Below are 576,716 nucleotides of genomic sequence, written 5' to 3'. Positions count from 1 at the left end.
GGCTGGTCCCACTTATCTAAACCATGAGTGAACATCCAGGGATCATCTAAACTGTATTCCTTCGAAGTGTGCTTCTGAGAACCCCTGCACAAGGGACTGGGGAACTTGATAAAAAGGTAGCTTTCTGGGCTCCATCAAATAACCGCTGAATCTAAATCTCTGATCCTGAGAGCGGGATATGTCTCCTTAAGAGCAATCTGGGTGATTATAATACATGACTGAGACCTGTGGTCTCAAATTTTGCTACACATTAGAATCACCAAAGGAGCATTTAACCACCACCCCTCTCCCCACCCATCTTTTGAGCTCCCAGTGGATAATCCCTAATTAAATTAGAATCTAGGAGTGAAATCTGGTCATCAAGACAGTTTAAAACTCCCAAGTGATTCCAGTGTGCAGCCAAGTTTGAGAACAGTGACTGGCCTACAGCAAATAGAGATGAAACTCTAAATGGTGGACTGTGAAGCTGGAGTCTCTGATATTTAAAGAGTTTTTTAAAAACAGGCCAGCCTGGCCTTAGAAATTTTATGTAAGACTATAATTTTACAGATGAGGATACCGAGTCCTATAAAATAAAAATTCAGTTACCAAACAGCTGATCAAATTTAGATTTCTTTTTCTTCATTCAGTACAACATTCTTGGACATTCAGCACCAATACCCAATCAATGTTTAATATGTCATCTCTGATGAGGAAGCAGATGTCTGAAATGTACCATCACCCCTGTTGCCTGACTTGGGGTTTGTATATGACCTTATGCTACACTTTTTTTCTTTAATTCCTAAAAACATTTCAATATTTCAATGTCCTGACCAGTCTTTTTATAAACAATAAAAGCAAAAATTTGGGGTGGTGGTGGCAAAAATATAAATAAATAAATAAATCCCTAAACAAGAATTAAGAAGCCCTCCAAACCAAATTTTGAAAACCACAAGCTTTTAATAAATAAAAGAAGCACATACAAAACGGCCTATGCACAAATCATACAAGATTAAAGTATTTTTGACTTACCTCAACATTTGCAAAATAAGAAGACATTACCAACTATAATAGACACATTTGGGACTTGTGAGTGTATATATTACCATAGCTTTGTACATTTTCCCCCATAAGACAATAAAAAAGTAACTCTCGTTTATTGATTCATTTTATTTTTTGAGATCATGTGCAGTAGAACACCACAGAGCAAGTCTCAAGAACCATTATTTTGTTTGCTTCCAGGATATTTTGCTTTGCAGAAAATTGCTAAAGTAAGTGAAATAGCTTCAGCTATTTCCCTTCACTTCAGCGCACCCCGCCTTATCCTCAGATGGAAACAGTCCCACTCCAGGGAAGGGTGAGGCCGATGCTAATCCGCTTCTCCAAACGTGTGACATAGTCACATGAGAAACCCAATGAAATCAGTTTCATACAATCAAATGTACCAAGAAACCATAGACGGGTTTTGGTTGGTAATAGAGCTTTCAACTTAAGGTTTTAAAAAATTAATATGAAGGGGCAAAAATAAAGCCAACTTTTTAACAGAAAATGATAGGCTTCCTGTAGGGCTGCTCGCTAAATTGCAAAGGTAATTCAATTGCACAGAAATCAAAGTATGTTTAGACGGCTTTTTCCTGGAGCCAAGAATCATTCGCTTCATGTGTTACACATTCTCATTTTTTCTTTATGATTTTAAATTCCCCTTGAAAAATATTAAATATTCAAGGTAATAGGGTCTATATTCTTTCTATACCTTAGGTTTGGCCTAGTGCAAAGGAGATGCAACCTGGGACATTGCTTGAAGCAATCCCTAGGCAGACAGTGCAAAGCATTTTGGCATGTGTTCAGTTCTGCCTGAAGTGACTCCTTTCTGAAAACATTTCCCATTTCTGGCTCCCTGTCTTCCATGCCACAAGAGAGTTCATCTGTGTGATATAGGCCTATAACCTGGAGCAGCCCTTTTTGGAGACTCACAGCAGGGTATGCTCCTGGTGAGATTCAAAAGTTGCTCCAATTCTCTGCCATTTTTTTCTAGAGTGTTATGTTGTGGTATAATAAAAAATAAATACGTGATCTTTGTCCCAAGTGACTGGCATAAAACTTCTAAAAGTCTTTCGTATGCTAATGAGATGACTTATTGGTGGGGGGGAGGTCACTAGATAGCTTCAGGATGGGACTGGTTGTCACAAAAACCAACCACATAATTAGGTTAAAGATTTCAGCTCTACCCTTCAACCGCTAGGGTGGGGAAAGGCTGGAGATTGCAGTTAATCACTAATGGCCAACAATTTCATCAAGCATGCCTACATAATGAAATGTCCTTAAAAACAAAAACAAAACAAAAAAAAAAACCCTAAAGATGAGGTTCAGGATTTTACCAGTGGTGAACACATTGAGGTGTTGGGAGGGTGGCTCACCTGGAGAAGGTATGGAAGTTCTGGGGCCACCCTCACCCCATACCTAACCCTATACATCTCTTTCATTCAGCTGTTAGTGTCTGAATTGAATTGAATTGAATTGAATTGAATTGAATTGAATTGAATTGAATTGAATTGAATTGAATTGAATTGAATTGAATTGTTGGACGCCCAGTGTCAGAATTGGTGTGAAAAAATGAAACACCATGTTTATTCTTCCTTCATCTTCCTCCTCTTCTGATCTCCTAAGTGATGGGGCCTGTGTTAGTAAAGGTCCAGTTAAGAAAACAGAAATCATTCCAAATGTTTTAAAGGGGAGATTTAAATCAAGGTGGGTCTCCGCTGCTCTGTTTCTGGGTTTTTAATCCAGCTGATCCTATCTTTGTGAGGGAAGAAGGCATATCACCCCCGGAGTATGCGTGCAGTGCAGCTGGGTTTTCCATCCTGGAGATAACTGAGTTCCTGGGTTATAGCAGGAAAAGGGAGATCATCTTCTTCCCTAGCTCCAGAGTGGTTCTCCTTGGGCCCAGAGCCTCACTCCATGTACCACAGTCTCTCCTGAGAAGCAGGTCCAGCCTCCCTCACTCTAACTGTGGGGCTAGACAGAACTCAGATCTCTCACGATCTTAGGTTATATTACTTCCTGGACTCTCCTCTCCAACCAAACAGTTCCCCAAATTACAAAGCAAAGCCTCCCATTCTGTATCTATGTACACAGTTATGTTTGGGAACAAGGATGTGGAAGCATTGCCTGTACAATGAGCCAGGCCCAGCTCAGCCAACAACAAAAAATTACACAGATAATTAACTGAGACATGTGCAAAAGGGAAAATAAATCTGAAACCCCCTCTCTCTATCACAGATCTGTTTCTATATCCATTTCCTTCCTATTCCCTGGCCCTTCTGCTCCCTCCAAAATAAAGGGTTGATCACTTGGCCCTGTTAATAGTGCCCACAGCCTGCCCTCAACCCCAGAATGCATAACCAAGAGGCTGAATGTTGCTTCAAGTCCTGGTACAATGCAGGTCACCAGAAGTTTGGGGAGGTTCCATGATTCACAGAGTCATTGCCCTTTTATTAGTTTTCTATTGATATGTAATAAAGTCCTCCATGATTCAGCATCTTAGAAGAAAAAAATCGTTATTTTCCATAGTTTTAAGGGTCAGGAATTCAGGAGTGGCTTAGTATAGTGGTTCTGGCTCAAAGGACTGCGGTCAACCTGTTGTCTAGAGCATCAGGTGTCTGGGGCTAGAAGATCTGCTCCTAAGCTCGCTCACCAGGGTGTTGGCAAGCCTTGGTTCCTCCCAGGCTGTTGGAATGATGGCCTCATGGACCTCTCCACAGGGGCTCCCTGAGTGTTCAGAACGCATGGCAACTGGTTTTCCCCAGAGCCAAGAGGGAGATCCAAGTGATCAAAGAGGGAGAGAGAACCCAAAAAAGCAATTGCAGTGTCTTTATAATCTAAGTCTCTAAGTGGCATGCCATCACTCTGCATGCTCTTGTTCACACAGGTCAATCCTGATACAAAGTGGGAGGGGACTACACAAGAGTGTGGGTACCGCTAGGTGGGAATCACTACAAGCCACACTGGAAGCTGGCTACTGTACCCTCTCAGACCTCCTACCTAGTTTTTTCAAAGACTATCCAAAAGAGGTGGTCCTAGCCTAGCTAACAATCAAGCAGTAATTGCTTTCTAATTCAGCTCCCATTCCTGTACTTCTCTAAGGCACTATGAACTGGAAGGGTGGCTGACATTATGGGGTCCCATGGAAATACCATCTAATGCTCTTAAACTCCTCCCCTTCCACTTTTAACACTTGGGTAGTCAAGGTAGATCAGTGAAAAGGTAGATCCCATTCACAGAAATTGGGAGCCAAGTCCTGTATCAAAAGGTTGAGCTCTCTTATGTATAGCTGGTTCAGGATCTTAAAATCAGTTTGGATCTTTTCTTGGCCTGCATTAGAAATCCCTTTCCTTGGGTCAGGGGAGACTCACTCCGGGACATTAACATTAGGTTGTGGAAGTGGCTGCACATACAGTAAGTCTCAGCCTGCTACCTCACTCCAAATGTTGAGGACAGGACTCTCACCTGGACCCGAGCAAATGCAATTCAAAACGAGCCCTTGACCTTTGAGCCCTCATCTCAAAAAAACTTCTCAAATGCTGCCCAGGAATTTTCTTTTTTCTTTTTTTGCTTCTCCATGGGAACTGATGATGCAGAAAAACCGGTAGAAGAAAGGTATTTGGGTGCTGTCTTTGGGGTAATAAAATCAACCAAGTCCTGGGGGACCCAAAGAAAACTAACATTTTAAACATTACTGAGAGTGGGGGACAGAGGTCCTAATGTATTTCACTGAGTTTTTAAGCATGAGTCAGGCACAGGCTCTATAGTTCAAGTCGGGCTTCTGCAAGGCTTAGGAAGAAGAAAGTGCTAAAGGTCATTGAGCTCACTGGGCTTCTACTATGCGAAAAATATTTTCATCAACAATATTTGTGTGATTTACAATATACAATCTCCACATTTCGGTGGCTCAAAGATCTTTCTTGCATACTTCATGTTCCTAACGGATTAACCTAGGTGTCCTGCTCATCAAAGTCACTCAGGGCCCCTGGCTGGTAAATTGTCCCCCATTTCGAACCTGGCAGAAGGAAAGCACGCTCTGGAGAGTCACACACCAGATATTAAATGTTCACCCACAAATAGACACAAGTCATTTCCCATCATTTGTACTCATGATTCTTTAGCTGAATTACTCATAAGACCCCACCCAACCAGGGGAGACCAGGAAACAGTCCTTTCCTGTACCTGCAACGGGAAGATGGGCATTTGGTGGACAGCGTCACTGACGACCACCACTGGGCCCAGTGAAGCCGAAATGCAGATTTTCTCTTCTCGTGCTTTCTCGGCTACCTTAATGCCCCCAGACAGCACTTCCTCTGCGCCAGTGTCGACAGCTGGCAGCAGCGACGTGGGGCTGGAGACTGCAATAGCAGCGCGCCTCGAAACATCACTCCTGTTTAGAAAATGCTCCCATTGTCGCTAAACGGTATGAGTCTAGGACTGGTGCTATGACTTCCATATGTCCGCTTACCCTTTGGAACTTGGGAAAACGGAGCAGATGAGACTTGAAGTTGGAGTTATTTCTGCAGTGCAGGTGCTGGAATGTCCCTGCACTCGGTGGGAGACATCTGGCTGCTGCTGGAGGAGGGCCCACTGCCCCAGCGGCCCGGGCCAGGCATTGCAGTGGGAGGTCAAGGTCACAGCAGGGACAGGACACGTCTCCGATGTTCCAGAAAGAGGCTTTAATGAAAGGACTTTCAGAGGCATGCACGGACTTAAGGGAATCAACGGCAAGGACCTGGTGACATCCTGAACCAATATGAAAGAATAGGGTCAAGTGTCGTCTTAGCGCAGTGAGAGCTGGAACTCGAGAGAAGGGGCTGCTAGACAAAATCTGTATTTATTCAAGTACACGGCCACCGCCAGAAACGTGTCCCAAAGCAGGGAGGAGGCTGGAAGAAATATTTCAGCCTTTCTTCCCACCTGCCAGTCCCCTATTAATGGCTGTCATTGGCTGGGCACAATGAGAAACCAGTTAGCAAGGGAGCTCCAGCAATGCGGTTCCCAGGGACCAGCCTCCAGGGCAGAGAGAAGGGCAAGAGGGGTCTGAGAAAGGGGAGGGGGGAGAAAGGGGTGTCAGGGAAGTAAACACAACCCACACAGGGAGGCTGCCTCTCGCTAGGACTGGGCAGAAGGAGAAAATTGCAGTGAGATTACTGGCCTCCAATTTCTCTAGGACTTTAATTTCCTGAAGGGGAGAGAGTTTTTATTTTCTCCATGATAACAAAGAGTCTGTGCTAGAACTTAAATATATTTGAGAGAATTTAATAAGGGGAGGGAATTCAGATGGTTTTAGTTTGGGGCATTTTTTCATATCATAGGCATTATGCATATGCTACGCAAGTGTTTACTGCCCTGGGGAATCGTTTTTTTCTATAAGTCTAGGAATTATTTGGGTTGAGAAATAAAATCGGGAGTCAATGTTTGGTGAGCCTGTGACCTTGGACTAAATGTCATTCTGTCCATTTTAGAAGTTTCTGGAGTCAGAAGTGGAACTGCCCATTTCTGTGGTCCCAGGAATTTATAAAAATTAGTGGCAAATGTTAGGGGGGCAGCCTCAGGGGGTTCCCTTGATGATTGATGGCCTCCCCACTGAAGGGGGCTGTGCCCTTCCTGGTTGACCATAGGCTTGAGTAAGGGCTATAACTCACTGACCAACAGAACACAAAGTAGGTAAATGCAGAGGAGAAAACACTGCCACCAATCAACCCACCCCTTCCTCGCTCCTACTCACCACCCAGAGAGGACCTGTCACCTGGTCAGATTGCTGGGATATGGATTGGGTCTCATTTACTAGTTGGGGCAGAGCTGAGCCTCCTGGGGGCTTCCTGACTCGGGGTATTGATCCTGTCAGTTAGAATGAGAGAAAGCGCCAGAAAGCTTCCTAGTCTTTCCTGTGTGGGTGACTTCGCCAAATTTCCTTCTCCTTGCATTTTGAAGCTCTGCTCTCTTTGATCTATGACTTTTGAGTTTAGGAGATAGATAACAAGCCCTGCTTAAGCCTCAGACCCAAGGCTTAAACCTAAGCCTTGTGCATAATTAGGAGCTCTGGGTTGGGAGCTACAAGTCATTAACCTGGCTAGTAATAGAGACACTTCAGTGTAATTCTGCTTTCATTTTTTGTAAATGTGTTCTTTGGGTACCTGGGGTGCTGGGAAAAAGACATTCACTTTTGCTTGCCCAGCACCGCTTTCCCTCCCAACTCACATTTGCCTTTGGTAAGAGCACTTTTCCTTTTGAAAAATTCTCCTTCCCGACTCCAATCAGGCAGTGGGAGTGGGGGGCCATCAATCATAGGCTGTGGCTGGGCACAGAAACCAAGAGGGACCATCAGGGCACCTGATCCCTCACCAGCAGTAAGGATTGGCCCTGCTTTGGTCATATGTCCATCTCTGGCAAGTAAGCGTCATTCCTTATTGTTGTTTAGCTGAATCTTGGTTGAGAAGAGCGTTTTCCTTTCTGGTAAATGAAGTTTGCAAGAGATGAGCATAAAGCTGGTAGGCTCCATGTACTCCACCAGCAGGAGAAAGTCAGCCTTCCATAGGAGAGAGTGGATTGGACACTTAGAGCAATAAAGAAAAGCAGCAAGAATGGTCCAGAGCTCATGTAATCCCTGTTTCCAATCTCCCCCAGCTATACCTGCACCCTTCCTGAAATCAATAACATTTACTGTGTGTCTAGGGTAGACTTGATTGCATTTGCGTCACACCCAAGGAAGTCCTGACTGATTAAGAAGGGGACTGCTAGGGGAGGCGGTGTAGGCATTTTGGGTCCCTGACCATTGCACCACCGCCAGCCTACATCCTAAACATTATAGATTAGACAAGGTAATGGCAGGAAGCGATCAAATCCCCTGGATGGGCGGGGGATGCTTCCCTATAAGGTAGATCAGGGGCTGTTGACGTTGTAGGTTCAGAACCCAGAAAGCACCATGCACGGTTTAAGAAGCTCCAAGCAACACCGAGACTATCGGCAAAGGAAATTCTGCAGCACGGAGAACATCTTGTAAGCCAGGCCATGGCATTTGAACTGTAGCCCGCAGGCCACGGGGAGCCACAGAGGAGCTGCCACCCAGGACCCCTGACCTCTAGACTCAAACCAAAACGCCTGATCTGCTTGAGGCTGGCATTTCTGTTTTAGGTGGTCGAGAAGGGAGATGCGATGTTAAAAATAAGTTCAACGGCTCTGGGAGCAGAACCTAAGGTGATTGCGTGTCCCTAGAAGTCTGAGGCAAGGACAATGGCACAGGGCTAGTCATTCGTGACCTTGGGCCACGTTGCCCGGCCTCCCCGATCCTCCCCCGTCTTCTCATCTGTGAAAGGATATTTTTTGTTCAGTCCATGCTGTTCTCTGAGAAACCGTTACAGACTCATGTGCTGACCAAGTCCGCCACCTAGCGAGAGCCTTGGAAATCATCTCAGGCTCGCCCCCAGCTGCTGCTGTCCCTCATCAGCCTGGGGGCAGGGACGCCCCATCCTCTCTGTCCGATGCCTCTGTGCTTGTCTCTCTTAAATTCACATCTTTTGCCTGTAGTCCTCCCACTGCCACGGACACGAACACAATTCCCTACATGGGGATTAAGCTCTAAAACGTGCAGGCTCTGCTCCCTGACCAGCCTCACTGGCCCTCGGAAATCAGCGCCCATGAGCATAGACGGCAATGCTGTCGGCACATGGCATTTCTCTGGATCCTTCGCTGTCCCTTTTAAATGACATGCGGCCCCGTCATACTCCCATTTGAGAATTGTCAATGCCAGGTGACAACTCCAGTCATCTTGGTGACCGTAATGTTTGCCATGTTTGGTTTTTTAAAGCTATATTTTAACTCTGGCTCATGTGGCTCAGTTGGTTGGAGTGTCCTCTCGTACGCTGAAAGGTTGTGGGTTCAATTTCCATCCAGAGCACATGCTCAGGTTGAGGGTTCAGTCCCTGGTTTGGGGTGCGTGCAAGAGGCAAGCAATTGATTTTTTTTTTCTCTTTCTCTCTTTCCCTCTCCCTTCCTTTCTCTCTCTAAAATCATTTCTTTTAATAACACTTTATGTAGTTTATTGGGGTGACAATGGTTAATATGAATATATAGGTTTCATGTGTGGGTTTCTATGTTACAGGATCTGTATATTGCTCTGTGCGCCTACCACCCAAAGTCAAATCTTCCCCCGTCGCCATATATTAAGACCCTAAAAATCAATTTTTTTACCCTATATTTTAACTCACTGGGCTGATGTGTGCATTTTCAGTTTACTCATGAGCATTGGACCTCTCTGTTTGATGAGCAGGCAAAGCCCATGTGGGATACTGGAGACACCGCATCTATCTGAAAGGACCCTGATATTCTCCAACACCTGAGCTCCTGGCGCCATCGTCAGGAGCATCAGCTAGGCCAGGGTTGCCATGACCAGGACAACACCTCCCTCACCACTACTTCAAGTCCAGAAATCTACGGTTTAGCAGAGATTTCCTGGCTATGGGGAGACGCCTAGATTAACCTGGGTGCAATGTGCAGGACTGCAGGGACCGTGAGGGAGGAAGCGCCTCAGTAGCCCAGGAGACAGGTGAAACGGCAAGGGCAGGTTCCAAAGGACATCCTGCGGAGGCATTAAAGCTAGCGAGCCTGAAAGCTTAGTGTCGGAATCTGAGAACTCGGGGGTGGGCGACATCTAGTAAAACCTTATTATGCCAATGAGGTGCCTGGATCTTGATTCTGTCACGTTTCTGGGCAACATCAGGCAAGTGTTTCTACCTCCGCCTCAGGCGGCTGGATCTGCATGGCCCCAAGGCCCTCAGGAAGAAGGGGGGAGCCCACGTGGCAACGAAGGAAGGACTCATTGATGGTAAGACATGAACACGGCATAAGAATCGGATGTTCTCATGGTGCCACTTGGAAAATACAAGGAAACCGAATAAAAGTGTGCCCCCCGGGGAGCCTAGAAACCGGGTCTCCTCATGCACCACCAGGCTGAGTATCTGGTGTGTGCTACACTCCACTGGGCACAGAAGATGAAGGTGAGAGGGTAAACGCATAGCTCCTGTTCTGAGAAATTCATAGTTGCTCAGTGTACTCACGCTTCCCATTTTTCCAGAATAATCAACTCCAGAACTGCTTTTTTGACTAGAGCCTCTTCCTTCCACTCCTCCCACTGTACCTATTCACTGATCCCTGACCACCTCCACCACCAATACCTCAGTTTACCCAGCCTCCTGACTTCTCTCACTTCCATATACGCCAGCTATGTTCTCACCGACTCCCTCACATCCCCAGTGCCCTTGACCTCTGATCTCTCTACTCTGCCAGTTTCCAGTCTTGGTCCAACCCATGCCTTCTTCTATTCTTTGAATAAATACTCATTAAGTACTTATCATGGGCCAGACACTCTTCTGTATGCTGAAGATACGTCAGCAAGGAACAGAATTCCTCCTGGGACTTATGTTCTAGTGGTGGTTGACAATGTTCAGAAGAGGGATAAACATATTATAAAAAGCAAACACGTGACATCATGTAGTGATGGAGGGCTATGACAAATTATAGCTGGGTAGTACAAGTGGTCGGAGAAGGACTCTTTGACGTGAAAGAAGTGAATAAGAAGCCAGGAGAATATCTCAGATGGGAACATTTCAGGAAGTGGCCCTGATATAGGAGATGATGCGGTTGGTGTGCTCAAGGCCCAGGGTGGGTGGCACGGCTGGGTGAGCGACTGAGAGAAAGGGGCTGGAAATGGAAGGCAGAGCCAGCCCAGGGACGGCCTGGGGGCGTGCTGGGTTTCCACTCTGAGGCGATGCGAAGCCAGTAGGAAGGGGATGGGTGAGTGGGCGAATGGTACAATCACTGAAGAAGGCCGGGGAGCCAGCCAGGCGCTGCTGCAGTAATTCTGGGGAGACGCATTGGTAGCTTCTACTTGGCGAGGGGCAGTCACTGGAAATGATAAGTGCGGGACAGATTTATAGGTAGAACTGACGGAGTTCACTGACAGATCGCACGTGACTCATAAGGGAACGGTAAGACAGACTCGGGAACGACTCCAAGGCAAAGAGAGCTGGCATTTTATGAGACGGGAAATTATGAGAAGGATTAGGTTGGTGGACAGTGATGAGGGAATCAAAAGTTATTCTTTGACATGTTTGAGAAGTCTTAGATGTCCAAGTAGATATATTAAGCAGACAGTGTATAGACAATATAAATGAGGTCATCAAATTACCAATGCTGTTTAGAGCCAAGATGCTGAGAGAGATCATCTAAGGAGTGGGCATAAACAGAGAAGAGACCCAAAGGCCAAGCCCTGGGCCACCCTGACATTTAGAGGTCCAGAGGGGTGGAAGAGCCAACTGAGGACACTGAAACAAGGTAGAAGGAAGACCAGGGCAGTGTGATGTTCTGGAAGTGAGGAAGCATGTCAGAAGGGAGGCCTCAGGTTTGCTCCACATTTCCCTGGCATCCACTAAGATCGTATGCCAGCCCACAGAGCCGGGGAGGCTGCTCAGCACACATATTCACATTTTCCTTAGGCTCTGAGTTCTTCCCTCAGTCTTTGCCAGGTAGTTTTCTTGGCCAGGTCCTAGAGTGTTTATCCCACTTCCCCACCTTCAACCCCTTCACACCCTACAGATGGCTTCTTCCTTTGTTAGTGAAGAGAAAGATAACTCACTTTCCTTCCCTCCTTTCTCCTTCTGTCTGAGAAGCAGAGTGGTGCTCTCCCAGCTGCCTTCTCTGGGCCTTCCCACATTCGCCACCTTGATTCTCTGGATCCCAGTCTCCCAGTTAGCAAAATTCTGGACAGATCACCAACAGTCCTCAACCAGCGCACAGTCCCAGGCTTGGAAACAAATACCCTTCATGTGAACAATCTCCTGTCTCCCTCACTCTAACTTTACCTTCCACCAGCAGCATCCTTATAAAACTCAGATCTGGAGGTCATAGTGTTCAAAAAGCTTCAGAGGCTCCTGAGAAGAAAGCCCACATTTAAAACAGGGCATTCGAGTAAGGTCCTGCTGTAGCCTGACTCCCCAGGCCTCCATCCCAGCCTCATCTCATGTTGTACACGAATGCGCATTACATAAGGGGAAGATAACCCTCCCCAAAACTACCATGTACATTCTTCACCACAGGCCCAGTTAATCCCCGTGGCTAGATTTTACCACGAAGCTTTCAAGATACCAGCTCAAACATCATCACGTTTGATGCTTTCCAGACCATCTGCTTCCCCAAAGGGCCCGGGGTCACTGGGTCCTGAGAAGGGGTGGGCATGGTGGCTTTCTAGCAGTGAATTTCCCACATGACCTAACCATGAACTCTCATCACTGTAAATTTATAAAAGAAAGACAATATATATTGAAACCAATTACCCATAACCACAAAGGGCTTTAGCATGTTTTTAAGCTCACAGACTTACCTGGTAAGAATCCAAAGCTGCACACACCTGGACAGGTATTTACTTTCCTGTGGTTCTCTCAGGGCTTCGCCCTCAGGCAAACTCTGTCTGGTTCTACCGCCTGCCTGGGCTTCTCATGTTCTAATAGCCAAGGGCCACAGAAGAAACAAACGAACAGGAACAGAATCCAGCCTTTTCTCCAAACACAGAGTTCTCAGGAGTTTAAAAGCTGTAGTAGGAGTTTTAATAGTCACAGAAGAACAAAACGAAGGCACTGAGAGTAGGACAAGAAAAAAGAAAATAATTAAGAAAATTATAATTTATACCATGGAATGCTTTGCAGCTGTAAAGAAGAAGGATCTTGTACCCTTTGGTACAGTATGGAGGGACCTGGAGGGTATTATGCTCACCGAAATAAGCCAGGCAGAGAAAGACAAATATCACATGACCTCACTTATACGTGGAATCTAAAGAACATGATAAACCAATGAACAGAATAGATTCAATGACATGGAGACATGGATCAGACTGATGAATCTCAGAGGGAAGGAGGGGGTGGGAGAGGTGGGGAGGAGAGAGTAACCAAAGACTTTATATGCATATATGCACAGCCCAAGGACACAGACTATAGTGAGGTGAGGAACTGGGGAGGGGGGTGGAAGGGGTAGAAGGGGTCAATGGGGAGAAAAAGAAACATCTGTAACATTTTGAACAATAAAAATAGATATATGTGTGTATATATATGTATATGTGTGTGTGTGTGTGTATATGTGTGTGTGTGTGTATATATATATAATAAAATAATAGATAAAATGTCTCTTTAAACTGAAAAATCCTATCAAGTATTAAACAGATAAAATTTTTAAAATGCACATGCACCTTATGTATGTACTAGTGACATTTATCTATCTCCAGGTTAAAGGGAAATTTCAAAAGCTTTCAGGGTTGAGGAAAAAAATCATATATATATGTTTATTTTGTTTATGTAGATATATACACACATATCTATACATATATATTTGTATACATTTCTTTTTACAAAGGATCAAGAATAAAAAAGACATAAGATCTTACTAGTAATTCTAGACACTCAAAACAATGGAACAATGCCCTCAAAACTTAGAGAGAAAATGGCTGGGTATAGAATTCTAGGTTCAAAATATAAAATCAAATATGAGTTAAAGATGTTGTGTAAGTCTAGGTCCTGGGGAAAACGTGCCAAGATGGGATTATGTGTGCAGGCAATACATTAAAGCAAACACCTGTAAGAGATAAGGGAGCTTGAGAGGGTGGACCAGCTGCCAGGCCTCAGTGCTAATCTGACTCCAGGTAAGGGACAGAAGGGTGGGTGACAGTGTCTGAGACTGCAGGGCCACTTTAGAAGAGTTTGAAAGGGCTCTCAGGAAATGCTCAGGCCCGAGAGGAGTCTGGGTCCCCCCGCTCACCCGTGGCTGTGGGCAGCCTACGGGAAGCCGCAGTGAACTGGCTGATGGACCCCAGGCATCAGTGGGGGCTGTGGGTCAAGGACACACTCTGCAGGCAGGCATCTGAAAGGGACATGCTGGCGGCCGCCACAGATGTGTTCGGATGTGTAAGGATTCAGAAAGTTTGCCACCACTAACCCTGTGTGTTCAACGTGAGGGCTGTGCTTTTTAGAAAAGGGAATCCAAAAAAAACATAAAAAATGAAGAAATACGAGAAACAGTAAGAGCCGATTATATCCCAGAACCAGCAAAGGAAGCTGAATGCTCTGAAAAGAAAGCCCTGTCGCCTCAGTGCCTGGCCCAGCCCCTTTCCAATGGCTTGTACAATGGAAGGACAAAGCCTTGTACTTCCTTCCATTAAGGGTTTAATTGTACAGCTTGAGTTTCTGCTACAAATAAAAGGTAAATAATCATAATCGTAAAAGTAAATTGATTTGGTTCCAGTTGTCAAAATCAATCTGAAGAAAGAACAGAGAAGTAATTTTAGTTATAGGACAGAACAAAAATGTTGTAAACTCTGACAAAGTGAAAAAGATAACACAACAGTGTCAGGAGCAGGGAGGAAAGAAGGGCGGTGGGAAGACTTGTAAGCTTAGTAATTTTATCACCTTTCGTAACATAGGTATTCTAAATGTGAGCAGTTAAGAATATTTTATAACCTAAAGTGATATTAAATGACTCTCCTTAGGAAATAAGGCTGGGGAGGGGGGATTTTAATTTGTTTTGTAGTAGTCTACATTGCTTGGGCTATGTGTATGAATTAATTTTTATTATTTTAAAAATTAAAGCATTTAAAAGGTCCTCTAGAGATTAAAACTATCTTATTTTAGAAAAAAAAAAAAAAGTAAGACTAGAACCTTTAGTTACTCGAACATGAAACAAGAACCCATCTATCAATTTTAGGGAAAAAAATTAAATTCACTCTTAACTTGAGTGAAGACGTTTCAGGCTGAGTCAGACAGAGATGGTAAGTGGTCTGCTTAGTGGTGCTACTTGGGTTTAACTTTAGCTAGACTGTGTCCTTAGTGCAATTTAAAAAGATGTTTATGAATAAGTTTATCTGCCTTTGAATCGTCTGTTCTTAGAAGGTTTGCTTCTGATTTCCCATAGGTAATTCTTGGAATATGCACACAGAAAATAGCATAAAGGATCAGAAGGCATGTCGTTATCTCATGCTAGTAGCAAATCCTAAAAATAATCACAGGTGAAAACCAAAGCTCATCTTCAAACTGCAGCTCCAAGTTCAATGTTATTCCAGAAAAAAAAGAGAAAAGAAAACTTTAGAGAGGGAAATTTCCAATATTTTTTCCATTTTTAAATCATTTTTATTTTTCAGTTATAGTTGACATACATTATTATATTAGTTTCAAGTGTATGCCCCAGTGATTAGACATTACATAACTTACTAAGTGACCATTGGATAAATCCTGCACCCATATAACACCATGCATAGTTATTAGAATATTAATGACTATATCCCTAAACTACTTTACATCCCCATGACTCTTCTGTAACAACCAATTTGCACTTCTTAATCCCTTCACCTTTTTCACCCTTCCTCCCAACCCACTTCCCATCTGGCAACTGTCAAAATGTTCTCTCTATCCATGATTCTGTTTCTGTTCTGTTTGTTTGCTTATTTTGGTTTTGAGATTCAATTGCTGATGAATATGTACTTATTGCCATTTTTTTTTTCATATGTTTATCTTTTTTTCTTCTTCTTCTTAATGAAGACCCTTTAACATTTCACGTAATACTGGTTTGGTGGTGAGGAACTCCTTTAGCTTTTTCTTGTCTGGGAAGCTCTTTATCTGTCCTTCAATTCTAAGTGATAGCTTTGCTTGGGTAGAGTAACCCTGGTTTTAGGTCCTTGCCTTTCATCACTTTGAATATTTCTTGTCACTCTCTCCTGGCCTGCAAAGTTTCTGTGGAGAAATCAGCTGACAGTCTTATGGGAGCTCCCTTGTAGGTAACTAACTGCTTTTAAGATTCTCTCTTTGTCATTAACCTTTGGTATTTTAATTATGATGTGTCTTGGTGTAGGCTTCTTTGGGTTCATCTTGTTTGGGACCCTCTGTGCTTCCTGGACTTGTATATCTATTTCCTTCACCAAGTTAAGAAAGTTTTTTGTCATTATTTTATCAAATAGGTTTTCAGTTTATTTTTGTTGTTGTTGTTAACCCTCACCTTAGGATATTTTTTCCAGTGTTTGTTTGTTTGTTTTTGTGTTTTAGAAAGAGTGGAAGGGAGTGGGGATGGGGAGAGAAAGAGAAACATCCATGTGAGAGAGACACATCGATTGGTTTCCTCCTGCACACGCCCCAACCAGGGGCCAGGGAGTGAATCCACAGCCCAGGTTCGTGCCCTTGACCAGAACCAAATCCAGGAATTTTCATTCCACAGGCCAACACTCTAACCACTGGGCCATGCTGACCAGGGCTAAGTTTTCAATGTCTTGCCTCCATCCAGCACCCCTATGATGCAAATGTTGGCATGCTTGAAGTTGTCCCAGAGGCTCCTTACACTATCCTCATTTTTTTTTTTCTCCTTTTTTTCTTTTTGCTGTTCTGAGTGGGTGTTTTTGGATTCCTTGCATTCCAAGTCACTGATTTGATTCTCAGCTTCATCTACTCTACTGTTGATTTCCTGTAAATTATTCTTTATTTCAGTTAGTGTATCCTACCTTTCTGACTGGTCCTTTTTTATGCTTTTGAGGTTATCACTAAGTTCATTAAGCATTCTTACAACCAGTGTTGTGAACTTTGCATCTAGTAGGTTGCTTGTCTCCATTTTGTTTCGTTCTCTTTCTGAAATTTTGTTCTGTCCTTTCATTTGGGACATGTTTCTTTGTCTCCTCATTTTGGCAGCCTCCCTGTGTTTGTTCTATGTATTAGGTAGAGCTTCTATGTCTCTCCCAGCCTTCGTAGAGTGGCCTAATGTAATAGGAGTTCTATAGGGTCCAATGGCACAGCCTCCCCGATCACCCAAGCTGGGCACTCGAAGTGCACCCTCTGTGTGGGCTGTGTATACCTTCCTCTTGTAGTTGAGCCTTGATTGCTGTTGGCACATCAATGGGAGGGATTTACCACCAGGCCGATCAGCTGCAAGGACTGACTGTGACCACTGGCCACCAACTTCCAACCAGCTGTGCAGGGGCCCACCCCACACAATAGGACTTAATTCAGTGGAGCTCTGGTTCCCACTGAGTCTGCCCCGTTAGTGTGTTGCTTGTGGAGGTGGTAGGGTCGTGATGCTTTGACATGATCTGAAGCTGTCCACTTGGTGGTGCTCTGGCTCTGGGGCCTCCTGGGAGATCCAGGCCAAGCTGTTGTTCCCAAGGCAACCCAGCATGAGCTACAAAGCGATCTGCAGATGGCTGCTAGTTTTGTTAGGTTTGGAGGTGCCCAGGTGAGGCCCAGCAATGAAACAAGGCTGGCTGCTGCCAGTGCCAGGTCTGGAGGCACTTAGTGAGAAGTATGAGGCACACTGAGGCCAGAGGCTGCTTGTTTTAGAGATTTTAGGAAAATCTGGAGCATGAGCCAAGACAGGCCATTCATATGGAAAAACCACTGGATATAGCTTGGTTGGGCCTGCAAGTTGGGAGGGTAAGGGTCTCAGGGAATCACTAGGGCAGGGCAAACTGTGTGAGCCAGGTTGATGGAGTCACAGAAATGGTGCCCAACTGCCAACTCAGGGAGGGGGGGTCCTCATCAAAGGAACAATGGCCTATGCCAGCATTTCTGTGTGGTAGAAAGCTACCTCCCAGCTCTTGCCCTGGTGCCAGATAATTCAGTTCCTCCTTGTATGTCTCTGGTGCCTTTTAAGCTGTTGCTTCAGTGCTGGAGCTCAGAGGGAGTGAGTCAGAGTAAGTCCATACATGGGCCCTTTAAGAGGACCTGCCTGGGACTTCAGTAGCCCTCCGTTTCCCTCAACCTCAATCCCCACTGATTTTTATAGCCAGACATTATGGGGGCTTCTTTTCCTGGCACTGGACCCCTGGGATGGTGGGGCCTGGTGTGTGGGTGGGACCCCTTGGTCCTCAGGGTGTCTACAGTAGCTGAGATATCCCTTCCAATTTTTATCTGCTAGGCATGGGTGTGGAACCAGCTCATTCTGAGTCTCTGTCCCTCCTACCAGTCTTGATGTGGCTTCTTCTTTAATTCCCTAGTTGTAGGACTTCCATTCAGCCAAATTCCAGGCAGTTCTGAATGATGGTTGTTCTATAGTTTAGTTGTAATTTTGATATGGTTGCAGGAAAAGGTGAGTATCACATTTACCTAACTGCCATCTTGCCCAAAAGTCTTCAATATTTGTATTGCTTTGTCTGAGGGGTAGGAAATGGCCAAACTATGTGTTTGTCTTTAGGCCTCAGAAATTTGACCATGTATGTTTTAGTGTGGATTTCCTTGGATTTATCCTCTTTTGAATTTAAGATTCTTGAATCTATAGTATTTTGCCAAATTTGGAAAGTTTTCAGTTATTATTTCTTCCAGTATGTTTTCAGCCTCACTCTCTCCCTTGTCTCCCTTTGGGACACCAATGATATAATATTAAATCTAGTCCCACAAGTACCCAAGTCTCTGTTAATTATTTTAAATCTATTTTCTTTTGTTCAAACTTCATAAGTTTCTAATATCCTAAGTTAAATTTCATTATTTTAACCTCTGTCCTCTTCATTTTGCTGTTGAGCCCATTTCTTGAGATTTTTATTTAACTTATCGTACTCTTTAGTTCTAATATTTCCACTTACTTCTTCATTAAGACTGTTTTTTTTTTCATTTGTTTCAAACATGTTCATAATCTCTCTTTTTGTTTTTTTGCTTTTTTCAATTTTTTATTATGGTAAAATATACATAACAAAATTTACCATTTCAACCATTTTAGTTGTACAGTTGAGTGGTATTTAGTACATTTATATTATGTACGCATCACTACCCTTCATCTCCAAAACTCTTTTTATCTTGCAAAACTGAAACTCTATATCTGTTAAACAATGACTCCTCATTTCCCTCTTTCCTGAGCTCTTGGCAACCACCATTCTACTTCCTGTCTCTATAATATTTAACTATTCTAGATACTTCGTGTAAGTGAAATTACATAGTATTTGTGTGTGTGTGCATGTGTGTGACTGATTCATTTCATATAACATAATATCCTCAAGGTTCATTCATGTTGTATCATGTGTCAGAATTTCCTCCCTTTTTCAGACTGAACAATATTCTATTGTATGTATACACATTTTGCTTAACCATTCATCAGTCATTAGACATTTGGGTTGCTGTTGCCTCTTTGCTGCTGTGAATAACGCTCTATGACCATGGGTATACAAATATCTCTGAGACCCTACTTTCAATTATTTTGGGTATACAGTCAGAAGTGGAATTGTTAGATTATGTGGTAATTCTATTTTTAATTTTTTGAAGAACCACTATATGTTTTCCATAGTGGATGTACTGTTCTCACCAACAGTTCACCAAGGTTCCAACTTCTCTACCTCCTCACAAACACTTATTGTTGTTTGTGTTGTTGTTTTTTTGATCGTAGCTACTCTAATGGGTATGAAGTAGTATCTCATTGTGGTCTTCTTTTGTATTTCCCTAATGACTAGTGGTAATGTGCATCTTTTTATGTGCTTATTAGCCATTCATATAACTTCTATAAAGAAATATCTACTCAGGTCCTTTGCCCATTTTTGAATTGGGTTGGTTTTTGTGCATTCATTTTTATGATGACTACTTTAAGTTGTCACATAATTCTAACATCTCTGTCACTGGCATTGCATCTACTGATTTCTTTTTTTGTTTGTTTCATTCAATTTGAGTGCTTCTTGGTGATGAGTGGCTTTTGATTGAAACTTGAACACTGGGTATGATGTTGTGAGAATCTGAATTTTATTTAAACTTTCTGTTCTACCTGGCTTCCTCGGATAGTGCTCTGGTAGGGGAAAGAGAGTGCTATCTTGTTACTGTCAGATGGGAGTAAAAGTCCAGGTTTCCCATTTGGCCTCCATTAACACCTTCTTCCTGCTGGGCAGTGGTGGGAGTTCTGGCTCCTCAGTAGGCCTCCCTGGTTGGGAGGTGTAGGAATGCCTCATGAGTGTTTCCTAAATGACCTCTACTGACAGCATGTGGCTGGAGGGTGGACTCGGTACCACCGAGTGATCATGAAAGCCCCAACCCTCTGCTAGACTTCTTCCTGAGATAGCAGCAACGGGGTGGGAGGGATGTTGATGCCTCCTCACAGCCTGGCCAAGGCTCCCCACTTGGCCTCTGGGGGCATGGGTAAGGTAGGGTGGGGCCACAGTGTTTCCTGTGGCTAATGAAGGCATGGTATTATTGAGACTTTTTTGTCTGTACCCACTGGCTTGTTGATTTTTAGAATCTTCAGCTTCAAATCTGGGATACATGCGGCAAAAAGAAAACACAGAAAACTCAATTCCTTGCTGTTCCTTGGACCTTCGGTTTCTAGCTGCTCTGCCTTCTTCTCTCCACCTTTCAGAGTCTTATGTTTGTTTTACATTTAATGTACAGGGTTTTCAGTTGCACTTTGAATAAGAAATAGAGAAAACTGCACTTCATCATCTACTCCAACTATTCCATCAGAAGTCAAAATTACTGGTCAATTTTAAAAATAGTTATAAGCCTATTCAGACTTTCCATTTTTCTTTCAGTTGATTTTAATAAATTATGTTTTTCTAGAACATTGTCTACTTTAAGTCTTCAGATTTATTGGCATTAAATTGTTCAGCAGTTCTTTCATTTTAAAGTTCTCTGATTTATCTATAGTTACATCTCCTTTTCTGTTCATTATTTTGGCCATTTCCTAACCTCTCTCTTTCTCTCCTCCTCTCCCCTTGGCAATGGGTTGTGTATAGTTTTCTTTCAGAATATCAGATTCTAAGTTTGTTGGTGCTATGCCATAACTGTTCTGTTTTATGACTGAATTACCTATTGCTGTAATAATACTGCATAAAAAACCCAAACTCTGCATTTAAACAACAAGCTTTTACTTCTTACTAAATGATGTATGAGCCAGCTGCACTCAGCTGGGCTAGGCCGAAATCCAAGCTTCAGATTCCAAGTTGCAGGTTGTGTTCAGGTCTTATCCTCCTTGAACCAGTAGCTTGCCTGAGGCATGTTTTCTCAGGGTGAATGGCAGGCATTCAAGAGACCAAACTAAATTGCGCAAGCATATTTAAGTCTCCTGTTCCCATTAAAATTACCAACATCCCACTGGCTAAAGCAAATTGATGATAAATCCCCTTTTCAGAGGTGCAAAGAAGTATATTATGCCTGATAACTTCACAGTACCTTCCCCTCGTGGGTAAGAGGTGTGGCTGTATAATCCGACCGTAGAAGCGTGAGGAACTGAGACCAATAGTCCAAATCTACCACAATTAATTGCTCATCTTAACTTTATTATCCTCCATATAATTACTTTGGACTCTGTTCTCTTAATTTTTTGAGTTAGATGATTAACTCATACGAAAATTTTATTATTGTTTAGTTGAAATTGTTCCCAATGTCCCTTACAACATGGCCTTTGACCCCAAAACTTCTTAACAGTGTGGTTTTAAAATGTTCAAATGTATTTTATGTTATCTTTGTGTTATTGTTTTCTAACTTAATGGCAGTGTAGTCAGATAATGTATTCTGTATGATATTGATTCTTACAGTATTTGCAGGGAGTTATTTTGTGGCCTAATAAGTGGCGAATTTTCATAAATGTCCCATTTGTGTTTGAGTAAATTTTATATTTCTTAATTTAGAGTATAGGGTTGATGTCATCAACAGCTTTGGAACATTTATTAAATTTTAATTTGTTTGATTTGTCAAAACAATGTTTAAAAAATTCCCTTCTATTGTAGATTTGACATTTTCCCTCATGGTCCTCTCAAATTTCTACATTGTATATTTTGAAGCTATGTTTTAGACATAAAATATTTAGAAACCTATTTTCCTTATGAATTTATCATTGTGGAGTAACTCTCCTTAAAGCCAAAGGCAGTTCAAGAGCTAAAGCCATTGTCTCATTCTGAGGGAGCTGTACCAGCTGGCTCTGGTTAGTGTTTGCCTGGTGTTATCTTTCTCTACTCTCTTATGAGTGGCCTTTCTATTCTTTTATGTTTGTTTTCTTTGTTTAGCTCTTTCTTGCTTCACATTTTAATGTAATGGAATCAAAACATGTTTTCAACTTTCCATAAACTATGAAATAAGCAGAAAGAAGTGTACAAAAGGAATTTCCACACAGACGTGTAGGTTGGATAAGCTATGGCTCGCATTCAGAGCACATAATAAAAATACGTTTAATAATTACTTAGTCACTTAGGAGAAACCAATATCACTTCGAAATGTCACGGAGTATACAGTGAATAGTTGAAATGTAGTGACAGTTTGTTTGTGTAACTATTTTTCAAATGCCTTCCAGTAAGAAAAGCCCAATATCCGTTGTTAGAAACTCCTTTCCATTAACCTTTAATGCTCTGTGATTGAAAATTAAACTTAACTTTTTTATTCCCTTGAAGCTAACACTTTGAAGAATTTAATAAAAAATTCCAAGAAAATTTAGAGCCTTTTTAAAGGGAAAGAGATTGGATAGCCTATTTTTACAAGGGTTGAAATTAATCCTGAAATTCAAGAGCATCTTTGGCTAAGCTATAAGTTTAGCAAAACAACTGCCTTCTTATAAATAGAAAAATAAAAATGAGAACAAAGTGCATTGTTTTGACCCTTCGAAGTACCATATCTAAGATATATACATCCATGCTGCTACTGCAAGTTGGTTTTTAAAATATAAACCTCTGGGAAATTTTCAGCTTAATCTAGTTCCCTGGTTAGTCTGTATTTCTTCCCATTTTGCAATCACTTCTGGCTTGTCGATTTTCATGAATTTCTTAGGGGAGTCCTTCACAGACCTGGAAATATCCTCAATGAAGGCTCAGTATCGCTTGCTATGTGCATGGCTTGCTATGTAAGGTGGATTACGGTCAGTGGCTTTGTACAGAATCCACATTCCTGGCAGAATGCTGTTCTCTGTTATGAAACAGGAGAAAGAGCTCACGTGACTTTTGACACAGGTTGCAGGATCCACAGTAGATTCTAACATGGCCCAGAATTTTTAACATGTAAACTGTGAATGTCATTTTGGTATCCCAGTGACCCAAGCAGAGGGAATGTGGAAACTGAATGGAGGTCAGACAGTTTGGGTCACATTTAACATCAAACAAAGGTCCACTGACAAACCAGTTCTGCTTATTTGCTCCAGGACAAAATGCAATACTCAATGTCAACTTTTGTGTTAACCTCAAATATCAGAGAACAGACCTGCTTCTGTGCTCTGGCAAATTTCCTTGTGTCCACCTTCAGTAAAAACTGTTGCCGGGAAAGGAGCCTGGGGGTCACTTGGTGCACTGTGTTTCTTTTCAGCAGTACAGTGTTCACAGTGGGGCTGGATTTCATCAGTTCTGAATTAAGATGGTCTGAGGGCGTTTCTTTTTGCTCCCACTCTTTAGCTAAGGAGAAGCTTCCTCATGGGAGGGTCCCCTAGCTCCCCATCAGATTCACTTTCAGAATTGCTGTCCTCCTCTGGTTTCCGGTCCTCTGAACTATCTAGGTTGGGGCTAGAGTGACCTTTTCCTTCTGAGAAGTCGTTGTGATTATCATCAGTTGGATTTTTGTCATTTAACTGATTGGTGGCAGGGTCCGATGGCATTCCAGTGACAAGAAGAAATAACAGCATGGCATCGGCGAACTCTTTGCAGTTGACTTTCTTCTTTGCCATTTATGTGACATTTCGGGGACATGACACCCAGGCAGGTGAGACCATGGGCAGATGTCTCAGGTTTCTGAGGCTGGTGTGGGCTTTTACATGCTCATCCTATAGCTATCAAGTCCATGTAACTTGTGTGTCATGATGTCTTGATTAGGAAAACAGTACCCAGGGAGCCCCTCGCCATCACTGTCTCCCTCTGAATTTTAAATGCCCATATTTTACCCACATGCTTGCTTGTTAGCTTTCTCTGTCTGGCTCACTGCATCTTGCCTGCTGTCTCCTGTGTGTGCATTCCCGCCCCCCGGCCCCCCCAACACAACCTTCTCTGAGTTCGTCTCACATTCAGTCCCTGAACTCACTCCGCTTTACCCTAATCTGTCAGCTCCCTTCCAAACTCCCTTCCTCCCCCATCCATCCCCTCAAGCACTCTATTACCCTCCGCTGGCATCTTGCCCTGTTGTCCTGATGCATAAATGATAAGCCTCCGCCTTTGGATCAGTCCCCTTGTTCACTCCCCCCCCCCCATCAGTCTACTCCGGGCTGTCGGGGACAATCATAAAGCCATGAGGCTCGAAGCACCACAAGTCCCCCTGCTCTGCACTCCTCAGAGGCCCCCCAGCCCAAGCCCAGCTTAGCAAGCCCTTCAGCAGCGCTGCTCGGGTTCCCTCCGCAATGCACATGCTGCCATCCGGCTGGCTCCCGGATGGCACCCTCTCCCACTCTGCCTCCCCAGCGCCCCTCCCCCACCTCAGGATGCAGTTTGGGTGGGTGTGGCCTCCAGGGGTGGAACCCGATGGACTTCAGCTAATCAGCTTTCCTGTCCTTCTAGCCAGTGATTAGTTCATCACAAATCAACACACCGTCCAATTGGGGCCAATGAGACACTTGTAGGGGCCTCTGGGAAATAAGATTTCTCTCTGCCGCAGGCTCCCCAGAGGAGACTTTCTTCCCCTGGGTGGTGCAGTGTGGACGTGGTATCTGTAGCTGCTGGAGCAGGAGGGGCAGGGTGGACAAGGGACTAGCAGGAGCCACGCGGAGTCCCTGGCCTCTGGGCCAAGCGAGGCCGGGTCCAGGTCTGCCTTCAGCCCGACTGCCAGTTACGTCAGTGAGTAAATGTCCTGGTGGTGGTTTGGTTAAGCCAGTTTGTGCTGATCTTTCCATTCTCGCTTCATTCCAAAATTTCACCTGTTCCCCCAGATCCCCCGTTTTACTCCACTCCCAGCAAATGATCTTGCCTCCTGGTTCAAGGAGGAGACAGAGGCCAGCCCGAGGGATCACCATCGACTTATGTCCCTGGCGCCTGCGGGGGTTTCTGACTCAGAACCTCTCCTGTTCCTTCCTTCAGCCCTGCCCCTCTTCCATCTCAGGGACTCAGCTTCTCCTGTGTCTTTGTCTCCTCTCTCTCCACTAGTTCTTTCCATTCGCCTCTCATTCTGGTTCAGGTGCTTTCCAATGCGAAAAGTCATAACCTTTCCTAACTCAGCCCCCGTGTTCCTGCCTCTCTTCTATTCCCTGCTGAATTTCTTGGGTAGGGGGTGAACGTACTATCACACAGAATTCAGTTGGAGGCATGCTTAGTGGGGATCCATGGAACATTCCAGAGCTTCCACCCAGGAGGCAGGTTTGCATAGGAGTGTGTGTGTGGGGGGGGGGGGTACTCAACACAGAAGCCTGGGCAGGAGACATAGATTGGGCATCCCTGGCATTTCATAAATGGAAGCCACTGAAATTGGTGGGACCTCCCAGCAAGTGTGAGGAATGAGACTAGAAGAGAGCTAAGGAGGAGCTTTGGGGGGTGTGGGTGTTTAAGGGGGAAGTGACAAAAGGCCATGTTTGAAGGAGACCGTAACAGAAAGCTCAGAGGTAAGAAAAATAGGAGAGAGGTCCGTCTAGAAGCCAAGAGAGGAGCATCCTCCCAGGAGGAAATGGCCAATCAACTGATACTGAGAAGTCAAGCATGATAGGACAGAATCGCTAGAGTTTCAAAGCGGCAGGGACAGAGGCCGGCTTCCACTGGGGTGGGAGAGTACATGAAGTAAGCAGGGGGAGGAGAGAGCAACTACAGATGGCTTTTTTACTTTCCAACTATCTCAGTTTAGATTTCTCCAAAAACAGACTCTGGATGAGTACCTGGATGCAGGAGGCGAATCTTGGAAATACAAGTGCAGTGGGGTAAGGGGGCAGGGTAGGGAAAACAGTGGAGGTAGCCCTAATGGGCAAAACAACTGGGTGTCATGCCGCTTCTCCCTTCTGGGCCTCCCCAAGGAGCTGTGTGAACCAGGCCTCAGAATGGTCCCCCTGGACATATAGCCACTGACTCTCGGGCCTTGTTGGTTGAGGGTCGCCGCTTGAGGCCTCCTGCCCACCAGCGCTCACCTCCTCACACTTGCCAAGAGAGTTCCTGTGGGAACAGGAGGAAAGCCTCGGGCTCCAGGCAGAGCTGAAACCCACAGCTGCTGTGAACACTTGGAGGGTCCACCGAGTGCGGGGTGGGGCGTGAGCCCTGTGTCAGCCACGCCAACCCCTCCTGATCCCTTCAGCAAGTCCCATGGCCAAAATAATAGGCGGGCATGTAATTCAAGGCAGGTGTAAGAAAGCGGCTTTTAGCGCAACAGATCTGATGAGAAATTCAGTGTGCCAGCAGGAGATTAATCCCTGCAGAGTTTGGAGAGGTCCAACTGAGTTGCAGATAAGAACTCTTCCCAGCCCCACGTTCTCTCCTTGAAATGGATGCCAGAATTAGGAACAGGAGTAGGCAGAAGTGTAGCTGTCATCATAATGCTTTTGTTGCAGAAGAGGGGGCAGGAACAGGGCCAACCCCTCGCTAGGCCACCCGACCGCATTTTTGCTCTTCTTGACTGAGCTCTATACACTGTATAGGAAAATAGAGGGCCCGGTGACTTGACCTTCCTTTTCTTGCATGCACCTCTGCTGTCGTAGTTTCTCAGCATTTACTGACCATGCACCCTGTGTTAGGAGCTGGGGGAGAAGCAATGACCCTCAGACCCAGCCCAGAAATGGCTGGCTGGGGGACTGTGACAGCAGTCTTGAGGCAAGCATGGAAGTAAGAGGAGCCGGCCCTCTCCGCTCTCATCTCTTTCCCCAAAGGTCGAGGGAAGAAGAAAAACGGGGTGTGACTGGGAAAGAACAAAGCAGAGAGGGCTGGAAGAGGCTGGCAGTGCTTAAAGTTGAGCTAAACCTTGGTCGAGCGGTAAGTCCCTTCAACAGTCTCCTCTTGCGCAGCTGGGCCTCCCTTCCGAGGTGCTGTAGAGGCAGAATTGTGCGGGCGCCCACATGCCCTCTGAATGCACCGAACGACAGACCGGGGGACTAGGGCAGGCTCGCAGGGAGAGCGAGCCCTGCGGCGCCCCTGGGAAGGGAGCTAAACAACTGGACGCCTATGCTCTTGGTTCTGCCTTGATGACCTCACCTTTGATATTTTTGCCTGATCCCCAGCCCCCTCCATGGCGTCTCAAACACTGGGAAAGGGAAGGCAGAATCACAGGCACTTAGGAAGGTAGCTGTGGACTTGTTTGGGAAATGGAGTGGAAGATTGTGACAGGTCTGTGGTTAGAATTGGAGATAAACATTTTTGTTTTTATCAAACTCTCACACCCATGACTCAGATGGTACCGCTCACTGCCCAAGGGCACTCTCCTCTCCTTTAACTCTCCAGCTCCCGGAAGCCCTCTTCCTGTTCACCTATGAAATTATTATCCTTATTTGTCTTTAATAAATAAATGGTTTTTAAAATGATACTGGTTTCATATTAACTGTCTATTAAATTACTGTTCGAAAGCAATATTTAAGTCATTTTAACTCTTAGGCCCAGGTTGGTTCAATTGTTATCACTTTTTAATTAATCTTGGCTTTGTACCAAGCAATGTCTTGTGAGGACCCAGAGGGTCCACTCAAATTGGGAGAGTTCAATAAAGTCGTATTTATAAAGATGTGGGCTGGGTGTGGGGAAACCTGGGGGTGGGGGTGCTGGTAACCACTCCTAGGCCTGAAGGAGCAAGGACAGGGGAACAGATAATAGACACCAGGGAGGAGCGAGAGCCACTTGGGGAGAAGTACCTTGACAGAAGCTGTGACGGCCATTGAAGGACACGGCCATCCCAGGTGGCCACTCGGGAAGGAGCTGAGTGAGGGACTGTCACCTGGACACCGCTCTTCTCCCCCTCTGACCACCTGCCAGGGATCCCCACTGGACAAACCCAGTCAGAAACCAGAAGGTGAGGGTCATCCCTGCAGGTCTGCCTTCCAGAGAAGAGGCCTGGAGGTGCAAACGGAAACTACCCCCACTCCAAAAAGCAAAAACCTTGATTTCTCTCTTAGGGTCAGTGTTTCATAGCATATGGTCTGCCTAGTCTACCAGACCTCAAGGGAAACAAAGAATCTCTGTGATCTTGACCTGGGGAGGGCGCAGAGCTCTAGGACTGCATCTCCTTCCCTGAGGAGGTGATCAGAACCAGTCTTCTCTCTGATGAAAGTTCAAGTTTATTTTGATTGTCCTTGGCCCGATTCTGCACGTCCACAATCCTTTATCTGTAACTCCAAATTCCAAACGACATCTGAAAACTGGGTTTCTCCATACTTCCTTGGTCAGCAAAATGTGACCTATTGGCATGAACTATTTATAACTGTTATCTAGCCCACTTAGTGTGAATATGTTTACATTTCCTTGCAGAAAAACTGTTTGATTACCGAAGGCTTCCCTAGACTCTGCATTATGTTATAGATTCACATGTTTTTACATACACATACAAAGTATATGATTATACAGTACATGGCTTCTCAAAATTCCAAAACATTTCAAAATTCTAAAATCTATTCGGCTCCTCTGTCTTTAGATAAGAGATTTTAGACCTGTGTTCCCATTCACACACCCATAACATTCTTTAGAGAAGACATAGGGAGTGTTCTGATTTTCATTTATAATTGAGTTCCTTTACCTAGAATTTGACTTTTATATAAAATATAAAGTTCTTTTAAGTCGAAATTAGTTCTTTGAGTATCTCCCTGCCCCTTTTGAATAGTAGGTAAGATTGTGAAAGGTAATAGGCTATAGTACAGAATTCTAGCAGGAAAGAATGAGAGATCTAAAGGGTTACTCAAGGAGAATTTACTGAAAAGACTATGAAAGGGGGTGGTCAGGGTCAAGGACAATGCTTAAGAGAATGGATCCTAGAGTCAGACTTTCTGGGTTCAAATCCCAGCTTCACCACTTAACTAGCTGTATGTTCTTCTCTAGTTACTTAACTTCTTTGTGCCTACTTTTATATTTTAATAATACAACAAAATGCTATTTAATTCATTTTTCACAACCATCATCCTATGAAGTAGATAAGACAGGCAAGTATCCCTTTGACCTGTGAGGAAACCAGAGAAGTGAAGATATTTGCCCAAGGATAGGGAGTGAACTTGGGGCAAGTGAGGACTGGCAGTCAGATCTCGCAGCTGCCAAGGTTGGGCTCTCTCTGACTCATTATCTGCCTTATTTAAAGAGGTTTGCCCCTCCCTGGCTGCTCCGGGAGGGAAACACATCACGTGTGGTATTCTTGGTGGGGTCAATTCTCAAACAAGCAGGAAGAGCTGGCATATTTCCAGAAATGTCAGCCTTTGATATCCCTTGTTTCATATCTCTACCCAAATAACTACCCCAACTCAGTTTAACAACAGCAATCACATGATCCAGAGAGAGTAATTTTAATTTGCCTGCAGAGAAATCAGGGATGAGTATGTGGATTTGATTGTCTTAGAAGAAGTAGATGCTATTTTCCATTCAAGAAAGGACCAAAAGTGAGTTGTTTTTTTCCCGAGTGGGTGGGTTTTAACATGTTGAACTGCAGCTCTGCGGGTAGGAGTAAAATAAAGTCACATGTAATATCATCTCTTGCCCAGTGGGAAGGAAAGCAGAGCTGGAGGGGTAGATATCCACGCCACTTTCTCTCCTGCCCGCTGTTCCCCTGCCAGTGCTTTTGATGGATGGAAACCAATGGAAGCCTGAGAGCAAGGGAGTCCATGGAGTCAACCTCTTGGAGCACAGGCCGGACAAAGACAGGTGGAACAGGATCCAGGCAAGGGCGGGGCAGATAAGGGACAGTCAACCCAGAACACCACCAACACACATAGCAAAGGGCATCTCTTTCCTATAATGGGGTTAGGTAATACCTTTAAAGAAATAGTAATTCAAAGGAGGAATTCACACACTGTATTAATGTAACTGTGCAGAAATTTTATTTCTCTAATACCTTTTCTTCTTTCTTTCCTTCTGATTCAAACTGGCCTCATCAAGCACCCTGACTCACCTGTCTCCTGCACCCTTACACCTCTACTCCGTTAATCACTGAGACCCTGGGACAATGAGGGCCTGGTCAACATTAAACAAATTTAGGAACAAAGCCTCAGATCTATTGACCATAGAGACTGAGTTTTCAATTAAACTAAAGATAACATTTAGGCCTCCATTGTGCTTCAACTTCAGACCCAGGAAAGCAGAACAAACCAGGGGAAGTGATGCCATGGCTGACATCAGGACAGGGTGCAATGCTCAACTACCCCCTATCCTAGCCCTGGCCAATCAGTATAGACCATGACCCTAACTCCTTTAATCACCATGATTAATGACTTCTCCCCTATATAACCCATCTCCTGGAAGCCATCGGTGAGCCAGGTCTTTGAGCAGTAGCTCACTTGTGACTCTTGGCATGGCACCATTTCCTCACTTAATAAACCCTTACTTTCTTGGCTGCAAGCTCCCGTTTGCATGCTCCTGTTTGCATTTGATTGGGCTTTGATGTGCACAAGGCTAATGGACCCCTTTAGTCCAGTAACACTGCTGTGGAACAAGTTACCCCAAGTGCAGTGGCTTAAAACAACAAGCATTCGTTATCTCACAGTTTCTAAGGGTCGGAAATCTGGCAGTGGCCGGCTGGGTGGTTCTGGCTTGGGTATCCCACGAGATTGCAGGTGTTTGAAGCTTAGACTGGGCTGAAGGATCTGCATCCAAATGGCTCACTAACATGGCTGTGGCTGGCAGCCTCAGTTGCTCACTGGCTGCAGGCAGGAGGTTTCAGCTCCTGGCCATGTAGGCCTCTCCAAAGAGCTGCTCCCAACATGGCAACTGGCTCCTCCCAGAGCGAGTGAGTCAAGAAAGAGCAAGGAGAAAGCTGCGTTGTCTTTTGTTGACTACCTTCAGAAGTCTGATACCATCACTTTTGTCACATTCCATTCATTAGAATTCCTAGGTTTAGCCCACACGTAAGGTTCCACCTTGTGAAGTGAGGAATACTTCATAATTCAAGAACCTGTTTAAAACCACCATATACTCAGAAGGAGATTGGAAGGAAAAATAGTTCAGGGTTGGTCTGCCAAAGATCTGGGAAGGTCTTGGAAGAAGATTCTCAGTGCCCCCCCCACACCCTCCTCTTCTCCCAGATACCAAGGACCTCAGGACTCCCTGGTAGCGGGGCCCTCCTGGGGCCCATCCTTGTTGACAATCCCTGTTCCTTCTTAATCTTTCCAACTCGTTTTTATACCTACCCTGTTTCCCTTTATGTTTCTTGGCTACTTATTCTTGGAAAACTGTTAAACTAATTTGATTGGAGTAGTCATGGTTAATAATGGGCTCACAAATCCCTTATGGCAGTTACCTAATTCTAATGAAGCTCTACCAGAGGCTTAATGGGCCTGAAGAAATCAATCTCTATAATCTCTTTCATGCGGGGAAAAAGATGGCTTCAGTGACTCTAGGAAGGCACTCCCAGCTCCCAAACAATATCATAAAACAACAGAGCACCTGCTTACACATTATATGATTTAGTTATCCCAACAAAGCTGAAGGCCCGTTTATGATTTCCAACTAACAAGAAACCTAAACCAGTGACTGAATGGCAGCGGTCAGACGTGAAGCGTGGGGTTGAGCCCAGTGCGGGGCTCCTGCACTGAACTCGGTCTGCTAGGGGGACCTCAGAAGCCATCAGCCCACCACTATCCCCTCACTAAGCAGGTAGCCCACTTCAGGAGCCCAGGGAAATAAGAGGGCTAGTATGAGTTCATTTTATTTTCAGTGGTTTGGGGAGAATGATGTGAGCAGAGAGCAACTACAAAGCACTATTAAGCTGCCTCTGGGCCTCCAGAAGATGAAGTAGTATATATTAAGGCAGCAACTTTCAAACTTTTTGTCAGGAACACTTTATACTCTCAAAAAGCATTAAAGACCCCAAAGAGCTTTTGCTCATGTGTTATGTTTATTCAACGTCTATTTACTGTATCAATTTATTTCGCTTATAGTTACCATATTAGCAATTAAAACTGAAAATTTTAAAAAATATTTAACTTATTTAAAAACAGCAAAGTTACTACCTATTACACGTTAACACAGTAACACTTATTAAAATAACTCTTTTCAAAAAAATAGAAAAGTGGCACTGTGGTGTATTTTTGCAAATCTCCCTAATGCCAGGCTTAGTAGAAGGCAGTTGGATTGTCATAACTGCTTTTGCAATCAACCTGTTGTGAAATCGCAGCTGGATAACCTGTGAAAAATACCTCTGTGTGGCCGTGGGAGCGTGAGAAGGCAGATCGTATCTTAGTGCTTTTATGAAACTAGTTGACCTCGGAAACGAACGCTTGGAGAACCACTAAATTAAACAAACTCACCTCTTAATTTTGCTGATGGCAGACTCTTAATGAGAGAGTGCTGAAGCCAGCACTTCTGGCTCTGGGAGTAAGGCTGACATGTGGAGACAGGAAAGGGCGCCATGGCTAATTTCAGTGTGCAAGGGGAGCGACAGGGATGACTAAAGGGAAGAGTTGTCCAGAGGAATGGAAAAGCCTGGAAAAGCACAAGGGGATTATTCCTAACATCGGCTTCCCCTCTTTGTGGGAGGGCTAAACCTCACTTCCTTTTGAAATTAGATGTAGCCACGCTACTTGCATTGAGCAGAGTGATGTGTGGCATTTCCAGGACACTCTAGGGGCCAGTTTGCTCTTTGCTGTGGCCTTTCCCTCTTGGTAATCGTCAATGTTTCATCAGCCCGGGGCCCAGGGCAAGGACAACACTGGTGGGGAACCATCCCCAGCTAACCCTTGCTGGACATGTAACACAAGTGGAAAACAACATGTGTGGGTTTCAGCCATTGAGATGCTGGGGTTGTTTGTTATAACAGCACAATCTATCTCAGCCTGACTGATACAGCCACCTGACTAGAAAGGCAAGTAAAAGATACAGAACGAACCATTTAATGCACACCTATTGGGAGCTTACTGTGTATCAAGCACCGCTTTATGTGCTATGATTGCAGGTGGTTTAGATTTGAAACTGCCCTCAAAGGGCTTATAAGTAAATAAATAAATAATCTGTCACTGTTGAAATTGGCACTGTTTTAACAAAGGTGAATTTAGGAGATTATGGGAGGGAGAAGTCATTGGGTCCTGCATCAGTCATGGAACCAGCAAGAAGCAGACAGAATTCTCATCTGGGATTTTTGAAGGGATATTTTACTGAAGAGACCATTTTTGAGGCGTGGGCAGGGTTAAAGTGGCCAACAGAGATGTTGAGGCATCCATGGCTATCAACAGAGGAAAGACAACCCCACCCCAGCCCAAAGGGACAAGGGTTAGAAATGGTGTTCCTGGACCTGGTAAGAGCTGGGCTCATTGCAGAGGAGCTGTGTGACACCAGCTATAGTTCTAGAAGGGCACAGTCATTGGCAGAACCACATCAAAACAGGCAGGGAGCAGGAGAAATAAATACTCTGATCTCTCTCTCCTTCTGCTCTCTGATATTCTGTCTGTGCCTCCTACTGGCCAGATCCATCTGGACACCAGAGACAGGGGTGCCTGGATTATCCAGGTGGTCTCTAAATTCAAGGACAAATAGTCCTATAAGAAGGAGGCAGAAGGAGAATTAAGACAGAAGAGAAGCAGGCCATGGCATAGAAGCAGTCTCAGAGAGAAGATGCTACACTGCTGTCTTTGAAGATAAAAAAAAAAAAGGAACCTTGAGCCGAGGAATGCAGCTCTGGATGCTGCAAAAGGCAAAGAAGGCAGATTCTCTCCAGAGCCTCAGGAGGGAGCACACCTGCCAACATCATGAGTTTAGTCCAGTACAACTCATTTTAGACTCTGACCTCTAGAATTGTAAGAGGATAATTTTTTTTAAGCCACCAATTTGTGGCAACTTGTTACAGCAGGAATACAAAACTTAAACAGCTCAGGACAGAGCTGATTAAGGCCCAACACATAGACTCAGAATCTCTGTTCCCTCTAAATTCTAAGGACTTGATACTGGACCAAGTTCATTATGTCCTATGACTTCTTATCTGAAAAAATATGGCTTTTGTTCTCCTGACCCCCACACTCAGTTCTCCTGACAAATCCAGACATCAAACTTAGCCGTGGACTGAGCTTTGAGCAGTCCTCAGTAGTTATCAAGCTCTTTGCAAGCAGATTTCTGTCAGGCCCCACTAGTTTCAAACATTCCCAGACACACCCTCATAACATCATAAGAAAGCTTGAATCTAAGCTAAAATCATTTCATCTTTTCTGACCATCTTGCTGCCTGTGTACTGATCAGTTATACACAATCAGTTACTGTTTCTTCTCCACTAGTCTGTTAATTCTTCAAGACCAGGAACTCTATCCCCATTTCCTAATATGCACTTGGCAGCTAGCATGCTCCAGTCAAGGTTTGAGTCTTGCAATTCCACAGTGATAGAATTTTGGATGCAACAAATAGGCTGATTTGAGTAACATGATTCTTAGTACATAGGTTCATTACTGAGTGTGAATTACCATCCAAAAATCTTCGAAGGCTATAGGTCTTTGTTTCTGAGAGTGAGGAGAGATCCACCCACCTTTCCTAACACATACTAAATTTTGACTTCAGGAATCAGATTGTCTTGGGTTTAAATCCCAGTTTTGCCCCCGATCAAATATGCAACTTTGGGAAAATTACTTAACTTCTCCAAATGTCAATTTCCTCAGCTGCAAGATTGATGTCCTATTAAATTGCAGGATTATTGCAAGTATTAAATGATGCCTAGCATGGAGCTTGGTGTGTAGGAAGCATAACAAAAATGATATCCACTCATTCTATGACTTCTTCCCACATACTCCTTTTTTAAACAGAGATGCCAAGATTGTGAATGTTCTTTGGGAGCACAGCTGGAGAAGTGTATCTTGAAAGAGGCAGCTGACCATCCCACAACCAAGGCTTAGACTACTGTGAAGGGAGTGAGATGAGTCACAAACATGCAGGGTCTGACCATGTTTTTATATAAAATGTTAATATTTTGTTCCTTGTGGGTTTTTTTTGCATTGATTCTGACTTTTCAAAATATCGCATTAAAATATTATTTATCTTCATAACCTGCTTTTTGGCACCCTCTGAAATGTTGTGCCCAAAGCAATGCTTTATTCACCTGACTCTAGTCCTGCTCTGCCTACAGCACTTTGTGTCAGTCACACCAGGATCTAAGCACGGGACCAGAGCAGGCAGAGAAGCCTGTAGGAAAAGAACTGGGACCTCCTCTGAGTTTGAACTTGCACTTTCCAAGCCCTAGAGCGCCTTACGGGGCCTAGGACGAGAGCGGAGGGGGATGGACTACAACTCCCAGAAGGCTGCGCGGCTCTGGGTCACCGTCGATTGGCTGCGCAACTCGGAACCCTCGCCGATTGGCTGCGCTGGCTCCGCCCCGCCCGCCCCTGCCGGGATGACCCAGGGCTGCGCGTCCCGGGCTGGAGTGCTCCTGAAGCCCGCTACTCGGGGGAGGCTCGCCCTGGCCGGCAGGCTTCATGGCGGCGCGGCCCGTGCCCGGGATGCTGCGGCGGGTCCTGAGGGCCAGTGTCCGGAGCTGCAGCTCAGGGGCTCCGGTGACGCAGCCCCGACCTGGACAGCCCTCCCAGTCCGCCGCGGAGGTGAGCTCGCCAGAACCCACACCTTCCCCGGGAGAGGGGGCGGGGGTGGCTGGCAGCCTGCCCCTTATGTCCGGAGAGCACCCCAGGGCTGAGGCCGCCGCTCCCGGGGGCGGGGAGAGGGGTGGAATGATGTCCTCTAGGTAGACCGGCTGCCCAGTGTCCGGATACTCCAGCCGGGTGGGGGAGGGGCGCCCGGGGGTCTGGGTGAAAAGCCCCCCGCCCGCCCAGCCCGGCACCTGCGCCGGGTCCTAGCGCCGCTGGAGACGGGGGCCGGCCGGGGGTGGGGGTGGGGTGGGGGGGCTCTGGGTCCCATGAGGTGTTAGCGCCCCGCTCAGCCCCGCCCCACACTCAGCCTCTCCCTTCAGCATTTTCCTCCCTGTCCCCCCAGGGGACTTTGTGTATAACCAGGGGTTCTTGTGACACCCCGCTGTAAAGCATGACACTAAAAATGTCACCTTGGTGCCACCGGTACTCAGGTGTCACTTCAGTAGTCACAGGGCTCTGACTTTCTGTTTCATCTTCATGTCTCTTGGGCGGGTTCAGCCTCCTTGTAGAGCAGCAGGAGCAGGACCCGGCTCTTCGGGGTAGGGACCAGCTCTGCAGGATTGGGATTCCCCCCCCCCCAACCCTTGACAGCACCCCTCAGAGTGATTCATGTCCTAATAAGTTTCAAGTTTGTTTTTCTTTTGTGCATGTGGTCAGAATAATTTGGGGAGAAGCATCTCTTTTTATTTGGTGAAACCTTATTTCTAGACCCATCTGGTCATTCTCTTCCCATCTCGCAGCACAAGGCTTCATATCCTGGGGTTCATCACATCCTGCCCTGCCCCCCCCCCCCACTGCTTAGTGAGGGGAGCCTCAGATCAGCAGGCCCAGCTGCTGGGAAGTGGAGACGTTTTTCAGTATCCTTGACCTCTGCACCCCACCGAGGGAAAGATAGGAAAGTAAAGATTGCTTGGAGATCTTTAAACAGTTCAGGAAAAGGGGAGTTTCTTCTCCCCCCTGCCCCTAATTCATTTTGTGCCTTTCGTGGGAGGACCTGTGCTGAGTGCCGTGGTCCTCACGGTAAATCATAAAGGAGAGGCTGTAAACCTGAGAAGCACTTCAGGTGTGCAGGCTTATTGATGTGAACTTCCCCGGAGTCACGGGGCTGCAAAGGGGCAGGAACTCAAACTCTGGTGCCCGTGGGGAGAGCAGGGAAGAGGCTGCCCCCTACCCTTTCCTTTACACTGGGAGGGGAGCTATAATTGGCAGGTAAGGGCATGGACTCTGGAACAGAATGCCTGGATCTGAATCCCAGCCCTGCCTCTTCCTAGCTGTGTGGACTTCAACTCTCAGTGCCTCAGTCGTCCCATCTGTGAAGTGGGAACAGTGATGTCTACCCCATCAGGTGGTTATAGGGATGAGAGGAGTTAATGTATATGCACATGCAGACTTAGAACAGAGCCTGGCTCCTGTAAGTGCTATGGTAAATGTATATTTGTTGTAATTATTATCTTTGATGCCATTGCCCCATGCTGTGTCCCATTAGTCCCCTCCCATCTGGACACTCAAGATAGTCGTTCTGTCAACTGTTTGATCACAGACCTCCCATCGTGGTCATTCCTCTCTAGAGTTGTCCTCAGCAGACAGCTTGTTCCTTGAGTGCTGGATGCTCTCCCACCTTTCTTAGAATTTCCCCACAGTGCTTAACATGGTGATCTGCAGGCAGTGGAGTCAGCAGATATTTTTGGCTGTTTGAAACCCAACTAGTGAGGGGGCATGAATAGCAGACAGAGCACAGGAAAGGGAGCCCCAACTTTTCACACTTGCTCGGCCTCCAGTTTTACCTGGCTCCTGGGCTGCCACTCCTTCCCTCTTCAGGTCTTTAAAACCAGAGGGTTGAACCAGCCCATCTTTACACAGTGGGGGGAGGGCACAGAATGTCTTGAAGAGGCTCTCAGAGGTGAGACAAGTCTGGAGATGCATATGTGTTCAGCCTATCCCCAGAGCTTGCTAGTTGGCAAGAGCAGGGGTGGGAGCACCTGGGACCCCTGTGCCCCTTCCCTTCCTGCAGGGTACCTTTTCCCATACTCTGCCTAGGGCCTTGGCCCACTGGTTTGGGATGGGGGCATTGCTTGGAGAGAGGGGAAAATCACTGGGCAGATAACATTCTACGTGTTGGGGTGTGGGTGTGAGAGAGATGTGAGGTGTGGCTTGGGAGCTGGCTGTGGGGATAGCAGAAAGGAGGCCATGGGTTTGGTCCAAGGACAGGTTGAACAGCTTCTACAAGTAGAAAGGGGAAGTGGTGGTGTATGGCTAAGTGAGGAGGTGGGAAGGGGAGAGATAGCTCCCTGCCATTGTGATTGGGGAGGCCCAACAGTCTTCTCTGCAGGGCTTACCCCACTCCAGAAGCACTGCACCCCTCTTTCTCCCTCTCAGGCTCCATGCAGGTTTTGGGCAACAGAGGGCTGGCCTCAGGTCCTAGGCCTGCTGCCAGGGCAGGGGAGAGAGGGACTCTGCAAGGCCAAGGCACTCAGCTGTGCAAATGACTAGAAAGACAAGATTTTAGAGAGGACTTATGGAGGAAGGAACCGGGTATAGGAGAAGGTAGGAGAGGAGAGCAGGGCCTGGTCTGGGGCAGGGACACATGGAGGGAAAGAAGACGGAGGGAAAACAGGGTATCTTGATTGCCAGCCTGCCAGCTCTTTAAAAGCTTTACTTTGGTAAAGTGTGACACTCCTTGCCAGGGAGCCATAGATGTGACAACCTCAGACTTAGGGTGGGGATGAGGTGCTTTTTGTCGTGAATAACCCTGCTGCTGTGTGTACACTTCAGAGCTTTTCAGGGGCTTACCTTTACTGTCAAAATCAAATGCCTGAGGTTAGTGACTAATAGCCAGGGAAGGCACTTAACTCCTGTGTACCACCCTTCCCCACCCCACTCCGTCCCAGTCTGCACTGGACAGGGAGACAAGAGGTAACCTGTAGTGTGTGGTGGCTACTGAGTACCTCGTTACTGGCACTAGTATCGGTGGTCCTGGAGGGGCTCAGACCCCACTTCCTGCTCTGGAAGGTGTGGCGGCAGGTCGGAAATCCCAGCTGTGGGTGGGAAGGCCAGGGCCTTCAGGACTGGCTGTGCGTGGGCTGAGAAGAGTGGGAAGATAGTCACAGCACACAGCTAGGGCTCCTCATGAACAAGCCTGTTTGATGACTACGTGTAAGTAGGAGTTATTTTAAGAGAATGGCAGGAATCACATATTTGATGCCTACTCTGTGCCCAGAACACCTCTCATCAAGTTAGGTAGAAATATTATTCACACTTTATGGATGAGGAGACTGTAGCTTAAAGAATTTAGTGCTTCAGCTAGTTAGTAACAGAGCCAAGCTTGGAATTCAGGTTTGCCTACTCCCAAAGCCTGCACCCAGAACCTCAGCTACTACCCCGGAGTAAAACAACACCTTATCCTGATGTGGCTGGGCCAGGGGTTCTCAGCCCTTCTGCAGAGTAGGAAGCTGAAGCACTTCAGACAGGTGAAAACCCAAAGCTGGGGCCCCATCCCAGAGCAGCTAGGGCTCTGGCCTCAGCACTTAGCGCTCTCCAGGCGACCCTGCTGTGCAAGCGGAGTTGTAACCATGGTACCAGGCCAACCCGTTTTGACAGTAGAGTCCAGCCCGGAAGTGAGTGATGACCCCAATGTAACAGGTTTTGCACACACCACCTTTCTCTTTGGATTAGGGACCTGCCTATTTGTTCATTGGCACAGTTTGCCACTTGCTACTGACATATTGTGTAGACAGCAGGATACCGAGTCCGCACAGGGGAAGCAGCTCAGCCCAGGCTGGGGCCCTGGGCATATAAGCAGCTGAGGGCCTTCTTCTGATGTGTCCAGCCCTTCCTAGGCGAGGCAGTGCTGGCTACCCTGCCCGGTGGCCATCCCCTCTGAGTCCTGGGCTCCTTTGATATCTTTTTCCTCAAGGGGATTTAAGGGAAAGGAAAAAAAACTAGAGCAGAAGTAGGACATGCAGTGTTGGAGGAGAAAAGAGGCAGGGATGAGGCTTGTTAATTAATATCCAAGAGAGTGGGGGAGAGAGGAAGGGAGGGAGAGAGAAAGAGTGTGCGTCTGTGTATGTGTGTAGGAGGCTGGGGCAGGTACTGGCAATGCGGAGTCTGAATGAATCTAGGTAAGGTCACTCCAGGTCTCGAGAGTGGGCATCGGGCTGCCCCTCCCTCTGCCAGATTGGAGCGCCTAATCCCACTGTTGATTGCCCCATTACACTGCTTGCTCCCTGATATCCGCTGAGTCATACTCCTTGGCCGTCACTTGCTCCCAATTCCTGAATTTATTTTTGCTTTTCCTTCACCCAGCCACCTCCCCTGTAGGTTAAGATGAGAGTCAGGCCTGGCATCTTGGCCAGTTAGGAGGTAGACTCTGGGGTGACTGACAAATTAATGAATTGCAACTAGCTGTTGAGGGAGAAGCAGGTGCAACTCTGCCCTAAATCCAGATGCCGAGGTGTCTGACCTCCTGGACTCTGGTAGCCAATGGGACTCTTGGCTCTAGGGTGTCCCCTGCCCCACCTCCAAGGCTACCTACCATTGGAAAGGCAGTGGAGTGGGGAGGGAGGAAGGTATTGTTATGATGATAGCAGATTGCAGTTCAGAGAAGTGACTGCTGCTTACTTGTCATGAGAGAGTAGGGGTTTCTCAGAGGACTTGGGAAGGATGGAAGCACCCCCCACACACCCCCTCACTCCTATCCCTTCCATCTCCTACATCAGGCAGTCACCTGGAGAGATGAAAAACACAAGTGCTCAGAGATGAAATTCAGTTGATCTGCAGAGAAATTTTTTTCTTAAGCTCCCCTAAATGGTTGTATCATACAGCCAAGGCTGAGGAGGTCACCAAAGTAAATGCCTCTCCCTCCTGGGTGCAGTTGAACTGTTACCCTGGATCTCAGGAGGGCAAGAGGCCTTCTGCCCTCTTAGGTTACAAGATCATCATAATCCTGTGTGTTCCTGGCCCCTCCCCTCCCCTTACTCAGCCCACTATTCTCTTTTTATTTTACAGCTGGGAAAACAGGTCTTGAGCAATTAGGGAGCTCTCCCCATATGTCAGGTCACACCTGGCCCAGAAACCAGGGTTCTTGGCTCCCAATCTGGAGCCCTGCCCATAGGCCTCATGGATGACTGCCAAGGTCATGCTTTCTTTGTTCTAAAGGTTCTAAAGAAATGGCTTCTCCTCGCCAGGTGTACTGCCCTGTGCATCTTCTCGGACTCACCCTAAGCAATTAGAGGAAAGAATTTAGAACTTGGAGTCAGAGACCTGGATTTGAATCCCAGTTCTGCTGAGGGTGTTCTTGGACCCCATCCAAGCCTTAGTTATAATAATCCTTTATGGGGTAGGTGTTGGAATTGATCAGAGAACATTCTTTGGAACTTGAAGATGGTTTGCAAATGTTCCTTCTTGGAGCAGTTATTTCATCAGCCTCTTGACTTGACCCAGGGTTTTGCTCTCAGGGTGAGAGATCGTACTAGATCACACTTAGGAAAAGGTGAGGTTGGCTGCCTCCTTTCTCTCCCCAGCAGGGGTTTGGGCCTTGCAGGAAACCTCCAGCAACCTCCTCCCCCTTAGGCCTCAGACCAGCCTTCTGGTAATGGGTCCGGTGAGGGATAAAGACTGGAGTGACCTCTGCATGGTCGTTCGGCCCCTCCATTCTGCCTTCCTGGGGGCTAGGGGTTGGGGGCCTCACTCCTGCAGGTCTCCCAGGGTGTGCTGTCCTTGCCCCCCAGGCCTCCTGGGTGAGGGACCCCTCCCCGTGCCTATACCCTTCCCAGCTGCTTGGCCTGTGGAGTCCTCCAGGGCAGTGAGGATGCCCCAGAAGCCCAGCCAACAGGGAGATAGTGGGGGGGGCAGCTTGTGTGACACCCAAAGTTAGTGATTTTGCTTGGAGCTTGTTCTGTCTCCCATTGCAAAGGGGAGGGATGGAGACCTGGTTGGAGAGGTGGCTCACCAAGTCCCAGGGGTGCAGCAATGGCACCCCTGCCCCTCAGTTACCCGCTCCCTCCTTCCTCCTTTCTGGACCTGCTCGCCAGTTGGCATGGTTGCCAAGTGGCACATTCTCTCCCAATGACCTGTCCAAGAGATACTGGAGTCGTTTGTTCCTGGACAGACTTCCTTTGAGGGAGGGGGAGCGATGACCTGCAGAGGTCCCTCACCCCCAGGGGCTGAGTGTCGGGGACTGGGGGCAGGTCCTATCCTCAGGCCATCCTGCGGGTGAGGGGGGATCCCAGCTCCCCCAGGACTGTGGAACCCACATGGATGGAAAGGTTACGGGTGCTGCTGTACAGATTTCAGACATGGGGGGCGGTCACTGGGAGAGGGGTTATGTCCCAGGTGGGCTCTCCTTGCTCCATTCATCCAAGTCTCCCCCCCCCCCCCCGGTCTCTGCAGGAGCTGTCCAGTCGGAGGCAGCTCCTGAGGGAGCATGCGGCCCCCTTCTCTGCCTTCCTCACCGACAGCTTTGGCCGCCACCACAGCTACCTGCGGATCTCCCTCACCGAGAAGTGCAACCTCAGATGTGAGTGTCCTTCAGGCCCTCTCCGGGCTCCTGTTCCTCTGCGGATCTCTCCCCATGCCCAGGAATCCTTTCAGTACTCCCGATTTCTCTTTCTCACTTCCCCACCCTCTAGTCTTCCATGTTGGCCAGGTGGGTTTCAGGGCAAGGTAAGGGTCAATGCCGAGTTTATGATCCTGGAAGCAGAGTTCTACTTGGGATTAGATTTGAGAACGGAATTGCTTTTGTGTTTAGGATTGGGATTGGATCTGGGTCTCTCACTCTTCAGGGTTCTTTCTTCCTCCCTCCTATTGCCCTGCAGTGTCCAAAGTTCAGGACATGCCTGGGTGGCCACATTAGACACTGTACAATGCAAGGCCCACAGCAGGACCATGGCCAGCGCTGCCAGCTGGGGAGACACCCAGTCTCATGACAGGAGTCCACTGGGGCCAAGATGATAGAGTCCTTGTTTCGTAATCCCGGTGGACTGCTCTGGGGCTCTATCTGCTGCTGCAGGACTTCTAAAGTTTGTTGGCCCCTCCCCTCCCCTCCCTTCCCCTCCCCTCCCCTCCCTCCCTCCCTCCCTCCCTCCCTCCCTCCCTTCCTTCCTTCCTTCCTTCCTTCCTTCCTTCCTTCCTTCCTTCCTCTGTAGCTCACAATAACAAATGTGTTTACTTCATGGCCCAGTACATATGCGTGTGTATATAGTAAATGTTTAACCAAACAATACTTACTCCATGCAGCACTGATGCTCTGATATTCTTATCTATTCTATTCAGTCTTAAAAGACCAATTCTGGACTCTTCACTAATTTGGCTAAATGACCTCCTAATGGATCTTGTCCCAGTCCTTGATAAGATCGTACCACTGGAACTGATGCTGGGGGTGGTGCCCCTCACCCACCAGGGCTCACTTCATTTACCCCATCCTGCTACCTGACCCTGAAAATGTAGTACCTGAGTTTTCCAACCTATCAAACAGTGCAGACAATAACCTGAAAGAGATAGGCTGTTCATAAGAACACTCGTAGCTATAGAGAACAGTAGCTGTTACCAGGCCAGAGAGTACTGCCCAGCCTTTTTCACCCCGTGACACACACACAGAAGGGTAGCTCTTTGCCAAAACCAGATGAAATGAGAGGGTGAACAATGCCAGAAGGAATGGGCCCAGGGCCCTGGCCCTCCAGGCAGGCCATGCCCAGCACTGAGGACTCAGCATCTTGGCATCCCCCACCTCAAGCCAGGCTCTGCTCTCTGCCTGGCTTATCTTTAAGCCATACCCTCAGCTCCCCCACTGTGGGGAGAGAGTATTACCATTTTATAGATGAGAAGGGTGAAGCCCAGAGAGAATCTGGCATTGGGTCTGTACCACCTCAGATTTGACGAGGTCTCTCCTCACTGTCTGGGGTTCAGGAGAAAGCCCTGGCCTGGTAGGGGCTTTGGGACTTGGACATGTCACGGGCCTGAGTGCTGCCATCATCCTCCACCTCCCTTCTTTGCAGGCCAGTACTGCATGCCCGAGGAGGGCGTCCCACTGACCCCCAGGGCCGACCTGCTGACCACAGAGGAGATCCTGACACTTGCGCGGCTCTTCGTGAAAGAAGGCGTGGACAAGATCCGACTTACGGGCGGAGAGCCACTCATCCGGCCCGACGTGGTGGACATCGTGGGTGAGTTTGGCAAAAGCTATTGCTGCTTCACCCAGCTGGATTCGGACGTTAGTATTAGTACCGGGAGCTAACATTCATTTAGAGCTTTGTGCTCACTGGGTCCCACCACCCTCTGAGACAGGTACTGTTATTATTCCATTTTGTTAAGAAATGAGGCACAGAGAAGTTCAATAACTTGCCCAAGGTCACAATGCTAGTAAATGCCAGAGCTCTGAGGCTTGCTGTCACATTGAGACTTAAGGTGTCACCGGGCCTGGGCCCACATGCTCTGCCTCCCTGCCCCCCACCCAGGCACAGTGCCAGGCCTTGGACCTGCTGCTCCCTCCCTGGGAGCACAGGGTTTACTGCGTGCCTCATTCCGGTCTCTGCTCAGCTGTCATCACCTTGGGGAGGCCTCCTCGACTCTAAAGTACATCCCTTATACAGATGTCAAATTATGACCTGAAACATAATTTAAAAATAAAGTACATTTTCACACAGACACCACAGCCACTCTCTGTCCCAGGAGTTGTCTAACGAAAGCCCACAGGCTTAATCTGGGCCACCACCCGTTTTTGTGTGGCCTACAAGGAAGGAAGGTTTTTATGTTTCTGTTGATTGGGAAAAAAAATTAAAAAAACATTTTGTGACACGTGAGAATTATATCAAATCCTAAATTCACTGTCCATTAATTCACTGTGAGGTTTTATTGGAACATAGCCACGTCTCTCATTTACATATTTCCCGTGGCTGCCTTTGCGGAGTTGAGTGGTTGCAGCAGGGACCGTGTGGCTGGCAAAGCCATAAATATTTACTGTCTGGCTTTTTGCAGAAAAAGTGTAGTCACCCCTCCCCTACCCCCTTATCCTACCGTATTTTTCTTCACAGCATTTGTCTCCTTTTGATGTTATATTATTTGGTTGGTTGTGTTTTTTCTTTGTATCATCTGTCTCCTCCACTAACTGGCATTGAGAGCTGTCAGGGGGCTGTGCAGGGTTTGTCTCAGCTGTGCTCCCAGCACCTGGGAGCCTGCCCGACACACAGGTGGTGCTCACAGATTTGTCAGATGAATGGAGAAGTTCAAAGTATGGCCTCTGAAGCATAACATGCCCATGTGTGAGCCCCAGCTGTGCCTCTTACCAACAGCATGCCTTTGGGCAACTTTTAAAATCCATGATAAGCCTCAGGATGAAGATTGTACGTACCTTACACGGTTGGCCTGGGGAGAAAATGCTCAGCATGTTCAAGTGCTCTGGAAGGGGTGGCCTTGCACCGCTTCCAAGCCCCAGGGTCAGGCAGAGAGAGACCTTTGCTCATGTGATTGTAGATGATGAAATCAGAGGTTGCTGAGCCTCTGCCCCCTCACCACCAGCCCTACCCCAGCTGCTCTGGGTAGGATCTCCCAGCCCTCAGCTCTCTGCCTCGTTTGCTGGTTCAGTAAACGTTCTTGGAGTGTGTCCTCTTGTGTCTGGGCCTGTGCAGGGCACAGTGAGCCTCTGACACTGCTGTCTAGGACCCAGGGGCCCATGGGCAGAAGCTGCTGCTGGAGCCTGCCACTTGACAAGTGGCCCAGGTGCTGTAGGAGCCCTGGGGAAGGGCTCAGGAACCTTCTACAACCCTCTCCTTTCTCCTTCCCATGGCCAGCTCCCTCCGCCCCTCACTAGTCACTTGGCCTGGGATCCTCCCATTATTTCTGGGCTAGACAAGCTGTCCCAGGGGAGCTGACCCCCTGTTTCAGGTGGCTTCTCAGAGCTTCAGAGAGAGGCTGGGTTCCAGGAAGAGGCTGAACCTGCTGAACCTTCCTGGCCTCCAGCCCAGCCTCTTGTACAGGCCACTTCATCTGCCCTCTGGCACAGGTTCCACCTTAAATCCCTATGCCAGGGCCTGTGGGAAAGGAGGGGGTAGGCATCCCTTCTGGACAGAGAGGGGTGATTGAGCAGACTAGGGGATGCAGAGCTCCAGGGGAGCCGCAGACTCGCATGGTGGGAAGAGTGGGAGCCAGGAAACTCGGTTCCTTTGCTACCCTGGGCCTCAGTTTCCTCATGTATGTATTCTCCCTCAAGGGCTTTTCTGCTGGGATGGCCATCATCACCTGTCCTGGCTGATTGCATGGGGACAGGGGTTGATCAGCACAGAGATGCCCTGGCCACAGGGGGAGCATTTATTTCCTGCATTCTAGGGTGTGGGTTGATGGGGAAAGACTGCACCCCTCCCTCCCCCAGTGCTCCAAAGTGAACGGCAGCTATAAAGTCTTGAACTCCTATGGTGCTGTGCTTGCTAACAATTTGGCATCCCTCAGCCAACTCACTTGACCTTCCCCAGATTTTACTTCTTCAGAGCAAAATCACCCCGAAGGGCAGGCAGGTGAGGGGAGGGAAGAGCAGTCAGCTGGGATGTTCACCATTGCTTGTTCCCACCCTCCCAGGCTTGAGTTTCCAGAGACCCCACCCTGGGGCCAGAGTGAAAGCCTTCAGGTTTCTCTGAGGCTGCTGTCCTGATCACTTAGGGTCCCTGCCTGAAATGCTGTCAACCGTGGGCCTAGGGCTGCAGGCTCCCCACGAAAATGGCTTAGCTCTGGCTCTGTCTGCTGCCGTCTGTGATCCTCCCTGCCAAGCCCCAGACTCCCCGGCACTCCTCCGGCCCGGCTCATGTGAGAGCAAGTTCCTCTGCCCCTTTTCCGCTGAGATGGGTTTAAAGAGCCCTGTCCAATAGAGCTTTCCCAGATGGTGGAACTGTACTAGATCTGTGACTTCTGATACAGTAGCCAGCAGCCACGATAACCCTGAGCTCCTGACATGTGACTAGTGTGACTGAGGAACTGACTTTGTAACTTTATTACATTTTAATTAACTACACGTGGCTAATGACTGCTTTGTTGGATGGTGAAGGCTTGGGATTTTCCAAAAGAAATAAGAAAATGGGAAATAAATACAAAAGAACTGTGATCGTTTTGGAGGAGTTCGCAGAGGGCATGTTTGGAATCCTAACGTCAGGAATGACTTGTTGCTGTCAGATGAGCTTTGCTTAGCTTGAGTCCCTGGGTCCCGCAGCCTTTTCCTTTCTTATTTTTCTTCTGCCCTACTTCCCTCTTTCCCTCCCTCCATCTCTCCTTCCTTCTCTTGCATTATGTTGAGGAAATGAAGATATCGGAGCATCTAGAGCTCACAACGCAACAGGGAAACACTGAGGCTTTCTGAAAAAGGGTGATGTTGTTTGTTTTGTTTCATGTTTGATGGACTCTGGTTGCATAGAATTGGATTAAATCTTGCTCTTTAGTTCATGAGATAGTCTCATCATTGGTCCATGCGTGGCCTGTTTTACTTTATTCATGCTAATTTATTCATGCGTTTTAATAATGTTATGAGTTCCGAAGGAAACCCACTACATCGCCAGTTTAGTTTTGGGGACAGAATGAGAACACTGGCAATCACTGACCCACCCACGTGGACGTCCCTATTCCTCCCCGCTCCCAGGGAGACACTCCGCAGCTTCGTGTTCATCGTTGCTTTTTAAAAATGAGACATAGCCCGGCCGGGCGTGGCTCAGCGGTTGAGCGTCGACCTAGGATCCAGGTGATCAATAAAGATATACTTTGAAAAATATATATTTTAAAAATGAGACATAGTGCTTTGAACTCTGTAGGTAGTCATTCAGAGCTTGCCTTTTTTTTTTTTTTTTAATATATATCTTTATTGATTTCAGAGAGAGGAAAGGAGAGGGAGAGAGAGAGAGAGAGAAACATCAATGATGAGAGAGTCATTGATCGAGCCCGCAACCCGGGCATGTGCCCTGACCGGGAATCGAACCCCGATCGCCTGGATCCTAGGTCAACGCTCAACCGCTGAGCCACGCCCAGCAGAGCCAGAGCTTGCTTTTCTGACGCAACTGAAATTCACATGTCACCCCGAGTTTGCAGTTCATTCCTCTTCTCTGCGATGTTCCTTTACATTTCATGCTGTCGTGAGCATTTGGGTGGTTTCCAGTTTTATGATGCTTATAAACATTGCTGCTTTAGGCATTTTTATCCTCATGCATGTATCTGGTTGTATAGTTTCTCTCAGAGTGGAATAGCTGGGTTAGGGAGTATGTGAATGTTTAACTGTGGAAAACAATTTGCCATTACCTTATAAAGTGGACGTGTTAATTTACACTGTTACCAGCAGTACATAAGAAACCCTTTCACACCGCATCTTCCATCTTTCCCGGCACTCAGCATTATTATCATTCTGGATTTCTGCCAGTTGAACAGGTGTAAAATGTTATTTTATGTGGCCTTAACTTGTATGTCCCTGTTTAAGAGTGAGGTCAAGCATCTCTCCACATGTTTATTAGCTACATATATTTCTCTTGTGTAACACTAGATCATGGCATTTGCCCATCTTTCTGTTTGGTTATTTGTCCTTTCATATTGGCTTGGTGAAAGTTTTTTATGTTGCAAACGCCTTCTCCCATTTCGAAAACGCGTGGCACATTTTGTGTAACAGTTATTTTAAGCAATAGCAGTTCTTAAATTTATCAGTTGTGTCTTTTACTATTACTGTTTCTTGTATCTTGTTAATGAAACTCTTTTACCTAAGGTCAGAAAAACTACCTAGTTTTCCACTAAAACGTTTAACATTTTGCATTTAAGTCCTTAGTTCCTATGTGGATGATTTTGGGGAATCTAATTTCATTTCTTTCCCATATGATAGTCATTTTCTCTGGTTCCATTTTCTTGAGAAGTCGCCACTTCCTCTATAAATCGGCCATGTGGGCATTGCTCTGATTTGGGTTCTAGTCTGTTCTTTCAGTTAGTTTTTCCATCCCTATGCCAGTATTATTCAGACTTAATCACTGTAGCTTCCTAATAGGTCGATTCATTACCTAGGAGGGCGAGCCCTTTCATTTTTAGCAGTGTTTTCACTATACTAAGCTTTGTCCCTGTGAGTTTTAGAATCAGTTTACCAAATCCCATGGGAAATTCTGTTGGGATTATTTTTCTTTTCTTTTTTAATGGTTTTAAAATACACATAACATAAAATTTACCATCTTAACCATTTTTGAGCATAGAGTTCAGTAATATTAAATATGTGTACATTGTTGTACAGCCATAACCACCATCCACAGTCCTAACTCTTTTCATCTTGTAAGTCTGAACCTCTGTATCTATTAAACAATCACTCCCAATTCTCCCGCCCACCCCCGGCCCTGGCAATTGCCATTATACTTTCTGTCTTTATGATTTTTTGGCTACTCTCAGAACCTCATATAAGTGAATCATACAGTATTTATCTTTTGTGACTGGCTCTTTTCACTTAGCCTAATGTTCCCCAAGTTCATCCATGTTATAGCATATTGCAGAATTTTCTTTTTAAGGCTGAATAATATTCCATTGTATGAATATATCACATTTTGATAATTCATTCATTGGTCAACCTGTGTTGCTTCCATGTTTCGCTATTATGAATAATGCTGCTATGAACATAGGTGTAGAAATGTTGGCAGTGGGAATGACACCAGGTGTTAGACTGGTGGGGTCAGTCCAGACCTGGATTCAGCAACCTCAGTACTTGAGTTCTGGCTTGGAAAGAGTTCAGAGCCAAGACTCAAACTATAAGAGAACATTTATTTAGAAAAATCAAAGAGGTAGAGGAGGTGAGTGGTAGAAGAAATGGGCTTAGGAAACAAGTTACAGAAGCAAAAGAAGGGCCCTTGGAGCCTAGAAGTGAGGAAGGTAAAGGTGACACACCTAGGGGGATGGGGAGGGGGAGGAGGGAGAGCTATCAGCATACTCCTGGGAAGGAGAGCACGCTGGGCCCTGCGTCCTAAGGGTTTTAAGGAGATTTTAGGGTAGGTCCCAGGGGGGAAGATCTCAATAGAATATTCAGCAGATTTCCAGGTGTGTCCTTTCAGGTTCTGGGTCTCCACTGATTGATTGGTAGGCACCAGGGCAGGGAGTCATCATTCAATGCAGCTGGTCCTGAGGTCAGCCCTGGTGTTGCTTGTCTGGTTTTGCTGCTTTTCTGGGCCTGGAGCTGAAATACAACAGGCTCAGATGTTATCTCTAGAACCAAAAGGTCAGGGGGTCTAAACCATATCATCAGCCATATGCTAGGGGAGGAAATGTCACCCTGGGCTTTCTGCCCTGGGTGACCTTCTGTACCTGTCCTTGCTCTGCTCATGTCTGTTTAACTGCCTACCACAGAAATATCTCTTTGAGATCCTTCTTTCAAAGAGACAGTGGAAGTGGAATTGCTGGGTCATGTGGTAGTCCTGTTTTTTAATAGTTTGAGAAAGCTCCGTACTGTTTCCGCAATGGCTGTACATTTTGCATTCCTACCAACAGTGACAAGGGTTCCAATTTCTCCACATTCTTGCCAACACTTTTTTATTTTTATTTTTTTATATTTTTATTGATTTCAGAGAGAGGAAGGGAGAGGGAGAGAGAAATAGAAACATCAACCTGGGCATGTGCCCTGACTGTGGATGCTCAACCTCTGAGCCATGCTGGCCAGGCTGTTGTGTGAAGCTTTTGTCCTGTAATTTCTTCCAAGAGTTTTATTGTGTTAGTACTTACATATAGGTCCTTGCTCCACTTTGAGTTAATTTTTGTATATGGTGTTAGGTAAGGGCCCAACTTCATTCTTGTGCATGTGGATATCCAGTTTTCCCAGCCCCATTTGTTGAAAAAAAACTGCCCTTTTGCCCATTGAATGATCTTGGTCTTGGCAGCCTCCTTAAATTTCATTTGACTCTATATGAGAGGGTTTATTTCTGGGATCTCTATTCTATTCCATTGGTCTATATGTTGGTCTTTATGCCAGTACCACATTGTTTTGATTATTGTAGCTTTGTAATGGGTTTTGAAATCAGGAAGTGTGAGTCCTCCAGTTTTGCTCTTTTTCAAGATTGTTTTGGCTTTTCAGGGCCTCTTGAAATTCCATATGAATTTTAGAATGGGTTTTTTTAGTGCTACAAAAAAAGTTCATTGGGAATTTGATAGGGATTGCATTGATTCTGTTGATTGCATTGGGTAATGTTGACACTTAATAGTAAGTCTTACAACCCATGAACATGGGATGGGTTTACATTTATCTATGTCTTCTTTAATTTTTTTCAGCAATGTTTTATAGTGTCATTGTTAAAGTCTTTCACTTTGGTTAACCTAAGCATTTTTATTATTTTTGATACTTTTACAAATGGATTGCAGAATGTTCATTGTGTACTTGTTGAGTGTTTTTTGTTTCCTCATGTTCCAAATTGCTGATTTGATTCTCAGCGTCCTCTACTCTACTGTTGATTCCATGTAAATTATCCTACATTTCAGTTCCTGTAGCCTTCATTTCAAATTGGTACTTTATTATGTTATCGATTTTCTCAGTTATTTCCCTAACAGTCTGCTTAAACATCCTTATAACCATTATTCTGAAGTCTGTATCTGTTAGCTTGCTTGGATCTATTTCATTTAGTTCCTCTTCTAGAGATTTCTTCTGTTCTTTCCTTTGTGACATGTTTCTTTGCCTCCACATTTTGGCTGCTTCCAGGTGTTTGTTTCTGTGTATTAGATATAGCTGCTGTGTCTCCTGGAATTTGTAGAGTGGCTTTGTGTAGTAGGTGTCCTGTAGGGCCCAGTGGCTCAGCCTCCACAGCCACCTGAGCTGGGCCTTCCAGGCACTCCCCTGTGTGGGCTGTGTGCACTGTCCTGTTGTAGTTGAGCCTTGGTTGCTGATGGCGTCCCTGGGAGGAACTGACCCCCAGGCCAATCAGCTGTGAGGACCAGCTGCAGCTACAGACAGAGAGCTGCTGTGCTGGAGACACCCCTATGGAGCAGGATTTACTTAAGTGGGGCTTTGGTGTTCATCAACTGCGCCCCTTGAGTGTCACTCGTGGATGTGGTAGGGTTGTAATCCACCGTGGTTGAGTCTGACCACCAGGTGCACTGTCTCTGGGGCCCCTGGGAGGTGCAAAGTCAGCCTGTGCCAGTGCCTTGCCCAGGGCCACCCAGCATGAGCTACACAGCAAACCGTAGTTGGCTGCTACTTGTGCTGGGCTTGGCGTTGTCCAGGAGAGGCCAAGCTGTGAGCCAGTGCAGGCTGCCGCTAGTGCTAGGCCTGGGGCCACTTATCAAGCTGTATGGGGCCCGCTGCTGCTTGTTTGAGAGATTTTAGGAAAGTCCTAAGCATGAGGCTCCAGAGGCCACTTGCATAGAAAAGCCCCTGGAAGTGGCCTGGATGAGCTGCAGGTGGGGAGGGGCGGGGCCTCCGGGAATCACGGGGCGGGGCCAAAGGTGAGAGTCAGGTGCTGGCGACTCAAATATGGCGCCTGCCTGCCGGCTGTGCGGGGAGGACTCGCCAAAGGAGCCATGGCCTCCGCCAGCCCCTCTGCCTGGGAGGAAGCCGCCCTCCGCCTCTCGCCCTGACTTCAGGCAGGTTAGTTCCCCCCTGAGTGTCCCAGGTCCTTTCAGGCCGCTGCCCGGCGCTGGGCTCGGAGGGAGCGGGTCCGAGTGAGTCCGTGCCAGGCCCTTAAGAGGAGCTGCTGGGGCTCCGCAGCCTCCGCCACCCTCAGCCGCAGTCCCCGCTGGTTTCACAGCCTGGAGTTGTGGGGACGTCTCTTCCCGGCCTAGAGCCCTGGGCTGGGGGCCTGCTGTGGGGCTGGGACCCCTCATTCCTCCGGGAAACCTCCGCCGCCAAGAGTCCCTCCCGGGTTTCACCCGCGTCACCGGGTGTGGGCCAGAGGCCGCGTCTCTGGATTCAGCCCCGCCCCGCCCGCGTCTCCGCCCCTCCTACCAGTCTCGGTGCTTCCTCAGCTCCCTGGCTGTGGGGCTTCTGTTCAGCCGGATCTCAGGAGGCTCTGAGTGAGGGTGGTTCTGTATTTTAGTTGTGATTTTGATGCGGTCGGTTGCCGGAGGCGGCGGGCGCAGCTGTTACCTACGCCGCCACCTTGTTTCTCCTGTATAGCTTTTCTGATATTAAACCTGTAACACACTCAACCTAGTCCTGGTATACTATGTTTTTAATCTACTATTAGGTTCAATGTGTTAAAATTTTGTTTACATTATTGAATTCATATCCATGAATTCAAACTTAATTTGAAACTTAATTTTGATATTAAGTTTCAAAGAAAGTTGGGTGAATTTATTAGTCTGTTTAGGTTGCTATAACAAAATACCACAGATTGGGCAGCTTATAAACAACAGACATTTATTTTTCAAAATCCTGGAGGCTGGAAGTCCAATATCAAGATGCCAGCATGATTAGGTGAGGGCTCCCTCTGGGTGGAAGACTTCTGATTGTATCCTCACATGGCAGAAGGAGCTAGGGAGCTCTGTGGGATCTCTTTTATAAGAGCACTGATCCCTCTACCCTCATGACCTAGTCATCTTCCAAAGGCCTCACCTTCTAACACCATCATGTTGGACATTAGGATTCAACATGTGAATTTGGGGACACACACATTTAGACTACAGCAGGTAGCATTCCCTCTTATTCTTTTACCTGCAAGAATTTGTGTTAAATTGTGGTACTCACTTTTTGAAAGTTTGATCTCACCTGTAAAATTGTCTCTGCCAGTATATTCTTCTCAGGGAGATTTTAGACTGTGCTGCAATTTCTTGAATAGTTATTGCACTATTCAAGTACTCTACTGCTTTTGGAGCCAGTTTTGGTAGATGTGTGTGTGTGTGTGTGTGTGTGTGTGTGTGCGCCTGCGCAATAAATCAGTATATTTTATTTACTTTTTTATTTGTTTTTTTAAAAATATGTCTTTATTGATTTCAGAGAGGAAGGGAGAAGGAGAGAGGGAGAGATAGAAGCATCAACGATAAGAGAGTTATTGATCAGCTGCCTCCTGCACACCCCCTCCTGGGGATCGAGCTTGCACCCCACGCATGTGCCCTGACTGGGAATTGAATTGTGATCTCCTGGATCATAGGTTGATGTTCAACTGGAGATTTAAGTATGAGTACTCCAAGAAAATATTACACAAATTGGAAGCATCTTGGATTTTTTAAAGTATATTTCAATCCATAAATGTGTATGCATGCTTTATGCAAATGGTTATATTTCAGGAATGAGAGTCTAAACAAAATGCATGACCAGCACCAGCATTTAAGTTTCTGATTTTAATATAAGTCTGACACAGCATTAGTAACTGTGATGCACTGAAACATCTAATGGTACAATTGAATCCTGACTTGTTAAATATTATACCCTACAACCCCAGAATAGTTAAGCTGGTCATAAAGTGAGCATTGTGTAAGTAAGTATATAAGCATAATCAGTTATGGACAGCCTCTTGTAGAAATCGCTGTTTTGCAATACACAGTCTGTCTCAAAGATTAATGCTTACAGGTAGACATTCAATTATACCAATAAAACATCATGTCCTGAAAATATGGGCACACTTTAAGACAATTCTGTTCACCATTAATAGTGCCACAGTATGACTGAGTAATAATAAGAACCTACTTTAAAAGCAAAAAAATTTAATCAGTATAGTGCATGATTGATTCATCGTAGTTCCCAGGAAACAGACCAGCCCCTCGATGGCAGACTCCTTCCTAACAGCCGCCATCACTCTTCTTTATTACATAAATGATTGCGCCCTCCACGAACGATAGCTCACCACCCTTGTCTTTCCTGTAATCGCATATTGCCGCAACTTTCTCGGTATCATTCTAGGAGGTCCAAGTAGGATCCCTGTCAGCATGTGGATCATTATGCTAAACTACTGCTCTTCGTCTGCATGGTCCTCTGGAGGCGGCGTTGGCAGAGGTGGGGAGCTATTAAACATGGGGATGTCATCTGGTGGAGGTGGTGGTGGTGGCGCTGGACTCTCTGCTACTGGTCCAGTGGTGGGTGGCAAGGATGGATCACGGCAATGGGAATGCCAGTACTGCTTGCACTGTCCTCGATTCCTCTTCCCCCAACACTCCTACTGTGTGCCCTCGGTCTCCGGTTTAAAGAAGCTGCCCTGCCTGGCTACACTCACTTCCAGGCCTAGCAGGACCTGTCGTGTGGTCACTAGGAACTGTTGGGGGTTAACCGGTTCCAGGGTTTTGTGAGGAGTAATGCGTCTCTGCTTCCCCCAGCCTGACGTGGGAGGTCTCGTTCTGGACGGTGCATCAGTTCTCGCAGGCTGATTATTTCCATGCTTGACACCGAGGCCCACGCCGTCCAGAACTGTATAGTTGATAGGTTTCCCAATATACCTTGCAGGGCACGTCATATTTGTAGGTACTATTATTTTGTGAATTCTTGATTTATTATTATTTGTTGTCAGAATACCAAAGTATCTCTCTCCGAGCTCCTTTCTCTTTATGAATGTCCGCCGTCTGTGAGAGATGATTGATGGAAGGCTCCACTCTCAGGTGCCCAGAGGCTTGGATGCCCAGCAGCCAGCGCACATTGTTGGCCGATGCATTTATTTGATAAGCAGCACTCGCTAGGGGTTGGGTTGTGTGGGATTTGGTCTCTTCTAATGCTTTTCTCTTGTCTGTAGCCTGTATGTCATTGTTTCAACAGAAGTCCGCCACCTGGATCGGGTTCTGGGAACTCTCTGTCAGCTCCCTCTTGCCCGATGGGATCCCCTCTTCTAGTAGCATCTGCAGCTCTGCCATGTGTCCAGCTCCCCCCCCCCCCCCCAATCGCTTCCTCTTGTGTTAAAGAGACAGGCAGCAAGGTCCATGGAGGCTCCAAGCACCTCACAGCCCACGAGATACAAAGCGCCTACTAGATTTTTTTAGACATTTGTTATTTCTTATTTCAAATTAATTGGTGTAAAATTATTGGTAATATTTTCTCATCTTTTTAGTCTCAGTTTTACTTGCAATTTTGTCTTTTAAAAATTCTTAATGTGGTTTATACGTGTCTTATCTCTTTTTTTCTTCTTTTTCTTGATAAGTCTTACCGAGGTTTGTCTGTTGAGCTAGTCTTCAGCAAACCAAGTTTGGATTTGTTGAACCTCTTACGGCATATATATATTCTATTTTATTATTTCTGCTTCTATCCTGGCGTAGCCTATTGCTTTTATAACATTTAGTTCTAAATAATTGTTTCTTTTACTCTGCTTCGTTCTTTCATTCATGAAATATTTAGAGGTAGTGTTTTTTTAATTTGTTTTGTTTTGAACCCTCACTCAAGGATATGTTTTTATTTATTTTAAAGAAAGAGGAAGGGAGAGGGAGAAACACTGATGTGAGAGAGACAAACATCGATGTGAGAGAGAAACATTGATCGGTTGCCTCCTGTGCGCACCTCAAACAACCAGGGATCGAACCTGCAACCTGGGTGTGTGCCCTGACCAAGAATCGAACCCGTGAACTTTCAGTGTATAGGACAGTGCTCCAACCAACTGAGCCACAGTGGTCAAGGCTAGAAGGAGTGTTTTTAATTTACAAGTGCATGAGGATTTTTAATTTATACTTTTATTATTAAATTATAATTTAAGTATATGGTAGAGAATATGTCTATATGATAATTATTTAGAGTTTATTGAGACTTTTGATCTAGTACATTGGCAGTTTTTGTAACTGTTTGTTCTGTGTGTGCTTGAGGAGATTGGTTAATCTTTAATTATTGGGTGGAGACATTTATATTTGTTCGATTGGATCCAACTGGTTAAGTTTATTCAAACCTCTGGTTATCTCTGTCTTTGCTGGCTTTCTATCTGAGTGGCCTGCCAATAATAAATAGTGTGTAGATTTGTTCATTTCTCTTAGGGGTCCTATTGCTTTTTATTTTATATATCGTTGATGTGATTTTATTAGACTTATATGTGATTAGAATTATTGTCTTCTTCATAAATTGACTCTTTTATCACTGTGTAGTGGGTTTCTCTCCATAATGATACTTTGGGCCTTAAGGTCTATGTATATTATTTTACTAAAGTTACATCAGATTGCTTTTAGCTGTAGTAATAAGACTTGAATCTGTTTTCATTGTTTTACTTTGTAAACGGCTTGTGTGTCCTTGTTTTTTAGATATGTCTCTTATAACAGCACATAGCTGCTGTTGTTTTTAATCAAATTTGATGATCCCTGACTCTTAACTGGTAACTCATCGGTTATTCCGATTACCTTTATGTAATTTTTGAAATAGTTAGACTTGTTTCTACAATCTTTTATCATATGTTTTCTATGTGTGTTTTTCCCTCCTCTTTGGATTTTAAATAAATGATTCCTCCTTCTCCCTAACAAGACAAGAACACAGTTGTAGGCCCTTGATTTTGCCAAGCCCCCACCCCCACTTATTGTTGATATTTTCTAGGATTTCCTTGTGGGTTATATTATATAGTATATTTATATTATGAATAGTCTTCCCCTGTGTCTCTCATAAGCACACACTCTGTATTTTAAGATAACAGCAAGCTTTACCAGGGTATTTGATCACCCGTAATTGTAGTAGCATCTTCTGAATTTTTCACCTTGTTTCCTCTAACAGTTTTTCAATGTGGGTCTAATGGTGAATCTAATTTTGTTAGTAAATCTGATTAAATCTGGCAGCCAGGTAGTTTTAATAGTGTTTTAAAGTAGTAGTTTTATAATGTTACTTGAACACATATAAAATTTCAGGTTCAATGCTCATTCCTTCATTATGTTAAGAATGTCCCTGCATTGTCTCCTTAAACCAATATGCTATTGGGAAAAGTCTGATGTCATTCTGCTCCTTGCTCTTGGCGGGTGATTTACTCTTTTTCTCTGGAAGTTATTACAATATTTTCTTTGTACCAGATTTTCTTAAATTTTATTATATATCTAAAATAGGCTTTTCCTCATCTGTTCTGTTGACATTCTGTGAAATTGTTCTTTTAATATTAAGCCATTTGCTTTAAATTTGGGGAATATTTTCTCCATTATTTCTTCAGATATTTCCATCTCTCCAGTTTAATTTTTTTCCTGGGACCTGTGTTATCTGGATATTGCCCCTTCTGCTTACAGCCTCCACAGTTCTTAAATTATATTTTGATTTCTTAATCTCTTTCTTTTTTTTCCTGGAAGAGCTCTTTAATCTCACCAATTTCTCCAATGTCCATACTACTATTCATCTTAGTTCTTGTGTTATTTTACAATTATGTTTTCACTTAGTATTTTGCCTTGTTTTTTTTTAAAATGAAAAGTTTTGTTTTATATTGTAAATATCCTTTATCTCTTTTACTGTATTATGTTTATTTTACATACTTGATTTAGCGGTTTTAATCATTTTTTTCCCCTCTTGGTATATATTTTAGTTTTGGGGGGCGGGCACTAGTTGTACTTCTCAAGGGGGTCCTTAGTTTAGCCCATAAGTTTGTTCTCCGAGAATATTAGCTGTTCTGAATGTCACCAGAAACATTTAATATACACCCCGATTTTCAAGAAAGATGCCAAGGAGTGCAGTAACTATAGGACCATTGCTCTGCTTCCCCACACAAGTAAAGTGATGCTCAAGGTGATGTGACAGAGGCCTCTACCTCACATGCAGCAGGAGATGGCTGATGTTCCAACTGGAGGCAGAAGAGGAAGAGCCACTTGAGATCTAACTGCGAGCATTTGTTGGATACGGGAGAGCTCCAGAGAATTTCCGGAGCAGGTGAGCCCGTGCTTTCCAGGCTACAGTAAAGCCTTCGACTTGGTGGATCCTGAAAGCTCCAGGTTGCTCTGAAAGGCCCGGGCGCCCCCCAGCACTCGGTTGTCCTGAAGGGCAGCCTGTGTGGTGGACAGGGAGCCCCGGTCAGGACAATATCGAGACAGCGCGGCTTCCCACAGGCACAGCTGCCAGACAGCGGTGCATTTACCTCCCTATTTGTTTAATCTGTACACAGAACATACACAAAAAAGCAGATTGGACTCAGGGGAAGAAGTAAAAATCGGTGGGAAAAATATCAATAACTTAAGACATGCCGACGAGAGCCTTTTCCCGGCAGCAAGTAGCCGTGATTCGAAAGGACTGCTGATGAAAGTGAAAGAAGAAAGTGCCAGAGCAGGACTGCATTTGAACATGAAGACAGAGACCGTGGCTACGGAAGAAGCACAGCTTCAGCCTAGACAGAGGAGACTGAAACTGTGAAAGGCTCGGCCTGCCTTGGTTCGGTCATCAGTTCAAATGGAGGCTGCAGCCACAGAAGCAAGAGAAGGCCGAGGCTCAGACGGGCAGTGGAAGAATTAGGGAAGGTCTTCAAGGGCAAAGACGCGTCATAGAGACCAAGGCCAAGGCCACCCACACGCTCGATTCCCAGTTACTATGTACAGGTGTGAAAGCGGGGCAGTGAAGAAGGCTGGTGGGGGGGAAGGACTCATGTGAAATATGGTGGTGGGGAGCTTAACAGATACCCCGGGCCCCCAGAAAGACAGACAAGCGGGTCCCAGAGCACATTAAGCCTGAAACGTCACCAGAGGCGAAAGCGATAAAACTGAAGCTGTGCTGCTTCGGGTACCTTATGAGAAGGGTTCCTTGGAAAAGACAGTAATGTTGGAAAAAATAGAAGGCAACAGGGAAAGAGAAAGACCAACTAGGAGATGGACTGACTCCGTAGAAGAAATCATAGGCCTGAGTCTGCAGGAGCTGAGCAGGACTGTTGAGGGCAGGGCATGATGGGTGTCACTCATTCACCGGGTCATCAGGGGTCAGATGGGCTCAGTGGCACATAGCACGCATAGCACTGCTTAATGGATAAAGGACTGAGAACAGATTTTAGTCTTAGATATGCGTAGGCAGCCCAAGATCCCAGAACATCTCAGCTATTCACTCATGTTGGTCTCCCCACCAAACGACCAGCCTTGTCATGTAAGACTGCACAGGTTGTGCGCGGCACAGCTCCAGGAGACAGTGCTCATTTAGCTTAGGGCGAGAACGGCATCTCCTGGACTTATGTAATGTGGCAGTCCTGTAGGTCTTCACCTTCACACCCTCAGGGAGAAGCAGCTTTGGAAGGAGTCCCTGGGCTTTGGGAGTGTGGAGGAATGAATGCAGGGCGTTGTCAGGTCCCCGCCTGTTGTCTTCGACCCCTCCTCCAGCAGGACTTGGGCAGCCCCCCTGAGTTTACCACTAGTGGATTCCTGAGCTAGTTTTCTGGCGTCTGCACTCCTGATTTCTTCAGTAAGGGAACAAGCAGTGATTGTTCTGAGGCATCAGTGGGCGAGGGCAAGTAGAATTAAACTGCCTTGCTCACCTTTAATGCTTATATTCCATTCCCTGCCAGGCACCTTCAACCCAGGCTACAAACCACGTCCCCATACCAGTTCAGAAGGCCTGTCCATCTTCCTATGAGTTCTCAAGATTTTCTTTTATTAAGGTCCTGGATTCTTTGTTTCCCCAGAACCCCTCTCTGGAGGAAACCAACTATTGCTGATTTTCCATGTTAGCAGATCCGCAGATAAAGCTCTTAATTTTTCTTTCTCTTAAAACAATTTCTCTTTTTAAAATTTTATTTCATTATTACAAAAGTAATACATGTTTATTTTAGGTAGGCAAAAACCATATATAACTACTGCCCAATTGTAACCACTGTCCACATTTTGGTGTGTGTGTTTTTTCCGCGTTTAGTTTTTAACTACTGTTTTGTTTGTGTGTTTTTTTAACTTTTCCCCCCCCCAATTACAGTTGACATTCAGTATTGTTTTATGTTTCAAGTGTACAGCGTAGTGGTTAGATAATTATATAATTTACCAAATGATCCCCCCGGTAATTCTAGTACCCATCTGACACCATACATAGTTATTACAATATTATTGGCTATATTCCCTGTGCTGTACTTTACATCTCTGTGAGAATATTTTCTAACTACCAATTTGTACTTCTTAATCCCTTCACCTTTTTCACCCAGCGACTCGACCCCCTCCCGTCTACAACCGTCAGTCTGTTCTCGGTATCTATGAGTCTGCTTCTGTCTTGTTTGTGTATTTATTGTGTTCTTTAGATTCCACATAAAAGTGAAATCTGATTAACTACTGTTTTTAACCTGCTCTCTGAACTTAATATAGCATGTGTATCTCCTGACATCCTAACATGTTATTTCACAGTCATTTTTGCTTGCATAAGATTCCATCATCTAAACAAAGCATAATTTAGCCAGTGTTCTATTGTTGGGTATCAGAGTGATTTCCCACTGCCTTTTATTATGTATCTCTGTCTAATAAATGTCGTTGTAGATAAATACTGTTCACATCCATGATTATTTCCTTAGATAAATTCTTAGAATTGGAACTTCAGGTCAAAGGCTTTATAAAGTACCATACTTATTAACTCCTCTCCAGAAAGGCTGTAAAATATTAGTCTTATGCCACGAGCGTGTGCACTTCCGCACAGCCCTACCTAAACTGGTGGTTAAATTCGTGATCTGCTGCTGCCTTTTTCTCGGTCTTTTTCCCTGTTTTCACCTGGGCACTTCACTCCTGGTTTCCACTCTCATGCAGAGATAAGCTGTTTCTTCACCAAGATTCATGCCTTCAAATTGTTTGAAATAAATTTTATCTCTAGGCAAGTAAATGTCAAAATCACCTATAATACTACTACTGATCAAAGATAACCCCTGTGGACATTTTGATGCAGTATCTTTTCTCTAGATTTTATTGGGTTTAAATGTGAGTGGGTGGTTTTGTTTGTTTTTTGTTTGTTTCCATTCCTGTTCTTTTGCATACAGTCTGGGAAGATTCCTGGGCTCCGTATTCCAGCTTGCTCATTTGCTCTTCATATGTATCCATTCTGCTTTCTCATTAAGTGTTTTTTCTTTCTATAACTATATATTTTATAACTATAACTACATATATACACAGATATATTTTCATAACTATATATATTTTGTAACTTTCCATGAAGAATATGTCTTTCTATAACTATATATATATTATTTTCAGAGTTCTAATTATTTCTTTTTCCCATTTCAGAATGTAATATTTAACCCCTGGAGGACATTTTCTCTGATTTTTTTGGATTGAGAGATAATTGACATGTACCATTGTATTAGTTGCAGGTGTACAATATAATGAATCAAGATTTGTACATATTGCAAAATGATCACAAAGATAAGTGTAGTTAACATACATCACCACACAGTTATATTTTCTTTTCTTGTGATGAGAACTTTTTTAAAAAATTTTATCTTTATTGTTGAAAGTATTATAGATATCCCCTCCACCCCGCTCCCACCCCCTCCCAAGGCCTTCCTCACACTATTGTCTGTCCATGAAAATTTATTCTTTTAGCAACTTTTAAATATACAATATAATGTTATTAACTGTAGTCACCATGCTGTGCATTACATCCTCAGGACTTTATTTTATAACTGGACATTTACATCCTTTGATCTCCTTTACCCATTTCATTCACCCCCTACCACCCACCTCTGGCAGTCACCAGTCTATTTTCTGTATCTGTGAGTTTGGGTTTTGTTTGTTTGCTAATTTGTTTAGATTCCACATATAGGTGAGATCATATCATATTTCTCTTTCTCTGTCTGATTTATTTCACTTAGCATAATGCCTTCAATGTTCATCTATGTCACAAATGGCAAGATTTTCTTCTTTTTATGGCTGAATAATATTCCAGTGTGTGTGTGCCTGTGTATGTATGGCATTTCCTTTATCCATTCATTCACTGATGGACATTTAGGTGACTTCCATGTCTTGACTTATTTAAAATAATGCTGTAATGAACAACATTTGATGTAGTCCTGCTTTTTGCTTTTGTTGCCTTTGCTTTTGGTGTCAGATCCAAAAATCATCACCAAGACCAAGTTCAAGAAGTTTACCACCTATACTTTCCTTCTAGGAGTTTTATCTTTTTATATCAAATCTTTATTCCATTTTGAGTTAATTTTTTTGTATGGTGTGTAATATAGTGATCCAGTTTTATTCATTTGCATATGTGGGTTTGCAGTTTTCCCAACACCTTTTATTGAAGAGATTGTCCTTTCCCTATTGTGTACCCTTGACTCCTTGGCCTTAAATTACAGTGGAACCCCTGTTCTCAAACTTCATTCATTCCAAAAGGCTGTTTCAAAACTGAATCATTTTTTTTCCCATTAGAAATAATGTAAATTGAATTAATCCATTCCAGATCCCCAAATGATTCCTTGTTTTAACCTTTCCTATATATATAGTACATACCTAATGTAGCATTTAATCTACAAATAAACACTTTAAAAAAAAAAAGGACATGAAATATAAATGAAAACATAATAGAAAGGAAATGAAAAATGTAATAAGCAGCAATAAAAGCAAAAACACAAGAATATTCACAGCAAAATTTCCTGAGATGTTAACATCGTGAGGTTTAGTGGTAAACTGACTCATACTTGCGCACATTCTCTCCTTCATTGCCTGAGAGACGCATGCCTGATCATATAGTTATCAGCGTGAAAGTGCTGTGGGGTTGAAATGTGAATTGTTTGAGATGGGAGATGTTCAAGAACTGAGGTTTGACTGTGCTTGGACCTATATGTGTGGGCTTATTTCTGGACTCTTGATTCTGTTCCATTGATCTATGTGTCTGTTTTTATGTCAGCACCATACTGTTTTGATTACTATGTCTTTGTAACATAATTTGAAATCAGCAAGCATGATGCCTCCAGCTTTGTTGTTGTTTCTCAAGATTGCTTTGGCTATGTGGGGTCTTTTGTGGTTTCATATAAATTTTAGAATTGTTTGTTCTATTTCTGTGAAAAATGCCATTGGGACTGTATTGAATCTGTAGATTGCTTTAAGTAGTATGCACATTTTCAAAGTATTAATTATTTCAGTCCATGAGCACAGAATATCTTTCCACTTATTTGTTTCATCTTCAGTTTCTTTCATTGGTGTTTCATAGTTTTTGGTATAAAGGTCTTTTGCCTGCTTGGTGAAATTGATTCCTAGGTATTTTATTCTTTTTAATGCAATTCTAAATGGGATTGTTTTCTTAATTTCTCTTTCATCAGAAAGAGAAATTCATTGTTAGTGTATATACAACAGTTCATTGTTAGTGTATATACAACAGGCTTTTGTATATTGACTTCGTATCCTGCAAGTTCACGGAATTTGTGTGTTTGTTCTAATAGTTTTTAGGTGGAGTCTTTAGTGTTTTCTATATTTTATATTATGTCATCTGCAAATAGTGAGTTTTACTTTTTTCTCTCTGATTTAGGTGCCTTTATTTATTTTTCTTGCCTAATTGCCCTAGCTAGAACTTCTAATGCTGTATTGGATAAAAGTGGTGAGAGTGGGCATCCTTGGCTTGTTCCCAATCTCAGAGGAAAAGCTTCGAGCTTTTCACCATTGAGTATAATGTTAGCTGTGGGCTTATCATATACGGCTTTTATTATGTTAAACAACATCCCTTTTATACCCCTTTGTTGAGAGTTTTTTATCATGAATGTCTGATGAATTTTGTCAAATGCTTTTTCTGTAACTATTTAGACAACTATGTTTTTGGACTTCATTTTGTTAATGGTGGTATATCACATCGATTGATTTGTGTATGTTAGACTATCCTTGTGTCCCTGGAATAAATCCCACTTGATCATGGTGTGTGACCCTTTAATGTATTCTTGAATTTGGTTTGCAAATATTTGTTGAGGATTTTTGTGTCTATGTTCATCTAACTCTGAATTTTAAAAGAATCATCCTCTGTTATCTCTTCTCTTCCTTTCTCATTTCTCTATTTGTGGGAATTTTTCTTTCTTTCTCAGCATTATCTTTATTTTTTCTTTATTCTTCCCTTTTTATTGCATTTATTGGGGTTACACTGGTTAACAGAATTATACAGGTTTCAGGTGCACATCATCTGTACACTGTATTGTGTGTTCACCACCCCAAGTCAAGCCTCTATCACCATTTATCCGCCCTATACCTCCCTCTACCTTCCCCACCCCCCCACCCCACCCCCGGCATTCACACTGTTGTCCGTGTCTATTAATTTTTTTTCTCGTTTTTTCCCTTTTTTGCTCTATCCCTCCACTCCTCCCTCCCTGTGCCCCCACCTCCCACTGACAGCTGTCAGTCTGTTACCTATGAGTCTGTCTCTATTTTGCTTGTCATTTGTTTGCTGATTCTTGGCTGTACTCATCTCAGTGCCCAAGGCCTCTGTTGGCCTGGCCGTCAATACTGTTTCTGTTTATGCTGGGTGCCCCTCAGGTTGTGGGTAGAGGCATGAGTTTCCGGAAGGCCTCTGGGCTTCTGGGCTCTCACGTCTCCTGACTCTCAGTAGCTTCCCCCACCCTGTTTGGCTAAAGTGCTCTAGCCTTAGGGTAAAAGCTGCTGCCTTCTCCCTGCTCCGAGGAGTGGGAGGGAGTCAACTTGCCCAACTCATCCAAATATAATTCCCCAGCAAGGCAACTTCCTTGACATAACCAAGGACCCTTCTGCTCCCTGTCAATGTAACTGCTCAGCATGGTGCATGCCAGTCACCCTCCCACTCTGTACAGAACCTTCTCCTGTGTGTGCTTTGGGCCGTGATCTCCTCAACCCATCTGATACCCCTCTGCTTTCTATCTTTCGGTATTTCTCCACCCTTCTGGGCCATTGAGGACATTGTTTCTTGCTTTTCAATGCTGTTATGGGTTATTTTTTAATCTTTCTCTTATTTCTGGAGATTTTTGGTGGAATGGAGAAGTCAGTTTAGTACATAATCCAAAGCAGAGTATCAGAACCTGTGAGTTTAGAGCATAGTTCTGGAGTCACCTACAACATGGATTTGACTCTCAGCTCTTTCTCTTACTAGCTGTGTGACTTGAAGCAATTTTCTTAATCCCCCTGAGCCTCCCTTCCCTTGTCTATTAAATGGGGCTCATTATTGTGACGCTTCAGTGAGTTCATGCACGCAGAGCCCTCAGCAGAGCCTCTAGCACAGTGAACACTCACTGTTTCATCTTCAGGTTATTTTTATCATTGTTTTTATTCTTATGTTTGTTATTAAACTAAGCTTGGTTAGTTGAGGTCCAGAGCGAGCTCCTTTTCCATCCACCTTATTTGTACTCAGCCCTTCTCCCGGCCTCACCAAAACAAGTAGGTTGATGCCTCCTCCCACTCTTTCTGCAGCCCAGCTCCATCGGCTGGAGGGACTGAGGACCATCGGTGTCACCACCAACGGTATCAACCTAGCCCGGCTGCTGCCTCAGCTCCAGAAGGCTGGTCTCAGCGCCATCAACATCAGCCTGGACACGCTGGTGCCAGCCAAGTTTGAGTTCATCGTCCGCAGGAAAGGTGATGAGGCAGCTCACGGCGAAGGGTGCCCCTCGTAGACCGGAGGCTGGGGCTGGGGCTGGGGCTGTGGCAGGAGGCCTGGTCTCTTGCTCTTGGTTTCTGGGCTGTAGATAAGCCCAGGCTTCACCCCTCACCCGCACCCAGTGTCCCTCGTCTTTGTAGCCACACCCTTGGGGACTTTTTGGGATCAGATGCTAAGAGCTGTGAGGACCAGCCTCCGCTTACCCAGCTACCAGTTTTCCCAGGACTAATAGGGTTTCAAGAACTCAAGACTTTCGGTTTTAAAGCCAATCTAGCCCCTGGCAAACTGGGACGAGCCGGTTACCCTATGATGAGCTCTGAAGAAATGTGGGCCGCCCAGGGTAGAAGCAGCTGCCCTGAGGTGCCAGGTCAGGGCCAGCTCTGTCAGGTGGGGTACCCCCAGCAGCCTCCAGGGGTGGTTCCTGTGCCCGTCCTGGGCATAGCCTCTCCCCGCACCCCCTGCAGCAGGCACTTCCTCAGCCGCCTCCTACTGGGCTTCGTCAGGGAGGGCTAGGCTGGAGAGGGTGACCGGCTAGAGCCCCAGGTCACATTAGGCCACTGCCCCCTGACGTCTCTTGAGTCGTGGGCTTCACATTAGGGCAGAAGCTCTTGCCTCCCCATGTGACTCCCTGTTTACACTTCCGTGTGCTGAGGAAGTGCTCCCGAGCCTTTGCCCTCTGGAAGGGCTGCTCTAGGCACTGGGAGGGGACAGACACACAGGACATTGCCCTGCAGGACAGGCTACTCAGGGTCAAGGTGTGAGGCCCCTGGGTCACCTTGGTTTGAAAAGTACCACCAAGAGGGAGAGAGAGCTCCTAGCAGGGGAAGACCTGTAGGGCTTCACAGAAGAGACATACACTGGGCCTTGAACTGGGGGGGGATTCAGAACAAGGGAGCTTACCCTGAGGGGGGTGTCAGTTGAGAGCCAGCAAGGGCTCTGAGATAGGAAAGTAGAAGGTGTATTTGTGCGCTTTACCCTCCACCCCAACCCCTACACATATCTTGCCCCCCCACCCCACCCCACCCGCCCGTCTCCATGTCTCCTTTCCTAGAATGAGGATTGGAGACAGTATGTCCTAACATCAGATCCTCCTTCCCATTCAGACTCCTGTGCCCACTGCCTCCTGTTAGGGGGCAGAGTGCTTTATAGAGGAGAGAAGTTCTAGATTATTCTAACCACATTTTGTATAAAAGCCATGCATTCCTTCGCCCTCCTTCACTGGGCTGTCCAAAAATGCTGCAGGGACATCACGGAGGCCACACGCAGGCCACCCCCCCTCAGCTGACGTCCCAGCTGGGAATCACAGGTGACCAGCAGGCTGCGGGCTGTGGGTGGGTGAGACCGGCAGGCAGTGGGTGCTCAAGTGCTTGGATGCAGGAGTGAGCTGAGGTGAGGAAAAGCCAGACTGGGGTAAGCACAGAGACAGGGGAGAACCACACACATGGGAGTCACTCAGCAGCCCCACAAACCTCCTGCACCCTAGGTGCTTGGTAAGAATATGCAGATTGTAGGAAGGGACAGGCTGTTGAGGGGAAAGCCTTGATGAGGGAGGCAGGAACCTGTGTTCTGAGAGATGCGGTGTGAGGCAGCCAGAGGGCCCTGCTCTCTCGACCTCGGCTTCCTCCTCGAGACTGAGGGCTCCCCAAATCAGAGTTGCACACTACAGCTCAGGGACCAAATCCAGCCCCGGCCCACTTTGTAACAGCCTGTGAACCAAGAATGGAGTCACAGGTAACATTTGCAATCAGTTTAATGACGGAACATTAACTGTGAACCCCAGTCATGCAAAATATTATCCCTGTAAAAATAATTCCTTTCTTCCATTCCGTATGTTGATCTGTATTACCAAAAAGTATAGCCAATTACTATCATATTCTGAATTTAGTCAATAAAATCTTTATGACATGCACCTACATAATATTCTCAGTTTTGCCTCTTGACCTGCAAAACCTAAAATATTTATGATCCAGCCCTTTACAGAAAATGCTTGTGGGGCCCTGGACTCAGTGGGCTCTGAGACTCATTACAGCTCTGGCGCCTCATTCCTCATGGGTGTGAGGGGGTCAGGGAGAGGGAAGAAGTTCCTGGACTGTCTCTCTTCTTCCCGCAGGCTTTCACAAGGTCATGGAGGGCATCCACAAGGCCATCGAGCTGGGCTACAGCCCTGTGAAGGTGAGGACCTGCCACTGCTATTGGCCCCTGAGTCCCTGTCCCCTCCACCCTAGCTTGGCCTTTCCCTGTTACCTGCTGGCCCCATGTTAGCTCAGTGTCCCCCTGCATCCAGCCCTGCCCGTCACCCCGCAAGGGAGGGGAGAAACTCCGACCCCATGGGATCCCCCAACCCAAGGAGAACAGTATGGTGAAAGGCAAGGATTGGGACCCCCAGTGGAGAGCCGAGGCAGGTCCCAGATCCTCAGAGTTCATCCCTGCAAAAGCAGCCCTGGGAGACAGCCCTCGTGGTCCCTTTGTCGCCGGACAGGTGAACTGTGTGGTGATGCGAGGCCTGAACGAGGACGAGCTCCTGGACTTTGTGGCTTTGACCCAGGGCCTTCCCCTGGACGTGCGCTTCATAGAGTACATGCCCTTTGATGGTCAGTGAGGTGGGGTGCGCGAGGGAAGGGAGGCTGGGCCTGTGGACGGAGCATGGAGACCCTAGGAAGGGTGGAGTAGCGCAGCAAGGTCTGGTTCACCCTGTGGGTGCTGCTGACCTCTCACCCTGCTGTGTGCCCCCCTGTGTGGGTAGAAATTTCTCCAGGGATGGTGGGGAGGGGCCCCAGTAGGCACTGGGGCTAGGGCCACGGTGGGGCATCAGAGGCATTTAGGCAGGGCCTCCTGACCTCCAGTCCCAGAGAACTGACTCCTGGACTGTGTGGAGGGTGGGCCCCGGAGCCCCTGGGTCCCTGCAGTGCTGTGACTCGGGGGCCTCCATCCCTGATACAGGCAACAAGTGGAATGTCAAGAAGATGGTGAGCTACAAGGAGATGCTGGACACCCTCCGGCAGCAGTGGCCGGAGCTAGAGCAGCTGCCCGAGGAGGAATCCAGCACAGCCAAGGTGCGGGGCAGCCTGGGGTGGGGCAGGGAGGAAGGATGGGAGAGCAGCAGGGGCCACACTGAGGTCGAGGGCAGCGATGCAGGGCAGTGCCATTTAAGCAGGGAGCCCTTCAGGACTATCACAGCCGCCTCCCTTCTCCTGGATAAAGAAGCAGGCCATGCATGGGATGGCGGTTAAGTGACTTGTCACAAGACACATGCCAGTAAGTGGTGGAGGGGTTCAGTCTCCTCCTCCACGGTGCCTGCTCTGGCCATGCTGCCCACGGGTCCCTGTACCCTTAGCAGGTTTGCCCTGGGGCAGGCCTGCTCGTTCCACAGGCAGAGCTCGTTCCACTCATGTGCCAGCGTCTTCTGTCTGAGGGCCTTGGGTGCTCCCTTCCAAAGGGCTCCCCTGGCGAGGGCTGTGGAGTGAGGGCTCATCTCAGGGAGGGAGAGCTGGCACCCCCCACCCATGTCCCCTCCACTGCCCTTTCCCTCCTCACCCAGACCTTTAAAATCCCTGGCTTCCGAGGCCAGGTCAGTTTCATCACATCCATGTCTGAGCATTTCTGTGGGACCTGCAACCGGCTGCGAATCACAGCTGACGGGAACCTCAAGGTGAGTGTCTGAATATCCCTCCCACCTGAGCCCCTTGGTTGGAGGGGAGACTGGCAGGGCCCACGGGATGGTTGGTGAAATAGCGTCAGATTTGGGGAGGTCCTGGGAGCAGTCGGGGAAGGGTAGCACATGGCCCCCATGGAACCGTCACCCTGGTTCCTTCCTTTCTTTCCTGGGCCCCTAGAGTAACTTGCAGCTGATGGGGAGCCACTTTCCAGCACTTAGTGCGGCCATAGTCTGGGGGGGGGGGGGGGGTGAAGGGTCACTGTGCACTCTCCCTGCCCCACGCGGGTTGGCCCCTTCCACCAGCCAGGGACTCGGCTCTGAATCCAGCCTCTGTTACTCATGCCTAAGTGTCTCTGTGGTCTCTGCCCTCAGGGGCTTTTCAAACCTTCTGTCTCTGAGTCCACAGTGCTTTGTATAGTGCTGGCACATAGTAGGTGCTTTCTAAGGTTCTGTGAGAGGACGGTAGGTATCTTCCTTTCTGGAACTCCTCACTTATCCCTGAGCCCCCCCAGAGCACCAGCCTCTCAGGGCTGAGGAGCCCTGAGTCAAGTGTGACTCACCTCAGGATGCCATCCTCACCAGCCCTCTGCTGTTCCACCCCCCATCAGGGTCACAGACTGGAGTAGAACAGGGCAGGCAGGTAATATCCCTGGGATGAGGGACCAGAAGGGGACCGAGGGGACATGGGGTGTGCATGCCATGTCCAGAGGGGACTGCGAGGACTCAGCCCAGCTAATCGGGGTCCTCTCATGGCCATTGGGAGGCCATTCCCTGGCAGGTCTCAGGATGTGTGGGTCTGAATTTCGGTGTGCTGTGTCCTCTGACAGCTCTTTAATTTTTGAAAGTACAGTGTACAAGCTGAAGGTGATAGGATCTAAGTCAGAGACAGGCCAGGATGTCTGAGTTTGCTTCCTGCCCTTCCAGCCTGTCTTGACTCCCCCATTGAGCACCTTCTGCCCCTCATTGTGGGACGTCCTGCCCTGACTATACCCCAGTCCTGGGAGGCCTGGGCACTGGTCTCAGCCCGTGGGGTCTCTAGGGATGCGCCAAGGTCAGGGATGAAAGAGGCATGCCGTCTCATCCGTGATGACCCCCTGCAGGTCTGCCTCTTTGGGAACGCGGAGGTCTCCCTACGGGATCACCTGCGGGCGGGGGCTTCTGAGGAGGAGCTGCTGAGCATCATCGGGGCTGCTGTGGGCAGAAAGAAGCGGCAGCATGCAGGTGAGGGGCGGGTGGGGAAGGCCAGCCTGGGGGGGTGAGTGGGTCACCGTCAGCAGGAGGGAGGCCAGAGTTTGGGGTTAGAGAACAAAGGCCAGCCTGGCAGGGAGCCAGGGGGCCTCATTGTTGGACCCTTAGACTTGGGGTGTGGTGATGGTTCTTGGGAAGTTGGCACAGCAGAGACTGCATGGGAGAGGGGCCCCGAATTCCTTGGGCTATTTTATTGGGTGGGGGAAGGGGGGTGTCATTGCCCCTCTCTTCCCACACATGGCCTTCTGCCAGGAGGGCAGGTCCTGGCGTCCTCGGACTTCTGGGCTCGGTCATGGTCATGGTCATGGGTGGCCCTGCAGGACACAGTGGGGGCTTTGTCAGGTGCTTGTAGGTGAGTGCATGGACACGGGCTGTCACCCCACCATGTCCATGTCCGTGTCACTGAACTCTCCTCCTCCCCCTTTCTCTCCCTCCCCTGCTCTCCTGTCCCTCCCCATCCTTCCCGTACCCCAGGCATGTTCAATATCTCCCAGATGAAGAACCGGCCCATGATCCTCATCGGTGGGTGACCCTGCAGTACGTAACCACTCACCCTTGTCATTGGGGTTCCCATGGGTGGGGCCCCTGCCATGAGGTACCCCTAGGTCCTGCACCTTATCTTGATGTCCTCCGCCCTGGTCTTCTTCTGTTCCTCCTTTATGCTTTCAAACCCCTTCAGGCCTTTACTGCTTTTGCTCTTGCCCGTGCATGGCTCCCCCTCACCAAACACGCCATAGAAATAATCACTGTCTCACCAGAAAGGGGTGTCCTCCGTATTTAATGACCACTGAGTTGTCCCCTGAATACAGAGCTCCTGGTTAAGACAGGCTTCATCCTAGGCTCTAGAATGCCCTGGCCTGGGTGCAGTGGCAGGTGTCCCTTCCCCTGTTGGGTGGGCCCGCTCGCGCATGGGTGCACCTGGACCATTAGCACCCACTGGGCAATGTGTTGTTGTTTCTGTGCCGGGCAGAACTTGAGCAGGAAGCTGAGGATGCTACTCATCTGTCAGGGAGGGCACAGCCAGATCGCAGCTCCTAGTTCCCTAGCTCCCATGAAAGTGTGTGATGGGGACATCTCTCATTGCGTAGGACGCCTGAAACAAAAACACCTTTTTATAGAGCTGTACGTGGCTCCCGCCTAGAGAACAGGCCAACCACGAGGAGCTTCAGGGTGCTGTTACCCCTCTGGCACGATGCCCAGACTAGAGCAGGGCAGCCTCACCCCCTTGGCCACAGCCAGATCATGGCCCCTGAATTGTACCACTGGGCAAGAGAAAGCAGTGAGGAAAAACTAGGGGAGGGACACTCTGCTGCAGAGGTTGGAGCAGAGTGAGCCCATGACTGGGAGGGGAGTAGTTGCTGTGAGGCAGAGAGAGCCCGGGGACCACCCTTCCACCTCAGCTGTCCAAGAAGGAAAGGCCATTCCACAATGGGCTCCACTGGGAAGACAACCCGATCATCTCGCCTCCCCACCTCCAGTATGATAGCCCTCTTGTTTGGCGTCGAGCCATGCCGACACACCTTGATGGCCAGGAGTGGGGGCACCTCGATGCCCAGGAGTTGGGGGTACCTTGATGCCCCCTTAAAAGAAAGCTTGTGACTCTGACATGGACGAGTAGGGGGCCAGGGCATGATAGAAAGCTGGAAATGGGAGACCTGTTTGCTCCATGAGGTAGATGATCACTCTCCAGGACACAGAGTAACTAAACTACTCTGGTTTCTGAAAACCAAGAGTTGCCTAGAGGAGGGCCCCTCAGGCTTTCATTGCATCCGAATCAGTGGGGTCTTGTTAGGTCAGATGCGGATTCAGGAGGTCTGGGTGGGGTTCTGTGTCTCCAGCAGTTCTTAGTCTCCAGCTACCGCTGCTGGTCTGTGGGCCACCCTTTGAGTGATAAGGTTCCCAAGGCCCTAGGGACCGCTGGGATCAGCCTGTCGTTTTGTGTGCGAGTCTGATGTGCTTGAGGAGGCTTAAAAGACATTAAGTAGATTAAACCTTTCCATCAGTAGCTGGTCTGCAAACGACATGATTACTGTTAACTTCATAGAGGAGGTAAAGATGAGAGTGCCCATAATTGGTAATTCAGGCTGAGACCTCGCTGCAGTTTTCTTCTGAGAAAATGGAGAGACATGGAGAGGTCATCTGATCCAGGCTTCATCTTCAGACCTTAGGTGTTTTTTAAGAGAAAACTTTGGCCACAAAGTTTGTGAGGAGGGAGCCCAGGATACCCCCCCACCTCTGCAGGACAGGCCGAAATGGAGGGCTGTTTGTCCAGTGTAACACTGGGTAAGGGCTGTACACGTGTATTCCAGGGGCCCTCCATCTGTGCATCTTCTGTTTTATCTCTTCCCCTCTGCTTTTTGTTCATTCCTCCGTCCCCAGTGTGGGCAAGAGCACTCGAAGTGGGGTGAGGGAAGGGTTAAGAGAAGAGGTGGGGAAACGAATGACCTTCCGGACTCAGTCTTTCTCCTCTCTCTTCCTTGCCTTCCAGAATCATTTCTGATGCTCCGAGATTCCCCACCAGCCATTCCAAGCATTTCCTCTTGGGAGCCACTCGGCATTCAGGGTCTGAGACACAGAGTGAGTTTCTCCAGCCAGGTGGCAACTTTGTGGAAAAGATGCCGGGTCCCCTGGACCCCTCCCCTCGCCCAGCAGTGGTTGGGATCTGACTCCCCTCAGAGACACTACAGTTCCCACCCAGACTCAGACACCAACCCAAAGTGCCTTAGCCCCGTGTCCCCGGCTCCTGCCACCCACTCAGGATCGCTGCCAACCTCGGACCAACTAAGCCACGTGGACACAGAGGGACGGGCAGCTATGGTGGATGTGGGCAGTAAGCCAGACACAGAGCGGGTGGCTGTGGCCTCCGCCACGGTTCTCCTGGGGCCTGTGGCCTTCGGACTCATCCAAGAGAACAGGCTAAAGAAGGGAGATGCCCTGGTGGTGGCCCAGCTGGCTGGAGTCCAGGCGGCCAAGCTGACCAGCCACCTGATTCCTCTGTGCCACCATGTGGCCCTGAGCCATGTCCAGGTGCAGCTGCAGCTGGACAGCACACGCCATGCCGTGGTGATCCAGGCGTCTTGCCGGGCTCGAGGCCCCACTGGGGTGGAGATGGAGGCCCTGACCTCTGCCGCGGTGGCTGCCCTCACCCTGTACGACATGTGCAAGGCGGTCAGCAGGGACATTGTGTTGGGGGACATCAAGCTCATCAGCAAGACGGGGGGCCAGCGGGGGGACTTCCATCGGACTTAGAGCTCCTGCCCCCTCTCACCCACGGCCCAGCCAGGTCAAGAGACGGGATGCGATTTGGGCCGAAGGAAAGATGTCTAGTTCCTTAACCCCGACACTGTCTACCTTCGGCAGTAGGAACCCAGGTCAGCCCATCCCTTACTGCTAATCTATGACAGCCTGCGAGGCCTCCTTTATTCAGAGAGAAACCAGCAGGCCCTTAGCCTTCCTGGACACTAGGTCACAGGAGGGGGTCACACGAGCAATGCTAAGTAAGGGAAAAATCAACTATGTCACCTGCAGGCTATTTCAGATGACCGGTTTCAGAGTCCAGCTTCCACTTCTCACGTTGGGTTTTCTCTGCTGCTTCCCTGGGGAGAGGATAAGGGCTCACAAAGCAGAGGAACCCACTTTGGGGGAAAGCACAGCTTGCACTAAGAACACTAAGAATGTACAAGGACTTTTCTGCAGCTCCGCCCGCCTGAGTCTTGGAGCTGCAGCCCTGCCCTGCCCCTGCCTTTCCGCCCTCCACCCTCAGAGAGAGCCTGGCCCCTTCAGACTTGCAGGCATTCGGTTTAACAACTTCACCGTCCTGCCTGCTCCCTGGCCTCCCCCTCCTCGAACAGGCGCACACGTGGGCTGCACCCCCCGAGGACTCCTGACCAGCCACTCATGCCGCACTGGCCCTGTGCACTGCTGTCCCACCCACCCCCCACCCCTTTATTCTGGAATATATCAGGGAAAAGAGAGTTGAAGATTGCCTTCACCCCTACAGCACACAAAATAAAGCCTCGATGCCAACTTTGGAGACACAGGAATGAGGACTGTGTCTGTGCACAAGGCACTAGCTGCTAAGATTTCATGCCCACCGCTCAACCCCAGCCCACAGCCACTCCCCCGGGGGCAGAGGAGCAGGAGGGACATGTCTTTCCTGTGTCCCCATAAGACAGGTGGGGGGTCCATAGATCAGGGGGTGCAATTAGAAGTTACTGGGTTTCACACCCCCAAGCCCTGGACTTGCTGGCTGGGCTCGCTAATGTGGTTGGGCTTCCTTCAGTCTATCCTCAGGGGTACTCTGCCTGCCTCCCTCTGCCCTGCACTCAGGTGTGCTGGTGAATGTTGAACAACCAGCTCTCAGGAAGAGAGAAAGCCAAGTTCTCGGGAGCCGGTTTCACACTACAGTAGCAGGTGAACTGATGTCAAGATTCCTGAAAGTGACAGTTGTGCTCTCATTGCTGGTAGGACCTGGCCCCCAGCATACCTCAAGGCCCTAACAGGAAGAAAGCACACGTTTCAAGACAGGCAGTGGGGATGGTATGGATTTAATATTTTTTAGTATTACAATATATTCTTATAAAAAAGGTGCGGGTAGAAAGGACACTGCCGATTTCGTACATTAGCCTCGTTTGTCCTCTGAGACAGCTGGTGAGAGCAGCCTTGGCAGGACAGTGTCCTTGGTAGAGGTCGGGGAGATGGCCACGGCTCCCAGTTGATGGAAATAGGTCGGGGTCGGGGAAAGCCTGGACTAGCCCCTTCCTAGCCCCCTGGAGAATGTGTTCCTCCCACTGCCCTAGACACACCTTATTTCCATCACGGGATGGCATGGGTGCTGTTGCTAAGAAAGGGGACAGGTTGCATTAGGTTATTGGATTTGACATGGGACACAAAATTAGCGGGAGAAATTCACCCGAAGGTGGCAGGAAGGGCACTGGAAAAGACCAGGGAACAAACAGGCGTAAACATGTAGTGTATCAAGAACCAGCACAGCCATCTCCACGGGCACTAGCCCCTTCCTGCCAAGTCAGCCACGATGGTCCGTGGTCCAAGGCACTGTTAGAGATCTGGCTCCAGTGGTGTCTGCAAAGCCACTGGCCAGATCTTGAAAATAATAAATAGAAAAGGAAAAATCTTTGGGGGTGAGAAGCCAGAGCCCTGGAACAAAGTATGTGTCCTCTGTAAACAGTGAAGCCAAACTGCTTTTCTGCGGATCCCACGTGTCTAGATCAGCTTCCGTATCCCTTGTCTTCCGTGTGCACGTCCAGTCTCCATGCGGATGGGCGCGCCAGGATTTGGACATGCCTGCCCCATAGCAGTGGAGCCCTCCCCTGTTCCCTTCCCCTGTGGGTTAGGCTGACCCCACCCACAACCCTCTCATCATCCCAACACCAGCATCCTGCGGTGGGGGTGAATGGGTAAAACAGCTCTCTGCAGCGCCTCTTCCTGGAAGCCTTCAGCTTGCCCTCACCTGGGCTCCAGGATGGCCCCCTCACACATGTCCTGGCCAGATTTGCGTTTGCTCAGATCCCTCGCCCTCGAACCAACACACATGCTGGGCTCACCAACCTTGGTTCTTCCTGGAAGCTACTCTGGTCTCACCCCCAGGAATTTGATGCAGGGAGAAGACAGGCAGCTGAAGAGTGGGCCCAGCCCACCGGTGTGTCCACTGGCAATAACCCTGAGCCGGAGGAGTAGGTTGGAAGGTCAGAAACACGGAGGGAGGGGCAGGGGGACAGAAGGGTGAGGAGCCCCCGGATGGGGTTCAGGCTGGCAGGTGCGGAAGACAAGGTCAAGTCTAGGGGGAGAAAGTGCCCTGAAAACGAGAGCTTTGGTGGGACTGACCTCAACTCCCTTCTTAGAGGACAGGACATTTTGCTTAGATACACCCATCAACCCACCTGCTCAAGATGGACAGACTGGAAGGTGGGAGTGAGCAGGACCAGAATGAGCACCTTGGCAGTCAGGTACCAATGAAGGGGTGTGACCCCCCACAGCGTTCCCCCTTGGCTCTTTCAGGCAGTGCACTCCCCAGGGAAGTCTGCCTTCCCCCTCCCCCCCATCTCCCTAGCTTCCCTGCCTGCTCCAGCCCAGGTCTGAACGCCTCAGAGAAGGCACCTCAGAGATGGCATCTAAATGCAGAGGGCAGCCCTGGCCCTTGGGACCCTCTCAGGGAAGGACAACCCAGGGCCAGCCTCAGCCAGACCAGACACATGGTTTGAGGTGGCCTCCTGCATACTGGACATGGGGGAGGTCACTGGGTCTGAGGAACATGAAGTGGTGGACTAGAAAGCTCAGGCCTGGGCTAGGCATTCAAGTGCTGCCCTCTGGTGAGGGGTGTCAGGAACTCCTGGCCAACATGGGAGGTCACTTGTCTCAGCTCAAGACCATGGCCAACAGAGGTGGGGGGAGAGTTTTGTTCCAGGGACCCTCTGCCCAAGGCACGAGGTATACTGGTGAGCGGGGTCTTGGTTGCAACCCTTCCCTTATCAGATGCATCAAGTGCCTGATAGTGAGCCATAGCCAGGGAGCCCAAAGGTACTTTCTCTGGGATTTGGGGTTAGTAGATAGGATGGAGGTGGCAGTGGGGAAGAAGGGGGAGACTTAAGACATGCAAGAGAGGCTTAAACGAGTTGTGGTGCAAGAAACACTGCTATTCTGTCCTGATGACTTGGTCCCTGGGCCACCCTTCCGGCTTCGTTTCCCCCGGAACACATCTGGCTAGAACACAGAACGCTTCTTGCCTTCCCATCAAGAGGCGAGTGGGCTCCCAGGTCAGTGTTCCACTAAGCCACCTCTTGAGGGATGGGAGCCTGGTCTCTCTCACCCTGTCTCTCAGGGCGCCACCCCACAGACACTCCCCACTGCACATGACATCTGGACCCAACCCAAGGACCTGTCCAGTCTGGATCTAGAAGTCTAGATCTGTGCCAGCATGTGGGTGCCATGCTGGAGGTGGGGAGCAGGGGCCCTTCAGGGGTCCAAGTGAGCCTCAGAGAGTGGCCCCTGGGGGCGGGGAGGCAGGAAGAGCGATGGGAAGAGGGGAGGAGGGGAGCCCCTTCAGGTAGGTGCGGGAGACGCCCGGCCCTGCCTCACAGCCCCACCCCGGGACCCAGCCCCGGGCTCTGCACTGAGCACCGTGTGATTTAAGCATCCCGCCGCCTCCACTCAGCCCCTCCAGTCCGTCCCTGGCTCCTGGCCTGCTGCGGCCAGTCCCCCGGTCAATAATTTAGCCTGTTTATCGCCCTCTCCCGGGTGACCTCCGGGGCCTGGCTCCCCGACCGCTTGCGGCTGCGCTTGAGCTTGCACAAGTCCTTGTCAAAAACCTCCCCAGAGCGCAGGGCTGACACCAGGTCGTCGAACTCGCCTCCCTCCTCCAGGGCGCCGCCCGCGTGAACCTTCCGCTGCCGCTGCCACCGCTCCCGCTCCCGCTGCTCCTTCAGCTGCAGGGGCGAGGAGGGACGGGTGAGGCCAGGGCGCCCCCTTAGTCTGACTTTCAACCCCCGAAGGGCCACCTCCCAGGCTGTGCGCCTCGACGCCGGTGTGCGCCAGCCGGCCCCTCTCCCCGGGTGCCCGGTGCTGCCCACCGCACACGCTCTCCCCTCAGGCCGGGAAGACCACCCTCGCCCCTTGGGGGCTGCCATCAGCCCCTAGTGCTCCTCAGGCCCTGTCCTCCTCGCACACCCCCTGACCTGGCCCCTCGGTGGCACCCCTTGGGCCTGCCCTCCGCTCACCATGGCTTCCATGCGCGCCCGCCGCTCCTCCTCCTCCTTCCGCCGCCTCATGGCCTCCAGGTCCTGCCTGGCCTCTGAGAAGGCCTGCAGGAAGGTGTCGAAGATGCCAAAGAATTCATCCGGCTGCATCTTGCTGTCCTGCTCCCCAAAGTGCACCAGGGCCTGGGAGAACTGGAGGGGGGAGAAGGGGTTGGAGAGTCGCCCAGAGCACCACGGGCCCTGGCCACGTGGTTAGCTGGGTGCCTGCCGGAGCCGAGCCCAGTCAGGCTGGGGGATGGCATGGAGAAGGGAAGACCCCATTATCATCTGGGTGAGGACAAGGCTGAGGGAAGGAGTGGGACAGACACCCTGGGGACGTGGGGGGTCCAGCTGGCTGATGAGGCTGCCAGGGCCCCTTCTGGGCCTGTGACGCTGTGAGTATGGGATCAGGAGCTACAGACCTTGGAAGGAACAGCCTGGTCAGAAATCAAGAGAACCTCAGAGGTCCTGGGCTGGTTATTTAACCCTCTGTGCCTCAGTTTTCTCATCTGTACAATGAGGATGATACTAGAACCTACTGCAGCGTTGTGGGGTTAACAAGATCAGAGCTGTAAATTCTAGCTATACTTATGTGTGCCGGGCATGTTCTTCAGTGAGAGCTACCGCCTCTAACCCACTGTCCTCTAAGGAAGACCCCACTCCTCCAGGTGGCTCCAGACCAGCGTGGGCAGCTCCTGGGAGCAGTCAGCAATGCTGAGCCCCTGGCGGCATTCCCGACCTCCCGAAGGAGGGGTGCCTTTTACTATGACTCCCACAGATGGGGCCCAGGGGCGCGTTAGTGTGAGAAGCAGGCCCACAGCAACTGGGACGGAAGCTGGGCCCGTCGGGATTCTAACCCAGCTCTGCCCAGCAAGGCTGGGCAGCCGGGGGCAAGCCGCCAGCCCCTCTGGATCTCAGTGCCGTGTCTGTTGAAAGGGCTAATGACCTTTCAACACGCCCACAAAGTCGGCAATGAGACTGATGACGCCGGCGCCTGATGAGTGGACTGGGACCTCTGCCTCACTCCTGCCTTCCTGTAGGAGGGAGTACACGGTCATTCCTCAGCTCTGTGGCTCTGGGTGGTCCCTCTGGGCCACCTGGCAGGAATGGTGAAGGAGTGTGGGAGGCGTGGGGGCGGGGTTCGGCTGAGGGTGAGATGCGGCCTGGGGCACCCTCACCTTGTCCCTGGCCTCGTTAAGCTGGTCCTCCAGCTCTGAGAAGCTAAAGCTGGAAACCGTGATGAAGTCACTCATGACTGGGACAAACTTGTCACTTGGCTCCCGCGCCTGGCGTTTCTGATATTCCAGCTCCTGAGGGGGAGAGTGAGGCGCTGGTTAGACTGGTGCTGGGGTCAGGGTCAGAATTCCGGGGCCACTGCACCACCCGCCCTTCCTGTCAGTCACAGGACACTAGCCTCCTTTGGAGGAGGGAGCGCCCCGGTGTCAGTTTTAAGGTTGGCAGAGACTGTGAGAGTTATCACCCAGTCTACCCTGCCATCTCCCTCTCTAGATCCTTGCTACTCAAAGTGTAGCCTGCCACCAGCCGCGTCAGCATCACCTGGGAAATTTGGAGAAATACAGACTCCCAGGCCCCACCCAGACCTGCGGGATCAGAGTCTGCATTTTAGCAGGACCCTCGGGTGACCCGTGTGCACACTCAGGATTTCTCTCTCCTAGCTGATGCTGCTGGTCCAGGGACCACGCCTTGGGCAGCGCTTTATAAACTGCCATTGCCCTCTGCACCCCCCAATCATAGTGACAATGAAAGGTTCTTTCTCATATTTAACTTCGTGCTCTAAGCTCACTCTCCTTACCTGCCTGACACCCCCACTCAGTGAAGACGGGTATGAGGGGGACAGGGTTGGGGACATCCCCGTACCGAGCCAGCCTAGCCTAGGGCCAGAGACAGTATCGTCTGAGAAGCCATCGGCCTAGGACTGGTGGTGACCAGAGACCTGGGTCTCCAGCAGAGTGCAGCCCCGGCTCCTCTACTGGCCCAGGGCGGAGGGAAGGCATAGGGCAGAGGCTCTGGAAACAGTGGTCCCCAGTGACACACTGTGTGCTACCTGCCCCTAGCCGGCTCCCAGAGGATGTGGGCCCCCTCCCCATCTACTGCAATTAAAGTTAAGCATGTGTCTGATTTACGGTTCATTCCACTCCACTGACCAACAGATACGGTGGACAGTGACCTGGTTAGTCTCAGTGTCCCTCTTTGTGACACTAAATTTAAGCCCCGGATAATCCAATCATCCTTCCCTGAGGGCTGGCTCTGTGCTAGAGGCTGTGCCATTACTCTATCACCCCAGCCAGGAGCTTTGGGCCGGACATGCATGGGACAGGGTCTGCTGCCTGGGGCCCACCACCTGACCCAGTGCCTGTCAGCAGCCCCTCAAACCCAGGCAGGTGGAGGTGATGTACTTACCACCTCGACTGCTCTGAGGCCCTTCCTGAGGTTGCCCACCTCTTTCTCCAGCTCCGCCAGGCTGTGGGGGGACACGAAGGGAGGGACAGGAGGTGAGGGTCGTCCAGGAGAGGACAGTGCAAAGCCCAGTGGACTGGGGGTCAGTGGACTTGTGCCCCAGCCCTGCATTGGCCACTAACACGTGGCCCATCACCGCCCCTCCATGCTCTGTCTGTGTGTCTATAAAATAGCCGAGGTGAAACTTAGGCTCTACAGATCCTTTAAGATTAGAAATGTCAGGCTGCATATTAGGTTCCTAACACACGGCCTCTGGCTTGGATTTGTTTCTTACCACCAGGCAATTCTTACAAGCACTTAACTTACAAGTACTATACTTGCCCGTAGTAGCATGGATGCATGTTAGCCAGGTACCACTGCATTTCTGCTCCTACTGAAGAGGCTTCTCTCAGTCCCTGTGTGTTCAGGTCTGACTTCTTGCCTGGAGCAGATACTGCTGGTGCCCCACCCACTGTAGTGCACAGACCTGACTTCCAACTGTGAGCACTTTTTCTGGGAGCCAGAGAGTAATGCCTCACCCCCCCACCCCCCGAGCCCCACAGCCAGTGACTGACAGGAGATGGTATATGATGCCCCAGCTCCCTCGCCCCTTGGGTAAGATAAGTAGAGTGTCCTGCACTGTCTCCCACACCTCCCTGGAGGGGCCAAGCTCCAGTTGCCCCAGGGGAGCTGGCAGAATTACGCTTCCTTCACTGGCATTCGTCCCATCCCTGGCTCACTTCCCCACCCCCACTGTTTCCTGGGAGCATCTCTGAAATAAGGATTGGAGAGCAGAGTCTCTCTCCGTGTGGCAGGCCCTGAGACACTGCCCATCCCTAGTAGCCCCGAGGAGGACATTTAGACAAGAACGTGTGTGAACACAGAGAGCAGGCGGCCTCGGGGGGGATCCCTCACTTGACTTTGGCGGCTTCTGGAAGATGCTGCAGCTCCGAGGGCATGTTCAGGATGTCGGGGAAGTGCTTCTCCAGGATCATGATTAGGTAATGGAGCAGGGAGATGTTCCTGCGGATGAAAGTCAGGGCAGGGGAAGGGGGTGAGGGTCAGCAGGGACCTAGGCTGAGGTGTTAGAGGAAAGGGCCATGGGTTGGGTTGGAAATGGAGGGAGGGAGAAGGGAGAAGGGGAGAGGCCACGTGGGGCGAGACAGAGGCTAAGGAAGCAGGCAGGTCCCACCTGTCAATGCTGGACTTGGTGTCGGCAATCTTGTTGAGGCTGGCCACCCGGAACCCGTAGGCGCCCCCACGCTGCCCTTTGTTCATGAAGTTACCGATGGCCAGGACGATCTCCAGCATCTGTTTCAGACGCCGGCTGCGGATCAGCTCCCGGGAGGCCAGGAGGATGGCTGGGAGAGGAGGACAGGTCAGATCCCTACACAGGCTGGGCCCGGGCAGCTAGCCCCTTGGACCCCAGGACGGTGCCACCACAGAGTCCAGAAAGGGGCTGCAAGTGTCTTCAACTCTCAGAGGGGCAGTGACTATGCCCACGCCTCCGCAGACCAATCTACTCCACACCCGCCCATCTCCAGGGTAGAGACAAGCTTGCCAAAGGCCAATTTGCCAGATAACGTACTCTCAGAATGTGCCAACTCTTCCCAAGACTATACTCGAGAATATCTTTTCTTGTGTATATTTAAAGATTAGTAATATATTCTTTCTCTGAATATACATGGGTGGCTGCTCAACCACTGAGCATCACCGGCCAGGCTTGAATATCATTTTTTAAAATGTTGCAACCTTGCCCAGATGGCGTGGCTCAGCGGTTGAGCATCGACCCATGAACCAGGACATCAAGGGTCCATCCCCGGTCAGGGGACATGCTTGGGCTGCAGGCTCAATCCCCAGCAGGGGGCGTGCAGGAGGCAGCCGATCAATGACTCTCATCATTGATGTTTCTCTCTCTCTCCCTCTCCCTTCCTCTCTCTCTGAAATTAAATAAATAAATAAACAAATATTGCAACCTTTAGGTATTTTAGCTATTTTCTCCCCATGTCTTAAGTAATTCATTTGCTAGAAATACAAATTAAGCTAACAGTGACAAAAACTTCAGTACTAAAGTCTGACTGGATGCTCTGGCCCTTCCTCAGCTGTCAGGTATTGATGGCAGCTGTGCGGAGCTGGGAGGCGAGTCCCACACCCACATGCCGGCTACCAGTTGTGCAACGTGCCTTTTGATTATTAAATGTGGTGATAAGACCAGACTATCCTATGATCTTTGGCTTACGCCAACTGAGCATGCCTTAAGATGCTGCTATGAAGATAAAATGAGAACCATCTGCTAAATGTGTGCAGAAATCTTCAAGACAGTTACAAATAAGTAATTGTAAAACAAAAACCAAAAAAAAGAGAGGGAGAGAGAAGAAGCTGTAGAAGCGAGTAATGAATGGAAGGCTTGTCAGGAGCTTCTAAAGTTGGCCATGGGCATATTCTATGACCGTTACACTTGCTGGGCATTTGAGAGGTTTCTCAGTTTTTTCCCCTTAAATTACAAACAGACTGGTTCAATAAACTATGGTATATTGATAAATGGAATAAAACGCAGCACTGAGAATGAATAATCCACTGCTACGTGTAACAGCAGCGTGATGCACAGCCAGAATGCTCAGCAAAGGAGGCGGTCGAGACAGATGGAACCTCTGCGGGGGGAGCAGCAGTCGGAGGGGGTAATATCGGGGGGGCATGAAAAAGGGGCTAGCACCCTCCCGTGTCTCGACCCGGTGTCAAATGCACAGGTGAGCTCACTTCGCCATAATTTATCAAAGAGGGCTCATGGTTTATGTACGTTTCCACGTGAGAGTTTCAATAAAAAGTTTCCTTTAAAATAAAGCCACTTATAAAAGTTTCCAGCAATGTTCATTGGCTGGGATAGTTTTTCTTTGGTTGATGCGCTATTTGAAACATTTGCGAAGGAATCCTCCTGTCGGGGAATCCGGGAGAGCGGGGAAGCCCGTACGCGGGCGGACGTTTCCGATACGTTCCTAAGAGTAACAGGCTCGCGAGCGTGTTCACAGGGCGCGCTCGCAGCTGAAACCATCCCCGTCCTGCCTCTTCAGGGGAGGGATGCAGAAGATCTAGTAAGTGTGGGCATTCAGATGAATGCACTCATGAGTCAAGAAAAGGTGGTGAAAATATTCATGCAGGAATCAGTACATTTGTCAAATGTGGCGAATTGACTTTTGGCAAATTGAGCCAGAGGACCTTCTGGGGGACGGGGCGTGAGGGGGTGTCGGTAGCTCATCACCAGCTGGGACAGGCCACAGATCAGCTCGCCCCGGAGCATTTCCTCGAGAACTGAACTCCTGCACCATCCTTGCCTCCACCCTCCTCACGCCTGCTGACCTGATTCTGAGCTACAACTTCAGCCTCCTCTGCCCAACTCTGGGACGGGGAGACCTGGGGACCCTTCAAAACAGCAGCCATGCTCCAGCAGAGCCATGACGACCTCCCCTGGCAGGCTGCCACTCAAAACACGTCTTGCTCTGCTTAGCCTGATGCTGAAGCAGGCTCCGCTCGCAGCAGGCAGTGGCTGACCCTCGGAGGGGTCGCGAGTGGCCCACAGAACAGGAAACCATCTGAGGGCACAGCCACCCGGTGGCTAAGCTACTCCAGTTCCACAGCTCCGAGTGGCTGTTGCTCACATTTGCTCCCCTGAACCACGATACCCAAGTAGTTGAGCACATGCCTCGGGCTGAACCCCTTCCCTGTGCCTCAGGCCCCAAGGGCGGTCAGCGGCAGGACAGAGAGAGCCGGGCGAAGGGAAGGATTCCCCCTTCGCCGGGGCAGGAGGTGCCACCAGACCTCAGACCTGAGAGTCTCCGCTGACCTCTTTCCCTGTCCCTCACATCACAGATCCTTCTTCCTCTACAATCACAGGCAGCCTGCAGTTCCCGTGTGTGTGTGTGTGTGTGTGTGTGTGTGTGTGTATGAGTCAGGATGCAGGTCACAGAAGATGTCTGTCCTAGCTCTGTCATGCAGTTCAGAGAACTCTAGAAAGGGCCCTTTTTTGGATGGGCCATCCCAAGACCTGCCAGCTGGCCCCGGTGTCCAGCAGAGGGGGCCTATGCTCTGCCCCCAGCCTGTCCCCCTCCACATCCTGGACTCAGGCTCCCTTGTTCCACTCCGCTGACCCTGTCCTCACCGCCTCGCCTGCATTCCCCTCCTGTCTGCATGGCGACCTGCCATAATGACCACCTGCTCTCCCCCACTCCCTGCCCCCGTCCTCTGCCCTCCTCTGGGGAGGACACCAGGCTGAGAGCGAAGGGACGGACTTTGAAGAACAACATTGTGTTCTAATTTTGACTCCACCTTGCACAGTCACATGGCCTCAGGCAACACATCCCCATCTTAGGGGTGAGCGAACAGGTGCACCCACAGGTCTGTTGTGAGGACCAAGGGACTGCGCCCATGTGGAGTATTTCACACAGTGCGTGGCACATGGTTCTCATTTAATAACAACGTGCTCATCTGAAAAAGGCCTGTCTGTGTAGGATGGGGTTCTCCCACCCAGAAAATCAGGTGCCTCCAGAGATTACCTTGCCAATGTCCTACTTTCTGAGTAGCTCACTCTTAAAACAATGTGCCCAGTGGCCGCCTATGAGCTGAGAACCTCTCCAGCAGGATAAAGGTTGATGAGATCAAACCATGCCAGGAGCTGTCCTAGGTGCTTGCTATCACAGGGTTCCCCGTTATCTGCAGGGGATACTCTCCAAAACCCCCAGCGGATGCCTGAAACCAAGAAGAGCACCGAGCCCTGTGCATACCGATTCTTCCTATACGTACACACCTACGAAAAAGTTTAATTTATAAATTAGGCACAGTAAGAGAGCAACAATAACTAGTGATGAATTAGGGCAGTTACAGCAATATACTGCAATGAAAGTTATGTGAACATGGTGTCTCTCCTCTCTCTCGTAACTGATCCGATAACGGAGAGGTTATTACGTGACTGATGAGGGGGAGCATATACACAGCATGGACATGCAGGACAAAGGGAGGGGTCACGTCCCAGGTGCGATGGGCCAGGATGGCCCGAGACTTCCTCACGTTACTCAGAAAGGCACACGATTTAAAACTTATAAATTGTCTATTTCTGCAAACTTCCAGTTCATACTTTTGGACCATGGCTGACCGCGGGTAACTGAAGTCATGGAAAGCGAAACCTCGAAAAAGGGGGCACTACTGTGTCACTGTTTTTCCAGCATCTCTGCCCCAGGCTAGGGCAGATGTCATAGATCCTCTGCCCCAGAGTCTGCACGCTGAGGCACAGGAAGTGTGTCCACGCTTGGCACATGTGCTAACAAACAAGTGCATATATCTACAAGCTCACAGCTTTAAATTTTGTCCTTGATTCTGGTTTTGCGGGGGGACGGGGGGTGGACTCCCTCTCCGGCCTCCCCAGGCCTCCTCCACTCCCGCAGTCCTACCTTCTACTTTGGGCTTGGCCTCGGCCAGCCGCTCCTGGAATTTCTTCTTGAAGAAGAGGGCCTGCAGCCGCTGCTGGTAGTGGTCAATCCTGTGGACAGGGCGAGCTATGTCACCGTCAGGAGGAGGCCCCTCCAGCCCCGACCGGGCAGCCAGCTCCGGCCCCTCCTCAGCCCGCCCCCCACCCCACCCCACCCCACCCCACCCCACCCCAATGCCCACCTGCTCATCTCATAGAGGAAGCGGTCCGCTCGGGCCATCCGCTCGATCTCATGCTTGTGCTCCTCGAGGAGGTCAATGTCACTCTTCTCCGGGATGAACTTGAGGAGCTGCAAAGAGCAGGCGAAGGTCAGACGGGGAACTGGTGGGAAGCAGATGCGGCGGCACAGCGCTCAGACGCCGGTACACTGAGCGCGTTCAATGGGGGGGGGGGGGGCTTAAGAAACCGAGGCATCCTCTGAGATGGCTTGTGTTTTATCTGCCCGAAAGGGACAGCAGTGAACCCAATCCTAGACTTCTTTCTTTCCTTTTTTTACTATTTAAAATTAAGAAATAACTTACATACAGTAAAATAATAATTATTATTATTTTAATCCTCACCTGAGGATATGCTCATTGATTTTTAGAGAGAGGCGGGGGGGGGAGAAAGAGAGAGAGAGATGTGAGAGAAAACCCTGATTAGTTGCCTTCCAACTGGGATTTGAACCCACAACCTTTTGGTGCCCAGAATGATGCTCCAACCAAATGAGCCACACCGGCCAGGGCCAAAGTAATTATCCTTAAATATACAGGTCAGTGGCTTTCTTCTTTTTAAACTCTTATTGAGGTTTTATTTATGTAAAATAAAACACATCCATTTTAAATGCGCAGTTCAACGAGTTTTTACAAAACTACCCACCACCAGGGAGACAAGATCCGGAAGATGTCCATCCCGCCCAGAAGTTCCCTCGCGTCCCTTCGATCAGCCTGCCCGCCCCTCCCTCCAATACAGCCTCTCGACTGAGTTCCGTCACCTAGAGTTGACCTGCCTGTCCCTGAACTTCTCATAAATGGCTCGAGATGTGCGTTCCCTGCAGGGTCTGCCCTCTTTCACTGAGACTCGGGGCGCGGGAGCACCAGCAGCTGTTTCTGCTCATTGCCGTGCAGCCGTGTCCTGAAGCAGCACAGCCCGTGTCTGCTCTCCCGGGGACAGGCCGTGGGTTCACAGCCGGGGGCCGGGGGCACGCCCAGGGGCGGACCCGCTGCGCGCTGGGTGGGTGTACCTGTGGCCTTAGTGTGCGCTGCCGAGTCATTTTCCAAAATGATTGCACCCAACGAGAATTCCCACTGCGTCGCCTCCCAGCCAGCACTTGGGACTGTCAGTCTCTCTAATCTCAGCTATTCTGGCGAGTGCGTGGCATTGCCTCACACGCCGCACCTACCGTCCCTCTCTGATGAACAACGGTATTGAACCAGTTAGAAATTCTCCTTCATGAAGCACGTGTTCAAGTTTTTGGCTCATTTTTAAGAGCAGTTGTTCATCATTTTCTCACTGATTTGTGGAGTTCTTTATTCTGAATAGGAGATCTCTGCCGGGTATACATAGAGCAAACATCTTCTAAGGTTTGGCTTGTCTTTTCACTCTAGTAATAGTGCTTTCTTGATGAACAGAGTTCATGATTTTAATGGAGTCCAACTAATGGTGGTTTTGTTTGGTGTTTTCTAGGTTTCTCTTGAAGCATAGAGCAAATTGAGGTAGAAGCGACTTGGGGAAGATAAGACTATGGGTCCCGGACTTTGCCTTGAGACCCACGAGCTCATGCCTCACACCAGCTTCCGGGGCTTCAATCCCCTGGAACAGATGCAGCCTTTCCTGGCCTCCCCTCAGAAAGGTTTGCCCAGGGGAGTTTCTAGAAACCTCTCCCCACACTCCTCCAGCCTCCGGCCTGGTTTCTCCTTGACCACTTGGCCTCTCTGGGGGCCGTTGGGAAGGGGTACGCTGCCCCCTGGCTTCAGCCCCCCTCCCTCGAGGGGCTCACCTGCTCCAGCATATCCTTGGCGAGGTCCTCCTGCTCGTCCATCTTCAGGATGGCCTGCCGGATCTCCTCGTTAGAAAGCTTCAACCTAAGGCAAGAGCCCCGCCCTGAGCAGCCCGGCCTGGGCCTCTGCGTGGGACAGACCGCAGCTTCTCTCTCCCCCTCATGTGAGCTCCGTGGAGAGTCCCCCTCCCTCCCCAGCTCCTCAGCTCTCCTGCAAAGCGTCCTCAGGCTAAACTAGGGTTCACTCCATAAACAAAAATGGTCTCTAAGCGAAGCTCTAGACAAATTCTAGTCTCTGGTCTGGTGCCTGGGTCGCCGTCAGAGCTGATAGGAGCATTTGGGGGTAGAGGGGCCATCTTCAGGGTAGCCTGAGACATGAGCAGGTTTCTGACCTTCCTCTTCTTCATGCCTAAAATATCTGCAGCATCTCCCTGGGAGGACGGGGGGAGGCGCAGGCCTTCAAGGGGCCGCTTCCTGCTTCCTTCGTTCTCAGCAGACAGACCAGCTCTCAGCCGGTGACGGCGCCTCGGCTCCCACACAGCTGCCCCCATCGCTCTCATCCAGCTTGCTGCCTGGGGAGGCGGGGAGCAGTCCCGCCCCGACACACACACACACACACACACAAGCACACACACACCCCTTCCCTAGCCCCTCCAGATGCTCAGCCAGCGGGAGCCCTGGGGGTGCAGACCCCCACCACCATCAAGGGGGAGAAACAGAGGCCTGGGGCCTTGTGGGAGGAAAGGGGGTGGGTGTCCCAGGGGTGGCACTAAGAATAGTCTGGGAGGCGGTGCCCTCTGACCCTAGCCCGGGGGGAGGCCTGCACAGAAGCTGTGCTGTTAGCGAGATACTGCCCGGCTTGTTCTCAGCCGTGGGAAATGCTTGGGGGCTGAGATCATGCTGCTCTGTGGCCTAAGCCTCGTGGGGCCCTCCATGGGCTTAGAGCAGCTCCCCCACTAGACGCTGACCAAGCTGGTCAGGGCCTCGAGATCGGGGCAGCTTCCTGTCTGCAGAGCCCCCACCCCCACTGCTGCTCCCCACGGGCTCCCAGGGAGGGTTCCAGATCACTGCCCCCACCCCTTTCCCAGTGGGCAGCGGAGAGGGCGAGGCCAGAGACTGCTGTCACCCCAGTCCTCGGCCACCTAGCTCCCCCAGGCATTCAAGCCACCCATCTTCCTCCACTAGCCCCACCTCAGTCCTCAGCTTCGGGGCCATCCCCTCCCACCAGGCGCCAGCGCGGGCAGGGCCAGCACGTACTTGGAGAGAAGAATGATGCAGTTCTGTGCCCTCCGGCCGTCAATGACTGACAGCTCTTTGACCTTGCGGGAGGCCAGGTAGATGTCCTCAGTGGAGCCCAACTCTTTCTGCAACCAACAAGCCAATCAGAAAGGTTGAGGTGTGTGTTTCCCCCAATCCTCTATTTGCCCCCCACCCCCCAGGAGCTACCCCCCTACCAACCAGGCCATGCTCCTGGTGTGAGAGTAGGAAAGGGAAAGAAAACGGCAGGAGGGAGAGAGGGTGGTGGTCAACTACTGACCCTAATAGGAGGCATCTGGGAATTTACCATGGGCTAGAATGAGTTGGGGGGCAATGAGGAACCCCTTTTTTAGAGACTGCCTTCTCTGTGCAAACTAGAGAGGAGCAGTTCCAATGGAGGGGAGTCATTGATCCCTATGGCTTCAGGCCATGTGATAGGATTTACACATCCCTGGAAAATCAACCCACAGCCCCACCCAGACAGCCTTCCCAAACTTATAAGAAGCTGGTTCTAAGTCCCCAGAAGGTCACAGTTCCCGGGGCCCTGGAGACTTCAGGCTCAGCCCAATATCCCCTGGGAAGAGGGCATCCACATGTTCAGAGGTGGGGAAACTGAGGCAGAATTCCCTGTAGAATCTCTCCTCTGAGGTTCTAGCAGGCATATTCCTAAGAAATCAGATCCCTCTGCCTTCTCTGGGGCCCCCGGTGAGCAGACAGTAGGCCAGCTCCCACTCTGGGAGCTCCCTGCATGTCCGTGCTCCGTGCTGGACACTGCAGGGTCGCCACTCACATCGCTGCCCCCGTGAGCTGCGCCTGGCCTGCTCACTCTCACAGGACGGCCAGGCGCTGGGCCCTTCCCTTGGGTAAGACAAGAGCCCAGAAGCCTCCTCCTTACTCCAGCACGCTTCCCCCTCCACTGCGGCAGGGTCCGTTAGCACTACCCCCTCGCCTACACTTTGGCTTTGTCTGTGGGGCCCCTCCTCCGTGCCGTCCTGTATGGGTGGGTGATAAGGTAAAAGGTAGAATGGACGGGCCTGCTCATTTGGGGGCCCGGTACAGGGCAGCAGCCCAAGGTAGTGGTTAAAAGTTGGAGCGTCCAGAGCCCCGTGAGTGACTCACCTGTTGGGAGGTATTAGTTATCAGCTCCTAGGCAGGCAGCAGCCACAGTCAACAGAGAATTAAACATGCACAACGTTAGCTGAGAGGTACAGGGACCCAGGGACAGGAAAAGAGACACGGGAACCTCTCATCTTCTACTCTGCTCCATCCCATTGAGACCCCCTGGCTGGAGAAGCATGTACAGGAGCAGCTTCTAGCAGGCATGCACCCACAAGCCAAACACAGCGGAGGACAGGCTGCTACAGGCCCCGGGTGCAGTGGACCACCCAGCACTCCCCAGCGAGGGCAGACCCTGCCCGAGCTCCCCACCCCAAGCTTCCCTCTCCTCTGCTGGGATTTCTCCACCCATGAGTTAAACTTTCTAAATAGGGGAGGAAACACACCAAACCTGAGCTGGACCATGTGGAAGATGCTTCCTTGAGACAGAGGGAAGCAGGTGTCCCTGAATTTTGCTCCGTGTCCCTTGCCCCTCGCCTGCCTTTGAATCTCTAAGGGGGCCTGGGGAGGTGGAGCTTGCCCCTGGTTCTCCCTTCCTGACCCTGATGGAGCTGAAATCACTAAGTCAGGACTTATGTGGGACAGAGAGGGAAGACCCAGAGCACATAGGACCTCCCCCGCCCACAACCATCCAGGTCCCAACACAGCAAGAGGAGGCGACCAGGGCAACATGGCTCAGATCCATCCGGCTCTGCTGCTGTGAACTCAACCCCAAGTCTAGGCGCCCACGGAATGACAGAGTGTGCTCAGAGCAGTGAGGGGGCACAGAACAGGGGGCTTTCTGTCTTAACTCTTCACTCACCAGATGGGGAGGCCCCAGACCCAGCCTGCCCTCGACTCTACAGCCCCTCTTTCCCTACTGGCCCCAGCCCAGCCCGCCTCAGGGCCCCAGAGACTGGTGGGCCAGACCAGAACCCTGGCCCTGAGGAGATGCTCGGACTAGATAGAGGTCTGCGACTGGCCACACCCGATAGTCCCCTTGCAACGCTCCCTCCATCCGGGGGCCCTCGGAGCACTGATGCACAGGAGCACCAAGCGCTCAGGGTGCCCTCCAGCCACTGCTGGTGGCCATGCAGCCTGACATGGTCTAGGGTTGAAAATGCTGCCTGCAATCAGATGCCTCGAGCGCCCACATTTCAATTACACAAAGAACCATCTGGTTTTCTAGAAACCCAAAGCAAGGCTGGAGCCCTGCCCCACCTCAGCCCTTTGGCTAGTCCCCTAGGAGCAGTGACACCTGCCTCAGCCCCCAATGTCCTCAGGAAGGGTCAGTCTCAGGCCTGGACTTGGCAGAAAAAAGTGGGGAGCCCAGTCACCACATGCAGCTGCTGCACAGTGCCCAGGAGGGCACAGACCCTACTCATTGGCACATGGGGATGTGCTCAGGGCTGGAACCCCGGGCTCAGCAGAGAAAACGCAGAAGAAAGTAGCACAACCCCAAGTGGAAGCAGCCCCTCAGAGGCCAGAGAGAAAGCAAACAACTCAAGGCCTTTGACCGGTGATGCCAAAGGAGGCTTGGGGGGCAGCCCCCAGATGTGCCAGCTGCATGCAGATTCCTGGGCCCCAGTTCAGTTCCTGACTCACTTTTGTTTGAGGATAAGGTACCTGAATCTGCATTTTTGGCAATCCCACAGGTACTCGGCATAGTTTGAGATCCCTGACTTGGGAGCGCCCTGTGTTCTGCCACTGAACCCGCTGCCCCTACTGACACTCACTCGTCAGCCATCTGTACCCAGCATCTGTAGAGCAAAGCCTGGGGCCTCTGCCAGCCTGCCCAGGCCCGGTCTAGCCTCAGCCCCCTAACATGACCATGAAACATTGGTATCCTCTGCTACTTGACTCTTGGGGGTGTTGAGAGTTGAGAGCACAGTGGAGAAAGTGGTTTGGAAAGTTAAAATGCCTTTTAGATATAGCCCCTAACTCCTGCAGCCAAAGAAAAAGCAGAGTCACCAGGGCCAGGCCCCTGGACTCCACCTCCAGTGCTCCAGGGTGAGAGACAGAGGGGCTGAGGACTGGGTTTAAGGGGCAAATGTGAAGTCAAGACTAAAGGTCAAGATCCAGGGGGCTGGAGGAGGCAGGGTCTTACCTGGTGCCTCTGATAGGCCGAAAACATTTTCTCAAAGTCCTGTAGGTCCAGAATCCGAAATATCTGCATGTCATCAATCTCATTCCATACGGTGCCAGGGACACGTTCCTAAGATTCAGGGCGGGAAGAAGGCCCATGGTTGACTCACTTCCTTCACCGCGGAGATATCCAGTGCCCCCCAGGGGCACACTTCATGAGAGCCAGGCTTTCTGGCCATCAGAAGGGGTCGATTCCTCCCCTCAAAACCCCGCCCCTCAACACTCTGCTCCAAGGTAGAGGCCAGAGACCACCTCTTCCTCCTGTCCACGCGGGGCCACGTGGAAGCGTTAGAGATCAGTGGGTGCACCGGAGTGGGGGACGGGCGGGTACGCAACTCCTCGCAGAAAGGCGAAGCAGACCAGCTCTGGGGGCACCCTGTGAAGGGTGGGCTGGCGGGGGGCCGGGGAGGAAGAGTGCCCTCACGTATCTGGGATGATATTTCCTGTATCCCAGATGGTCATTTGCTCTCCCAGGGGGCTTCCTCCCACTTTCCCAGATCCCCAGAAAGTGGACAAGAGCCAAAGGCTGGGACATCGTGCCCCCTCCAGTGACTGCGGAGGCCAGCAAGGCTCTGCCACAGTTTCCCGTTGGTCAGACCCAGGGAGGATGTCTGTCCCTTATGACCGGGATGGGCTCAGGAGTTTCCAAGGTCTCTCAACTTGGGCACTGCCCCGCCTCTGTGTAGGACCCTTTCGTTGAATCCCCACCCAGGGGTCCAAGGAGAAGCTGTCAGCCTCTGCGGAGGAGCTGTCGCCAAGCCAGGAACACTCCAGTGGTCCTGCAGCACCCTGATAGTGGCTTAGAGGACAGCGACCAGAGGTCCTGCCCGAGGCTCCACCTGGGAATCCGCGGCTCATCTAGAACTTTGCCGTCTTTTCAGGTAGAATCCCTACCCCCACCCCCACCCCCACCCAGCCCCCTGGCTGCAGGGCAGCTGGGGAACCTTCCTAATCTGCCCCCTCCTCCCTGCACCTCCCCCTCAGCAAGGCTTGGAGAGAGAAACATACCTTTCACTCACTTTTATTTTCTTAAACTCTGGAAAAGGGGAGGCTAGGCCAGAGCAGGGGGGTGGGGACATTCCTGTGGCCTTCCTAAGGCCAGGGACCCTCTCGTGGAATGCCGGGCTGGGAAGCTTGGAGCGGCAAGGGATACAGGCAACTGGCCAAACCCAACACAGACACATTCTTCTCATGGCAGAAACAACCACTGTGTGTGTGTGTGGGGGGGGGGGGGGTACCCAGGAGCACGAGTGGGGTAGGGGAAGGGGCCTGGGGAGAGCAGCCAGGCTCCTGGAGCGGGGTCCGTAGAAGGCAGAGAGGAGATGGTCAGGAATCAGATTGGGGGAGGCAGGGGAGACAGACTTCTAGTTTAGTTCCCACCTAAATCTAGGCCTGGGGTGGAGGTGGGCGCACTGGGAAGGCTCAGCGAGGTGAAGCTTCCCAGTGCTCCTTCCTCCTGGGGAGGCCAGGGTGAGAAGAAAAGGGCTGGAATGAGAGAGTGGATGTTGAACGCTAGGAAGAAACAACAGACCGAGCACCCAGTCTCCCCGCGCATCTTCCCAAACACTCCCCCTTGCCCATATTCCCCAGAACTCCTGGTGGAGGTGCAGCCGAGCCTGGAGCCAGACACAGGTACATCCGTTCCGGTGTCCTCCGCATCCTAAATCTCGCCAAGTCATCCCGATGCGCCCACAGTCATCATAATTCTCGAATTTAATTTTTACACCACTCTGGCAGAGACCTCATCACCTCTGGTCTAGATTCTGGCGTTTCTGCCCCTCTAGAGACACTTTGTGTATGCTGGGGAAATCTTTCTCTAAACACATTTCAGCGTTTCCCTCGTGGAGCACTGGGGGTCAGTGAGACCAGGCTTGCTCTCCCTCCCTGCCTCGTCACCCTGTGGGACTGTTGGCAGATGGAGGGGGACTGTTCTCTTATGTCACATGATGGAAACTGAGTCTCAACGATGCCTACTTACTAAGCTAGAGTGTCAATTAAGTGAGATGACAAAGCACATGTGGTAGTGCCACCGACAATAACCAATATTATCATTACTAAGACGTCCTATGTGTCAGTCACTGTGACAAGAATATGTATTAAAACAACCTTTGATATAAATGCATAATTACCCCCATCTTACAGATCAAGAACCTGAAGCCCAAATAATTAAATAAGTTCCAGTCACACAAATAAATGCTTGGGGCTGTGATAATAGATTCACAAATATTGACGCCCCTCCTCCACTGTCTGCAGCTCCCATGAATGACCCCAGTGCCTATTCCATCAACTCTGTACTTTCCCACCTAGGAATGCGACTCTGGCCTGTGCTGGGTCCGCGAGGAATTCACGTAGACTGTATCAGTGCTGGACGCCAGAGAAAATCCTAAGCACAAAGCTCTATATGATCAAAATGTTACAAAAATATTAGTTGCCTTGTCTGCCTTCTTTAATTTCTAAGGTGCCTAATCAACTTTTCACGGTATTTTAAAATCATAAATTATAAATTGTAAGTACAGGAGACAAAAATTATATCTTCTTTTTATCACAATTTAAGAACATATTATTTCTGATCATGAACAATGAACGTCTCCAGACAGCCTCCGGCCTCTGGTTCCGTGTGCCCGTGGCCCTCCTGGTCTGCCCCATGACCACGGAGAAGCACCCGCAGGGTACAGCTGTGCCATGCAGCTGCCACCAACTTCAACAGCGTTGCTTCAGAACGCTGCTAACAAGCAGCTCTAAAATTTTAATAACTCAGATCGAAGATGTTGTCAGAGGCCCAGGAGACTATGAATGGGCAGTATTCATGCGTCCCCTTCCCTACATCATAAAGCCGGAGGTAGAAGGAATCTGAGATCATCTCCCTGACAAGCAAACCGAGGTGTAGACAAAATGAGCAATGTCACAGGTCACACAGCTAGAGCCAAACCTGGTTTGGTTCGAGGCTAGAACATCTCCTGCAGTCCATCCCCAAGATCTACAAGTGTTTCTTTGAACACGCTCCCTAGATCCAAAGCTCTTACAGGGCAACTTTAGTATTATCGCTCTTCAGTGTTATCCATCACAGCCCCCAGCAAAATGCTTTCCCTGGAGCAGGCGTGAGACTGACTGGCTCGCTGGTCCACCAGCAGGAGAAGGCATCTAACAAAGAGCTGACCACCTACGTAGCAATCCCACGTCGCTTCCCCCTTGAATATTCGGGCTCATTTAAGTTCACATAGAATGGTACAGTTACGAATTCGCCCAGAGAGTCCACCAGCCCATGCAGCAAGGTCAGAGGGCACCCACTGCTCCCAGCGCCAGGCATGTCTGTTGTTGAAGTATGCCTGTGAGTCAGGCCAACTGAACTCAATTGCCTTATATGTATTTATCTCAGGGACAAAGTCACTGGTCCTCTTAATAGGACACAGTGCAGAACCAGAGGCAGGGCTTGACCCAGGCTGGAGCTGACTTTCATTTACTCGGGTCTAACGTGACCCAGGGCATCTCTGCTCTAAGCTCATGCAAGTCCAACAGAGGAATCAACTGCACACCTGGGCCTGGGATGGGGGATTAGTGGGTAATATTCATGATGGCCTCTCACTGCTGAGCCATCTAGAAAAGTAGCACCTTTCTCCTGAATGGCATCAAACTCTTCCTTGCAAGGGTGTCATAGCCCCTGCTGTGGCCTCATTTCAGTCCTCTGTCTACATCGCCCTGATCTTTAAAATCTCTAGACCTTGGCCCAAGATCTTTGCCCAGATCTTCCACCCTTTTCCTCAGACTGACCCTGTCCTTACCGTCCCAGCCCAGCCCTTGTCTTTCTAGGAAGCACCCCTGCTTGGCTCATGCTCTGGTATCTACGTTACCCCACTAACCGTCAGCACACACAGAGTCCTTTCTCAGGTGGCTTGGGCCATGTAGGCAATACCACATGCCAAGCCATCTGCTCCCAGGGTAGATGCTCTTCCCAGGGGACAGTGAGCTGCCTGTCATCGGCAAACCCATCTTCTGCATTCACTGTGTCTACCTTACACCCACCAAAGGAAGAACCAGGAGACGGGTCTGCAAACAACGGGGCTGACCGCCCCCGGCTGTAGGAGAACCGATGCACTGTCTTCTCCTTGCTACTCACCTCATTCAGCTTGACCCAGTTGAAGGACTTCAGCGGGTGGGAAGGTTGGGGCACACACTTCTTCCTGAGCGAGACATCACTGCTGGGGAAGGGGTCTGGAGGGAGGGGCAGGCCCATGCTGAAGCAAGGTGGGGCTCCAGGGGGAATGGGAGGCCCGCCAGGTGGAAGGGGTGGTGGCGGTGGGGGGCAGCAGGCGAATGGTAAAGGGGGTGCAGGTGGAGGCAGGTCACTGGTTGTCATCGAGGAAGACAAGGTAAGTGGGCCCCCAGGCGGAGGTGGGGAAGATACAGATCCTGTCTGTGGGGAGACAGGAAAAATCCAAAGAACAAAGCCATCAGCTACGACACCTTCCAGGTCCCCACAAGTGCTCCTTTCCTTACTCCCATTCTCCGTCTACACTAGACCCCTGACCCTGCTCTCACCTCCCGCATACGCTGAGCCCCCACTTTCTCTCTCTGTATCCAAAACATCCCACACACACACACGTGTCAAACATCCACACACAGACACTGAACAGTGTCACAATCCTCACAGTGCAACAGCAGGGTTGACACAGAGTGTGTAGGCCACCACCTGCACTAGGGCATCCAGCTGGGGGGGAGCCAAGAGCCCACCTGCACTCTGCTTCCAAGCTGTGCTTCCTGGGCCAGCGCCACCCAGAGGAAACAGCATTATTTTTCTAAGTGACACAGAGGTGCCACCCTTACAGCCTCAGGGGTCCCCTCTCTCTTCTCCCTCATCCTGGGGTCTCTCCCCACGCCTGCTCTCCCCACCATATCCTGAAGGCCTCGGCCCATCTGTGTGAAAGGAGAGGAGAGCGCCCACGTACTGAGATTTCGCTGAGTTGGGCTACCAGCTCAGCCACTTGTCCCCGAGCCTGGCGCAGCTCCTGGGACTCTCGGGCCAGCTTGTCCTTCATCTTGTTGAGTGTCCGCATCATCGCTTCCTTCTCCAACGTCTTTGTCTCACACTCGCGCTCCTTCCTCTCCAGCTTGCTCACCAGCTCCGTGTGCTCTGGATGGGGTGAAGCAGGAGGGGACACGGAGAGAGTGTGATCTGGGCGCGTCCCCCCAAAGGAGGTGGGTCCCGGCGGGCGGGGAGGGGGCTGGGGACACGTGGCGGGTTCGGACAGCGCGCTCACCTTTCCGGAACTTCTCGGCCTGGTCTCGCCACTGCTTCACTTCGTTCTCATTGATGAGCCTGGTGGGGAGGAGGGGGGCCTGTTGAAGGTTGGCTCCCAACCTCCCAGATGACACGCAATCCTCCTGCTCCCCAGACCCGTGCCCTGATCCCTATCTCTCTGGCCACGCTGAGGAGGACAGGACTTTGACTCTCCAGATGTCCTTCCAGGTCCCCATCCCTGCCCAGTTCTCACTGTGTGTCTCTCTCCATGGGCTGTGAAAGCTAAAAGGACCCTGTGTGGCCTATAATCCAACCCCTTTGTGAAACAGTTGAAGCTCCTGAGACAAGAGCTGGAGACAACAGCTAAACAATGGTAGAACTAGGCCCAAATCTCAGGCTTCCCTTAACTGTAATGGTTTGTACCCCTTTGTAAAAATAGGTTTTTACACTGACAAAGGTCAACGTATTGGTCCTACCGCGGTGCAGGCTTCCAAAGAGTGGGAGAGATCGCCCACTGCCACAGCACGGAATGAGTATGTTGAAGGCGAAGAGGGGAGGTGTCTAAATCATAAAAAGTCCTCACTCACATCAACTCTTGTAACCAGGGTTAAAAGTAAGCTTTTACTTAGACACCAAGGTATGAGAGAGGGGAAACCCCAAGGTGCCATCCCAGTAAGTCTGAAAATGTGGAAGAGTTAGATCCATGACCCTTGACCTCTCAACCAGACCAAGGCTATAAAGACGGGACAGTGTGGATGGGGAAATAATTGTGCAGAGATTTTTTTGGAGAGGGCCACTGCCATTGTCCCGGAGCTGCCACCCGCTTCACTGCCATCCTGGGAAATGGCTTCTCTGGGCCTCTCAGAGACTTCTGACCCATGTTCATCGACACCGGGCAGGAGGCACGGCGGACTGGGGTCTGACTCGGGGCCGGGCGGGTCCAGAGAGTGGAGCATTAAGCAGAGAGCACCGCTGAGCTGGGGCCCACTGGCGCGCCTACAGTTTGCTGCATGGGGACCGTGTAAGGGTTTCTCGTGAGCCAGATGTACGCACTGTGGAGGAACTAATCGAAGCTATTTTAAGTCCTGTCCGAGAAGTCCCCCTGGGAGAAATGGACACTTCAACAGTGTCATCTGTGTGTCGCGTTGCCAGTGAATGAGGAGCTGCGGGAAGGGATGGTACCAACCAGCCCTGGGAAGAAGGAAAGGACCACCTTGCGCGATCAGAGACTTGCAGCGAGGGGCCCAGCCGGGAGCCTCTGGAGAGCCCAGGATGCATTTCATGGCTTCACCCCTGAGCCACGTCCAGGGAGCAGCGAGCCATTCACTAAGTTACCTGATCAACAGGCCTTTCCCTCCCTCCGGGCCCACCTGCCTCTGCTGGGAGTCGGAAAGCGGGCAGCCAGTGGGGGGGACACGAGGGGTCAGAAGGGGAACAGAACAAAGGGGCCAGCAGCACTCACACACACACACACACACACCCTGCGCACTGCAGCTTCCTGGCCCCAGCTCAGAGAGGAGAGAGATTCAAGGCTCGATCACAGCCAGACTGGTCATTTACATCTAGGACTGGATCTTCCAGTTGCAGACCTGAGACTATGCTGGCAGCTTAAAGTGATCTTAGGACTCCACTGCCCAAGAAGCAGCAAAACTTCCCTGCACGTGAGGAGTTTTCATCCTCAGACAGTGGAAAAGCATCCCTGCTAAATAGTGCCAGGAATTAGTAGAAAATTAAGCTACATTTTGATCTTTCCTAGTTGCACCCGTCCAACATACCAGACAGGATTTCCACTACATCAACCCTATTTGCACAAATGAAGACAGTAGCTGAGTGTTTTAAAATCATTTTCTGCTTGGCTTTGAAAGGCAATACAATGAATCACTGACAGCCAACTTATCTCCTTAGGGCAACTGGCTCAGACTTAGACTGAAGGACAAGCAAAACTTTAAAATTAAAACTCAGTGTGTGCACATAAGGTCTGAATATTAATGATGTGACTTGGACCTTGGCTCTCTGTGTTTCTCTGCACCCAGGGTCAGTCAGAAGACCCCAGGCTTGTCCCACAGCCTCATGGCTAAATGGTCATGCTCTGTCCCACAGCCTCATGGCTAAATGGTCATGCTCTGTACCAGCAGTGGGCAAACCTTCTCTAAAGGGACAGTAGAAATTTTAGGTTTTATATGCTATGTACAGTCTTTGTTGCATATTTTTGTGTCTGTTTTTAACAACTCTTTGAAATGTAAAACCCCTTAGCCCGTGGACCACACAAACACAAGCTGGGGAGCCACCCCCCGGCCATGGTTTGCTGGTTCCTCCACTATCCACTCTGCGTAATGGGCCCTTCAGAGTTCACTAGCCCCCTATAAACCTGTGCTATCCAACATGGTGGTCACTGGCCATATGTCATATGGCTATTTGATTGAAAGGAAATACAATGTAAAATTCAGTTCCTCGGTCACACCAGCCACGTCAGTGTTTGGCAGCCACATGTGGACAGTGTGGCCGTGGACACTTGCATTATCTCAGAGATCTTTTGGACAGTGTTGCTCACAGCCCATCTGGAGGTGTCTGGGGTGAAGGGGTGAAAGAGGGAGCTGAGCTGTCACAGGTGAGACCCCAAATAGGAGAGAGATGGGAAGGAGGAAGGCAGGTGAGGGCTGGCCACTGCTCACATGTTGACGATGTTCTTGACGTTGAAGTTCTCCAAGGGAGCCAGGTCAGGGTCCACGCCCCTCTCGTCCTGAAGGACTATCTGCTGCAGGATGCGGTCCAGGAGCTGCCACTGCTGCAGGTAGCCACCGTTCCGCTTGTCTGAGGGACACAGACAGCATGTCTTCACTGAGCCCCGGAGCCCCCTGGAGCCTCACCCTAGAGACACTGCCTGGGCCCAGGCTGGTGAGACAGGCCCTTCCCCTCCCTTGGCAAGCTCCCGGGCTGATGGGGGAGGGGATGCAGTTGCTGATGATGGAGAATCTCAAATCCAGTCATTTCTTTATCTGTGACTGACCCTCTGTGTCAACCCTTTCGACATATTTCTCTGTTCCCTGAAACTCTTCCCGGCTGCCTTTCTTCCCTGTGGGTACTCGAGCATCCTGTGCCCTGGAAATGAAATTGCTTTTCACAGTATCTTAAAAAAAGCACTTTTCAGAAAGCAAATCTGCTCCAAAATATTACGTGCTGAATAACAAAGTCTCCAGGGAAATTTTTTTTAAAAAGAACAGGTTTGGGGATTATCTATGCTATTGTTCTACAGAGAAAGATGAATGGAAACTAATTACAGGTGTGCACAGAGAGGGCGTTAGCTGGGTTGGAGAAGCGGTGATGGAATCCAGGAAGATTTTTTTGGTGACGGTGACCCTGAACCATGAAGGTAAAGCGTTGTGTGTTGTGTCCGATCTCACAGGGTCCCACTCTCATCCCCCCTAATCATAGTCTGGCTGGGCATAGACTTTTCCCACGATAGCCACAAGCTTCTCTTTATTGGTTCTTGACCCCCAATACTTCATCTCTCCTGACCACCAACCAGCATGATCCTGACCTTGAAGTCAAACCATTAATGCCTACAAGGTGGAAGGTCATGTCTGCGAAGCCCCACTGTGAAGCAGACACACCCAGACACATTGCCCAGGGACCACCAAGCCCAGAGGCTGTGGGACAGAAGTCAGCTTTCCCAGGAACTTCCCGTGTCTTCCATGAAAACCTCTGAACTGACTTCTGGAGAACTGAGAGCTTCCTGGTCCCAGCCACTGGGCCTGTTTTCTTTCCCCTACTCTGCTGACACGGGCATTGCAAGGTGGCATCATGCTCCATTCACCTTTCACCCAGGAAAACAGGGTGCTGTCAGGACACTGGCTGTCAGAAGGAGAACATGTTTCATCCAGAGCCCTGCCCGCAAAGAAACAAAACTTCCTTCCCATGTAAAGACTGGCTCAGCCTCATCCAATGAAAGTGGATGTCACTGCAAGGTTCAGAGACCCTGTGCTAAAGGACCTCCCCTCACACCTGGCCCACAGCTGGCACACAGTAAACTGTCATTGTTATAATCACCACCATCACCACCACTAAAGAGAGTCTGTCTAGGCTGACCACGATTTTCCAAATATTCTACTTTGTGAAGAGCTTAAATACCAAATGGTACAGCTTTAAATTGCACTATTGAAATTGGTCATTAGTAATTCTGTGTAATTCATGCACTCACTGTGCACACCTGGATCTTAAGAGCTTAGCATCTGCTCCCCTGGATGCTGACATTTGCAGAGGCAAAGGTGTTAGGGTGGGAGCCAGCAAGGACTAGCTGGAGGAATTGATTAAAAAAAAATTCCTGCTACTCTCCCAAACACAGACCTTCTTTTTGGAACTCCCCAAGAGGCTGGCCATTCCCTCATTGAGCTGACAGCCAGAGTTGTTCGATTTCACAGTGATCAAGCTACTGCTTGTTGGACTGGGATGCTGGCCTTGCTCAGGGCCAAGTCCCAGCAACTCCCCAAGGTGACAGTGGAAGTCATGGCCTCAAGGAGGGAGGGAGGAGCAGGGCCTGAGTCCTGGCCTGGCCTGGCCTCCCAGGGGCATGTGCAGAGGGAGACTTGGGGAGATTCACCAGCCCAGGAGGTCTCGACACCTCGTCTCAGGTTGCCCGGGCCTGGGCTCGGGCGCTGAAGCAGCAGGTTCGGGCTACTCACAGGGCATCTGCAGGCAGTGGTGCAGCACCGACAGCAGGCAGGGGTAGGCCTCCGTGTGCTTCAGCTTCCGGTGGATCAGCTCAAACATCTGGGAAGCACTCTTGGTGTCGATGTGGACCTGGGGAGTGGAGGGAGCAGTGACTTGGGGGGGGGGCAGCGGAGGAAGAAGACGGGAGAGGAGACCCTGCCTCCATCCGCTGAGCCACCCCCCAGGAGAGCCCACCTGCCCCTGCCTCTGGCCCAGGCTTAAGAAGGGAGGAGAGTGTGCTAATTATATAAACCAGGTTCTCTCAACCTCGGCACTGCTGGCATCTTGGACCAGAACGTTTTTGTTGTAGGGGCTGCCCTGTTCATTGTGGGGTGTTTGGCAGCCTCCCTGGCCTCTGCCTATCAGATGCCAGTGGCATTCTCCTCACACTAGTTGTGACAACTTAAAAATGTCTCAAGACACTGTAAATGTGCCGTGGGCAGGGGGTGGGGGCAGCTGAATTGCCCCTGGTTGAGCGCTACTGACTCAAACCAAGGGAAGGAAGCAGGGACTTGGATGGGTCAAGAAGCACGTGGCTCAAGGTGCACAGCCTGGGCTCAGACCCCAGACCTGCTCTCTGGTTGCGTGTCAACAGGCCAGCAGGGTGGCACCAGCTCTCTAACCTGTTTCTGTGTCTATAAATCCAGGGGATGGTGCTTGGTGACCGAAGTGCCACCCAAAAGCAGGTTTCTACTTGGGTGGGGATTTTATGGTACAAAATTTAGGCAGCAGAGTTGTGTATTTCCAGGATTGTTGAGGCTAAAATGGAAATACGGTTTTGTTAACTGAGCATGATCTGGTTAGTGATGGGGAGAGGTGACTCAGGAATTGCTGGAAGGCAGGGAAAGCAGTCCAGGAGTGGCATTTGAGACTACTCATGTGTAAGAAAGAATACTCTCTTTCCTTTGGGGTGTAACCCCCTAGCGGGTAAATACTCTACCAGGTAAGACCCACCCGGTGAGGCCCACAGGAGCCAACGTACTGCTGGGCCTCCAGGAACAGGATCTGGCCATGGGGGACCCCACCAGGGAACTCAACCAATGCTAGACCAGCCACAGCACAGGACCGGAAGAAGTGGCTGTGGGGCCACCTGGGACCCCACCGCAGTCACCTCTCCCTGGCAGGTTCCTCACCATGTCAAACCTCCTGGCTAGCTCCAGGTCATCCTCATTCCGGACCATCTCAAAAAAGTCTAAATGCCTAGATAGGGTGGGAGATAGCACAGACATTAGCATCAGGACACCCTTGGCTGAGGGTTACAGCCCCTTCAAGCACCCACCAGCTAAACCTGAAAGCTTCGTTCAGGGAAGGCCAACACCAAACCAAAAACCCCAGCTGTCTGTAGGCAACACCCCGCTCTATAGACTCCCATGCCTTCCCTCAGGGAGGCCAGCCCAGGGCACTACTGACAGTGGGGTTGGACTATCCTTGGTTATGGGAGGCCGACCTGTCAGTTGCAGGAGGTTCAGCAGCATCTTTGACCTCCACCCACTAGATGCCAATAGCAGCCCCCGCCTTGAATTGTGATAACCAAAAATGTCTCCAGGCATTGCCAAATATTCTGGGGATGGGGGGACGTGTAAAGTTGCTCCCAATCAATCAGGGATTCGTGTTCTACATATACCTTCCCAGTGTTCTCACCCTGCCCCCATGTCAGCCCTCAAGGTCAACCTCTCTCATTTTCTACCCCATTCACTCCCCCACTCCAGCCCAAAAGGACCCTTAAGACTCAGTGTGATAAAATAGCCGGTACCAATGGGACAGAACCAGAGGGGTTGCTGGTAACACACGGGAAAGTAACTGGGCCCTTGGTCAACAAGGGTCTTTATGGCCTGTCTTGAGTGGGGCATTTCTGTTGAGCAGGAGTGCAATGTAGGACATTCAGCATTCCTGGTCCCTAATGACCAATACCAGGCAGTCTGAAAACCAAACAGCACCCCCACATGGTTCCAAATGCCCCCCAGGGGGAAGTACTGCCATGGTTGAGGACTACAGGGTCCACCTGTCTATAATATCAGACACAAGACAGCAGGTCAGCAAAGAGGACAGGCAGGGACATAGGCAAGACACGGGACAAGGTGGTGGGAGCAATGCCCCCGCACACACAGCTGCTTCTGCATCGCTGTTGGGTATAGCAGGTGGTCTCCAGTGGGAAGAACGGGAAGGGCAGCCTCCATGAAGGTCACGACCATTACCACCAAGGCACTGTCGCCACAGGTCTGCCACGGGGATGGGTGGCTGGGGCCTTACTTGTCCAGGATGGCATTCTCATGCTGCCGGAGCTTGTCGATCACAGGCTGTATCCCCAGCATCAGGAACTCGTACCGCAGATGTAGGCGGAACTCCAGGTTATCCTGGGGGGTCAGCAAGCGAGGACCAGACTCACTGGCTGGCCCGATTTCCGCAAGAGTCCCCAGTGGACCCTCACTGGGCCACCGCAGTCATCGCCCCACCACATCTGCAGCCAACTCAGCTGGAACTGCTTCAAGTCCCAGAGTCCCAAGAAAAGGTGGCAGAGATGGCCTTTGATGTTGGAAATGTACTCCCTTTAGCTCTCCTGTCTCATCCCGAGTCTCCTAGCTTTTGGCATCAAAGAGCAGTGTTGCAGAGTGATACGGAGCACACGCTTTGGAATCAGGCAGATCTTGGTTCAAATCCCTGTTCTGCCACTTTTACTCGTTTTGTGACTTTGGGAAAGCCTTGGTTTCCTCATCTGTAAAATGGGCATGGTATCGCCTATAGAAATGATGTTAGGAAAAATTACCTGATGGGTTATGGTTACCAACTAGTCAGAATCGATGTCAGCCACAAACAGCTAATACTGACAATGGTGTCGTCAGCATCTTAGGGACAGATTACTCCCCCCAATCTACCTCACCTAACCACCTCACTCAGGTCATCGCTCAGGACTGGATGAAAAAAATAAGCACGCCGGCAGAAAAGAGGGAGAAGTAGAGATTATTAAGCTGACCTTGACTAGGGCATCCGATTACCTTAGAATGTGGGGCGTTCATCTGCTCTTCAAATTCTTCTTTAATTATTGCTATTTTTATGGTCTAAGAGTCCCATTTTGACTCCAAAAGAAAAAGCCACACCTCCTAACCCCTATCTCTTCAGGGCCCTGGTGCCCTTTTCTAGAAGGTGCTAGAAGAGCATGACTAACCAACCCAGAAACCAGTCCAGCAGCAGATCTTTAGAAAGCTCTAGAAAGAAGGGTCAACCCTTTTCCTCCTCCCGTAATCATCCCACCACCCTAAGCCATCATCAGCCAGCCAAGATCAGGATTTGTCCACGACGCACGTAATGCACGAGGCCACCTAAGCGGGAAACTCCCCAGGAGCCCCTCGTGACAGCGAGGTCCGTGACACGCCATCCTGTCCTAGCCCAAGGAAAGGAGGCAAGAGGTGACAGAGATGACCGAAGACGACGGCAGCAGTAGCGGCCGCCCAACCAGAGGCCGTGGCCCTTCCCCCCGCTGCTTCCCGGGGAGACACTCCCACACGCTAGCCCAGGTCCAGAAAGTCAGGGTCAGCAAGGGCAAGGCCAAGGTGCCTCACCTCTCCAGCGCCAGCATTGAGGACCGCGTTGATAAAGGACATGATGGCTGTCTTCAGATTCACCTCGTCCCGGTACCGGCCCAAACTTCGGTCCAGCTCGTTCAGCAGGGTCTGGATGGTAAAGGCGGGACAGGAAGGGCGGGGAGGGCTCAGGATCCTAAAGGTCCAGCCCCCGCGCCTTTGCTCCTGCCGTTCCAGCTACCCAGGATGCCCATCCGTTCTCTCTACCCCATCGATCCCACCGATCTGGGGCCTTCGCCACAGTTCCAAGCAGCATCCTTTCCCTCTCCACACCTCAGTCCCAGTCCTATCTCACTTCCTGCCCCCTCAGCCTCGGGGCTTGGTCTGTTTTGTTGGGCAGTGTTGAAAAACTGCTTCGGCACCTTACAGCTCCTGCACAGCACGGACACTGCCTTTGATCCCTTTTGTATCTTCTGCAAAGGGTCAGGGGCCACCTTTTGCACAGAGTAGGTGCTTAAAAAATGTTTGATGACGGAATAAACAAAGCCTATCCTGCTGGACAAACCACAGAGATTGTAATGACAGTTCACATCTATGGAGACTTACTCTGCGCCAAGACACCAGACTCTCTACCTCACTGGCACTTTTCTGGGGTGAGCCAGGGAGAAGAAAAGTGAACAGCCTGGCCTGAGCTCCCAGGACTGTTCCTGGTGTCCCTGTAGTGGGCACTGGCCCAGCATAGGGCCTAAAATCTGGAGCCGAACAACTGCATTCAATTCAATGATTGAGTCTCTATAATGAGCTGGGTGCTGAGGTCAAAGAGGTAGAGCCACAAAAATGAAGCAAACCAGTATTCCAGCCTCAGGGAGCTCTTGTTCTAGCAAGAAGTCTACTTTCCCAGCGAAACCCATCCCTCCCCAGGCCCCTCTGGGCCCCGTCCCTCCCCGGGCCCCCCCGGGCCCCATCCCTCCCCAGACCCCTCCGGGGCCCCATCCCTCCCCAGGCCCCTCCAGGCCCCGTCCCTCCCCAGGCCCCCCCGGGCCCCGTCCGTCTCCAGGCCCCCCCAGGCCCCGTCCCTCCCCAGGCCCCCGGGCCCCTGCCGCAGCGCCCGCGGGCCCTCACCTGGAAGCGCGTGCGCTCGGCCGCGTACACCTGGTAGTGCAGCATGGCCTGCAGCACCTTCTTGTGGCCGCCGGGCACGAGGCACACGGCGCCCAGGATCTCCAGCACGGCCACCTTGGTCTTGCTGTTCTCGGTGCGCAGGCTCTGCGCGATGGTGCTGATGGCCTCGGGCTGCGCCAGCACGTGCGCCCGGCCCTGTGAGTTGTTCATCAGGGCCTTGATGCAGCCGATGAGCGAGGTGTGGATGCGGCTCTCGCAGGTGGCGTGGTCCATGCTCCGGAGGAAGTTCAGCAGGCAGCTCAGGCCGTCCAGCTCGATGAAGCGCGTCACGAACCTGCGGGGCCAGAGCCGTTAGCGGAGCGCGCATCCCACGCTTGCACGCCATGCCATGTAACTATTTGCAGAGAGTTACCCTAGTATCTGTGCTCCACTGCCCCCCACCTACAGTAACCACTTGGCTCATTTATAAAGTGTGTCTGAAGCACTGACCTCCCATCATCCTCACGGGGGCCTGGCATCTTAAATACTGTTCATTTGCATGTCATTGACTGTCAGGTGCTGTGCATGGGAAGGTGATGATCCTGATCATTATTGCAATAATTACTAAGGCTGTTCAACCTGAAGACTCATCTCCAGGGAGGGCGGGAATGAAAGAGAATTACAGCCAGACAACAAGGAGGGCTTCTCCACCACGTGTGTGGGGGGAGCGTGCATCGGAGTCGCTGAGTCAAAGGCCTAAGGCTCCCGAAGGTACTCTTAAGAGAAAACAGCTGAGTCACCTTGAATGCTAGCAGAAAACAGAAACAACAATTTAGTTCAGGAGTTCTCAATTTGGGGTCTGTGTTCCCTTAAAGGATCCATGGCTAGCATTCACGGCTCCATGAAATTGGATGGAAAAATAAAATTATACAGGCATACCTCGCTTTATTGCACTTGCTTTGCTGTGCTTCAGATATTGCAGATTACAACTTGCTGAAGGCGCAGATGATGGTTAGCATTTTTTTAGCAATACAGTATTTTTAAGGTGCATACACTGTTTTCTAGACACAATGCTAATGCACACTTAGACTACAGCAGAGTGTAAACATAACTTGTATGTCGGTGGGAAACCAAAACATTCCTGTGACTTGCTTTCCTGTGATATCTGCTTTGTGGGGAGGTCTGGAACCAAACCTGCACTATTTCTGAGGCGTGCATGTACTTATATTTTTGGTAACCTTTCACTGAAATTTAGCATTTCCTTCAATGATAAATGTAGGCAATAAATGACAGTGGTACTAGCAGAAACTGCAACTCTGTCACCCAAAAAATGTCACAGCAATTTTCATATCAAATTACAGTTGTTGCAGGTGTCTCAAAATATCATTTACACTCATCATCAGTTCATAATTATGGTGGCTGCTAGTTCTTGCTTTTTAAGGCACAGTTATTACTATCTAGCAAATTTTTAATATTTGGAAACTGTATTTCAGTTTAATTGGCTCATTTTTTTAATCCTATCTAATTTTATCTATTTTATTTTACTATTTGAAAAAATTCTGAAAGCAGTCAAGACGTTTCATTTGGGTGCTCAAGTCCTCTGTGGCATACACACACACTCTCTCTTGCTTGCACACACACACACACACACACACACAGAGTAGAACCCTTGATTTAATCAGACAAATAATTAATGATCTGAGGAACATCATAAATGAAACTGAGGGAACCACTCCATATAATTAATACATTTGGTCCCAAGTGCATTTGTATGTATTTCTATATTATACGAATATGCCTCGAAAAGCAAAATTTACTCTCAAATTAAGTTGTTAAAATAGGCATTATTTACATTATTATATGCTTTCTATTCCACAAATTTTCACCATGACTATGGGTAACTTTTGTCATCAAAGGAAAGAAAAAATAAATTGAAGCGGGAGACAGACCTGGCAACCTCCCCTCATCCCCTTTACATCCTGATCCCTCATCCTTCCTGCACCCCCTCCCTTCCCATAGCAGACCCTCACCCCAACCTGAGAGACAAACGGCGATTAGGGTGCTCCACTCTCCTTGAGGCTCTGTTTCCAGGCTTCTGGGTTGACAGCTCAGCCCCGACGACACACACACACACACACACACACACACACAGGCCAGTGTGCTGGTAACTGTTAAAGACTGGCTCTCTAAAGAAAAAAAGTCCTGATTGTAGTGCTTGCCAATTTCCATGGTATAAATACTCCCAGCAGAGCCGATCTCAAGCCATCAATGTGACCTCATAGAATGTGGAACCGGGAGGAGATGCATTTACAGATTCCCGCCATGCCTACACAGCAGGTGTAAACTCAAGAGCGTAAGTAATAGTGAAGATTCCACCTAACAGTAAAACGGAGTCATATCATTAGGTAATTAGGGAGTGATAAGTTTCGAGTATTCATTACCTTTGTTTTTGACATAATTAATTTAATCGTAAATTTATATTAAGTCATATTTTAATCATAACTATGTATAACAACCAGTTCGCAAAACTGCTGAAAATGTAACGCTTGGGTCTCACGAGCTGCTATGAGCCAGTTCCCAGACGTGAGAACCTGTGGCTCTTATCCCCTCGCACTATGTGGCCTGGGGAGAGTGGGGTTTCTTCTCCGGCCTTTGACGTACCCGCCCCCCCTTTCCTTTCTTTTAAATATGTCTTCACTGATTTCAGAGCAAGGAAAGGAGAGGAAGAGAGGGAAATATAAATGATGAGAGCGTCATTGATCGGCTGCCTCCTGCATGTCCTTTGCTGGGGATCGAGCCCGCAACCCGGGCATGTGCCCTAATCGGGAATCGAACCCCGATCGCCTGGATCCTAGGTCGCTGCTCAACTGCTGAGCCACACCGGCCGGGCTCCCTGCCTTTCTTTTCCGCTCCCACTCTGGTGGGGAAATCTTGCCCGTGGACACCACACCTCCCCTCGCGGCTGGAGTGTCCCTCGCCCGGACTCGGGGGCCCCCAGAGCTCTTTCCCGCACGCCTTGAGCACAAGGCTCCCTTCCCTCCTGTTTCACCCCCCGAGAAAAACCAGCGCCTGTCCTCAGCCTCTCCTCCCACAGCTCTCCCGGAGGGGAGGCCGAGGCTTATTCCACTTTCCCGTGCTCCTGTCCCCTCCCCGCAGCACCTCCCCCCAGGGAATGCTGGGCAGCGGAGTGGCCCAGGGGACCCGGCGGGACCAGCACTGCAGGAAGCCCAGGGAGCCCCGGGGCCGAGGCAGGCGGGGAAGTGAGGGGGGAGGCAGCCAGTCACCTCATGGGCTGCGTCCGCAGGGCCGTCTTCAGGGCCTCCACAACTTGGTTCCTCAGCTCCGTCTCCTCCTCATCAAACGCGTACAGACTCTGCATCTGCGGTGGGCGGAGAGGGCGGGGGTCAGGCCTGCTGCGGGCTCCCGGCCCCTGCGCCCCAGCCAGGTGCGGGGGTCACCCTGGCCGCGGGGAGGCTGAGGCCTCAGGGATGGGTGGCTAGGCAGACGGTCAGCCTCTGAGAAGACTCGGGTCCTGGCCCCGGACTTGACATTCCTCATCTGTAAAATGGGGAGAATGACTGGCCCAGCCCACGCCCCAAGCTCACGTGGTAAATAAGTGGCTGAAGAGTCGGGAGACTCTAAAGCCACACGGGGAAGGGAGGGACCATGATAGCATCGTGGGACCTGATCCCCAATGTGGGGGGAGGTACAGGGAAAGATGGCAGAGGCTCGCTCTCCCTCGCAGCCTCTGGAGGCGCCACCAGGGCAGGAGAGGAGCGGCCACTCACCGCAGCCATGGAGTTGATGCGGTCAATGTAATAGTCAGGCCAGCTGGTTGCCATCTTGTTGGGGTCCTCCTGCTCCTGCGACGAGAAGAACTGTATGGGGCAACCTGCAAGGCACGCCCATGGCCTGGGGTCCTGGGCTGCAGTCCACGGACAGAGGCATTTCCCAGCCCCCCACACAGGGCGACATCAAGGAAATGACACGATCTCCCAGGGTTCTATTTCTTCCATGGTAAAATGTGGCTAATGAACACTGAATCTCATGACCAGCTAGAGACGTGGGCAGAAACCATGCAGGTATAATACACGTTCAAAGAGCAAGGTGTTCAATTAAAAATAAAGTCATTTTTCCCCTATTATATTTGTTCTGACTCTATTTAACAAAATGTAATTTTATGTCTGTTGAATCTAATAAAAATTTGTGGTATTTTATATATCTGGGTTGTTTTTTCCAAATTTTATTTTTCTGATATCAATCTCATTGTATTTCACAAAATTACTTGGTTTGTGATGGTTTGGAAATTTCAAAACTTGGTCTTTCTCCCAGATAGTTTGAGAAGCACGGATATAAAGCATTTGGTGCAGTTCCTGGCACATAGTAGGTGCTCAATAAATAATAACTTTATGAAAAGAGGGAAAGATAAACTCCCAAGACCCTGGGTTTTGGAAAGACCCAGGAGGAGTCTGTGCAGCTGAGACGCAGAGCCTAGATCAGAGGGCCTCTGGCCCAACTGTCAGGTCCCAAGAAAAAGCCTCAATCCTTCCCCAGTGGGCAAAAAAGATGTGATTTGGATAAACAATGTTGACTGAAACTCTATCCCTCTCCTCCAGCCAAAGGATCTGGTGCTGGACAGTACACAGGCTCTTCCTGGCCCTGGCTCTGGCCCTGGCCCTGGCCCATTTGGCCGTTCCTCCTTGTCTGCTCTCTGCCAAGCTCCTGCTTCCAAATTGGCATGGAAATTTACCTCTTCCAGAACCTGTCTACCAGTCTGGACTTTGCCCTGAACCCCTTAGCTCCTTCCACTTGGGCTTCATGATCTGCTTTTATAAAATCCAAATTTTAGACCAGTGGGAAAGATGCCTTGATTTGGTCTTTGTGACTTCATGCGACTATGTGTTAAATCTCCATGCCTGAGGCCCCCAAATTCTATCTTCTACCTTGGAGAAGGGATCACAGAACCAGAAGCAGATGCATCATCAAACACATACTTCCCTGCCTTTGCTGGCTCCTCCTTTACCCAGTCCACATGCACTTAATGAGCACCTACTACAAGCCAGTCACTGTATTGAGTCCTGAAAGTACTGAGCAAAATGTCATAATCTGTATCCTCCATAGTGTCAGAGGCACGGTGACAAATGTTCTATGGAAGAACTGTCCCTAGTGGACCATGGAAACCTTGAGGGGCATCTAACACATGCAGCTCATGAGGGGTGAGGTGGTGGGGACTGAGGACGGGGCTGAGTTATTGAGGATGACTGAAGCTAATGCAGGTGGAGAGGGTGTTACAGAGGAAGTGCGTTGCGGGAGGAGGGGGGCATGGAGCGTATGGGGAAATTACACACAATTTGATTTGGAAGGGAGAGAGAGAGAAGTCCTTACATTTTAATATTTCCTTTTCTTTTAGCTGTATATAAGAGATCAACTTAGAGGAACTCCACAGTAACTCAATTTGGAAAGTGGGGAATCATGAGACATGATTAATTACTCCCCAAACTAATTTTCTCATTCCTGCCTCTCTTCCTCCCACGACATGAGTTTTTGTTTTTTGTTTTAAGATGTGTTTTCTGACAGTGAGATTCCTGGACACAGAACGTGGTACTCCGCAGGTGCTCAATGCATGCGCACCGAGTACGCCAGACAATGACTTGCAGTGGGTGCAGCCGGGGCATCCATCTCGCCACAGGTTCGCAGCCTCCAGGAGGCAGGGTTCTAGCAATGGTGCAGCCACTCGCCATAACCAGAGCCGGCTGGTGACTCTGGCTGGGCCCACTGCCTCTCCAGGCGCCCCTCGCCTCACGTGTACAGTAAAGGACTAGCCTGGATGGTTTCTCAGAGCCTTCCGACTCTAAAATGGTGAACGGTGCTAGCCCTTCACTTTTATAAAGTCGGTCTGTCAGTGTGGAGCTCTGCATGGGACGGGGACAGCCAGGGCCTACATCCCAAACGCTGCACGCCCCAGTCAAAGGAGCAAGCTGAAAATCCGGAGGGCGCAGGGGAGAGGAGGGCGGTGGGTGAAGGAAAGAAAAACAGAGCGAAAGAGAAACAGACAGGCTCACAAAGGGGCATGAGACACACAGAAAGAGCTGAGCAAAAGGGGCTCAGGTGGAGAAAAGGGGGCGGCGGAAGGCACGCGGAGGGGAGGAGATAAAACCCAATTAAGCCCTGACTGAGGCCGCACACCCCTTCCTAGGGAGGGCCGCGGTCCGGAGGCTGAGGACGCGGGTTAATGACCTAGAGGAGAGGGAGGAGCGGGTGGGGAGAGCGGGACTGATGTGTGACCCTCTGTGCGACCCTGAGAGGGTGCTGCCCTGTGAGGCCCAGCCTGGGACAGGGCAGGTGCTAAAGATTCAGAAAAGGCCCCTCCTCCCCCTTCCCAAAACCGGGTCCTTACAACAAAGCCGCCCCAGGGTGGCCCAGGGTGGCCTGCCTTCCAGGCATGGGTCCGGCACACAAGGGAGTCTGGATGTGTCATCTGTGTGCCTCCCTAACCCGCACCTGACCCAGCAGGCATCTGCTTCAAGGGGTCTGAAGCCCGGAGCCCCACTTCCCTGCGGGCAGGCTCAGGAAAGCAGGGGCTTGGTGCCCCGACCTATTCACGGTTCCCTCCAGCACCCGGCGCAGCGCTGGTGCGTAACAAATCCACCCAGGGCGGCCGGGCCCGCACCCCGGGGCGGCAGCGGAAGGGGTCGGGGGCGGCACCTTCTTTTTGCTGCAGTAGATCTGCCATTTCTTCTCAGGGGGCAACGCGAACACAGCCTCCCGGTTTTTGTCGGTGAGATCCAATTCATCCTGCAACAACAGCAGACAAACGTCTGTATCCGGAGGCGAATCTATTCAGCCTCCGGGAAATGACAAGGCCCCAAGCCTATCCCTCAGCCCACGAGCCTCCTCGCAGAGAGGACGGGAGGCCCGATGGGCAACTCCTCCGCTAGAAACAGCCCGAGGCCTTGCCTCGGCCCAGCCTGTGCGGCCTCGCCATGCTGGCCCTGCTCCTGTCCCCGCACCTCGTCTCTGCAAACCCACCCTCCCCCTCCGGCCCCAAACACCTCTGCAATGTGTAGCTAGCCCTTAATCTTCTTATCCGGGCTTCTCGTCCGTCTTCCTTCCCTTGTCATTCTTAAACTTGTCAACACCGTAAGTCAAGGCCAGACAAAGAAAGGAGTCACTCTACAGACCAGTCCCTGCGCCACCCCAGTCTCCCTGACCTTCCAGGCCCTCCTCCAGGATCCGCAGGCTCCCCTAACCTCAGCAAGGCTCCCAGCCCGGGCTGGGGGAGCTGGTGAGAACGAGAGGCTGAGAGCTCTCCTGGCAGGAAGGGTGCGCCAGGCCAAGAGAGGTGGTGACCTGCTTCCCGGAAGGTGTCCCTGCCAGAGGTGGCCCCTGCACCAGCGGGACCCTGAGACAAGGCTGTGCACGGGCAAAGCTGGGGGCTCCGGTGGGCGAGGTCACACTTCCTCAGGGGAACGGAGCTGTTTCTGACATCATCAAGCTCAGGGCAGCTCTGTGGGTAGTTTGGGGGACTTTATAGATGTGACTGGGTGGTTAGCCCCTGAAGCTCTCTGCTTGAAGGTTCTTGGCCTGTGATCCATGAGCAGTGCTCAGCCTCATCAAAGACATAGCTAATGGGCCAAGGGGAACACAGTGCTTCTCAGCTCAATACTGAGGGGTTTTTAAATTAAAAGCAAAACTCTCATTAAGATAATAAAGCCCAGTATTACTAACCTTTTCATTTTCAAAACTGATAAACAGTGAGAGTAGCATCTACAGTATAAAGGTCTAAAACACCAATATCCATACTCTTTCCCCTCTACTTTTATTCACAAGAGAACATTTAAATTTTCCCTTCACCTCGATCAAAACTGTCCAGTAGGAATACAATGTGAGCCACATGTATTTTTAAAATTTTCCAGCCACATTAAACAATTAAGGAATAGGTGAAGTTCATTTTAATAACACATTTTATTTAACCCCAAATATCTAAAATATGATCATATCCACATGCTGTCAATGTAAAAAAATGATCAGTGAGATATTTTACATGAAACCTGGTATGTATTTTACCCTACAGCTCATCCCAGTTCAGACCAGCCACATGTCAAGCGGTCAGTGCCCGTGTGACCAGAGCCTGTCACCGTGGACAGCACACCCGAAGGCGATGAAACAACGCCCATCAGTTCACCTGCCTTTGGAAACCAAGGCTCCTGCCATCTAATGCTAAACAAAGGTTGTTCCTAGCACCACGCTCGCCGCATCCGAGCGTCCGCAGTCGGAGCTCCCAGAGCCTGACCGAGGGCCCTTCAGTATTCCTTTCCCCACGGTCAGAGGCAGAAGCCTTCCCAGCTCCCAGCAGCAGCTCTGCAGCTCTGCCTGGCTCACACAGTCAGCTGTCCCCAGGCTGCCCTCCTGCCCGCCCAGCCTGTGGCTGGTCTCACCCCCAAGCTCAAAGTGAGCCTCCTCCAGCAAGCCTTCCACGACCTCAGGTAAGGACGCCCCTTCCTTCCTGAACCCCGGACCAGTCACGTGCAGTGTTGCATTGTGCTAGCTTGTGCATCTGTCTTTTGTAGCCAGCGGTCTCCATCGCTCAATCAAGGGACAATTCTCGGCAATTTGGCTCAGCCCAGAGAGCCTGTGACTCTGTGACCATTCCCTCCTTACTGAACCCCTCTGCCCTGGTTTCCTCAACAGCCACACTCCTGGGTGGTCCCTCCTGCTTTGCTCTGGGTTCCTCTTGGGCCCCCTTGATGACTTCTCTCTCCCGCCATCAAATGTTCAAGGCCCTCTGGGCACCATCCTGGGTCCTTTGGTCTCCTCTCTGATGCTCCCCCAGGTGAAGCTTCTCAGTCATTCCCAAGGACTCAATCGTCATCCCAAAGTCTCTCAAACATATTCTGATCTCCTGAGCTCTGGCTGGGACCCCGCTGCCTCCTGCACTTTTTTGCCGGGAGGTACCTCACACACTCACGCGGGGTCGCTAAGTGCCAGACGCTGTTCTAAGGGCTTCATGTTTAGTCATTAAACTTGCAACAACCCATCTTACAGATGAGGAAACTGATGCAAAAGAGAGAGGCTGCAAATTAAGTTCATCATCCCGATCCCCGAAACCTGAGCCTCCACGGGTGCGTCCTGTCCTGTGTAGGGCCCAACGCCCGCCCAGTTCCTCGCGTCAGAAACCCGGGTGTCCCTGGATTCCTACTCACTCACGCATCCCAGCAGGTCCTACGATCGTTTCTCCTGAACAGATCTTGAACCTGTCCACTTCTCTCCATCCCCGCTGCTAACGCCTGAGTAACATCCTCCCTGGCAGGGACTGTGCCAAGAGCCCCCTAATGGTCACCCAGAGCCTCCTTCAGCAGAGGACCGTGAATGGTCTTTTAGAAAAGCAGACGGGTTCACCCCGCAGCCATGCTTAAAACCTTCCATGGCTTTCTGTAGCCTTAGAAATACATCCAAATTTATTCTCATCTTCATGACGTCTCCCAAAAGGACCTGCTCTCTTCTGTGGGGGACCCTCTGTGATTGTTCTGCACCCCCATTCACTTATCTAACCATCACTCTGTGTTCAGGTCTCAGTGGAAATGTCACTGCTCAGGGGACCTTCATGACCCCCATTCTAGAATAAAGCTCCCCGCTGGACACTCCCACAGGGAGTGTCCCTCTCCAAACACTCACCACACCTGTCATTACCGTTCAAGATCAGTCTCCCCTACCTGGGCTTCGTGGAGGCAGGGACTGTGCCTGTTGGCTCACCATTAAGTCCCTGCCCCCGTAGAACCCAGCACGCAGCAGTCTCTCAATAAACATTTTTCCTTTATTTGACCAATAACTAGTCTCCTTGCAGACAAGACTTCTCTGACTCATCCTTGCTTTTATCAAATGGCCTTGTTAGTAGCCCTGCTCACTAAAGGCGCTCAGTAAATACTTGCTAAATAAAAGGGCCAAAGGCAGGAATACTTCTTCTCATGCCCGTCTATCCAAACTCACGCGCTCTGATCGAGGAAAAGTCCCTGCCACCCGGCCCACGTGGCTCAGTGGTTGAGCGTCAACCTATGAACCAGGAGGTCACAGTTCGATTCCCGAGTTGTGGGTTCAATCCCCGGTAGGGGGCGTGCAGGCGGCAGCCAATCAATGACTCTCATCATTGATGTTTCTCTCTCTCTCCCTCTCCCTTCCTCTCTCTGAAATCAATCAACACATTTAAAAAAAAAAAAAAAAAAAAAAAAAAAACATCCCTTCCTGTGATAAAGTAAGACATACACTTTTTATCTTGGTTCCCAGTTCCCAGCGCAGAGCTCCAAAATCCCTTGGAATTTCCTGGGCGATAAGAGCCTCTTCTAGTGAAATGACTCTTGGTGGGACCTAGATGGCTTCCAGATAGGGGCCGGGCACCAGAGAGATCAAGCCTTCACCAGAAGCCTAGGACTTTCAGCCTCACTTCTCCAACTCCAGAGAGAGGAGAGGGACTGGAGATTGAGCTGAAACTCCATGATGACACTTCCATAAAAGTCCCTACATGGCAAGGCTCAGGGCTTCCAGGGTGCTGCCCCCGCTCCCATGCTGGGAGGTTGCTGCACCCCAAAGTCCACAGGGACAGAAGCTCCTGTGCTCGGGACAGGAGCCTTACTGTTCTTGCCCTTCTGGGCCTTATCCTGTGTACCCCTTCATCTGGCTGTTCACTGGTATTCTTTATAATTTCCTTTATAATAGCAAGAAAAGTGTTTCCCTGAGTTCTGTGGGCGATTCTAGCAAATTATTGAACCTGAGGAGGGGGTCATGGGAACCCCCATTTTGTAGCCAAGTCAAACAGAAGCGTAGGTCACCTGGGAACCCACTAGTTGTGATTGGTGGGTGAAGTGGGGGGCAGTCTGTGGGCCTGAGCCCATAACCCGTGGGGTCTGTGCTAACTCTGGGTAGTTAGTTAAACTGTAGGACACCCAGCTGGCGCCCACAGAGACCTGGAGAACCGCTTGGTGTGGGAGCCCGCACACTGGTGGCAGCAGTAGTCTGAGTAAAAAGCAGGTCCCAGTAGCACTGACTGGCGTGGATCGGGCCCCGCAGGTCAGCCTTACTGGGAAACGCTTTGCTCCCCCCATCCTGAGGACAAGGCACAACTTAGGATAGCAAGGCGTTTTCCTAAGCTCGGTGCCGTGAGGGGGCAGCTCTCTCCCATGGCCTCCACGGCCTCGTCTCGGAGCGTCCTGCTATTGGAGGGGCTTGCTGGCCTTAATCAGAAGCGTCTATATCGAATTTGAGTGTGGCATCGCCTTCCGAGTCACACTGCATCGATTCTCTATGGTCAGCCTGGAGCATGAGTGGCCGAGAGCTCGTGGAAGGTGAGCCGGTGCCCGTCACTCTGCTCGATGGCAGGTTCAGGCCTGAGTCCTGGGCTCAGGCCCCGCACCCCTGGTCCGGGGCTTGCCTTGGCCTGCAGGGTGTGTCACCATCAGACCTCCCCAGCGAGGAGCCACGGTTCTTCCCATTCTGCCTCTTTGTGGTCAGAGGATGAAGTTTCACACTCAGGGGCTCCCACTGTTGCTCTGGTCCAGGTGGGTGTCAAAGAGTCAGGAAGAGCCACTGCCCGTGTGAATGACAGGGCTCCTGCTCCCTGCAGCCGGACGCGGGACACAGCCATCCCCGAGCCGAGCCGAGCCGAGCCAGCTCCAGCTGTGATGCAGGCATCTCCATCTCCGCATCTCTGGCCGGTCATCTCCTGTCCCCAGGAACAGTGTCTGCCTACAGAATGCCACCCTGTCTCTCCTTCCTGTGCCTGAGACAAAAGGACCCCAGGGGGATCTGGAGAGCAGAGGGGTTGTGATGTCCTTTGAGCTCTCACTGCTCATTTCACAGAAACCTGGGCCTGCTCTTTCCACGGTGGCCTAGTAGCTGCCCCGCAGGTCTAGGAGCCAAAGGAAACATGGGGTAGGTCTGCTCTTCTGGGGATACACTTCACGGTAAGTGGCTGTTTCTCCCACACGGCTCGGGTATCCTGGGGAGCCACCTCAGCCCCAAGCAGAGCTTCAGAGGTGACGGTCCCAGCACATGGGCCCCTGCCCTCTGTCTCGCTCTGGCTGCTCCAGCCCCTCCCCTCCTCACTGTCAACACCCGCCCTGGCCCCTCACTCACCACCAGCTCTGCGAAGCGGACGTTGAGCTCCTCCGGGTTGGGGATCGGACCGGAGAACTCCATGTACTGCAGGGGGCTGCTCTCCCGGAGGTTGATCTCGGGGAGGTCGCCGCCCCCGAAGCAGCACAGGAAGCCCAGGCCATGGCGACTCCTCTTGCGCGGGGCCATGGTCACTGCAGGCCAGGGGGACAGTCAACAGGCAGGTGCCCTAGGTCCTCATCGTGATCTGGGTGGGAGAACAGAAAGCACAGAGCGGTCAGGCATGCCAGCCAGGTAGGTGGGGACAGCAGTCCCTCTGCCACCGTAAGTTCTTTGTCCCACCTCCCTTTTCCCACAGCGTCTCTGTTTTCTCTGGCTCCTTCTACCTGGAGGCATTTCCTGCTCACCACACCCTCCCAGTGTATCCTGCCACACACTTTCAGATTCCTGCCCTGTGCCCCTAGAGCAGAAAGGAGGGGTGTCGTCCCAAACTGCACTTCCAGAGGTGAGAGATGGCCCTCACCTTACCTCCCCCATCACAGTCAGATGGACTCCTCCCTACTTTCTGGCAGGTCCATTTCCAGCAGGGCTCACTCCCTCACATGATTCATTCTGGAGTTTGGGGATACATGGTTTAAAGGCTTTATACAACGGGGAGGGAAGGATTGAGGTATTTTTAAGTATTGATTCTTAGCTGATGCTTCTAGATTGGGGTCATGAACAGAATGATAAGAATGTCTCCACGGTCTTTACTCACATCATTGCTAAAAATGTTGAGCCCAATAAGGATACAGACAGACCGAGCTGGGAATGCCTAAGAACTAGTCAACACTCGCAGGGAGCAGTCCTCCAACCAGCTCTGTATTTACAAACCCAGTAATTATCCAGCCCTCTTTCCTACAAAGACACCAGAGGAGAGTTTCCTGAAGCCCTGTGGAGCTCAAGATATGCCTAACCTAAGGCATTCCTTTGACCCCAGCTCTAGAACCTTATCAAGAAAAGATAAGTGAAATGTGGCATCACTTGTTCCCAGTGAACTCAAGGTAACTTCTGGAGAACATTGCTCTGTTTCCTGAGTCCTAAGCATCTAGCTAATAATTTAGTCATCTGATCTGGCCTCTCATATAAATCATGATGCATTTTAATAGTCATTCTAGAGCTTTTATTTTTTTTTATAAACTTTGTGGCAGGTGTCTTAATAGGCCCAGGAGAGCCTCAAGTAACCCGCCAGCCAAGGTTGCCTTATGCTAGAGGTTATTTATTCTGTATTTACATCTTGGCTCTGCACAGCCACAGTGAAGGCTCCCTGAAGGCAGGTCCATGCCTCCTGCTTCTTTGATCTGCACCCCCCTCCCATTTCTATAGCTAATACAATGATACAATGCCTTGCACTTAATAAGTGTTCGATAAATATTTCGTGGTCAATTGAAAAACGACCCGTGTTTTCGATCAGTCAAGAACTAATGCTTGAGATCTCTGAAATCTCTAACTTCTAGTGGTTGACAAGCCAACAGGAACCTTTATAGGGCACAAGGGGACAGTCTCAAGACGGGGGGTAGAGAAAGCAGCAGGCGGGCTACCTGAGCAATCCTGATACATGGTGGCAAAGACCTGGAACATACCCGCGCTGAGGAAAACAAGAGAGGAAGGGAGGCCATGGGACTTGTTAGCCAAGAGTGAATGAGACAAAGCCCTGGGCCCCGACTTTGTTAGAGGCTTGGTAAAGCACCAATTCTGCAGGCCCATGGGATGGACTACCCTGAGTGTCCCCTGCCTGATGTCAAGTTAAGAGATGATGATGCAGAGTACAGACCAGGTCCCCTCTGTTTCATCAGCCTCCAAAATGCAGCTCCAGCAGGTGGGCATGAAGCTTGGGAAGAAAGGAGGTCGGAGGCCTGGTGAGGCTGGGCTGATGGCCTGATGGGGTTTGGGGAGGGATGCACTGATGTCTGAGAGGACCCGTGAACTCTCTTTTGCATTCACCTCCTCAGCTTCTTCTTACCCCCTCCAGCCCCCACCCCCACCGCCCCACACCATCTTCTTTGCCCTTCAGATCCTGAGCCAGGCTTTGCCAGCAGGAAGCAGGGGCAGGGGCAGGGGCAGGGCAGACAAACAGCTGGCACACCCCGTTAGTCTGGCACCGCTGTTTACAGCTGTGACTTCTCAGATGGGGTGGTGCCATGCCATACCTGTCCTTAAATATTTTCAATGTCTGTGCTGAGTACAAGGAGTGATGGGGAGTGGCTCAGGGGAAGGAGGAGTAGACCCAGACTCTCCAAACAGCAAGTGGCTCCCCCACAGAGAAGGACCTGTGCACCCAGGGGAGCGCTGCGTGTTTGCCTCTTTAAGGGGTGGCCTGTTTGACAGCTCCTGAGTATGCATCTATTTCTGAGGGTATCCTCTGCCCCATGAACTCCTCTGTAAGTCTGTTGCTGCCTCCCTTTCTTAGGGACCCATCGAAATATCCAGAACTAAAGCCAAAGATGTTCAGCTGGAAATTGTCTAGCTCCATGGAAGAGATCAGAAAACTGAGGCCCAAAGAGGGAATGTCTTACCTGAGGTCACACAGGTGAGGGACAGAGCTGGGACTGAACCCCAGGGCTCCAGTGTTCAGGCTACAGTCTGACCTACCTCACAGGAGCTCATCTTCCCACATCAATGGCCTTTTTACCCAATGCCCAGCCCCCTCATGACCTCCATCCACTAGAGAAGACCAATCTTAACAGCTTAGTTCAGAAACAGCTCCAGTCTCAAAGGTCCCCTCTAGACCAGGAGAGGGGCATGGAGATCCCACAGGCTATCTGATTTTCTTCCATCAGGAGGAGCAGCTTCCACCTGCCACAGCCCCAGTTTCCCATCCACCCCTGTGCCAAGCCCTCCTCCGCTTGAGCAGAGTCTCTGAAGCCGGAGGAACTGGGATTTGCCTCCTGGCTCGGCGCCCCCGAGTATGTTTCATGGGCCTTAAGCTCTGAGAAGCTCAGGTTTCTCATCTGTGACACCAAGATGATAGTAATTGCATCTTCCTCACTGGGCCTTGGTGGACAGCAAAGGAGGTAACATGAGTAAGACGCCTGGAGACCCTGGGCCCTCACGCTGCTGTGGCTTCGTCAGCAGCATCACAGCAAGCGAGACGCCCTGCCAGAGCCCCAGCCAGGAGCCCTTCTCCAGGAGGGGTGGGCCACCAAGCCGGCATCGTAGAAACATGCCCAGCAGCTTTAAGAAGCCACTGGCTTTGCCTCCGGGAACTGGGAGGTCTGACCCAGAGGATCTGAGCTTCTCCTCAGGCTCTGAGCTACCTCCAGTTGGAAAGGTAAAACCCTTGTCAGGGACCCTGGGCAGGGAGGAGGGAAGGTGGAGGGGACCAGAGCGAGTCATTTCTCCAAAATCCCTTTACAAAGATGGGCAATGGAGGTCCCCACGTTAGAAAAGATTGAGAAGCAATATGGAAAAACATGAAGCAAGAACAGAACTAAATCCAGTGGACTTGAACTTGGGCCAGAGGGATGTAACCTGCCCCCATGCCACCCACCTTTCTCTCCATGGAAACGTCCCCGATACCAATAGCTCCATGCTCTCCCTATCCTGTCCTCTGGCCCCAAACCCTTCTTCTCTTGTGGGGACAAGGTCTTCCAGGACTGTTAGTCCCTAAACACAGACCAACCAGCGGCCTAAGACACCAAACCATCTGGCTACTACCAGTTAGCCCTCCTGGAACTGTCACAGGGGTCTCCTCCAGCCCTCAGGCTCCTGCCAGATGGCGCCTCCTTACTGTCATCTTTCCACATTGTGGAGAAAACATTCCTCGGCCCAGGAGACTGGGGCTAGTCGGCAGCCAGCAGTGGGGCAGGGGGTCATGGTGTTATCCTATCTGGGCCTCAGTTTCCTCTCGGTGCAGTGGCAGGGCTCGATGGGAGAACTCCCAGAGCCTGGTCAGCCCTGACCTTTTACATATCTGGCTGGATCTCCTTCCCAAAGATTTCCCCAGGCTCTCAGCCGGCACTGAGCGCTCCTCCCGCATTCCTCCCACGCCAGGAAGCGTTTCCTATCGCGTGAGCGCAGGGGTCCCCGGGGGCCAGGGTTCGGGGTAAGGGTTGGGATATGACTTCAAAAGCCCTGTGTCATCAGTGCTTGCTCCTAAATCGTAATTAAAGCAGGATAATATTAACACTGAGACTTTGACATTTGCCAGACACTGGGCTATATGTGCATTTCATCCCCGCAACAACTCTCTGAGATAGGTGGCATCATTTTAAAGAAGTTAGTAAAAGAGAAAAACAACGCCTGCGGTTCAGAGAAGCTAAGTAACTTGCCTAAGACACATAGCTAGTTACGGCATAGCTGGGATTCAAACACATGACTTTGACTCTAAAGCTAAAACCACTAAGCCATAGGGCACATGTCTAAGGACTGTCCTAATCTGAGACCTGCTCAGAGCTTTCTCAAGAGTTCTATAGGTTCCGACCCAACCATTCGTAATTGAGTATTTCCCATGAGCTGGGCCAGGTGTCTTCACAGCTCCGCGATCTCATTTCAGCCTCACAGGGACCGTGTGAGATGGTTATTGCTATCTCTCCCTACAAATGATGATACTGAGGCTTCAGCAGCTGTCACATGGCTTGTCAACAACACCAGCTGCTGAGAGACAGAGCTGGAACTCACAACTAAATATTCTGACCCCATAAAATAAAAATAAATAAATAAATAAATACTCTGACTCCAAGTTTAGTGCTCCTGACACAGGATCAAAGCTGACTCACAAACCCTCCCTTTAGCTCTTGGGACCAATGCTGTGGCTTCAGAGTATTCAAGTTGCCTTCTCCTGTCCCCTTCCCCCAGCTCCACACATGGGGGTCGCAGGGCAAGGATATGCTATGGTGTCTCTCTCTGGCCACTTCCAAAATGCCTGCTAGGAGTCAGGTGCTGTGCTGACAATTTAGTGCTTTATCTCAGTTAGTCCCTGAAACTCTCCCATAACATGACTATCCCTTCTTACTGACGATGACATCAAGGCTCCCAAAGGCCAGGCCCCTGGGCCAATGACCACGTACTATGAGTGAAGGGCCAGATTCGGAGGACACTGGTGGTCACTTGAACACATGTGCTTTTAATCAGCTTCTAGCCTGTAACCCTGACACTGACCTGGGTGGCGATAACTAAATGAGTCACGGTCCTTCTGGAAGGTGGTCCCTTCTAGTGTAGGAGCCAGGGAGGCAAGGCAGTCTACAGCTAGAGAGACAGGTGCGGTGGCAACACTGAGAAAGGGGACCTGGCTTAGCCCAGGGAAGGCGTCCAGGAGATGATATTGAGCTAGTCTTGAAAGAGATGAGATAATTAAGGAAGGGTAAAAGGTGGAAAAGGCATTCCAGGCAAGGGGAACAGCATAAGCAAAGGCACCGAGGCAGGACCAGCATGGTGTCCATGAGGCCAGAGTTCTGACCAGCGGCCTATTATTTTGTGGCTAAATTAATAAGCAAAGGGAATAGATAGGGGATACGAGTACTTTGGTTTGATCGCACGGTTCAGGCATCCTGGGGAGCCTGCTTCTTTGCCCTCCTTTCCCCACCATGTCCCCTGGCGTCCAGGTCTGGTAATGGGGCCCAGAGCTCCCCAGAGGTGCTGCATGGAACATAAGGAATGTAAACAATTTCCTGTTTCACAGGCAGGAGATTCCTCCCTATATACTGACCCCCTATGTGCCACTGGGGGCCACCTAGGAAACAGACCCACGCCCAGCTGACCTGGGACCTGGCTGCCCAAGGAAGAGTCTATGCTTTTCCATCTTGAGCCTCTGCCCACCATCTCCCATGGCCCACCTACACCACGCCGGCTCCCACTTCAAGCCTTGAAGACCATCCCCTCATGCTTTGGGGCAGCAAACAGACTCGGAATCCCTCCAACCCTATCTACACACACTTCCAGCCCGAAGCTGTCTGAATTACCAGCACCCAGCTCTACCCACAAACGAACTCGGTCGCTTCAGCCAAGTTCTTAGCCTCTCTAGGTAGCTCATGAGGAAAATGGGGAAATAATGACAGCACATTCTTCACAGGGTTGTCATGAGGACTAAATTAGTTAATATTTGGAAAGCACTTAGAAAATGCCTAGTAATAGGAAACACTATTAATAGCTACACAGATATGCCACTGTTATAATTAGGAAGGTACCTGAAAGTTGACTGTATATACTACAGAAAGTTCTCTATATGAATGAATCTTTCATATTATTACAGGGGTTGGCAGATATTACAGGGGCCAAATCCAGTTCACAGCCTGTATTTGTAAATATAGTCTTACTGGAACACAGCACACCCATCATTTAAGTATCATCCATGGCAGCGCTCATTCAACAGAGACCCATGGCCCACAAAGTCAAAGACATTCACTGCCTGACACTTTACAGAAAGATTACCCATCACTGTGTCATTAGGTTGAATTATATGGAGCTGACAGTATTCAATTATGTTTAATCTACACAATAATTAATTTCACATGGTTCGACTTAGTGTGCTAGACAGGCTAATCACATGTCCTATCTTACTAAAACGGGAGGATTGGGTTCTAAATCCAGTGATTCTGATTATAATAAAGTTACACCTATCATTTTTGAGCACCTACCATGTTCAAGGTTTATCCTGAACTTTCACCATACTTCTGCAGGGTAAATATGATTACCAACACTCCCACCCACACACCCACCACCTTTTACAGGAGAAAAAGACTGAGGCTCAGAAGGATGCAAAGTATAAAGGTAGGGCTCAGTCAGGTCTCCAGACCCCACTCCTACCACTGCCCCCACTCAGTGCTGAGGCTCCTGGGAGTGAGATCCATCTCTGATTCCGACAAGAAATGAAAGCACAAAGACATCCCATCTCCCACTTTCTACAGGTCCATCTCCCAGACAGGGCTCGGCCACTGGCTGATGGGGCCCAAATGTCACTTCCCTGTAACCTCAGGACAGGAGAGCGTGAGCCTCAGGCGGGGCTGCGAGGGGGGTGGGGAGCACTTTCGAAAATAATCAAGCTCTCTTTCCAGGACTGGGAGCTATTTTTAGCAGCAGCCTAAATTATGGTTTTCCCCTCTGCTCTGGGAAAGGCAAAGAAAGCAAGAGTCAGCTCTCTCAGCCCCAGTCCCCTCTGTGCAGGCTGCGCTGCTGATTGGGAGATGTAGAAAAGGGGAGAAGGGGAAGGAGAGAAAAGGGTATCTTGCTGGGAAAGTGAAACTAAAAATTCCCCAAAGTGGCATTTCTCTGACATGAGGGTGAATGTGGAAGTCAAGGATTTTCCAATTGGTTTCTCATTTTGAGAAATAAATAGGTTTCTTTGTCTAACTAGGGTAGAAAACAAGCAGATACTAGCTCTCCAAGGCCACGGTCAAGCATCCATCTATCCATCCATCCATCTAACCACCACCCCCATCCATCCATCCATCCCCCATCCATCCATCCATCCATCCCATCCATCCATCCATCCATTCATCCACCCATCCATCCCATCTATCCCATCCATCCCATTCATCCTATCTATCTCATCCATCCCATCCATCCATCCATCCATCCATCCCCCCATCCATCCATCCATCCCCCATCCATCCATCCATTCATCCATCCCATTTATCCCATCCATCCCATCTATCCCATCCATCCCATCTATCCCATCCAACCATGCCCCCATCTATCCATCCATCCCCTATCCATCCATCCTTCTTTCCATCCATCCCATCCATCCATCCATCCATCCCCCATCCATACATTCATCCATCCATCCATCCCATCCCATCCATCCCATTCATCCATCCATCCTTCCTTCCATCCATCCCATCCATCCATCCATCCACCCACCCCCCATCCATCCACCCCCCATTCATCCATTCATCCATCCCATCTATCCCATCCATCCATCCATCCCCCATCCATCCATCCACTTCCATCCATCCATCCCATCTATCCCATCCATCCCATTCATCCTATCTATCTCATCCATCCCATCCATCCCATCCATCCATCCATACCGCCATCCATCCATCCATCCATCCATCCATCCATCCATCCCCCATCCATCCATCCATTCATCCATCCCATCTATCCCATCTATCCCATCCATCCATACCATCTATCCCATCCATCCCATCTATCCCACCCATCCATGCCCCCATCTATCCATCCATCCCTTATCCATCCATCCATCCCCTAGCCATCCATCTATTCATCCTTCCTTCCTTCCTTCCTTCCTTCCTTCCTTCCTTCCTTCCTTCCTTCCATCCCATCCCATCCCATCCCATCCCATCCCATCCCATCCCATCCCATCCCATCCATCCCCCAGCCATCCACCCATCCATCCATCCATCCCCCAGCCATCCAGCTATCCCCCAGCCATCCAGCCATCCTGCCATCCCAAGTGACTGCCAGGTAAAGGGCCATTTCCTGGGCTTTTCAGATGAACCAAATATCATCTATCCTCCCCAGGTTGTTGGGGAAGCACACGCATAAATGACTAGGTTGCAAGGGCGGGAGGAGGTGCGGCTCCAGGCTGGGGACCACAGGGAGAGAGAGTGACTTCTGGCTGGTGATCTGGAACATTGTCCACAGGAAGTGGCACTGAAGCTGGGTCAAAGAGGAGGAAAGAATATTGACACATGCCAGTAAGGGTCCAAGAAAGCATTCACAACAAAGTATACCAGAGTGTCTGGCATCAGGAAAGGCCCAAGGTGGTGAGGGGTGAAGGGAAGTCATTTTCCCAGGCTGGACGTGGGGCTCAGAGAGGGGCAGTGGGAAACAAGGTTGGAGCAGATAAAGGCAGGTCCAATGCCAGCTGAGGAGCGGGAGCCACTGAAAGATGGGTGGGTGGGTGGGTGGTTTGCTGGCTGGTTAGTTGGTTGACTTTTAGTAAAAAGAGAGAGTTTGTGAGACCTGATGAGAGCTGGGATTTGGATGAACAATTCTGGTGACACCATAGTGGGTGGGTTACAGGAGAGATAGACAGAGAGGAAGAGTTAGCAGGCAGCTCTGTGTGTCTAAATAAGAGTCAGTGAGGCCCGGAATGGCCAAGAACAGATAGGAGGGGACAGATGCCGGAGATGTCACGGGGTGTGCCAGCACGTGTATGAGCGAAGGGCTCTGGCATGGCATGCACTGGGCACAGAGAGCAGGACTTGGGCTGCACATGAGAGGGAGCGCCGCGAGCTCTTTGGACAACAGCTGTGAAGTAAAGGAGAAGAAGGAATTTCAGCACCCAAGTGTCTGCTACCCATCAGAGCCAGAGGGGCTCCTGGCCAAGGAGGAACCCCAATACACGTGACCCCAGCACCTCATCTCCTCCTGCTTCTGGCAGCCAGGCCCCTCCTCCGTCACACAGATAAAGGCTGCAGGGAAAAGCAGCCCCAGCTTCTCCTTGTGTGCTCCTGCCTGGTCTCCCCCAGAGCGCACAGCGTGCTGAGCACTCACACTGTTCCAGGCAGCCGGAGTGGGAGGGGTCCCTACTGGCCACTCCTCCTGGTCCTCTTCTCCCGGGTCCTAGGACAAAGGCATGCTGTCACTCACAGGGGCAGGCCCCCGGGGTCCTGTTAGGGGAGGCTAGCCCTGGGATCCCAGGTGGGACGCTCTGGCCGCCAGCGGTCCTCCCAGGCGCGGTGCCCTCCTTACAGCCCTGCCAGTCCCGTCAGCATCCTGCACGCACACCCGAGAAGGCCCTGCGTGTTTCTCTGGGCCGGGATGGACATAAGTCCTGGGCCGCAGGCACATTCCATCTCCCCGGGTGGGCAGAGTAGGGGAAGACGGGGGCTGGGAGAGGGGGAAAGGGATCTGAGCTGACTCCTGGAAGGCAAATGTGATTGAAAACGCAGATCCAGGCTGACCCCTCGCCTGCCCCTCACTTTTGTCCATACAATTTCACCCGTTCATTCATTCTGACAAATATTGGTTGAGTGCCTAAGTACCATGCAAAAAGCTGGAAAAAGATAATAGTAAATGAGTTCAGTTTGGTGGGGCGGGAGACAATTTAAGCAAGTAAATGTAATAAAGTGTGGGTATGGTCATGATAGGGAAGTACAAATGTCTGTGTCTGAGGAATATCCACAGAACTCCATGCTCAATGGGGTCCTATTCCACCCTGAGCACCCAGCTCATACACAGGGGTTAGAGGGGTATTGTATAATGAGAAATAGTCAGAGAGCTGGAATAATTAGAGATGCCACCAGAGAGTCAGGACCAGACGTCCAACCCAGGGTTCCTAATACTATAAAAGACTGAAAACACCCAAAATACCAAAACATGAGGATTGGTTAATAGGGATTGATTAGATAGACACACACACACACACACACACAATTATCTTTAGGTTCCTAGAGTTTAGGGTTATTTTTCTTACACTTTTCCAAATTTTTCCAAATTTCTTAGGATGAGCATTTACTACCTTTCATGAGAAAACAATGCTTTAAGAGAAAAGCAACCATAGGCTAAAAATGAGGAGACCTAGGATTGAGTCCCAACTCTGCCCTAGCAGGCTACCTGAACAAGACAGGAATGACCTTAGACAAGCGAGGAATGACCTTGGACAAAAGAGCACAATTTCTTTGAGCCTCATCTGTAAATAAGCAGGTCAAACCACATGCTCCCTAGACATCCTTCCACCCCTGACACTGGGCTCTGGGCCACAGAACACACAAGGTGCTAAATGCTGCTGGCTGAATGGAACCGCACCCCCTGAGCTTATCATTCATTCATGGTTCATCATTCATTCTTTGGCTCAGTCACTCAACCACTGCTGTTTTAGCGCTCACTCTACACCTGGCACTGCTCTTGGTGCTGTGGATCTAAGGGCAAACTAAACAGACACCGCCTGGCTGGGCCTGGCTCAGCGGTTGAGCATCGACCTAGGATCCAGGCGATCAGGGTTCGATTCCCGGTCAGGGCACATGCCCGGGTTGTGGGCTCGATCCCCAGTCGGGGGTGTGCAGGAGGCAGCCGATCAATGACTCTCATCATTGATGTTTCCATCTCTCTCTCTCCCACTCCTTTCCTCTCTCTGAAATCAATAAAGATATATTTAAATAAATAAATAAATAATAAAAATAAACAGAGCAGTTGTCTCCCAAGCTCAGAGTCCCTGTCCACTGCACTTTGCCTTTCATCCCTACGGCCCCATCCTGTTAGTGATTCTGGCCACTTCTCCCCAAATGCTTTGAGGATGTTTGTTTCATCCCCAAACGCCAAGCTGCAAACCTGGTCCAGCTCCACATGGTCTCATGCAGGGACCAGGGCTGACCTCTCATTCCTCCCCTTTCCAGCATCCTGCAAGCAGCTCTTTATGTTTCCAGGAGCACCTGATTCTGCACCCCTTGGTTCAGCATCTCTCAGGGTTCCAAGTCCAAACGGAAAGCCACCTGCTTCGATTTTTAGGCTTGGCCGTTTGGTGGGGCTCACAGATTCCATTCCACCCGAGCCTTGAAGTCAGACCTCCACCCTAAGTGCCACGGAGAACTCGGAAGACCTGCGACTCTCCCACACTGCCAGCGGGACTGCGAATGGCAAGGCCATTACGGAGAACAGTCTGACCATTTCCTCCATATGATACAGTCATTCCATGCCTGGGTGCTTACTCAAGAGAAATGGAAGTGCGTGCCCATCCAGAGTCTTACTCATAAATGCACAGCAGCTTTATTTGTAATAGCTCCAAACTGGAAGCAACCCACGTGCCCACAAGCAGGTGAAGCAATAAACAAAGTGTGCAGTGTACGCATATAATAGGAAACTACTCATCAATACAAAGGAATGAACGATTTCTACATGCCACTCGTGGATGGATCTCAAAGTAATTAAAGTGAGAGAAGCCAGAGGGAAAAGGGTACATGTTGTATAATCCCATTGCTAAGATTTGAGAACTTGAGCTAATCTAAAACCAGGTGAGTGTTCCCTGTGGAGCAGGAGGGCGGAAGGGGGGCGGTGAACTATAAAAGGGCACGAGGGGACTCCTGGGGGTGATGGGCACGCTCATGATGGAATTGTTGTGGTGACGGTTTCAGAGGCGCACACATTTGCTAAACTTATCGAATTATGTACTTTAATGATGTAAGGTTATATATCAATTATAGCTCAATAAATCTGTTAACAACAAACAAAACAGGTTTATTTATAGCTTCTCAATATCAAACCATCAAGGGCTCAGGCCACTGCAACTGGCTCCCTTCTAGAAGATTTCTAATAGCATAAGCTACTCTATGGATTCTAGGAAAGACCCTATGGGAGTGAGGGGATGTAGAACACGGAATCCCACCCAGGCCAAGCCTCAGCCCATCTGGTTTCATCTTCTGGGAGGTGGGTGGTATATTGCAGAGTTTATATTAAGCCTGTGGCTAAGCGACTTAGTACTCATGAGCCTCCTCTCCCTCATGGGCACAAAGACGACATCACCCACCTCCCAGGGCTACCACGAGAGCCAAATGCAGGGCAAAGATTCAGCAGCCAGGACAGCACCAGGCACATCACAGACCCTCAAACTGAGTTCCCTTCTCCTCTCCCGGCCCCGGGCTGCTCAGAGTGACGGCAGAGGTGCAGGGCCCAGCCCAGGGAAGCGTGAGAGAAGCTGAGGGGCTCCCAGGAGCTGAGTGAGGATGGAGCTAGAGCCCAGTTAAGCACAAAGCAGCACAGACCTGGCTCCATCTGTCTCTGGGGATAGGGCTGAATGACAGCAGCCCAGGGCCTCCGGGTGGGTAAAAATAGGGCACTTGCTGCCTGGGTTACAGTCCTGAAATTTGTTAGAGGCAGAGAAGATGGCCAAGGGGATCAAGAATGGGAGCCACGGCATGGAGTTCTCAGGACAAGGCATCGGGAGGGAGGTGGTTTGGGTGGGGTGGGGGAGACACCTGATCCGTGCACGGTGGACAAGCACGTATGGGAGATGCTCAGTAAATGACCGAGGGAGGGAGGGAGGCAGGAAATTGGTGCAAGTTAGCATGTGAGAGGATGACTGTGGGTGCAGAGGTGTGTGTGTCGGGGTGGTTGCATGTGGCGTGTGTGTGTATGTCTGTAGTATGATATATAGTGTATGTTTATGTGTGTATGTGGTATGGTGTGCATATATAGGTGGTGTGGGTATGTGTGTGTTCATCTCCAGGAAACAAATACACATAATTCTACTGACTCCCAAGTCTCAGCAGAAAGAGGATCCAGGCAGTTCCTGCAAGTGTATGAGCAGAGGAAACAGCAACATCGCTCAAAATCAGCCCCCACGTCCATTTCCAATCAGCCCACCTGAGTTTATGAAGGCGCTGCCCAAGCTTGACATTCAGAAAGTGTCACTTGGGGATGCCATGTCTCATCGTCACGTTCCCCTGAGCCACACTGGCCTTGGAGCAGAGACCTACTCAAAGGACGCTGGTACCTGCCGTGGGCCAGAGACTGAGAATTCAATCTGTCATCTCATTGAATCTCAGGACAAACCAGCGAGGTCGGGGTCTTTGACCGATGAGGACACTGAGGTTCAACACCAAGAGAGGACACCCAAACTTGGGCTCTTTCACATAAGATACCCCCTCATTGCAGCCCAGTTTTGATTCAGCTCTGGGCATGTGCATACACGTGCACGTATGTGTTTGTATGTGTCCAGCAGACGTAACTGGTTTCCCTTGGGTGCATGTTATAATGGGGTGCACACTCCCCCTGCCCCCGCTATTTGAAATTCTTGTGTTGTATTTTATCAGTTTCCCCATCCAGCCTGAGATTAAAAAAAAACAAACAAAAATACACAAATCCCTGACAGTAATGTGTCTCCGAACTATTCCATGCTCCACACCTCACAAAACAGATATTCAGTACGTTTCCAGAGAGCAGGGCACTAACTAACATTCACTACCCAGCTAGACTGGCCTCAAACTTGCACACTTTTTATTTCAGTTAATTATCCCAACATCCTGCAAAGATGTATTATGATCTTCATTTTTACATCTAGGGATATTAAGGCTTAGAGAAGATACGCAACTTGGCCAGGTTAGTCAAGTTCATGAAACACACGAGCCACAATCTGAGCGGTTCCAGAGCTCAGCCAGCCTCCCCCCTGCAGAGGCGACAGCGGGTACATGTCAGAGCCCCACGGCAGGGCAGCCCTCTGCAGGGCCCCTCCCTCCCCCCCCACCCCACCCAGGGCTCAAGGAACAGCCCAGCACTTGCACAGAGAAATCCTCCCCCAGACAGACAGCAGCGGCCCTGTCATCTCACCCACACACCGAGTCACAGCAAAGTCCGGGCCGTCCCATCCTCGGGGCCAGCCTCCCAGGCCTGTGGGCTGGGTGCCTTCAGAAGGACCCCCGCTTGGTTTCAGGCTCTGCTGCGACGTCTTGAACTCTTTAATACTCTTTGAATGAGGAGCCCTGCATTTCCATGTTGCACCGGGCCCCGCAAACCACGCAGCTGACACTGCCCATCTTCCCCGGCAGCCAGCGCAGGCACTTTCCCAGGAAGAGCAGCCCCGCCAGCCACTCCCTGTGTGTTTCCAAAAATGTGACCCGCAGTCCCAGAATGGTCAGGACAGAATAGAGACCAGTTACTTTAATCTGGGGTGGCTTCCTGCCCGAATGGCTCGCTGGGCAACTCAGTAGCTGCTGGGCCGCTTCCGCCCTGACCTCTCCTCCTCGCCCCTCCTCGCCCGCCACCCTCACTCACTCCTCCCGAGAAGCCCCGCCGCAGGAGGGACTGAAATTCCTAGAGGGCAGGGCACTTTCGCTTTTATCTCCAGCTCCTCCCACAGGGCTTTTTCCACAGACAGCAGGAACTTGATAAGAGCCGTGGATTAAATCGATGGCAATGTTTCCTGAATTCTTGACTCTATCAGTTATAACACTTATCGCAAAGATTGGAGAGTAAAAGCAATTGGGTAGTAAAAACAAGAGGATGTGTTCACTTTGAAATAAAGTAAAGACTGTCTCTGCTCGTCCTACATTTGGGTTCCCAACATTATCCCCCACCCGTGCCCAGGCCCACGCCCACGCCCAGGCCCACCTCTGCCTCCTCTCATTCCGTGTAGATCTTACCTTCTCCAAACAGCCTTCCTGGCCACTCTGAATTCTCCTAATCCACCTAATCCACCTGAATTCTCCCAAATAAACTCAGAGCACTTGTGTCTTCCTTTTTCTAGGACACCTCCTCAGTTACTACTTCATTACACTTTACATTACTTCTTGTATTAATGTATATTTTATATTTCAATGAAGTAAAATGAATAGCCTCGGGGCCCCATGAGGACAGTTCCTGGCAGAGAGCCACGTACCCAGCAGGCCATCTAATGGCAGTGGGTGTGGGTGGGGGAGAGAGGGGAAAGTTAAGTCCCCAGGAATAAATCTTTACGGCAAACCCACTGAACTCAGGGCCGTCACCTCTTCTCTTCTTTGAAGTCCACTGGAGGTCAAAGGCATCCAGACCTCGGCCAGACACCCTCGAGAGGCGTCTCAAGTGACAGGGTAGGAGGCAAGGCATGCTCCTCTATGAGCTGGCCCAGCCAACTCAGGTCTGGGCATTCCCAGGCAAATCCGGGACACTTGCATTTCTGTCTGTTCCTACCTCCCTCCTCCTTACTGCAAACAAGAGACATGTTGCAGGTAAAAGACATAAGACTGACTTTTCCTTTCGGTTGCTCCTTCCGAGGGAAATGGGGCCCAATCTCCAGGACAACATACTGCAGAGCTGGGGTTTCCTCTGGGAGCCAGGGCTGGCCCTCCCCGGTAGTCCCAAGGCCTGGGAGCAGGCCCTGCACGGATGCTCCCATTTCTAAATCCTTCCTTTGACCCTGACTTCCCTCCAAGCTCCCCTCAGTTCTCGGCATTAAAGGGCTTTCTCTACCCAGCACGGCACCTCATTTTCTCCCTCTCATGTGCCTCCTCAGTGCCCAGTAATTACGGCCCTGACCCACCCTGCCCTGGCATCTGCGCTTCTGGGCATCACTTTTTTTTAAAAAATCTTTATTGTTTAAAGTATTACAGATGTTCCCCTTTTCCCCCATTGATCCCCTCCACCCCGCATCCACCCAGGAGCCTCCGGGCTTTCTCCACACTATTGTCTGTGCCCATGGGTCATACATACATGCATCTAAGTTCTCTGATTCTTCTCCCCCCAACCCCCACCCCCCCCTTCCCTCTGAGATCCCTCAGTCTGTTCCATGCTTCTATGTCTCTGGATCTATTTTGTTCATCGGTTTATTTTGTTCATTAAATTCCACATATAAGTGAGATCATGTGGTACTTGTCTTTCCCTGCCTGGCTTATTTCACTTTATAATACTCTCCAGGTCCCTCCATGCTGTCCCAAAGGGTAAGAGATCCTTCTTCTTTACAGCTGCATAGTATTCCATGGTGTGAATGTCCCACAGCTTTTCTATCCACTCATCTACTGATGGGCGCTTGGGCTGTTTCCAGGTCTTAGCTATTGTAAATTGCGCTGCTATGAACATAGGGGTGCATAAGTTCTTTGTGATTGGTGTTTCAGGTTCCTTAGGATATATTTCTAGGAGTGGAATCACTGGGTCAAATGGCAGTTCCATTTTTAATCTTTTGAAGAAACTCCATACTGCTTTCCATAGTGGCTGCCCCAGTCTGCATTCCCACCAGCAGTGTACTGGGGTTCCCCTTTCTCCACACCCTCACCAGCACTTGTTTGTTGATTTGTTGATGGCAGCCATTCTTTAATGAGGTGTGAGGTGACATCTCATTGTTGTTTAATTTGCATCTCCCTGACGATTAGCGATGTTGAGCATTTTTTCATATGTCTCTTGACCATCTGTATGTCCTCTTTGGAGAAGTGTCTATTCAGGTCCTTTGCCCATTTTTTTAATTGGATTGTTTGTCTTCCTTTTGTTAAGTTGTATGAGTTCCTTATCTATTTTGGAAATTAACCCCTTAACAGATGTATCATGGGCAAATACATTCTCCCATACAGTGGGCTCCCGTTTCATGTTGTTGATGGTTTCTTTTGCTGTGCAGAAGCTTTTTTCCTTCCACCCTGTCACCCCTCCAGAGACTATTTTCTTAGTCTCCCTCTTCACAGTGTTTCAGAACAATGGGAATCCCACCCAGCTGTCCCGATGCTCCAAGCTCCCTCTTCCTCTTTGATTCCAACCAGTTGGTTCCCTCTGCCGGGTGCAGCCTCTCCCTGCCCCTCCCCACTCTCCTGTCCACGCACCTGGAAAGACCCCTCCTCCACGGGTGCGGGCTGGGCACCCCTCCTTAGCAGCCGGCCTTCCTCCAGTCATCAAACATCAGACAGCGCTGCTGCTATTGCTTCCTGAATTACAGTCACTCTCACTGGACTGTGACCTTCCTGAGGTTGGGGATGGTGTCGCAGAGGTCAGCAGTAAACCTGTGTCCAACACAGAGCCCGGGACCTGGCAGATGTGCCCAGGGCTCTGCCAAAGCGCACATCTCAGACCTTTCTCCCTCCAAGCACACTGTCCATCATCACATTTCAGATTAACTCAGGAAAGCTCACTCCAAACCCTCCTTCCCCCCTCTAGCTCCATCTGTCCAACTATCCGCATTTCTGTTCACATGTGCTCACACAACTCCCAACCTCCTCTCACACCGACGCCATGTCCTTCCCGTCCAGACCACCCTGCTTTTCGCTGTGAATGACACAGTGCTGAGGTTCCAAATTACAGAACCACCACGAACGCTTCCTTTGTCTCGAGTGCTGCTATGTGGCAGGCATTTTACCTGTATTATCTCTTTTATTCTCACAACAATCCTTCAGAAGTGGGTCTTAGCATCCTGGCTTTACTGATGAGGAAACTGAGGCTCCAAGAAGCCAGTGACTTGCCCAAAGTCACGAGCACATAACAGACCGAGCTGGGATCAGAGGCAGATTCTGCCGGGCTATCTAAAGCCCTCGCTTCTCCCCTCCCCCCGCACACACTCCGTTCTCTCCATGGCTTTCTAAATTAATAACCCAACCAGCTTCCACGCCCAGTCGACTCCATCAGAAATGCCTCCTGTGGGGGCCCTCTGCCCGTGTGGACACTCAGGCCCCACGCAGACACACGCGGCAGGGCCGTGTGGTCACAGCGGCGGGGCTGGACGAGGCTCCTGCCTGTCTGCCTGGCGGTGTGACCTGGCCTCGTGCTCCCTCGTGAGCTGGGATGTGCTCCGAGCTGGGAACAGTGTCTTCGAGGCACTTTCCTTTTTCACCGGTTAGGTCAACCTCCAGCCCAGGTGAGGCTGACCCCTTTCCCCTGGGCGCCATGTGCACCCCGCTCACTCCTCCTCTTGGCCTCAGGCCAAACCCCTCTATATACCTGCTCGGATCCTATCCTGGGTTCCCAGCTCCCTTCCCTCAATTCAGCTCCTCACTTCCCCACTCAGCAGCAAATCCCCAGCAGGGGATCATGCAGATTCCAGGGCCCCGCTCCCAGAGTTCCCGGTCAGCAGGTCTCCAGTAAGGACCCGGGAATCTGCATTTTGATGAGTTCTGTGGGTCTTCACATAACACTTTCCTCTTCTTGCTCGAGGTCAGGACCGGTTCAGAAACAGACATGTGAAGCACACGGATGGAGGTCACCTGATCAGCAGGGTCCTGAGGAAGCTGAGGGAGTGTGCAGCTTTACATCTCCTGCCAAATGGACTTCCTAGTTAATACCCCACTCACGAGAGAGGCCAGCGATCGGCATGGGAAGGTGGCCATGGACCTCCCTGTCCCAAGTGACTGGGACACAGGTGGATTAATTTGCTATCAGCTCTCTTCCCTCCTCCTTGGCCAGCATCTGTGCCCACCTTCCCCTCAGTTTGCCCCTCCTTCCCAGAGTTGTGATCAAGTCCCCCAGGTTCTCACCCCTGCCTGCACAGGAACATCACGAAAACTATCAATGCCCAGATCCAAAGCAGAACCAATTACGCTAGGTGGGCGCGGGGGAGCCACCAGGGTGAGCAGCTCATCCAGGCTCACCCAGGATCGTCCTGGTTTTAATAAAGTCCCACATCCCAGAGAACCCCTCAATCCCGGGGACAACTGGAACAGTTCACCCTACTGCGCTCTAGCATTTGTAAATCTCTCCAGATGACTCTAATTTTTAGCCAAGCTTGCAAAACATGGGACTACATGCGGGTCAAGAGGTCCGCCTCCCCATCGGCCAACCCCCCAGGCATTCCCTGAAGCCTGAGCTCACCTGCCTTTGGTTTTCGTTTAGCTCAGGTTATGTCAACATGTGTCCCTAGACCAGCAGCGTCAACATCACCAGGGACAGCATTTTTTTAAAAAAAAAAAAGGTAGAGCCAATTCTAAATAACATTCTCTTCTCTCAGCTACAGATGGATCCTTTTTGAATCCTTACCAACAGGCATCCACATGTACTGACCCGAGAGAAGTGGGGATTAAGGATGAACTGTCTGTCAGACAGAAGCTTGGTGGTGAGGGTGGTGCGAGGCTGAGAGGCCAGTCCCCAGGGAGGTGCTCAGAGGGGGCTTGGTTTTGATTCAGAAGCAACAAACTGACCACCACTAATAATATGCTGGCTTGTTTCTGCCATCTCATTAAGTTCAACACTGACTCCATCTGTGGGGGCTCTGTGGGTCCATACATAACACTTTCCTCTTCTTGCTCAAGGTCAGGACCAGTTCAGAAACAGACACGTGAAGCACACGGATGGAGGTCACCTGATCAGCAGGGTCCTGATGAAGCTGAGGGAGTGTGTGGCTTTACATCTCCTGCCAAATGGACTTCCTAGTTAATACCCCACTCACGAGAGAGGCCAGCTCCCATCCCAGTGATGGGCACCGGGGGGGGGGGGTGGCCGTGGACCTCCCCATAGAAGCAGGCTCCTGACCTCACCACCCAGAGCTGGCCAGAGGCACCCGCCCTGCAGGTGGCAGATCCCAGAGAGAAGGAGGGAGTGTTGAAGTGTTGGCAGGCCCGGCTCATAGCTTCTTCCATAGTCACTGTTAGAGCCGCCTCGCCTCTTCCCGTGGGGGCGTGATGGGGAGGGAGAGGCCTGTGAGTGAGCAGCCAGGGTTCTCCACCCGATGCACAGCACAACCACTCAGGCCCTGATCCCACCCCCAGCGACGCTGACCTGGTCTGGAGAGGGAGCTGGCACTGAGAGTTTGTAAAAGTTCCCCAGGTGACACTAAGGTGCCATCGAGATCAAGTAACCACTCTTGGGAGAGCCTCTCCTGGAAACACAGACCCAGGATGTTCCTCTGTAAGGCTGGGGTTGCACCTATTCCACAACCAGGGAGTCAGGCAGATCTGAGTTCGAGCCGAGGCTTTGCCACCACCTAGCAGGGGGGCCTTGCCTGGCTCACTCAACGTCTCTGAGGCTCAGTTGCTTCATTTGTCAAGTAGGAGTCACAGAGGTAATGAGCTCATGAGTTTCTTGCGAGATGAACGAAGACATGAAAAGCGCCCGGCGTGGTGCATGGTGCACAGTAGGGAGGGGAGAAGTTGTAGGTGTTGGTTATTATTTGTAGACGTTGTTATTTAGGGAAGGCTTCTTTGCAAAGACTGGGAGGAGGTTTTGGAAACAGGCAAGAACACAAGAGGAGAGTGAGCCAAGTACTGCAGGATGCGGAGAGGGGAGCCAGTGCACAGATGTGGGGACAACTGGATTGTGTGCGGGGGGGTGGAGGGTGTCTGCTGCAGATCTGGCTGAGAGAGGGGCTGCGATTCAGTCACCCGAGACAGAGCTGCCTTCTCTCCAAACTCCCAGTTTGCTTCCCCTCCTCCCCTTCTCCCTGGGCCACTCTCCACATGCCTCTGTCCAGACTCATTTGTTAGAACTGCCCCCCCCCCGCCACACCTCCACCCCTGCTCTAGGGACTCAAGGAATCTTAGCAATGTGTCCAACTCTAAGTGCTGGAGGAAAAGCAGCAAAATAAAAGCAAAAAGCCTCCGTCTAGGCCTGTGAGTGCGTATGACTCCCCAGTCTTCCTCTCCCACAGTGATGGCCATTCTCAGCCAGCATCCGGTTAGAAGTATCCACACCAAGAGAGGCACCAACAGCCTGCCCCCCGACCCAACCATTGGCAAAGCCCCCTTTGCCAATGCCTGTCCCTTCCCTCTGTCGTAACTGGACTCAACACCGATCTCCCAAGTCGCCCCCGATGAACTGCGCTAGGCTGCCAGGGGGCCTTGCTCCGCAGGCGCAGCCGTTCATTCATCTACTCACCCCTCAAATGCTCGCTGAGCGTCTGTTCTGCGAGCCGGCACCTGCAGGCGGCAGCCGGCCTCCCGCAGGCTGAGGCAGACAGCAGCTGATTGGAGGCTCACGCGGTCCTAAGGGGAAATGGGGCCCCTTCTCACGCTCTTCAAGTGTTCTCCTTTCTAACATGGGAAGAGACCTGCCAGGCACTGGTGAGATGTGGCCAAATCCTCCTCCTGTTTTGCACGCACAAAACACTTCGAAGAAAGCACACCCATGTCAGGTGTGGATAACACCCTTCACGTTGCTTTCTGTCCCGCAGACTTGAGACACTTGCCTGAGCCTCGAGTGCATGTTGCATGTTGTCTTCTGTAAAACCTGACGCCTAAGCCTGGCATCTTAGCTTACTGACCATCCTAACTAACACTGACCTGCTTGGATGTGCCGAGCACTGGAGATGCAGAGGGGACTAAGATATACTCCTGAGCACCTAGAAGTCACAGTCTCGTGGGAGAGCCGAGCACATAGTCACACACAACATGGAAAGCAAACAGGTTAAGACTCGATGTGAGTAGGAAGAGGCGTCCGATACAGCCTGGCTGTTGGCAAGCAGGGCACAGGGAAGGCTTTCTGAAGGAGGCAACTCCAGAGCTCAGTCTTACAAAAGAGAAGCAGTAAGTCTAAAATCAATCCTGTGCATTGGCTTGATTCCTGGCATTTCAGGTCAACTAAATCACTTCTCACCGACTCTGCTCCCTTCCCTGCCCCTCCATCGCAGAATGCCCAGGTCATCGGGACGTGTGGCAAAATTAATCCATGTGCACATGGTGTGACTGGGTGTAGATTTCCAACCCCTCATTTTATTTAGTTAATATTGTAACACCAAAAACATGATCCTAATTATGTAATAAAAGCTAAAAATATAAAGCAAGAATTTAGACCCCCTGGCTATTTTTAGGTGGTGACCGGATACCCCCTTAGCCTTTCAACTCCAGAGCAACTGAAGACCAGAGCTGAGTTTTCAAATGTTGCACCATGGTCCTTAACAGCTGGAGAGCAGCTCCTGGCAGACAGAGAAGGGCAGGGCTTGGGCCCGCTGGAGAGCGCGAGGCAGGGCCGTGCCAGGCTCTGCGGAGAGGCGTGCCGGCGGCGGGTCCCAGGCAGAAGGAGCCTGTCACACCACACTCCTTGTCAAGCAAGTCATCCGAACAGCTACGAAAATCACTGTTCGTGTCAAGATTGCACGAGACCAGAAGATGTAGGCCTTCGCGTACACGTGGGTGGGAGAGGATTTGGAGACCAACAGCCCCTTGCTGACACGGAGCGAGATTTCCTGGGTGTGAGGGGTCTGCCCTGATTTTGACCCCTGGGTGAGTCCACTGAAGCCAATCCCCTTCACACATTATTCAAGGGGCCACATTTTATGCCACTGAGTGGAAGCCAAAGCACGCGCACCCCAAGGCTCCTTTCTGAGAGGCAGCGAACGCCTCAGGAGTGGGATGAGGTCAAGAATGGAGAATTTTTAGCTTCGAAACTGGGCTCTGCCACTAACTATCTGCAAGACTTTGGGAAAGTTACTTCACTTCTTTTAGTCTTTCCTTCTTCCTTGGTAAATGGAGACAGTGACAGGACACACCTCACACTGTAGCCCTGAGAAGTGACAATGCAGGGATAATGCTACATAGTGTTTGATGTCCGGTACAGAGCATTTTACAAGAAAAATATTTAAAGTATTTCCCAATACATTTTGCCTCTGGGAAATCCAGATGTTTATGCTTTTGCCTTCTTTTCTCCAGTGCCCTCCTAATGTAAGAGATAAGCTGTGATCTATTTTCCCTGGGCAAAGAAGCCCCCAGAACAAAACGGTCCATAGAACAGGGAACAGCTGCATTTTCTCTAGACAGGACAAGGGAACAGAAAACCTGTCCAGGACTAGAAGAAAGAGGAAGTAAGTGGTCAGGACTTCATTCCCTTCCCCACCTGTAGGGCAAGGGGGGACATCACTAGAAACAGCCAAATGACTTGGAGAGTCCTAGAACAGGGACACACACCTGGGAAAAAGCCACCCCCTTTGGAGAAGCCTGGCCTTCAGCCGGGCTCACAGCAACACGGCTGTGAGGGGGGCAGGTGACTTCCTCAGAGAAGTCACCTGGGGGCTACCCTCAAGCCCACCCATCTAGAGCCCTCACATCCAGGCCACAGCTGGACACTCGGGCTCTCCAGAGGCAGGTGGGTGACCCAGGAGGGCCAGGGGGCCTGAGGAAGCCACAGGCTTCAGCAGCCGGTGCCAGGGCTCCCCTCAAAAGCGCCAGAGACAGGACAGACCTCGCCCCTAAGTGGATTTCAGCACAGGGCCCAAGAAGCAGAGGGAACTCAGCGCACATCAGAGATCAGCAGGGACCCCAGGGCTCCAAGGCCCTCTTGGTAGCCTGGATAATACTGGGGGTTCCTGGCCACCAGCCCACATGGGCAGGAGGGCCACAGGGAGGTGATGCCCTCACAGAGTCTGCATTGTGACTTGACTGGACCGTGGTCCAAAACCACTGTCTCATCAGAAGAGACTAAAGCACCTTCATTTATCAAGCTGAGGTTTTTATTGCAGGTTATCAATTATAGGAGACAATAACTTTCTTCTGCATATGTGAGTTGTAATATGTACATTTCCACCATCCATTTCAGTAAGTCTTCCATAAATATTAGCTGTTATCATCACTACCACCACCATCACCATCATCATCACTAAGTAGATTATTCTCAGATTGCCACACAGGGAGGGACAGAGCAAGAAATAGTCTTACTTGTCCCAGATCTGAGTCCTGGGAGGGCTCAGGAAGGCTGGTGGGGAAGGCGGGGAGGGGAGGAGAGAGATGCAGCCTTTGGGACTCACCTGAGTTTTACTCTCACCTATTTGTACTCTCTGCAAACCTAGTCAAGCCCTCCCCTTTCATCTGGGTTTATCTCTAACTCTTCTGCCAATTCCTCTGCCCTTTCCTCACCAAGGGGGCTTCAAGGAGGGAGCGCCAGTTCCCCTGCCCCCAGGGGGCTGCAGAGGAGACAGTGCCAGTTCACCTGCCCCCAAGCTCCTGCCTGGCCTGCTCAGGTGGGGTCCTGGCAGTAAGCACAGTGGTTAAGAGCCAGAACTGGGGAGTGAGACCACCTGCGTGAGGATCCCAGCACTGCTTCTCATCTGCTGTCTTCTTTGGCAAGTTACTTTACCTCCCTGTGCCTCAGGTTCTCCATATGAAAATGAGATCAATAATAGTAATCTGCCTCATAAGGTACCTGTGGGGATTAAATGAGTGGTTCAGGTACAGTGATCGGGGAGTGCCTGGCCCCTAGTGAGCACTGTGTAAGTGTCCATAACTGCACACCTCTCAGTGACGTCTTCCGTGATTACTTAAAACCACCTTCTCCCCACACCGTCTACCTTCCTCCTCCCTCCCATTCCCACATAGACTTATCACCATGAGATGCTACATACTTTACTTTTTATGTCACCTTTCTCTCCCACTAGAATGTAAGCTCCATGAGACAATGTGTCCATCATTCACAGCTATATCCACAGTGCCTAGAATCACGGCCTCGAACATAGTAGACCCTTGTAATAAAGAATAAATACAGGAAACTTTACTCACCAACTGTATAAATTTAAGTAGATTATGTAACTTCGTGTGCCTCAGTTTCCTGATCTGGAAAATGGGGTGGTGCCCACGTTCTCAAGATTGATGTGAGGATTAAATGAGACAGCCCTTGGTGTGTGGTCGATGAATGCTGGCTGATCCAGAGTCACCAGGCTGGGCCTGACTCAGGCAGGGCCTGCAATGGTTAATCCCTGGCACTACCCCCCGCCCCCCCCCCCCCCCATGCAAGGCAAGGCTGGGTTGCAGGGCCCCTGGCAGCTGTCCAGGTGGAGGACAAATGTCAGAGGTGGGTGCCTGACCTCATACGGGGTCTTGGCCCGGGCAGCTGGAATCTCTCCCCACCCCTCTCCTGCTGAGAGGCGCAGCCTGGGCCTGGAGCACTTGGGAGCTAGTGCAGGAGCTGAGCGGTGGGAACCTCCACCCGCCTGGGTCCCACGCCACATCCTGGCCTTGGGGGAGGTGGGCCCAAAGCCTGGACTTGCTTCCCAGCCATTCCCAGGCGGCCTGCTCTCCTGCTGGCCCAGCTGGGCTGGCTGAGCCCGAGGGCTACAGGGACAGGACTGTCCCTTAGCATGGAGTTGCCCTCACCCACAAACAGGAAGGCGCAGGCCTTGGCACAGGAGGGTCTGCACTCTGAGCCCAGCTCTGTCAGCCTGAAGCCCACCGCCCTCCCAGCCTGGGTGAGGGGGCACATTCAAAGGCAAATGAGACTCCTGAAGCCAGGTCCTCAGAGGACGCCAGGAGAACTGACTCCAATGATGACCACCTCCCATTTCTGATTTCTCACAGCTCTTCGGTTTCCCAGCCACTTCCCCAAGAGCCCATCCCTCCCTCCATGACCGCCCCAGGAAGAGACAGAAAGACAGACGCACCATGAATGGGAAAGATGAATAAATGAAGCCCGGCCTTGCCCCGGCAGATTGACTCTTCCCACAGTGGTGCGTGGAGCCTCAGTCTGGGCCAGGCACGCACGCCAATGCGACCGTTAATAAAGCCCAGGCCTGATGGAAACATCCTCGGGCGGGGGAGGGGGACGGCTGGGGAGCTGGTCAAGGAGCCCAGGGAGGGGCAGAGCTGCCCAGGGCACGATGATCCCCCTCACCACGGGCCGGGTCAGGGCCGCTCTGGGGCACACTGGCCTGAGCTGCCATCCTCTCGGTGCTCAGGGACTCTCCCTAGGAGGTGAGCCCTCCGAGGGGAGGAACGTGGTCAGTCTGCAGCCCCTGAGCTGGAACAGAAGCGGACACACGTGGGAGGCGCTCGGCAAACGTGCCTGACCGCACCGTGGGCGAATGCGCTCCCCGAGGCTGAGGCCCCGCGGCCCCGAGGGCCCCTTGCTCTCCTCGGATCGCACTGGCGCTCACGAACATGTTAGTGCCCAGCTTCCCCTTGCTGAGTATAAACAGCTTCACACGTTATAACTCTCCACCTGGGGCCAGACCAGGCGTCTCCTCAGCCTCCAACACAGGCGTCCTTTGCGGGAATAAACAGCGGGGCTCTGTCTGTCCCCCAAAGTGCCGCCAGCCCCCCGCACACAGCCATACTCCTTCCCTCAGCCTGGGCAGGGCCGCGAGAGTCCGGCACGTTCTTAGGGCTTGGTGTTAAGGACAGGACGCCGCTGCCCCTCACAGCCAGTCCTGGGCACACGCTGAGCCCACCCGCACGGCTCCGCAGCCCCATGGGGCACACGCACAAGGAGGGGGCGCCCTCGGAGTGCTCTGGGGGGACACCACCGTGAAACTGGCCCTGGGAGGCGCTGGGTAAATGACGCGACCACTAGCCGGGCTTGCTTCCTTCTCAGTGGGAGATTAGCAAGCACAGGTTCCCCTGGGTTGGTGGCATGCATTCATGTATTCACTCACTGAGCCAATATTTAATACAGACCTACTGTGTGCTAGGCCCTACCTCTGGAACGCACGCGGAGCCCTCAGATCCCTGTGTTCGGGGAGTCCCTGTGTGCGAGTGAGCAGAGTGTTGGTTTCTCCGCTGTGCTGAGGGCTGCAGAGGGGCAGGTCTGGGGGGGGGGCGGGGGGGCTCACCTTCCTGACACTGGGGGCGGATGGGTGGAAGAGGGGCTGGAGAAACTATCAGAAGTGGCTGTGTTTGGACTGAGCTCAGACAGATGGAAGGTGCACAGACTGAGGCTGGGCACGCAGGGTGGGCTTGGGCTTGCCCAATGCAGCAGCTCCAACCCAAGAAATAACCCAGGGCTCGGTCAGCAAGGGGACCACCCTGGGATCTGAAAGTAGGTTTGGGATTTCCCAGATTCCCCTTCGGCCCATTTAGAGAATCCACTCTCAGACCAAGGAGGTCAAAGGGAAGCATACTTCACAGAGATGGAGGTCCATCCCTCAAGTCCACAGGCACAGGGGAGCCTCCGTGGACCCCACTGGGAGAGCCAAGGTGTGAGGGCCGCTGTTCTCTGGGGCAAGTGAGCACCACCCCACAGCTCAGAGGAAAAATCTGACTGCGAAACGCTCCCTTCTCCACTCCTGGGTGGCTGCGCCCCCACCCTCTGCCTGTGTGTGAATGAACTCAGTCCTCTCTCTGCCTGCCCTGCAGGATGTGGAGAGCAGAAGTGACTGTCCTTATAGGGGACAAAACTGAGGCTTGAGAAGCAAGGCCATGACCCCAGGGCCCAAGCACACTCACCACAGACCATGTCTCGAGCTCCACCCTTGAACCCTCAGCACAGAGCTCTTCCTCCCCAACAGAGAACAAACCCTGCTTTGGTGCTTGGTTTCCCCTTACATAGTTTCTACTAAAGATATGTATATAGTAAAATCAACAACTACAAAAATGTAATACGAAAAATACTCTACAAAAATCTTGGCCGAGATTTATTAGTGAAAGGTCCCTACGTACTGAGTCCTGCCAGGGCCCAAGCTACACACCCTCTCTCTGATGATGATGATGTTCCCTAATAGTTCAGAAACACATTCACAACCTCTCCTGGTCTTCACTTCACATATTCTACTTGAAGCCTGGAGATACTTAGAAATCCTGTTTTAAAAGAGAAAAGTGCTCCCAGCGGTCAGTCCATAGGTTCTGAGCTGCCGAGCTGAAGTTACAGACTCCCGTGACTGCGCATGGGATCATCACTATTTGCCTTCCATTACCATGCCTGTCCGTGGTCCACACCCGACTTTTATGTATACTCCCCTTGAGTTTTGTGTGCAGATGTTCCTAAGACGAAGTGAGAAAAATGAGCAGCAGAAGCAAAAGCAAGGGACTTGGGGATTTTAGGAGGATCAGGTGGCATTTGGGATACGTTTTCCAGGAAAGAAGCGCTATTGGTCATACCAGCTACACTACTCAAGGGTTCTGTTGAAAATGCAGAGAGAGGGAGAGAGAAGATTCAAGATTCCGCAAAGAGCCCAATGACATCTCGCCTGCTGCAGAGCCAGCACCACAGGGATGCTCACCTTCTGAGGCCTGCTTTCCTTTCCGAGAATGGCCCCGCTCCTGGCAGAATGCGGCTCTGTGCTGTGAGTGATGGGGACGCGGCGGTGATATATAGAAGGCAGGAAGCTCTGAGATTCCCAGGGGGATAAGGGGAGGGCTCTCCAAAGTCAAAAAATATCTGCCACCAACTGCCAGTTGTTTGGACTTGTTACACCAGATGCGGAGAACTGGCCCCATAACCACTTCCTCCCCAGGCCTCGCCTCCCCCCGCTGGGCAGAGCTAATCACGGCTTTGTTACGTCTCCCCAGTATCTTCAAAGGCAGCTAGATACGGGGCCAGCAGGCAGAAGCTGGACCAAGATAGGTGTCTGATGGGGAAGGAAACTAGGTTCCCCTGAGCCAGGCCTGGTATATGCCTTATCCAATATTTACCAACACCTATGCCTTTGGGACACATATAAAATGTGAGCTTCCTTCCCACTTCCTATTGGAAACTGGAGGTTTTCAAAGGCCAAATCATTTGTCTTGGACCAGAGAGCAGTCGTAGAGCAGGACTGGATTTCTCTCCTACCGCATTCTGCCCAAGAGGTGCCAGGACCACTGTGTGCGGTGTTCAGGATGTGACCTGCAAGAGGAGCCCACTACCAAGGGGATGCTCGAAGCCACCCTGCCCGCAGGGCATGCACACCTGGGAGGAAATGCACCGGCCAGACATTCAAACAGCACCTGTGTGCACCTGTGCTCCTGCAACTCCCAGAGGCCCAGTTCCCACCTGCCCAATGACACCATGCCGGGCACTGTTGTTGGCGGAGTCCCAGCATCTTCTCCCAGGCTCCACAGGGAGAGCGTGGGCAGGGGACACAGTGGCTGGGCTGCTTGGACAGCAACATGGTACCTACTATTCCCTGAAGGAGTAACACCCTTCTCAAATCTGCACCGAGGCTCTGCAGGGGTGAGCAGCATCCCTGACCGGGCTCCTCCTTGGCAGGCAGCCCAGGCCCCACCTGAAGCCATCCCCACGCCACCTCTCACTGTCCTCAGTGGCCAGGGAGTTAGAATCGCCTGGTTTCCAAGAAGCAGGCTGGCAAAGCCAAGCGCCCTGCATCCCGCTCTCCGATTCTCACCCAGCTGACCGCACTCCGCCTCCCACCTGTTCAGAAAATGCCCTGGAAGGGAAGGAGCAGAAATTCATGCTCTGGCCCCGCCTGGAGGTGGCTTCCTGCGATCCGACTTCCTCCAGAAGACAACGTGATCCTCTCCGGCTCCCAGTCCCCCCTCCCAGCTCGTCCTGCACAGATGCCGGGAGGCAGCTCCCGCATGCTGACGCGAAGCCTCTGTCCTGAATCTGCAAGACCTTCTCTGTCAGGGATGGGGGGGCTTGTTTTCTTAATTCACTGAAAATGCTAACACGGGAGCCCAGGAGCTGGCAGGGGTCTGGCCTTTGGCAGCGGCTAGGGGAAATTCTTGCTTTGAAACCTGGATCTCTGAGCTCCCTTCAAGCCCTGAGCGGGGTGTCCAAACAAGCAGGGCACCGGGTCACGATCACAGATCACGGGCAGGCTCAGGCTACGGGGCCAGTGATGGATTTAGCTACAAGGACGCTTCAAGGCCAGGCACCTGACAAGACCTTGATTTCCCAGAATGGCTCAGCTAGACCCTGAGAGCCGCTTGCTGCAGTGGGGACTGGGCCGGGGGGCCAGTCCTGGTGTCTGTGCCAACACCACCTCCTGAGGGCCTCCTGCCCGGCAGGCTGGCGCTGGGCGTGGGGAGGCGGCAGAGATGGCCAAGTCCTGTTGACCCCTGCCCTTGAGGAGATGGGTTAGAAGCGAACCACTGAACTGTAGCACATGAAGGGTCACTGCGGAGGCAAGTAGTAAGCGACACTCACAGAGGAGAGGGAAGCCCACTGTTGGCAAGGGCTGAGGAATGACGGGTCCTGGCAGGACACGGAGAGGCAGCACCTAACGTGGACAGGGAGTCAGGGTCTCCCGAGTAGAGGGATGGTGAGGGGGAGCAGGGGGCGTGCTGGGCAAAGGGGACAGCACAGCCAGGACCAGGAGGCGTGGAGGAGAGATGTTCAAAGAGGGCAGGGGGCGGGGGGAGGAGAGCGGGGCTTTCGGAGGCACGAGAGGGGCTTGGTACAGAAGATGCACGGAGATGCAGGAGGGGCGGGCCCGTCATGTTAAGGAGTCCAGCAGGCCAGGCCCTGGGGACCTAGCCTTTCCCCGCAGAGGCTAACTGCATCCGGGTCACGGCTGCCAAATCTGGCCCCCTGCCAGAGGGCGTAACTATAGTTTCGCTGGAGCACAGCCACGCCCACCATTTGCCCATTGCCTAGAGCTCCTCTTGAGTTGAGTGGCAAGACTGTGTGGTCCCCACAGCCCACATAGTAACTCAGGACCTTTACAGAAAACATTTCCCGACTCTCAACGTAGAAGATGCACAGGAGTGGAGAGGGGTCTGGGGGAAGAAAGGCCAGGATGACGGCGCAGGCTCCAGGTGAGGGACAGTGACCAGAAAGTGCAGATGCACTGGAGCAGTACTCAAAGGTAGGTGTGACCACAAGGTGCCTCATGCAAGACCCAAACCTCAGCAGGAGGAGAGCGACAGGAGGTAGCAGGAGGTGGGAGAGGAAGAACAGGAGGTCTGGGTCCTGGGTCTCCTGTCTCCAGTCGCCTGCACTGGGGGGACATCCGACCCACACAGGGTGCTGTCACCTTGCACCAGGCAAGGCAGGCTTGGTGTACCAGCATGCCCTGGGGTGGTGAGGCCTGAGGCAGAGCCACAGTTCCTTACGTCAGGGATCCCACTGCAGCCTCCTCGCCTAACAGCTGGGCACAGGGAGACGCCAGAAGTTCTGGAGTGACTGGAGGGAGAACACCCCTCACTGAGAGGATGTCACATGGTGCTCCTGGGAGGCCCTCGCACCCCCTTCCCAGCCTCAGCACAAGCTGTCCCAGCTGTAAAGGCCCAGAGAGGAGGAACCGTTTGTTGGGGGTCCGAGATGCTGTGTCGGAAGTGGGGCTCCCAGCTCCTGATTTAGGGGCTTGCAGGTTCCTCTCTGAGTCTCTGGACTGGGTCCATCCTGATCTCGGAGGACCAGAGGCTGGGCAATGTGAACATAAAAGCTGCTTCACCCCAGCTGAGTTCAGGTCATTCTGAGAAGAGGGGCACGTAGGGCTGTGTTTTCCTGGGGGACCCATCCTGCACCTCGCTCCTTGCAGCAGAACCAGTGTAGCCTTTCTTAGCCTTCGGTACACGGGGCCTTCCAAGCAGACAATGTGGAACCCAGTTTAAGAAACAAAACATTAAAAGCTAAACACTATCATTTTAGGAAACCACTTGGTGCCAACTTGCACGGAAACAGAAACTCAGGGACTAAAATCCATGCCAGCGGTACACTGTATGGTGGCCATTCAGATGATTCAGAATGAATGCGTTCAATTTTCATATTATTATTAAAAGGAAACATTTCTTAAGAAAAAGAATATTCTCAAGCAGAGTTCTTAACGCACTCCCCCCGCCCCAGGGTCTCTGGCCCGTTTGAAAGACTGCATGGGGTTGAGGACCCAGCTGCAGAATTAGATCGGCCTTAAGCCTATGCCCAGCCATGTCCTCAGAGCCCACCAGAATGGCTGGCACAGAGTAGGCCATTAGCTCCACTTTGCCGAACAAACAAATGAATAAATGGTTGACTGAATGGAGAAGTTCAAGCCTGGTTCTGCAATTTACCAGCTCCGTGTCCTCTGGCAAGGTCCTTAACCTCTCTGAACCTCAGTTTCTTCATCTCTAAACTCTCCAAAAGTATTCACAACTCAAAGAACTACTGTGAGAATTAAATGAGATGGCATCCATTAAGGCCTTGGCACAGTGGCACATGCAAGGTGCAGAACAAATGGTAGCTATTACTGTCACTTTTCAAACATGACTTGAAGCCCACAGCAAAAACATCTTTCCAGATCTTCATGCCCTTGCGATTCCACCACATAAACCCCAGCACAGAGCCCAGCACCAGGGAGCACAGGAAAGAGCTACTGCAGGAGAACTTGGCAGAGAGCTTCATGGCCTCAGGTAAACGCAGACGCTGAGGCCGCTCCTGTCTCCTGCCTCCTCCGTGGGAGACCACCCCTCACGCACAGACCCCAGCCCTCCAAACTGCACCTGGGCATTCCAGCCAGGGAGCTCACCTGTGCACATGCTACAGAATACGGGGCTGGGGACATTTGCTCTGCAGAGGGTGAGGGTGAGGGTGAGGGTGAGGGTGAGGGTGAGGGTGAGGGTGAGGGTGAGGGTGAGGGTGAGGGTGCCAGCCCAGCCACATTTCGCCCGCTGCACAGACCTCTCCCCACTCCTTCTCACGCTGAGCTGGGGGCAGCGCGGGTCTCCCCCCAGGGCACCGTTCCCAGGCTCAGGAACAACAAGCTCCCCATTCTTCCCTGCCCTTGGCAGACCTGCCTCCTCCCACCATGGCACTGCCCACTGTTCCTCCCAGGCAGCTGCCCCAGTCCAAGGGGCCAGCACAGACCTCTGCGGGGCCTGGAGAAAAAGCCCAGGGCCTGGTCTGTCCCCTCACACCAAGGAGGAAAAGGAATTGGCTTGAGTCCCCTGCTGAGACAGAACTGAAGGGTCACTCACTTCACCCGCAGGCCCTAAATGTCACTGGGCGGCAGACATCTTCTCATAAAGCTCTCACCGACCACACTCTGTTTTCTCCAAATGAGAGAGGATCGGATATCTGCCTCTCCCTGAGCTGCACCCCTCAGGCCAGGCTCCAGATATTTCCAGAAGTCAAAGCTCAGCTCCCTGCCTCAAGGGTGACAACCACTGGGAGGAGGGGCCCGGGGTATATACACAAGTCTCGCTACCCCCTGGGAGTCCCAACCCCACCTCTTCCTCTCCACACTTGCCCATCAGACTCCAAAAGAAATGTTGCCATTGGCAACAGCATGGCTGGACCTAGAGGGTTTTATGCTAAGTGAAATAAGTGACAAAGAAAGACAAATGCCATATAATTTCACTTATATGTGAAATCTAAACAAAACACACATACAAACAAAACAAAAAAGGAACAGACCCATAGAACAAACTGATGGTTGCCAGAGGGTAGAGGGGCTGGGAGAGGGATAAGAAAGGTGAAGCAGAGTAAGACGTACAAACTTCCAGCTATAAAAATAAATAAGCCACCGCGATGTAATGTGCAGCACAGGGAAATAGTCAACAATATCGTAATAACTTTGCACGATAACAGATGGTTACCAGACTCATTGTGGTGATCACATCATGAGGTATATAAATGTTGAATCGCTATGTTGTGCACCTGAAACTAATATGATATTGTATGTCTACTATACCTCAATAAAAAAAATTCTACCCGACAAGAATCACCAGACTCAACCCCAAATCTGCCATCCCCAATCCAAAGAGAAGGGTGCAATGTTGGGCTTCTTTCACTTACCAAATTTATGCAGCTATTTTCTAACTTTCTGTTTAGGGATCCTGAGCTCAGCCCTTAAGAACGATCCTCCTCTGTCCCAGGGTCTGGGCTGAAGGGTGGGAGCCGGGGCCCCGGTGGGGGAGCTGTGGACAGGGAGTCCTTCCCAGGGCATGGATCCCTGAGGGGGTGTGCACTTGGTTCTAAGGAGCCCCCTCCTCAGGGGCTCCAGCACTCAGTTCCAGCCCAGGAGGGGCCCATCTGCAGCCCAGGAGCACCCTGCAGAGGAGGCAAGGCCCTTGGTGCAGTAGCAAAGTGTGCGGCTGTCTTTCTTAAAGGGATGGGCCCAGAGCCCACGGGGAAACTGCTAGACAGGAAGGAGGGAGCAAGGATGCGCCAGCCTTCTCCAGGAAAAAGCTCTGAACAAACTCCGGGGCTTGGACTCACCCCGAAGGCAGTACAATAACCAATAACAAACCTACTGTGTGCTTTGCACAATGAAACTTACTTGGTCCCCACATTTTAGAATGTAGGCACTGTAATTGCTGTTGTTCCCATTGTATAGATAAAGAAACTGAGTCCTAGAGAGAGTCAATTGCCAAGGTCTCACAGGTAATGAATGGCAACATTAAGGTTTGAACATAAGTGGTTCTACTGGAGCTCCACCAATAGGGGAACCTCACTATATCAATCTATAATTGCAGACGGAGCACCCACCAGGGTCAGGTCCGTGCCCCAGAAAAGGCACCACACAAGACACGGTGTCCACCCTCAAAATGCTCGCTGCAAGAAATCACCCAAGTGCTAACACCAAACTTGTCTACTTTTTTTTTTCATCTTTACTCTTTTCTGTATTTCCTACATTTTCTAAAGTACGCAGTTATTTCTTTTATGAGAAGAAAAAAAGTAAAGATTCTAACTCCCACCTCCCATTCAAATATTTCAAACAACGGAGACTAGAGCAGGAAGATCAACTACCCCACCTGAAGCTACCAGGAGGTGGGGAAGGAGCAAACCTCCCAGGGCAGTGAGCGCTCCTGTGATGAAACTATGTGAGTGAGATTTTCCCTACTGTGACTCTATGGGCAGGATTTCAATTAAATTAAAGCGATGGCTTGTCTCTTAGGCAAATTGAAACAAAAAGCTTTCTAAAACCTAGTAATTAAAAAAAAAACTCAGTTAAGACCCAATCCTCATGTTTCTTCCAGACCCTTCGTAACCTAATCACCACGTGCTCTGTAGCTGCCCTTTACTTTGTCCCACCCACCCCTGGCAGCCAGGCCAGACCTCCAGCGGCTTCCCCAAGCCCACCCGGCAGCTGACATCCTTCAAGACCCGCTTGTCACCGCTCCTATGGAGCCTTCCACCCCCAGGAGCAAAACCGATGGCTCCTTCTCCGGGTCCCGCAAGCTCTGCCCATCAGAGCTGCTATCAGCTGGCGTCGCCCTGGGTGCTAATTCGCTCGGTGTCTGTGTCCACCCTTCCACCCCCAGCACCCAGCACCAGCACATCTGTGGGGTCAGGCAGCACGTGAGAGTAATTATTATTATTGTTTGAAGACCACGTATCGTTTTCCAGGTACCTCCTCCTACAATGCCTCACTTGAGCTTCAAAATGACTGGTCGAGTGGGTATTAGAAGCGTCAAATGTGAACACGGAGGAAGCAAGGAGTGTTTGGGATCCTGGAAACTCTGCCCTTTGGAGACTAGGTTTGCCCAGTGGCCTGGAAGGGGGCACCCATCTCCCTAACCGCAGTGTCAGCCAGGTCAGACCGTTTCCATCTCCGGCCCCTGCCTCTGCCTGTTCCCAGTGCTCCCTCCCAACATATCCCTGCCCTGAGCTCCCACAGGCCAGGCAGGGGGACGCCAGAGGGCCGCTGGGCACAGATGATGCCCCCCAGCTGGTGTGTAGCATGCATTCTCTCAGAGCCGTGAACGCAGAGTGGCCGGGGCGCAAATGAGGCCGCAGCTGCCAGGGAGAAGCCAGAATGATCCTGGCAGCTTCATGGAAAAAAACTGTCATGCCACCCAGCAGTGACAACCAGACAGCTGGGCCACAGACCCCGGCACTGGGGGCCACCAGGAGAGGGCATGGACCAAAAGTGCACAGAACATTCAAGCCGGAAGGAAACTTCGAGATGCCCTTGCTCAGCCCCTTAAGACAGCCAGGAAGACGGGGCCTGATTGGGAGGGGCTGTCAGAAGCACAGAGGGAGACCGTGGCAAAGGGAGGGCTGACACCTGAGCCCTTTCTGATCCAAGCAAGAAAAACACAACTCGAAGGGCTTGTACTAAAAGGAAGTCACAAAGGCCAAATTACTTTGCAGGGCACTCTTCAAGCACACAACACACAGGTGATTCCTGGATGTAACACCACACAGAAAACACCTAACAAAGAAGCCACAGAGGAAGGTGTTCAGTAACAGTGCTAAAATCTAGTCTCCCTGGAGGCCAGGCCATGTCATACCCCACTCCCTCCACAGCCTCTCCTCCGAGCAAAGGCGGTCTCAGTCTAAAATGATTTCTGTATTGACTCAGCAGAATGCACTGACACAGGGATACCACAGACTGATACATTCATCCTCAGGCACCATTATTTACAGTTGTGACAGTTACTGGTACTTGGCCAAATATTGTTGGTTCCCAACCCCCCACTCCAGGCACATAGTGGATTCCTAGCCACATGTGTTTGTGTGAGGCCACATGAGCTGAGAGTGGAAGCTGAGTGTTGTGATGCTTAATTTAGGTGTCAACTTGGCTGGGCCATGTGTAGATGTCGCTGTGATGAAGGCATTGTCTACATGAGATAAACATAAAATCAGGGGACTCTGAGTAAAGCAGATTATCCTCCATAATGTGGCTGGGCCTCGTCTAATCATTTGAAGGTTTTAAAGAAAAGACTGATATCCCCCAAGGAAGAGGGAATTCTGCTTCTAGACTGCCTTTGGACCCAAACTGTGAAATCAACTCTTCCCAGGGTCTTTAGCCTGCTGGGTGGCCCTGTAGATTTTGAAACAGCTCCCACAATTAGGTGAGCCAATTCCTGAAAAATAAATCTAGATAGATGATAGGTAGATAGATAGATGGATGGATAGATAGATGATAGATAGATGATGATAGATAGATGATAGATAGATAGATAGATAGATAGATAGATAGATAGATAGATAGATATAGATAGATGATAGATAGATAGATAGATAGATAGATAGATAGATAGATAGATAGATAGATAGATAGATAGATAGATGATAGATAGATAGATAGATAGATGATAGATAGATAGATAGATAGATAGATAGATAGATAGATAGATAGATAGATAGATAGATGATAGACAGGAGAGAGAGAGAGAAGAGAGAAAGACTTCCTATTTGGTCTATTTCTCTGAGAACCCAGACTAATACAAGTGTAATTAGAGGTCTAGAGCATTAATTGGCAGGACCAGACCCTCTTTCCCTTTGGTACACCAATCGTCAACATTTAAGGAGACACCTGCTCTGCCAGCCTGGTTCCTGAGTGACTGTCAGGAGCAGAGACCCTCTGTTCACCCACTACCAACAGGCAGCATGAGCAAGAAATAACCTCTGCTGTTTGAAGTCACTGAGGCTTGGGGCTTGTGTGTTACCACAGCATAATCTAACTTATACTGACTAAAACACTGACTGTTTGCCTTAGATTTGAGATGTTAGAGTGTGAGGAGAAAACTCCAAAAAAGCAATGGAACCATGAAAGGGTTTTGATCTTGGCTGACCCGAGTCCCAGACACGCAGCCCTTCCTCCAGCTGCCCAGCTGCCCCCTTGTCTATTTTGGGATCCTGGGATGTCTTAACACACAGAATCCAAACATAGTTGTGTGAATGCATCCAAGGTACGAACTCAGTGGTGAAAGAAACTTCCCTAGAAAATACTCAGAGTTCCGCTGAGGAATCTAACCCTGGGCCTGGAATGGGAAACGCTCCAAAGAACAAAAGTTTCCACTACGGCAACAAGAATGTTAAACGTGATAAAGAAATTTTTTTTCTCAGTAAGGAAAATGAGACCATGAGTATTTATAAGCCAAACCCCAAAGGCCATTCCCTGATCCCTGTGAGGTTTCCTGCTGCATGGGGAGAGGGGACTGGGAAGGGAGCAGGATGTCCTTGGCTCCAAAGCAGATGGGTTAAGTGTGAGGCCTTTGAGGAAATGCAATTACAAAGCATTGGTGATTTTCCTTAGGAATCAGCGGTGACCCACAGGCTGCTGGGACTCGGTGTCACTCTTCTCAATGAATAAATCCAGTCCCCTGACCTTAAATACACTACAAAGATAAACTCTGGGACAGGCTGAGCTTACACCAGTGGCTCTCAGCTTCGGGTGGTTCCCAGGTCATCTGGCAACATTTTTGGGTGTCACAGCTAGGGAACGTTACCGGCATCTGATGGGTAGAGACCTAGGATGCTTTAAAATATCCTATAAGGCACAGACAGCACCCTCCCCGACAGAAAATTATCCAGGCTAGCACCAAGGCTGAGAAACCCCGGCGGAGACTGAATCCCTAGTTAGGAGGGTGTGAAGGATTTGAACAAAGAGCAGAAAGAACATTTATGGAGCAACATGCTGCCATGGGAAAAGATACAGACATGCGTGTCCGTATAAATATTCATACACACACACAGATAAGCCAGAACTCACTCGACCACTGAAGCACGCTGAGGGGGCAGAGTTCACGCTGGCAGGCAAATCAATTCCACCGCTACTCTCTCCCTCCTGGCGAGGAGGCGGCGGCAGGAGCGGCTCAGGAGAAGGCCCGTTACTCAGAGGTTGTCTTTAGATTCTCAAAGGGCGTCAAGGAGCAGAGCGTAGGGGTGGGGCTGGAGAATGAACATAGCGGGACCACTGGACATAATAAAGAGGGGGGTTCCTTGAGCCGCTGGGGAGCACTAAGCAGCTCAGGAAGAAGGCCAGACGACCTGCTGTCTAGCCAAGCGATCAACCTTTTCTAGGACAAGGTTGTCCAATATTCAATTGCAAATGGCTTGCATTACTGTGATGTTAATGCTGCTGGTCTCCTCAAATCTCCTTGAAGTTGACCATGTTCACAAAACACTAGTGTAAATGCTGTATGTGTGTGTGTACGTGTGAATCAGGGCATTAAATTTCACATTTGAGTCAACACAGTGCAAAACAAGTCCACTTGCATGAAACCAGTAATAATAGTTAACATTTACTGCAGGCCTACTATGTGCCAGGCACTGGTTAAGTGCCTGTCATGCAATCTCACCAAATGCTCACAGCTGCCCTATGGGGGGAGGACGCACCATGGTTATCCCATAGCAGGGCTAAGAGGTCTGAGGCAGATGGAATTTAAGCCACTCACACAGGGACCACAATGAGTCAAGGTACAGGCAGAATTCAAATTCAAATCCTGGCTCCAGAGTCCATGTCTTAACTTCTGGGCCACCGTGCTCGTGACCAGTGGTGATTCATAATCCTAACTAATTAGATGGAAACAGGAACTTGGAGCTGGAGGTGCTGAGAAAATACAAGCCCTCACCTCTTACTCTGGAATCTCTAGACCAGTGGTTCTCAGACATGAGTGTGACCAGGATCACCTGGCGGGTTTGATAAAACACAACAGCTGGGCTGCGTTCCCGGCCTTTGATTTAGTGGGTCTGGGTCGGGGCCCAAGGATTTGCGTTTCTAACAAGTTCCAGGTGATACTGACTCCGCTGGCCCAGGCCCACTCTTTGGGAACCTCTGCTCCTTCAGAAGGATATGGGGCTTCCTGTGCTTGTAGGGGCTGGATTCAGCTAATTTATTCTGAATTTCAAAGGCAGGGCTCCTCAGGTAACATAGGGTCACAATATCAACTGCTGAGTAGCTGGGAATTGGAGGGGGGCTAATACTGAAGAGAAGGGGGGAGGGCGGGGACAAGGGTCAGGTGGAATTCAACCTGGAAGACTTCCTGAAGGAAGAGCCAAGTGGCGAGAAGTGACCCTGGGGGTACTGATTTGATACACACTCCGGGATGGGAGGCTGTGCAGGACAGTGGTTAGAGGACAAATGAGTTCAAACTGCATCTCTTCTGCTGTGTTGTATGGACCTTACTCATTTCCAAATCTATAAAATGGAACCACTAACACCTAAAAACTCAGCACTGGAAAACCCAGCACTGTAATGGCATCAGGGCTGTATCTGTGGCCAGGGAACCCGAGCCTCCCTCAGTCAAAGGCAGGGACTTGCTCTGCTGCTGCTCACAGCCCATGCAGGGGCCGAGGGCTTGAACTTGAGACCTTCACCTTCCATCATTGAAAAGATCCTCGGTCCCAGTGGGCGCCCTCCAGTGCTTTAGGGCCCTTCCCCCAGTTCTGAGCTTTCTCTCTATCACACCATGCCCAGAGACCGCTTTCCACATCCAACTCAAAACTTTTCTCATTTCCACAGTTGGTAACACTAAGGGGGGAAGATGGAAGCAGAACACAGAACTGTCCAACAGGAACATATACTCAACTGCTTTAAATGTGCACGGAAAGAGAGCTGAAACGTGAGCTGCCACATGTTAGCTGAGCTGGGAAGGCAAGTTCCCCAAGTGTGCTCGGGGGCCAGGTAGGCTGGTGGGGAGCAGGGGTCTGGGGATAGCAAGAGCCAAGCCCCTTTGGGTCCACCAGTGATGGGCTCATAGGCTAATTTTATTTTTTGTCTTTCTGCTTCTGTGTATTTCCTACATTTTCTATGATAAACCAGCATTTCTTTTATAATCAAGGCGGAAAGTGTTTTTGTTTTGTTTTTTAACTCCATGTCCTTCCAAAGCTTCTCTGGATTATAACCCGCTCCACACCGCTCTGCCTGCTGGCTCTTGTCTGCTTCTAGCCCGCGAGTTTGCAGGTGTAGCCGTGAGTGGTTGCTTTTCAATGTCCTATGTGTTGACCTGTGACTCTCGAGTAGGTGGAGCTGCCCCAAAGTGGGAGGAGACATTTCCTCACACAGAAGAGTTGGTGGGCTCCTTGCCTGCCATTCTCTATCCTGGGATCCACCCTCACCCCCAAAAACTCACTAGAGGGTTCATCATGAAGGGAGTGCTTCATGTCAAGAAAAAGGGCACAGAAAGTGACCTGCAGGTGAGGAGAACTGTGTGTATACACACACACACACACACACACACACGCACTCATGCAACCCATCTGCCTCTTCTTCCCTTCTGTGTCTGGAGGAAAATGTCATCCGGTCAGTGCCCTCAGATGAACTGGGAAGGCAAATTCCCCAGTGTGGTTTGTGAGGGGTGAGTAGCCGGGGAGGGGGTGTCAGGAGGAGCCAATCTGCTTCCATCTGGCTCTGAAATCCACACTTATTTTCCTGGACTGGACTAGGATCCCATTTCCCAATGTGAGGAATCTCACTCTCTCTCGGTGACACACACTTTCCCCAAGAATGCTTGACTTTTCAATAAGAACTGTTGTGTATTTGGGATTCCTGGAAACAGGACAGAGACTAATGAATTGCTGGCTCTGCCCTAGGTTTGGAAACCCTCTAGAACTCACAAGAGGTGGGGAGAAGGGAGGAGAGATACGGGGTGTGGATGTGTTCTCAGCAGAAAGCAAGGCACAGGGCTGAGATGCAGGATCCCAGTGGTCCAGCTACAGGCACTCCACAAGCTACCCACGACCCCCGAGTCAGAAGCCCCCTTCCACTCTGTGGCTGGACACGGGCAGGATGCAGAGGTTTGTGGAGCTGGGTTACAACACAGTGCAAGTCAGGCGGGTGGCTGCTGAGTTCATTGCAAAGGGAGATGGTTGTGATATCAGGGTGCGATACAGACAGTAGGGCTCTTGGAGTCAGGCACACCTTATTTGCAATGGCCTCTGGGTCTTTAACTAGTTATGTGACTTCAGGTAAGGTGCCTACACTCTCAGAACCTCAGTTTTTTCTCTTCTGTAAAATGGGGTCACACCCACATTGCAGGTCTATGGTGACAAAGAGATGTGTTGGAGTGCACAAGTGCTTAGCCCAGTGCCCTGGCACATAGTAGGTCTTTGATAGATGGTAGGTATCATCTGATGAGTTCGAAGACTAGGAGTTTATAAAGCCACACATGTGATGGGCCAGCTGCAGCCCCGGGGATAGCCAATGAGAAGACACAGCTCCCTGTGATAGTGGCAGCTAAGCTTAAAGACCCTCCCTCATAGGCTCCTCTGGGGCCTCTGCATGTTCTGGCAGGTTCGGAGCAGGCCATTGCCCCCTGCCCCAGCTGCAGACCCTCTGCGGCCTCAGCTGCTTAGATCCAAAGTGCAAATGTGCGGGCGGAGTGAAATGACAGAGCATCTATGTGGGTTCTGGATCTCTCGGTGCCTTAGCTTAAAGTGGTCAGGAAGCACACCAGCCACCAGGAACGACCAGGGGAACCGCCGCAGCCCACTGTCCAGAGGATTCCCTGGGCTCTTAAGCCATCCCGGAGAAAGCAGGGCCCTGAGTTACTGCCCCCTCTCCGCCACCTCCCCACACCCCCCTGCCAAGAGCTCTAGTAACCTGGGCAAACAGACCAGGCCCCCAGGGTGTTCTCAGTCTAACCGAGAAGGCAAAACACAGACAGAAAGGACTTAAGAACACAGAAGAGCAAGGGGAAAGAAAACAGTTTTCTTTCAAAGGAACTCATGGGATTGGGAGGTGACCTAAGGAATCCACATTCCACAGGGTTAATCCACCACCTTCTGGAGAGCCGGGTGACCGGTGAGGCCGTCACTTAGTGTCACCCACAAGCTCTTCTCCGAAGTCCCCTCTGAGACCCTGTGGCCCAACCAAAGAACAGGCCCTTGGCCCGAAATAGTAAATTTACATAACCTCCCAGTCCTAGGATGCTCGGCGGCTCCAGTTACAACAACAAGGCTGAAGAACTGGAGCCCCTGCGATGGCCAAGGCAGCGGGGAAACAAAACAAAATCCACATGAGGCTTTCATTTTCCTCGGCCACGTGAGAGCGGCCCTGTAGACGCGGCTATAAATACCCGCTGCCAGGGCGGCGGGACGGAAAATCCCCCCCCTCCGCCTCTCCCTCTCCCCCCCATCTCTCCCCCCTCCCTCTCTCTCTCTTTTGTCTCTCTGTCTCTCTCTCCCTCTCTCTGTCTCTCTGTCTCTCTGGTGCACACACACACACACTCACATGCACATGAACACAAACACGCACATGTGACAAGTCCCTTCAACCAGTTCGTGGGCTTAAGAATGCAAATCAGGGTTTCTAGGAATATCTGCTTTGGAAGACCCAGAGCTACACTCCCCTCGCCAAGTGTCTCACACAAAAGCATCCTCGAACAGAGGTGATGGGGCCTGAGAAGAAGCTGTCCCATGGCCATCACCAGGGTGGAATTCAGAGCTGTCCCCGCAATACCGAGGCCCAGTAGAAAGCCACCGGTGACGACAAACAGGACTGAGCAAAGGAGCTTTAGGCCAAATCCCTTAGGAGGAAGTGAAGAGCTCCCTTCTTGAGCCAGGCCACCTGGGGCTGGGCTCCCCAGCTGCAGAACCTGACACAGAGATCTGTATATATGTCATTTATTGAGGCTGTGCTCCCAGGAGCAACCGGGAAGGGACTGGGGGAGAGGGGTGAGGGCGGGAAGGATCTGGCAAGAATGTGGTTGAGGAGAGCTCTGGCTCAGCCCCACCTTGCACGGCACTCTGGGGGAGGGACTGCACTGCCACACTGGCCCCTTTGGGGCGGGGGGGGGGGGGCTTCTGTACCTGTCCCCAGTTAGTCACTGGCCACAGGATGCATGGGGAAGGCGAGCAAGTGTGACATAACTGCAGGCACCTCTGGGCAAGGGGAGTCAATAAGCCAAGGGCAGCCGACACACCGCCAACGGCATCTCCTGTACAGGGTCAGTGAGCCCAAGTGCCTTGCTGCTTACAATTTGTATTTTCTATTGATTGCAAAGGTCTGTGGTTTGTTGGCTTTGTTTTTTGTTTTTTTTTATGTTCTTTTGCATGGGATGCTTTTAGAATCGACCTGCTGCAGAGAGAAGCAAAGGTTTGATCCATGACACAGTACAAGTTGCCCACTTAACATCTCTTCTCTCCTTCCATACTGACGGCTCCCTGCTTTTGTTTGAGGCAGCAACATGCCCCATGAAAACTGCTTTCAGCTTCCCCTAGACACCGTCGCAGTCTGAAGTCTCTGTTTAAGACAGTTCTGGCCAGTGTCTGGAGGGGGCATCCAGAAAAGCTGGTGAAGGAGAGCAGACTTAGCTGACATGTACCCCTTGTACCCCCTTCTTCCTCCTGCCGGAATGCAGATGTGAAGCTAGAGGCGATGCAGCCACCTTGTGACCCTAAGGCAGTGAGCACAAAGACGAAATTTTGTCTCATCCTAAGGAAGGCTGGGGTCGAGACACAGAGGGAGCCTGGGCCCTGGAGGCACCGGGGGCTACTCTGCCAACCCTGGACCGCATCTGCGGGACACGTTGCATAAGATAAATAAAGGCCCCTCGCTGATACAGCCACTCTGATGACATCATCCCTGCCCCCACCCCTTCAGGCATAGGAGTGTTAACAGCTTCTTGCCCTTGCTGGCCCCTGGGTGTCTCGCCATCTCCTCCCTGTGTGCGTCCCTGCCTCTGTGCAATAGCCCTCTCATTACATTCTTACCAGTTAAACCCTTTCGGGAGTGCCAACTGCTTCCTGCCCAGAGCCCGACTAACACAGACTACAAGGTATATTCTCAGAGCAACCATGTACCCAGGATTTGTGCCCCAAAGTCCCAATTTTGTGTGATTTTCTTCCTTTTAATTAAGGTGAATTATGTGACATAAATAAGCGGGAGGCAGAGAGGAAGGACAGCCCCCAGTGCAAGCAGTGTCTGGCCAGATAAGGGGCTCACTGGTGCACACTGAGCACCGGGGTTCAGGGGCCCGGTCAAGGACAGAGGCTGCTCCATAGAGGACAGGGCACCCGAGGCCAACCCAGTGTGTGTCTCCCGCACTGGGCTCAGACCAGATTCCCAGGGAGAGGGGGCTGTACAAAGCGTAAGGCATATAAAAGCGCTGAATGGACTGAATTTCAATAGGCACCCAGAGGAGTCCGCAGGGCCTCATTGTCCAGTAAAAGACAGGGAAGCAGTGCCCAGGGAGGGCTCTTCCCCACTTCAGGGCAGGATGTTTGCAAGAGGAACAGAGCAGCGGCTGTTTTAATGAAAGGCAGGAGGCATGGAGACCTCCATCGAAACCAAGCAGTTAGGATGGGAGAGGGAGTCTTTCAGCCCGGGGCGAGGAGAAATACTGGAGGCTGTTGGTCCCATGTCCTTATCAAAACGATGGCAGGATGATGGCTGTGGTCCCTGGCCAGCACTAGCAAGAAATTCCAGTATTGCCCCTGGAGGGGATGGGATGATGTCTCCTGCAATTTGCCATATAAATGAGCCAGACAGTTGCTGTTTGGCTTCGGTTACTATGACCCTATTTTGCATCTCCACCAACATATCAAAACAGAATCCCAACAAATCCGCAAATCAGAAAAGAAGAGGTCAACATTTTTTGCCCAAAAACAGTGACTACCATGTGCATACAGGGCCCCGTGGCCAGCCCATCTGAAGATGCTCTCAGCTACCTAACATTTCCCACACGGACCTGGAGCAAATGGGCAGCAGCTTCACAGTCACCCTCTGGCATGTCTCTGTGCCAACGGGCAGAGGAGCAGGATTGGGAGTGTGTGCCCATTTCAAAAAAATTAACATTTTTAAATTAAAAATACTTTACCTAAAAATATAGATAATAAACAAACATTTGTATATCACTCAGTATAAGAAAGAAAATATCACATATAAATGAAGCCCCTGCATACCCCGCCCTGGTCTTCCTCCTAACTTCCCTAGAGGGAGCCATCTCTCTGAATTTAGTGGTTGCTCCAACATGTTTTTACACTTTCATTACATATGTAAATATTATTAAATAAAAAGGTATTCTTTTATATTGTTTCAAACTTAATGACAACGGGATCCTTCTGCACCTTGCTTTTTCCACTAAATATTGTTTCTGAGGTCACACCTCCCTAGTGCACTCTATTTGGCTTTTGTCTACTGTATTGCATAGCATTCCACTGTACATGTACATATCAAATTATTTCACCAGTCTTCTGGTTGATGATAGACTTTCGAGTTGCTTTCTAGCTCTTAAAACCCATGCTATAATGAATATTCCTGAACACATCTCCTTTTCATGTTTTCGAGTTTCTCTAGACTTACCCAGGAGCGAACCTGGTGGGCCACAGGGTAAGTGCCTCTTCAGTTTCACTCGAGAGCACCAAACTGCTCTCCCAAGTGTCCGGACCGACCTAATTCCCATATTAGTGAATTATTTTTGGCTCCACAGTGTGCTGAGTATAAATTGTTGGCCAATCTGATGAAGTGAGTGTTAAATGGTGTCTCCGTGTGATTCCAATTTATGGTATTTCCCCGATTCCAACTATGGTTGGACGTCTTTTCACATGTGTATTCTTCTGTAGCCTCATTTTACTGTTAGAATTACATTTGCATGCTTGGAAAAACCAAAAGAATTTTTCTTTTAATTTATAAAAGTTTGAACAAGTTGTGCATTTCATCGCCTCTTCCCTGGAGAGGAGCGGGAGACGGAGGCAGAGGGCAGCCTTCGTTTCACGTGCTGCTCGGAGGCGGGGGCTGTAAACCGAGCCAGGGCATTCGAGGTGGGGCACGGGGAAGCGGCAGGTCCCACCGCCCCGGCAATGTGGCAGATCCTAGACTTTGTGAACATTATCTAGGGAAAGTTCCACATGTTCTCTCTGTGCCCTTCACCTATGAACACACAATTATGCGGGTGTCACAAAGGGACTGAAGGCACCAGAGGGGCCACCTGTCCATCTTCCTGCAGGACGCACGGCGCATTTGCCATCCCAGCAGATGAAACAGCTCGTCTAACAACAACAGAACCTGGAAGGAGAGGCCATGATTTCCCAAACATCGTTAAATGGGACTCCAACTTTCCCAACTTTGAGCATCTCCACGGAAAACAATTCCTCACCTCTAGATCCTTCCTCAACAGCACTGTTGGCGCTGTGAGGGCCCATCTCCATAGCTCCAGTCCCTGGCACAGAAGATGGACGAGCCAGCTTGGAAACGCAAGAGGGCAGAGGCCAATCTCATTCCACTTCAGAGTTCCAGGGAGCATCTGACTTACTTACGTTTCTTTAGGGAAGGAATTGATTCCATACTACATCTTCTTTTCCGAGCTTTAAGACGGAGTAATCATAGAAATAACAAACCCCTTTGCTCAGGGTAGGAGAGGAGTCTGAAGTATACCGGGGGATACTTCTTCTCCATGAAGCCTTCCTGACTTCTCCCATCTCAAAAAGATCTTTCCTCTAACCATGCGCTGCATCAGACCTCACACTAGGATTCCAATGGAAAGCACGTTGTTTGGCAAATAATAATAATAGTTAAGATTTACTGAGTACACACTATGTTGCAGACGCTGTTTAAGCACTTTACAAGTCTCAATTTTGTCTTCATTTGGGGGTAGGTACTAATACTGTCACCATTTAACAGACGAGAAAACTGAGCCTCAGGGGGGATAAATGCTTGTGCAAGGCTACAATTCTAGTGAGTGGTGGGATCTAAACTTGGATCCCAGCATTTTGACCCCAGAATCTGCAGGAGACACCACCACTACGCTACCCCAAAGCTCCTGCTGGACACACACAAACTCTTCAATGCTTCTGGCCGCTGTTCTGGTGGAAACGCAGCTGTGGGCTTAATGAGAAATTCATTATCCTTTGCATCCATGTCTCTGACACACCCACATCAAGTCTCTAAGGCCTAGAGGAATCTGCTGATTCCTTCTTTATTTATTAATAAAAGCTCCCAGTCACATGGGCTTCATTCTCACTTTAAGACACTGGAGGCCCCGGAGGGGTGGTGAATTTTGCTCCCCAGGGCTCATTCCCAGGACCCGCCTGAGCCCCTCACCCAGCGCCTTACACCAGCGCTTCTCAGGTAGCTGCTGACCGACCACAACCACTGGTGACTGAGAACCCCACAGCCCCCCGCCGTGTGACGGGCACTTTCTCCATGCCCCGCGTCATAGACTCGCCTGACTCCTGTACCACAGATCATACCACCGTTTCCATTTCACAGGTGACTCAAACCGAGGCTCGGACATGCCCAATTGCTAAATCCCTTATCTAAAGAAGTTCAGCTAATTAGCCGATGGCTGAAATTTCAGCCTGATCCTGACACCAAATCCCACGAGGCAGTATCTTTGGCTGCTCCTTAAGCGGACCCCTTCCTGTCTCTGTCCTTTGCACGTTCGTACACTTACACACACGGCTGACTTCTCTTTCTGGGCCAGCAGAATGAGTCAGATCAAAAGAGAGGAAAGAAAGAATTTAAACTAAGCTTGCTCTACTCGGGATCAATGAATGAATGAAGGCGCAGGCAGATCACGATACACACGGTCAGCAAGTGTTCCCTGGGCGCTAACTCTGTGCCTTTCACCTGGACAGGTGTCGTCAACATCACAGTGACTAAGGAGCTTCTCAGCTCTTGGCATCAGCATCTCAGCGGTAACTGGATCTGTCAGAGGAAGCTCCCCATCAGAGCCACATTTGAGCAGGGAACCGTGTGGAGAGGAAAAGCAAGCCAGGCCCTGGTGAGCATGCACAGAGGAGCCTGGAAGTAATTACCTCAGGGCAACCTCCAGACAGAAGCGCTCTGAACGACTGAAACAGAGCCCCGACAGCCCCACTGCCCAGCAGAGCGATGCCCACTCATTCTTGCAGGGGGTGAGCATACATCCTGTTTCCCTGGGACAGCGCCTGCTTCCCCAGTGTCCTAGCCAGTTAGTGCTCCTTTCACTCTTGAAGGAGTCCTGGTTTAGACAGTAAATTACATGGTCACCCTTGCCTTCCAGGAAATGTATGACTTTCTCCAACAGCCCAGGGCAGAAAACAATTGGGCTTCTCAAGGTCACTGAGTTGTTCCTCTTGACAGAGCATCTCCTCACAGCCACCACCCACAGCTGGCCCGGGTTCCAGGAGAACACCCCCCACATCCGTGTCTGTGTTTCTACCCAGTGTTAGCACTGAAGCCAAAACTATTCAGCATTAGATCCCAAAATGCAGGAGCTCTGGATTCAAGCATATCTGTTTTATATTCTGACTCTGAAAGTTTCTTCCTGTGTGACCTTAGGCAAGGCACTCAACCTCTCTGAGCCTCGGTTTCCTCATCTGTAAAAGGAAATGATAACACCAACACCCATCTCATTTCATGGGCCGGTTGTGAGGATTTAGCACAGTGCCTGGTATGTAGGACATGCCTACCCCCAGCAGGCTTTCTAGACACATGAACTCTCATTACAAAGAGCATGGGGGAGAGGAACGTCTCAGGAACCCAGTGTGTTACGGGGCCTCAAGCCCCTGCACCACCAAGGTGGAACTGCTTCTTCATCTTTACAAAAAATGGAAAACACTGTACCACCACTTCGAAAAACTATTTGGCAGTATGTGCCTCCTACGGCTGAACACACCCATTCCCTATGATCCAGCAGCGCCACGCCCAGGGCTGCACCCACACCACGCATCCGTATGTTCACCCAACGACGAGCGCACAAACGCTCACAGCAAGGCTGTGCATAGCCACCAAATGCCACCCACAAAAGGGTAAATAAATAAAGTGTGTATAGTCACACGGGGAATACTATACAACCATGAGAACAAACGACGTATGCAACAGCATGGTGCTGAACAAAAGAAACCAGACACAGAAAAATATGCACCGTATGCTCTCATTTACATGAAGTTCAAGGGCAGACAAAACTAATCTATGGAGCTAGGTGTCAAGATTGTGGAAGGGCGGTAGGCAGAGGGGCCTGAGGGGCTTCTCTGGGCAGGAGACATGGGGGGCTTTGGAATGCTCTGTTGCTTGATCTGGATGCTGGGTACACAGATGTGTTTGGTTTGTGAAAACCCATTGAGCTATATACTTATAAAATGTGTATTTTTCTGAATCATGTCAAACTTCAATAAAAAGTTAAAATAAAATTTTAAATGGAAAACATATTTTTTTGGTAGGGAGTCGAGCAGGCTAAGTAGGCAGTAGACACTTAGCACACAGCAGTGGGACATTTGATTTAATAAATGTTGTTATATCCCCACTCTATGCCAGGCACTGAGCAGGATGCTGGGCAAACAGAGCTAATGAGATTTAGTCTGTGTTTTCCATCGTCATCTCCATCACCTTCATCACCATCACTAACATTCCTTAGTGCTTACTATGTGCCAACCATGGCTTCAAGTATTTTTCCCCCTTTTTTCCTTTTTACCAAATCATGCACCAACTTTATAACAACCCATTTTACAGATGAGGAAACTAAGGCACAGGGCCATGCAGTAACTTGTGCGAGGTCACCCAGCTAGCAAGAAGCGGAGCAGAATCTGAATCCAGGGCCTGTGCTCTGAACCACAGCCTTTCACTCAGAAATCTGGGCTGCTTACGGGCTCTGTCAGCCCCAGCCGACAGACTTCAGTAACATCTCTGTCCAGGGCAACAGTGATGGTGAATTACAACTATGTGTCTCAGAAAAGCAGAGGAGGCTCCTAACTCTGTCTCTGGGCAGCTGCCAGCCTGACTGATAGAGATTTAAAAGGAGGAGTTAAAATCGCCTGGCCCGTCTACTGCCCAAAGTCCACAGAAACCCTAAATTTGCTTCAGACTAACTTCAAAGCTGCCTCTGGCCCTGTGGAAATATTGACGGGTCTCCCCACTGACCTGGCATCACTCCCTTCCCTGGCTGCCAGGTCAGGGGACCTTGAGGCTGGGGGCTGCGGCATCTGGGAGGAAGAGAGGGAGGGAGTGTGGATGCTGACCCCCACGAATGTGGTCAGACGCTGAACTGTGGGTCTAGGCCCCTGAGTCTGGCACAGCAAGCATCCACCATGCAGGCAGGCTTTGCCCTGGCACTGCGGGAAGGCGATCAGTGTACTTAACCTGGGGGTGGAATGTTTAACTCACAGCGCCAAGACCACCGGGCTTGGGACAAACACGTAAGAAACAAACACCCACAGGGACAAATCAGAAGTGCAGAGACTTGGGCAGGAATGAAGTGAACACCTATGCAGCCAGGAAGGCGGCTCCCCGGGGCCAGCAGGGTCCTCTGGGACCACTCCCTTTATGTGACAGAAGCACCAGTAAGGTGGAGAGGAGTTCCCAAAGGGCCACTTGTCCTGTCCCGTCTCCAGGATGGCAGCAAAGCCGTCTGGTCCTGCTTCTATCCAGAAGTACCTACACTCTCTGCCTAGCTTGAGGGGCAGGGACAGGGAAGGGGCACATGCAAATTTGGCAATAAAAATCAAAACATTTGCTCAGTCTGCCCAGCTATGACACAACCTATTTGTAGAGAAATCTGTTGCGACTCACCTAGAAAACACAGAAAACAAAGCACAGAAAAAAGGTGCACTTTTCATATTCTAATAGAGCCACCACTGGTTACCTAGAAAGTAATGGATGCCTCTGGAACAACTTCATATAAAACAGTCTCAACGTCTGGAGCAGGCAGGGGTTATTAGACGGGCACTTGGAATCAACCGCCCAGGGGAGCGAGGGGTGGGTGGGAGGCAGCACTGGGCACAGGAGCAGAGCCCTATTCAGCCTCATTGAAGGTCCCCGCCAAGCCCACGGGGAGCCCTGCAGCTGGAGGCCCTTTAGAATTTCCCCAACTGGGACAGAGGGGATAGGCCTTCGTTGCTCCCACCATCCCTGGATGCAGGCGACCCAGAAGGGAAGCGTGGGCTGGAGTGACCGTGGGCAAGGCAACTCCTGAGCTGAGGCAATTCCAAATAGAGCTGACCACTGCCAGCACTGCCGGCCGCTGGGGGTCAGCCCAGAACAGGGGGCTGGGTGGCACAGCCGGGCGTGCACGATGCAAAATTTGGACTCAGATAATCAGAGTGTGGAGTCCACACTCCTGCCCATGATTCCACACTGCCTGACTTGCTCCATCCGGACTGTTCTCCAACCTGACGCACAGTCTTGGAAGCTTCTCGCACATTTCCTCTCAGTCATTGAGGAGACCCAAGGAGGGAAGGCTAAGTCCGATGAGGGGAGTGGAGGGAGCCACACAGCCTGATGCTTAGCAGCTTCCCCAGGGGACAAAGGAGCACCACACGCGACATGAAGTCATACCCCAGCATGCTCGGCAGGAGCTCTCCTGGGTGATGGATGCTCGGAAAGTCAGACTTGGGGACCCTAACTGGCGATGAGCCAGGATAAAACCACATTTAATATCTGACTGATGGAAAAGTAAACATCCCTACAAGAATGGCATGGTCTCAAATACGTATAAGCTGTATTTTCTTGTAGGCACAAGAAAATCAGAAAATTTTGAAAAGAGCCTGATCCACTGTAGGCATGACCTTGAGATATGGTCAAGGGGAAGAGAAGTGTGCTGCCGAGAACTGTGGACAGCTAGATTCAATTTCAGTGGGAAACAAACACAAACAAGATCCCGCTCTACCTGTGCGCACACCTGCAGGTGTTTGTGTGAACAAAGAAAAAGACGTGGAGGAATATCATTCTAGGCCATTTATATTAATTACTAGGGCAGAGGGGGGGTAGATGTGTTATTAGTTTTGCACTTGTCTTTTGGAATCTCTGAATAATATTGATTCACTTGTTTAAGCAAGGAAGAATCACTTTCAGAATTCAGAAAAGTTAAGTAAATAATACATTTTTTAGAATGATCGGCATAGTGCCATGTGCATATGGGGACCTATATAAACCTACTGTTTCATTCTCTCTCCTACATTCCCCTCTTAGGAGGCAGTTCCTATTTTCCCTTTGGGATTGATCAAAAGGAATATTTAATTCAAGGCCAACATTTTTCTGTGCCCTCCCCTTAGTCATTAGAAGGGAAAAAAATTCATTTTAATATTATTCTACACACAATATGTATCTGCCACCAAAATAAATCTGCCACTAGAATCTATAAAAATTATGCATCACGCTCTGCAGCCGAATGGCATTGTTGTGAACGGCTGTTCACCGTCATCCACGGCCATGCTCTCTGTCACCGCGCTAATGAAAGCTGACCGTAGCTGCTAACTCCCAGTCATCCTGGCTCACACACATGAAACGCCCAGAGAGGCCGAAACCCAGCTTTGTACCACATCTGCAGACAAGAAGTCAAAGACTTGGCTCTAAGTTTTTTCCATCTTTTTCTGTCCCTGACCATACCCCCAGGAGAGGTGTCCCTGAGGGAAGGGGCCACCACGGAGCAGGGGGATGAAGCACAAGGGTCCAGGCAAGTCTTTAAACCGGGTGGCTCTTCCCCATCTGGTTGGCAGCGGGAATCCTTTCTTGCAATCCCGGCAGCACCTGGGCAAGTCCCATTCATTCCTCTAGAGTTAACTCGGGCATCACTTCGCTGAAGGGCCGCTGTGTGGCCTCCAGGTGTGGACACTCCCATTTGCCTTTTATGAGCTCCAAACGTGGAAGAAGCAAGACGGAGACTGAGTCCTGCCTCGACTGTAATACAGTGTGTTCAGTGTTATGAGAAAGCTGTGTGTCGAGTTCATGGGAATGAAAAGGAAGGGGTGACTGGGGGAGCCTTGCAAGGGAATGTGAGAGAGAAGGGGGCACCTGAGCAAGGTCGGCAGGAAAAGTGGAGAGGAAGATAAGGCCTGGGCAGGGTCTTTCGGTTGGAAAGAACTATGAGCGAGGGCATGGAGGTGGGACGTGCTTGCGACTAGATTCGGTGTAATACCATCTGAGTTAACCCTGGAGGGAGGACAGGGAGTGCTGGTCCACACAGCAGTCGGCCGCAGGAGCACCTCGCTCACACTGCGGGGGGCCTGCTCTGTGCTGTCTAAATGGGACACCCCTTAGCTCAGAAACCTCGCATCGGTTTTTCTTCATCACGCCAGCTCGCAGACTGATTCTTCCCCTACCACGTCCCTTATTCTGTCTGTGACACTGGACTTAGGTTTGGACTTCCATCTACTTAGTTTTTGTTCTACTTGGTGAATTGCAAGGAACTACAGCATCAACCGTGACGGCGAGAGCTAGCGCTTACTCCAGGTCAAGGGCTGGCGATTCCCACAACCGTCCTGAGAGGGAGGCATTATTTATTATCACCCGTTTCCCCGATGAGAAGACTGAGACTCAGAGGGATGAAGGAGTATGCAAGGCCTTCCAACAGGGAAGCAGCAGAGCCAGGGTTCAGGCACAGGCTTGTCTGGTTCTAGGCCCCAGATTGACCACCATGCGGTCATGACTCTCCCTGAGGGACACTCGCTCCATCCCTGTCTGAGATCCAGAGCAGAAGCCATCAAACTTTTTCTGTTAAAGGGCCAAACAATAAATAGTTTCAGCACTGTGAACCATACGGTCCCCATTACAACACTCCGCTCGGCCCTTATAGCATGGAAGCAGCCATAGACAGCACAGAGACAAATGACGTGGCTGTGTTCCAATAAAACTTTATTTATATAACAAGGTGACAGGTTGGAGTGGCTGATGAGATTGTTGGCTCCTAATCTATAGCAGTTTGTTCATTCATTCATTCAGGCGATGTTTCTTGAGTGTCTCCCTTGAGCCTGACACTATTCTAGGTTCTGGGAACACAGAGAGAACCACGCAAGGCCCCACCCTTGTGGAGCTTACTGAAATCCTGGCAAAGTCTTGCCTGTTCATTTTACCTGTACCTGGTACCCTGGGTTCTAACCTTTGTACAGTATTTGTCACTCTTCCCTTGGACCCATGTCTCTCAACTTAGATTTCAGATCATCTGGCAGCTTGTAGAGCTCTCAATGCCTGGGCTCCACTCCCCAGAGATCCTAATGTAATTGGCCTGGGGTGAACCCAGGTATTGGTACTTTTATAAGCTCCGCACTGATTCTAACGCGCATCCGGAGCTGCAACCCACTGCTTGGATCTTCCTTCACCTCCTGTTTCTTCCACTTACCCACTGTGTGAACTAGAGTAAGTCTTTTAGCCCACAGAGTATGAGCCATAACATGTGGATAATACCAATCTCCCAGGATTGTTACCATGATGAAATGAGGCCATGAGCTTTTCAAACTGTAGAATGTCATACAATGTAAGTTACTGTTGTCATTCTGCCATTATTATTAGGTCTTAATGTTAGATACTGACTCAATAATTTCTCTCCCCAGTCTTGACCTTGACTCTGAGCCAAGACACTGTTTGGGATTTCTAAAACAAGCTGTACGGAGACAGCTCACTAATAGCCCAGGTTCACTGATGAGTGAACTGGTGGCCTTCCCTTTATTCCAGTAGAGGGTCGTATGAGGCTGCCATCAGCATGGGGCGTGCTGGTCTGCGCCCCACTTTTGTATGAAAGGTTCTCCATCTCCAGACTGAGATAGCTGACCTTGAGCACTAATGCTGAGCCTTGAATAAGTGGTTTATTTACTTTCAATCACGGACAAATGTCCAAACCCATGTACTTTCATGAGCTTAGACCTAGAGAGAGGAGAGGCATGAACATTATGCTGAGCACCGAGCAGTTTCCTAGGCCCTTCTCACATATTATTTCATTTCACCTTCAGAAAAACCCTGGGAAGTGAGGACAGTTACTGTTCTCATTTAGCAGATGAAGGAGAATCAGAGGTTGAACAGCTTGTGACCTGGCAGTGCAAGAACTCACACCTGGTCCACTCGGTCTGAAGCTTTCCTCATGGAACCCGAAGGCATCCAACAAGTCATTCAGCTCCTCTCTGACCAGAGATAAACTGCCTAAAGTTTATTTTCCCCAGCTTTTTCTTGTCTCTTTTTCTGAAAAGGAGCCCCAGAAAGAATCCCACGACACCTGCTAATCCCCACAGTCTAAAAAGCCTCGCACAGCGCTGGCGTGATGCAAGGGGCCCGAGAAGAGGTATTTCCTCCCTGTGCAGCATCTCAATGGTGCAGTTTTATAACCTCATAATGAAGCAAAAAACAAACAAACCAAAAAAATGTGAGGAGAGAGTTGGAGAAATAGATGTGGATGCTGCCAGGAGTGAGGAATTCACTGACCCCCAATCTGGGCCATCTCAAGAGATGTTGGCCACTGGCTGAGCCTCTTAAAAGCTGAAAAGTCATCCCAGGCCACTGTTAAAGAGAGAGCTTGAACAAAACAGAAACAAATGTGATCCTCAAAGTCTTAAATGTCAACTTGAAGGATAACTTAGAAGCTCTGAGATGGGCCAAGAGAACCTGCAGCTGCTCTGTCCAGCATCAGACGCTCCTTCGGTCCTTGGACTGGCCACTCCCCTACACAGTGTGTAAATCAGGGGCAGCCTCCCACCCGCCACCCACCAGACAGGTTTACAGACGCCTAAAGCTTCCATTTAAAAAATATATTTGTATTGATTTTTTTTTAGAGAAAGAGAAACATCGATTGGCTGCCTCCTGCACGCCCCCTACTGGGTACCGAGCCCGAAACTTGGGCATGTGCCCTGACTGGGAATCAACGAGCGACCTCTCGGTGCAGAGGACAACACCCAACCAGCTGAGCCACACCGGCCAGGGCTAAAGCTTCCATTCTTTACAAACCAGAGGAGTCTCCCCTTACTCTGACCTCAGCACCTGGAAGCGAAGTGGCTGCCTAACCAACCTCTGACCTCAGGCTTGTTCTTCAAGACTCAACTAGTGCCCTGGCTGGCGTGGCTCAGCGGTTAGAGCGTCAGCCCGCAGACCTAAGGGTCTCGGGTTCGATTCCCGGTCAAGGGCACGTACCAAGGTTGCAGGTTTGTCCCCGGCTCCAGTCAGGGTGCAGGAGGCAACCAATCCATGTGTCTCTCTCATATCAATGTTTCTCTTTCTCTCTCTCTCTACTCCTCCCTCCCTCCCTTCCACTCTCTCTACAATGGAAAAAAATATATATCCTCAGGTAAGGATTGAAAACAAAAAAGACTCAACTAGTTCTTCCACTTCATTTGCTCCAATTCTTTTTCCTTCTGCTGCTCTGGTTTGGTGTTTTCTGCTGCCTTGTCTTCTGAATCACTGATTTGATCCTCTGCTTCATCTCCGCTGCTGATTTGGGGGGACAACTTTGTAAAGTATATGATTATCTAACCACTATGCTGTACATCTCAAACTAATAAAAATAATATTGAAAGTAAACTGTAATTAAAAAATGAAATTTCAAGAAGATATACAAAGGTTAAAAGTCAAAAGCAAAAAAAAGATTCCACTGGTTCTTGCTCTTGCTGGCCCACCCGCACCGCACCCTGTGGCCTGCTCTGTGCCTTCTGGCTCTGGAGAGAGCCCACACGGGGGCGGTTTCCAGGCCAGATCTCCAGGATGCCTGGTGCCTCCTCCCACCCCTCAGGACGTGGGCCAGGAATGCTCATGGGTCATCCCCACCAGCCACCTTTTCTAGAAGGAGCAAGTAAAGGTGACCTGAGCCCTAGCAACTCCACCCATTGGCCTTCAGTAATGGAAGACACGTAGCCAGATTTGGGGGAAGGTCCTTTCCAAACGCATGCTCCTGATGGCCGGAAACCGAGACATGAAATTATGGCAGTCGCCTTATTAAGCGTCTACACCATTGCTAGCTCTGTTTCAGTCCTTTTACATAAACACCATTTTCGTAACGACCTTGTGAGGTGAGTATTACTCTTGTTACCCTTTGCCAGATGAGGACACTGAAGCTCACAGGGATAAGTAAGGCATCCCAGTGACTAATCCTCTCCAGGGCGGTGCTCGGAAGCCTGCTCTCTCTCCTGGCTCCAGGCCGCGTCTTAAGTCCAGACCTGAAGGACACGGGATCCCTGACCACAGAGACTGTGGTTGTTCATGGAGATCCAGAGTCTTCTGCTATCAAAACCAAAGGCACCGTCCAAGTTGGTTTTCTGCCGGGCATGTTTGCCCCCTGGACCTTCAGGAGCGCCTGAGAATGTGTCCTAATTATTCTGACCTCAGAGATGACTGAGGAGCTGGCCAGATCTTGAGCTGATAGAAGGGACAAGAGAAGGCTTCGCTATTGGCCCCAGTCAGTGGCCTGGGAATTTGTCCCAGGTCTCAAGTTGGTGAAATGTCCCAGAGCAGGCCCAGAGGGGCCAGGATTCCACGGACCCTCCTGATGACAGAGTCAAAGCCCAGTTCTCTCCCTGAGGAGCCCTGTGCTGGGACAAGATATTTCTGGGCATCTACCTCCAAAGGGAACCTCTATCCCTGGGTTTTCCATTTGTAAATAGTCGAAATGAGTGTGAACATTTAAAACTGGTCCTCACATTGGCTCCACTGAGATCAAAGGAGCCAGCCTCTGCCTCATTGGTTATCTTTGCCCCCTCTCCACTACGGGCACTTAGGCTTGCCTCGCCTCCACGCCTGGGTCCAAGGCTCTTCAGTGAGGGAGAGAGTTTAACCCGTTTAGCGTCCAAAACTTTGGGGGCAGGAAGACTGGGGAGAGAGCATGTTTCCCACAGCAAGCAGTTGTCTCAACATCACCCACACTTACCCCCTCACCCCCAACGAAAAAGACATTTGCAGGCCTTCCGACTGGTCCTGCCCTCACATCAGCCCCCCTTCCTGAACGCCTGACTCTCTTCTCAGTTCTAGAGCCCAGGAGAAGTTTCTCTCCTCCTTTTGTCCTGATGGGGGCACGAGTATTCCCTCCGCATCCCAGGAGCTAGAGGAAAAGCTCCGAAAACTGGGCTAGGAGTATGCACCAGAGCGTGCAACTTACCAGGCAGCAAGACATAATAGCGCAGTTGTTTTTTGTTTCAAGGGAGAAATGCAGCTCCCAGCACAGATGAGAAACGGGCTGTTTATGCTTCCACGCCCCAGGCCACGACCATCACCACACAAGTGTGCGAGCACGCTCCTGCACGTGCATCTCCCAGGAACCCAGCCGCCTGTTTACACACTCGTTTACACTGCCCTTAAAGTGACTTGTTTCCTTCTTCACACACTCGGGTGGAAGACATACTCCTGAAGTGAAGCGAGTCTATATCTGACATTGCTGTCTGCTCAGCCTATTACAGTGTTTCCCTAGGGGTCAATCTGTATAATTTCTAAAATCCTGCCCAAATCTCCAACTTCCTGTGCGTCCAAATTTCCTCCCTGTCCCTTCATTCTCTCATTTTTCTAGGGCACAGGGAGAGTCCAGTAATGTTCCTCCCACCCAAACATTGTAGGTTGGCTCTATTGCAAAATACAAAACCAGAGACAGGGCTAGGGCGAAGCTGAAGGCTCTCTTTGTGGTCACTGGTCTGTGGAGCCCAGCTACTGCCATCTGGGGCGCGCATTGGGCAATCCAGGGCTGCCGGGTCCCACAGCCCGCGCCCCCTCGCCTCCCACTCTCAGGAGAACACAATTCCCCCTCTGCGTCCCAGGGAAAATCCGTTCCATCAGCCGGCTTTTCTGAGAAATCCAAGAAACTGACACCAAACTCTGATCGGGGAAACACAAAACTTTAAGCTTTTCAAAGATGGGAAGTTGCTCTCATTCCCCTGTCGGCTTCAAGGAAAACCCCCAGGGCCTCTTTCCTCGAGAGGCGAGATCTTCCTTCCCACCTTCCCAGGAACTTTGCAAATCCACCACAGAACTGTGCAAAAGTGGCCGGAGCAGAGAGAGAAGAGTTAAATTAAGCCCAGACCTCAGCAATCTGTGTTCAATTTTGATAAAAATCTCTCTCCCTCTCCCCCACCGCCCCCCTTCCTCCACCCCACAGCTCAGACATGTCTCTTTATGTTATGAGCTTGCATCTTGTTTGGGGCACCTCGGGCTCCCAGAGAATCCAGCACCTCCCTCACTGTGGGCGCATGTGGCAGACACATTCAGCCCACTCCTGGGGCAGTGTCCTGGCTGCCACCCCCCCCCTCCTCTTCCCTAAATTACCTGCCTACTGGCCAGATCCTTCCTTCCCGCTTAAGTCAGTGTCCCAAGGCCTGGGAGTCAGGGCCACAGCGGGAGGCTCGGCAGCGGCCACAGGTGCTGAGGTCCCCAGAGTCGGGACCCCTTTCCTGAGATGCTCCTTTCTTTGCTCAAAGTCCCACTGCCCGCTGCTGCTGAGCCGCAGGATCCTGGGGGGTGGGGAGGGTAGGGGGGCGCCCTGCCTCGCTGGCCGGAGGCCAGGCTTGCAAATGGGAGCCGGGCTTGTGAAGAGTTAAATCACAAATGAAGGCACAAACCGACCCCGGACAAGCCACCACCAAAAAGTTGTCAGTTTTGGGGGGAGGATACCAGCTCTGTTTGTCTACTTGTGACAACAAGGAGTCAGACTGCAAAGCCACGAAAAAAAAAAAAAACATTTTTAAAAGTTTTCCGAAGACGTTTCCCGTGTCCACCAGATGCGCTAACGCCGACAGGCACCTGGACACGCACACGGACGCGCGCGCAGGCCCCGGGAGCCCACCCAGGGCTCGGCGGCTCCAGCCAACACTTGGGAGAAACAAAACAGGCGGCGTGCGGAGCCCCTGCCCGGCGACCCGCTCAACCAAGCGGGGAGGAAAGTGGGGGAGCGCCCGCGGCAAGCCCCCCCGCCCGGCCCCCGCCCCACCGACGGACGCGAAGCCCCGCGGGCCCGCGGCACTTACTCCGACGCCCCCACGGCGGGCGCGCTCCGCAGCCCGGCCCCGCGGCGCTCCCGCCGCTCCCGCCGCTCCCGCCGCGCTCCCGGGACTCCGCCGCCTCCGGAGAAACCCCCGCCTCCCTCCCTCCGTCCCTCCCTCCGTCCCGCCCGCCCCGCTCCCCGCTCCCGCCCCCGCCCGCCCCGCTCTGACGTCAGGCGCCCGGAGCGGGATATTTATGGCCGCGATCCCCTGAATTTTCCCGAGGTAGAGTTCTGATTGCAGCTCCTTGGGGTTTGTAATTTTCACACTTTCAGACAGAAAAGGGGGCGGGGGGGGAGCAGGGAGAGGGCAGCCGCAGGGGCGAGGCAGACAATGAGGGTCGCTGTTTCCTACTCTGGCAAGGAGCCTGCTCCGGGCTCCCCCTGTTTGGGAAACATGTTCAGGGTCAAAGAGGCAAAAGTGGCGACCTGGCCGGTGGGCTCCTCCGCGCTCTGCCCGCGGGCATGTGGCACAGAGGCCTGGGCTGAGCCGCGGGGGTTCAGGTGTGGGGGGAATGCCCGCGCCATCCCCTAGGGTCCCGGGTAGCACAGGAAGCCCCAGGAAGGTGCCAGGGCAAGAAAGGAGATAAATCAGGCAGAACAGAACAGCTAATTAGAAGCCCTGGTCCACACCCGAACAACTTTTCCATTTCTTCTTTGGGAGTGTGTATGTAAAAAAAAAAAAAAAAAAGTTTATTTTTATAAAATTATGTTCCACACTCCCTGCCTCTGTATAGCTTTTCCAACTCAGCGCCAGTCAATTCATCGTACTTCACCGCTTATATACAGAGTGTGAGCCCTTTACAATAGCTCTTATTCATACTTTTAAAAATTGCTTTTAATTTTTTTTTTTTTTTTTTCCTTAAAATGTGATTGTGATCCATCTCCTGGGCTGGACTGGAAATTGCCTTGGTCAAGAGCAACTGTCTGCTCCAAGGCTGGCACTGTCCTCGGTGGGAGCGTTTGATCTTCTGTTTCCCCCTCAATCCTAGGAGTGTGTGAGCATTGGGCACCCGCCCTGGGTGATGACCCATGTAGAGTTTTCTGGGTGTTCCGATCTGGATCCTGATCTTTTCCTGTTTCTCCACCGAGCTGAAGTGTGTTTGGGAAAAGGCTTGGTTTAAGGGCCCTCCTTTCAGAGGAGGGGAAAAGAGAATCGTAATGCTTTCTCCTTCATGGTTCCCAAGAATTGGAGAACGAACATAAAAATGATCCACATGAGATGTGAGTTGCTTGTACAGTTAGATAACATAAGTGTGTAGGTATTCAACTCCCCATTAATAGAAGGAGCACAGATAACCGCAAATCATCACTAAGCCATCACAACTCTAGTGAACTTTCCATTAGCCCAGATGGGGTGGGGGGGGGGGGTGCCTTAACCACAGTTACAATGCAGCAGGGACTCAAGGACTTGGAATGTGTTTACCCCTTTGGCAGCAGCTGGTTAGGGCTGATTGCCAGATGGGGCCAGGTCTTGGGGACTGGGCCTCTTGGTGGGGGACAGCCAAGATGTTTTGATCCAAGCCACAGAGGGCCCAGAGCCCTGCTGTTTGGTCAGTGCCAGGTTGCCCTCCTGAGCTTTATAGCCACTGCCCCGTCTTTCCCTTTCCTCACACCAGGGTTCCATTGGCAAGGTAACTTTTGCAATTGGCTTCCAAAAGCCATCGACAAACCCCTTCTCGTTTGCTTTCCTCCACTGAAAAACTGGAAGTCTACAATATTCACCATCCCAGACTCCCCTGTTACTAGGAATGGCTGTAAAACCCAGCTCTGGCTGTTGAGGTGGTTGTGCAAAAGGCAGGAGTCAGCTGCCACAAAGAAAAAGTCAGATTCAGATAGCGTGCCCCTTCAACACTTCAACATTCCTTATTCGTCCTTTGCCCATTTCTTCTCTCTCGGAACATACATATGATGCCTGGAGATACAGCAGCCATCTTGCAACCTTGAGAACCAAAGCCGCTCACTTAAGGATGTTGGATCAGGAAGGTAGAAGGAGCTGAGGTCCTGGACGACGTCAGTAAGTGGCTGCACCTTCCTCCGACTTCTTGTTAGGCGAAACAGAGGAACTCCTATGTGTTTAAATTACTATCGTTGAGTCTTCTGCTGTTTACAGTGAAATATAATCTGACCTGATACATTCCCATCAATCCACCAAAATATAACGTTGGGATAATTCCTAAGCGTTAGCTTCCAGGTATGACAATGATATTTTACATACCTTGCATTATTAGCATAATTTTTTTTATAGTTTTCACATGTCTTCTCTGAATCTCACAACTTTGGGAGCTATAACTTCAGACACGCACACACACACACACACACACACGCCCAGAAGCCAGATTTGATAAGTGTTCTGCCCCAGATCAGAGTCAGCAAATAAAGGACCTTGGAACCTAACCTAGTTCCTCCGACTCCAATTCCATGGGTTTTCTGTAACATCTTTAATAACACAAGAATGGCCAACAGAGGACACTTATTCCTACTAAGTCGGCATGAATTCTGTTTAATTCAACCAAGACAAATCAGATTGCAAGTAAATTCTGGAGCTGGAAAGTGCCAGTCTATTTGGGGATTCAGTTCAGTCCACTGCCTTCCTGAATCCCCCTGGCCTTCCAGCTACCCTGCGGCATCCTACCTTGAGTCCCGGCAGTTGCCCGTTCTAAGGCTCTTGGTCTTTCAGATGAATCCAGTCTTGACATTCTTGCTCTCACACTTTGAAACGCTGAGACCACCCCTTTCTAGAAGCGCCTTCTGAGGGATGTCTCCCTATCACTACCGCTTCCCTTGTGTGGTTTCTCTCCTGAGCCCTCTCTTCCCCCCTAGATGTTGATGTCCCCACGCATCTGCCAGCAGCAGTCCTCCAGAGTGTCACAGGTCCTCCTCTCGTGAATTCATTCAATTCTCGTGGATTCCACCACAGGCTCAACAACCATCTGGGGAAGTCAACCTTGGTCTCTGTGCCTAAATCTACACTCTAACCACCATTTTCCTCTCAACTTTAAATCCCACTTTTCCAACTGTTGACCACATTGCCCGGCAGGGGGCAAGTATTAAATACATGGTATCTATTTTTAACTGTTTTTGAAAAATAAAAGGATGCCGGAAAGTTACTAGAGCATGAGAGAGTTTTAGGACTGACTAATTCCTAGTACCAGGAGTTGTGGTGTGACCATCCTCTCTCGGAAATCACACCACAGGCCAACCTAACTGTCCCTGTCATAAGGAAACGAAGGGAAATGAATAGAAATCAGCAGCAGACCAAATAGAAATGAAGAGGCAGGCCTGGCGAGGAGGAGGGTTTCCTCATGAACGCCGTTTAGAATTAACTCCTTTTAGAATAGCACCATTAACTCATTCCAGGCAGAGAGAGAGGAAGGATTTAAAGCTGGGGCGACATAGGGCCGGAGACTTAAAGGCGGGGCGCGGGGAGCAGGAGGAAGACTAAGAGAGGCGAGGCTGGGCCACAGGATGTCCCAGGCCTGGGAGGGGGTCTCCGCCTGCCTCGCTCTCTGTTGGAAGGAAGACTAGGGGAGGCCCATGAAAGGTGTGCGTCTCAGTGCTAGGGGCTGCTTTGGAAGCTGGTGAGCCCTGAGAGCATGAAGGGGAGGGCCCCTTCCCAGATCAGCCGATTCGCCCCTGCCCCCAACTCTGTCACACAGGGAGCCCTAAGGCAGGGGTGGGGCAGCTACCCTCCAGGCTTCACCGGTCAGCCACCTGCGTGTTCCAGGAGCGTTCCCCGAACATAGACTGTGCACAGCACACTGCTCACCTGGAAAATTCTACCTGTGCACTGAGGGGTCCTCAGAGAGTTTAGCAAGCTTGTCCCTGCTTCCAAGGCTAACCACGGACTTCCAAGGCACAGCCTTCTCTCGGGAGAAGGGGCTTCACAAAGGTCCCTCCCTACGCACTTCCCAGGGCTTCAGCTCCTGTCGGGACCTTGGGAGCACTCGGCGAAGACCTTCGGCCGAAATCAATGAGAATCCCACGAGTACACCATCTAATCAATATGAGGCTCTCCATGAGTAATGTGTTTGTCCCTGTTTTACTAACACTGGCTCTAGAAGATCATGAAAAGAACTCAAGTATCGGAATCAGAGGCCTCGGTTAAATCCCCAGCTTTGCCTCTCGCTGGGTAATCTCAGGATGGGAGATGGGAGGTGACTTTTTGAAGCTCAGTGTTTGTGCTGGTTAATTTGATGTACCCACTTGGCTCATATGGCGCCCAGATATTTGGTTAAACGTTATTCTGAATGTTTCTGTGAAGGTGTTCTTTGGATGAGATCAACATTTAAATTGGTGAACCTCCGTGATGTGGGCAGGCCTCATCCAATCAGTTGAAGAAATTAATAGAACAAAGACTAACCTCCAAGATTCTGCCAGCAGGTGGTCTTCAGACTTGAACTGCAGCTCTTCCTGGATCTCCAGCCTGCCATCCTGCCCCATCAGATTTTGGATTCGCCAAGCCTCCACAACTGCATGAGCCAGTTCTTTAAAATAAATCTCTATCATCTATCTGTCTATCCACACACACACACACACACACACACAACCTGTGGGTTCTGTTTCTCTAGAGAACCATGGCTAATACAGCGATCTTCATCAATAACATGGGATGAAGATCGTTCCTTCCCAAAGGATTGTTGAAACAGTCAAGTGAGTCAAAACATACTGAAAGTCCCTGCCTCCGCGAGTTCTTCTGAGACGGGGGAGGAAGAGGAACACCCAGAATGGAGAGGTCTCTCTCACCCCACCACTTAGCCCACCAAAATCAACCTGCTGTCCCCCAGGCTCTGTTCCAAGCTTTGTATCAGTGGTGCTGTCAGTGGCTCAAAGGCAGAAGAAGCTTGTCCTGAGCTGGGCCCAGTTTGGAACAGACATGTCACCCGGGAAGTGTTTGATCATGAGCCTCCCCCGCTTCTCTCACTTACAGTAAGGATGCCATCTCCATTGTTTAGGCAGCCCTCCTGGACTTCTGTTATCCGACAGTAACTTCCAAGGATACAGCTAAAGAGAGGAAGGGTCCAGAGCTTCCACAGATTCTTAGTGGGAAGGCCCTCTTAGTGGGGTGTGAACTGCTTGAAGATGCCTTAGGTCCCCCCTGAGGTGCGGTGGAGTGGAGAGGCCTCAGAACACGGCCTCCAAACGCCTGGCCTCTAACCCCAGCTCTGGCCCTTACAGCTGAGTTAGAGCATCATTTAGCTTCTCTGAAAAACATGGAGTAATAGGAGGATCCTCTCCATGGTGCCAAAGTGAGGATTACATTACAGAGTGCTGGTCCCTTCACTCTCATGTGCCGTTCTTCTCATATGCCTTTCCCCCCTTGCCCTTTGCCATGTCCACCCCCAACACGCGGCGCCTCTGTTCGTTAACACCCAGAATGCACTTCACATTAGTGTGCAATTCGCCAGGCTCCTGGCACCCAGCTCTCTGTAAATATCTTTGCCTGGGGTTAAGAAACCTCCCCTGGCTCAGACATGACCACACCAAATAGGCAGCAATTGGAAAATTGCCCCATAAAGGCCGTCTCCTTCCGAGGCGCAGGACTGAATTTTTGAGAAGCCTTCTCAGGTTGTTTGCAGCGGCTTTGAGGGTCGGCTCTGCTGCCCCGTCTACGTCAAAACCCTAAGTGTTTAACCACAAGACACACAATCCTGGGACATCGTGGCGGCAGCCCTCCACCCCCACAGCGAGGCGGGCCACGCGTGTGTCTAATCCGGTATGTGGCCCCCCTCCAGAGGCCAGCAAGACACGCACCTGGCCAGATGTGGGATGGAATGTCACACAGTGTGAAGAGCGTTTGAGTGGGTGGAAAGGGGGGTGGAATTCCTTCCTGACCACCCCGCACCCCCGGACAATGTGCGATCAGAGCCCACGGTCCCCAGGCCAGGGAGAACGTGCCCGCTGGTAGCCGCAGCTGCTTATGTTATTTCTGGAGCCAGGGCTCTTGCACAGTCAGGACCGCATACAAACTCCCCCTACAGCCCCATTTCCAGGAGCTCAGGGCCAAGTGCCCCAGTCAGCTTCAGGGTGAAATTCTATTCTGAACCATTTGGGAGAAAGAAATCTTCCCAGCTGATCTATACGGAGGGTGAGCATGAGTAAATCTCACACATTCACACTCACACACTCACACGCACACTCACACACACTTTTCTGCATTGGGAAAAATTGGAGACTCGTTACAATCTTCAGGTTATGTGTGACTTGGGGCTAAATGTGTGTGTGTGTGTGTGTGTGTGTGTGTGTGTGTGTGCGCGCGCAGCTGAGCAGGGACTTGTGTAAGACTAAGGGACTTCAGTAGAAGCATGACACGTTTCATCATTCGGTGGTTTTGTCTTTTAAAGGAAGATTTCTTAAAAATGGTAAAGTGATGATGTTAGGAATCTGTTCCTAATTACCACTCAGGAACTTGACAATCTGTTTTATCCCATTCATTTCTTTTGGAAAGTTCTCAGCAGTTCTTCTCTTCAGCTGTGTGCACACAGTCACACGCACAGATAAGAAAGAAAGAGAACCCCCGCCCTGGTTGCCCTCGGGAAGAGCACGGGGCATTTGCACACTTAACGAACCCTCCTGCAGATGTAAGCACAGATTTTCACACACTGGGGAGTTTCATAAACACCCAATAGACTTGTTTCATTGCTGCACATATGTGGTTTAGGACTCAAGTTGAGAGTTTTTATTGTTTGGGGTTTTTTTTAACTTTCTTAAAAAAACACAAAAAACAGTAACAGAAGCGGCAGCAAGGAAACCCTCCTCTAATGCTATTTTTCATTCATTCCTGCTAAGTCCTGGGCGCCGTGGTCAGCCCCGAGAATGCAAAGATGGGTAAGATGGGATTGCTATCAATAAGGAATTCAGTCTAGCGGAGGGACCACGCAGCCCAGCTCTCCTACGTTCAGGCTAAACAAATAAAAGCACATGAAACCTTCAGAATCACTGTGGTTGGGAGGAGGGGAGAGGCAATAACGTGTTGCCTGCCTCGGGGAGCACACTGGACGAGAGGAGGAAAATACCTTCTCTTTCCACAGGTACTTTCCAGGCCAATGTTTCCAAAAAGCGTTCTGTAGAATGCTAATCTCCTTAAACAGCCTGCCAAAAAGGTAGGGGGAGTGTTCCTCATGGTCCAATAAGTTTGACACAAGCTGTGTATCCTATGCACACACCCCCCTTGGAACTTCACAGTGCATATTAGCACATTAAAGCTTCTGAGACGGCTCACAGCAAAAAAGATTTGCCCAACGTTGCTTAGCACAGTGATTTCCTCACAGGACCCATTTTTCACATAACATCTATGAACATCTCGTAACTTTAAGGAACATTGTTTAGTCTAAAGGGGACCAGAGAAGTCTCTAAAAATAAACACAAGGGTAACGGGATGCTGAATTGGAATTTTTAATGAGGCAGCGAGATACAGTAGATAAGAAATTCTAAAATAATGTTTCAGAGTGAGAAGCAGATTTTTCAAAAGGACGTATCTGGGAACCGGTTTCATGCCTCTAAAAAAGCCCCTTTCTATAAAAAGAATTAAAAGTGTGGAAGTTGAGAAAGAATGTTATGAGGAGGATTTCTCTGAGAGACCTGCACCAAAATTCTTTCTCTCTGTGCACACAGTGAGAACAGCTCGAGGGAGAGGACTCAAGGACCTCACTGAATTCTCCCCAAAGTTGGGAGTGTGGACAGTGTCAGACTCCAGCCCAGAAATCAAGAGGGCAGGAGACAGATGGTGAATTAATTCTGTGGTTGATCAAAGGAGAGCAATTGCTTTATTGGGAAGGCTGGCACTCTCTGAGCTTGCAAGGACAGGGATTAATACATGTTTCCTGAGGACCATCTGTGGGCCACATGGAAAAGAAACTGAGCAGGGAGCCCGTTGAGATCTTATCAAAGAGAACTACCTGAAAGAATCATGGGACCACGCTATTGAGAAGAATCGGTGAGAGCTGATGTGGAGCGGGCCACTGGAAAACCACACTAAGTGGGGGAGAAACAGCTCAAGGGGGAGAATTCACAGCCCATATCAGAGAATTTGAATTTTGAGGGGCCCAAGTAAATAGTCTTTGAAGAATTTATAAAAGGGCTCAGAAGAGAGAATGTGATGTATGCAAAGTCATTTTACAACTGTATTGGTCAAGCGAAAATTTCTCTGTGAAAGGAAGGACTTTCAACCATGTCTGAGAGGGAAATCAGTAAAATTTATACCATCAAAGCAATAAAGAATCTAGATAAAGTTGGAAAAGACAACCATTTCAGTATTCTGGAAATCAACCAAAAGCATATGACAATATCAGGAGTGTTATACTTAAAAAAAAACACACAAAACCCAGTGATGAATTTAAAGTAAGAGCAGGAATCCTTGGTGTTCTAGCTTGAGGCTCTGTGTAATCATTGGCTGATCACTACACTATAAAGACACAAGGGTGATTTTTTAAAAGCCAAGCTTATAAATAAAAGTAAGAATGTTCAAAACAAAAATGAGCTCAGACATCAGTATCCATATACTGCAGGTGTCACAGAATTAGCCATGGTAAGTTATAAAACAAACAAATTAAATAGCAACAACCTTTGGGGACCAGGGAGATCAAAATCCAGAGTTGCTGCAAAAGGTTATCCAGAATGTCCAGTTTTCAATAAAAAAAATTATAAGACAGAAAAACTAACAGAGAAGTATAACTCATATGCAATATAAAAAGCAGTCAATGGAAACTATTTAGTGTCCAAAATGCCAGATTTAGCAAACAAAGACTTAAAACAGCTACTATCAATATGTTTAAAGAACTGAAGAAAGCAATGTTTTAAGAATTAAAGAAAAGAATGACATCAATGAATGAACAAATAGAGATTTTCAGTTAGGACAGATATTATATTTTTTAAAAGAACCAAATTAAAATTCTGATGTTGAAAAATATGACTAAAAAGAAAAAACTAGAGGAGCTCAATAGCAGATGCAAGATGAAAGAGGAATCAGAGAAACTGAGTATAAATCAATAGAAATTAGCAATCTGAAGATCAGAAAGGAAACAAAATGAAGATAAATGAACAGTTCCTCAGAGACCTGTGGAACAGCATCAACTGTGCCAATATTCATATAAAGGGAGTGCCAGGAAAGAAGAGAGATAAAGGGACAGAAAAAACATGTGAAGATTTAGTGGCATAACATTCCTACAATCTGATCCAAATATTTAATCTACTGATAGGAGAAGCACAAAATATTCTAGGTGAAGTAAACACAAAAAATTTCCTACCTTGACATACAGTCTAACTATTAAAAGCTAAAACAAAGATAAATCTTGTAAGAGGGGAAAGAAAAATGACTTGTTACATACAGGGAGTGCCAATATGAAAATGGTTGACTTCTCTTCTGAAAGAGTGGAGGCCAGAAGACAGTAGAATGGCATATTTAAAGAACTGAAAATACTCTTAACCAATAATTCTAAATTGAGCAAACTATTCTTCAACAATTTAGGCAAAATAACCCCCAAACATGGTTAAAATAAACAGAAAAGTATACTCCTTAAAAACATATTTAACACACAAACAACACTCAGGGAAGAACAGGAAACATAAAGAAAAAAATAGCAAAGTAGTAAATGTATATTCAACCATAAAATAAATACATTAAATGTAAATGGCCTAAAAATACAATCAAAAGGTAGGAATTATCAGACTGAATTTAAAAAGGAAGAATCAATTATATGTTGTCTGCAAGAAAAACACCTTATATTTAAAAACACAAACAAGTTAAAAGGTTGAAAAAAATATAGACCATGAAAACAGCATTTACAAAAAAATTGGAGTGGCTATATTAATATCAGATAACATAGACTTCAAAACCAGAAATATTAGAAACAACAAATATTTCATAATAATAAAATGGTCAATACATAAGGAAGATATAAGAAATAACAGAACCTTAAAATTCATAAAGATAAAAAGTGACAGAATTAAAAGGAGAAATGCAAAATTTAATAATAATTAAAGGTTTTAATATCCCACTCTCAGTAATTTATTAAATTGCTAAACAGTAAATCAGTAAGGCTATAGGAAACTTGAATAACTCTATCAACCAACGTGACATAACTAACATTGTGTCTGTGTATGTATGTTAGTGTTTCTCAAAGTCTGTTTTGTCTGATACTATAAGTTAACTTTTTTGTGGTCAGACACCATACTTTGTACTATACTTTGGCCTACTATATTGTCTTTTCTGGAGAATATTTTAAGTGTGCTTGAAAATCATATGTATTGTGCAGCCAATGGGTAACCATTTTATCATTAGGAAATATCTTCCTTGTCTCTAATACTATTTCTAGTCTAGCACACCTGGAACATTCTTCAGGAGAGACCAGATACTATAATAAACCAAGCTTCAATAAGTTAAAAAGAACTGAAATCATACAAAGTATGGCATCTGACCACAAAGGAATTAAATTCTAAAACAGCAACAATGACAAAAAAATCTGGGAAATTCCCAGATATTTGGAAATTGAACAACATCCTTCTAAATGTTCATGGGTTGAAAGATTCAATATTGTTAAAATGGCATTTCTCCCCAAATTGATGTATAGATTCAAAGCACTCCTGTCACAATCTCAGCAGAGTCTGTTTGTTTGCTTGTTTGTTTTTGCAAAAAAAGAAGTTGGGAAGCTTATATTAAAATTTATACAGAAATGCAAAGGAACTAAAATAACAACAAAAAAATTGAAAATGAAGAACAAATTTGGAGGATTTATACTAACTAATTTTAGAACTTACTACAATAATCAAGACAGTCTGGTGATGACGTAAGAATGGGAGTATAGAATCTACATATGATATATAGTGTAGATCAACGGGGTAGAATTGAAAGTGCAGAAAGAGGACCTTTCATTTCTGTACAATTTATTTTCAACAGCTCAATGCAGAAAGGATATCTTTTTCAACCAATGATGTTAAAACGATAAAATTTCTTAGAATAAAACTAGGAGAAAACCTTAGACTTGGGTTCATCAAAGAGCTCTTATGTATAAAAGCACTAAAAGCACAATCCATACAAAAAAAATAGTGATAAACTGGGCTTTTTCAAAATTTTAAAGTTTTGCATTTCAAAAGACACTTCGGAAATAAAAGGAAAATAAAAAGACAAGCAATATATGGGGAAAATATTTGCAAATCATATATATTTAATAAAGAACTTACATCTAAATATTTAAAGAACTCTCACAAACGAGTAAGAGGACAAACAATCCAATTTTAAAAATAGGCAAAAGATTTTTTAAATTTTATTTTTCAATTACAGTTTGCATTCATCACTTTTTTTGTGTTAGATCCGGGTGCCCAGCAGAGTGAATAGACATTAAAATAGGTTACAAAGTGCTCCCTCTGATCATCCAAATGCCCACCTGACACCGCAGGTAGTTATTACAATGTTATTGACTATAATCCCTATGCTGTATACCTTATATCCCAAGACTATTTTGTAAGTGCCAATTAGTACTCTTAATCCTATTGTTATCAGAGAAATGAGTGGATGGTCTTTCGGAGTTGCTAGTGGGAGTGGGTTCCTTACGACATCTCAAGAAAAAGAATTTTCTGAGACTTGCACAAGATGATGAATGACTTTTATTTGCATGAACTTACATCGTTGGGTTTCCAAAGTCCCATTTCCCTTAATCCAGTACTGAAAGATGTGCAGCTGGGGGTTCGGCAGAGCTAGAAGCAAAGCCAGTGCCCAAAGTTCCCGTTCCATGGTGGCGCTGGGCCTGGTGTAGCATCAGGCTAGTTGCAGTCCATCAGTCCACTGCGTGGGGGGTCCGCATGGCTGTGGGCCACTGGGCGAATGCAGGAGCATGCGAGTCCCATAGGCCAGGAGTCGGGTGCAAAGAGAGCCCAAGAGAGCAAACCCCTTTGTTTAGGAGATTAAATATCTTAAATCTTCCTGTGCTTACAGTGGCCACACCTGCTCTGGCCAATGACCTGTTCCCAGCGGTGACTGACAGGTAAGTACCCTCCCCATGTCACCCAGACTTTCCTGGGCATGTGTGAAACTGCAGCTTCCTGGCAGAGCTGCGCAAATGGCATGCCTACACTGTCCCCTTTGCTTCTTTCCATTTATTCATAACTAAGTTAAATTACAACGGTCTCACCCTCTTGACCCCGTCCCCCAACGCCCCTCTCCTCTCTGTTCTATTTTGTTTGTTAATTTATTTTGTTCTTTAGATGCCACATACAAGTGATATTAAATGGCATTTGTCTTTCTCCATCTGGCTTATTTTACTTAGCACAATACCCTCCAGGTCCATCCATGCTGTCACAAATAGTAAGATGTTCTTTTTCATGGCTGAGCAATATTCCATTATATGTGTACCACAACTTCTTCAGCCACTTGTCTGTTGATGAAAAATTGGCAAAAATATTTGGATATACACTTTATAAGAGGAGATACGCAGATGGCTGATGAGTACAGAATGAGATACTCAACATCCTTAGTCATTAGGGAGGTGAGAATTAATGAGACCTCTATTCGTCTACTAGAGCGGCTGCAGTCAAAAGGACAAACAGCAGTTATTATTGGTGAGGAGGCAGAGCAACCGGAATCTTCATGTATTGCTGATGGGAATGTGAAAGGCCACAGTGCCTTTGGAAAATCCTTTGGATGTTTCTTAAAAACTAAAATATAAGCGCATCATTAGACGCAGAAATTCCTTTTCTAGGAACAAACCCAAGAGAAATAAAAATCTACGTCCACAGAGAGACATGGATGTGAATGTTCATAACAACTCTGTTCGTAATAACCCAACACTGGAAACTACCCGAGCGCCCCTCAGCCGGTGAAAGGATAAACTGAACGTTATATAGCCGTGCAACAGAGGATTATTTAGCAACAGAAAGGAACAGATTTCTGATCGGTGCCATAAGATGAATAAACATCAAGAACTTCATGTTAAGTAAAAGAATCCAGACACGAACTAGTACGGAGTGTGTTATCCCATTTATAGGAAATACCCAGAAAAAGGCAAGTTTGTAGGGACATAACCCCGATCCGCGGTCGCCCTGCACCAGGGGAGAAACAGGGGCTCGGTGCAAATGGGCTCAAGGGAGCTTTACGGGGGAATGGAAATGTTCTAACACAGTTAAAATCACGGCGATCGCACAGCTCTATGCATCTACTAAAATTATTGAATTTTACACTTACGATGGGCGACTTTTGTGGGATATAAGTTATGGTATGCAAAACTGTTTAGAAAAACAATAACATTCCTGCCTCTCCTCCCTCGCAACTTCAGTCTGGAGGGAGGGAGAGGCAGGGGAAGGCGGAGGCCAGAGGAGAGAGGGGTGCTGACCACATTCCTCCCCCAGGGCAGGCGGCGGTTAGACGGCAGCCAGCCTTAGCGGGGAGGCGGTCAGGGAGAAGGGAGCTTTACTCTAAATATAAACCGAAGTGCTGATTAACATACAGGAGTTAAACCTGGTCTGTGTTTTACACCCCAGCATGTCTTTGTATCGCCTTCTAATGAACAGGAAAGCCACAGGGCCTGAGATTTTACCTAATAGCAGACACGCACACACCCTTGTCACACGTGTGAAAGGGTAGCAAGAGACAAAGGTAAAGTTGATTTTATAATCAGCCCCCCCCCCCATGAAAACTCATTTTTCAGCCTCTGGTGACACAAGTCTAAGCCCCAGTATGTTCGATCTGTGAGTTTGGGCAAGTCACTTACGAGAATCACATGGGCTCCACGTGCGAAGCATGAGGCCGAAGTATATGCTGAGAATGCAACAAGTGGTTCACTTTTCTTACAGATGAATTAAGAAGTCACTGGATTCAGGCAGGAAGAGATCATGGTGAGGCTCACTGCCAATTAAATACGGTGGCTGCGCTATGTATACCTCTGATTTGAGGTATAAAGGGAGGGGAGTGAATCTGGGATGTATTCCAGTGACAGCTCTGCCATTCCAAGCTGTGCAACCTTGGACAAGACATTGCCCGTCTCTGGGCCTCTGTTAACTCAAGTGTAACACAGTAGAGCTGATCTCCACAATATTCTGGTTACTCTCACCTCTGACCGTCTGTGTGGTGACTCCTACCTGCCACAAGATGTGTGTCCTTGCAGCCGGGAGAGTCCCCCCGTGACCCCAGCAGAGAGAGCGGCAGCCAGGGCCCTGCAGCTCCCTGCCCCAGAAGCGGGTCTGGCAAAGACCAGGAAGAGGTTTCCAGTATTTACTGAAGCTCTGGCAATGGCCCCCACATATAAAACTGAATTATTTTAAGCCCCAGCTCTTTTCTTTTTCTTTTAAAGAGTGGGTGGATTTAAGACAAACAGACTAATTAGGTGTATGTCAGCCTTGCCACAAAAGCAAAACAGTCCGATTTTCCAACACAGTACCAAGCCAGGGCTTGGACTCCGGGGGGGTTAGAAGGGAAGCTGGGTGGTCGCTGCATTTCTCACACCCAGGGGGCCTGGCTTTCTGACCAACCAACTGGTCTCTCCCTAGGCCCAGTCAGGGCAGCTTCTGTGAGGGCCTCCCTCCTGGAGGTGGGCGGGGGACAGTGAGATTCCCTCCTTCCACTCCCCAGGCCCCCAAGTTAAAAGCAAAGACACCACAAACACTTAAGCAATTAGAGAATAATTAAAAACACATGTACACTGGAGTCCACAGAGCAAAGTGGGCTCGGCTTAACGTGCAGCGTGGCGGAGCCTTCCTCGAGCTGCATCTGTCACTGGGGAAAAGAGACCCCTCTTGTACCAAACACACCCAGGATTCTGGTGGAACCTGCCCCCCCCCCCCCCCCACAAGCACACACAGGCCCCTCATTACTTTATTTGCTGCTCCAAAGCAACCTCTGAACGTGAATTCCCTGGTATATCAATTAAATACGTTCTAGCTGCATCTCACAAAAAATTCAAAATAACAGTAGCATAGATGAAGTTATCCTTGTTCGTATAAAAGCAGCCCTGAGGTAGAGAGTCCAAGACTGTGTGTGGCAAAGAGGATGTGAGGGTATCCCCTAGGGTAGCCAGGAATGAAGCCGCCCCTGTGGACCTTCCAGGGACATGACTCTGACCTTGAGCTTGTCCCAGGCCAGCAAGGAAGAGGCATCTGCCCCAGTCTGCCCTCTGTCTAAACACTGGGCATGGCCAGGGCAGGAGGTAAAGGGGAGCCTCCAGCGATGCAGACACAGGTGCCCTGGGAGACTCACTGTTTCTGTTTCTCCAGTTCAGTGAGAGTTTGTCCTGTCCCTCTCTCTGAAACTCCTCATCCGAACTTTGTTGGGATTTTGTGAAATCAAAGGAGATAATGGGTTTGAACATTACCTACAACCCCAAGTGCATTCATGTTTCCAACAGCCATCAACACCAATGTCAACAACACCAATGTCGGTCTTGGTGTTTGTCTGGACAGTGAGGGGGGCTAGCTGTCAATGGGACGTGCCTTCCCCTTTCCTCCTTCTCACTAATTTATATACTTTGTGCTCATTTTATCTCTGCAGTTGACATACGTCATTTCGGGTGTCCTGTATCTTTTGAGTAGCGCCTTACTACATCTTAATGACTTTTTACATCATGATCCCTGCAAGGTGGAATCCAGAAAATGTGCATCCCTGAGGCTTGCTTTCAGCCAGAATAATAGCAGAGGACCTGAGTCCCTATGGATAGAAGAGCTTGTTTTGTTACTGGTGGGGAGCCCTCATCTCTACCTGCTGCTCAGGGGGGTGGAGTTCTTGTGATATCCTGAGAAAGGGAATTTTCTGAGACTTGCATGGGAGGATGAACTATTGTAGAAAGTTTTATTTCTATGGACTTACACCCCTGAGTCTCCAAGGTCCCATTTCCCGTTATCCCACCAAGAAAGAAGTGCAGCTGTGACCATAATAGGGCTAGAATTAGAGCCAGTGTCCAGAGTTTCCATTGCATATTGGATCAGTCTCTAATCCAGCATCAGGCTAGCTTAGCTTGTTTTCCCTGTGGCGGTCCATTAAATACATAGATAAATAAATAAATAAATAAATAAATAAATAAATAAATAAATACTGGGCATGTATTATTTTTCATTCATTCATCCTACAAAATCCTTACTGAGCAGTCAGGTACTATGCTAGGTGTCAGGGCATAGTGTGGATGACCCAACCATGTTCTCACTCTCCTGGAGCTCATGGTGAAGTGCGGAGGACAGGTAAGAAGACATAAACAAATAAATTGAAAACTGTGGTTAAGCAGTATGTAGGAAACAGCCGGGGTATGTGATGGAGAAGGGCAGGGAGACCTACTTAATACCGGGTGGTATGGGGCACGGCTAGAATTCTACAGAATTGGTAGGGGAGAGACACCCGGGGCCTTCAGGCCAGCCAGGATTCTCAACAAGCAGGTCGATCCATCCATGTTGCTGCAAATGGCAGTATTTCATCTCTCCTTATGGCTGAGTAGTATTCCATTGTATATAGGTACCACGGTTTTTAATCCAACCATCTATCGAAGGACACTTCAGTTGTTCCCATGTCTTGGCCACCGTGAGTAATGCTGCAGTGAACATGGGGTGCATATATCTTTGCGAATAAATGCTTTCAAATGTTTCAGGTAAACACCCAGGAGAGAGTTGCTGGGTGATAGGGTAGCTCTATTCTTAATTTTTTGAGGAACCTCTATACTGCTTTCGATGGTGACTGTGCCAGTTCACATTCCCACCAGCAGCGAATGAGAGTTCCTTTTCTCCACAGCCTCTGCCACATTTGTTATTACCTGTTGTATTGATCACAGCCACTCTAACAGGTGTGAGGTGGTGTCTCACGGATGGGTGTTGAGGAAATCACGCTAAGCAGAATACAGACAGAAAAAAGTCAAGAACCATATGATTTCACTCCTGTGTGGGATATAAAACTAAAAGCAATAAATGAACAAACAAGAAAAACAAACAAAAACTCAGTGACACAGACAACAGTGGGTGGTCACCAGAGGGAAGGGAAGGGGGTAATAAAGGGTAAAGGGGGTCAGGTACCTGGTGATGGAAGATTTGACTTTGGGTAGTAAACACACTATGCAATATACACGTGATGTATCATATGACTGTGCACTGGAAACCTCTATGATCTTATGAACCGGTTACCCCAATAAATTTAATTTTTAAAAAATGCAGATAGAAATGATGGCACATCTTTTGAACATGGCTGCTGCCAGGTGCGTAGCAGTAGCCAGCACAGTGCACAGGGACCGGGATAGACTTGGGAGAACGCACACTTCACCGTCACCACACACAAGGCCACGCCCGCGCTGCGCTGCTCTGTTAAACCTGTTTGCTAGAAACGATGAGGCCCATTTAACGCGACTGAGACTCGCTCAGGGCAGCTGCAGTGACCGGCCCGCCTTCAGGTTAAACGGCAAGCGAGAGGCGCAGCTGGAATTTGAACTCAGGTCCTCAAGGTCCAAGTCCAGGCCCTTTGTACGCACAGCTATTGGACTCATGAGAGGAAGCTGGTCTGTCTCAGAGCATCCGTTTGGGTTAGGAGAGCAGGGTACTCTCCTGAAACGCTCAGTGTTGGTGCCCACGGAGAACTGACATCCCGACAAGGGCCACAGAGGCCGGCCAGCCGCAGGCATCGCGTTACACTCCCCAGACCTAATTGCCTTACAGACTAAACAGCACAATTTACAGTCAGCGCTGGGAGCATGACGTCTCCCCTTCCCCTTCTGCTCCGTTCCAAGGGATTCCAGCCTTTTCCTGAGAGACATTAGACAGAGGCCGCAAGACCGAGGCTCCCCGGGCTCAAAGGCAACCATTGTGAAGGACCGAGGAGGGGCCTGTCGCGAGGAAGAGGAACTATGTGCCGGTGTAGCCTGGGCGCAGCCAGGGGCCACCCCAGGTAAGTCTCCCCCGAGCTCCTCTGGGGAGGGCGCGATGACGCAGAGGTCAACCAAAAAGCCGACAAATTAACTGCCTCCTGCTCATGCGGGTTTGTAAGTAATCAAATAATTCAAACCCAGGTAGACAGCCTTAATCTCCAGGAATAGCTTGCTTTATAAATCACCCACAGCAAACTATTTCTGTTTCCCCCCAAGTCTCCCTTTTTTAGTAGAAAGTAGCTATTTTTAGATTTAAAATAAGCCTTTTCAAACAACTCAGATTACCTTTCTGTGTCGTGGCTTTAAAAAAGAAAACCTGACCCTGGCCGGGTAGCTCTGTTGTTAGGGCAGCATCCCCATATGCCAAGGTTGCGGGTTCGATCCCCGCACGTACAAGAATCAACCAATGGAGCATAAATAAGTGGAGCAACAGATCGATGTTTCTCTCTCCCCCTCTCCCTCTCTCAAAAAAGAAAACAAAAATAAAATAATAAAACCTGAACTTCCTAGAATGTTTCATTTTCTATCAAGTATCATCTTCATCTATTTCTAGGCTGTGCCATTTTGTTTATACCCAGAAGGCCAAATCCTTCCACGCCGTGCCCTTGAGTGTAGACGGGTCGGTGTGAGGATTCTCCCTGCGTCCCATGTGCTCAGAGAACGGGAGCAAAAAGCGCCAAGTCCCCATCGCGACTTCTTCGTTCCCTTCATTCCTCTCATTTCCTCTCCAGCCTCCCCTCGAAGCGGAGGGAGACGCAGGCACAGTGCATAAAATTCGGGGAGAGGAAACACGCATGTGGGCTGAGGCTAAGCTAGCACCCCGTTTACCCACTCGCGGAGTTTCCATGGTTGTTCAGAGGCCTTAGGGTTGGACGTGTGACTCTCGGCAGCCTTATGATGAGGCCAGGGCAGCCTCCGTGGGCTGAATTGTTTTTCTCAAGTGCATATCAAACTTCTGGGCGTTCCCACCCGTCTGCAGGAGCAACGCGAATGAACGGAGGCAAGCTCGGGGGCGTGAGACCTGGCTCCGCGTCTCTGCGCTCTGCCCTAGGAGCTGTGCGGCTCTGGCCCAGCCACCGACCTCTGTGAAGCACAGTGTGTGGCACCGAAACACTAACTGCTGTTGCTATGATCATAATGATTATTATCATTGTAACTTATTACCATCGACACGAACAGCCCTGGAATAGATTGACAGCACTGCAGTATGTTCTTTAAAGAAAATGAATTTTTTTCAATTACGGTTTACATTCAATATTATTTGGTATTAGTTTCAGGTGTACGGCATAGGGGTTAGACAATCATATATTTTATAAAGCACTCCCCCCGATATTTCCAGCACCCACCTAGCACCATACATAGTTATTACAATATTATTGACTATATTCCCTATGCTGTACGTTATTTACATACCTACCAATAGGGATAACTACCAATTTTTTCTTTTTAAATCCCTTCACCTTTTTTCACCCAGTTCCTCAACCACCCTCCGCTCTGGCAACCATCAGTCTGCTCTCTGTATCTGTGAGTCTGTTTCAATTGTTTATTTGTTTATTTTGTTCCTTAGATTCTTCATATTAGTGAAATCATATGGTGTTTGTCTTTCTCTGCCTGACTTATTTCACTCAGCATAATACCCTCCAGGCCCATCCATGCTGTCACAGATGGTAAGATGTCATTCTTTTTATGGCCAGTAATATTAAAAAATGGATTTCTCCATTTGACTAAATCACACCCACATAAATCATTAATATGTTATTTTCTACCTTTTCATCTGATAAATCTAGACAATAAATAAACTCATGCATATGGATGAAAAACCCTATAAACGGGGCAATGGAGAGGAACAGTGATGAGAACAATCCTAACTGACAGATAATCGGTGCCCAGTTACGCGGCATGTGCAAGACCCGCCGTGGAGACAGACCCAGGCGTTCCTGGCTGGTCTCCACAGCAGGATTGAGGGTGTGGGTTGTAGTGGCAGGGCAACCACGAACACACGCTGGGCTCCACTCCAGCCTCTTGGCCCCTGCCTCTGCGAGAGTGGTCCTGCTGGGACAGACCTTCAGCCCGGGGGCCCCTGACTGAGGAGATAGAAACACAGGACCCGCGAGTCAGAGGCTGAGTGGCCAGTTCCAAGCCAGAGCCTCGGGGCCTGGCCGGGCCAGAGGCAGGTCAGAGAGGAGAGCCCGTGAGGGGAGCTGGGTTGCAGCAGACAATGTCCGTGGCTCCAGATGCTTCCCTGGGACCCCTTTTTACCATTTCTCTGCTCTTCCCCTACTTTTCGGGGGTGTGATTTCAATCTCCTACAACTGCAACTTACTTTGGTGGCCTGTCTTCAGCTACTGGAGCCACTTTGTCCCCTCAGACAAAGAGAAAAGAGCTGAGAGGGCTGTCAGTGGCCCTCTCCCAAAGGCCCTTAACCCATGACTATGGGGTGGGAAGCATAAAGTCCAGGTCATTTGCCTGGGATTGTGGCCACTCAGAGGCAGACGTCCAGTCCAGAGGCCCCCGCAGAGTCAGGTTGAACCCTTCCCCACTAGATTTTGCCCCAGTGGCTCCTTGCCCCCTTCCTCCCCTTCGCTGTCTCACCTCCCAACTATCCTATGGGATTCGATCCCTTTTGGATGAACCAAGTCTCTAAGTTTGCAGCTTTCAATTCTCGGTTCTGATCCTTCATCATCTTTAAACTCATGGCACGTCACAGTGACTCATGAGGTCTTAGGGCTGAGAGAGCCCCTCGCAAGGGATCAGACAAGCCTCCTGATCCCAGGACAGAAGCTGGGGCTTTCCCAGGGCGAGGCCGTGGTTTCCAACCTCACAGCAAGTCCCCTTTAGCACTCTTCTGTGATAGGTAGTTCAATCGTGGCTGTCATTCTGCACCCATATGTCATCCTGATCCAATAAATGGATGTAGTCTCTTTGGGCACTGGGGCTCCTGATTGGTCCTACAACTTGTCCTCTCACTTTGAGCTCCTCGGCAAGGGGACTCTGTCTGTATCCAGGACCCACACTGAGGCCCCTAGAGGACAAACCCAGGTGAGTTCCCCACCAACCCTCCTTCTTGCTATGACCTTTGGAAAAGACAACTGAGGAGACCAGGAGGTTCTTATCCTGTACTCTCCCTGGTCTCTCATCCATATGTAGGTTAGTAAACAGGGAACCCAAGCTTGGGAAAGATAACATAATTCAGGAGCCCTGAATTTAGGGGTACAGCAGGTGGTATCTCTCAGAAACGTAAGCAAGGGGTGAGGAATTGGGTAGGATGTACTTTGGGGGAAAAGAAACAGCATGTGGACCTAACAACCAGATCCGATGCCTTAAAAAAGTCACAGCAAGCCCTCAGGTGCCGTCAACAGAAACCAACACAGGTGAGCAGGATGGACCAGCATTGTCACAGTCTGAGTGCATGTATTTCTAGCCACAGTCAAGGGACCCTATTCTTTAGCCAGCGTGTGCGGTCTTATTACCAAAGAACTAGGCTTTTCTTTTCTTTTTTTTTTCTTTTTTAGCTTCCTTGAAACACTGAAAACAACTCATCACTTCTGATGGACCCCTACAGCCTGAAACCCTAGGCAAGGAGCACAGGGCAGACCTTTGCAAGGCTGTTGCCATCTTTGATGATGTCCCCAGTGGAGGGCTCAGGAGCAAGTCAAAATGGATAGAGCTGGCCACACTGATTTCCTGCCAAAATACGGGCTACTATGAGGGTTATGGGGACACCTAAAGTTAGTCTTTGGGGGACAGGGTCACACGACCTCTCAAGGTGGCTAAAACCTCTTGTGGTTTCCAGTGCTTTGCACCAGCATCAGAAATAGTTCAGTCGCCCCTGTGGCTCTGGGGTCACCCAGTGGGACCAGGCCACTCTCCAACTACCTGACTACACATCTGCTTTGCTGTTTTTCTCTGCAAAAAGGAGACAAATAAACATGGGCAAAACTGCCTTGTGGGCAGGCTAAGAAGCTCACTCCAAAAAAATCACAGCAGGTAATGTCCGCTCCTCGTGTGTCCCAACGTCCACATATGGCACTTCCAGAGACACTGAGCTCACAGCATTCCAGGCGTCTGCAGTCCCCCACAGCAGACCGGGGCTGGGTAATTTGGGGCAGGGACATTCAGCTGCAACCCAGTGGCTCTCCTCCAAGGTGCACTACTTGTTTTTTGCCTCTTGCCCCTAACTTTTTATGGGATTCTGCACGTAAGGCCAAAGTTAGAGAGCAGGCAAGCACACAATGTATCCATGGGGAAATCATTATTTTTGTGTGTTTCAAGCACTTGAGGGAACCGTCTTTAAATTATTTCTCTGGAAATGGGTCTGGCTTAAATGTGTTTATCCCTCTGCTTTTGTTAGTCCTTGATGGCATTGCTGGGCATTAGTAACAGATGAGCGCAGTCAGCATAAGGTACTCAGCTCTTTGAAGAACTGCAGTTGCTTCCACATTTGCAGCCGAGATAAAATCAACAAGAGCTGGGGGACAACGCCCAGGGAGACGAGAGGCGAGTTTGACGGGAGGTAAAAAACTCACTAAGGAGAAGCTGAGGACGTTTCTTTCTTTATATAATTGAGTGTGTGTGTGTACACATATACATATTTCCCCCCTGTCTTTCTGAAATATAGTAGATCTTACAAGAATCCAAAATCAGATGTGAGCTAACAAGGGGCTAATGAGTGAAAAACTACCTGGAAACATACAGCAAAAGCAGCGTGGAAACTCCGTGCTGGGCCTTGTCTGATCTCCTTCTGGCTTCTGAATAGGTCACTTGCCTTCTCTGAACAGTGGAAAATTTGGACCAGAGCTAAGAGCCCTCCCAATTTTGATTTTCTAGGGTCTGGAAATATAAAAGTGTTAATTAAGAAAAAATTCCCAGATTATTCAGACACAGGAGCTCTTTTGGACTCAGAAGGTGTATTGTGAGGTCATGAGGCTGCAGCGGGTGACGTGCCATTGTGGTTAATGGTGTGGGTTCCAGAGTTCCGCAGCGGAGCTTCAAACCCGGGCTCTGCTTCCTCCTAGCTGTGCAACCTTGAGCCAGCTCTTAACCTCTTTGGGCCTTTATTTCCCTATCTGTAAATTGAAGCCAATGATAGCTACCTCAGAGGGCTTGAAGGAGAAATGAATAACGTGGATAAGGCATTTAGAACTATGCCGATTTGCATAGCAAGTGCTCAGCGGATAATTTTTGTATCAGCATATATCTCCCCACGCATTCACGTGTGTATGTATAGATACAGGGTGTCCCAAAAACATGTATACACACTTTGAATAATTGTTAATTCCAATGGGTTAAATCTGAAAAGAAACATCAATTGAACCATCAGCTGTTCAAGTGTGTATACATTTTTTGGGACACTATATATATATATATCACTCCAGTGGGGGCAGAAGGTCTATTGGTGCATGTTGCAGACACTTCCAGATGCCTCCCAATAGCCTTTTGTCCTTAGGAGAAAGTAAAAACAAAACAAAACCCTTGCCCAAGACGCCAGGATTCCAAGCTCAGTGCCTGGACTGCAGGGCATGAGGAGGTTGATGGTCTGTGATGTCAGGAAAGTTAGTTGTAGGCTGAAGCATAAAGGGCCAATGAGTCCGGTCTGTGTGCTGCAGAAAGCACAGAAGCTTCCAGAGCTCTGGGGCAGGAGTATGGCTGGATCCAGGGGTGTGGGAAGGGCTCTCCAGGCCAGGGTGGAAGGTAGAGTCAATGGCGGGCAAAGGCCGTTGGAGAGGGAGCCGATGGTGAGTTGTTACAAACCCTCCATCGAGATGAGGGAGACCTGAGCTGGGACAGAGACAGAAGATGTGAATGGGGTAGCATCTGGGCACAAAAGGCTTCTGAATTCAGGATCCCAGGATCCTCACTCAGAGGATTCTGAATTCTTCCTCTCGGGAGAACTGGGGAGAGCCATGGCAATGACCGACATGGGAAACAGTGGAGAAGCACTTTTGAAGAGGAGATGGTAAGTTCAGTTTGGGATATTAAATTTGTGGTGCCTGTGCGGTCCCCAGGGGGACATATTCAGTGGCTGTTCAGATAGGAGTCTGCCGCTTAGGAGAGCATTCCAGGCTGGATGTGGAAATGGGGGCGGAGGGAGGGCAACCTTGATCAAGGTGGAGACTGAAGCCCGGGGGGATGGACCTGCTGAGGGTGTCTCAGAGAGCAGGAGCAAAGGCATGGTGGGAACCCAGGTTCCCCTCTACTCCCAGCTCAGTCAAAGTGGCAGATGCCAACACTGGGGAGCAAATCAGCTCCCAGATCTTCACAGTGTCCTGGGACCCTCTGTGGCTTTCTCAGAACTGAGCCTGGGGCCTGCCATCCAGAGCCTTGGCTCTCTTTCAAAGCCTTGCTCGTCCTGGACTGGAATCCTATTACCAACCACTGACCACGCTGCCCAGCCCTCCCTCTGATCTCTGTCCACGGCGGGCAGCCTCCCGAGGCTGGGTTCTCATTCCCAGAAGAACCTAAGGCTCCTTCAGAGAGACCAGACTGAGGGGGGACACTTGGCTTTGATCTTCCAACCACACGAGAGGCTCCATCGCGCTGCTCACATGCCCAGCCAGGTGTGCCTAATGGTACCCCAGGTGCCAGGCTGCACAAGCAGCCTCCTTAGCTCCCCCGGCCTCTGATCTCCCAGCATTGGGGACATTTTTCAGCAAAGAAGTTTAGTGCAATTGATGTTTATATCCAATCCAATGCCCCCTCACCTCCAATTTCTGTCTCTTTACCTATCTTTTAGCTCAAGGATGGCGGGGAATAAGTGGGTTGGGGATGGGGAGGGACAAGGAGAGATATGGAAAGGATTGTTAAGAATACTGAAGATTTATTCCAAGTTAACTTTTAGTTGGGAGAGGCCTGGAAATGTTAAAACCTATACTGAGCTCCGACCGGCGAGATTGCTTTTCTCAAATGGCTGCACAGTTGTCTGGTCTGAGAGGGTGAGTTTTCCCTTCTATGGGGGCTTCAGGCAGCCACTTTACAATCCACAGGTCCGTAAGGGATTTTGTGTTAATCGGCTCTCCCTCCACAGGAATAGAATAGCAAGAAAGAAGGCTTCGAAGTACAGCAAGAAGTATTTGGGTCAGACATAAGAAAGAATTTCCAGGCATTGAGAACCGTGAAGAGAAATTTCTAGAAACAGTATTTATCGGAGAGAGTTTGGATGTAGTTTTCATGGAAGACAAAAGAATGAATGAGACAAGAGTTTTCTTCCAGTCCCAGTAATGCATACCCAAGAAGAAAGTTAAATGTCTCTGAACTCTGGAGGAAATTCGTCAGTGTGGCAGTGTGTGAAATGGGCTTCTGAGCCAGGGGGACATGTTTCATCCCAGCTTCAACACCTGTCAACTAGGTGGCCATGCTCCTGTGCAAAGAGCCATGCTAGCCTGGTCCTCTCATCTGCCAGCCAGAATGTTAGGTCACAGTGAACTTGTGGCTACCGGGGAAAATACCTGTAAAGCAATCCATGCGGAACAGGACTCTACTTTTAAAAACTTGGGTTGGGTTTTCCATTTAGTTCTCTTTTCTGCGCACATAACAAAGCCCCAGAGCACAGAGCTCTGGTTTCCATTACAGTTGAAAATGCATTCAGATTGGGCTGGGAATGAGTGCAGATTCCCAGGACAAAAAACAAGCTCCATTGTCTGCTTGTTTATAATTAGTGACACATTGCCCATTATGGCCAGGACTGGCTGTGACTGGGGAGGAAAACAAAGGCCCTGTGAAGTGTCTGGTTCGTGCTCTGGGTTAAGCTGCAGGGTTCTGATGACACCACATCCATGGCTTATTGTGAGGGACACATGGGCCAGGTCCCCGTGAAAATGTTCTATGCCCAGAGGACCCCTGGAGAATGTAAATGAGGGGAATTTCACTTTAAAGTCAAGTTAAAGCCAACCCTTCGTCTTTTCATCGAGTCTCTGATCCTGACCACATTGCGTCTCTCAAGCACCGCTTCAATTCCCTGTTGGGCCAGAAGCAGATTTTCAAAACTCTCTTCTATTGGGAGCCTCTCAGAACCAAGGCGAGGATGCTGGGTTGTCTTTGTGAACTCTGGGGAGCAAGGACAGCAGGCGGGTATCTCATGATTAAGTGTATTTGGCAAATGAAAAGGAACCACCGTGCGCAGGCCTTTCACACGCAGCGGGGCCCCATCCGTGCCCCCCTGCCCAGCCCAGCGCCCAGAGGCCGTGTGAGAGGGCGGCCAGGATGGGGCATCCCTCCTGAGAAGATGGGGCGATCACCTGCTCTTACGCTCGGTCTTATATCCAGGGCAGGGACCTGCCTAGCGGATCTTGGCATGTGGGTCTCTGAGCACCTAAGTTCTTAGAAACAGTTTGTAGCACCCAGTGTCATGTCTTTCTGATCTTAGTGCTCTCATCCTATTTCAGAAGGACCTCAGCTCTTCTGGAGATAAGAGCAGCAAAATCCTCTTAGATCTCACACCTCACACATAACTCTCCACGCGGTGTTCAAACTCCCCCATCCGTCAATGTGTGCTGGGCTCTATGAGACACGTGGCTTATATACACTGATGGAACCCATTACACTGTAAATTTCACTTAGCAAATGTCTGGAGGAGTTTCTATAGGGCTTTCAAACAGCGGGGGGTGTCACTGAGGTGCCAGCAGGAGAGGCAGCCGTTCAAAGGGTGACTGAAGAGACCACTGACAAGGTGTGGGCAGAGTGAAGGGAACGACAGGAATCGCGCAGCAGCCAAAGAAGGGCAACGAAGGAGAGCCACGCCCACCTGCGTTCATTTCCCACCGCTACCGTAACAAATGACCACAATGTAATGGCTCAGAACGATGCCCGCTTACCATCTCACAGCTGCGTAGGTCGGAGGTCTGGTGACAGGGGTCCCTCCGGATCCTCTGCTTAGCCACAGGCTAAAGTCAGGTGTTGGCAGACCTATGTTCTTTCTTTTCAGGAGGCTCTATGCTCGTGCGGGTTGCTGGAAGGACCCATTTCCTTGCAAGTGTGGAAAGAGATCCGTTTCCTTACCGACTGTCAGCTGAGGGCTCCCCTCAGCTCCTGGAGCCTCCTCTCTGGCTCCCACATCTCAGAGCAATGACTCTTTCTCACACTGGAATCTCTCTGATTTATTCTACTGCGGCATCTATCCTACTCCAGCCAGAGAAAGTTCTCTGCTCTAAGGGTTCATGCGATTAGATGGGGCCCACCTGGAAAACCCAGGATATTATCCATATCTTAAGAGGGCCATCATCGTAATCATATCTGCAAAGTCCCTTTTGCCGTGTGAATAACATATTCATAGGTTCCAGGGACTTGGGGGTGGTCATCTTTGGGGGACCATTCTGCCTATCATACCACACCAAGGACTAAAGGGACCAAGGAAGGTCTCTCTTATCAGAATGCAGCAAAAGCTGTCGCCCAACCAGGTGACCTGCAGGAGCTCTGGCTATATGTAGAGAAAACGGCTTCTGCCCAGCTGCACCGGCAGGGAAGGGGTGCGGGGTAAACACTGAGACTCTCTGCTCCCCCTCCGATGACCCTGCCACCGCCTCCCATTGCCTGAGCCCAGCTGGCACTGAGAGGGCAAGCGAGCCCAGGGGATGGAGCCCAGAGAGTTCAGCCCCCCGGGCCCAGACTGGAGCAGACAAGGGCGGGAGAAGCATATAAGGGTATCGAGGGAATCTGAGCTCTTTTCCCCTTAGGATCCGGGCATTTCTAGGCAGACCGAGAAGGACAGGGGGCAGGGCAGCTGAACAGGGCACTGTTTGCATGAGAAACTTGACTCCTGGGAAAGAGCACATCCCAAGGGAAAGATAAGCGGGGTGGGAAGTTGGCTTAAGGACAAGGGGCTAGTAAACCAAGGGAGGCCTGATGCTAAGATCAGCGCATTATCTGTCGCAGGCACTAAACCCTGACCCATTCCACTGGGCTCAAGTCCAAGTCTTTGGCCAAGAGAACAAGCGTAGATAAAGTGTCACCTCCATGGAAGAGTGGGGCGAGGAGCCGAGCACGCAGCGGCGGCCAGGATCGCTGAGGGCGGCTGGGGCGGGAAGCCGCTGTGTGAACTGCAGAGGTGCTTCCAGGGTCCACATCAGGGACCTCGCCCAAAGGCTCTGCTGCAGCCGCAGGGAAGCCGGCCCGGCAAGGCTGCGCTGCGGCCTGTGAGACGGCTGAGCTGCAGCGCAAGGGAGGAAGGGCGTGCACGCGAAGGTCAAACCCAGGGAACATGTTAGGTCACAGGGAACTGAAACTTCTGCAGGGAGCCTGGGAAGTGGGGGGAGGACAGGGAAAGGCTCCTCCGTGCCTGCTAGGATTATAGCCTGGGAAACGCGGCGATACGCATCACGAGGAGTGGACTACTCTGTGTGTTCGTCGAGGTTCCAGCAGGAGCGGGCCATCCCACTAACTGGGTTATGGAAGGTGAGCTTAATGAAGGGGCTGCCCCCAAGGTGCGGTGGGAAAGGATCCTCAAAAGCTGTGCTGCATCCTGGGCTGACTGCCGCAGGGAGTGTTACAACTCCCAGGCCTGGAAGGCTCGAGGGAGCCAGTGGCCACCAGAACCCCCAGGCAGCATGAGCTGCTGACTGCAATAGAGGCAGGTGGCTACCAGGTAGGTTAGGAACGGGGGTGGAGGGGAGAACCTCCTGACCTCCCTCCCTTCCTTTGAGTCCCCCCGATGCTGGTGCGCCCACGCTGGGCAAGTCCAGAGCCAGCCTCCCTGGGCACAGAGAAAGATGGAAGGGGTCGGGAATGGGTCTGGAGGGGCAAGTCAGAGATCTCCACAGCAGTCACTAGACCGAAATACCTCCTACCACCAGCTGCCTGGCGCTCTGTAGCCTGTCTACCTAATGCAGGAGATAAACGCAACGGGTGTGGCCTGTTACCCATCTCACGACACTGGTCTTGGGTCACACAGAAACCCATCCACTCTGATCGAGTCAGCAGCACCACCATGGAGTTTCCTTATGTTTTGATGAGCTTCTTAGCATGGCCCAATGTAGATACCTGGTTGCGAGAGTTCAAGGCAAAGGCCAGATTAGGAGGCGGCGTCGGGTTAACGCACTCAGTGTGCAGGGTCACGTAGTCCCTGAACTGTGCTCGGGTTGCCACGGAAAGATCAGGTCTGATGTTCCACGTGCAGTAGGAGGCTCGCCGGACCCGAATCAGCACAGTGAAGGAAAAAGCCCCCAGATGGTTTCCTAGTGACCTGAGTTAATCAGATTTCCCCAAGCTTAACCCGGCTGTGGAAAAGAGTCCACATATGGGAGACGCTGGCTTATTGCAGCTACATTTGATCTCTCTCCTTTGAAGCAACATATTTCCCACAGGGCGACTTTTTAAAACTCTGACCATTTAATTTGGGGGAACAAAACGATTTTTTTTTATATAAAGGAAAAATCCAACTTTGTGTGTTTTCCTCCAGATCCCCTGACTCTCTGAGATTATGTATTTTGCTGTTGGGGAGCTTTTTTCCCCCCTCAGCTCTACAATAAACTCTTTGTTGTTCAACATTCTATTAACCACAAGCCTCTAGTAACCAGCACATCTGTAAATCTCCAGCACAATAATTGTTGTTCATAATCCTGGCCCTGGGGCTCTGCATGGTCTCAAATGCCTCAAAGAGAAGGCACTGAAATGAGTTTGCATTCCCAGGGCACACATCAACCAACCACAAAGGGCAGGAGTCCAGACAAGTGCGGGGCAGAAGAAGAAATAAAGTGGGGCTCTCACATTCGTCACAGGTAGTTCACTTTGTGTGGGTAATAAAAAGCCGCGCGACATCGGTGAGCACCTCCCCCTCTCGGTGGCCTTCTTCATGGTCACCATGGACTCAACTCAAATACCCGTGCAGGACTTTCGGAAGTTCACGGCCGTAAAAGCAGAAGTCGGTGTGCCCAGTTAAATCACTTCTGTTCTGTGCCGGGTCTGTATTACTCACTGACAAATTAGAAGTAGTTAAAAAGCTTTTAAAATCGGGGAGTTTCTGAGTTTAGGAGTGGGTGAGACAAACTCTCCCCCTTTGGCTCCTGCTACGTCTGATTCCCATCTGCTGACCACACAGCAGCAAACTCCTAGGCCGCTTCCAGGCCTTGGGATGGACCCCACCAGGCTTCACCAGGAACGCTTCCCTCCCTCGGAGAAAATCTTGTTATTAGTCTCGGCCACATGAAAGAGTGAAAGCAGAGAAAGAAACAAAGAAGGAGGGATAGAGGGAAGAGACTAAAGTTGGGAGGGGCAGTTTCCCCGAGCAGACTGAACAGGATGCCCTCCCACACTCAAGCTCTCTTCCCACAAGGAGCACTGCAGAGTGTGTTTCTGCAACACCGGCTGACGTTCACGCTGCAGGAAAATCAATCCGTTAGACCCCATGGGAGGTTTTGATAGAAGTCAGGTTCAACAAGCATGGAAGACTGGATCTGACAGACAGTGCGCACCAGGTTGATTGGCATGTGGGGGGGAAAATCAGCTGGGTCAGGAAAGAATAAAATATGACTCCATGTACAGTGAGCGGAAACATCTCTTCACAGCGAAACTGAACATATTTGATTTTAAGCAAGAACAGCAAAAATCGGATGCCATGATGTCCACAGATGGAGATGTAAGTCAGTCCCTAGAAGGAAATTTTCAAACCTTTATGGTACAATATTATTTCCATTAAAAAATTACACCTTTTCTTGAGTCTCCATTTAACATTTCAGAAAAGCTATGGTAAGTGAGAATATGCACATTCCCCATGGTGGCCTTTTTTGGTATGTGATCTGAAAAGTGTATTTTCTATACACACCACACTTCCTACAATTTAGCATCGCACTTGACTCTGACCTTACCGGGAGACAACAGCCTGTCTTGGGATCTCACAGTCCCTACATCTTCCAAATTCCATATTTTCCACCCAAATGTAAGGTATTTACATCACCCAGTTGTCTACTTTAGTGTTTCTCAGCTGGGGTGCTGCTGACATCTGGGCTAGAACAATGACCTCCAACTGTGTGGGCATTTGGATGTTTAGTATCTCTGGCCCCCGTCCACTAAATGCCAGGAGCACTCCCAGCACCATCAAAAATCTTGAGCAAGACCACATTTACAAGCACTTCCCAGGAGGGCACACTTATCTCCCTCATGAAAACCACTGGTTACCTCACTTGAAGTTTCCAAAGCATCGATGGGGAAGCCAACTGCAACCAGGACAGCGCCAGGCAACTGACTGTGGTTTTCTGGCCACCTGTCCCCCTGCTCTTTGACCTAAAGCCATGAGCATCCAGAATCATGGGTGATACAAAGATGATGTAAAAAGGCCTTGTTTTTCTATAGGCATTTAACTTTTAAATCCATGGCATCATGGGGAGTCTGATTCATGTTAGTATAATTTCCCAGCTCCCTTTTCTCCTATCCCCTGAGATTCCTCAGGATTAACATCTTATTGTACTATCTCTGAACTTCTACCTGAAATTTGGTGCCAAACCACTTAAGTTTTAACAAGCTTCACACACTGGCTCTGTCCCAGATAGGGCTCTCCCCAGCCTCACCTGACTTCACTCTCTTCCCAAAAGCCATCCACTGGCAGCCTCAGCTCCTCCAACTGTGCTAGAGACTCTCCAAAGAAGATCACCGAATTCTTTCCTCCTTGTATGTGCCTGTTGCCCCATCAAAATGAGGGATCTATCTCTCTTCCCTTTGAAACTTGGATGGCCTTATGTGTTGTTTTCACCAATAAAATGTGACAGACATGATGAGTAGTAACTTCTGAGACCCAGTGAAACCAGCTGCTACACAAGAAGCTGGACCGCCCTGAGACCACCATGCTGTCAGGAAGCCCAAGCTAACCTACAGCTGCCAGCCCAGCCATCAGCTGAATGCTCCCGAGTGTCCCCAGCTAATCACCACGCAGAGAAGGAACCTGCTCAAATGAGTTCAAAATTACGAAAAATAATAAAATTGGTGTTGTCTTCAGCCACTAAGTTTTGGGATAATTTGTTATGCAGCAATAAATGAGTAAAACACAGGCCAAGGGCTATGGCTAAAAAATCTCTCTCTCCTGAGCTGCATTTGGGGCTGTGTTTTAAATGTCTTAATTTGGGTGGGACTCTCTTAAAAAGCCTGCCCATCACACCAGGGAAGGAGAAGAGGGGCTGCCTGCTGCCATGTTAGCTGTGACACTAGCCCTCATCCATGGGCAGTTCTTTTTTATTTTATTTTATTTTTTGGTTAATCCTCACCTGAGGATATTTTTACATTGATTTTTAAAGAGAGTGGATGGGGAGGGAGAAGGATTCTACTTATTGGCTGCATTTTGTCAAAAAAAGAGAAGGTTCTAAAGTGTACAAAGAACTCATACTGCTCAGCAAGAGGAAGACAAACAACCCAATTAAGAAATGGGCAAAGGACTTGAATAGACACTTCTCCAAAGAGGACATACGGATGCCAAGAGACACATGAGAAAATGCTCAACGTAACTAAACATCGGAGAGATGCAAATTAAAACCACAATGAGGTATCACTTCACACCTGTTAGAATGGCTTCCACCGACAAATCAACAAGCTACATGTGCTGGCGAGGGTGTGGAGAAAGGGGAACCCCAGTACACTGCTGGTGGGAATGTAGACTGGAGCAACCACTATGGAAAGCAGTATGGAGGTTCCTCAAAAAATTAGAAATGGAGCTGCCTTTTGACCCAGTGATCCCACTTCTAGGACTGTATCCTAAGAATCCTGAAACACTAATCAGAAAGAATATGTGCACCCCTATGTTCATAGCAGCGCTATTTACAAGAGCTAAGATCTGGAAACAGCCCAAGTGCCCATCAGTAGGTGAGTGGATGAAAAAGCTGTGGGACATTTACACCATGGAATACTACGCAGCTGTAAAGAAGGATCTCGTACCCTTTGGCACAGTATGGGTGGACCTGGAGAATATTATGCTAAGTGAAATAAGCCAGGCAGAGAAAGACAAACATCACATGATCTCGCTTATATGTGGAATCTAAAGAGCTTAATAAACTGATGAACAGAATAGATTCAATGACATGGAAGCATAGATCAGACTGACGAATGTCATAGGGATGGAGGAGGATGGGTGGGTGGAAGGGGAGAGAGTAACCAAAGAATTTATATGCATATATGCACAACCCAAGGACACGGACAATGGTGGGGAGAGGGACCGGGGAGGGGGGTGGGAATGGGTGGAATGGGTCATTGGGCAGAAAAAGGGACATCTGTAATATTTTAAACAAAAATAAAATTAAAAAAAGAAGGTTCTCCCTATCAACCCATGTACAGCCTCTTCTTTTTGTACAAAGGCCACAGGATCTGCCGTGGCAAAGCCTCCTGGGAATAGGCATTCCACCGCTGTGGGTGTTACCCTTCCTAGTTTTATCTAGGCGATGCAATTTTTCTTCAAAGGCTGTCTTGGCATCCACATCCAGAATTCTATTCTCTTCCTCAAGAAATCATTCTTCCCTGAAGGGAAGGCTCATGTTTAAATAAATCAATCATATAATTTGTATGATTTGTTTCACCTTTGTACATGAGTTGCTTATCTAGCAAATTCTTTGAATATCTTAGCATTTCATTCTCAGTGCCAAAACCTTTTTGTTGCATCTTTATTTTTAGGTTTTATTAACTTGCAAGAGTTCACCATCATGCTTGAAAAATAGCAAAAGGTTAGGGACTGCCTGTTACTATCTTTGCACAACCCTGCCCCTCACCTCACAGAGCCTGCGAGCTCTATCCAACCTATTCTGGGGACTAACTTTCTCTTTAAGTTTTGAAATCTGTAAGAAGTACATTTTGATTTGCAGTTGCTGTTACATAACCTAACCCCAGAGCAAATCCTTTGCAAACCAGAAAGGAGAGAGCAAATTCTAAATTAGGCACCATTTTGGCAACTGCTTTAAGAAATGTTCTAATTTTTTAAAAAAATAAAATTTATAGCAACTAGTTTATGCATTCCTTTGAAATTTGGACACATCAAAGTCCAAAATGTATTGGCCTGTTTAAAAAGATGATTTTGCCAACGCTGCTGTTTTGGTGATGTCCTTGCCGCCCGGTTCCAAGGCTAACTTTGGAAACTCTGAAAGCACTTTGAAGACATGTTTAAAGAGTCCGTATGTGCTCAACATCAAGGCAGAGGGCAAGAATTCAAAATCATGTTGATGAAACCAAAGCCAAAGTTTGGGGAAAGAACTGGGCTTGTTGAGCTGGGCCGTGGTGCTATCAGTCTTTCACAACCACCCCGAAACTTCGATGCCACTCCCAGGCTCTAGGGGCGAACGGCAGGGCCACTGAAGAGCAGGGAGGGAAGAGGCCCCGCACCACCCCGCGAGACACCCGGAGGGAAGGCTGATTATTTGAGTTACAGGTTGGGCAGTTTGGGCAGCCTTTTAGGTCTTGCAACTCTACCCTCACGGGGACACAGGGGGCTTACCCCGGCTCTGTGGATGAGTTAGCTTAGTGAGCTAAAACCGTACAAATGAAACAAGACAGAACACGCATTTCTTCAGCCCCTACCGCGCACAGGTGCCGGGCAGTATATATGTATCTTCTCAGTTAAGCCTCACGATAGCCCAGAGAGCTAGAAAACATTCAGAAATGAAGCAAACGGTAGCTCAGAGAGCTTAAATCATTTGCTCAAGTTCATTCACTCCTCTAATGAGACACCGTGGGATTTGAACTCTGATCTGAGGATTCGGAGACTCTTTCCTGCACACACCAGAGCCGCTCTGAAGCCGAGATCAAAGGCTGTTAGCTTGTCTCCGCACCAGCCACAGCTCCAGCTCCCGCTTCTGGCAGGCAGCTGCCAGATGTGTGCCTGGGTGATGGAGATTAGATAGAGGAGCGCGGTGGGTAAGACGCGACTCACCCAGCTCTGAGCAGAGGTGCGTCCTGCCCATTTCTATGTCCTAATCCTGCCCCTGACAAACGGACGCCCTTCATACCAGCCGGCGATGCTCATGATCTCTGTTGAATTCAGCCTCTCACTAACAAGAGTAAAAAGAGTTAAAGTTTAACGAGCAACTTGCCACGCGATAGTGACCGTCCTACACACTCTAAAACCATGAACTCTCTGGGTGCTCAGAGCCTATGGGGGAAGCGCTATTCATTATCTCATTTTACAGCTGAAAACACCAAGACACAGAAACGTTAGGAACTTCTCTACCATTACACAGCCAGCAAATGTCAGAATTGAAATCAAACTGGATCAGGCTGGCTTTAGGACCCAGGTTCTTAAACCCTCTATCAGTGTTTCTCAAACACCCTAAGAACAGCCGGGGGCATTTGTTAAAAATATGCTTCCAGGTGCCTTTCTCTATGGAGTCTGGTCTAGAAAGTTTGTGTCGGGACCCAGATCCCTGTCATGTTTTAAGATCCCCACAATGTTCTTATAACGATAAACACTTCCCTTCCCCGCTCAGTCTCTCACTCCTGAAGAAAGGCCTCTAGCAGCACATCTGAGCTGGGAGCTCCTGGAAGCATGACTTTGCAGAGGGAGAGCGAATAAGTGCCCATGGGGAAGAAGCCTTTGTTCGCCCTTTCTCCCTTCTATACTATGGCTCAAAAGAGGGTGGCAGGGTGTGGGTGGAGGCAGGAACTGAGCCTCCCTGAGCTCCTGTGCTTTCCGCTCACATCACCGTGGCCTCTGTAACACAGCAGGTTGGTTTGTTTTCCTTCTGCTCCCTCAGAAGCTTGAGCAAAAGGGCAGAATCTCAGATGAGCCAAGGGAAGCCCTTTTCCTCCATACTCTTAATATTTGGAAATGAAAGACACAGGCTCTGACACCTGGAGAGTCAGAAATATTATCAAGAATCCCCTTACCTGTTGTGTCAGTTTGGGTCCTCTGAGAGGCAGATGCTAGGAGGTTATAAATGCAAGAGATTTATTGGTTTAAATACCCATAAGGAAACAAGAAAAGGAAACAGGAGAGCCTTCAGGTTGTGATGTAGGTTTGACTCTTGTGAAAGGAAGGAGGGAGGAATCAGCTGGAAGCTTCGGGCTGCAGAGAGGCCTGAGAAAGCCTTGGCGAGGCTGACTGGGGGTTCCCACCAAAGGCTGCCTGTGAGAAGAGTTCGCGCCATGCAGGATGGCTCTGGTGCCACCAAGCTCAGTCATTGTCCAGGGCAGTCTGGAGTAGACGTGGCCTTAGCAGGAGCGCTGGGTGGATCCACAGCTGCGGCAGCTGGAGGCTCTCAGCTTGGCTCTCTGCAGTAGGGGAGATCTGAGGGGCACCCCTCCATAGCTGTCACATATTCATGGCTCAGAAATTTGTGTTTAACCTTGAAAGCAAAAGGCATTTTAGGACATCAGATGTAGAGATACAGAGACTAGCCAGTAGGCTTCTGAAAATATTCAGCCAAGAATGGAACAAAACTGAATTTAAGGAAGCGACCGGGGAGTCAAAAGAGTTAAGAGGTTAAAAATGTTGGCTCTTCAAAAGACACTATTAAGACAAGGAAAAGGCAAGTCACAAACTGTGTAAAAATCTTGGCAAAACATATACTGATAAAGGATTTATATCTAGAAAATATAAAGAACTTTCACAACTCTGCAATAAGAGGAAAACAACTCAATAAAAAAAGAGCAAAAGGTATTAATAGATGGCTCACCCACGAAGGCAGATGGCAAATTTCATTAAAAGGTGCTGAACATTGTCAGTCCTTCGGGAAATACAAATTAAATGATAATGACATGCCCTGCTACTCCATTCTCATAGAATGGCTACTATTAAACGGTAGACAATAGCAAGTGTTGATGAAGATGTGAAAAAAACAGAACTTAAATACACAATTGGTGGGAATGGAAAATAGAAACTCCAATTGGAAAAGCAGCTTGGCAGTTTCTTAAAAAGTTAAGCATACATTTATCCTATAAGCCAGCAATGCCAGTCCTAGGTAGCTACCTAAAAGAAACAAAACCTATACCTGCAGAGACTCACATGAACATGTTCACAGCAATGTTAGTCATAATAGTCAATAGCAACCCAAATGCCCATAGAGAAGCAAACTGTGGAACAATGGTATACTGGGAACTATAAAAAGGAGCAACCTATTGATGCATGCAACACCATGGATAACTCTCAAAACATCATGGTAAGTCAAAAATGCCAGACACAGAAACTTCATATTGTATGGTTCCACTTGTATGAAATTTCTAGAAAAAGCATAACTGCAGAAACAGGTAAGCGGTTGCTTGAGGCCAGGGTGGGAGTGCCAAGAAGCACAATTGAACTTTTTGGTCCACTGGGAAGGTTTTAAAACTGGATTGTGAGGATGGCTGCACAACTACATACATTTGTTAAGTCACGTTGAAGAACGTATTAAAAGTGCGTGCATTTTACAAAATGTAAATTAAATTTTTTTAAATGTTAAGAAATAAAAAATATAAGAAGGCAAGTGGGATGGGATACAGCAACTGATGGTATCTCTGGAGAGTAAGGCTGAAGGAAATGTCAAGAATGATGCCAAGGTTTCTGGCTATGTTCCAAAAGGGGAGGAAGATGTTATAAAATAGTATTTGGAGTAGGAGGAAGAGCAGATTTGGAGTTTAGCTTTAAATATGTTAATGTTGAGCTGGCTGTTGGACACTCAAGTGGAGATTTCCAGTAAGGAGCTGGGAAGGGTGGTCTAGAGGTCATGAAAGGGACAGGAGTTGGAAAGAGAGTCGTCCACTTCTAGGAGGTAGCTGAAGCTGTAAGAGTGACTGAGATCATCCATGGAGAGTGTTCAATGTGAGGGCTCCTAGTTCAGTTGAAATACATTTTCAACGAATCAGGAGTAGCCCAATGAAGGTCAGCTTTCCCAGAGAGCATTTCGCTATGTGTGTGGCGATAGCAGGGAATTTCCCAGTGTTTTATACATTTTCCTGTAGCTCAAGATCTTAGAAATTTTGCATCTGAATGTCAGACCTATTGTGTAGAGGTAATTTAATCCAGCCTGTATTGCCAAATATTTATCTTATACCACATGACTGGAAACTGAACTATGGCTAAATTAACAATATCTGAGGGCCTCCATATGCATAACAATATGCTAAACACTCTTAGGATTGCAAGGGAATTTAAGGCTCAGCAGCTGATTTCAAGAAGTTTAAAATCTGTTTCTATAGAGCCTACACTTTATTCAGCATATGAATTCCAAGGAATAGAAAAACGACTGGGAATTCACTGCCCTCCTAGGTTAAGGATAGGTTGGGTTGTTTGTCTCTATAATAAGCCCTTGACTGGAAGTAAACTTGAGGAAGTTGCTCAGGCCAAAAGGGCTTCTGTTTTGTTTCAAAAAAGCTAGTTCTTGTGGGTTTCTTTTTTAAGCTCACATTGGTCAATTTATTTGAAGTGAATTTTACCCTGATTTTCCAAGAGGCATGGTAAGCATTATTTCCAGAAACCATTAATATGTGGTGCAATTCCTTGCAAAGATGAGTGTGTTACAGACAATCAAGAAATGAGGCAGACCTCTTGAACATTGAGCCTGGGTAGGGGCTCATGACTGCTTCAACCAACAGAGCATGGTAGAAAAGATGCTATGTAACTTCCCATTATATATGTGTGTGTGTGTGTGTGTGTGTGTGTGTGTGTGTGTGTGTGTGTGTGTGTGTGTATCTTTCTCTCTCTGAAAGAGTTGCCTCCAGAGGAAAATAGCCCCGTAGACTCTGAGGAACCTCATACTAGCCTATGAAAAAAATCCCAGGGAGAGGTGCTCATGGAGAGTTGCTGAGACTCCCAGCTAATAATGGTCATCATCAATAGTCAGACATGTATGTGAAGGAGAGTGAAGGAGTCTTCACTCTCCTTGCATGATTCCTATCTCCAACTTCAAGTGTTCAGCTAAGGCTCCAGACACTGTGAAGCAGAGACAAGATTTGCTCACTCTACCTTTTCTGAATTCTTGACCCACAGAATCCATGAGCAAAATAAATGGCCACTAAGTCTTATAGAACCATAGTACCTAGAACGCTTTCCTTTTCTCTTCCCATCTTTCTTTTTCTAGTCCTCTGAGGTTAGTACAGAATGGTACTAGAGCTGTCAAAGAAGATGTGATAAGACTAGTGGGGTTATACTTCTGGATACTCTTGTATTTTTTTTCCTGCTTCCTCTTTTTTTTTTTCATAAAGCAATGGTTAAGAAAGTAGATTCTGGAGCCACACTGCTTGTGCTAGAATCCTGGCCTTACCCCTTACTGATTGTGGGACCATGGGCAAGTTATTTAACCCTTTTGTGCCTCAACTTTCTCATTTATATAAAATAAGAATAATAACCAGACTTATCAAAGAGAGTTGTTGGGATGACTCAATGAGCTAATGCATGTAAAGTGCTTAGAATAGGGCCTGGCACATAGTAAGTGTTCATTGAAATATTAGCTATTACCATTTTAAGTCTAAGAAACTTCATTTTATTTTTATGATTTATGTTTATTACACAAATATATTTAAATGTAAATAACAGAACATTTAAACACACACAATTCTAATACCCTATGAAATGAATTCATTTTCCATGTTTTCTTCAAGACCTCATCTACATAAAAACATTACTTTTAAAGTTATAATCATTGCAAAGATACAGGAGGACAGAAATAAATACTTAGAGCACACTCTTGAGAAGATTAATCATTGTGAGCCAGGCAACTACCCCAAGAGGTGGGAATATGCCCATTTTATAGGTGTAGACACTATCATGCTTATAGAATATTGTACAGATGCTAAAATTATAAGTAAGAAGACTCATAAGTAACATTATGCATATAATATAAAGGAAAACAGTAGGATATAAGACTCTAGATATTAGAATTAATAAAGACAGACTATAAAAGAAATCTGTTTATTGTATTCAACAACCTAAAAAGGCAAGCTGAAAATTATAGCATGGAACTAAAAACCAGAAAAAGTGACTTGGCATGTTTGAAAATAAATCAATTAAAAATTATAGAATTAAAAAATATAATAACCAAGTTAATATTTCAATGGATAAGTTTAATAGCATCTGAAGAGAGACTTAGAATATTGGAAGATGGGTCAAAAATATTAAAAATAAAGCATGGAGAAATAAACAAACAGCAAACTAGCAAAAACTCTAGAAATACAGAATTAAGATAAAGGGCATAGAGTATATATAATGAGGAATTCTAGGATGTTTAATTGAATTCAAGAAGAAAAAGTGAAAGGAAAATAATAAGAAGCAATGTTTGAAGACTGATGGGTGAAAATTTTCCAGCATTGATCAATCTAAGTTTCATGCTCCAATTTAAGGATCATAACAAATCAAAAACAAGATAAACAAAGAAAATTCACTCCTGCGTGCATTAGAGGGAAACTAAAGAAAACCAAAGGCAGAGATCATCTCAAAAGTAGTCAGAAGAAAAAGAGATTACCTTTAAATGAATCATAGTTAGACTTACAGCTGACTTCTCAACAGCAGCAATGGGAGCTAGAAACCAGTGGATGGATGTCTTTGGTATGCTGAAAAAAATCTATAAATAATAACTGCTAACCTAGAATTCATTAGCAAAAAATTATTTAGGAAATATATATTTTTTCAAATACTGTGATAGTGAACCATTAATAGATCATAGTGAAGGACTTTCCGAAGATTGTCTGTAGGTAGAAGACAAGAATCCTAAATCTCAAATTAAATCATCTGATGATCAAACCAAATTGTAAATATTTTTAAAATATATGACCTTTGTTTCTTTAAGAAGAGGAAAAGAGAGAATTTTCTCTATATATCATTTTTGTACCTTTTAAATTATATTCTTGATTTAATAAGCCTACATAGAACGTATTTTTCTTACTACATTCTTAATATTAATAACTGGATTAAAAGAAACTTAACCAAAAAGTTGTTGTGGTCAAAAAATAGAAAAGGGGGTAATAAGTTCCTTTCAGGAATGCCATGGGAGGCAGTAAATTAACATTATCTATGCCATGAAGATATATACATATTTACGTTTCTCAATGGTGGAGATCAGGCTATGGGAAAAAAAAAAAGAAAAAGTAATCAGCAGAATGCAAGGAAATAAAATGCCTTTTATCTTACACATTATCTTTTAATTTAGATTCTACGGAAGCCAGGACAGTTCAGAAGAACGTACTAGATTGAAGACTACAAATTTTGCCTGTCTTTTCCATTTAATCATAGAATCATAAAAATTTTATGGCCTATGTTATCCCACACTGTACAGACACTCATACCCATTACTGTAGAGAATCAAGCAGATCAGATCGTAGTAGTTTAGAGTTAGAAAGTACTCAGAGATTTAGGAATTCTGTCTCTATTATGCCTGAGAAGCTTGAGCATATCCACTGACACGGAGCTCACCACTTTCTGTTCTATTACTGGATGGTCCCAATTGTTTGAAAGCTTTGTAACTGAGCCCAACTTTCCTTCCTATGACTTTTTCTTATTTTCCTGGCACCATTCTTTCCCTGGTAACACAGGACAAGCATGCGCCCTCTTCCTCATGACAGACCACCAAATATTAAAAGACAACTATAATGTCCCCATTTCAGGGTTGCTCTTGTAGGCCAAAGACCACTTATGCAGTTAAGCCTTGTCAAGTCTGCCTGTGCTTGGCTAGTCAGAAAAGAAATAACCTGATTCAAGAGATAATGGAATGGTGTCATGAGAGGTAGAAAAAGTCAAGGCAGACAAAGAGAGGTGAGCTTTGAGAAGATGACCCAAACCCACATGTTTTATAAGGTCAAGTAAGACTTTTCTGTACCTGTGATTGTTTTTAAAATTTCAGGACTTTCATATGATGCATTAAAAGTAAGAAGACTACTTGATCATATTTAAAGATACAAATCTGGGGCTTAAGGTGGTCTAGAAACTTTCTATATTCTGAGACATGCTTGGTAAAAGGACTATCAATCTATGTCCTTAGATTTTGAAAAAACACTCTATAATAAAAGATTTCAATTAAAACTATCTAGCTAACCCAGAGGACAGAAATATATTTGTGAGGTTTGTCTAACCCTAGTAATGTAACTGCAAAATACACCTATATTCATGGAGCAAGGAGTTCCAGAAGCTGTGTTCCTTTGGAGATAAAGGTAGAACAAGGGACAGCTTGTTTCCATGCTGATCCTAGGTGAGCGTTGGAATGGACAGTTTAACAACTGCTAATGATCAGGGTCTCTTAATATTATTGGAAAATGCTGAATGTTAATGGCTTTTTCTATTGTCTAGACATTTGTCTCCTGCAGCTTGGGACCTGTGCCATGGAACTCATTTATAAATCATAAAATCTTGATAGAGCTTCTGTTGTTGGTATGTGCCACTTGTGCAGATAATGAAGAATGACAGCTTTTTCATTCTATTATTCTGTTCAGTTTGATTCTGCTAAAAGGATCCTCAGAAACTGCTCAAAACAGATTCTTGAAGAATGGGCTAGGCTGGGGACAAATCCATGACATGATGACAACCTGTCTGACTCATGGCTGCAAATATGCACTTGTTCATCCCTGCAAATAACAATGTGTGCTGGGTGTCACATTGACTTTCCTGTCCCTGGGAAACATGACTGGAGACACGTACGTGTATTCGTCAGCGATGACTATACTAACACTGTGACAAAAACTCAGTGGCTTCTGAGCAAGAAGCATTTTATTGTTCTTACTCACTGGCTTGTGGGCTGGCTCTGCTTCAGGCTGCAGGTTGACTAGATCCGGTCCAGGTTCCAGACCAGGCTTGAGTCAGCTCCATGCGTTGCATTGTGGACCCAAACTGCAGAGCTGGAAGCCAGCCAAGCCGTGCTCTTCTGATGGTGATCACAGGAGTGCATGGGGCAAGCCGACCATGTAAGCACAGAAAGCCTGTGTTCGCTACATCCCATCGGCCACGCTCACGGTCAATAGAAGCAAGCGCCTTCCGATGTCCCCTTGTCCTGGGGGGGGCGGGGAGTGCCAACCTGCAAGGAGAAGGGGTACAGGCATGTAATCTTACTGTGAAGAGTTGGAATGAGTAACTCAGTCTTCCAGAGTCAGTATTCTGTGTTATTTTTTGTTGTAAAGGCTGACCTATGTAACTGCTTTTCATATTCCAAGATAATATTCTAGGAGCAAGCATGATAGTATTACATTAAGTAAACCCATAAACACTGAAGAATTGACAGCAGTGAGAAAGTCATTAATCCTAAATCCAAGAAATTAAAGATGCTCCCACTCCGTTTGAGGGTCTCCTGGTGATGGGGTGATGGGGATGCCTCAGGCCTCCGATGCAGCGGGCTTGGCCCAGAGCCCACACTGCCATTCGGGCTGATTCAGGGCAAGACAAATGTGCGCAAGCTTCTCGACGCTGTCAGCGGCGCCAAAAGGGATGTGTTGGTTGCCAGCAAAAGTGCCATTAAAAAATGGAAATGAAATATAAAAAAGTGAAAGTCGGGATAAAATGTCTCAGTGTGTTTATGGAAAGACCTATCCATTTCTAAGTGATGTAATGGAAAATCCATCTTTGGTCTACCCGAGTCAAGGACATTCTATAAACTGAATAATGTGACAGTTGTGACAAACTGTAAAGCCACTAACCAAAATCTCCCGCCTCTGGGAAAAGGGTAGCTGGAATTTCCGAACATGTAGAATTATGGCTTAAAGCTCTAGGGAGAGGCAATAAAGCAGAAATATTTAAGAGTCTATAGGTGTGTGTGTGTGTGTGTGTGTAAATGAGTGAATTCATACATATAAACACACATACCGTGTGTTGATTTTGCCAACCAATACTTACTTGTCAAAGTAAGGATGAGATATTTCAGTATCTGTGCTGTTTATTCTTGATTAAAACTCCTTGCAGTCAGCTTATCTGATGAGAATTAACCCTTTCTCCAGTTCCAGTTTGCCCAGCCTCAAAGGTGCTCACTAGAATTACAACCCTGATGTAAGACATTGGAGCATCTTTAGACCTGCAGTGGCTGAACGGAAAGCAGGGTGTAATAAAGCAGACTGTCTTCCAAGGTCATTCGGTTCACCCCAGGGTACCTCACCCCTTATACAAAAACTATTTTAAATTGTATCAGAATGCATTATTGGTCTAAATGTAAGATTATTAACGGAAAACCATAAAACTTTTAGGAAAAAATATAGGAGAAAAAAATCTTCAAGACCTTAGATTAGAAACAGGCGCCAAAAGCATGAGCCATAAAAAGATGATAGATAAGTTAGACTTCATCAAAATTTTTAGAACTTTTGCTTTATGAAAGACTATTCAGAGAATGAAAAGATAAGCTACAGGCTTGGAGGAAATATCTACAAATCATATATCACATACATGATAATAATAAATAACCCAGTTCAAAAGTGGACAAAACTTTGCAAGTCATCAAAAAAGATACAGATAAGCCCAGGAAGAGATGCACAGCATCACTTGTCACTAGGAGAGTGACAATTCCGATCGCTCGAGAGGTGAGGGGGTAGTAAAGGGTAGAGGGGGCCGAATATATGGTGACTGAAGATGATTTGACTTAGGAAGGTGGGCACACAATGCGATATCCACATCATGTGTCACAGAAATGTACACTTGAAACCTATGTGATCTTATTAACTATCAACAATAAATCAACAAACAACAAATGTGGCGAGGGTGTGGAGAAAAGGGAACGAACCTTAGTGCACTGCTGGTGGGAACGCAAACTGGGGCAGCCACTGTGGAAAACAGCCTGGAGTTTCCTCAAACAATTGAAAATGGAGCTGCCTTATGACCCAGTGATCCCACTTCTGGGAATATGTCCTAAGAAACCCGAAACACTAATTTGAAAGAATATATGCACCCCTATGTTCACAGCAGCATTATTTACGACAGCCAAGGTCTGGAAGCAGCCCAAGTGCCCATCAGGAGATGAGTGGATAAAACAGCTATGGGATGTTTATACCATGGAACACTACTTGGCCATAAAAAGGAAGGAATTTTACCCTTTGTGACACATGGATGGACCTGGAGAGCATTATGCTAAGTGAAATAAGCCAGGCAGAGAATGACAGGTATGTGGAATTTAATGAACAAACTGAACTAACAAGCAAAATAGAGACAGACTCATAGATAGAGAGCAGGCTGACAGCTCTGGGGGGGGCGGGGGGGGCGGGGGGGTGGAGGTGTTGGGGGAGGTGGCAGGATTGAGCAAAAAAGGGGGAAAAAAAGAAAGAACTCATGGACATGGACAACAGTGTGGTGACTGTGAGGGGAGAAGGGAGGGGGGGGAGGTGGAAGAGGGTATAAGGGGGATAAATGGTGATGGAAAAAAATAAAATAAAATAAAATAATAAAATAAAATAAAATGAAATAAAATGAAGCCAGAATCAAAGACCATATATATATACTCTATGATTCCATTTATGACATTCTGGAAAAGGCAAAACTATAGGGATAGAAAATAGATCAGTAATTGTCAGGGGCGCAAAGTGAGGAGACGATCTGAGGACCAATGGGCAGCATGAGGGAATTTTTGGAGGGTGATACAACTGTCCTCCATCCCAATTATGGTGATGGTTACATAACCTATGCAGTTGTCAAAACTCACAGCCCTGTGCTTTTTTAAAAAGTGAATTTTACTGTATGTAAATTTAAAAATACATTTTAAGAATTTAATTCAACAGACATTTAATATTTGAGTATTATGTGCCAGGCGCTCTGCCAAGGTAGAACAGGATACAAAAATGGGAAAGTCAGAGTTCCTGCCCTCAGGGGAACTTACGAAATCTAATAGAAAGACGTCCGGCTAGGGTAGAGTGACGCATTTTCGCTGCAAACTATACCAGAGAGCAGTCTATATAAGGAGCTTCAAGAAAAGTGCACACAGGGGCAAGGGGCTTAAAGGCAGGAGAGTGGAGATATCACTTTGTAAATGTGATGAGAGAAGAAACGTATGGAATTTAAGATGGACCTTAAAAGAAAAGCAGATTAATGGGCAGCTGTTGAGGATGGGAGGAAGAGATGTGGGGCAGGAGGAAGAACAAAGAACATGGGTGCAGTGGGTAAGCCTGCCGTGTGGAGGGAGAGGGTAGTGATTCCATCTGGAGAAAAAGTGGGAAGTGCTGGGGCTAATTTGTGGAGTGTCTTGAGTGGCTTGGTAAGATGGTCTTAATTCAACAGACAATGGGATGCCATTGACTTCAGGGCAGGATTTCCCAAACTCTTTTGAGCGTGGGGCACTTAAAAAAGCACAGTGTTTAGATGGATATCAGTGTTGCTCAGGACAGTTAATACTTGACTTAGCAACTGACCCATAAAAATAAGTCGTATAGTACAGATGCTTAATATATAAAAATACTTGAGTATTATTGAAACTACATGTTGACCCCATAAACATGATGCAGACATAGACCAGAGATCATCAATCAGGTAGGTGAGCAATACTGAGTAAGGGGATGGTTGGTTGGTAAGGTGGTCCAAGCGTCTATACAAAGATTGGATGTCATGTGTTGCTATAGCAGATGAATCTCACGTGGTTTCCTGTGACTGCACAAGACACAGTGCTATTACTTAGAGGTAGATCCTGTTACTTAGAGGTAGATAATTATATAAGACTTACAACTATACAAATGTATATACATTTTTAAAATGTAGAAAAACCCCCAGCTGGACATGGCTCAGCGGTTGAGCGTCGACCTAGGATCCAGGCCATCGGGGTTCGATTCCCGGTCAGGGCACATGCCCGGGTTGTGGGCTCGATCAATGACTCTCTCCTCATTGATGTTTCTCTCTCTCTCTCTCTCTCTCCCTCTCCTTTCCTCTCTCTGAAATCAATAAAGATATATATATTTTTTAAATGTAGAAAACCCACATTAACAGTGCTCACTGTAGAAGGCATCGCTGGCGACCCATTCAGATCTCCTTGGTCTACTCAGATGTCACTGCAACTCTGGTGGACATACCTCTGCAATCGAGCTCTGGCACCTATGGCCCTCTCTGCCCAAGGGTGTTCTCTGAAAGTCAGGGCACTGGCACACCAGGTAGGCTGGAAGTGCTATTTATACCCCCAACAGTATCCCCCAAATAAGGAAGAGCCAGAGCTGCTGGATAAATACTCCAGCTTGCTCACCCCTCACTGGTCAGGGGAACAAGGCTGAACTGTGTCATGCACAGCCTTTCAGAAGGTCCTGGGCAGGATCGTGCCCTAGTTTCCCACCATAATAACCCACCCATAGATGCACCAGCCGTTGGTTTTCTTTCCTTCCCTGTCTTGGGATCACATCCCAGATAGACTCCTGACATTTAAATGCTTGTCTCAGTGCCTGTTTGCGGGGAATGCGTTCTAAGACAATGTTGATTCCTCTCACCCCCATGGGCATTTTTCCATCAAGTCAACAAATGGATCATCTTGCACCAAATCCCTGTTTATTAAGCCCTTACCGCGTACACAGACTGAGAATCTGATGGTGAGAGAGGAGAGTCTGTTGTAAGTAATAAATGGCCTAGTGATGTACGTACACACTCGGCGTGTGCCGGAGCTAAGGGCCCGCGAAGCTGAGCTCTGGCCGTGGTCTGAGAGGATCAGGGGAGGTTCTCAGGGACAGTGACATTTCACCTGGGGCCTGAGCGGTGAGCAGGGGCTGGGAGAAGAGGCTGGGGGACAGTGGACCTGGCTGTGTATGAGGGAATTTTCTTTGGTGTTTGGGGGGGAGGGGAGCAGAGAGAGAAATCCTAGAAGAGAAAGAACAGTTGATTGAAGTGCCAAAGGCTTCCTTTGTCAGTTATCTGAACAAACCCTTTTTAACTCGAAACAAAAGAAGGTGAATCACCATTTAATTGGCTATTCGTAAATGGTGCGTGCTTTTTAAATTAAAATCAAGTTCATTTCCAGATTCATTCAATGCCTCCCAGACATCCCAGATGAAACGGCCTAATTTAACAATGGACTAGTTTGCTTCTCTACACAACACTCCTTTTCTGCGATCCTCCAAAGGTTAATGCGCTCTCTCTATCACCCCGGGAAACTTGTAAGCATCCTTTCGTGCCTAAAGAAAGGGGGTTCAGAAATCCACACGGTGATGCCGTATTTGTTTCTAACTCTTTCCCTCCTTCGGTGTCTACTCAGTCTGTAAGTTATCTTTGTTCTCTTGGGTGAGAGAGGGAGAGAGAGTAATTTTCACTATGGAAATATGAACCTCAGATAAAAATTTTAAACTGCAGGGATTTTATTTTATTGATTTTTTACAATGAGTTAGGCATTCACTCATTCATTCAGGGGGCATGTAGAAACCTGTGGTATGTGTCTAAAACCTTGTTAGTCACTGGGGATGCAGAGAGATAAATGAGAAAAACCAAAGCCCTTAAACAATCCCTGGCACGCTGCGGGGACAGATACATACAGGTAACCTTGACAGGGCAATGTTACAAAGGGACAGGTAGAGGGTCACTCACTTTGCCTAGGAGAGAAGGGGGTGATGGTCTTTACAGAGCAGATGACATCTGAGCTGGGTCTTGAAAGGTGGGCTGAGTTTTCCTGATACACAAGGTGGGGAACAGCACCGGGAACAGAAGGAACAGCACCGACGAAGGCATGGAGACATACAAAAGCCCGACCTGTTTGGGAGCTGCAGGAAATTGGTGGCAGGAGTACAGGGGCAGGGAAGAAGGGGCTGAGGACAGGGAAAGGGCTATGAAACGGACATAGGACAGTTTGGAACCAGGCTGTGAAGGCTCTTTGGACAAGTTTCTATTTGTAACAGGGAAGGAGTGATGTGACTGACTTTTATCACTAAGCTGGTAGCAGGTGTAGAAGATGGAATAAAGGAAAGGACAAGGTGAGAGGCGAGAAAAGCAGGCAGGAGATCTTCGCTGGTTCTGGGAGGGCTAAGAGCGGCACCCTAAGGCAGGACGTACCGAGCAGGGGCTTGGTGGGAAAGAGCCAAAATATATGGCGGAGGCAAGATCCTCAGGATTTGGAAACTGGATCTAGCTACCTGAGACAGAGGAGGGAACAGGCTGCAAACCTGGGGTCAAGCCTGGGCAAGGGGGTCCATCAGGACGCTTTCCCGGGGTGTGCAGACAGGAGGCATCACTCTGGGCACGCAAAGTGTCAGCAGGCTCTGTGCAGCGTGGGAGGCGACAGCCCCGGAGCAGGAGGCTGCGCGGGGCACGGGAGAGGAGGGGCAGAGATCCGGAGAGACTGGGCTGCTGAGCAGCTAGGTCCAGGGTGAGTGCGGAGTGGCCGGATTTTGTGGCAACAGTAATGCGTTGGGTAAGGGACCTCCGCTGTGTGAGCCATTGTCTTTGATGTCTTAAGCTGTGCTGTCTGCGGGGAAGCATTTCTTATAATTCTGAAATATGCAGGGAAACACGTTCAAGTAAACACCCCGAGGAGAGGGGGCAGGGTGGGTAATTTACTCAGAAGACAGGCTATTTTTAACTCAGCCCATCCCTTGCTTCCCTGGGATGTTGGGGAAACATTCAGGTTGTTTATGAGGAGCCCGCGTATAAATACACAAAGTCAGAGTTTCCACTCGGGGCCCGAGGCCTCGCAGCCTCTCCCCTGCGCCATGGCACTGTCATTTGCTTCGTGCGCTACACTGTAATCCCGGGACAGCCTGGGCTGTAATTCCGTGTGGCTGGCCACCAGCTCCCAGCCATAAACGCCTTTGATGTTGCTGTCAGGGGAGCCCCAGGAGGGCCGCAGGAAGAGAGTCAGACGGAGCGGGAGGAAAGGGGCCTCTGCCTCTCCGCCAGGAGGGGTGAGCCCGGGAGAGGGCCCAGGGCGCTGCTGGAGTCGCAGCCGCCACCTGATAGGAAAGGGGAGGGCGAGCCAGCGCTTCCCGCTGGGACCCCCTAAACCCAACTGCTAGGCAAGTTGCATGAATCCCACTCTGCTGCGTGCAGAGATGCTTATGTTAATGAAATTATGCTTTAAATTAGCCGAGCCTATTCTCGAAGGAAAATTCTTCACTGAAATTACATATTACGGACTCTGTGGTGCCCTTGCTCTGCCATTGGACAGCATGTTGTTGTTATTTAGCATTTAATGAGGACCAGAAAATGCAGTGCCCTCCCCTTGATTTAGAAACAACGGAGTAAGTACAAGGGTTCCCTCGGGTATTGACCACGCGTAAGAGTGGTGGACGGGGGGCTCAGAGAGAAGGGGGTCTCTAAAAACCAGCAGCCGGCACAGAAAATATCTGCTTTCTTCCCCATCTTTTCATTCCTTTCCATAAAATCCTCCATCGGGGGTACTCAAGAACCATGCCTGACATCCTAGCCCTTGGACCCAAACATACCCTTGAGATTGCGCTGCGGGTGAGAGCGGCTTTCGTCAGAGCTCAGAGACGCCTCCCACCAGTTGGCTTCTGTTCTACTTGTGTTGTTAGTTACCCAGAAGCAGTAAAATTCTGGCTAGTGGTCTTGATTCTCAGAGAAAGTTAGTAGCAGATGTAAGTTAGAATCAAATGTTTTCTGTCCTGTTCCTGAGGTCCCACCGCTCCCTTCTAAACACGCTTGCTCATCTGATAATTGGGGGGAAGGGGTGTCATGTCGTGGCAATGAAAGATTTAGAACGAATGATCATAAATCCCCCAAAGCCACAGATAAAGTAGGGGAAGGGGGAGCTTACTGCAATTAGTTAATTTTATGTGCATATATTTTATAATATCAAAATTGCCAGCCCATAACATTTTAACGGGCCCCACTTCAGACTTACAAAGAAAAATGATGCCTTTTGTAGTTGTGGTACCAACAGCTAAAGGGATAGTTGAAAACTAGCCCTGGAGTTTCCATTTTTCTTAAAAAACATACAAACAGAAACTAGCCAACTTGCCTATAGACTAATTCGTTTCAGACACAGCTTAATTTCTTTCAGATTTGAGGCCTAAAGCCCTGGCTAATTTGCCTGCTGCAATTATATGTTGTTTTGGCAAATGCAGAGCTCAAGAGTGTTTTCAACAATTGAGAGGCATCTTAATTACCACATTTAAGCAAGTAGATAAGGTGCAGATATTAATACTGAATGTACCCAGTTGTGGAAATGACACCAAAACTTGGAGATTTAATCTCAAAACTTACACCCATTAGGGTCTTGTGTGTGAGATTTAGGTAAACCTGTCAGAGGCACGGGGCCTGGGAATTCCTAAAGTGGCCTGTTCCAGGAGCAGAAACAGAATTTGTAAACAAGGGGGGGAGGGGGGAACAAATGTGCTTTATTCAAACAGCCTTGTGCTTGAGCCATTTTGAAGAGAATGTTTTTAGTTAGAGGTAAATGGTCTCCAGTTCACAGAGATACCTCTCTGCTGGACACACTTGCACCATCAGTCTAGCCCCAGGAAGTATTCAATTTTGCAATCCCCAGTATGTCTTATCCACATATATACCATAGTTTCGGCTCCTTAGGAGGTGTTTACAATTGAAGGAATCCTGTCCAGAGGTCAGAAGCCTTTGGCTGTGGGGCTTTTTCTGTTCGCCAGGCACCATTGTAATGTTTTTACTTGCATGTCCGACATGATCTCCGCAACAGCTCCATCAAGGAGCTGTTACTATCCATCCCCATTTCTTGGATGAGACAACTGAGATTTAACATAAATTACTTATTCAATGTCATGCCCTTAGGTATGGCAGAAGCAAGATTTGAGCCCACAGAACCTTCTTATCAATGCATTTGATCATAGGACTGGAGCTCAAGACAGGAGGTGTAAAGACCCCACAACCTGGACCCGTAGGTATCCTTCCTGACTTCACAACACTCCTGACGTCAAAGGCCACTAGCAAGCAGCCCGGACCTCATGGCTCTACACTTACAGTGGACTTCTGGAATACCCTTGGTCCCTCGCCTCTTCCACAGCACCGGCTTGGTGTAATGCCAATTGCTCATCTGGGGCAAACAATCATTATCTTCTCTCCTTCCTGCCCCTTCAACCTCCCCCTCTTTATTGGCTTTACCCCTTTAGAGATGAATAAAAGAGCTTTTCTTACCCTGGGTTCCTCAAGCTTTCACCCCTTGTTTGGCCCCTTTGCAGGACTTCACCACCACCTCCTGGGAGGCAGCCTGTCTTGGCTGCTCCGCTCCCTCCTTTCCTCCCTCCCTCCCACTGGTCCCTCTGCCTCCTGCAGTCTCACTTCTGGCTCCATCACTACACCGGAGCCGCTGTCTACGTTGCTAATGACGTTCTAGTTGTTACATTGGATGGACGTTTTTCAGCACACCCTCTTCAGTATCCACACTGTTGAAAACCTCTCAAAGTCTTCCTTTCCTTCGGCCTCCACCATAGGACACTCCCTTTCCGCCCTCAGGCCCTTCGGGGTGCTCCTTCTGGCCTCTCAGCCCCTCTCCCATCTCCAACCCTCGGTGCTGGGACTGCAGCCTCAGTCCTCCCGAGTGACATGATTGCTTTTTGGAAAAAACCTGTGATGACTACCAAATCCTTATTTTCAACCAAAGCTTTCTCCTATGCTTTATCCAACGACCTGTGGAAGTCCCACAGGTACTTAAAATTTAACACGCCCCCAACTCCTTATTTCCCCCTTTCCCTCTCTAATCTGTTCACCTGTCCAGGTGAGTACCTGCACCATGCACCCAATTGCCCAGTTTTTATTTTTCCAGCTTTCTTGAGGTATAGTTGAAAAAGAAATTGTGTATATTTAAAGCATATAATGTGATGCTTCAAAATATATATACATTGTGAAATATTTACTACAATAAAGTTAATTAATACATCCATCACCATTACTTTTTTTATTTTTTTTATTTGTGATGAAAACACTTAAGATCTACTCTCTTAGAAAATTTCAAGTATACAATACAGTGTAATTAACCATAGTCACCATGCTGTACATTAGGTCCTCAGAACTATTCATTTTATCACTGGGAGTCTATACATTTTCACCAACATCTCCTCATTTCTCCCACTCCCTAGTCCCTGGCAACCACCATTCTACTCTCTGTTTCATATATATGTGTGTGTGTGTGAATATATATGTATATATTCACACACACACACACAAACATATATATTCTACATATAAGAGATATCATGCAGTATTTGTCTTTGTCTGGCTTATTTTCACATAGCATAGCGCCCTCCAGTTTCATCGATGTTATCTTAAATTGCAGGATTTCCTTTTTATTGGCTGAATTACATTCCATTCTGTATATACAAACACCTAGGCTGTCTCCCTTCTGAAGGACAGGAGATCCAGATCTTGAACAGATCCCCACACTCCCACATTCATTGCAGCATGAGTCACAATCCGGCAGTGGGCGTTGACATAATTCATCCATCTCATTCAAACTTATTCACGTTTCATCAGTGTTATGTGCACTCATGTGTCTGTGCATTTGTGTGTGCTTTGTTCTATGCAGTTCTATCACATGGGTAGATTTCTGTGACCATCGCCACAGTCAAGACACACAACAGTCCATCACAAGGATCCTTTTATAGCCATAGCCACCTCACCCCCTCCCTGCCTCCCTAACCCCTGGCAACCACTAATCTGCTCTCCATCTCTATAATTTTGTCATTTCAAGAATGTTATAAAAATGGAATCATACAGCATTTAACTCAAGTCTGGCTTCTTCCACTCAGCATAAGTCTCTGGAAATTCACCCAAGTTTTTATATTTATCAGTAGTGCCTTCATTTTTATTGCTAAATAGTATTCCACAGTTTATTTAACTATTCTTTGGTTGAAGGACACCTGGGTTCTTTCTAGTTTGGACCTATTATGAATAAAGCTGCTATGAACAATCATGCGCAGATTTTTGTGTGAACACAAGTTTTCATTTCTGTAAGATAAACGCTCATGAGCTTAATTGCTGGACCTTACTGTAGTTGCCTAGTTGGTTTTGTAAAAAACTGAAAAACTCCTTTCTATAGTGGCTGTACCATTAGTCATGATACATTTTACATTACACATTCCCACCAGTAATATGTCAGTGGTTTGGTTTCTCTGTATCCTTGTCAGCATCTGGTTTTGTCATTATTTTTATTTTCAGCTTCCTTATAGGTGTGTGGTGATATCTCATTGCGGTTTTCATGTGGATTTCCCTGGTGGATAATGATGTTGGACATCTTTTCATGTGTTAACAGTGTCTTTTGAGCTGCTCATCCTCTTATTTATTTTTTCCAGCTTTATTGAGATATAATTGACATAAGTTTTAGGGTTACAATGTGATAATTTGATACATATATATATTTTGAAATGATCACAATTAGGCTAGCTAACACCACCATCACCTCACATAATTAACTTTTTCTATATGGGACAAGAACATTTAAGATTTAGTTACTTAGCAACTTTCAAGTATGTAATACAATATTGTTAACTATCATCACCATGCCGTAAATTAGATCCCCAGAATTTACTCCTCTTATAACTGAAAGCTTTTACCATTTGAGCAATATCTTCCCATTTCCCCCACCCAGCCCTTGACAACCACCATTCTGCTTTCTCTTTCTATGAGTTCCACTTTTTCAGGCTCCACATACAAGTGAGATCATACAGTACTTGTCTTTATTTGTATAACTCATTGCACGTAGCATAATGCCCTCCAGTTTCATCCATGTTATTGCCAAATGGCAGGATCTCATCTTTTTATGGCAGAATAATATTCCATTTTACATTTAAATCGATTTAACATTTTCTAATGCCCATTGGGTGTCATTTTAGCATGAGTGCGATGGTTTTTATACAATGAGAAAAGGCAATTTCTGTCTTGCAAGGATATGAAAATCAGTTCCATTTACATTTCACATGCAGTCCTGGAACATGTTATCCGTAGATACGCTCAATGTCATCTGTTTTAGCTATACATGGTTAACTCCATTATATATAAAACTCCACACATATACATGACTCCATTATAGATATAAACATAATATATAATATATTAAAATATTCTATTAGATATATCACATTTTCTTTATCCATTCATCCATCAGTGGACTCTACATTGGTCTATACCTTGGCTAATGCTGCAATAAATATGGGAGTGCAGATATCTCTTAGGCATCCTGATTTCAATCCTTTCGGATATATACCCAGGAGTGATTGGGATTGCAGTTCAATTTTTAATTTTATGAGGAACTTCCATACTGTTTTCGACGGTGGCTGCACCAACTTACATTCCCAGCGTCAGTGCCAGGGCGCCCATTCTTTCTTGATACGACCATTGCATGGGAAAGTCCCCCTTTCTCCAGTCCTGGCTCTTCTGACCCCGAGCTAGATGAGGTACCCTGCACAGAACCCCTCGCTCACCCCACGTAACTTCTAATTTCCTATTGAAAATCTGTATCCCGCCTCGGGTCTTCGTCTCCCAGAGGGCAGAGGCAGTTTTGCTCAGCTCAGGATCTGCAGCCAGAGCAGTGCTGTCACAGATCAAGTGCCATTTACGCAGTGAATGAATAATAAAAACCAGAATGCCTTCAGTGCCAAAAAGAAGCGCTGGCACAGGGGAAGCATGGATTAAGGAGCAGAGACAGGCATGGTGGCTGTCACCCCATTAACCACTCTCCAGGCCTGCCCTGGAGCAGAGCCCGCAGCCCAGGCCTCCGACGCGCACATGCGCAGCGCTCCCCGCTCGGCCCCGCCCCGCCCGGCTCGGCCCCGCCCCTCTCTGCTCCGCCCCGCCCCTCTGTCCTTCCCTCGGCACCGCCCCACTCCGTCAGCAACCAATTAGAGAGAGGAGGCGGGCCCTGTTGGCGCGTTGATCCTTGGGTAGTGTCCCTGGTTACTGTTGCTAAGGCTGCCCTCGCTGGAGGTGGTGGGAGTCGGAAGTGCGGGGAGCCTGGGCCTGAGAGGTCAAGGGTCAGCCCAGAGCGGGGGAGGAGATGGTGAAGCAGACCATCCAGATTTTCGCCAGGGTGAAGCCCACTGTTCGGAAGCAGCCACAAGGGGTACGGGTCGGAGCAGCGAGGCCCGGGGAGGGGCGGCACGCGTGGGGCCCGGGCCCCGGGGGGAAGAGGGGCGCGGGGGGAGGGGAAGGCTCGGGCGCGGGGTGCCCCGGGGAAGCCAGCGCTCGGTCCGAGGAGCCCCGACGGCCACGCAGACACCCGCGCAGCGCTGTCGGGACTCGGCGCCCAGCAAAGCCCCGTGGGCGCAGACACGCCCCGCACAGAGCACAGACTGGCCCCTGCGCACACCTGTTCACGCAGTGTGTGCGTGCGTGTGCGTGCGTGTGTGCGCGCGTGCCCGGAGGTGTGTCTGTACTCCCGCATAGACTGGGCCTCAGCCACGCACCCTTACTGCGCCTGTCTGGGAAATGGCCACGCATCTCTGCACGCACGCGCGCACACACACATGCACACACGCGCGCATACACGCACACTCACACGCGCGCGCGCACACGCACACTCACACACACACGCGTGCACACACCACACACACGTGCAAACACCCTAACTTCCATTTCGCACACTCAGGCAAAGCAAAGCGTGCAAGCAAGAGATGCGTGTCCATACATTTCTGAGCTGCGTTCAAATACAGATACACGGAGTGTACACTGCACACAGCGGCCCTCAGAATGCGTGGGCTGTATTTTCATTCTGCAGCAGACACGGGAGCGTGGACATAGACTCATTGCCTACGCAATAGGTATTTATACACCCTGACACAAAGCCTACACATGCACTGGCTATTCAGAAAACCTTAGCTGAGCAGGTCCTGGGTGCTTCCTCTGGGGCGCAAAGCTCAGACGGCACAACGAAGGTTAAGACATTGCCCTTGCTCTGGGCAGAGACACATTAATGCTTCTTAAATGTTTCAGAGCATTTTCTCTCCTTGACAAGGGGCGTAGTCATTCTTACCACGCACCTGCGTTGTCTACATTATCCCTGGCTCTGGGGAGAACCCTGCAAAGTTCATGCCATTTTCCTCATTTTATAGTTGAAGAAACTGAGTCCCAGATAGGCTGTAATGTGGCCAAGCCACCCACCTCATGAGTGGCAGAATGTTGATTTTAACGTAGGATTTTTGATTCCAAAGCTCTTGGCTCTTCAGACAAAACCCTTTGCCTCACAAAGTGAGGATTTAGGCAACGGCAATCTGAGTCATATTAATCAGTCCCAGGAGTGGCTATATTATTAATATTTTATCTCTATCCCATATCTATACTTCTACACGGCACATGTATAGATGTAACATCACAGCATCTCATAGTTTAGCATTTGCCTCCTGTAATTTAATGTATTTAAAACAAAGAGAATATAGTGTCTCTGTCATCACTCTTTTTACTCCTGGAACGCGTGAGAAGATGCATGAGAGACTCCAAAGAAAATATTGGCTTTTTTTTAAAAAAAGGAATAAAGCAGTGTAGAAAGGAGTCACGGATATCTTTCCAATTTCTCTCCTCTTACATGCACTTACAAGAAGGTTTTTTAAAGTGCATCGTATGTAAAAAGTATTTGTAACATCTGTTGTCCACCGCCCCCCCCCCCCCCAGACTCTTAGTAAAAATGTTGAACTTATCTACATGGACTTGGCCTCAGAAGCAGGTGTTTGGATACAGTAATGTGCGAGGATGGAGGCAGGGCTGGGGGTGGATTGGTAGAGAATCTTGGATTTAATATTGAACTTTCTCTTTTCTTAAAATGCAGTGTTTGGATATTTTAATGTGCCTTCCTTTTTTTTGCATTTCTTTGGTGGGATTCTGTGGAGTAGATTGTTACTGCAGGAAGTGTTTTTAGGTGTCATACTGTATTTTAATAATGTCAGATTTCTTACCGAGATACAACATTTTGCCACATAGGCAAAAATAAGAGAGCACAGATGAACAAATTTTGAATTAGTGTATCCCTGCTCTCCCTTAGAAATTTTATTTTTAGCATCCTAACTTTTTGCCCCCAAAAGATTGTATGGTTGTTTCTCAAACTGGAAATGCTGTATGTAGCTTTAAACCAAGAGTGATTCAAAGTGGGGTTCCCCTCTTCATTTTATGGCTCCACTACTTCATTAGTTGTATTTACTAAGGCACTGTCAATGAAATTATAGTAATTTATAGATTAATAAATCAGAAAATACATAAGAGGAACCTCTGATAATGGCAGTGCTTTTCATTTGGGTAGTGCTTTGTATATTTCAGAATCTTTTCATTAGACCTAATTTTCTTCTAGTCCTAAAAACCTCCTCTATCTCACATAGTTTTGTGACTAGGGTAAAAGTCAATTTATTAGACTAAACAAGCTTTCTGGTTATAAGGGGCTCTTCTTAATGCCTCAAAGACTGGCTTAATGATCGTGGTGGATGTCACTGTTCCCACTCTAGTAGATGGTCTTTTTTATCTTCTGAGCAGAGTGTTACAGGATTTTTTACTGTTGCTGTTTTGTTGTTGTTGTTTTTAATGTGTGGCAACCCTCCTTCCTGTATGTTTCATGTCTTACCCCTTTTTCTCACCAGTCTGGGCATTAATCTTTTTTTTTTTTTTTTAAATGTAATTCCCTACAGGATATAATTTTTAAATGTCTCTTGAGAAAACCTGGCCAGAAAGGCTTGGACCTGATGCCATCACTTTCTACAGATAATTTCACTTTACACAGATTCTTCACATTTTAAGTGCGAGTGTTCAATGAAAGTCTGCTTAGGAAAATCAGTTAGATTTTCTGGAGATTTAGGTAGGCTTTTGCTTGTTTAGGAATCTGACCTTCCCCCATAATCAAGCATCTAATGGGTCTTAAACAGGAAGTATTGCTGTTAGAAAGAATTTTATTTCCTGGTTAAAGACAAGAAGTCTTTCTTAAAAACCTGTGACTCTAATGACTAACATTTTTTATGGTGCGTTGCAAAATGCTCCCATTTCCATGACGTCATGTGATCCCCACAGCAATCTCGTAAGGGAGGCCATAAGGAACGGAGGTTCTGAATGCGGCAGCTGGTCACACATCTGGTAAATTGAGGTCAGCATTGGACCCAGGTTTTTGGACACAATATCTTACGCTTTTCTTTATTCCATGTGACCTCTTTATAGGCTTGACGCTTGATTTTCCTGGCCAATAAGTAGAGGAGCAGGCAACCAAGAAGACAGAGCATACCACAGTTGTAAGGGGGTTGATTAAGACCCTTCATTTCAGCATCAGCTTAGTGAGGTGAAGTGATTTTTTTCCAGGTCGTTAGCTAATTAGCGGCTGAGCTGGGGGTAGAACCTTGAAAAGGACATCAAAGACATGAAATATGTGTGTCTTTTGAAACCACATGCCTTTTTCAAATGCCTGGATACGTCTCATGAAAACTTGGGCTTCTTTAAACATAACTTAAATTAGAGCGCTCTTCTGAGCTCTCTGGGAAGTCTCAGACCTTGTCCTTTTACCTTCTTGTCTAGGATGTTGTAAATGCTCAGCAATGCTTGTTGCTTGTAGTAAAAAGTTAATTTCTGGTACATCATTCCACAGCAATATTTAGATAATATGTTGTTTTCGGGGTTATTAGTTTCTCAACAACAGAGATACTCAAATGTTCAGATTTGAAGATTAGGTTAGTCAGAGGAGCTGAGCTTTGATGGAGCATTGATTTGGGTTTTTACCCCTTGTTCAGTTTCATATATTTGTCTGAGTCTGCACATAGTTCAAAGAGGAAAATTATCCAACTTATACTATGTTTTGACTTTTTATCTTAAAAGTATAATTTTTTTAATAAAATTGCCATGCACATCATAATAACATGGTCATAGTCCAAGCCTGAAATTTACCATTTTATATTCACTGTCTTCATATTTGCAGATTTATTCCATAGATGAAGATGAAAAATTAACACCTAGCTTGGAAATTATCTTACCTCGTGATTTGGCAGATGGGTTTGTGAATAATAAGCGAGAGAGCTACAAATTTAAGTAAGTTTATCTTTCTTCATTTCTGTTTTACTATTGAACTCACTCATACTGCATTAATATCCACTGCGAAATCATTAGCACCGTGTCTCATCTGGTAGATAGAATTCAAGCTGTCTTTTCACTGCTGTGCCCACAGTTGAAAGGAGGGTGTATTTCTGTATCCACGGTGATATCCTAAGATCCTAGCCTTTCTTTACTACATCAGTATTAACTGTTTCCTACTTGGCCCACTCTGGTTTAGCACTTACAGGAAGTTTAATGCATGACTACATTTAGTAAAGATAAGAACTTAAGGCACAATCTGTACCCTGTATAGGCGAGCCTTCTTTATAACATAAATGATATACAGACCTCAACACATACGCACACTCTATATCCGTACTGTCCAATGTAGCAGCCACTGGCCACATGTAGGTCTTAAGCACTTGAAATGTGGCTAGTCCAAACTGAGGTGTGCCAGAAGTGTAAATATATCAAGGGTGTTTGAAAGCTTAGTATGAGAAAAAAAATAATATAAACTATCTCAAGAATATTTTCATATTGTTTCCTTATTAAAATGATAACGTTTTTAATGTATTGTGTTAAGATATAATTTAACCTGTTTCTTTTTTACTTTTTAAAAAAATCCTCACCTGAGTATTGTGGTGTGTTTTTTTAGAGAGAGGAAAGGAGAGAGAGCGAGGGAGAGAAAAACATTGATATGAGAAACATCAATCGGTTGCCTCCCATATGTGCTCTGACCAGGGATCAAACCCGCAACCTAGGTATGTGTCCTGACCAGGAACCCCACCTGCAGACTTTCGGGTGTATGGGACAACACTCTAACCAACGGAACCACCCAGCCAGCACTGTTTCTTTTTACTCTTAAATAAAATGAAGCTACTAGGAAATTTTAAATGACATATATACTCTCATTTATGGATCGCATTACATTTCTCTTGGACAGCCCTAAGCTGTGTGGTTCAGGGGGAAAGCACCAGACAGCTGTCCCTGGACTGTCATCAGTGCCCTGAGTCCAAACACTCTTCCCGTAGCCAGGCCCTGAATTTTGAAATTCTGGCTGCTTCACTGTCTTTGTTTCCCAGTTTCAGATGATGTGCAGGGAGTGCGACAAAGCCCCTGCCCTTATGGTGCTTACGTTTTAGTGGGAGGAGATGGACAAGAAGATCAATAAGTAATATGTGTGTCAGAAAGTGTTAAGTGCCCTGGAGCAAAATGAGGCAGGGACAGGGACTGGGGAGTGCCAGGCTAAGGGCATCAAAAGGGAGGGAAGGTGGCAGAATGTCACAGGGCAGTCAGGGAAGGGGTACAAGAGGTGACATTTGAACAGGGCATTCAAATACCCAAGGGATGGGAATTCCCCGCCGAGAACATAGTGAGAGCAAAGTCCCTGCGATGGGAAAATGCCCGGCTTGTCGGAAGAGGAGGGACCTGTGTGGCTGGAGGAGAGTAAGCCGGGGTGGGGTGTGTGTGAAAGGGGCGGCAGAGAGGCCAGACCATACGGAGCTTTCCTCCGAAGTGCCACGGAAGGCAGCGGAGGGTTTTGATCAGAAGAATGAAGTAATCTCACTTATATCTGAGCAGGATCACTCTTGCTAACATGTAGCAAATAGACTGCAAGGGAGTAAAGGAGACCAGGCGAGATATTTTGGCAGCGTGGGCCGGGGGAGCCGCAAGTGGAAATGTGGAGAAATAGTTGGATTCTGCTGTGTTATAAAGGTCAGAGGTGGCAGAGTTTGCTGATGGGTTGGATATAGAGTGTAATGGAAAGAGAGGAGTCAAGGATGCCCTAAGGGCTTTGGACTGAGCTTTGGAAAGGATGGAGTTGTCGTTTACTGGGATGAGGCGGGCCAGGGTGAGCAGCTTTGAGGTGGGAAGAGGTCAGCATGTGCCAGATTCGAAATGCAGTTTAGAAAAAGCCGACACAACCTCCCAATAAATGAAGGGCCTCCTAGGAATCCGGAAACCTAAGTCAGGTCTCAAGGTGCATCATTGATTTGCTCCAGGGCTGTAAGTCAATTGCTTTATCTCCCTGGGATAAAGCAGCTTCTCCTGCTGTAAAAGATTAGACTCAGCTTGTTAAAACTCTATGATGCTATTTTGCTCCTCAAAGGTATTCAGAAAAATAGATGACCATAATGCCTTCTCGGATTACTATGCAACTTGTATCGTAAAAATAAAATATTTGGCGATGACGGTTTGATGTTTAATGTTTACTGAACCCCCTGCCATCCCTTTGGTTTACATGGTGACAGATGTAACTCCTGTCGCTTATGGAAGTGGGACTGGGAATGGCTGCTGACCCACCGAGTCATCATCGACCTGGTGAAGAATCCAGTCAGCCTTATCTTTGTCCTCAGAAGCACCGCTGGTCTGTGTTCAGCTGTCACAGCTGGCAGGGCTCTGAACAGCACTGTGTGGCCATGTCCCCATGTCCGTATCTGGAGCTCTGATGCGCCTGTAGGGTTTGAGGCCTGGTCTGGGCTCCCCCGGGCAATGTCGTTGTCGAAAACGTAACCTTGCCTGCTGAGCAACGTCCTAGCCGGAGCGCCTCGCAATCTCTCTGAAGTTAATTTTGATTAAAGACAATGAATCTCATTTTACTCCCTATTTCCAACCCAGCTCCAGATATCCTTCTGAACCTCCCCAGGAGTGTAAACAGTCCTGCATTCCATGTGGTCTCCACATGAATCGAAGATGTTGTGCCCAGTTCACTTGTGTCAGGCAGACACATAGACCAGAGGGTCCCAAGTCATCTGAAAGCTGCTCAGGATGCCCTCAGCCTGTTTGTTGGAAAGGTTTTGCTTAAAAGCATCCCACCCCCACCCCCGTGTAATTTTTATTTTGAAAACTTTTCAATATGCCGAAGATGTGGAAAATAGTGCAGTCAACTCTCCTATACTCTGTGGGAGACCCACCAGTTATTAACCTTTTACCTTATACACTCCATTCATTCCCACCCTCTCTTTCTGCCCCCCCCCCCCCCGATGTTTTAATGGGACACAGACTTGCTGGTGGCAGCTTACCACACTGTGAAAGAGTGGGCTGTGTGTTTTCTACCCTGGGCATTCCACCGTGCATGTGACCCTGCGCGAAGCCCGGTCAGAGCGCCACTGCATGAGCGTGAACTTGACACTGTCCCACCTCCCCATGCCCCAGCCTCGCCAATCTGATACGGCTGCTCTGTGCAGGACAGATCTATCTGAAGTCACTTTTCGACTTTTGATTCATGATCAACAAAGTGAAATAAACGTCCCTGGAAATGAAGTAGCTAATACTAGGATGCAGTACCTAATTAATGGAAAAGAAACTTCAGAATTTTGAAACCGAGCTCAGTAATCATCCATTTCACAGCTGCGTTCTTTTCTTACCGGTCAGACATCAGAAGTTCTCCGGCTGTTTACATCCTGCTCTTGGGTTTCCATTTCATGCTCTTTATCTCGATTTGAATTTGATGCCGATTGTGGGCACTGTCCCTCTTGAGAGCTAAAAAACACACAGTTTATTGTTTGGTTCAAAGCCGCTGCAGTTTTTCAGAGGGATTTATTGTGCAGATCTTGTCAAAGCAATACTGTTTACCCGCCACTCGTGTGCAGGGGACAACGGCGCAGTGTGGTTGGGACTACAGGGCAAACATTGTGCTAGGTTAGGTAAGCCCAGTGTTGTAAATATGGGGTCGTTTACAAAGCTGTCAGGGAGAAAGTTAATCCAGTAGTATTTGAAGGCTCAGCTTTAAACTAATTACTGTTTTCACATTTGCAGATTTCAAAGGATTTTCGATCAAGATGCAAACCAAGAGACCGTTTTTGAAAACATTGCCAAACCAGTTGCTGAGAGGTAGGATCTCCTATATTCTGTTTAGTGGGCTAGTGGTTTTTGATCTTGTCTTCAGTTCTCCGACAGTCACGGTAAGGCGCTCCAGTGTGTTGGTTAGGTACTCGGCCTGCCGGGTGTGTCGTGACGACAGCATTAATGCCTTTGTTCAGACGGCTGCTTGTTGTAGATTTAGATCCTGAGCCTCAGAACAAGCCCCCGAGGTAGAACAGCTCTTGTTACTCCCATTTTGAAAGATACATAAATCTCTGAGGATCAGTGAGATTAAGTGACACTGTTCAGGGTCGATGGCGAGCGGTAGCTGAGTCCCAGGTGGTTTTCTGTTAAGCCCAGTGCTCTTTCCTCAGCACAGTATGTCAGTGGTTAGATGGATGTAGGACCAGGTATGGGTGACAGCTGGGGGGCCTAATAATGGTTGACCCAGCTCCACCTCGGCGTAAAAACTATATTTCAAAGCCTGGCCCTTAGCTTCTAGGACCCCTTTGTTTCTGTATATCCAGGTAGTTTCAGTCTGATGACTCTGAAAACCACAGTCCCCTGAGAATGCAGAATAAATCAGAATGCTGTTTTATTCATGTATGTGAGCAGAGTCTCCATGGGACTAGACACTCACATCCTTTGATAAGGGCACTCTCCTCCTGCCAGGAACCTCTATGGGAAACTTTTACTTAATGAGGTTGCTTTCCCGACCCTGAAATCATTTTGGGCGATTTCAATGACCGAATGATCCCCAGATATATCAGTCTTTGTGATTAAAGTGAAAACTCTACCTGCTAAATAAACCTGTTTGCAAGTCCACTGATCAGTAGACGCTGTCCGGGAACATTGTTGGAACCACATTGCCTCGTTTTGTCTCTCAAGCTTCTGTCTTATGAATCCTATTTGAATCAAGCCCTTCTCCGCCCCCCCCAGCTTTATTATTGAGATATAACTGACACATAACATTGTATAAGCTGAAGGTGCACAACCTTGTTGATTTAAACGTTTATAAACTGCAAAATGATTACCACCGTAGCGTCAGCTTCCACCTCCATCTCATTCCGTGGCGAGAACAGGTCAGACCGGCTCTCTTGACAACATTCAAGCCTGTGATACAGCATTATCAGTTATCATCACCCTGCTGCACACGAGACCCCCACGCCTGTTGATTAAACTCTTCTCTTTTAATTCGTCTTTCCTTGCAGTGGGTAAAATGCAGCTGAGGAGGCGTGAGCTATTTTACTTATAGTTGGAACCCAATAACGTGTGTTTCGGTTACATTCAGGTCTCCTAGACTGGATGTCATACATTTCTAAAAGTCCCCCTTTTAAAGTAATCCTTAAGGTTGTGTCGTTTTTCAGGTGGTTGATCTCATGTGTCTTATTTTGAAGCTTCCAAAAGTCATGCCGGGAGGGAGCCCTCGCTTCTGTTTCACGGACGTGTGGTTTTCCTCCCGTGGCCGACCGCCTCTCCCACCCCGAGCCCACACCACCCCACCCCGGCTCTCGCTGTGCCCTCCGTGTGGAGTTCCCCTCCTTCAGGAATCTGCAGAGCTGTCTCCTCAGCTCCTTGCAGCCTTTTGCTCACATATCGCCTTCTCAGTAAGACCTTCCTTTATCACCCCATTTCAAACTGCGCTCCCTGTCACCCTCACTGTTTTCTTTTCCTCAGAGCTTGTCACCATCGGACGTACTGTATAGTTTGATTCCTTACCAGCTCTCTGCCTCCCTGCCTTCCACGAGAGCAAAAGCTTCATAAAGGCTGGCGGTTTGCTTTGTTCACTGACTTACAAAGACACCCAACCCAAGGGTGACAAGATTTAAAGAGTGACAGGCCAGAGCATCTTTCCCCAGGCTGCCCAAGTGTCCCAGTGGATCATATCTTTCATCGACGGGGAACAGTCCTCTGTCTTTTTTTATGCTTTCTCCTTGTATCCCATTTCCCCCCAAAACTGTTTTTGCTAATGTTTGTTTTTTGTTAGCCTTCATCTGGTTTATCTTTCTTGGTTTCTTAATTCAGCGGCCCTGGGGGCATTTTGCTTCTAGGTATAGAATAGAGCTGGCTTTTGCCTTTTTAGCTAAACTCAGAGTCGCTGATCTTTAATTGGTTATTTTCACCTCTTTGTATCTATTATGATTACTGTAATGGTGCTGGGAGGTATTTATCCTGTCTTAGTTAATTTTTTTCTATTTATCACACCCTATTTTTCTCCCTTTCTCACTGTTCATTGGCTTGCGCTCTCTGTTGTTGTTGCTGGTGCTGTAACTCAGGAATCCCATTAATTAAGACTCATGTTTTCCTATTTAATTCAAGTTAGTGATATGACTGCTGAGCTGCATGCTTGTGGCGAGAAGGTGTAAAGCTTTAACCTTGTATCTTTGGAAATTAACTAAAGAATCTTTGTGGTTATTATTTAATACATTTCCACTAAGAAATACTTCATCATGCTCCCTCTTCTGAACTTCGGTTTTTCTGAAATCTATCCTGTGTTTTTTAGTAACATAAAAAAAAATGCTGTTTATCATATGAATTTTGCTCATTGGTTTTAGACTAATTTTTGTAAAGACAGACTTGAGTAGGTCCACAAATGTGGATGGTGGATGGTGCGTGGTGGATGGCGCATGGTGGATGGTGATGCATCGTATTAAAGAGTCCGCAGTTTCAGTTGATATTTTTCCTGGAGTGACGCTTCCTAAGCTGGAGCTCACTGATCTCAGGAGAATGGAGCGGTCTCTCAGGGGAGGCCTGCAGCCCAGGCTACGCATGGTGTATTACCCGGGAAGGGCAATTTTACTTAAAGATTTAGTGAGGAAACTTTGGAGTCTAGGCTTTTCTGAGGTCCTATCACATTCTCCTGTAAATCTGTAGAATTCCGGTTTTCCAGCCAATCTTTTGTTCTACCTAAAAGCTTGAGATCCTGGGAAAATGTGGAGCGTCAGAGGAACACGGTGCATGAACAGGGTGCACGCCGCTCGGACTGGCTGCGTCAGTGGCACAGGTCCCCGTAGCTGGCACTGGGCAGTAAAGCATCTCTGCAATACGGCAGCCAGGGTGGGTTTTGAAAAGCTATCAGTCACCTTGGGAGCCATTGCTTTTTAACCTCGATTTCACCATCGGTGAGCAATCCAGAGCCTTTGGATTTGCACTAAGAAGAGGGGGCAGGGAAAGGAAAGCTTGCAGGGCGGCCGCCTCAGCCTGGAAGACGATGTGTGAGACTTCGCGTGCCCCTGTGCTCCGGCTGCGGCTGTGGCTGCGGGGAGACCGCTGCGGGAAAAGGGGTTGTCTCGTGGGGGGCGCAGTCCCCGTGCCCTGCTGGGCTCTCCCCTTGGCTCTAGGAAACAGGCTTCGCTGAGGGTGCTCCGGGTTCCGTAGCTCGCCCAGGCCTGCTGCTCAGGCAGAGAAGGGATCCTGCACCTGCAAGACGAGGAGACCGGAGTGGGAGAGAAGAAGGCCACGGGGAGTATTTAAAAAATAAAACCAAGGCTCATCGGTCAGTCAGTCACCTCTGCATACTCATGCTCCTACCAAGTCCTGCTCAGAGCTTTTGCCATCAGGCGGAATAACCTAATTCTGGCCGCAGCCCTGTGACAAGCTCACTATGTGACCCTGCATCAGACCTGTCACTGCTGAGTCACTTGTTCCCTCTGAGAAGGGGGATGCTAAGAATGCCCCGTCGGCACGGTTGCTTCGAGGCTGGAAAGAAGCAGCACACATGGCAGTCTTTGTGAATGTCAGGGCCCTAGTCAGTGTCAGGGGTGGAAAGTTAGGAGCCTTTATTCCTTTTGCCACTTTAAAAATATGCCCATTGACTTCTGGCTCCAGGCCAAGCTGAAGTAGTCATACCTCTCCGTCCCTCTCACTAAGTACAGCTAAAAACTCTGGATGTTATGTATTAAAAAAACACAAACATTTAAAGGCTCTGAAAGGTGGAGAGACTGGCCAGGGACCTTAGGACCTGAGGCATGGCGGTGAGTTTCCTGGGTGTTTTGGTTTTGTTTTCCCCCCCCTCATCTATCCCATAATGGATGCTGGAGAAACTGGCAACCCAGAAATACCAATAGGCTGAGACTAAAGTGCCAAGAAAAGTCTGCCCTCTACAGCCAGAGGACCAGGGAAGGGGCAGCCTCGCAAGGCAGAAACCTTTAGAAGCTGGTCGTGCTGCCCCCTCCAGATACCATGGAAAAGCCCCAGCCCGGCCCCAACCCTGTCAGCCAAGGCCGGGCTGTAACAAGGGACCCGACCGCCCACTGCCAGGGTGGCATCAGAGAAGGCAACAACTCCCCCCTCCCTCCCCCACCACCGAGTTGTCAGTGCAAGTCACAGGGATCCTGAAGTGACCACCATCCAGCAGCGACAGGGCTTCCCCGCCCTGCGGTGCTGTCAGAGAGGAGCAGCGCCGTGCCCCTCCCTCTCCTCCCTAGGAGGTGTCAGTGAGGCCTGGAAGGGAGGCTGGAATCTCAATTCATCTGCAGGAATGAGGCCCCTCCACAGGCGTGAAGAAAGGCCGGTGGGGAACCTGGATCTTCACCCCCGCCTGGCAGTAGTGAGGGGGCACTTCCGTCCCCACACTGGCAGAGTATCAGGGGAGGCCTGCTGAAGTGAAAGAATTGAGCATGATTTAGAATCTTAGAGCATAATACCTAAGCTATCCAGGATGCCGTTAAAATCCATGCATCAAATACGAAACATCAGGAAAATGTCAACCTGCATAAGAAGAAACAGCCCACAGGTGCCACCACATAGGAGCCCGGGTTTTAGAGTGATCCGACAGGGTTTTAAAGTAACCATTATAGAACTGCTTCAACAAGCAGTTACAAACACGCTTTATACAAATGAAAAGGCGTAAAGTCTCAACAAACCAACCAACCAACCAACCAACCAAAAACAGATATCAAGAAGTACCAAATGGGAATTTTAGATCTGCAAAGTACAATAACTGGAAAAAAACAATCGGTGGATGGACTCAGCAACAGGATGGAGGGGTCAGAGGAAAGAATCAACAAATTTGAAGAACTGAAAGAAAACAGACTGGGGAAAAAAACACAACAAGAACAGACCCTCAGGGACCTGTGAGAACAGTCACAAAAGGTCCAGCATGCATGTCGTCAGAGTCCCAGAGGAGAGGGGAGAGAGGGTTGAAACGTTTTCAAAAAAGTAATGGTTGAAAATCCCCTAAATTTGGCAAAAGGCATAAACCTAGAGCTTCAAGAAGCAGGATAAACTCAAATCCACTTCAAGACAAATCGTAGTCAAGCTTCAGAAAACTAAAGCAAAGAAGTGATCTGAAAGCAATAAGAGAGAAATGATACCTCACCTATTGGGGGAAATCGTTTGAATTACGGTGGATTTATCATCAGACGTCAGAGAGTCTAGAAGAAAGGAGCGGAATATTCTCAGGTGCTGAAAGAAAAGGACAGTCAGCCCAGAATCCTATACTCGGTGTAATTACCCTTCAAGAATAAAGGGAAATAAAGACGTTCGCAGACAAAGGAAAACTAAAAACGAGTCCCCAGCAGACCTCCCCTGAGAGACAGGACGGGGGACGTTCTTCGAAAGAAGGGAGATGAAAAAGAACAACTCTTGGAACATCAGGGAGAAAGAACAACAGGAGGAGCAAAAACACGCATTCATAAAATACACTTTCATCCTCTTGAGGTGACAAAATTATGTTTGGTGACCGAAGCAAAAATTAAAGCATTGCCTGATGACAACTATATTACAGAGACGGGAGGGGCAGGGCCGTAAAGGGAAGCAAGGCCCTACTCTGCGTTCAGACGGGCCGTGGCACCGTCGGGAGAGCTCTGTGGGGACAGGAAGTGGCGCGTCTTGATGGCAGCGGCAGTTCCTCAGATCCACACGCGTGGCAGAGTGGCACTGAACTCTGCCACCTTCCTGTACCCACGTCAGTTTCCTGGTTTTGACCAGACGCTATAGTTATACAGGATGCGACCGCCGGGGGAAGCCGGGGGAAAGGCCCACGGGGCCACGCTGCACTCTTTGCAACGTCCTGGACGTTTATGATTATTCCCAAATAAAACAGTAACATTCCCAGGTATGAGAACTTTGGTGTCATTTGTTCTGTGATGTCCTTCTAGTCAGCAAATTAGGTAATCTGACTCATTCTACCACAACTTCTCCCCCATGGGACTCAATAAAGCGAATCCCATTTGACATTCACCAAAACATGCCTGGCAGTAAATACTTTGTTTTTCTCAAAGCTGGCTTTCAAGCAGAACACACTGGTCACAACCGAGATATACAAAAACCCATCGACTCCCACTGATCTGTTCAACTTCCGGCCACAGTTTGACTCCACCAGATGCATTGTTTATAAACATGCACCAATGCTTGGCTCCACCTCCTGCTACACTGAATTTCCTGATAACATTACGTTGCTGGCTTTTGTGATTTCACTAGCTTTCAAGTTTAACACTTTTTAAATTACATTTTCAACCAAAAACATGTGTTTGTGGTTAAAAACATGAAAACCTATCAGCTTAAAATCATGAAATTATACAAAATGATGACCTTGAGGTCCTCCACCAGCATCTTAACAAAGAGGGTAAATTTGCCTTCCACCTACAGCTAGTGGATTTAGAGAGAGAGCGGCTGCCCGGCCGGGCGTGGCTCAGCAGTTGAGTGTCTACCTAGGATCCAGGCGATCAGGGTTCGATTCCTGGTCAGAGCACATGCCCGGGTTGCGGGCTCTATCAATGACTCTCTTATCATTGATGTTTCTATCTCTCTCCCTCTCCCTTCCTCTCTCTGAAATCAATAAAGATATATATATATATATATATATATATATATATATATATATATATATATATATATATATATAACAAACAAACAAAAAAAAAACAAAAAGAGAGAGAGCAACGGCAGTGCATCTGATAAGCATAGATTGTACTAACGATGCACACTTCAAATATGGATTTTATTATCGTAGGTAGGCAAACACATGAGTCTAATTCTAGAGGTTTCTTCTTAAGAATGTCCAATCAAGAAACTTTGGTGGTAATCACTATAAGTTAAAGCTATTTGTAATTTATTAGATAAAATACCTCTAAAGAATAGCCTAAGAGTTGTACGAAGGGGTTTGATTGTGGAGACTGTGTGTTCTGACAGACCATGTACACGTGGTGGAAATCTCTGGGTCATTGGTAGGATAAAGGCATTGCTTGAATCAGAAAAACAGTAGAAGGGACTGAGCGGTAGATCAGAGATGCTCTCACGGTGATGTGACTCCTCAGCAAGAAGGGACTTGTCTTGGTCTGGCACCTCCCCCCCCCATCCCCACCCAGGCAGATGCTGAAGCTGGGATTCCAGTGAAAGTAGCTGATTTGGGAGGTGAGCCCAGGAGGCACCAGTAGGGGAGTGAGGAAGTGACACAGGGAAGGAACTCTGGAGGACTGAGGGGGCTGCGCCTCAGAGTTGTCCCACCAGAGGGGCAAAGCAGCTCCTTTGTATTTAGCCACCCCTGTTCCTGCCTGGTTGAAGCTGCTTCCAGGGTGTTAACACCTTGGCACGTCAGCCTCACCTGTGTATGAGTTAAACAGGAGCTCAGAGCAGGATGCGTGTGAGGCAGAGCCCCTGGCCCCTGCAGTAAGAAGCCACCAGTGTGAGTGGGAACCGGGAATGCTCAGGGAATGGGGCGGGAGCAAGCTCACTGCGGCCACAGCACATCCGCATTCCTGCCAGGGGTAGCCTGAAAACTTCTGGGCTTCTCTCCTCAGCAATTACCCTGACAGCAAAGCAGATTAAAACAAAACCCAAAAGGAAAACAGAAGGCAATAGTATTTGTGTCTACATCTTCATGTGAGATTGGGTTCTCCAAACGTGGTGATGCCGAAACGGAGAAGAGAAATTATCTGCACATTGAGTATGGACCCGAGCTCTCCCCGTTTCCCCCCAAACTCTGAAATTCATGTACTCACTAACAGTTTGGAGGATAGTAGAAAAGTTCCCTCACTCACAAATAATTAAAAACACTGTCTTTTATATTGCTAGCCCTCAGACACATCAAGTGTGTCCCCAACCCACAGCCTTTGCACTTGCTGTTCCCTCTGCTTAGACTCTTCCCCAGGTGTGCTCATGGCCTCTGCCTGTCTCTACAGCATGTACCACCAACTGATATCCTACATGGAGAGTTTACTAGTTATGTTTGTTTATTTTCTGCCTCCGCCCGCTCGGATGTACCCTTCATGGAGACGAGGCCTCTGCCTTGGTCTGCTGCTGTGCCCCAGCTCCCGGAGCAGGGCCAGCCGTGTGTTGGATGCGCACGGTTTGGTGAGTGAGAGACTGAGCTAGGGAGGCTCATCCTATAGGAGCTGGAGCCTCTCATTCCTGCCGAATGCATTAGTGATGGGCTGTATTTCTTGTAAAAGGGGTTTTACTTTTGGTTCTTTCCTGAAGTATTTTTTTGGACAGAGGCCTTTTCAGTGAATCTAAAATAACACCATAGATGGCTGCTTTTTTGTTGAGCCTAGTGGTTCTCAAAGTGTGGTTCTTGGACCAGCAGCATCCACATCACCTGGGAACGTGATAGAAATGCAGATTCATAGGCTCATGGGACCTACTGAGTCAGAGCAACCTGTGTTTCAACAATCCCTCCAGGTGATTCCAATGCCCACCGAGGCATGAGAGCCACTGATCCAGGTGTAACGCTTAACACAGGTACCCGTGCTGTTTCTTATTAATGATACCTTTCTCAGAGCCCTGGGGTGCACTTTAAACAACTTTGCAGTTTTGAAATCGATGTTTGTTTATAATGTGCACTTTAAACAACTTTGCAATTTTGAAATCGATGTTTGTTTATAATGTACATCCCGTTTGTTTCTAAAATAAGTTGAAGCACCTTATTATAAAGCCAGGGGAGGCTTCATGGGCATGAGGCCTGTCAGGGCCTGGTGCTCAGAAGGGACCTGCCTTGGCTGGTCCCTGTTGCTAACATTTACAGGATGAAGGAAAAGAACAGAGAAATCAGGAACTATTTCTGATGCACGCCTCATCTCCCAGCTTTAACATTTAATAGCATTGCGGCTCTGGGCAAATTACTTAATCTGTTTGTGTCTCAGTTTGGGGGTTTTTGTTTTTTGTTTTTTTGTTTTAAAGACTGCAATTCACTCCAACCATGGGGCTCGTGGAAGGTGTTTTTTTTAATTCTCACCCAAGGGTCCCCTTTCCATTGCTTTTCAGAGAGCGTGGGGGCGGGGGGGAGAAACATCAATGTGAGAAAGGCATATCGACTGGCTGCCCTCTGGCACGTGCCTGCAACTGAGGCGTGTGCCCCTGGCTGGTATCAAACCCAGGACCCCTTAGTCCCCGAGCCAACGCTCCAACCACTGAGCCAAACCAGCCAGGGCTGTGTCTCAGTTTTTTATCTGTAAATGGGGAAGATGACACTTTATTAGCTACTTCATTTGCCATGATGATCAAATTGTATTGCACATGAAAACACATGTCCTGGCACATAGTACGTGCTCAGTAAGTATTAGCTCTTACCCGTTTTGGGCTCCCCACCAACATTTTTATAGAAAAAGATTTTTCAGTCTAATTCAGGGTTATGAATGTTTTTTCTTTATGGATTTTTTCCCCCCTTGAATTGTTTTAGATTTGGCTTCTCCTGAGGCACAAGTTTGCAATTTTATCATAGATCTTTATTCTAAGACTTGAGAATGCATTCACGGATACTCCAAAGGTATTTCTAGTTATTATCATTCACCTTAATATTCTCCAAAAGAATGACCTATAAGGAAGGAAAATAGATTGCAAAGCCCTGTGGGAAATCCTTCCATACAAATGTGTGGGATTGATTACAACCAGCACGGTTTTTACCATAATTGTTTGAATTCGTAACTGTGGTAAAAAGCACAGCCATACTTAAACTGTGTTGTTTAAATTGTTGGGGGAACTATAGCAATAAATGTCCCTTATGTTTTATCACTTGCAGGTCCACATACCTTCCTCATTTGAAAGTTGCTTGACTCGGAGCAGAGCTCTTTTAGCAGAATCTCTGTCATTTGCAGTGAACTTGGCCTTTCCATTTATGCTCCACCAAGTGTTTCTGGTCACATTTTTAGTGTGCTTCTTGCAAAGTAATGCAAGCAGATTTCCTTAGTGCTATGTGAAAACACTGAGATACGTTTCATTCTGTGTAGAGCTTTGTCAGTCTCATTGACCTTTCCCATGTATCGTCTCCCTGAATTTCTGTAGAAGCGCTGTGGGTAGATAGGTGTCATTGCCGTTGCGGATGAGAAAGCGGGGCTCTGAGCACCCAGTTAGATTGGGCCGGGCAGTAATTAGGTTGCGGAGCTGAGACTAGACTAGCTCTTCCTTGCGTAGTCCCTGCATCCTTAAATTGCTGTATCACTCGACTGCATTTACCTATCTTATTTCATCTTGTCGCAGCCGCCCTCCGCTAAGTTCACCAGCGATGTTCACGCCACGGGCCAGTGGCTGTTTCTCAGTGCCCGCCCCGTCCCTCCTCCCTCCGCGGTGCTCGTCCCGCTCTTCCCGGCCGCTGCGGGCAGGGCTGGGAGGGCGGTTCTGTCTCGGTCAGTGTTGGGGGCTGCGGTGCGGAAGGTGACAGGCACCTCCTGGGTTTTTCCTTCCCACCTCCTGAGTTTTTCCTTCCCACCTCCTGGGTTTTTCCTTCCCACCTCCTGGGTTTTTCCTTCCCACCTCCTGGGTTTTTCCTTCCCACCTCCTGGGTTTTTTCTCCTGTGCTCCAGAGGTCCACGATCTCTGCGTGGTCCTTTAAGCATCACACCCTTTTCCCAGTGTCCTGCCTAATTTTCATGTGCCCTAAACGATAGCTCTTCCTTCAGTCCATAAAATGTCTTCATCCGATGTAGCTATTCCCAGAGAAAACAATGAGATAAACCGAACTTGACTCAACACTCATTCAGCCAACATTTGTTGAGTGCTAGCTATGCAGCAGGCACTACAAGCAAGTCTTAACTTTCTTAGAGGGAATTTTATTAGAAAAAAGATCCTTGTTTACCAAAATTAGGCCAAGACTGATGGAATTTCGGGCGCTGAATTTCTCACACTGAAATGAAAGAAGTTATCTGTGTGTTAGAAGACATTTGGGGCAAGGGTTCAGTTATGTCATTTCCATGCCTACCATGCTCACAGACTCTGATGAGAGAAAATGTCCCACCCGTATTCCCTAGGGAACTATGTTGTGGCCCCGTGACATTGCCCCGGGAGCCATGCTGATAGGATCAGAAGAAGGGAGCTGAGTCCAGGGCAGCGGTGCACAGGCGGGCGTGGCTTGGGAGGTAGACCTGGGGCTAGAAGTGTTGCCCAACTAGAGATGAGCTGGGGCCATTAGCGTGTCACTCTTGGCCCTGTGACCTGGGAAACTGAACAGAGCAGGCTGCTGGCTGCAGGAACAGACGCTGAAAGACTGTCAGAGGGAATGAAGCCGGAGGGATCGCAGGGGTGATGGTTATGAACCAACGGAATGATCGCTCGACAAAGATCAGCCAGGGGAACATCCAGCAGGGTCTGGGGCCTGGAGGAAATCCCTGTTTCCACATGCTCTTGTGTGCTTTTTTAGTTTTTAAATCCTTACCTGGGGATATGTTCATTAATTTGAGAGAGAAACATCCATTGGTTGCCTCCCGTATGCACCCCAACCAAGGGTTGAAACTGCAACCTAGGTAGGTGCCCCAATTGGGAATCGAACCCGCAACCTTTTTGGTGTATGGGACGATGCTCCAGCCACCCGAGCCACCCGGCCGAGGCAAGCTCTTGTGTCCTTACGGTCCCCTTCCACCCTCCGTTCTTGTTCGTTACGACCAAACACATCTAATTAAATCAGGGTCGCTGGAAAAGGAGGCTTGATCTGGTTTCTTTATGTCTAACATTGGCTGAGTAGATTTAGAAATTACTTTTTCCCACAGCTTTATTGAGGTTTTATTGGCAAATAAAAAGTGTATGCAGTTAGGTTGTACATTGTGATTTTATTTAGAAATTACTTTTGAGTGTATTGAATGCCCAAAAGCAAAGCGATAGTTGTGTAAACCAAGTTTGAGGTCTGAATCAGAGATCACTGGGTCTAGTTCTCTAGTGTAAAACCAAAACCTGTGCCCTCCTCCATCAGTGACTGCAAGTGAAGCAGGTCATGTCACTTCCCTGCTCAACCCTTTAGTGGCTCCCCGTTTCCTTCTGAGAAAAGCCCAGCCTTTTAGGATGGTCCAGAAATCTCCAGCTTCACAGACCTGGCTGTGCAGTCGCTCAGCCCCTGCATGGAAAAGGGCCCCATGCTCGCTTCAGTCCTCCACTGTTGTCTTGAATGTCTGAAACTTATCTTTGAACTTGCATTTTGTAAGTGAAGTTCAGTGGGAAAAGGAGGGGCGATCCCTGGAGCAGCAGCGGCGTGCACACACACGGGCTCAGGCACTGAAGGCCGCGCATGCAATAGGGTTTGGTCAGCTCCGCGCTGCGCACCCGGGGACAGCCCGGGGCACCCTGAAGCCCTGAGGGGCAGGCACACTGGGAGCTAGACGGCGGCATCAGCAGAAAGGTAGCAGGGCCCTGGCAGAGAGCAGGGGCTTCCCAGGGGGCAGCACCCGGACACCATGGGAGCCCGGCTGTCCCGAGGGTCCACAGAGCCGGGCCCGGAGGCAGCTGGTGTTAACTCTCCGGCCTGAGTGTCTGGACGGGAACTGCTGGCACTCGGGCAGCAAACTTCATCAGTCAGTTAGTACAGAATGAAAGTGGACATGTGGACATTGCGATAAACATTTCAGAGAGTTGGAATTCTTCAAACTTAGAGTTTTCAGTTTTGAAAACTGCTGCAACATCGAAAGCAAATTATTCACAAGCTTGGAAATGGATTAAGTTTAAAGATGACCATACCCAACAGAAAAGGACACTATTTTCATAGGAAGCTTTAAGAGCTTCCAATTAATGTGGAAGACAATTTTTAAATTAATTTTTCCTGTAGTCGTAGACACAGTGATAGAATAAATAACAGGTGTTTTGAATTACGTACAAATCACAAAACTACTTTCAGTTTGTTGTTCAACCTCCACAAGTTACCAGAGATGTCAGAGGCAACATTAAAATGCATTGTATATATTTGCATTTAAAATTAAATTCAAACTTACATGAAACTGATTTGTCTGAAGTTAAATCATTTCAGAGAAGTTGTTTTGCAAGATGTGTCAGCTTAGATATACTAAAATTTATATTTTGAAATAATTTATCAGAGATTTACCTCAGCGTTGTCACAGCCTATAAAATACACTTAACAGCTCCCGGTAACAGTGGCATCGGCAGAAAGGTCTTTCTCAGTATTTAAAACTATCAAAAAATTTTTTTGATCTTGCATTTGCCAAGAGCTTTCAGTTATATCAGTTGAAAATGAAGCTGTTAAATATATACCTTTTGGTGATCTAATAAATGAATATGTAGAAAAGCAAATGAGGAAGATTGTATGATTGATCAAGATATATGAATAAAATATCATTATTTTGTTATACAAAATTATGACAACAACATATTATTTTTTTAACTTGAAAGTTTTATGAGTCACATAATACTGTTATTCCTCTAATTATAAGTAATCCCTGTATTATAAGTACTGAAATATATATATATATTTTAATATATCTTTATTGATTTCAGAGAGAGGAAAGGAGAGGGAGAGAGAGAGAGAGAAACATCAATGATGAGAGTCATTGGGGATCGAGCCCGCAACCCGGGCATGCGCCCTGACCGGGAATCGAACCCTGATGGCCTGGATCCTAGGTTGACGCTCAACCGCTGAGCCACGCCTGGCCGGGCAGTACTGAAATATTTGAAAGGGAAAAAGCTTTTTATTTTAATACCTTTGATAGCACTTTCCCTCTGTTTGAACAAGGGGCCCTGCATTTTCACTGTGCACTGAGCCCTGCAAATAATGTCACTTCTCCTGTCACAGAGGCCCTCCATCATCTCCTTCCCTCTCGTAAGCAAAGGGGCCCTTACCTTATAGTTTTGTGTATTTTTTTCCCTAATATTCTCCCCTTTGCTCACTCTGCACCGTGTTTCAACACTCAGAACTCTTCAGCCTTAGGGCTTTTATCCTGGCTGCCTTCTCTGCCCAGCATGCTCTTCCCCCAGATCCCCACATAGCTCATACCGTCCTCCCTTTAAAGCCTTTGCCGAAATGTTACCTTCTTCACGAGGCACATCCTGATCGCCCCAGTTAAAGCTGCAGGCGTCCCTCTTCCCTGCCGCTATTCCCACTATCTTACTCTGCATTTCTCTTTCCCCGCAGTACTTACACCTTCTGACATACAGTGTATGTACTGTGTCTGTTGTACATTATCTGTTTCCTCTGCTAAAATGTCAGCTTCACAGGGACAAGAACCAGTCTGTCAACCGATGGTTCCCAAGCACCTACAATGGAGCTGGCACGTGGTAGGTAGATGCCCAGTGAGTGTCTGTGGAATGAATGGGGTCTGAAACCACTAGATAAACATGCAGTTGCTCTATGCACACTACAGCTCTTCACATAGCTGCAATGCGTTATTCTTTGTTGTGCAGTAGGCAAATTAGGTTCTTGATTCCTCAAATTGTTTATAGCTAATGCTTTTGTATTTCCAACTGCTCTAATTAATGAAATTCCCATTATAGAGCCATACACTCAATGCATTCTAATTAAATCGTGTTGTTCATATAATTGTTGCATATTTAGAGCCCTAAAAGACTTTCAGAACACTAAAAACTTTGTTATAAAAGCTCCAACAGTTGAAATAAAAAGAAACCCCAGTGTCTTAATTCTTTCTTTACTTGTTAAGAATGTTCATCTCCTGTGAGACCCTGTTTTACCTCCATCTAAGTGGTAATAGAATGCAGTACGTTTTCACTTAGGGATGTCTGCATTTTCATTCTGGATTTAGGTGCACAGCCACTTGTGTAGGAATTATTCTTATTCATGGACAAAATATTCTTCTTGGAGCTTTTTAGATCTTTGAAAGTCAATATTCCTTTTACTTCTGATTTAATTTTGATTAGTTTATCACAAGAACAACAAATTTCCTCCTCACCGAGACAAAATCAGGATTATTGTTACAACTAGGATTATCCTTTTTTTAAAAAATAAACTTGAGCTGCATGCTACTTAAGAAAACGAAATTGCTTCTTTAATGGGAGAAACTGTTACTGAAAGTCGCTGTGCTATCGTGTTTTTGGTAGAGTGTTTATATCAAGACACTAAAATTTGGATTTCCAAGGAAGCCACCAGAGTAATGAAACACTTAAGTAGCACTCCAAAACTATTTTCTAAATGTGGCTATGACATGAACCTTGATTAGCTTCTCTAAATATGATTAGAAAGTTGAAAATCATGATAACAGTCTCATATCCATATTAGATTTTTCAATGTCCATGTGATACTACTATTATATGACCAATATTACATGAGTGACATGAATCAAAACTTTAGGGTACTGAAGAGATACTAAGACAGATACTAGAAAGTTGCCGATTCTGTCCTTTCCCTGTCTATTTTCTCTTTACTACGTCAACCAACCTGCTAGGTCACATGGGAAAACGAACAGTCTTATGTTAGTCTCCAGAAGTTTCTCAATGATAAGAGGTAGCAACCCACCTCAAACCTAAGAAAAAGGGGCTTCCCGGCTTACACTTCTGGGGCTGGCAGCTCCAGGTTCACAGGGTTACAGAACCGGGACCTTCTTTCCTCCAGTGTGAGGATCATGGAGCGACCTCCCATCCCCAGACCAATCGCTGTCACCAGAGGGTGGAGTGGTCGCTTCACCTAGGTCTCCCCGACCTGCCAGAGCCCTGCCTGTGCCACGTGGAGATGCGGAGAGATGCTGCCAAAGGACAGCATCTTCCAAAGGTGACGCCAGAAGAAGAGGGATAGGAAAGCAAGCTGGACACCTCAGCCTGGAGCTGATAGGCAAAGAAAACAAAGCCCAATCAATTTGAAGATAACGACAGGAGAGTTAAGGGTTGGGGACTCTCGGGTGACTAGACAAAGCCTGAGGGCTTGTTCACATTTTCACTGGGTCCTGTGGTATCTAATCATTAAACTCATCTTTAATCATGGGAGGTTGACAGCTGTCAGTATATTTGGGGTTGATTGTAGTAATATCATACTGGATGAAGAGGAACTAACGTGCACTAGGTTCCTACTGTGTGTTAGGCCATAAGCAGTGAGGTATTGTACATCTGTACACGTACATTAGTTGAGTCAATGAAGTGTTGATTCATCTGTCAGAGAAGCAAAACAGAGACGGACTCATAGGTAGAGAGCAGGCCGACAGCTGTGGGGGCTTTCTGGGCGAGGGGGTGGAGGGATTGAGCGAAAAAAGAGAAAACTCATGGGCATGGACAGCAGTGTTGAGGGGAGGGGGCGGGGGTGAGGCGGAGAAGGGTGCAGGGGAGACTTGACCTGGGGTGGTGAGTACACAGTACAGTGAACAGATGATGTGCTGTAGAATTGTGCACCTGAAACCCGTATAATTCTGTTAACCGGTGTCACCCCAATAAATTCAATAAAAAGGAAAAACAGAAAAAAGGAAACAGAAAAGTTAATAGTGGCTTGAAGGTATAAGTGTTTATTATCTCACATAAAAGAAACCTGAAAGTAGGCAGCCCAAGGCTGCACTGGCCGCTCATGACCCCTGGGGACCCAGGCTCCCCCTCTCCTGTCCCGTTCTTATCGCATCATGCGGTGGCACTACGTGGCTCTTGCACTTCAGCCCAGAGGGGCACCTAGGCAGCAGGAAGGAGAGAGTAGGAGAAGGCTGCAGCTGTTCCTTTCGAAAGAGCATCCTTGGCAGTCCCACACTAAATTGCCATTTAGGTCTGTAGTCACGTGGCCACACTAAGCAGTAAGTGAGGCAGGGAAGTGTACATGCGCCTATCCTTTTATTGCACGTCACAGATGTTACATTTGTGGGGGGTGTGTGTGTGTGTTTACATATTGAAGGCAGGACCCTCTACCACAAAAAGATTACGACTCACTTTATTGTGATACTCACTTTATAGCCATGGTCTAGAACCAAGCCCACAATAACTCTGAGGTGTGCCTGGAATTCTCTTAGTTGGGTGCCCAACTAAAATTTGGGGGTTTGGTTATTAAGTAAGAGGGAGAGAATGACTACTGAGAGACAGAATTTATCTCCTAAGACATACAGCAAACATTGCTCACCGGGCTCGAAGACCACGCTACTCAAGCTGGGAAAGTTACTGTCTCTGGGTGTGGGCTGGGGGTGTGAGCGCTCCTTCCCCCTCCGGCCCAGTCCCCAGACTCGCTGAGGTGCCTCCTGGGCCTGCTGTCCGAGTCCTGGCAGCTGCTGGCTTCCCCGGAGCGCGTGTGCGTTGACCTGGGCAGTGAGGCTCCACACGGGCACCGTGTGACCACTGCTCTCTCGCGCCATCCGGTGCTCCCTGCGTGAGTGGAGAGGACAGCTGTTGAGGCAGTTACCCTTTTGATGCCGAGAGGCTACTCCGTTTCCGTCCTAAGCAGCTGGTACATGGTGTGTCCCTTCTAAACGCGAGGCTTATGTGTATTGAATACAGCATTCTTTTCTCTCATCAAAAACCATTGAGTACATAACTCTTCTGTCTCACCTCACCTATTGCAAATCCTGCAAGTGTTGTATATTAAGTAGCCTCGAGCACATGTATTAAAGTGGAGGTCTGGTAAAAGGATTTCTCCTTAGAGATTCCTTGACAAATCAAATAACGAACAGAGGCTTGGAAATATCTCAGTGATGTAACCACCATTCTTTTTGTTAGACATATAAAACCACAGAACACATTTTATTTGAACTGTAAACATGTTTAGATATGTTGAAGGCCTTGCTATGCTGCATCATATATCACAATTTTAGTACATTGAAAAAGTTGTTTGGCAATTTACCTCATGTTTTCAACCTTCCCGAGGTTAGCAGTGTGGACGAAAGGTGACTGAAGCTTCCTTAGTAAAATCCTTCATGTGCAGGATTCTGAACGATCCGTTACAGTGACCTTAACCCAAACCGCAGTGCACCGTGTCTCCATGTGGCCATCGTGTTCGAAAAGAACGGCGACGGTTGCTCTGGGGAAATTAGAGGTTCTAAAAAACTGAGCATAGAAAGACTCACTTAGTTTGGTTCTAAGTTTGGGTTTCCCTTTACTCAGACCCGTCTCCAGTTCAGCCTGCCTCTTTCCAAAGTTCGTCTAATTCACTTCCAGCGAGGGCGGCCAGATAGGCAAATGAAAATACAGGACACCAGGTCAATTTGAATTTCAGATAAACAGTGAATACATTTTTAGTACGAATATGTCCCAAATGTTGCATGGGCCATACTTATACTAGAAATTGTTATTTAGCTGAACTGCAAATTTAACTGGGCATCCTGTATTTTATCTGGCAAGCCTGCTCCCAGCCCTCGCTGCTCTGGTCTTGTCCGCATGCAGAATTTTTCTAACAGAAGTTCACGTCTCCATCAGTAGGTTCTTTTCCCCTGTGTTTCCTCTGCCTGTGGCCATCTCGTCTGCACGGTGTTTGCTTCTCCCTTTGTTGGTTTGTCAGCTTGTAGCGGTTCCCTCCTGATCTATGGGTAGCATGGCAGTGTTCATGCTTGAGGCTTTGAAGCTATTTTGAGCCCTCCCTTACCCGTTTCCTCTTACTTATTTATTTAAATTTTTAATTGATTTTTTAAATCAATTTTTAATTGATTTTTTTTAGAGCGAGAGGAAGGAAAAGGGAGGGAGAGAAACATTGATGCGGGATCAAAACATTTTTGTGAGAGCAAAACATCAGTTGACTGAGTCCTACATGCCCCCCCCCCCCCCCCCCCTTAGATCGAGCCTGCAACCCAGGCATGTGCCCTGACCCGGAATTGAGCCAGCCACCCCCAGGGCATGGGAGGATGCCCAACCCACTGAGCCACACTGGCCAGGGCTTGTTCTCTAAATAAGTCAACAAGCCCTATCCATTCTTCCTTCCCAGTCCGCTTTCCCCTCCCTTCCTCCTGCTCTTTCCCTCACTGTCTCTCTTGTCTGCCCCTGCCTGCCCATTCCCCCACACTGCCCTCAGTTCAGGTCCTTGCCCACGGTGGTTCCTGCCCACCTGCTTTTGCAGCAGGCCTCCTGCCCAAGGCTCTCGCTGCTGCAGGTGACTTTGCACTCCTGGTTAATCATGTTAAACTTGCACCAAATTTTGTCCCTGCCCAGCTGAAAACCTCCAGTGACTTATTGCTGCCTGCAGAATGTAGTTTAGGCCCCTATCTGAGGCCTCACATGCAGGACTTTCCAGAATTGGCCTCTGCCTAGTTCTGCAGTCTCGGTTACTCACCTGATATCAGTCAGTGTATATCACCCACTCTTTCAGCATGATATAATATTGAAAACCCCCTGAGACACGTTTTAAGTTATGTAATCATTTGCCATGTAGATTAATAGGAAGTATAATCTTAGTTTATATCACTGCATTAGTGAATGTTACATTATAAAGTTTATCCTAATACAGATTCATATAAATACAAAGAAATTTTTTTACTTTTTCCATTTACTGAATGACACACACTTTCTTGTACTTTGAGTTAATTAGGTAATTAAAAATGTGATTTGCTAGCAACATTTAAAAAGGCACCTTGGCTTGGTGACCAAACGTGTATGAAATGTTCATTATCATCAAACTATGTAGAAGCAGCATTTCACGACCTCTTGCTTGTTGATTCTTACATTTTTGTACTTTAAAATGAACTTTTCCCGATTTCAGAATTTTTCATGCCTTTTACAATATATTTCTAAGCGATGAGATAAGAAAGTAGGTTTCAGATTGCTATTGCCAAGCATTTCCTACAGCGACTCTATTTCAGACCTAGACAGTCTTTACTCACAGTAAATAAAAGGCCAGGTTGTGGGTAGCCCTCCACTTCCCCCTCACGACTCTCCAGGGGTGTGCTGCAGGAGCCCAAGGCTCTGGGGGAGTCTCAGACATGTACCCCACCACACTTCTCTGTTTGGGTTTGGCTCCATTACAAAATACTGCAGCAGCTTCTCTGGGGCCTTCTGAGAAAGGCCACGACTGGTTCCTGTGATACCTCTTTTCTCATTCTTTGCTCCTGGGTCATAATAAATTGAATAAATAATGAGTTTCTGGCCCCTGCCCTATGTCTATCAAGATGAAAACAGGTTGTATTAATCTTGAACTGCAGCCTTGCTGAGTTAATCTTCGGGATTGGCGCTGATGGGTGTGACGTAATTAGCCACAGCCAGTGTGTATCTGCTGAAGTCAAGGCGCTTTACTCCTCAGATGGTTTCTGCACAGCACCGCCTCTCCGGGCCTCCTGCCTCCCCTTGCCCCTGTCCTGCCTGGCAGGCTGACCTGCGGGCTCCCCCACCTGCTTCCTGCCCTCTGGCTTCTGAGTGCCTTCAGCCAATGGGAAGCCCCAGCAGCAGATCAGAGGGAAGGGAAAGTGAGGTCGAATTATTTTTCCCCCTGGCTTTCTCCCTGCAAGGTCACCTTGGCTTGGCAGTTTTCTTCAGACTGAAGTTCAGTTACTTCTCAAGGCAGCCTAACCTCTGTAACACTCTCCTTCTGGATTCCAGGAACCTTTCTTCCCCCACACTTTCAGGTCTAGGGGTGGTGACAGACCCACCACGACCAGCCTGAGGCTTCAGCACTATTTTTTATGGCTGCCCTTTGTGTCCCACGTCTTTAAAAAGGTCCTCGATGAATGGAGTGTCCCATTTATTTCCTGTTTGGGTCCTTATTGTCACAGTGTTTTACATGGAATAACTAATTTAATCCCTTCAACTATACTATGAAGTACGTGCAAATAGTATACTCATTCTAGGGAAAAGGGAAGGAAAGCACAGAAATGCTATGTGCCCTGCGGAGATGGCAGGGCTAATGTGTGTGATAGACCCAGGACTCAAGCCTGGCTCCGGGCTCCGGGATCTTAAGTTAACCACCTGCCATTCCCAGGTGTGGCAGTGGGATCTTAACCACCTGCCGTTCCCAGGTGTGGCAGTGGGATCTTAACCACCTGCCATTCCCAGGTGTGGCAGTGGGATCTTAACCACCTGCCGTTCCCAGGTGTGGCAGTGGGATCTTAACCACCTGCCATTCCCAGGTGTGGTGGTGGGATCTTAACCACCTGCCGTTCCCAGGTGTGGCGGTGGGATCTTAACCACCTGCCATTCCCAGGTGTGGTGGTGGGATCTTAACCACCTGCCGTTCCCAGGTGTGAGGGTTTGAGTGGTACAGTGTATAGGTTTCATCACTGTTTTCGGAGTATTCACTAGAACAAAATGTATTAAAATTCATCATGTGGACGTACAGGGTTGATCAGATTATCACCAGAGCCCTCTCCCCACCTAGCCTTTCATCTGGATACTTCAAAAGCTGTGATCTTTCTCTTTCACCCAGGGAAGATTGCGAGGCTGATGGTCTTTGATGTTAAGGAATAAGAAGTTCCCATTTTACTTACTATCCCCTGCTCTCTTGGAAAAACTTCTTTGCCAACCATTAGGTATTCGCTTTAAAAGATGAACTCATCAAGGGCTGGAACTGAGCTGCTCTCTTTTCTTAAGGGCCGGACATTAGTGGTTGGTGTTCATTTCTCACAGTGACCTGGTTTTCACATGGCTTTGGTCCTGTTCGTTTGCTCCCGGAACCGAGCAGGCATCATTTTGTCGCCCCCTTTGTGTCAGGGGCCGTGCCTCCTGCCCTGCCCCCTGCCCCCGCCACTCATTCTTCATTGTTCATTGTGCCCCCTGCTCCTCTGGGGTGTGACCTGTCACGTGCCTGGCCTCCTGGCCTCGCGCTGCGTGGCCGCTGTGGACCGCGGCTGCAGCGTGTCGACCCTGGACGGCCAGGCCGCGCTGCTGCGACGTGCCGCTGCTGGAGGACGTATCTGGCAGCGACACTGTCTTCTGGCACAGCAGCTTCCCAGCGCGCAGCATTTCTTCCAGCTAAGCACCGAGAATAGAGAAACAGCCCTGTTACAGCTCCCGTGGGCCCCGGGGATCGTTAAAACTTCACGGAATGATAGCCTGTAATTATGCTGGTCCCAGGTAGACACAGACTTTACAAATGCAGTTGCTTTTTAGGAACTCAAAGAAAACATACATTTACGGCTCAGGTGCTCTTGTTGATAAAAATAGTGCATTTGAATGAGTGGCTGTTTATACTCTGGGTTTTGGGTGGTTACCCTGCAGTGAAAGTCTTGTTCTTGACAAATGTGCTTCCCAGCCATTTTTCCTAACGTGGGCGGCCGGGGCCTGGGGGGAGGCCAGGGCTTCTGGGCAGCTCCCTCTCCTTGCTGCCCGGAACCCCGCGCAGTGTTGCCGTGGGCTTCACCTCCAAACCAGGGAGTCTGACCAGAAATTCAAATCTGGGAGCACAAGCAACCCTTCATATCTCCTCAAACTACTTACCTTGGTGTTTTATTTAAGACTTATCCTGAAATAAACTGAAGCTTTAAGAGTACAAGAGAAAGCTGCTTATTAAAATGTTGTAGTTTTACCATGTCATTGGCATAAATAGCATCTTTTTGGCCAAATGTTTCTGTATGAAGAGAGAATATTTTAAGTGCATTTTCAGAGATTAGTTCAAATGAACAGGGAAATTCTAGTTGCACCTACTTTTTAGGACAAATTCCCCCCTACAAAAAAAGATCAAAAAAAGAGAGCAATGTGGTGGGTTTTTTTTTCTTTTCTTTAAAAAAACTGCCATTTTATGTACATTTGAGACCTAGAGAGATTAAGCCAAATATGACCTACTCCACTGTCCTGGCAAAGACTTAGGAAGATGTCATGTGGAGTCGGTTAGTTTATTTCATCAAAAGGCTCTTTCATCTGCCATCCAAATAAGGGATATTCAAGTATAGCAGTGTTTTTAAATGAACCCTCATTATAAAAACTGAATTTCAAAAAATTGTCATCGAAATCAACTAAAACAAAATAAACTCATGCAGCAGATTTATTCATTGTGTTCTTATAAATTTCAGTATCTGTGAGTTTAATTTGCAACAAGGGGAGAGAAGTACAGAGATTGCCCAAAGGGGGGAGGAGGGGAGGGGACGTTTTTCTAGGGCTTTGGGAAGTTGAAGGGGCTGCAGCCGTTCAACCACTGTAACCACCAGCAGTTTCATCTGCTCACAACCGCAGTGCCCCACGTGGGCTGGGATCCAGGGCCAAGAAATGCCATTAATCCTTCCATCTCTTTCCCTGTCATGCACTTAGCAAAACCTCTTCTCTTGTTAGACCTGGTCATCCACCTGCTCCTACCTACACCCAGGCCGCAGCAAATTGCTAGAGAAAATGAAACAGTAACGGGGTTGATGGTCTCGCTATAAACTCGTGCCACACACCTCAGAGAGAAACTCAGGACAGCCTCACAGCCCCAAGACACTTCCCTGGCATGTTTGTTTTCTCGCTCTCAGAAATGACTACGTTCCGATTTTATCCTTAAACCAACTGTATTCCTTTCCCTTCCCCTTCCTCTCAGCTGCCTCATGTTTCACTGAGTAAATAGACCCGTCAGACAGTACTACCTCCTCCCAGCACCAGGCCCCCAGCCTGCACCTGTTCCTAACTCTGGCCGGCACCCTGTTACAGTGCTCAGGGCTCCCTGCCCCCGCCAAGGGCCAGGCCTCCACTTGTTTACTGAGGCCTTCTCCTGCCTTCACAAGCATACCACGCTTGCAATTTTCTTCTTTCTGCAGCATCGCTGATTTTTAGAATCTGTGGGATCATTCTCATGAGTACATTTTAGTATCTTCTGTCTTAAAGCAAAACAATGCCCTTCATTTACCCTCCCAGCTATTTCCCATTTCTGTGCTCTCTTTTCCCAGGAAAACCACCTGAAAACAGTTGCCTGTCCTCTTGTCTACACTTCTTCATGTTCTACCCACTCCTTGACTCTCTCCAGTTGGACCTCTGTCTTCTCTACCTTCCTGAGGCTGCTCTAGTTAAGGTCATTAGTGACCTTCATATTGTCAAAAACAATGGCCACATTTCCGTCCTTGCGTGACCTGATGTTTAAGCAGCATTCGGCAGGGCTAACTTCACCCTCATCTTGGAAGCACTGTTTCACTCCTGGCTTTCGTGACATCACACTGTGGTGCCTGTGGAGGTGCCCCACCCAGGCCTCCCTACATGCGCATCGGCTACAGAGTGGTAGCTGACTGACAGCCTTCAACTATCATAGTCTTAGATCCAGCACATTGGAAGCACAGTACAGGCTCTCTCAGAGCGCTCCCAGACAATAACCCAGCACCATGGGGTACTAGAGCTGGGACATTCTTTCACTACACGAGATCCCTCTTATAGACACGTTGGATCAGCAAGTCCCCACTGGCCACGTGAAGTCTCTCTCGAAACGAAGCTGTGGCCTGACGCTCTTCCCATCCGACCCTTCCACCCCTCTCTTCTTTCACGGATGGCAGACCTGCATAAGGTCTGGAACTCTCGTTGCCTACACCTGCTCCCTCCTCTTGTATATACCTCCTGTACGACTCATCCCATCTTGGTGTCGCCTTCCCAGAGGACCCACGTGGACTTACGCACTATCTTCTCCCCTCACCCACTGGGCAGTTCTTGTCTCCTCCGCCTCCTCTTCTCCATAAACTCTTAACACTCACACCTCCATCCTTGGGCCAGTTCTTCCTGGTGCCTTTGGGATGTCGTTCAGTCCCATGGCTTTAAGTGCAACCTCCGTGTCATTGTCTGTCAAACCCGTATCTCTAGCACTAATTTCTCCCCAGAACACCAGGCTTCTGTGTCTAATCACGTTCCCGACATCTCCACTTGGACACTTAATGGCCATCTGAAAGGTCCCCTGTTTCAAGGAGCTCTGGACCCTCATCCAGATCAGTGCTCCTTCAGTGGCTGCAGTCGCCCTTGACCGCTGCCTTCCTCACCTCAGTGAGCAAGTCCTACTCACTGAACTGCCACCTCAACCCGTTTCCTTCTCCACTGTTGCCACCCTCGTCACTGTGGCAGCAGCCCTCCAATCCATTGCTCTCTTGCCCACGCGTAGTCCATTCTCCACCCTTCAGCCGAAATGAGCTTTTAAAGAGCTCAGTCAGAGCCAGTCATTCCCCTTTATGGTACCACAAAAGCTTTTTGTTGAACTCTGCCTAAAACCCCGAGTCCCTTACATTGTCTACAAAACCCTACATGATTGGCCTCTCCTGGCCCCTCGGGTCTACCTTTTCCTTCCCCGTGCCCGACCACGGTGGCTGCCTTTCTCTTCCTAGAACAAGCCAAGGTTCTCCTTGCCTTTGGGCTTAGTTTTCTAGGTGTAGCTCCTCCTTGACACTCGGATCTCAGCTTAAATGTTACCTCCTCAGGGAGGCCTTCCCTGACCTCCAATCTAAATAAAGTATCTGTTACTTTCTAGCATATCACCCTGTGTTCATTCCCTTCATAGCACTGTATCCTCTGATTTTTCCTTTTTCACTTACTCTCTGTCTCCCCTTGACTAGAATGTCAGCTCCGTGAGGACAGGGTCCCTTCGTGTCTTGCTCACTGCTGCGTGCCCAGCGCCCGCCGGTGCCTGGCGTGTAGTGAGCATTCATAAACACGGCAGGGAGTGAGCTGACAGGCTGCATCCGTCACCACCATGCACATCTTTGGTTCGCCGAAAGGAAGAGTAGTGGGTTTTTCCAACTCTACACTTCTGAGCTTGTAGCTCTTATTATATTCATCATTCCCCCAAGATGTACTTTCCCTTGAATACACATAATACCAATACAGTTAAAATCTCATTATCGTGAGCTCCATGGGGCTTGCCACTGGCTTCGTTACAGCAGGATCTGTCACAAGGCCAGGAATTGCATTTCCAGCCTACAGACCCTGGGGATGAACAGCTGATTCTCCGTTTCTCCGCGGCACTGCGAAGGGCACTGCGAAGGGCATTGCGAAGGGCACTGCGAAGGGCACTGTGAAGGGCACTACGAAAGGCACTGTGAAGGGCACTGCGAAGGGCAGGCCCTCACTCTGACCTGGGAAGGGAGTGAGATCTCGGCAGTCCTGCCTGCCTGCCCAGGCTCCCCGACTCCACGGGGGATGCTAGCTCTGGCTCTGGCTCTGTGTCTGCTTCTTGCTGAACAATTTGAGTATTGGAAGAAGGGGTAGTTGTGGAGGAGAGAAAAAGGAAAAGGCCATTACCATTTGGTGACAAGAAGATTCCAGAGTGAGACAGTGTTCTCGCCTCCTTTCTGTAGCAGGAGAGTTTCATCATCAGGTGCTGTGTTCGCACGTGAGGATATGCATGAACCAGGGCCAGAAAATGGGACAAGGCCAAGCAGAACACAGTTCCTGGGGCCCACAAAGTACCTGGTGCCAACAGTTTGGTGTAAGCAGGGCAGCGAAGGTCCTCTGTCTTGTTTTTAATTTTACATTCTGAAATGTGGAAACAGCCTTCTTATATTAGAGGTCTTTCTTTCATTGCAATGGTAATTGTGTTCAAATCAGACCATCAGATTTATGTTTTAATGGCTCAGATGTTATGAGCCGTATAAATGTTATGTTATATAAAAATGTTGTGAGTTTGTAAAGTCGTTCAGTTATCAAGAACTCTTTCTGGCCCTCTCAGGCAGAGTATTTATACCCGCCCCTTCGTACCCATAACACTTGCTACACGGCCCGTATCGGTTGTAATTGTGTTTGTCTGTCTGCCTGTATCCTGTACGTGCTGAGCACAAGGGCTGTGCTCCGTTCATTTTCGCATTTCCTGCCTCTACTGCCCTGCCTCTCCCCGTCTTACCCAATATAATGGTTCCTGGGAAAAGGGGTTTGTGGAGTGGTGGCGTCTACTTCTACAGCTACTTTAATCTATTACTTACATCGCCCGCTACATCTTTTTCTGCCCTTTTCAGCAAAGCTGCTTGCTTCATGGCCAGCTGTTTCTGGCCTGCCCAGGTAGGGTGGATGTCACCTTCTCTCCAGCCGGGCATATTGCATTCTTCTTTCAGTTCTTAGGTTGACTTCATCGAGAAGCCCATCTTGTCTTCCTCCATCAAGGAGTAGAATCTGCCCATTAAACGTTCACTCTCCTGTTTCCTTTCGACCCTTTATAGACGGCTCAGTGGACTTTGTGTTGGTGTCTCAGTCCTCTCTCCCCAGTTTCTTCCTGAGCTGTAGGCTGGGAGGCCAGCCTGCGCCGCTCAGCGCGCTCACTGACGGCCCTGTGAGGGGACTGAGAGTCTGCTCCGGGAGTTAGAGCTCGCTGTATTTGCTTCATTTGAGATGCCAGGGCTTGTAAGATATGCCATGGAGTTAACAGCTCTCATGCAGGAAGAGAACCCCTGCCAGGTGACGTCTCTGCACTGACTGGAGGACATCTCAAGTTCAGAAGCACAGGCATCTGGATGACATTCCAGGGAGATGGAGTGACCTCTACGAAAGCCTAGGGGAACTGAACGAAAAGCCAAAGGGCCTAGAAGCTCATAGGACGGACAACTCTTCTGTTAGTGTTCCTTCCAATCCTCCTTCCTCTCTCCCCACCATTACCCTTCCCAGGCACCCCACTCCTGGTGGTAAAGTAAATATCAGTGAAGAGAATGCCTCCCTAATGCCTCCCTTAAAACGATGTAAGATAAATAAATCAATTGAACTCTCTAAAAAGGGACACTGAGATATCATAAATTTGCAGATGTAAATTCATACATTCGTGCACCCAGCACTGTTTTCCACACAGGCAGGTACTGTATGAGCCAGTCAGTGGTGGCTCCCTTTGCTCCATATCTCTTTTTATAACAGTAGAACTGGAATTGTATGTACAGATTGGTGTCTGGGCCAAGTCTGTCTTTTCAAAGATGTTAATTGTAAATTTGGTCCATTATATTATTTCAACATGTGCTTTGTTATTTATTTTTTTCCTTCTAAAATACTGCTTTCACTTGTTTGCTGAGCAGCGATACAAATTCCTTTTTTCTTTTTTTCCCTCGTGGTGAATGTCTGGGCAAAAGTATTGCTGCCTGGCACCGGGGCCTTGTATGATTTATTTCTTCTAATTTTATTCCATTGTAAAGATTCCAAAATCTTGTACTGAAAGACTCTGAAATGTTAGAGAAACTTAAATAGTTTTAATTCTTTAAAAATCTAGGCCTTTGCTCATTTTTCCAACTGAGCCTGGCTCTGACATATCTGAGGTTTAGGAGAATTTGGCTCCAGTTGATGGGGGGGGTCTAATATAGGTCTTTGTTTCTGAGTGAAATTCAGTGGTTTTGGCTCATGGGAATTTGTGCAAAATTGTTGGTTTGTTTGATTTGGTTCCCTTTGGACTACACCCATGAAGCTTTCTTTGGGTTTAGCTTGGTAATCCCCACCCCACACCAGACTCAAAGTGGAACACAGTGGGAACATTGAGGTTTATACCTCAAGCTATAACTCATCCTAGAGCTTTACCCAGTTTTGAAGAAAAAAAAAAAAAAAGGAAAAAAGGCCTAGATTTTAAATCTTTGAGTAAAATATTTATTGCAACTAAACAATGCCAGAGTTGGTTGAGATCTTGGAGGTCATTTGACCAAACTCTCCACCTGATGCATGGTTCCGAGGATCAATTTCAGAATGTTTAAAGTCTTTTAATAGCTAATTCGCTTCCATGCAAGATTCCATATTTGTCCTTTGGTTCAAGCTTGTTGACTTTGTGGTCCAAGTTTGCTATATTTGTATGATTCTTTTTTCTTTTTGATCTGTCAAGAACCAAGGGAGGTGTATAAAAACTTCCAGATGCGTGTACTTCTACTTGTATTTCTGCCAATTGTGCCTTGTATATTTGGAGGTTATAGTATTTGATTGGGATTGCTTCGTCTTCCTGAGAAGCTTTCCTTTAGGCTATATGGTGATTGATTTTTGTCTGTAACAGTTCTTTTTTAATTTAATTTTTAATTGATTTCAGAGAGAGAGAGAGAGGAACATTGATCTGCTGCCTCCCACACACACTTCTACTGGGGATCAAACCGGCAACCTAGGTATGTGCCCTTACTGGAATCGAACCCACAGACACTTGGTGTATGAGATGATGCTCCAAACAATGGAGCCACACCGGCCAGGGCTGTAATAATTCTTTATATCCTAAAGTTTATTTAAAAAAACTGATCTAGTCTGGCTGGACTGGCTCAGAGGCTGAGCATCGACCTGTGATTCAGGAGATCGTGGCTTGATTCTCAGTCAGGACACATGCTGGGGTTGCCGGCTCGATCCCCAGTAGGGGGCCGTGCAGGAGGCAGTGATCAATGACTCTCTCTAATCATTGATGTTTCTCTCTTTCCCTCTGCCGTCCTCCCTCTGAAATCAATAAGAACATATTTAAAAAAACCCAGAACTGATCTAGTCCCATATCTAAAGCCCATAACACATGTACAGAATATTACCAAAGGGTCTGAGCCAGTATTCGGTAATCAAATGCTTTGATACAACCACAACAAAATGCATGAATGTCCACACTAAGTGAGCTATGTTTTCCATCTTTTTACTTTCAAACATTCCATATTCTTACACCTTAGTTGTGTCTCTTGGTAAAGACATGTAGATTACTTTTACTTTTTTATCCAAGTTTAGTCAAATTTAGTGGTCACTGATATTTGCAGTTATTTCTGTCATATTTACATTTTATTTTATTATCCTGGGTTTTTTTTCTGTCTTTTTCTCCCCACTTCTTTTCTGCCTTCTGTTTTACTTTTTTGACCAGCTTTTTAAAATTTATTTTCTCCACCACTTATCTAGAAGTTATATATTCCCTTTTCTTTTAGTGGTTATCATTCAAAATGTATAAGTATACTTGAATTCATAGAGTCTAAAATTAGTATTTCTAATCTGACCTGTATGACTAATTTTAATCACATTCCTCCCAGTTTTACTTATCATTGGTAAATGTTTTAATTATACCTTGCTTTTATGTGACTCAAAGTAGCCATCATTGGTATTTTATTTTAAAAAAATCAATGAATGTTTAGATTTTTCCTTTTTTTTTTTTTTTTTTAGTTTCTTTGCTTAATATTGTCTTTTATTTACTTCTTTCTGGTTTCAGTTTTCCTCTTCCTGAAGTATATCCTTTGGTAGCTCTTTCTGAGAGGGTCCTTTAGTTGTTAACTCTATTTGTTTCACTCGATTGACATATTTACTACATTTGGAATTGTTGGTTGACTGTTATGTTTTCTCAGTACTTTGAAGATATCATCCTATTACCTTTCAACTTTTGCTTTTGAGAACTCCCCTCTAATCTAATTGGTCTTTTCCAGCCAATTTCCTACATTGCTTTAAAGAGTTTTGTGTATGTGTTCTGTGGTTTCACAATGATATGTTTCCATGTGGATTTATTTGCATTTCTCCTACTTAGGACTCATTGTGCTTCCTAAATCCAAGGACTCACATCTGCCATTAATTCTGGAAGTTCACAGCTGTTCTTTCTTTGAACAGTTTTTCTCTTTCATTCTCTCTAATGCCTACTTTTACAACTCATACAGACATTTTCTTTTCATTCAGTGCTTTTTATTAGGCTTTAAAATATGCACTTTTATCTTTATATTGCTCTTTGTTGCATTTTGGGTAATTTTCTCAGATAACTTTTCTAGTTCACTAAGCGTTTCCTCACTTATGTCTAATCTGGTTAGCTCTTACACTAACTTTTAAAAAAAATATGTTTAAAAAAAAATAAAATAAAAAAATATGTTTTTATTGATTTCAGAGAGAGGAAGGGAGAGGGATAGAGAGACAAAAACATCAATGATGAGAGAGTCATTCATTGGCTGCCTCCTGCACACCCCTTGCTGGGGATCGATGTGCCCTGACCAGGAATTGAACCCAGATCTCCTGGATCATAGGTCAATGCTCAACCACTGAGCAATGCTGGTCAGACTCTTACACTAACTTTTTAAAATTTCAGTGATTATATCTTCATTTTCATAATTCTATTTGGTCATTTCTTGTCTATCCTTGCTTTTCATAGTGTCTTGCTATTACATTAGATTTATTACTTATTTTAAGTATTTAAGAATTTTAAACACATATTTTTTTGATCTTTATATCAAAAGTTCTTATAGGTCTGAACCTGCTTTTTGTTACACCTGCTAGTCTTTTCTGGTGGATTGTATCTTTGTGAGTTTTGTTGTTTTGGATTGTGAGCTTATCTTTAGTAGGGCTTTGGCTATTGCAGTCCTATACCACAACATGAAGGGTATGTTACTTTAGATTAGGTTTATTTTTGCTTCTGCCGGCTGCCCCAGAGCTATCATCAGCTTCAAACACCTTTTATATTAATTTCAATGATTGGGATTTGGAGACCAGTTGGGTAGTGTAAATTTATACCTCAGTTATGCACATGGATAGGTCAATAGTCACTCATGCTGAAGGAAGACTTTTTCTTTTCCCACCCATTATTCAAGCAGAAACAGACAAATGTCATTGTTATTTTCCCTGCTGATAGGTAGAATTGAAATTTTTTTTGGTTTGCTTTGTTAGTGATGGTCACGAGGTTTATAAAGGGATCTTGTTTCCGACCGCCCACTTTACGTTGGTCTAAACTCTGGCTGCTGATTCGAGCATTCTTCTCCTACCCCATGCTCCTGGGGCTGCCCCAGCATTGGCTCGAGCACCTCTTTGTTTCTCATTTACGTTTTTGTTTTGATCCCTAGGTATTTATTTTCCTAACATTTTTTGCTAATGTAGCTATGCATTTAAAGGGTATACATTATATTTTATCCAGAATCTTTAAGTAGATTTTATTTTATTTTTTGAATTAAAAAAAAAAGTGTTATTGAATTTATTGGGGTAACAATGGTTGATAAAATTATATAGGTTTCAGGTGTACAACTCTGTATTACATCATCTGCATATTATATTGCGTGTTCACCACCCCAACTCAGATCTCCTTCCATCACCATTCATTCCCCCTCTTCTACCTTCCCCATCCCCCTTTCCCCCTGGTAATCGCCATATTGTTATCTGTGTCCATAAGGTTTATTTTTTGTTGTTTGTTTTGCTTAATTCCTTCACCTTTTTCTCACTAATTTTTTTTACCCATCACCATTTATCCCCTCTCTGCCCTCTTCCACCTCCACCCATCCCCTACACCCCGCAATCACCACACTGTTGTCCAAGTCCACTCAACTGAACTACCAAGGAAAATAGAGACGGGCTCATAGACAGAGAGCAGGCAGACAGCTCTGATCGGGGGCATGTTGGGGGAGGTGGAGAGATTGAGCAAAAAACAGAAAAAATAGAGAGAACTCTTTAAGTAGATTTTAGAAGAAGAGATTTCAAGCTTTCTGGACAACCCAGAGTGGGAGAATTGGAGTTTCAGTCATTTTCCGTTTCCCGTTCTGCACTAATGCAGCGGGTTTGTCTGTTATTATTGAGGTGCAGGACTTTTTATTGATCCTGTTACATTTTTTTTGTTGTCGATCCTCACTCTAGCTTCTGTTTTGCCCTGACTCAGTTATCTAGTATGTTAGTTTTACCTCCCAGACCTGAGTCATTTGTTAATATGATGTACACATGATCTTGATTTTCCACAAGAGTTTCATAAAAATATTAAACCAAAGCAGTCTATTTTAAGTTTTTAAACACGAATTCAAAAGGATATATGCACCCCTTTGTTCATTGCAACATTATTTACAATAGCCAGTATATGGAAGCCACCCAAGTGCCTGTCTATAGACAAGTGGATAAAAAAGTTGTGGTACATTTATACAGTGGAATATTACTGGGCCATAAAAAAGAATGAAATCTTACGATTTGTAACAGCTTGGATGGACCTAAATGGTATTATGCTAAGTGAACTAAGTCAGACAGAGAAAGACAAATGCCGTATGATTTCACTCATATGCAGAATCTAAAGAACAAAATAAACCAGCAAATAAGACAGAAACAGACTCATAGAAACAGAGAACAGACTGATGGTTGCCAGAGGGGAAGGGGTTTAAGGAACTGGGTGAAAAAAGGTGAAGGGATTTAAAAGCACAAATTGGTAGTTACAAAATAGTCATGAGGAATATAGTTGATAATATTATAATAATTATGTATGACAAGTGGGTGCTGGAAATATGGGAGGGGAACACTTTATAAAGTATATGATTGTCTAACCACTCTGCTGTACACTTGAAATTAATACCAAATAATATTGAATGAAAACTATAATTGAAAATTAAAATTTAAAGACATGTCCATGCACATAGCCCAGGGATATGCCAGTAAAGATCTCTCTGTCAGTGGACATTAATTAGAGCTCTTTGAAATTACTTACAAATATATTCAAACTCTGTTATTTACTTCTGTTTACATTTCAACATTATCCTCACAAGGCTAATTCTTAGTAAACTTGCTCAGTCCAACTCATCTCCGCCATTATTTCTTAAAGTACATACTGCGTGCTGTTGGGTGTAGTGTGTGCACCAGAGATGTAAATAATAAGCCACAGTTCCTTCTTCATGGAGCTTGTAGCCTGCTAGAGAAATTCAGGTAAGCAGGTAGCCGAGTCGGATGATTAGCTCTCCGCGCATTGTGCGCAGGGCCAGCTTCTGCCTGAGTGACCTGTAGTTTATGGCATCCACCCTCTTTCCTTCTGTTGCTGCCATAGGCACAGAAGTTAAATTTATACAATTCTTTTCTGGGAAAAGTGTCACAGGGCTAATTTCCATTTCTCTTCTCTCTCTAGTCTTTTGTGAATAAATTTATTTAGGGTATCTTTATATCAGTAAAGAATACTAAAAATATTGGATATACTATGTTACTTTCAGACATTCTTTTCTTTTCTTTTTGTTCCTGGATACTATTTTCCACTTAATTGAAAACTTTCTCAACATTTTCTCTTCTCCAAACTTTCAGTTTCCCAGGAAGGCAGTGCAGTATAGATGTCTGATGTCAGTGTGACCTTTCTGACCTAGTCCCTCGGGTGACTTTTTACCCAGGGTTTCTTACTTGGCCCACGACTTCAGCGCATTTTTACAGTTGGTGTTTGAAAATTTGTTAGGCAAACGAATGATGCAGCTGCATTTTCAGTGAAGGGGCTTAGTTATGGGGGAAAAAGAGGGACAACAATAAAGATAAATTTAAAAAAAGATGTTTTTATCTGGACGAGAAAGTTTGCATTGGATCTCTACTCTTTTCTCTCTGTAATCTCAATTAACATTCATCACTCAGGAAGTCCTGGCAATACGTACGTCAACTTCAAAGCCTCTCCTGCCTGTCCCCAGGTTCACCTTCCCCATCCACACCCTTACCCTTTCTCACCTAATAACTGGATAACTTCCTAAATATTTTCCATTTCTCCTGACTTGAACCTTAGTCCTGTGCTTTTCATATTGTGATTTACAGTCTAGTACATTAAAGAACCAACTTACTTGTTCATAGAATTTTTTAATGATATAGAACAGATTGACAATATTAGAGTTCATGGCTGTAAGAAGGGTATATTTTTCATGAAGCTTTTGTTTTTAAAAAAGATATCCACATGTAAACTTACCATCTGTAATAGAAAGTAATAGTTGCAGGGTATTTGTCACTTGGAGGGGTGTCTGTCTGGCATTTGAACTTTTTCCTGTGTCAGAGAACTCTGTACCATATTAACCTTGGTAGGAAGTAGGGCCTGCCTTACATTAAAGAAGCTAAGAAAAAGCCCAAGTTGTGCATTCCCAGCATCCTTTGCAGCTAGGGTGCTGGTTTGTGACCTGGGATGTTGACTTGGGACTGACAGAGGCAGGGGAGGCGAGTACCTAGACTGGTGGTGCTGGCAATGCCCAGGGCACCGGCATCTGGCTTTCGAGGCAGCAGAGGCTGGCAGCCCCGGCAGTGGCAGACAATAGGAGCAACGGGATCCTCCTCAGAATGGTTCTGGGCACTCTTGGGGCACGGTTGGGGCATGGTGCTGGCTGTCTGGCTCCGTCTCACTCCTGCCGGTTTTCTGAGTCTGGAGCTCTAAACTTCCTGGGGATTTCATACGCCACTCCTTTCCCGTTCAATCAACTTATTTTCTACTTGCTATAGACTGAATTGTATCTCCTCCAAAGTCCGTATGTTGAAGTCCTAATCCTCCCCCAATATAACTGTATTTTGGAGCGAGGGTCATTAGGAGGCAATTAAGGGTGAATGAGCTCATAAGGATGGGGCCTTAGTCCAGTAGGGCTATGGTCTCGTAAAAAAGAGAGAAAGGGAGGTGTTTCTCAGCCATGAGGACACAGGGAGAAGGCGGCCATCTGCGGCCCTGACAGTCTCACCAGAAACAGGGCCTGCCAGGCCTTGATCTTGGACTTCCCAGCCTCCAGATCCGTAAGAAATCCGTTTCTGTTGTTTAAGCGCCCCAGCCTGTGGTAGTCTGTAATGGCAGCCCAAGCTGCCGAGCTCGGACATTGGTGCCCAGGAGTGGGGAGCAGCAACACGCGCTCACGGAGGGAGCGGGGCAGGGCCCCACGCACTTCTCAGAGTGTCACCGTGGAGGGGCCTTTCTCACCTGTCTGATCTGAGCCTGGGAAAGCTTTTTCCACTGAAAGACCCTTTCCAAGTGACTCCTAGGAGAGGGCCTGTCTGCTTCTCGCTTCTGCCCGGGCTGCTTAGAAAGGCAGTTTTAAATGAAGAGAAGCCAGCGACATGTAGTTTCCATCACTGGGCATGGGTCCCCGCCTGAGTGTGCTGGAGTCCAGGCCCAGCCAGCACCTGCCACCCCGCCCTGGCCCAGCCTCCCGCTGGGACGACAGGCTTCATGCTGTGACCCCTGAGGCTCCAGCACACCTCTCAACGTGCCTGTTCTGCTCCTGGGAGCTGCTCCTCTTCATATCTTGTCTGAGACACAAAGCCTAAGCGCCAGGTGACATCAGCCAAGCTGCAGAAAAAGAAAAAAAAAGAGTTTATTATTACAATGAAAGTTTTCAAGTCACTGACTGTGAATGAGCAGTAACATTTTCAAAGGGAAATAAACTGAGAATGGACCTGTGTGAGACGTGGAAAGTGTTTTAGCAAAGGAAATGATTCAGCACCTGAGAGACATGGCACCTGCGTGGCTGGTGCGGTTGGCGTTTAACCGCTGCGGAGAGCCCCTGTGCCCTGGGTCAGTCTCTAGTATTAGCGTTCAGAGGAAAAGGGGCCCCTGGTGGCCTTAGCCCTCTCCTCTGAGAACCAGAGGGCCAAGGGTAGCATGACTTTGGAGTAGAGCTTTGTTTACATAACGGATGCTTTGTAAAGTGATTAAAAAGTGACCTTTGAAATGTTTAACTTGGTTTGCTTTACTAGATTTTCTCATTTGTTTTTCCCCTTGGGTCCCTTTCTGCAGCTTCTCGTGACATCTAAGCCAACATTGCAGGGGAATGCACTTTACCCTTTTTCATGAATCACGTGCGTAGGTGCTACGTAAAAATAAATTATATTTAAGAGTAAACGTATTCGAGTTCCTTTCTAGCCATTAACTGAAATGAGGACTTTATGGCATAGTCAGAGTTGCTCAGCATTTAATCTTAGGAGTAAATGCTTCAACGAGTCTTATAATTTTAGATATCTCTACAGATAAATTTCATTTTAAGTAGATGCCATATTTCAGTTCTTAAATATGTTTTCACAGAATTGCATTTATAACGTTAAAATTAATACTAAACATTTCTTAAAATTACGGTGGACGAAGGCTTGAGTTGCACTTGCACTTCGTGAGGGATTTATAGATAATTAACGCAACTTGGAGGGCCTGGCGGGGCAGAACAGAAGCAAGCAGGGACCGTGACCATGAGGCGCCCTGGAGCTCTGGGTGGAAAACGCCTGTGCAGCAATTAAACCTGACACAAATGAGATGGGTGTGTCGTGAGAAAATGAGCTGCTTACCACAGGAAGTATTGGAGCAAAGGCTGGCTGACCTCATGTCAGGGATGTTGCATGGACTAGGTTCTGCATTTCGTGTCAGTAGGGAGAGACTACCCAGGGCTCCTTAGGTTCTAGGACAAAAGCTCTAACGAGTTGAGTTTGTCATAACCGTGTACCTTTTGTTGGATGAGTCAATGGTGGGACTCATCCTATGGCCGCTCTTCTTTTGAAAGCAGAACCAGTACAAGAAATTGCTCTGCTTTTCTGACTTCCTAGGCCGAAAGTGAATCACACATGGACAAGGGATTTATTCGTGTTGAAAGGCATACAAAAAGGTCTCTCAAAAACGTCTCTCCACCTGGGTAGTCTCACTTTAACTCAGGCTAGAGGAGGGGAAAATACACTTTCTTGCCATTTCTTTCCTCTAGGTCTCCCGTGCTTGCAGCTGAACGTTGCTCCTAGGCAGCTCCTGCTCCTTCTCCACACATGGAATTCACCGGCAGACAGGTTTCCATACTTTTCCGTAGTCACCTGTCATGAAAAACACTGCATACCTGGGCCCAGAGGACCCTGACTTATCAGGACCTGTAAGGACAGCTCCTTACACTCGCAACCGTCTGTCAGAGAGATGGCGAGGGGTGGGAGAGGAGTTTGAGACTTGTGTCTAGGAATCAAGGCTGCCATCCTGTGGGGAAATTAGAGGACTTGTCACACCATTGTCTGAGGCCAGTGGTATTTCCGGAGATGGTGATTCTCAGGCTAACTAACTTTTATTTCTTCTTTCTCAGCTTTCCACCTCCTGCCCTGGAAATGCCAAGCTTGCGCTCTGATCCGCTCCTCCCTGTCCCAACTATCCTCCCATGCCCTTCTCTCCCTCTCCTTTCCCTGCTTTGTTATTTTCTTTAGAGCAGCTATCGCCACGTGAAATTATATTATACACAGCATTTATTTTACATTTAAGTTGGCATGAATTCAGATTGTAGTTCCGTCCACTAGCATGGAAGCCCCGCGTGGACAGGGCGCTGCTGCGTCCCCAGCTCCGAGCGCAGTGCCCAGCACACACGAGGTGCCAGGAACGCGTCTCTCAGCCTTTTTATTGGCTTGCTCCTGGGCTCAGGTGTTAGGAGTGTTCAGAGAAGTGATGCCGATTTCTCCCTGAAAACTGTACCTTCTCGTCTGGGAGGCCTCGTGCTCCCCTCGTCCACTCTCTAGCCGTCACTGTAAAAGGTTTTCCTCAGCCTACACCTTTAGGGGAAGCCAAAGCTCACAACCTGAATTCTAAATAAACAAAAGGCAGTGACTTCCTCAGACTTGGCTGCGTTTTTATACTGACCGCTCCTTGGAGGGACTGCCCGTCCCAGCTCGCTGGGAGTGAGTGACTGTCCTCTCTGCTGCCCCGGCCCCACTTCCTCCAGGTGCTCCGCAGCTCACCCGTGCTCTGTTCCCATTTCCTAGCCCGCGCTGGACGTGCCTGCGGCTGCTCATCCCGACCGCCCAGGAGGTCACCGTGCAGCCCGTGGGCTTCTGCGTCCCTTTGGAGGCATGTGGGGATCTTCCCGAGGGGGCCCCGAGGCTGCTCAGTTTTACTTCTGACTCTGCAATGTACCACCCAGCTCCCCGCTTCCTTTCTTCCCGTGGTCCGTCTACAATCACCAGCCGAGGAACAAATCCGCACAGGCCCGAACTTAAGCAGCTCTGGGGATCCACAGTACCCCTCGGCAACCTTGTTCCAAAATTTAATTTCCTTAAATCTACAAATGTTTGAGGGAACACAGGTTTTTTTCACTAGTGTTGGTGTGGCTGGTTGTTCTAATTTGATCTTCAGAATGATACCAGGTTGAAGTTGCAGAAATTCCTCCAACTGGACTCCCAGCTCAACGCCCTACCTGCATGTATTCATTCTTGACTGCCTGCTATGTGCAGGCACCACTTTAGGCTCCGAGGACACCAGGGTAAACACAGCAGAGAAAGTCCCTGCTTTCAGGTTGAGTATTTTACGGCCCAAGGGGAATTTTTACAAGGACTTCTTATATTTATTTGGGTTTAAAATTAATATTTAATCTATTCGAGCTGTGCATTCAGAAACCTACTTCAGCCTACAAATCTTATGATTCTATTTTTAAATCTAGTCACTATTACATGAAAGGAAGAGTAGTCTCCTATATTATTTTATTAACATTTGGTTAATTTAAGTTTAAGAGCTGAGATTTCTCTAGAAAATTAATTCTGATTCCAATTTAGGTAATTTAGTTTGAAACCTCATTTACATATTTAATGTGCCTGATTTCTCAGGCATCTCAGCTGCCTGGTGGGGTGTACTTAGGAACCTAACAAGAAAATCATTCTAAGCACTTAGGTAACTTAAAAAAAACCCACAGCAATTAAACATATACATGGAGTAAACAACTTAAAAATAAGCAACTTAATAATAATAATGAGACACGTACATGCAGTACATTAACCTCTCTTAAACATTCCCACACTATTTCCAAATTTAAATCAAATGTTCTTACGCCTTTCAATTTAATATCACAAGCCTGAAATCAATTACATCTTTCAAATTGAAAACATAATCTCTCTAAGTATTTCAAACTCTTTAAACAAACTGAGAATAGCGCATTGATATGAAAATTACTCTAAAACATATCCCATGAAAATATAAAGAGTAGTGGTTTGATAGACTTTGTGATCCCTATTGTGATTTATTTAAACTCTCCCGGGGTGGTAGCTGAGGTGAGGGCTGTGCTGTCCTTGGGCGTCAGAGGTAACTAGGTGGAATCAGACACCCCTGTAGTGAATCACGACTCGAGACTGGCCTGATTTGTGTTCTTTAAAGCTGGCTCCTTGCGGCTGGGTGGCAGAGCATTGCCGGGGCGGGAGGTGTTAACGTGGCAGTGAGGTCTTTTGCGCCTAGGTCCTCGCTGGCTCCTTCCTGGAAGGGGACTTTACTCACGGCCTCGGGGCATTTTTTATTATCACCAAGGACTCGGGCGCCTCCTGCACCTTCTCTTGGATTTGTTTCCCCACCACATGCCTTTGTAACGCCTTTTCTGCCCCTTGATTTTCATTTCATCCCAGTCGTACTACTGGAGGTGGGTAGGGTGCTTTAGATTCTTAGAGTAGAGGAAAATCAGGCCCCGAGAAGAAAATGGGATGGGGGTTGGACTTAGTGGTGGAAGAAAAAGAAAGAAAACATTCGTGACCCAGCTCTGACAAAAATCTAGACGTACCCACAGCATGTGTTACCCTGAGTTATCTCCTTGGGACAGGTCACGGAGGACTTTGACTTTCTACTCTAATCTACTCTGTGTTTTTGACAAGAAAATATACTATTTCTGTAATCAAAGGAAATTTTTAAAAGGAATCAAAATAAATGCAAACCAATGGGGATTTGTGTGGCGACAGGGTCAGAGGAGGCTTTCTGAAGGTGGTAGAAGCGGATCTGAGTGAAGACTTGAGCCTGCCTGTCTAGAACAACTATTATTACATCTCTGTCCATACAGAACTGTGGTAGGAATAGATTTTGAAACCGCAGCCTTTGATGGGTCTTTTCAGACTGGTTGTAAATGGTGGTCACTGTGTGTAGGCGCCTGTGAATGTCAGCCTTTCAGGGTGATTGGTTCCACGATGTAATAATTGAAGTGCAAGTAAAACCAATTTGGATTTTGCAGCTCTCACTGAGCGAGCAGCAGTACCATGAATAGTAAGCAGCAGCTTTTTTTCTGAAGCACTGCAAGGTGCTTTCATAGGATTTACAGGGAGTAAAAAGGAAACTATTTCTTGCCTTAGAAAACTTGATGTGTAATTATGGAATCATGCATAATGGCTTCATTGACCAGAATAATTTGATTTTAACTTTTTACTTATTTGGAAAGAAAACGGAAGCTTCTGGATCATATTAGCCTATTCAGACAATGCCATTATCTCACGTCAACTGTTAGTATTTGGAGTTGCTCTGAAGTTCTCTTACTAGGGGCACAGTGCTGAATATGTTTAGACTGATGCCATTCATGTCACGCAATAGAATAAACTGTATATTTGGGGCTCCTTAGCTCAAAAATATTAGGCTCTTTAAAGCCTGCTTTAACCTGGGAGAAAAAAATGCATGGTTTCTGCTGTTGAAGCAAAGTTTCATTGACAAAACTATGTGAGCAACTCATATGTCTGAACTTGGCAACCTGTACTTCAAAACCTCCAAAGAGAAATTGGCCACACAGCTAGATAACTTACACCCTCATAGGTGGCTGCTCACCCAGTACCCTTATCTGATTTGATGATACCCTCAGTGACTGGGCAATACCCTGTGGCCAGGACTTCTCATCCGAGTATAGACTAGGGTGTACACTCTATACGTGCTAGTATAGCACATGCATTTTACTTATTTATATTGCATCCAGAACAGTGCTGTGGAAGAGGGGGAGTGTTGGAAGAAAATGCATGAAGGAATGAATGGATAAAGAATTGGCCTTCAGCAAATTTCTGATTGGCTATTTTAGTGTACATGAACTGTTGGGTAAATATGACATGGCTAGGTTGGCCCGTTTTCAGCATGGCGAAATTTAAGCCATTTCTTTCAGGCTAAATAAATCATGCAGAACATGACTTTACCAACTATGATCATTGCATAGTTGAGCTGATCCACCCTGACTTGATCAGCCATGATGTGGTGAGAAAGCCGTTTGGTTACTAACCGCCTGGTGCGGCGCATGTATGCAGAGCCGGTCGCCTGTGATCTGCTGCTTTGCTGGCCTTAGACTTCTTGTAGCCACATTTGAGAAAAGAAACTCAGATTAATGAGATGATATTCCAAATACTGTAACAAAATAGGACATAAATTTTCTATATGTAGCATTTTCTTGGCCCAGATATTCATAAGTAACTGTTGGGAAATTGCTGTAAAATAGAGAGAGAATCGGTCCCATTGTATGAGCCGTTATGGTACAATACAACCTCCAGGTCAGGGGACCACATGTTAAAGCCACACTGGGGCCAGTTTTCCGGTTCAAATTTCAGCACAAAGCATTTACTGGAGATATCGGGAAGATTTCTTGACAAAGCTATTTAATACTAGAATGAGTTATTAGGAGCAATTGTGGATTCTCTTGGCAGCCTCTGAATACGGTTTAGTTTCTCCTCTGTCCGGGATAGTTTGGGTGGGCCCACCTGAGAGCCGACGGACAAGCCGACTGCTCCTTCTGGCCCGGAGTTTTTGTGTTTCATTATAACTCAGAGTTAAGCCCCAGCGCTTAACCGATTTAGTAGCTTTCCCGTGCACTCAAATAAGAGCCACACACCGTGCTGGACTTTCACGCCCCAGCTTGGCCGACTGCCCCTGCGTGAAGACCTCCATTATTGAGGGGTTTTTTATTCACTGTAAACTTTTTCCCTTGGGTGGGAATGTGTGTGCCTGGCCTCAGCTTGGAGGGAAATTATTTAACGTATAACTCCTAACTTAATATGCTGCATTAGGTAGTAGTAGAAAAAATAAGCTTTCCCTCCGCATTTGTGAAATAACTTACTCTCTACAAGAGAGATGGGTGCTTATTTCCCACCCACCATGCTGGAATTCTTTCTAAAATTTCTGCACCGAAAAGAGTTTTTAGGGGAAAATAAAATAATAAGTAGAATTGAAAAGATGTTGTATGATTGTTCGGTATATATTTTTTTGCTCTTTCAACCACTACAGAATTTTCAAGATACCTAATAAGATCATGTACTTCCCTTCTTTTGAAAATAGGTGCTTTCTGTATTTTTGTTTTAGATTTTTATTTAAAATGTGCTGAAAATGCGTAGCAGTTTTTAATGCAGTTGGAAGTATTCTTAACGCAGTGTTGAATATTTAAGGTTAAACCACCTGAATGTTTAAATGGAACAGGCTCCCTTCCAGCTCCCTCCTACTTGTATCCATATGTGTATGGAAAACAGATCATATTAGTGTTAGTTATTTGAAAATAAAGGTAGGCATCCTAAGCAGGATGAGAATTTAGGTTGTTTATATACATGTCCTTTCTGTGTTCCAGCTCAACACTGAATGTTTTAGTATCTAAACTAACACATGTAGAAAATATAAAGTGGGTAAGTTAAAGTCCTTATGAGGCCCATAACTTCTCAGTTTCCTGGATGTTTAAACTTGAAACCATAATGTTGTATTAATGGAGTTTTGTGTTTTATATGTACATGGACAAGTCTGCTAGACAGATGCTAAATATGCCAAAATGGTACTAACACAACTCAAAATGTTCTGTAAATGGGATTTTAGGGTTTAGCCATCTTGTTGAGCTTATTGCTATTATTTTATTTCTGACAGAGCTGTATCGCTGACTGGTCTTTAATATATGAGCAGAACATTCATATGTGCCAAAGACATCCTTAAGTCTCACTTGAGCACAGGCTGTCTTAACTTTATAGACTGCTGAACAACTGTGCAAAGCAAATATTCGTACACTTGTCACTTACTACCATAGTGTTTCTTTATTATTTTATAAATAAAAATTAAAAGCATATTGGCTACAAGACCAAAAAAAAAAAACCTTAAAAATCTTAACTTTAAATTTAGAGAGAACTTGTCTGTGGTATTGCTCAACTCATAAATTTGTTAGAGGAACAATTATGTAATTGTGTCTGTACTATTTATTAAAACACAGGACAGAGTTAATTCTCCTCTCTCCCTGGGGACTTTGTTGTTTGTTCAACAAACAAGCATGCTGACTATGATCTACTTTAAATAATGAGCAGAACCCTATATAGCTCCCAGCTTCCTGAGAGCAGAAGCAGTAATTGCCTCATTCAACCCTCCCTCCCTTCCTGCCTCTCTCCAGACTTGGCTTCCTTTACTCCACAGGTTTTATCCAGTGTCCGTAGGCTTCCAGCTACCCTGCCCTAGGCTTAGGAGATGCTGAATTGAGATAGAATTTCTGTCTGCAAGGAGAACGCAGTTTTATGGGTCAGACAGACAGGAAGAAAATGAGTCGCTCACTGATGCCGTGGACGGTGAAGGGGTGGGAGGGGACACAGAAGAGCCCCAGTCCCTTCTTGCGACGGCGGTGGGAAGGTGGGGTGACCGTGGAGAAGTAAGAACCGTAGCGCAGGCAGTGATGGGACTGAGCCCGAGACTTGGCAATGCAGGTGTTACTCGAGCACATACATCTGAGGAAAGAACAAACTTGGTTGGGGCAGAGGGTTGGAGGGCGAGGCTTATGGGTGGTGGAGTGACTTGGCCTGCCACACACGACGACGTAAATTGGTATGGATGACTATGTGGGAAAGCTATTGAGAATGACAGGCCAGACAAGTGGCCAGAGAACGGGTAATGTGGAGATAATTGGAAATGACACATGAAAAGTGTTCGAGGTTATGAAAAGCCTCATACGGCCTACAGAGAAAACTGGACCTTATCCTAAAAGCAATCAGAAGTTGCCAAGTAACTGAAATCAGAGGGGTGGCCCAGTTCTACGTGTCATAGAAAAACCATCCTGGTGGCACTGTCGAGAGAGGATGGGCCAGAGGGTCGTGAGACTGTCCAGGAGGGTGTCACCGTAGTGCAAGGTCCTCGAGGCAAAGTCTGTCAGATAGCACAAATAAGCCAAATGGGCCAAGTTTGGAAACTTGAGAAGGTGGACCTCGGGCCCATGTAAATAAGAGGAGCAGCCACCACTTGCTCCAGCCAGTCGCTGCCATTTGGGAGAGCAGAGACCCCGCCACAATCATCCATGCTCTGTTGCACATCCATTATTTACTTTTGGCTCTCAGGTGGGTGTCAAACGTTTTTAAAAACATGAACAGGTCAACACTCTGCTGACCAAACAAAACAAACCTTTGGGCCAGGTGCAGCCTAAGCCAACGTACCACTGAATTGTGTTCTTTTGAACAATGATCTTTGAAAAATGGGTTCTGTGGTCAAATAAGTTAGAAGAATTGGAACTTGACGAAGCGGATTTTAAAGTTCACAAGGAGAAGAAAATGTGTAAGAACAGCCGGGACAATTTTCCAGCCAGATGCGGAGCCTTGCCCGCCAGGCCGCACGCCGCATCCAGACCTCTAACAGTTAAAATAGCGCGGTGTCGGTGGGGGATAGGCAGGTAGGTTGGCGGGACAGGACGGGCATTTCAGAAGCAGTTTCGTGTACAGGGTGGGGCAAAAATGGGTTTACAGCTGAGTACATGAAGCACAGTTTATTTTTTTAAAAATATGTCTTTATTGATTTCAGAGAGAGGCAGAGAGAGAGAGAGAGAAACACCAGTGGTGAGAGAGAGTCATTGATCGGCTGCCTCCCGCACGTCCCCTGCTGGGGATTGAGCCCGCAACCCGGGCATGTGCCCTGACCGGGAATCGAACCAGGATCTCCTGGATCCTAGGTCGATGCTCAACCACTGAGCCACGCCCGGCGGGGCCACAGTTTATTTTTGTATTATTATTTATTAATTAATATATCATTTTCTATATGAACAACTGTAAACCTACTTTTTGCTCTGCCCTGTGTCTATGAAAATTTAGTTTATTATGAAGATAGCATTTTGAAAGAGTTGAGGGTGATGGATCATTTAATACATGGTGCTGGGGAAATTAGCTATCAACTGAGCACAAAGTTATTTTTTGCCATTAATAAAAAATAAACATAAGTGAATTAAATAACAAATTGTAAAAAATAAAGCAATAAATAGAGGGAAGTGGAGAAAACATGTTAATGATGGAAACAGAGGCCCTCTTAGTGACACAAAATGCAAAAAACAAATGTGACCTGATCAAGAAAAATTTGGACAACGAAAGCCACCATAAACAATATTAAAAGGTAAGTTACTATCATGAAGAAAATATGCAACATATAACAAGATCCATATCCATAAAATGGAGATAACTCCTCCCAGTTAGTAAGAAAGAGACAGACAATCCATCACAAAATTAGTCAAAAGCATGAACAGTTTGCTTCTTGAAGAGGAAATATAACTAATCAATAAACATGAAATTATGCTTAATATGAATATGAACCATGAATGTGAAAATATGCTCAGCCACATTGTGGTCAGGTAAATGAAAATTAGTCCCACGAGAGACCTCTTTCCCTTATTGAACTGGCGAAATAAAATTGGGTAACGTCAGGAGTGCGCAGCAGGAGCTCCCGGTCCACAGGGATGCGCGGCTCGGGGAAGCACTGCGCCCCGAGGGGTCGAGGCCGGGCTGGGCCTGCGGGTGTGATGAGAGGTCTCCTTGAAGGAACAAAACAAACCCCTCAACAATGCAGGCTATTAAACCAGCTATTCGAAAAGGGCTTTATGTTTTATTTAACATAAAACAACACTAAATGTGAGGAAGTCTGGAAGGAGGGTGGCCCGTGGCTCCCGGCCGCAGGAGCGAGCACCAGAAGGAGGGTGGCCCGTGGCTCCCGGGCCGCAGGAGCGAGCACCAGAGACCACGCTGCGACCCGGGGGCCCAGTAAACACGAGCTGCGTGGGACGCTGCCACCGAGGCACCGCATGCTGTGCCACAGGGAAAATTTAATAATAGGAAGAGTACACTCTAAATGTAATAGTGCCCGGCCGGGCGTGGCTCAGCGGTTGAGCGGCGGCCTAGGATCCAGGCGATCAGGGTTCGATTCCCGGTCAGGGCACATGCCCGGGCTGTGGGCTCGATCAATGACTCTCTCATCACTGATGTTTCTATCGCCCTCTCTCCCTCTCCTTTCCTCTCTCTGAAATCAATAAAGATATATTTTAAAAATAAATAAATAAATGTAATAGTAAAAAATCTTAAAAATAATAATGACAGAAGTATATATAGTAAATAAATTAACCACATATGTGGCCCGGGGCTGATGAAACAGCCGTACGTAGCTCGCGACTACTTTTTTCGCTGTGAGTTTCTGAGGAGAGGCCCTTTGGGACAAATATTGAACGGAATATGATTCTAATGGACACCCTGCGTTATTAAGTTTTCTAAAGAGATGGTCAGGTTCATTTTAGGTAGCAGCAGGAAAGGAACATAAACGCCTTAGAGATTACGTCAACTGGCTTCGTTTAAAAATATGTGAGGGCTCATCGGAGCAGAGAGATGGTCGGTGCAGCAGACTGCGCTGTGGACAGCCCTGCCCGGTCCAGCGCTGCCCTCAGTGGGCCGCAGGAAGGAGGAGCATTCTGTTCGGAACCACACAGACCTTGATGGTAGTCCTGTCACTTAATCACGTGACCTCGGTCTAGTTAACTTTTCTAAAACTCAGGTTTGTCATCTTCAAGGGGGCATAATAGAGAGAAATCTCAGGAGAAATCCCCTGGAAAGTGAAGGAGGAGGAATACATTGGGGCGGAAAAGTGACTTCAGTGTGTTGCTGGGCCTGAGCTCGAGGTGCTCGGGGAAATGCAGGGGTGCGGCCCGAGCCGCTGCTCTAACGCTGGAGGCTGCTGGGTGTGTCAGGGCCGCATTGTAACCAGCACTCTGCAGAGGCCGTGTTTCCCCTGTGCTGCCGTGAGCCCACAGGCGGGCTTCTCCCAGCGCCCTGTGAACAGTGCCCCCTTCAGGGTGCCCCCAGGGCCCCTCACGCGATGCCAGCACCGGCCTCCCACCTCTGCTCCCACCGTGCCCCTCTAGTGACCACCAGCCCCCTCTTGGCCACCACCCGTCTGCGCAAACCCCTCAGCGGCCCTCCGGGCTGGCAGGACAACCGCGACACTGCTCTGCTGCAGTTAGCTGATGACGGCCTGGCCCACGCACCCTGCCTCATTTCCGCCCCTCCGCCCCGTGCCCTGTGGAGCGATGCCACTCAGGTCACGTCTTTCCGCTTCGGACCCTCAGCTTTTGAACCTCATCAAGTCACTGTGTGCCAAGATATCACTAAGCCACAGTGAACACTGAGGAGTCACTTCCCGAGATGTATTTTTAATTGACCTTTCCGCTCCAAAGGGCAATCCCCCCTTGGGTGGTGTCCACTGAAATCTGGTGCGATTGGATTCCCAAGAATTTCACACAGGATTGGCATCAAGTTAGAAGGTCTTATTTTGCAAATAATCCCGAGACTGGAAGTACAGGGAGAAGAGCTTGTAACTCAGGCATGACCTAGAGCTCCAGGGGGTCTCGCCTGGGGACAGCGTTGCTTTTGAAGATGCACACAGGTCGGGGTGTACTCGGGCTCCCAAGGCAACGCCAGGGGTGAAGGAGCCCATTTTCATGTGTTGCAAACGTCTTAAATATCCTTCCTTCTCTGCTGCTTCTCTCAGCATCCTCCACCCCATGGCAGCGACCTGCTGCTCTCCCTGCGACCCTGAAGGTCCCTGTCCCCACTGGCCACTCTCTCAGATCCCTCCAGGCACCCCCTTCCCCGCTGCAGGCCCTGCAGTGCCTCTTTTCCGTGCCTGTCTTCCCCTCTTCTTAATCTGGGTCCCTGGATTTCTGCCTCGACCTACTCAGCTGGCTGGAGGGCCCAGAAGCTCCACTGAGTCTTTCCAGGGAAAGGATCATACCCCCAGGGAAATACAGTTTTCTCACTTTGCCTTTTTCTAATGAGAACTCCTTGTAGGGGACTCTCTGTGAATTCTCCATCTCTCCACAAGACACATTTATAAATGTGCTTCTCTGTTGTAGACTAATGTATAAATCAGACAGTTATATAGGCGTAATATACGTGCACATGCTCATATACCCGAAGATGCTTACCTTGCTAATTATTTTGTTTCACTTTGCACTGTAAGTTTTCCCCTGTGAAGTCACACAGCACACAGCTCCAAGCTTCTGATATGATGATATAACGGATGCTTTAAAGATGTGGTTGGTCACTTTACTGACAGAGAACTCAGTGTTGCAATTTTAAGGAAAATTATTTTCTATTTTCTTTTGTATCCTTAGAAAAGAAAGACAAAGTAGTAAGTTCGGCCTTTATGCAAGACTGTGCCCAAGTAAACTTCCATAGACAATGGCTTTTTCCATAGTATTGTATAAAACTTTTATTGTTTCATTTGAGTTTCCTCCTTAGATGGTCATCTGAAAATGATTATGTGTTTAATGAATCTAAGTGTTTAGTCTCAAGGGTCATGGAAAAATATATGTCAGAAACGCTACAGTAAATGCATTTTTCGTAAGGTAAATAAGATAAAAATCTTGCCTTCCCATTTTAGTGTATATAGTATACTGGGCTCAAACTGAAACACATTTCGGAACTGGATTGTGTTCAGAGGGGTCATTTTCTCCTATTGAAGTTTCATGCATTTCTGTTACGTTTCCAGGTCTAAGCTGCTTATTATTAGTAATAAGACAAAATGGTTTCTTCTGGAACTTGGGAAATAATAAACAGCCTCGTTTAGCGAGCACTTGGGCCTGACCTGGTTCATGAACTTATGGACATGTGCTTAAGATCTCGAGCATCCTGTCGAGGGAGAGTGTTTGGATTATGTGCCCATGATGTGTTTGCCTCTTGCAAAGTTTGGTTTAAAGTAGTTGGGACGAAACTGTGAACAAATCCCTGAGAATCACAGAGCTGGAAGGAGCCTCAGAGGTACTCCTGCTTAGCCTGTATCCCAGCAGGAGAATTTACACATCACTGTGGACAGGCAGCTGCTGATCCGGATTTTGTGGCTCATCCAAGCGTGGAAGTCCTGATTGTGCCCTCGTGACTGTGTGAGAAGAAAGCCCAGCATTCTTGTTGTCTATCATATTTAAAACTTAAGCAATGTGAGCGACGATTGGGAGAGAGATGCAGCCTTGTTCTTGGGCGGTGGATGGTGTGAGGGGTTGCCTATGAGAATCCAAAGCCTGAAAGATTTTCTGTGCGCATATCATTCTTATATTTGATTAATTTCGTTTTATTTTAATCATGGTGTTAGTCTCCTAGCATTTATCTGAGTTACTTTATACCAGGGGTTTCAAAACTCAGACTTGCACAGAGGGCAGGCAGCTTATCTGAAGTTAGCCAATGGGGGCCTTGGGGAGCGGTGACTCCGAGCGTGAACTGGGGGACACCAGTCCCAGGAGCCAAGAGCAATCAGACTGAATCGAGAAGAGGAGAGAAAGAGAAGATAGTGCCGGCCAAACAAAATGCTCTGTCTGCGGACTGCGTGTGGCCTGCGGGCCTCTTGTTTATGATCTGAGTCCAACAACCAGTATGCTCACAGGTGCTTATGGAAGGCTTTGAATGATGATCCCAGGTGTATCGGTGACTACTTAATATCCACGTTTGCCGGTTGTTGTTTTTTTCTGACAAAAGCATATTTTGGATGTGTAGGTTTTTAATCTATATATCCTTGCCTTGGATGTTTCTTTCCACAAAATAGCTGATGCTTTCCTTTAGGTTAACTAAGGCCAGCTGTGTAGCCGACTGTGTTTCTCTGTCAGGATTCACAGCTAGGTCAGCAGGGCATACGGGTGGAGCTGCGAAAGACCCTGCGATGCTTTGCCAGAGCATGCTTCCAGAAGGGATGCTGTCTAACCTGGGGACTAGACTCAAATGCTTTCACGCAGGACTGTGTGTCCCACACCTCAAGGGGTGTGGTTCGCAGTGGCCTGAGCACATGCCAAGCACCGTGCCGCTCTGGGGAGCGGCGGATTCACTCGGACTCCGGCGTGAACAGCACGCCGTAAGGGCAGTGATGCAGCCCGGGCTTCCAGTGTAGGCAGGTCACATGCATTAGGGAAGCGACAGAGTCCAAGCAATAGGGAGCGCTGGAGATTGTGGCAAAGTGGAGAGCAGATGTCCCACACACAGGCAGTCAGGTGTAGATAAGTTTAAACCTGCCTGTAGGCAAGATGCACTGCCAGCTAGAGACCTCTGGTCTACGCCAAGGTATAAAAGATGCTTTTCAGATGACCCTAGAAACTTTACATTAGTTAGGACTCTTGGTTACATATAACAGAATCCCAACTGAAAGGAAAGAGAGGATTTCTTACTCACATGACTGGGCTGGTTCAGAGGACTGAAGGGAGTGCTGTAAAAATCAGTGTCTTTGCTGCTCGGACCAGGCACCTGTTGCAGCCAGGACTCCTTCTCCGCCCATCTGACCTCTGCTCGGCCTGCTTCCTGTGCAGAGGGCAGGGGCCTGGCCTCTGGCAGCTGCGGGCCATAAACCCCAGCAAAAAGAGAGCGTTTTTCTTCTCAAAAGCTGTATGCTCTACTTGAGGCATGTCATCAGCCCCTTGGGACGGTAGTTGTTACAGATGGGCAGGGATTGGAGGGACCGCAATGGAATGAGGTTGTGTGATTGGCCAGGCCTGAGTCACGTGCCCCAGGCACCTGCCTGGTCCTCATGAGCTTGGAGAGGGGGGTGGGGGGGGGGCTGGGGGGGGGGGGACAAGGGGTTATTACCAGAAGGACTAAGAAAGCTTGCTGGGCAGAGAAATCTCTCTCCAAGTCTACTGCCCTCTCAAGTTCCCCAGAAGGATAACCCCCCGTGGTTTTTCCTCTCTTCTTTTATAGCAAAGGGAATTCCCCATGGCCAAATTTTGCTGGAGATTTTATAAATTGCATGCTCCTTTGGCTTAACAGATCGGGAGATTTTATTTTTTTGATGTATCTTCATTGATTTCAGAGAGAGGAAGGGAGAGAGAGAGAAACGTCAATGATGAGACGCCCCCGACTGGGGATCGAGCCCGCACCCAGGCCTGTGCCCTGACCGGAAATCGAACCCTGATCGCCTGGATCCTAGGTCGACGCTCAACTGCTGAGCCACGCCGGCTGGGTGGGGAGATTTTTATATATGGCAGACTGAGTTGTGTCATGTTAATTATGACTTGCTGTTGGTTTTGGTTCAAACGTCTCTGAAAAATTTAAGCTTCTGAATTCCACACTCAGAAATACTCTGAAAGTGGGACGGTTAAGAGCCGGTAAAAGACAACGGGCTGCCCGAAAGCGCGGCTCGAAGCTGCCTCTGAGGGACACTGTTCTAGGGAGAGGGTTGCAGCGGACAGAAGTGAACTGTTCTGAGCATCAAAAACACATCAAAAGAACTGCATTTCAGCTATTCGGGCTCTCAGAACTGTGTGAGAGGCAGGATGGAGTCACAGAGTGACCATGTATTTAAATATGGGCCTGCTCTGCCCGGTGTGGCTCAGTGGGTTGGAGCGTTGGCCCATATACCGGGTTGTGGGTTCGATTCCAGTTGGGGCACAGACCTAAGTTTCGGTTGGATCCCTGGTCTGGTCGGGCCATGTGTGGGAGGCAGGCCATCGATGTTTCTCTCTCCCCCTCTCTCTCCCTCCACTCTCTCTAAAATCAATGGGAAAATATCCTTTAGTGAGGATTTAAAAACACGGTAATCATAAAATAGTGGCCTTAATTTTGATAATTCTGTTCCAGATTAATCTTGTTGATATTAAGCAAAGATTTTTAGTGAAGTTAAACATAAACGTAATTTCTATTAGCTTAAAAATTTCACTCTTGGTACTAAGTATTTGGTTCGTTTGTGCTTTCTGAGTGAACTGATTTCGTTTATTCCAATACACAGTTTTTAAAAATATAAATATATATGTTTCCTGGGATTCTTAATTTTTCTAAGACTAAGCTACATGGTCTTTTAAGGTAGCACCTCACCTTTCCCGCTTCCCGTCCTGCTCAGGAATCAGACGGCTGTTGAAGCACAGCGCAGACAGTGTCCGACTCTTAGAAATATCTGAGAAGGTTCTTCTGATGGACAGAGAGCAGTTAGAAGACCTCTGACGACACCAACTATAAAGTCCATGATCCTTTCTCGTTGTCGTTTTTCCGACTGCTGCACCTTCACACTTGAGGGCCTATAATATCATTTGTTTGGTTCAGTGAACTAAATTATCACAGTGATCACTTCTGTGGGTTGCTTTGATTTAGAATCACGTAAGGAGACTCTTAAAGTCTCCTTTCCCAGGTAAACGAAACGAAACGAAGCCTCACCTCCTGCAGATACTTCCAAACACCTCCTTCTACTTGGGGTCCAGTTAAACAACAAGTCATAAAAGTAAAAAACTTAACCTGAGTGGTTCGTATTTTTCCCCACATCTGCATGTGCTGTGTGTGGAGTGATACTTGGTTCATAATCTCCAATAGGGTAGAAGCTTTATTTTTGTTTTATTCATGAGAATATTGAAAGATAAGAAATGACAAAATATCTTAGCTTTATAATTTAAATTTATAGCGAAAATGCATTTTGCTGAAGGAAGGAGAGGACTGCTACTCTGGAGATTTCACCTGATCATCAAACCTTGGGTTTATAGAGCATAGATTTATTTACATATCAGAACTGTCTCCACCTGGGATGAGTTAGGCAGCGAGTCACCTGCATTTCTAATTTCCATAGAAGCTCAGAAATATTTCTCACCCAAAATGTCTATCCTGTTCTTTATGGCTGAAGTTTATCATTAGTTTTCATATGTTTTTAAAAATTTACTATTGCATATTTCCTTTTTTTTTTTAAATCTTCACCCGAGGACATTTTTTTCCATTGCTTTTAGAAAGAGTGGAAAGGAGAGGGGGAGAGAGAGAGAGAGAGAGAGAGAAACATCGAAGTGAGAGAGACACAATAACCAAATATTCATATTAAAATTTACAACCTAGTAGTTTTAGTACAAATGTGCAGCCATCGATCGCCGTTGTCTGCTTCTAGAACACTTGCTCCCCCACCCGCATCCGCTCCCAGGGCTCCGCTCTTCCCCCGTCTCTCTGAACTGCCTTCGGCCGGACGTTTCATGCAGATGGGACCGTCCCCTCCGTGGCCTTCTGTGACTGTCCTTTCACTTCACATCACCTGTGCAAGGCCTGTCCGTGCTCGTAGCAGTATCAGCGCTTTATCCTTTCAGGGCCGAATAGTAGCCCGCGGTGTGGGTTCCACTCGTCAGCTGACGGGCGTTTGCGTTGTGGTCACTTTGGGGCCGTTGTGAACAATGCTACCGTGCAAATCCGTTGCACATTTCTCTGCGGCACGTGCTTTCCCTCCTGCCGGTCGCGTGCCCGGAGCGGCTGCCGGGCCGTGTGGGGACTCCGTGTGCCGTCGGAGCCGGGGCCCGCGCTGCAGAGCCCCGCGGCCAGGGCGGCTCCGGTTGCCGCTCGCGCCCAGCAGCACCGGGGCGTCTCAGTGCCTGTCTTGAAGTTCACTGCCTTTTTCTTAGTGAAAAACTGTTTTCTTTACCAACTCAAATTTGCTGTTGTAGTGAATTTTTTATTTTGGTTATTTTACTTTTCGACTCCAGAATTTCTGTTTGGCTCTTTGAAATGAGTTCTATTTTTTATTATTATTTTCTTTAGCGTGAGACATCATTGCCCTGCTCTCCTTTAGCCCTGCATTGCTTTTGTCCTTTGAGCAGATTGACAGTGGCTAATTTAAACTCTTTATAGCTAGGAAGCCAAAATCTGGGCGTCCTCAAGGACCGTTTCTTCTAAACGCTTCAGTTCCTAGGTAGGAAAGGCTTTCCTGTTTCTTTATGGATAAGAATTTTTTTGTTGGAAAACTGGGCATTTGAGTAATATAATATGACAGCTTTGGAAGTCAGATTCCTACCTTTCCAGGATTTGTTTTTATTTGTTACTGTTTTTGTTGTTTCTGCTGCTGCTGTTTGTTGGAGTGAATTTTCTGGACTACTTCTGAGAAGCCTGCATCCTTCATTGTGCGCAGCCTCTGAAACCGGTGCTCGGGTAGCTCCTTGGCCAGCTAATGACTCACAGAGTTCCTTCAACGCCTTCAACAGCGTCTCCACGCCTTTGAGGAAGGGCTCCCTGTGCCCAGCGGGACCTTATAACTCTGCCTTCCCTTCGATTCCTGCTGGTGTGGAGCCTCAGGGTCAGCGGTGGTGAGACACAAAGACCTTCTCAGGCCTTTCCTGGGCATGCAAAACACCTGCCCGTGTACGTGGCCTTCTAGAGCCCAGGACTGTTTCATAACTTTTCAAAGCCTCTTATAGACATTGTGTTTCAGATTTCTGTTGTTAGACTTATTCACCTATTTTTTTGCCTTGCTGGTGTTGCAGCCTACGGCAACTGTGATGTTAAACACTCAATATGATTTTTTTCAGAAAACACTACGGGGGTAGAACTGTTTGTACTGCTTGTAGTGAACTCTGAGTCAGACAAATAAAGACAAATACTGTGAGTGAGGCTTTTCCTGGGAGCTGGCGAGAGAAGCGTACTTCTTTGGGCTTTGGGGGAACCTCCAAACATGTAATGCCCCCGTGATAGTTGCTAGTCTTTGTGTTTGCCAAGATCCTGCTTTTCCAGGCTACCATGCAGCTGGGGAAAAGGAGTGGGAATGGTCAAGTTAAAACACCATAAATCTTTTTGTTCTTACTGAGATTCAGCCATTTTTCTTAAGTGAGCACTCTTTGGACTCCTGTGAGCCTCTGGATAACTTCCAGGGTTCATAAAAAGTTGATTTTGACAGTTTTTCCTCTGTTATCATTGTGCAGGATGGATTTTCTTATTTTTCTTTTAGAGACAGAGGGAGGGAGAGAGAGAGACACACACACACTCACAGAGCTTTGTTGTTCCACTTACTTATGCGTCATTGGTTGATTCTTGTATGTTCTCTGACCGGGGATCAGACCTGCAACCTTGGTGTATCAGGACGATGCTCCAGCCAACTGAGCTACCGGCCAGGGCCATGGACTTACAAAGATATTTAATTCGCCATTTTTCTTTCTTTAGTTTAATTTAGTATCTTCCCTTAAGACAGATGAGACTAGAAACATAAGAAATTGCCCAGTACCCAGTGGAGAGGGGGCACAAGATTGAGTTGGGATAAGGGACTGTAGAGAAAAGGAACTAGAGATAAATTTCCCATTTACATTAATTTTACATTAATTATTTATTATATTACAGTAATAAATTGCCATAGAGTGTGTATATATATATATATATATATATATATATATATATATGTACATACATACTCTCTAGATCTTTTTTAGTTTTACACAGCACTGTGAAGTTTTACCGTCTAGCTTTCTGTCCCACAGCAGATGTGGGGAAAGGAGCACACCGTAGGGGCTGGTATACTAGGACAACTGGCATGGGAAAGAAGAGTTACCTATGAAGAGATTTACCTGTAGCAATCAGCAGGTGACAAAAAATGTAGCACACGGTGGTACTCACTTTTCATAGGCTTAGCTAAGTCAAAATGAAATGCTCATTTGTGCTCTGTATTCTTTGCTTTTTAAGACACAGAACGCCTAAATATTTTAGAAAATTTTCTATAAAAAATGTTTAAGGCTTGATACTTAACGTTATAGGCTTCATTTACCTAGAGCAGTTATGGCCAACAAATATCAGATATCCAAGTGGTATTGCTGATGAGACATTGCTATATCATTGATGACAAATTCTGTTGAGCAGAAAGCTCCTATAATCATTCATCTAAATATACCATTGTAGTTCTAACTCCAAGTGTCTTCACATGGAGAAAAATTATTAAGCCTCTTGAATGTGGAAAGTTGGACTACACAGGAGTAATGCCTTTGATCATTTCTTGTACTAAGTCCTTTAAGTTTCTGAAAAGAGTCCTTCAGGTGAAAGTGGAAGGACACTAATTAGTAACACAACAATATATGAAAATATAAAAATACGGGAAAAGGTAAGTATATGGTCAAATTCAGAATACTCTAGTACTATGATATGATGGTGTGTTAATCACTTAACTCTAGTATAAAGGTTAAAGGGCAAATGTATGAAAAATAACTGTAGCTACAATAATTTATTAATGAATACACAATATAAAAAGAGGTAAATTATGACATCAAAACATAAAATATGGGAGAGGGAGTAAATGGGTAGAGTTTTTGTATGCTGTCAAAGTTGTTATCAGCTTAAAATACACTACCTTAGCTATAAGACATTTTATATAAGCCTTGTGGTAAACACAAAACGAAAACCAATAGTAGATACATAAAAGGTAAAGAGAACAGGATCAAAGCATACTGCAGGGAAAATCATCAATTCACAAAGAAATAAAGCAAAAGAAGGTCTAAGGAACAAAGAAACCAAACAGCAAGAAAACAATAAATAAGATGGCGTTAGTAAGCCCTTACCTATCAATAGTTACCTTAAATATAAATGGGTAAAATTCTCTAATCAAAAGGCAAAGAATGACTGACTGAATTAAAAGACAAGAGCCACGTATATACTGCCTATAAGCAACTCACTGCAGCTTTAAGGACGCACAGGCTGAAAGTGAAGGAATGAAAAAAGTTTTATGCAGAAAGAAACCAAAAGAAAGCAAGAGTAGCTATACTTACATCAGACAAAATAGACTTTAAGCCAAAAACTGTAACAGGAGTCCAAGAAAGTAATTATATAATAATAAAAAAGTCAACTCATCATGTGGATATAACAATTGTAAATATATGTGCATCCAACATAGGAAGCACCTAAATATATTAAGCAGATACTGACAGATCTGAAAGGAAAAAGAGACAAAAATATAGTAATAGTAGTGGAATTCAGTACTCCATTTTCAACATTGGGTAGATGATCCACGCGGAAAATCAATAAGGAAACACTGGATGTGAATCGTACCTTAGAACAAGTGCACTTAACCTAGAAACACAGAACATTCCACCCATCAGCAGCAGCATATGCATTCCTCTCAAGCAGAAAGAGAACATTCTCTAGGATAAATCATCTGTTAGTTCACACAACAAACCTTAGCAAACCTAATACAATTAAAATCATGCCAAGTATTTTTTATGACCACAATGGTATGAAACTAGAAATCAGTAACAGGAGGAATACTGGAAAATCCACAAATGTGTTGAAATTAAATAACATACTCTTAAACAACCAATAGGTCAAGAAAGAAATAAAAATGGAAATAAAAAATACTTTGACACAAAAATGGAAACACACGTACCAAAACTTATGAAAGGCAACAAAAGCAGTTCTAAGATGGAAGTTTATAGCTGTAAGTGCCTACATTAAGGAAAACAAAGCTCACAAGTAACTTAAATGTCTACCTTATGAAACTAGGAAAAATAAGGACTGAGCCCAAAGTTAGCAGAAGGAAGTAACAAAGACCAGAGTAGAAATAAACAAAACAGTGACTAGAAAAACTACAGAAAAGATCAATGAAACTAAGCTGATTTTTTGAAAAGATAAGCAAAATTGACAGACCCTCAGCTAGACTAAGTGGAAAGAAGACCCAAATAAATGAAATCAGAACTGAAACGGGGGACATTATAAGTGACACAACAGAAATACAAAGGGTTATAAGAGACAACTATGAATATTATATGCCAAAAAAGTTGGAAAACTTAGAAGAAATGGATAAATTCCTAGAAACATGCAATCTACCAAGACTGAATCATGAATAAATAGAAAATTTGAACAGAATAATAGCAAGTAAGCAGATTAAACCAGTAATCAAAAACCTCCCAACAAAGAAAAGTCCAAGACTAGATGGTTTCACTGGTGAATTCTACCAAACATTTTTAAAGTATTGCTAATCCTTCTCAAACTCTTCTAAAAAACATTGAAGATGAGGGAGCACTCCCAAACTCATTTTATGAGGCCAGTATTACCCTGACACCAAAGCCAGACACTTCAAAAAAAAAAAAAAAGAAAAATAGAAAACCACAGACCAATATCTCTGAAGATAGATCTGAAAATTCTCAACAAAATACTAGCAAACTGAATTCAATAGCACATTAAAAGTATCACACACAATGATCAATTGGGATTCATGCCTGGAATTCAAGGATGACTCAATATACACAAATCAATAAATGTGATACACCACATGAATAGAATGGAAAATAAAAACCATATAATCATTCTAATAGGTGCAGAAAAAGAATTTGATGAAATTTAACATTTTTTATTAAAAAAAAACTCTCAACAAATTGGGTATATAAGGAATATACTTCAATATAATAAAAGCCAGATATGATAGACCTATAGCTAGCATTATACTCGATGGTGAAATGTTAAAAATCATCCCACTGAGGTCAGGAACAAGAACAGGGTACCCTCTCACTACTCCTATTTAACATAGTACTGGAAGTCCTTGTCAGAGCAGTTAGACAAGAAATAGAAATGAAAGGCATCCAATTAGAGTCTAAGAAGTAAAGTTGTCTCTGTTTGAAGATGATACAATCTTACAGATGTAAAAATCCTAAAGATTCCACCAAAAAACTGTTAGAACTAATTACTTCAGTGAAGTTTCAAAATACAAAATCAGCATACAAAAATCAGCTGTGTTTCTATACACTAACAATGAAATATTTGAAGAAGAAATTTTTTAAAATCCCATTTACAACAGCATCAAAAACAATAAAATACTTAGGAATAAATTTAACCCAGGGGGTGAAAGATGTGTACATTATAAATTATAAAACATTAATGAAAAAAATTGAAGACACAAATAAATTGAAATCTATCCCATGTTTGTGGATTGGAAGAATATTGTTAAAATGCCCTTACTACCCAAAGCTAGCTATAGATTTAGTGCAGTCGCTGTCAAAATTCCTAAGGCGTTTTTCACAGAAATAGAAAAAAATCCTAAAATTCATGTGGAACCACAAAGGACCCTGAACAACCAAAGCAATCCTGAGAAAGAAGAACAAATCTGGAGGTATCACACTTCCTGATTTCAAACTATGTTACAAACCTATAGTAATCAAAATTATATGGTACTGGTACAAAACACACACATCAACTAATGAAACAGAATCAAGAGCTCAGAAATAAACCCATGCATATAAGGTCAACTAATATTTGACAAGTTAGCCAAGAATACTTCATGGGGAAGGATCCATAGTCTCGTTAGTAACTGGTGCTGGGAAAACTGGATAGTCACATGCAAAAGAATGAAATTCGACTCCTGTCTTACACCGCTCACTAAAATTTACTCAAAATATATTAAAGACTTAATGTAAGACCCAAAGCTAAAACTTCTAGAAGAAAATATGGTACAGCTTAGTAGTTAGACAATCATATACTTAACATAGTGTTCCCTTTGATATTTCCAGTACCCCAACTGGCACCATACATAGTAATCACAATATTATTGCCTATATTTCCTATGCTTTACTTACTTCCCTGTGACTATTTGGTAACTACCAATTTGTGATTCTTAGTCCTTTCACCTCCTTCATCCAGTGCCCCAACATTTCCTCCCCTCTGGCAACCACAAGTTCTCTCTTTCTATGAATCTGTTTCCATTTTGTTTGTTTGTTTATATTGTTCTTTAGATCCCACATATAAGGGAAATCATATGGTATTTGTCTTTTTCTGACTGACTTATTTCACTGAGTATAATACTCTCTAGGCCCATCAATGCTATCTCAAATGATAAGATTTCATTCTTCTTTATGGCCAAGTAATATTCCATTGTATAGATGTGCCACAGCTTTTTTAACCACTTGTCTGTTGATGGGCACTTGGGTTGCTTCTAAAGCTTGGCTAATGTAAATAATGCTGCAATGAACATAGGGAGATTATATATATATGTGTGTGTGTGTATATATATACATATATATACACACACATACACACACACACATATCCATCCTCTGGCAAGGGAAACAAACAAAACAGAAAAAATGGGATTGCATCAAACTAAAAAGTTTTTGCATAGCAAAGGAAGCCATAAAAACCCCCACAAAACACAACCTATTAAATGGTAAAACATATTCTCCAATGATACATCTGATAAGGGGTTAATATCCAGAGCTTATAAAGAACTCATACTGCTCAACACCAAAAAAACAAACAAATTTAAAAATGGTCAGAGGACCTGAATAGACACTTCTCCAAAGAGGACATACAGATGGCCAAGAGACATATGAAAAGATGCTCAATGTGCGCATCATTGGAGAGATGCAAATTAAAACCACAATGAGATGTCACCTCACACCTGTCAGAGTGGGCGCCATCAATAAATGTACAAACAACAAGTGCTGGCGAGGGTGTGGAGAAAGGGGAACCCTAGGGCACTGTTGGTGGGAATGCAGGTTGGTGCAGCCACAGTGGAAAACACTGTAGGGTTTCCTCAAAAGATTAAAAATGGAACTGCCTTATGACCCAGTAATTCCATTTCTGGGGATTTATCTAAAAAAACCAAAACACTAATTCAACATTAGACTTGACAACAATCATTTTTGGATCTGAAACCCAAAGCTCAAGAAACAAAAGTGAAAATTAATAAGTAGGACTGCATCAAACTACATCTGTAGTAAAAGAAACAATCAACAAAATGAAAAGGCAACCTATTGTCAAACCTATCTATCAGATAAGGAGTTAATATCTAAAATATATTTTGAACTCATTAATATTGTTAATATAACAAAAATTAAAAATAGCAAAAAAAAACAATTAAAAATGGGCAAGAGAATAGAAATTTTTCAAAGACATACAAATGGCCAAGGTACGTGAAAAGGTGTTCAAAATCTTCAATCATCAGGGAAATGCAGTTCAAAACCACAGTGAGATAGCTCCTTAGGATGTTAGGATGGCTGTTATCAAAAAGACAAGCGACAAGTGTTGTAGAGGACACGAAGAGAAGGGAATTCTTGTGCACTGTTGGTGGGAGTATAAACTGGTGCAGCCACTATGGAAAACAATACGGAGTTTCCTTTAAAAAATTAAAAATAAAACAACCATATGACCCATCAATCCAAAGGAAATGAAATCACTCTCTTTAAGAGATCCTGGCACTCCCCTGTTCATTGCAGCGTCATTCACAATAACGAAGCCATGGAGAACCTAAGTGCCCACCGGCGGGCGAGTGGATAAGGGAGACGGGCATGCACATACCTGCACTACAGGAATGCCGTGCAGCCAGAGAAGAGGAGATCCCGCCCTTTGTGACAGCATGAATGGACCTTGGGAGCAAGACGCCAAGTGAGTTAAGTCAGACAGAGAAAGACAAATACCATATATTCTTATATGTGAAATCGAAAAAACCTAACTCATGGAAATAGAGACTAAAGTGGTGGTTGCCAGGGGCTGCAGGTAGGGACAACTGGAAAATGTTGGTCACAGGGTACAAACTTCCAGTTACAAGGCGAATAAGTTCTGGGGATCTAATGTACAGCATGGTTACTATAGTTAACAATACTGTGTCATATACATGTGAAAGTTGTTAAGGGAGTATATCTGAAATGTTATCACTGCACAAAAAATGGTAATTCTGTGAGGTGATGGACAGGCTAATGAATATTATTGTGGCCAACATTTCACATCAAACCATCACATTGTACACCTCAAACTTGCATATGTTGTATGTCAGTTATATCTTAGCAAAGCTGAAAAGGAGAAAAAGACATTATATAAAAACCAAGGACATTTTAATAAAGTTTGTAATAATATGTCTATATTGGTTCATTAGTTGTGACAAATGACAATAGCAGAACATCGGGGAAAGTGGGTCTGGGGTATATGTGAGCTCTTTGTTCGATCTTTGCAACTTTTCTGTAAATATAAAACCGTTCTAAAATGTAAAACTCTAATTTCTTAAAAAAGAAAATATTTAAGAAGGCTGCCCCGTCCCATTTTTGCTGCAGGATCTTTATTAGAAGAAAAGATCAATGTGCGGATGCTCTTGGCTGAGAAAGTCGCCCTAGCTGGATGCGCGCGCACGGCCCTCCCTGCAGGCGCCTTCAGTAGCGGCGAAGCAGGCTGCCTGCAACATGCGCCGTTGCCACAAATGCCATGAGCCATTTTGATGTTGACAGTGTGTCGTTTCTTCCTGCAGCGTCCTGGCTGGTTACAATGGCACCATCTTTGCATACGGGCAAACAGGCAGCGGTAAGACCTTCACCATCACGGGAGGGGCGGAGCGCTACAGCGACAGGGGCATCATCCCAAGGACGCTGTCCTACATTTTTGAGGAACTGCAAAAGGTATGAAACTATATAAGTTCGTTTTTTACTTGATATAGTCAGCAGAAGTTTACCGTGGGCAAGAAATTTATTGTGACATTTTATTATATTGTATCTAAATGAGCAGGTATTGTTGTGCAATATTCCTGGTCTTTTCATGGAAGGGAAGTTTGGGTTTTGCTGAAGAAATGGAAATTAAGAAGATGCTTCTCACTGAAGGGACGCTGTTTCAGCAAAGGCTCAGAGGGAGCTCTTTCTGATTCACATGAAGGTTAAAAAGGAACCGGCAATGCATTCCACAACTGATACCTTATTAAGAAAGTGAAGAATGCCCCTTTGCCAAAACAGCCCTTTATTCTAGCTGCTAAAGCACTGACTAGGATATTGTGATTGCTCCCTTATCACACTTTTTATAGAAGCCTACAGGAATCTACCACAGTGAAAATCCTATTGCAGTTAATATTTCTATAAGGACAAATTCCCAGCTGTAATATATGCGTCACTGTGTAGCTCCAAGTGCCAGTTGCTTTATCAGTATGCGATACAGTGAACACAGCTAACAACGTAGTTACCCGTATGCCTACTTTATGTTTGGGAAGACTAAGTCTCAGGTTAAATAGCATTCTCTAGGTCCTTATAAGGTGCTCAGCTGGAGATCCACCCAGGTGTGTGTGAGGCCAAACTCTGTGCTTTTTATCTCTGCACTCACTGCCTCTGTATCCCAGACTGGATTTGTTTCACTGGTTGTGTTTAAACAGACTCTCTACTGTGAGCCGCTTCTCTGGGTTTCAGTTCTCCCCTCTGTGAAAGTGGGGGTTGAATTTACTAGAGGATCTCCAGCTCGCCTAGTAGCTCCAACAGCTGCTTGGTTGTACTAATTCTGTGTAACAAATGTCCTAACTAGGTCAGTGTAACAGCCACTCCAACATTTCCCGACTGTATGCTGTTTGCATTTTAAGTTGCAACAATGAGAAGAAATTGCTGAGATCTGCAGGATTCTAATTTCCATCCATAAAGTAGCAATTACCCATTAGTTCAGCTCATCTCTCACTGGCTCAGACATTCCAACTCTGCCTGCCAGAATATTTGGAACAGAGAGTTGAGCAGAGTGTACACGCTGGCTCCAGATCCCTTCCTTTCATTTACTCATTTATTTCTGACATTAGCTGTTTTGTTTTTCCCCAGATTTCACAAACTGGGAATGTAATTTCTAATGGTGTCTATTGCTGCGGCCTAATGTAGAAGCCTGTTGTCTGGGAGAGGCCGACCTGCTTCTACTTGCAGCATGTGGACTTGGGCAGTTCCTAAAGTTTCAGGCCTGTGGAGCTGCTCTGAGAGCTGAGCATACTGTACATTGTCCAGTTTCTGGCACATATTAGGTGCTTATACTGTACATTGTCCAGTTTCTGGCACATATTAGGTGCTCAATACAGGCTCGTTATTACTACAGCTGTCAATATCCACATACAGCAGGTCCTCGAATAACGTCATTCAACCGTCTTATTATAATGCTGATGAGATGCTGCAGGAACGTAAATTTTGTTTATTTAACTAGCCTATGGTAAAACTGGTTTGGTTATACATCGTTTAAAGCCACAGAACCCATCAACAGCGTTAAGTGAGGACTTACTGTACTATATATGCATGTGGACAGAAGACCCCTGACCAATTTCAAAGAACCCTTTGAAACTCAGAACAAATGAAGCCAATACCCCTGATAAAGTTAATCAGGGTAAACAAATGCTTTCCTAATAGAAAGTATATATGTCCCTCTTTAAATTTTTTCTGTGGTTACCAAAATACATTTCTAAAAGTCTACCTGTCTCCCCAGCACCTACCATGTGTCAGGTTCATTGTTTTATGTGTTTGTCGTCAACATTACTCTAAACCCCATTTCATTCCGAATGGTCCAATTTACAGCCAGGACAACCCTTTGTAAATGGACGGTTTCCGTGATGGGGACGGGCACACTCATTGCAATCAAACCGAGCTGCGGCAAAACGAGTCAGAGGCGGCCTGAAGAGTGTCGTAAAGTTTTTCTGCAATGTATAGCCGAAAAATGCAGGCAGGCGCTCAGCTGTCCCTAATCGATTGCTCTAGAGGGCCACCTGGAGTGCTCTAGAGTTCTTAAATAAAACATTTGATTTCTGCAAAGTACTTTTTTCAAGATAAACTAAGACCCAGCGCATACCGGGTCCTGCAGTGCCTATGAGTGTGATAGGAGCACATTTTCAACTATTTTAGAAGAAGAAAAACGAGTCCATTGATTTTAGAAATCACTGCTCGTTATTTTTGAGTATTGTGAGGTTCAGACTTGTTTTGGGGCAGAAGAGAAGGCTGTCTGCAGGAACATGTGTGTTACATTACAGTCTGGCAACCCTAGACACTGAAAAGGGCAATAAGGAAAGGTAGCTGCCACATCGCTCGGTGGGTTGCATTCCAGTAAAAGCCCAGAAAATGCAGGGGCTGGAGGAGCCAGAGGCATTACCCCGCCCATCTCAGGGCTGTGGGCCTGCGTTTCCCTGCTTTTTATGATTCCTTCTCATTTCTGGAAGAAGACAGTGTCTCCACTGCAAATGGACGTACAAGTTAGCTGTTCTCTCTGCCTCTTTTCCTTTCTCTTTATATTCACATATTGAATTCTCCATTTGAAGGCTTTAGAAATAGTAAAACTAACGACAGCAATAGTAATAAGAGCAGCGACTACAACAGTTTGTTGGTGCCTATTACAGGCCACTTATTTTTGGTAGGATTTTAAATACAGAGCCCTATATTTCTGTCGCAACAGATAGGCAAGACAAGGGTTATTATCCCCATTTTCATGGTTAAACAACTGAGGCTAAGGGTAGAAATGGCAGATCCAGTATTTAAACCCAGTTCTTGGTCTGATGCTAAGATGAGCTCAGAAGGGTGTGCTAGAACTTTAAACCATAATCCGTGAAATATTTCAGATACATTCAGATAAGTTTTAGAAATGTGTTGTTTTAACAGGATCTTGGGATGTTGCTGTGGCCTTTAATCTTCTCTGAGAATCTTCCAGAGAGGAACAGCATATACAGGGTGGGGCAAAAGCAGTTTTACTGTTGTCCGTATGGAAAATAATACAATAATTAGTAAGTGATAATACAAGAATAAACTCTGTTTTGTGTACTCACGACTTGTAAACCTACACTTTTGCCCCACCCTGCATGTGTTGACCATGGATCAGTTTTTCCAAGAGTATTTCATGGAATGTTTTAGGAAACACTGCCTTAGACTAAAGGCTACACAGAGTCTGTCTGGTATTTATAGTCTCTGATACCTGCACTAAGCCAAACTTCAACCCAGAGAATTATGTTGGACTGTGCCTTCTCCAGACTAGGGTGCTAGTGTCACTGATGGATCATTTGCAGGATGAGCAGCCAGAGACCCCACATTGGTGGGATTTCTAGCATTTAGGTGGGAGAAATTTGTTCCATGGAGATTCAGTCCACGCTGTCACCTTCCCAGAACAGCAGAATGTGAAATTTCAGCTGTGGCTTGGGCATTTTACTACATTCGTGTGCTGGCTGAGAGTTGCCTTAATTTTTCATGTATTATTTTATTTCAGTGAAATAGTGGTATCTTTGTTCGAATGGTTTGAGCTATTTCAGGACCGGAGAATTATATTAATTTTAATCTGAAGACGATGTAGGGAGTCATTATCCAGCTTCCTTGCTTTGATGGACATGGAAACTGAGACCTGACATAGTAGGGCTGGCAGCTAGTAGAACTAGGTTCCAGCTGCAGGGCTACAGGCCACTGCTCTCTCCCCATCTCTGCGGCCTGCTCCTCTCTCTCCTTGAGCAACATCTGTTAAATGGATTGTCTTGGATGCGGATGAGAGTTGACCAGGAGGCTTGTCTTAAGTAAACCCCTGTGAACAGTCACTCTGACAACCTGCTGACCCTCTGGCACAAGGCACAATATATTCCCCCCTTATGAGAAACAGGATATCTGCATAATATTTTGGGAGGAGCAACAAGAAGGTGATATTATTTGATATTTTATATTAAAAACTGAACTTGGAATTTTCTCAAGAGCTGAAAAAATTCCCTGTTTTATTCCGCTGCAGTGGGAGTGGGTTCTTTCTGTCTGTTGGCAGAACCAAGACCAGAACCGTAGAGCCAGTCCCCTTGACTTTTTATCCTAATTCCATTGGTACCTATGTCATTGCATTTCAGCAGTGACCCATAGAAATCGCCTCTCTCTAATCAATAGCAGGGTACCCCTGATTTGCCACTTGGGCCAGAAAACTTAACCAGATAGGTATAGGCGGTGAACTGGTAATGTCCACCCTTATGATTACTTGATTGACTTAACTATTTCTGTCCCCCCGAATTTACTTTACATTATCTAATTATTGTCTGTTATCTATTTATGTCACTAGAAAATATGAATATTAGAAAAGTTAAAAAAGATTTGTGATTAAAGATGGAAACTCTTTTGCTACTGAAGTTTTTAAACCAAAGTAACAGTCTGTGTTCTTTTATGAATAGACTATTCACAGAATACAAGTTTATTTTTTCTTGGTAACCTTTTATTTTGGTCTGGAAAGTAAAAAATGGTCTTATACGGTTCCGCTACCCAGGCAGCTCACCGTAAGTGTAGACTGACTTGTTACGTGGACCGTGGAGCCCATACAGAGTAACCGACTGAGGCTGCTTATACCCATGGGTATTGGCCATTAAAAAAAAGCTCCATGCATATGGTAGCTGGCAACTTGAAAGTGTCATGAATCGAAAATGTAAACCATACAAAGTGTGAGAGAAAAGGGGAAACTGTGGGGTAATCACAGTGATAAATGTGCTCATCTTCCTCTCAGCCGAGTCGTTATTTCAGGCCATTAAATGACGTCTCTCCCTTTCCCAATCAGGACAGCAGCAAAATATATACAACGCACATTTCTTATTTGGAAATCTACAATGAATGCGGTTATGATCTATTGGATCCAAGACATGAAGCCTCCAGTTTGGAAGATTTGCCGTGAGTAGCAGAACAACAAAGAACAGGGGAAATTGCTTTCAGATGTTTCCTTCAATTGTTTTCTCTGAAACTTTGCATGTTTCTGGTCGCAATTGTAATTAACAAGCTCTGGATAACAGAATCTTTTTTGTAATATAATGGATACCTTTTCATAGTGACAGGAACTGAACCTGCTTAGAGCTCACTCCTTGGGAAAGCCTCTCGGAGCTGCCCCAAGGAGCAGTGAGCGCCCCGGACTGATGGGGCGGGACGGTGCTACTTTCCTCCCGCCACATGAAACCCTCCACGCCTCTAATTGTGGCCTTTCCCTGAAGGAGGTATTCAAATTAGGGTTCCTGCAGCAATGAGAGAATCTGAAAGAGAGAAAATAAAACTTGAAGTTTCCCCAAATCCTTCTTGACTGTTCTTAAGACCAACAGTGACAATCATTTGGTCACGATCGGCCCTGATCGTTTCGTGACCGAACTATAAATAGAGTGTTCAGAGCTTATCTAATCCTGGAGCAAGTTGCCCTGCCAGCATTTCTGTAACATTACTCACTGCTTGTTTGAATATCTGCCTGAATTAGACATATGTTAATTGGCAACAATGCATATACTTTATCCAGACATCTTCATATATGAGAAGATGCCAGAACCAAGAAAACACATTTTAATGTTCTTCTTATTAAATATTCTAAAGCAATTAAATTTTATGTATATTAATCCTCTACCCAAAAGATCAACAACCAGGTATTTAATTTGTAAAGGAAATAAAAATAATAAAGAAAATAAGTTATACTCTTTGCACCACCTTTATATGTATTCTTCCTTTAATGTTCATTGTTTGTTTTTACATATCATCTCTTTTATGCTTACTGTATTCATTAGAGGAAGTTAGAAAAAGGGATGATTGTTGCTACTCTAAATATTTGTCTAAGAATTAAGAGAAAGAAAAAAAAAAAACAGAGTTAAGAGAAAAGAAAAATTACTGACTTTGTGGAAGACATTGGCCTTAAAGAAACTATTGGAATTATGTTTACAGAAAGGTAAAAGTTTCCTATCACTACTAAAAGAAATCTACTATGTTACAAAACAATTCTGTCATCCAGTATTTGCTAACTGCAATGGAGACCAGAAAGAGTGGCTTTACACACTGGGACAAGCTCTCGCTGAAGTCCTACCTGCCTAGTTCCCTGGTTGGTTTCATTGTTGTGAGCGGGAAGGTGCCAAACACTCTAAACACCATCCAAAAAGGTAAAATCTCATGGGAACAACATTAACGACAGGAGGCGTGGTTGGAAAGGCCAGGTGCTGAGGAGTCACGTGAAGTAAAAGCTGAGGGACCAGCTGAAGCTGGATTCTGAGGGACTCAAACAGCAGGCTTTGGTGAGAGATTGCTCTTCATTCTTACAGGTGTCTTAATTAGTTTTCCAGCTCCAGTTGGGCCTATATACCTCTAGGCTAAATCTCAATTAAAATTGCTTTTAACAAGTCACATCTACACCGAAGAACATAAAGCCTGCTTAGCAATAATACAGAAATGAAGGGCTTGGCTGTAATGACCATGAAGGAGGAGATGTAAATGTGAGAGATATGCAACAATAAATAAATAAGAAATAAAATAAATTCATTATATCCATCACCTTGGATTTGATTGTGCTTGGAAAGAAGGTGAATCATAGTAAGTTGGTGCGCTCCTCATTTTACTGGTTGAGAAAAGAAAGCTCTAAGACGTATGACTTGCCCAGGGTCAAAACTAATTGGGTCATGGTAGAGCAAAGATTAAAAACTAGAATTCTCACTTTCATGCCAGAGCAGCCAAAAGAGCCTCAAGATTTTACCATGGGGTATAGAGAAATAATGAGTCATGGACCTAAAAAGGAGATTTCCATTAAAAAACTTGATTGGGTGGTGATGGACTTCCTATATATGATATCAGAGCGCCAGACTAATGTCCATCGCTTTTTGCAAATGTTGCTATAGTCATTTAGCAATGAGTTTTTAGATACAATACCAAAAGCATGATATGTGAAAGAAAAAAATAGATAAGTTGAATTTTATCAAAATTAAAAACTTATGCTCTGCAAAAGACACTGCTAAGAGAATGAAAAGACATGCCCCAGACAGAAAAAATATTTACCAAACACATATCTAATGAAAGACTTGTATCCAAAATATACAAAGAACTCCTAAAACTCAACAATGAGAAAACAAACAACCCAATTAAGAAATGAGAAAAAGATCTGAATAGACTCCTCACCAAATAAGCATATGAAAAGATGCCCAACATCATCTGTCATTAGGGAATTGCTAATCAAAACAACAGAATACCACATCACACCTATTAAAATGGCTAAAATAAAAACATTAAAAAAAAACCAAAAAACTGTCAACACCAAATGCTGGCAAAAACATAGAACAGGAACTCTCATTCATTGCTGGTGGGAATGCAAAATGCTACAGCCACTTTGGAAGACATTTTTCTAATTTCTTACAGACTAAACATTCTTACCAAATGATCCAGCAATCATGCTCCTAGGTATTTAACCAAATGAGCTGAAAACTTATGTCAGAAGTATAGATAACAGCAGAAAGTCAGTGGCTGCCAGTGTCTGAGGAGGGGTAGGGTAGAGGGATGAATGGGTGAAGCACAAGGATTTGTTGGGCAGTGAAACTATTCTATATGATACTAATGGTGGATACATGACATTATGAACTTGTCAAAACCCATAGAATTTTTTTTTTTTAGCAAATCTATCAGCCATTAAAAAAAAATTGGCCAGTGGAAATCCCTTCAAGGTAGCCTCTGTTTCCTTTTCACACATTCCTATTAATCTTGGAAAATTTGTTTGCTTTCTGGCACAAATTGTCCTAGACCGACCTTGTGTTTTCGTTTTTTGTTGCCCAGGTGTGGACTCATCCTTTCTCTAAGAAGCCCTGTGTTTTTTTGTTGTTATTTTTGAACTTATTTAAACAAAAAAATAAAACAGTTCACCCAGTTCTTCCACCCCACCCTCCACCCCTCCCCCGTCAGGAATTGTAATCTGTCTCTGTATCTATGAGAATTTACAACACAAAGAGTGAACTCTAATGTAAACTATGGACCTTTAGATAATAAAACAACAATAACAAAAAGGAATGAATTATTGATACATTTAACAACTTGGGTGAATCTCTAGGGAAATAGCTGGGTGAAAAAAGCCAATCCCCAAAGGTTATATGCTGTATGGTTTTATTTATGTAATATTTTTAAATGGCAAAATTATAGAAATAGATAACAGATTAATGGTTGAAGGAATTAGGGAGGGCAGTGGGAATGGTTCTACAGGCCAGTGAGGGATCCTTGTGGTGATCTTGACTGTGGCTGTGGATATACAAAACTACCCATGTGATACAAACACAGACACGTGCACAAGTACAAGCAAAACTAAAACATCTGAATAGATGAGTAGATTGTGTCAATGCCATTGTCCTGGTTGTGATATTTTTAATATAATTTCTCAAGGTGTTTCCATTGGGAAAAACTGGGATACAGGTACATGGGATCACTCTATTATATCTTACAGCTGCATGTGAATCTGTAATTGTCACAAAATAAAAAGTTTAATTACAAGTAATTGGCTCCTCTGTCAGATATTAATTGACCATAGAGGTATGGGTTGATTTCTGAGCTCTCTGTTCTGTTTCATTGATCTATATGCCTGTTCTTATGCCAGTACCAGGCTGTTTTGATTACAATGGCTTTGTAGTATAGTGTGATATCTGGTATTGTGATCCTCCAACTTTGTTTTGCTTTCTTAAGATTGCTGAGGCTATTCGGCATCTTTTTTGGTTCCACATAAATTTTTGGAATATTTGTTCTAGATCTGTGAAATACGCCATTGGTATTTTAATAGGGATTGTGTTGATTCTATAGATTGCTTTAGGTAGTATGGACATTTTAATGATATTAATTCTTCCAATCCATGAACATGGTATATGCTTCCATTTATTTGTCTCTTCCTCAATTTCTTTCTTCAGTGTCCTATAGTTTTCCAAGTACAGGTCTTTTACTTCCTTGGTTAAATTTATTTCCAGGTACCTTATCCTTATTTTTTTGTTGCAATAGTAAATGGGATTGTTTTCTTAGTTTCTGTTCCTGATAGTTCATTATTGGTGTATAGAAATGCCATCAATTTCTGGATGTATCTTTTGTATCCTGCTACATTTCTGAATTCAAAACAGTATGGAGTTTCCTCAAAAAATTAAAAATGGAACTACCTTCTGACCCAGCAGTCCTACTTCTGAAAATATATCCTAAGAATCCCAAAACACCAATGAGAAAGAATAAGTGCAACCCTATGTTCATAGCAGCTCAATTTACAATAGCCAAGATCTGGAAACAGCCCAAGTGCCCATCAATAGATGAGTGGATAAAAAAGCTGTGGTACATTTACACCATGGAATACTAAGTGGCTGTAAAAAGGAAGGATCTCTTACCTTTTGTGACAGCATGGAGGGAACTGGAGATGATTATGCTCAATGAAAAAAGCCAGTCAGAGAAAGACAAATATCATATGATCTCACTTATATGTGGAATCTAATGAACAAAATAAACTGATGAACAAAAGAGAGCCAGAGACATGGATACATAGCACAGACTGACAGAAGTCAGAGAGGAGGTGGGTGGGACAGACATGATGAAAGGAGATGAAGAGAATAGTTAAGGACATATATGCATAGCCTATGGACACAACAACAATGTGGTAAGGGCCAGGGGTCAGGGTTGTTATTGTTACAAAAAAAGTCTGTAAACTTCAGAATCTAGTATTGAAATCTTCGCTCTGTAGTGTTTTTTAAATACTTTGTCATCAAAGGGGAAAAAAGTTGACATGTTAAATTTAATTCAACACGTTTCTAATACCTAATGGCTATGAAACACCGCAAAGTGCCTCAGGAGTTACAGAAAGGACTGATGAGCAGCCTCTGCCCTGGTGCTTTGGCCTAGCCGTGTGGAATCACTCAGTACTCAGGAAAGGTTTATTGAGACCCAGCTCTGCTCCACGCACCGCCCTGGGCACTGAGCTGACTGTCAGCCTTTGCTCTCCCGGCACAGAGAGTGGGTGGAACGAGCACAGGACAGCACAAGGTGGGACATGAGAGACATCCTAGGAGGCACAGAGGATGACACGCTTCCAGGAGAAGGAACTCACATCAGGTCATTAGAGAAGATGACAAATAAATAGTCCTTGAGGGAGGCTGGGGCTGGGGGGTGGAGTGTGGCACCCGAGCGTAAACAAAGGTAGGGACGTTGAAAAGTGTACGGCTTGTTCTGTGGCAGTGAGCAGACCTGTTTGCCTGGAACCCCGTGAGGGAGCAGGCGAGAACATCGGGCCTGGAAAGATGAATGCAAGATCTGACAGGCCAGGTGTAGCCCTCAGAGACTTATTCCAGGGCATAGCATAACTGAAACTGCTTTTAAGAAGAAAAATCAGCCAGCAGTGTGTAGGACTGGAATAAATGGGAGTCGGGGAGACCCCAGAGCACTGTGGGAGGTTGTTAGGGCCATTTAAGTGTCAGTGGGAGGGAGTAATAAGGAGAGGCAGAATTGCTAACCCAGTTAATTGAAATGTAACTATGTACAAGGTTCTCCTGCAGTGATTGTGGAAAATGCAGATCCCTGGCCTTCACCTTTGGAAAATTTAAATGTGAAATATGCTCGAATAAGTTTCCCGGGTGATTCTATTGCAGGTGGTTTTTCTTAATCCCTTCCCTCATCCACCCAGGAAAGTTCTTTTAGAAGATACCAGGAAAGCCTCTCAAAGAGGGAGATGGGCACCTTCATATGCTGGTATTTATTTATTTATGTTTTAATTTATCTTTATTGTCGAAAGTATTACAAATGTCCCCCTTTTTCCCCCATTGGTCCCCTCCCCCTAGGCCTTCACCACACTCTTGTCTGTGTCCATGGGTTATGCATATATGCATATAAATTCTTATGTTAATCTCTCCCCACCCACCCACCCCTGCCTTCCCTCTGAGATTCGGCAGTCCGTTCCATGCTTCCATGACTCTGGATCTATTTTGTTCATTGGTTTATTTTGTTCATGAGAGTCCACATATGAGTAAGATCATGTGATACTTGTCTTTCCCTGCCTGGCTTATTTTGCTTAGCATAATGCTGTCCAGGTCCCACCATGCTGTCCCAAAGGGTAAGGGAGCCTTTGTTTTACAGCTGATTAGTATTCCATGGTGCAAATGTCTGAGATGCTTGATATGATTTCAATCTTCTTGAACTTGTAGAGACTTGTTTTGTGTCCTAACATGTGGTCTATCATTGAGACTGTCCCATGTGCACCTGAGGAGAATGCCTATTCTGCAGCTTTGGGGTGAAATGTTCTGTAAATGTCAATTAAATCCATCTGATCTAGTGTGTCATTTAGAGTCACTGTTTCCTTGTTGATTTTTTTGTCTGGAAGATCTATCCAGTGAAGTCAGTGGGGTGTTAAAGTCCCCAAGTATGACTGTATTGCTGTCGATCTCTACCTTAAGTCCTCCAGGAGTGTTTTTTCAGCGTGTGTGAGTCTTTTGTTCTGAGATGGGTCTCTTGTAGACAGCATATATTTGGATATGCTAGTCTTTGCTGGGGACCTTACATGCATCATCTCATTTAAAGAAGTAGATGCCATAATCCATGGTTTATACATGACTACACAGGTTCCCGTTAAGTCATATTTCCCCAAGAGTCCCTGTCTGCCATATATAGACCAGGATCAAACTCAGTCCATCAGACATCAGGGCTGGCAACACTGGTGCATTTGTCAGGGAGATCTGTGCTGTGCCCTGGTGTCCATCTGAGCTCTGAGCAGACTGGTTTTCTGGGCTTCTTCAGGCCTCCAGAGCCTCTCATGTGAGCCGAAGCTTTGAGTCCATTTCAGCTCTCTGTTGTGTGTCAGCCACTCTGCAGTGCTCCTGCCCTCCAAGGACTCTAGTGCAGTAGAACAGACTCATAAACCGATCATTTCAATCTCACACAGTAAGTGATAAGCTGCTCTGGGCTCCCTAAGGGCAGAACAAGGGAGGACACTAATTTCAACCTGGGAGTTTGGAGATGGCTGAAGAAAAACTCCACCTGATGTGGTCCACCTCAGCTGGGACCCGAGCCTGCTAGCAACGCCTTCATGTGTCCAGCCCTTTCCCCCCAGTCTTCACGGTAATTATATGAGATTTCTGGCTCTTTGATCAAGTACTACCTGCCCCAGTTTTCTTGGAAACCGATTATATTCTTAGCTCAGAGAGAATATGGACACTGAGACAGGAGTCCATTCACCTTCCTGCCTCCCTCCTGTTCCCACTCACCCGCTTCCCGCCAGCCTCAGGACGCTGTGTGAAGGCCAGGCCTTCACTTATGCTCCGGACCCTGCTCGCACCAGCCCCGCAGCTGCTTTGTTTGGCCTAGACATTTTCTGATTAAAATTTGCAAAGTTAGTGCCTCTAGCTGAAGCGTGTGTCCTTTGGTTCTTGTTCCTGCCTGTTAATAGCATTCCACTTTATGTTTGTGTTATTTTTCTGGCCCCACTGAGCATTTGAAGAGATTTCTGGGCCTTTGAGCATAGATCCCAGAGTTAAAACTAACTTCAGTCTTTTCTTCAATTGAGTCAGCTACTAACACAGCTGAGATGCAACCTCTTTAAGAAGCTGGGGTGCTGTCTTGCAGGATGATCTGGACAAGTGACCAGTGGCCAGTGATCCATCATGGATGGGCCGGAGATGTATGCCTAGGAGTGGAACATTGCCAGTGACCATGGCAGAGGGAGCACGGAGCCTGTCCCGCCTGAAAACAACTCACTTCTACTAGAGTAGTTAACAAGGCAGAGGCTGGCATCCCCCACTCGGAATGGACAATTGAAAGAAATCTTTCTCAATATCAGAAATGTCTTAGGAGGTTGTCTTAGTTAGCTTGGCTACCATCAAAAATGCCACATAGACTGGGCGGCTTAAACAGCAGACCCTTAGTTCTTACAGTGCCGGAGGTGGGAAGTCTACACAAGGTGCAGGCAGATTTGGTCCTTGCGGACAGCTCTTTCCCTGGCTTGCAGACAGCTGACTTCTTGCTGTATCCTCACATGGGTGAGAGAAGCAGAGCTGTGGTCTCTCCCTTTTTATAAGGACACTGATCCCACCATAGGGGCCCCACCCTCATGACCTATCAAAACCTAATTGCCTCTCAAAGGTTCTGCCTCCAAATACCACCACACTGGGGAGTAAGCTTCAACCTATGAATTTTGCAGGGACACAAACATTCCGTCCATAACCCAGGTGTTAGTTTTCACCAACAGTTGCCTAATATGTGACGTGTAGGAGAATGGGGAAAAAGAGCGGCAGTGTTTTCATTTATTCATCTGCAATATGAAAGCGTATCTGTGACAGGAAAGACACTGTCACCTCAGTCAATTCCATTTTCCTCGTGCTTTGTATATTGTATATAGACACATGCATACAATTCCTTTTTCTGAGAATAAGAGGTGAAACGCACTTTTAAAATTTTGCATTGGTTTGCTTTATTTTGATGCTACATCAATTTTTGCAATCTGTTCTAAATTTTGAGTAAATAAAGGAAAACCATAGGATTACCTAAGAGAGCTTTGAGTAATTTAGGCATATAGTGTCCTTCAAAAGAATAGATGGAGTTTGGAAACACATCTAACTATTATAGCTCAACCTATAGAGAAAGAAATTATCACAGCCTTTCAGGAGAGTCATCATCATATATACCAAGCATTTACTATATTGCAAGAATCTCAGCTCTTCTTGGGGCATTATAAAGAATTTAAACTGTATTCTATCTTTAACTAACTTATCATTTAGTTGGAAAATATAGTGTGCATGTGAATCCCCTCAAGAGACTTCTGCAAAACTCATCTGCTCTCAACATCTAACTAATAATGAATGTACATGCAAAAAAAGGCGTGACTTAGAGCTCGGTAGTCTCATGAGTAGAGCCCATAGCAACCAATAACTTTTCTGCATAGCCCAGTCCAGTCTGTTTTCACCAGTGTCTTGCCTTTGCTCCCATGACCTTCAGTGGTTTCCTAACTTGAGTGGCATATGCCAAGACCAGAGCTCTGATTGAGCTAAGAGCCGGCAGTGCTGCCGAGGTGGGGGCAGTGCTGAGCCGACCTAGAGAGGACACATGGGGAAGAGCCTTTAGAATGAGATCTAGGTAGCTAAGGCAAGGTCACAGATGGTGAGAGGGATCACCTGGACCAGGTGACCAGGGTCACAGGTAGCATATTAATCTCCCTGCTTTGAAACTTCCATAGCAGTTAGTCTATGTGTCATTTAGCCAGTTATAATTGACCTTGCGTTTTCAGGTTGAGATCTAGGATAGTTGAAGACATTTTACAAAATGCAAGTTGGTTGTCATAAACCGGAGATCTGACTGGTGCTATCCCGGCTGGCTGACCACCTGTCGTCTTTCAGTTCATATCTAACTCAGCCTAAGAAGCGAGCCTTAGGAATAACCCAGTTAGAAGAGACAATGGCAAAATAGGTGTATTTTACAATAGCAAAAGAAAGTAAAATACTCAGGAAACGTTCAGGGGCTTTGTGAAGACAATGGTATATTTTTTGGTAAAAAAAAAAGTAAAAGATTTGAAGATAAATGCAAAGCTATTGATCTTGTTCTGAATGAGAGGTGTGGATACCTTGAAGAGGTCAGTTCTTTCAACATTAATGTCAAGGTTCAGTGAAATTACGAGCAGCCTTAAAGTCTTTAGAAAACATCGACATGACTCCAGAGTTTGTCTGAAAGGATGCACAACCAAAAGAGCAAAGAAATGTCTGAAAACTAGAGAAATGAGGGAGGACTTGTGACACCACATAGTCACATTAGGTAAAATCTCCAATAAGGAAATCATGTCACAGCACTTCAAAGTTATGCAATGAAGAAGAAAGGGCAGATAAACCAGAATCAGATCCTGTGCCATGGTATTGTTTAATGAAGAGGGAAAGGTTTTCAGTCAGTGGCATCAAACGCTTTGTGTTAGTAAATTAACCAAGAGCTGCGTGTAACAGCACCCCAACTTACAGCGGCGTAACCAGCTGGCCTGTCCCCCCCCCCGAACACGGTGAGGGTTCTGGAGGTGGCGCCAGGGCTGTGCGGGAGCCCCAGGATGCATCAGAGCTTCTATCATCCTGCTCAGCCTTTCTCAGCAGGTGCTTTAGTCCCTGTGCAAAGTGGGTGTCCTACCTCCCCTGTCCCATCCCCATTCCTAGAGGGAAAAAGAAGAGGAAGGGAAAAGGCACGAGTTGGCAGAATTACCTCGCATGGCCAGCCCTGGTTCCAAGGGAGTCTGGGGAAGTCTAATAGTTTAAAATGATTCCCTAAACAAAATCAGAGCCCGATAGTTAGGGCGTAAGGGAGGACAGATGCCTTGTAGGCAGCCTGCGCTCTGAGCCACACGGTTATTCAGGTGGGAAGTCTATGTCGATGCCTCGTTTCCTTTCCTGCACCTGTATCCTGAATGGTAGAAGAAAACATATGATCATTAATTATGTGTATCATTAATATGCTCTATATTAATGCTAGTATAACATAAATACATTTATAATATTACCACAAGTCTGCAAAATATGTTTAAGAAAATTACCTTAAGGAAATATATTGACTTAGCATCATTGTCTTTGTGGGAAATAAATGAATGTTTCACATATATGCTAAATCTCAATGAAATAATTAAATAACATTAACCAACACATAAATAATAAAATAATTAAGTAGCAGTAACCAATACATAAATAAATATAACCATTTTTGAGAAAAATGTTGGTTTTCCTACACATCAACTGTACCTAGTGCTGTGCTGTCTTCACCTGCCATAGGTAATTCTCTTTTTGGTTTTGCATTTCCATGGCAGTGGCCAAAAGCTCCCAGTACTGTCTTGAGTGTTTTCGGTGATGGCTGTTTTCACAGCAATGAAAGCAAAGTAGTTAGAAGCCGCAGCTTCTTGAAGGTATGAAGATGTTTCCACATCGGCTCCAGACATCCTAGAGTCTTGCAGGACACATTACATTAAATGACTTGATCCCATGCTTGTTTCAGTTTTGCTCCCTTTCAGACAGGGAGTAAATCATATACAGACAACTTTAGAGTAGTTTTAGGTTCACAACAAAATTATTGGAAGGTACAGAGATTTCCCCAAAACCACCTGCCTTTCTCTTTATCAACACCACTTGCCAGAATGACACATTCGTTACCTAAAATGAACCTTCGTTAAGATTTCAAAATCTCCCCAAGTCCGGAGTCACCTCGAGTTTCACTCTTGGAGTGTACATGCTATGGGTTTGGACAAATGTGTAATGACATGTGTCCGCCATGATAATATCATACGGAGTATTTTCACTGCCCTCAAAATCCTCTGTGCTCTGCTAGTCATCCCTCCTCCTTCCCTCCACTGGCTTCATAATTTTGCTTTTTCCAGAATGTCACGTGGTTAGACTCAGACAGTATGTAGCCTTTTCAGTCCGGCTCCCTTCACTTGTAATATCCATGTTTTTTCGTGGCTTAATAGCTCACTTCTTTGTAATGTTGAGTAACATTTCGTTGTTCGGATGTACCAAGTTTATTCATTCGTTTACCCACTGAAGGACATCTTGGGTGCTTCCAAGTCTTTTAAATGATGAATAAAGCTGCTGTAAACAGCCACGTGCAGGTTTTTTGAGATCATAAAAATGCTTTCAAATGCTGGCTCTCAAATTCTCGATGCTCCGGATGTTGGCCATATTCATAGGTGTGGAGTGGTATCTCATTGTTGTTTTAACTTGCATTTCCCTGATGACATATGATGTGGAGCATCTCTTCATGTGCTTATTTGCTCTTTATGTATCTTTTTTGGTGAGGTGTCTGTTCAGATCTTTTCCTCATTTCTTAACTGGGTTGTTTGTTTTCGTATTGTTGAATTTTAAGAATTCTTTATTTATTTGGGATAACAGTTCTTTATCAGATGTGTCCTTTACAAATGTTTTCTCCTAGTCTGTGGCTTATCTCCTAATTCTATTGACACTATCTTTTGCAGAACAGAAATTTTTAATTTTAATGAAATCCAGCTTATCAATTATTTCTTTCAAGGATTGTGTCTTCAGTGTTGTATCTATCTAAAAAGGCATCACCATACCCAAGGTCATCTAGGTTTTTCTCTATGTTATGTTGTAGGATTTTAATAGTTTCACATTTTACATTTAGCTCTATGATCCATTCTGAGTTCATGTTTGTGAAAAGTGTAAAGTCTGTGTCTATATTCATCTCTTTGCATGTGGATGTCCAGTTGTTGTAGCACCATTTGTTGAAGAGACCCTCTTTGCTTCATTGTATTGCCTTTGCTCCACTGTGATCCATTGTGAAAGATCAGCTGACCATATTTATGTGCGTCTGTTTCTGGGCTCTCTATTCTGTTCCATTGATCTATGTAAGTCTTAAAGTCAGCAGTGTCAGTCCTCCAGTTTTGTTCTCTTTCAATATTCATTTGTTATCCCTCATCTTTTGCCTCTCCATATAAACTCTAGACCTATTTCGGCAATATCCACAAAATAACTTACTGGGATTTTGATTGGGATTGCATTGAATCTACATATCAAGTTGGGAAGAATTGACATCTGGACAATAGTGAGTCTTCCTATCCATGAACATGGACTCTCTCTCCACTTATTTAGTTCCTCTTTGATTTCTTTCATCAGAGTTTTGTAGTTTTCTTCATACAGATCTTGTGCACATTTTGTTAGACATATACCTAATTATTTCATTTTGTTAGGTGCTAATGTAAATGGCATTTTGTTTTTAATTTCAATTGCCAGCTGGTCACTGCTGGCATATAAGAAAGTAATTGGCTTTTGTATATTAACCTTGTATTCTACAATGTTGCTATAATCACTTACTAGTTCCAGTAGCTTTTTTTTTCCAGTTCTTTTAGATTTTCTATGTAGGTGATTATGTCATCTGTCAGCAAAGACGGTTTTATTTATTCCTTCCAATACATATAGCTTTTATTTCCTTTTTTGCATTATTGCGTCAGTTAAGACTTCCAGTACAATACTGAAAAGCAATGGTGAGAGAGGTCATCCTTGCCTTATATCTGATCTTAGTGGGAATACTTTGAGTTTCTCACCAGTTGGTGTGATGTTAGCTGTAGGTTTTTGTACTAGCCTTTTTGAAGTTGAGAATGTTCCTCTCTATTTCTAGTTTACTGAAAGCTTTTATCATGAATGGGTGTCAGATTTTGTCAAATGCTTTTCCTGAATCTATTGATATGGACATATGATTTTTCTTTTTTAGTATGTAGATGTGATGGATTATATAATTGATTTTTGAATGTTGAACTAGCTTTGTATACCTGAAATAAATTCCGTTGGTCATGATGTATAATTCTTTTTATATATCATTTGATTAGATTTACTAATATTTTGTTGAGATTTTTACATCTATGTTCATGAGAAATATTGGTCTATAGTTTCCTTGTCTTGTACTGTGTTTGTCTAGTTTTGGTATTAGGGTAATGCTGGCCTCATAGGATGGGTTAGAAAGTATTACTTTTGCTTCTATCCTCTAAAAGAGATTGTAGAAAATTAGTATAATTTTTTCTTAAATATTTGCTAGAGAACCTCGTGTTTTTAGCAGGTTAAATTAAATAATTTCTAAAATGTCATGTGATTGACGGTATCCTTCCTTATCCATAAAAAGATGTAACGTTAGATAAAACTGTAAAGAAAAAACGTAATTTTGGGCTACTAGAGGTTTCAAAATATCTCAATAGTAGTTAAATAGCAAAAATATCCATTACTTTTATCATGTTCTGTCTGTTGGTGGTAGGAACCTCATGCCAGGTGTTAGACCGGTGATGCCTGGGTTCAGCAACCTCGATACTTGAATTCCGGCTTGGAAAGAATTCAGAGCCCAGACTCCAACTGTAAGAGAACATCTATTTGGAAAATCACAGAGACAGAAGAAGTAATCTGTGGAAGAAATGGGCTGAGGAAACAAGTTATAGAGGCAAAGGAAGGGCCCTTGGAGCTTAGAAGTGAGGAAGGTCAAGGTGACTCCCCTGGGGGTCGGGGAGGGAGAAGGGGGAAGGCCAGGTGAACTCCCAGGAGGTAGAGCCAGCTGGATTCTCTGTCCTAAGGGTTTTAAGTATGGAGATTTTAGGGGAGGTCCTAGGGGCCTCCCTTACATATTTCTCCTAAAAATTTACATCTCCTCTTTTCCCCAAATCTTCACCATTGAGAGCTCCTGAGAATGTGTGTTGGGTGGAATATAAAAGGAGGTTGAAAACCGCTGAACCAGAGAATGTTCTCTTTATTGAAATAAATAGTGAGGCTGCGTTTACAACATATGAAACATATCTAGTTATTTAGAAGAGCCTGGTGGTTCCCCTCACATTTTCTTGAGGCCTGCCCACTATTGATGTTGCTCTGAGTCAAGGTACCTAGACAGGGCTATCTCTAGTCCCAAAGGCACCTTCATGTGAATTATTAAAAGGCACCCCTGCCATTTGCCGGAAAGTTGTGGTCATATGCTGGTTTTGTTAGAGGACGCTTTACTCTGATGCTCTGACAGACGTTTGTCAGAATAAATATACAAACTCTTTATATTCATTGCAGCCCCCTGGACTTGGCACCATGGCGCAGGGCACTGCCTGCACAGTCACATGGGGCATTTGCAAGTAGGGAAGGAAAAATAAGAAATCGCCATGGCAACATTTGTCTGTACCATGAAAACGAGAAGCCAGGCTCATTGCAGTGACCCCCCAAGTTCCTGCTCAGCAAGCTGGCGCGTGGAGCGCTCTGGAGGTGGCGCGGGGCGGGGAGGTGCTTTCATTGATGGCCTCCGCTCCTGAGAACGAGAGCTTGGCTATTGCCCTTTACGTGTCTTCAGTTAGAAAGGGCCTGTGCATTCCAACTACTTAGCTCAACGGAAAAGATTCTCTGTTTACAGAGAAAACACAAAGCTTGTTTCTTCCTCATGATTAAGCAGACGGAGCACGCTTAGCAGGACTTTTCCACTTAGGTGTCCAAGTTAAGACTATCAGTGACTTTTGTTTGAAATCTAAACTCTTTAGAAACATTTTGTAGGAAAAACGCCTCACAGGCCCTCTCAAAAAGAATCAAATAAATAGTTTGGGGGTTTCCATCTTGGAATTGGGGTGTTTATTTAAGAAACTCTAATAAAGCCCTCTTTCAAGCCCAGGAAAATTACAGGCGGAATCGAGTGGCGACCAAGGATTCAGGAAATAGCTATTGATTTGTGAGAGGGAGAGGGGTAGAAAGGGCCAGGGAAGGCAGCGACTTGAGGAGAGACTTTGCGAATGGTTCTTATTTCCTCCGGCTTTGGGAAAGCGTCCGCCCGCGGCAGTTCCAAACATGCCCACTCCCAGGTTAGCCCACCTAGGCAGGAGGCAGCGCCGGGGCGCCTGGGCCTGGGCTCCTCTGAGCAAAGGCCTGAGAGTGTTGGGGCTGACACACTGGCTAGAAGCTTAGTGAAAAAGAGATTTTTCCATGAGAGCAGGCAGGGCAATAAGGGAAAGTCCAAAGCCTCCTGCCCAAGGGGTTGGGCAGAACCCAGGGCAGAACGGGAGGAGGAGAGCTGGCAGGGGCGATCCTGAGCGCGGGGAAATGTGCCGCGCAGAAGAACCCACGCGGGTGCCAGAGACGGAGCCCTTCAGAGCCAAGCAGGGACCCGGCCCGGAGAGAGAGCTAAACTAGTTTGGAAACCAACCTGCCTTCTGATTTACTTTTCATAACCTCCATGGGCAAGAAATGAGAACACAGTGAGGGAAACGTAGTGTCAGAGGAGTCCGAGGAGTGCGCAGTGCTACCTTTTGAAAGACAGCCGAAAGCTCCAGACAGAGAAGCGGGGGCCATGTGCACATTTATTCCGAGCAAAGTGACAAAGCTGGACCGGCACCTGGAAGTAAATATAGAAGCAGAATCGTTCTGAAGTAGCCACATTGGAGATCAAAGGCTCTGAGCCATTTAGAAGAAAAAGGTAGCTTAGCCCAGTGCCGCTGGTGACGTTTCACAAACACGATCTGCCTTATGCTCCTAATTACTCTATAGACATAAAACCCTAAGTCCATTTTGGTTGTCTAATAAGTGAACACTCTCAGAACTCCTTAGTTGCTTGTTTGCCGTGTTTTTTATCCCAGTGAAATAATGGTGAGAGATATATGTATAATGTGTCCTTAGTGTCGCTTAGGTTGACTCAGCAATGATATAAACCCTGTGGCAGTTTAGGTAGATCCAGAATCCCCGATTGCACTTTAGTTATTGTTGTGGTTAATGGGTGGCTTAGTTGACCATCAGCTGCACACTCAGGGAGGTAGAAAAGGAACTTCGCATGGAGGCGACAGGCTCTTAAGATGTGACCTTGCCAGTTAGATGTGGCTCAAGAGTGACTCCAGTGACAACCAAGAAGATGAGTGACTTTCGCCTTTGGGCAGGGGGTGGAGCTGGGTGGAAAGGAAGCTGAAGGAACCAGAAACCTCCTCCCCATGTGCCTACCTTGAAGGGTTATGAAAGATGAAACCAGTGGCTCTGAGCCTTGGCTGAACATGAGAATCACCTGGAGCTTTTACAAATTCTGACACAGACCACGCCGCAGGACAATCAAATCAGAATCTCTGAGGAGGGGACCTGGCACCAGTGTTTGTCGTGCCTTAAGTTCCGCAGGCTGTTCCCGAGTGCAGCCCAGGTGAGCAGACCTGGGTGACATCCGACGCCGCAGGTGCCCCTCACGCTTGTGGGCCCAGTGAGTGTGAGCACCCACCCTCCTCTTTGAAGCATGTCCTGCCACCCGCCTCTCCCTTTTCTGAACTTGCACAGAACAGTACTATATCTGTCCGGGTCTTACCACATGTAGCAGAGGTGACTGTGCCTCAGAGCTGAGAATTCCCTTTATCTTCATGTTGAAAAAGAGGGAACTCTCTTCTCACCTTTTTTGGTGTGTGTGCTAGCTCATCAATTATTTCATACGTTTATCTCCCTTCCAATATTACTTACCTTCGTTCACCTTTCAGTGCCAGAAAGATTTCTAACTTCTATGTCCCTAGAGTTTGAATTTAGCCAAGTCTTTTTGCTCACTTCAGAAGGATCAGGGTGAAAATAAAATTTAATGAGTAAAGGGGGCTCCTAAAAATAGAACACACTTCATCCATTTCAGTTAAAAATGCCTTCATGTTTTCCAAGCATTTTTTAACTCTTAAGCCTTTTTAATAAGCTTACTTATGAGTCTTGTTGAAAAATAAATAAAATATACTTGTTTTCATTAAGGGAAGAGATCTTTTTCCATCTTAGTCGGTAATGTTGAAGCAAACTAAAAGGAGTCCAAAACTTGGCAAAGGGCTACCTAATTAGTGACATATTGGTCACAGATGTGCTGGGAGAGCTATACTTTCTTCCTGTGATTAGTGTTTTAAGTGCCCACAAATTACATCTGAAAGTCAGATAACCTCCTTATAAAAGGGAAGGGTGAAAATTATGGTATTTGTAAAACTTTTATTTTTAAGGTATTGTAGGTGTGTTTTTATAAACAGATGAGTGACAAATATTTATTCGCAAATTATACTTTTAGAGACGTAGTGCCAGATGATACCAACCTTTACTTATTAACCTTTATTCCAAATGTTCAAGCAAGTGCAATCCTTGTAAATTATAAGATTTCCTTCCCTCAACAATTCTTAAGAAAGTCCGCAAGACAAGACTCAAGAGGCTGGCGGGAACTCTCTCTAGTAACCTCATTGCTCGAATCTGTAGGCCTCTGAAGCGGAGAATGAGGAGCTTGGACAAGTTGTGACCAGTCACTGAAAGTGCCACAGGACTTTGAGAGTATGGACAAGCCCACCCCGGGAACCGGGCTAGGACGCGCCTGGGAGGACATGGCGTTGACACTGGGATGCCCGTTAAGGCCGTTGTAATAGATGCAAGTAATTCTAGCCCCAAGGCTCTGACTAAGTATGTAATGGAAGGAAAAGGGATGTTGTAAAAGAAACAGGATCCAGAAACACATCTTATGGACATAAAAATAATAATGACAAACCAAAACTTTTATAAGACTTCTTGAGATTTTTTTATTCACGTTGCTAAGAAAACTAGACAAGGCAATGACCCCTAGAGGGGTGACAGATGCCTCGTTTTTCATCATGTTTAAGTTGCTGAGCTAACCAATTTCTGATGTCCTATAAATTGAAAGTGATATGAAATTGAACAAAAGGGGGAAAGGAGTTGAAAACTTACCTATGTAAGAAACTGAATTATGACACAGGTGGCCAAGTTTCCTGACACATAGGTAGAAGGTCATCTATTTGTATTTTTAGTTCGGTGATAATATGCATCTTAAGATGATTTAGTGATCTGATGACTGCAGAGACAGGTGGCTTTAAATTGGGAGCTTGTGACACATTTTGTAGCCCCAAAGCTACTTGATGTGCTGTCAAGGTGATGTCGGTGTTTGATGCTAGTCGAGTACTGTCTGCTGTCTCGTGTGTTATTTGATTTTATAAGTTCAAGACATCATACTATACAGCTTTTAAAAACTAAACCTGTAAAAAAAGACTTCAAGTTGTTTCCATTCTCACAGTGCCTTGCTCAGGTTGCTTCCCATTTCCCTAGGAAGGTGACAATACTGGAGGACCCTGATCAGAACATTCACCTGAAAAACCTGTCTCGTCATCAGGCGACCACGGAGGAAGAAGCTCTGAATCTGCTCTTCTTAGGAGACACCAACAGAATGATTGCAGAGGTAAGAACCTGTTCCCTGCAAGCTGGATTCGCAGGAGATATAGTGAAATTCTAGGGACAGCGACGACCTTAGAGATGGTCTCCTCTAACTCTCACGTTACAGAGCAGGAAACCCAGAGCCAGAGAAGTGAGAAGGCTTTCCCCAGATCTCAGGCGGTTAATGGGCAGGAACTAACATCTAGACTCTTAATTTTTATGTTTTTCAATTTTATACAAATTGGTTTGCAGCTAATGAATGACAACTCATTAAATGTCTTAATTATATGAATTTTTTTTGCATAATTTTGAAATTTAAAAATACACAATCCATTCTTCCTAATCTCAAATTATCCATGTGTTGGCATTTGTTTCTATATCCATATGTTTCCATGCATTCAGCGGATGGTTATTTATAAAGCATTTAGAGTAATGCAGGGAACACAGGGAGTGTCCTCTGCGTTGGCAGCTGTTGTTGGCAGATCTGGGAACCCTGCCACTGTGTGCAATATGAGTACGTTTCGCTGTAATATTTGGGACATACTTATATTATTTGTTGTTCATCTGACCTTCAGACCTAACTGGGCACCTGTATTTTACCTGGGAACCCAGGGCAGGGGCCAGGATTGCCCCGGCTTGGTCAGGAGACGCTGACCTCAGCCAGCTGCTGGCTGGAGATGGAGGGTCATGAAGCTGTCATCCCGCGACACTGCGGGGAGAGGAACGGAGCAGCGGCGGTGGTGATGGTGGTGGTGCGGGAACAGTTCCCCAAATGTGCAGCTTACTGGTAGCCCTGGCAGTGTCCTTCTCCAGCCGTGCTCCCGGATTCTCTGTCTCTGATAACAAGCAGTGTGGAGGATAGTAGGCTGGGAGGCTAAGCATGCTGAGAAAGTCTACCAACTGCCCTTTTCCTGCCCATTTCCACTCTCTGGAAGCACTACCTTAGGTCCAAGATAGATAAATGGAAACCAAATTCAGATACTGAAAAATACGGTGTTGACATGTGTTTGGGGATTGGGCCCTTACTTTTGTTGTTGGTGGTGGTGGTGTTTTTTATGGTTCTGCATCAGTACTTTTCAGTAGACTAACTTCTATAAATTGAGCTTATACGCCACATATAATAACGGACCCTTAAACTATTACTTTCATTTCAGGAGACCTTTACATAGTTTTTAATTTCAGAATATCTTGTTTGGCTGTACAAAATTGGCATTTGTGTTTTGCTTCAACATGTTGCCCGCGTGGTCATCTGGGGGGGGGTCTTATTTGTCACAATAATTACAGGTTAAGGAACAAAGGCAGATTCAGAATTAAGGAGTATGGTGATGGAAGATTTAGTATGCCCCGTTAAAAATCCTGCTCCTTCACACAGTTTAAGAAACACAGAATTTAGATAGGTCCTGCCCAGCAATGAAATGTGGAAAGAGAAGAAATACCATTGGAAAACCATGGAGAACCTACCCCTGCCCCAGTGCCAACCCTCCTCCCAAGGCGACTCCCCCGAAAGATGGCTTTGCCTGTCCTCACAACCGCGTCCCCTCGTCTGAAATGGGTTGTTGAGGCTCCTGGCCCTTAAATACCGTGACCTCTATTAGCTTAAAAGCGTGGCCATTGCTCTCTAAGTTTGTTAACTTTAGCTGACGACAACTTTTCAAAGTATTACAAAGTTTTGAGGACCTCAGGCTTCCCTTGTGCCAGCTTGTCTCATGTTCCACCGCCTTACAAAAGCGCAGCAGTCTTTCCCTATTACGTACTGAGGGGTATCTAATGACACCGTTATTAATAAGCTGAAGCCTGAAGAAGTCCAATGCAAATAGTGCTGGTGTGCATTGTGTTTCTTAATTTATTCAGCTTTCCAGTGGGAAGCCTAAGTGCTTTAAACCAAATCTAATAGGTTTTGGATGTTTCTGGGCCTGTTTTCAGTTTTCCTTTGGTAAGAATAGCTACCAGGTTATACTGAGAATCTGTTTAATAGACTTGACATTGTGGCAGATACTATATATTTATATATTATTTCAGATTCTTAGTTACAGAGGAAGCAGAGGCTCAAAGTGTCAGAACACTTGTCCAGCATCACATGACTGGTAGGTGGCAGAGCCAGGGTTCGGCTCCAGGCCTGACTGGTCCAGAGCTTGTGTTCTTTCCTTCCGCCACCTCCCACAAGTGCAGCAACCACACTGACATGTGTCAGAGTTTTCGAGTGAGGACAATTTTTTTTTTAAAAAGAAGGATAGCAAGTACTTAGCACTTCAGTTTAATCTCTTGAATTCATTGAAAGCAAATACATAAAAATATAAATGAAAAATAACTGTCAATCCCTGGGGATCGTTTATTATTCAGTCTCTAAAAAGGCATGTTTTAGATTACAACCTAGCTGTCAGAATGTAATTTGTCAGCACCGAGCAAGTTACCAGGATAGAAAGAACGCGCTATTATTTTTTTCAAAAATAAGCTTCCCAAATTCCCATTTACACAGAGACATCCAGAAGTTGTCATGGTAACCAGCAAACATTTGCAAAACAAAGTCTGCAAATGTGGGACACAAGTGGAGTGCTTTTTCCTTGCGCGGTCTCGCTCAAGCCAGCATTTTAAGGAAAAGTTATCCAGATTAGCTTCTTCCTCTCTGCGTATCCAGAGCTCTTAAATAATTTCTGTAAATCTACCAACGTTTTGAATAAGACCTGATTATATTCTGAGGGTAAATTTTTTTTTAAAGTTGAATTGCCGTGCCAAAGAGAATAAATATATTGAGAGCTGAACTGTGTGTGACCCAGTGTCAAAGCCCACAAGCAGCAAGTATGACTTTGTTATCGGAGAAATTGGGGTGTCCTCTCCCCCACCGGGTGCTGGGGGCGGGGTCCTTACAATATCTCAAGGAAAAGAGTTTTCTGAGACTCACACGGGAGGATAAGTGATTTCTATTTGTGTGGAATTACATCCCTGCGTTTCCACAGCCCCGTTCCAGTCTTTCTAGAAGAGTAGCTGGGGTTTCAGGAAAGCTGAAAGCAAAGCCAGTGCCAGGTGTCCCTTCGGTGATGCGGCCGGGTCCCCCTTAGCACCAGGCTCCCTGCAGCCTCAGCCCAGCACTGCCAGGAGGCAGGAGCGAGCCAGCCCGCAGGTCAGGAGCGTGACCCTGTTCAGGGGGTTCAATAGCCCAAATTTTGGACCCTTGCAGTGGCCACACCCGTTCTGGCCAATGACCTATCCACCCCCAGGTGTGACTGACAAGCAAGTACCTTCTCCACGGCAGCCCTACTTACTGTGCCGCGCCTGTCCCCCCTGCCGGTCCCTTCCCCCAGGATCTGCAGGGAACAGCCCACGGTCCCCTGCCGAGTGCAGAGCTGCAGCTTTCTGGCAAAGCTGCCCAAGTGACATGCATATAATGTTTGGTGTTATTAATAACTAGGCTAATTACAATGGCATCCACTTGAGACTTTTTGTCTTACAGTTAAATGTTTCTATCAATTAATCAAGGCTAATTGAACACGAGAGCCTTTGCTTGATTGTCAGTCCCGCACGGTTCCGTGGCTGGCCCCTTCGCCCGGCCCCGCCCGTGATCATGGCAGTCCGCGCCCAGGTATGGTCAGGGGACAGCCTGCGGTCGAGTGTCCGGTAGGAATCAAAAGACAGTTTCTGGCATCCCATTTCGGATCCGTGGGTTCAGGATCTCTGCAGCGGAGCCCAGGAGTGCATATTTTAGCACTTAAATGTGCTCAGGCTAAAGTTGGGGACAGTTTGGGGTTTTCCATTAAGAAGCTGTTGAAACCCACTCCCAGAAAAGTTTGTGAGCAGGTCTATGTTCTGCATCCTTGCTAGCACCACTAAATTTGAGAATTTGGCCATATATATGGCCAAATTCTCAAAACTATATATATATAGTTTTAATTTGTGTTTTTGATTACCTAATTGTTTTAATTCCTTTTTTACCGCCTGCATTTGTATCTTTGTTTATGCCTCCTATCTGCTTTCCCCCCGGCATGTTGAGTAGGTCTGGTTGACACGCTGACTTTATGAGGACCCGGATTGGGTCTTGTCCACCCTGTAACCATCGCTCCTAGGAACAGAGTCCGATACGTAGCAGCGCTCAGTAAATAATTATTGAAAATTATTGAATGAATGAACATTAAGGATGATAATTTTTTGTCTTTGTCATATATTTAGCAAATACTTTCCCCATCTTATAAATTTATTTTAGTTTTATTTTCTTCATCTGGTCAAATCAGTCTTTTCATTTTGGGGTTTCTGCTTTGGGTATCATGCTTAGACATGCAGCAGTTCACTGAGGAATGATTCCACTTGTTAGAAAGTGTTTTGTTATTTTGAGTTGAGATGTGGTGCCCCGTTGCATCCACCCCATTGTTCCCACCTTGACCTGGGACATGGAGGGGGATGGTCATCGTCAGGTAGGAGTGAATCTTATCAGAAGTTTCTGGAACATGAGGATTTTACCTGAATCTTGAAAAACAAAACAAAACTGTCCTAAGTTAACAAAATCAAGGTTCATTTTGAATCCTCTCTCTAGAAGTAGCCTCCATTGATAAAAGTGCCATTTAAATGTCCATTTTAAGACGCAATAATGTTGCTCGGAGTGGATCACGAGGCTAACTCCAGCCTCTTATACAAGCCGCTGTGGAGGAGAGGAGAGTGTCTGGGGTCCTTCCACCGAAACTTCACAGTAGTGTCTGTTGTGGGTTAAACTGTGTCTCCCTTCCCACCCCCTGCCCCAGCTCATATGCTGAAGTCCTAACCCTGTGCTTCAGAATCTGGCCTTGTTGAGAGACGGGGTCTTGACAGAGGTTATCGAGCTAAAATGAGGTCGTTAGGGTGACTGCTGAACAATACAACTGTGTCCTTGTTAAATGGGGAACCTTAGAGACAGACACTTACACGGGGCAATGCCACGTGAACAGGAAATGGGCATCCAGGAGGAGAGGGGCCCGGGCGGCTCCTTCCCTCAGTCCTCAGAACAAACAAGCAACCTGCCGACACCTCCTTTTTGGACTCCAGTCTTCAGAACTGTGGGATAATCCATTTCAGTTGTTGGAGCCACCCAGTTTGTTGTATTTTATTATGGCAGCCCTAGCAAATTAACACGGTGTCCAAATAACCTAGGTTATAATTCCTTCTATCACAGGTACCTGGTGTAGGCCTTGACCTCAGTTAATCCAGGAGCAATGCTATGCTGTACCTGTTACACAGCATTTGCTATGAAACTGCTTGGAGGGGAGCCTTGGTCAGAAAAGAGCAGTCTGAGCCATTGCTGGGCAAGCCCGGGGGCCCATGGGGGTGTCTTGCTTTCTTCCCATCTGGCTTCCTTCCCCAAGTGAGCCACCGGGTGAGCTCCTGCAGCCAGTGCCAGCGCCCGCTCTGTGGCTTCCTCTCCCCCTGCCAGGCCGTGGCGAAGGGCACGTGCTTCCGAGAGACCTGCTCTTCTCCCAGCTCCACCCCTCCCAGGGGTGTCCTTAGACACGCCACTTAACCCATCTAAAACGCGCTTTCTAACCTGTAAAATGAGCGTAATAACAGCTACCTTGTAGGATTTTAGTAAGAATTAAATTTAATGACACTTGGAAAGACCCTACAGTTCTCAGCTAGCAACTATTTAAAGACAAGACTGTTAACTGGAACATCTCTGTTCTCTCAGTGCCAGGCAACCAGGTGGTCAGTCATTAATTAACTATTTTATTGAATTGACTGGAAGAGAAATCCCTGACAATTTCAGGTGATGAGGCCCAAAATCTCAGGCCCAGAATCGAAAGTACATGAGTATAGAGCACATCACAGATAACTTGGACTCTTAAAAAACTTTGTGAGACTCCAGACCTTTTGGAAAAGTTTACCAATAATGTTTATGGGATTTCTAAATTATTTTTCCAGGAGCCATCCCAGGTCTTCTTACCTACTTCTTGGCCCAAAATAAAAGCACACTAGATTTACCTGAGTTGTGCTGATGTGCTTTGTAAGCTCTCAGAGTGTGCGCGTTCTCAGGCTTTTGGTGTGAGCTGTGTGACCTTGCGGATGTGTAAAGACAGTCAGGAGACAGGGTGTGAGTGGAGCTAGTAGGTTTGTCCAGTTACGGGAACAGCTGTCATTGGACATGTTGTCTGATAACATCAGGGTAATATAGGAAGGAAAGAGTATGTTTACTATTAGGTTGTGTTTGTTAACAACACCAGGCCTCAGTCTCCTTGTGTGGTGTGTGTGAGAAACAAGTATTTGGGTGGGAATTAGTGTTCCAGAATCACATTCCACTACACCATCAGAGGGACGCTGACCACCACATACTCACAGACTTCTCTTTGAAAGGTATATTAGTTGTAAATAATTACCAAGTTTATTCCAAGATTTGTGAACCCAGGAAGAGCAAAATACACAGCAGGCTAAATATTTTTGGCCCTGCTTTTATTATAATATGAATAGCATCTCTTATTATTAGGTCCCAATAGGCAGCTAGAAGCCTTAGCAGAAGATGTGTTAACAACTGTAACCTCTTCTTCTTGTCTATTGTATATCCTTACCAGAAGGAAACAGACTTAAACTTTGAGCACATGCTATATGCCAGGCATTTCTCTTTTTTACATTTTACATATGAGAAATACACATTTTCAAATGGTGATTCTGTGTTATAACATAGTTTGCATTCTGCTCTCATGTAATTTGATTTGTGCTATTGCATGAACCATCAGTTTTGAGATCTAAAACATTTATTAAATAAGTGAAGTGGCATGGTATAGTCATTATTAGAATGTTCAAATGTACATACCCTATGTACATGATTACAGAAACATAATCCTTTTGGCTGTAAAAACTTAGCTCTGGAGTTCCTTCTGATCTTTAAAATTCTCATTTCTGATTAAACATAGCAGAAGAAAGTAATTTTTACTCTACTCCCTATTATTGAAATTCACCAACAAGAGCAACAAAATGTGAAAAAAAGAGGGGAATGAAAGTCATCTTCAGAGAAACAAGGAAGCAGCCATAACCTCAAGCCAAGAGGAAACCTGCCAAATACTATGAAATTTGAATTATGGCGAGGGAGGGTGCTGAGAGCCAACACATATATTCTCCAACCTCAGGCAGGATACTGTTTCCCCTTTAAGAAAGGGTCACAATTTTCAAACGCAAATCTGATGATCTTTTGGTTAGAGTGATGAGATCTAAGAACATAGGCCAGTATGGGGGAGGTGTTGTACAGATATTTATTCTACACTATAAAAGGTGCATCCAAAGAAGAAATGTTAAAGACAGGCCTTTCTGTGGTCAGTGTTCTAGGCTCATTGCCAAGAAAGATGGCCTTTTTGGGTGGGGTTCAGTGAGTTTGTGACTTATGGGGTTTTACCATAACAGGCCTCTTAGTGCAAAAAAATTGAGGAAAGTATATGCTGTTAAGGCTAAGGACATAGCAGATAGGAAAAGTAGCTTAATTTTGAATATTTCCTCACCCATCCCCAAGACCACTCGTTAGAGAAAAGATAGGCATGTTGAAAGATAAAATTATCAGAAAGAAAACAGCTAAGGCCTATCCATGTATATGGAGTGTGTGGTGGAGAGGAGAGAGGGGACTAAGGTATGCATACAAGGGTGGGAAAAAGCAGGTTTACAGTTGTTCATATGGAAAATAATACAATAATTAATAAATAATAGTACAAGAATATACTCTGTTTCGTGTACTCACAACTGTAAACCTATTTTTGCCAACCCCTGTATTTTGAGACAGAGGATTTGTTCTTCATAATCACAGATGTTACCTAAGTTCATTCTTTGTTGTTGTTTTGTTTTAAAAAAATGAAGCTAAAAAATGTAGGAAGGGTCAAAGAAAAGATTACAAGACAAGAGAAGAAGATAAAAAGAAAACTTGCGGAACTCTTAAAACAAATGAAAGAGGAAAAGAAAGTTATAGAGATGAAAGTGCCATTAGAAGAAGAGGAGGGAGAGAAGGAGGGGGGGAAAGGAGAGGAAGAAATGTGGCTGAAAAATAACTAAGGATAAAGAAAGTAATGAGGAAAGTGACACTGAGAAAGACAAAGGAGAACCTAATTATACATAATTAGAAATCCTGAATAAAAGAAAGGGAACAGGAAAAGCACAGGGAGAGAGGGAAGGAGGGGGAAGAGAGAGAGGAAGAGAGAGATATCCTGAACTTTGGAAAGACTTGAATCTGCAGATGAAAAAGGCACACTGTGTCCAACAAAAAACTGAAAGAGCTCAAATCCAAGAGAAAATCTATTAAAGTTACTTAATTCCAAAGCTAAAGAATGAATCTTCTAGCTATCAAGTCAGAAAATGCAAGCCAATTGTGAGGGAAAATGAAAGAGATTGTTCTCAGGCTTTTCCATAGTAGCAAAATGGAAGCAATTCTGAAGCAAGGATGTTGTGTCCCAATAATTTTATACCCAACTAAGTTATCAATCTGTTCTTAAAAATACAAAAACATCAGAGAAATACTTTTAAGCATGTGTGAATTCAGAAAGAAAATGAACTGAGGGATTCTTTTTAAAAAATGCTTGACAGTGAAGTCTAACCAACTACAAGGTAAATCAAACTAAAGAGCTTGGGAACTGAGAAGCATTCTGGAAGGAGTGGTGAGAAACATACAATTTAATGTAATGTTAGACATAAAAAGAAACAGCTATGTAAAGTGAATATTATAAATCTCAAAAATATAAAAGGAATAGTAAATCTAACAAAAATTTAGAGTTAGAAAGGAGAGAAGAGAGTGGTGTTATATGGAGTTATAAGTGGGCTAATTTCCTTATATTTCAAAGCAAGAAATGAATAGATACTATCTAAATGTTGACCATATTATGTCAATCCAGGTCCCTTAATGTTTTCCATGAGTATTTCTTAATTCTAAAGAAATAGTTTTAGAAAAAAGATACACATATCTTACCATGGGTGGAGGATAACATTTATTTAAAGCTCACCAATTTTTTCAGAGTCATTTGTTTCTTTTTATATCTATTAAATTCAAATAAAATTTGATTTAATAATTTTCAAATATGTGCAATATGCTTTTGTTTTGGTAAAAGTACTTCTGTTTTTCTATTTGTATGCATGTATAAAGAAATGTCTAAAAAATTTTTATCAAACATTAACATTGTTATTTTGATTGGGAGATTTCTACTTTCATCTTTGCTCCTTTTGTGTTGTTTGGATTTTTAAAATAAGCGTGGTAGAAATTACCAGTGCTCACCAAAACTTCTAGTTTATTCCTTCTCACTCATGCTCCCTTGAGGACAGTTCATGTGACTTGCACTAGCCAATGAAGTGTGAGTGAATGTGAGATGTTACTTTTGCATTGAAGCTTTTAGGAACTAATGTGAGGTTCTCCTTGATCTCTTCCCCTTTTGTGGCAAACCCTGAAGCTTTATGTTGAGATGGTGGCCTCACAAGGTTGTGGCACCTCCCCCAGCCTTGCTGGCTTAGTGTCAAGAATATGGAGCAGAGCCACCATTAAATCATATTGGACAAACAACGTGAGCAAGAAAGAAACCTTTGGGATTTTAAGCCACTGAGATTAGGGTGCTATGTGTTAATTTGCTACCACAATGTAACTTGGTCTATCTTGATGAATATAATGTGTGTGTCATTTACAGTAATTCATTGTTCCTCATAAAATTCAAATGTGGCATGGCTTTTTTAGTAAGAAAACAATGTTTATGTTAGTGCTGTCTCATCTATTTTTCCAATGGGTCTGAAGCAACTTATAGTGTTAAAACATATAAATCTGGACAAAAATGTCAAGGATAACAAATTTTTAAAAAGGTAAACTTTAAAAGAAGATAGATGGATATAATAGACAACTGGAATGAGTTAATTATTGCCATTAATGACAGATTTTAACTCTGATTTTTGGGGCAGATAAGTAAAAACAAGGGAAACATTTAGGCATTTTGAATGACAGTTCTCCTTGTTCAGAGCAAGCTTACATGTATTGAACTGTAGGTAAAATATATGCAAGGATCCTGTGTGGCAAAATGGGCAATGTCATGCCTGTGACTTTGAAAGAAATGCAAGACTTTACACTTCTATCGGTCTTGTATAATATCTGAGAGCATTATATTAAATATAGTGTATTTAATTAAGTGTATTAGTCAGGTTCCAACCAGGAAAGCAAGTCACTGTATTTAAAACAAGAAAATCAATGCATGGGAGATCCAAGATGGCGGCAGATTAAGTGGAAGCTACATTGACACTCTCCTAAGACCAAACTGGAATTAAAACTAAAATACAGAAAAACCATCCTGAATAATCAACTGCAACTGCAGACGAGCTGGGGAGCACCCTCATAACCAAGGAGGAAAAGTGGAGACCACATAGAGACTGGTAGGAAGTGCAGAGGCGAGAGAGGGCTGGCTGGGCTCCCAAAGGCAGCAGCTGAAGGTCTGCAGGGATAGCTCAGCTGTTGGGGGTTCCCACTGAGGACTCTGGGGCCTAAACCCCAGGCTGGGCTTCCCAGCCAAGAGCACCAGCACTGAGAAAGGTGCCCACATAACATCTGGCTGTGAAAAGCAGCAGATTTTCTATCTGCCAGGGAGAAACATCTAGAAATGCAGGCACCCTCTTAAAGAGCCAACACACAAAGTTTTGTGTGCAGCCACTCACCTTGAGCTCCTGCAGAGGGAGGGCAGAGTGGACTAGAGCTGTGTGAGGAGAATCCAAGGGGGGCTGGGTAGGGGGACAGATCTCAGAGAGCATCCATCTGGACCTTGGTGCTTAGTCACTCCCCCATACGGCAGAGGACAATTTCTCAGCCAGACACTTACCTTCCAAGCAGCTTTTGCCTGGGGCAGGTTGGGGGGAGCAATTGTCCCACCCTGTTGGAAAACTTCTGGCCCCAACCCCTGGAATTTCTACAGCCTGAAGCTCCTTAAAAGACTGATTAACAGCCTCTGGGTACTTTGAGTCTTTGCCTGATTTGCTTCTGGACCCAGGGCTTGGAAAAGCAGACCTTGGTGCACATCTTGATCCTCTCCAAACACACCCAGCCCCAGCAGAGGAAACCAGAAGCTGTGGAGTGCGGAAAACTTCAAATAGGTTACTCAAGGCCAGTCACAAACAGCATCTGACATTGGCCTGCACGAGAGACCATCCAAAACACTAGGAGTCCTAGCAGATTTACCTAATACATAGAAATAAATCCAAACAGGCAGCCAAAATGGAGAGACAAAAAAACAAGCCCCAGATAAAAGAACAAAAGAATTCTCCAGAAGAAGAGTTAAATGAAATGGAGATAAGCAATGTATCAGATGTAGAGTTCAGAATACTGATCATAAACATGCTCAACAGCATGAAAAAATATATAGAAACTAAGAAGGAAATTAGGAATGACATAGTAGAAATGAAAAAAAATGGGAAGGAATGAAGAGCAGATTAGGAGAAGATGAGGGTGAGGATTGGATCAGAAAATTATAAGACAAGATAGAAAAAAGTCACTCAATCAGAGAATCAAAAAGAAAAAACAATTAAAAAACAGGAGGACAGTTTAAGGGAGCTGTGGGACAACATGAATGTAACAATATTCACATCATAGGAGTGTCAGAAGAGGCCAAAAGTAAACAAGAGTTAGAGAACCTGTTTGACGAAATTATGGCAGAAAACTTCCTTAACCTGATCAAGGAAAAAGTCACACAAATTCAGGAGGCACAGAGAGTCCCAAGCAAGAAGAACCCAAAGAGGCCCACTCCCAGACACATCATAATGAAAATGCCAAAAATTCAAGACAGAGAGAATATTAAAGGCAGCAAGAGAAAAGCAATCTGTTACCTACAAAAGAGCTCCCATAAGGCTGTCAGCTGATTTCTCATCAGAAACTCTACAGGCCAGAAGGAAATGGCATGAAGTATTTATCCAGCAAGGCTATCATTCAGAATAGATGGTGAAATAAAGAGCTTTCCAGACAAAAAAGGGCTAAAGGAATTTATCACCACCAAACCAGCATTGCAAGAAATGTTGTAATAAGAAGTTGAAATAGAATGAGAAACAGAGGCATAAAGAAATAAACTGGCAATAGATAGGTACCTATCAATAATAACCTGACATATAAATGAATTAAATGTCCAAGCAAAAGACATAGGGTAGATATGAATGGGTAAGAAAACAACACCCAAATATATGCTGTCTACAAGAGACCCACCTCAGAACAAAAGACTCACACAGGCTGAAAACAAACAAAAAAGCTTCTGGAGGACTTTAAAGGAGAGATCAACTGGAATATAACCATAATAGGGGACTTTTAACACCCTACTGACTTTACCAGATAGAACTTCCTGACAAAAAATCAATAAGGAAACACTGACTTTAAATGACACACTAGATCAGATGGATTTAATTGACATTTACAGAACATTCCACCCCAAAGCTGCGGAACAGGAATTCTCCTCAAATGCACATGGGACATTCTCAAAGATAGACCACATGTTAGAACACAAGACAAGTCTCTACTAGTTCAAGAAGATTGAAATCATATCAAGCATCTTCTCAGACATTTACACCATGGAATACTATGCAGCTGTGAAAATGAAGGATCCCTTACGCTTTGAGACAGCATGGTGGGACCTGGACAGTATTATGCTAAGCGAAATAAGCCAGGCAGGGAAAGACAAGTATCCCATGATCTCACTCATATGTGGAATCTAATGAACAAGGCAGCCCGGCCGGGCGTGGCTCAGCGGTTGAGCGTCGACCTAGGATCCAGGAGATCGGGGTTCGATTCCTGGTCAGGGCACATGCCCGGGTTGTGGGCTCTATCAATGACTCTCTCATCATTGATGTTTCTATCTCTCCCTCTCCCTCTCTTTTCCTCTCTCTGAAATAAATAAAGATGTTAAAAAAACACACCTACTAATGAACAAAATAAACCAATGAACAAAATAGATACAGAGACATAAAAGCATGAAACAGACTGAGGAACCTCAGAGGGAAGGCGGGGGTGGATGGGGAGAGATTAACATAAGAATTTACATGCATATATGCATAGCCCATGGACACAGACAAGAGTGGTGTGAGGGCCTGGGGGGAGGAGCATAAGGGGGAGGGGATCAATGAGAAGAAAAGGGGGACATTTAAAATACTTTCAACAATAAAAATAAATTTAAAAGAAAAGAGAAAAGAAAATCAACATGGGTAGTTTTGTCTCATGGGTGATGGGAGAATCTGAGAAGGCAGACAGGACGCTGATACAGCGCGAAGGTTACCAACAACAGGAAGCCACTGTGCCAGGCAGGTCTCAGCTAGTAGGAGCCACTGGCAGGAGATGGGGGGGTGCAGAAGAGGAAAGCAGAGTATTTCTCCCTCTCTCTGTCTTCCCAGTTGGATGTCTACTAACAGGGGTCTTGGGGAAATTCTGCCTTTAGAGCTCAGCATCTCTGTGGTGTAGAGCAAAGGAGAGGAAAAGAAACTAAGAACTCAGATCAATTGCTTTTAGCTTATCTTACAAATCAGGAATATACATGTAGGAAGCTGGCAGGAAATCAATTGTGGGTATAGTTTTAAGCACAGAAGCTATTTTTATAGTATTTCCTACTGATATTTTTATTTTGGGGCAGCTGACTTTTGTATCTATTCCTTGTATTGGTGTCAAACCAGGAGAGAGGAGACAGGGGTCTTATCAGCCACCAAAAGCCTTCAACAAGTAACTTGATCATGTTTAGGGTTTGCCATTTGGAGTCTTGCCAGTTCTAACAGCAAGGAATTTTTGTGGCCACAGAGAGAACTGTGAATTTTCAAACTGTGGAGAAAATAGTGTGGGCCTATAAAACGCAGTGAAATGTTATGGCGAGTACCAGGCATCTGTGCTTCCAGAGTTCTTCCTTCAGCATCTCTGCTGTTGAGTGACATGGTGCCCAAGTCCGTGCCTGTTGCTGATCTTGACATTCAAACTCAGAGATCGTGGTGAGAGCTATTACCATCCATTTGACAGGATCAACTTCTTTCATAAGAATAAAAGTTTTAAAATGTATACCTGAATTTTGCTTGGTGTCTATACACAGGGTAGTAAAGAGTATTTTCAGTTTACCTATAATCTGAAAGTAATTAGTATGTGTTTTTTTAAAAAGGCTTTTCCTTAAAGACAGTTTACGTGAACTGCTGTAAGTTCCTGAGAAGATCATTAGACTTTTTAGCCCCATAACAGCTCTGTTCCAGTGATGTGTGTGGTCAGACTTGGAAACTGTTAAGCCAGACTGAATTTTAAAAGGAAGAGAAAAGGGGAAAAAAGTTAAATTCAATTTAAAAAGGGAAAATAGATATGCTAGGCAGCTGGCTTAGTTACTGCCATTGAGCACTAAACTTAGCCATGATCATTCTTGCAGTCAGGCATAAAGGGGGTGGGGGGACTATCTGGGATCATGGAGTTTCTGTCGTTCAGAGACCAATTCTTTATGCTGATGATGCGATGACATCCAGTTCCAGGATGACAGACGGGTGATAACATAACTCTGATTGGAGATAGAGGTACAATTCCTTTACAGTTGGCCATATGTGCCAGCTTTGGCATGCTTAGATTTTCTATATAAATGTGTTTGACTTTGGTTTTTCCCAGATCCTGAGAAACAGCCCACAGGGAAGCAATCTTCTGAGTTCTGACATCAGCAGAAGAGCCATCACTAACTCTGACATTCAGTGTTCCCAAAATTATTGTCAGCTAATCAATCTTTGAGGACGTAAAAAATCAAAAAATCCATCAAACTGATTCCAGACTTATTAGGAGATATATAGCATAATAAACGATAGTAGGATGTCCTTAATCGAAAGGTGAATCATAATTGCTAGAACATTCTTGCTATACATTCCAGATTGCTCCAAAGCTTACTGTTATTTATTTATCTTTATTGTTAAAAATATTACAGATGTCCCCTTTTCCCCCATTACCCCCTGCCCCCCTGCCCCCCCCCCCCCCCCCCCCCGCCCCGGCCTTCACCACACTGTTGTCTGTGACCATGGGTTATGCATAAATGCATGTAAGCTCTTTGGTTAATCTTTCCCCACCCACCCACCCACCCACCCCCGACTTCCCTCTGAGATTCATCAGTCTGTTCTTTTAAATTTTAAACAGAATCATGTGCCTGGTCTATTTTTCTCTTTTACAAACTACTTTGACAACATGCTAGAAATCCTTCAGCCAGGGAAAATGATTTCGATTACTTGTTTAACAGCCTGGTGTCTTGTACAGAGGCAAGTCAGAAAGGGAGATGAGCAGCTTAGGATCACTGATTTCAACAGAGGGCTATCTCACCGGCGGCATTTTGCTGCTAGACAGCGTTCTGAAACCATCTCAAAGAGACCAAGGCAGGTGTTCTAGGGCCGCAGGCTAGACCAGCAGGTCTGCCAGGCCCCGCTGTTCCAGGCTGAGTCAGAGAACGTGAGGCGCAGCCCACTTACTGTGCGAAGAGCTAGACAGGGAATTATTTATCCAGTGTGGGGAGGCCTAGGTAATCCTGAGTTGAGCGTGAGTTTTTACCTGAACCGCTAGGATATCAGCCTGGAGAACACATGGAGGTCTGTACTTTGAGTCTTCGATTCGGGTCGAGCAGATGAGGTGACCAGGCCAGCTGGGACAGGCAGGCTGGAGAGGGCGATCGGAGTGGAGAGCTGGGTGGACAGCTGGGCTCTGGACTCTGGCTGCTGCTGCTGGGCTGGGCTGGTTTCCTTTAAAGGGTCTCAAGTGTATACGTTGTGTGCTCCTGTTCAGTCTAAGAGATTTTCTTAGCCTAACCTGTTCTAGATTAGTGGAAATTCTTGTGGAGATATTTCACTCTGAAATAGCAGTGATTAAAAAAAAAGACTTTGGTATATAAGAATAGAATATAAGGTAAAGTTATGGCAAGAAATAAACAAGTATTTAAAAGATCCTAGAATATCTTATATTATAAAGAGAGTATGTAGCTCACTGAAGGCTGTATTAAAGATAATCATTTTTGAAGTTCCTGAAAACATGTGAGATTAAAAGTAGAAAAATTGTTACAAAAATCATGAGTACATTATGTAGACACAAAAACCATATTTTACTTATCAATTCCTGGCTCTGCAATCAAATTTCCAATCTTGAAGATGGTCACCCCCCTACACACAGCATCATGGATATTTTAAGAAGTGAAAATTTTAAATGGATCCTAGTTGAATGGCCAATAAAATCACAGAATATGAGGGTTGGCTGTTGTGCATCTGCGGAACCCCAAAGGGAGGAGGAATGAACGGCCTTTGGAAATGGTTATTAGTCTTACCCAATCCTATTGTTATCCTGTTTCTTTTTAAATTTCTGTTTTAGCCTAGGAGTGCTTCCTGCTCAGTAGAAAATGATTTTGTCCTATGAAATGTGAGACTTTTTACCATATAAAATAGCTTCTGAGAGTGGAAGCCCCGCCCATGGGCCAGTGGCCTGAAGGGCTGTGGGAGTAGCTTTAGCCTTAAGTACAAGCTTGTGCTGTTTCCTCAGTTTAACTCTGTATTATGAAAAGTATTACTACTGTACAACCACACTGCTCCTCCAAGCCCCTTCTGTGTAGCTAGTTTGAAGCCACCATAGTCTGCGAGGGTCGTTATTGAGTCACCTTTTATAGTCCGCACCACTCTCTGCATTGCACGGAGTGGGCTGGCCTCCGCTCACTCACTTGTAGCCCAGTGGATCACACCATCATGGCCAACTGTAGCAAACTGTCCATTACAATGACCTTTTAAAAATTGATGGACATTTAAAAATCCATTTGGAACAATCCATTCTTTTGACTTTTCTAGAGTTTGGATATTAATGGTCCTCTACTCTGTGCACATATGTCAAAGGGCCTTTCTGAACATAATATCTAATGCCAACTGAGAAGAGTCCAAGGGAATTCACGAAGATAAATAAATTTCGAGTAGGATTATTTTGGGAGGAGGAAGAGGGCATTCCTTCCCAGTAAGCAATACTAGGCAATATTTGACCAGAAAGAGGGCATTCTGCGCAAGATAAAGGGTAGTTGAAGACATGGAGGGCAGTGGTTAAGCGCTCTGGTATTAGGCACAACGAATAGTTGAAGTCCAAGGTAGGTTAGAGAGGTTTCAGTCAATCCAGCTATTTGAAACAATTGTAATTTTTAGACTCAAATGAATTATATTCCATGCACTCAAAGAGCCCGCAGATGCAGGCTCCGAATTATTTGCAGATTTTTAGAAATTACGAAACATGCCATAGAGTCTAGAAAACTAGAAATGAGCAAGAGCCAACACGTTAACACATATATTTGAACACTGTTGTTATGTTACGTTATGTTATGTTATGTTATGTTTTATGTTATGTTGTTATGTTATGTTATGTTGTTATGTTTTCTGTTATGTTATGTTATGTTATGTTATATTATGTTATGTTATGATATTATGCTAGGGTTACAATGATGAAGAAGACTCAGCCCCTGCCCTCGAGGAGCTCGGAGCCCTGGCGGGAGGAGGAAGTGGGGGAGCTTTGTAGAGGAGGTGACCTTCAGATGGACCCTGAGTGAGAAGTAAAGGACTTTGCTGCACTGGAGATGAGAAAGGGGAAAGACTAACTTGCATTGACCATAGACTGCAGATATGACAAATCTACAAGGGACCCAGTGAGCCTAGGTTTTTAGATTTCTGCCCCATAAATAAAAGTCACCTATTCTCAACTTTCCAAAAAAGTAAACACATTTGGAAAGGACAAGTTAATTTTATTGATACTAAGCCCTAAGAAAGAGATCTGAAAAACAGGTTATTAAATAATAGCCAATAAGCAATTAGGGAAGAGTCAGCACATGAATTGATTCATTGAAACTAATTTCATTCACTTTTCTGATAGGGTTATAAAAATTCACAGGTCAAGTGAATTCATTTTATTTCATGAAGTCTCCCAAAATACCCTCAGGGACACAAAGAGGAGCTGAAGGTACACAAAAGTATTTGGATTAAATCCAATTTGAAAACACCCATAACTGTCACCTAGCAGAGTGGAGAGCGGTGGTGTCCTGACGGAATGTCATTTGCCCTCCTTGGTGTCCCGCACGTCATCTGGGTGAAACTACACAAGATACGTTCATTCATTCATAGCACTAAATTGAAAACAGATCAAGATCTGGGATTATACCAACGGATTGTAATGTTGGGGTGAAAACTCGTCAAACGCAGTCATCAAATGTGTGTGTGTGAGTGTTTTCCACAGAAATCCCATGGCATGGGTAAAAGGCTGGGCAAATGTGGGATAATGCTTCAGGTGCTGTTTACTGGCAGCACCGGGTTTAGATGGCCCAGATTCCAGTGTCTTCTGTGGTTAGGACACTTTTGAAAGGATGTATTCAATTCAGAGTGTGAAAGTGCCACATTTAAAAAAGAGCTTGATAAACAGTTGCATCAGCCGGTAGAAGAAACTAGAGCTGTTTAGTCTTAGGGAGCATGTCAGTCTAACCCCGGGATATAGGTCGGATTGACATAATCAAGTAAGTCTTTTAAAAGTAGTCCTCTGCCTGCAAGGTAGAGAGCAACTGAAGGAGACCAGAGTCGAGATGTGGAGACTATAAGAGAACGTAGTAACCCAGGTGAAAGGTAAAGGACATTTAGGGACGGACAGAAGTGAAGGTAAATCCAACAGGAATAGGACAGATTGGGTACCCGTTCGTGGGACACAGGCTGAAGGAAAGCGATGGGCTTGCTTTGGGGAAATATTTCGGTCCAGATGTTGGTAAGGCATTTTAGTGACAGTCACCAGTCAAGCTCCTAGGCATTCTAACCTGGAGAACAGAAAAATTGTGTTTGGAAGTAAGGATATGGAGGCACCTGAATAGAGTGACTATCAACAGTGATGGACATTTATATGCCCTTTTCAGTTCATGGGCCACTTCAGCGCTCAGTAACTCAGTTGCTATTTAGTACAGTTATTTGCAGCGAAGAAGTCTCTTTATGGCATTACAAAGCTATGAAAACTGAAGTTACTTTCTGTAAATTTGCTTAAGATTTCAACACCAGTAAGTGATGGAACCAGATTTAACATGAGGTCATTCAGTACCAAATGCCAAGGGTTTTTTTTTTCCTTTTTTAAAAAAAATTAAATTATACTTGACATACAATATTATATTAGTTTCGGATGTACAGCATAGCAACTCAACATTTATCTACCTTACCAAGTGATCACCATGAGTCCCGCACTCTCTGTCACCATGCAGAGTTATTATGATATTGCTGACATTCCCTGGGCATTACATTCCATACTTGTGGCTTATTTTATAACTGAGAGTTTATACTTCTAAATCCCCTTTCCCTTTGGGTCCACCCCCCCTCCCTTCTGGTGATCATCAGTTTGTTACCTCTGTCTGAGTTTGTTTCTGTTTCATTTTATTAATTTGTTTTGTTTTTTAGAATTCACACAGAAGTGAAATCATACAGCATTGGTCTTTGCCTGATTTATTCTATAGGATGATACGCTCCAGGTTCATCCGTGTTGTCCCAATGACAAGATTTCCTTTTTTATGGCTGAGTAGTATTCCATTGCATCTATATTTTTCCTTTATCCAGTCATCTATCGATAAACACTTGGGTTGCTTCCATGTCTTGGCCATTTAAACAGTGAAAATCAAAAGCCCAAAGAGGAGCCACACACGCCTGCCAGAACGGCCGCCGTCCACAGTGCAGCACAGGGCACGTGTCGGCGAGGACGCGGGCAACGGGGACACTCGCACTCTGTTGGGCTGTCAACTAGTCCAGCCACCGTGGAAAGCAATACTGCGGAGGTTCCTCAGAATTGAAATAGGACTACGCATAACCCAGCAACTCCTCTTCTGGGTATTTATCCGAAGGAAACAAAAGCACTCATTTGAAAAGCTGTACGCACCCCCGTGTTCATTGCAAATACTGAGATTTTTGGTGTGTGATTTTTTAACTCCACTAAGGGCCTATCCGGTGAGAATTGGAACAACAGAAGGAAGAGTTCCCCAAGGAAAGAAACGTGTTGACCGTAGCTTGGAGCATGTCTATTTTAGGGACCGGAGAGAAAAGGGCCCAGTAAAGGGAAAGGGGACAGAAGGCTGCTGGGGTGTTTGACTCTGGACAGCAGGGAGTAGGCGTGGAGAGCTCCTGGGGGAGGGAGTGCGGCCTGCTTAGGTGTTGGGGGGCTTGGGGGGCTCCGGATGCTCGGTGCTGGGTTTGCCTTTTTCTCACCACTGCCTCTCATTTTACACATTTTGTCTTTAGCACTTGAGCTATATTGTAGATTCCTTGAGGGCAAGGTCCCCATCTTATTTTCCCTCGGGTCTCTGCACTGCCTAACACAGAGCTGTACACATGGACTGACATGAAATGCGAAAGCTCCCTGCGTGGGGAAGATTAATCATCACTCGAATTTTTCCAAAGGCACAGTCTCTAGTGCCAAGAGCACATTTGTTTAAAATGTGCGCTGAAATTTGAATGAATCTGCCTAAATGGTGCCATCTGTTCTTAGGCAGTTTCAGAAATGCTTTAATACAATTTTACCTTTAAAAGGACAAGCGCCCATGAGACATCAAGACGTCCTTAAATAAACACAGGGCAGACACCCACACATTCAATCATACTTAAACGGCTACACGTAAAGAATGTTTTCTGAGGTTTAAGAAAATTTTAGCTAAGAGGACACCAACTCCTACTTCATGCAGAAAATATTTATGAGAAGTTACAAAATTGTAGACATGGACTCCTACAGCATATCCCGGCATTTTAATTACAGACTCCAGAAAGACAATGTAATTGATGTGAAGCTCACGTTGCTTTGAAATGGGTACACTCTCCCAGTGTTCACTAATGGCCTGCATTTTACTGCGACTTCAGGATATCAGTTGAGAAGCCGAAGGCAGCTGTTGGGGGCAGGCACTATGGTTTTCGTTTATATCGATCGTCAACTTGACTTTCATTACAGTGCTGTAGGATTTATTGTCGTGTGAATGTAACAGTGAAATGAAACCCATGTTTAAGTTCTGCAAATAACTTACAGTCACTTCCAAAACACCTCAACTTAGGTTCTAAATTTGAGTTTGCGGTTTTACATGCACAGTTATTTGCTGATCCACTTTAGCAAAATCACACACTGGCCAGGCCGGGTATAATTATTGTGGCAACAAGTAATGGGTCAAATTTTCAGCCTATTTAACTCACTAGCTACATCATCATCACCAAAACTATGCCAGTATTTTGACATATGTGCATTTTGCTCATTGGCGTAAGTCACTGATAGTGTGTATCGAGAATGTATATTTACAGACAGAATTTCTGGTTGAAAGAGCATCTAAGCATGTTAACCTAGCTGCACACATGTGCATCCATATGGAGAGTCTTTGGTTAAATTCCATTCTGCAAAAGTGGAGCTCTGAAAACTCATATGAACATTCATCTGGGATATTTTTAGATAATTTTATTTTTAGATGATTTTGGGTATCAGAATTTGCTTAAGATAATTTTTTTTATCTTTATTGTTGAAAGTATTACAGATGATGCCCCTCTTTTCCCCCCACTGGCCCCCTCCACCCGGATCCCGCCCCCCCAGGCCTCCCTCACCCTGTTGTCTGTGTCCATGGGTTATGCATATATGCATATAAGTTCTTTAATCTCTTCCCGCCCCCGTCCCCCCTTCCCTCTGAGATTCGTCAGTCTATTTCATGTTTCCATGCCTCTGGTTCTATTTTATTCAGTAATTTTTTTCATTAGATTCCTTGTTCATTTATTTTGATTTTAGATTCAAATGTTGATAGCAATGTATTTATTGCCATTTTACTGTTCATATTTTTTTATCTTTTTTCTTCTTCTTCTTAAAGAAGACCCTTCAACATTTCATGTAATACTGGTCTGGTGGTGATAAACTCCTTTAGCTTTTCCTTGTCTGGGAAGCTCTTTATCTGACCTTCAGCTCTAAATGATAGCTTTGCTGGGTAGAGTGATCTTGGTTGTAGGTTCTTGCTTTTCATCACTTTGAATATTTCGTGCCAGTCCCTGCAGAGTTTCTGTTGAGAAATCAGCTGACAGTCTCACGGGTGCTCCCTTGTAGGTAACTAATTGCTTTTCTCTTGCTGCTTTTAAGATTCTCTTTGTCTTTAACCTTTGGCATTTTAATTATGATGTGTCTTGGTGTGGGTCTCTTTGGGTTTCTCTTGTTTGGGACTCTGCACTTCCTGGACTTATAATTCTTTTTCTTTTACCAGATATGGGAAGTAACTCATACGAACATTCATTTGGTATATTTTTAGATGTTTTTGGATATCAGAATTTTGCTTCCAATAATTTTTAAATAAAAGTAGTATAAAGTTGAAGTCCCCTTGTCAGCTTTTCACTTCTGCCCCTCACAAAGGCAACCACTATCAACTTGCCATACCCTTCCAGTCCGTATCATCTTTTCCATCACCATTTATCCCCTCTATGTCCGTGCCTACCTCCACCTCCCCGCCAAGTCACCATACTGTTGTGCATGTCCATGAGTGGTCTCTCTCTCTCTCTCTTCTTCCATTTTTGCTCAATCCCTCTACCCCTCCCCACATTCCCTCTCCCACCAGAGCTGTCAGTCTGCTCACTATCTGAGAGTCTGTTTCTATTTTGCTTGGTAGTTCAGTTTGTTCATTAAATTCCACATATGAGTGAAATCATATGGTACTTGTCTTTCTCTGACTGGCTTATTTCACTTAGCACAATGTTCTCCATGTCCATCCATGCCATCTCAAAGGGTAAAATTTTCTTCCATTTTATGTTAGAGTAGTATTCTATTCTATATACGTACCACAGCTTTTATATCCACTCATTTACTGATGGGCACTTGGGCTACTTCCAAACCTTGGCTACTGTAAATAATGCCCCAATGAACACAGGGGTACATGTATTCTTTCAAATTACTGTTTCAGGTTCCTTCAGATAAATTCCAAGAAGTGGGATCACTGGGTCATAAGGCAGCTCCATTTTTAATTTTTTGAGGAAACTCCATACTGTTTTCCACAGTGGCTGCACCAACCTGCATTCCCACCAACAATGCACAAGGATTCCCTTTTCTCCATATTTTTATTTTTTTAATGACCTAAGTTATAGCACCATGGATAAATATTTCTAGATCACATATTACATTTTTAATTATATAGGATCTGTCATAGCATTCATATCACTTTTTAGCTTGCTATTTTTCCTCAGCCTTCTATTTTAGAAATTAATCTAGGTCAATCTATCCAAAAGTTGCTTCATTTTAATGTCTCTGTGGTTTGAATTATCCCAGTTTATTCATCTTTTAAACCAGAGATGTCCCCCCTCTTTCTCTGTCCTGGTGTATCTGCCCCAGATTTCTCTTAGGAAATATACCTAGTAGTCTATTTATGGGTTGTGGATTATAAGCCTTTGCAACTTTACCACGTATTATCAAATTGCTCTCAAAAGAGGTTCTTAATTTATATTCCCACCAGCAGCAGTAAAAGTTACCATTTATTTATATTCTTACAAACACTTTTGTTTTAAAGTTTTTTGCCAGTATGATGGATATGAATGAAATAGTTTATTGTTACATCTCTATTTTGGCCTAATTATTTGTGAGTTTAAACATTTAAAAAAATACTTATTGACCATTTTCAGGTTTACGCTTTATGGGTTGCCTGTTCAAATCCTTTGCTCATTTTTCTCTGAGGCTTTGTCTTTTTTCTTATTGATTTGTGGGAGTTATTTATTTCCAATATTAATCTTTTGTCAGCCATATTGTTAGGGGCAGAGATGATGATCGTGCTCTTTTGACGGTGATTGCTAGCTATAGTTATAAGAAATATTGCCTGGCCGGGCATGGCTCAGCGGTTGAGCACCAACCTAGGATCCAGGAGGTTGGGGTTCGATTCCCAGTCAGGGCACATGCCCGGGTTGCAGAATCCATCCCCAGTAGGGGGCGTGCAGGAGGCAGCCGATCAATGACTCTCTCATCACTGATGTTTCTCTCTCTCTCCCTCTCCCTTCCTCTCTCTGAAATCAATAAAGACATTTAAAAAAAAAAAAAAGAAATATTAATCATGTTCTGTTAACTGTGACTGTTCTGTTCGAATTAGAAAAAGCACTTTCTAACCTGGCTGGGAGCTGTACTCCCCGGGACATGGGAATTACCTTTGGAATGCGGTCCCGTCTCCTTTTCAGAGAACCACATATCATCATGGAAAGATTAATCGCCATGTTCCCCAAACAGTGGAATCCTGGAGGCACCCGCCCTTTGCAACCCCCAGCCCACCTTGCCTACTTCCCTGTGCCTGTAATTCCTACTTTCCCATGTAATCTTTGTCCTACCCAATATAAGCAGCTGGCTATTGGGGGGTGGCAGAGCAGATTTTCATGGATGACCTGCTGCTCTCCCATACTGCTGGCAATATTGGAATAAACGCTTATACATGATTCAACCCTGTCTCTGCTTAATTGGCTCAAGTGGTGACAGGCAGCCTGGACTCATTGCTATCCTGTTTCAATATGTCTTGCAAATATCTTCTTTCAACCTTTAAACTTTGTGGTGGATTTTATCACACAGAAGTTTGGATTATTAGATCAAATATTTTAAATCAATTTATTTTTTTATTTTATGCCTTATCATAAAATATCCATTACTACCTTGAGTTGATTACAATATTCTACCATATTTTCTTATGTTAATGTCAAAGTTGTATTATTTTATACATAAGTCTTTAATCATTCTGGAATTTATTTGTGTGTATATAGTATGAGGAACTATCTAAATGTATGTTTATCAAGATGGATGGCCAGTTATTCCAGCACCATTTGTTGACTAGCCATCCTTTCTCACGGTGGCGTGATGTCACCTCTATCCTGCAGAATTCCTACGTGAACGGAGAATGTTTCCCTGACCTCGTGTCATTACCTGTTCCTGTGCCAGAACCTCTCTGTTTTAACTATGATGGCATCATGATATACTGTGATATATAGCAGGGCACATCTCCCTTCCTGGTTCTTCCTTCACATAATTATTTTTTGTTATTTTTCAATATTTTCTGTTCCACCTGATTTTTAGAATAAATTAGTTTGTTCTGTTCCAGAAACAAAACCTGTGGCATTTCTTATTTCAACTGCATGGAATATGTAGGTTAATATAGAGACATTAACATATAGATTAATTTTGTTTTCTCACCCATGAAACAGTATTTTAGTATCTAGCACACCATTTATTCAGGTTTTATTTTTGTGTCTTTCATATAATTTTGTCTTTTTCCCTACAAATTACACATTTTATAGGATTAATCCCTTATTATTTCATCGTCTTTGTGCCATTATGATAATACTTCCTGATTGCTGCTGGGTCATTAGAGCCTCATTGATTTTGCATTTTAATCTTGCACCCAGCACCCCTGCTAAACATTGTAGGTCTTAACACTTTGTTTGCAGATGCTCTTGCATTTTCTGTGTAGACCACCATTTTTCCTGTATATAATGTCACATTCTCTCTTATTTTCCTGTCACTATGCCTTGCATTTCTTTTTGTTGTTTATTACATTGGCTGGGACCTCCGGTTCAGTGTTAGGTGGTAGCAGTGATGCTGGGCATCTTTGTCTGTGGGTTGTGTTTACAGTTGCGTAATGAACCCATGATAGCCACCCATTCTCACCGTTTTCCCATGATAGCCAGAGTGAGCATTTCAGTATGGCCATCCAAGGTTAAGGTATGAACTGTGGTCGTGTAATGAAATAAAATGATCGTATTAGTAAGAGGACCCAAGCTTTACCACCCTTGAACTCCTTTCTTAAGTTCTGAATTAACCCATCCACACCTGTTACCAGGCATCCAAGATGGAATACAGTGAAGGTAATTCGCCTTAAGGGTCTCAGATACGAGTATTTTGTTGTTGTTTTTCCATTTGACAGTGTTGGCTTCATGGCAAATGTTTTACGGGAAATATAAATTTATATCTGCTGATATTCTTCAACATTCCTCACTGTTCACACTCTTTGTTTTGAAATTTCTTTTTTGTAGACTCCTATGAACCAAGCTTCAACTCGTTCCCACTGCATTTTCACTGTTCATTTGTCAAGCAAAGAACCAGGCTCTGCAACTGTCCGACATGCCAAACTTCACCTGGTGGACCTGGCGGGCTCCGAGCGAGTCGCCAAGACTGGAGTAGGGGGCCTGCTTCTAACAGAGGCCAAGTATATCAACCTGTCTCTGCATTACTTAGAACAGGTAAAGTGGGCAGAATGGGCTGTAACTGTACCTACCACTTGTTGACCGTGTATTTTGCATCTGGGGTTCTCCTGACATTTTTGTTTTGTTTTGCTTTGTTTCTTTGCTTTTTTTACTGTGGTGAAATATACATAGCATAAACGCTCCCTTTTAATAATTGTTTTAATCCTTCCTGAGGATATGTTTATTGATTTGGAGAGAGAGAGAAAAAGACAGAGAGACATCCATGAAACAGAGAAACATCAATCGATTGCCTCTGGTATGTACCCCAACTGGGGATTGAACCCCAAATCTGGATATGTGCCCTGACCAGGGATCGAACCTGCAACCTTTCAGTGCTGAACGATGCCCAGCCAACTGAGCCACCCAGGTCAGGGCTATTTTTAATTTATGAATTGGATTTTGAGGGCAGAGAAAGCTCATCCGAATTTATCTAAATAAACCTTCCAGAAAAACATTCTCATGTCTAAAATGAGTGAACCGAATGAGATTTCTCAGATTCCTTTCAGCTCTGCGAGTATTAGTGCTGTGACTTGAATGTTAAAGACGGCTGCTACTTCCAAATTCAGAAAAGAAGAGAAACCTGACCACAGACTGGAGTGGGGGAGTGCAGAGCACCTTGGCAAGGCAGAAGGACTTGTTAATGAGTTATTGGAGCCTAAAATATTTGCGAGGAAAAAAACCAACCTTTTTAACTGCCTAACAAACCCTGTTGAGACTGATGTTGTTTTGGTGTTAGATGCTTTGTAATGGTCAAGTTGGTTGAAAGAGCGCTTGAAGGGAAACCTAGGGAGCTCTGTCTGAACAAGGTGCACATAGTTAGACTCTGACCAAAGGAATCCCAGTAACGCGGCCCCAGAGGTGCGGGCACTTGGCATACAAATCACTCTCGTGTCCCTGACAAGAGTCAGCACTCCCGAGCTCCTTCCTGCTCGAGTAGCACACACCGCTTCTACTTAGCAGAGCTTTTTACTTGACAGGACACTTAGGAAACACGGACAGGAAAACATAATGGACTGTATTCAAAGTCCTTTATTTCAAAGAAATGTACCTCCTTGCTTCAGATGGCAGCATTGTCTATTTTTATTCCCATTATGACCACCTGTTCATACAAAATAACATTCATCAGTTAAATCAGAATTTCCACCAATTGTAATCACTCAAGAGAAATGTGCTGCTCCCAATCCTTTCTTTTTCTTTATTTTACGCAATCTTTGCGAGCTGCTACTTGTCATTAAAACTTTTTCTGTCCCCTCGTATCTTTTCTTCAAAATCCTCATAACATCAGCCCCATGGGGGAAGTGTTGGTGGCCATGTGGCATTTGATTTTCTATATAACTGCTTCACTTCTTTAACAAATATCTATAAGGAACAATAATGTTCCCTGAGCGTGGTGGTGAGCAAAATAGCAGCAGTCCTTGCCCCAAAGGTCTCCTGGCCGAGTGGAGGGAGACGTGCGTTGAATAAGGGTCGGTGAAGTGCGTGCCCGCGCCCGGGGGGGGGGGGGGGGAGCTGTGCAGAGGAGCCCCTGGAGCAGGGGGGCCTGCAGTGCTGCATGTAGACTGAGGGGAGAGCGCTGGAGGCTGTCTCAGCGGCGACATTAAGCAGACACCTGGGGGGTGCGTGGGATTGAGCCCGGCCAGGGGGGCGAGCGCGTGTCAGGCAGGGCTCCGGGAGCCTGCACCCCAGCTCCAGCCTGGGGTGGCTGCCCCCAGCGTCGCGGGGGTGCTCCGCTCACGCGCCACTCACTGCTGGTTCCCAGTGGAACGCATCTGCTTCCCGCTCCCCCCGCATCCCTGCAGCTGCTCACTGTTTGCACTGGTGTGCACGTGCCTTCGCAGAGGCCATAGCATCACATAATGAGACAGGAGACATCAGCAGGAGAGGAAAGAAGAGCATAAATATGGAAAACTGTAGTATGTGGACTTGGGATGTGGGGCTGAGAAAGTTGACCAGTCGCCGCCAAAGAGAAAGTAGGTGCGTAGCAGAGAAATTTGGGAATTTCACACAGAAAGGGCTCAGAAAGAGCCAAAGCGGACCCAGGAATGGGAGTGAGAGAAGGGCAGCGGGCACTGTTAATGAAACGGCAGTTCAGAGACTTGCGCAGTCAACTTTTCTTTATGTGCCTGATGGGCCCAGAACTGCAACACAAATTAGCTTAATTAGCTTCGTTCATTCATTCATTTAACACACTGGGACTGAGCGTCCACTGTGTGCCACGAGTTATGTCAGGCAATGGGGATACACGTGTGGCTGAGCAACGGCCTGTGAGAGAGCAAACCATAGAAGCGGATTCTCCCCTACAGCGAGGCGAGTGCTGCGATAGAACGCCCTGCGCCCGTAATCACGTCCTCTCCGTCTCAGTTTCACTAATAAGATGGAGATGGGTTAGGCCCCGGTACTGTTGGCAACCTTTGCTACAGTCATTAGCCCACAGTGGCTCTAGAAATTCCATGCGGAATTGGAGCTGCCCTCTGGCCGTAACTGTGAGCCCTTCCACCTGCTCGCAGGGCGCAGGCTCCCTGAGCCAAAGGCGCCTTACTGTGCTCTGCACAAATAACACCCTGTTTGCTGGTTTTGGAGTTCTGTTGTTGGTGTTGGAGTTCTCTTTGTGCGTGCAGCACTTTTTCCAAAAAGCATCCTCAGAAACATTTTAAACCACAATCACAGGGCACGTCTCAGCCCAGAAATCGAGCCCACGGAAGATAAAGGGGCCATGCATTCTTGTTCTGACCGTGGGCCTCCCGGTGCTCCTCGGTCTCCAGCAGCCCAGGGGTGCAGCGTGAGCAGGGAGCACCACCCAGCAGGCACTGTCTCCCTCTGCAGAAACCCCAGCCCCCCACTCACCCCAGCCGGCTGTCCACACGAGCGGGACTTCCAGGCGTCCGCCTCCACTCGCCTTCCACCCAGTGCTTTGTGCTCAGGAGAAGAACCCCAGGTGCCAGTGCCTGCTGTGACCACTCCAACCTTTAGTTTTCAGAGGGTAATTTCCATGCGCTTCTGAACTCTTAAAAGAAAACCACTTTAATTCATTCAGTAGTGAACCGAACTATTGATCTTAGGCCTGGTTTCTAGGTACCTGGAGGTATTATTAAGTATAATGTGAGGTTTCCCTCTTTGTCACCTAAAGATTGCCTTCAGGAACATGTTATTGTATTTATCCATGAAATCCAAAATGGAAGTAAATATTTTTTTAAAGATCCAGGTTGTATGCCGACCTCCTTACCCTGTGCCATTCAGGTCATTTGGCTCCTGCCCAGTGTGGGGAGCCCATAGCTTCCCCTACCTCTGCCCCCCAGACGCTGGCTGCCTGGGGGTCACTGCTGGGCTCACTCTGGCACTCCTAGCACTTTGGCGCTGAGAAGATTCCTGCTCCGTCTGAGTCCTCTTCTGGAGAAATGGCCCAGGTCTGGGTCTCTGGCTAAAATAAGCCTCCAAAGGGACCATAAAGAATGTAGCCTGAAGACCCTCCACAACTCAGTGCCTTTTGTTTACTAAGGGCTAACCCAGGAGCCATCTCTTGATGTCCAAAGCTCGCCTGTGAGCTGGGCAGGCACCCTCACCCCACTCCCACAGGCGGGGCCGCTCCGGGTGGGGAGCAGGCTGATGCGTCCGAGAGATTTGCCTGTGATCACACCCGTGGGGAAGCTGGATGCCGACTCTAAATCCCGAGTCCTTTCTGTTCTCGTGAACTGGCTTCATTTCCCCCATTTTTAAAGGCTGTATTTTCTAATTTATAATCCCATTTTGAACTTTAATTCTTCTCTTTAACAATGTTAGACCCCTTTCTGGAAAGGATATTGGGATTGCCTCCCACCGTGCATTCCAGGGGTAGCAGCCAGGAGCCCGTCCCAGCTGCAGGGGTAGGCAGGCCCTGACTGGTCTAAGCCCATGGGAGCCTGTCTTTCTCCAGGCTACAGTGATCGGTTCGTGGAGGGGCCATGACCCAAGTTGGACTTTTGTTTAATGATTGGAAAAGAAAGGCCCTTTCCCACCTCAGTGATGAATAAGGAAGTTCGTAACAGGGCGTTTGGCAGCCACCCTGTGACCATGAGGAGAGGCCACTTCTACCACATGGGAGAGAGAGACAGACAGGCATGAACGAAGTCTTTGGTGGTAGCCCTGAGCCAATAAATTTCCCCCATGAGCAAAGCTGACTTGGGTTATATTTTCTGTCACGGCAACGAAAGGCAAGTTAACGAACCCTGGTTACCTCGGCAGGGAGTTTGATAAGGGTGTCCTCCTTTGCGTTGCCTAAGTTGTCAACAAAGCTGTTGAACAGGAGAGCAGGGGAACATAGGGACATTTGTTTCACGAAAGAACTTCAGGGTACTCAGGACACTGTGAGGTATTTGACTGGGGACTCAAACAGTAGTGCCACCCTCCCTGCGCCTCTGTCACACCTGCCTTGCCGCTTCCAGATCTTTCGTGGTCCCCTTGGCCCGTGGGGTCTGGAGCTCTGCTCAGCACCCCGTGCGCCCCCTCGCCACTCAGACTGGGTCTGTCCTAGTTCCCACCTCCTTTCAGTCACACCGAAACTTAGTTCTGCCAAATCCCATTCCACACTAGTGACCCTCACTGCCTTCCCAGTGAGCTAATTAATCTGTTCGTTTATCTGTTCAGATTCACTTAACAGAAATGTGTTGAGCACATGTGGTATTAGTCAGATTTCTTAGGAAAACCCACCCTAACTAATTTAAGCAGCAGAGGGCTTATTAAATATAAAGAATCTGGGTCTGATATGCTAATATTTTGTTGAGGATTTTAGCATCTATGTTCATCAGGGATATTGGCCTGTAATTCTCTTTCTTTGTAGTGTCTTTATCTGGTTTTGGAGTTAGGATAATGCTGGCCTCGTAAAAAGAGCTTGGAAGTGTTCCTTCCCCTTGGGTTTTTTGGAATAGTTTGAGGAGGATGGGTGTTAGTTCTTCTTTGAATGTTTGGTAGAACTCCCCTGTGAAGCCGTCCAGGCCAGGGCTTTTGTGTTCTGGGAGCCCTTTGATTACTGCCTCAAGTTCATCAGCAGTCACTGGCCTATTCAGATTTTCTGACTCTTCCTGATGGAGTTTTGGCAGGTTGTATTTTTCTAGGAATTTGTCCATTTCACCCAGGTTGTCCAGCTTGGTGGCGTATAGTTGTTCATAGTATTTTCTCACAATCCTTTGTGTTTCTGTTGGGTTGGTTATTATAATCACCTCTTCCGTTTCTGATTTTGTTTATTTGGGTCCTCTCTCTTTGTTTCTTGATGATTCTGGCTAAAGGTTCATCAATCTTATTTATCTTTTCAAAGAACCAGCTCTTGGTTTCATTGATCTTTTGTATTGTTTTTTTAGTCTCTATGTCATTTATTTCTGCTCTGCTCTTTATTATTTCCTTCCTTCTGCTTACTCTGGCCTTTTCTTGTTCTCCTTCTAATTCTTTAAGTTGTAGGGTTAGAGAGTTTATCTGAGCTTCTTCTTGTTTCTTGAGGGAAGCCTGTAGTGCTATGAATTCCCCTCTCAGGACTGCTTTTGTTGTGTCCCATAGATTTGGAGTTGTTGTGAATTCATTTTCATTTATTTCCAGGAAGTTTTTTTATTTCTTCCTTGATCTCTTTGGTAACCCATTCATTGTTTAATAGCATGCTATTTAGCCTCCATGTATTTGAATGTTTTTTAGTATTTTTATTGTAGTTGATTTCTAATTTCATGCCACTGTGTTCTGAGAAGATGCTTGATATGATTTCAATCTTCCTGAACTTGTAGAGACTTGTTTTGGGTCCTAACATGTGGTCTACCTTTAAAAATGTCCCATGTGCCCTTGAGAAGAATGTATATTCTGCAGCTTTGGGGTGGAATGTTCTGTAAATGTCAACCAAATCCATCTGATCTACTGTGTCATTTAGAGTCACTGTTTCCTTGTTGATTTTTGTCTGGAAGATCTATCCAGTGAAGTCAGTGGGGTGTTAAAGTCTCCGACTATGACTGTATTGCTGTTGATCTCTCCCTTAACATCCTCCAGAAGTTTTTTTATGAATTTAGGAGCTTCGATATTGGGTGTATATATGTTTATCAGGGTTGTATCCTCTTGTTGGATTGGTCCCTTTAGTATTGTGTAATGAACTTTCTTGTCTCTCGTTATGGTCTTCATTTTGAAGTCTATTTTGTCAGATATGAGTATTGCTTCCCAGATTTTTTCCAATTCCATTTGCATGGAAAATTTTTTTCCATCCCTTCACTCTCGTCCTGTGTGAGTCTTTTGTTCTGAGGTGGGTCTCTTGTAGAGAGCATATATTTGGGTCATGTTTGCTTATCCATTCAGCCACCCTGTGTTTTTTTATTGGAGCATTTAATCCATTTACATTTAAAGTTATTATTGATAGATACTTTTGCCATTTTAATTCTTTATGCCTATGTTTCTCTCCCTCTCTGCTTCTGCTTCCTCTTACCTCAGCCCCTTTAACATTTCTTGCAGTGCTTCTACTTCGACTTCAATTTCAGCAGTCCCTTTAATATTTCCTGCAATGCTGGCATGGTGGTGATAAACTCCTTTAGCCTTTTTTTTGTCTGGGATGCTCTTTACTTCACCATCTATTTTGAATGATACCCATGCTGGATAAAAGTCTTGGTTTCAGATCCTCGCTTTTCATTACCTTGAATACCTCATGCCATTCCCTTCTGGCCTGTAGAGTTTCTGATGAGAAGTCAGCCGACAGCCTTATGGGAGCTCCTTTGTAGGTAACAGATTTCATTTCTCTAGCTGCCTTTAATACTCTCTCTGTGTCTTGAATTCTTGGCATTTTAATTATGATGTGTCTGGGCTTGCGCCTTTTTGGATTCTTCTTGCTTGGGACTCTCTGTGCCTCCTGAACTTCAAAATTTTATATGGAGCCCAAAAAGACCCTGAATAGCCACAATCTTGGCAATCTTGAGAAGGAAGAACAAAATTGATGGGATCACAATACCAGATATCAAGTTACACTATAAAGCCACTGTAATCAAAACAGCCTGGTACTGGCACAAGAACAGACATATCAATCAGTGGAACAGAAAAGAGAACCCAGAAATTGACCCAAGCCATTACACTCAATTAATATTTGACAAAGAAGGCAAGAGCATACCGTGGAGTAAAGACAATCTCTTAAATAAATGGTGTTGGGAAATTTGGACAGGTACATGCAAAAAAATAAAACTAGACCACCAACTTACACCATACACAAAAATAAACTCAAAATGGATAAAAAAATTAAATGTAAGACATGAAACCATGAAAATCCTAGAAGAAGACGTAGGCAGCAAAATCTCAGACATCTCTCGTAGCAATATGTTTGCTGATACATCTCCTAAGGCAAGAGAAACAAAGGAGGAAATAAACAAATGGGACTGCATCAAAATAAAAAGCTTCTGCCCAGCAAAAAAAAACCCCATCAACAAAACCAAAAGGGAGCCCACTGTATGGGAAAACATATTTGCCAATGACACATCTGATAAAGGGTTAATACCTAAAATATATGAGGAACTCATACAACTTAACAAATGGAAGACAAACAATCCAATTAAGAAATGGTCAAAGGACCTAAATAGACACTTCTCCAAAGAGGACATACAGATGGCCAAGAGACATGAAAAATGCTCAAAGTCACTAATCATCAGAGAGATGCAAATTAAAACCACAATGAGGTATCACTTCACACCAGTAAGAATGGCTCCATCAACAAATCAATGTACAAGTGCTGGCGAGGGTGTGGAGAAAGGGGAACCCTAGTACACTGCTGGTGGAAATGCAGACTGGTGCAACCACTATGGAAAACAGTACGGTGGGTCCTCAAAAAATTAAAAATGGAACTGCCTTATGACCCACTGATCCCACATCTAGGAATACATCCTAAGAATCTTGAAACACTAATCAGAAAGAATATACGTACCCCTATGTTCATAGCAGCACAATTTACAATAGCTAAGATCTGGAAACAGCCCAGGTGCCCATCAGGAGATGAGTGGATAAAAAAGCTCTGAGACATTTACATCATGGAATACTATGCAGCTGTGAAAAAGAAGGACCTCTTACTCTTTGGGACAGCATGGATGGAACCGGAGAGTACTATGCTAAGTGAAATAAACTAGCCAGAGAAAGACAAGTCATATGACCTCAGTCATATGTGGAATCTAAAGAACAAAATAAACTGATGAACAAAATCGATCCAGAGGCATAGAAGCATGGAACAGACTGAAGGTCTCAGAGGGAAGATGGGGGTGGGGGAGTGTTGGCAAGAGATTAATCAAAGAACTTACGTGCTTACAAGCATAACCTATGGATACAGACATTGGTATGGGGAAGGCCTGGGGGTGGTGTGGATGCAGGGTGGAGGGGATCAATGGGGGGGGAAAGGAATACTTTCAGCAATAAAGATAAATTTTTTTAAAAAAGGTATCTGAAGAAAAATTAGGAAACTGGGCTTGGATGCTACCCAGCTGGGAGCAGAGCAACCAGGAGGCACATCTGACCACACCACTGAGCTTCTCGGCAAACGCTACTATCACCTGTGCGTGGCACTTAGACATTGAGTCCTGGATTCCAGAAGCTTCCCTGAAGCTGCTGCAGAAAAGCCAGATGCCTTTGTTGCCACACCGTCCTGTAAATCTGGCCTTCCTCATGGCCATCACCCTCCTTGCTCCCCTCCAGAGCCCACACAGGGGTGTCTGCTACATGGGGCTATGTGTCAGGCAAAATGTGAGCTGCAAGAGAGAGTAGGAAATGTAATTGTATAGGAAGTAAAACTAGAACGGGGGTTGTCATGAGAGCAGAGTGAGACAATTTGGTTTCTGCCACATGTACTGGGCGCTGGGCACTGTTCCAGGCAGTGGTGGTGGAGCAAGGAGCACGAGAAACAAAGTCCCTGGGCTTCTGGAGAGAAAGTCTCGCAGAGAGCAGATGACTAACAAGTTGACAAATAAAACTCCAGGTAGTGCCAAGTGTCAGAAGAAAAATAAAATGGTATAACAGCTTGGAGACAGGGCTGTTGCTTTTTATAGGGATTCAGGGGAAGCCCTGCGAAGAAATGAAATTTTAGCAAAGACGTGAAAGATGAGAGGCGGGAGGCTGTATGAAAATCTGGGGCAAGAACGTCCCAGGTGAAAGAAACAGTGAGTTCAAAGGCTGGGAAGTGGGTGTCAGCTTGGCATGGCAAGGGCAGTGGGAGCAGTGAAAGTACGACAGAAGGCGAGGTCGGATAGGTAGACAGCAGCCAGGCCGCACAGGAGCTGGGTCACGATACTGAGTGTATCGCAAAGGCTGTAAGCACGGCAGTGACTCGGTGTAACTTACATTTCCTAAGGATCCCTCTGGCTGCCATGTGGAGAGGAGACCCTGCGAGGACAGGAGGAGACGCCAAGGGACTGGTTCAAGGACATGTGCAGTTGTCCAAGGCAGGGATGACGGAGGATTGGTCTGGAGTGGTGGCAGACAGGTGGGAAAAGTGGTCCAGTTCTGGGCATGCTTTGTAGTTAAACCTAATAGAAAAGTGCTCTGGATCGGATGTTGGAGGTGAGGGGAAATGAGGAACGGTGCCAAAGAGTTTGGACTGAATCAGTAGGTGGATGGTGGTGCTACTAATAATAATGGGTCAAGTCCGGAAAAGTGTCAGGTGTAGGGGTAGAGGAGAGAGAAAGCCAAGAGCAGACATCCCCCGATGCAGAGTTGCCACGGGGATAAGCTCAGGGAAGAGGCGACGCTGATGATGTGAACGGGGGAGACATCAGGATACAGACGTGTTTAGAGCCAGCGGATTGGATGCACGCACAGAGGAGAGAGTGCAGGTGGGAAGGACAGGCGCGAGGACGGAGCCCTGGAACACTCCAGTGTTTATCACTTGGGAAGAAGAGAAGGAAACGTTCATTAACCAGTGTCTGAAGAGAGATGGAAACCAGGAAAGTGCGGCGTCCTGACTCCCAAGTGAATAGTGTTTCCTAAAGCAGGCAGTGACCCAGAAGTCTAGCAGTATGGCAATCAATGCTGTTGGTTCAATGGGGGCTACTGATGACCTTGCAAAGAGCCGCCTTAGTTTAATACTGTAGTGGGCATGCAGGACGGGATTGATCCAGGCGAGGGGGAGAAACTGATTAGAGGAGAGAGGGATTAATCGTAGGAGCAAAATGGGTAACAAGAGAGGAAGGAGAGGGTGGAGGGCTGGCCGTGGGCAGGAGCAGGACCGGAACTGGAGGAAGCGTAGGATGCGGATTTGGCGCCGGGCATGAGGTGGTTCTGGTCAGGCTGCTTACAGCTGGTTAGAAGGGTGTGTGGCCATCAGCCCAGGCTGAAGGTGGGGGAGGTGGGGAGAGGACTCTGGATAGAGGTTCGAAACAGAAGGATCAGGTGTGACAGCCTCATTTCTGAGAGTGGAAAAGTGATTTCTTGAGAGAAATGCCACAGGATTTCTGGTTTGTAGTGAAATACGTGGTCATGGATATAAAGCAAGACCAGTGGTATAAGTTGTATGTTTTTGCTCAAAACAGCCTTCAAAAGGAAGGCTCCCATCTTGGTTTGTAAACTAAAGGAGCAGAAGAAGTTCTGATGATAGGGGTTGCACACCTGGGAGGAAGGAACACTAGAACAAGGGCAGGTGCTGGTGCCCCTGAAGTCACATCCGTGGGTGACTTATTGCTGGTGCTTTGGGATGGGCATCCTAGCACTGGATTCATCTTCCCAGGAAAACCCTGAACCCCCAGTGGCTCCTTTTGGGGACAACCCACAGCAGCCTTTCATTCATCTCCCATCCACCCATGTAGTTCCTTCCTGTTAAGTACCTAGGACACAGGAGTGAGATGAGCAAGCCTTGGTTGGACCAGCATAAATGGCCCCTATCACTTACAATGCACTTATTATGGGCTAGGCACTGCTCAAAGGAATTTGTACATTTAACTTTTAATCTTCCCAGCTACCTATGAGGTAGGTTCTGTTTTCCCGCCTATACTACAGATGAGGAGACCAAGGCAGAGATGTTGAGTGACATGACCCTGGTAAGGCTAGAATTTAGACCTGGACAGCCTGGCACCAGAATCTGGGGTCTCCACCACTACCCCTTACTGCATGGTGTGCGTGTGTTTTGTTTGCTTGCTTATGAATCTGTAAGTTTTATTTTTTAAAAATTACTCAGAAACATGTATACACTCCAGTGAGATATTAGCAGCAAATTAAATTTTACATTTCAATCACCAATTAGAGATTCACCTTCATGAATAGATGCATTTTATAAAGCTGAGATTTTTATCATTCTAGAGGCAAATAAAGTGTAATTTTCTCATCAGGTGTCCAACTACTTCAAATATCAAGGGCTTTAAGCACAGATCTGCTGGAAATTTTATAATTAAAATCAAATCACCAGCCCGGCCAGAGTGGTTCAGTTGGTTGAGCATCGCCCCATGCACAGAAACGTTACCAGTGTGATTCTGGTCATGGCACATGCCCAGGTTGTGGGTTCGATCTCTCACATCAATGCTTCTCTCTCTCTCTCCCCAAGCATGCCCTCAGGTTAGGATTAAAAAATAAACCACCAGTGAAGAGAGGCAACTTCTAATAAATCAATATGTAATTTTTGTTGTCAAACTAACATTTAATTTTGATTTGCTGACAGATTTGAGTTTATTATTTTGAGGCCCGTTATATTAGTTAAAAATTATTTCTTATTTCAAAGTCTTAAAAAATATCATTTAGTCCATTTTAAATTTTTACTTTTCTGGTTAAGGCTACTTCAGGCATAAAAGGTGTCAAAATGATACTGATCCGCCTCTTTAACCTTGAAGATGAGCAGACAGACCGCGTCTGCTAGGACTTCTCAAGTCGGGCGTGATTTCCTCTGGAGTCTTTACATGAATCTCCCCGTGGCTGAAACAGCACCGGCGTGTCCGGTTCTGCGCAGGCCAGATCGCGTGTCCGGAGTCGCAGGTCCTCGCGGTGCATTTTCCCTGCAGTTGCTTCGTCCCACCCCGGCCGTCCCTGCCCCGAATGCTGTGACGTTTCCCCTGAGCCCGAGCGCTGGGCGTCGCCCTGCCCGGGTTCTTTCCCTCTGCGTTTCCACTGCAGCTGCGGCTCAGCTGTCGGACGTGCGTTTCTGCTGAGCTGCCGGCATTGTCTCTCTGCCTCGCCAGGTCATCATCGCCCTTTCGGAAAAGCACCGCTCGCACATCCCCTACCGGAACTCCATGATGACCAGTGTCCTGAGGGACAGCCTGGGCGGGAACTGCATGACCACCATGATCGCGACGCTCTCTCTGGAGAAGAGGAACATCGACGTATGTTGTCTTCTTTCTGGAGCTCTCAGTCTGAGTGTTTATTGTTAGTCTGTGTGCTGGAGTTGCGGGTCCCGGGTGGGTTTCCGTCTTTTCAGCCGGAATAGGGTCTGCCTTCAGGTTAGAGGACCACCCTACAGATTCACAGTTTTGGGGTACTGGCCGGCGTTATAATTACCCCATTTGAGAATTGACTTCACATGGCACAGGATGGTCTGAAGAAGCCTCATACACAAATTTTGGAAGCCCTGCTGATGGGTTGGTTAGTTACCTTAACCAAAGACATGCCAGAGGAGACCCATCAGCTTCTCCTGCTCCATTTTTCCTGGCTACTAAGATACCTTGAAGTCATCTCCGAGATGTGTCCCTCAGCATGTCGCTGGGCACAGTACCCAGGATGCTTTGGCAGAGCTGGCTGCTGAATGGTTTTCCTGGGTTGTTTTAGAGATAGCGGACATCTCATGCATTTCAGTTTAATGCCTGGGATCCAGACTTTCTGAAAGGAAGTGGCAAGACAAGGCCGAGACCCATGTGCACTGTAACAGACCTCGATGCCTCTCTTGTTCGTCTGTACAAATATTTCCTTTGTAGTCTTTCATGCTCATGGATCACGGTACCTGCTCAGATTATGATTTGCATATGTGGTTCTGCTGTAATAGTCAGTAGTTGAGAAACACATAGCAGTTGGCACCTAGGACCTCAGGACCTCCCACACCTTTGGCACTGATCATTTCATTAAGCCTAGACAACACTTTAATAAAATATAATGTTCAAGAGCAAAACCCCCTAATCTGGAGGCATGTTTCCTCATCGTGTTCCGTAGGCGTCACCCTTTAGATGCATCTTGCTCCTTTGTCTCTCTGAGCTGTCCCACTTTAAGGCATTGTTTTGCTTTCTTAGGAGTCCATATCCACCTGCAGATTTGCACAGCGGGTGGCGCTCATAAAGAATGAAGCTGTTCTTAATGAAGAAATTGACCCCAGATTGGTAAGCAACTTTTAACTGACTGTGTTAAAAAAAATGAAAGTGCTATATCAAAGATTAGCTGAACTCTGGGGGCACTTACCCCCCGAAGCAGACGATGTTCTGAGTCCTGGGAACATATTGACAACCACCTTATGAGTAGATGCCATCTCCAGCTCCATTTTACAGATGACAAGCCTGAGGCACAGAAATGATAAATAACTTGCTCAGAGTCATGGTGCTAATAAGTAGCAGAGCCAGCATTCAGACACAGGCAGTCTGACCCAGGGCCCGGGCACATACCTGCAGTCCCCCGTTACTCCCCCAGGAGGGCGTGCGTGAGTCCTGAGGGCCTAGCAGCGTGGTCATACTAGCTACACTTACATGCAGGTTGCAGCCTTTCTTTTTAGAGACAACAATAATAATAGACCATCTTGTGAAAAGCTTGTAGCGAAAAAGAAGTCCTGGTGGTTATTAAATAGAACCGTATTTGGCGTAATGGTTCTGTTACTTTTCTAGAAAGTTTTAACGATTAATACTGGTTTGATCCATGGAGAAATGGCCAGGCTTCTAGTTTTATAACAATGAAGTGTGCTTTATCAAAGTGCTTTTTTAAGCCAAAAATATTGGTGACACATTTCAGCTACTCATAAACGCAGATACCTTCTCCCTCTAAATTATCAGTCTTCCATAAATGAAATGAAATATGGAATCAACTCATGCCAACACTAAAAATGCTGAAATAAAATAGTTCAGTTTTGTCCAAAAGAAATATCTCTGATTCACTGTTCCCCATGCTGACGACTTCCTCTTGGTCGCCTGCCCTTCCTCCCTGAAATCCCTGCACTGCAGGGTGGAGGAGGCAGAGGAGGGGTCATGAGCCTGGCTCTGTCCTTGCCTCGCCTCCGCCTCCGGAGCTGTCATGGAGTTCCCTCCAGGGGAGACCAGTGCTGAGGCAGGAGCTATTCCCAGCACAGCCCTGGCCAGAGCCAGCATCCCGCGGGTGCCCTGGGAAAGGAGGCAAAATTCGCAAGAATGGAGTCAAGTGGCGCCGAACCCCTAGGATGGATGTTCCCGCTGGCCCAGCCTGCAGCAGCCCCGTACCTGCCGCGAGGGGAAGAGCGATGCGCGATTAGCAGGAAGCCAACGCTTGGTTTCTAATAGAAGGAAACAGCATGTTAGACACTGGCTCGCCCTTTCTTTCTTTTCTTTCTTTTCTTTCTTTTCTTTCTTTTCTTTCTTTTCTTTCTTTTCTTTCCTTTCCCTTTCTTTCTTTCTTTCTTTCTTTCTTTCTTTCTTTCTTTCTTTCTTTCTTTCCTTCCTTCCTTCCTTCCTTCCTTCCTTCCTTCCTTCCTTCCTTCCTTCCTTCCTTCCTTCCTTCCTTCCTTCCTTCCTTCCTTCCTTCCTTCCTTCTTTCTTTCTTTCTTTCTTTCTTTCTTTCTCTCTTTCAATTTGTCTGGAGAGACTTTTCTTTGAAGGAACTTGAGGGATTTGAAGAAAGGTAAACATCATCAAGTGTTGCTGTAGATTTGTGAGGAATTTAAAACAACAGGAACTCGGGAGTCCAGAGCTAATAGCTGGCAATGGAACAAGCTGAGGGCCTCCTGGTGCAGGACGGCCTGGAGACTGACAAGTGGTGTTTCCTGGCCCCTTTTACAGTTGCTTCCAAAAACCCCACATTACTATTCACTATTTTATGCACAGGGCATTTCTGAAGCCCAAGTCACAATTGAAAATTTGTTCTCAAAACCACTTGAGTGGAATTTCCTATATCTTGCTCTCAAAATTTAATGGCAAATGTGGACCAGCCCTGTGAGATTGGCTCAGCAAGGACTTGACTGGCTTTCTTTACAAGAATTAGTGCTTCAGAGAGACAAGGTGATAAAAGAACCGGGAACCGGCCAGAGTCTGCGGTCACGGGGCACGGGCCAGGCCTCCTCAGGGTGGCTCTCATCCGAAATTCCTGCAGTCAGTCGAGGGGGAAGTGTGACTGTCTTAATTTCAAATTCGGGAGAAGCTGGCTTAGTCGTAAGATTTCTGTTCAGGAAAACAGGAGATACTTAGTTAGATTTGACTTTGAGGCCTCAGGACAAGCGGAGAGCGCGGCATCGAGATGGATTTGGCAGAGGGCGGCTGCGAATGAACGACCCGCGTAGCTGCCGTCCAAGGGTTTTCATTCTGCTCAGCGTGGTGAGTCCAGGGATGTTTCTGAAAAGTAGCAAACAAGCAAAACCCACTTGATTCTGCCCATTTAAATGAAATTCTACGAACGCCGACATGTTCCCACTCTTCCTGCCATCTTCTTTGGAACCTCTGCCCTGTCGATGTGATACGGATAACATGACACCCACCCCTACAGAATTTAACGAGCATCTTCTGAGAGTGATGCCTGAGGCTGGAGGATTCGGGGCCTTCTCCAGAGCCCAGAGACAAGCCGAGGCTGCAGTTGTCATGGGGGGAAAGGGCAAAGGGGGCTTCAGTACAGGCACAGAGGCCAAGGCCCTTAGAAGGTGATGAGGAGCCAAGATGTCTCTTTCCCCCCCAACATAAAGCCAGTGAAGGGCTGAGCCTGGGAGGAAACAGTCTGTTCACTGGCCTAGGGAGGTGCTGGGGACGCTTGTCTGCCTTGGCCTGGGCCCCGAATCGCACTTCCTCTGAAGGCGAGAGGTCCCAAGGCCCTGCCTCACATGAGTCTGAAGTGCAGATTTCCTCAGCAACCTTGGTCTAGTAACCCCCAAGCCAAGAAATTAGAAAATAAACAAGCAAATCCAAAAAGGATAAATACAGAAATTAAAAAGTACAAAATGAGCAACAACAGAAGCCAAAGCCAAGATACAGTGGAGAGAAACAGCAAACCTGAAGTTTATTTTTAATAGAGTAATAAAATCAACAAATCTCTGCAAACACTAATGAAAAAAAAATCAATAAAGACAGCACAAATTGATATAATAATATTTGGAATGCGAGGGGGACTTAACAGGTACAGTGAATATCTGAAAACAATAACACAGTACTTTGAATGACTTTATGGTATAAGTCTGAAAATTTAAACAAAATAGATAACTTCCTAAAAACATAACACTGACACTAAAGCAAGAAAAATTTTAAAACATGAATAGATCTACAATGAATAAATAAATTGACTCAATAATAACAAAGCTACCTAAAAGAGAGAAAGAGAGAGGAAGGGAAAGAGGGAAGGGCCAGACTCAATGTCTTTTTCATGTTCACCAAAAATATATTGAAGGGAGAATAAAAATTGGATTTAACCCGCTCATTTTTATTTCAGGAACTTTGTATTATGATCAATCATATGATCACTAACATATTATGTGGTATCATGACCTAGTTGTGTTTATTTCATGTATTGAAGGATAATCTATCATTAGAAAATAAACAAATGTGTAGTAAAAGAAAAATAGCCATTGGAAAAATAAACACCAAATTTAGGCCCAGCCGGCGTGGCTCAGCAATTGAGCATCGACCTAGGATCCAGGAGATCGAGGTTTGATTCCCGGTCAGGGCACATGGCCCGGTTGTGGGCTCGATCCCCATTAGGGGGCGTGTGGGAGGCAGCCGATCAATGACCCTCTCTCATCATTGATGTTTTGCTCTCTCTCCCTCTCCCTTCCTCTCTCTGAAATCAAGAAAAAAATACACAACATATTAAGCACCAAGGCTATACAGGACCAAGGCTTCAAAGAGTCTGTAATGTTTTATTTCTTAGGCTAAGTAGTGGGTACCAGGGTGTTCTTAAACTTTTGTATATCTGAGGTAGTTCATACTAATAAAAAATTACACGTTAAGGTGATTGATTACATTTACAGTTTAAAAGAGAAAACTTACATGTTCACATCACTAGATGCAGAAAGTATTTAATAACATTAAACATTCATACGTAGCTTGAAAAGGCTCATCAAAGTTTGAATATAACTGAATACCCTTAAAGCGATTAAGGGTATCAACCAAAACTACAGTAAACGTTTTAAAGGTGAAATGTTAGAGGCAATAAGACAAGAATGAAATGTTTTGTTTTGTTTTCTTTCCTTTTACATATTTAATCATCTGAGCATAAAAGTTAAATAGAAAGAGCTAAGTTGTAAGAGTTAAGCAAAATAAAATGAAACCAAATATCCTAAACCAGGCACTATATACACCATTTTTCATGTCATGCTGAAGCACTGTACTTAGAAGTCCTAGCTAGGACAGAAACTTGTTTTTTAAATTAATGAGGATTTGAAAAAAAATGAAAAACATCTATTATTACTTGCAGACAATTTGATTGCATATATAGAACATCCAAGAGCATTTAATGATAAGCAGAACCAAAAGGATGTTCGGAAAATTATTTGGTACATAATCTATATATGAAATGAATCACCTTCCTATACATCAAAGCCAACAGTTGGAAAATGCAATTTTACAATAATTGCATTTACAACAAAATTTTTAAATTTATTTTAATCAAATTTATTTCCTGTTAAAATTTGAGAAGGGCCTTTGGCAGAATTTTACAAGCTGGGTCTAAAATGTATATATAACAGCAAATGACCGAGAACAGACAAGTCTTTATTTTGGGAAAGGACAAGATGGAAGGGTCTTGTTCTGTCTAGATGCCGAAATTTCTTGAGCTGTAGTAATTAAACAGTGTAGTTTGGCCACACATATAGTCAAGTAGACAAATGTGTTTAACCAATAACCCAGAAAAAGACACATTAATATGTGGAAACATTATATAACAGAATTATAATAGCAGACCTTGCATGGTTAACCATATTAAAAATAAATTAAAAATAGCTCCATATCTTATACTTTACACAAAATGAAATCAACCTAAATGTGAAAAGCAAAGCTTTAAAACTTTCATAAGAACCTATAGGAAGATATTCCTGTGGTTTTAGGTAAAATGGATTTTCTTTAAGAAAACACAGAAATACAACTCATAAGAGAGGAAGCCAATAATACAATTATATTGAAATTTAAAACTTTCATTTACCAAAAAGAACACCACAGAGTGAAAAATATGACATAGATTGGGAGAAAATAGGTTCACTGAGTAAAACTAATAAAGGGCTCGCACCCAGATTGGACAGGGCAGCCTGCGGAGGAGCAGGGAGGAGGGCTGTGAGCTTCCCCGCGAACATGAGCAGAATCGTGAACATGCAGTTCGCAGGTGAGGGGCCCGAAGAGCCCGAATGCAGACACAGAGAAGACCAGCCTCTCTAGTAATCGTGAAAATGCAGATTAGAGCTGTTTGAGACCCGACTGACGAAATTGAAGTGTCTGTAGCATACCGAGCGACAGTGATGTGGGGAAGCAGGAACTGATGGGTCGCTGATGAGAATGGAGCCCTGTAGCAGCAAAGGTGAAAAGCCCTCTGTCCCTCAGCAGCAGGCATGGCTAAATGAACGGTAACCTACCCCTTTGCTGAAATACTATATACCCGTGAACACTGATGAACCGGAGCCACGTGAAGCAATACGCACAATCCCAACGATATAACGTGAGGGGAAACGAGCTGCAGTTCCTTGCAGCGCAGGAACATTGCCCCAAAGCGCAGGCGTGCAGAACGCCACACCCTGTCTCAGTTCCCTCCCTGCGAGGGGTGACCCTCGGGAAACGTGGGGGAGTGCTCCCGGCCACCTGCGGTTAGTGCTCACCCGGGAAGGACGGGGGGGGGGGGGGGGGGGTAGGAGGAAGGGGTTCCAGTTACGCCACGCATGTTTTATGTGTTAAAAAGAATTCTAGAACTGTTTCAACAAAATGTTAAGGTCTAGCAAAACTCGGCGGTAGGTGCGGGAGCGCCTTTTCCGTTGTCATTTTCGCATCCTCAGATGGTTCGCGGTTTGAAAGGCCGTGTGTCCCGGGCCCCCGGCCCCCCTGGTGAGGGACCCCGCTTGTCGCCCTGCCCTTGCAGGTGATTGCGCGCCTGCAGAAGGAGGTCCAGGAGCTGAGGGACGAGCTGGCCCTGGCCACGGGGGAGCCGAGGACAGAGGCGCTCACAGAGGCGGAGCTGCTGCAGTAAGTGCTGACTGCTTTCTTTCCCTCGAACGGGGAGGGTTTGTGTCCACTCCCCTGTTGGCCCTAAAGTTCTGAGTTCGCCTCAAAGCACCGAGGCCCCGGGGACAGTCTGCCGTTGCCGAGGCGCCAGCTGACGGGGGCTGTCTCCACGGAAGGCTGGGTCCGGCTGGCCGCGTTCCTGTCGCCCGGCTCTGAGGAGTAAAGACAGGGCACAGAGGGGGTGGGAATGTCCTCCTCATGCCAGCTGAAGAGGGGGGATTGTCTCACGGTCATGCAGTTTTTAAATCGGTCCACCAAACGCTCCTACGCTGTGGGCCTCAGGTCTGAAAGGAGTTCAAGAAACGTCCTTTGTATTAACAGCATCCTGCTGCCAGCTCCGGTCCATCCCACGCCAAAGTAAGCGCCCCCCGTTAATAACAGGCGGCCCGTGCGTTCCGGCTCCAACACGAAATGGGGATGAGAGCGGGCACTCGGGCGTCAGACGGTGGCAGCATTCAGAGCCCTCTGATGCCGCGCCGTGGGGCGTGCCGTGGCCCAGCGCGCCCCGATCTCCCTGCAGGCCCCGGCTTCCTCGTTCTGGGCTGCTTAGTAAGTGCCTGTGGAGCCACCGCAGTGCACAGGGCTCCGAAGGCGGCCGTAGTTTCCGTTTCCAAATAAGAAGCAGAGCTGCGCACGCTCTTCCTAAAGGTACACTCCCATTTCACCCAGCCCTCTCCCAACAGAGAAAATGGTAAACATCCGAGATAATAAAAGTACTTTCTTTAAAGCAAGTTTTCTGTCCAACGCTAAGCTTTTACTCCTCTAGACGGCGTTTCCTAATTCCAGAACTCTGCGTGTGAAAATATGAGAGGCCCTTGAGGCCTTCCCTGCAGAACCGCTTTGTGGCATGTCTGCAACTAAGCTGAAATATTCTGCCAAAATTCACATTTCAAAAATTCATGTCACTCCGTGAAATAACTTCAGGTACCTCAGATACGGAGAAGCCAAAGGAGAGAATTCCTTCACTACGGTCCTCCCTTCGGCTCAAGGTAAAGGCATTACCAACTAGGACCTTTGAAGGTGGCTCTTCAGAACTTTGATTTTCATGTCAGGGTACAGCCAGAAAGATAAAATCATTCTAGACCTTCCCGCGAAAGGGATCTAATAGAGGAAACGCACTGCATGGGAGATGGCATTGTGGCCATGCTGTGGCACCCAGAGATCAGGAACAGCGGGAGCTCCCACCGCGGGACCGAAGGGACACTGGGAGAGGTTGCGATACCAGCGCCTGAGGCTGGAGCTGACCCGTGGGAGCTGGGCCGGGATGAGCCGCAGGTGCTCTGAGGGGCGTCCTCCCCAGGGAAGCTGAGCTCCCCCCCTCCCCTTGCAGTCCTCCCCCGGGGCCTCCCGTTGGCTGAACTTACCCGGAGCCAGCTGTCAAAGGGGTCAGGGAATGGAGTTTCCAAGAACAGAAAGGGAAATGGCCAACGTGGCAAACAGGTTTCATGTTCTCTGATCCCTGTGTGTCCTGCCTGTGGCTCAGGAGGCTCAGCTGAAGGGTAAACTCTGAAAGCGATGATTCGAGATGCCGGGCCGAGTAAGCATCCGCTGCAGGCCCCTCCGCTGCACCGAATCTGGGGAATTAGAGAGCTGGTATGAAAAAGCGCCCCATGAACAGGAAGTGAATTTCTCCAGGGACTAGAGGCTTGAAAGAAATCCCGGGAGACTGAAAGGTGGGCTGAGACGGGCAAGAGAACAGGACAGACCAGGACCCGGAGGCAGCGCCGCGAAGTCTCCCGTCTGGAAGAGGTGGCCACTGGGGCAGCAGAAGGCAGGGGGACCCCAGCTGCACTCCTTCCTTCTCCACCCAGCAGCGTTCAGGTCCTTGTCTAGGTTGGAGAAAAAGGAAAGGGCCTCGGGCAGCTGGTGCGGCCAGGACAAAGGGAGGCCGGGGCAGATCTGAACCCCGGCTGCTGTCCTCAGCTCTGCCGGTCCCCTGTGCTCAGTGAGAAAGGCCCTCACCCACGGCCAGCCGTCCAGGCGGAGAGAGCTGAGCGTCTAGAGAAGGTGAGCCCCCGGCCGGGACCCACTGGCACATGGGGACTGCCTGGGACCTGGGACAGCCCCCAGCGAGAAGACAGGGCAGGAAGCACTGCACCTGGGGGGCTTCAGAGCTCAACCTCACAGGCACGACTAGTATCTTTAGAGATAGAAACGATACGACATCCATGAAACAACAGGATCTTGACTTTTATAAAAAAGGGCCAAGAAGAGATCTTGAATATAAAAACGTGTAATCATTACCATTAAGAACTTAATAGGTGGCTCTATAGCAGAATGAAAAACTGGAGGGCTAATTAGCGAGCCAGGAAGATGGGGCCATGGAACTCTCCCAGAATATAAGATAAAAGCATAAAGAGAAAGTTTAAAAGAAAAGAATCGCCGAGAGTAGCTCTAGATTTACCAAAATCTAGCAAATAGGAGTCTGTGGAGGAGAAACAGAGACGATGCCGGGGAGCCGAGAGTTAAAGAGTTGATGTCTAAGAATTTCTTAGAACTAAGAATGAACAGGACGCCAGGCTTCAGAGTGAAAGAGTTAGCATGCGCTAAGCAATGTAATGTTATAGAAAAATTTAGAGCCTTAAAATACAGAAAGGAATCCCAAAAGTTATCAGAGAAGAAAAATGTTATTAATAATAAACAATCCAACTGACAGCAGGCTTCTTGGCAACAACTAGGGAAACAAGAACTTCTAGTGCTGAAAAACAAAGCAGGGCCTTGATGGAGATTTTTGTGTCTGGCCAAATTAGTATTCGGGCATGGAGGTGAAATGAAGGCATCTTCCAGGCACAGACCTTCAGACAGAAAGATCCCCACCCCAGATCCTCTCTCAGAGGCAGCCCCCGCAGGCTCCCCTTTCCCACACCCAGAACACTGTGCAGAGTGTAAGCACCGAGAACGAGCCAGTTGTGTCACATCTTCTTGAGGACACTTAGTACTGTGTGAGGTGTACATTATATCTTTTGCTAACCTGCCATTTGTTTCATAAAGAGATGTTTCCATTTAAGAGTTATCGACAACAATCAAATGCCATTCATGGGAGTTTGGGGGATAGAAAGCAGAGAAATAAAGTGACGACAGGTGTAGAATACTGACAGACTCTGAGATTAGGGGCTGCTTTCCTTTGACCCACAGGTAACCGATATACGAATGTCAATTAGAACGGATTCCACATAGAATCCGTAGGGCTGCCACTCACTCATTCATTCACTCACTCACTCATTCATTCAACACCTGTTGTTGATGTAGTGTTCACAGAAATCTTCCCTAGGCCCTGCGAGAAACACGAAGGTGAGCCCGGCCCCAGCTCTCAAGGGTTCGCAGTTTGACGACTGTGACAGACACGAGCACAAGGGATTATATCTCAATGTATATATTTTGAAAGATATAAAAAAACATGACATCACAGAGATAGTGATGATTTATTTTGAGCTCAGAAACCATGTAAAATTAGTTTGTGTGCTAGCTAAGTAAGTGCCAGCAATTCCCAATGAGATGACTTTCCTGCTGTCAAGATAACTACATAGCGTTACACTTAATAATGACCTCTGGCCAGCAGTTAGGGAAATGCAGCAAACTACACCCCCACACAGCAGAGCACAGGGGTCCTTACAACAGTCCAGTAACTTCTGTGCTCCTTCAAACTGACGGTGAGGAGTCGGGTCATGTGTTTATTGTTGTTGTTTTTGTTATGTTGTTGCAGTTATGTTTTGCCGTAATTACCTAGATTGAATGTTGGTGCAACTTAAAATTCAGCAGATTTATGAGTCCTTTACCGTCTAGAAGTAAAAGAGAGAAATGGAAATCTGCCCCTAACGTGGCCGTGTGATTCCACATCAGGAGACGTGCTTCTCTGTCTTCCAGGGCCCAGCGCGTGCTCTCGGGAATGTGAATCAGCTTGAGTCCCTCGCTGCGCCCAGACCCCCAGGGCAAGGGGGAGGGGGTTGGCGGTGCTGGAGGGAGGAAGGGTCCCAGGGCACGGCAGGACCCAGGGCTGCTTCTCTGTCCTGCGGCCTCCTGGGCTGATGCCGAGTGGCCTGGCACAGGGACATCCTGTCGGGCTCTGCGAAGGGTGTCAGAGAGCAGGCATTTCATGGGTAATGTATTATATGCCATATGCACTGGACAGTTTGGAGACGTCGGTTAATATCTAGCTCTATCACATTTTTGAACTATTTCCCAACATTTCAGTTCTTAATGTAAATATTTGTTGCATTGACTCAGATGCTTTATTTGAGGAAGATTTCAGATGTCAGCCTCCAGTTATTGTGATAGTTTTAGTTTACATCTCTCTCTTTTTTTTTTTTGGCCTGTGTAAATTTGAAAAGAGACAGCTGGATGGAGGCTGGATAGCCAAGTTAGTGTTTATATATAGAATTTCTTGGGTGAAGATGTGATTCCGATTGATTCTCTAAACACATATCCCTTGCTTCCTCTGGTTAAAAAATATCCTTTAGGTGTCTGGCTAGGACGGAAACATTCTATCCTGGCCCGAGTCTACATGAATCCAATATTTGCAGCATAGCAACAGTTTACTTCTGAGATGAATTGAATTGGATTTCATGGGCTCAAGTTCGCCCAAAGTGAACTTGTAAACCTCTGGGTCCTTTCCCTCCCCTCCCCCCGCCGCCAGCTTTATTGAGATATGGCTGACATATAACATAGTGTTAACTTTAAAGTATACAATGTGATGATTTAAAAATATATATTTATATTGTGAAATGATTACCACAATAAGCTTAGTTAACACATCTATCACCTCACATAGTTACCTATGTGTGTGTGTCTGTGTGTGTGTTGAGAACATTTAAGATCAACTCTCCTTGCAACTGCAAGTGTACAATACAGTATTATTAACTATGGACACCGTGCTATACATTAGATCCTCAGAAAGTATTCATCTTATAACTGGGAGTTTGTTCCCTTTGACTTACATCTTCCCATTTTCCTCACCCCCTAGCATCTGGCAACCACCAATCTAATCTTTGTTTCTCTGAGTTCAACTGTGTTAGCCTCTGGCAACCACCAATCTAATCTCTGTTTCTCTGAGTTCAACTGTTTTGTTTTACACATATTGAGTTCATACGGTATTTGTCTTTCTCTGCCTTATTTCTCTTAGTTAAAATTTGCAAACCAATTAATCCTTCAACCTCAATTTTTTGAGCACCTACTAGATGCTAATCATTATAATAGGTGCTTTCGGGGACCCTGGAATGTAGGATACAGAAACTAATTCCAAGAAGTTACAGTTTTACTGGGGAAGTGATGCATATACCCAATACACACATTTACGTCCACATATACATGTAAATATAAAACAGAGACTAAGAGAGTATATTAGTGAAAAGAATAAATGGACATTGAGAACTGCAAGACAGCACTTACAGTTCTAATTCTACTCATATTAGATTTTAATTGCTTTCTAGACTTGTTTCCTTAGGTGTAAAGTGAGAGAATTGGACTAAAGCTATCCATGCACTCTGTCAGCTCCGTGTTTTTAAATCTAATATCAGTATGTTGCACATGGTTTAATTCCTTATTTACTCATTTCAATATCTATGATACTGGAAATCTAAATCATTAGGTAGGAACTCAGATGGGGAAGTATGACAGATACCACCCACTGAGCAGGCGAAATAAGCCCTAAAGGTTGTCGAGGAGAAGGTACCATTCTGAGGTGCAGGGACCATGTAAACAATGGTGCCGAGAGCGAGTGAGCCAGTGCGAGGAGGAGGGGGGATAGCAAGAGACCAGCATGGGGCTTGCACTCGAGAGGCACCAACTAGCACGGATCTGGATTGAAATTGCCTGGCAGGAGCCTAGGGTTCTTCTGCAAGGACTGAAAAACAGGATTAGACAGATGAGTGGTGACTTCACGATGGGCTATATAAATGCCACATGTAGAGGAGCTACTACTTTCTTTCAGGGTGACTAGGAAGCATTGTGACGGAAGAACATTGCAATCCATTCATCCGTTCACTAATGTTTACTGTGCTCTTTCTTTACGCTCAGAACTCTTCTGGGCGCTAGAACACAGGAATGAGCAAAACAAAGCCCTTGCCCTCGTGGAGCTGTATTCTGATGGGGAGAGAGGTGATACACAAGATCAATAACTAAAATACAGAGCGTTTCAGAGAGCAGGAAGTACAAAGAGAAAAATAAAACAGGAGGTGCAGTCTTAGGGTGATGAAAGAATTTACACAATGAAGATTTTTATGGCTGCACAATCAACAGAATCAGCAGCAGTGGGAAATCAGGAATGAATCACAGTCTAGTTTGGAGTGGTGATGAGGGAGAAGATTCAGTAACAACAATGAGAGGAAAAAATCTACAGTGATGGCTACAAAAAAAGAGATAAAGACAGGAGGACAGTAAAAGTTCAAGACTTAAAACAGGTTTTCAGGGATCGAGATAAATGAGAAAAGAAGTTCCCAGATCATTTTACAAAGCCAGTGTTGTCCTAATATCAAAAGCAGACAAATATAAGAAAACTATATAAATAAAAATATTCAATAAAGGATTTGCAAATCAAGTCCAAAAATATAAAGAAGAAAAAAATCATGGGAATTATCCCAGGAGAGGTCGCTGGTTTAATTTCCAGTCAGGGCATATGCCTGGGTTTCAGCCTCGATCCCAGGTAGGGGGCATGCAAGAGGCAGCTGATCGATGTTTCTCTTTCTCATCGATGTTTCTCTCTCTCTCCCTCTCCCTTCCTCTCTCTCTAAAATCAATAAAAACATATTTTTTAAATTAAATCAATATAATTCACCATGACAACAAACTAAACAACAACAACAAAAACGCATTTTATCATCTCAGTAGATTCAGACAAAGCATTTAACAAAATTCAACTTATCCTCATGATCAGAACTCTCAATAAAGTAATAGAAGGGAACTTTCGCAATCTAATATCTTTCTCCCCTAAAATTGGAAGCAAGGCGAGGATGTCCTTTTTTGCCACTTTATTATCATACTAAGGGACCTAGTCAATGCAATAAGACAAGAAAAATAAATAAATATTATATAAAGAATCAGAAAGCAAACAATAAAATTGTCTTTATCCACAGACAACGTGATTGTCTATGTAGAGAACCCTGAAGAATCTACAAAAAAGGGGGCTATTAGAACTAATAAAAGAGTTTAACATAGTTGTAGGATACAAGGTCAATATGTAAACTCAATTGTACTTCTATATACTAACAATGAGCCGTTAGAAATTGAAATAAAAAGCCAGAAGCATTTACAACAGCATAAAAAACAAACAAAACCAAAAAAAACATAAAACACTTGGAAATAACTCTAAAAAAATTTGTGCAAGATTTGTATGCTGAAAACTATGAAACACTGATGAAAAAGTCAAAGGACACGTAAATAAATACAGATATACCATATTCATGGATTGGGCTGTTCTGCACTAAGATTTACGTTTTCCCAAGATTGAGCTATAGATTTAATGTAATCCTAACCAAAATTCTAGCAGGCGTGTGTGTGTGTGTGTGCGCGCGCGCATGTGGGGAAAATTGACAACTTGCTTCTGAAATTCACAGAAATGCAAAGGTCCTAGAATAGATAAAACAACTTTGTACAAGAATAACAATCTATACTGTACACCATAGACAAACATTTATTATTTATTTATTTATTTATTTATTTATTTATTTATTTATACTCCTGATCCAAGGATATTTTTTCCATTACTTTTCAGAGAGAGTGGAAAGGAGACATTGAAACATCGATGTGGGAGAGACACATTGATCAGTTGCTTCCCACACAATCCCCAACCAGGGTTGATGATCAAGCCTGCAACTGAGGTGCATACCCTTGGTCAGAATCGAACCTGGGACCCTTCAGTCCGCTGATCCAAACCAATGAGGGTGACAAACATTTATTTAAAATAAACCTTAGACCTAAATGTAAAACCTGAAGTATAAAACTTCAAAACAAAAGAGAAAACCTTTGTGATTTTGAGTTAGGTAAAAGTTTTTTGGACATAAAAAGCACAAACCATAAAAGGAAAAAATGATAAACTAGACTTCAGTTAAAGCATCTGCTCTCTGAAAGATACCGTTGAGAATATATAAAAATGCAGACTGGGAGAAAACACATCTCTAACAAAGACCTATATCCAGAATATTAAAAAAATTATTACAATATAATAAGAAAACAAACAAAAATATGGACAAAATATTAGGACCGATATTATATCAGAATATAAACAGAGGGCAACTGAGGACCTGAAAGCTCAACATCGTTAGTCATTAGAGAAGTCACGTTACAACCTTAACAGGATAATACTATATGATTATTAGAACAGTTTTCTAAAACTAAGAATAACAAGTGCTGGTGAGGTTGAGAAACTGAAACTCTCCTGCATTGCTGGTGGGGATGTAACATGGTACATCCCTTTGGAATCACTATTTCACAATTTCTGATAACATTAAACATAACACTCACCATAAACCCAGTGATCCCATTAGGAGGTACCCGCTATGAGACATGAAAACATGCCCACAGGAGGACTTCTACATGAATATTTACAGCAGCTTTACTTGTCATCTCCCAGAGCTGGAAACAGCCTAGACCAGTGAGTGGCTAAGCAAACTGTGGTTTAGCTCAACAATTGAATCTTACTTAGCAATAAAAATGGAATGAACTATTGATACATTCAACCGCTTTGGATGAATCTCAAAAGCATTATAAGTAACGGAAGCCAGACACAGAAGGCTACATAGTCTACGATTCCATTTATGTGATATTCTGTAAAAGGCAAAAGCATGGGACTAGAAGTCAGATTAGTGGTTGCTGAGGTTGCTGGTGGGGGAGGGAACTGATTATAATGGAGCAAGAGGGACTTGTTTAGGGCGATTGAAATATTCTGCATCTTTCTTTTAGTAATGGTTATAAAACTGTACGCGTTCGTCGAGACCCATAGTAACTCACATCTAGAAAGGGGGCGTTGAAAATTTTACAATCTGTACATTTAACCTCGACTAATCTGGCTTTTAAAACATTAGAAAAATCCGTATGATAAAAGATAACATAAAATTAAAAGACCAGTAATTATACAAACCGAAGCCAAATAAAATAGAGCCGTACAGTGAGGAACTTTTATTTCGCTGTAGTTGGTTTAATAGCAAGTTATCTTGGACTACAAGCCCCTCGGTGCGCACAAACATACCTTTTCACGGCGCGCGGGCCGAGAGCGGCCTGTGTCCTGCTCCGCCACCGGCCCTGCCACCGGCTCGCACCTGCGCCCACCCCTCCTCCTTCCCTCTCAGTGGCCAGTGTGCCCGCCTCCTGTCTAGCGCTGACCTCGCCAAGTGCACTCTCAGCCCCAGTCCCTTCTGCCATCTCAGGGCCCGTAACTATCCTATTTTTTTTCCTTTATATTCAACTTCTCCCTCCTTACTGGACTCTTCTTATTAGTATTCGAATGGTCTCAAGCTTTCCCCATATTTAAAACCATAATACTCCCCGTGACCCAGCCTCGCCCTCTGCCTGCTGCTCACTTTCTCTCTTAAGCTGAACCACTCCGAGGAGTTGCTTTCACCCGCCGCCTGCGTCCCCGGGCCCCGCTCCCCCAACCTGGCTTCGGCCCCCTCGCACTGAAGTGGGTAGTTACCCGGGACCTCGGTGTCCACACTGATGGGCCCACTTCAGTCGGCATCTTCCCCAACCTTTCAGCAGCATTCGGCGTTTTTAACCGCCCTGCTCGCTGAAACTGTCTCCCCCCTCGGTTCCTCTCCCCCTCCCGCTGTCCCTGGCTCCGGGGCCAGACCCCCTCCTCTGTTGGCCTCGCTCAGGGCACTGTCCTAGGGCCGCCTCCCCTTCACTTCGTGCTTTTTCCTAGAGGATCTCAACACCCTCCTTGCAGGGGCCGTCCAGCGGCGACACACACTCATTTCCTCGCCGCGTTTGTTCTCTGGCCGCCACCCTCGTCGAAAGCATCGCCTCCCTCACAGCTGGCCCTCGACTCAACCTGCCCCGAACTACAGCCGTCTGCACCTTCCTGCAGACCTGGTCTCTGCCAGCGGGTGCCCGTCGGTCAGTGTCCCTGCAAGCCCGGCAGCTGCCCGGCCTTGAAACTTTGACGTTACCTCGGTTTGTGTCCCTTTTCCAGTCCCCTTGGCAGCTCCGTCGCCTCTGCCTTCAAAGCAGGTCCCGGATGGGACACCTGACCACCGCTCCGCTGCTGCGACCCTGGCCCAGGCCGCAGCCGTCTTTCCCCCGCCCCTGAAGCGGGGTCATAACAGGCCTCCCTGGGCCCCGGGGCCCCTCTCAGTCATTCCTGGGCAGGCAGGGTGTTCCTTTTTAAAAGTCTAATTCTTATTTCATTCTTCTTAAAGCTCTTCAGTGGCTTCTGCCTTCCCATTGTCCTGGGGGAGACGGCGGCCCCTCAGGTGGCCTGTCCGTGTCTGCGGACCGGTCCTTTCCTGTGTTTTGAGCCGCATTTCAGGTTTCTCTCCCCTCCTCCCTGTCACTCAGCAAGCCGCCGGCCAGTTCCTTAAACGCCCCGCATGCAGTCGCTTCTGACTGCTGAGCGGGACGACTCGTGTGTGCATGGACACGCTTGCACACACACGCACACGCGTGCACACACACGCACGCACGCACACACCTCGTTTTGCCTGTTCACTCATCCTCGAGGCCTCAGTTTAAATTGTTCTTCCTCGAAGACGTCTTCTCTGACCCGCAACCTTAACTGAATCGTGGCTGCTGCACACTTTTACCTCTCCCTCCGTTGTCCTCCGAGCACTGTCTCCTCGTGGTCACGTACCGGGGGCATCGTTCGCCTGTTACCTGTGTCCCAGGCCTGCGAGGGCAGGAGCCGTGTCTGCTTTAGGTGACTGTGCGCAGCACCTTTATTTGTGTCACTGAGTGGCACATAATCAAAGACTAGCGGTGAATATTAATACAGCAAAGGTTGTGCGTGTTACACTAAAACCACAGAGGGAACGGCCTGCGAGGCATTTGGCCGTGAGCATGTGATCACACAATTGAAGACTCTAGGCTATTGCAGTGCACCCAAGCAGGCAGGCGTCGCCTTACGCAAATGATGCCCTAGTTGGGGGTCCATTTTACTAGGTGGGACATGGCTCCTGCAGCCACCTGGGGCACCGGCCGAGGCAGCCCCTACTCGGCTCTTTAGGGTCCTCAGGCCCCTGCTGTTCTGCCCACTGCTCCTCCTGGGAACAGCTCCGTCCTTCCAGGGGAAACAGATGGGAAAGCAGGGCCCGGGCCGGACCCGACCCTCGGGCCCTTACAACTTTTGCAAAACGCAGGCTAGGCCTTCGCTTTCCATCCTCTGGGCTTTGCTCTATATTTGGATTTGTTTGGATGTTGTTATCTGATGGGATTTCTTTTTTATTCTTTATAAAATGAAATAATTTAAGAATACATGTAGTTTCAATATAAAACCAAACACTGTGTTTTCAAACTCACAAACACAGAATTTGTTTCAAAAGGATGTATATATATCTATACTAATAAAAGTTTAATTGGGTTCAGTTTCTCAGTACGTTTGAACTGGATTAGACATGAAACAAATTTCAACTACAGGCACAGTGGCTCTCTTGAACCTAAAATTTGATAACATCTTCCCAAAAGGATGAGACAGAATCATTAAAATCAAGACCATCCCATGTAATTTGAGGTAGACAATCGCTATAATTATAAGTCTTGAAATGTGACCCTCAGACTATTTTAGAAATGAAATGAAGCCAACAAACAGATAAACACCCTAGAGTATTTGAGTGAATATTGCCAAGTGAGAGTTAGACACCAAACTGCTCTCTTAGGGAGAGTTTCTTGTTAGTCCTTAATTTTGGATCAATAATGCTTCATTCTTTTAAAACTCGGTTTATTCTCACTGGCCTCCAAAGTGGTTTTCTGTGTCAAACCACTATTTTAAAAAGCTTCACAATGCTGACTTACGCTGTAAAGGTTCTGTGGTGATGAGCTCTCCTGACAGCTCTCAGGCGGCGTCTCCCTCTGTGGAGGCAGGGGGGTGCCTTTCAGGAGACCAGGATGAGAGATGGGGGTGGAGAGGGGGGCAGAGGGGGGCAGGGTGTAGACCAAGAACAGAGAGAGGGGTTTGGATGGGGGAGAGAGAGAGAGAAGAGAGGTGCCCAGGCAGGAGTCGGAACAAGCTCTTGAAAAGTGAAATGTGAGTGAACTCTGTCCTACGCCAGATTGCTCGTTAGAAAATGATAAATCTCAAGAACGTTGGGCCTAATTTGTCATTGTGGATGAAGTTGTCCCAGAGACAATGGTATTGACTATCCCCTCACTATCGAGAGCCTCTTCTCGTGACCCGCAAAGGCCGGCGGGGCCTGGCCCCCGGCAGCCTCTGGGGCCTCAGTCCCTCCCCGCCCCCCTCCGTCACCCTGGTCTCCTCACCCCCCCCAACATTCTCCATTACCCAAATGTCGCATCATCAGCAAGGCCTTCCCTGGCCGCCTTATCTAACACACACCTCCCACCTCACTCTTTATGCCCTTTGCGCTGAGTTAATAGCAGCAACATCGCATTTAATGTTAATTCTATTGTCCATCGCTCTCTGCTTCACGAGGCAGCTTCCTAAGGACTGGGACTCGATCTGTGTCGTTTTCCATTCTGCCCCTGTCACTAGAAAAGTGCCCGGCTCGTGGTAGACCCTGGTTGAATGAGTCGTGAACCCTCTGCCAGGCCTCAGTTTCCTCTCTGGCTCCTTTCATGGGCCACTCACTTTTCATCTCTGGCACCTCGCCTCGGATCTGCCCAGGGTGTTTGGTATCAACAAGCGCCCTCAGGGCCAGTCTCTGCTGGTAGAAGGCCCTTCTGACTGTTAGAATCACTGCACTGCTCTGCTACCCACCACGCGCTGGGCCTGACGGACCTCGGTTTAAGAGGGAGATTAACTGAGGAATTACCTGAAATAGTCCGAATTGTGCCCACAACTGCTTTCTGAACTATACTCAGAGTCACTGAGATCAGTCAGAGAAAATTTGAATGGACTGAGAGTCAAGAGACCTGAATTCTAGTCTTGACTCCCCTGGTCTAAGGAGATGCAATATCTTAAAATAATCACTCCACCTCCACCACCTAATCTTAGCTGTGTGACCGTGGGCAAATTATGCCGTCTCTGGGTCTCAGCTACTCATCTGGGTGTGAGAACAACGATCGTACCCACTGACAGTGCTGTTGTGAGAACTGATGAAGGAATTCATGCGATGCACCAAACACAGTTATTATTATTTCCCTATTGCTGCTGAGGAATCTACTCACTTACATGGATATTGATATTTTGTCAGGCTTCTCTGCTAGAACTAAGGAGTAAACCAAATTTTAATGCCCCTTTTTAGAACATACACAGTAACACACCCATGCCCTAAGAAGGGTATTGAAAGGAAAACCCCTGGAAATATTATCAGAATGACAAGGGGGTTTTCTTGTTTTTTTTTTTTTTTAATTTTGTTTGTTTGTTTTGTGGGGATTTTTTTGACCTAGCTGTATTTTCTAAAATTTCTACAGAAAATTAAAGGTTATTTCTAAATGAAAGATAACCCACTGAATGGGAGAACATATTCACCAAAGATACACCTGTTAAGGGGTAATATACAAAATTATAAAGAGCTCATACTGCTCAGCAAGAGGAAGACAAACAATCCAATTAAAAAATGGGCAAAGGACCTAAACAGACACTTCTCGAAAGAGGACATACAGATGGTCAAGAGACACATGAGAAAATGCTCAACATCGCTAATCATCAGAGAGATGCAAATTAAAACCACAACGAGGTATCACTTCACACCTGTCAGAATGGCTCCATCAACAAATCAACAAATGACACATGCTGGCGAGGGTGTGGAGAAAGGGGAACCCTGGTGCACTGCTGGTGGGAATGCAGACTGGGGCAGCCACTATGGAAAACAGTATGGAGGTTCCTAAAAAGATTAAAAATGGAGCTGCCACTTGACCCAGTGATCCCACTTCTAGGAATGTACCCTAAGAATCCTGAAACACTAATCAGAAAGAATATGTGCACCCCTGTGTTCATAGCAGCACAGTTTACAATAGCTAAGATCTGGAAACAGCCCAAGTGCCCATCAGGAGATGAGTGGATAAAAGAGCTGTGGGACATTCACACCATGGAATATTACTCAGCCGTAAAAAAGAAGGAACGCTTACCTTTTGCAACAGCATGGATGGACCTGGAGGGTATTATGCTAAGTGAAATAAGCCAGGCAGAGAAAGACAAATATCATATGATTTCACTTATATGTGGGATCTAATGAACAAATTAAACAAAATAGAAATATACTCATAGGTAAAGAGAATACAGGAGAGGGGTGTTGGGGGGCTGGATGAAAAAGGTGGAGGGAGTAAGCAAAGAAAACAACCTCATAGACACAGACAAGAATATGGTGATTCTGAGAGGGAAATGGGGTGGGGAAATTGAAGAGGGTAAAGGGGGGATAAATGGTGAAAGAAGGAGACTTGACTTAGGGTGGTGAACACTTGATACAATATACAAATGATGTATTATAGAATTGTACACCTGAAACCTATATAATTTTATTAACCAGTGTCGCCCCAATAAATTCAATAAAATTTTTAAATGTTTATTTCTAAATGAATTAATGTCACTTGCCAATTTTACACCTCCAAGTGGCAGACTGAAATTGTTTCACTTAATTAAGAACAGCAGAAAAAAATACCCTTCTTTGTTAACTCTACTTTTACACTAAATCTCATAGCTGAATTAAAAACAAATGCTCTCTCGGCATATAGCAAATGACTGCAACACACATAGTTGGTCCTGAGATCTAAATGGTCTGCCTCTGGACTTTTAACTTTCAAGTATGGTTATAGTTAATAGTTGTATTATTTTTTGTATATTCAAGCTATAATATCGCGTACTATTAAACATTCACTTCGGAGTGGTGTTTTTCTTATACAGTTGATATAAGACTGTATATCTAAATGGATAAATAAAAGAAATTTCCAGAATGGAATGTTCATAAAGTGCTTCCAAATTGGAGTTGTTTGCTATCATCTTACCATCCAGTTCCTTAACCATAACAGAGCTCCACATACTCCCCGCGTGAGAAGACTTTGCTGAAACCTCCAAGATGTTTGGAAATTTAAAGAGAAAGTAGCAGCCTCCATCATAAAGAGAAATGATGCGTAAAGCCTATATTTTTATTTAAAATGCAATTATAAATTTAAACATAATCTTTGTAAATCTGTGTATGTTTGTTTACCTAATTATATAAGCATACGTGCTCGCTCTAAAAACTCTAGAAAGTGGACATGAGGAAGAACCCATGTATATGCACATGCCCGCGTCTGAGCCGTGAGAAACAGCCAGAGGTAACAGGCAAACGCTTGTCGCCCGGGTGGCGACGGGAGGGCCCTCTCTCCTCCTCGACTCCTCAGGGGCCGCATAAATGGGGCATCCAGCGTGAAGCTCCTGTTCTCTCCCATCCTGTCCTCCCGGACTCCTGCCAGTTGGAATTCTTGGCATTTCCCTGTGGAATTTTGACGTGAACATGCTATTTTAATACCTTAATACTTCTTTCAGGTGCTTTCCAGTTGTTTTTATTCTAAACTCTCCCTTTTTTTTTTTTTTTTTTCAAATGCTGGACATGTCAGCAAAGCCTTCTGTTTCCCATTTGCTGAATTTAGCATTTCAACATCTGTAAACAGTGTACTAAAAATACACAAACATGAAATTGTTAGTGAACATCCTGAAGTCTTATAAATGGGCAAGATGAATTGAGTTGAAAATTTTTTTGTTATTACTGAGAAGGATTTTGTTTGATTACTTGGGAGTTTTTTTGGCGGGGGGTAACTTTTTGAATGACCTTAGAACCTAGCCTTTGGGTATATCTTCTGACTTATCTCATTTGCTTACAAATCTGCGGGCTAAAGAGAGTTCAGAGAGAACAGTTTGTTTTAGCTGCCTCCCCGGGGCTTGGGAGAAGAGGTGTTGGGATTTCTCCCCCTCTGCACCCCTTGGCCTTGCTGCTGCTGGACACGGGCGTTCCCTGAGTGTCACCGAGCACCTCTCAGCACTGTGAGACAGGCATGGCGCCTGCTCAGAAGGGCTGTGTGAGGACAAGTGACATCTGCTTTAGAAAAGAAAATTAAAGCTTAAGACAAAATGCGCAATAGAAACCAGGAGAGCAAGGGGCTTAATGAAAGAAAGCTTAGCTAGTTAGCCAAATAACTGTCTGCATAGATCAAGCTTTTTAAATAAAATGCAGAAGAATGACCTGCTCCAAGAATCATCCATACACAATATCAAAGCAAACTTAAGGACACTCAGAAATGTTACCAAGTGACATGGACACCCACCCCTGACATTTAGGCAAAGATCTGAGAGCCTGGGAGAAAATTCAAAGCTCTTTTTATATTAAGGAACCCCAGTGCCGGACATCCTAGTGTTGATAAAGTTCATGCCCCCAAGTGGAACTGGGACAGTTTGCGTCCTGCATTGGACTATGAGATGGTGATTATCTTTGCATTCAGCTAAACATTGGGGAAAATTCTACTTTTTAATTTTATACCTGCCAAAAAAATAGTAGTTTGACAAACCCTTCCTTTTGGCAAAACATAATGGAGAATTATCCCCAAATAATATGTGAATCTGAGTTCATAGTGTATGTTCAACTCCCGGCAAAACCCAAACCAGAGTAGCATGTAAGATGCCTCCTGCAGGCAGCCCGCTCCTCAAGCTGGCCCTGGCCTCGCACCCAGGGCCCTCTCCCCGGCGCTCGGGGGCTCTCCAGGGAAGCTCTGCTCACCCGCCGCCTTGGCACCCGGACAGGCGAAGGTGCCCAGGGGCAGCCTGTCCTAGGGGAGCCCCTGTCCCTGAGGAGCTGAGCCATGACTCAGGCCGGGTGCCCTGTACGGTCTCAGACTCCTCCGTTCTCACCCCGCCCTCCGGCCCAGGTCCCCCAGCGGCTTGCTCTGTGGTTATTAGTAACTGGGCACACCCGTGATGACTTTTGCCACAGCCTCAAAAGCGTGAAGGCAGCTACTGCCTGGCATTTAATACCTTCAGTTTACTGGGGAATCAGAGCTCTCCTTGTTCTCAAGCCCACCTCCTACCATTCCTGCTTCTTTTTAAATATATCTTTATTGACTTCGGAGAGGGGAGGGGAGAGGGAGAGAGAGAGAGAAACACCAATGGTGAGAGAGTCACTGATCGGCTGCCTCCTGCGCGCCCCCAGCCGGGGACCAGGCCCACAACCCGGGCATGTGCCTGACCGGGACCTGACCCGCGGTCTCCCGGATCCCAGGTGGCCGCTCAGCCACCAAGGCGCCCCGGCCCGCTCCCCTCCTCGGCCGGCGGGCAGGTGCTGGCGGGCGGTGCTGAGCCCACCCGCAACCCCTCACTGAAACGCGCCCTCACGAGTGTCCTCTCCTTTCTGCCCCCCCCCCCATCTCCCTCTATCTCACAGCCATAACTTTTCCGGTCAGTTAGGAGGAAGAAAGCTAAGCAAAGGTCAAAGACAAAAGTTGCTAATTATCAAAGAAATGCAAATTAGCATGAGATGCAAGGCTTCGCCAGTCCTACTAGTAAGAATGGGAAGGGCGAGGACCCTCTAGGTGGATGAGCTCCTACTCTGCAGGCAGAGGGGACAGGCCAGGGAGGGAGGAGGGGGCAGGGAAGCGTGGCCCTGAGGCCTGAGCAAGCCCCGCGTGTCATTTTTAGCGTGTTCCCCTTGCTGGACAGCTTTGAAAAGCATTTCTACAAACTTCTTAAATGGCTATGCTTTTTGACTCAGGAATTTAACTTCCCCAAGTTTGTCCTTAAGGACAGAAAGATACATGTTTGAAGATTGTATTTATCATACCATTTATAACAAAGAATTGGTTGTGATATATTCATTCAGTGAAATATAATGCAGCAAGTGTCAATGTTAATGAAAACCTATATAGAGAGATACTGACCTGAGAACACTTCCAAACTATATATTTTGTTACTTTTATAACAGAAGTGCATTTGTATGTATGCACATATATGTATATATGCTTACAAACAAGTCCGGAAGGGTAAACACTAAAATTTCACAGTAATGGGGTTCCAGAATTGGAGTACGTTCTTTTTCTGTATTTTATTCATGCTTAATGCAAAAAATTTATGATTGGACCAAGTATAGATGTTTAAAAATTATGTTAAAGATACAATATGTTAAGTCATCACATTTTCCATAAGTAATAATCACATCACTCAGCAAACATGCAGTAACAATTACGATAAAAATAAATACCATTTATTGAGCATTTGCCAGTAGGCATTGCGTTGTATTTTTTATGTACATAGTCTAATAAAAATTCTGCAATAACTTCATGAGGCAAATAACATTCAGCTAGCAAGAGGAGATGCAGAGGCAGAATTTGGGTTCTGTTTTGTCTGTCTCCAGACCCACTCATTTCTGGCCCTTGAGCCACAAAGATGTGATGACTTAAGCCTGAATCCTGCTTCTCAGGAGTCTGCAGGGCAAAGTGGAAGCAGTGTTCTAGATTAGCTTGAGTTTTCTGTCACGTTCATGACCAGACAGTAAGGTCTCTCTGGAATTCCGGATGTTCTTCACGTTGTTCCTGCACTCTGAGGATGCCATATAGAGGTGGTCTTTGGAATGTCCGATAAGAGGCCGAGAAAGGACTTGTGGGGAAACGTGTCCCCCTTTCCACCCCAGGGGATTGGCTTCTGAGTAAGACAGAGAACAGAACCGTAAAGTGAGCATCTACCCACTGCCGTTGGCTTGTTTTCTGTGTGTTCGAAGTACATTAACCAGGGCTTGTTTTCATATGAGACGGTTTATGTAGAAGTAGCCACAGCTGATAAAACTCAAGAGTTCATGCCAATAATGAAATTCCTCGCAGTTCAAGTAATCGCAGGGCCACTAACCTATGAGGTGGTTACCAAGAAACACAGGGACAGATCCTAATTATTCTTATTAGCTGCCATTTGGGTCAAATAGCTAACTTTTCCAAAGTTCATGTCTCCATTCTTCATTGTTATCAGCCAAAGAGCAAGAGCGGAAATGTATGGGATGTTTTGCTTGTTTCAGTCAGTATCGCTGATTTCACAGAAACACGTGCTCACGTGGCCTCCGTTGAGTATTCTCACAACTGGAAGGGCAGACGGCTGGGATCACTCTTCGGGGACCCTCAGGTGACCCTGTGCTGCCCAGGGCTTCCCCAGGCACCTGTCCAGGTGCCGAGCAGAGCCTTCCTCCTTGGCTGAGCTGGGTCCTGAACCTGCTGGGCACGTGTTTCCTCGCTGAGCTAGGGAGGCAAAGACCGCACAGCGTGTGTTCCTAAAAGGCTGGGGTTTGCTGAGGATGCTCCAGCATTCTCGGTGGTCTTTCCTGAGAAAACATTTTATGGCTTTAACTGACTTCCGTACATATTCCTTGCAAATAATATAAAGGTCTGTAATAACTTCCCGTGTAGGCCTAGGCTTAGCCGTGATCCTCCCCGGGATTTCTTCTGAGTCTGGCTCAAGTACTCTTTCTTTCCTGGTTCTGGTTCTGCCTGTCTCCTGGTCCATTCAAGTGAGCTGCCCCTCTGCACCCACACGGCCATGCTTTCTGGTTCGACTGCTGGTCCATATATTTGCTGTAAAGACAACTTATTGGCTCGGTCCATTTCAGCCTTTTAAAACGCAAAGACTTCTACAGCCGTTGCAGCCTCGAGAATGTATGCGGTAGTGTTCTCGCCGCTTTGGCTGTTTCTCTTACTGGTTGCTACCGCTCAGACCTGCTCAAAGGCAGGGCATTTTAGAGGGTCTGACTTGAATCAGAAAATACACAGGCAGTGACTTCCGCAGAATGCCCCTAAAAGGGCTGCCTTCCTCATGTCACTGACAGCTGTGTCCTGGGCCCACAGCAGGGCATTAAAATGAGGTGCGTGGTGCTGGGATGGCAACGTGGGGGGTGCAAAGGTGAATTAGTGCCATGCTGGCCTTAGCGAGCTCAGTCTCGTAAGGGAGACAAGTGCATGAGTATCTGTAACAGGAGGTGAGACGTGTACCTGGGCCAGAGAAGTGCTGGGGTAACTGGAGGGAGCAGACATTACTTTTAAGTGGGAAGATCAAGGGACGACTTTCAGCAGACCCCTGAATTAAGACCAACTGAGAAAAGCGAAGCTGCACAGGGAGAAATTTCAGATAGAGCAGGGATCAATACGACCAAAGCTGCAGTCTGCTTTCCTTATGTTACAGATTCGTAAACAGACCCAGGGAAGTGGTGTGACTTAGGAAAGGTCTCTACCAGGGTGGATTTGTTCCCAAGGCAATCAGCCTTCACCAACTCTGGCTCCCTAAGGGCTCTGGACAGTCTCGCAGCTCTCAGAAATTTTAGCTTTAAAATCAGTTGCGAGCGGAGTGTTGTATTAGTGGGGATGCTGTGGTACGTTTCTGTCCTCTGAGGAAATGACAGCAGGCCTGGGCCTCACCCCTCCCCTTGCTAGTGACTGGTCGTTAGCAGCAGCAGCTGCCAGCCCATGGCCTGGGTCCACCAGCCCAGCAGCGTGCCAGGGGCCAGCTCAGAGCCCAAAAGCCCGAGGCCTCTGCCTTTCAGCCCAGGGTGGCCAGGTTTAGCAAATAAAAATGCAGCACATGCGGTTGAGTTTGAATTTCACACGAACGACAGATAATTTAATATGTGTGTCCTACCTGATATAATATCTGTAACCCTGCTTCAGTCTTGTTTTGTATGATCAGAGCTTTTATTATTTACATAATTTCCATAAGTAATTTTGCCTTGCAAACAACTAATGGCTACTTGCGTTTATACCTTTTTTTTTTTAAGTTCCGTTGAACCACAGCTCAAAGCTGTTTAAAGACCAGGATGCAGGGGCGTTGAGGTGAATAGACTTGGGCGTGTCCTTTTCATCTTCTCGCCCCCACCCCGTGTCGGGATAGCAGTCAGTAGATGCTCTGGGAAGAGATGTGAAGTGGAGGACTTAGTCCACTCTTGATTTTTATTTCCCGTCTTCTTAGAATCTCCCTTTATGCGGTGATGAATTTAAGTCCCTCATGTAGTTCTTTTCTAAAACGTCCCAATGGGTAGAAAATTTGAGAAGCATCTTGTACCATGGTCAGTATTTACCAAACAGTTCATTCACACCCCTGAAGAGGAGAGGCCCAAGTAATCAGGCAACGTGTTTTTTTTTAAAAAAATGGACAGATTACCTGCGGGCGTTGTTCTGAATTCACATCCTTTGTGCGCAGGGCATCCCTGCCGCAGCTTCCCGCGACCGCGGCTGCAGAGCATGCCCTCAGCTGTGCGGGTTCAACGCCCCAGCGGCCGTTGACGGCTGATGCCGTCTCTCTCTTTTTATAAAAATCAGACCTCTGAAATCATTCATGAGGCGTAATTCGCTACAGATGAGGTTTCTCCGCTGCGGTACAAAGTGTTTCGGGTCCTGACACTACATTTTGAAGATATTAAAACCAAAACTAAAAGCGTGGCCCACAGCTTGCGTTGATTATCCTGGGGTGGTTTATGGGGGCATTTGAGTTCGTAAGACGTAGTTATCTTATGTGATTCAAAAGGCCCGTCCCCAGCTCGGGGCCGGCTTGTGCTTTAATGATTACTTTAATCCCCTGAAGTTTAGCTGCTTTGGGTACTCACGGGCCAGATGAATGAGTTTGGAAAGCAGATGAGGGACGAGGCCGGAATGGCCGTTCCAGGGACTGGACTGTGGGGACACGTTGGGTTCCTTGGGCCTCCACAGCACTTTCGCCGCGTGTCCAAGCACTTGGTCCTCAGTTAGGGCGCGGTTTCGTTCTTCCAGTTGGCTCTGCTTTCTCGGTGTTACTGCCTTTGCGTTTCGTTTCTGCTCTTTGGGGTTTTTTTGAGCTCCAGGGAATTATTTTAGAAGAAGGAATGTGACCCTTCCTCACAACCAGGAATATTTGTTTTCTGTCTTGCTTCCCCCGTAACCGCCTCACAGGAAAAGTGTGCATATACCTGGAGCCGGGCATTTTAAAGACTTCCTGAAATAAATGTTTGTCCTAATTGCAATTTTATGTGGTTAATGCCACGTGAAGAAACCCCGCAGTGTGAAAATGGGCACTTATGGAAATAATAAATTCCAGCCGCGCCTAGCACCTGGTCCATGGTAGCTGGTTGAGCGATGCAGCGACAGCCACCCACCACTGCAGCCGTGGCCACCGCGTGAGTAATTAGGCCATGCCAGCAAATCACGCCTGTCCGGAAGCAACAGTGACAGCTTTGCCTTTTTTCTTTAATCCTCACTTGAGGATATGTTTTTATGGATTTTTTTTTTTTTAGAGAGATGAAGGGAGAGAGAGAGAGAAAGAGAGAGAGACAGACAGACAGACATCAATTGGTTGCCTCCCCTACGTGCTCGGACTGGGTATGGAACCCGAAACTTGGGTATGCGCCCTGGCGGGGAATTGAACCTGCCACCTTTAGGCGCACAAGGTCACACTCAACTGAGCCACCCGGCCAGGGCAGCTTTGCCTTTCAACTGTGAGTTTTATTTCAAGGAGCTAATAACAAATAAGGTGTATCTCCCTCAGAGCTCTACCTTCAAGGAAAGTAACGTGAATTGTTATAAATGAAGTCTTAGAATGTTAGCCACTTTTTAAAAAATTTTGATGGGAGAGTTGTAGGGATTTTATAATTTTTTATTTTACAAACAATTCATATTCATTCTGGGAGAGTGATAGTGGATAAAATGAAAAAAAGAGAAATCACTTGCAATTCCAGCTCTCAAAGATAATTATTGTTTGGTTATAATCCTTCAGAGTTTTCCAAGAATACATATAAATATGTATTTTAATAAAAATGAACTCATACTTTACTTACTGTTTTCTAACCTGGATTTTTCATGGGGGGATTTGTGGGTCCTTCACCCCTCAAAATATATGTGAAATATTTCGGTTATGTGTGTGTGTGTATTTTTTCTGGAAAAATGCATTGGGACTTTTATCTGTTTACTTTAATTTCTATTGGTAAATTTAGGAAGACACTGCAGTCCTGCTTCTTTCCACACAGCAGCTTGGCAGTGTGCCCGTGTCCTCTTTTCTCCTGGTCTAAATTTGTGCTTTTATTTACATAGTTCCTGCATCATTGTTTTAATAATTTAATGGTCATTTTTAACAACATTTAATTCATTAAGGTTTCAGTATTTCTTACTGTAATTTTATTGCATCTTAGGGTCTCTGTCTTTACCTTGTAAACCCATCTTCAATTTAATATAGGACTTGATGATAATGTATGATTCAGTTTACATAAATTTGCTTTAGGTTTACTATTACATGAACACATTTCCAAACAGCTATATACTATTTTTCATAAGATAGAAGAAAGTAAATTATTTATTATCAAATGGGAACATACCCGCAAGGATGTGCTTTGTGTTTTTACATAACAAAATCTTTTGAAATCTGTCTTTTCAAATTTTACAAGTTTTCTGTCTAATTAAAATATATTTCCCCCCCACATTTTTTTTTATATAAACCAAGGCTGCTATTTAGAATTTTTGCTAATGGAACCAGCTGAGAAATGTTTATCTCTAAAGTTTAATGTTGCCTACAAATACTAATTTCATACAAGTCAGAATTACAGAAAAAGAGTTCAGAGAGTTGGTGCATAGGATGGATAAAGCTTTTACTGCTCCTTCAAATTAATGAAGTGTATAGCTGGGAAACTTCAGCCGTGGAGATACATAGCTATGGGAGAGCCCATTCCACTTGTAACTGGCTCTATTTTTCCAAATTTCCCAGTACATTTTTGTTCCGTAGGATGCTCTGATTTTACCCACCTATGGTCTGCCTTTCTCTCCTGGCCTCCTCCCCCCACCTCTCCCTCCTTGTCTCCATCTCTCACACACACACACACACACACACACACACACACACACACACACACACACACACACCCGCCTGCCCTGTGGCCTTCCTTCTCCCGCTCCCCCTGGCCTCCTCCCCCCACCTCTCCCTCCTTGTCTCCATCACACACACACACACACACACACACACACACACACACACACACACCCGCCTGCCCTGTGGCCTTCCTTCTCCCGCTCCCCACACTCGACCTGGTCGCTCTCCGGGTGTCCGCGTCAGGGGGGCTCCCTTGGGAGTTTCTCCACTGTCTGATGCGATGGCTCTTTCTCAGTCCCTTCCCCGGGTGCCTGGCTGTCCCCTGCACGCCCCTCTAAGCTTTAGCAGTTTACCTCCTCCTTCCACCTCCTCCGTAAAGATAGGAAGCCTTTCCTCCCTTGTTTCTGTTGACTGTCATCGCTGCCTCCCTGAATGTGACCTGTGTCTTCTGCTTCCCTGCTGCCAGCTATCCTGCTCCCTAACTGGCTTCTCCGCCCCCCCATTCTCTCCCCTGTAAGTCAGTTTCTTCTTCATTATGGAATTATGTAGATGAGCATTCGTGTTTACATTAAACACCAGTAACTGAGTGTTTGCCTGTAGCAAACAAGGAGCTCAAAAGATACCCAGAGAATGTAAAGAGGGAATTAGGAATACCTATGGGTTGATTAATTTATGCTGTTTTCATCTCTTATTTACATTTGTTCTAAACCACTGAGACTTTCTGTGTCTACTGAAGTTAAAATGTTTAATCACACCAAGATATATGTGCCTTTAAGTAAGCTGGATGTATGACCATCTGGACAGACAAAATCAGAAATAATTTTTATAACTTTTCAAAAGCCTTCATCATTGCATCATAAAGGACCTTAAAATATGTCTTTGGTAGCTTTAAAGTTGTTCTAGTTTATTTTAAATTACTTCAAAGTAGTTTTTAAGTTTCCATAAACTGAGGTCCATGGCCACAAGTGCATTCCCTCTAAGCCAGCCACTCTTCACCCTTAGAGGGGGAAGAAGGGTGGACTTCGGCTTGGATTTTTCACATTTACTCCTTCAAAACACTGAAAGATCCGATTGAGCAGTGGCGCAGCTCTGCATCCGGGGCGCCGCATAACTGCTTTCGTGGAGGCGAAGGAAGCATGCACCCTAAGATACGCCCTGAAGGCAAGCCTGCGTGGGAATTTCCCCTGCACCACCGAACCAGGAGCCTTCCCGCCTCCTACTGATGCCAAAGGGAGCTCGCTCAACCAAGTGGCTGACATGGAGCTCAGTTCTGTGCGTGAGGGGCGCGCCGTTCACTTACTGGTTGGGGCGAAGGGAGTGTGTAATGTATATAATACTTGTCACAGACCAGAGGCTTCTAAAAGAAAAAAATCCTGAAGCAACTACCTTTAAGCCAGTTGGGAATCGATCTTTTCAGCAGAATCTAGCAAAAAGCAAACATGAAACTAATGACCTTGAAAAATATTTATATAGTTTCCTTCGGTCGTAGTCCTGTTGGCACAATCTCAGCCTGCAGTGTTTCATGTCCTGTGGATTGTAATTAATCATAAATTGTGAATTTATTGCTCTTATCTGAACTTTCCTTTTGTAAATTACATGCTATCCCAACACTGTGTGTTTTAAAGGGTCACACCCCATAAAAGAAGCCCATCATGTTAGCAAAGTCAAAATTAGGCCTTCCTTTGCCTTCCCACCACAAGGTCCCAAGAACCCCCATTATTGAATCCTCTTAAAATTTCTTTCCTTTGAGATGCCAGACACGAAATCTACTTGATGATCTCGTTGGCCTTGTTTGCATCTTTACTTGTTTTTAAAAAATGTACAGGAAAGTTCTGGACTGAAAATAAAAATTTAGCATATCAGGGGTTACGAGACTGGGGGACATTTTTTGGAATTGGTTGAGACGCTTTGTGTGGAAAGAGTGGGGGCTCCTGATTCAGAAGACCTGCCTTTAAATCCCAGTGCTTCGGTTCCCTCACTTTGCAACAATATGCAAGTTACTCGACTTCTCTGAGCTTTCCCAGCCTCATCTATGAGAGAGAAAAGATAACTTACAGGCTTATTGTACAGATGGACAACAAAACACATGTGAGAGTCCAGTAAAAGTAACAGGAAAGTAACTGGGAGAAGGCCGTTGCAAAGGAAAACTGACTATGAGATTCTCCTTAATTCCTTTTCCACTTAAATAAGAAAACCAATGCAAAGTCACTAGCACAGTGGCCAGGACGTAGTTGACCATCCAAGGACGTTCGTTCCTCTCATTTAACATTTCAAGTTGCTTATTTGTTTGGTTTCTAGAACTGAAAAGATGTGTATATATTCTTGACTCAGCATTCAACAGCAGGTTGCCTTGGCGCCCTTCTTGAGCGTTATGAATTAGCGTGAATCAGATCGCGCAGGAATGCTGTCTAAATGCAGGTCCAGCAGGTCTGGGGGGGGCCTAGCGGCTCCCAGGTGATGCCCCTTAGGTTGGCCTCCTGGTCACACTCGGAAAAGCAAGACATTAATGGGCCCGGCAGTAAGCGCCCTCCCTTTGTTCCTTGCATTATCTTATTTCACAGAGCTTAAGGAGTTTAAAGATGATGTTATTTTGCATATTTTGCAGATGAGAAATCTGTGAGCCATATTGGGTGGCGAGTTAGTTAATAATTGAGATTATTCAGCCACACCCCTTACCTACCCTGGTCAGTTTTTTTAACTGTGTCACTATTCGCTCACTGTCCCTATTTAATTATCATGTTCCTGGACATTAAGAGTTATCAGGTTCCTGTTACATCTTTATCGCTGTTACCCGGCTCTTTCTGAGACCTTTGCTCGTGTTAGTAGGCACCTGCAGTTTGTCAGTATCCCCGTTTCTTGACCCCGTGGGAGCCCACCCAGCCTTGATGGAGCCGTCCCTCAAGGCCACATGATTGGTGGAGGTCAAGCGGATTTTGATACTTTTTGGTGCGGCTGATACCAGTTAGGTTCTTAAATCAGAACTCCTTCTGGCTCGGGAAGGAGCTGCCCGCGCCCCTCCGAGAACCGGCGAGAAGCCGATGAGCCAAGGACCCCAGCTCAGGGACGCCGGGCGCTTCGTGCGTCCCCCACAAGGCAGCCCGACCAGCAACTGGATGGCTTTATCCACCTCGCTCTCCGGCTCCCGGCGCTGCTCCCCCCTCGCCTGCTTTTCGTGAGCCCCCTGGAGTAGCCGGTACTGTGTGACACTGTTATCCTGGCCCCGGTCTCAGGGGCGTGCTCTCGCCCGCCGGCCGCGCCTCCGCGGCTGCCCTGGGTGGGAATGGGCCGCCCTGCGCGCCGAGGCCTGCTCTCTACTCTAGCTTCCCCCAGACGGGCCCAGGCCCATGCTAGAGCTGCAGCTGACCAGGGCGTGTTTATACAATACTTTTAGAAACAAAGATTATTTCAGAATAATAAAAACATAATCACACTCACTAAATGAACAGTGAACTTCATTTAATAAATAGTTAAATGTAACAGAATCATAAAAATATTGCAGGAGAGTGAGCTCAGCTTGGATCACCAGTGTTTCTTTTCACAGGGAGATGATAAATGTTCCTGAGCCAAGGCAACTGGGCAGAAGTCAGGCTGGTTTCCCTCCCTCCCTCCCTCCCTCCGTCCCTCCGTCCTCCCCTCCCTTCCTTTTTTATCTCTTCTCTTCTGTCGTTTTGGGTGCTACAAGGTACTGGCAGAATCCCTGTGAAGGGGTTCCTGTTACCCCATCATAATGTAGTGCAGTGTTTTTAGGGTGAATAAATACACCTCTCTCTTCGCCGCCGTAGTCGCTGAACTCAGCACAATCGTGCCGTGGTTTGTGTAACGAGCCTCCCAGTGCGGCGTCCGAGTCTTTTCTGACTCGTGTCACTGTCATAGGTCACGCTGGCCGGCGGCCTGGTGAAGACGGAGGCACCTGCTACTCAGCTAACCCTGCTTGTCCGTGGGCCTGTTCACCTCCTGGGAGAATTCTAGCGGGTGTGGTGTTCTTTTTTGTAAACACGTTGTCCAACAGGGTACTTAAATAAAGGTAGTGACTCTTCTATAGTGTGATGGATGTAATGCCTGAAAACTTGGCTCCTGAACCCGGCCTACTGAGTTTGAGTCCAGCTCCATCGTTTGCTAGCTATGTGACCTTGGGCAAGATACGTAACTTCTGTGCTTCTGATTCTTCACCTATGAGAGAAGGTAATAATGGTACTTATCTCGCCGTGAGGATTAAAGAAATGATGTATTCAGCCCGGCCAGTGCGGCTCAGTTGGTTGAATGTCATCCCATGAACCGAGAGGTTGCTGGTTCGATTCCTGGTCAGAGGCAGGAGGCAGCTGATCAGTGTTTCTCTCTCATCGATGTTTCTATCTCTCTCTCCCTCTCCCTTCCTCTCCCTCTAAAAAAATCATTAAAAACTTATTTTTTTTAAAATGATGTATTCGAAGGCACAGAACAGTATCTAGCATTTAGTGCTCGCGCAAATAATATTAGCTGCTGTTAGTGATAATTAACTTGCTTGCCTTTTTATTTGCAGTATTAAATGTACATTTCCACAAGTCTGTGGCTGCAGACAAAACTGCACTTTGGGGCAAGAGATAGTGGGAGCAGAAAGAAAGGAGTGCTGGTCTCAGGGGGCAAAGCACATCGTAGGAATGTGGCCAGCGCTTAGGATGCGGCCAGGCATCAGTCCCTCACGCAGTCGTTGCGGGGCTAGGCTGCCCGCGGTCAGCGTGGTGGAGATGCGTGTGGTCGCCAAGCGTCCACCGGTCACCTGCCGCCGGCCACGCGGGGCGTTCGCTCAGATGGGAGCAGATTGTCCATGATCTTTCCTGTCCGCAGGAGTGAGGACTGACGGGTGTACATTTATGTTCACTTCTCCCCCAGGGTTCTTTTCTTTCTTTTCTCTTAGTGAAAGTAGAGAAAAGCCAAGTTGCTTGTTTACTTGGGCACTTCCTAAAGAACTGACTTTATTCCGCTCACTCCGCCTCCCTAGAGAGCTTGTTCTGCAAACAGCCCCTCACCGGCCCCGTGGGGTTCTGGCAGCTGGGAGACCCCTCCGGGGGAGCAGGGACAGGTATGAACCTGGGGACTGTTTTTGGAGATAAGAAAACACAGGGAATTTGAGGTCAATCGTTCACTCCTAGCTGCTAGAGAAGTACATCGGAAACAGCTGAACTAGGCATTTATTTACATTTTAATTATTAGACCAAGTCCTTGGTTGATAGGAAAATAAATTCAGCAAATGTATGAAGGGAAAACCAAGCATTTTTCTTATCCAAAGGGGACCTGTGGTCTCAAGCACTGAGGAAAAAAATTGCACATCAAAAGGCCTAATTTTTAGTATTAGTTTTGTAGCAAACTAGTCGAGTCCCAGAAAGGATGAAGTGCTCAGTTCTTTCATTTAGGAAGAAGTTTTTGTTTGGGTCCTGTCCCTGGTGCTCCTTGTATCCCATACTGTGATTTTGTGAGACTCGAGCCTTGACGTTATAGCCAAGGCCCGGGGAGGCCGAGTGATCAGCGGGTTTATGTCTTATAATGCCTTCCTGAGAGCTAGGATCCCACTCAGTCCTCCTTCCTGGCATGCGTCCTAGAATACATGCTTCATGATCAAGCTGTGCAGGAGAAGTCATTTTCTAAAGAAAAGCAGTAAGGAAGGATCGATTGATTAACCATGGCTCCTAACCTAATATTGTCTGATAGAAATTTTGTGGACACTGGAAACCACAAAGGGCTTTTACTCCAGAAAACGGGTAGATCCTAGAACTAAGGGTGACGTTCGAAGTTCCAGAATGTCTCCCAGGTATTCAGGGTGATACGAGTCGATAAACATCACTATTTTTGAAGCCTCGGTCAGTGGGAATTGTAGATCCAGGCCTCCTCGTGGGTTACAGAGGAAAGTACCAACTACGAATATGTCTCCTCAGTGTCCATCAGGAGAGGGCAGTAGACCCAGGCTGTGGAATATTATGTAGCCATAAAAAATGAAACAGCTTTACTCTATATGCAATGAATGGAAGAATACATGTTATAATTCGTTTAGAAAAATAATGATGCAGAACACTATTCATGGTGGGATTTAATTTTTGTAAGAACAAACAAACAAAATCTTCAAACATGTGGATATAGGTATCTGCCTCGTTACGAGCTAGAAGAACAAATTAACTGTTACCAGTGGATTCCCCAAGGTACCCAGAGTGAACAAGGAAGACGCGGGAATGGTGTCGGAGGAGGGGAGGAGAGGAATGTGTACTTTTTAATTGAGTCACATCTGTATTGTTTGGATTTTTCATCAACATGCATATTATAAAATTTTACATAAAAGCATAAAAATGTGTGTATCAGAGACGAATCTCTCATGTGCCTGGAGGTTTGCGGCTCTATTCTGCAAAGAAACATGCTGTCCATCGGCAAATATTACGAATGACAAGTATTCTTCCACCTGAAAAAACCCCTTAAAATAGAAACATAAACTGCCTCACACTTGCAAACATCAGCTACTGCATGTCACAGGGACAGGAAGAGGCGGAAGTGGAGCCCAAGCTGCTCTATGATGGAAATTCGCACGTCAGTGGGCTGATAGTAACAGTGGAAGGGAAATGTGTACAGTTAAACAAGGTGCTGAAAGTATGCAAATACTTTCATAATAATGTGGGAAAGATGCGGTGCTGCCCTGTTACAATACTCAGTGTCCTAGATCCTGACGGCCATCCTCGCCTTCCTTATAAAGGGCTCCATTTCAGCACAGAAGGGGAGCATCTCCATGGAAATGAATCCATTAGCTAATTAACATGTTTCTTCGAGAGCCTGATGCGCGCACTGCTCCTCGCCCAGGGTTGGGGAGGGGGTCACAAAGGGAGTAAGAGCCCAGAATTGCCTCATGGTGCTTATAAACTGGTGGGGGAGCTGAGGCGGCACAGACTCTAGGATGCAACGTGGACTGTGGTGAACACCCATAAAGCGACGGACTGAAGCAGGACTTCCGAGAAGAGTGGCTGGGCGGTCCCTCCAAAGAGAGGTGTTTTGTTTCCTATTTTGTTTCGTTTAAGAATAGGAAAAACAGTCCAGCTGGCGCGGCTCTCCTAGGATCCAGGAGATCTAGGTTCGATTCCTGGTCAGGGCACATGCCCGGGTTGCTGGCTCCAGCCCCGGCAAGGGGTACGTGGGAGACAGCCGATCAATGACTCTCTCATCATTGATGTTTCTCTCTCTCTCTCTCCCTCTCCTTTCCTCTCTCTGAAATCAATAAAGATATATATATTTTTAAAAAGAATAGGAAAAACCATTCAAACCATTGTAAGCAGAGGGGAAAGGGTCACTGTGGAGAGGTAACAAAGGGGAAATTCGTTGGGTAGCCCTGTAGAAGCCTGAAGAGACCCCAAAGGGGGACACTGGTCATGGAAAGGAAGATGGGTGTTACCTGATATGTAACAGAGGGAAGAGGTCCTGGGGGGCGAGGCAGAGACGCTCTGAGATGAAGGGAAAGGAAACCCAAGGGCCCACTTGTAACAGCTTTGACTTCCTCAGTCGAGAGGGAAGCTCCCTTATGGACAGAATGACGGGGTGGCGGAAGGCTGGGGCGCTGCGGGGCGATTCGGAACAGCCACCGTGAAGACTGCCAACCAGGAGTGCTGACGAGGGCTGTGCAGCACCCTTGAGGCCATTGCTGAGGCCGAGTAGCAGGCACTTTTAAGGAAACTAATAAACGTTTTCATTACTTTCTCTAGTAATGTTGCAGGTGGGCACAGGGGCATAGAAATTCAGTTTGGCTGGAGTCCATGTTTTGTAGAAATCAAGTGATTCTTATATTGAAAGCTTCATTTGGAAATTAATTGCGAATAATTGCATCATTTCAGATCTCACTTTGCCAGCTTGTGACTTTATCTTCAATATTTAGAGTCAAATCATTCGGACAACCATATTTTCATAAAGAACTAGGAGCAATAACCTGTGCTTCAAATGTTAACCAAGCAAGTAATGCCACTGGACTTTCTAAAGCTTCTAGCTCATAGTGGCTTCTCATTCATTATGTATTTTCAGGTTGGAAAAACTAATAGCATCCTTTTTGGAAGACCAGGATCCGGAGAGTAGACTGGAGGTTGGCGCCGATATGCGTAAAATTCATCACTGTTTCCATCACTTAAAGGTAATTGTAAGCATTGTCCCCTGGTGGAAGCCTCCCTGACCATGTTCAAACCTCAGTAACGCTTCCCTAGTTGACCGGCTCTGAGAAGGCCGGGCCCAGCCTCATGGCCAGGACGGTCTGATCTTCCCACCGAGGCTGTGACTGGCGCTGGGTTCCTTCAGAGCTCGTCTCTCAGTTCCAAGGAATAAGCTCGGACCGTAGACTTCTACCTCTTTTGCCAGGAGCCTCTACCTTCTGCGGAGACTAGCTCCCTGCTCAAAAGCCATCTATTTTCAAGCTGTGCCAAGAGAATGCGATCTTTCCTTTTCCCCCAGCAGTTTCTGTTTATCCGTATAAATCCTCAGCTTTTCTCTGCCTTCAGTCTTACCTTTTATGATGACAAGCACTATTGTTAACTTGCTTCTTTCGCACCTGTAACCTGGCATAATTCCTTAACATCACCCGCGTCGCTGTGGGCCTGCCGCGGGCCGGGCACCGGGAAGGCAGCGTTGCGTGAGCGAGTCTGGGAGATGGCAGATAGTGAGGGGCGGCGCAGCGCACGGCAGGTGTTCTTTTAGAGAGGGGAAGAATCGGAGAGGAGGTCACGTCTGAGCAGGGCTTTCCCAGTTCAGGGGCGAAGATGACAGATCGCGGAGGGTATGGGGACGGAGAGGGGCCATGGAGGGCCCGCCTGGCTGCGTGGGCCACCGAAAGGCGAAGGAGCCGGAGAAGCAAGCCTGGAGCAGAGGTAAGGACACAGCTCTTATCTCACCTTCCAGAAACTACTGAACGGCCAGAAGGGCCTCGGGACGAGCACCGTGTCCTCCGAAATCAAAGACCAGGGCTGCCAAGAACCGCTCAAAGAGGAAGAGTTCAGAAAGCTGCGGGATGTCCTGCAGCAGAGAGATAACGAGATCAGTATCCTTTGCGGAGCCCTCGAAACTCTGGCTCTCCCCTGCAGGCCGGAGCAGGGAGGGGGACCGCCGAGTGCCCCACCCCCCACCCCCCCCCACCCCCGGCCACGCCACCCAGCCCCCTGCCTCCAACTCACACGCCTCTTTCCTAAAATGTCCCTTCAGCAAACACAGTGGAGCAACTGGTGAGCAATGGAGGTGCTAGAAGAGAAAAAGCTTTACTTTGTTTTTAGCCAGATATAGTTACTATAATGTTTCAGTTTTATATATAGAGAGAGAGAGAGGGAGAGAGAGAAAGAGAGAGAGAGAGAGACTAAAATTTCAGTTTATTGAAAAGTATGGGCTTCTTCCATACCATCTTTTAACATTAAAATTTTAAAAATATTTTTGACTGCTCTGCGGTGCTCTTTCTGTTTTAGTCCCGAGCCAGCTCTCTAACTGGTTATCTTTAGCGGGCTGACCGGACACCGGGCCGACCGCAGCCTCACCATGGCCCAGAATTTGTGGCTTGTGTGTGGGTGAAACTGAAATGATGGCTGAAAAATGACAAACGGTGTTTAGCTTATGAAGAGCAGAGATTGATTTAAATGTAACTTTTTATTGAAAAGCCAGATCTACTGCTTTGGGTTCCACTTACGGACGTTCCCACATTTGGAAGTGAGTGTGTGTGAGTGTTGAAGACGGAAGTCTCTGGGCTCCAGGAGGCCGTGTATTTTGGGTGCTGACCGCGGTAGCCACCCTGGGAGTTGCCTCCAGCCACCGCTAGGTGGTTACTTCTAAAGAGCCCCTGTTGGTGGAGCGAGACCTCAGGTGTCCCCAGCATTTCTTCAGTATTGTTTCCTATTTTATCTTTCATGCCTCTTATGAAAGATTTGACATTTCCATTATGTTTGCAGACTGTAAACATGCACAAGAAATTATTTTGGTCAGTTCTTTATGAATAGGTATTTTGGTTTGTTTTAGAAAATTTTCTAAAAGGCATTTTAGCTTCAGCTATTGTGCAAAATGCATAAAAATAACCTACATGAAGGGAATCTAGTGCACAGCACACACACACACACACACACACACGGGAGGCAGGCACGGTGCCTGATTAACTTCAGCCTCTAATTTTAGTTGAGAATTAGCAGGCCCTGGATGTCTGGTTCCAATGAGCTCTAGCTGCTTTATCAGCCAGCCAGTAACAGCAGGTTCAGCTGTGCCGGACGCTCCCACACGGGCCCGCCTGGGGAGGCTGCCCACAGGTGCTATCACCCCTGCATTCCTTTCCCTCTCCCCCCCCCCACCTCCCCGACGGTCCCAGCCCAGACCTCAGCCCCGGCCCCGGCCCTGGCCCCGGCCCAGCCGCAGTCTGAGCTCTGCTTCTGCTCCTGGCCGTGATCCTGATTGAGGATCTACTCCCCTAAACACTCCTACCAGCTTCTTAATCCCCGTCTGGGCTCATGGCTGTCTGTGCAGAAGGAGGGATGCAATGAGACGTGACAGGGACGGGGCAGCCTAGGCCTGCGTGTATATGTTTATTATACAAAGAGGGGGAGAGAGAGCCGTACATCCACTCCCTTCCTCAGAGGCAAATCCGGGCGCTGTGGGTCACGGGGGCCACACCAGAGTCTCTCCTGACTGAGCAGGGTCCCCTCCTTCTAGGCCCATTCAAAATGATGGGGCGCAGGAGGCACGGGGAAAGGAACACTGAACCTAAGGTCCGCACCCACACTGATGTCCTCGCCCTGCAGGCACCGGTCCACGCTGGTCAGTGAAGCTGTCCGGCTCCTCGGGGAGAGCCCCGGGCGCCGAGCAGGCCGGCGAGACTCTCCCTGGAGGAGCCCTGGGCCCTGGGCCGTGCAGAGATCGGGACATGCGGCTGCAGACGGGGAACTCAAGGGGAGAAACGGCCAAGATCTGCTCATCACGGAGTTGACACTTACCAAGGGCTAATGACCAGGAAAGGACCCCGAAACGTCGTCGTTTTTCACAGTCGGATTGGAGGATATTTTCACATATTTTTTGTAGAACCAGGGAGGCCAAGACTGTGGCTGGAAGGGTAAGAAAGACGTGACTTGACCGGGAAAAAGTGCGCTGCTCGAGGTCAGCAAAAGACAGCGATGCAGCCAAAATGAGGAGGCCACAGTGAGCGTTTGTCTTGGAAAGAGAGCGAAAGTGACGTCGTTTCAGGAGCATCACCGGTTTGAATATAGTTCAGACGCCCCTTCAGAAAACATGTAATGGGTGTCCCTTGGTACCCACACAGCGCTGGACACCAAGGAAGGCCCTCGTCAAGCAGAGGGAGGGGAAGAAGACGAGGAAAGGGGAGAGGAAGGCAGGCGGCAAAGGTCTTTATGAAACGTGAGTCGGACACGGCCTGTCTGCTCAGCCTGCCCGGGGCTCCCCGTTAAGCTTGGAGTACAGTCCCGGGTCCTTCCTCCAGATGGCGAGGCCTTGTGCGGTCCTGCCCCCGCCACCCCTGACTTCACTTCTTACGCCCCTGTTCCGAGTGTCAGGCTTTGGTCACAGTGCCTTTTTGTTGTTGTTCTAACACAGGTTCTTCAGCTTTGGCACCACTGACCTGGGGCTGGACAGTCTACGCTGTGGGGCTCTCCTGTGCACCGCAGGATGTGCAACCCCACCTCTGGCTCTACCCAGCAGCTTTCAGTCACAGCACCTACCCCCACTCCAGTCTGACACCAAAAATGTCTCCAGACCTGGCCAAATGTCCCCTGGATGGCAAAATAGCCTCTGCTCGGGAACATTGCTAAGCCTGTTTCTCCTTAGGGTTTCAGCTCTAGCCGTTTCCTCTGCTCGGGGGCTCTCTCTCTGCCTGATCCGGCCTGTCATTCAGATCTCAGCATGTAAACGTCACTCTTAGAAAGGGTCGCACCCAATGTACAGTAGCCACTCAGTTGATTTCTTAAAAAATGTATCTTTATTTCTGAAAGTATTACAGATGTCCCCTTCTTTCCCCCACTGACCCCCTCTACCCCACACTCCCAGCCCCCCGCCAGGCCCTCAGTTGATCTTGACATTTTTAAAATGAGCCCCCTGGCACTTTCATTCTCTAGCTTGTGTGTGCATGTGTGTGTGCATGTGTGTGTGCACGTGTGCGTGCATGTGCACGCATGTGGGCCTGCATGTGTGTGACCTGACCTGTCTTCCCCAGCAGGACATCTGCTTCGTGACAGGCTGCCTTTTTACTGTCCTATTTCTGTCCCTGGGATACTCCCTGGCTCATAGTACAGGCTCCAATGCACATCCTCAGACGGGTACTTGAGCGCCCGTTGCCCCTGCAGTGTGGGAACCCAGCTGACACTCAGGTGCCTACAGCGAGGAGTGGCCGACCTGGGCAGAGCCTGTCCTCCTCTGTCAGGACAACGCCTGGACACCATGGAAGGTGTGAACACCTTTCGTGGGTACAAGTTTTTTTGAGGCAAAGAATAGAAGCCACATTGGGACTGTAAGAGGAATAACTGATCATCCTTCCAGAGACTGGAAAGTTGGCATCGAAGCTGAGGAGGAAGATGAAGGTCGAACGGTTTCCGTGCGACTTGCCCAAGAATAAGTGTAAGCGGGGCCCCCTCTCCTTCCTGAGCGCCAGCCTCTCTCCTGCACTGCCCTCATATTCTCTCAAGGTCTTGCATTAACGAAGCCACCTCTAGGGATGGCGAAGGTCTTGAATTGGTCTTGCTGCGTATGCAGTTAGAGTCCTGACATTCTCGGGCGGATTATCATTTTTCCTTGCAGCAATGGCAAGACCCCCTTAGAGGTCAGGGCCTCCTGAACCTGACAGAAGAGTGGAGCAGGGGAGAATGGCATGATTTTATCACATTGCCAGTACCCGTAGTGTATCTGAATGGTCTACAAAGGTACATTTTTAAATGACGTATACTAATAATTTAGCTCTTTCCAGTTCAATTTCAGATCCAAATTAGATATTTTAAACAAAGTGACTTTAAAGCCACTTGAAGATACTCTGACTAAGCACAGTGGGGCTCTGGCGAGCAGGGTTGTCTGGCCCATCCGCCAGCGGGGCAGGTCTGGCCATCTCTCTCCCCCGTCCTGAGCAGCTTCCTGGATTAAACTCTTATTTACTCCCTGATGTAGCCATAGACCCATTGCTTACTCCTACTTAGTGTTCATTTTATTCTTATAAACCTTCCATAAAGGTTTTAAGGCTTCATTGGTTGCCACTCAGAACATGTTGAGGCCTTTGCGTTTGCTCTTTCCCTGTGATGGCACCGTCCCTAACGACCAGGAGCCTGCCAGGTGTCTGTGACTCCAGGAGATTGAGGACGTCCCCTAGTCAGTCTCTGCCACAGGACAAATGGGGGGTGTTATTGGGAATATTAATCTCATTTGAAACGTTGGTGTTTTGACCATTATAATCTAGCATAAACCGTGGAATCCTTAAATCACATCTCAGATATTCTGGTTGGTATGTTAAGGAAGGAGAAGAAGAAAGTCCAGGACGCCCTCCGCTTCCCCGGCAAGGAGAGGAGCAACTCCCGGCACGCTCCGAGCCCGCCCTGCGTGCCCGGGAGCCCCGACGGTGCCGGGGCACTGCCGCCCCCAGCACCCACACAGGGCCGGGACCCCGACACTCTCAGACACAGGTCCGGCCTGCTCCACAGAAAAACAGGTCAGTGATATTTACTTGTAAATATAGATTATATAGCCTTAAATGGACTCTCATAAATTATGCATCCATATAAACAGTAAAAAGTGCAAACAGTTATAATTTTATCATCACCCTCATCACTGTAATCTTGTCCTTGTTCTTATTACTAATATCTCTTGAGGTTTTGTAGCTATAGCAGCAGCTGCAAAAGGCCCTGGGTAAAGTTTGTCCATCCTCAAAAGACATCCAGAATTCCTCGTGCTCCACAGTGGAATTCAGTGTGGCGCCCTTCAGTTTTCAATGTGCAACGATGAGGCTCTACCAATTTGTTTTTAGAATTTTTATTACAACCATCAAATAAATGAAATATCAGTTTCCAAAGCTGATGGCTGAACTGAAAAAACAATGTCTGAACTGTCACAGAGCTCAGAGGCAGAAAGAGATGGGTCCAGGGCCACAGTAGAAAGAAAGAAAGACTTTCCCCTGACATAGGAGGGAAAGAACAAGGACAGATGTGGCATTGCTGACGTGATGACACAGTGCTTATTTCTAAATTCAGATGAGCTTTCTGCCACAAAATAACTTAAAGATATTATCAGAGTCTGACATACAGGGCAATAAACAAACAAAACTGTGCCAGACAATAAATATCACAGCGTTGGGCCGACTCAGGCTCCGCCCCCACCTGTAGCGTTTGATGAGTGTGTCAGTATCTCAGCTACGGGACCACCTGGCCCCCGACTGGTCGGTGCACTCTTCTTTCTCTACTGGACCAGCCGAGCTCGATGTGCAGTAATGTGCCTGATGCCCTTCTCTTGAGGGCGTGGGCGAATCTGAAATATGGAGTGTGCTAGAACAAAGTGGGAGAAAGCTTGCCTTTTGACAACATAGGTTGACGCTTTCCGGGTAAATGTTTGTTGGAATTGGTGACCTGACATGCATGGTTTCCTACAGGATTTCGCTTGGGAATAAGTAGAGTATGGTTCTCGCTAAGAAATACATTTTTGCTTGACCAGTGTGGCTCAGTAGTTGAGTGTCAACCATGAACCAAGAGGTCACAGTTCAGTTCCTGGTCAGGATACATGCCCAGGGTAGGGGTTCGATCCCCAGTAAGGGGCACGCAGGAGGCAGCTCATTGATGTTTCTCTAGCATCAATGCTTCTATCTCTCTATCTCTCTCCCTTCCTCTCTCTAAAAATCACTAAGAACGTTTTTTTTTTTTAAATGAAATACATTTTTTGGTTTATAAAGACAAGATTGAGAAGCCTGAATATATAGTTTGTGATATTATGTCCCTTTATCTATTTTTTTAAAATTTATTGGGGTAACATTGGTTCATAACATTATATAGTTTTCTTGGGTGCAAGGTTATAATTCACCATCTGTGTACTCTATTGTGTGCTCCCCACCTGAAGTCTAGATTCCTGCCATTACCATATATTTGACCCCCTTTATCTTTTCATTCCAAATCTTCTTGCATTGGATATTTTTTTTAGTAACACTGTAGGATAAATTCAAAATCATAGGAAACCAAAAAATGCTATTTTACCATTTATCATGGTGGCTGTAGATGGGGTATGTTACTCGTCTCTGTGACTGTGTTCTCTCCAGCATTCCTGAACTCTGTGATGGGTAACAGCTGGTGGAAAAGTAAAAGACCCTCTAGATTCGTGAATTTATCAGTTCATTCTCCTATTTATTCATTCATTTATCCCTTCAACATATATTTATTGAGTACACTTTGTTCTAGGTACTGTGCTAATTATTATTATTGTAGCGAAAGCCTACATAGCCCTTATATACATCAGGTACTATTCAGAGTTCTCTACCTGAATTAACTTTTCTAATCTTTGCCCCGTAAGGTCTTGTTTTACCCACATTACAAATTAGGACGTCCATGGACAAACACAATCTCTGACCTCTGAGTGCTTGCAGACCGACAGAGAAGAGGGCCTTGAACAATTAATTACAAAGCACACCCCTGTATTACTGAGAGAGCGCGTACGGGGAACCCTACCTCAAGTTGAGACCAGGAAGGTCCAAAGGGGGTCATGGGGTGGGAGTGTGGCTGGAAGGAATGTTGCAAGCAGAACAGTAGCTTTCAGGGCCTTTGTGTAGAAAGGAGTGTTTTAGGAAGTGAAAGGCCAGGATGGTTGGGGTTGGGGGGTGTGAGGCTGGGGAGAACAGATTGGCAGTGGACACGAAGCTTGCATATCCAGTTAGAAGGCCATTAGAGTGTAGTCCAGGGCAGAGGATGGGATGCTGGCGGGGAGGGGGGATCAGAAGCCTTTAGGAGATAAATAGGGCCTGGTGACTAAAGGATATGGGGGGGGTTGGCCCCCAGGTCTTTGGGTGGCTGGGGAGGCTCTTCATGGGGGTAGAGAACAGTGCCTCCCCGGGCCCTGCAGCAATGGCATTGCTGGCCACAGAGGAAATAGTCTTGGGGTGTCTGCCAACGTGAAAGGTCACAATCAGTACCCACGATGGAACCCCAGGCTCATGATGGAAGGAACTCTGTTTACTGGCCTTTTCCAAACATGCACACCATGTGCCCGGGCAGGAATGGCCTGGACGTCGCTCCCAGCCCTCGCTCGGTGCCAGGCCCTCTCCGTTTCCCCTTTCCCCTGCCCACACCATCCCTCTTCCCATAATTCTTCCTCCCCACAGCAGCTCGCAGTCTCCCAACTCACAATTACAGTCAGCTCGCAGTAACTCTCCCCTCCCTTGATACTGCTATGGAGAAAGGCTATAGTTTTGTTTGGAGTATGAATCAAGTTTACTTGAATAGAAAATCGCTGAAAAAATAATGGAAATTGTAAAGTCCAAGTACAAACGAGGTAAAAGAGTTTTGGCGAAAAGCCTTACAGTTGAAAGGGTTTTTGAGCTGTTTTAACTGTCACTGGATATAGTTCTAGCAATAACTTTAAATAGGACCAGGCTCACAAATGGACTGATAACGATCTAAGCACTGGGAGGAGGGATAGATGGGGGATTGATTTTGTTTTTTGGCAAAACTACAAATAGGATGAAAATTGCTGTGGATGAGTCCATGCTGCAAAGCAACAGGTAATGGGATAGCTTGTTACGTTTAAGATCCTTGGAGCCGATTAAGCTTTTATTATTGCATTATTTTATATACAAGCAGCCTGTGTACTCTAAACCGAATTCAAAAAACGCATTAGCATGCTGTTTTGAGTGTATTTCTGCCTAATGTAGGTGCTGTTCATTTCTGTTAACCGGCCCTGGGGCTAGCAAATCTGGCTATCTTCTACCCAGGCTGCTGTGAAATTGTCTCTCCCTTTAGATGATCCTCCCCTTCTTCCATTTACCCCCACTTTATGCTGAAAATGACTCCTTTCAAATCTCTCCGGTTAAAAGAACATGAAACCAAATTCACGGTTCACTGGAGAATCCCACGGGGTCCTTGTGCAGCAGCTGCCAAGGGGAGGAAGGGTGAGGCTGCGGGGCTTCTTGTTGTTGTTTTGGAGGTTAAATGTCTGTTTTGGTTTTATTGAAATAATAGGAGCGATTGTTCAGCTTTCCAGTTTGAAGAGTCATATTGTTCTCTTTAAAACAGCAGTTTTATAGTTTATCTGGGTGGTGTGTGTGTTTTGTTTGGGTTTTTGTGTTGTTTTGTTTTTGTTTTTGCTTGTTTGGATTTTTTTTCTGTGTCAGATCTCCAACTGCAAGTTCCAAATAGCCACCCAGAGCCCGCCAGTGTTCCAAAGCCCCCGGCGACCTACCTCATCTTTAGCTGTTTGAGATGCTAACGGAACCCCCTGGTCACAGGTGATGTCACTGGCATTGGAAAAGGTGAAGTGAAAGCCAAAGCCCCAGCTCCAGGCTCTTTTCCCTGACTCCATGAGAATTTCTTAAATGTCCACGATGTGCGTGGAAGGTCGGAGGGCACATGTTGCAGGGGGCACCGAGGCGAACTGACAAGTGGCCCCTGACTCTCGGCACGTACATTTAAGTAAAGGAGGCTGGCTTGGTACCCAAACTGCAGGGGGTGCAATAACAAGGGCTGTGAGCAGGAGCTGGGAGAAACGCCACGGGAACTCAAAGGAGAAGAGATGAGTTCTAATGAGCAGATCGGGGAAAGCATTGCAGGCAAGTGACGTGGAAGTTAGGGCTCCAAGGACTGGTAGGATTGGACATTCAAGGACGGAGGAAGAATGCTCTGAACAGTCCGGGTTTAAAGGGCACTGTGGACAGAGGCCTGGGAACAGGGAAGGGAGAGTATGCGGCGTTGGCAGGGGCATTTGCTCAGCTGGGCCCTTGGAGCCCCAGGGAGGGAAGAAGTGAGTGGGAAACGGTTCGGAGGGTCGCCCCAGGGGTTGGGAGCTCAGGGATGGGGCTTCCTGTGCTTCCACGGTGTTCCGATTGCTTCCATGTCCTTATTGAAGAAGTAGGGACACATTATGAAAACCCTTGAATGCCGGGCCAGGGAATTATCTTCATTTGGTTGCAAGGAAACCGCTGACACAGAAAGGGCCCAGCGATGGTTGCAGCCTGGGAGGTATTTCTGGAAGAAGCTTTAGGGCATGTTGGAGACGAGCCAGCAACTCCTGGAGACTGGAGTAAATGGCTTAGGAAATACCGTAGCGGTCCAGGCTGGGAACAGAAGCGGCGAGGCGCGTGAAGAGCAGCTCCCGGTGGCCGGTGGCCAGTGGCCGGTGGCCGAAGGGCAGCTCTGTTCCCGCGCCTTCCCGCCGGCCGCCTGCTTTCTCGGGCGCAGAGGGCACGGCCGGGCTCAGGCAGGAGACCCGAGGGGCTGGCGCCTCTCTGGGCTGCTCCAGCCTCGAGTCAGTCCCTTGGGTTTGCGTTACTCCTGCTCAGAGGATTGCTCTCCAGGCCCAAGCTACTGTTGTGAGGGCTCAATGTACCCAACCCTCCACTGCGTTGGAAAGAGAAGCTCAAAGAGAATTTGATGGAGGCAAAACTCACCTGTAAAACAACTAGGAAAAAGAAGAGAGAGTAGATTTTCTAAGACCCTTCCCAGCTTGCTTTGTGTGGGGGCCTCAGGCGCAGTTGTCCGCATCTTGCATTTCTAACCGCTCCTGACCCGTCTTACCCCCCTTTTGGAACTGACCACACTTTCATCTCTGCATTTTCCCATGATGCAGTTAAAGAGGCGGCCAGTAGGTAGGTTGCTGGCTTCCCTATGGCTCCATGACCAGCCTCACTTCTGAAGGGCACGGTACTGACCAGTTAGCCAGGCTTCTCTTGGAGTGTCTGTCACCTCTTTACATCCCTCCTATTTGAAGTGTCTATAGATTAGATGATTAAGTGATGAGAGAGAAAGAGAGAGAACAGTCCTCTGCTTTTAAGTCCAAAATCAAGGCTCACACCCATTTCTAAATGTTTATCTGATAATCTTTGTGATTCCAATAAGGTCTGTACCCTTAAAAAGTGAATAAGCGAATATAAATCAATATGTTTTTCTAAAGGAAAGTAGCATGGCCTTAGGTGGGACTCAACTTCTGACATTTGGATTCAGCAGAGACCCATGAGCACCCCTACGCCTTACCTTCTTGCTACCTGTCTATTTTGGAAGTTACCATCTATGAGCACCGTAGGAATTTTTGTGTAGTGGAGAGAGAAATAGGTAGAGAAAGCTGTCTTTCCGTGCAGTGAATGCTCAAGGAAAAGCCCTGGATGGTTGAAGGTTCCCGCAAAACCGTAGTCCACTCAGCCATCAATTCCATACTTTTGGGGAAAACAGTATGGTCATGAAGGGGAAGACGGATTCCAAATATGTTCAGGATTCAAAGAATTAGAGGCACCCAAGAGGCAGAAAGTGATTTGTTAAAATGGATATCTATTCCCTATGGACATTAAAATTACGTATTAAAACTGCAGGGTTAGATATATAAAGGGAAACCATGGACCTGGAACCCAAGTGCTCGGGGAAATGACTTAAGAAAAAAGGTCTGCTGCCCAGCAGGAGTGGCTCAGAGATTGAGCATCGACCTAGGATCCAGGAGATCGAGGTTCAATTCCCGATCGGAGCACATGCCTGGGCTGCGAGCTCGATCCCCAATGACTCTCTCATCATCCATGTTCCTATTTCTGTCTCTCTCCCTCTCCTTTCCTTTCTCTGAAATCAATAAAGATATATTAAAAAAGAAAAAAGGCCTGCTGATGGCAGTGAGGAATGGAAGAAGAAGACATAGCCAGATAGAATGAACCGGAAGGGGGAAAAGATTTGCACGAATTGTGTTGTTTGCTTGTGTGTTTATGTTCATCAGCATGAGTAAGTATTGTTCTAGGATCACAAAAGAGGACAGTAAGATACAGGCCAACAACCCTGCTTCCCTGCCCTGTTGTAGGAAGACTCATATTCTGGGATAATGCCATTTTTCTTGCCTTGTCCGGAAGTTTGGAGTAAAAGGCTATATTTTTATTTAGTTACATCTGTAAAGTAGATTGGATATTGTTTGCTCGGGCAAATTAATTCTTCAAATAGGAGTGATACCCTCAAAAACTGCTGGGAGAGGGCACTCCACTCAGGTCTGGTCAAGGACCCTACCTGAACAGTTTCAGAAGACCAGCTGCCCAAAGCGGTGCACTTGTATGGCACAGAAAAGTGAACGATTCTGGGAATGGGACAGAGGGTCACAAGTATGAACAGTTTCAGAACGCAGGTAGTTTCATTTTATTAAACATTGCCTTTGAAAATTAATTCTTCAGTTAATTATTCTGAGCTCGGGTTTCATTTTCTCATGTGGAGGCAGGTTGGGCTCCCTTGGAAGCACTGTCTGAGCGAAATGTTTACGAGAAAGGGCCCTGGGACCAGCAGCTGTGGAGTGAGAGCAGGAGCTGGCAGAGGGAGAAGCTGGGCTGTGATGTCCTAGCAAGAGCTTCCGGGCCCTGGACCTGAGCGGCCTTTCAGAATCCCCCCCCCCCGAGGCAGGGCACAGGGCCTCTCTGCCCTCATGTGGGCCTACGCCTGGCAGGAGGCGTCGCTTTAAATGAGGTCGTTTTTCCAGCTGAGAAAACCCTTAAATAGGATTGACAGCCGAGGACTTTCTGTTAATGTTCTCCCAGCAGTTGGAGGAACAAGTGTTTCATTTTTTCCCTTAAATTTTATTTCTTTCAACCCTTCCGCCCACCTTTGATAATCACCAATCTGTTCTCTGTATCTATTAGCTTATTTTTGGTGTTTAGAATCCACATGTGAGAGAGATCATATGATATTTGTCTTTCTCTTTCTGACTTATTTCACTTAGCATAATACCCTCAAGCCCCATCCATGTTGTTACAAATGGCAAGATTTCATTCTTTTTTATGGCTGAGTAATATTCCTTGTGTATGCATTTGCATTACAATTTCTTTACCCATTCGTCCATCACTGGGCACTTAGGTTGTTTCCATATCTTGACTATTGTAAATAATGCTACAGTGAACACAGGGTGCGTGTATCTTTCTGAGTTAGTGCTTTTGCTTTCTTTGGATAAAAACCTAGAAGTGGAATTGCTGGGTCAGATGGTAGTTCTATTTTCAGATTTTTGAGGAACCTGCGTGCTGCTGTGCACAGTAGCTGTACTGTTTACGTCCCCAACAGTGCACAGGGTTTTCTTTAGCTTCTCACCCTCACCCACACTCCTTATGTCTTGTCTTTTTAAATAATAGCCATTCTGACAGATGGGAGGTGATATCTCATTATGGTTTTGATTTGTATTTCCCAGATGATTAGTAATATTGAGCATCTTTTCATGTACCTGTTGGCCATCTGCACGCTTTCTTTGGAAAATGCCTGTTCAGATCTTCTGCCCGTTTTTAAATTGGATTGTTTGGGGGGGGGGGGGTTGTTATTGAGTTATACAAGTACTTTATGTATTTTGGATATTAGCTTCCCATATATATGATTTGAAAATATTTTCTCCCATTCAGTAGGCTGCCTTTTCATTTTGTTGGTGGTCTCCTTTACTGTGAAGAGGCTTTTTAGTTTTTATGTCATCCCACTTGTTTATTTTCGCTTTTGTTGCTTTTGCTTTTGGTGTCAGAGTGAATGAATCATTGCCAAGACCTATGTCTTGGAGCTTACTGCTTATATTTTCTTCTAGGGGTTTTACGATTTCAGGTCTTATGTTCAAGCCTTTAATCCCATTTTGAGTTAATTTTTGTGTATGGCATAAAATGGTAGTGTTTTATTTGTTCTTATGTGGCTGCCCAGTTTTTCTAACAACATTAATTGAAAGATCATCCTTCCCCCATTGTGTATTCTTGGATCCTTTATTGTGAATTAATTGACCATATATTTGTGGATTTATCTGGGGGCTCTCACTTATGTTTCATTGATCTATGTATCTATTTTTAATGCCAGTGCCATACTGTTTGCAATATAATTTGAAATCAGGGACTGAGATGCCTCCAGATTTGTTCTTTTTTCTCGATTTCTTTTGCTATTTGGGATTTTTCCCCCCTGGTTCCATAAGAATTGCAGGATTATTCTATTTATTTGAAAAAATGACTTTGGGATTTTGATAGGAACTGCATTGAGTCTGTAGATGGCTTTGGGTAATATGAACACTATATGTTAATCCTTCTAATCCATGGAATATCTTTCTGTTTACTTGTGTGTTCTTCAATCTCTTTCACTCGTGTCTTACAGAAATTTACAGATCTTTCACCTTCTTGGTTAAATTTATTCCTGAGTATTTTTTTCTCTAAGTCCTTGATTCTTGAGGGGGTATCTGGATGGCACATCCTAGTATCCACCACAGGTAGTGATTTTCCACAACGTCCAAAATACCAATGCAGTCCTAATTTAACTGGTTATTTGGCTTTGTAGCCCATAATGTAATTCTATAGTAAGATGACTCATAAAGCCGAATAAATATAGGAATTGTGTAATCACTATTTTTAGCATTGTTTTCATGACAAAATATATTCTGCTTTTCTATTTGGGATGCCAAAAACATGCGCTATCCCTCTGGCAGCAGAGAAACCGTAGACCTCTCTCTCTCTCATACACACACACACACACACACAGATACATATGCACACATGGGCACATGCACATACACATGCAGAGTCTTGGCCAGACTTGGGCGTAGAATGCGTGAAGCTCGGACCGTCCTAGCCGAGGTGGGGCGTGTGAGCATCCCATACCAGAGGTGCTGGGAAAGGGAAGGTCTAGCCTTAGCTGCAGGAGCAGTGGCTCCTATTAATCCATTTCGTAAACAGTCACCGAGGTTAAGTTATTTAGTAGGCATTGTGCTGGGTGCTGGAAACTAAAAGGTGATTGAGACTCAGTCCCTGTCAGAGGGTTTGCAATCTGGAAGGGGACCCATGGTGAGCATGCAGAGAGGTGCCATGAGGCATGGAAGAGGAATGGTCAGCCTTCCCTGGGCAGTTTAGGAAAACTGAATGGAAGAGGCGATATTTAACGAAACCTTCAAAGAGTAATCATCTGGATGTCTGGAAGAATGACTAGAGGAGGGAAGGGACGGACAGAGCACTGCGGCCTGGGAAACTTCCCAAGCAAAAGCGTGGAGGTGTGGGGCACACGGCGTGTTTGGGAAGTTGCAAGCATTTGGTTTGGCTGGACTGCACGGTTTGTGTGGATATAATGGTGTTTAGCAAGAGATAAAGCTGAAGGGGGATCAGCTCATGAGAAGCTTAAAAGCCATGCTTTCGCTTTTGAACTTAGGACTGTGTTTTCTTGGCAGTGGAGAGACATTACGGCTCTGTGACCAGAGAGTAACATGGTCAGATTTCTGTTAAAGAAAGATCCCTGAGAGCAGTGTGCTGAGGAAATCGGGAACTGGAGGGAAGGAGGGGAGGGAGGGAGGATGTTGTAGCAGCGCTCGAGGTAGGGAATTGTAAGGGCCCGGCTCAAAGTAGCCGCAGTGGGGATGGGCCAGGCGGGGAGCGTGTCAGGTACGCACGGGAGGGAGAACTGCCTTGCACTGAGTGGGATGGGGCGAGGCGAGCAGTCTAGGGTGACTCCCCAGTTCCTGAGTGGATATGGTGCCGTTTATCGAGGCAGGGAGTACATGAAGCAAGGCAGGCTTGGGGGAGAGCTTATTGGTTCAGTTAGGGACGTGCTGAGGGTGTGCTGAGGTTGGGAGTGTCTCAGCTCATCAATACAGAGCTCTAGTGCTCAAGGCGAGAAGTTCGTCAGAGACATGGGTCATGGACTTGTAGCCGCGAGACTGGGTAGGGTGGCCCAAAGAGACAGGTGGCAAGGATAGAGAGGAAGAAAGGACCGACTGGAGGATCCTTAGGACCTCCAATATTTTTTTTTTTTTCTAAATATATCTTTATTGATTTCCGAGAGAGGAAAGGAGAGGGAGAGAGAGAGATAGAAACATCAATGATGAGAGAGTCATTGATCAAACCCACAACCCAGGCATGTGCCCTGACCAGGAATCGAACTCTGATCGCCTGGATCCTAGGTCAACGCTCAACCGCTGAGCCACGCCCGGACGGGCAGGACCTCCAATATTAATAGAGTAGGCTGAGGCACAAGAACCAGCAGAGGAGAATTAGGGAAGGAGAGAGAGAGAGAGAGAGAGACAGACAGAGAGAGAGAGAGTGGGAGGGAGGGCGCGATCTCAGGAGCCAGGCCAGAGGTGGCATTTCCAGGGAACGGGTGCCCTTAGCGGTGCTGAATGCTGCGGGTGGTCAAGTCAGAGGGGAACTACAAAGTCTGCCGCACCGGGGTAGCAAGTGATCCCCAGCCTTTGCCAAAGCGGTTTCAGAGAGTGCGGAGGCAGAAGGCCCGCCGCGCCGGTTGAAGAGTAGGAGGTAAGGAAGCGGGGCAGGGGTGGCCACGCAGGCCATTAGAGAAGAAGGCACTTTGAGGCCAGGCTCGTTAAAGGGAGTCTCTCTGTGGATGTTGAAGTCATTTGGGATTTGGCAAGAAATGGGGTGGAAAATAAAACTGTGAGCCAGGAGCCCAAGTCTGCTTAGGGTAGCTGGGAGGGTGTTGTTCACTCATTGGACCAATATACACCGAGTAGCCTTACATTTCAGCATCGGAAAGAGTGGGTGGCGGGACCAAATGGCACAAATCTCAAAGGAGGAAAATTTTGGGCCTTGGCATTAAAAAATAGTGATTTTGAAATGGTATTGGTGAGTCAGAAGGCCACCACTGTCTCTGGCCCTCCTGGTGTTTACATTGTAGGAAAATGAACATCTCCCACTTGAGAGGGCTCCAGATAAGGCCGTTTTCTTTGAAGGGAAACAGATTCCAGTGAAGAGAAGGAGCTGAAGGGGGTGTTCCATGACAGTATTGAGCATGTGGGAGGGTTTAATTAGCAGTGGAATGTGGGGTCCAGAGAGCAGAGCAGGACAGGTTCTCGGGGAGGCCAGCAGTGGTGGGGGAATGGGTAGGATGAGACAGAGGTGGGACAGGAGGTCAAGAACAGTATGCGAGGTGACAGTTGCCCGGGGGGGGGGGGGGGAACGGGGGGGGGGGAGCTTGCATTCTGTGAGTGGGAAAGATGACAGGGATAAAAGTCCTGGTAAGACTGATGATTCTTGTGGCCACGGGCTTGGTAAATGTAGCAGGTTCAGTCCCACTGGCTTTTATTTTTATTTTTAAATATATTTTTGATTTCAGAGAGAGGAAGGGAGAGGGAGAGAGAGAAACATCAGTGATGAGAGGCCATTGATCGGCTGCCTCCTGCAATGCCCCCTGCTGGGGATTGAGCCCGAAACCAGGCCATGTGCCCTGACAGGGAATCGAACCACAGTCTCCTGGATCCTAGGTCGACCGCTGAGCCACACCTGCTGTTAGATGGCTGCTCCTGAGGACGCCCTTCAAGACGAACTCTCCTGGGATGATGTTGGAAGGGTTTGGGGGAAGGTCAGCTGGCCTCTGGAGTATTGCACTCCCAGTGACATCACGGGGCCCTGTGAGGCTGGGGCGAACATGCAGCATGGGGAAGCCTGGAGAGGCTTTGGAAAAATCTCACTCGGCTCGTTTCCCCACATTGTAGGGAGGCCTGGAAATGACCCCACATGCCCCCTCCTGATGTGTCCTGGTGGGTTCCCGCAGCAGCAGCAGCTCCTCGGGGGATGGGGCAACAATTTGGGGGCTGTTCTTGCATCAGTGGCAGTAATCTGTGGCTTTGTAGAGATGAATCATTCCTAAACCTGATATTTACCAATTTAGTATTGTATTTCCTAAATTGTAAGCTCCTGAATATGTCTGTTCAGAGGTCTCCCCAGAGCCCCCTCTGGAGGTAACATGGAGACACTAAAGCAAGAGAAACAGAATTGAATCAGGAGACTCTTTTTCTGGTCGGTTTTATTTGGGTCAGGCACAGAGCTGAGAATCCTTAAACCTCCTACCCGGCAGTTCTCGCTGTTGTTTCTCTCCCCATGGCCGTAATGTCATCAGGCCTCCTCCCGCCCCGAGAGGGGTAATTGCTCCGAGCCGCGCTCGCTTCCACCTGGAGTGTGAGAATTTCATCAGCGCTTCCTCCTTCAGATATGATTTTCCAGGATTTATAGCAACGAAGATGAAAATGGTTTTGTCAGTGAGTTCAGTGGGGAATGCGCTTTGGAGACGTGATAGAGGAACCCTGGTCGTTGTAGCATAAGGCACGCTCTGTATAAGACATCTGTCCATCGCTCTGACGACCCCGGCCAGGCTTCGCCACTGGGCGCCCGCCACAGCCAGGCGGGGCCGCTTCTCCTGCTTATGATCAATACTGAGTTCTTAGTATTTACTGCAATCAGCATATGTGTGGAGGTGGGAGGGAAAGGTCACCTTGGAAACAATACTCCGCTTGCCACTGTGCACAGGTGAAGCTGGCCTTCCTATCGGAACCTCAGTCACTGTTTGACAAGCCCATTGTCACCTGTTACTCTGGCAACTTCCCAGCCAGAAAGCTCGGCTCAGAAACACTGCTTCACCCCTCCCGCTGCATCTCAGGCTGGTCCCTCCGGGCCCCATCCCCTCATTTCCAGTTACGCTCCCGGGAAGGGAATCTGTTCAGTTCTTTGCTCTCGGTTATTCTGCTTCATTTTGGTGAGCAGAGATTTCTTGGGGATCCTCCGGCACCCCATCTTCTGACCACCTTGAGCCTCAGAAGCTGCGCTGTGCTGAGCACTGTCCTGAAACTCTCAGAAGAGGGGTGCCTCTGGCTGCGACGGCCGGACTTGGAGATAGAAACAGGGAGCTCGCTTCCATCTGGACTGAAGATAAACAAGTTTTATTTTTTTAGTATAAACGGGTCCCATTCAATATTGGGGACATACATCTACTCAAAAGTTATTCATTATTCATCTGAAGTTAAAATTTAACCGGGAGCCCTGTATCTCACCCGGCAGCACTGCCCCAGGCCCTCTTGTTGAGATGTTTCCCGGGTGCGGGGAGCCCCCAGGGCCAGAGGAGCAGTAAGGAGGCCCGTGGGCTCACTGGCACGCGGACTGCTCGGGCTCTCTTCTGGGGGCCGGGCCGTGGGGGGTGCGGCGGGGAGGGAGGGAAGTTGACTTTCACGTTAGCACTGGACTTGCCTGCTCTCCGGAGCCGCCGTCGGTGCCCAGTCCTGACCCTAGCCGGGGCCTGATGCCTCCCTGTCTTGCTGCGAGTGTGGTCCTGGAGCCCCGTCCTCCGTATGTGGTTGGTGTGGGAAATAAGTCTTGTAACCGGTACTCTTGATAACAACGTGCCTGTTCCTTTGGAAGTTTTTCAGATGCCCAGGGATACTCTGAGCCTCGCTAGCCTCTTCTGCTGACAGACCAAAGCAGCTCTTAGATGCACTGCCTTCTTCACTGGCGAGCTCGGCTGTAGCCTGGACAGCCCAGGGGCGTCTGGAGGCAGCCAGGGCCAGAGGCTTCCCAGCTCAGCCCCGTGCGGGATGCACGTCCCTTTGTGAAGATGACAGATACACGAGAGGGACATTGACATTTAACACTGGGGTTCTCCCTCTTCGCTGTGTGATGAAAATCAGCTCAGGGCCACCCTGAGTTTTCAGATGAAGGGGTTCTTTTCTCCATTCGTGCTGTTCAGATGTGTTTCCACATGTCCTTTTAGGGGTTTCCTTTCTCTAGAAACTCAGCACTTACCATGCGGACAGTTTGAGTGACATTTTGCTGCATATTAATGACCTTTCCCACAGGGGTTTAATAGGAGTCAGACAGTGGTCCTTCCAGGAAGACCATGTGGCAGTTGGCTCACCTTCAAATCTCATCACCAAACAGCGACCTAACTGAGGTGCAAGCGCCAGCTGGGCTGGGAGCGTATGCACGGGACCGTCCCTCCCCTTTCAGTGGACGTTTACAGCAACGCCTGACATATTCTCTTTACAAGACTGTGGTGTAGGACTTCATCTTTCAAGTCCTGCATTGCTCGGTCATTCTCCCACATTACAGTAAAATCGCAGTGAGGCTTGTCACCTCAGTATTTTACAGCCCACTGATGTGGCAAGAGAAAGAGCAGTGGAGCCTTTCTAACCATTAGTGTGCAATGGTCATCACTTAACTCAGATAACAGAGCGATTCTCACTCATTCCCACCAATCACAGCTGCAGATGTGTATGTACATGAACTTCCATGCTCACGCCACACACACACACAACACACACATAACACCACATACACATACACATACACATACACCACAACACACACACACACAACACACACATAAAGGCCACGCACACATGCACAAGCAGACAATGCAACACACACACAAGCACACAACACACACATAACACCACACACACATACACCACGACACACACAATACTTACCACACACGCTCGAACATACACACGCACACACCGGCCCTTTCGCTCCCCGGGCTTTTCCAGCACACCCTGTCCTGTTCTGGCCTCTTAGCCTGCACTAAATTAAACAAGTGTCCTGCCATACTTACTGGTCCAGAGCTATCTAAATGGTTGATTTACTGACTCATAGGTTAAATTTCAATCTTTTTCCATTCCATTAAGTCCAGCAGCTACTGGGTTGCTGTCCTCCAGCATTTCTCTTGCCCTTTATGATCTCAGTGAATTCCTTCGACCCACTTTATTCTGTAAACACAGCGGGATCAGAAGGGCACTCAGCATGCATGAGATCATGGAAAGGGACACTCTCCTAATGGGGGGTTTCGTGATTTTTCTCACCGAGGCTCCAGACAGTTTTTGATAAGGTCCTACAGGGAGATAGAATTTACTGGTCCATTGCTCTCTCCCAAATCATTAAGGTCTGTTACACTGAGTATGTTAGCTTGAGTATACAGGAGATAGGCTCCTTAAAAAGAAGCCTAAGCAGAAGTAAAAACCAAATAGGTTACTGTATTCATTTCATGACTTCATTGCTCATTACCCCTCCGACTTTAATTACCTGTGCTGTGGGAAGTCATCAGTTCTTGCCATTAGCCAACAGAGCCCACAGGGCCTCATTGCCCTCAGCACGTGGCTTTGGTGTTGAGTTAACCATGGTTGTGGAATAGTTCTGTCTGACAGGAGGTTGACTCTGGGGCTTAAACCCCACTCTTCACCCAGTGCAGGCAGATGTCAGTGCTGTAGGTGGCGTCTGACATGTCCAGGGAGAGGAGTCCCTACCACCTGGGTGGTTCACTGTCACACACCAGATCTGCCAACGTGAAGGTACAAGATGGCCAGCTGGCCCCTTCTGCAGCCTGGAGTCTGCTTTCCACCCTTTCCTGGTCCCACATAAAGCCTTCTGGTGGGGGCCAGGGATGCTCTGCCCGAAGTGTCCTCCTTCCCCCCCAGGCTTGAAGTTGCCTCAGTTCCAGTGTCATTTGGGTAAGTGAAACTTTAAAAGGTTAGGCTACAGAAACATGCATCACTCCCCCTCAGCGCATTGCACTTAAGTCAACTTCTTCCTCAGCTGAGATAAACAGAGGTCATTTGGGGAATGGAGTGGGTGGGATACGACAGTGACGGAGGCCTCCTTTCTCGAAGCCTGGAGAGCAGACGCACTGCAGTGGGAGGAGAGTGACTCGTGCTCCTCAGGAACACTGCTGCTCTTTCCTCGCCCCTCCAGGGCTCACTCGGGTCAGGAACAGTGTCGTCTGACTGGGAGTCAACTCCTGGGATGACAGGGGTCAGGAGAGAGCAGGAAAGGGGTCGGGGACCAACCATGTCGGCTGGCTTCCTGGTAACTGAGGCAGGAACCTGGAGTCTGCTGTCAGGACAGACCCCCAGTCCGCTGTGCGCAGCGTGTGTGCGGCACGTGGCCACACATCCACATAGCTTAGCAAGAATGGTGCCGTAGAACTTCTAACTTTTAATTTTACAAGTAATACTTGCACATATTTTCCTTCTAAAAAACTAAAACCTTACAGGTAACACCAAGTTTCCTTTGACAACCTACTCCAGTCTCCCAGTTCCCACCTCCCCAGGTAGAACTGCACACAGGAGACTGTTTCTTTTACTTTTTCTCTATATATACGTGTGTGTGCGCTTACACGTATATGTATGACTCAACATATATGAATACTGTAAGTATTTATTTTATAATATATAACATTTTACATAACATATATTTATAATATATAATATATTACATTAATATAATTAATATAAAAATAATATAATTAAAATGTATAAATAATATATGTGTTATATATAAATACATGTTTTTATATATATATAATAAAGCCATAGAAAGTATATGCCATTACTTCATGTGAATATATTTGTATGAGCTCCATACATTCATGTACTCAGTACTCAGTGAAGTTTAGGTGCCTGCTCTGTCCTGGGTCTGTCCTAGGTGCTGGCAGGTGAATTCTGAGTAAAACAAAGATCCTCACCATCGTGAAACTAACACTGCAGTAAGTGTTATCATTCTGGAACGTTTTCACCCAAAAAAAATATGTCCTGGAGGCTTATCCATTTTCATACATGTAGACCTACCGCAGTCACTTTAAATGATGCATAAATGTGGTGATATCACGTGATTTAGACATTCCCATACTGATGGAATTATTGTCATGAAATTTTGACAGCATCTGGTCTGCTGGATATTCCTCTACAGTTGGCTGGCAGTGGAGGGGCCCCTTGCCCCCCAACCCTCCCCGTGGTGGGAGAGACATAGCGGCGCCTCCTCCGTCACCTTCCCATGATTTTGTCAGGCGCATCCTGTGTCCTCAGACCAGAAGGTCCAATGCAAGAGACGCATCTGAGAGTGCTGGTCAGGAGAGTTCTTCTTCTACTTAGGGTAGTGTGTCAAAGGTTTGATGATGAGACGTAGAACTAGAGTGGTGCCCAGAACGGAAATGGAAGAGAGCAGAGCGGTGGCAGGAAGCCTGTGAAGGGGACACATGCCTGGACCACCAGCAGGTGAGCGTGACCCCACCGGAGAGGCCAGAGGGCAGTTCTGCCTGAGCCCAGATCAAAGACGGGACGGCCCATTGGTGTCAAACTCCCATTTTTCATCTCCCAGTACGGTCCCTGTGCCTGCCGTCACCTACCTCTCTTTTCAAACCCTCTGGACCCTGAAAGCCCGCCTTCCTGCCTCCAGACGTTCAGCTTTGATAAAGACGGGAAAAAGCTCCGCCGTCTGAACACACGGGGGAGGCTTATAGAAGAGCCTCAGGCGCAGAATGAGACCAAGTCCTCATAATTGCAGTATTTTCCTTACCTCATTCCGATCCACGTGAATTTCATGTACGTTATATATCAAAGTGTTTTCCTGTAGTTAAAAAATTAATAGGGTTCAGGCCTTTCTCCTTCCAGTTGAGGTTCCAGAGCATTTATTTTACTGTAGATCTGTTCATCACAACTCAACATAAAACATTACTTAAGCTTTCCCTTGGTTTGTTCGCTTTCATCATCGGCGCAAACAGCGCTGACTTTTCCATCACTAATCAAGCTTCGATGTTCAAATCAGTGTTATGCTATTTTCCATTTTTCCATCCATTCATTTAACCCGAAAGTAACGGAACCAAGTAGTGAGGGAATCAGCAAGTCTTGAGTTCAGATGAGTATTTGGGGAACTTCACTCAAGTAGTTTCATGAGTGAAATCATCCTTTTTTCTATGTGAATATTACCTATGGATTCTGTAGGTATTTATTAGCGAGAAAAATAGTGGTGGGCTTAATCGGAGTTTTGATGATTTCATTTTGTATTCCAGGATTATTCTAAGGGTTGCAGAAATTAAATCTTACCCATCCTGTGTTTGTGTACACGTGTAATCAGTAGGCGTTTGGAGACCGTGTTTGCATCTTTCCCAGCTCCGAGCCCCGCGTGAGGGGGTGCCTCTGGCTCTCAGTCTCTTCTGCCGTTCTCTCTGTCTAAATGCTGATGCCTGGCGGGAGGCGACTCTGCACCTTTGGTACCAGAAAGGAAAGGACAGGGATTTGAGCCTCATCTGAGCCATTTAACATCCCAAAGAAAAGAGAAAAATAACAACAAAATTTTTAGAAAGAAAAATCTTGCCAACTTTTATGTGGTAACCCCCAGCTCTTGACGAGACAGCCCCTTTGTCAATGCCACGATCGGGTTTTGTGGAGTCTGAAGCTTATACAATTTGAGGAGCTCTCTTTAAGAAAAAGAATAGAAAATTATTAATTCACAAGTAGAAATAAAATTAAATCTTTATGAAATAATGAGAAAAAAAAGTAATCATGGCACATTACAAACTTTAAAAAGCTAAAAAAAATGACAGAATCCAGAAAAATACAGCATTTAACACACCTCTATAATACTTTTTCTCCACATTTTTTTGTTGCATAATCTTTGCTCAACACTTTATAAACCATTTGTAACATCATTTTCCATAGATGGAATAGAAAGATAACTTGATTTTCCTCCAAAGCATGGTTGGCTGAAACTTGTTGACATTACCGGTAGTTTAGAAAAGATTATTTCGGCGTTGCAACTTGTCATTGTTAATGTCATATAAATTGTTAGAATTGTTGTCAAAACTGAGAAAATTCCATCATGTTTCTTTTGTTGTGAGTAGTGGGAACTGCGCCAGGTGTTAGACCAGGGGGATCAGACAGGGCCTGGGTTCAGCAACCTCGGTACTTGAGTTCTGGCTTGGAAAGAATTCAGAGCCAAGACTCCAACTGTAAGAGAACATTTATTTATAAAATTACAGAGGTGGAAGAAGTAATTCGTAGAAGAAATGGGATTAGGAAAAAAGTTATAGAGGTAAAGGAAGGGCCTTTGGAACTCAGAAGTGAGGAAGGTCAAGGTCACTCCCCTGGGGGGTGGGGGAGGGAGGGGGTGGTAAAGGGGTGAGGCTGAGCTCCCAGGGGGGAGAGTGAGCTGGATTCTCTGTCCTAAGGGTTTTAAGGGTGAAGATTTTAGGGGAGGTCCTAGGGGAAGATCTTAATAGAATATTCATCAGCTTTCCAGGTGTGTCCTTTCAAGGTTGTGGTCTCCACTGATTGATAGGTTGGCACCAGGGCAGGGGGTCATTATCCAGTGCAGCTGGTCCTGGTGGCATCATTTGTCTGGTTTTGCTGCTTTTGTGGCCTGGAGCTGAAATAATACTGAGGCCTAGATGTTATCTCTAGGGAGGAAAGGTCAGGGGGTCTGAACCACATGGCGTATCTATAGTACTTTCAACAATAAAGTTAAATTTAAAATAAATAAATAAATAAAATAATTAAAAGTCAACATTGCCCTAGCTGCTTTGGCTCAATACTTAGAGCGTCGGCCCGCAGACTGAAGGGCCCCAGCTTTGATTCCAGCCAAGGGCATGTAGCTGGGTTGCAGGCTCCATCCCCCACCCTGATTGGAGCTTGTGCAGGAGGCAACCAATGGATGTGTCTCTCTTACATCGATATTTCTCTTTCTTTCTCTCTCTCCCTCTCTCGCCCCCTTCCACTCTCTCTGAAAAGCAATGGAAAAAATATCCTCGGGTAAGGATTAAAAAAAAAGTCAGCATCATAAAAGGCATTCAGATAGAAAGGAAAAAGTAAAAAAACTGACTTTGTTCATAGATGGCATGATTTGGTATATAGATAATTCTAAGGAATCCCCTAAAAACTATTAGAACTAACAAAAGAGTTCAGCAAGGTTGTAAAGTACATGATTAATATGTAAAAGTCTAGTATCTAATATGTAAAAGTCTAGTATCTAATATGTAAAAGTCTAGTATCTAATATATAAAAATACAATAATATTTCTTTACATTTCTCTGTGAGCAATTTGAAAATAAAAATAATAAAACAACTCCATTTACAACACTACCAAAAATAAAATATTTAGGAATAAATTTAATAAAGGAAGTACAAAACTTATGCTCTGAAAACTACAAAGCATTATTGGAAGAAATTAAAGAACATGTAAATAAATAAAAAGAGAGCCCATGTTCATAGGTCAGAAGACTTAACATTGTCCAGATAGTAATGCTCCCTAAATTGATCTACAGAGGCAATGCCATCTCTATCGGAATCCCTTTGTAGAAAGTACAAGCTCATCCTAAAATGTACATGGTAATTCAGAAGACCCATGTGGTCAAGATGTTCTTGAAAAAGGAAAAGTTAGAAGACTCACCACTTTCTAATTCCAAAACTTACTGTAAAGCAACAGCAATCAAGACAGTATAGTAATGGTATAAAGATAGATTTGCAGCCCAATGGAATAAAATTGGGAGTCCAGAAATAAACCCACATCTCTATGGTTGATTGGTTTCCAGTAAGGATGCCAAGACCATTCACTTGGGAAAGAATGGTCTCTTCAACAATGGCACTAGGACAACAGGATACGCACACTCAAGAGAATTAAGTTGAACCTCGCTATCATACCATATGCAAAAATTAGCTCAAAATAGATCGAAGACCTAAACTGATAAATTCTTAGAAGGACACATACGGATAAATCTCCATGACCTTGGATTTGGCAATGGTTTTGTGGATACAGCACCTAAAACATAAGCAACCAAAGAGAAAATAGATAAATTGAACTTCAAAAGTTCTGTATTTCAAAGCATACTGTTAAGCAAGTGAAAATACAACCTACAAAATGGGAGAAAAGTATTTGAAAATGGGTTCATCTAATAAGGATCTGGTATCCAGAATACATAAAGAATACTTATAACTCAACAATAGACAGTCAGATAACCCAGTTTAAATATGGGCAATGGGCTTGAATAGAAATTTCCTCAAAGAAAATATACAAATGACCCGTAGGTGGATGAAAAGATACGCAAGCTCATTAGTCATCGGGGAAAAACAAGTCAAAGCCACAATGAGACACCACTTCTCGCACCCACGGTGGTAACGAGATCAAAGAGCCACGTTGTCGGAGGGGACTGGAGCCCTCGTACACTGTTGGTAGGAATGTAAAATGGTGCCGTCACTGTGGAAAACAGTCTGGCAGTTCCTCCAAAAGGTAAACAACCTTATCATATGACCCAGCAGTTCCACTCCCAGGTGTACATCCAGGACAACTGAAGGCATGTGTTTACACAAAAGCTTGTTTATGACTGTTCACAGGAGCATTCCTCCCAGTAGCTAAAAGGTAGAAACCACCCAAGTGTCCATCAACTGATGAATATATAAACAGGATGTGATACATCCATACCATGGGATATTATTATTCAGCCCCCAAAAAGAATGAAACGCTGGCACATGCTACAACATGAATGAACCTGGAAATCATTATGCTCAGTGAAAGATGCCCGACACAGAAAAACACATATGATTCTGTTTAAATGACAGGTCTAAAATAGACAAGTCTATGGAGACAGAAAGTAGATTAGGGGTCACCTAGGGCCTGAGGGGATGGAGAGACTGGGAGGTAATAACTAAAGGGTGCAGGGAGCCTTTGGGGCATGCTGGAAATGTTCCAAAATTAATTGAGGGGATAGCTGCACAACTTTGTGGATTTACCAAAAAATCATTGGATTGTACACTTTCCGTGGGTAAAATTTATGCTATGGGAATTGTATCTCAATAAAGCTGTTTCAAACAAACAAAAAAAAGGCAAATGCAGAGTATCAGGAGTAGCTTCCTGTACGGAATCTCGACTGGCTGCTGGCTCTGTGTGAGTCCGCGGGACCATGTGGCGGCTGCCACCAACACCAGGGGCATCCTGCAGATGGAGAGAGGCCGTGTGCAGCACGCAGCAGTGGTGACAGTCCCCCTGTTGGATACCTCCGAATGGCAGCCTCAGTCTGAACACCCCATTCTTGAAGGTGGTTAATGAACGTCCCAGAAGAGGGAGTGCATGGGGACAAGTGGCGAACCTGCCTTCACGGGCCTCACGGCGTGGAAGGCAGACAGACTGAAAAAGTAACGAATGATAGAAAGTACGGGAACAATTACAGGAGAAGTCCGTCTAAAAGAGTGTTTAGCAAGGAAAACCAAGGCAAAACGTGCTGGGGGCGTAACAGGCGAAAGGGGAAGATGTGTTCTGTACCAACTCAGTTCAAAAAATGTGCAGCCCCTGCCACGTGGAAGGCGCCTTCCGTAGAGTCGGGCCCGGCAACAGAATCCATGAACGAGGTGTTCCCTGGCCAGAAAGCTCGCGGGGGGCTAAGCAGTCCACCCTCCCCTTTCAAGGGTCATACGGTACGTTGATTTACTAACAGTCTAGGAAGACCCCATACCGCTGCTTGTTTTGTGTAACCCGTCATTTTAAGGCTTGCTTGACCACTGCGCTGCACCACCCTTTGAAATGCATAAGACCTTCAACAAGGCAGAGACTCCCTGCTCCTGGCAGCACAGCGCAGGAAGTCCTGGCCCAAGGCACCAAGGTGGCCACTGAGGAAAGAGACAAAGTGTGACGTTGGTGGTGGCTTGGCCTGCCCTCAGGAAACTTCCATCGGCCCGGGGCTGGGAGAACAGCGAGCTGCTGAGTAGGTGCTCAGCACTCAGTAGGCCCACCCCTGCTTCCCCCTTTGGGCCAAGTGCTTCCTCTCCCGCTCCACCAAGGGGCTGTTGCTCTCTCGCTGCTGCAAATTACTAAGGTGTGTGTCTCCCCCATTCTAGCTTCACTTTGGCGTAGGGACATGGAGAGCAGAGCCCAGACCGAGTCCTCTCAGTTGTCCCTTCACCCGCGCCTTAAAGACCGGGGATCTGGACACTGTTTTAATTACAGTAGTTTGTCCATGTTGTGGCTCTTTGGGAATGCAGCTATCTCATCCACTAAAAATGTTGGTGGTGACTAGTTAGTCTTGGAGTGACCACCAGTTTGGGGTGTGGGAGACACGGATGCAGATTTTTTCCACCTTTATTTCCTTTCCCTAAATAACTCCGGCAGCTCTGCGGCCTCATGGCCTCATCTCCGTCTCCCCGAGAAACTCCCTGACGTGACCAGATGCTTGCAGGCTGGTCAGAGACGGTCCTGCCAATGGCCCTGCCAACGGCCCTGCTGGCGAGAAAGCCCCTGTGGGTTCACCAGCTCTCAGTCTCTCTTATCACCTTTGTCCATAGAGTCAGGGGGCACCCTTGGAGGTTTCAGCTTAGATACCTCGCCCTTCATTCATCTAGATTTCCTCCTACAAAAAAAAAACAAGGAATAAGAAAATATGGCAATACTTTTTCTCTCCATGAATAAAACACCCCGGTCTTTTACATCTGAATATCACTTTCAGAAATTTAGAATTCTAAAAGCATTAATTTGTTTGTTATCAGATTTAACATAGGCTTTTACCTGAATGATGTGGTTCCCCACATTTCTTTTGTAAAATTACTATTTCAAGTGTCTGCCCCTTCTCTTGTGCTCCAAAAAGGTCTATGATTATTTGACCTATAAAAATATATATTTTCTTATTTGGTACTGAGTGTTAATTTCTTTTAACTTGTCACTTATTTCATTATAAACATTTTATTTTAGAAAGTTCTTAAAAAAGAGGCTGTATCTACTTCTTAATGTATAAACATCCAAGTGATAAAACAGCAATATTCTCAGGACTTAGTCAATTGAATCTTACACTGAAAAGGTAATATTAAATTCTCTCGAGTGCAGGGGTATATACTAGGCAGTACCCAGAGTCATTCACCGGACATCCCCCTTACTTTCTAAGTCATGTAACTGTCAAGTCAATAGTAAACACTAAACAAGCAAGAAAGCGGGAAGGGCAGGAGAATCCACATTCCACACTCGTAGTCCCTAAAGGATTAAAGAGGAAGTGGGTTCTTTACTGAGATGTTCCCAAAGATATCAAGAAAGATCTTAATGTTCTTGGAAACAGAGACTATTCCTCACATAGGGAGTTGCGCAACAAAGGTTTGGTGCCAGGAGTGGGGAAAATTTTGATGAAAGATGCCAAGACCTCACCAAGATATGTGTAGAAATAAACCAAAGAGGAAGGTTCTGCAGGCCAGGAGGAGCTCTGAGTTGAGCTCTGTCTTGCTAAGCAGCAGTGGTGGGTTTCTGGAAACAAGGCAGCTGTTATCAAGGGTTGCTGTAAAATTTTGAATTAAATGGAGTTTGTACAAGTTGAAGGTGGCCATATGAGAAAGAAGAATATTCTACTTGGAAAGATAGCCAATTTATTTAGCTCCTGATTATCCGTGGTAAGGTGGTACACAAGCTACCTAGCATAAAGAACCCGAAATCCAGGCAGTCCTATGCCAAAGGCAATAGTTTTCACATCTCCACACATCAGACTTTTTCTAGAAAAGTACTGAAAAAGAAGGGATTCAGTAGACTGTCTTGAACGCCTGTCTACTTCCTGATCCTGGTCAACATCATCTAGTGATTGTGAAAGGGAACCAGAGAAGGAAAGGCTCTAATGCATGCCTCACAAATAGCAGGCTCTCAGAGAAGCTTGTTGACTGACTGCAGGAATGGAATGGCAGGAGAAACTTCTAATCTTGACTCTGTCATTAGTTACATGACCTTGCCCAGGTCACTCAACCACTTTATGGTAAATCATCCCAGTGACAAAAAAAACTTCAATGTCCTCATCTGTAAAAATGAAGGGGTTGAACTATTGGACTTCTAAGGTTCCTTCCAGCTCTAAAATTCCAGAACATACAAGATTTATCTTCCATAAATAGTTACCAAGTCATTCATGAGTACAAGTGTTGGAACTAAAAATTCTGCAACAAGAAGTATACCCCCAGGTTCTGGAAAAGGGGAAGGAAGGGCACAAAGCTTTCATCACCATTTTTATTATCAAGATAATGAAAGCAGTCAGCTTCACAGAGGAGGTAAGACCCAATGGTTTGGATGTCAAGAAGAAAAGAAAGTCAAGACATTACATATGACAGTTTCTGTGCCTTGAGCTATATTTGTTCCTATAAAAACCAAGAGCCTGAAGAAAGCATTAGGCCCAAGGTCTAGGCTCTAAATCATACTCCCCCAACTGAAGACCAGTAGAGACAAGTTACCTGCCATAATACATGTAACACACAATGGATATGCTGAACTTAATGCCAAACTCAGATACCTGCAGTACATGCTGCCATTCAGAAAGGGGGAGAGAGGGAGGCACCCAGCAAGCACTGGGCCATAGCAATTATAAAATCTAGTTCCAGGTCCTTCATTAGAACCTGACCAACTTCCTGGGAGTTGTCTTCCACGGCTTTGCCTCTTCCCTTGGGTCCAGCCTCTAGAGCATCTTTTTCCCCTGTAAGAAGTAGCATGTATTTGCAACTGAGCAACTTCACAGCTTACTTCCTACCTACAGAAGGTTAAGGGTCCAAAAGCTTCTTTATATTTTGCACTATCTCTGTCTCCTTCAGCCCAAACTGATACAATTTCCTTAAAAACTTTCTGGGCTGCCTGCATATCAATTTATAATCTACTCCATGAATCTCTTTAACATAAGTTCTTCTTTGCCTCTATCAGGATCTGTGAGGCATGCTCTGTTTTATGATCCTTACGGAGTTATTTTGTCTGTCTATGAGGATCCAAGAGATCTTTATGGGGTCTTTACAAAGGATCTTATCCCATCTGTATGTTATCTTTTCCAGGAAGCCATTCCTTAATCCAAGAACCCTTTGCTGGCAGAAAAGACTCTTCTGGACCCTTTAAAGTTCCTGCAACTTCTACTCAGAAACTGAATAGCTGTCTCTAACTTTATTTTCTCCTCAATCATTTAATGTAGGCAGCCAGAAGGAACCAGGCAGTGCCCTAAAACTCTTCCTGGAAGTCTGCCTTGCTAAATCATTGAGTTCAAACTTATATTTTCTACATTATTGCTGGTGAGAACTTTGCTTGACTTCCTCCTACTCCATAACAAGAGTCTCCTTTCCTCCAGCTCGAATCATATTTCCCTCGCTTTTTGTGAAGCCCTTGCCCATCACCTCCCCTGAGGCTTCTGCTAGCACTCTCTTTAAACTCCTTAGGCTTTCACTAGCAGACCCTTCAGGTCCCTCCTAGCTTCCTGCTGCTGTCTAGTCCCAAGGCCAATGCCATATGTTAATAGGGTTTTGTTTACAAAATGCCTTAATTCCAGGTACCAAAGTTACCCACATCTACTGGTCAGCTATAGCTAAGTAACAAATCACCCCAAACTTACTGGTGTAAAATAATAATAGTTTTATTATCTCTCATGGTTTCTCTGGATCAGGATTTTGGGAAGGGCTTGGCTGGGTAGTTCCAGTTTAGGGCCTCTCACATGGTAGCTGGAGAGGGGTGCTGAAGAAGCAGAGAGCTGTCTAGATGTCTCCTTTCATGCTGTCTCGGGACCTGTCGGTGTGGCCTCTGTCTGGGCTTTCCCGTAGCATGGCAGCCCCCAACTCAGAAGCAGCCAGGCTGCTTACCTAGTAGCTGGCATCTTCAAATGCAAGCGTTCCAGCTGCCCAGCCAGAGCTGCATCGTGTTCTGTGATCGAGCCCCAGGAACCATCCAGAACTACCCTGTCACATCCTCTTGGTTACAGCTGAGTCAGGTGTCCACCCAGATTCAAGGAGAAGGAAATCGGTCCCCTCCTCTCGATGGGAAGGGACAAAACTCCAGACGAGTGTATGGAGTGGGCCATCGCTGCGGCCATCACGTGCCCCTGTCGTGAGGGTCTGGGATGGTGAATGTAAAGCGCCTGGCACCCAGCCTGACATTCGTGTAGCAGCTGCTAAATAACGTACATTATCGCTATGCGTGTCACTGTCACTCGTATAATTCAGGGTGGTTTTTCCCAAGTGTTGTCAGAATCTTCTCAGGTGGAGCACTGTTTAACTTCCTTTCTTCCCCCTTGGTAGTTTTATCACCACCTTTCATTGCTAGTAGAACACTTCTATAGATAACGTGATATTTCATAAAATCACAGAATACTCGAGCTAAAGACATCCTCCTTAGCCTGTCAACCAACCATTTTATTTTTAGATACAAGTCCAAAACTCAGCGCAGCCAAGTCATTTGCTGTTCACGCAGAGTCAGGCTACTTGTTGGTAACAGACAACAGGCTCAAAAAACACTTCTGCGGACCCCCAAACCAGTACCTGCCCCCCCCCCCCCCCGCCGCCGTAGCATTCCCACTTCTCTCATCAAGAAAGGTGTGATCACTCATTTTTTCATCGTTTGGAATAAAGGTTCACGCTTCCCCTCATTTGATGCCTTTACAGTCCGCTCAGCGTCCCTGTGGTCTGGAGCCGCCTGCGGCAGGCGGTCCGAGCCTTTCCCTGGAACAGATGATGCTCCTGTGGACACATTTCGGGGTTAGTGAGAAGGCACTCGCTGGGGAACACAGGGACGGGGCCCCCACAAAGGAGAGCATAATGGAGTGCCCCCCTCTCTCCCAGCGTCTCTCCTCTGATCGGCCAACGATCATTTTCACTTCTAGCACTTTATTAATATCTTTGGAAAGAACCTATGGGCCAGATTTGTCCTTTGAGCATCACGTTTAACTCCCATCTAATTTAGTGAGAACTACATACATCCAATGGTGAGATTTGGCCAGGGGACAAGAGGAACAGAGCCGCGCAGGTCGAATGCATCCCCAGCAGTTCATTTCTGAATATATTTTCTGCCTTCTGCCTCTGCGTCCTTCCCTGGACCCTGTGCGCTGCTCTGAAGGAGACCTTAATTTTCCTTTTTGAAGTAACAATATGAAGTTGCAGTGCCTCTAGGTTTGTATTAAGTAGTTTTGTAAGGTTTGGTTTGCTCATTTTTAAGACCTTTATCATCTCACCCCCTTCTCATGTGCCTCTCCCTAGCAGCTATTTTTTGTTTTGTTTTTATTAAGCCAGCACTGGGGGAAATGCTCCATCCCTGAACGGTGTAGCTGCTTGAAGGCACTAAATTACCGCTGCTCTTGTCACAGCCACCATCCCTCTCTGATCTTCAGGTTTCCTGTTTGAGATTTTTGCTCAAGTGCTAGCATTCTTCATCTTCTATCCTGGCAACAGGTAGGAAATAAATAATCCAAGGTTATTTTTAATGATAACATTAATTACTTAGGTCTATGCAGCCCTCACTTCCAGTTGAAAATGTGTCCATTGCTAGGACCATCCTGATGTTTAAACTAATAGATGTATCCAGTGAGCACCAATTTATGTGATGTGGGACAAAAACAATTTGGAAAATTGTTAATAGCCTTCCTTAGGAAAAAACTGATCCTCAAAAAAGAAAAAAAAATCCCACAAAAGAAATCAAATAATCAAAGGCAATTTAGAAAACAGATTTTATATAAAATTAAGAAAAGTGGAAAATACTTTAAAACCCATTTCTAAAGCTGTCATCCCTAATTCTGATGAAGATCTAGAAGGTAGACATTTGGCCACTGGGACTTCCAGAGTCCAGAGCCAGTGCTGAACATCAGGGTTTCCCTGTGTACTTGTGTTTTCTGGAAAATGTGTTCTCTCTGTGTCAGTCAAAATGTTCAAAGAATGCTGTTTGGTTGACACTATATAACTGCCTAACAAATGATCCCAAAACTCAGTAGCATGAAGCAGCAACCATTGCATCATAGCTCACTGTTTTGTGAATCGGAATTTAGACATGGGTCATCTTCATGTGACATCAAATCTCCAATGACAGTCAGCTGGGCAGGGCTGAGGGTTCGAGATGGCTCATCCGCCTGGTGCCTTAGAAGGGACAGTGGGAAAGCTGGGCCCTGCTGAGCCCCTCTCTCACCAGGTAGTCTCTGGGCCTCTCCACTTGGCCTCTCCTGCAGGGTAGTCAGACTGCTTACTTAGAGTCTCGAGGCTCCCAGAGGAAAGAAACAGAAAGTGCCAGTCTTTTTCAAAGTTAGGCCCAGACTATTACATCATACCTTATTGGTCAGATTAGCTGCAGGCCAACCTGCGTTTAAGGGGAGGATACAAGAGTCCACCCTTCGATGGCAGGAATGTCAAAGTACCCATGGTCACCTTGAATCTGCCACAAGCTTTGTTCAGTATTGCCTGGAGCCTGGCCACCTGCATTCAAACCCCACTTTCCAGCTGTGCGACCTCAGCAAGTTACTTAATTTCTCTGTGCCTCGGTTTTCTCATCTACAAAAGGGGGATAATATTACCATCTACCTCATAAGATAGTTGTCAGGATTCAATGACTTGGAAAATACAAAGCACTTAGGCCCTTGCTGGGCCTGGAGTAAGTGCTAGGTGGCGTCAGCTCTTTCTCTTGCCATTCTTCCTATGTTGGCGGGTTCTTTCTAAAAATGTGTGGATGCCCTTGTTCAGTAGCTATCAGAGGTTTGCCCCTGGCTCTGCTCTGACAATCTGAGGGGCCGACACTCCTGTTGCGACAGTGCTCTCTGCACGCTGACCCCCAGTGAGAGAGAGATGGGGTCCGTCTCCACTAGGAGGGGGGTGTGGGGAGAGCTCCTGCAAGCTGTTCACTTGAGAACCACTCAGTGTTAGGCTGTATCGATCCGCTGCTGTGTGCCAGGCCTGGTTCAGAGTGCGGGGGATCAGGGATGGTTAAGACACAAGGCCAGAACAGGGCTGGACGGGACAGTTAACAGTCAGGTAAGCAGACGTCCTGAGTGTTCATCGATGTTGAACACATGCGTTGAGGAGGACTGGGCGAGGGGGATGGTTTTAGATAAAGCTTCAGGAATGATCTCTTTGATGAGACGTGAGCATTTTCACATTTCATCATATCTTGATTAAATCTCTCGAGCTGTCCTTTCTTCCTTAATCTTGGAAGACAGTCTATCTGTGAAAGAGCTTTGCAGGCGGTGATCTCATCCACTACTGTAAATTGCATTAGTGTCACTGCCAGAAAGTTCCCAGCATCCCAGCCCTGGGGCGCCCCTGCAGGTCCCCTCCCACTAATGAGACTGGCTAGTGTGACAATGGACAAGTTGCTTCACATCACTAAACTTTAACTTCCTCGCCTATAAAATGGAGAAATCTTCAGGCCAAGGGCAGAGCCCTGGGGAGGGAGCGACAGTGAATCGCGGGGAAGAGGGAAGCTGATAAGGGGAGTGGTTAGAGCAGAGAGAAGAGGCCAGAGGAAGGGGCCCACAGGGCACATCCTGCAGACCTGGCAAGAGCGGTTTCCCCAGGGAGGCAAACACCAGATTGAGGAGGGGCAGAGATGATGTCAGTGACAAACACAAGGGGACCCCGGAGGGACCCTGCTGCCGTGGCCTGGCCTCTGCACGAGAAAGAAGTGATAGATACCCTTATATGTAAAGGCCCAGCCCGTAGCACAGGAGATGTAGCTTAGTGCAGAGAAAAGTCACACCAAGAGGCACAGTCTGGGTGCTCTCAGATTTGCCATCTATCTGGGACTCCTGAAATAGTTACCTCCACCAGGCAATCGACATGGACTTTTTGTTGCCTGGGAAATCAAGTTCGAGGTCCTCAGCATGGCCTTGGCCTGTCTCCGTTTCCGCCCCTTCTGCCACTGCGTGTCCCACCGCTTTCGTCCCCGGGGCTCCCTTCCATGCCGCTCCGCGCCCTCCGCGCCCTCTGTGGCCTCCTGCCCGCTGTCCCCCAGGGGGAGCGGAGAGCTCGTGTGTGTGCTGCTCTGGTGGCCCTTGAGCAGCCCAAGCCTTTCATTCCCACTGAGCTGCAGCCTCGAATGTGGGGATTGATTTACGCAGCAAAGAGAGCCTCTACCTTCGGCCCTACACCAGGTACCAGCTGCTCAGCAAATATCTGGGGACCTAACTGTTTATTACGCATCTGCTGCAGAGCAGGCCCTGCGAACAAAAGCGCTAAGCTGAAAACGTCCCGGCAACGTAATCGGGAGGGAGGCAGACGTGCTCGGTGCACGTGCAGGGCAGTGTGCACGAGGCACGAATAAGCGCCAGCCGCAGCACGTCCTCCGAGGTCACTTCTGAGTGTTCCCGTGGCTCTGCCCGGTCTTCAGTATCCCCTGTCACGCCGCAATGCAGCCCCCCGCCTGCAGGCCTGCGGGCCGCCCCCACACAGCGACCTGAGGAGCGCAGAATATGACTGAGCCATTTGCTTTTCAGCCCTGGTTCCTGGCCCTGAGTCAGAATTCAATAAATATTTTTGGAATAAATAGAGCAGCTCGTCACCAAGAAATGTCACCTTTAGATACCACGTCTTCCGTCAGAGCCTGTCTCGCCTCATTCATTGATTCTGAGATGCTGGTAGGCTTTCCCCACTTCCCTTTCCTCTCCCGGCTAATATCTGGGTATCGCAGTAACAGCCCTCGAGTTTCTCCTTTGAATCCTGGGCAAAGGCCTGGAAGAGCAGCGAAGCATTGACGGGCTCGCGCCCTTAATGTCGGGGTCAAAGCTTCCAGCCCTTTCAGAGGCTCGGGAGGCACCAGTTTAAACCTGCTCCACGGCGGTGGATTTCAGCTGCTTTGTGAGTGAAAGACTGGCTTTTAAAATGGGAGCAGAGAAAACTTGGCACATCTGACAAAGGTGCACCCTGGGGTGGTGACTCGAGGTGTGGCAGGTGGGAAATCTTAAAAATCACTGTTTCCTCAAAACCCAGCTGCAGGAAGCAGACGTGGGGCTGTGTGGGGGGGCAGATGAAGGAGGCAGCGTCAGGAAAGCAGCAGCGGGGGGAAGGATCCCGGTGCGAACAGGGGGTTCGTGGGCACCGTGGATTCTGGGTCACTCCCGATGTTTGTGTGCTTGCCGGGTATTTTCCTGCGTGCTTCTCAGACCACCTGTGCTGCGTCTATTTGGTTCCCTTTGGCTTCTCCCCCAGAAGGACAGACAGGATGTCAGACAGAAAGAAAAAAAAAAATCTCTCAACTCTGTTGACTATTTTATGAGAAACTCATAGTTTCTTTTGTAGAGGAGCAGAGGGAAGGGCTGGAAGGATAAGACTATTAACTGAAATCAAGGTTTTAGATAATCTGTTACTTTAATTAGCCTCACTTTTCCATTTATCTAAGAAAAAAAACTTAAAAGGTCATGGAGAAGCCAAGGTGGGGAGAGAAGGAACCTAGCTTGGAGCGAGACCTTGGACAAGCCCCTTTTCTTCCCCAGGCCTCAGTTTCCTGGGTAACCGAGCACGAGGATGAGGCATCCCCAGAAAGCGTGCCCCCTGCTCTGAGCCGTGGCAGAGGCTGGTCTCAGCGGGACTCCAAGGAGCCCCTAGCCGCGGACGGAGGGGCCAGCACTCAGGGAAGCCTGAGCCTGCTGGGGATCCCCAGCACCGGCTCTGAAATCCTGTCACTCAAACTGTGCTCCTTCTCAGTGAGGTCGTGGGCCCCACGCTGCAGGAGGAGCTAGCTGACGAATGTCAAGTTCAAGCCGAACTTCCCAAGTAGGGTGTCATCTACCTGGGTGTGTGGGCAAGGTTACTCCAACAGAAATAATCCGAATGTCTCTGGCTCTTGCCACTACCCACTCTCTCACCCCGCGGGGATTTCTGGCGGCCCTGTGGGTATCTTGCATTGGCCCAGAATTGCTGTTTCTTGTAGTTCTGTAGTGGCCCCTTCCCTGGGGTCCACTTGCCTTCCTGCCCTCGCCATGCTACCCTGCTCAGGTTCTGGCTTCCAGGGCTCCCCAAAAATGCAAAATTCAAAAAATGTCAAAATCGCCTTACATTCTGTCCGTTGCCTTCTCACTGTCCCAGAGCCGGAGTCGTACTTGTGGCTCCTGGCACCCCTCATGGACATGAGTCCTTCGGGTTTGACCTGCAGGCTCCTGCTCCGTGATGCTCAGACCTGGGCCTAAAGGTCTCTCGTACCTCAAACCTCCTCCCACCTCATCCCACCCTCGTTGGTGGTGATGGTGGTAGTGGTGGGGGGGACCCACATGCAAACGAGCTCCACTGGGCCCCAAAATTCACCAGACACTGCCAGTAACATTTGGGTTTCAGCTTGACTTCAAGAGTGGGAGCCTGTTACACAAGTAACGGTCGACAGGAATCTGGACAATTTAGCTCAGGGTCCCTAAAACCTTATTTGAAGGAGCAAGTGAGGGATGGGTTGGGGTCTGGCCAATCCTTACAGCTGTGACCTGGACAACCTCTTCCTAGTAGGACCTAGAAAGCTGGAAATGTGTGAGGTTGACATCGTTTCCTGACAAGGGTCCCAGTGTGTGTGTGTGTGTGTGTGTGTGTGTGTGTGTGTGTGTGTGTGTGTGCGCATTCCAGTGGCTCTATTGCAAAGGACCTGACACTCTCACTGTGGAGTCAGTTAAGCATGGAGTACGGTACTGACGGTTAGCATCATGGGGTCACAAAAGGAATTCATCAATATGGGCTCCAAGTGCAGCCTTTACAGGTGGGAGGGGCCTTGGGAGACAGCGGGCTTAGGACAGACAGAGGGCCGAGTGACAGGCATCCACACAGGCAGGGAAAGAGCCCAAGCAGAGGCTCGGGGGTGGAAACATTCAGAAACAGTGAGGAACCCAGCCCGACGGGAGTGCAGGACGCGTGCTGGGGTCTCAGCAGGACACGAGATGGCCTCGGGTGGGTGGGGCGAGTTTGTGCAGAACCCTAAACGTCAGAGATGTGGGAATTTGATGCAGAGACCATAAGGAAACGTTTCTGCCAATCTGTCTAGAGTGTTTGGGGAGATTAATCTAACAAGAGTTTTTAAGAGAAATTGGGGCAGGAGAAACTGTCTGAGAGAATAGTTTAAAAGGTTCTTATGTGATTCATCCCTCAAGGAGTTTTAAATTTAATTTAAAAATAAGGTAGTAATGTGTATTGTACATATTATTAGCACATGCATGTGTCTGCCCTAAAAAAAGTTTAAAGCATACTTATTTCATTTGGCAAGAGGCGGTGTACGCACGTGGCTCTTACGTTCAAACCACGTGAAAGGTACGCAGCGCAGGGTTTCCTCCGTCTCTCTGTCTGTTTCAGTCCCACCTGGCACTCTGCCCCCCGCACCCCTACTCCAGGCCACTTCCACGACTTCCTGTGTGTGTCTCCGGAGTTTCTTTATGGAAACTCAAGCAAATAATAGTGCAGAGCTTTCTCTTCCTTCCTTTTTACAAAAAGAAAAAGAAAAAGGAACATGCTGTACACACTTACCTGGATTTTGCTTTTCTCACTTAAAAATAGACCTTGAAGATTTTCCCACCTCCGTCTTCCTGTCTGCTGCACGGAATTGCATTATACAGAGGACCAGACCCTTATTGATGGGGGGGAGGGGGGTAATCTTTCACTATTATAGATAATGCTGCAGAAAATAATCTGCCCTATGTCATTTTGTATGTGTGCGTATGCGTCCACAGAATAAACTGTGCACATTCCACAAATGGGCTCATTGCATCGAAGGCTCCATGTACCCTAATTTTAACAGAGCTTTGCAAGCTGCGCCCTTCGGGGAGCTGTACCCACTGCACCCTCGCCAGCAATGCCTGGGCGTCCCGCTTCCCCGCGGCCTCCCTGCACCGTGCTAATCACTTTGGGGGCTTTTCCGGTCGATTAGGCGAAATCTCCGCGCAGCTCTAATTTGCTTTTCTCGTGCTATGAATGAGGCCGAGCATCGCTTTATGGCTGTGAGCCCGGTGGATTTTAAGCTCCTTCTTAGGGGGCTGACTTCTTCCTTTCCGTATCCCTCCCAGAGCTTTCCCAAAGGCCCGGCTACAAAGTAGGTTTTCAGTAAAGACAGGTCAGTCCAGTAAATGTGTGATTGGAGTTATAAATCTTCAATTAGATGTGCTGCATGAGATATGATGAGCGGATGGAGCAGGTGGAGCATGCATAGATTCAGAGATTACATGCAGTTTCTGAGTGAATAATCTTTTCCTTAGCTGGAAACTGGAGAAACTGGAGATTCGTACATGAAATGCCTTATTTGTCCCCCAGAAAGGTAAGGGGTTGTGGGGAGAATGAATCTCACAGCTTTTTCATGGGTTCCCATTCATTTAAAGAATGAATTACCAGCAGTTTGGAGCTGGCACGATTAAGTGGTTTTCAGAGAACCGACTAGTAAGTCAGGGGAGATGAATAAGGCCCCGCGTGTGGCTTGCTCAGGCTCTTCCAGCTTCCTTTCTCCCGCGACTCCCGCAGAAACCAGCTCGAGTGGCCGCGCGGCCTGTCATTAGCTGAGTTGCAAGCCTGAGTTTCTTTGTTTTTCGGCTGTTCCTATGTCATGAAAGTGCCTAGCCCCCAGGCACAGCATGTTGGCCCGAGTTGTATGGATTTTGCGGAATTCCACCCTCCGGCAGCGCATTTGCCAGCTCTGTGCTCTCCTGGTCTTCGGTCAGCGGGAAAGCTGTCCTGCGGGCAGAAGCTGAGCGCAGTTGTCGGCAAGGCCACGCGAAACTTTCCCCAGGGCGCTGTTACCCGAAGTGACTTTTCCAATAGCCTGCTCCGGCTGACTGCAGGCCCCAAAGGAAAGCCCACCCCGGAAAGAAGCGTGAAGCCCCCCGCTGCTCAGGAAGCTCTCCGTCCTCCTGAGAGGGTGAGAGCCGCCTCCCCAGCCCGGGGCGGGGGCTCTAGAGGCTGAGCCCGGCCTGGAGCATAAAGTCGCATTTAGCCTGGGCCTGGGGCAGGGCGGCAGAGAGGGTGCAGGGGAGGGCAGCCCTGAATTCAGGTCGGAACCCTGATCCCACACCCTCTGTGACCGAAAACAAGCCCAGCAAATGGTGTCAGGGCTCTGGGACAATAAGGCGAATGGGGACCCTACTTGACGCTTTAAATAGTTCTGCTGATGGAGATTAACTGTTTGAAATAAGGACACTTGGAAAATTGGGTTACCTGAAAAGTCTCCATCACCGGTTCTTTTCTTTCCTGTTGTTACTTGAGGGGGGCGGTTTCAATGGCAGGTCAAGAAGAAACCACTTCAACACATGTTCACCAGTTAGCAGAATATCTCATACACCTGTGTTCACTGTGTCACTTCCTCCCCGGGACACGTGGGTGTTACTTCCACTCCATCACCTGCCCATTTCGTTGGCAAGGAGGAGCAGGAGACGTTGAGCGACTTGCCCAAGGTCACGCACTTCATAAGGATTTATTTCTTAACTCGTTGCAAAACTAGTTCAAGTGCAGGAGTTGGGGCTGAGAAGTGCAAGAGGAGGAGCCCCACCTCCACTCGCAGCCACAGAGCCATTATAACTTTGCTTCGTGATAACCTGAAGTCACGGCAGTTGTCCTGGATCCAGGCTCAGGGATCAGTGAGTAACCAACACCTCTGGCGATTTCCTGGTGACTGTGCCACAGGACAGTGGGTCCCCTGCAAGGCAGGTCAACTAAACCTGGAGCTGGAACCACTCTTTAAAATTTGCCAATCACTTAGAGATAAGCTTGTCCTGTCAAAATTCACAAACTGCACATGACAACACACCGTTCCAACCGAGTATTTTTTTAGGCCTACCGTGTGCCCACAATTCCCGAAGACCTGTGAGAAAGAAATGGGGACGCTTTCAGACCACAGCCCCTCGCAGGAGGAGCCGACAGTCCAGCCCCCTATTATTATGTTTTTGTGATCAATTATTACCCCCATGGAAATAGTCAAGAGGCTGGCTTTCTCACAAAAAATATAAGGTTTGTAAGATGCACTTCATTCGTGCAGGTAAAGAAGGAAAACTTTTTGAGCACTTGCATGTGCCAGTTACCTTAGTTACTGGATGGGCAGCTACAGTTAAAGAGATCTACGGACTAAGAAAAAAGTTTGCTTTAAGAATAAATATGTTAACCCCCAAATAGGTAATATCTTTATTAATTATTTTACTGACTTAGCATTACCTACTTCACTTCATGGCTTATATATAACCAATGATTTTAAAATATTTCAAACTCTTAAAATTAGCTCTCTTTAAACATTCCCTTGTTAGAGATCCCCTCCTTCAGTTGTTACCTGTTTTCAGATATTAGATTTTATTTAGAGTCACATAGAAACTTCTTAGGAAGTACACATCTATTTTATTTCCAAGATTGGATTTTCCAAATGCCAAATAAAGAACAGAAGCGGGTGGCATTGTCATGATCCTGGATCAAAACTCAAATGAATTTTCCATCGAGAAGGAAAGCATGTGTCCTGTGTTTTCTGTCATACTTAGGTTACCTGATTAATCGGTGAAGCTCTTGAGCAGAGGGGGAAATAAAGCTTGAAGTCAAGTTAGAGATAAATATACCTCATGCTCTGACCCTGATTTCTATCCCATTTTTAACCCCTACTGGGGAATGAAGATTTTCAGATAAGGAAAATTTGCAAAAAACTGAAGCTTCTCTCTTTTTCATTTTAACCAATTTTGACAAACATCATTCCAGAAATCAACTATAAGAGAGTGTAATATTGTACAACATTTAGCCTCTTCCTGACACGTAGGGCCCTGCGTCTTATACTCAGTATCTGCGGGTAGGCAGCGGGAGGTCTAGAGAACTCAAAGCAACTGGAGGAGCCTGAAGCCAGCCTCCCTGGACTGTCTGTTAAAGCGGAGAATGTGGAGGGGGAAGTGTGAAGCCCAGTGCTCCTTAAAGGTGTGGTCACACATGCAACAAAAGTAGCAAAATCTTACTTTCCTACATGTCCATTTGTATCCTTTACTTTTCATTTTTTGTGAATGTCTAGAAAATAGAATTTTTGTGCTCGGTAAGTGACTGGAAAGTGTGCAACGTTCTTATTATTGGAGAACCTGGTGGCATTGGCGCTGCAGTGTGAATCACTCTGGCCCACTCGGCAGGGCCTCCCCTGCAGACGCCAGAAGTCTGGCCTGTTTGATTTCTCAGCAAGGCCAAGAAGGCCTAGGCAGCTACCTTTTTAAAAACTAGAGTGTCACTTAGAACATGTGTGTGCATGTGCCTCTGTGTTATTTTTGTTTTTAACTTTGCACTATGAAAAAGCCCTACACGGCTGCTTGATTTCCTGCTGCAATTGGGATCAACCATAGGTTTTGTTTATAACGTGGGTCTATGTTCAGTTCCTCAATAATGCAAAAGGCAAAAATACCGACAATTAATCTTTTGGGGTAATTTATCATTTACCGTTTTAAGGGTAACAATTTTCGAATTATATTCTTACCCAGGGGCATGAAAGTCTCTAGTTAGAGGAGAAGAAAAAGAAAGGAGCATTTAAAAAGAGAAGGAGCATGGCATGAAAACTGAGTGTCAACAGGCAGGGAGCTGGGGGACAGCCAGGAATGTGGAGTCCCAGGAACCAGGACAGAATCAGAGTTGATAGTATCCAGTGAGATAAGGACTCTGGAGAGACTGCTGCTGGGTTTCTGGCCCAGCATGGAAAGAGTTTGGAAGTCACCACTCTGTCCGTCCTAACAACAGTAAAAAACAGAACAAACTGAAGTCAACAACTCTTCTTAGATCCATAAAAGAAGCGAGGTCACAAGGCAAACCACTGCCTCCAAAATTAGAGAGACCAATGGGCAAACACAGAGAGCCACATGCGCAGACCTCCACAGGAACCAGTGGCAGGGAAACCTGAACTGTAATGAGTTGTTTGAGGCTCAGGGGGGACAACTCTGAGAGTTAAAAATTCCAGGGAACCCAGTTATGGGGGCTCCCTGGAGTTTTGATCTTTTGTGAGTTTTATCTCCAAGAGCTCCACCACATCCTCACAGTGAATATTAGAGAAAAATCCCCTGATGCTTCTGGCAATGGGAGGGAGAAAGAGACATTTTGAAATATGCCAGAGCATTCTGTTCTCCTTAGCAAGGTCTGCCCTAGGGAGAAACTGTTTAACCAGGGCCTAACCTATTGGGGTTGCATCAGAGCCTAACTGACCTAGGGGAAGGAAAGTACCCAACTCCAGCCCACTCTAGCCATCCTATCCCACATAAGGGGCGGGTAGAGGCAGGGACTGAGAAACATGTGTGAAAGTCACAGTCCAGAGGCATAGACACACTAAGAGACTGAGATCTAATCACAGTAGTATAAAATGTTTTCCCTCTCCCCACACCTTATTACCACATTACTAAAGGTCATTTTTTAGCAATTCTTTTCACCAAGTACATTATGTCTGGCTATCAAAGAAAGGGGAAAAAAACCCTGTAAGACATACCAAAAGACAAAAAAAAAAAAAAAAAAGGATTTGAAGAGACAGACCAAAACTAGACACAGATGTTGCAGGGATATTGGAATGATAAAATCAGAAATTTAAAGCAGCTATGATTAATATGCTAAGGGCTCTAATGGATAAAGTAGATATTATTCAAGATAAGATTGGCAATGTAAGCAGATAAATAGAAACTCTAAAAAATGAAAAGTGAAAGAAAAAAGACAAAAAATAGAACAAAATATCCAAGAACAGTGGGACAACAACAAATGGTGTAACATATATGTAATGGAAATACCGGAATCAGAAGAGAGAAAGGAATACAGAAATTATTTGAAACAGTAATGACTAAGAACCTCCCACAAAGTAATGTCAGATACCAAACCCTAGATCCTGGAAGCTCAGAGAAACAAACAAAGGAACAACAACAACCTCAGTAACTAAAAAGTGATTATAACAATGTTGCAGGATACAAAGGTAACATACAAAAAGTCAATCTCTTTCCTATATAGCAGTCATGAACAAGTGGAATTTGAAATTAAAAACACAATACCATTTACATTAGCATCCAAAATAATAAATACTTAGTTATAAATCTAACAAAATATATGCAAGATCTTTGTAAGGAAAGCTACAAAACTCTAATGAAAGAAATAGAAGAAACTAAATAAATGGAAAGATATTCCATGCTCATGGATAGGAAGACTCAACATTGTCCAGATGTCAGTAAATACTTCTCAACTTGATCAATAGGTTCAATGCAATCCCAATCAAAATCCCAAAAACTTATTTTGCGTATATGAATAAGCTAATTTTAAAGTTTATATGGAAAGGCAAAAGACTCAGAATAGTCAAACAATAATGAAGAAGAACAAAGTTGGAAGATTGACACTATTCAACTTCAAGGCTTGCTCTAAGCTACAATAATCAAGACAGTGTGAAAGAATAGACAACTATATCGATGGGAAAGAATAAGGAACTCAGAAATAAATCCATATAAATATATTCATCTGATTATTGATAAAGGAGCAAAGGCAATACAATGGGGAAAAGATAGTCTTTTCAACAAATGGTGCTAAAACAACTGGACATACACATGTGAAAAAAATGAATCTAGACACAGATCTCACACTCTTCACAAAAATTAACTCAGAATGGATCACAGACCTAAACATAAAAGACAAAACTATAAAACTCCTAGAAGATAACATAGAAGAAAATCTAGTGACCTAGGGTTTGATGATGACTTTTTAGATACAACAGAATTGATAAGCTGGACTTCTAAAATTAAAAACTTCTGCTCTCTGAAAGATGCTGTCAAGAATATAAAAAGAGAAGCTACAAATTGGGAGAAAATATTTATAAAGACATATTTGATAAAGGACTGTTATCCAAAATATACAAAGAAATCTTAAACTTAACAATTAGGAACCAAACAACCCAATTAAAAATAGGCCAAAAGCTCCAGTCAAGATGGCAAGGTAGGTAAAGTGGTACTCCCATCCTCCCACAGCCACATCAAAATTACAGCTAAACTACAGAACAATCATTCAGAACCACCTGAAATCTGGCTGAACAGAAGTCCTACAACTAAGGATATAAAAAAGAAGCCACATCAAGTCTGGTAGAAGGGACAGAGATGTGGAATGTACTGGATCCACACCCATGTGTGACAGATAAAAATCAGGAAGACTATCTTGGCTACAGAGGTTCCTCCCTGAGGAGTGAGGAGTCCCAGGCCCTCACGCCCCCAGACTAGGGTTCCAGTGCCATGAAGAGAAGTGTCCATAACTCCCAGCTGTAAAACCAGTGGGGATTGTGGCTGAGTGAGATGGAGGTCTCTGGAGTACCAGGTGTTTCCTTTTAAAGGGCGCGCATACTGAATTACTAGGACTCACTTGCTCTGAGGTCCAGCACTGGGGCAGCAGCTTAAAAGGCACCGGGGGGGGGGGGGGATTTAATTGTCTGGCATCAGAGCGACAGCTGAAGGAGCAGCTTTCTTCCAGACAGAAGTGCTGGTAGAAGCCATTGTTCCTTTTCTTAGCCCTCCACCCCCAGAGCCAGCAGGTGGGCACTATATCTGAGTGTCCATCAACCTGGCTAACAGTGTTCCCCCCACCCTGATGATTCTCTGAGACCTTCACCCCTTCCAACTTGCAGGCCCACCCAAACTGTTTCCAGTGACTTTTTTTCATACAAACAGCCTGTCTTGGCTCATGCTTTCGACTTTCCTAAAATCTCTCAAACAAGCAGCATCTGACCTCGGTGTGCCCCATACCTCTCACTAAGGGGCCCCAGGCCCAGCACTAATGACAGCTATCCTCAGTTTGCAGCTTAGCCTCTCCTTGGAACCTCCAAGCCCAGTATGGGTGGCAGCCATCTGCAGAGGACTTTGTAGCTCATGCCAAGGGGCCCCAGGAAGAACACAGGTGGTGGCTGACCTTGACCTGAACCTCCTGGGAGGCCCAGAGCCAGTGCATCTAGTGGACAGCTTCAGACCACATTGAGGCACCACCCAACCACCTCCACAGGGACACACTCAAGGGACAGACTCAATGGGCAACAGAGCCCCACTGATGTAATTCCTGCTCTGTGGAGTCAGCCCCTCCACAGCTGATCCTCCATGGTGGTCCCAGTCAGTCTTTGAAGCTGATCAGCCTGGGAGTAAATCTCTCCCATTTACATGCCAACAACAATCAAGGCTCAACTACAACAGGAGGATGTACACAGCACGCACGGGGGTAGGGGCACACCTAAAGTGCCTGGCTTAAGTGATCAAGGAGACTGTGCCTCTGGACCCTACAGAACACCTACTACATAAGGTGACTTTACCAAGCCTGGGAGATGTAGCAGCTCTTTGTAATACACTAAAGCAAACACAGGGAGGCTGCCAAAATAAGGAGACAAAGAAACATGTCCCAAATGAAAGAACAGAACTGAACTCCAGAGAAAGAACTAAACAAAATGGAGACAAACAACCTACTAGATGCAGAGTTCAAAATACTGGTTATAAGGATGTTCAACGAACTTAGAAGAAAAGTAGATGAACTTAGAACTTTAACAAAGAGATAGGAAACATAAAAACAGAACTAGAAAACATAAAAAGGAACCAGTCTGAAATGAAGAATATGTTAGCTGAAATGAGGAAAACATTACAGGGAATCAACAGCAGAGTAGGTAAAGCAGAGGATTAAATCAGAGATTTGGAAGATAAGGAAGCAGAAAACAGCCAATCAGAACAACAAAAAGAAAAAAAAAAAAATGAGGATGGTATAAGAAGCCTCTGGGACGACTTCAAGTGTACCAACATTCGCATCATGGGGGTGATAGAAGTAAAAGAGAGAGAGCAAGGAGTTAAAAACCTATGTGAAAAAATAATGACAGAAAACTTCCCTAACCTGGTAAAGGAAATAAACATACATGTCCAGGAAACACAAAGAGTCCAAACAAGATGAACCCAAAGAGACCCACACCAAGATACATCATAATTAAAATGTAAAATGTTAAAGACAAAGAGAATCTTAAAAGCAGCAAGAGAAAAGCAGTTGGTTACCTACAAGGGAGCTCCCATTAGACTGTCAGCTGATTTCTCAACAGAAACTTTGCAGGCCAGAAGGAGTGGCAAGAAATATTCAAAGTGATGAAAAGCAAGGACCTACAACCAAGATTACTCTACCCAGCAAATCTATCATTTAGAATGGAAGTACATATAAAGAGCTTCCCAGACAAGGAAGAGATAGAGTTTATCACCACCAAACCAGTATTACATGAAATGTTAAAGGGTCTTATTTAAGAAGAAAAAAAAAACAGATTAAAAATATGAGCAATAAAATGGCAATGAATACATCTCTATCAACAACTGAATCTAAAAAAAGAAGTGAACAAGCAGAGCAGAGATGCACTCATAGATACAGAGAACATTTTGACAGTTGCCAGACGGGAGGGGGTTTGGGGAAATGGGTATGGGTGAAAAAGGTGAAGGGATTAAGAAGTACAGATTGGTAGTTACAGACTAGTCATGGGGAGGTAAAGTACAGCACAGCAAATATAGTCAATAATACTGTAATAACTATGTATGGTATCAGATGGGTACTAAATTTATTGGGATGATCCCTTAGTAAGTTATAGAATGTCTAATCACTGGGTTGTATTCCTGAAATTAATATAATTTTGTATGTCAACTATAATTGAAAAGTAAAAGACTATTTAAAATAAATTTAAAAATGGAGTCAGTCCCTCCACAGCTGATCCTCCTTGGTAGTCGCAGTCAGTCCTTGAATAGACATCTCACTTTGGAAGATATATAAATGGCAAATAAACATCTGAAGAGATGCTTCACATCATGTGTCATCAGGAAACACAAGTTAGAACAACAATGAGACACTATGATACACCTAGGAGAATGGCTGGAATTTAGATTACTGACAACACCAAGTGCTGGGAAGGATGTGGAACCACACAGACCCTCATTCATTGCTGATGGAAATGCAAAAGGGCCTAGCCACTTCACAAGACAGACAGTTTCTTGCAAAAATAAGCATACTCTTACCACAGGATCTAGCAATCACACTCTTTGATTTTTAGCCAAATGAGTTAAAAACGTATGCCCACAGAAACACCTGCACAGAGATGTTTATAGTAGCTTTATTTATAATTTCCCAAACTTGGAAGCAACTAAGATGTCCTTCAATAAGTGAACAGAAAAATAAACTTTGGTACATCCAGACAATGGAATACTAGGCAGTGCTAAAAAGAAATGAATTATCAAGCCATGAAAATACATAGAAGAACATTCAACGCATATTACTAAGTGAAAGAAGCCAATCTGAAAAGGTTACATACTGTATAATTCTAACCATATGACATTCTGGAAATGGCAAAACTGTGGTGACAGTAAAAAGTTCAGTGGATACCAGGGGTTGTGGGAGGAAGGGAAAAATAGGCAGGGCACAGAGGAGGAATTTTAGGGTAGTGAAATTACTCTGTGCTGTACTCTACTGTGATGGTGGATACAGGCCGTTATACATTTGTCCAAACTCATAGGGTGCACAGCACCAGGAGTGAACCCTAATGTAAACTATGGACTTAGGTGCTAATGATGTGCCAGTGTAATGCATGTGTCACTTTGGTGGGGGATGTTGATAATGGGGGAGGTTTTGCTTGTGTGGGGCAGGGGGCATATGGGAAATCTCCGTGCCTCTGCTCAGTTGTTCTGTGAACATAAAACTGCTCTAAAAAATAAATTCTATGTTTGTTTTTTTTTAAAAAAAAGGCTATTGGGTGGGGCACTACGGAAGTGCTGGGTGACCTCAGAAGAGCAGTTCCAATGAGGTGCCGAGTATGGAAACCAGACTGCAGCGAAATGAGGTGTGAAGACTAGTTGAGGAGATGGAGCCAGGGAACTCTGACAGCACTTCCAGGAGTTCGCTTGTGAAGGGGAAGAAGATGCTAGTTAGGAGAGGATGGGAAGGGTTGGGGACAGGGCACGGTGCTCTCAGGCATAGGCTCTACGTGCCTCACGTGCTGGGATTCGCCGGCTTCAGGATGCAGTTGGAATCCCCTGGTGCGTCAGAGGTATCAGTGGCTGCACTTAAAATTGGAAAAAGTAGGAGGCCACGTAGTTACAATTTACTCCACTCCCTGTGACGTCCTTGATGTTCGTTCTTTCCTCAGAAAGGCTGCATGTGTATCTTCTCAATTTAGGTGCTCAGCAAGCAGCTCTATCAAGACCAAGGTAAATGCGTAGGGAGAACCTACAGTAAAGCAGTTCCTTCGGGAGGAATACAAGGGCTTAAATTACTAAGACCTTTTCTGCTTTGAGCTGGTACCCAGAGGTGCTGGGAGGGGGTGTTTACTACTCTCTTACTGTCTCCTGATGGCAGGGCCAGGGCACCCGAGGGCCTCTGGATAGCCCGCAGCCGCCCCAGGCACACATTTACTGAACACAGTGGCTTCATGACCACAGATAAGGGGAGCCCAACACTGGAGCACCCAATTCTGGCCGTGTGAGCAGTGTCCTAGCCCAGGAGTGTGGTAGATCCACAGGCAGAGCTGGCATGGAGGGCAGGGAGCGCTCGGTGTCGTGGCAGGGCAAGGAGGCGGGGAGAAGGCTGGGTGTGGACCGCAGAGGGATGATGGAGAGGAAGGCCAGGGGGTCGGAGTGGAGGAAGCAATAGATGGGCAGAGATGCGGCCGCTCTGCGCAGGGCAGAGCCTTCCCTGGGAAGAGGTGGGCGCCGGGGCTGGACCGAGCCCCTGAAGGAGGAAACGTGGAGACCATAAAGATGCCAAGGGAAAAGAAGAACCGGAGAAAAGGAAATGAAAACAGGAGAGGGGGGCGTCACATTTCTTTTGGCGTTTAAAACACTTCCAGATTGCATCCTGAAACCTTGCTGGACCAAGCACTGCAGACTTCTGGCAAACTCGAGGCCTTAGCTTTGGCATCCCTGGTGTCGTAATATCAAATCACAGCTCAATGTTAAGTTTTATTATTCAACATGAATTAAAAGGCCAAGGAGGAAAAGAGCTCCGTGGTGTTCCATTAAAGGGAAAACCTGATCATCTTAAAGCAATAGGGTCTTAAAGGAGCCGACGTTAGAGAGAGCAGTGCCCAAAGGAACACGGCAGTTAGCGCCTGTCGCTCCCTCGGAAGGGCGCGCGCGCCGGGCAGGGTGCTCACGGACGGAGTTAACACGTCTCTGCAAACGTTGCACTTGCAGGGATTAGTGGGAACATCTGTTAGGAGATGATTACCCACGCAGGTCGCCAAACCACGCTACTCCTTTTCCTTCCCCCAACTCTTGTTTTCTAAACCTGACCTGTAAACGTACAGCATCTTCCACACCACCCGGGGAGCGTGCAGAGGTCCCTCCTCACCATACTCCTGTGTCACAGGTGCCGTCCTTAGACAACTCAGGGCGGCCATCTGGGGACTCCAGTTTGACGTGCTCAGAGACAAGGTGACTGGGATACACTGTTGGATGTTCTGCTCTGACGAATCCAGAGGCTCCTACAGAGAATTCTGTAACCTCATGTGTCATTGGCAGGAGGTGCCAGGTGGGCATTTGGGTTGTACTTAGCCACGTCACACAGCTCAGCCTCCCGTCAGACTGTGAGCTGTCACTGCATCGGTCTGTCAACTATATAAAATTGTTCTTAGACCTCTGAACTTTGAACCTCAGACCCTAGAGTGCCCTCCTCTGCCTGCTTACCTGTTCCTCCCTTATCCCTGAAATCCCAGCTCCTGGCCCTTCCCTACTCTCTGCTCTGCAGCCCCCTTCTCTGCCACTAGTCTGTGGTCAGAAAACATACCTAGTATGATTTCGATCCTCTGAAACTTGCGAAGGCCTATGTTATGATCTAAAACATAGCCTGTCCTGGGGAGTGTTACGCTTGAGAAGAAAGTGTATTTTGCTGGTTTTGAACAGCGTGTTCTATGGGTGTCTGTCAGGCCCAGTTGATCTACAGTATAGGTCAAGTCTTCAGTCTCCTTGGTCTCCTCCGTAGTTCTACCCATTCTTGAGCGCGGCATATTGAGATCTTCAAATAGCCTTGTTGAGCTGTCTCTGTCTCTCTTCAGTTCCGTCAGAGTTTGTTCCATCTTTCTTGGGGCTCTGTTTTTAGTTGTATACTAGTAACTGTTATAGCTTCCTGATGGATTAAACCTTTTATCATTATAAAATGTCCCCCTTTATCTCTAGTAACATTTTTTACATTTTTTAAAGCCTATTTTGTATCAGATTAGTAGAGCCCCTTTAGCTTTCCTATGGTTGCTGTTTGCATGACGTATCTTTCCTATCCTTTTACTCTCCACCTGTTTGTACCTTTGAATGTCAAGCGAGTCTCCTGGAGCATGTACTCGGTCTTGTTCTCTTTATCCCATTTGATAATCTCTGCTTCTCACTGGATTGTTTCATTCTTCACGTTTGTCGTTGCTTTAGTTGGATCTGTATCTGCCATGTTACTTTTTGTTTTCAATCATGTATCATGTCTGTTTTCTTGCCTCTTCCTGCTTAACTGCTTTATTTTGAATTAAGTGAATATTTTCTAGTGTAGCATTTTAATTCCTTTAATGATTTTTTTTACTGTTTATTTTTTTTTAGTTATTACCTTATTGGTTGCTGGGGCTTAAAATATGCACTTTAACTTTATCAGAATCTACTTCAGATATATACTAATTCCAGTGAGATAGCTCTATTTCCTCTCCCCTTTTTGTACTATTATTTATATATGTATTACAACTTTGTATGTTACAAACACACCAAGACATTGTTATAATTATTCCTTCATATCACTTTTTTAAAGAATAGTTTATTGATTTTCTTAGAGAGGGAGGAGGGGAGAAGAGAGAAACATGGATTGAGAGTGTTAACATCGATTGGCTGCCTCCTGCACGTCCCCCACTAGGGATCAAGCCCACAACACTCTCCCAACTGAGCCATACCAGCAGCGCCCTTTGTATAATTTTGTATCTTAACGGACCTGAGAGAAGAAAGGCAAGCAATTACGTATTTATAGAATTTATTGTATTTCTGATTTACCATTTCTGGTTCTCTTCATTTATTCCATGGAATCATTACTATCTGGTATAACATGGTGATTTTCTTACTTCAGTACAGCTTTGCTCCCACCCACCTCCTTTATGTTGTTACTGTCAACTATATTAAATTTCTATATGTTATAAGCTACACAATGCAATTATATACATATTGTTTTATACTGATGACTTTAAAATAAGTTAAAAGAAGAAATATGCAGTATAATGTCTTGTATAATTACCTGCATAATTACCTCTACTGTTGCTCTTTGTTTTCTCATATGAATTTTAATTAATGTCTAGAGTCACTTGTGTTTGGCCTAAAGAAATTTCTTCAGCATTTATTGTAAGGTAGATCTCGTAGCACTAAATTCTCTCCACTTTTGTTTCAGGATGTCTTTATTTCACCTTAATTTTTGAAAAATAGTTTTGCTGGATAGAAGTTCTTGGTTAACAGGTTTTTGTCTTTCAGGATCTTAAATATATAATCCCACTGCCTTCTGGCTGCCATAATTTCTGAGGCAAAGTCAGCTTTTAATCTTACCGGGTTCCCTTGGACATGACAAATCATTTTTCTCTTGCTGTTTTCAAGATTTTCTGTCTTCAGCTTTCATTTTGACTATGATGTAGCTGGGTGTGGGGCTCACTTTTTGAATGTGTAGCTTAATGTTTTTCATCAAACCTGGCGAGTTTTCAGCATTGTTTCCTTGAATATTTTGTATGCTTTTCTCTCTCTCCCTCCAGTACTCCCATTCATTGTACACTGGTGTGCTTACTGGCGCCCACGTTTCCGTGAGGCTCTATTCTTTTTCCCTGTGTTCTTCAGATTGCATAATCTCTAATGATCTACATAATCTTCAAATGCACCGATTCTTTCTTCTGTTGGTCCAAACCGACCGTTGAGTCCCTCCAGTGAATGTTTCATTCGGTTATTGTCCTTTACACTTCAGAATTCCCCTTTGGTCCTCTTTAATAATTTCTGTCCCTTTATTGATAGTCTGCATTTGGTGAGTCATCACATCATACCCCTTTTTTTTTTTTTTTTTAATCTTTATTGTTGAAAGTATTACAGGTGTTCCGTTTTTCCCCCCAATTGGCCCCTCCACCTCGCTCCCCCCCCCAGGCCTTCACCCCATTAGTGACTGTGTCATGGGTTATGCATATATGCATATAACTTCTTTGGTTAATCTCTTCCCACCCTCTACCCCCCTTCCCTCTGAAATATGATCGTCTATTGCCTGCATCAGTGTCTCTGGATCTATTTAGTTTGTCAGATTCTTTGGTTCATTAACTTCTTAAAGAAGACCCTTCAACTTTTCCTGTAGTGCTGGTCTGGTGGTGATGAACTCCTTTAGCTTTTCCTTGTCTGTGAAGTTCTTTATCTGACCTTCAATTCTAAATGATAGCTTTGCTGGGTAGAGCAATCTTGGTTGTAGTTCCATGTTTTTCATCACTTTGAATATTTTTTGCCACTCCCTTCTGGCCTGAAAAGTTTCTGTTGAGAAATCAGCCGACAGTCATATGGGTGCTCCCTTGTAGGTAACTAACTGCTTTTCTCTTGCTGCTTTTAAGATTCTCTCTTTGTCTTTAACCATTGGCATTTTAATTATGATGTGTCTTGCTGTGGGCCTCTTGGGTTCCTCTTGTTTGGGACCTTCTGTGCTTCCTGGACTTGTAAGTCTATTTCTTTCCCCAGGTAGGAGAATATTCAGGCAAGAAATATTTTAGTTGTGATTTTGATGTGGTTGCAGGAGGCGGCGGGTACAGCTGCTACCTAAGCCACCAGCTTGTTTCCTCTCTCGCATCATACCTTTGTTTAATACTTGAAGTACGGTGTCCTTTGGCTGTTTGAATGTACTCATAACAGCTGGTTTGAAATATTTGTCTACGAAGCTGCCATCTGTACCTTCCAGTAGGCAGTTCCTAGTTACTCTTTTTCTGTATATGAGTCACACTTTCCGGTTTCTTTGCATTTCTCATAATTCTTTGCTTAAAACTGGACACTTTAGATAATATATTGTGGCAACTCTGGAGACTCATCCCTACCATCCACCTCTAGGGCCAGTTGTTAGTTGTTTGTCTATTTGATTAGTAGTTTGGCTGGGCTATCTTAGTGAGGCCTGCTTCCCCTGCAGTGTGCAGCCTCCAGAGTTACTCTTCAGCAGCCGTGATCCTGGCTATGTGCCCCATCACCCTGGGATGACAGTGGTCTTATCAGGCCTCTCTTTAATTGTTGTCCTGATGTCTCTGTTAATATCACACCCAGCTGTTAGCCTCCACTAATTGAAAGCTGACTGCTCTATTATTTTCAACAATGCTGAGCATAAATTGCTCCATAGTTTGATGCAATTAAATTCAGCCCCTTTGCAGGAGTAGTCTTTGAAGCCAGTCTTTAAGACTTGTTTCAACCGCAGGAGGGCTCTTATTAGCTGTCCCTTTGTTAAACTTCTAGCTGGTCTCAAATGTAAGTTTATTTAGTTTGTTGCCTTCATGGAGCTAGCTACCAATCTCCTCTGAATTGCTTTCCACCAAATTTCCCTTGCTTCAATAGTACCCTTAGATGTGGACTTCTTCATGCTTTCTGTTCAAAATAAAGTCAGTTACCCTGGGGAGAACTATGAAGCTCTCTGTTGTTACACTGGCCTCTTCTTCCGAGCCAGACTCTGAGCAGCTGTGGGACTGAGGGTGGGAACCATGGCACCCTTCTCTTGAAGTGAGGCTTCTGCTTTATGAGTGAGGTGCTGGCCAGGAGCAGTAGCCTTTTGCCTTCCCCTTTGCCTTTTCCAGCATGGAACCATCACTTTATGAGCAAACGGGAGCGGCAGTTAGGACCCAGTAGTCTTAGACTGGGAGCTATGGGAAAATGGAGCCTTGGGCTCTAATCTGCACCCACCAGAGTGGAGCTGCCATCACTACTTTGTTGAGTGTGGGGCAAAAATGAGTCCAGGCTCAAATGCCACAAACTCTCATTGTTCTTAGAAAGATTTAGCAGATTTTTTTGAATAAATATTTTTCCACTCACTATGTGCCCTTAGGATAATTTCCAGAGACTTTAATTAAAAAAAAAGAAAAAGTCACTAGCTACGATTGTTTTGCTGGTGAGAGGGCCCTCTGAGGTCCTCACACCACCATTTTGAAAACACAACTCCTTTATCTTTGATTTTTAACTTAGGAACCATTGCTCTATGTTCTTCGAGAAAGTCCAGAAGAGTTTTGGTACCCAGTGATTTTTGGAAAGAAGGAAAGAAAGAAGGAAGGGAAGGAGGCTGGTCTTACTGTCACGCAAAGCTATTCGTCAGAAAATCTCCCTCTATCACCATACTTATGTGTTCAGCAAGCATGAATGAGCACCATGCATACGTGAGGCTCTGTGCTAGTCCTGGAGTACACAGTCCTGAGGTGGAGACGCTCACAGAGAGGTCAAAGAGATAAACAGAGCGAAGGAGCCCTCACCATACAATGCGGCAGGGATGAGAGAGGCACGGGGGCATGCTGTGCCATGCAGAGGAGGAGTGGCACTCTTCCTGGAGGAGTTAAGATGGGCTTCGGGGGCAGCGACATTTCTGCTGCTTCTTGAAATGAATTCATCATACGGAGGTGATGGAGAAGAACACTGGAGGAATGGAGAGTGGCATGGTCAGAGAGCAGAGGCACGCAAAAGCACGCTCTACGGGAAGTGCTCAGAGGACTTCCAGTGGTTGAGTGTAGTTAGCGCACAGGATGCGCTGCGCAGTGGGGAGTGGCAGAGGGAAGGCTTAGGTTGGGACCCGACTGTTACACTCATCGGCTTGGAAATGATCCTGTGAACTAAACACTAGGGAACCTCTGAAAGCGTTTAAGCATCAGAGAGAAACCATTGCAGAAAGCTGCTCCTGACAAGCGTGGAGAGAGAGCGGCGATGCCATCAGAGGGCCGGGCGAGGAAGGTCAGTGCAGCCGTCCAGCGTGAGCCGCTGCGGGCTGGAGGCGCGGCAGGCAGGTGCTGGGGTGAAGAGCTGAGCAGCTGGGCTCCAGGGACACGGAATCAGCAGGTCTTTGTGACTAAGACATGCCAGTGGCAGGAAGGAGTCAAGGGAGACCCAGAGGCCTCGCCTCGGACACCTGTTTCTCAGTCACCACGGCTGGCTCTTGATGAGAACATCGTTGCTCTGATTTTTGGAGACAAGAGTTATTTGTTCGAAATTCTTCATGTACCAGAGCTATGTCTGCGTCGCACTGTGTGGTGATGTCTGAACTTCCTACCTGTCCTCCCTTGAGACTTCACGGCCAGTTATGACAATGACCAAAGAATAGAGCTGCCTCCTTCATGGCTCCTGGTTGCCTGGGGCCTGACACCCCTGTCCACCTACGGAAGCAGCGAAGTCAGTCCGTGGCTGTTCTGGAAAATGGGAAGGACACTGCCATCTGGTGATAGCAGAAATGCTTGGAAAAGTGGGCTACTAGCAAAGAAGTCCTGACCGACTAGAGTTCACAGATACATCCTAAAGTGGCCAACTCCCACCCAGAGTTTTGCTCCAGTGGGTAACAAGCGCAGCACCGGGTTTTCACGTAGCTTTCTTTTGCCACAAACTGGGGCAGTCATGCTTTCAGGACCGAAGGCTGTTGTCCTTCAGCAAGAGTACAAGTGACCAGGTTAGAGAGGCAGGGTTTGAAAGGCCATCAGTCCATCGGAGGTGCATCACTGCCCTGAACTCGACAAGCCGTAATGATCTCCCACAGGCCGAAGAACAGTCTTGTTAGCTGGGGCCCAGCCCACTGAGTGGCATTTGTAGGCACCCCACCTGGCCTGGCCTGGCCGCCCCAGCCTGCCAGCACCCAGGCCGGCTGCCAAGTGACAGCCTGACAGGGCTGAGGAGGAGGCTAGCGGCTGTTTACATTCCAGACTCCACTTTTAACCAAAGGCTCACAATTTCCAATTATGAAAGAATAGCTGTGTGAGATAAAGGAACATTAGATGCAAAAGTAAGGACACTTCACTGGGTTAGTGCACAAGTTTATGCTTAACACACTGGCTAATCTAAGGTAAATAGTGGATTTAATTGAGATCATTTTTTCCAAAAGGCGCTTGAGCCTCCCATATACACAGAGGTTCTCTCATCCTCCAGATACTCAGCAGCCAAAATAAATATGTTTTCATTTAGCCTGGAAATGCAGATGGTGTCCAAATGCTTGACAGTCTATCTTGCTAATCAGGCCCGGCCAACGTTAACTACTCCCTGCTGCTCGGCTCTGAGCATGAGACTGGTTCTACCTCGTACCCCCTTCCAAAGCTGACCAGACCTCATAAAGTGCAGCAGAGGGTCCAGAAGAAGCAGCCCCCGGTCTGCTAGCTCCACTCTTCCTGCTCTCGGCCCCCCGGGCTGGCTCCTGCCACCCTGTCAGACCATGGCACGTGGCAGAAACAGAAATACCACCAGCTACAAACTGCTGGCCACAAGCATGTGCACCAGATAAACAGAGTCATGAAATGCAAAGAAAGGGGCAGCGGGGGATTATTGGAATGACACCTGAGGTCGATGCTAAGGAGAGCCCTGGTTTGGCGGAGATGCGAGGGGGAGAAGACGAATGAGGCTGTGTGGGAAGGAGGGAGCAGATCTCCTGGGCTGCGGTTGAAATGGCAGCTGGAGGGAGATGCAGCTGCAGAAGGGCAGCGCCTGACAGGGCCCAAGAGCCGGAAGCTTTTCTTCATGCGAAAGGCAATTGGCAGCCGCTGTGGGAAATCAGAAAAGAGGCGTGATGATGTAAGAAAATGGCCAAATTAGTTAAAGAATGGCCATCTGATGGGGTACCGTGCGGTTGGTTTTTAAATGCTTTGGAAGAATTTTTAATCACCCAAGAAACGTTTCATGATGTGATGAGAAATGAGAAAGATGAATGCAGGTTTGTTTATGATACAGCTTCGATCATGGTACACAGATTGAAACCGTACCTAGATCTAAGCACGCGTAGAAAGTCCGGAAGAAAATACACTGACATGTAATTATTATCTCTTGGTAGTCAGATTAGAGATTCTTTTTTCTTTTTTAAGTATATTCCAAATATTCCACAAAGACTATAATATTTTTAAATCTGAAAAAAAAAAAATCTACATGTGACTTTAAAAATAGTATCAGAGGAATTTAATTGGATTGTAGTTTGGGGTTGATGAGACTGGAGGCAGTTGGGTCGATAGAGGCGTGCGAAGTGTTCAAGCTGTAAGTGGGAGGCCTGGTCTCACAACCGGAGTGAGATAAAGGAGAGAAACAGGGAGCTTAGTTCAGAGAGACAGAAAGGACCATGAGGTTAGGCGGTATGTGTTCAAAGAGATGAAAATAGAAGCCAATGCCAGAGGAAGGAGAAAGGTGCTACCTGCTAATTAAGTGGAAAGCGGAGAGGGTTAGGCAGAATTCAATTCCATGTGGTCCTCTTTGTTTTAGGTGTTTATGGGATATAAAAGGTAGGCCAAGGACTTTCTACTTGACATATTAATACAGGAAACCTTAATAGGTTTTCTCTGAGGACTTCAGTTTGCTGGATTTTCTTTCACGTTGATCTAGGCTCCAGAGCCAGTCTTCATCCCGCCAGCTCTAAATCTAATCATTTAGCTGATGAATATTTACTGAATAGTCTTTCTGTAAAAGCTCCCAGCCCTACAATCTAGTACCAAAAAGTGACATCTATACAAATTATTATAGAAAAGACAGACCGTGATAAGGTTCATAAGGCAGGGACAGATATATTACTCTGGGCTTCTCAGCTGAGATGTCTAGTGGGCCCTCTACTTTCTGACTCGGCCCCATCCCTACAGACTTATTCCCATCCTTCATCGTATACCTCTACCCTACTCAGGCTGCCTGTTGTCTCTTTTCCCAACGTGCCATATTCACTGTATCAATTAGGGGTGCTTTTAGCTGCAAGTGTGATCTGTCTGTTGTGACTTAGTAAGGACAGACGTTGTTCAAAGGCAGGCGACCTCAGAGCTGTGCAGCAGCTCAATGATTTACGTAAGGACTGCGGGCTGTTGCTCCATCATTCTTAGTGGACTGATTTTTTTTTTTTTATCCTTATGAGAGTTGCCTCATGGTGACAATATGTCTGCTGTAGCTCCAGGCATCACATAATGTTCACATTCAAAGCAAGAAAAGGAACGAAGAAATGGTGACGGCAAGCTCCCTTCTTGTGTTTTTCCCTTTATGAGAAAAGCAAAAGAACTTTTCAGAAGATCACTCTGAACTTTGTCGTACATTTCTTTGGCCAAAATGTACCACATAGCCACCCTAAGGTACAGGGAAGGCTGGGAGCATGGGCGTGTGGCTTTTCCAGCTTCTAGAGCCGCACTGTCCAATGTGGTAGCCTCTAGGTACATGTGACTATTGAGTACTTGAAATGTGGTTAGTGCAACTGAGGCTCTGGATTTCTAATTTTATGTAATTTTAATTAATATTTAAATATTAACATGGGAGCAGTAAAAAATAACATTTTTTCCACTAGATACGCTTTATTGTTTTGGTAAGACTGCATTGCATTTTAATCACTGCATAGCACAGATATTACTGTATCATAGTACTCATGTCAGCAGCCACAAGCATGGTTTCCAATATTACACATAAATATTTCATTGACCAGTTGTGTCAGTATGGATGCAAACATTAAAGGCAGTATTTTTAGCACTCATTTTGGTTATTGGAAAACCTTTAAGAATGTTTGGAAAAAGTGTAAATTTTATGAAACATAAAGATCACGTTTACCATGTCAATTTAGTGCCTAAAATGAGGTGGGCTGTGAGTATATCATATGCAAAGGAGTTTAACGGTTATAAAAAGCAAATGTAAAATATCTTGATTTTATAAATATTGAAGTTATAATATTTTGGTTATATTGTGTTAAATAAAATATATTACTAAAATCAATTTCACCTTTCCTTTTTATATTTTTAATGGGTCTACTAGAAACTTAAAATTACATATATGACTTGCATTATATTTTTATTGGTTCTTTTCTAGAGTGAGAGGAAGGCAAAGATGGAGAGGACTGGGGTGATTTTTAGGTTACCAGCCAATAGGATTGGCCTCCCTCATATTGCCTGTGTCACCTGCTCATGAGGAATCCGCTTTCCCTCCTCGCCTAGTAACTGGCACAAAGCAGCGCTCCATGAATCTTAACTATAAGTTACCGCTGAGGTTATTCCTATTCCTATTAAGCTGGGCCTCAAGCAATATCTAGCTGGGCTTTAAGTAAATTCTAGTTTAAGGCTGACCTCTTCTAAAAGCTCTTCTTTGACCGGCCAGGTTAGCCTTTTTGTTCATGCATACGTGCTCTCTTTCATATGACAAAACTTCATCGTGGACTGACCTCTTTCACATCGAGGTAAGAACGAAGTTAATAATTCTGCAGAGGAGAAACGAAAGGTTTCCCAGAAGAGGCAGCACTTGAGCTGAAATGAGAAGGACGGTCGGAGCCTGCCCCGTGGGAAGGGGCATTGCAAACGGAGGGAGCAGCGTTGCAGAAGCAGGAAGAGGCAGGGTGCACCTGGATACTGGTGGAAATGCTGTGTGGCTGGAGAAAAGGGGGTTTGAAATTGAGGCTAGAATTGGGACTGTCTGTAAGGTGGAGTGGGGAGTAAGCTGGACATTTCTCCAAGCAGGGGAATGATATAAACAGATTTGTTCCTAGTCTATCCTTCCTTCTTGTAAGGGATTTATTCTAATGTTTCTCTACCGTCTCTAGATATGTGCTTGGTTCATTAACTTACATTCTCCCTTACTTTCTAATATAACTCTTAAGCTATAAATTTTCCATTAATTACTGATTTCCATTAATTACTTATTAAAATGTCCATTAATTTCACAAGATTTGATAAGAAAACATGAACATTATAAATAGCATCTACTTTCCTTTTTAGTTTTTCTTTGACCCATGAGTAATTTTGAGGTGTTCTGTAAGTGTTTAGACTTACAAAGTTCTTAAAGATGTCTTTTGTTTTCAATTTCTAATTTTATTGAACTGTTATGAGTGGTTTCTATGGCTAACTCTATGTACTTGTCGAGACCTGATTTGAAATATAGTACACGTCCAGTTTCTGTCAATATTCCATGTATGCTTTAAAAGAATATACATGGGGGTATAGGATTTTTGTGTGTTCTTTGTATTAAGCATATTTACCGTATTATTTCAAATTCTCAATATCTTTGCTCATTTTATCAATTATTGTGATGGAATATTAAAATGTTCCATTATGGTAATGGGTTTGGCCATTTGTTCTTGTAATTTGTTTACTTTGTTGTTTTATGTTGTGATGATATACTTCAGTGTTTTCAGTTTTTGAATTGTGTCTGCTGTGTATCAATATGTATGAGCCTGTTAGCCCCTAACAATGTAGTTTGCTTAAAATCTATTTTGCCTGATAATAATATTGCTATTGCTACACTGGTTTTCTTTTGGTTAGCATTTGCTTTGAATATCTTTTTTCAATCCTATTACTTTCAGACTTTCCAAGTTCTTTTATTTTAGATGTGCCTCTTATAAATAGAATATACTTGGATTTTTAAAATCCAGTCTGACAATATATATTGTTGCCCTGATGAATTTGATCTATTTCCATGTATTTTGATTACTAATATCTTGGATTTTATTCTTTTATTTAATGTGTCTTTTCTATTCACTGTAATTTGTCTTTGTTTCTTTTCTTTTCTTTCTTTCCTACTTCCAGTAGATTTATTAAGAGGTTTCTGTTTTTGGTTTTTTAGTTTTCTATATTGGTTAGGACATTTTATGTGCTATATCTATTATTATTACATTTTATTAAGCAATGTTTACTTTATGAAATCTAAAGTTAGTTAATAGTTCTACCACCTCCCTAAACAATACAAGAACCTTAGAACATTTTAATTCAAAGTTCTCTTCATATTAAACATTATTACTGTCCAAAATATGACCAGATTTATTTTTATTCTTTCATTTCTCCAAATTAATAAATAACATTAATATTATTATATACTGGCACTTTTTATTTAGATTTTCCTATTTATTTATCTATTTTTCTTACATATCTCTGTTTTCTTTCGGATTCAACATTCTTTTTCCTGAAGTAAAATAGAAGAATTAATTGGAGCCTGCATGTGGAAAAGGCCATTCCATGCCAAAGAGGCAGTATTGCAAAAGCCCAAAGGACATGAGAGGACATAGTGTGTTTGGATACTGGTGAAAAATTGCTTGGAATCGAGGCTAGAGTTTGGACTTTCTATATGGATACTGTAGAGAGTAAGCATTTTTGTCCCCCCGTGTTTCAATGGCAATTTAACTGAGTATAGAATTCTAACTTAATATATATTTTCTCTCAATACTTTAATGATACGATCCTATTGACTTTTTGTTTCCATTGTTATCATTGGGAAATAGTCTGTCAATCTAATTGTTACTCCTTAGCAGTACATATGCCTTTCAAAACACCTGGCTACTTTTTTTTTTTTTTTAATATATCTTTATTGATTTCAGAGATAGGAAGGGAGAGGGAGAGGGAGAGATAGAAACATCAATGATGAGAGAGCCGTCATTGATCGGCTGCCTCTCACACGCCCCCGACTGGGGATCGAGCCCGAAACCCCGGCATGTGCCCTGACCAGGAATCGAACCAAGATACTAGGTCGATGCTCAACTGCTGAGCCACGACCAGCCAGGCATCCTCTGGCTACTTTTAAGATCTCTTGTCTTTGGTGCTCTTCGTATCAATATCATGTCTAGGAAATGAGGATTTTTAAAATTTATTTGTCTGCACAGGATGTATTGTGTTTCCTAAATACCAGAATTCACATATTTCTTATTTCTGGAAAATGTAGAACCATTATCTTTTTAATATTCTCTCTATTCTTTGTAAACCCCTATTAGACATCTGTTGGACCTTATTAATCTCTCTTTCACGTCTCAGTCTTTCATATTTTCCGCATCAGTAGATGTCTGCGCTTCATTTTCAGTGATTACCTCAGGTCAGTCTTTTCTCCTTTTTCCCTTGAGTCTTCGTAGCGAAGAATGCCTGAAGCCAGTGTTGTCTTTGAATATTTCAATTACTTTTACTAACAAAATCCATTTTTAAAGCCAGGTTAAATTTTAGTTTTCCGTTATTTGCAACGCAAGAGTTCTAATATATAGTCACACAGCTAATTAGTCACCATGTTTCATTAGGAATGTCTACTGAATTTAACATTTCCTTTCCATCCCCACTGATCTCATTGTCAGTTATGCCACTGAGGTGGGCAGGCAGTGCAGCAGCCAGTGAGGGAGGCTTACACTGAACATAGAGACGCAGAGAGAGACTCAGGAGGGGACTCTGCCATGATGCTAGGAAGGGCATTTTAATAACTAAGGAATATTCAAATATTGCAGAGAGGCCAAGAGGTGTGAGAATTGAACATGTGTGCTGGAATTGCCAATTAGGAGATGATTGCTGACCATTATATTCTGCCTCTACTTTTCATGGCTTTTACTGATTCTTTATCAATTACTGTGATTAGCAGAAAGCATAGAAGATGGATATTCCAAAAAAATATTGAGTGGTTAATTGATTTCATTTGGTGGGTTTAGGGACATATGAAAAGAGCCATTTAGTAACTATTTCTATGGAAGGGGCAAGAAATAATGTAATTAAGAAACAAGAAAGGCAGTTTTAAATTGGAAAGTAATTTGGAAAGGATCTAAAATTTGTAAGTCAAACAATTTAACCCAGAGCCAAGTTCCCTGGGTAGCTATGGAATGTTCCACAGTGGTGTAGATAAGTGGGCAGCTATTTAAAGGGCTTAATTAGAAATTTCAAACCATTTTTCCAAAAAATAGATGCTTAAACCAGTTCACTCTGGGCACATTTCCTCTTATTGTGGTCCTGGGAAGTGTTAATAATTCCCAAGGCATCAGAGAAAAAAATAGTCTTTGTGTTTTCAGATCCATTACTACTCTCACAACTGACAAAAGGGTACTAATCATTTCAAATGTTTCCTCAGCCAGAGACCATTAGTGTAGCAGGTGTCCTCGGGAGAAGGCCTGTAACAGCAGGCCCTGGGATTTTCTCTCCACCACAGGCTCATAGTTGGATCCCGTTTATTTACCCTGATCTTTGTGCCTATCAGTCCATCTGCCCAAGTAACTACCTTTGGGCAACTCAAATGCATCTATCATCACTGACTCTTTAACAACGTTGTGGGTTAAATCAACCCCGCAAAATATATTCCTTCTTTGACCTCAATTCCAGTAGGTCCAAGTGAGTTGGGATGGGGGCAGGGGAGAATCCCACGAATCATAGCATTATAGGAATTTTATGCTGTTGGCTGCGAAAGTTGGTTTTGCATCTGCTCTGAAATGAATTTTCCTGACCGTTTGCTTTCTGTGCCATTTTTGCTATTTACTTTGTTACTTGGCTCACACTGGGCCTGAGCTTGACTTCGGTCCATACGTCTGGAAAGCATCGTGCAGTTCGTTCTTCCACACATCCCGCTCTCTTAATAAAACTGTTCCTTTTGTGTGTGTTTTAACAGAACGGCTGATCACAGCAATTGGTAACAGGGCAAGAACTGATAATTTGCTTAAAATGAGTCACTTCTGTGCCAGACTGGGAGCCCCGTGACTCATAATTACACGTTCAAAACTGGCTGTTCGCAACAGGAGGAAGCCCAGCCAGAGGGGCTATCAGCCTGCTCCCTCTTGGCATTTGTTATGTCCAGAGAGCAAATTGCTGCCCAGGGCAGCCCACTGCTCGTTAGTGAACCGGTGCAGTGAAAGGCGGCCTCCTGGGCTTGGGCAGAGGGGACCGTCTCTCTCTAGCCCTGTGCGCTGCAAGCAGTTAACCGGGCCCTGGAGTCTGCCCCTGAACACCGTCTACCGCAGACGAACGCCAATCTGGAGCTTTTCCAAATTTAGGCACTTCTTCACCCTGCTTAACTTCGAGCACCCTGCCTTCTCCCTGCTCCTCCTGTAGCAGAGGCGGCAGCCAGGGCCCCAAGCCCTTGGCGTTGTTTTCCACAGTCCAGCTCTGCTTCTGGCTTAAGGAAAAGACAGGGTCAAAAGGAAGAACCAAACGGCGAGGGAGGAAGGCAGACAAAAACTATTGCTGCAAGGACTGAGAAGAAAGCTGCCCGTGTGCCCGCACCACGTGAGGAGCCGCAGCAGAGAGGGCAGAAGATAACGCAGGGAGGAGCGGCGGGGCCTGCAGCGGGTGGGACAGGTCTGCGGTCTCCACCCCGCCCTCAAGAGTAAGGAACCGGGACATCACTGGCGTTCGGGAAACAGAGGGGTGATGCTGGTCGTCACGTCTACTGTGGGTGTCCTGCTCCAAACAAATCTGACTACCCAGCTAGCACGTGCCCTGCCCCAGTGAACACACCTTAGAAAGAGCCTTGACCTAGGATCAGAAAGATGATGGAGGCGGTGCGACATGGCAGAGAGGTTAGAGCCGAGCCTGTGGGTGGAAGGACCTAGATCTGAAGGAGAAACTGCTGGAAAGACCCCAGGGCAATAAGGGGACATGATTGGGGCTGTGCTTTCCAAATTAGGTTAATCACTTGGCACGAGGAGAGCGTGCAAGTCTGATGCTAAAATGTGTGCCTTTGGTAACCTTGTTTAAGACCAGCCATCAACCAAGGCCTGCCTTGGAGTTTTTTTTGGTCAACATTAAGTATCTTATATACAACAAAATATTTTTACTACTAAAGATCAGTTAACTCGAAAGAGTACAACCCAGCCTGGGGTTTGTGGAGATAGTTTACTTGGAGCCCTCTCAGCGCTTTGTGCAGCTCCCCCTCCTCTTACCAGCCCCGGTCCTCCCCCACCCCTCGCACAGCTGAGGGAGAGAGACAGCGTTTACCCAGGGCCCACTGGGAGTGAGCCAGTGTTGGGCTCTTTCCAGATTTCAGTCTCTTTTAATCTCCCAAACTACCCTATGAAGCAGGCACTATTAGCCCCGTTTTATGAATGAGGAAGCTGGCGACACCACCTACTTGCCAGCTCGTGAATGAGAAGAGCTTTCTTTGCAGCGTCTGACAGATGAGGAGCCATCCTGTACTGCTATGTGACCAGTCATCTGAGACCTTTCTTTCTCTGTCACCCGGTGTCAGTAAGCTCCTCTCAAGGGGTTGGGTTCTTCCCGTCCTTCACCCTGCATCGTTGACCACCTAACGTGCGGGACAGACACAGCAAGTCCATGCCACACGCTGCAGGACCCTCCTTCAGCTCAGGTCTCATCAACCGGAATGCTCCGCGCACCTTTAACGACCTGACTGCTCCCTTTTCCCAGATGTGTGTGTGTTTGCGCCCTGACCCAGTCCTCTGGGATCCAAGAACCTTAACATCCCATCACCACAGCCACCCCAACCCTCCGCCTCCACCACAAACACACACTGACACACACACAGACGTACACATACAAGTGTTATTATTCCTACTTCACGGAGGAAAACTGAGCAATAGGGGAATAGGGAACTTGCTCAAGATCACACCCTGGTGTGCACCCAGGGTGCATTTTTATAACTGCTCATCCCAGGCACTGCTGAGAACTGCTGTCAGGGAGCAGCCCACCTTCCTGGAAAGCAAGAACTTTAACTCAGATGCTCCCTCGAGGAGTCCAGCCTATAGAAACCACCCAAAATGCCTCTGTGCAAACATCACTTCCTCAGAGAGAATTTCCTCTCGTCGCTGAGGAAAATAGCCTCCCCTTTCCCGTACCCCTTGCTTCGCATTCTCTCCCCAGATTGCTCATTACTTTATTTGCTCCTCTTGTCTGTCACCCTCAGCAGAATGTAAGCTGTCCAAGGAAACACGTCTTGATTCACCAGCTCCAAGAACAGTAACTGGGATATAGTGGGCACTCAGTAAATACTTGTGTTAGTTAATTAATTTAATTTAATGTGGAATGAAATTTATACACCAATACACTCACTGTGGCATTATTTACATAGTACTTACATATGCATAAAATAATGTAAAAGTCCAATAGTTTGGTGAATGGCCTATAGTGATGAAATATTATACAACTGTAAAAAGAAAGAGTTTAATAACTTAGAAAAATTATGAGATAATGTTTAGTGAAATAAATGGGCTACAAAATTGTATAGGCATGATCATCTTAACTATGTAGTAAAAGAAAGCATAGATAAAACTGGAGAGTAGAGGAATTATGAGTGATTTTTTTTCCAATTTCCTTACATCATTCTTTATTTCCCAGTTTTTTTGCAATTGACAAGCTAAACCTTGATAATTAGGAAAAGTAAAGTAAGGCCTTGGGCCTGTTCTTACCTCATCAGGCAAAGATGTGGGGATTTAAGTCTTTAGGACTTGCCTTCAGCATCAACTACATTCCTCTCCGAATTCTACTGGAATAATGCATCTAAGAAAAAATCCTCGGAAACTGTCTGAATGGCTTAGCACAAATGGCTTGTAATGGTAAATTACTCTCTGTTGAGGATGTACGAGTACCAGACACAGCCATCACCTTGGCTGGCCCTACAGCATTCTGGAACCGGGATGGATATCCCCAGAGGTTCTCATGTCTGTCTTGGGGATGAAGCTCTTACCAGGAAAAGGAAAGAGAACTTCTCACAAGCCCCTTACCAGTTATATGTGGAGTTTAGTGTGGCTCCCTTCAGAAATAGTTACTTATAGATGGGGGATTCAAAAAAATAAAAGTGAAAATAAACAAGCACAAAAGGGAGAGCCAAGTAAGAGAGAGACAGCAGAAGCGTTGGGGCGAAGAGGCTCATCGGGAGGTGGGTTGGCAAGGGCCTGTGGACGCTGACCCAGGCCAGGTTCCCGGGAGGGAAGGGGCGTTTTTACATTTCTGGCTGTGGGTGCAGAGAGGAGAGAGCTCCAAACCGAGAGTCGGCATCTTCACAGGAGAGCAGTTTAGGCTTGGAAGGCAGGGGCGATCGTGCAAATCTGGTACCTATTAGGGGGACCTACTTCCAATAGAATGGTGACCTCTCTTCCTCCCCCGTTCCCTCCCTCCCTCCCTCCCTCCCACCCACCCACCCTTCCCAGCACCGGGTAAGGAGCAGTGAATAAGACAGGACAGTCTTTCCTTTGTGAAGTTTTTATTCTACACAATACATACGTGCATGCAGTGTCAGATGGTGACAAAAGCTAGGAAGGATGTGACACAGAATAATCGGGTAGGAAACAATTGGGGTGGGAACCAAAAGAGGTGACATGTGAGCTGAGAAGTGAATAGTGCATTGACAGTCAGGAGGATTCAGGGAAAGAACATTCGAGACCACGGAACAAACAGCAAGTGGAAAGGGCCAGAGGTAGGAATGCGATTGACAGATTTGAGGAGCTGAAAGAAGGCCGGTGAGTCCAGAAAGCGTGAACGAAACTCCTAGTGAGGCGTGAGGAAGAGAGATGACATAGGCCTGCCAGGCCCGGGAGCTGGGGGCCATGGGGAGCCCCTGGGGAGTTTAAAGCAGAGGAGGGACATGCTTGCATTCTTAATAAATCCCTCGGTTGCTATGTGGAGAATACATTGTAGGAGGGCAAAGTGGGAGCTGGCAAAGCAGGTAAGAGACATTCCAGGTGGAACATGGCAGTGACTTAGGCTGGGATAAAAAAGAAAAAGAGAGAGAGAGAGTCAAAGAGAAGCAAAGAGGGGCAAGGCGTATTTCTAGAGGGTTGCAGACAGGACCTGCCAGTGGAGCTGATGTGGGAATTGAGGGATCGTGGAAGAGTTTTAGAGTGTTTTGCTTGAGCAAGTGGTACCATTTACTGACATGGAAGCAATTAGGGGAAACAGCTTGGGGTAGAGTTCGGAATGGAGTTGGAAATTAAGGGTTCTGTTTGGGGCATGTTCAGTTTGAGATGCCAAGTAGACATTCAAGTCGAGATTTCAAGTGGGCTATTAGATATCCCAGCCTGGCCCTCCGTGGAGAGGTCAGAGCTGAAGATACAAATTTGGGAGCCATCGGGGTATAATACGTATTAAAGCAGTGAGACTAAGTGGAATCACCTGTTGGAAGAGACGAGGGCCCAGGGCTGAGGCTCACTGCGCTGCAACGTCTGGAGGCTGGAAGAAGAAGGCAGGAGGAAAACCAGGAGCGGGCATGTCACAGGAGGCCAAGGAAGGAAGTGCTTCCAGCAGAAAGGAGGTGGCAGCTGTGTCACTCAGGTAGACTAGGCTACGCTCTGGTCATAAGTGAACAGCAAAGCTCGGTAGCTAATCATAAGGGATTTCTTGTTCAACTGCATGAACAACGTGGGTCAGAGGGTGGGGGTCTCTGGTCCACAGTCGCCAGGGACCAGGCTGCCATCAACGGGATGTCTGGAATGACGCTGTGGTCCTTCAGTGCTTTAGCCGGGAAGCAGCACATCACCGCCCTGCTGGCAGGACGGGCACATGCGCCCCGCCACCCAGGCGGCCTAGGACACAGGTGGTGACTCCACCGCTCTGCCATTTACCGAGAGGGCAAGTAAAATAGGAACAGAAAGCTGGCCGCTGGGTTGGGCAAGGCTAGGTCACTGGGCTGTTCAGTGGCATCGGGGAGATGAAACTCCAGCGGACTGCACTCGGGGGACACTGGCGGGTGAGGGACAGAGGTGATGAGGCAGCTCTGTCCAGGCTGCGTCTACGGAAAGGGACGTTTGATAGGATGGTCGATGCTTGTTCCGCTGAAACCAGAAGGGAAGCCTGCGGCGCGGTGGGGCCACCAGCAGACATGGTGCCGGGAGTTGAGGAAGCCCCCGCCCCGTTGCAGTTATTCTCAGTGAGACGCCGTGACCGGGGGCCGAGCCTGGCTGGTGTGGCCGGGAGGCAGGGACACAGAAGCGGTGGGTGGAGCCCGCTGGCAGTTTAAGCCGCTCTCCCTACATGACCAACCATAACCTGCAGCTGCCTGAAGAATTCTGCTGTTACGGCAGCTCTTGCACCCTGAGCAGCTCACTGTGCGCAGGCCTTCCGATGACTTGTTATTAGTTAGGATGGTAACTCATTTTACACTTTCACTTTCTATAGTGTGTTCCACACTTACCCATTCATTCTGTCAGGCTGTTAAATAAGTGAGTCCCAGCGGCCACTTTCTGCCTTCTTTTCTGTCACTGTAGAGCACATGCTCAGAGAACTGCCTTAGGGGTGTGTGCACAGTTAACAAATAATGCTTTTCAAAAAAACAATTTAACTGGAGAGATCTCACCCTTGCTCCTTCGTTCAGTCTACAGACCTTGTCCAGAGTGTCTGCTCTGTTTCAAGCACTGAGCTTGGAGCTGGGGCTGCAGACACAAGAGGCAAAGTCACTTGCCCTCTGGAGTTCATGGCCTGGGGAGGTAGGTGAGATAGTCATGGAAACACATCATTGCAAAGGTATTCAGGAGTTCCACACAAAGTGCCACCTCCTCTGATTAACCCTTCGCAGTAACATTAAGGGACAGGAATTATTAGCTTCAGTGGATAGATGAGGAGATCAAAGCAGTTTAAACGGCTGGCCCTGGGCCATACAGCTAGTGAGTGAAACCAGCACTCAGACCCATGTCTTCTGACTACAAATTCCACTCCCTTTGCCCAGCCCCTGGACAAGAACAGCAGGAGAACAGCCTGAGGTTACACCTAAAGCAAACATTCTTCCTCAGTCATTTGAGAGAGAATTGCCTGAGAAGCGCGTGGAAAACTCCAGTAGCCCCCTGCTTGGGATGCCTGGGCAAGCATGGACTAGTTAAGAGAGTGGTGTCTGGACCGAGAGGTCACTTAGGAACAGATTCCCTCATGTCAAACCCCCGGGGTCCTTCCAGTCAATTTCTGTGCCCGATCTTGCATGCCGTGGGCTCCTCCCCACACCCATGGCTTTGCCTTTCTGTTCCCTGTGCAGGGAACCACGTGGACCTCCTTCCCTCCAGCTCCTGCTCCTCGGTTCCTCTAAAATCTTTCTCAGGAGGAATTTTCTTTGAAAGTCCCTTTGCTGTGTGATTATGTCCCTTGTGTGCTCCCTCACAATCATTCCCACCATCTGCACGGTGTTACCACCAGTGCAGTGTCTAGGAGTGCTTTCTGCTTTGCACTGCAAGCTGTGACCTTCCCCGAGCCCCAGTGCTTTGTATCAGAAGCTCAAGGACAGTCTTTCTGTCACTTATCTGTAACTGGCCATGCACGAGGGTTGTCAATAGCGTAGATACTCCGGCACTTGTTGACAGATGGTTGGCTTCACCAGTTGACTCACTGCCCGAGTGAATAAACTAATTTTGCATTTCGGTAATGAAACGCTTTCCAGAGAAGTGGCAGTTGGGACACAGAGTTCAAAAGGAAAGCAGTGGCCTCCTGGGTCCTCCTCTCCTCCTCTCCATGATTTGCTCGTTTGCAGGTGGGAGACTGTCTGCCGAAGACCACGCTCGGGACCTGGACCCTTCCCCTTCTCTGCTCTGTGGAAACCCCCAGCCCACCCGCTCCAGTCCAACAGAACCGTTTCACTTGCATAAGCTATTTTACTGCAGAGACTTCTGAGAGCGAGCTCCGTGTAGACTAGGGAAAGATCATTGCTTAACCGGACCTGACACAGTCAGCTAACTAACAAAGTCCTAATGGCAGGGACTCAAGTCAGTCAACCTTCCCCTTCCCCCTGGGTTCCCAGGTGAAGCAGCCCCGCCACCCGCCCATCTAGGGCCTCCCCCAGTTTCCCATTCACGAAGGTCTCAGCTCTTCTGAGCTGCCTGCCATGTGCATTCACGACCCAGTCACAACCCTCCAAAAGTTGCCCTTTGCTCTTTACCATCTCTGCCCCCCCTGACCCCATAGGTCCAACCTCAGAGGTTTGCCGGTATTTATGAGATTATTACTACTTGGCAAATGGTTTTCACTTGCAACACAGTGTACAAAAGGAAGGGTTTGGAGTCAGACAAACCTGCTAAGGCTTTGTTATTTTACTAACTGATGTCTTGGGGTTAACCTCGGGGTTAACTAACTGTTAACCTTTTGTCACCTTTAAGCACCTTACCTTAACAGTGGGCTCGATACTACCTAGTGGACAGGGTCGCTGCCAGAATTCAGTGGCACCATGTATGTGATTCCCGTAGCACATACAAAGTTCTCAATAAGCATGAGCTCCCACCACTAACACAGTTGTCGTGAATACTAATTGAGTTAGGATCTGTGAGTTAATATTTGTGAAAGTGCCTGTCGCTTAGAAGGCAAATAAAAAATAATTCTCCCTTTTCTTTCCTTAAAGAATGAACTGAAACATATCCAGACTTCATTTTCCCAGGCAACAGATTTTCTTTAAATCCACATTCATTTCAGGAGAGGGGCGTTTTTGCTACTAGGCCAGATTGTAACTCTTTCATTCTCTTTAAAAAAATATATCAAAATGAAGTTGAGACTAGAGTGGAATTCATGCCTAATCGAGACATAGATAGAAAACTAGACTCATCTTTCAGGCAGCGGGCCACGCGGACGCTGCTTGAGCCACAGCCCCCGAAGCGCAGGCCGACAGAACTGAACCCCCGGGAGGAAGCCAGTCAGCAGTGAGCCACGGCCTTTGCAAGTGGTCAAGGCATCTCAAACTTGGGGAGTCCTGTGTTTTCCAGATTCCAAAGAACTTGGAGTGTCTTTGTAAGCTGAAGAGGAATGCTGCCTTTCTGTCCAGGGGGCCTCCCGGCCAACTGCCCTTTAGCCCACGCAGGGCTAAGATACCCGTCCTTCCACCCGTTCCCAGGGCTGGTCCAAGCCTCGGGCGTGGATTAGCCACCAAGGCTCCTCCAGGACTACCAGGGCTGTGGCCTGAAGCGATGGAAAAGGCTCCCCAGATGCAGGTTAACCTGGCAGCGTGCTGTCTTATTCAATGGAAACGCTGCTGGCCTCCAGATTCCTGAGTTAGCTCCAAAACACAGAAATGCCAGCGTGCCCCAGGCTGCTCTCCAAGCTCTGTGCCTGCGTCTGTCTATGGGTTTCTCCAAGCAGCCCACACGGGCGCTTTGTCCCAAATGCTCACAAAATAAACCCCAGAGACACGGGGTCAGGAAAATGAAGGTTTTCTGCAGATGACCTTTGGGACCACGTTTGAAGGTTTGAAGTTACTGCTGGAAATGGGCAGCTACCCTCAAGCAACGGCCATGCTTTGAGGGGCTCCAGGCCTGTCCCCTCGGCTGGCACACCCGGCCTTTCTTCACCTGCTCAGGCTAACGTCCAGGGCACAGTTGTGGCAGGAGGGTGCATCAGACATGGTCACCAAGATGAAAGGGAAACACGACCTGCCTCAAGCGCCACCCCTCAATTCCTCCCAGCCCACGTGGTCTGTGCTGCTGGGCCTGTTGGAGTTGCCGGTGGGATGTGTGATTTCTGGCACCAGGAGTCAGGAACCCATTTAGTTTATTTAGATGTGGTGCCACCGTTGGGTGGGTCTCCTAAGGTTTCTGTGGCTTTCCACTTCAGATTTTCCTTCCCTCCACTCCCCGGAGCCCCTGCCAAGTCTGCCATGCTCCAGCCTGGTCCAGCCAGCCCTGCGAATCTACTAATTAAAGGTTCTCCTTTGACATCTTTCATGTGGCAATTTAGGAAACTCCAAGGCAAGTCCCGATCTGAGGACGTTAGCCCAGGTGGTATCATCTGGTTTGAAGACAGGCCTTTAACCCCAAGGTCCTAGGGGCACCAACTCATTCCAGAAGTTGTCAGTCAAAAGCAGGAAGTAGGTTGGGCAAGTATCCTTGGTCACCCCCCAAAATTTACCCTTTGCTCTTCACATCTGTAGTCACTTTGGCCGTGGCTAAGTGGTTTTGTCTTCCCCTCATCCTCAGATTTCGTACCCTACTGTCCCCACCCAGCAACCCCTCAAATTGTAGCTGAGCTGCTCCTGGCCCTTAAAGTAAACAGAGCCATGGCACACGGCACCGCTTCCCGCGGTGACCTCTGTCACCCCGACGGCAGAGGAGCGTGGACAGGGGCCTCCTCGGCACCCACGCCCAGACGGCCGCCCTCAGTGACTCAGGCGCTCTAGGGCACGCTGCTCCTGGGGAAGCCACCTGCGGGCCAGCTCCTGTGGTGATGGAACCAGGCAGGTGTTTCATCCTGAAAGCGCAGGAATTATGAAAGTCACAGCAGATGTCTTCTGACCGGGTGGTAATCTGGGAGTATCTATTACAAGAAGAGCTTCTAGGCCAGGGATGGCTGCCTGGAGGACTGTGCTGAAAACTCGGGGGCTATCATTCGTTTCCCCAGCAAAGGATTCTGTGATTGGTTAACAAAGTCTTCCATTGGTGTGAGGAAGGAAAGAGGGAACACAGGGGCCACAAATGTGCCACCCCGTCTTTCATGTAACTTCCAAAACCTCCTTCCTAAACGACAGCACCCTCCCCACAGTGGGGGAAGGCGGTGAAGACAGTATCTCAGGTTTTCCTTCTAACCTCTCTGGGAGATTGCCCATTTCTCTTTATAAGATCCTACAGCACCTCCCCATCTCACGAACGTATTCATGTCCGCATCAGTGGGCCCTTTGCTCCCCGCGCCAGGAGCTGCTGACTTGTCCTTCACCCCAGAGTCTCTGGCCGTAGCCATCGCTTCCCACGGGACACCCTGGTTCCCAGCGCCATCCCCAGCTGGACCATTGGCCTTTCCTTTGGTTCTCAGGCCCTCCTGACCTTTCTGCTTTGCATGATTGACCCTTCCTCTCATCTAAGTTCTTCACCCCCCCTCCCCCGTAGGTCCATTCATTCTAACCTCTCCACACACCCACACACTGAAAGGGTGGACGTCTCTTCTATTTATGTGAGGATATTTTTGTGTGTTTCACCTAACTCAGCCTTCACAGAGAGCTCTCAGCGCCTGTAGAACCTTCTACCAGCTAGCATAGGAAAACATACTCCACCGGGGCCTGCCGCTTCCCCTGACTGTAAGCACGTCCCTTACTACCTATTATAGGTACTCAGCATATCATTCCCGTGCCTTCGGTTTGAAAGCTTCCACTACCAAGCCACAGAGAGTGTAATCACCCCAGTCCCCCCACATCCAGCTTCTCCCAGCATCAGCCCCGAGTGACCCCCACCCACCTCTGAGCCTTCTCCTGCTTTCAGCCCCAAAGCCCCTCCCCTGGGGACCCGCCCCGCCCCTCGCTTTCCTTCATTCCCTCTTGGTCTTGTTTTCTCCCCTCCCTTGTTCAGTCCCAGGCACCAACATGAATAAATGTCTTTCCCAAGGAAAACACATTTTTGGCTCCAACTAGGAAATCGTTTTTCAGCATGAATAACACAACTCTCCATTATTTTACTTTTGTCAAATGTTAAGCAATAGCTTCAGCAGCAGTAGGTTGTTTGGGAGCAGCCAGGAAAATGAGCTCTGGCCCACGTGCCCAGACTAAAGGAAATCAGACAGCAGGCCCCAAGGCGGTGGCATAAACTCTCCACTTCCGGTGTTTTTCCTTTCCGTTTGGTTTCCATGGGACCCTGCATTGGGAGTGGGGAGGGCTTCCAAAAGTAAGAAACCAAACTTCAGGATGGCAAAAAAGAGCACTAAGAAATGCACGAGGCACCAGGGCCTAAGAACTCTGGGCGCCCCACATTTTCAGAAACCCAGCTCGAGGCTGATATGGAGAGTACCTGTTGACTGCCATTCCTACCTGAGCGTTCCTTCTAGGCATCAAAATCCAGAAGAGGTGGCTCCTTTAGGACCTGGAAATGTTTTCCATGCAATTCACAACCGGAATTGCAATGCTGTGTTTTGGGGACTTAGACTGAGAAACTCCTCTCTTTTAGGGGTTTTGGGGAGGGGGGGTTGTTTTGCTTTGTTTTGTTTGAAATTTTAACCATCCTGTGATGCTTTATTTGCTCTCCTTTAGGTTTTAAACAGTCCTGTGACTCAGCGGGCCAGCAGGCTTCTCTGAGTCATCCATATTTTCTGGGATGCGACACTGGGACCTATGACTGAAATTCACTAAAAGGAAACAGCTATGAACTAGAAATGGGAAGTTAGATCTCCTCAGGCCTACACTTTCCTGAGCAGCCCAGTCCATCAGACTAAACAAAGTTGGGAAGCAGGTGCAATTTATCTTCCCTTTCAAGCTCAGATCCCCCTGGTTCTGGCACCAACCTGAGACACCACCTTATGTCTCTCAACCTTGCGGGACCTATTAGCTAATTGTCAACAAATTATGCAGTTTTTTCTTTGCTGGCCCTAAACTAGTGATGCCTTCAGGAATATCTGCATTGTTATGAAAGCTTCTTGGCATTGGAATTTGTCTCTAATGGTGGGCCCTGAGGCATGGTGAGACTTACTGGGGAGAAGATGATGTTATATTTCTAAAATCACACTGGATAAGGAATGAACCTGCCCAGGAGGACAGTGGTGGAGGGAGGAAAAAAGGTGTTGACATGCTTCACTCCCCCCGTAAAGTCACAGTGTGCTATTTAATATGCTATATCACAAAGAAAAGCATTAAGCCTCCAAAACCTTCATTCATTCAAAAGACATTAGACTGAGTTCTTCCTATGTGCCAGGTACTAGCCGGGTGCTAGAAATATTGCATCAGACAAAACTGACAAAAATCGCTGCCCTCATGGAGCTTACAAATTCTAGAAATAATTTTAGAACATATTGATAAATGAAATAAACTATGCAAATGGTAAACAAAATTCATGGTTCTGTTTGCCCTGTGATACTATAAAGAAAACTCAAAGTTTTAGACAAGATAAGCATTCATAAGGGCATGATTTATGGGTAAATTCTATCACCAGGTTAGCTTGAGGTCTGCCACCTGCCCCCCTCTATCAGGTATACTTTCCCTGAGAAAACTGATCAAAGAACAGAAATGACCTCCTTTAAAAGCGGGGCAATTTTTACCCCTATACTCATTTCTTTACTGAGTCTCAGTTTCCTCATCTGTAAAACTATATTATGGCCAGGGATTATGGAGAAGTTTAACTAAAGTAATATAGGCATATCTTGGAGATATTTCAGGTTTGGTTCCAGATCACCGCAGTAAATATCACAATAAACGGAGTCATATGAAATTTTTTTGATTTCCCCGTGTATATAAAAGTTATGTTTACACTATACTATAGTCTATTAAGTGTGCAATAGCATTATGTCAAAGAAAACTATGTACATACCTTAATTTAAAAATACTTTATTGCTAAAAAATGCTAATCATCTGAGTCTTCGGGGAGTCATAATCTTGTTGCTGATGGAGGGTCTTGCCTCAGCGTTGATGACTCCTGACTGATCAGGATGGTGGTTGATGAAGGTCAGGGTGGCTGTGGCAATTTCTTAAAATGATACAATAATGAAGTTTGCCCCATTGATTGACTCCTCCTTTCATGAACCTTTTATCTGTAGCACGTGATGCTGTTTGACAGCATTTTGCTCGCAATAGAATTTTTTTCAAAATTGGAGCCTGTCATCTCAAACCCTGCCACTGCTTTTTCAACTAAATTTGTGTAGTATTCTAAATTTTGTGTTGTCATTTCAACAACCTTCACAGCATCTTCACCAAGAGATCATATCTCAAGAAATTTTTGCTCATTCGTAGAAAGCAACTCCTCATCCGTTAAAGTTTGATCATGAGATTGCACCAGTTCAGTCACATCTTCAGGCTCCACTTCTAATTCTAGTTCTCTTGCTGTTTCCACCACATCTGCAGTTACTTACCCCACTGAAGTGCTGAACCCCTTAAAGTCGTCCATGAGCGTTGGAGTCAACTTATTCCAAACTCCTGTTAATATTGATATTTTGACCTTTCCCCATGAATCATAAATGTTTGTATTGGCATCTAGAATGGTGAATCTTTTCCAGAAGGTTTTCCATTTACTTTGCCCAAACCCATCAGAGGAATCACTATCTGTGGCAGCTATAGCCTTACAAAATGTATTTCTTAAATAAGAATACTTGAAAGTCAAAATTACTCTTTGATCGATGGAAGTTGTGTTAACAGGCATAAAAACAACATTAATCTTGTTGTATGTCTCCATCAGAGCTCTGGGGTAACCAAATGCATTGTCAATAAGCAGTAATATTTTGAAAGGAATCTTTTTCTGAGTACTAGGTTTCATCAATAGGTTTAAGATATTCAGCTAATCATGTTGTAAACAGATGTGCCATCATCCAGGCTTTGTTGTGCCATTTATAGAGCACAGGAAGAGTAGATTTAGCATAATTCTTAAAGGTCCTAGGATTTTTCAGAATGGTAAATGAGCATTGGCTTCAACTTATAGTCAGCAGCTGCATTAGCCCCTAACAAGTGAGTCAGCCTGTCCTTTGAAGCTTTGAGGCCAGGTACTGACTTCTCTCTAGCTATGAAAGTCCTAGATGGCAACCCAAAGGCAGATGGATGTGGACTATACACAAGCAGAATAGTAATGGACAAGAGTAGGGCTGAGATGGAGCCTGGGGTCTCACACTGCAGCTGCCCATGGAGTCCTTTCCACTCTCCTCTCGGCAGACTCCGAGTCTCACCCCCCACAAGGCAGCTGTGAAGTCTTCCTAGGCTTCCAGGCCTTGCCTTGCCTCTTTGCCTTCAAACTGTGGGCATCATGAGCCCCTTCATCTTGGCCTCCCTAAGCAGACACTTAGGATGCTGGCTGCCAGGACTATGGCCATTACACTAATGCTCATCCACCTGAGGTCACCACCATCAGAGAACTCCAATTCCAGAATATTTCTCCATTACAACAGGAGGAAAACTGATACCATGCTCCTGACGATAAGCCCATAGCACTGTGAGACCCCAGTGCCTTTTAAATCACCAGAAGTTTTAATCACTTCCAGTGCAACTTCCCCATAATGTGTACTTTACTAAATTTTAAATCTTTGAAAATTAATGATTCATGTATAATATGATATCATGGTGGCCCCAGATTCTTAGCAAGACCTTCCAGGTTCTGCAAGATGATCCCAACCTACTTTCCTGGGATTGTCTCTTCTGTGAATCCCATGTCGTTTCCTCTCCCACTGCCCAGACCCCTCCACAGCTCAGGGAAGACCGTCCAGGACCTACTGCTGTACCAGGATCATGGGCACTGGAGAACCTTTAGCTGGCCTTCCCAGCCAGCTGCTGATTTAGAATGTCAGCCCTAAAAGAAAGCAGAGCCTGACAGAGCAAAGGCCGTGGCCCTTCGCCTTCACTGCAGCTTTTTGAGCAACCTTCCACCTCTCCTCCTCTCCCCCCCCCCACCCCATATCACTATTGGTCACTGGTTGTTGGCAGTCTTCTCACCTCCTCCTCTATGGGGGGCAATTTAGGGATCCCAGGGGCAGGCTCCAATGTGGTCTCTATGCAGCTTCTCTCTTCCCCAACTCTATCCCAGAGAGCCCCGTTCCCTCTCTTCCCGGTTGTTCATTTATTATGCAGTGGAAGCATACCCAGTAGTTAAAATGAGCACAGACCAGGGGCAGGGGAGAGGCATGGAGTGAGTCCCTGGGCTCCTGGAGGAAGCAGAGTGCCCCCTGGTTAATGTCTCTCTCTCATCAGGACTCCTCTTTCCAAGTCTCTCACAAACCCATGTCCAGGCCCCACTCGGTTCTGCAGTGTGCAGGGCAGATGTGGACATGGAACTGAGCTGTGCCCATTCACTTCGGATGGAAAAGGGTGGGGTGCCTTTGTGTGCCTCACCATTCAGACATCTCCGTGGTGCTATTTTTATCAACAGTAATCATTAAATTGGTGTCAGATGGGCTCGTCCAGTTCCCTGCCCCGAGGCAGGGTTTTTCCAGGCAGGAGATGTGGTCTGTGGCCCATATGAATGCATCTCGGGTACCCTAGGCCTCGGAGGGAACCCCTGTAGCCCTGGACCATGTTCCCACGGTGATAAGAGCAAGGTTCATCATCACTCGCATTTCATTCTGGGCCTGACTCACTTAACAGACATATGTTGAGCACATTCTAAATGCCAGTCACTGAACAAGACACCAAGGATTCACCAAAAAATATCCTCTCCTCCCCCAAGGACACTGGAATTTCATCAGAAAGGATTGTCATGCAAAGTGACAGTGCCTGTGGGCTGGGCATGTTACAGAAGCATCTACAGGTCCAGAGTGGATGGGGGATTTACTCTGTCTGGGCCTTGGGGAAGCTTCATGGAGGCACTAATGCTCAGCCAGGGCTGCAAAGATAAGCAGAGTTAAATGGATAAAAACATGGAAAAGGGGATGAAGGGCAGAGGCATAACAAACGATTGTCGATTCATCCAAAATCCAGCTGTGAGTCAGCTCTCTCCTAGAGAGTCCCAGGCACACACCTGCTTCGACCCTCACCCTGGGAGTGAGGGAGGGATGTCACCTGCTCACTCCAAGGGCTCTGGCCCTTCTGACTCTGAGTTTCAGAATTTGGCCCCTGAGCAGGACCCGGCAGGGAGGATTAGTCTGCAGTGGCAGTAATGACTCAGGATGTTGGAGTTAGTCATGAGCTAGGACCTTCCTGCACCACCGCCTGCTCCTGGGTCCTGCAACTGAGAGCCTGAGTCCTGAGTCAGAACGAGGTCCCTCATTAGCCGCAGGAAACAGGGTGGGCTGTGATGTGGAGACAAAGAGCAGAATTTTCTAGATTCTAAGTCTTTCAGTCTGAATTACGCTTCTTTTAACTAAATGCCTGGAAATTCAGGGTGAAATTTAACAGAAAACCAAAATGGGGAGTAACAGGAAAACAGGGAGAAATATGGCACCGAACGATGGCAGAAAGTGCATTTGCAGATGTTCTTGGCAATCGAGGGCTTGGCACTCTGGTTTTCATTTCCTTTGACCAGACATTCCAAACCCCGCCCCCCCACATGTCACAAGGATGCACAGGCACAGCCCTGCAGGGTGCAGGGTGCAGGGTGCAGGGTGTGGCTGAAAGGGCCTCCCCAGGGTGGCAGCCAGCTGGAAGGGCCTGGAGCCACCTGCCTGTTTGGGAGCCTCTTGCTGTGGGCCTCTTGGAGCCAGGGCTGGCTTTGCCATCTGACTAAAGTGACAATGAAATTAATGGGATCCTGATGCCGTGACTAAGGCAATTTCCCTGTGTCTCCAACAGGGATGAGAGAGGAAATGTCATTAGGACGCCAGGAGGCGTTTGAAATCTTCAAGAGGGACCACGCTGACAGCATTACCATCGAAGACAACAAACAGATTCTGAAACAGAGGTAAGGCTGGCTCAGGGAGCCGCTGGCCCTGCAGGCTGGGCCGGGCCAGCGAGAGGAAACTTGCTTCTGTCCCCTCCAAGCTGCCCAGCCCAGCTCCTACAAGGAAGGCACGGCGTTTGCTGTCTCAGTGAATTACACCCAGCCTGGTGCGGTTCTCCAGGTGTGTATGCCTCATCACCCCCGTACAGCCGGGTGGCAACCTCAGGGGCTGTTTTTGGCAGCACGAACTATCTATGCAAGTCTCACCATTGTACATTCATTCTCATCGGCTTGTGGTTCTATCACTATCTCACTGTTCCAAAGGCAGGAAAAAAAAAAATCTATGGACTCAATTATAGACGTAGAACTCCAGGCCTGTAGCTGCTATGGAGGGTGGTCCAGCACCTCTTAGTCAAAGAAAGTGTACAGACGCACCTCTGTGACCCACAGGCCCTGGGTGCGTTCTCCTGGCCGCAGGCAGAGCCGGCAGCACCGTCTGCTGACCCGCTGTGGAGCAAGGCTGTGTTCTGGGTCCTTAAGAATAAGCTTATTCTTTGTTCCAGATAACCCATGAATTAGACACATATCCTCAAGCCGTAGCAAACAGAATGACTGCCAGGCGTGTGGGTCCAGAGCTCAGGGGAGAGTTCTACACTATAAATATGTCACATGTGGCTGGATCTTAGCACACGGTAAATTTTCAAAAACTATTTGTTGAAGTAAAATGAGATCCAGGATTGAGAGTCAGGCGTGAGCAGTGGATGAGCCCCCGCAGAAAAGCATGTGGCAGTGGCAGGGCCTAGAGGGTAGAACCACAGGGGGAAGCTCGAAAGGACAGAGAGGGAAAGGAGGCCACAGTGGGGCCTGAGAAGAAGCAGAGAGAGAGGAAGAGGGACAACCTGGAGAATATACTGTCCTGAGGCGAGGGGAGGCTGCTCCGGGAAGCGGCATGGTGTCCCTTGCAGCAGATGCTACCGAGAAGTCAGCAGGTGGTGCTGGGAAGCACAGGGAGATTTGGCACCTGAAGTTTCGGAAGTGACAAAACAGATCAAAATAAGATGAGCAAACAGAGAAAGAGAGCAAACAGTGTGCTCAAAACGTTCGTGATAGGTGAGAGACATTTTTATGAAGAAGAAAGGGAGGAGCTTAAGGAGCAGGGAAGCCTGCTTCAGGATGGGAGAGAGTCGGCCAAGGCTGGAGGCCTCAGAAGCAAGCCAGTGACGAGCAGAGAGAGAGAGACGGGAGAAACCACCGCAGCAAGGCTCGGGGGACCGGGGGTGGGGGTCTGGTCGGGAGGGAACCAAGGGCAGGAGGCCTGAACAGAACAGCAAAGCGAGATGCGACTGACGTGGGTACACTGAGAAGCGGAGGGGGGAGTTGAAGGGGACCTCTGCTTTCTCTGTGCAAGTTGATGCAGCATGAGGGACTTGAGGGTGGTAACGAAGGTGTAGAACAGCTGCCACGGGGAGTGGGAAAGGAGGCAGGCTGGGGAAAGAGAAAGGAAATGCGATCGGCTTTGAGAGCCCAGCTTCCCCTATTAACCGACAGTTTTCCACTTGGTGGGAGGGTGGGGGCAGATCTCAGATCCCCAGGAGTACAGTGAAGGTGATTGGGGTGTGCCCAGGGGGCTGTCTGGAGCACCGTGCAGCACTCCTTAGTCCAAAGAAGTGTATGCACCCCTGTGACCCAGCAATTCCACAGCCGGGTTTATCTCCCAAGTTCTCACGGTTCAGAGGAGACATACATGAGGGTGCCCATGGCAGCTCTGTTTGTGGCTGGAGAGAGCTGGAAACTTTCTGGGTGTCCATCCCTGGGGAAGCAGAGAGGGGAAACACTGGGGAGGGCCTCCATGGGGTCGGCTGCAGCAGATGGGAGCCATGGATCAATGTACACATGCTAACAAGGAAAGCCCTAAGAACACAATTGATGTAAATTATAAATATATGCACTCAAAATGAAAATAGTCAAACAAAAAGATAAACTTTAGTATACTTTAGCCATAAGAATGGTTACCTCTGTGGGGAAGCAGAACAGGACCAAGACTCGGGGACATGAATGAATGAATAAATAAATAAATGACTGGAACAAGGGGTGGGGAGCAGAAGAAAGTGGAGCCAGTGACGGCTGAGAGCTCTGTCCCTAGGAAAATGGGCATAGGCACAGCCACATGAGGCCGGCACCTGACCCAGGGGTTTCACACGCTTCTCTGTGCCGTGGGCCATGGATTTTCAGCAGAGTCAGCTGGACATGTTGAAGCAGGGTGCCTTGTATGCCTGATGATAAACATGTGAAACTAGACAACAGCTGTTCTATCCAACGACTTCAGAAGAGCCCGTAGCTTTGTCCCTGCTTGAGGCATCAAACCTCCCACCAGTGCCTCATACCCCTGGCTCCCTGTCGAAGTGACCATGGAGCTTGTAGACGCCTGCCGACGCTTTGGCCGGCCTCCCCACACATTCACTCGGCTACATAGAGCCGGAGCATCCGTTTGTTTAAAGGCTCTCACCTGCCACGGCTTGAAAGCTGCTGCCTAGAGAGTGTCCAGAGACCTTGAGACCCAGAACCTTGGAGGCAGGAGCGCAACACCTCCACAGCTTAAACCAATTACCAGGTGGCTCGCGCACTCAAGCTTAGAACCCCTGGCTCGGGAAGAACACACTACTTCATCTTTCTTATTCTAGAATTGGCATGTTTCCTGGTCCTGGTCTGTGCCCTTCGGCCGAGGTCTGTTTCCAGCAGGGGGTAGGTTGGGGAGGTGGCAGAGATGCGGAGGTCGTGGTCTTTGGAAGCCTCCTAATACAGAGCTCACTGAACTCTGGTGCAGTGGAGCTCTGACAAGCCGTGTGACAAATGTGCTTTGGGGTTCAAACACATTGAAATCGCGCAGGATGGGCTGGTGGTGCTGGTCGCCCCATCTTCCCTGAGGCCGTCGAGCAAGGGACTCAATGAACTCCCACAAAGCTTCCCTCTGGAAAGAGGTTTTCCCAGCAGTAAATCAGTCTTTTTAAGTCAAATGAAAAGTTGGGAGACCTGCCTACATTTTAAAAAAGCGTCACATCTGTTTAATGTTACTGTAATAACAATCATTAAAGGAATGTTCGGTACCGGGAGGTTTAACCGAGGACCTACCCCCCTCTCAGGCTGAGAGCTTCGTCTGTGTTCGCTGAGCGTATTCGGCTATGAGCTCACAGGCTCACAAGTGCTTCAGGCGGAGGGCTAAGCGAAGACGTTTTTATATGAAAACGTAGAAGTGTGAACCAGTGTTCCCACAGCAGACATCAAAATAAGTTCCCACGGGCACTTATGGGGTGATCTCCACGCCACTCTTGCTTTAGGGCCTGGTCCACAGGAACCTGATCCCCTCCCCACGCCGGCTCCCGTTCCCTCGGGCGGCCCAGAGCATCGCATGGACCATCTCGGGGAGAACCGGCCAGTCCTCAGAACACGGACGTGCGCCGCAGGGTTTGCTCAGGGTGGCATTAAGTTACTTTTTCCTAACTCTACTGACTGCCTAGTCTCGTCTCTCTAAAAGTCCCCCATGGCCGGGACCCAGTGGCCTGGCCCACCATTTTATTCCTACTTCTCAAATGCCAAATAACGGCACTCAGTGGTCCTAGTGTTGTGACATCATGTTGGCAAAGTCCAGGAGAGAAGGTCTCAGAACTCGTGGCCCCGATGCCCGGGCCTTGGGCCAGCTCAGCCTCTCTGGCCCAAGGTAATTAACTTCTAAACCCAAATGTACGATCCCTTCTGGTTCCCCCAGCTCCCAAGAGTGTAGGAGTTGATTTAGAGTTGCAGGATGGGACCATGGACTGCACACACGTCTGCGTTACTTGTACAGTGGCACCTCGGTCTCCAAATGTGATCCGTTCCGGAAGCCCGTTCGAGTTCCGAAATGTTCGAAAACCGAGGGATCCACAGCCGACAGCCGGGCCTCCGGATCTTGCCCTCAGCGGAAGCCGTGTGGCATGTTCGACTTCCGAGGCGTGTTCGAAAACCGAAGCATTTACGTCCGGGTTTGCAGCGTTCATAACCTGAAATGTTCGCCAACAGAGACGTTCGAAAACCGAGGGACCACTGTAGGAGGGTTTCCTTCCCTTTCTATACCTGCACCCTTTGCGGCCCTCACAGGGGGTTTCTAGCCCCTCCCAGCTCTGGCCTCAGCCTGGGGAAAGCCTGCCTGTGACAACAGAAACTAGACACTGGCCCCCGAATAGGAGGTTTGCCCTTCGCCGAATGAGAGCATGTGAGCCAGTTCTTCAGCCACTGTTTCCGCAGAAGACAACTGCAGCTGAAAATCACTGCGTTCTCAGGCATGACACCCTCCTAGTGTAGAGCAGCGTGGGGAGGGGCTGGGACCCCCGCCTGGCGAACGCCCCTCTGCTGCGCAGATCTCTCACACAAACCCAATCCCTCGCTCGCCATTAAATAGCAAGAGGAGAAATAAATGAGATTAACTGCAGCTGGAAAGAAGTCGGTGAACTCACCCAAGACAAGCGCCCCTTCCTTCAGCTGGATCCTTCAGACGCAGAACCTAAACCCAACAAATCTCACGGCACCATCTGGAAATAACGTCCATGACAAATAGGAGGTCCCTGGTTCCCGTTAGACTTCAATGGCAACTTTATTATTTTCCCATTTGTCCTTTGTATGTATGTACACCTGTCTCCTGAGCCAGAAGTATAAACTCTGAGAGCAGAGAGCAGGTTAGAATCTTCTCAGCCGCCCCACAGTTTTTAAGACAACACTGGCCTCAGAAATGATACTTTTGCCTGAGGGTGACAATTTGAAATGGACTCTGGGAAACCTTGGCAGTCAGGAAAACTGCTGGGGCCTGAGTGTGTCTCTAGGAGGGGAGAGTGCAGCCACGGGCTTCTAGAGAGTCGGGGAAGGGACCTCTCAATGGGAGACAAGAGAAGGCAGCCATCCTCAGCCGGAAACGAGATGAAATAGAAAAAGAACTTGTTATTTTTTAAAACGTATGGGAAATAAAAGGTGCATCTTCATTGCAACATAGCGGAGGCACCAAGGTACCTTGTCGGGGAGAGGTCTACAGAGAAGGCAAAGGCATAGCTATAGGCCCCGACTTCTCTCTACCCCTCTGATGGGGAAGAGAACTGAATAGTCACTCTACAAATAATCTAGTAAGTTCATCACCCTAGACAAAAACACTGGGAAAGATGTCATAGGAGCCCCTTGCCTTCCAATGGCACATTTACCCCACTGACCCAAAGAAACTGTCCCAGCTGATGTGACAGGGAACATGCCGCAGAGGCCCTTGGAGGCTGGGTGGTCCCTTCTGATTCTTTGGTTTGCTGAAAGGACAGTGCTTGTCCACTACTGTCTGTGGTTACTGCTTCCAACATGCGGTCCCACCCTGGGCTCCTACATGGCCGGGCGGTGGTCGTGATTCCCACACCAAAGCGCACTTGACCGTGAACCTCCCGCATGAGCCCGGCCCTGAGAGGTGTCTCGTTCTAACCCGAGAGAGGAGGCATCTGAGGTCCAGCTGCTATGAGGTGGGGTGGGCGTGGGAATCCAGGCGTCTGGCTCCCAGTCCAGTGCCCCCCACGTTGCACACGTTGCTCACTCGTGAGTCACTTCTTTTGTTCTACAGAACTGGTGAAGTGTTTACTAAGCACCAGCCCCTGTTCTAAGCTCCAAGGACATCCAAGTGAATTAAACTGATGTGGTCACTATCCACATGGCACTTAGGATATGGAAAGGGAAACAAACACGTGAGCAGCGGTCCCATTACAGCACTCTAATGAAGGCAGAAGTTCAGGGTGCTGCGGAGCTCGCGGGGTGACACCCGATGCCGGCGTCAAAGGTGCTGGAAAGTTGTCTAGAGGAAGAGGCATCTCAGCTGAAACTGCAGGGAGAAACTAGCCAGATCAGGAGTGATGTTCGTAGCAAAGGGAGCAGCCAAAGGTGAGAGCCAGTGGGACCCTGAGGGAATGGAAAGCAGGACAGGCCAGCTGGACAGGCAGAGGGGGTGCCAGAGAATCTGGGGAAATCAGCAGGAGCCAGAGCTGGGGGGTTCTGGTTAGCCTTGTTAAGGAATCTGGGCTTTGTTCTGATGTCCCCCGGGTGCCCTTGAAGAGTTTTGAGCAGGAGTGTTACAAGATCAAGTTTGCTTTTAAGAAGGCTCACTAGGGCTAACCCGTGGGAAGTACCCTGAAGGCAGGTAGTGTGGGCTCAGGGAGCCGAGCAAGCATTCGTTCCAGTAATCGGGGAAAGAGACGGCAGCTTCCTCTCTAAGGCCAAGTAGGACTAAAGCTAGCTGGGATGCCGCGGCAGATGCTGAGGCTGTAGAATGAGCGAGACCCCAGGACTGAGTGGAGGGCTAACGGGGACGGGGCAAAGGACGGTGTGCAGGTTCCTGGCGCGGGCACATGGGCTGGGCGAGTGTCGGTGCCCTGTGCTGAGATGAGGAAGACGGCAGGAAGGGGGGAGTCTTCAGGGAAGGTAATCAGTTCTGCTTTGGAGACTGAATTTTCATTACCTGCAGGGCATCCAATAGCAGCCGGATAGGGGGCCAGGGGATAAGCAGGGCTGAGGTGGAGACCACAGGTGAGTCAGTGGCATTAGGACAGGGTCGGGACAAAACCTGCAGAAGGAGACCTGCAGAGGAGACCGAGGAGCAGCCAGGGAGAGCCAGGTGATGTGACATGGCAGCCAGTGAGAAAGAACTTCACTCTGGGACAGCAGCCAGCACAGTACCGGGCGCACAGTGCATGTAGTTGGATCTGGGAAGGCTGATGTCACCGGAACCAGGTGTGAAAGAACAGCCAGGCACTGTTTCTGTCCCATCCAAACCCAGGCCTTGCTCAGAGGTAGAGCGTTTCTGTGTGTGAACAGAGCAGCCTGCCAGCCCCACACTGGGCCTGTCCCCAGCAGCGTGCACTCTCTAACCAGGGCCAGGGACTCCCTCATAGGAGCACTCTGGCCCCAGCAGTGAGACCCTAGGAGAGCACAGGAAGTTCTGGTGGAGTCCCAGAGCCTCCTAGCTGGGCCTCCCAGCAGGCCCCGCCTCCTCCCCGGTGGGCCCCGCCTCTTCCCCAGTGGGCCCTGCCTCCTCCCCAGTGGGCCCTGCCTCCTCCCCAGTGGGCCACGCCTCTTCACCGGTGAGCAGCAGCTTAGGATACTGTCTGGGGTGCACAAGCCCTTGGGGAAGTCAGCACAGGTTCCCCACCTTGGTTGCAGGCTGGGTCCCTGAGTCATGTCATTAATGGGAATGTGCATCTTTCAGAAGGACAGGAGTTGAAGGCTCTCTTGGCAGAGTCTGGATGAGCAGAACTGAGCCTGGGCAAGAGGAAGGGGATGGGCTGGGGGACGTGGAGGGGCAGGGCTGGCATGGGAGAACAAGGACCTGGCAGACTGGGTCACCCTCTTCTCAGCTCAATGGTTCGCCTCCTTTCCCTTCTCATCTCCCCGCCTCCCTTCACACTCTCCCTCTTCTCCCCCCAGGGCTGGGCTTCCTTAGGAAAGAGTTTGTCTTGACAACCAGGGATCAGGAACACATGTGGGTGGGGTGGCCTGGAGTGGTGACAGGTGCGGAGTAAAGGGAAACGGTCTCATGAAGACGGGCAGACATCAGCCCGCACCTCCGCAGTGGGCAAACCCTTCTTAACCTGGCGCTGGGCTGCAGAGAGGAAGCTGGAACAGCTCACGGCGCGCGCGCACGCACACACACACACACACACACACACACACACACACACACACACTCTGTGTCTGCCTGTCCTGGGCAGCTCTTTGGAGAACATGGACCACAGCACTAAGCGGCCCCCTCCGCCGTGCCCCCTGGACAGCCTGGGCACTGCCGAGGTGGTGGTGCAGGCGGGGGGCCTCATCCCAGGCCTGCCGGGCTTCTCGGAACAGCGCTGCTGCGGCCTCCTATTCTGCCTGCAGTGCCTCCTTTTGCATCTGCACTCCGCTCTCCTCCAGCACTGACATGATTTCCAGCAGCTTGGCAGCCTTGCTCTTGCATTTTCATTGTTTTCAAGTTTCCAGGCTCTACAGAAAGGGCAGGAAGAGGAGTTGTTCATTGAGCAATGAAGGACTGTCAAATCGGATGAAATCCTAGGTACTGGACATGGATGGGGCAGTCAGCAAACAGTTCCAGCCCCCCCTCCCACTTGGCAGAAACTAAAGCGTGAAGACAGCCCTCACCTGAGTGGCCTGGACCAAGCCTGAGATGCTGCCCAGCAGACACAGGCCAGTGCGAGCACAGGGCCCAGTGCAGTGACCTACACGTCACATGAATGTTTGCTGAACCAAATTCAGCCTGAATGGCATCAAAAAGAACTATACTCCTCTCCGGAAGTGACAGGCCCTGGCTGAAGAGAGGATGTGCATCATCTGTGATGAGCCTGAATACCCTCAGTGAGGGAGCCAGGGGTAGGATCCCAAAAACCCTAACATTGAGGGAGAATTTCATCCCCTCCCCTGGGAGTTCCCCTGTCTGTAGTCACAGGCCAAGGAGACAGACTTGGAAAATAGCAGGGGCATAGTTCATACCACTTTCCATGAAGCACAGAGCACTCTGGCCTTTGCTAATGCTGTTCCCCTGCCTGGAAAGCCCTCCTCTCCCCACTTCCTCTAACGAAAATCTACCCAGCTAAAGCAGTTGTGGATGAAACAGTGTATCTGGGTCTCACTGGGATCCAGAAAGATTTGAGAGGTGAGACAATGAGGGGAAAGGAGATAATTAAAAATAAAATTGGTCAGATGTTGACAGTTAATGACATACAGTGGTGGGTGTGTGAGGGTTCATTCTGTCATTCTATTTTGTGTATATCTGGAAATTTCCATAATAAAAGTTTCCTTAAAAATCCTATGCACCCATAAAACCCAGGTGAGTCCTACCTTGTACATGAGCTTTCCTGACTCGTGGACAGGCCCCTCCCTGGTCCTCTAATGGCATGGCCAGTGTTGCCCACAGTAGCACCATGATTTACTGTAGCCATATATTATGTATTTGTTTCATAGACTTTCAGTTGCCTCTTAAATTTCATGGCAGAAGGAAGACGGGAAAGCAACTAATATTTCACGAGGTCCTGGACTGCCTGTTTCTCATATAGGCTTTATCCTACACCACTCCTCTAGCTCCACAGGTGGCTCATAAATATTCGTTAGGAGATACGGAGGAGTCGCTAAGTGCACATCAGCACAACCATCTGGTGGACTAGTAGACAGCCATCAAAGACGATGGAGAGGTTTCTAAAGAGATGGGGAAAGACATGTTGTAATGCTTAGTGAAAAAAAATCGAAGCACAAAACCATACATACGGCATGATCTTAACTCCATGAAAAACTGGCTAGAAAAAGACTGGAAAGATCTCAAAATGTGCTTATTTCTGGATGGGGGGTTATTCGAGATTCTTTTCCTTGTTTTTTTTATATTTTCAAAATGCGGCTTACCACCACCTATACCAGGAGTTAGCAAACTTCTTCCGTAAAGGGTCAGATAGTAAATACGTTCAGCTCTGCAGGCCTCACGGTCTCTGTCCAGCCTACTCAGCTCTGCCTTAGCAGCAGGACAGCAGCCACAGAACCACCTAAACATGGGCGTGGCCGGGTGTCATTTACAGGGACAGGTGTGGGCTGCCTTTGTCTCATGACCACCCATAGTTTGCTGACCTCTGCTATGTGACTATAATCAGAGAAAGAAGCTGCTTAAGTTACATTAAGCATGTGTTCCTTGCCTGTAACTCTAAGATCCTGATACTACAGAGCACGCCCAGTACAGAGAGCTTATAGTCACTCTTTATTCTGGCTCCCTTGCATCATAAACACTAGAAACTGGAAGTCCTAAATTAGTGAACATGAGAATGAAAACCCTATGCCGAGTCGGGGCGTAAAATTCACGATACCAGGGATTAATACAAAATTTTTCTCCATTTCAGCCTAGTGTATTTCATTTACTTAGATTTTTCTTTTATGTCTTTTAATAAAGTTTTATCATATTTTAAAGACCTCTCAGAAATCTATTATTTTTAAAACATAATTTAGGATGAAGAGAAAAAATTAAACTCTTTTTTTTCTTTTCCTCCAGATTTTCTGAAGCAAAGGCCCTGGGAGAAAATATAAATGAAGCAAGAAGTAAAATTGGTAAGGAGATGGTCTTCTGTGAGCTTCCCTCAAGGGCCACTTCCCTGGTGAAAATCAGGTCATGATGTGCCTCCAAAAAGCCCTGGAGCTGGATCCGGGAGGCCCTGCCAAGGGAGCGCTTTGGGGGTGCCTTTCCTTGGCAGTCAGTCGTCCTCCCCTCATCCATCAGGAGAAGCAATTTCTTTTGTCTGGAACGTTTCATCCCCACACAGGCCTGAGCTCTAGCATCCCAGTGAGAAAGGGTAGCTTTTCCCAGGAGCCTCTCTTCTCCTCATTGGCCTGAATGGGAAGGCCCTGGGCCAGGCCCAGACTCTCTAGAGTCTTAGAGGAAAAGAGGAGAGTCTTTCAGCAACAGCTCAGCTGGTCATCAGCACAGGATTACAGTGACAATTTCTATTTTCAGGTGCCGTGAAATGCTTTTACATCCCCAAAGCTTACACTCAGCATTTTTGGCACAAGTGCTCATTTTTCAGCGCCATCCGTTAAGCCGGTGGGGAGATGAAAAACCAATATGATCCTTCCCAGGATGCAGGCTGCTGAGCAGGGCTCCCCACTTCCATGAGCATCCCAGGAAAGGTGAGGTGAAAGCCAGAAGCAGATTCAACAAAAGCAGGCCACAGGTCTTTGTGAAAGCAAGAGGAGAGTGTGTCTTTCGTTCCAAGCTAGAAGGCACATGGAGACCCATCTCCCAGGCCAAGCAGCTTCACAGAGGGGATCCCCGTGGTAGGGAAGGCAGAAGTCACCAACCTGCTCACAGCTGACTCCCTCTTGTCCCCACCTTCCTCCCTTCAAAAATGAGGATGGGACAAACGCCACTCTGAATGGCCCTTTTGGCTTTTTCTACAGAATATTAAACATCACGGTAGCCTCAGGTGGTTTTGGTTCAGGAAACAGGAGCCTATGTTCTCTTCATTGGCCTGAACGGGAAGGGCTAAGGCAGCCAGGCCCTGGGCCAGGCCAAGATCTCTAGAGTCTTAGAGATTCTCCACCTAAAGTCCAGGATCTTGGGCAGGGAAATGAGCCTTCACGTTTCCTGACCTCTAGCTGCAGGCTAGCACTACCTCGGAGATGAATGTGGGCAGCAGACCACAGCAGAACTGGCAGCACCTGTCCAGTGGGCATCGCAGACATTTCCATTTCACAGCACAGTTGGTAGATATTGTAAAATATCCTTTATACTCATCAGTACTTTATTAGACTCAGCATTCGATCTGATTATTTAATGCATTTATATAAAAGCACATAGATATCTCTCTATCCACAAAAGGTTTAAATTTTTGATAACTTTTAATATAATTGGTTTCTCGTAAAACTCCTTCCTTGGCCTGGCCCCCAAGCCCCTGAAACTGCATGAAAAAAATTGGAGGATAGGAGTGTGTTCATTTTTCTGGAGATAATATTCATAGTTTATCTGATTCTCAAAGGGACCGGTGACCCAAAGCAATAAGGAAGCTGATTGGGGCAGGAAAGCAGACGCCCTGCTGAGGAGCAGCCCAGTCCCCGGGGCAGGGCCCTGCTGACCTACCTGTGGAGTAGGGGGTGGGGGAGAGCAGACTTCAGTGGATCAGCTGACCTGTCAGCATTATCTGACTCGAAGGACCCAGTGGTCTGTCTTCATTCCTAGGGAGATAAGAGGGAAAGACCTTTTATGAATTGCTTCTCCACGAAAAGCAGTATAAGGTTTTGCTCTTGAAAAATCTCTCTCTACACCAAAATAGAATGGTTCCAACACCAGTGAAATGCATTACTGATGGAAGGCACCAGTGGCCTGTGCTGACACACTTAGCTTTTCACTCGGCGTACCTGGGGTTGTCGTCACAATGCTAGATTCTCCATCATTTTGGTGCAATAGCGTATGTTGATGGATCCAGTTCGCCACATTCTTGAGATTGGGCAAGTCGAGGCTGCCCTGCAGCTGCACAGGTTGGGGCGGAGGGGAGGCTGTAATCGACCTTGGCAGAGGATGCCTGTAACTGCAGACATGCTGGCAGAAGCCTGGGCAGGTGGGCCTTTGCTTTTCCCAGAGACTGACAATGTCGAGATTCAAGCCTTCACTGCTAAGAGAAAGTAGCTAGTTCAGTGGTGCTAATAAGCCATCGTCACTATTACTTCCTTTTATGCAAATAACAGACAAACACCGTCCTCTAACCATTCATCTTTCCAATGTGCTCATGCCCCAAGGAGGCCCAGGCGAGCGGATCCCTGAGACTCAACCCCAGTCCTGAGCAAGCCCCTCACGGTGCTTGCACAGAGCCCGCCGTCACCGCATCTCAGAGTAAGGAGGTGTAAGGTGGAAGTTACACACCTATTTAAAATGTCCAAGGTACCTTGAGGAAAACTGGTTGCAGGAGATTTATGACATGACTGAGTCATCAATCTTTCATTTCTTCCTAAGGAGAAATTAAATCAAATGAAATGTTCAGTCCCCAGTGAGTCCTTTAGTGACTCCAAGGGTCAGGAGGCGGGAGCCTGGCAGGGACGCACCCTTACACGCCTGGGACAGTGACTCAGCTTCGCATCTCGCCTCCGGCGTGCACGTGTAATTGGCCTGCGGAGAGGAATGAACGCTGTGTGTGTGAACACTGATCAGCCAGCCCACGTGTTTAACGTGAGGTTGCCACTGTCCTCTCGAGCAGTTTGGCTTTTTTCTGACATTGTGATCTGGAGCTGCCACTTGAGTTTCATTCTCCAAAATCCCTGAAGGCTGTCATCAGCAGTGACCACATATCTATTTTCACATGGCGCAATCAGCAAATCTAAAACCTCCATTTTATTTGCTTTTCTCATAACAAGCCATCCCAAAACTCTTGCCACAAACTCCTTTTTTGGTCCTCCTTTATCCATTATTTAGATCAATCTTTTAAAAAAAAAAAAAAAAAATATATATATATATATATATATATTTACTGATTTCAGAAAGAGGAAGGAAGAGGGAGAGAGAGAGAGAATCATCAATGATGAGAGTCATCGATCGGCTGCCTCCTGCACGCCCCCCACTGAGAATCGAGCCCGAAACCCAGGCATGTGCCCCGACCAGGAATCGAACCGTGATCTCTTGGATCCTAGGTCGATGCTCAATCACTGAGCCACGCCTGGCCTGGCATAGATCAATCTTGATATTGAAGCAAGTTTAGATCAGAAATGGAAGAATAAAAAAATAATAGGATATTTGTTTCTATGGGAGAGTCATTTGCATTGTGGTCACCTGTTCCATACACAGGAGCTTTTCATCATATGGGCTGTGTTTGGAACATGTTCATATACACCCCGAGTCCATTTACCATATCTCTTAAAATGCTGTTGATCCATGGCCCATGTGGCTCAGTTGGTTGAGAGTTGTCTAATGTACCAAAAGGTCACTGGTTCGATTCCCCGGTCAGGGCACATGCCTGGGTTGTGGGCTTGATCCCTAGGGGGGGGTGTGCAGGAGGCAGCCCATCCATGTATCTCTATCATATTGATGGGGTTTTTTTCTCTCTCTCTCCCTTCCTCTCTAAAATCAATAAAAACATTTAAAAGCCCTGGCCGGTGTGGCTCAGTGGTTAGAGTGTCAGCCAGTGCACAGAAGGGTCAAGGGTTCGTTTCCCAGTCAAGGACATGTACCTAGGTGGCAGGTTTGATCCCTGACCCCAGTCAGGGTGCATTCGAGAAACAACAAATTGATGTATCTTTCTCACATCTATGTTTCTCTCTCCCTCTCTTCTACTCTAAAATCAATGGGAAAATATCCTCAGGTGAGAAAAAACAAAACTTCTTGAAAATGCTATTGAGCCCAAACTGTGGGAAAAGAAATGGGCTGCTTTGGGGGGGGGGGGGGGGGGGCACAAACCAGGCCATTTTCGCTCACTGGAATTCTGGCATCGGCGTTTCTGCGGCGGAGATCTACCGCTGGCAGCATTGTCTTTGGCAACAAAGGACAATGGATGGCTGTTCCCTGGCATAAGGCCCACTCCTGGAGCAGTCCAGGAACCAGCTGCTTTGGAGGCAGGTGAAAGGGTTTGACTGACACCTCTTGGCACGCCTTCAGCCTCCATAGACCCGTCCAGGCCTAAATGAAAACTGACGTCACAGGATGCTGCACAGAAGGGTTTTCACTGGTGAGCCAATCAACGCTCAGTTCCAAAATCACAGGAAATGTCACAGAAGGAACTGCTAGTGAGCGGTGAAGGAAAACGCCCAACACCGGGAAAGCTAACAGGGCATTCTGAATGTTTTCTTTCTCCTGCTCCAAATTCAGAGAAGGGTCCCAACCCGCCATCTGAACAATACTGTTTTTCAAATGTTTCTCCCGTGCATTTGGGATTTGGGCAAATCAGACCCGGGTCTCCATTCTCAGAATAAATAGGACTGTTTTTCAGTTTTGTGTATTTTCTGTACTTTAACCTTCCTCTGAAGTTTACTTCTGGACCTCCTTGTGGACATTAGCTTCTAGCATCTCCTGGAGCAGGGGAAAGAGCAGCCAGGGCTGCCAGGGCATTTTGCTAGATTATGAAGACCTGAATCAAGTATATTCTTGTGTTACTCTTTGTCGCCAGCTCCCAATAACAACCACATCAACAACGGCCTCCACCATCCGCTGAGCACTGACTCAGCTGTGGCAAGAACTCGACATGTGCATGTGAGGTAATCCTCACAGAGAAGAGCCATTACCTACAAGGGGCATCGCCATACGTCCTGTATTCTAGGAGACTCAATCTTTACCATCTTTACACCTCAAATCAGGATGCATTTAACCATCCCACTTGGCTGTTTTTTTCATATTCTGACTTTAAATGTTTATATTTTGAAATCCTCTGTAATGGGGATGATCCTGTCATAGACTCTAGAGTCTATGAAATATGGTATTATTGTTATTTTGCAGATTTCAAAAAATGGTGTATCAGTGAGATGACCTACTCAGTGGCCAAGCTGGAATTAAAATCCATTTCTGTCCAACTCCAAAATTTTTAAATACGATATGCTATCTCCATAAATCAGGTTTATTTAATTTTGACATTTTTCTTCTCAGTTTAAAATTTTACTAGGCTGTTACTCAGTTTTCCTGATTATTTGCCTTCACCCTACATAATCTGCCCCAAAACAGGCTCACACCAGACCTGAGCCCATGCACACACAGCCCAGGAAGATTAAAGGGGTCTTTGTAACATGATTAAGAGGCTCAGTTGAGGCAGTGAGTGGGGCCTGAAACCCCGCTGGCCCCTGCTCCCCACTCCCTGTGAGTGGGCCTGAGGTCCTATTGTCCCTTAGGGCACCTAAGAGCACCTTTTTCTCGTTTGCAGAGAGATGCGCTGTGGGCTTCCAGCAGCCCTGGTAGGATTCTGTGACCTGCTCGGTTCTCAGCTACCCTTTTCAATGGCCTGGAAAATGGAAGGGTCGTACTTTCAGGCTGCATACAATCCAGCTGAGTGGGTTTACTGACGCTTCAGAAAACATGAGAGAATTCAAATGTAAACTTAGATGAGGTTTAATAGGAGTGGGTGTAATGAAGTACTTATGCTTAAGTACCAAGCCGGCACAGGGAAGGACTAGAGGAAGCCTGATTAAGGGCAGGCATAGAAGTCACCAGGGACCACAAAACAAAAATGTCACCATCAAGTGAAAACTACTGTATCTCAACAACAGGAAACGCGAAAGTCAAGCCATCCCCCCGTCACTCTGCCCAGCATCTCGGTGCCTACCTCGCATTTCCTCAGTAAGTCTCTACAGCAGGAAGATGGTTCCGAGAAAAGCAGCTAAAGTGATGCTTAAATAGTTGCAAAGTAGCCCTGGCCATGTGGCTCAGTTAGTTGAGCATCCTTCAGGGTACCCGAAAGGTCCGGGTCAGAGCGCATGCCCAGGTCGCAGGTTTGGTCCCCGGGGTCAGGATGCTGCATATGGGAGGCAACTGACCCAAGTTTCTCTTTCTCTTTCTCTCTCCCTCTAAAATCAATTTAAAAAGTATATATTTTTAAAAAGTTACAAAATAGATTTTTGCTCTTTTAAATGATTCACCACATGCTTATTTTTGCTCTGGTTGTGCATTAGAGTGCTTAGCTTGATTTTTTAATTATACTTACCAAAATTTCAATTAATTTGGGCGACATTTGTATTGGTCGGGATGTTTGGCTGTGAGCATAAAGGGGCTTTGTTGTCTCATGTAACCAGAAAGTCCAAGGAGTACAGTTGCCTTCAAAAGCACACTTCTCTCTCTCTCCCTCCCCTCCCCCCTCTCCCCTCTCCCCTCCCCATGAACCCTCCCACCTACCCTTGGTTTTTCTCCCCTCCTTCCATCTCTCAGTTCTACTTGGCGAGGTTTTCTGACAGCCTCTCTGCATTCAGTGGCCAGGTGGCCCAGAAACCCCTAAGTTGCATGGTCTGTAGAATCCATGATCCTAGTAGAAGCAATTTTCCCCTCAGTGCTGGCAGGAGCCCCTAAAGGGAGACGCGATTGGCCTGGCCTCGGGCACCTGCCTGTCTCTGGAGCCATCCCTGCGTCCAGGGGAAGGAAACACTCCGCCTGCCTGGGCCCAGAGCCTGTGCCGCTCCTCAGGTAGGGCTTAGTCAGCCTGTGCTTAAATGGAGCAAGATTTTTAAGGAATCCAAGAGGTATCTTTCTCCAAAGGAAGAAAGGCTGGGCAGAAAACCATCATGTTCACTATAGACCTTCCAGAAACTTACCTGTCCCCTGAAACGAGAAATCTGTAAAGGAGATTTCAGTTAGACAACAGACTAATCTATCCTGGGGAAAAAAGAGAGCTGTGAGTGGGGAGCTTAAAAACTGGTTTCAAGTACAGGTGCTCCTGCTATAATTGAATAAATGCAAAACTACACGCTGAAAGTAACAGGAATTGCAGGGAAATCAAGATTGAAAAGACCTCTGAAAACCCATGCAACTTTATAACCAACTCTAACAAACCAATTACAATCTAATAAAAGTCATATAAACTTCAAACCGGTTAAATTCCTAATACATAAAGAAACGCTATATAAACAGCAGATTTGTTCTTCCAAAGTGAGGCTATGGCGATAGGAGAGGCAGGAGGAAGGGCTGAGGCGCTGAGTGATGGAGACACGCACAGCCACAGAGATGAGAACAGCCCCACAGGGAGGAAGAGCCTGTCTTCTAAGAAGGAGCACTGGCCACACTGGACCAAGATGAGGGATGTGGAGAGACCATCTCCGCTCTCACCATTTTCAGCAATCACATGTGAGCTGATTCCTGTTAAAGAAACATGGCTTCAGTGATTACTTGATATCACACAGAGGGGCCAATAACTTGTAGTTCACCTTTAAAGAGACTCAAAAAGGAAGACATAATTTTCAATTGTATTGAAAAAATAGTTGTGTAAAAAGACGCTTTTGCCCCCCCCAAAGGGTAATTAAGTGGCTAGAGATTCTAGAATCTTTAAAAGCAGGATAGATAGGCATCTTTCTGAGCTGGCTCAGGGCCTCTGGAGGTGAAGAGAGCAAAGGTGATTTCTTAAGGTCCCTTCTGCAACCATTCGGAAGGTTGAAATTCCAAGGCATGTGGTTATCTGAATGACAGCCCATAACCAGTACGACTGATGTCTTCATGGAATTGATTGACTGCATTGCTGTCATCTTGAAAATCGAACAAAACAAAAGGAAAAATGAGTGAGCAAGCCGAAAGCTGCAGAGCATGTCAACTGACAATGGGTGATGCTGGTAATTGTCATGTATGAAAGAAGGAGGCAATGATTTGGTTGGAAAGTCAGCACAAAAAGATGGATGGCTGCCTCCCGAGAATCCCGACAGGGCGGTTGTAACTTAGTGAAGGAGCCAGGGTCCGGGATCTGGCCTCGGCTGGCTAGATTCAGAGAGACTGACACGTCAATCAACTCACTATAAACCAGAGAGGCAATTTTTAAATCGCCTCCATGGGGAGGTTCTTTTGTAGACAGGAACTCTTAAACTGCCTCCATCCAGGGCATCTCCTCCCAGGGAACAAAATGGATTAGTTATTGAAAGGTTAGTAAATAGACATGGCCAAGCACAAAAGGAACCAAAACAAAGAGAAGTAAAGTGCTTTGAGAGCTAGATTCTCAAGGTCACGGGGAAGCCTCACCAGGCGTCCACTGCCCATGGCAGCGAGTATCTACAGCAATTACAGTGAGCTTTCAGCAGACCAGCCCCATTCTGTGCACAATACCTCTTTCTCCAGAAAAGATAAAATACCGCTTGTATTAGGCTTCTGCGTACTCAACTACAATCGTATCCCACTCCTGCCTCTCAGGATGAACCCCAAGTTGTGTTGACGGTGTTTTGGGTGACATAAAAAATTACTTTTAGTTTGATAATCTTTTGATTATCAGAAATGGAACCCCAGGGAGCAAGCTCAGGCTTAGGATACGTGTGTGGTGATGACAAGAATCTCATCAAGATGCAATAGTGAGATCTGGGACTCCTCCAAGACGGAATGGGAACCAGAGCCAGCACCTGAGGGGCCATTAGGAACCAGGGCGGCTCCAGAGCCCAGCACTCACCCACGCCCCCCTCGGTGCCTCTTGCTACATCTGTGCATGTCTGTCCTGCAGCCTCTGGCCCCGCTGACCACAGGCCCCGCTCGCTCAGAATCTGCTCTAGCCCCAGCTCTAACCTGAGAGCGCCTTCAAGCATTCTGTCCCCAAGGCTGGCCTGCTAATTATTTGCTTGTTTCTTAGCTCAGTGTTACAAGAAAGAGAACCTGACTAGCCCAATTTCTCTTTTCTAAGCTTTAAAGACAGCAGCTGCTTAAGAATGCGCTGTCTTTGGTCAGAAACCCACCTCTGGCCCAGACAGCTGTGGCCAGGGAGGAAGAGAGGTCTCATGTTTCAGAAAGTGGCCACCTACGCAGTAGAGTGTGACAGGGAAGGTTCCCTTTCCTAAAGCAGATGGGTAGGGCAGGCACAGGGATTGACATCTTATATCCTCTTGGTTTTATCTCACAGAGAGTTGTGAGATTTTTGTTGGTTCAGCTCTTATAAGGTGACATCAATTTCTTTATTTCCAGGTTCTCAGGGAAGCGCCTGGCCATTGCCCCTTTATTTTACCAATAATAGTGACTAGTCTTTGTAAAGTGCTTTATAATATGCAGGGTTTTATTTGATTATTTTTGATATCATCAAATCCATTGGTATTTTCTTTTATGACTTTCTTCATGGCTTTTGTACTTATTATGATAACCATAATAATGATGGGTTGGTCGTTGCCTGGTGCCTATTTAATGCTTTCCTAAATTTCCTTACAGTTTTTTTTTTTATTATTCTATTTTTCACACTCCACTTATTTAGAATTTATTGCAGAATATGGCAAAAGCTGAGGTTCTAAGTCGAATCTCTTTCAAAGGACCAATTTTCCCAGCACCTATTTCGTTTAATGAAATGCCTTAAAATAAGATTTCTCCCCTCCTAGGGGAGTCGTTGCAGATTCTGAGAAGGCAGCTGATGCATTCTAATCTCATCATCAGAGTAACGCACATCCTTGATAAGTTTCATGCAAGTATTTCAGAAATAACTTGCCGGAGATACTCTTATCTAAATACCAGAATCTCCCTGCATAGAAGGGCCAGCGTGTATGGAAAGTGGGCAGCGCATGGCTGGGAGAGGCAGGCGTGTGTCTGGGGGGGGTCCCCCCGGACTGGGAAGGAGGGGGACTGTCTGAGCACCGCAGCAGGAGCTGGGCTCACCTTACCCATCTTCCAAGGGAGCATAGTTCAGAGCACGCTGTTTCACTCCCAAGGAGGAAAAGCGTATTGCATCGTCTCACGCTGATGAAAAGGGGGAATGACTGACCGCGGCCGAGGTGGGAGAGGGAGGGGGAGCTGTGTCCGCGACGCTGGACGGGGAGAGCTGAAAATAGCAGAGGCTTTGCTGTGTCTACTGCTGACCACCGTGCAAACACTGAGGCGTCCCTTGCTGGAAACCGCGGAAAGCTTTCAGAAACAGAGGCCGCACCAGGGGGCGGGGCCCTCCCCACAGTGGCCGTCGGCTCAGGGTGGAGATGGCCTGGGTTTGGTGTTGGTTTCCTGGGGTAACATGACCCGCGGCCCAGCCCGGCTCCTGGGGCCCAGCCTGTCCCGCAGCTTCCTCTGCCAGCCCGAGAACCCGACGTGCAGCTGCAGGGCCACCCCTCAGGGGAGGGGCTGGAGCCCGCAGAGACACGCCGCCCCTCCTTGGGACCTGGGCTCCCCTCCCCGCAGGTGTCCGTCTGCTGCTGGGCACCCTTTAGAGGGCAGGGTGCTCCGGAGCACCCCAGGCTGCGTCGTCCATCAGCAGCCCAGCCGGGCAGCCTGAGCGGGGAGTAATAGCAGCAGGACCCTGGGCAGCTCCCCCGCAAAGCTGACAGGGTGGCCGGGGTAGGAAGGCGACACAGACCCCGAGTCTGGAATCAGCGTTTGGACACAACTGGGGTGGCCTGCAGGGCTGGGAAGAAACAGAGAAGCTCCAGGTCAGCAGTCAGGTGTCTAAGGCCGACTTTGGGCCTGCAGGTGTCAAAGAGGCCGGGTCCCCGCCGTAGGGACCGTCACGGCTGACTGGTAGAGCTGTCATTCATTGTCCTCTTATTGTACAGGACGAAACGGAGGCCTGGGGAAGTTAGTAAGCATCCCCAAGAATTCTGAGCTCGTAAGGGCAGAGCCACAAATGCAACCCAGTTTCTGTTGGGCTCCAAGGTCAAGTCCCCGAAGTGGCAGGAAAACACACAACCCGGCAAAGAAGGGGCACTAGGCCCCTGCAGTACAGGCCCCGGGGACTCCCATGTCCTCGCTGAGTTCATGTTGATGATAAAAAGAAGGAATGGGAGCCAGGGAAGGAAGCCTTTCCTCATTTTTACTCCCAGGGAGATAATGAGGGAGGCAGAGAGCTGGCTGGGAGGCAGACAAGGCTGTCAGTTAAGGAAAGGAAAGCTGCCTCCCTAGGGCCTCCCCTGACCTGGGCTTTCGAAAGTTGTGGAGCTATTGGAGGGTTAGTTTTTGTCTTTTTTAACTGCTCAAGTAATTCATGGGTGTATTTTGCTGTCGAATGTTCAAACACTACATAAATATACATATCAAAATGTAAGATCCCCTCTCCATCTCCTCTCCCCCAGTACCAACTATGGCCCCTCTCCAGAGGGGAGTAATCACCCTCAACAATTCAGTGCATGTCCTTCCGTCCCCTTCTGTGCGTTCATAGATGGATAGATACATGATTGATTGATTGATGATAGATGATAGATAGATGATAGATATAGATAGATGATAGACAGATGATAGATAGATAGATAGATAGATAGATAGATAGATAGATAGATAGATAGATAGATGGATGATACATAGATAGATGATACATAGATGACACATAGATAGATAGGTGATACATAGATAGATGATAGACGGGCAGCAGACATGTACAAAGATGCCTTGTTTGTTGCATAAATGGGATCCTAATGTACAGGTTATTCTGCACTTTGCTTTTCTAATTTAACAGTGAGAATGGGTCTATTGCTCACCATTTTTAGTGGGGCTCTTTTTAAGTATGAATAAACCATGATTTATTTAATTACTCTGTTGTAACAAATATTTCATTTTTTCCCTAATTTTTCTCTATCACAAACAATTCGAGCATTTTGGGGTACAAATGAGTGTTTCTTAGAGATAGACGCCTAGAAGCAGAGCTGGGGACAACTACAGTGGAAGTATATTTTTAGTTTTCATGCATGCCCCCCAGTTCCCTTCTCAAATGTTTCATTAATTTGTATTCCCACCATTGTGTGACAGCGTTTATTCCTCTGTATCCTTGCTCGTATGAGATAATATCAGTCATTGTAGGTTTTGCCAGTTGGAGAGAGAAAAAAATAGTGTTTCATCATTGCCCTAATTTGCATTCCCCTGACAGCTGGTGGCTCTGAGTGTCTTACATCCTTTGCCCTTTGGTTGGTTGATTTTCTCTTTATGATTTGTAGGAGCTCCTTGTGTCCTCTGGATATTGGGCCTTTGTCTTGGAATATGTAGCAGATGTTGTTCTTCCAGTCTGTCACTTGTTTTAATTTTCTCTTAAGATTTTTAGAAGAACCCTAGGAAAGTTGCTTTTCTCTAATTTTTAAAAATTGCCTAAGATTGAATTGTCTGCTCACTTTTGAAACTGTTCATTGGACATTCTCAAGTCTGCCTCACCATAACACGGCCCCAAGGAAGCTATCCAAGGTAGCCTCGGTCACACTGCACAGATCTCGCTAAAACATGTAGGGGTCAAGACTGGGCATGGTGATTCCTGGTCAGTTGTCTTGTAGCGACTATGTGAATAAATGACAGTTGTACAGAGATTAAACGTTTTACCGGACCAGAAGTCTAATAATTTTACTGCTGAAAATGTGAGTTTTGTAATAAGGTAAAAACTGATTTTATTAATTTAATCTTTATTGAAGACATCTTTAATGATGCCTGAATTTTTTAAAATTTTTATTGTGTTTTGCAAAACAACTTATTAACACGTGTTGAGATGATGTTGAAGTCTAGAAAACCTCCTAGTAAATCACTGGAATGTAACAGTACCTAGCAACTCATTAGCAAATACTAGGGTCCTTTAGGGCACTCCCTTGTGTTGGAAGATGCCTACAGTCCTTAAGGAATGACTACAGAAATGGGTAATGTACCAAGTAAGTTTAATAGACAAGGAACATCAAAAACAAAGTTTATTGATTGTCTGTGCCAATAATCTAAAGCAGGTTGATGTTTGAAGGTTATTAAACAATGTATTCCTGCAGAAGTAAATAGCACAATCTTGTTAAAAATAAAAAAATATGTCATGAAGAGGAATCATGAGAATTTAGCTTCACCGGAACCCAGTGAGATGAGCAAAACAAAGCCTTTATTAACTCCCAGAGCAGAGGTGGAATCACATGCAAAAAGAGCTCAAACACCTGGGAGGCCAGATACCATATCCTCAGGGGCAGAGCTGAATGGGGGAAGCCTTTGCCCTAAAGCCACTAACTAGGGCGTGGTGGTGACTCCCTGGCGGTCTCAAGAAGACATTAGCGGCAGTACCTTTCTGCTACTGTCCCTGGAAGGAGAGGACAGATTGCAGAGCAAGTTCAAAGCTTGACTCAAAGTGCTACCCAAGCCACAAAGCTGTTCAAGTGCTAAACTTTCCAAGGATTCGGATTCCAAACAAGAGAAAGCCCCTGAACAGAAGGGTTTGGTGGTGAGGGAAACAGCAGATTTGGCAATAATCTGCCAAATAGGAAGTTGGCCACCTTTAAATTAGAATTCTGGGTAAAAAGTAGTAAGGTTTGCATTACAAAGATTAATATCCCCGCACCCCCACTCAGAAACCTCTGAGGCCCACTCATTGCCAAACAAAAATGTTCATGCTCCGTAATCTAGCATTCAAAACTCTTTCTCCATGTCCATATAATTATATTAACATTCATATACTTATATGGGAGATTGGGTGGCTTGTCTTAAAAAAGAGAGAGAGATGAAAATAATCATAGTATGTATATTTCTGTGCATCTGCTTTGCAGTGCATCTAGGATTTCATGTATATCCCTGCAAATCAACTGGTGTGACTACATTTCATTTTTTTAATAGCTCCATGATATTCTACAGAATACTTTTGTCACAATATTTTCCAGTTGATAGGTATTTGCTTTATTTCCATTTTTCTGCCATGTAAAACATGCTGCAATAAACACCCATGCACGTGTATTTTTATATACTGATGCTGTTACTTCTGTGGAAACTTTTTCTGTAAAGGACCAGATAGTAAATATTTTAGGCTTTGTGGGCTTTATGTGGTCTTAGTTGCATATTCTTCTTCTTCTTTTTACAACCCTATAAAAATGTAAAAACCATTCTTAGCTCGCAGTCCAAAGCCATACAAAAACAGACCGCAGGACAGAATGGCCTGCCAGCCCCAATTTGCCCGTCCTTGGAACAGACCTAGGAGTAGGATTTCTTCCTAAGTGTATTATAATTTTTGCCGCTTTTGTGAATGGAATATTTTTCTATTTCCTGAGATAGGGAAAAAAAAAAATCTATTTTTAAAAATATTTTCCTTGTACCCAGTTATCTTACCAACTTCTCTTTTAAATTTCATGGTCTTTTTCTTGCTGTAGTTTCTTGAGTTTTCTAGAAATGCAATTATATTCATCACAAAAGAAAAATCTTTTTCTAGTATTTACACTTAGTATTTTTTTTTCTTGCCCTATTCTACTCATTAGAGCCTCTGATTCACTATGAGCTCATATTAGTAACAGCCTCTCCTTTCCTGTTCCTGGATTTAATGAAAATGGCTTAGGATTACATAGCATAAAATGACGGGAGACATCATATGAGCGTGATCAGTGCTGCCATGCAAACCCAAGTCCAGGCTGTGTAACTTCTGTCGTGTGAATTTGACGTGGGGTGGCTCTCCAGTGCGCTGGAGGCAGGAGAGGTGATGGAGAGACTCGGTGTTTGAGAGCTGGCCTGCTGGGTAGGAGCACACAGGTACAAGTGTCTGAGTTTGGGTGAGGAATTGAGTACAGTACAAATAGAATCAGATCATGAGCCGGGTGAAGAAGAGAGACTGAGTCTGCCTAAACAAAGAGAAAGGGAAATAAAGCAGATTATTATGGATATTTGTTTTTCAGCCCTAACTGCGACAATGGCCAGTGAGATGGACATATTCTTGTTTAAAAACAAAAAACTATGAGCTTCCAGTTCTGAACAAAGTGGAATGATCACACTCCATCCTGTCTCTCCTACTGAAGACAACTATAAACACGTGGAGCGGCATCTGAGAACCCAACTGGCAGCAGGCGGTTTCGGGAAGGAGATCAGATTCAAAGTACCATCAGGTTGCCACCCTCGGAAAATCTTCCGGCGGCGGTGACAAGCAGCAGCCGCCAAATGGAAGTCGAGAATGATGGAGGAGAGTCCTCCGTCCTAACCAGAGGAGCTGTGGTACCAAAAACATGGGAAGACTCCCCATTGCTTTTCCCCTCTCTGTCCTTCCACCATGTGGTCCCAGATGCAGACACAGTCTTGGCAACTGCATGGCAGAATTGAGGGGTCCAGGGGTGGGGCCTTAGGAAGTCGTAATGTGCCAGGTAGATCACAGAGGGGAAGGAAATCAAGACAATGTTCCATAAAGTTGTTTATATAAGCTTCTGTGCTCACTTTCAAAATGAGCATGTTCAGATCTAAAGAGCAAACCTGCTACAGGTAGCCTATCACCCAGATCCCATGCTGGCCACTGGACAGCACATATGCGGGACGAGTTTGAAAAGCACTGCAAAGTGTTTGAAACAGAGCTGACATTGGAACCCCAGCCCAAAGTAGGCTTATTGGAATTTGTGACCTGAACCTAATCAGATTGACTGTCTGCTGAAACAAACAAATCAAAATCAGTAGTCTGAGAATTTAAACAAGACCCTGAAAATATTCAGGATGTATCCAAAAGTATGTGGCATAAGAAGAACCAAGAAAATCTCAACTCACAAGTGAAAAGACAGTCAATAGATTCCAACCCCTACCTGACACAGTGTTAGAATCATCAGACAAAGACAAAGCAGCTCCTAAAACCATGCTTCGAGAATTAAGGAAAACCCTCTTGAAATAAACTTGAAAGGTAGACGGTCTCCGGAAAAATATCGAAAATATGAAGAAAAACCAAACGGAAAATTAAAGCCGAAAAATAAAATAGCAAATGGACTCAAGAGAAGAGTGGGCATGACAGAGGCAAGAGTTAGTGAACTTAAAGGGAGATCGATAGAAAGTATCTCATCTGAACAACAAAGGGAAAATGCTTTTAAAAATCAACATGTCAGTTGACTGTGATGTGAGAGTAGAATCCAAGGTAGATTTAGTAGATGGTGGGGACTGAAGCCAAAAGTGATGTGTTGTAGATTGTGTGGGATTTGAAGACGCAGAGAAGAGAGTTTAAAATTAAGGGAAAGAAGAAAACGGGCTGGCATCTCAAGGGGAAGGGCAAATCGAAGAACTGATTTGTGATAGAGATGTTCGCAGGTCTAGCTCAAGTTCTCCCAGACCACTGGGACAGATCTGGGGACGTTTCATCAGAGATAATTATCTATAATACAGTTTCCCCTTCTATGGTCAACTCAGCAAAATCTATGGGCTTCTTAAATGAGCCTCAGGGGATATACCAGTCTGTCCCTCATTAGACTATTTGCCTATGTTTCATTCTCTCTCCACACAGCAATATTTCATCAAGCTCTCCCAGGCCAGGTACCTCTCCCCAACTTCCCAAATGGCTGCACAGAGCGAGTTAAACAACAGGCTGAGGGGCCCCAGCTAAGGAGGGTGCATCGTTTGGATTGTCCTAGGATAAGTCCTTGAAATGGCTTGAGTCCCTCGTGCCCCAGGTGGTGTCCACCTCTGCCAGGGTTGATCCAAGTGGCATTTACCATCATAGCAACACGCCATCACCTTTCCACTGCACCAAGGGAAAGCTGATCTTCATGAGAAAGAATTAAGGAGGTTCTGACGTTAGAGCTTCATTTCCAAGGCGTCACCCCAAAAAGGGAAACTGAGGCAGCAAGACAGAGTAGCTCACCTCAGCATGTAGAACATTAGCCGGGGTCTGGGCAATCTGGTTTCTATTAAAATATGGTCAGTAGAAAACTAGGAGCTACTACAGTCATTCCCATCCGCTGGACCAATAAACCTGGCCCCCAAAATGCCAGCCAGGCCCATACGAAATCAGGCAGTGGGCTGGCTGGAATATTCCGTTTCCTCTGCCTCTCTCTTTGCTCACTTGGTTGCCAGAGAATCAGCGGTGTTGTAAGAGACTATATTAACTGAGGAGATGGAAATCTTTCTCAAACAAGGAGCTGAGGAATGAGAAATAAAGGATAGAGCCAATGCTCAGGGCCCCGCTCACATCCCTCTCCATGCCATGCGCTCGAGGGCCACTCCATCTGCGAGCACCTTCGGCTCGTCCCCAGGGCCTTCAGCCACCGAGCGACTCGCCGGGGGCAGTGCTAGGGAATCAGTGCCCTCCAGGAGGCCTCAGCCAACCACTGTTGGAAATTGCTGTACACACACCCACCTCGCTCACCCCCAGGAGGGCAACTCGGACGTATGTGTCCTGCACTGTCCCCCAGAGGTCCCCAGTGGGATTGAGTTCCACTGGGGCTGTGACAACCCCCCCCCCCTCGTTTACTGGCTGTCTTCCCTCCCTGTCTCACTCTCCCACTTTTTTATCCGTTTGTCCAAGGATCACTTCTCAAAGGAACCACTTGCCCTGGGGTCTGCTCCTTGGAGAAACCACACTGAGAAAGGCAGAGGGTCACTGTAGCTCAGGCGGTGAAGAGGAGACGGGGCCGGGCCTGGATGACTCAGGCAGGAGCCGAGAGAACTAAAGTAAGTTGAGAACCCGCAGGAAGGCCTCTGGCCCCTTGGACAGCTTCCTAGGAGTTGCTGTCCATGCTGATAATGTCACACTGTTAGGAATTCAGGATGCTGTGTTTGCCATCCAGATAATTAGTTGTCCTTTTCTTGCTGTTTATGCAAGATCTTAGCTCACCCGTCATTCATCCATTGAATTAACATAGTTGGTGATTTCCTAAGATTCAGGTAAAAACCACCAATTCCACTAACCGCCTCCTCGCTGCTAAAATAACAACCCACAAAGGTTCATTGGCATTAGTTTGCTGACACGTAATCTGTGGAAAACAGATTTCCGCAATTCTGTGGTACAGAAAATCATTACCTCAAGCAGATTGTCTCCAGCAGACAATATCCTAAGGCCCAGAGCGGGTTCTCTCCAGAAACTGCATGTCACACATCTTCACTCGTCACTGGTATTGACTTGGAAAATATTATAAATATTCATCACCATGAAGTAGGAGTCAGATCTGTTTCCAGTGGCAGGTCAGCATCGAAATCCTTTTAAACAAACCTGCATGGATTCCTAAACTGCTCCCCATGGCCCTGTTCCCCCTCCCAAGCAGGAGTTGTTTCCAGTCGAGGCCTTTCGAAATCGGGAACAGTGCTCGGATTCCTGTGTTCATTCCTTGGCCGCTTCTTGGGCCCCCGGTGCTGACCGAATCTAGATCAGGTGTGTTTACTCTGGACCCCACGAGGCCGGGCCAGTGTGGCCAGCACAGAGCTGTCTGCAAAACATTAGCTTTGGATATTTTTAAGAAGGGGGGAAAGAACACACTTAACCAGATTTTATTTCTTCAGCAGTTTGTGAGTCCGGGTTGGCATCGGTCAGGAGTGTAACCGTCCAGGCGTGTCTGAAGGAATGCTGTCCGGCTCCAGTTTGCTTGGCCTTCTTCCCCCCCGCCCCCCGGGGTAGGAACAGCACAGGGGAAACTGCTCCCATTGAGTCTCAGCAGCCTTGCTAAAAATGAGTCCACTTGTCTCAAAACTAGTCCCCAGCCTGCTCCTGAGACAGTCTCCAAGGACTGCCTCGAACTCCCTGTTGTATGCACCTGGGACCCTCCCCTGCCGTCCTCACCTTCCTCTGTGCTGCTTTTCGCCAGTCTCACTGTCCTCCGATGGTGGCACTGCTGGTGGCCGCCGCTGAGCTTCAAGCCCTGCTTCCCTGGCTACTGCATCCAACCTGCCAGGCCGACTTTCACAAGACTTGTCCAGAGGCTTAGGGCTGATGGAAATGCTCCTGGGAAAGTAGCTAAGAACTACTCTGGATGCGGAGGTCTTGAAGGGCCCTGATCCAGTGGCTCTGGGGCGTCCTTCTTGGTGGCCTCCTAGTCCCCTCAGCCAGGCCCTCCAAGCAGCAACCTGCTTTGGCCTCCAGGCCCAACTGCCTCTTTACATGGTCACTCCCTCCAGGCCATTGTCTGGACCCACAGCCCTGCCAAATAGTTCAGACCACTTTGTTTTTCCAAACTCTGTGCTATTCAGTCTCAACTGACTCAAGCAAGTCACTAATCCAAGTGGGCTGCACTCAGTGACTATCAGCTCCTTATGTTATCTTCCACCAAATACCATGTTTCTCAATGGGGGCACCACTGACCTGCTGGGAAGGGCCATTCTTAATTGTGCAGGACTGGGCCCAGTCCCCTGAGCACCAGTAGTGCTTTCCCCCTGCTATTATGAGCGTGATTCAGTGCCTGAGTGAGAACCTCCCTTCACGTGCAAGGTGAGGACAAGATTAAGGCTTGCACGTCCATCTCACCATGGTCTGTCCTCTGCTCCCACAGTGCTAGAGCAAGTGCTTGGCAAGAACACACCCCCACAACCTCTGTGTTAGTCATGGTCCTCCAGAGAAACAGGACCCATAGGATGTTCGTATATACAGGGTGTCCCAAAAAAATGTATACACAGCTGATAGCTCAACTTTGAAAATGAAATGTATTTTAATAAACACTGCCTCTGTAATTATTCAAAGTGTGTGTATACATTTGTGGGGGGACACCCTATATATGTGGAGACAGAGGCAGAGAGAGGATTTGTTTTGAGGAATTCCCTCATGTGATTGTGGAGGTTGGCAAGTCTGAATTCTGCGGGACAAGTCTGCAAGCTGGAGGCCCAGGGAAGAGCTGACGCTGTAGCTCAAGTCCCAAGGCAGTCTGGAGTTTCTTGTTCCTCGGGGGACCTCGGTCTTTTTTCTCTCAGGTCTTCATCTGGTTGGATGAGGGCCATCAACATTATGGAGGGTGGCCTGCTTTACTCAAAGCCTACTGATGTAAATGGCACTCACATCTAAAAGCAGCATCTAAACTGGTGTTTGGCCAAACATCTGGACACCATACCTCAGCCAGGTTGACTCATAAAATTAACCACCACACCGTCTGAGCACAAACACTACTTTGTTAGGCATAGGACAATCTACATGCAGATTTCGAGGGGGGGAAATTCTCTAGCTGTGCAGGAACATAGTTCTGCTACAGAAATGCCCAATCTGTGTTTCTGAACCCAGAACACCTAACTCTTAGCCTAAAGTGCCTGCATTTGGGTGTCTTTCATTCCTGAAGAATGGTCGAGCTTAACCTTTCATGTACAGGCCTTCTAAATGATTAGAATATCTCAGAGCTGTGCTTGCCTCGAAGACAATATCCAGGCTCTCCCATAGAAGGCAGAAGTGGCTTCCAATTCTGAAACTTTTAATCTTTCTGAGTTCAAAGAATGTGATGGTCTGCTCTCCTCCTGGCACCTGTCAGACCCGGAGCAGCTGGTGACCAGTGCAGCCCATGAGCCAAAAGGAGCAGCTTTCTCTAAAATGAGAATTCTCAACACTTGCTGTGCCCTGGGACATCACTGTCATGTTTTCTAATTCACAGAGTATTGTACAGTTGTCCATCCGTCCCCAGTCACGGGGGACCTGAACATCCCTGAGATAGAAAAATGCCATAATTAAGAATTAAGACTTTATGTGAAAAAAAGCAAAGATTGGGTTTGCAAGTAAATCTGTGAAAGACCCTACAAATATTTTTATATTCACCAAAACAAAACACTTAAGAACATATAATAACATCTAATTCATCTTCCATTTGTGGTGGGTTCTATATACAGGGTAACCCAAAAAGCTGTATACACACTTAACTGCTGGTAGCTAAACTGATGTTTCTTCTTTTCAGATTTAACCCATTGAAATTAATAACTATTCAAAATGTGTACACATTTTGGGGCAGGACACCCTATATTTAACTTCCATTTGCTATTCCATATACACTGAAAACTTTTCAGGATCTCTCTCCCCTAGAGTTTCAGTGTGAAGCTTGGAAATTATTTTTATCTTTGCACATCATGGCAATCCCTTCTCTATGTCTGTGTCTGTGTCTGTGTTTCTTCTCTGAGTGTTTACTGCCTTCCTGATGTTATCACCTGGACTTGTTGCCTCAGAGACACAGCACCAAAACCTGTGCGGTCAGTCAGCCCCGGTCACACAGGCTCTGGTCCCCGCTCCGGGCTCCCACCCCTGCCCCCTGATGAGTGGAGAGGTGTGGTTCTTGGGCTGTGTACTTGCACCCTCAGCTCCCTCATCTCTCCCAAAGCTTCATTGCAAAACCTCCCCTCTGGTTTTGCTATCTGCTGTGCCTCCACTTACCCCACAATGACCAGCTTCCACCCCCTGGGCCTGAAGCCTGTACAGAAACAGAGCTGCGTGCACCGCGTTTCACGTGGGCAGAAGTCAAGCTCAGGGAGGGGACACAGTTCTCTCTGAAAAGTGCCGTCCCTGAAACGTCGTCTGCGACGGTCAGCAGCCCATCCCCGCCCCTCCTGCTTCCTCTCCTCTGTGACGATGTTCGGCCACCACAGAAACAGGAGAAAGCGCTCTGGTGCTATTTTCTGGAAGAAAAACAAAAGATGAGGGTAGGAGTCATCCCCGGCTCTGAAAACAGGACTATTGCTACCAACATCTCAAGCAAGCTTATTAAAAAGTCACTTCCTTTCAATCATATTTGACCATGTAAAGAAACATGAAAGACCCGGTTACTCACGAGAGTAGTGGTGAGTTTGAGGGTGAGGGATCAGAAAGCCAGGGGTTCAGTATGGGGTCCGCATTAGTGAAGGTTGGGGTTGGGGTCAGGGACTGCAGGGAGGCCGACGCTTTGCTTTGGGAAGCCCTGTGTTGTGACTATTGCACGGACATGTGACTGTCCCCACGGGGGGATAGAGGCACCTCAGTTTAGTCCACTGGGCCCAAGATAACTTGTTAAGGCCTCGCAGATGCTTTCAGAGAAGAGAACAGGGGCAAATGCCAGTGTCGTCTCGTATTTGACCGTAGTCGAGGCCTTAGGAACAGTTGCAGTGGGCTTGCGTTCCTCCGTCCTTCCCACAGTATTATCTGTATCCAAGCCCCCTCGGGGTAATTACTCTCACTGCCGCCGCCAGTACCACCCCACCTACTGTGCGCCTGCGATGTGCCTGGCACCGTGCTGGGTGCTTCAGGTACGTTTCCTCTAATTCTTGCAGCAGCCTTGCCATGAAGGTGTTATGATCCCACTAAAAACATAAATGAAGCCCAAAGGGACTAAGTAGCCCAAGGTCACGGGTAGTAAGTGGCACCTGCTCCCAAAGCCCATGTTCTTTCACTGTTCCAGGCCCGGGATTCCCTCCGCTACTTCTCCTGCCATTTTCCGCGGCCCCTCCTCCCCGGCGAGCCTTCCCCACAGTTCCGTGGGCCCTGAAGGCCAGGCACCCTTCCCTGGCTTCCCACCTCCACCGTGATTCCTCAGGGTCCCCACTGGCTCCTCCCCTGGGACTCAGCAGCCTTTGGCTTCCCCAGATCATCCCCCGAGTTGCACTAATGTACCCCAGCCCCCTGCCGCCACCCCGCAGCAGGTGACTGACTGCAGAGACAGAGCTCAGGAGCCCGCGTGGAGGGCCTGGCCCACTGCACCCCAGAGAAGCAGCAAGTCGACGCAGCACATACAGAGTGACTTTTGAACCTGAAAGCTGAAACCTTTGCCATTGGATTTCACCTCCCGCCTGTAACCTCAGTGACATGTTTCTCCTGGTCTCCAGCCTCCGCAGCTGGAGACCAGCTCCCACATCAAGAAGCACGGGCTCTGTTATTCACAGGCCGCCGGCAGCTTGCCCGGGGTGAGCCCGAGCCGGGCCGAGCTGCTTTCTGCCGCCTTTTTTAAGCACTAGCTGATTTAAATTAAGTGAACAGAATCCAGCTTGATCTTGCAGTATGAGAGTTTATTGTTTATATCAAAGAGCCATGTAAAACCCACTGTTTGCATGTTTTAATCCATCTAAAAACTGTATCTATTGCCAGATCAAACATCTTCGTGCTTGGGGGTTAGTTCACACCCTTAAGTGAACCCCGCCCTCCACCTCCACAGTCAGTAAGGGGCCAGTACAAACCAGCCTCCATGAGAGGGGGCGTTGGGAAGAGGTGGAGTGGACCTGCCCCACCCTCACTGGCACCCCTGGGAGTGTCCCCTGTGCCACCTCTGGGGCTGCAGGGATGAAAGTGCAAGGCCCTCCCCTCACCCCAGAGAGCCACAGCTGCAAATGGAAGGAGAGACTGCGACCTGCAGCTACTCCTCCAGGGCAGGGCTTGGAAGCTGGTTGTTCCCTCTGTCGCTGAGATAAGAACATCCAAGCATCTAAAGTAGCATATTTTGGATGGGTGCCAACACAACCGGGAGCCCGCAGCTCCCCAAGGTGTTTAGTATTTAGCAATGCATGCTGGTTGCTGAGCTGAAATTTTCCCCATGCTTACCTACTTGCACATTTGTTGAGCTTTTAACAAATGAGCTTATTTACTTAATTCTCTGAGCATGTTTATGGAATATTATCACATACTGGAATAGTGGTATTAATAAGCTCCTTAGCTTAATTAAGCGTAGACAGAGCCAAATGCCTAAGCTTCAGACAGAGTGCACTAATCTTGTATGATTATGATGATTACTGGGGTAGCTGGAATGAAAATCCCATAGGAAAAGAAACCTGGTCTCCCAGACACGGTATAATTTCCTCATTTTTTACAAATGAGACCATCATGTCCTGTCCCCATGATAAGAGGGGAGGTGCCTTGAATGCCCAGACTGCTGTCTGCTGTTGCCATCCTGAGTTGAAACGCTCATCAGTTACGAGGTACACCGTCTGCAGGAGGGGGTCAAGGTGATGGGCCCTCTTGGGAAACCCCCGGAGTGGGGAGGGGAGGAATCAAGTCAAGTTACAGTGTTTTTCTTGAAATTATTATTTTTAAGCATGAACTGCCTTTTCCCCTCTCTGTGAGTTAATAATGTTACCAAATATAATGTTTGGCATACTGGATGGAAGGAGAATCCTGAATTCTGGACAGTGGAAGTGTCATTTTGGTGTAAGAAGGCTTAAAAATATTTGCCCTGCATTTAGACCACTCCTGGCCTGTCGTTCCTGCCTCATCACTGAGCCTTTCTCCTTGGGAAACCCAGGGAAGGACCTGTCCTCTGCCCCAGGGAGGGTGAAGGCTTCTCAGAGGCTGCCCCGGCCCAGGCCAACGGCTCGCTGCTGCTGTGCTGGGCTCCCTCCGACTAGCGCCCTCCCCTCGCCCCCCCCCCCCTTAATCAGCAGGCTCCTGGGCAGCGACCGAGCTCCCACAAATAAGCCGAAACTCTCCTCGCTGCCCAGCGCCGTCTCTCAGACTCCAGCTGACATGACAGACAACGTCACACGTGTGGCAGGTGCCCCAGCACAGTTTTCAGCACACTGTATAATACCGCGTTTCCCTTTCTTAGTTTTTTATTTCTTTTTATCAATATATACAAATGTACTTTTACATAAACCATGAATCAGACACACTTACTAAAGTACAATTTTTTCTCACCTTACTTGGCTCAGCCCCTTCTGCCCAGTTCACCTTCCACCGTCAGGTAACCCGTCGTAACAGCTCTGTGGATATCCATCCCTGGCACCTCCACGCTCCTACGATCATGTCCATGTGCACACGTGCACGCACGCACACACAGGCCCGTGAAGGCTCTTGCCATTGTTTGTTTGACCAAGGACAGGATCACTTACACTCTTTTCCTGCTCTGTTGAATTGTTGAAATTTTGGCATTCTCTGCCCACAACTCTCCCCCTCCCCCCCCATCTTTTCTCTGAAACTCTGTCTATTTGGCCTTTATAGGACGTATTTTTCTTTTTCTTGAGTTAAAAAGTAGCTATAACATGTCCGTAGTTATTCCAAATGCATCCTCCCTCCACCCACCTCCAGGGCTGTAGCCTGTGCTGGTTGTTGAGAGTATTCCAGATGTTTCCTTTTTTCCCCACGCGGTCCCCCCCCCCCCGGCCGGCTCCACCCTATTGTCTGTGTGCGTGGGTTATGCCTATGTGCGTGTAAGCTCCTCGGTTCATCTCGTCCTGCCCTCCCTCCCCCTTCCCTCGGAGATCCCTCAGTCTGTCCCGTGCTTCCACGTCTCTGGTTCCATTTCATTCGTCGGTTTATTTTGTTCATTAGATTCCGCATACAAGTGAGATCCTGCGACATTTGTCTTTCTCTGACTGGCTTGTTTCGCTTAGCACAATAATCTCCAGAGTTTTTATGGTCAATAGTTAAATATTTTTATTTAAATATTGTCTTTGTTTTTATGGTCATCATAGTTTCTCTTGTATCCTACATAGTTCTGTTTATTTTTCTTCTTACTGATCACAATAAGAATTTTTACACTTCCATAGTTTCTACGCCAGGCACCCCTCTGGGCACTTTGCATACGTGACCTAATGCAGCCCTCACAGCACATACTGTGATTGTCCCTGCTTGTGACGTGCCGACCCAGGCCGAGTCAGTGGCTCGGCTGGGGTGCAGACCAGGGGCCTCTCAGTTGGGTTCTCCTGGGGGCCAGGCTTTCTGTGGGTGGCACGTGCTCGCAGTCCCCCTCGCACAGAGAACGCCTTCACTGTGCCCTCGCCTATGAATGGCAGTTTGACTGCCTGTAAAATTCAAGTAGATGTTATTTCCCTCCGTTGTCTCCTGGCACCTGTTGTCACTGAGGGGGGGCCCATCGTCTGAGTGGTCCCGGGGCACCCCTGGGAGCTGGTGGCAGCGGCTCTTCCTCCCTGAAGCTCTGTGGTTTCACGAGGACACGTCGGGGGCGGGTGCGTTTATATTCACCCTGCTCAGTCCTCAGGGTGCACAGTCAGCTGGGGGCTTATGTCTTCCTTCAGTTCTGGGAACTCTCAACTGCTGTCTCCTCAAATAGCGCTCTTCCCCGTCGCCCTCTGGCTTCCTCCAGAGCGCACGTTAGACGGATGTGAAGCCTTCGGTCTCTGCGGCTTTGACGGCTCTTCCCCGTTTTCCTCTCCCCTGCTTTCCGCGCCGCGTTCGGGTGCGTTTCCCTGTACTGTCTCCCAGCGCACTGGTGTGCCTTTGAAAATGTGTCAAGTCTGTGCTTTACACCTAAATTCCTCCCATTGCTTCTTTGTTTCAATCGCTCTAATTTTTATTTCAAAATTTTTTTCCTATTCACTTATTTTATTTATACCTATTTGTTGCATAATTTCTTAATCCTTTTAAAGAAAAACTACACCTTCGTTCACCTCTGAGTATTCTCAACACCCTTCCCTCAGCGTCTGTCTCGGAGGTACAGACTGGCCCCGCGGCTACGGGGGGCAGCCCCGCAAATCAGGTACAAGGCTGCTGAGGCCCAGCCGAGAGGCTTCCGCCCGGCCAGCTCACGGGTGGTCGCCGCAGTGTCGCCTGGTTAGTGGGAGGGGGAGGCAATCCAGCTGTCCGAGCCTCAGGAGGGGGAAATAAAATGTTGGGGTACACACTGTGGGTGTATGCGGCGGGTAGAAACTGAGAAAATGAGTAGATGTTAAACACTGTGAGAATACAGTCAATGAACGTATGTTATCCAGGAATCAGGCTGCCTGCCCCTTGGAGGAAAGGGGAGTCGGGGTGGGGCGGGCTGAGCCCGGGCATGGAAGCGCGCACAGGACCTGCCGCACCCTCTGCGTGTCTGCGTCGATACATGTCTTGATCTGCCTGCTCAGGAAATTACTTTCATCTGTAATGAATTCATGTTCCAGGTATTGATTTTGCTATCTTTTTTTGGCATTAGATTTCTCCGTACATTTTGGCATTGTGATGGGCAGGCTCCTTTTTAATGAAACACATTTTATTTCTTTGTCTTTCCCTCTGTCCCTCTGTGCCTGACAGACACCCCGGGCCCCCCGTCTGGAAGCAGCTGTAATACGGTGATCTGGAAGGATGCTCCACGGCGGCACTGGGCTGTGGTCGGCCTGGTCAGGGTCACTGGGCAGCCTGACCTACGATCTGGGGGGGCTGACTGTGTGCCTCTCTTCCCCCTTGGGTGCCACGGGATGTGAACCACAGCCCCAAGCAACATCTGGCGACACTTTTTTCTTCTCAGTCCCCTTTCACTCACACGTCGGGCGACAGGGGTCTCACCCCAACCTGCAGCTTCCGGCTCCGGGGCAGGCGCTCATCCCCCGTCTTGCCTGGTCTCCCTCCCTGGACCCAGAGCCCTGCAAGCTGAGGCTTGGGCCCCACGTGCCATTTTGCATTTCTGTCTCATGTCTGGTCTTCAGAAACATGTCATCTAATCCAGCAACGTTTTCTTCATCGTCTCTCCTTTTTTAAATTTTTATCCACTCCTGCTATGGCGGGAAGAGGTGGTTCCTACCTCAGTACATATTCAAATGATACAGACAAGGTTTAGATAAAACCTGATGAAATATAGAGTAACAGGGAAGAGAGGCTTCAAAGGGTTTTCACAGTCCTGCTTGTTGGAAATTCATCTAAAGATTACACATTCAATTTATGCCAAGCCCATCAATTTTACAAAGAGCCCTACAAACAGCCTTTAGAGAATCTAACTTTTTAGTGATCACCTTCTATGTTAGTACAAAGAAACTGGCTTCCCACGTCACGGCCAAAATCAACACCCTAATTTGGGACCACTAACCAGACCTTCCCTTTCAAAAGGGCCCCTCAGACAGGAAACATACTCCGTGTACTCTTCCCCTCACCCCAATTCTGTTACCGATGTTTATTCTAAGTCAGTTTTACTGGGATATACAGCAGTAGAATGGAACAGAGGAACAGATTTGGCCAGAGCCTTTCTAGTGATTAGAACCCTGGTCTCTAGTATAAGTAGAACTGGGTCTCCCCCCAGCCTACTCCTCCAACCAAGCCCTCCCTTCCAACCCCTGCCCCAAACCCATGTGTGCCTGGCCCTCTCCACCCATTGCCCAGCAGTCTTCTTTGCTGAAATGCCTCTCCCGAGCTCACCTTAACATCTCTGCTCTTTTGGGATCTACGAAAGCCTCACCTATAGTGACGACATCTTTCCTAATACAGCTGACCCACCCTTCCCTCCTCTGCACTCAGCTGCACCACGGATTTCACATTTAGCCACAGGGCCTGTCACCTTACATACATAACACCCTGTCGGTGTCTGAAAGCGCCCTAATACCTATGACCCGTGAGGTGTACCATGTGCTGGCATGTTAGCCCTTGAGTCTTTGAGGATCGTGGGATACAATAAGGCAGATGTTATCACAGTTACGTTATATTCTCATTTTTCAAATGGTAGCATTGAGGCATAGAGATGTTAAGTAACCCGCCCAACTAGGAGGTAGCAGAACTGGGATTTGAACTGAACTTGGTCTCTCAGCACATCTGTAATTACTTCCTACCGTAACCAAAATCGCACGGAGGTTGGCTCCATCTCAAGTCCAATTCCGAGTGATTGGTTATAGCTGCCCCAAAGTGCTGTGTTAAAAAGCCAAACCCAGGCTCAGCAGGAAAGGGAACCCTCCAGATGAAGGAGCAATGTCAGCCACGGGCCCAGCTTTAAAAGGGGGAGCACGCGGCCACCTGTCTGCCTTCCCCTGTAGCGTGAGAACTTTCTCGAGCTGGGAGAGCAGCGACCACCGGGCCGCACGTTCCACAGCGCTTAGAACATGGAGCTTAACATACAGCGCGTGAGGGTCGATGTTTACTGCTCATAGCTGCGTCTGCACCCTCGATAAGGCGCCCCATCAGAGGCACTGCTCCAGCGGCCGCAACAGCCCCACGAGGGGGGTCGTAAGCGAACAGCTCTGCTCTGGACCAGCTGAGCAGCTTCGCTAGGTGACTGATTCCAAACTAACATGCATGCAAAATAAAACGTGAAGCTTATGGAAAACTGTTTGATCCAGAAGGCTGACTATCAATGTAAAAAATAAGTGTTGCTTCTGCGTGGTGACAATACTTTTCATATGCACTACATGGTACAGAGAAACCGTAGACTGTGCAGAGCGCACACTCTGCACCTGGTTTACTCCTAAGGCCGTGCATCTCCTCTGGGGACCCCCATCAGATGTGATAATATCTGCTTCACTGTATCTCAAGATTCTGGGGAGAATCAAGGGCTAAGGGATCAGTATAGATGATACCTTACCCCACTACCTGCTGCAGCCACCCCTGTTCTGTCAGTCAATAAATGAGAATGAGAGAGATGTTTCTGACAGGTGCTATTGTCAATTCCTGGAGACAAAATTACTAATTACCCTTCTCCTACAAGCCAGCTCTCCTCCCCTCCCCAGCTTCCCTCCCAGCCCACCTCCTGCCTCGGGCCGGGAGTCCGCCGTTTCTGTTTCATCTCTTTACCATACCTCGGGGTGGGGGCCTGTCCAGGAACCCAGGCCAAAACCAGCAAATGTATCACCATGCTCCTGACAGCAAGCTGCACGCTGAGCGAACTCTGCAGTCCCCCTAAACTCCTTCCTCTGCCAAAACCCGGGGAGCCGTAAGATCCAGCGGATTACAGAGACTTACCTCCACATGAAGGATGGCTCTGTTGGAAAATGCAATTAGGGATCAGCCGTGAGGCTGTTTTTAGCAGCTTGTTTGGGAAGACCTCAAACACAAAAATGGCCCTTTGCTGCGAGATGTTAGCCAATTCGCCAAAACAGAGCGTCACTGAACACATCGTAAACACACCTATAGCAACATGGAGCGTTAAAAAGACGAACCTTATGTCCCCTAGTAATGGCTCATTGTTCCAAGAGTAGGTGGATGTTTGTGGAGTTTATAGGACTTTCAGTCCTGGTGGCAAAATCCTGTCTTTATTTACATGAGCAGCTTTTCCCAGGCTGGGGGAGGGGGGGTGTTAACCCAGTCGTTCCAAAGGAGCTTCCCCAGGGGTTGGGATAGGGGGCCGGTCATTCCAACAGGAGCCGGGAGGTCATGGCACACAAGGCTGAGCACCCACTGGGGTCAGTGTGTGAGATGGGGAGGCCCGTGGTCGGGAAAGCATGTTGTTGGGGAGGCTCTACAGGAGCAGGTCACTGTCAGTATCATTGCGAGGAGCTACTCAGGCTCGTAGGGGGTTCCTGCCCTGAGGCACCTGTGCCAGATCCCCAGGAAACAGGCAAGGCCCAGGGGACACTGGCTCCCCACACTGAGGGCATGAGGAAGCCCTAAGGCCTGCTCTAAATACAGAGATGTGTCTCAGTGTTGTGTTCCTTTGTCCCAGCAATGTAGCCCTTTATTTGAAGAATGGGTATGCTAAGCTTCTTTAAAATTCAAGGCAGGGATAATTGATGCAGGCTGGCGTCTCAGCCCAGCAGTAGCCTTAACTCAACTCCTTCACTCTGTTCATGAAGACGATGACGACCATGTCACTCAGAGTGGAGAGGAAGCCCCATCTGGGGCAGGACTGGCCTGCAGTTCAGGTCATGTCCCTGTTGGCTCCAGGCCCTTCCAGGACTCATTCTTGGGCCAGGTGTCCACATCCCCTACTCCCTCTCAACACCTCCCCAAGTTACCACCTTCCCCACTTGGAATTGGGGTGCAATCATTGCTATGACCAATCCTTGGCTTCCTCTCTGTGCACAGTCTTCTCCAGTGGAGACACATGAAGGCTAGGCACAGGCTGGCACAGCGACACACCTGGAACCAGCAGCCTCTGAGGGGGAGCTGAGGGAACTAATGATGTTTAACCCAGAAAGGACAAGTCTACGTGCAGAATCATGGCATCCTGAGATTTGTGGAGGGCTCTCGTTGCCAACGAGAGAAGATCCTTTCTCTCTGCTCTTCCCGAGAACTGACTGGGTCCGAGTCTGAAAGTTACAGGAAGCAGCCACATCAGTAATTCCTTATATACAATTCCATCAGCGAGACAGCCTGGATACATACGAGAGGGAGGGGAAAGGACCATTTCATTCTGTAGAAAAGATTCCTAAATTGGGCAGGAAGCTAAACTGAATGACCTCTGCCCCCCCCCCCCAATCATGACATTCTAGGAATGCTCTAGAACTTCAGGTGAGTGACAAGGTCTCCTGTGACTGCTTCATTGTCTACTCAGTTCAGCCATAACCTTTGAGGCATAGAATGTACTTTGTGTGAAGAAAGAAATACATGAGACAAGGGACCGATGACGTTCCCAGGCTTTCTTGAAATCCCCCAGTGGCCTGATGACACCCCCCAAATGGGATGCATAATATAGACAGAACTGACATTTTAACTAGTGTGCTGAGCCCTGCACATAAACAAACCCCAGGGCTGCTGTTTCACCCGTCCCTCAAGCACAAAACCATAGAGTTTTAGAGGTGGAGGGACCCTAGAGGCCGTGTCACCCCCAACTCTTAACCAGGGCAGGAGTTCTCTCACTCCAGTAACCCCACACGGTCACCCAGCTTCTGCTTGAGCACTTTCAGGAAGGGGCTCACTGCTTTGCCAGGAGGTTAGTCCATTCTGAGACACCTTAATCCATGTTGAGACCGTCCTCACTATGAGCTCTTTCTTCCTCATATGGAGCCCCAAGTCTGCCTTCATTCAACTTGACTTTTGCCTTCAGCGATAGGACAAAAATAAATGTTTTCTCATCCCAATGACAATGTTTAGATTTTTTAAGATAGCCATTATTGCCATACTTCCTCTCTCTCCAAGTATTTTCTTCTCCATTTAAATGTCTCAGGTCACCTCAGATATTTCTCATACGGCATAGTGTCAGACACCTCACCATCCCAGTTACCATCTTCTAAATATTTTCTATTTTCCAAATGTTCCTTATACAGAGTAACTCCCAGAACAAATTCCATCTGTGGTCTCATCGCTGTAGAATCAGTGGAGCTATCACCTCCTTTGATCTATACCTTTATTAATACAACCTAGAATTATATGTTTCATACCAAATGATCAACTGTTGTGTTTATCTTAAGGTTATGATTAACCAAAACCATCTTTTGCTTTGACACAAGTTCATACAGCTTAAAAGGATGACGTGGATTTAAAAGTCGCCCTATAAATTATTAAAGCACCAGACCTTACATCCCTATTTAAGATCAGAGCCCTAGCAAAGATGATTAGTGACAGACTAAGATAACTGAACCCCAAAATGGTTTAACCCAACTGTGAAATATGTATCGGCAGGGATGTGCCAAGGCCCAGCCTTTGCAGTCTCTTCTTCCAACAAAATTCAGGGTGTAGAAGGGCTCTTCCTGGAAGCTGTGCCCACTTATGTCTCCCTTACTTTGCCTTTTTTTTTTCCAGCTTGCCACATGCTTCTGAGGCCAAGTCTTCCTCCAGCCCCTGGGAACTCACTAGGATTTTCCTTTGTGTCTCTGACAGGTCACCTGAAGGAAGAAATCACCCAGCGGCACCTGCAGCAAGCAGCTCTAGGTGGGTACAAAGCGGAGCCTGCAGAGGAAGGTGAGGTAACACAAGCTGACTATCCTGGAGACCACACTCGGCTAAAACACAACCCGTCCAAACCCTCGGGAAGGTGCAGGAAGACAGGTCCCCTGTCCGTGCGGCTTTCTGCGCACACCCCTCCTCCCCGGGACCAGTTTCCCTCACCCGCGTGCTTGCTCCTGGCTGGGCTTTCGAGAGCCACCACTAACTAATCTTAACAGTATCGACCGGTGGTGTAAACAGCTTCTGTTTGCCGAACCCTCTCTGTGCGCACAGTATGTGCCCTGTCTCGTTCTGCCCTCACCACCGCCCAAAAAGGTAAGTGCATTTTCAGTACCAAGGCAATTCAATGACGTGCCCAAGGTCACATGGCTACTAAGTATGAAACTAGGATTTGAACCCAGTTCTCTGAGTCCAAACTTGGTGCTTTTAGCCCCACACTACTTACTGCCCACGACAGTGGATGCACTTCAGTTCATTAATATGCAGACACTAAAACACGCTGATATTCTGAAAGGCCTTTGGCACCTTTTAAGCAGTGACATCTGCAGAAAATACTCCCTTTTGACATGTGAAGTGAGCTTGGGGAGCGAGTGGCTCCCAGAAAGGCTGGCAGAGCGGCATCTGGGCAGCACCAGCTTGCACCTCTGCAGCTAGCCTGGGACCAGCACACATGCAGCTCTGATTAAATAAGCAACCTGTGTATTCCAAAGGAGATGGCTTGGCCCTGGGTGACCTGTAACTGGAGAGATCCAGCACCCGGACTTCTAGGGCCTAGTGGGGGCCAGCCCCCGTGTCACCAGGATGACCCATTTGACCCAGTAACTTGGGTAATTAGGAAGGTTGGTTGTTTAGTTTCAGTAATAATAATGATCACATCAATAACTACTGATTACATCAGAATAAAGAACAGCAGAGCCCAAGACTAACCAGAGCTTGAGCTTCCCACTGTTGGCCCCGGGACTGAGAGGGCAGGTCAAGGTGCCGGGCCTGCCCTCCCACTGCCGTCGACTGGGGCTCAGAGCCGAGAGTCTGCCGAGTGACTTCGACCAGGAGCCAGGGACTCCCCGGGCCCTAACGCGGAGGGCTGGGCTTAGGAAGGGCACAGGGACCTCTGCAGGGAAGCTGTGCCAAGGTGACCTTTGGGCCTCCTGGGTAGGTCCCTGAATGGGGAGTCATCCCTAAGGGCTGCCACTGGGCCCTGCCTTTGAGGGCTGCCATCTGGCCTCTTCTCCAGTCTTCAGGATGCTGGCTGAATAGGAACAATGCTGTAGAAAACGCCACTCAGGGGACTCCAGGGGCCGTTTTTATCTAGGGCAAGAGGTGCTCCTTCCTGCCTGCCCCCAGCCCCTGGCCTGCCTGGGTCCTGGGAAAACTACTGCTCGCCCCCCCCCCCCCCCGCCTCCGTAACCCCCTTGCTCACTCCCCGGAGCCGCCTCCTGAATGACAGCAGGTGTCAGGGCTCAGCTTTGCCCCAAGGAACCAGCCAGCTTCAAACGGAAAGCACTTCTGCTGGAAGTCTAATTAAGAGCATTCGAAATACCTATTTGTTTTAAAAGTGTACTATTCCAATTGAGAGAGGAATTGTTAACATCCCCCAGCTGCTATTTTGAGAGCAAACGCCTGCTGCTGTCCACACTCAGGAGCTTGTCTGCTGGAGATTTAGAGCCACCAGCGCCCGTGTGTCCCAGGTGACCGCAGTGCAGAAGGGACCTGTCACTGAGGGAAACCTCTCCGCACAGCACGTGTTCATAGAGCCGGTTCCTGCCTTAACCCGCACCGTGGGCTAGCGCTGGGCTGATGGCTGGGGCCACCCCGATGCTCTGTGACAGGTCGCTTTGCACACTCCCTTCCCCTTTCCGTTCTATTTCCTCGTCCCCTCTCCACTTGCCGGTTCCCTCGATTGCAAGTATCCCTTTGGTGTCCTTTCCCCCTCGCGCCTCCACGTACCCCAGTTTCATGAAAGCGTCAGTGAGGTTGGTTGTTTGGGGAGGGGGTGGTCATGAGCAAGTCGGAGCGGGAGATGTTTTCTCATGTATTTTGTATGAGAATATGGCTCTGTGCCTACAAGTAGACAAATGCCCAAGAAGATGTGCATAAGGCCACCTCGTATCACAGGGGAGCGAGGGCGGGTGAGCTGCGCGGCGCCTTGCGGATGAGCAAGGGAGTCAGACGCGGTGGCCCTCAGTCCGTGTCAGAGAGCACTTGCTACCGTTTCAGGAACTTAGGAGCCGTGGTGAAAGCCAGCTGTTGTTAAAAATTAAATTATATGCAATTAAATAAGTTACATTGAAAAAGCAAAGGTTAATAAATACTCCAAATTCATCTCTACCTAATTAATTTACTGCATTTTACTGTATCTCTGCTCTGGAGGTAATTGACCTCTGTGGTGTCTGTGTCGTGGAAATACTATCTGATGGTGGCTTCCTGGGCATGTCTCCTAATCCATGTTCAGGACATTGCCAGGGCAGCTTGAGGTCAGCATGGTGGGGGTGCTTCACCAAGGAACTGACGAGTGTTATAAATCGGAGCCCTTGTTCCCCATAGAGCCTGTTGTTAAACATTTAACATCACACCACTGACACACAGACAAATATCATTGAGGGGCCAGTTTGTGCACGTGTGTGTATGTGTGTGTGTGTGTGTGTGTGTGTGCACGCGCGCTCTTGTGATGACTTCTCCCCCCTTTCCTGGCTGAAAATCCATGCCGGCTCCCCTTCACCGACTGCCTCCCACAGAACCCTGGTCCTCTCGACAGTCAGTGGGCAGGGAAGCCAGTGAAGACAGAGTGGGGCAGGCGAGGCACTGGGCCCAGGAAGCCTCGGGGTGTAACAGCCAGAGCTGGGGGGGTCCTCTAGGAAACACATCAATGACCAGTTCTAAGAGCATCGTCAACAGACATAAGTTACTGGTGGACTTAAGGGGGGGCCTACCCTCACGCTGCTTCAGGAAACAATAAAACAATGTTCTTTGTAAACGAAGCTTCATTTGGAAATGACTCGACTTGAACTGTAGTCAGCTAGCTGACTGGAGCGCGGTGTCTTTCCCGCTTTGCCGTCCTGGCTGCCCTCGATGGCACAGCGCTGTCAGCAATGCAGATGAGACTGACCAGCAGGCATTTCTTGAGGTCTTGACCACGTGCCAGGCATGAGTCTAAGCCCTTTACCTCTATTCCCTTCCCTTGTGTCATGCTGCTAAAACCCCATAAGCAGACACCACTCTTACCCTCACTGTACAGTTAAAGCCCGAAGGGGTGACGCACACCTGCCTAAGGTCGCTCACCAGCTCCAGGGCCCGCGCTCCCACCCCACGCTTCACGGTCCTCACACCTTGCCAGGCGCGCATCGTGGGGTCCACAGAGGGTCAGAGGTCAAGGCCTGCCCTGGCCAGCGTGAGGGGCCACATGCATAGAGAGAACTCTACCCAATTTCCCATTAAGACACACATGTACTGTGCCAATCAGCGTCCTCTTCCCACTGCAGTCCCCAAAGCAGCTCGGCCTTGACCTCCTCCATGACACCTCCCCTGGTCCCTTGTCCCCAAGTCCGCTTTGTCTTCCAGCCCCACGCACCTCTGTTAGAGCACCAGCCCTGCTTCGTAATTATTTGTTTCCATCGCTGCTCTCCATGCTAAAACGCGAGCTCCTAGAAAGCCAGGTGCAGTCGAATGAGTCTTTGTAGCCCCAGCAGCCAGCACGGGCAATAAATAGGCCCAATCAGAGCTCCCCCAGATGGCTTCCAGACTCACACATCTCGCAAAAGTATAATGAGACATTTGAACATAAAATAAAATAAGTCCATGAAAAGAAGTGGGAGGAGGAAGTGCTTTTGGACCCCACAGCTGAGCCGATTATAATGCTCAAACGATAAATTCGACTCTCTCTTATCTAGCCACCAAGCAGAAAGGAGCAGCCGGAGTTACGGTTTTCTTTCCTGACAACAGGAAGCATGCTAACTAATTTATCCGCAAAAATAGAATTTCTTCCCGGAACCAAGCACAAGCCGGGGTTTATCGTGCGTGCGGACCCTTGTGTAGAGAAAGGGCAGAGTGGCATCGTGAGCAATGTCTTCCACTGCAGTTTTACAAAATGCACCGAGATGTTGTTCAAGGAGACGGTTCTTATGTCAACCCTCTGTAAAGGCGAGAGGCCCACGCTGAGCATAACTCACGGGAAGCGTTCCTGTGCGGGGCCACGTGATGTGCTCCAGGTCCTCCGCTCTCGACGGCCGCAGGAGCAGGACGCAGCAGGGGAGCCACCCGGGAGCGCGGCCGCCTTCCCCTGCAGTCTCTGCTGAGCAGGACCTGAGCAGGGCTGGCTCTCGCTCAGCTCCCCATCCATATGCTACCAGGTGCCCGTGACTGAAATGCAAAAGGCACGCGGCACCGCCCAGCGGCGTGAGGGGTGTCGGGTGAGAGGGACTGGCCACCGGGGCTTCGGGAACTCAGCAGGGGGTGTGGCTCCCGGGGAGGTCACTGAGCCCACCGCCTGGGCTGAGCCTTCGGGAATGGGCGGGATGCAGAACCCAAGTGGAGCGTGCGGGGGGGGGGGGGGGTTGCTGTGGGAGGGTGCAGGGGTGTGTGTGTGGCATGTGTATGTATGTATGTTCGTTTGTGTGGTGTGCATGTGTGGTATATGTGTGTATGTGTGTGGTATGTGTACAGTGTGTGTGTGGTATATGTGTATGTGTAGTGTCTGTGTATGAGATGAGTGTGTTGCATGTGTGTGGTATGTGTGTGGTATGTATTTGGTATGTGTGTGTGTCGTGTATGGTATGTATGTGTATGTGGGGGGGGTGGTTATGTGTGGGTATATGTGGTATGTGTATGTGGTATGTGTGTGAGTATGTGTATGGTGTGTGTGGTATGTGGGTGCATGTGGTGTGCGTGTAGCATGTATATGGTGTATGTGGTTATGTGGGGGGGTATGCGTGCCTGTGGTGTGTGTATGTGTGCACTGTGTGTGGTGTGTGTGATATATGGGGTGTGTGTGTGGTTATGTGTATGGTGTGTGTGGTGTGTATGCGTGTGGTATGTGTGGTACATGTGTGTGGCATGTGTGTGGTATGTGGTTATATATGTGGCATATGTGTGGTATATCTGGTTATGTGTGTGGTGTGTGTGATGTGTGCGGTGTGTGTGTGGTGTGTGCAGTGTGTGTATCTGCGGTGTGTGTGATATGTGCAGTGTGTGCAGTGTATGTTTGGTGTATGTGGTGTGTGGGTATATGTGGGGAGGGCGTGGCATGTGTGTGGTATGTGTGGTTACGTGTGTGGTGTATGTGCATCTGTGCTGTGTGATATGTGCAGCGGGGGGGCATGTTTTTGCGTGTGGAGGGAGGGAAGGAGGACTTTCTTGGGAGTGGATTTGAAGCAGTCAAGGAAAAGGCTGGAAGGGTGAGTTGGGCAGGCTCATTGCAGACCTCAGACCTGAACCTCCACCTTACAGGCGGTTGAACATTTGCGAGCAAGGAAGCCTTGGTCAAAGAGGCCTTTTAGGAAGAGAGAGCCGCAGGCAGTCACTGAGCTCCCCCGCACTTGCTGACTGACTGAGGAGTGACTAACCTGTCCCCACACCACCCCCAGCCCGGCCAGGGTGGGCCTGGAGGACGCCTGGGGCTGCCCCGGGCGTCCCACACTGATCATGCCGTGTAGCCCTGGCCTGGCCCTGGGGGCTTGGCAGTCAGTCAATTATTCTGTTCGGTGGTAGAAGGAATTATTCTGTTCTCTGGTCCTGAGAAGCTCAGACCATGTTGGATGACACCACACCTTTCTCCACATTTATCCCTTGACCTAACTTCTGTGAAAACCACCTACTGGAACATTTCATTGCCTCGACTGTAGGTATGTTACAGAAGACAGCAATAATGATGATGATTAATTAACTAAGAAATTAATTAATTAAGAAAAAGTCCACGATGCATGGCATTGGCAGGTTCCAATTAGCGTCTGTGGTTCTCCCACAAACACTAGTTCCCTGAAGAGCCCTCCTCTCCCCTCCCCCATCCTCTTACCATACCAGGAGCAAAGCAGCCCCCGAGACCAGTCCATTGTGGCCGCAGTGCCACCCATGGTGTGCTCCACCTGTCCCTGAAAACAGGGCAGTGACAGCCCCATCCCCAGGGGGGCCTTAAGGAGGGCAGGGAGGCATCAAAGCTGAGGACTCCCTGTTCTACTTCATTGTTCCGAGCAGCGCATCTGTCCCAAACAGAATTCCTGCAGTGACCCCTTGTGGCAGCCCTGCTGTCTCCAAGCAGAGGCCCCTGCCATCGCCACTTCCCGCTTTGGTATAAAATTGTTTAAGATTGAGTCCTGACATGCTCTTTGGAATTCTGGACCCGGGGACAACAAATTTGAGAGAGAGTGAAAGACCAGCCTGTCACCCCTTTACTCACCAGGTTCACTGAGCACCTAGTACGCCCCAGGCAGTATGTGGAACCAGGGGTTCCCAGGTGTGCAGAGGAGCCCCTGACCGAGGCAGAACTGGAGCTCCTGGCATCCTCCAGTGTATGGTTTTCACAATGAGCTCAGTGGAACCCAGAGGTGGTGTGGGGGAGTCACTGCAAGCGGCAGGGCCTCAGGATTTCCACCCACCCTGATTCAACCAAAGCAACTTCTATTTCTCTCTTTGCCATTAAGTTTCTGTTTGAAGAAAGGGTTCTGCAGCTTTTAACATGTCTTCCTCCCTCCAGACCTCGTGGCTTGGTTAAGACATTTCCAAAGGCAGGCTTCCCTGAGCAGGGCTGTCTGCTTCCTCTGGGCTCACACGGACTCTGGGTAAACAAACCTCTGTGATGGAACCTAGCATGTCTTGTAATGACTGTTAGTCTCTTCTGTGTCTCCTCCCCTGGATGGAGTAACTTTATCTCCCCAACACCGAGCACAGTGATTGGCACACAGTAGGTCCTCTGTAAATATTTGTTGAATAAATCAGTGACATCTCAGGGATCAAGTTTTTGCCTAAAAGATGCACCAGGCATCAGCTAAGGGACTCTGTGCCCAGGTTCCACCATCTGTAAAATGGGGTGGTTGGACCAAATGATAGCCTGCGCCCAGCTGGCATCTCTGAGACTCAGCTGGCATCTGCTGGTGGCTTGTTGAATGAAGAAAGGCATCTAACACTCCCCAGACCTCAAGGGCTAAGGTTGTTGCTCTGTGAGTGCAGATTTCCTTAAGACATGCAGGGAACACTCACGGTATTGGTGAGGAGGCATGGAGGACTCGGGTGGGTTAGCAATGTTTCATCTTCTTAGAAATGAATGGTCGAAATGCTGACCCCCAATAGTAAGGCAGAATACAGAGAAAGCAACTGCCCCAAGGCCGAGATGGCATCTCAGTTGGTTCCAGAAGAACTCGGGTGGCTCAGTACAGCCAGTGATAAAATCTCACCACCTGAGTCTATTCTAATCCACGGTTCCTGGTGAACATAGGACCAGCTTCAGTGGCACAAGGTTCTTGACCAAGTTTCCAGGCCCAAGTCAGAGGCTGGGAATGAGGAGTCCCCACCCCATTTCCCTGCCCAGTTCCCATTGCCAAGGCCCCAGACTCTTTGAATAGCTCCAGATTCCCTCTCCTGCCAGTCTGGACACCAGAAGGGGGCCATGGGCACCAGCGCTGGGGCCAGTCTTGAACAGCAACTGTGGTTTAGTGAAGAGAGCCTTCGCCTTGGACTCAGGAGACCCTTGTTTGAATCACACCTCTACCGTTTGCTAGTTCTGTGACCTTGGTCCGTTAATCTTCCTGAATTTCCTTTTCCTTATGTACATGAGAACGTCTGCTCCACTGGGTTGGCCTGAGTGTCGAGCACGGTGTCCATGTGATGGAGCTGAGGACACAGTAGAGTGCTCAGCGAACTGTCATGGTCTCAGACTTGAGTGCCCGAACCAAACAAACCAGAAGTCCAGGCAGCAGGCACAGCCCCTGGCCACAGAGCCTACCATGGCTCTGGGCCACCAGCACCAACGGGCACAACAGGTGGAGGTCCCCACAGTCCCGCAGTCCCATCTCTCTGCCCGCATCTGCTCACAGGCACTATTAATCCCTCTCCTGTGCGCAAATTCAGCCGAGCCCAGGAAGGGCGTCTACTGCCTTGAGTACTTGTCCACTGGTGAGCCTGGAACCAGCTGCCAGAGCCACTTTCTCGCTTTCCAAGCGTGCAGGAATCAAGTCTGCTGCTCTGAATGAATTAGGCCTTTCAGCCGTGCTGATGCCAGTTGGGGCTGCCACACATTACCAAAGAATAGGTGGCTGACAGACAGAAACTCATTTCCTCACAGTTCCAGAGGCTGGACGCCTGAGACCAGGATGCGAGCATGGTCCGGTTCTGACGAGAGCCCTCCTCTGGGTTGCAGACTTCTGGCTGCTCATTGCGTCATCATGTGGCAGAAAAGGAGTAAGCTGGCTTTCTGGCCTCTTCTTATAATGGCACTAATCCCATTCATGAGGGCTCCACCCTCGTAACCTGGTTAGCTCCTGAAGGCCCCACTTCCAAATACCATCACACTGGGGAGTAAATTTCAACGTATGAATGTTGGGGGGACACAAGCACTCAGTTTATATCAAACATAGAAAGCAAAATTCTAGTAGAATCCAGTCTAGTAGATTCTAGTCTAGTAGAATTTCGTCTAGTAGAATTTAGTCTACTAGACTAAAATATGTTATGGCTGGCCCCTCCACCTGTCCTCTCTCTCCCTTACGGTGTGATGAAAATCACCGTTTGTGCTTGGCCCGGGGAAGGTCATTGTGTTTCCTAGGACCGATTCTGTTGTGTGTGTCATGAGCTGGGAAAGCCCTTCCCAGTTTTTCAAAGGGGTTGATGAGTTTGGGATGACCTACCAACAGGAAGCCAGGGTCATCTGTGCTCCGAAACAAACAATAGGCGCTGTGTTCTAACCAACCAACAAAAAGCTTCAAGCGGTGTTTTGAAAATACTGGTTTCTCTTCAGGAAACCACGGGGGAGCTGTTGGAAGGAACCAGGGGCCCACGCAAGATAGACACGTGTAGTCCGTCAAGGCAGAGCCGTGGACAGGTGCTGCCCAGAGAGCAGAGCGGACAAGTTCCCATCCAGGAAAAAATGGGAAGGAAAGAGAGCAGGGAAAAGCGAGTGGTGTAGTGAAGTCTATGAACAACCCCTGGGGACGGTCCTGGCAGTGTCTGGTAAATGGAAGATGTGCACCCCCCAGCCCTGCAGTTCCCTGCAGAGGAACATACACCCGAGGGGGTGTCCCGGGCGTGCCTGAGACGCTCACCGCAGAGCTGTTCTCATCATAGCAAACAGTCAAACAGACGAAAACGGGAGGCAAGCCAAAAATCCCCCAGTAGGGGGTGGATAGATGAGCTACAGCTATGATATATTCATACAGTGGAACACTGTGGAGAATTTGAAATAAATAAACTTGATCTACACGCGACAATGTGAATAAATCTCAAAAACACAATGGCGATTGAAAGAAAGAAAATTGCTGAAGAGTATATATGGAATAATACCATTTATGTAAATCCCAAAATTTTCAATTCTCTTTATTGGGGAGAGGGGAGTGGGAGCTTGTATGTTTGAAAGGTAACACAATACATAAGATGCTCAAAACATATATGCACAGGTGTCCGGTCCAACAAATATTTACTAAAAGAACACCTATGCCACCTCCTCCTAGGTCAAGAACTAGCTAAGTCATGCTTAAGGGGCACTGAAGATATAGAATGAACCCCGGCTGGTGTGGCTCGGTTTGTTGGAGCATCGCTCGTGCACCAAAAAGTCATGGGTTCGATTCCCGGTCAGGGCACATACCCAGATTGCAGGTTTGAGCCCCAGTTAGAGTGTGTATGGGAGACAGCCAATCAATGCTTCTCTCTCACATCAATATTGGTGTTTCTCTCTCTCTCTCTCTCCCTTCTTCACTCTCTAAAATCAATAAAAACAATTCCTCAGGTGAGGATATAAAAAAGATATATACAGTGAGAATATAAAAGCGGGGTGGGTTGTCTTAGGGGCAGAGGAGAGTGGACTGGGGGGGACACTGAGGAGGCTCCAGCCAGCTCTGCACTGCTCAAGTTCAAAAACAAAACCTGAAGCAACTGTGGCTAACCAGATTTTTCAAAATAAGGAGGCGGTACATGCATGTTATTTATATGATTCTCTAAACTTTTTTTTTATCTTTGAAATGGTTTATAGTAATTTCCAGAACTCTACAAAGGGTTCAATTCCAAGGGTTCAGAGATCAAATAAAATTACTGCGTCAGCGGAATGGTTGTGATAATAGAAGTAGTAAAAAACCAATCCCAGCCTGACTCTGATTAACCTTCATTTTCCTCACTACCGTTTATGTGAGGATCTTTACTTAACGAAGAAAACAAATCACTGCTGCTCATCTCTCCTCCAGGTGCCTTGGATGCTCCGGCAGGGCCGTGGCATCTTCAGCTGCACTGGGACGTGCTCCTCAGGGCTACCTTTCTGTTGCCCCTCCCATCTCTTTAAATATTCTCGGTCGGGAGAGTCCTTCCTCTGTCTCTGTCTCTGTCTCTGTCTCTGTCTCTGTCTCTGTCTCTGTCTCTGTCTCTGTCTCTGGGTGGAAATTGGGCCCCCCGGATTCATTGGTCATTCATTGCAAATTACAAACAAAGCAAACAACAACAGAAAAACAGTAGTCATTTTATATCATAACTACAGTCTCAGTAATTCAAATGTCATTCAAAGATAAGGCTTCTCTTCCTTTCCCCAGCTGAGATAAGCAGCCAGGAAGACAGGACAGATGGTCAGCTCCTTCACTCTTTCTAACTCACTTCCTCTCCCAGCCTGCGAAGCTCAGTTTCCCCAAGGAGTGGAGACAAGAAGGGAGAAAGGCGGGTGGTGAAGATCTTGTTGGACTGGTACAGCTGTGGCGTGGCTTTGTGCTCTCTGGGCCTGGCAGATGCTCCAAGCTGGTTCTTCCTCATTGGGGCACTTCCAAAGGTCTCTGGAGGTCCTCACCTGGAGGTCCCTCACCTGGAGGTCCCTCACCTGGAGGTCCCTCACCTGCAGGCCCCTCACCTGCAGGCCCCTCACCTGCAGGTCCCTCACCTGCAGGCCCCTCACTTGCAGGCCCCTCACCTGGAGGTCCCTCACCTGCAGGTCCCTCACCTGCAGGTCCCTCACCTGCAGGCCCCTCACCTGCAGGCCCCTCATCTGAGGGAAAGCACCTCATTCCAACGGTTGTCTGCCCACTTTGAACCTGTATGGGTGAGAGTCCAAACAGGAAGCAGTTGGCAGCACTCACATGAGGTATTGTGAAGAGTTGAATAACAGTCTATTGACAAAGGTGTGAGCAGAGTGTAGGGAAACCGCAAGGGAGGCCGCACCCCAGAGGTGGTAACAGGAGCAAGGCAGGGAGCACCGCTGCCCCTGGGCCTTCGGGGAGCAGGAGAAGTGAGCAGGTGCCGGGACTTGAAGGCCGAAAGGGCTGTGCAGAAGGGCTCCAGCACCTGGCGGGAGCTGTGGCCTTCAGCCAAGCAACGCATCCAGCTCAGGGTTCCCGCGGAGACCCCCAGGAAAGAGCTGCCTCGGCCCCTTTCTCCTCCCACCCCAGTCACTCGCCCACGTTCCCACTGGCTGAGCCCAGCGGAAGGTGAGGGGTAGGGAAGCCCAGCCTTCTCCCAGCCAGGCCCCTGGCGCAAGGAGCAGAGAGTGGAAGAGGGTGGATTTGGAGAAGCAGATGGAGCAGGTCCAGTGCACCACCCCCAGGCGTCCCGTGGTCCACTGCCAGGCTTCCTTCTGCTAAGGTCCCGGTGCCCCTCTAGGAGGCCCTGTTTAGAAGGATCTGAATCTTAAGTGACGTGCTCGAGAGCCTACGGGGCTGCCGCCAGCTCACACCGGCTCATGAGAGCTTCCGTGTGCATCTCTTTCCAGCGCCAAGTTCAGGAACATCCTGTTGGCAGCTTAAAACTGGCCATGATGAGAGTATGTCCACCACAAAAATTGGCAGCCACTGCAAATCAGGGTGTTTGTTTGTTTGTTTGTTTGTTTGTTTGTTTGTTTGTTTGTTTTCAGAGAGCTGGTTGTTAGACATTTACCAGCCCAGGAAGGTGACCCTACCCTGACTCTCTTCCAGGCTTGTAGCCAGCTCTTTGCTCTTGCTCCTAGTGCCTCATCAGCCCAAACCCTACCCTCTAGAGCAGCGCTTTTCAACTGTTTTCACCTTGTGGCACACATAAACTAATTACTAAAATTCTAAGACACAGTAAAAAATGTATTTTTTGCCGATCTGACAAAAAATAGGTATAATTTTTTTTGTTAATTTTTACCCGAGGATATTTTTTCCATTGACTTGTTTTTTTAGAGAGAGTGGAAGGGAGGGAGGGAGGAGAGGAGAGAGAGAAAGAAACACTCACGTAAGAGAGACTTATCGATTGGCTACGTCTCGCACTTGCCCCAACCAGGGGCGGAGGGTGGACCTGCAACACAGGTACCAGAAATCAAGCCCACGACCCTTCGGTGCATGGCCAATGCTCTAACCGCTGAGCCACACTGGCAAGGGCAAAATAGGCATAACTTTTATTCATTCACACCGGTTGGCTATTGTTGTGTGGGCTGCTGTCACTGTTTTACTTGATAATTTAAGGGGGGGGGGGGGAAAGGTCAGTGTCCCTGACTAAATAGTGGGCTATTGCATGTTTTAAAAATTCTTGCAGCGCAGCGGTTGAAAATCGCTGCTCTAGGGCCCTATTCCTGAATGGGAGTCAGACATCAGTCCTCTGCGCACCTGCAGGGCACAGACACACACACACACACACACGTACGCACGCACGCACGCACGCCCGAGGATGCTTATTAAGCTTTCTGAGTGGTCTCCGAGCCCCGGGCTGCCTTTGAGGGGGGAAGAAGGACCCCCACACGTGGCCCCAGTGAAGAGGGCAGGGCGGGCTGAAGGCGAATGCTGGCCCTCTAAGGAAATCCTCTTCAAAAGTGCCTGTCGGCCTTTTCCAGCGCTGATGTGGGCATTTGGGTTCCTAACCACCTCTTGCCATCTTACTTTGAAAATGTGCCAATTCCACTGTGCACCGTCTCAGAACTTTTGACTCTATCTATAATAAATTTTTATCAAACCAGCATATTGACTTAATAAATTGGCGAGTAGCAGATACGTTTTCCAGAAGTGGGAGGAGACGGTTTTATCAGGATCCTCACCTCAATTCCTAAAAGTCCTGAAGTCTCTCTTCCAAGCCGGTCAAGACAACACCCAGCCCCACCAGCCGTCATCATCAGAGGCAGGCACAGGGGGAGGCCCGCTCACTCCTACGGGCGCTAGAGAAACTGTCCCCCTCGAGGCCATCTGTGTCCTGAGAACACTCCCGACTGGCTGCAGCTGGTGTGACAATGACGTGACTGCGCTTTAGAGGTGCCAAGTTTCCTGCTACTGTCTCCCTGAAAAGCCACTGAGACCAGGACGTGTGGTCAACACCGTTCCGCGAGGCTGAGCGACAAAGGGTAGAGTTGCCAGGGGACCTGGACTCTGAGTTCAGATGCAAGCACCCTTCTGACCAAGGGCTAAGGAAGCCACCGGGGGCTGAAAGCAGGCAGGAGCGGCCTCGGGACAGACCTGCCTCTGGAGGCCGAGGTGGGCAGGAGGGCCACCAGGAGCCCCGGAAAGAGTGTCACGGAGCCAGGCCCTGAGTGGCTGCCACCAGAAATGTTGACCAGGAGCCAAAGAGATGGATCTGGGCTTAAAGCAGAAGGTTTGTGAAGAGACAGGAGAAGGTGAGAGCTTCGGAAGAGACCTGTTTGAGGCTGAAGCCAGTGGCGAGACTAGAAGTGGCTTTCCCTCGGCGCCGTGGGCCCCAGGCCCTCCCTCGGCAGGTTCGCTGCCCCTCGTGTGCACTGACCTCTGCGTGGCCCACACCCTCCGCAGGGAACAGACTGGGGAAGAGAAGGGGCGGCTGCAGAGGAGAGAGGCCGCCAGCCCAGGGCCGTGACCTCGGGCAGAGACGCCCAGATGGCAGCAGGGGAGGCTCCTCGGCAGCACGGGAGGGCGGGCGGCCGTCTGTGAGGGCGTTCTGGGCCTGCGATCTGCTCGGAACTGGCCCACTAACTGATTCTGTTGGTACAAAAGCATGGGGTGTCCCCTCTGGGAGAGTGTCCCCTTCTCCCTGGGGGAAGACGGGCGGGAGGCTGCAGCCTGTGGGGCGGAGGGGACTGCGCCCAGGCAGTGATCAGTCACAGCATCTGCGGGGCGTTCATCTCGCCCCCGAGCCTGAGCCGGCCGCAGGCAGCTGTGTTGTTCCCCAGGATCAACACCGAGATGGATGGTGGCACTGAGCCCCCGTTAGCGTGTGATTACTTCAGCTGACAATACATTTGAGCCATTAAGCAGGAAATGGTCTGATTGGGAAACCAGACTCTGCCTCTGAGCTGCTGCCCATTGTGGTAATTGAGCCACCGACACCATTAATCTCTGCAAGAACAGACACTTTGACTTCTCAAACAAGGTGAGGCCGAGTGATCTACGGTTCTGTGAGACGGCTGAGCCCCAAGGAGGCCCAGAGAGGGTGTTTGGCGGGTGAATCATTAGCTGGAGAGCTGAGACGAGGCTGGAGTGCCGCCGTGGCTCCTATGTCTCATCTCCCACAAAAGAGCCACATAACTCACTCCTGCCCCCGTCCAGGGCACTGGCTGGAAGAGAGCCACATTGGGCCCTCTGGCCTCTGCTCTCTGGAAACCCACAGGTCCCCTTCCAGCTCTGGCATCTGGTTGGAAATGTCAGTGTTGCCTTTCTTAGGACTCCTCCTTTGCACACAGTGGGGGAGATGGAGCTGGCTGTCTCTGGGCATCTGGGGGGCTGGACTTGGAGAGGGGCAGGCCCCAGTGGGCATGCTGCAATGCCAGGTGGGGTCAGAGTGCAGCCACATTTTCATCAGTAAAGGGCAGTCTTCACAGGCCAGCACTCAGGAAGAAACCGAGGCTTTGTCTCAGCCCCGGCCCCAGATTGGAAAGGCATTCATGGGAAAGAGCATCCCCTTCAAATGCCAAGGACAAGTCAATACCGACTTCAATGATCTGCCCGTGGCTTCCTGCCTTATCGCAATCACTTACGGAGGAAAAAGCACAGGCTTTGAAATCGGACGGAGCCGGGGCCTGACCTCAGCTCTGCTCACCAGTGGTGTGATCCTGGGCAGATTACTCTCCCCTTCACTCCCCGTCAGAGCTCAGCTTCCCCATCTGCAGTGGGGGCTGCGACGATTATATAAGATAAGACACATGAGGTCCCCGACCAATGAGCACGGTGACCATCATTATTCAGACTTATCCACCCCCGACAGGGCCAAGTGATTTGCTCGAAACTGGCAGCTCCAGCCCTGCACCGGGTGCCTTCCTCCCTGCAAACCCTTGGCCCCTTTCTCCACAGTCCGGCAGGTGGACAGGGACCGAAGGGACATGCTAGCTCGCCCACAGCCTACCTAAGCCTTGGCAGCTCCTGCATTCCTGATCTCTCCTGCATGAAGTCCGTGCATTGAAGCAGGGCTCGGAGCCTTGAGCAGTGTTTCTTAAAGAGGGGTGAGCGTCAGAATTCACAAGGGAAATAATATAAAGCAAGATCAATAACCATTCTGTTATTTCACATTTATTAATAACTTTTTTCTTGCTTAAACTTTATCAGAATAGTGTAATCTGATCATTCAACTCCTGTATTGCTCATCTTGATTTTTAAGATAATAGAGTCTTTCACATGACAATTTATTTTAGATTTTTATTGACTCAATGAGAGCACATATTATTGTCTTTGTAGGAGATTTCTGTTGATGGCACTAAATCAACCTTATTGATAATATCATTCTGTTTCTGTGTATAATTATCAATAACTTAAATTACGTGACAAAGACCCAATGGTAACGTGCCCATCAATTCCCCCTTGCTTGTCTTGGGTTTTGCTTATTTAGCTGCTATAGTGTTTAGCAAATAAATGCTTATGGCTATAAATACTCTGATTTAAATAAAAATTTTAAAAAAAGAATTCACCAGGGAACCTACCAGCAAATCCTAACCCAGTAGGTCAGGAGTAGGGCCCTACTAAAGCAAAGAAATGAGGTTCTGCACATTTGAGACACTAAATAACTGCATGGGAGAGTTTTGGGGTGTGGTGAGTGTGTGTGTGTGTGTGTGTGTCAGGTAGGAGGGGGCACATAGGGGGTGGCCTTCCCAGTGAGGGTCCCTGTCTTCCTCTGCTGCCAGTTCCCGGAACACCTGACACTTCAGAGCTGGGGCCGTGTGCGCCCTGTTTGAAGTTTCAGTTACCGCTTGACAGCCCAGGGCTTCCTCCGTGTGGCATTCAGCTGCATGGCCCTTGGCACAAAACCCGTCCTCCTCGCTTTTGTGTTGCTTTGGAGCAGGCTGCCCAACAGATTCGCAGCGTGACCTCCTGTGCCCCTGTCCCAGGCAGAATCCTGTGCTTGAAAGGAGGGCTCCCTGTGCCTCCTGTCAGGTGACTGGAGGTCCTATCCCTGGCCACAGGCCCAGTGGGCCCGGAGACCCACAAAGCCCGAGTGCCCTTTAGCGACTCCCCCCTCCTCTGTTCTTGCTCAGGGCTTTTGTTCACTTCCTTTGAGTTCCCAGCCCCTGTTTCCCTTCAGAAAGGATGGGTAAGCCAAGCGTCAGAAAGCATCAGAAGCAGCCAGGGGCTGTCTCCCGGTGGGTTACAGTGCATTTCACTGAGCAAACATCACCTTTGGCAAGAGGCCCTTTGGTTGCCATGACAACACGGATAGCTTGCATCTTGGGGTATGTTGCGCCCTCCTTCTGGCTGCCCAAGGTCCCATGCCCCAGTTTTCTCTCCCAGATCCTTTCAACAGGCCCAAGGCATCCTGGCGCCACCTCGCACTAACTATTCTTCCGCGTGGAGCAGCTTTGTCTTGCTCAGCAAAAAAGCCGCCTGGCTTAGCTATCAAAGGAATAGATCTAGCTATTCCTCCACTCAAAACCCTCCAGCTTCTGATCGCTCTCAAAGCCAAGGTCCTTTCCATGACCTACAAGGTCCTGTGTGGTCTGGGCTAATTTCCTCACTGGCCTCAGCTCCACCAGTGTCCCTTTCCCTGTGTGCACACGTGCACCTGTGCGGGGTGGGGGAGAATGGGGAGTGGGGAGAAGTCTTAGCCACCTCTCTCATGCCCCGAAATCATGCCAGGTAGCAGGGGTCACATACTGGCCTTCTCACCGTTCTCCAGATTCGCTGACACACCACAGGCCCTTTGCACTTGCTCCCATACTCTCTCCTCTGAATTCTGCAGCCGTCCTCTCTTCATTCAGGTCCCTGCTCGAGTGCCCCTCCCCGGGGAGGCCCCTGACTTCCTGCCTGGCATGGCTGCCCTCCAGCCCGTATCCAGCTTCCCCTTCCCTCACGGCAGCCTTCGACGCCCCGGCATTCTGTCCCAGACTCGGGTTTTGTTTTATGGTTTAATGTCTGCCTTCCCCGGCAGACTGCCCCCGACATAAGAGTGGGTCCTTATCAACGCTTATAAACATTCATTACTTGAGCGAATGAATGACGAGTCCTGGATTCAAAGCCTGGCTCTGCTGTTTGGTGGCTTTGGTGGCACTGAGCAAGCCACCAGTCACCCTGAGCCCGGGTCTCCTTCTCTGGAAAATGGATCGATGAGATCTGTCAGCTAGAGTGACAAGAATAAATGAGGTGGCACAGCGAGTGGGACCAAGGGCATGCCCCACACACGGTGGCCGACTCGTCTCCCATTCTTGTTCAGCTGCGTTCAGAATGCTCTCCTTGCCCTGGGCTCCTGGACACCCTCGGGCTTCCAAGGCACCTGTAACTCCGATCTGCCAGAGACACCCGCAGATGCCCCAAGAAAAGACGGCCAGCCCATCTCTGCCTCCATCCTGCCCTCTGCTTTTCACGAGGCCTCTAGAGACGGCCTACGGGAGGGGTGGGTAATGGATGAACTGCCCCTGGCAGCCCCAGGAGCCCTGCCTCCAGCCGCCTGTCACGCAGTGTGTGGCTGCAGGACACCAGCCAGTCACCACAGAGCGGGTCCTTCGCTGAATTTCCCAGCAATTCCCTGGTGTGGGGTCCAAAAGTATTAAAAGGAGGAAGGAGATTCACAGCTTTTCTTTTTTAAGAGGCTAGAAGATACATTTGCCCATTCCTGAAACTATTAAGAGAGGAAATATTCTGTCCATTCCAGTCCTACCATTATCCGTTTGAAGTTAAGATGCTTTGTTCAGTTTCTCGTGTCTGAGGTTTTTCAGAGGACAAGGGCCAGTGAGCGCAGCTAGCACTGAGTGCACCCTGTCTGCGAGGTGCGAACAAAGCCCGGGGAAGACGCAGGGAGCAGAAGGGCCAGTCCCTGCCTTGAAGGGGCTGCCGGGGCCTGCGCCCGGGGCACACAGCAGCACAGGCAGGCAGTCTGGCTCAGCGGGGCCAATAAAATGCCCAAGCGTGGGCCACAGTGGCGTCCTCAGCTGGGAGGCCTAAGGCATCTCCTGTGTTTCAGTGAGGAGTCAGACGCTTGCTGCAAGGGAGAGAAAGTAACAGGTGCCTGGAAGATAAAGGACAGAATGCTAATCCGCTTAGCATATTTATCAATGAGTCAGATAATGACAGAAGCGGGAGCAATAAACGTGACAGGACAAGGAACCCCTCAGTAGGCTAAACCCCCAATAAATGGGACAAGTTGCATTTGGGATCAAAAGGACAATCACGCTGAAATAGGATGTGTTTTGACAGCCACTCATTAAAATATGAAAGTGTTTAAACCGAGCTCAAGCTTAATAACGGCCAGTGACAACCTGACACGCGCAGTGACAGTGATAAAGCTGCTGCCATATAGCCTTGGGGACGCTGCCCGGAATAAACACTTGGCTCTTTGGAACCAGCTCTGCCACCTATTAGCTGTGTGACCTTGGGTTATTCACAGCCCCTCTGAACTTCGGGATCTAACTGAAATGAGATGGCAACGCTGCTATCGCTGCTCGGTTGTTTGAGAATTAGCGACAAGGTGTGGAGAGCACTTGACAGAACCTGCACAGAGAAGGCATCAACTGGTTATTTCTAATAGTCACCTGCTGTGGAAATAAAGGGCATAAAATTGTAGCAGCCAGGAGAGCCCTGTCCCTCTCAGACCTGTCTGGGGTGTTATGTCCAGACTTAGGCTCTATCCTTAAGAGCATTAGAAAGTAACTGTTGCCCGGCCGGGAGTGTCTCAGCGGTTGAGCATCAACCTAGGATCCAGGCAATTGGGATTCGATTCCCAGTCAGGGCACATGCCCGGGTTGTGGGCTCGGTCCCCAGTCGGGGGGGTGCAGGAGGCGGCCGATCAATGACTCTCTCATCATTGATGTTTCTATCTCTCTCTCTCCCTCTCCTTTCCTCTCTCTGAAATCAGTAAAGATTTATTAAAAAAAAAAAAAAGAAGAAAGTAACTGTCACTGAGCCCTAGATGAGGGCAGAGTCGGCCTGAGAATAAAGCTCCAGGCGCACATGGTATTTTGTTGTTGCTGTTAAGATATTTAAAGAACCATCAAATTAGAAGGAGGTCATGCTATGCTGTCCCAAAGATCCAAAGCAGAAATGAAACAAGTTAGTGTGGCAGGTCTCAGCCCAAAGCGAGAGGAAACAGAGCTGCCCACAGTGAAATGTGCTATCGTGCAAAGTAGTGAGCTCCCCACTTCTGGGGGTAAGTAATGGCAGAAAGCGAATGGCCCTCCATCAGAAATGTTACAGAAGGAATTTCTGAATCCAAGGCCCTTGCAACCAAACCAACCCATATTTGTTTTTTTGTTTCTTGTGGGTTTTTTGAAATATATCTTTATTGATCTCAGAGAGAAGACGGGAGAGGGAGAGAGAGAAACATCAATGATGAGAGTCATTGATTGGCCGCCTCCTGCACGCCCCCTACTGGGGATCGAGCCCGAAACCCAGGCATGTGCCCTGACCGGGAATTGAACCGCCATCTCCTAGATTATAGGTCAATGCTCAACCACTGAGCCACGCTGGCCAGGCCTAACAAACCCATATTTGGATCTAGGTTCTTGAAGTCAGCTACTCGGCCTTGGGCAAGTTAACCTCTTTGATCCTCAATGCCCTTATCTGTAAAGTGGGAAGAGTAACACCTCGGGTAAGCACTAGAAGGATTAAGTCTGGTCAAGTCCAAAAGCCACCTGGCCCATAGTAGGTCTGGAGCATAAGCAGACCTCACCCACCCGGCTAGGAAAGGACAAGCTCCAGCAACCAGGCAGCCAACGCGGTGGTCAGCCTGCGTGGGGACACAGCCCTGCCCAAGGCCTCGCCACACCCCTGTCACCTGTCTTAGCGGCAGGGGTGGGTCCCAGCTCCGGCTGCACTGCCTGGGTTAATCAGGCTTGGGGACCAGTGCTTCAGTGGGACGTTAATCAGGCTTGGGGACCGCTGTTTCAGAGGGACATCAAAACCAGGAGGCTAGAGAGCTTGGCTGATGCAAAGACGGACGTGCGCCGGTTTACTGATGTCTCCCTGCTTTGCTAGGGCTCTGCATCAGAGGATGGGGGGCGCTATCTTGCATCTTCCCTGGGGACTCCAGAGGAAATGAGTGACTCAACAGTCAAAGGATTAGTGGCAACGTTGGAAGAATTCTCTTCCTGAGACAAGACGCTGGGCAGTGGGAGGGACAGCCTCCGAGCAGAATCGGGGAAGCCTCCGGGGGGGCTTCCAGCAGAGCAGAAGTTGCCACCCAGGGGAGGGGCTAAGCGGGTTCCCATCGCAAAGCCCCAGAGGAGCTCACAGGGTCCCCTTTCATCTTGGGGTTCACTTTGTCATCTGCCCTAAATAGTACCCTAACCCTTTGCCTCTCTCCCTCGTTGATGTAAACCCTGAGCATCTCCCTTCTCCAGGCATCTCGGAAAACACCACCGTGCCCTTGGCGCCAGACCCGCTGGAGGAGGGGCTGCGGTCAGAGCTGGAGGAAGAGAAGAGAAGGTACCTTTTCCTTCTCCTTGCCCCCCCCCCCCCAGCCTCAGAGGGCTCCCAGGGACTTGGGTCCAGCAACTGGGTCCTAAAACATCTGGAGAAGGTGCTCCTCTGAGCAGGCAGATGGGATGCAGGAGCCTTGGGCAGGTGAGGTTGGTACAGGAGCAGAAGCATCAGGGAGGGAGCCCCGTTTTGCGGGGGGCACCCTCCCCAGCCCAGTCCAGGGCCCACGCTGCAGAAGCCACCAGTCTTGTCCACTGCTGCCATCTAGGGGGGCCAAGAAGTATGGCCACGGAGGTCCTCCTCCCGCCTGCAGCCTGACCCACTTCCCTCCTCTCTATCTGTGAGGTGTCCTGAGGACGTCATACCCTCCTGCAGCCATTTAGGGTCCCCGAGTGGTTTCCATTGCAGAGTGAGGACCCTCAGGCGTAAACAGACCTGCGGCCGTGACTGATACACAGCACGGTCTCGCTACCACTCCAGCCAAGCTTCTTAGTTCATTCATTTATGCATTCACCAATGTTCACCCTCTCCTCCACGCTGTGGAGAGATTTGGGGGAGACCAAACAAGTCACCTCCTTGCCCTCAGGATGCTAATGGTGTCAATGCGACACAGGCCACCCCTGGCTTACTGGGCATGCTCTCCAAGCAAACCCTGCCCCCTGCCCCCCCCCAAGCGCGCACACACACACACACCACTGCCTTCCTGAGACCTGAGACCGAGGTCCCGTGCAGCCCATGGGCAGGTCCCTCCTGAGAGCTGTGCGCTGTGCCCTCTCCTGCCAGCATCCCCCTTCCGAAAGCTTGCACTGCCCTCCTGGACAGCTGCCCTCTTTCTTTCTCCCGGGTTCACTCCCCAGTTGTCCTCTTTCTCCCTCACTCCATTTATTTTTCTCAGTTCCTTTCCAATCCACTCTTCCATGTCTTCACTGTACCCATCTTGTCCCCTTGGTCCACACTGCCAGCTGCAGGGGCATCTCAGAAGTCAGAGTGTCTCTGCAGATGGGCTGTTCATCTGCTTCCTGACTCACTGTAGCACGCCCAACACCCAGATGCGCACTAACCAGTGTAGTGTCACTTTTGGTCCTTGCCATGAAGGTGAGCCAGCGGGATGGGAGGCGGCGAAGAGCTGGTCCTAGAACCAGACGGCCTGGGTTCCCATCCTGGCTCCTCTCCTATTAGCCCTGTGCCATGGGGCAAGCTCCTTAGCCTCTGCATGCCTGAGGTTCCAAATCTGTAACGCGGATGCACACAGCGCCCTCCTCGTAGGGTTGTGCAGACGGTGAGCTGAGTGTGTATGTGTCCAGTGCCTAGAGTAATGCCTGCCCCTTCGTAGGTGCTCAGTAATGGCAGTTACCACTCTTGGAGACGGGTTGTTCATCTCACACACCCAGGCCAATGGGCCTGCTGGACAAAAACACCTGCCTCTGTGTCTCTATGGTGGATGGAAAAAGCCCCGGCGCTGTACTCGGGCCTGCTGGGCAACGTTAGGCCCCCAGTCCTGTTACCAACGCAGCACTGCCGGGCGACTGAGGCACAGGCCCTGCAGCCCGCATCCATCCACAGCCCTCCCGCCCTCCCAGCAGAGACATTCAGGGCTCCTCCCTGATTCCACTGCAGGTATAAAACGATGTTCACGCGCCTGAAGGCCCTGAAGGTGGAGATCGAGCACCTGCAGCTGCTCATGGAGAAGGCCAAGGTGAAGCTGCAGAAGGAGTTTGAGGCCTGGTGGGCAGAGGAGGCCAGCAGCCTGCAGGTATGGGTGGTGACCGGGCCCCTTGCTGGCCTAGAGCCTGTCCCCCTCCTGGGGCCTGGGAAACCTCAGGGCAGCCGGGGAGGAGCCAGACACAGCCCCCAAGGGGCCAGACACAGCCCCCAAGGGGCTGCCAGGGGAAGAAGAGTGGGGACTTCAGTGCTCTGGCCCAAGTGCTCTTAGCCCCGGCTCCTGAAGCAAGAGCTGGTTTTAGTAACAAGGAACGCAGGAGGTCTGGGCTCATTGCTTCCTAGCTCCAGGCCTGTCCCATAGAAAGGTGGGAGATGGAAGGTGCAGCCCCCAAAACCAATGGATCTGCCACCGTTGTTTTGTGTGATGTTCTCCTGTGATAGCATATTGACAACACTGACTTTTTTCTTATTATAATCGTATATATTATAAAAATTTTAGAAAATACAGAAAAACACAAAGGAGTAAAAATCGCCCGAAATAGCGCCAGCACTTAAGGATAACCAATATTATCATTTTGGATTATATCACTTTATTCTTTTTCTAAGCATATATTCATATGTTTTTATAAAAATAGAATCATATTGTCTTCGGGTTTTACAAATGGCATTTTTTTACTTAATTACACAGCACGACTTCTCTTCCATGTTATGTCTTCACCTCCAAACTAATGGCCGTCACTAGCCCACCGTAGGAATTTGTTTTAATCCCTTTAACTAATCTATTGTTTAATGTTTAGTTTGTTTCTAGTATTTCACTGGATGCCCATTTGTAGATAAACCTTTGCATATTTTCTAAGCAAATTCTTAAAAGTTCCCTATCGTATAATAAAGCTGAAGTAACCTGTTAGGAAACGTGCGCACGAGCCCCGGGTTCGAGGTGTCCTCCGCTGCTCAGCTGTGCTGCCGTGAAAGTGATGAAACACACCTGACCCGACGAGGAAACTGAGGCCCAAAGACGAGATTTGCCCCCACAGCCAGGCAGCTGTAACCCACCTGTCACCAAGTGGCCATGTGAGCCGACCACAGAGAAGAATATTTGGATACAACTAAACACACAAGATAACAAAACACAATGAGACTGAAGTACAGTTCTCAAAATATTTTGTTTTGTTTTTTATTTATTATCGACAGTATTACCGATGTCCCCCATTGCCCCCTGTTTTGATCCCCTCCACCCAGCCCCCACCCCACCAAAATATTTTTAAAATAAAGTTATGGTATAGTAATATGCAGAGCACCCTGCAAATTAAAGAGACCCAGGAGCAGGCCCAACATGGACCATAATTTCAAAGTAACAATGAACACTGTGATGAGATATGATCTCTCTCTGATTTGCACCGGTGATGAAGTCACAGGTGCTGCTGATATGATGGTGGCTTGTTGTCTGCATCTATCATTAGAAAAATGCTAAATTTCAGGTAGAAGTTAGGGGAAATAAAGATGCAATTGGCTCCGCCCACGTGCACAGTGCCCCTGGGGTCTGTCTCCAGTAGAGAGCCCGTCCCAGTGCAGTCAGCGCCGAGTGAGGCATCAGCCACTGCAGCACCCGAGGGAGCTCAGCAGCTGAACAGCGGTGAGGGACATCCTGTGACTCAGGAGGCGTCCAGGCCGGGCTGACAGGGTCAGGCGGATTATGACTTTCACGGACAGTGGGAGCCAGAGGAGCCAAAGGTGCCAGCTCTGGGCGCCCTCTCTCCACAGGATGTCACTGAACAGAGGGACCAGGTGACTGCAGCAGGGATGACAGGCACGCTGTCGCTGAGGAGCCGAGCAGGTTTATAGCCGGCAGGTGTCCCCTGAGCGGGATGAGGCAGGAAGCCTTAAACCTCATCAGAACAGGGGAGGCGATGAGAAACAGTCCTGGGGAGGCAGGGAGCAGGAGGAAATAGCCTGTGGAGCGCTCACAGCCCCCATGCTCTCGTGTCCTGGGGGAACCACAGGGCGTCCTGCTGGGACGCAGGTGAGCTGCAGCCGGAGTCCCACCCAGGAGCCCTGCGAGGAGACACGCGAGGTGCCCGGCAGCCGCCAGGGAGCTGTTCCCTGCGCGAGTGCCCGTGGGGTCCTCCTGACTCGCAGCATCTCCCTGGGGCCAGGGGAAGCAAACCCAGAAAGGGCTTCTGGGGAATTGTCAGATCACACGTGAAACATTTTTTCCTAACTACAGACAGTAACACAACTTCAATTTGGAAAACTTAGCCCAGAAAAGCACCAAGAACAAGTCACACATTACCTGTAAGCTGCCACCCAGAGTATTTCAGTGCCCGTCATCATAGTCATGACTATGTCGAGATTTATTTTTTCCCACGTACATCGTGTATACCCACTTTTATAGCTAGTTTTTTCCCTTTAAGAACTAAATCTAGGACCCTTTCCCATGTCATCAAATGCAGGCTAACACTGCAAAATTCCTTCTTGGGCCAACAGGTGAACTCTCCAGCTGGGAATTCACTGAGTCACACACAGCCACTCCCCCCGAGGCCTGAGTCCCAGCACGAAAGGCCCCCACTTCTCTCCAACACAAGGTAAGAGGACAGGGGCGCCCGGAACCGCTCCCCACCTGTCCTTGCCTGCCCTGCGGCCCCGAGTGTCTCTCTGGGCTGCGTCATCCCAAGGAGCAGTCACTCTGCTGTTCGGTCACGTGTGGACGCTCAGGCAGTGGCTTTCCCGAAGCACAGCCCCCTCGGTCCTGCCCCCTGGCTCTGACGCCACAGACCCACGGCGATGGCCACAGGAGAAGCTCCTGAGTGGGAAGAGGGGTCTGCAGCAGGCGGGAGGGGAGAGGAGCCTGGGAGAGTGGGGGGAGGCAGGAGGGACTGTTGGTGGCAGGGCAGAGGGCAGCGGGCCTACCTGGGTGCGGGGAGCTCTGGTAAAAGACTGTCCTAACGCAGGTTGAGGACGGATGCGGGCGGCCCTGTGAGGACGGCCCCCTCATGAGCACAGCCCAGAGCCAGATTCCCTGGATGACAGCATGACAGGAAGGGACGCTGCCCCCACACACCACCTTTGAGGGCAGGTTCCTTCTCATGACACCCCCGTTATTGTCTCTCTCCAACCACCAACTCGGGCAGTAGAGCCGGTGCCATGTGCCTCGCTGTCCTCCAGCCCCAGAAAGACAGGACAGGGGCCAGGGCAGGGTGGGGCCTCGGCTCCGCCCCAGGACCCGCCCTGTGACTGGGTTGAGCAGCAGCTGAGCTCTCTCTTTGGAAAGGGGCTGGGGGAAGGGCTGTGTCAGACGGTCCCCTTGATGGGATGCAATGGGGATGGCACTCTACCCCAGTGGTCCCCTTCTCCCAAACCCATCACTCGGGAGGAAAACATCTGCAAGTCCCCACGGAGGGACATTCTCCAGGACACCCAGCCAGCCCTCCTCAGAGCTGTCAAGGTCCTCAGACACACGGAAGGTCTGAGAAACTGTCACAGGCATGAGGAGCCTGGGCAGATACGAGGACAAGGACATTCGCTGTGCATCCTGATGGGACCCGGGATCAGAAAAGGCACACTGGGACAAAACCTGGGAAGCCTGAACACAGGGTGGACTTTGGTTCATAATAATGTGTGAGCATGGTTCGTTCATGGTGGCAAATGTGCCCACTAATATAAGATCTTACAATAAGAGAAGCTAGGTGTGGGGTAGACAGGAACTACTCGTATTATCTTTACATCTTTTCTGTGACCTGAAACTATCCTTCAGCCAAACAAAACAACCCCGGACTTCTCCACAGCCCCGAGCTGGGCCTTGGCACCAGCACTCAGCTTGTATTTGAGTTTTAGGAAGCATCTCCCGTGTGCACCCCCAAGCCCACGGTGAGCAACTGCTGAGGCATGTTCTCTTGGGCTGGCCTGGTGATTTAAAAGGCAGGGCAAAATAAATAAATAAATGTCAGGGCAAATCCATAAAAGAAAAACTGATGTCGCGAATTATTTAAGTTAATGTTCCTCTGCAAAGACACTGTTAAGAGAATGAAGAAACAAGCCACAGACTGAGAGAAAATATTTGCAAAACACATCTGATAAAGGACTTGTATCCAAAACATACAAAGAACTCTTAAAATTGAATGGGCAAAAAATCTCAGTAGCCACCTCACCAAAGAAGACATGCATGTGATAAGATGCTCAATATCATATGCCATCAGGGAAATGCAATTACAATAACAATGGGAAACCACTACACACCTATTAGAATGGCTAAAAAAAAAAATGACAACACCAAATGCTGGCAAGGATGTGGAACAACAGAAACTCTCATTCGTTCCTTATGGGAATGCAAAATGGTATAGCCGCTTTGGAAAGCAGTTTGACAGCTTCCCACAAAATTAAAGGTACTTTTACTGTATGTTTCAGTAATCACACCCTTTGGTACTTACCCAAAGGAGTTGGAAATTCACGTCCACACAAAAACCTGCACATGGATGTTTGCAGCAGCTTTGTCCATAATTGCCTAAACTGGAGCAGCCAAGATGTCCTTCAACAAGTGAGTGGCTAAACAAACTATGGTATATCCAGACAATGGAATATCATTCAGGGATAAAAAGAAATGAGCTGTCAAGCCATGAAAAGACATGGAGGTCATTTAAATGCATGTTACTAAGTGAAAGAAGCCTACACACTATGGTTCCAACTGTGACATTCTGGAAAAGGCAAAACTATGGAGACAGCAAAAAGATCAGTAGTCACCAGGGAGTTGGGGGAAGGTGGAAAGGGTGATCAGAGGGACACAGGGGATTTTTAAGTCAGTGAAAATATGCTGTAGGACACTGTCCTGGTGGATATATGATATTATGCATTTGTCAAAACCTATAGAATGTACAACAGAAAGAGTGAGCCCCATGTAAGCTATCACTTAATAATGATGTATTAGTATTAGTTCATCAGTTATAACAAATATACCACACCAACTGAAGATGGTAATAATAGAGAAACTATAAGGGGGTGGGTGGGTTACATGGAAACTCTCTGTACTATCTGCTCAATTTTCTATGAACCTGAAACTTTTCTAGAAAAGAGGCCATTAATGAGGAATAAAAGGCAGTGTAAGTAGATAGCTACACTGCTCCAGGACACTGCAGGCCCCTCTGTGCTTTCACATGGGTCCCTGACAACCGCTGAGGCACTGGAGTCCACAACCCCTCAAACCTGCCTTCTTCCCCACATGGGGTCCCCTCCTGAAACCCCAGTACCCCACAGAGCACATTTGAAAAGCACTCACCCAGGCCAGCTGAGAGGCCAGAGCTTCTCCCCAACACCCTGTCATTGCTCCAGCTCTGTTCTGAGCCCCTCATGTGTCCAACACATGGGAATGAGCTCTCCTCCCAGTCCGAGGCTCAAAACCCCTGATATTCCTCAGCCTCCGTCTGATCTCTGGTAGAAACATTCAACACAACAAATAGGAGCCCCATCTCTAATTTTTCTTGTTTCAAAGACAATGGTGTGTGTGTGCGTGCACACTCCTGTGCATAATAACTGGGGGTGTCAGGAAAGGCCCAGTAAACACTCCAGGACTATAAGGTAGAAATAGACTCCCTGCCATGTGAAGTTCAGAACCTTGAATTTCAAAGGCATGTGTCAGATCACCATGGGAGCACTTCCCAGCCTGCTCCCAGAGCTCTGCCCGGGGCCCTTTGGTGGCTGCTGGAAGGACAGTCTTCAGGGAGATGGCTCCCCGGCAGGTCCTGGGGCCCTGTCACCTGTGGTGGCAGCTGGTGCTCCAGTCCCATCCCTAACCCGCAGCAGAGAAAACCAAATGTCCTGAACAGTTTTGTTAAGATGCCTCGACTGAGTGGTCAGCACCCCAAACGACCTCCCACACAGTAGTTCAACACCAAAAATTACAGACAGAAAGGTTACCACAGGCAGGTGAGAGGAAAGGGTTCCTGCTGGAGACTGGAGAGGAGGAGATGGAGGGGCTCCCTCCTGATTAAGAAGCCACCTGACACCTGCTTTACCACAGCTTGCAGAGCTCCACCAGGGGCGTGGCAGGAGGAGACCTGTCCCTGGTCACTGTGGCATCGCAAACATTCCCTGTGAACACCAACAGTGGAGGGTTGGCCATTGATGACCTTAAATTCTCCAAGGAGACAGCATTGACTTTCTTCTCTTACAATAATAATATCCCCTGCTGTGTACCAAGGGCCCTCTGGGCCAGGCACTGAAGAGATGTGTGACATTTGTCCCCACTTTACAGAAGACAACACTTAGGCCCCAAGAGATCCACTGACTTGTTCAGCTAATAGGTGGCAGGACAGGATTGGAGCCCAGGTTGGTCAGCGTCTGGCCACCCCACCCCACCCCAGGTCAATTAACATTAACGTTAATGACAGCCTTTCGGGCCGTCTGTCCATTCTGTAGTTTAGCAGGAAGTGGCATTTTCCTGCTCATATTCTGTACTATTTCATACAGTGTCTCCTGCATGGGGCCTCTCCTCTTTCAATGTGTCACAGTCCGACTGTCCCGAGGGACCAGGATTTGCACAGAGCAGGTTTGTGCTCCCTTCAAAGGCCAGCCTTGGGCCGAAAACCAGAGCTCCCTGTCCTTGGCCTCACCATTTCGGTTGAGAAACCCTAAAATGAACCCCCTCAGCTCACTAATGAGGAAGCTGAGGCCCAGGACGGGGGGGTGATGTCTTAGACTCTAGTTAAGAATGTGAAGAGCTTCAGCTTCCTCAGAGCTCGGACTCCATGCCGAGTGGCCCGCCTGCCTGCCTCCCTCCCCCTGCCCCCTCCCGCCCCCTGTCCTCTCCCAGCTTTGCCCCCACTCCCTTCCTTCCCCGCTCTTTCTCCACTGCCGCCCTCTACCTATCTTTACTCCCACCCTGCATTCCCTTTCTCCTGTTTCCTTCGCCTTCCTCCCTGTGCTTCTCGGCCCTTCTGCCACCTTCTTATGGTCCAAGGCTGCCACTCCTTGCTGCTTGCCCACTAGCCCTCCCCCGCCGTCGCCTAGGTCTAAGGGCTAGCCCTGGACGGCGTGTCCCAGCACGTCCTTCGGAGACCAACCTTTGGAATCGTGCTCCTGCCCAGCACCCACCTCGCCCGAGAAGCAGGGCCTGTGCTGGCCTTGGCATTCCTACGTATTCCGGTTTAAGACGGTCCCTGGATGTGCTTGCTAAGGGATCTTTAACCCCGCAGTTCAGAACCTTTGATTTCACAGATGCCCATCAGATCACCACTGGCCACCCCCAGAGTCGCCCCGGTTTAGACTTTCACAGAGGGTGTGTGAAATCCTCAGCGCAGCTCTTCCCAGCAGCGGGCCCTTGGGCAGCCAGCTCCCCTCTTCAGGGTTCCCTCTCTCTTGGGTAAGATGCGCCAGGGTCCCTCCAACACTTATTCGACTAGTAGATAAATGTCCCAGTGCCACTGAGGAGCCGCTGGAGTGAGAAAGCGAGTGGGGCTGGCTCTTTGCGCCTGAGCTGCAACGTGGCTGCTGCGGACAGACTCGGGCAGGCCGGGGGCTGGTCCTCCGCTCCTCAGGTTCTGAAAGAAGCCTGGTTTCATCACTTCGCGGGGACGCTCAGGGCCCGCGGACGGATCACACTAAATGCACAACACTGCCTGGCAACCCAGGAGGTCTAATTGTTATTAATATGCTTATTAATCCTTATTTAGAAAGATAATTAATTCTGACGGCTGGTTATGTTCTCCCCAGAACAAATGCAACATGGGAAATGAATTCAGTGTCGAAGGGTGGCTGGTCGGGAGAAAGGACAGGAGTAATTTGTAACATGGGGGTTCGGAAGTCAAGCTGTGGCATCCAGTGACCCTGGAGCAGCTTGGGAACCAAAGGAATCGTTTCCCTCAGGAGCCGCAGGCCTCCGCTTTGTGCAGTGCTCCTGCGCTAGCTGGTCGGGCAGCGGGGCCTGCAGGGGGTTCTGCCTTGGGGTGGTCACCGCGCCCTTCTGCCCCGCCTATGTCCGTCTCTGCCCCCTTCCCTCCGCTCCCCACCCTGCACAGCCTGACACCTATGAAACCTTAGAAGAGGCTCCACTGGGAAACCATTGGGTCAGTGACGCATTTGTGTGCCGATGACTTGACCTTATAAGGTTTGCTACAGCTTCCAAACTGACCTGGACCTACAGAGGGAGAAGCCCTTTCTCCTCCCCTTCTCTCCACCTGCACCAAGAGCTCTTCAGTTAGCGCCCTGAGAATCGGCCCCTCTTCCCTAAAGAGAAGCGCGCAGAGCCTGCCACCTTGTGGCTGCCTCTGGCCCGCGACAGCCCTCACCAAGCAACGCAGATCCTGGGCTCCCGGAGGACTTGGTGGAGAGTGGCCGGGATGCTTGGAAATAAGCAGCAGGGGGAAGGTCCCAGGCTCTGATTTCCATTCCTGTTTGTTCGGCCCACTGTCCTGAGCCTGTGGAGACAGGCTCGGGGAGAGGAGCCCTGCTGCTGAAAGAGACGGGAGAGGGCCGACGGCGGGAGCTGGGGAAGGGCTGTGTTCACGGTGGGACAGCAGGCTGTCAGGCCTGTAGAGTTCCTTGGACTCTTGTTGCAGACCTGGCAAAGCTGGTGCACCTGTCTCTAACCCTGGCCTACCTCAGCCTGAGTGTTCCCATCTGTAAAAGGAGGGTTCTCACCAGGTGACTCTTCAGGCCTCTTCCAGCTCAGACGTGGTGTCTACGCAGGACTGTCCCAAAGCCAGGGAGCTGATGTCATCCTGTCTCTGGCATCTGGGACATCTTTGGCCACTGACCCTTTATCTCCCAGGGGGTGCTTCTAGGTTCTGCTATTTGTAACCAAGAATCCAAGGCCAGCCCCATGCACCAGGCAGCCTCCTAAAATGGGCAAAATTGCATCTGCGTGAGCTGCTGGAACTGACTCCTCATTCAGGAAGCACAGCGCTGGTCAGCTGGGGCCACCTAAGGGCAGTTGGCGTGGCAGGGATAAGCCTCATGTCTCCCACAGAACACCAGAGTCGGGTCCAGTTAATAAAACATCGTGAAGAAAAAATAAATAAAAATAAAATAAAAATAAATAAAGCATCATGGCCGAGAGCATGGATTCCAAAGCCTTCCAGAGTCGCGATTGGATCCAGACTTGGCCACGTACCAGCTGGATAACTTTTAGGATCTCTCTAACTTCTCTAAATCTCAGTTTTCTTGTGTATATAATGGGAATAACTAGGTTTTTGAGAGGATTAAGTGGCATAATATTTGCAGAGCTCTTTCCCAGGACCTTGCGTGCAGATGGCGTCTAAATAGCTGTGATCTTTGTTGTTTTTGTTCAATTTGCATATCCAATACCTGCAATGCTCAACATGAAAAGTAATGTATAAACCATCTGTTATGGACTGAATGTTTGCGTCCCCCTCAAAATTCATATGTTGAAACTCTATCTTCAATGTGATAGTATTTGGAGATGGGGTCTTTGGAAAGTGATTAGATCATGAGGGTGGAGCCCTCGTGAATGAGATTAGTGCCCTTATAAAAGGAGACTAGAGGGCTGGATCACTCTCTTTCCATGGAAGGACACAGTGAGAAGTCAGCATCTGAAACCCAGAAGCAGGCTCTCACCAGAACCCAACCATGCTGGCACCCTGACCTCAGACTTCCAGCCTCCAGAACTCTGAGAAGTGAGTTTCCATTGTTCATAAGCCACACGGCCTGTGGTACTTTGTTACAGCAGCCTGCCCTGACTCAGACAGGAATTGGTACCAGAGTGGGGTGCTGCTATAGCAAATACAAAAAAAAAAAATGTAGAAGCAGCTTTGGAACTAGGTGATGGGTAAAGGCTAGAAAGCTTTGAAGTCCATGCTAGAAGAAGCCAAGATTGTTGTAAAGGGACTTTTAATGCGAAGAGAAGAGCTATAGAGAAAGCTTCAATCTTCCTAGAGATGACATAAATAAATAATCATGCACAGAATGTTAATAGAAATATGGATGGTAAGGCCATTCTGATGAGGTCTCCAACAGAAATGAGGAGCATGTTATTGGATAATAAGAAGAGGAAATCCTTGTAAGAAGCCACAAAGAACTTGGCTGAATTGTGTTCATGTTCTAGTGTTTTGTGATGAAACTGGATATTAGCCAAGGAGATTTCTAAGCGAAGGGTGGAAGGAAAGGCTTGGCTCCTCCTGGCTGCTTACAGTAAAATATAAGAGAGTAATGACTCGAAGGTGACATTATTAAGCAAAAAAGAACTAGAATATACAGATTTGGGGAACCCTCAGCCTATCCATGTTACAAAAAATAATAAAGTGTCTTCAGAAGAGGACACCCGAGATGTGACAAGCAACCACAAGGAGATGAGTGTGGGTGTGAACCGGGGATTGAAGCAGCCACCCCAACAGGAGCGCGGACAGTGGACTGAGGAAGGAAGGACGGCAGGCTGTTGGACTTCCTGGACTTTACAGGATGGGACCATGGTGCCATTCTGCTGTGAAGGTGGTTCTTCCTGGCGAGAGGAAGATGACCCCAAAGACGACTCTGAGATCTTCAGGGCTGCCCCTCCCTTTCAAAAGGGGGGACCACTGACTTGCTTTCAACAGGCCAGACAGCCTGTGCTCAAAGCTGTGGGGATGGGATCACCCAGCAGGACCTCAAGGCCATGACCCCTGCCCAGTAGAGCCTGGCTGACCTCGCCCCAGTGGGTCCAGAAGGCTGGACCTTAACCCTAGTGGGCCAAAGGCCTAAAGACAACTATTCTTGCCTTAAGATCTCACGGAGTTTGCCTTGCTAGGATTTGGGCTCGCTTCGGACACATCACCCTTCCTTCTTTCCTGTTCTCCCTTGTGGATTGGGAATGTCTGTCCTGTGCCTGTTCCTGCACTGTATTTTAGAAGCACGTAGCTTGTCTGGATGCTCAGGTTCACAGCTGGAGGGCAGTTTTGCCTCAGGATGAATCAAAAATACCTCGAATCTGCCCTGGCTGGTGTGGTTCAGGTGGTAGGCATCATCCCCTACGCTGAAAGTTTGCCAGTTCCATTCCCAGTCAGGACGAATACTCAGGTTTCCGGCTCGATCCCTGGTAGGGATTGTGCAGGAGGCAGCTGATAGATGTTTCACTCTCATATAGATGTTATGCTCTCCCCCTTCCTCTCTAAAAATCAATATCTTTAAAAAAAAATACCTTGAATCTCACCCATATCTGATTAAATTACATTCATATGAGACTTTGGACTTTAAACTTGGAGTTGATGCTAGAGCAGGGGCGGGGGAGCGCTGGTAGGATGGAAGGAATGTACTTTGAGAAGGACATGAATTCTGGGGCCCAGCTGTAGAATGTTATGGACTGAATGTGTCCTCCAAAAATGTGTACGTTGAAACCTAATCCCCAATGTGATGGTGCTTGGGGTCTTTGGGAGGTGATTAGGCCATGAGGGTGGAGGCCTCATGAATGAGATTAGTGCCCTTAGAAGAGGCCACGAGGCTAGCTCACTCTCTTTCCACCACCTGAGGACACAGTGAAGAGGGCCCTCACAGAAATTTGGCCATGCTGGCACCCTGGCCTTAGACTTCCAGCCTCCAGCACTGTGAGAAATGACCTCCTGTTGTTCAAGCTGCCCACTCTGTGGTGGGTTATGAAAGCCTGAGCCGACTCATTCATTCACAGCAGAGGGTTCTTGGCTCCTATCCTAGTCAGCTCAGGCTGCCCTAACAAAATACCATGGCCTGGGTTGCTTAAACTACAGAAATGTATTTATTTCTCACAGTTCTGGAGGCTGAAGAAACCCAAATCAAGGTCAAGAGAATCAGGCTGGTGAGAACCCTGTTCCTGGTTGCAGGTGGCTGCCTCCTTGCTGTGCCTTCACGTGGTAGAGAGGGCTCTGGTCTTTCTTCATCTTATAAGAGGACACCAATCCCATTATGGGGGCTCCACCCTCATAATTTCACCTAAACCTAATTATCTCCAAAAGACCCCACTTCAAACACTGTCATATTGAGGGTTAGAGCTTCAATGTATTAATTTTGAGGGGACACAAACATTCAGTCCATACAGCTCCTAAATATAGACCCTGAGTGTCTCTTTGGTAAAACGCCTTCCATACCTTCTCCTTTGTGGGTTTGGTTTTTATAGTGATGTGAATGCCAGGAAAATCCTGCCCTCGCCTTGCCCTATCCTGCACAGCTGGGAGCAGACGGGCCCTCGTGCCTCCCTGGATGACAGGTCTGTGGTCTCTTCCTCCCTCTGATGACTGTAACAGCCCCTGCTGTGGGCGGATGGGGTTGAAATAGTCATTCTGTTCCCTTCACAACCCGAGGAGCCCCTTGTCCAGTGTCTGCACAGAGCCAGCCTCTACTCTGGTGCCTGGAATCCCCTGGGACCTCTCACAAATGCTGACGCCCAGAGCCGGGATTTCTCCCAGGGTCCGGGGGCCCTGTGTGGGCAGAGATGCTTCCTGACTCCTGTGAACAGATGTATGTGGGGCCATTAAAGGAAAGAAGAGCCAGCCCAGGGGCAGTCCCAGCATAGGCCCCTGGCCCCACCACAGCATCCCCAGAGGGAAGGGATGGACAAGCCCGGCCTCGGCCCTGTGAGCCATTCACTCCGGGCTGAACAAAGTGGACCAGGCCTCTCCTCTCCCCAGCACTGCTCTCCGTGCCCTCTGACTAGAAGGCCTGTACACCCTCCTTCACCTGGCAGGCCCTACCCTTCTCCCAAGGTGTCCAAGGGTGACCTCCACCAGACCCCCCCCTCCCCAGAGAGAAGGGACAGCCCCAGCCCAGCTCCCAGCCTTCCCACCCCCGCACTGTGGCTCCGCTTTAGCACCTCTGGCTGAGTTGCAGCTGGAATCCTGACACAAAAATTGTTTGTGATTATGAGTGACACTGTACCCCATACAACCCTCACTGCCCTCTGGGGGAGTGGAGACTGCCACCTGCTGGGTGGGGGGACAGGTGGGAGGGTGGAGGCTTTGCAAAGCCAGGAGAGTGTATTGCTCTGGCTTTTCTCAGGGGGGAATTTTATATGGAGGAGTTGGCTGGAGAAAGAGGAGGGAGAAGGCCACACACCTCCCTCCCTTTCTCGGGGGATTTCTGTTCTTCTTACAAATCTCATCGCCAAAACCTGGTCACCTGACCAAACATAGCTGCAAAGGAACCTGGGAAATGTAGTTTTTAGCCGTGGCTGTTTCCTTAGCTAAATATTGTGGTTCTGTTTTTAAGGAGAGAGGGGAGAATAGTTATCTCTACCTTGGGAGCAACTAGCTAAGCCACGGTGGGAATGGGGACACACTGGGAAGCCACCCTAAGGCATATGACATCAAACTGGGTGCCCAGGTCAAACAGGCTTGGATTGGGTAAGCTGGGGGCAAGGGAAGAGGGGGGTGACGGTGAGGGGACGGGGAAGGTGGTGAGGACATGACCCATTTGCATGTAAAGATTCTGCGTGGCTGCTGCACAGGTGAGGGGAGGGGGTGAGAAGGAGGCAAACTCATTGCCACAGCGTCCTGCGTGACATCGAGTCAGTGAAAGTGGAAAGCACGGTGGAAAGCTAAGCACTGAGTCCAAACATGAGGTGTAGTAAAGTGTGACATGTGGTTGTCCCCAGCATCCCTGAGAGGCCAGTGTCATCCGTCCCTCTCACTGGAGACAGCCAGACGGACTCGGACATCCTGGCATTCATCAGGGCCAGAGAGGCCGTCCTGCAGAAGAAATGTAAGTGCACCTCCTCCGGGGCCACAGGTCGCCTCCTCCCACCCCCCGCTCTGCTCGCCAGTACCTGGGGGAGGGGGAGGGGGGAGTCTGGAGCAAGCACCGAGGCGAGAGGGAAGCAGGGGGCTTCCTGCATGGTCCTGAGGCCACAGGACTAGCCTTGTGGTCGCCTCCATGTGCCCGGCCTCTGCGTCCTCCTGGAGAAAGCCCCAAGAGGCAGCATCGGAAGCTCCAAGAGAAGCCAAGAGGGTGGTTGGCCTGGCTGCTCCCGTCCTGCTTGGCAAAGCCTCTCTCCCTCCTCCAGGTCGTCAGCTCCCTATGTTCTCTGTCCCCAAAGCCAGCTCTCCTTGGCTCGGTCCTCACCAAACAAGAGGGGCTTATAGGAGGCTTGGTGACTTGTGAAATCCCTGGCTGGAAATATCGCTCTCCTGCTGGGGGGTGGCTCCCGCCAATGAGTTATCGATGTAAACAGCACTCGAAGTCCCAGGCCTGAGGACACGGGGACAGTTATAGAAGAAATGTGTGCAGTGTCAGACAACAAGGAGGGAAAAAAAAGGCCCTTCCCGGCCTTCCTGGCTAACCCCACATCCTCTGGGCAGCAGCCCACCTGCTGTGGACAGGCCTTCTCTTCTGCCTCTCCGCAGAGACCACAGGACAGCCCCAGGGCTCTGCCCCGAGCCTGCTTCAGTCCTAGCCTCGTCCCAGGAATCCAGGGCCGCCAGGCAGGCTTAGCGCCGCTTCCATGTGTCAGCAGGCTCCTTGGCGGGTGAAAGGCAGGCTTGGATCGTTCCATGACTGACACCTGCCCTGAGGGACCTACCCTCAGCTTCATGACCAACTCTCTGCCATTTAGACAGTAGGAGGTTGGCACATGGGCAGAGCACCCCAACAAAAGGGTGGCCTTGGCCATGCTGTCCTCACCGGGAAGCCAGCCTGCTCACAGTTCTCTCTGCACCGGCAGTTCAGCAACCTCTGCACCATGGTCGGGTCCTGGCTGAGACCTGTGACCATCTGGCTCTGCCACCAGCCTGCTGTGACACCTTGGCCACACAACTTGCTTTCTCTCATCCTCAGTTTCTTGTCTAAAAGGAAAGAGGGGAAAAAATGAACTTGAATTCGGTGATCTCAGAGGCCTTATCTATTCCTAAAATACTCTAATGACATATATCGGACACTGAATAGCTCTGCACAGCCAATCGGCGATTAGACACCGTATTTATTGGGCATCTTGTGCGTGCCGGGCACTGTACCCGTGCTGGGGTCCTGGCAGGTGGAACAAGGCAGAGGGCCCTTTACCCTCCAGGAGGAGGGAGGAAGCTGATGAACACACCAGCTGATACATAAGATCACTCGAGGTGCGGATGAGTGCTACGAAAGAGCCAGAATATGCCATGCTGAAGAGAGCAATGGGGAGACTGCCTTTCACTGGATAAGGGGGGGCTCCCTGGGGAAGAGAACCTGAACCTGACAGCTGAACAATGGGACGGAGCAGCCACGTGTCCTGTGAGTGAGTGAGTGGTCCAAGCAGAAGTGGCAGAAATGAACACCCCTGAGGGGCAGGAGATTTGCCTGGTCACAGGAGGGAAGGAGGCCAGAGGGGGCTGGAGGGCCGAGCAGGGCAGCAGGGACCAGGTCGCACGGGTCTGTGTGAGGGGCCAGGCTTCTGTTCCAGGTGCGGTGGGGACGACTGAAGAAGTAAACCCTTGGTGGGCTGTGACGTGACTGCTGCTTTGGAAAGCCCGCTCTGGCTGCCCGAGGTGGCGTGGGTTGTAGAGGACCAGGAGGAGCACAGTTATCGGGCTCCTGGGAAGGTTCGGGCAAAGGGCCAGGGCAGCCTGGACTTACCAGCGATTGGACATGAGACGTGAGGGAGAGGGGAGAGCCAGGGGTGCTCCTGGGCTTCTGACCTGAGCAGCTAACAGGGTGGCGGTGACATTTTCTGAAACCAGAGAGGCAGGGAGGATGGACATGAGAGGGAGGGCCTAGAGGACTTTGACTTCTGGTGGCCCGTTCAGAGTTTCCGATGTGTGTGAAGGCAGCTGAACTCGAGTCTGGAGCTCAGCGGGAGGCCTGGATGGTGTGGAGAGCCGCGGCACTGCGTAAAATCCTAGTTGCTGACAACAGATCCCTGGGCACAGTGACATTCAGAGGTAGGCTAGCAGGTGCAGCCAGAGACAGAGAAGGCTCGGCCAGGGCGAGAAGGGCCAGCGGGTGAGTGAGCCTGGGCCCAGCTGGGTCGCAGGAGAACATGTCCCGAGGGAGACGGCGGTGGAGTCCGATGCTGCTGCGGTTGAGTCAGTCGGGGCAGAACGCTGACCAGTGGCCGTCTGCCTGTCGAGGTGGCCCTGGACCAGCGCCCTTCCAGACCGGGACTGGGGCAATGGAAGCCCTAGGGTTGCCGTGGGGGAGGAAAGAGGGGACAGAGACAGTGAGTGGAGACGACTCTCCTGGGAGTTCACCTGTGAAGAGAGGAGAGAAATGAGGCTGCAGCTAAAGCAAGCAGGGCACAGAGGGGGAGGGCTTTGGGTTTTTGTTTTAAATGGTGACGAAGCCGTTTAGATACTGAAAGGAAGGGTCCAGGAGAAAGGAAATTGGTGATGTGAAGAAGAGGACCCGAGTGCAGGGGGAAGTTCTCAGAGGAGGTACAGGACACAGTGTCTGGGCCGTACATGGAGAAAGAAGTCGGCTTTGGGGGCAGGGAGCACCGCCCCAGAACAGTTCATAAAAACCAACTGTCATTTCTCCCTTCTAGTGAGCGATATCGTTAAGTCACGCTTACTCAGCTTTTGTACACAGGATAGAGACTTTTCATTCAACCCTCTCCAAAGAGAAGCAGCAGAAACCCAAGGTCTGTGTGAGGATGGAGCCTTCCGGCAGCACTGCGCAGATGGTGCAGAAAGCTGGCTGCAGGCTGGGACACTTCCACTAAATCTACACGGCACGTTAGCAGCTCTACACTTTTATTTACATTATTCCATTTGATGCTTTCAACACCCCTGTGAGGTACACGGAGCCTAGAGTATGGTCCTGCTTTGACAGAGGAGGAAACTGAGGCACACAGGGGTTAAATAACTTGCCCAGTGAACCAAGGGCAGAGCCAGAAGAGCCCAGGTTTCTGCGCGCTCCCCACTGACCTGCGTGCAAAGCCCCTCTGCTGTGCGTGCTGGTCCCATGGCCTCTGCCCTCCCTGCAGCTGGGAGCTTTGTTCTCCAAACAAGCAGCAGCCTGGAAGTCATTCATCAAAACAGGCAAGTTCCAGGGTTCAATTGTTAAGGGAAGAAAAATAATCCTGGGTTCTCAGTGACCACGGGGCTGAAGGAAGCTGAAGACTGGATGACAAAGGGTCCCTCTCCTGCCAGGCCTGGCGGAAAGCCGGCAGGTGCAGCCTCTCTGGGCGTGCGGCAGATGGCCCAGGTCCCACCGCAGCACTTTCTGCGCACCCCACTTATCAGGCCTCCCTGTCAGGCAAACACGCAGGCCAGCCGGGCACCTTCCCAGCCAAAGCAAACACTGCCTTCCCCCTGGGCTCCCCCTGCTCTTGATTTAGGGGCCTGTCTGGGCTTCTTCAGGGGTGCTTACCAGGGGGAATTTGTGGCTATCAGCCTGGGAGCAGGAGCCCAGAGAGGGTGATTTAGCATAAGCCTCCCGCCGGCTCCCAGACCTCAGCAAGGGCAGGTGAATCGGCGTGATTTAGGGTTCACGAAAAAGCTGCGGAACATTTCAATCCCTGCCAGGGGCACTGCGGACAGGAATATATTCCCCGGAGGAGGCGTCAGTCATCCACGGTGCCAAATCTGCTGCTTCTAACTACCAAGGACCGCTTTAGAATCTGAGAAGATAAGTTTAAATCCTTTCTAGAGTGTTTTGTTTTGTTTTTTTAAATCTTCCTCAATCCCTGAGTTTGGAAGTGTTTCCCTCTGGACAGGAGCCTTGGTGTGACCCCCGTGACCGTGACACCCTGTTCTTGGGCTGGTGCCAAGAAGAGGCTCGGTCTGAGAGCCTCGACGTCCCCACCGCCCCCACCCCGCCATCTCCACCCTGAGGAACCTCCAGCTCGCTCTCTCCTTTGTTCTGGAACCTTCCCCATGGAATAAAAAGAGCAGAACTGGGAGGGAAGTGACCTAAACACAAGAGCTACCTCTGCCCTGGGTGACCTCAGCAGCCTCCCTCTCACCTGTGAGGCTCGGATTCCACCTTTGCCCCCATGGGCAGCCTCTCCTGGGTAAAGTCCAGAAGAGTCCCTCGCAGGACCCAGCCCCGGGGAAGAGGAGCCATGAGCGGGGCTTGGCCTCAGGGGTGAGACCTGGCCCGCGTGGTGAGGTGCGACTCTAATGATTCATCTGTAGCAGCGCCTCCATCCAGGAATCTACAGTCCCAAAGTCTACATGTAGACGGACAGCCCCATCGTGTAACTGGGGGCTTATATAGTAAACAGTGAACTAAAACGGGCACCTTTTATTCTGGTTGAGGCCTGTCTATGTGAGGAACTGGGGCTTGGAGCATTGTGCCCCTGAGCCCAGCCCTGCAGGGTCCCTTCTCCGCCACACCCACACCCCGGTCATCCCTGCACCCAAGCGTCTGTGGCCAGCGGCAGCCCTGGGTGGGAGCTGCCTCAGACTCTGTGCTCCTGGGGCCCGGACTGCTCATCAGCGGTGCAGAAGGAACATCGGACCAGTGACTCAGACAGCAGCCCCACGGCTGGTGGTCCCGGCACCTGCCCTCACCAGTCCTTGGAACAGAGAGGAAAGCGGTGGGTCCCATCACTGGCTGCCCTGGGCCCACCCCGGAGACTCTGATTTAAGCTGCCCCAGGAGTGGCCCTGCCATCAGGATTCCCAAAGGCCCCCAGGGTCTCCGACAGGCAGCAGAGCTGGGAGCCAGACGCAGAGGGACGGACACATCACCTTCACGCGCTCGGTGTACCCGCCAGTCTTCCCTCCTGTCCTAGGGTTCAGTTAGGACAGCCAGGAATGTTTTAAAATGAAGATCAGCTCCGTGAACTGTGAGGCCCAGCGGGGGAGTTGCACACAGGATTAGACCTGAAGGGCCAGGGGCTCGTAGCCTTGAATTGCTTTCAGCCTGGTCCTCCCGGCTGCCCCACATTCAATATGTCACAGAGAACTAGCTACCCATCCTCCTCAGCGACACCAGGCAGACCACACTCGCACTGCCCACCCACTGCCAGGTGCCCGGCCACACCCGGGGCTGCAGCTGCCTCGCCCCCGCATCCCTCTGCCTGCTGCAGGGTCTTAAACACCGTGTTCGTTACTCCGCCCAAGAATCTTCAGAAATTCCCTTTTGCTGCTATTGTGATAGGAAACTTTAAGCAGGTTAACCACATGTCCTCACACCAGTTCTCCTCACACTTTAACGCGCCACCAAATCCAGGGGGCTTTGTTGAAATGCAGATTCCGGGCCAGGGAGTCTGGGTGGGCCCAAGATTCAGCGTTTCTTAGCGAGATCCCCAGGGATGCTGGTCCGTGGACCACACTTCGAGACGCCACGAGCCATGCGAGCTACCTTGCTTTTCCCAGGTATTGGGAAATGGGGAAAGCAAGGCCCAGAGAACTAACATGATTTTCCCAAAGTCACAGGTGACACCGGTAGGTGACAGGCAGGAGGGCCGTGTGATCGGAGGGGCCAGGCTGGAGTATAAGGAACTTCTGGAGCAAAGAGCAAGGAAAGAATCTCCTGGAGAATTAAGTGGGAGAGTCTGTGAAAACCACAGGGCTGGGGAGCGAGTGCTGGTCTGGCTCAGAGACCAAACTTTTGCAAAGGGCAGAAGCTTCTTCCTTCGGTGCTTGGGGAGTAAACGAAGCCCCTGGGAGTCAGGGCGCCGAGGTGCACTGTCCGAGACCGGGGTTGGGAGGGGGTGGCCTGCAGCCTTCTCCCCTCGCCCTTCAATCCCGGGAGAAGCCAGTGACCCAGGCACAGCCTGACTGAGAACAACCTGTCTCCCCTCAGGTTTCCAGTAAGTGTCCAGCAAGAACGGAGGACAGATGCAGGCGCCTCCCCTCACCCGCCTGGCTCCAGAAGTGACCTGCTGGGAGCAACTAGTGACTGATTTCAGTGGAGGAGACTGTGCTTCTTCAGGGAGGGTGGCCCTGTGGCTGTCGTGAGGCTGGGGCGGCCTTGCCTGTGGGTGCTGAGCTGCTGGCAGGCCAGGCAATGCCAGGGTGCTGGGACAGGGCAGGGCCTGCAGCTCACTCACAGGCGATGGCAACCCTTTTAGATTATGAAGTAGTGCCACCAGAATGTCGCGCCAGGGACATCACACTGGTGGAATGGGGGGAAATAATAGTCATTTTCAACTATTCACCAGCCCACTCCCCTGCCCAGCCCCTGGTGTACAAGCCCAGGAATGGCTAGGGTGGGCCGGGCAGCAGGTTGGAGCCAAAGGCAGGGCAGTGGAAGGCAGGGCATCTTGATGGCCAGTTCAAATCTCAGACCAAACCCTACACCGTCGCCCCGATGCCCAAGATGACCTGTAGGCCTGAATGAACTGTGTGTCCAAGGAGCTGTTTACCCTGCAAGGTCAAAGTATATCGAAGCACCCAGAGAGCCGCGGACGGCTCCCAGGGGCTCCACAGTGTGGACACCTTGGGGCACTGCTAGATTTGGGCCGAAACTCCCACTCTCACCCGGGGGTCTTGTCTCAGTGAGCCCCCCAGCACTCCAGGCCCTGACTCCTGATGCAGAGCCAGCAGAAGGTGAGCCGCTCCTGTTCTCTGTTCCATGGATACAGGACCTCGACACCCTGGAGAGCGAGCAGAGAGAATACACTTATTTCCCTCCTTCTCAGGACCAGGTAAAGGGATCGTGCAGAAGATAGATCCTTTTATTTATTTATTTTTTAATCCTCACCTGAGGATATTTTTTCCACTGCTTTTCAGAGCAAGTGAAAGGGAGAGAGAGAGAGAGAGAGAGAGAGAGAGAGAGAGAAGGAGGGAGGGAGGGAGGGAGGGAGGGAGGGAGGGAGGGAGGGAGGGAGGGAGGGAGGAAGGAAAGAAAGAAAGAAAGAAAGAAAGAAAGAAAGAAAGAAAGAAAGAAAGAAAGAAAGAAAGAAAGAAAGAAAGAAAGAAAGAAAGAAAGAAAGAAAGAAAGAAAGAAAGAAAGAAAGAAAAGATCAATGTGAGAGAGACACATTGATTGGTTGCCTCCCGCACATGTCCTGACCCCAACAGGGGCAGGGACCGAGCCTGCAACCAAGGCACGTGCTCTTGGCCAGAATCAAACCTGGGATCCTTCAGCCTGCGGGTTGACGCTCTAACCACTGAGCCAAACCGGCTAAGGCAGATCCTTGTATTTCAAAGCTGGACAGGCCCTTGGTGCTTCTCTAACCCACACCTTCATTTAAATATAATTAGGAAACTGAAACAAAGGGGAGGTCCTGGTTTGTTAAAATATAGCTAGTTAAGCCTGGCCGGGAGTGGCTCAGCAGCTGAGCACCCACCTAGGACCCAGGAGATCGCAATTCAATTCCCGGTCAGGGCACATGCCCGAGTTGCGGGCTCGGTCCCCAGTCGGGGGCGTGCAGGAGGCAGCCGATCAATGACTCTCATCATTGATGTTTCTATCTCTCTCTCCCTCTCCTTTCCTCTCTCTGAAATCAATATATATATATATATATAGCCAGTTAATGACAAAAGTCCCCTTTTAAGGGGCTTTCCCTGACCACCCCAACTAGAAGTACCCCCTAGTTACTCTCTAACCCATGACTGTTTTATTTTCTTCACCACTCCCTGACATCATCTTTATTTGCTTATATTTTTATGGGCTGCAACCCCCCCAAGACTAAAGGCCCCATGACAACAGAGACCTGTTCATCATGCTCTCACTGTGTCCCCAGCATGGTCAGTACCCTGTGACGACTCCTCCAGTGGCTGAGCGGGAGAGTCAGAACCCAGAGCCCCTGCTTCTCAGGCTGGCATCTCTCCCATGGCTTCGCTATGGCTCTATGACAGAGGCCCACAGCCCTAGAGGAGAGGCTGCTCTGGTCCTGCCTGGCAAAGTTTAAAGAGCAAGCCTCAGAAGAGTCCCGCTGTTTCCAGTAAGCCTCCAAGTGACTTCAATGAGTCTCAGAACAAAACTCAAAAATACTTAAAAGAATTCAAAATATCCAGCACCCAACTATGTAGAATTCACAGTGTCTGACATCCAATAAAAAAATTACCAGACGTGCAAAGTAGGAAAATATTGTCCATGATGACCATAATGCATAGAAAAACCAGTCGATACAAATAGAAACAGGCCGATGAACGACACAGACGACAGATAAAGTAGACAGAGACATTGTTTTAAATGCAATGGAGGTGCGTTTGCAATACATGCAGAAAGATGTCTGTTGTAATTCCTTAACTGTTAACAGGAGCCATCCATCTGGTCATTCTTTTAGCAGGATGTGCGATCCCCTGTACCAGGTTCTGATGAGTCGGACAGAGGTAACCAAGACAGAGAAAGTACTGGCCCCCCTTGGAACTGAGACTCTAATTAGGGAGATAGGCAATCAACAAATAAACAAGGGAACCTGAGCTGAGGAGTTGGGGGTGGGATAGGATGGGCCTGGGCTCACTGTCATCGATAAGGGTGTGAGAGCCAGGGCAGGCGAGGAGAGGAAGGCATAAGAGAAAGGCTCAGGTCTAGGCGGGCAGGTTAGGGGTTCAGTGATATAAGGAGGCCCGGGGCTGAGCAGTTGAACAAGAACACGGAGCATGGCAAATAGGGGATCTGTGGGGGATTTGAGTCACCTAAGGTAGGGGGGAAGAGAGTATTCTATGATGCGTTTCCAGGGGCTACCAGGGCTTTAGGAAGAGGAGATGTGGAAAGAGTGGCTGTGAATATTGGAAGTTGAAAATGTATGTGTGAAACGTGGGAGGGGGCATATTGTATTCCCTCAATACAGGCTCTGTCTCCTGTGTGAAAAGTGGCCTCTAGCTCTGGCCCTGGGTGCTTCTCTCCCCGCAAGCGGGGAGGCAGCAACCCTCTACAGGGTTCACTCCTTTATTTGGGGTTTCTATGGCCAAGTGCCAGCCAGCAGGGCCGAGCCAATTTTATGCACATTGAGGGGAGCTCAGAGCCAAGAGCAGGCAGAAAGTGGGTTAAGTCCTCCACCCTCTCTAGTCATCAAATTCCTTGTCTCAGAAGGCAGCTCTTTCCCAGACCAGCTTCATCCCCTCTCTGGTCCCAGTATGAGGCACTATCTTCTCTTCTCTGAAATATTATTTAGGTTCACCTTTTCCATGGCTGTCCTTAAAGCCAAGCAAGGAGGTCCCCTCAACCATGCCTTGGAGGACCCTGTGTTTTGAAGTGCTTTGCTAGAAAGTTTCTAGGTCTCCCTCTGAGGCTGTCATGGCCAGCAAGGTCATCCAAGAGGGCCACCCCAGCCAGGGCCAGTCCCCACGTGAGCCTCAGTTTTCTTTCCTCCCTTCAGGGTGCTCTTCAACTCATGCACGTGGTAGACCAGATGCTCCAAGGTGCTCCGGGCTTCATGCCTGTGGAGCTTCTTG

At 47.5% G+C, this 576,716-nt stretch overlaps 3 protein-coding genes and 1 pseudogene across 4 annotated transcripts; 2 read left to right on the top strand and 2 right to left on the bottom strand.

The window, feature by feature from the left end:
* Positions 1 to 35,381: 35,381 nt before the first annotated feature.
* Positions 35,382 to 75,295, top strand: MOCS1 (molybdenum cofactor synthesis 1). 2 transcript variants are annotated; one of them, XM_087817377.1, is made up of 11 exons: positions 35,403 to 35,559; positions 41,992 to 42,118; positions 43,596 to 43,763; positions 65,710 to 65,874; positions 68,007 to 68,068; positions 68,376 to 68,487; positions 68,837 to 68,949; positions 69,435 to 69,545; positions 70,652 to 70,772; positions 71,274 to 71,321; positions 73,288 to 75,295. In XM_087817377.1, the coding sequence occupies exons 1-11, from the start codon at positions 35,437 to 35,439 to the stop codon at positions 74,046 to 74,048; spliced, it is 1,911 nt and encodes a 636-aa protein (XP_087673503.1). In that variant the 5' UTR covers positions 35,403 to 35,436; the 3' UTR covers positions 74,049 to 75,295. The 2 variants fall into 2 exon arrangements, with proteins under 2 accessions (XP_087673502.1, XP_087673503.1); XM_087817376.1 differs by lacking the exon at positions 71,274 to 71,321 and having other exon boundaries at positions 35,382 to 35,559.
* Positions 54,071 to 55,338, bottom strand: LOC107545607 (abl interactor 1 pseudogene; annotated as a pseudogene).
* Positions 75,296 to 77,783: 2,488 nt separating the features above from the next.
* On the bottom strand, positions 77,784 to 179,768 carry DAAM2 (dishevelled associated activator of morphogenesis 2). Its single transcript, XM_087817375.1, has 25 exons — positions 179,719 to 179,768; positions 119,647 to 119,872; positions 114,226 to 114,315; positions 111,309 to 111,383; positions 110,805 to 110,899; positions 107,542 to 107,875; positions 106,459 to 106,569; positions 105,152 to 105,255; positions 104,035 to 104,101; positions 102,874 to 102,991; positions 100,867 to 101,005; positions 98,214 to 98,272; positions 97,902 to 98,086; positions 97,073 to 97,369; positions 92,921 to 93,028; positions 89,719 to 89,825; positions 88,462 to 88,546; positions 86,666 to 86,772; positions 86,446 to 86,534; positions 82,200 to 82,368; positions 81,923 to 82,030; positions 80,972 to 81,032; positions 79,729 to 79,860; positions 78,533 to 78,703; positions 77,784 to 78,241 (listed from the first exon to the last, which is right to left on the bottom strand). The coding sequence occupies exons 2-25, from the start codon at positions 119,812 to 119,814 to the stop codon at positions 78,020 to 78,022; spliced, it is 3,201 nt and encodes a 1,066-aa protein (XP_087673501.1). The 5' UTR covers positions 119,815 to 119,872; positions 179,719 to 179,768; the 3' UTR covers positions 77,784 to 78,019.
* Positions 179,769 to 235,239: 55,471 nt separating this feature from the next.
* Positions 235,240 to 574,089, top strand: KIF6 (kinesin family member 6). Its single transcript, XM_087817374.1, has 22 exons — positions 235,240 to 235,305; positions 239,119 to 239,228; positions 242,991 to 243,065; positions 305,416 to 305,563; positions 310,437 to 310,546; positions 329,164 to 329,293; positions 355,201 to 355,407; positions 367,530 to 367,673; positions 368,571 to 368,657; positions 374,551 to 374,654; positions 406,576 to 406,681; positions 407,440 to 407,578; positions 411,989 to 412,204; positions 488,769 to 488,877; positions 498,917 to 498,972; positions 530,928 to 530,978; positions 551,830 to 551,914; positions 553,526 to 553,661; positions 556,055 to 556,151; positions 565,619 to 565,724; positions 567,108 to 567,214; positions 573,175 to 574,089. Exons 1-22 carry the CDS (start codon positions 235,240 to 235,242, stop codon positions 573,183 to 573,185), a joined length of 2,400 nt encoding a protein of 799 aa, XP_087673500.1. The 3' UTR covers positions 573,186 to 574,089.
* Positions 574,090 to 576,716: the final 2,627 nt, after the last annotated feature.

This window comes from Miniopterus natalensis, chromosome 5 (genome assembly GCF_054644295.1).
Source record: "Miniopterus natalensis isolate mMinNat1 chromosome 5, mMinNat1.hap1, whole genome shotgun sequence".
Lineage (NCBI taxonomy): Eukaryota > Metazoa > Chordata > Mammalia > Chiroptera > Miniopteridae > Miniopterus > Miniopterus natalensis.
The sequence above is the reverse complement of the archived record's forward strand: the minus strand, read 5'-3'. Positions and strand labels throughout refer to the sequence as shown.

Bases quoted from the DNA above. Each gene is read 5' to 3' on its own strand.
- KIF6 (XM_087817374.1), top strand. From the start codon at position 235,240: ATGGTGAAGCAGACCATCCAGATTTTCGCCAGGGTGAAGCCCACTGTT. The intron at 310,547-329,163 runs GTGAGTAGCAGA...CCATTTCCCTAG, and splicing joins TCCAGTTTGGAAGATTTGCC to GAAGGTGACAATACTGGAGG. The intron at 488,878-498,916 runs GTAAGGCTGGCT...CTTTTCCTCCAG, and splicing joins AAACAGATTCTGAAACAGAG to ATTTTCTGAAGCAAAGGCCC.
- MOCS1 (XM_087817377.1), top strand. From the start codon at position 35,437: ATGGCGGCGCGGCCCGTGCCCGGGATGCTGCGGCGGGTCCTGAGGGCC. The intron at 42,119-43,595 runs GTGAGTGTCCTT...CCTTCTTTGCAG, and splicing joins CGAGAAGTGCAACCTCAGAT to GCCAGTACTGCATGCCCGAG. The intron at 43,764-65,709 runs GTGAGTTTGGCA...CTCTTTCTGCAG, and splicing joins CGACGTGGTGGACATCGTGG to CCCAGCTCCATCGGCTGGAG.
- DAAM2 (XM_087817375.1), bottom strand. From the start codon at position 119,814: ATGGCCCCGCGCAAGAGGAGTCGCCATGGCCTGGGCTTCCTGTGCTGC. The intron at 102,992-104,034 runs GTGAGGAACCTG...TCCACTCCCCAG, and splicing joins TAGCCAGGAGGTTTGACATG to GTCCACATCGACACCAAGAG. The intron at 82,031-82,199 runs GTGGGACCTGCC...TTTCATCCGCAG, and splicing joins ACCAAGTCCAGCATTGACAG to GAACATCTCCCTGCTCCATT.